General features: G+C 44.3%; 5 protein-coding genes, 2 long non-coding RNA genes and 2 pseudogenes across 18 annotated transcripts; 6 read left to right on the top strand and 3 right to left on the bottom strand.

Moving 5' to 3' along the window:
- Positions 1–64,782: 64,782 nt before the first annotated feature.
- Positions 64,783–71,707, top strand: LOC148404742 (uncharacterized). The gene is made up of 2 exons (XM_088391199.1): positions 64,783–64,968; positions 65,068–71,707. Exon 2 carries the CDS (start codon positions 67,964–67,966, stop codon positions 69,170–69,172), a length of 1,209 nt encoding a protein of 402 aa, XP_088247325.1. The 5' UTR covers positions 64,783–64,968; positions 65,068–67,963; the 3' UTR covers positions 69,173–71,707.
- Positions 71,708–111,876: 40,169 nt separating this feature from the next.
- nkx1-2b (NK1 homeobox 2b) lies at positions 111,877–159,149 on the top strand. Of its 2 annotated transcripts, XM_088392021.1 has the most exons (4): positions 111,877–112,665; positions 113,734–113,953; positions 157,907–158,264; positions 158,326–158,453. In XM_088392021.1, exons 1-4 carry the CDS (start codon positions 112,354–112,356, stop codon positions 158,435–158,437), a joined length of 1,002 nt encoding a protein of 333 aa, XP_088248147.1. In that variant the 5' UTR covers positions 111,877–112,353; the 3' UTR covers positions 158,438–158,453. The 2 variants fall into 2 exon arrangements, with proteins under 2 accessions (XP_088248147.1, XP_088248140.1); XM_088392014.1 differs by having other exon boundaries at positions 157,907–159,149.
- On the bottom strand, positions 154,027–156,458 carry LOC148404744 (uncharacterized). The gene is made up of 2 exons (XR_015859098.1): positions 155,643–156,458; positions 154,027–155,571 (listed from the first exon to the last, which is right to left on the bottom strand). It is a non-coding gene; the product is annotated as an uncharacterized LOC148404744 (long non-coding RNA).
- Positions 159,150–196,677: 37,528 nt separating the features above from the next.
- On the top strand, positions 196,678–197,644 carry LOC148404745 (uncharacterized; annotated as a pseudogene).
- Positions 197,645–212,169: 14,525 nt separating this feature from the next.
- LOC148404747 (uncharacterized) lies at positions 212,170–217,331 on the bottom strand. The gene has a single exon (XM_088391589.1). The coding sequence runs from the start codon at positions 216,154–216,156 to the stop codon at positions 215,308–215,310; it is 849 nt and encodes a 282-aa protein (XP_088247715.1). The 5' UTR covers positions 216,157–217,331; the 3' UTR covers positions 212,170–215,307.
- Positions 212,170–450,072, bottom strand: uvssa (UV-stimulated scaffold protein A). Of its 6 annotated transcripts, XM_088391482.1 has the most exons (14): positions 449,847–450,072; positions 429,079–429,203; positions 413,908–414,061; positions 401,976–402,152; positions 388,619–388,739; positions 378,756–379,238; positions 355,579–355,688; positions 324,271–324,399; positions 263,693–263,813; positions 226,891–227,065; positions 226,672–226,788; positions 217,525–226,606; positions 217,326–217,451; positions 212,170–215,292 (listed from the first exon to the last, which is right to left on the bottom strand). In XM_088391482.1, the coding sequence occupies exons 2-11, from the start codon at positions 429,186–429,188 to the stop codon at positions 226,695–226,697; spliced, it is 1,674 nt and encodes a 557-aa protein (XP_088247608.1). In that variant the 5' UTR covers positions 429,189–429,203; positions 449,847–450,072; the 3' UTR covers positions 212,170–215,292; positions 217,326–217,451; positions 217,525–226,606; positions 226,672–226,694. The 6 variants fall into 6 exon arrangements, with proteins under 6 accessions (XP_088247608.1, XP_088247615.1, XP_088247599.1 ...); XM_088391489.1 differs by having other exon boundaries at positions 212,170–212,625; positions 217,525–226,788; XM_088391473.1 differs by having other exon boundaries at positions 217,525–226,788.
- Positions 347,854–385,416, top strand: LOC148404748 (uncharacterized). Of its 3 annotated transcripts, XR_015861620.1 has the most exons (5): positions 347,861–347,916; positions 351,448–351,505; positions 351,608–351,828; positions 359,549–360,059; positions 383,893–385,416. It is a non-coding gene; the product is annotated as an uncharacterized LOC148404748 (long non-coding RNA). The 3 variants fall into 3 exon arrangements; XR_015861619.1 differs by lacking the exons at positions 359,549–360,059; positions 383,893–385,416 and adding an exon at positions 351,905–352,832 and having other exon boundaries at positions 347,854–347,916; positions 351,693–351,828; XR_015861618.1 differs by lacking the exons at positions 359,549–360,059; positions 383,893–385,416 and adding an exon at positions 351,905–352,832.
- Positions 438,606–443,530, top strand: LOC148404749 (general transcription factor II-I repeat domain-containing protein 2-like; annotated as a pseudogene). The gene is made up of 2 exons (XR_015861594.1): positions 438,606–438,719; positions 439,049–443,530. The product of XR_015861594.1 is annotated as a general transcription factor II-I repeat domain-containing protein 2-like (transcript).
- On the top strand, positions 443,580–487,257 carry LOC148404750 (uncharacterized). Of its 3 annotated transcripts, none has more exons than XR_015861607.1 (5): positions 443,580–447,897; positions 463,524–463,578; positions 463,669–463,847; positions 482,715–483,721; positions 483,821–487,257. XR_015861607.1 is itself a non-coding variant. In XM_088391532.1 (5 exons), the coding sequence occupies exons 4-5, from the start codon at positions 483,007–483,009 to the stop codon at positions 484,032–484,034; spliced, it is 909 nt and encodes a 302-aa protein (XP_088247658.1). In that variant the 5' UTR covers positions 443,595–447,897; positions 463,524–463,578; positions 463,669–463,847; positions 482,715–483,006; the 3' UTR covers positions 484,035–487,257. The 3 variants fall into 3 exon arrangements, 2 of the variants coding, with proteins under 2 accessions (XP_088247658.1, XP_088247666.1); XM_088391532.1 differs by having other exon boundaries at positions 443,595–447,897; positions 483,841–487,257; XM_088391540.1 differs by lacking the exons at positions 443,580–447,897; positions 463,524–463,578; positions 463,669–463,847 and having other exon boundaries at positions 471,613–483,721; positions 483,841–487,257.
- The last annotated feature ends 330 nt before the right edge of the window (positions 487,258–487,587 follow it).

Below are 487,587 nucleotides of genomic sequence, written 5' to 3' on the forward strand. Positions count from 1 at the left end.
CCTGCTCAATTCTACCAACACAACACACCAATCCATTGTCGAAGCAGGGCTTAGAGACTCTGAGGTGGACTCTCCAATCTCTGGGGTCAAAGTCACTGAGGTAGTTAAAAAAAAACTCCTCGGGGGCAAGGCCCCAGGGGTGGATGGGATCAGCCTGGAATTTTTAAATGCTCTGGATGTTGTGGGGCTGTCATGGCTGACACGCCTCTACAGCATTGCGCGGACATCAGGGACGGTGCCTCTGGATTGGCAGACTGGGGTGGTGGTTCCCCTCTTTAAGAAGGGGGACCGGAGGATGTGTTCCACCTACAGAGGAATCATACTCCTCAGCCTCCCTGGTAAGGTCTATTCAGGAGTGCTGGAGAGGAGGGTCCGTTGGGAGGTTGAATCACGGATTCAGGAGGAGCAGTGAGGTTTTCGTCCTGGCCGTGGAACAGTGAACCAGCTCTGTACCCTCGGCAGGATCCTTGAGGGTGCATGGGAGTTCGCTTAACCAGTCCACATGTGTTTTGTGTCCCTCGGGAAGTTCTGTGGAGGATGCTTCGGGAGTACGGGGTGCCGAGCCAACTGACAAGGGCGGTTCAGTCCCTGTATCATCGATGCCAGAGTTTTGCCCGCACTTCCGGCAGTATGTTGGATTCGTTCCCAGTGAGGGTTGGACTCTGCCTAGGCTTCCCTTTGTCACCGATTTTGTTCATAACTTTTATGGACATAATTTCTAGGCGCAGCCAAGGGCTTGAGGGTGTCCGGTTTGGGGATCAGCATTACATCTTGATGATCAAAAACGTCCAAAAGAGAGGGGACCCCTTTAAGGTTCTTAACCCCTAACCCTAACCCAGCATCTCTGCTTTCTGCAGACGACATGGTGCTGTTGGTTTCTTCAAGGCTTGATCTCCAGCTCTCACTGGAGTGGTTCGGTCGGGATGAGGATCAGCATCTCCAAATCTGAATCCATGGTCCTCAATCGGAAAAGGGTGGAACCCTCTCCGGATAGGGGATTAGATCCTGCCCCAAGTGGAGGAGTTCAAGTATCTTGGGGTCTTGTTCATGAGCGAGGGCAGGATAAGCCGTGACATCGACAGGCGAATCCGTGCAGCGTTGGCTGTAATGCGGACTCTGTACCGGTCCGTTGTGGTGAAGAGAGAGGTGCGCCAAAAGGCAAAGCCCTCAATTTACCGGTCGATCTACGCTCCTACCCTAACCTATGGTCATGAGCTATGGGTTGTGACCAAAAGAACAAAATCCTGGATACAAGCGGCCGAAATGAGTTTCCTCCGCAGGGTGTCTGGGCTCTCCTTTAGAGATAGGGTGAGAAGCTCGGTCATCCGGGAGAGACTCGGAGTAGAGTCGCTACTCCTCCACGTTGAGAGGAGCCAGATGAGGTGGCTCGGGCATCTTATCAGGATGCCTCCTGGACGCCTCCCTGGGGAGGTGTTCCGGGCATGTCCCACCGGTAGGAGACCCCGGGGACGACCCAGGACGCGCTGGAGAGACTATGTCTCTCAGCTGGCCTGGGAACGCCTTGGGATCCCCCGGGATGAGCTGGACGAAGTGGCTGGGGAGAGGGAAGTCTGGGAGTCCCTCCTAAAGCTGCTGCCCCCGCGACCCGACCCCGGAAAAGCGGAAGAAGATGGATGGATGGATGCAGCCGGAAGTCATTCTCCATGGCCTCGCCAAACTCCTCCCATGCCTGGGGTTTTACCTCATCAACCACCGAGGCTGTGTTCCGCTTGGCCATCGGGTACCTGTTGGCTGCCTCTGGAGTCCCACAGGCCCAATAGGACTCCTTCTTCAGCTTGACGGCATCCCTTACCACCATCCCTTACCACCAGCGGGTTCGGGAGTCGCCGCCATGACAGGCACCAATCACAGCTCTGGTCGGCTGCCTCAACAATGGAGGTACGGAACATGGTCCACTCGGACTTGGACTCAATAACCCACACCTCCTCCGGGACGTCGGAAAAGCTCTGCCGGAGGTGGGAGTTGAAGCTCTTTCTGACAGGGGAACTTAAAACAATTTTCAAAATGTTTTAACTTCAAACTGCTTCCAATGAGTCAACCTTGAGGTCACCTATTGCCCTCATTTCACCCAGTCAACCTTAGATTCTCACTGTAGGCCTCCCCAGTTGGGCGACCATCTTGGTTAGGACATGACCCTAGGCGCTCTTAGTGAGGTGGCCATCTTGGCCAGAGTATCAGGTACACCCTGCATTCTTGCACGTGGGCCTCACCAGTGGTGTGGCTATGTTGGACAGAATAATATGTAAACCCCACATTCTCGTCACGGTGTGTCTTCCGTGTCATCGGAGGACACGGCATCCCGCTGTGGGTATTGTGGCATCGAGAAGCCAGAGCACCTCCATGGTTCACCAAATGAAGATAAGCAGATGTAGCACTTCCTCATCCCCTTGCATTTGTTCAATATATTAATGATGTCATCCTCCAGCTGCTGTCTGAATGTCCATCTGTCTTTGCCGCAGTTGTCTGTGTTGAAACGTGCAACTCCAAACTACAGCAGTTGGAGAAACATAAAAGGGCCCCCTCTCTTTTTGGACGTTTTTGATCGTCAAGATGCATCCACCAGCCTAAGTCCCAAAAGTTGTGAGAAGAATAAACCATGTTTCCCTTGCCTATATCATGTTCTTTGTTTGTTTGGTTGTGATTTGGATTTTGGATTGTTTTTCTTGGCCTTTCTGTCAGTGATATGCTTCCCTGGTGTTCTATGGGTGAAATATGGGTCCTATGGATCCCCCCCTACATAGACAAACAGTGATGGGGTGTTTGTTAAGTATATTTTTTTACCCCCCCCCCCCCACACACATAGTGTATAGCTTTTAAAATATATGTTTTAAATGATGATGATTACATCCATTACATCATGATTCAGAGGGATTTGCCTACGCTAGTGTCACCCAGGGAGTGTCGATTTTGTTGGTATGTGCCTTAATACAATACACCTAAATTGTGCCTGCATTTGGAATTAGAATTTTTATCCAGTCTAAAATGGAGTCTACATTTACCAAATTTGCAGATGCGAGGCAGAAGTGCTGGTGAGGCGTATCGCAACGCATCTACCAAATTCACACGTCGAACTAAACTATTGCTACTGCATGAAAATGGTAATGCAGCCACTTTTTTGCCAAGCACAAATTACTTCAATAAAATTTTCAGGTACGTCAGGGGCGTCATGCCCAGTTGAGCGCAATACAGCCCCACTCACGCTAATCTAGACTTGTGCTGATACAAAAATGACGTTGCGCCTATTTTTACACCAAGTGCACAGGTGCTAGTCTACCAGAATAGGGCCCTTAATGTGTGAACATGCGCAATAGAAATTGTGATTTTTTTTTTTTTAAGGTTTTGACTGTGTATCAGAAAGCTGAGTGGGAATCTGAGTTGTAGCTGCCTAATGATGTCTGCTGTGTATTGCTTCTTAGCCTACTGCTCTCTACATTTGTCATAATCACCGGCGGTTTTCTCATTAGTGGAGCCCATTAGCCATTAAAGCTCTATCTGCCTCTTATCAGGCCACCACCACTGCATTACCAGGCTCAGTGTACGCACGCAAGCAGGCACGTACATACATGCAGGCATGCGTGCACGAATGAGAGCGCACACACGCACATAATCACATACACATACACGTACACATTTGCCGACACACACAATCCACATGTACAATGATTTACAAACAATCAAAATATGCAGCACAAGAGAATAACACTGCGAATGTCATGATGTTGTTAGTCTTTTGCACCATGTAGCTCAAGAATCTCAAATCTTCTTTAACCTCACACATCTAACTGAATGAATCTAGTAGTGCAGGCATCAGTTACAAAGCGCACCCATCCTAATCTGGGTCCATTAGCAATATCAGTCCCTTTCCAGTTGCTGAGCTTTGTTCAGCTGTCAGGATGACCAATGATGTCACATCTCTGCCTGATTCATGATGACGACCCTGAGATCACGTGTGATGGAAGCATCAGGCCAAATGAGCAAATGCGCCCCACCAACCTATTATATTCAATTTATCTAACTGAACATCTAATGGGAGCACTTCTTTCCGACATTGTGATGCTATCACAGATGGTTTGGAGGCTTTGACTCCATGACTGAGGCTATCTGTGACAACTTCGAAACTGGACCTGATGTTAACACGTCACACAGATAGGAAATATACAATACAATATAAATGGAGCCCTTTAAAAGCACATGGATTCACTTATGATTTGTCTGTGATGATTAAAACATTGTTCAAAATCTATATATGGAGGGAGTTGTTCTAAACTGCGGATAAGAGAGGGAAACTTAATCAATTCCATGATTAAAAAACAAAGTCACACCCCACTCATTTATCCCAGGTTAGGTCCTTCATTGGCTGGATTTTGGGCATTTGGCAGGAAACAAACCTACTCATCTGCGTAAACGATAGATGCATGCACCAATCCACTACCAGTGTAAAACTCAAGAACAAGGCAACATTTAATAACGGGCCTCTTGGGAAAGTCAAATCTGATTTTAGGACTTTCCTTAACCTTTGTAATTCGGTAAAGGATTACATATAAAATTGCTTCTCTTCGAACATGGAAAAGGAATGCACTGTTTAAAATTAGTTAAAATCCACTTTTCCAATCCAAGGTCATCCCTCGAAAGTGAGTATTATTGATATTACTAGAGAACCTAACCTATAAAATATTTGCTGGATAATATGGAAAAAAATACATTTTAGAATATTTAATAGATTATACACATCAAGTGTTTCCACGGCAATTCAGGAAAAGATAGAACCGTATTTACTGCACCCTAAGGCGTAATTAAAAGCGTTTCATTCTCTAAAAATTGATCGGGCACCTTTAATTAAGGTGCACCGTTCGTGAGGACTTAGTTCCAAAATCTGTATGTTGTTGTGCAGCTGCCGAAACAGGGACATAATACACAAGTTGACAGCGATCAGAGAATGCTACATAGTACGCAAAATACATGAGATGACAGCAATGAACCAATACAAACCAAGTACGTACGGTGGAGTTGTAAACCAGTCATCAGAACATTATGTTATACGTAGAGTACGTACTTACCTCTGTGACTAGTACCGTATTTTCCGGATGATAAGTCTCTGTAGTACAAGTCGCACCAGCCATAAAATGCATAATAAAGAAAAAACAAGTCACATTTTTAGGGGGACTTTATTTGACAAATTCCAACACCAAGAACAGACATGAATAGGCAACAACAGGCCAAAGGATACAGTATGCTAACGTTACATAAACAAACAAGGAACTGAGAGCATGCCTAACAAAACATATTACGGTATTTTCACGACCATAAGGCACACAAAAAAGCCTTTAATTTTCTCAAAAAATGAAGGTGCGCCTTTCAATAAGATGCGCCTTTTGTGTGGACCAAATTCAAAAATCTGTAAAGTTGCTTTGTGTGGCTTCCGTAACATACAGGTGTAATATGAAGACCCGATGAACCAATCAGAGGATATATGTTTTACGTACGTAAATGGGACAAAAATGACAATCAGAGGACTAGACGTTACACGTGGAGGAGTACGTACCTTCGCCGCCGTTTTACGTTGATCGGGGCGGTAAACCAATCAGACAACTGGACGTGACATGTAGAGGAGTACTTACCTCCGCCGTCATTGGTAAATAAATACTATCGTTTGAGCAAAGTACGTAACTGCCACCATTGCTAAATAAATACTACTGTTTGTGCAAATCTGTAAAGTTGTTTTGCGTGGCTTCTGCTACACAGAGACGTAATAAACAGGCACCCAATGAACCAATCAGAGGACACTTTGTTTTACGTAGTTCAGGGCGGTAGACCAATCAGAGGACTGGATGTGACACGTAGAGGAATATGTACCTCCGCCACCATTGGTAAATAATACTATCGTCCGTGCAAAGTACGTACTTCCATCGCCATTGATGAATACCATATTGGCCCGAATATAAGATGATCCTGATTATAAGACGACCCCCTCTTTTTCAAGACTCAAGTTTGAAAAAATACTTTTTGAACACCAAATTACATTTTTATACAGAAAATAATTACAGTACATCTGAAACGAATGATTATAACAATATATTAGAAGGAAAAAGCTTATTATTTTGCCTCATCCAAATCATGCAATAACTGTCTATCACATTTTAATATCTGAACATTTAAATATGTAAACTAAAGTGCAATCACATTTGTAAATGAATGGCTTCTGTTTTTTCCATTTCCTGTTATCTCTTCTCTTATTTTCTTCTGTTTTCTTTCTTACCGCTATTTTTAATTTTTCTTCTTCGTGCTACCGCTATTTTTATTTTTATTCTTCGAGACAGGGGTTCACTTTGGCCCGGGGAGTTAAGATCAGCAATTGCTTTAAAGATATCTGGCGCCATCTAGCGTTGTGAATGGGTATAATGTCTAGACCCCGAATGTAAGACGACCACCACTTTTTCTTATTTTCTTATTTCAATGAAAAAAACACCGTCTTATATTCAGGCTAATACGGTACTACCGTTTGTGCAAGTCTGTAAAGTTGTTTTGTGTGGCTTCCACCACACAGAGATATAATAAACAGGCGTAATATGTAGACCCGATGAACCAATCAGGGGACCTTACGTTTTACGTAGATCGGGGCGGTAAACCAACCAGAGGACTTCATGAAAGACGTTGAGTATGTACCTCCACCACCACTGATAATTAAATAAAATTGTTTGTGCAAAGAAAACAGCATTAGGACCCTCTAAAATAGCATAACTATATATAAACTATATATCAAATAGCCATAACATAAATAACAATTTTACCATCCGTGTCCCTTCAAATCATTGAATCCATCAAAATCTTCGTCCTCTGTGTCACTTAAAAAAAAAAAAAGCCACTGCTGACATGCGGTGTTGACGTCTGACTCATCGTCAGTTGCGGTTCCAATAATTCCACAGACCTAAACTATGTCAAGTCAAGTTTATTTATATAGCCCAGATCAAATGTTCTCGTCCATGTGAGCAGTCTTGCCGCAGCATTTTTAATTAACTGTAGACTTTTAATACAGGACTTAGGAAGACCAGAGAATAATGAGTTACAGTAGTCAAGGTGTGACATAATAAACGCATGTATAATAGTTTCCGCATCATGAGTCGAAAGAATCGAACGGATCTTAGCAATATTACGGAGGTGAAAGAATGCAGTTCCAGTTATGTTCTTAATGTGTTTTTGATAGGAGAGCGTTTTGTCAAATATAACCCTGAGATTAGTTACAGCGCAGGTGTCAAACTCAAGGCCCAGCGGCCAGATACGACCCGCCACATCATTTTCTGTCCGCGAAGTCAAATTGTGCATCTTAACTTGTGTTTCATTACAAATATTGCAAACTGTTTTCACTTTAAAAAAAAAAAATCTTTTTAAACAATTAAGTTTCCACTAGTCTAATTTGAAAACGAATAATTTCTCAGTTTGTTTTGTAGCTTATACTATATATAATATGAGGCGTTCATACCTTTATTTGGCAGTCATATAGGCCCTCCGAAGGAAACTGTGACTACGATGCGGCCCGCAACAAAAATGAGCTCTACACACCTGAGTTACAGTATCACTTTGAGTGATAGTACATTTATCCATGTTTACAGTGGTTTCCTTAAATAAGTGATGATAACGAGCGGGACAATTATCAACAGCTCAGTTTTATCTGGGTTAAGACGTAGGAAATTGAGAGACATTCATTGTTTAATCTCTGCAAGGCATGCCTCAAGATTACAACAGTCCCGCGGATTTGTCATCGATAACGGCATATGTAATTGGGTGTCATCCGCATAACATTGAAAACTAATGATGTATTTACGTATTATGTCCCTGAGCGAAATCATATAAATATTAAATAGTATTGGTCCGAGTACTGATCCCTGTGGGACACCACGTGTAAGAGCTCAGAGGTCGCGTTACCGTGGACCATGTGGTGGGTCCTTCAGATAGACAGGAATTAAACCAGCGAAGTTATGACCCTATATATTAAATGACTATAACATCCATCCATCCATTTTCTGTACCGCTTTATCCCCACGGGAGTTGCGGGCGTGCTGGAGCCTATCCCAGCCGTCATCGGGCAGTAGGCGGGGTACACCCTGAACTAGTTGCCAGCCAATCGCAGGGCACACAGAGACGAACAACCATCCACACTCGCACTCACACCTAGGGGTAATTTGTAGTGCTCAATCGGCTTACCAAGCATGTTTTTGGGATGTGGGAGTAAACCGGAGTGCCCGGAGAAAATCTACGTGGACACGGGCAAAACATGCAAACTCCACACAGGGAGGGCCGGAGGTGGAATCGAACCCGCACCCTCCTAACTGTGAGGCAGACGTGCTAACCAGTGCGCCACCGAGCCTATGACTATAACATAAATAACAATTTTATCGAACTATCCGCGTCACTCCAAATCATTAAATCTATCGAAATCTTCGTCCTCCATGTCACTTATAAACAACGCCGCTGCTGACTACCGAAGTACATGCGGCGCTGAGGTCAGACTCATTGTCAGTGGCGGCTCCAATCATGCCGTTTAAAGTGAAAATAACGTGAAGTGATCAACTATACTATAGTAAGTTAATGATCAAGTAATACTGTGTTAATAATTTCACATATGAATCGCTCCTGATCATAAGTCGCACCCCCGGCCCAACTATGAAAAAAAATGCGACTTATAGTCAGGAAAATACGGTAAATACCGGTTTGTGTGAAACCAGTGCTTCTCAATAATTTTCTGTGATGCCCCCCCTAGGGAGAAGAAAACATTTCACCCCCCATGTTATTATCATTAAAGAAACCAAAATATAAATAAAAAAGAAAGATCAACTTACAATAAAGAATAACTATTAATAACATCATTTTTTAGTCTGTAACAGAACAGATTTAATGTGCATCACTTTGCCTGAAATTAAAAATAAATTATAATTATTTAATCTATAAACATTCTTGACCAACTGCCATTTTATGCTGGAAAAAATACAATAAAATAATGATAAACATACATAATATTAAATTAAATAACAGCAATAAATAATATTCAAGTATAAGTAATCAGCAACATTAACTCAGGAGGAGAATATATAAAACATTTCAACCTACAAAACAAAAATGAATAAAACAATTTGTGCTCAAAATGGCGGAGACCATATCCACGGCTGCAGGTACTGTCAGCTCTTCTGCAATGGTGTGTTTTTTTTCTTGTACTAAGCAATTTGATACGCTGCTTTATATGATGCTTACAGTGCTTGCTGATTGATTGAAGTAGCATTCACAAAGTGGGATGATTGTTGGCAATATTATGCCCATTTTTGTTGAAAAACCTCAAGCATCTTATCAGCGTGATTGGGGTGCAATGACTTCATAAGTGACGCTTTAATTTATTTGGCTTCATACTGTCCGCTGCCAACATTGTAAGGCACAGTAAACACACCGGTCTGTCCTCGTCTCCCATTGTAGTCGCACTGAAGCCGAGCGCTACGTATGCTTCGTCATATTTCCTTGTCTTAGCTTTCGTGTGACTCTTAATTCTCTTATCTCCGTCTCTCTCCGTCGTTCTTTTCAACCCTGTTCAACCCTGTGATTTACCGAAGTCAAATTCCTTGTTTGGCACGCTCAAACATGGCAAATAAAAACTCTTGAATCTTGAAGAGAGGGAGGGAAGAAAGTATTGGGAGAGACAGTAGAATTTGCAATATGGTGTCATCTTTGGTAGTGATAACAACATAACAATAGAAATAAGAATATAATGTATAATATGTACTTGTTATAATAATAGTAATAATTTTGAATGATATTAGTAAAAATAGTAAATTCCAAAAATAGTCATATTAATAAAAGTCATTGAGGCCAGTGACCACAACCCTACCTTGCTTAGATTTTTATTTCCAATCTCTCTCTCTCTCCCTCTCCCTCTCCCTCTCCCTCTCTCTCTCTCTCTCTCTCTCTCTCTCTCTCTCTCTCTCTCTCTCTCTCTCTCTCTCTCTCTCTCTCTCTCTCTCTCTCTCTCTCTCTCTCTCTCTCTCTCTCTCTCTCTCTCTCTCTCTCTCTCTCTCTCTTCACTCTCTCGCTCCTCTCTCTCTCTCTCTCTCTCTCTCTCTCTCTCCTCTCTCTCTCCTCTCTCTCTCTCTCTCTCTCTCTCTCTCTCTCTGTCTCTCTATCGTCTCTCTCTCGCGTCTCCTCTGGCTCGCATCTCAAACTCAGCTCTCCCGGCTCTCTGTTCTTCGCTATGGTATATATAGAGATGGAGCGGGCTGGTCCTCCTGTATTTGCTAATTTTTGTTTAATGTATCTGTTTCCTTTTTCTATTATATAGCATCGTATGATTGTTGTTTTTACTACTAGATTATGGTGTAAGGAGTACTTAAAACATAAAAAGAAATATGACATACAGATAATCCTTCTCCTTGTGCTGGTACCTTGGCGTTGGTGGAGAGGCTTGCGTGTCTCAGTGACCCCTGAAAGCTATACCGGCGGGGGATCACACCTGTTAGAGATTTGCTCACTCCAACTTATTTTGCAAGAACCACACGGGAGACAAGTAAGTCCTTTTTGACACCTGCAGGTGGAGAGTCCATTCGTCGCTGTGCGTGCAGCGATGTTCGAATGGAGGTCTGAAATCTCCTTCCTGCAAGAGGATATTTATTAAGAGAAACAGAGTGGGGGTATGAGTGGGCTGAATAGAAAGTCCTTGTCCTCTAGTCTAAACATCTCAGGGGATGTTTTACGATCTTGTGATAAGGAGGACAAGGTAAGGTATTTATTACCTGTTGCATTCCAACATAATCCTATGATAACGATAACCTGGAAAACCCTAACAACACCCCTGGCAGCAGTCAGCACCCGGTCCTCCAGGTTGGGGGTTGGGCGTGAGGTTAACAAACCCACCCCGTAAAAAAACAGCACGTTACAGAAACGATGAGAAGGAGCCATTCCGGTATACTGCAGCGGAGAAAAGAGGGCGCATCCTTGGATGTCTCACTGACAAGGCCGGGTGAAATCCGGCAGGAAGCCCGACCCCTGATGACCCCGATCTTCAACACCAAGACCAACACGAGAGTAGGCACCTGGAACATACGTATGCACAACGCTCCCATGTGGTTGCATGGACCAGGTGCTGAAGATTATGAAGGACTACCACCTGGACATCTTAGGCGTTAGTGAAATGAGGTGAACTGGACAGGGGCGCCTCATGATTGATGGAGCAATCGTTTTCTACTCCAGAAAACAAGACCACCATACTGATGGAGTCAGAATCTTCCTTTCCAGCTGTGCAGTGCAAGCACTAGTTGGATGGAAACCGGTGAATACCCTTCATCACAGCGAGGTTCTATACTAGACATGCCAAAGTCACTACCGTGCAAGTCTATGTCAGGCAGGGAACAAGGCGGAGGACTCGGATGCAGAGTCTTTCTTTGCACTGATTTATTCCAACAAAAGATGACCAAAAAGACAACTCAAAGCGCCTCTTGCGAGGGAAACACTCGGCAAAAAGTCCAAACAAAAGGCGTCGCACTCGGGCGAGACAAAAAGGGCTATGGGTAACAAGGCACTAACAAAAGGCGGCGCTCTGTGGCGAGACAGAAAGGAGGATTCTTACTAGGACTTCGGACGGCAAGGAATCGCTGGTGGTCGGGACGAGGCAAGACACACTGGCACAAGACAAGGGGAAGACACGGACTAAATACGCACAAAAGGGCTGGGACACAGGTGCTGACAATTAGTGTCAATCACACAGGTGCACACAATCGGGATCAGGGAATACAAGACAACAGAAACAGAGGAAGGAACCACGAACTGAAACGGAAGGGATGACAAAATAAAACAGGAAGTGAAGTTACGACACAGACAAGACAGAAATCCGGAAAATAAACGTGACCGCATGACATAACCCCCCCCCCCCCTAGGGCCGGATCCCAGACGGCCCAGGAGCCTCAGGGTGAGCCGCATAAAAGTCCTCAAAAAGCCCTGGATCCAAAATAAAACTAGGCGGCACCCATTGCCGCGCCTCAGGCCCATAACCCTCCCAGTCCACCAGGTACTGCCAGCCCCAGCCCCTTCTGCGCATGTCCAACAGTTCCTTCACCGTGTAGGCAGTCCCACCTCCTACCGTTCGCGGGGGCGGCGCAGGATCTGGCACCAACGGACTGTCCACAACCGGCTTGCCCTTCCCGACGTGAAAGGTGGGGTGGACTGCAAGGGACCTGGGCAAGCGGAGACGCACCGCGGCCGGGTTCACGACCTTGGCGATGGGGAATGGACCCACAAAGCGAGGTGCCAGCTTCCTGGAGTCCCCCCGGTTGGGAAGATCCTTGGCGGACAGCCAAACACGTTGACCCCGCCGGTACACGGGCGCCGGACGTCTCCTTCGGTCAGCCATCCGCTTGACACGGTCCCCCTGGCGGATCAGCGTGGCCCGCGCCGCCGACCAGACACGATGACATCGGCGCACCAAGGCGTGGGCCGAGGTCACCGTCACCTCCGGCTCTTTGTCAGGGAAGATTGGGGGCTGGTAACCATACACGCACTTGAACGGCGACATACCTGTAGCCGTGGTGGGCAGGGAGTTGTGGGCATACTCCACCCAGGTGAGGTTCTTGCTCCACGAGGAGGGGTTTTGGGAGACAAGGCAGCGAAGACCCGTCTCCAACTGTTGGTTGATGCGTTCCGTTTGCCCGTTCGCCTCTGGATGATAGCCCGATGTGAGACTCACGGTTGCCCCTATGAGCCTGCAAAATTCTTTCCAAAACCTGGATATGAATTGGGGACCCCTATCTGAAACAATGTCCTTTGGGAAACCATGAATCTTGAATATGTGGTCCATTATTACTGTTGCCGTTCGTTTAGCGGACGGCAACTTGGGCAGAGCGATAAAGTGAGCCATCTTCGAGAATCTGTCTACAACAGTGAGTACGGTTGTTCGCCCATTTGAGGCTGGAAGCCCTGTGACGAAGTCCATGGAGATCTCGGCCCACGGACGCGATGGAATGGGGAGGGGATGCAGCAAACCCATACGGGCGCCATGGGAGTTCTTATTCCGGGCGCAGACGGGACAGGCTGAGACGTATTCTCTGACGTCTGCCCCCATGGAGGGCCACCAGAATCGCTGCTGGACGACAAACAGGGTTCTGCGCATGCCCGGATGACAGGAGAGTCTGGAGGTGTGAGCCCAATGGACAACTTGGGACCGTAATTGATCGGGAACGAACAGTCAGGGCATCCACTAGGGGGTGGTTCGTTGCCATTGGCCTGCTGCACCAGGTCTTCGATAGGCCAGGTCACTGCTCTTACCATGCAACGAGGAGGCAGAATGGGTTCGGGCTTCTTGACTTCCGGACCTGGGCTGTAGACACGGGAGAGCGCGTCAGGCTTGGTGTTTTTGTAAAGTTAAATCGGTTGAAAAAGAGCGACCAGCGGGCTTGGCGAGAATTCAATCTCTTGGCCGTCTTAATGTATTCTAAGTTTTTATGGTCTGTCCAGACCAGAAAAGGCTGCTGTGCTCCCTCCGACCAATGTCTCCATTCCTCTAAAGCCAGTTTTACCGCCAACAGTTCGCGATCTCCCACGTCGTAGTTCTGTTCGGCTGGCGTCAGCCGTCTCGACAGGAATGCGCACGGATGGAGCTTGTTGTCACTCTTGGCTCTCTGGGATAGAATGGCCCCTACCCCTTGATTGGAGGCGTCAACCTCCACCACAAATTGTCGTGACGGGTCGGGAAGCGTGAGGATAGGAGCGGAGCTGAAGCGGTTCTTCAGCTCCTGGAAGGCCGCCTCCGCTTCCGCCGACCAGCAGAATGGAACCTTAGGGGACGTTAGAGCATGCAAGGGAGCCGCTGTAGCACTGAAGCCTCTGATGAACCTATAAAAATTGGCAAAGCCCAGGAATTGCTGCACCTTTTTGCAGGAGTCAGGGGTCGGCCATTCAGTTACCGCGCTCACTTTTGCCGGGTCCATCTTTACTTTGCCTGGGGCTATGATGAAACCGAGAAAAGATACGGTGTTTGTGTGGAATTCGCTTTTCTCGGCCTTAACGTACAGTTGGTGGTCAAGGAGGCGTCGCAGAACAGTCTCGACGTGAGACCTATGGGTCTCCAAATCCGGGGAATAAATCAGAATATCATCTAAATATACGTACACAAATCGATCCAAACAGTCCCTCAGAACATAATTTATCATGGCCTGAAACACCGCCGGGGCATTGGTGAGGCCAAATGGCATTACTAAGTATTCAAAGTGTCCTCGATGTGTGTTAAAACCCGTCTTCCATTCGTCCCCCTCACGGATGCGCACTAGGTGGTGTTGGAAATGATATACTTTTTATCATTGGATTCTATGTAACTACTTTTGTGTGCAAGATTCTCCGCAGTATGTGACCATCTGGCCTCGTGAAAATGACTTGGGGGCATATGGCAGTCATTAGCCGCGCTATACAATAAGCCCCACAGATGTGCAGATCATGTGATTGTCATGGGACGGCTGAAGCAGACAAAGGTCTTATTTAAGTTGAAGTCATGAGTACGGCACAGCAATGTATTCCCAGAGGCACTAAAGACTACGTTTTTGTTGAACTAATGGTCATGAGACGTCCATACTGCCCCGTCCATAAGAGTACCCCCTGTGTTCTGTGGTAATGGGATATAGCTATGGAATGTTCTTCCTGTCTGGAAACCTATTCGACCATGTACACTTGCCCCTTTGTTTCTCTCTCAATAAAGGCACGGCTAAACTCAGAGCAGAGTGCGAATCTCAGCCACACTTGCTGCGTGTGTCTGGGGTGCGCCCTTCTGCGCAGGAGAAAATGCTAAGCCAAGAAAGACCTACCGTCTCCGAGATTGATTTCAGATAAATGTTGTCAACCCAACAGGTGGTACGCGTTGCGCAGGTCTAACTTCGTGAACACCCGGGCTTGCTGTAATTGGTCGAACACGGTCGACATCAGGGGAAGAGGATACCGTTTTTTTTATTGTGATCTGATTGAGGGGGCTGTAGTCAATACAGGGACGTAGGGTGCCGTCTTTTTTGCCCACAAAAAAGAACCCCCCACCCGCAGGCGACGATGACGGTCGAATCAACCCTGCTTGAAGAGAGGCGTCTATATAATCGTTCAGGGCCTGCTTTTCGGGGCCCGAAAGGGAATAAAGCCTCCCCTTGGGTATGGTTGAGCCTGGCAGGAGTTCAATGGCGTAATCATACGGACGGTGGGGGGGTAGGGAGGGAGCCTTGGCCTTGCTGAATACCTCGACCCATTGGTGGTAACACGCGGGAACCCCGGTCAAGTCTGGAGTTTCCGAGTCTGGAGCAGAAAGCACAGAGCGCGGGTTAGATTTGATACATGATTCTTGACAGCAGGGCCCCCATCCCGTTATTTTCCCTGATCCCCAGTCTATAGCAGGGTTGTGGCGTTGAAGCCATGGATACCCGAGAATGAGGGGGTTCATTGGGGAGGTCACGACATGTAGTCGTATTTTCTCATGGTGGGACCGAAAAGACAGCAAGACAGGTTCTGTTATGTGTGTAATCTCAAAAAGTGCCTGTCCATTGAGTGCCTTGGCGTTCACGGGAGTGTTCAGCAGTTCCGTTTTTATTCCCCATCGTCGAGCAAATGCCCAGTCTATCAAACTTTCATCAGCTCCTGAGTCTATTAGCACGTCAAGTTCTATATTTTTTCCCAGCTGTGTAACCATGCCCTTGGGGAGAACTCGCCCCGGGGACAGAGCAGCAGAGAAGGCGCTTACCTTCAGGGTCCTCCTCACCGGGCAGGAGAGGAGGAGGTGTCCGTGCTCCCCGCAGTAGTAGCATCTACCTTCCCTGCGTCGTCGTATCTTCTCCTCCTCTGTCAGCTTTGCTCTGCCCAACTGCATCGGTTCCGACTCCTGGTGCTGCCGATCCCCGTCCGGCCTGGGCCGGGTCGCCTCTAGGGCGGAAGGAACGGCTACTGGCACAAAGGCGGGGGCGTTCCTGCTTCCACGGTGCTTCCTCCACTCTTGCAGCCGGTTGTCGGTGCGGATAGCCAGCGCGATGAGGGCGTCGAGATCGGTGGGAAGATCCAGGGGAATTAGCTGATCCTGTATGGATCCAGAAAGGCCTCGGAGGAAGATGTCATACAGCGCCGTCGCATTCCAACCGCATTCCGCGGCCAGCGTGCGGAAACGGATGGCGTAATCTCCGACGGTCTCTTGTCCCTGGGATATCTAACAGAGTTGCCGAGCCTTCTCTCGGTCCGCGGAGATTGGGTCGAACCCCGACAAAAGCGGGGGAGAGCGACAGGAGATGGAATCCCTGGCCCATTCTGCTGTGGCCCACGTGCGGGCCCTTCCCGTCAGGTACGATACCATATAGGCCACCTTGGAGCGTTCGGTGGGGAAATCCACCGGGGACCTCTCAAAATGCATCTCGCACTCAGTAATAAACGCCCGGCTAAGACCGGGTTCGCCGGAGTAGCGTTCTGGAGGAGCCAGTCTGGCACCGCCGGTCATGGGAGCTACAGCAAGGGGAGTCACGGGAGAAGCAGCGGATGTGCTGGAGGTCGCTGCTGGTCCCGCGTTTAAAAGCGAGAGCACGTCATGCATTTGTTGACCCAGCTTTCCTACCTGGGCGGCGACCGCCCCTCTGAAATCTTCTTTGCTCTTTGCGAGCCCTCGGATCTCCTCGCCCAAATTGCCCACTTCCCTCTGGTGCTGGGCGAGCTGTGAGGCGTGGGAGCGCACTGCGGAGCATAGGTGCTCCGACTCTGCCAAGTCCATGTCTGGCCAGTGTGTACTGTCAGGCAGGGAACAAGGCGGAGGACTCGGATGCAGAGTCTTTCTTTGCACTGATTTATTCCAACAAAAGATGACCAAAAAGACAACTCAAAGCGCCTCTTGCGAGGGAAACACTCGGCAAAAAGTCCAAACAAAAGGTGTCGCACTCGGGCGAGACAAAAAGGGCTATGGGTAACAAGGCACTAACAAAAGGCGTCGCTCTGTGGCGAGACAGAAAGGAGGAATCTTACTAGGACTTCGGACTGCAAGGAATCGCTGGTGGTCGGGACGAGGCAAGACACAATGGCACAAGACAAGGGGAAGACACGGACTAAATACACACAAAAGGGCTGGGACACAGGTGCTGACAATTAGCGTCAATCACACAGGTGCACACAATCGGGATCAGGGAATACAAGACAACAGAAACAGAGGAAGGAACCACGAACTGAAACGGAAGGGATGACAAAATAAAACAGGAAGTGAAGTTACGACACAGACAAGACAGAAATCCGGAAAATAAACGTGACCGCATGACAGTCTATGCCCCAACCAAGGTGGCAAAGATAAAAAGAGAACAGAAAAGGAGGCTCTGATGCTGGAGGATAGAAGATGAGGAGTACAGGTGCTGTTAGGGTTGATAGATTAGTTTCAACCTATAATTATGCTGGAATGTAACCTGTAATAATTAACTAAACGTGTCCTGTTTAACAAAGTAGTTAGAAATCCTATTGATGTGGGACTTTGTCTTTAGACATGGCCTGCTGTAAGTTCTTCAGCGAGTTTACGGCGTCGTTGATGTGAGTGTCATTAACTCCTGGAATGTATGTGCAACAGGAATTCCCAATGATGTGGCACACGCCACCTTGCTCTGCAGTCATCAAGTCTAGAATCTACCTGTTTTGCAAGACCATCACTCTAATAGCCTGAATCTCTCTGTTTTGTTCATCATTGACTTGCAGCAAGAGATTCACAAAGGATTGAAAACGATAGTTCAGTGTCTTGATGAAGAATGATTGTTTCCCAACTCCGATCCAAGGAAAACGCGCATGAACGACTTTGTCTCCGACGGACCACACTTTATGGCTGTCAGGGACATTCGCACCCCAGACGGGGTAATGTGGTTCAAAGGCTGCAACAGCCCTGCGTCGACGTCCAGAAGACACAGGCCCTGCACACACTCGTGTCCAGTTGGCGGGCAGCATCGGACAACTCTTGTGACCACAAAGCCACGAGCCATTCTGAATGAAGTAGGTCCCGTCCGATGGTGCAGCCATGTTGGTAGGAGAACCCTGACGCCTTGAAATGGCTCTTCTATCCTAACACTCAGCGGTGATGTCCAAAGCTCCCATCCAGTTTCCTCCTGGAGAGCAGTCGGTAATGCATTCGTGGGTTTCATTTTCTTGGATGAAAGACATGTAGTCCATTCCAGGTAGCCTTTTTGTTTAGGCCACTTGTGGCATCTGTCGTCCTTCAACAGTCACATTGAGGTTAATCCCAAAGAGTTTGGTCACAGGTTCTTTTCTGTGAATCCAGGACGGTAGAGGTAGCATCACTAACTGTGACAGCACGGTGTTGAAATCCAACCCCTCTCACAGAGGCCATGCATTTCGCTTCAGTGACAGTCATTGTTCTGGCCTCCAGGTGAACTTGCGTGGAAGAAGTGGGGATATCCTCCGGGGCCTGAAGGCAACTGCTGTTGAAACTTGTGTCTCCTGTGATTGTTGTTGTGCTCATTTACGACCTGTGTTATCTCATGTTTGAAGTCAGCTGTTTCAAGATCTGTGTCTTCTACTGTAGCTGAAGTACGAATACAACATCTCGGGCATGTTGAAAGTGATGATTTTAATGCGCTGCGGACAGAAGATTGCGGTAATGCTGATTAGCTGAACGTTTTTCACAGAAACTTGATGATTTGACCGTCGACAATCTCTCGCAAGTGATGAATACAATGATGTTTCTGTGTTTTTATTTTTATTCTTCTATCTTCATTATATTTTCTTGCTTATGTTTGTTAATCGGGGTGACATAATCATATGATAAACAGGAGGGATATGTTAGGGTTGATAGATTAGTTTCATCCTATGCTTATGTTGGAATGTAACCTGTAATAATTAACTAAACGTTTCCTGTTTAACAAAGTAGTAGAACAAAGTGCTAAGATCCTTTGAACTGATTGACCAGCTGCAGAGGAACCAATCTAAGTTCTGTTTCCCCCAAGGTGGCAAAGATAAAAAGAGAACAGAAAAGGAGGCTCTGATGCTGGAGGATTGAAGACGAGGAGTACAGGCGCTGTTAGGGTTGATAGATTAGTTTCAACCTATGCTGGAATGTAACCTGTAATAATTAACTAAACGTGTTCTGTTTAACAAAGTAGTAGAACAAAGTGCTAAGATCCTTTGAACTGATTGACCAGCTGCAGAGGAAGCAATCTAAGTTGTTCTGATTCCCCCAACGTCGTAAAAGACCCCCTGCTATGCTTTGACCAGCGGCCAGGGGTTCACCCCCATCCTGACCACTCTCACCCCCACCCTGCTTCTCTCAATAAATATGCTCTTGCAAGAATCCAAAGTCCGACTTTGTTCGATCATCGTTGTATGCACAGCAACGGACGAGCCCTCCACTTGCAAGTGTTCAAAAGGCATACTGCCTCTCGTGTGGTTATTGCAAAATAAGTTAGTGAGCACCACGCTAACAGGTGCCTATACAGAGAAGTAAAGAAAAGCTGCAGGAATAACAAACAGAGGTGGCCGGAGGAGAAACCAAGGGAGGCACAAGAGGCGGCAGAGAAAAATAACACTAAAACACTCTACATGATTGTGCGGGAGCTAACCAGCTCCAGAAGCAGCTCTGGTGTGTCAATCAAGTGTGTCTGGAAGAAGGCCCAGCAGAGGCTGTACTTCCTGAGACAGCTCAAGAAGTCCAACCCGGGAGCTGCTGAAGACCTTCTACACTGCCGTCATCCAGTCTGTTCTCTGCACCTCCATCAATGTCTGGTTTGGATAGGCCTCCAAACAAGACAAGCACAGACTGCAACGGACAATCAGGACTGCAGAAAACATAATTAGAATTAACCTCCCATCTATCCAAGACTTGTACCTGTCCAGGACCAGGAAACGTGCAAGTAACATCTCTACAGACCCTTCTCACCCAGGTTGCAGTCTGTTCAAACTACTACCCTCAGGACAGAGTTATAGAGCTCTGGACGCCAAAAACAGCAGACACAGAGACAGCTTCTCCCCCCAGGCTGTTGCTCTGATGAACTCACACCACTCTTAGAGTCTCAGAGTCATTGCTGTGCAATAACATCCTGCTCTCCACACCATTTTTGAATTGTCTACACTGTTTGTACTATGTGTCCTCTCCGCATTCATTGCAGCCTGGTCATCCTGAAAGAGGGACCCTCCCATCTGTGGTCCCTTATCAAGGTTTCTCATTTCCCCCAGTTGGAGTTTTGAGTTTTTCCTTGCCCTCCTGGGAGTTTAAGATCAGGGGATGTTTGAGAATATTTGTCATTTTTCACATGTCCTGAGTGTTGTTAGTCACCTAAATGTTGAACAGAGGCTGTGATATACCGAAGTCAAATTCCTTGTTTGGCACGGTCAAACATGGCAAATAAAAACTCTTGAATCTTGAATCTTGAAAGAGCAGGGACAGCAGGACACGCCTAAGCGATGAGGTATAGGAGGAAAGGTGGGTGGAACACTTCAAGAAGGTTCACCTCCCAGTCTTTTTAATTTTGGCCGGGAAACACCAGCCCCAACTCTGGCAGTTACCTCAGAAGAAATAACCAGGACCGAGGTTCACAAAGCAATCAAGAGCCTCAAGAACAACAAGGCACCTGGACTCGATGAGATAGCTGCTGAGTTGTTAAAGCACGGCCAGGAAGTTGCTGTGGAGAGCCTCATGCACCTGTTCAATCTAATTTGGCATTTTGAAGAGGTTCCCGCTGACTGGGGACGTGGGGTTATAGCAGTCCTTCTCAAATAGTGGGGTGCGCCCCCCTAGGGAAGCATGCTATATTACTAAGGGGGGCGCGTGTGACACCAGGGAACATGCTTTTCTTTTGGCTGTACTAGATTAAAGGGTAATTAGACAAGCATTGCAGTAGGTGGGAGTGGCGGTATCACTGTAAGAGTGTGCGCAAGGAGTATTCACTCTACAGTGTAGCGCACACGGAACATACGCACACACAGCACAGCGCAGGCGATAAAAAGTGCAGTGGGACACCATGGAAAAATATTTAACAGGGTTGAAAAAACGGCGGAGAGAGTTGGAGATAAGAGAATTGAGAGTCACATGAAAGCTAAGACGAGGAAATATGACAAAGCGTACTTAGCGCTCGGCTTCAGTGCGACTACGATGGGAGACGAGGAAAGACCGGTGTATTTACTGTGCCTTACAATGTTGGCAGCGGACAGTATGAAGCCAAATAAATTAAGACAGCACTTAAAGTCATTGCACCCCAATCACACTGATAAGATGCTTGACGTTTTTCAGTGAAAACGGGCTGAATATTGCCAACAATCATCCCACTTTGTGAATGCTACTTCAGTCAATCAGAAAGCACTGGTAGCATCATATACATAAAGCAGCGCACGAAATTGCTCAGTGCAAAAATAACCCCATACCATTGCAGAAGACCTGATACGACCTGCAGCCGTGGCTATGGTCATGCTGCCTCATTTTGATTAAAAAAACAGCACAAATTAATTTATTCATTTTTGTTTTGTAGGATAAAATGTTTTATATATAGTGCTCCTGAGTTAATGTTGCTGATTACTTTGAATTGAATGCTATTTAATTTAATATTATGTATGTTTATTATTATTTTATTGTATTTTTTTCAGCATAAAATGGCAGTTGGTCAAGAATGTTTATAGTTTAAATAATTATAATTTATTTTTTGATTTCAGGTAAAGTGATGCACATTGAATCTGTTCTGGTACAGACTAAAACACAGTGTTATTAATAAAGGTATTCTTTATTGTAAGTTGAGCTTTCTTTTTTATTTATTTTTTGTTTCCTTTAATGTTAATAAGGGCACAAGCATGGGGGGTGGTGCGAAATGTTTTCTTCTCCGTATGGGGGTTATCATAGAAAATAATTGAGAAGTACTGATCTAGATGGAAAACATCAGAACTGTCGCCTTTTTTAATCACTTTTTCAGCGTGTCTGGCCCACTGCATGGTTGTTGCAACACTAGCAGTGTCCACCTCCACCAAGTGTTTCCTTACCCAGTTGCCTATTTCAGGGCGGAACCCAATGAAGAGCGCATTTAGAAACTGTTGCTAAGCACTGTCAGCCGCATCATTGAATGAGATGCCACTATGCACTCTGAATTAGTTTTCAAATCTCAAGCAAAAATCATCAGTATCTTCCCCAGGTTTCTGTTTTATTCCTGCTAAATTACCATAATTTGCTCGTCTATGAAATACAGTTCTCACTCTTTGCACAAGATCATTCCATTGTGCTGCATACTCCCCTCTCAATTGATTTCCCTTGACGGGACAGGGGGAAGGCCCTTGATTATTTCTTTCTATTTCTATTAGAGATGCACCGATCCGATATCTGGATCGGATATCAGCCCCGATATAAACAAAATAGATGGATCGGTATCGGAAAATGCAGCCGATCTGTGAGCCATTCCTTTCCTTAATCCTTTCCTATTGGGACGCGGGCTACGTTATAGGTCAGCAGCACGTGTGCCGCATGCCACGAGAGTTTTCTAAACAAACGCAAACATGGAGCGAGCGAAAGAGTCAGCTGTGTGGAGGTACTTTAAACTGAACACGCCAACTAGCTCGACGGCAGTTGTAATCTCTGCAAAGCTAACGTTGCCAGGGGTGGTGGTAGTACTGCCAGTTATAGTACTACCAATTTAATTAAGCATCTCCAGAAACACCACACAACGGAGCACCGGGAGTTCCAGCAGTTGAGCAGATCAAAGGGAGCGGGAGGTGGACCTACACAGCAGTTAATGTTAGCAGATGCACTGAGAAACTCCCAGGCAATAGCTCAAAAGCTATGAGAATTACTGAGAAAGTGCTGGAATTCATGGTTTTGGATGGACAACCGATGAGTGTTGTTGAAAACGAGGGCTTCCGACGTTTACTTGAGCACCTGGAGCCACGGTACAATTTGCCATCGCGCAAGTATTTTTCTGAGACCGCACTGTCAGAAATGTATGAGAAAGTGTGCGAACGCTTGTCACAAGAATTAAGAGATGTAGATGCCATGAGCTTCACAGCTGATATCTGGAGCTCGGAGGTGTGCCCCATGTCTATGTTGAGTTTAACTGTGCACTGGTTAGACAGGAATCACACCCCTGGCAGTGCCGTGCTGCAAGCTAAAAACTTCCCCGGAGGACACAACGGTGACACAATTTCGACTGCTATTAAGGCAATGCTTGATAAGTGGAATATTCTGCTCAACAAAGTGCATGTCATTCACGCAAAGCCACGGCATCGGTATCGGTATCGAAACTGAAAAAGTTGGATGGGTGCATCTCTAATTTCTATTTTCCTCTAACATTGGTCTAGTCTTTTACCAAAGAAGACTCATGCCCATTTAGTCTGTAGGAATGTGTTTTTCTAGCCATGATTTCTGGCCATTTATCTGGGTCTTCTGCAAGAGGAGTAACCCCTTCCACTGCTTTTCTTGCCTCTTCTAAAGTCCATGGTCGAAAAATATATGTGCGTGGAGGGTGGCCTGATCCTCCAATAGGGTTTGGCACCTGTATCATTGGGTATACATCAGCATTGTCTATATTTTGGGGCGATTTAGCACCATTAGCATTATATGGGGGAGGATTAAATTCAGGGATGAGAATCGCAAATGTGAAAAAACACTGAAAAGTAGCCGGGGGTCTGTGGGGCCGATGATATAGTATGTATATCTATCTATCTATCTATCTATCTATCTATCTATCTATCTATCTATCTATCTATCTATCTATCTATCTATCTATCTATCTATCTATCTATCTATCTATCTATCTATCTATCTATCTATCTATCTATCTATCTATCTATCTATCTATCTTGAAGGAATAGGGTAAAAAAAACTAAAAAATCCTGCCTAGCTACAATAACAGATAAGCTCACACCTCATTGGATAAAGTACATAAGCAGACTAGTATTACGTATCACATATTAAATCAATAAAGAAGACATAACTAGACATTTTTTATATAAGGTAATAACACAGGTTGTTACAACTTCATGATCTGGTATTTCTGTGCACTGCAAAATTACAAATGTCTTTTGATATATTGCCTAACTTAATGACCCTTAAGGAACTGTGTAATGCATGCCTGATGTTTTTCTAAATCATGGACACTGCCAAAGTCGTCTAAAATGTTCAGTACTTGATTATATTTTATGTTTAGATTAAACGTCATATGTTCCCTTATGCTAGATGCCGGTTTTTGATTACGACTGAATGTTCTGGACAGAGGGAAATAATTTGCCTAACAAAGAAAAGATACGGTTGGAAGCATGATTAAACAAAGAATATGACGACGTAAGCGAGTACATGGAGTATCAAAAGAACAAACAAACAAATACATGGTAAGTGGTGAGTAAAAACTTTGCATAGTCAGGGAACATTAATAAATTGATAATGTCATACCCAAAAGTTCACATAGTTCCTTACTAATTGACAAAATTGAAAGGATGGAGTGTGTGCAACAGTAGGAGAAGTGGATGTATGTGCAAGAATGGTTTACAGGAAGTACACCTGGAGATAAAACCGGTACAGGTGCCAGAGGAAGAGCAACAGGAGGAAAACAATCAAGAACCCGGCCAAAGGTGACTGCCAAGGCCGAAAGACAGGATGGAAAACAACAGCCCTTTTTTGTTTTTTTTCTGAATAGAGACTTACTGCTCTTGAGCATTGTCACCTAAAAAGGCCCAGTGCTGTATTGTACTTTCCTGAAAACAGAGCTTTCTTAACAAGAATGGCGATTGAACTCAACCAACCTGTGTAAGTCTAATTTCTGCTTCGGTGTCTTAGCCTTTTCCTAAAACTAAAGAAATAAAACGAGCACGCAGTGAGTCAATTGGATAACAGGTGATTGGCTATGGCTTTTGCTGTGAGGTGCGGATAGTGCGCTTCCCAAATTGTAGACCAAATCCAACAAATGGTGACCATCTGACGTGATTTCTTCAGAAGGAAAAGTGCATGCTCCAGGAAGGAATCTTCCTTCTCCGCTCTTGCTCAACAATATTGCAGTCCGATCGGCACAAAAGGTAAGGGGGAACCTTTTTTTTAAAATCTCCCAATTCAGCAATATTGTGGAGTGAAAGCGGAATAAAGTAATAATTAAGAATTTCACATCTGTGTTCATGAATGGAGGTTGTATAGATTTATGCGTGTGTGGAACTTGGTAAAAAAGTCATTTGTGGAAAAGAGAAAGAGAGAGGTGGTAAGGACTTCATCTGATCAACGAAGGCCGCTCACACCGTAGAAAACTTGTGGGGTGCCAGTGACTAGCATATGGGCACCAAGTGTGGCCTCAATAGGAGATGCCTGGGGACTTGGACTGTTGCCTGAGGTCAAGGTTGATTGATTCGGCCAGGCCACCATACGGGTCAGGGAAAAGAAAAAAAAAAAGGTGAAGGCGTTGCTGATATAGCAGGACTGATGCCTATCAACTTCAATAGTGTGACCTTAGAATATTATAGGGCTGTCTAAGTCGAGGGACATCTGGGATGTCCGAGTCGCGGTAAAATATAGTGTTTGTGTAAGAATTGTGGTTTATAATAGGTTTTATGTTTATATTTTATTCTTGTTTCCTCCTGTCCTTTTACTTTCGCTACCTGTGTTTATCTGTTATTGCTGTGGTTTGTCAAGAAAACAGGGTGATAAGAGTTAAATGGACAAAAAAGCTGGGTGGAAAACATTGTGTGGCGTATGTAACTGGCAGTGTGAGGTTTTGCTGAAACAACGGGGACGAGAAAGACTGAGACCGACATATAGTAACACAGACTATTCCGATAGAAGATGAGCCCAATCGGGACAATTAAACAGACGTTTAGTGGAGTCAGACAAGACAACTTATATAAGAATCAGCATGGAAGAACGAAACTCTAAAAGTGGAGGTGGAAAAATTTGGAAAAGCTAATATCACCGTACGACAACAATTGGATCTTGTATGGTCATGTTTGGGAGAATTGGCTGGAAGTAAGGCTAGAGAAAAGACAAAATTAATAAGAAAAACTCGTGAGCAAATAGACCAAGCACAAAAATGTGTTTTTTCCCCGCAAGATTTGGAGCATGTTGACGTACTCAAGGCAGTTGCAATAATTATGGCTGGATTTGACGAATTGGCACACGAATTGGAGAAACAGCAAAATGCGAATAGAACCGCATAGTGAAGTTTGCTGACGACACGACTCCGGTGGGTCTCATCACCAAGGGCGACGAGACAGGTTGGAGGTTGACCTTCTGACTGCGTGGTGCAGGGACAACAACCTCCTGCTGAACGTCAACAAGACCAAGGAACTTGTTGTTGACTTCTGGAAGGGTCACACCCAACACCTGCCGCTGACCATTGATGGTGCTGTGGTGGAGAGAGTGAGCAGCACCAGATTCCCGGGGGTGCACATCGGTGAGGACCTCTCCTGGTCCGCCAACGCCACATCACTGGCAAAGAAAGCTAATCGCCGCCTGTACTTCCTGTGGAAACTCAGGCGAGCGAGTGCTCCTCCGGCCGTCATGACTACATTCTACCGTGGCACCATTGAGAGCGTCCTCTTCAGTTGTATCGCTGTCTGGGGTGGTAACTGCTCTGGATACAACATGAAGGCCCTGCAGCGCATAGTGTACATGGCTGGTAAGATTATTGGTGCTTCACTCCCCTCCCTGAAGGACATTTACACCTCCCATCTCACCTGCAAGGCAACCACGATTGTGAGTGATGTGAGTCACCCCGCTTACTCTTTGTTTGATCTTCTGCCCTCTGGGAAGAGGTACGGGAGCCTGTGCTCCCACACCTCCAGAGTCACCAACAGCTTCATTCTCCAGGAACTCTCTTCCCCCTTCTGTGTAGTGTCCTGTACTTTTGCGCTATATTCTGACTGTCTGCTGTATGCACACTTGCTCCATTTTTGCTCCTCTTATTTATTGTGTTATTTGTTTATTTATTATTTATTCATCACTCTTATTTATTCATTGTGCCTTCTTGTTTTTATATATTTTTTTGTGTTGTTTACTTGTATGTATATTGTGTACTATGTCTTGTCGCCATGGGATAGTGGGAACGTAATTTTTATTTCTTTGTGTGTCTTGGCATGTGAAGAAATTGAGAATAAAGCAGACTTTGACTTTGAAATGTGTTCAAAAGACATATTTGTAAGGCACGTCGCCGTAACGTGGCAATAATGATGGCTGTCTTACTTCAGTTGGCGGCTACATTAAAATTAGTATGGGGTGCTAATGTAGCTGTAGTGACAGAATCAGGACAGGGGCAAGACATTGGGGAAACAGCGCGGGCTGCCAAGTCATCAGCTATGGGGGAAGAGAGAGCGGGGACCCAGGCCCCAATTGCTGAAATTGTTCTGGGAACAGTACAATATGAGGTAACTTATCACCCGCCCAGGGGTAAATGGAGGGGGGGGGGGGTCTCTTCAGCTAATTTTGTGCCGAGTTCATCTCCTTCTACAGGCGTGGAGCCCGACGAGTGAGGGAATTTGGACCCGGAAGCAGAATTAGTGAATTGTTGGAATACTAGGGAAGACCGCGGCAAGCCGCGAGCATATGTTGCTAAAATTAACCAAGGACAAGGTTGTATGGGATACTCAAGAAAATAATTTTATGACACAGTAGTTCAAGAGATAAAACAAACGGTACAAGATGCATGTTAGAGTTTCGCTCATTCCAACTTATTTTGCAGGAACCACACGGGAGACAAGTAAGTCCTTTTAGACACCTGCAGGTGGAGAGTCAATTCGTCGCTGTGCGTACAGCGATGATCGAATGGAGGTCTGACTCTCGGCTCTTACAAGAGCATTTTTATTAAGGGAAACAGGGTGGGGGTAAGAGTGGACTGAATAGAGAAAGCCCTTGACCTCTAGTCAAAACATAGCAAGGGGTGTTTTACGGCTTTGTGTAGGATGGGACAAGCTAGGTTATTTATCACAGGTTGCATTCCAACATAAGCATAAAACTAATCTAGCTAGGTTATTTATTACAGGACGCATTCCATCATAATCATACGATAAAGATAACCTGGAAAACCCTGACATCTCCCTCCTGTTTTATCATATGATTATGCCACCCCAAACAACAAAGGCAAGCAAGAAAATATAACGAAGAAAGAAGAATAGTAAAAATAAAAAACAACAAACAATGATGCAACAATTTCCAGTGAAGATGAGGTTTTCCCTCAATACCCCAGATCAAACTTATTGTGTAAGCGAAAAACCTGCTGGCCAGATGTTATTAGCAGGAAAAGTCTCACACGGTCCCTCTGCCTTAGGCGACCAAAATGCTATCAATAAAAAAAGAAAAAGAAAAACACAGAAACAGTACATCATTGTATCCATTACTTGCGAAGCATTTTTGATGGTCAAATCAACAAGTTTCTGTAAAACGTGCTCAGCAGAACAGCATCTACGCAATCCACGTTTCATTATCATTATCACATCTGTCCCGTCTAAGAAGTTGCATATGTGCTCGTGTTTTCATCAGCTGATGATGTTCTAGTCTGTAGGTGTGGTCTGTCACTCACACTGGTGCACACACTTGTGTCCAGTTGGCAGGCAGCATCGGACAACTCTTGTGACCACAAAACCACAATCCATTCTGAACAGGCACGTGCACTCATAGGATGCAGGTGAGGCAGTGCTTCTGAACTTCTGGATGAAGTAGGTCCCGTCCGATGGTGCAGCCATGTTGGTAGTAGAGCCCTTACACCTTAAAAACGGCTCTCTCATCCTGGCACACAGCGGTGATGTCCAAAGCTCCCATCCAGTTTCCTCCTGGAGAGCAGTCGTCGTTAATGCATTTGTGGGTCCCGTTACCTTGGATGTAACATGTGTAATTAACTCCAGCTGGTCTCTCTGTGTAGGCCACTTGTGGTATTGTTCATCCTCTAACAGTCACATTGGGATTTGCCCAGAAGAGTTCATCATAGGCACCGTCTGCAAGTCCAGGGCGGGATGGGTCGGCATCACTGATTGTGACAGCTCGGTGTTGATATCCAACTCCTCCCATGGATGCCATACATTACGCTTTAGTGACATTCATTGCTCTGGCCTCAAAGTGAACTTGTGTGGAGGAAGAGGGGAGTTTCGAACACACATAATGTCCCTCCTGTGTGTGAGCTCTCACAGTGACCTTCACATACCGGTACCAAGTGTTGGTTTCGAATGGGTGTCTGGGGTCCCATGACCAGTCCTATAAGTTCTCATCATGTGACCATCATTTTCCACGGTCAACATTGTCATTTGGTCTGTTCAGATGAGTCCATAGACCATAGCACGCTCCAACCACAACGCAGCAGAGGATCCATCTGGCATATAGATCCCCATTGCTACAAGGATAGCAGAGACACCGGGACATGCCCTCGCCTAGCGGAGTGGGGATCGTTGTTCGCTTCACCATCATTGAGACGCCCCACCACTCCGAGTTAGGGGTCCAGCACCCTCTGCAACTTGCAGTGGCTGAGGTGAATCCAACTGGGCCGTACGGCGATCTTCACTGCGGTAGTCAGCAAGACTTGGAAGGGTCCCTCCCGTCGTGGCTGGCCCAGTTCTTTCTTTTGATGACCTTGATGTAGACCCAGTCTCCTGGATTGATGGGGTTGTCGACCTGTGAGGAGGAAAGATCAGGTGGCAGTAAATTTGTCTTTGACACAGTTTGAGCGTCCTGATCATATAGTCTGCCAAGGACTGCTCTTCATCTGTTGTTTGCAACTCTCGTAGTGAATTGTAGTGCCCATTTAACTGGCAAATAGGAGTGTTTGCGGGAAGAGTTTGAACACTTCCTAATTATTCCCTCTAACCAAAGACTACTTATGACAGGGGCTTTCCAATTTATTGCCTCCTGTTTTAAAAAAGATTGTCTTATCCATGCCTTCTTTCTCCTCACACGCCCGCACCCACACAGGGTGTGGACACACACACACACACACACACACATCTGCACGCACACATACACAAAAGGGCATACAAAGTTCAGACGAACGACAACAGACTGTCACAACTTTATTGGTAACTGTATAGCAGACGTTTTAGACTCTGCTCTCTCGCTTCTACTTTTTCATGTCGGTGCAGTCGTAGGTGGCCCCTATTGCAGTCATTGTCTTGTTAACTGTCGCCTTGTGCGACTCCTATGCATGATTTTGTGAAAGTCAAAAATTGAACGCACCTAGTAACTTTCTGACCATCCAACCTCCACTGTGGTACAAAAAACCTTACTATTTTATTGAGTAGGTACATTGAGCAGCCTGGCTTCCTCCTGACTGAATTCACTTTAGTCCAAATGTCCTCTTCCAAAATTTATATAACTCGACCTCTACTTCTTAAGGTTGACGAGCCAAAATCTCACATCTTGCTCTTGTTTCCTACCATTTTAGCCTATTTGTTTTATCCAAATCCTTTCAATCTGATTATAATGCTTTTATCTGTAGCTCTACGTATTATTCAATTTTTTTTTTTTTTTTTTTTATCAAATCTCCTCAGTTCTGTCAAACTCAGTGCACAATGAACCTCCCTTCCACTTTGAACCAAGCTCCACCAAGTTTGGTAACGCCGTAGCAAGGAGTGCGATTTGGTCGTCGGACACTCCAAGTCCATATCTTTTTGCCGCACTTCACCCTCTCCAGTTGGTGTTCTTTTGTTGTTGCTTCAGAGCGACCCCATCCATCACTCTTGAATGAGTCCATTGTTCAAATGAGTCCATTTTCATCATTGTGAGTTCCTCCGCTTTTCACTGTCTTTTCCGTCCCCGAGGATATTGTATTTCCTCCGGAGTGTACTTGTCCCCCTCCAAGCACAACAGCAGTCTTTTCTTGTCCTTCGCCAAAGGTCAAAGGTGCTTCAGAGCCAGGCACCGTTTTGTAGTTGTTCACAGCTGCAGGCGAAGTCTCGGATTGGGTTTCAGGGACCCTGACACTGAGAATGACAGGCTGGGACATCAAACTTGTAAGCCTATCTCCAAATGTAGCTGCTTCCATCAATTTGCTGGTAACGTTTGTTTACCAAACTTCAAATTCTCCTAATAACAGAGGTCTCGTTTTATCCTGCAACTCATCCTATATTTTGAGCTACATTTTATCTATAGTTCCAATATAATGGGAAAGTATGTTGTCTTCAGTATCAAAATTAACTCATCAACACATCTAGCCCTGATATATGTCTTGACTTCTTAAATGTTATTAAGAGCTTGCTCAAAAATGTGACTTAGAATATGGTGCTGTGAATTCTCAGTCCCTCCAATCAAATTGGATCCTATTTCTTAGTTCTTATCTTTCTCATGTTCCTGTTAGTCTGCAATTGTCCAAATCAAAAACGTTTTCTTTTAACTGTCTTTCTTTCGAACCTCTAAATCTTTCGTGTTGCTAACCTATCTACACCAGAAAACCATTTAAAGGGTCTTAAAGAAAGGACCAACAGATTACTCCCAATACGTATCTCCTCATTATTTACGAGAAAGCACTCCTTTTCTCACTTGGGTGGGCGCACACGGGGCTGCTGGACGATCTATGACCCCACAGTCAGCCTTTTCAACTCAACACGGTGCATCTCTTGTCAGTTGTTAAACGAATGCAGACGTGTCTCGTGCAAATTAGTCTACGTTCATAGACCAAGGCCCAAACAATTCCTCACGAACCTGACCCAAAACATGACCCGGTCAGACTTACGCTTACTAGTGAGATATACATTGCATGATACCAGAACTGTGGGGCTGTCATGGCTGACACGCCTCTACAACGTTGCGTGGACATCAGGGACAGTGCCTCTGGATTGGCAGACTGGGGTGGTGGTTCCCCTCTTTAAGAAGGGGGACCGGAGGGTGTGTTCCAATTACAGGGGAATCACACTCCTCAGTCTCCCTGGTAAGGTCTATTCAGGGGTGCTGGAGAGGAGGGTCCGTCAGGAGGTCGAACCTCGGATTCAGGAGGAGCAGTGTGGCTCTACACCCTCGGCAGGATCCTCGAGGGTGCATGGGAGTTCGCCCAACCAGTCCACATGTGTTTTGTGGACTTGGAGAAGGCGTTCGACCGTGTCCCTCGGGAGGTTCTGTGGAGGGTGCTTCGGGAGTACGGGGTGCCGAGCCAACTGATAAGGGCGGTTCGGTCCCCGTATCACCGATGCCAGAGTCTGGTCCGCATTTCCGGCAGTAAGTCGGATTCGTTCCCAGTGAGGGTTGGACTCCGCCAAGGCTGCCCTTTGTCACCAATTCTGTTCATAATTTTTATGGACAGAATTTCTAGGCGCAGCCGAGGCGTTGAGGGGGTCCGGTTTGGGGACCTCAGCATCGCGTCTCTGCTTTTTGCAGATGACGTGGTGCTGTTGGCTTCTTCAGGCCGTGATCTCCAGCTCTCGCTGGAACGGTATGCAGCCGAGTGTGAAGCGGTCGGGATGAGGGTCAGCACCTCCAAATCCGAGTCCATGGTCCTCGATCGGAAAAGGGTGGAATGCCCTCTCCGGATCGGGGATGAGATCCTGCCCCAAGTGGAGGAGTTCAAGTATTGTTAGGGTTTTCCAGGTTATCTTTATCATAGGATTATGTTGGAATGCAACAGGTAATAAATACCTTACCTTGTCCTCCTTATCACAAGGTCGTAAAACATCCCCTGACATGTTTAGACTAGAGGACAAGGGCTTTAGCCAGTTTACCCAAACCCCCACTCTGTTTCTCTTAATAAATATCCCCTCGCAGGAACGAGGGTTCAGACTTCACTCCTTCAACGTGTGAACTCTCCACCTGCAGGTGTCTAAAAGAACACCTTTTGGTGGTTCTTGCAAAATAAGTTGGAGTGAGCAAATCTCTAACAAGTATCTTGGAGTCTTGTTCACGAGTAAGGGGAGGATGGAGCGCGAGATCAACAGGCGGATCGGTGCAGCGTCGGCAGTAATGCAGACTCTGTACCGGTCCGTTGTGGTTAAAAGAGAGCTGAGCCAAAAGGCAAAGCTCTCAATTTACCGGTCAATTTACGCTCCTACCCTCACCTATGGTCACGAGCTATGGGTCGTGACCGAAGGAACGAGATCCCGGATACAAGCGGCCGAAATGAGTTTTCTCCGCAGGATGTCCGGGCTCTCCCTTAGAGATAGGGTGAGAAGCTCGGTCATCCGGGAGAGACTCGGAGTAGAGTCGCTACTCCTCCACGTTGAGAGGAGCCAGATGAGGTGGCTCGGGCATCTTATCAGGATGCCTCCTGGACGACTCCCTGGGGAGGTGTTCCGGGCATGTCTCACCGGTAGGAGACCCCGGGGATGACCCAGGATGCGCTGGAGAGACTATGTCTCTCAGCTGGCCTGGGAACGCCTTGGGATCCCCCGGGATGAGCTGGATGAAGTGGCTGGGGAGAGGGAAGTCTGGGAGTCCCTCCTAAAGCTGCTGCCCCCGCGACCCGACCCCGGATAAGCGGAAGAAGATGGATGGATGGATGGATGGATGATACCAGAACAAAAAAATTACCACAGTATAACACCAAATGAATTCGAAAATTCATTGTCATAAAGTGTTGTATTATTACTATCTTCCACTATCTGTCCTACTCACTCCCTCCTTCTGAGGCTTGGCAACGCCCATGCCTCACACCTTGACAAACTTTCTGGGAGAATGTGTTCTTTACTACGTACGATTCTATCATCATTTAATTTGACTTTCTTTCCAAAACGCTTCTCAATTTCTCAGTTCACACATCTTCTACATGTGTTACTGGTTCTCCAGTTATTTCTCTAGTTAATTATCAATCCAAAAGCTACGTGTTTCTTTTTAGCATTCAGCCTGCTCAAAATCACTCTTTCATCAAAGTCGCTCTACTAATTTTCCATAGTAGTCGCCAACGACTTCAACCATTCAACCTTTCATTCAGGCAATCATTCATCAATGCTCATCATATGCATTTCACAGAGTCTCGAAAAAGGAGTCTTCCTATCACATTGGTCCCAATTCATCCAAGCTCACCACACAATATTCATATATCATTTTCAACTCAAGGTTCCTGCTAGAACAATCCACCAATTAAAAAAACAAAACATAACTAAAAAAAACTACTGGCAAATTAATCTGAATTTTTACTTTGTTTTTAAATTTGTAGAACTCAATCCCTCATATGTAGCTTACATTTAGAATTTTGTGTCATCGTATAACACAACCAATCAATTATTCCCATTAAATGTAGCGTTGCAAAATATTAAATTCACAATTTAGCGTCTTCCAATTCCTGAAAGCATGTTCTGTTGTTTTGTTTACTTCAGATTTCTCATGAGGGCTCAACACTAATATGCACTAGTGTGGAATAGTTTCTGCTCGCAAACAGATTTCTCTCTTTTCCTCTCATTTTTATCTGTCCAAATTGTTTCTGTTCTGCGGTGTAAATTGAATAGACAACAGTCGAGCAAATTTCTTTATACTAAAAGTTTAGCCAATCTTCATCATTTTAACACATACGCACACACATGCACAGCTCTTACGTGCGAAAGGTAGGTCCCAGCACTAATGATTCGACACAGGTTGGCCATTTCCTGCGGTCGATCATGAGCTGGTCCCTCCCACGCACACGAGGACAGCACATTCTATTTTTTTTTTTTTTTATTTATCTTATAGAAGCAAGTTGTATTTCTTTACCACATGATTTGCATATTTTAACTTTAGTGTACACACACAATTTGATCTCTGGTGATTTGTAATTGGGCATACAAACAGCATTGTCATACTTCTTGTATGGACAGGAGCTCTAATAATCTAAAAAGATTTTTGATAAACTGACAATGACATGTTTTGCTGTCACTTTTCATAAACTGACGGCCGTTCTATTCACCACGGGAGTTCTCATCATCATGGCGGCTGTTTACATTCCACCACACGCACGTGCGAGTGAAGCCACGCAGATGCTGGCTGACCAGGTGACAGACATGGAGAAACTTCTACCAAATTCACTAATCATTGTTCTGGGTGATCTTAACAGGGCAAACCTCGCACACGAACTCCCCAGATACAGACAGCACATAACGTGTCCCACCAGAGGGGCACAGATACTGGACCACTGCTATTAATTAAGGATGCATACCACTCTGTGGCTCTTGCAGCTTTAGGACTCTCGGACCACTGTCTAGTTCAAGATTCAAGATTCAAGATTCAAGAGTTTTTTATTCGCCATGTTTGAGCGTGCCAAACAAGGAATTTGACTTCGGTAAATCACAGCCTCTGTTCAACATTTAGGTGACTAACAACAACACTCAGGACATGTGAAGAACGAAGGATATTCTCAAACACCCCCTGATCTTAAACTGATCTTAAACTCCCAAGAGGGCAAGGAAAAACTCAAAACTCCAGCTAGGGGAAATGAGAAACCTTGAGAAGAGACCACAGATGGGAGGGTCCCTCTTCTAGGATGACCAGGCTGCAATGGATGCAGAGAGGACACATAGTACAGACAGTGTAGACTAAAAAGTGTGGAAAGGCGGGATGTTATTGCACAGTAATGACTCTGAGACTCTAAGAGTGGTGTGAGTTCATCAGAGCGACAGCCTGGGGGAAGAAGCTGTCTCTGTGTCTGCTGGTTTTAGTGTACGGAGCTCTATAACGGCGTCCGGAGGGGAGTAGTTCAAACAGGCTGCAACCTGGGTGCGAAGGGTCTGTTGAGATGTTACTTGCACGTTTCCTGGTCCTGGACAGGTACAAGTCTTGGATAGATGGGAGGTTGATTCCAATTATCTTTTCTGCAGTCCTTATTGTCCGTTGCAGTCTGTGCTTGTCTTGTTTGGAGGCCGATCCAAACCAGACAGTGATGGAGGTGCAGAGGACAGACTGGATGATGGCAGTGTAGAAGGTCTTCAGCAGCTCCCGCGGCAGGTTGAACTTCTTGAGCTGTCTCAAGAAGTACAGCCTCTGCTGGGCCTTCTTCCGGACAGAGTCTATGTGGCCGGTCCATTTCAGGTCCCGAGAGATTGTGGTTCCCAGGAACTTGAAGGTGTCTGATGAGAGAATAGTATTACTGCGGACAGTGAGGGGTGAAAGTGGTGAAGGGCCTCGCCTGAAGTCCACTGTCATCTCCACGGTCTTGAGCGGGTTCAGGTCCAGGTGGTTTTGGCTGCACCAGTGGACCAGCCGCTCCACCTCCTGTCTGTACGCAGTCTCATCACCGTTCTGGATCAGTCCGATGAGAGTGGTGTCATCTGCATACTTCAGGAGCTTCACGGAAGAGTCACTTGCGGAGAAATCGTTGGTGTAGAGGGAGAATAGCAGTGGGGAGAGGACGCACCCCTGAGGGGCTCCAGTGTTGGTGGTCAGGGTGTCGGATGTGATGCCAGATGTGATGCTCCCCAGCTTCACACGCTGTCTCCTGTTGGTCAGGAAGCTGGTGATCCACTGACAGGTGGAGGCAGGCACCGCGAGCTGGATGAGCTTCTGTTGGAGGATGTCAGGAGCGATGGTGTTGAACGCCGAGCTGAAGTCCACAAACAGGATCCTGGCGTACTTTCCTGGGGTGTCCAGGTGTTGCAGGATGTAGTGCAGTCCCATGTTGACCGCATCATCCACCGACCTGTTTGCCCGGTAGGCAAACTGGAGGGGGTCCAGCAGGGGGCCCGTGACATCCTTCAGGTGGTTCAGCACTAACCTCTCGAAAGATTTCATGACCACAGATGTCAGTGCAACAGGTCTATAGTCATTCAGACCTGTGATGGCGGGCTTCTTGGCCACTGGAACGATGGTGGAGCTCTTGAAGCACGAGGGTACCTCACACAGCTCCAGGGAACGGTTGAAGATCTGTGCAAAAGTGGGCGCCAGCTGCTCAGCGCAGACTTTCAAGCAGGAAGGTGACACGCCGTCTGGGCCCGGTGCCTTCCTGATCTTTTGTCTCCGATCTTTTGTAGTTCATCTGATCCCGGCCTACAGACAGAAACTAAAAACTTCTAAGCCTGTGGTGAGGACTGTAAGGAAGTGGACAGTGGAGTCAAGGCAGGACCTCCAAGCCTGCTTTGACTGCACCGATTGGAGAGTTTTTGAAGCTGCAACTTCAGACCTGCATGAACTCACTGACACTGTTTCATCATACATCAGTTTTTGTGAGGATCTGTGTGTGCAGACTAAGACCATCTGCACGTACAACAACGACAAACCTTGGTTTACACCGAACCTTAGGAGGCTGCGCAAAGTCAAGGAGGAGGCCTACAGGAGCGGTGACCGGGTCCTGTTCAAGCAGACCAGAAACACACTGAACCGAGAGGTCAGGAAAGCCAGGAGGTGTTACGGGGAGAGCCTGGAGAGACACCTCTCTGCCAATCCTGATCCCTCAACAGTGTGGAAAGGTCTGCAGAGCATCACGGGTGTTAGAGATTTGCTCACTCTAACTTATTTTGCAAGAACCACACGGGAGACAAGCAAGTCCTTTTAGACACCTGCAGGTGGAGAGTTCACTCGTTCAAGGAATGAAGTCTGAAGCCTCCTTCCTGCAAGTGGATATTTATTAAGAGAAACAGAGTGGGGGTATGGGTAGGCTGGCTAGAAAGCCCATGTCCTCTAGTCTAAACATGTCAGGGGATGTTTTACGATAAGGAGGACAAGGTAAGGTATTTATTACCTGTTGTATTCCAACATAATCCTACGATAAAGATAAGTCAAAGTCAAAGTCAAAGTCAAAGTCAGCTTTATTGTCAATTTCTCCACATGCCAAAGACACACAAAGAAACCGAAATTTCGTTCCCCCCATCCCACGGTGACAAGACATGGCTCACAACAGACAAACAAGTAAACAAGTATAACAAAAGCGTGCTGAATAAATAATAACTAAATAACACAACAAATGAATAAATAAATAAGAGGAGCAAAAAAAAAGGAGCTAGTGCGCGTACAGCAGACATTCCCGAAAATAGCGCAACAGTGCCGCACGCTACGCAGAAGGGGGTAGCGAGTTCAGGGCCCTAACAGCCTGGAGAAAGAAGCCGTTAGCGAGTCTGGTGGTGCGGGAGCGCAGGCTCCTGTACCTCTTCCCAGAGGGCAGAAGGTCAAACAAAGAGTGAGCCGGGTGACTCACATCTCTGGCAATCGAGGTTGCCTTGCGGGCGAGATGGAAGGTGTAAATGTCCTTCAGGGAGGGGAGCGAAGCACCAATAATCTTACCAGCCATATTCACTATGCGCTGCAGGGCCTTCAAGTTCTGTTCAGTGCAGTTACCACCCCAGACAGCGATGCAACTAGTGAGGACGCTCTCAATGGTGCCACGGTAGAATGTAGACAGGACTACCTGAGGAGCACATGCACGCCTGAGCTTCGGCAGGAAGTACAGGCGGCGCTGAGCTTTCTTTGCCAGTGACGAGGTGTTTGCCGACCAGGAGAGGTCCTCACTGATGTGCACCCCCAGGAACTTGGTGCAGCTCACCCTCTCCACCACAGCACCGTCGATGATCAGCGGCAGGTGTGTTGTGTGACCCTTCCGGAAGTCAACAACGATTTCCTTGGTCTTATTGACGTTCAGCAGGAGGTTGTTGTCCCTGGAAAACTGAAGAACTTACAGCAGGCCATGTCTAAAAACAAGGTCTTTAACCTTAACCTAGAAAACCCTAACATCTCCCTCCTGATTTATCATATGATTATGCCACCCCAAACAACAAAGACAAGTAAGAAAAAAAGACATATACATACGTATAAAAATAAAAAACAATAAACAATGATAGCAACACTTCCCAGTGAAGATGAGGCATTACCTCAATACCCCAGATCAAACTTATTGTGTAAGCGAAAAACCTGCTGGCCAGATGTTATTAGCAGGAAAATTCTTACACGGCCCCTTTGCCTTAGGCGACCAGAATGCTATCAATAAAAAAATAAAAAGAAAAAAACAGAAACAGTACATCATTGTATCCATCACTTGCGAAGCATTTTCGATGGTCAAATCATCAAGTTTCTGTAAAACATGCTCAACAGAACAGCATCTACGCAATCCACGTTTCATTATCGTCATCACATCCGTCATCGCTAAGAAGTTGTATATGAACCTGGGCTACAGTAGAGGACACAAACTTCGACACAGCAGACTTCAAACATGGGATAACGCAGGTCGTAAACAAGCACAACACCACCAGCACAACAAGCACAGGAGACAGCAATTTCAACAGCAGTTGCCACCAGTTGCCAGAGAATAGCCATGAAAAGAAATCAAACTGATGTGGGACCTTGTCTTTAGACATGGCCTGCTGTAAGTTCTTCAGTGAATTCATGGCGTCGTTGATGTGGGTGTCATTTTCTCCTGGTATGTATGTGCAACAGGAAGTCCCAATGATGTGGCACACACCACCTTGTGCTGCCGTCAACAAGTCCAGAACCATCCTGTTTTGCAAGACCATCAGTCTAATAGCCTGAATCTCTCTATTTTGTCCATCGTTGACTTGCAGTGAGAGATTCACAAAGGATTGAAAACGATAGTTCAGTGTCTCGATGAAGAGCGATAGTTTCCCAACCCCAATCTGAGGAAAGAGCGCAAGGACAACTTTGTCTCCGACGGACCATACTTTATGGTCATCTGGAACATTCGCACCCCAGACAGGGTCATGAGGGTCAAAGGTTGCAACTGCCCTGCGTCGACGTCCAGAAGAGTTATGTGCTCCTGTCAGCTGATGATGTCGTATGCTGTAGGTGTGGTCTGTCACCCACACTGGTGCACACACTCCTGTCCAGTTGGCGGGCAGCATCGGATAAACCTTGTGACCACAAAGCCACCAGCCATTCTGTATGAAGTATGTTCCATTCGATGGTGTAGCCATGTTGGTTGGAGAGCCCTCACCACCTGAAATGGCTCTCTTATCTTGACACTCATCGGTGATGTCCAGAGCTCCCATCCAGTTTCCTCCTGGAGAGCAGTCGTCGTTAATGCAGACGTGGGTCTTGTTACCTTGGATGTAACATGTGTAGTTCACTCCGGCTGGTCTCTCTGTGTAGGCCACTTGTGGTATTGTTCGTCCTTTAACAGTCACATTGAGATCTGTCCAGAATAGCTGATCACAGGCACCGTCAGCAAGTCCAGGGCGGTAAGGGTCGGCATCCTTGACTGCGACGGCACGGTGCTGATATCCAACTCCTCCCATGGATGCCATACATTTTGCCTCAGCGACATTCATTGCTCTGGCCTCCAAGCGAACTTGCGTGGAGGAAGGGGGGAGTTTCGAACACACATAGCATCCCTCCTGTGTGTGAGCTCTCACAGTGAACCTGACATACCGGTACCAAGTGTTGGTTTCGTATGGGTTTCTGGGGTCCCATGACCAGTCCTCAAAGTTCTCATCATGTGACCATCGTTTACCACAGGGAACATTGTCATTTGGTCTGTTCAGATGAGTCCATAGACCATAGCACGCTCCAACCACAACGCAGCAGAGGATCCATCTGGCATATGGAGCTCCGTTGCTACTAGGATGGCAGAGACACCGGGACATCCCTACCACTCCGAATTAGGGGTCCAGCACTCTCTGCAACTTGCAGTGGCTGAGGTGAATCCAACTGGGCCGTTGAGAAATTTTAACCGCCGTGGGAGTAGCTCGCAAAACTTGAAACGGTCCCTCCCACCGTGGGCTGGCCCAGTTCTTTCTTTTGATGACCTTGATGTAGACCCAGTCTCCTGGATTGATGGGGTTGTCGACCTGTGAGGAGGAAAGATCAGGCGGCAGTAAATTTGCATTGGACACATCTTTCAGTTTGAGCGTCCTGATTAGATAATCTGCCAAGGTCTGTTCTTCATCTGCTTTTTGCAAATCTGCAGGGAACACTGGTAGTCTATATGGTCTCCCATGTATGATTTCAAAAGGTGTTAGTCCTTCTGAAGTGGGAGTAATTCTCATATAGAGCTTCACTAAGTCGAGGCACCCTGGCCAAGGTCCGCCTGTTGTTTCCATGCATTTTTTCAACCTGCTTTTGATGGTAAAGTTTGCCCGTTCAACCAGGCCTGCGCTCGAAGGATGCCAAGCACAGTGGTTTTTTAACGTTATTCCAAGGTGTACAGCCATGTTCTGCACAACTTGGTTCACAAAGTGTCGACCATTGTCACTGTAAATGGTTTTGGGGATGCCATGAGTTGGTATGATGGTTTTGCAGATGGCTTTTGCCACTGTTAAGGCATCTGCGCGTTTAGATGGAACTATTTCAACCCATTTGGAAAATGCATCAATCATCACTAGGCAGTATTTGTGAGGTCCACTTTGTGTGAGTTCAATAAAATCCATATGCATGATTTGAAATGGATAAGAGGGTTTTGGAAATGAGCCTCTCTTAGGTCTCATGTTTCCTTGTGGATTATGTTTCACACAAACAGGACATGCTTTGCAATTTTTTTTTAAGTAAGCATCTAAACCAAAGGTAGTGAATTGTTGATCTATGATGGTCTTCATCCCTCCTGTCGACACATGGCAAGGCCCATGTGTCGCAAGCGCTGCTGCCTTAAAAAGTGATTTTGGTAAAACAGGTTTGTCATTGATGCGGTGGATATTATCTGTATCCACTATTGCACCTTTTGTCGTCCACATTCATTTCTCCACCATTGGAGCATTGCCCTGCATATCTGTCAGTACAGTCTTACCTATGAGTTGTGTGTCCTCTGAACCCAGTAAAAAAAATCCATGGCCATGTCTCCCTGCAGCTGCTTCTTTTGCAATTTTGTCTGCTAATCTGTTTCCATTTGAGACTTCATCTCTGCCTGTGGTGTGAGCAGCACATTTACACACAGCTAGTTTAGCAGGTAAAAGAATGGCCTGCAACAAGTCTTTTAACAAGGAGGCATGGGTTACCGGTTGATGTTGTCATCCCTCTGCGCTCCCATTGTTTCGCAAAATAGAACAGAGTAGAAAATGCATACTGACTGTCTGTGTATACAGTGACTTCCTTATCGTCCGCTAATTGACAAGCTCTTGTTAGTGCAATTAGCTCAGCAGCCTGTGCTGACCTGTTGTATGGAAGCTTCTCTGCTTCAACAATCTGGTTTGGCAATTTCACAATTGCATAACCACTTTGATTGTTTCCTTTAGGATCCTTTGAACATGATCCATCCACAAACCACTTTTCCCCTTTGTCAAGCGGCGTGTCACTTAAATCTTCTCTGGGCAGCTGTAGATGTTCTGTAGCATCCAAACAGTTATGTGGTGTTCCATCCCCTGGCAACGGGATCAACGTTGCTGGGTTAAGGACTGTGCACCTCTTTATCACGATGTGTGGTTCTGACAGAAGTATAGCAGTGTAGGACAGATGTCTGGCTGGTGACAAAAAGTTCTTTTTGCTTTGCAGCAGCAACACATCTACAGCATGTGGAACTAGCAGCTCCATTTTGTGAAAGAGCACCACATCTGCAGATTGTCTCACTGCAAGCGCCGCCGCGCATACTGCTTGGACACAGTCTGGCAAAGACAGAGCTACTGGATCCAGTTTTTTTGAATAAAATGCAATTGGTCTTAGTTTGCTGCCATGACTCTGCAGCAACACTGAGGTCATAAAACCATTCCTGCAGTCTGCTGTTTGCACAAAGGTTTTATTGTAGTCTGGCAAGAAAAGAGTTGTGGTTTCTACCAGAGCCTGTTTCAGCACTACAAAAGCATCATCCGCTACTGGTGTCCACATGATTTTTTCTGTCATTGTCATGGGAACTCCATGCACAATATCCAGCAGCGGTTGTGTTTTTTCCACATAATGTGGGATCCATGCTCTGCAGTAATTGCAGAGCCCCAAAAATGACATCATTTGTTTTTTTGTTTCAGGTTTCGGTGCATCTGAAATAATCTGCTTTCTGGTTCTTTGTATCTGTCTTCCAGAAGCCGACAAAGTGTGACCTAAATAGTTCACTTCCTGTCTGACCCATTGTAACTTATTTTTGCTCACTTTATTCCCTGTTTTGCAGAGATAGTGTAACAATGCTAAGGAGTCTGCTTTGCAAGCAGCTTCAGTTTCAGAGGCTACCAGGAGATCATCTACATAAACTAGAAGTTGGCTTTTGTTTGACATCTGAAAATCAGCCAAACAAGCCATAATAGCTTGAATGAAAATAGTTGGACTATCAGCAAATCCTTGTGGCAATCTGGTGTATGTATAGCTTTGTCCTTTAAAGCTAAAAGCGAACCAAAACTGTGAGTCTGGGTGAATAGGCACTGAGAAAACTGCATTGCTAAGATCAATTACTGTGAAAAACTTCTGATTAGGTTTCAAAGTGTTCAGAAGTGTGTGTGGGTCAGGCACATTGGGTGCTCTTGTTTGCACTGCATCATTCACTGCTCGTAAATCTTGTATCATTCGCCAATTAATTTTGTCGGCCTTTTGGACTGGAAAAATGGGAGTGTTGCGGGGAGAATCCGAGCACTCCCTAATGATTCCTCCTGTCAAAAGATCATGTATAACAGGGGCAATCCCATTTATTGCCTCCTGTTTTAAAGGATATTGCTTAACTCTCGGACGCCACTCTGATCTTGGTTTGATCTGTACTGGGGAAATGGATCGTAAAAGTCCTACATCAGATGGGCCCTTGGTCCACAGTTTTTCAGGAAGCCCAGCCAATTCCCCCTCCTCCTTGTCATTCAAACAAATGTCAACTAGTCAGGGAAGCGCACAAGCGCCTGCTCTGCCTACAGCTACTTCACACACTGTTTGCTTCCACACGTCACAACTGGTACTGTAGCTCCACCCATCACCTTTGTCCTCATAATCAGTCACAGATCCAGCAAGTTTAATTCGGGAACCCACATCTGCCCACGTTATACTGTGAGGTTTAAACAATGAGATGTACCGACAATTTGTATCTGTCTTTCTGAGGAGCGGGCAAGAGCACAGCAGCAGCCGCAAATGACCTGCGATCAGTGTACAGAGCAGTGATTGTTAAAGTTACTTCTGTGTCGCTGAGAAAACTTCCAGTATAGTCATCTTGTGGATCAGTGAGAATATTCATGGTGACATGTAATTCAGTACAAGTCATTTCTGATTCAGGTTGGGACAATTGTTTTGCTTCACTCAGCAATCTGCTTGGGAGTTTAGGATTTCGTTCAGGAGGGATGGCATAGAAGCAGCAAATCTGTTCACCTGCTTGTGCAGCATATGAGTCCACATCTCTCACTCTACATGCTCGCATGCCATCCTTTACTGGAATTATTGCAATTCCCAACCGAGTCATCAGATCTCGTCCCAGCAGGTTTATGGGACATTTTGGAGATAGGACAATCGAAACTGAAGCCATGCTTCCAGTTACCTTATCTCTCACTTCAACTGGATTTGAAATACTCTCCTTGTGTACCTGCCCATCAGCAGATTTCACCCAAATAGTATTTTGGGAGGCCTTTAGATTTGGGACTTTAGTTTTTATTACGGTTTTACAAGCCCCGGTATCACACAAAAACTCGACATCACTGCCTCCAATGTTTAGAGTAACATATGGTTTTTCTTTTAATGCACTCAGAATGTCCCATGCTGTATGGACATCTACTATTTCTTCCTCTATAGGAGCACCAGAGGTCAAAGGGGGGGAATCTAGTCATGCTGAGAATTTGGCCTTTCCTCTGCCCCTTCCTGCACCCTTTGATTGATATTGTTTTGCCCGATGACACTCCCTTGCAAGGTGTCCTCATTTCCCACAGTTCCAACAGTTGTCAGAATCTCGTGGGGGTTTTGAATTATATGGCGGCCTGCGACCTTGTTGGCCTCTACCTCTTCCTCTGCCTTGCTGGGACCCTTGGAAGAAGACTGTTGTATCTTCATCTAGTTCATCATCATCATTATCTAGATGAAATACATCAGAACTTTTGCCTTTTTTGATCACTTTTTCAGCGTGTCTGGCCCATTGCATAGTTGTTGTCACACTTGCAACATCCACTTCCACCAAATGTTTCCTCACCCAGTTGCCTATTTCAGGGCGGAAATTAGTGAGGAGCGCATTTTTAAGTTGCTGTTGATAAGCACTCTGAGCTGTATCATTGAATGGGATGCCACTATGCACCCTGAATTCTTTTTCAAATCTCAAACGAAAATCATCAGTATCTTCGCCAGGCTTCTGTTTTATTCCTGCCAAATGACCATAATTCGCTCGTCTTTGAAATATAGTTCGCACTCTTTGCACAAGACCATTCCATTGTGCTGCATACACCCCTCCCAATTGATTTCCCTCAACGGGATAGGGAAAAGGCCCTTGATTTCTACCTGTATAATTTCCTCTAACCTTTGCCCAGTCTTTTCCCAAGGAGGACATTGCAGCTTCTCCTGCCTCATGTCCATTCAGTCTATAGGAATGTATAATTCCAGCCATGTCCTCTGCCCATATAGCTGGGTCTTCAGCAACAGGGGTAACCCCTTCAACTGCTTTTCTTGCCTCTTCCAAAGTCCATGGCCGGAAAACATATGTATGTGGGAGTTGGCCTTCCCCTACATTAGGATTTGGCACCTGCACCATTGGGCACACATCAACCTTGTCTAAATTTTGAGAAAATCTAGCAGCAGTGGTCAAACTTCTTGTTTGTACAGGACTCCTACTAATGTGACCCTGACTTCTTTTGCTGTTATATGGGGGGGGGGCTGCAGGTTTGTTAAGCTTGGATACAAGTTTTGTGTACGAGCGGAAGGCCCCTCTTGCTCCTCTGCTTGAGCTTCGGCTGGAGCCGTGGTCGCGGCAGAGCGCCTGCGCACTGTGTCCTCAGTGTCTTCCGGCCTGACAAACATAGTCTCAGCCTCATCACCTTTCATCTTTCTATCTTTTGTCTTTTGGATTTGTTCTCTTCTCTCTTGTGAAGCTTTTAACCACATTTTAGCACAATCCAATTCTCTCTCTTTTCTTTTCTTTTTCAGTCCATTTTTCTTTTTATCCACACTCTTCTAAAACATCAACTACTATCTTCCACACTTCAACTCTCAACTTCCCTTCTACGCCATACTTTTTCTTCCACTTCGGCATATATTGCATACAATTAAGAAATCTACTCACCATGTATTTCTCATCTCCGTCAAGAGGTAGAGATTTACCGTTTTTATTTCCCATATTAATTCTAGTAGTTTTAGGTTATACAATTTCTTTTTCTCAAAAATATTATTATTATTATCATTACTTATTTATTACTTATTTATTTAATTATGTCTATGAGGATCCTCAATGCAGGTTTAAATTGACCTTTCAACAAATTACTAGCCTGTATTATTGCCGTGGATCAATGATAGAACTGCTATTTAGTCAATTTATCCTACCAGTCACACTCTCAATCACACAAACTCCAGCGCTTTTTTTTTTTTTTCAGGCCTATCCAGGGATGGGTGTAAAACCCTCCCAAACAGCTTGGAAAAACGGACAAAAGAAAGAATCTGCGCCCTTCTTCAATTAAGAAAAAGAAGCTCCCTTTTTTCTTGGCCCGTTCCTTCCACTGGGGCTTGAACCCAAGCTGTTCTTTGGCCGGAAAAACATACAAAGAAAAATCTACGCCCTTCTTTGATTAACAAAAAAGAAGCTCTGTGTTTCTTAGCACGTTTCTTCCACTGGGACTCTAACCCAAGCCAGATCCCTCAGCTCGGAAAAACAGACAAAGAAGAGTCTACGCACTTCTTCGATGAACGAAAAAGAAGCTCTGCTTTTCTTAGCCTGTTTCTTCCACTGGGACTTAAACCCAAGCTGTTTCATGGCTTGGAAAAACCAAAGCCGTATCTCATAGCTCGGACAAACCAAAGCCGTATCTCTCGTGCACCTTTAACTTTTTACGCGTTTAACAACAACACAACTTTAGGGCTTTAACTTACTTGTCCCCTGGTTCGTTGCACTGCCGGATCCCGTCAATCCACCTCTGTCAGACGAAGGCCGACCTAAGATGCTGGCCCAGCGAAGAATTCTCTTCCCAGGAACTTATTTTCCAGGTCCTCCTAATGGACACTGGCTTGTCGACAGCACGTCCTTCTTCGTCAGCCAGATAGCGGGTATGAGGGATCCCGGGTTTCGGCACCAAAATGTGAGAGTGAAGGTCTTCACCTTCACACTAATAATAAAGGACAGCAATAACAATAGTCTTCACCTTCACACTAACTAGAATTTGCAATTCCTGAAGAAATTGCGTGTGAAGGTGAAGAGGTTGAATAAATACTTGGGGAATGCTGCAGAATGATGTTGAAAAGAGTTAAATCGGTTGAAAAATGTAGAAAATACAAGGGAAAAGGGAAATTTTGGAGAATTGGGTGTGAATTTCAAATTGAAAATTTGGAATTTTGGGTAAGTGGGAAGTTGTGGAATAGGTAGGAAAATGATGAACAGTCATGGGTTGAATAAGTTGAAAAATGTAGAAATTAGAGTGGAAAAACGAATATTTGGAGAATTTGGTTGAATTTCAAATTCAGGAGGTTCACTTTTGGGGTTAAAATGTTGAAACGGGTTTAATCGGGCAACAATTGCAAAAGTTAGCGTAAATGTAGGTATTTAGTGCACTTCCAGTTCATTTGAGGTCACTTCCGGTTTGATTTGGGTCACTTCTGGTCAATTTGGGTCACTTCCGGTTTGATTAGAGGCACTTCCGGTCTAGCTGAGGTCACTTCTGGTTTATTTGGGGTCACTTCCGGTTTGAAAAGGTCACTTCCGGTTTAAAAAGGTCACTTCCGTTTTGATTTGGGTCACTTCCGGTATGATTCGGGGTCACTTCCGGTTTACCTGAGGTCACATACGGTTTGATTTGGGTCACTTCCAGTTCATTCTGGGTTCATTGGGGCACTTCAGGGTCAATCCAAGATGGCCGCCACACTGGAAGTGGGGGTCAAGGGTTGAATTGTGAAAGCATAGTGGAAGTGGGGGTGAAGGGGGTGAATATGGTACGCATAAGGTGAACAAAGTGAATAAAGTTGGAATGGGTTGAACGGGTTGAAAAATGTAGAAATTAGAAGGGAAAAAATAAATTTTTGGAAAATTTGGTGAATTTTAAAATTGAAAATTTGGAAATTTTGGTAAGTGGGAAGGTGTGGAATAGGTAGGGAAAAGATGCACAGTTGAAACTTGGAACGGGTTGAATCGGTGGAAAAATGTAGAAATTAGAAGTGAAAAACTGAATTTAGTAAAATTTTGCAAAATTTTGTGCACATTTTAAAAGTGAAAACGTGAAATTTTTGAATTTGGCAAGTTCGGGAATGTCCCCAATGTGATTTGAATGTGTTGAATTAAGTGCAATAACAATAGTGTGAAGGTCTTCACCTTCACACTAATAAAGGACAGCAATAAAAATAGTGTGAAGGTCTTCACCTTCACAATAATAATAATAAAGGACAGGAATAACAATAGTGTGAAGGTCTTCACCTTCACACTAATAATAATGATAATAATAATAATAATAATAAAAATAATAATAATAATAATAATAATAATAAAGGACAGGAATAACAATAGTGTGAAGGTCTTCACCTTCACACTAATAATAATAATAATAAAGTGAATGGTGTAGAATAACATATGTGTGAAGGCCATCGCCTTCACACAATAATAGAGAATGGTGTAAAATAACATCGCCTTCACACAATAATAATAATAGAGAATGGAATAGAATAGCATATGTGTGAAGGCCATCGCCTTCACACAATAATAGAGAATGGAGTAGAATAACATATCTGTGAAGGCCATCGCCTTCACACAAATAATAATAATAGAGAATGGAGTAGAATAACATATGTGTGAAGGCCAACGCCTTCACACAATGAACAAAGAACAAACAACAATAATTCCACTCATCAATCTCATAACCAAAGAGGAGACAAAAGGTCTAAAATGCTATTTAGTTGAACAAGTCGAGTGATCAATTCTCCTTTGTTCCAAAATCCGAATTCTGTTTAAAAAGAGCAAAGGTCTGCCGATGAGGAGATTAGCCAACACCCTTACATTGGCGTCTTCCCCTTGCTCCCAGAAGTGGCTGCCTTCCTCGAAGCTTAAAATTTGACAAAGTCTAATTCGAAGCTTAAAATTTTACAAAGTCCAATTCAAAGACTCTGGAAATTCATGTGAGTAGATTTTGGTCCAATCTCAAAAAGAATGAAAAATCCATCTTCGTCCAAACGGCATTCTTTACTCCGGGCAGCGTCAGGGCCATCGCCCTGATCAGGAAGAGCCCTTTTCTCATCCGAAGCCAAGCTTTTATAGGCTCGTCAGCTCCTCTGGCATTACCTCGTCGGAATGTGTGGAATGTCTGGAATGGCTGGTATGCTAGGAATGCATGACCTCATCTGATTTTCCAGCTGATATTTTAATGCTGTCTCAGCGGATTTCTCAGCTGATATTTTAATGCTGTCTCAGCGAATTTCTCAGCTGATATGTGAGAGTTGCGCAATCTTTACCTGACTTTCAGCTGGGAACCACTGGTTGCCTTGGCAACCGTGCTCAAAACAGCAACCATTGTTCATGACTGCTCTCTGCTGCTGTTTCCTATTTTGCTCGTTCTTTCACTATTAACCCTTGATGTCTCCTCTCAACTTAATACATTCATGTATAGATAGAACACTAATGTTAAATACAGGTTGGATAAAACATTGCAACATTAATAACATATATCTTGACTAGTAAGGATCAACTTAACTTAACGTAATCATACTTAGCTGGGTTCTTCTAACTTAAACATATATATTGATATTGCTCAAGCTGCTACAGATTAAAATTATGGCATAGCAAAATCATACTCCAAAATTGTGTGTTGCTACGTGTTGCTAGCAATTTAATTTATTAGATTTGTTAGTTTCCATCAGGTCACCCCTATGTCAAGCTTTAACATCATTTCCTGGTGAAATGTTGGATCTACTCCATGTTTTAGGCTAGCCAATGTGCCTGGCCTAATTCTAATTCTTAAATTGCCCAATTATACATCATCTTGTACCACCATGCCACTTGACACTGTGAACAATTGGCAACATTACTGATTTAGACAGGAGACTCCCGATTTTCAACCCTGTCTCCCGCCTGCCACCTGATCCGTCATTTCACCCGCTAATCTCCCAATTTTAGAGCAAAATAAACAGTTTCCATTGTGGGCAATTTGACACAACATGGCTCCTCCTCGCTGTGCAGCCACCTCAAGTGTTTCCATCCGTGCGGCCTACCTGCCACGAAGGCTCTCTACTATGTTGCCACCGTCTGTCCCGTAAAAAAAGGACACTGAGTTGTCCCGGTTTTTTGAACATGTTGTGCAAAATGTGTTTCAATTTAATTGTAGCTTGCCTACGTCCATAAACTTGTGCACAGCCTTATAGGCTCTAGAAAAATGATATAGCATACTCATTTGTGGTGGTGGAGAGGCAGGCAGTGGCGGCTCATTCAGAAAGGTGAAGTGGAAACAGTATGTAGGGAAGAGAGAAAGAAAAGGATCCAGTGACTAAAAAGAGTGTTTTATCGTGAAAATGGGTGAAGAGACGGATGATAAGAGTGCTACAGGAGGTGATGACAGGCCAGCAAAGAAAAAATATAACGCTCAACATGTTTTAACAATGACTGGTAAAAACAGGAGAAGTACACTATGTGGCTAAGACTATGGGACAATCTGTCAGGGTCCGGGAGGTTTTTTCTCTTTTCAACAGGGAGCAGCCGTGAGCAGAGTGATGGAGGACCCACAGGTGTCGCTGATCCCCACAAGCTTGGCTGATCAGGCTCGTTAGGGTAAGACTTTTAAGGAGCATGCTGCCAGCGACTCATCGCCTGAGTGTCTACCTATGTGATCTCCTCTATGGTTGTGCCTCTAGCAATTATCCAAGTCAACCCTACTCGTCTACGCTGCGTCTCCTGACTCTCCGGTTTGCCTGTTCGATCTTCGCCTTGTTTTCCACAAACTCTGACTCTTTGTTGTTCCCTTCCAGCTCTTGGGTCACCCTCCACGGACCTCCGACCGGCTCCACTCTGCTCAGACCGAACCGCTCACGCTCCACCATCACAGCTCCAATTCCGTACCCCTGGCTCGGACCCCAAGCGCTCTTGCTTCCTCACTCCCTTCAATAAAAACTCCACATGCATTTGGGACTCCTGATTGGTTTCTGCATGTGGGTCAAACAAATTGCTAAAACCATGACACTATCAATTTTATGCTCATTTTATGCAAAATATGAAGGTAAAACCGCATTTGATGATCACGCCAAAACTAAAAAAATTCAAAATTTATCCCAGCCAGGAGCAGCAGAGGCACCGGCAATAAAAGCAAACAAAATGAATATTTTATTCGATGGTCGAAATTCACAGGATTTTAGTTAGACACAGGTGGCAACCCTACTCCCCTCCCTTGCTCGTGTGTCCAGCGTCGCAAGCAGGTGGGCTCCACCCGAAACGGCTGATATTGGTCTACATCAACGACAGTACTCGGGTGTCAGAAAGTACGCAAATTGAAACAAGACTGTATTGAAGCTTACTTAGCGATCCAGGCGCGCAAACAGAACATTTAGGAACAAACAAGAGGATGAAAAAAAGAACCTGGAGATGGCTGTGAGGGTTTAATGTTACATAAAATTTCTGCTGTCCCATGTTTTCTGCACATTATTAGCTAAAATTAAACAGCACATCAGCAGAGTTATTTTGTCTCATCTGTTTTTTTACACAGACAGATGTTATGTTCCATTATGCTGCAAGATAGCACTTTCTCCCGCAGCAGAATAATGAATTTGCTGTCAAATGCTACAATCATTTTTATATCAGCTTGGTGTGTCCAAACTGTGTGTGTGTGTGTGTGTGTGTGTGTGTGTGTGTGTGTGTGTGTGTGTGTGTGTGTGTGTGTGTGTGTGTGCGCGCGCATGTGTGCGCCTGTGTGCACGTGTGTGCACGTGTGTGTGCTTGTGTGTGCGTGTCTGTGTGTGTGTGTGAGTCTGTGTGCACGCGTGTCTGTGTGTTTTTTAAAGGAAATTCTCTACAGCCTGTTACTGAATGGTCCACAGACTGATACCAGGCCTCGGACTGGTGGATACAGACTGCTCTAGGCCAAAACCCTGATGAAAACATACCCAATTTTCACAACCCAAAGTTGGCAAGTATTTATCATATAAAGCAAGAAACCTGCAAGAAAAACTGTTCAAATATTTTAAAAAGATGAATGGTAATACAATAGCAATATCTCTACTTTTTTAAAAGTGAAGACGATTTGTAATTTTAGTATTGACACATTGTGGGCCATGGAAAACGCATTCATTAATAAGGATTTCATCACAAAACTTTGCATTTGTAACGAATGCAAAACTGTTTGACTTTTTAATGAACACTTTTTACGTTGCCTTAATTTCTGTTACCTTAATTTAATTATAATGCATTGTCTGTTTTATGCCTCCACGTACTCTCTGCAATGTGCCCAAATACTCGTCATTGCTTTTTGGTGCAATTAGTGAGTTTTCCGACTGTGTGAGTGGTCTTTGAACGCATCCCGGGTCTACTGCAGAACGCCAGTGAGAAGAAAAGACACCTAGTTACTAGAAATTGAAATTTACAATCCCAAAGGTGTCAGGCGGCTCGTGGATCATCCAGGAGGCTCGACCCGGACACAACACCCAGAGGTCGGCTTGTTGGAAAGTTTGACAGCACCGTACTTTAGCAAGGAGGACCATCCTTCAGCTGACAGTGGGCATTTAAAGCACCTCCTTTTCAGATAAACAGCAGTGGTACCCCATACGTGGACTTCAGGGGACATACGTATAAGTTGAATGAACCCTTACCAATTTCAATTGACTATATAACGACATATGAACAATTCAGCTCACATAAAGCCTCTCAGTATGCGTCGTGTTTGCGTATGTTGGTGAGTGGTGAAAGGAAATAGGCAGATGTGACAGAGAACTTCAGCTGCAGGGAAGCTGCTCATTTCTTGCTCTTGAATCAGGATAACCTTTGTGATATGTTGAAGTAGTCAAAAGTAAAGATGTTAATGTAAATTTTGGTACCAATTGGTGCCAATAGCTGTTTTTGTACATTTAAACAATAGTCTTTACAATGATTTATAATAGGGACATTTTGATCTCTTCCTTCCGTGACGTAGTCAGACTGATGTGTCAAATGACGCAGACTCGGCCCAAAAAGTGGGCGCCAGTTAGTGTACCGCTTTTCTGTTCCAAAATACCGTTAAATCTCTTCAGTTTTTTGTTTTTAGGGGGAATTGTAGCACTGACATAAGTGCCTATGTTGGGTTGCTTTACCATCCCATTAAGTTGATTTTCCATATTGTGTTCCATGAAGTTCCATTGGCTTAAATAATTATCACTAAAGAACATTACTAACCCCATAAGCAGTCAATGAGCCTTGACTGAGTCAGAGTGACATCATTCTGCAGATCCTTTGCAAGACTTATATATGATCTGTTAATGACTTTTTAATGACATTAACACTGGCCACTTATATACTTATCTCCTGATAAGACCTGTTAAATTTTAATATTCATTCATCCTATAAACACATACATCTATCCAGGGGACATGTATCTAACATCAACTATTTAAAATACTACAAGTATTTTGGCATGTCTATTTTTCTCTCTTTCTCTCACATACTTGTTTTGTTCATTGGTCACTGACATATGACATGATACATGATAGAGTTTTCCCCACTCTACCTTTTATGCAAGAACCACACGTGAGACAGTTTAGAGACATCTCAAACATCTCAACAGCCCTTCCCTTCTATAAAAATGAACAAAATTAATGAAAATGTGTTTTGATGGCAAAAACATTCGTTGACATATTTGATAACGTGCGCAAACAGCAACATTTTCACATTTGACAACCTATTCACAAATGTTTTTTTTTGCAGAGATGTTTGCGTGTGTGCTCACAATGTGTGTGCGTGGTTTGCTATTTACAAGGGATGTATTTGTGCGTCACTGTATCCGACGTCAGAATACTCATCAGATGATGGCAATTCATCCGAACTGTGGCACAAAATACACACTACGTGTACACTCGAGTGGCTTGTGATGTGGGCTTCTGTTTCTGTCGCTTACTCACAGCCACCTCCTCTAAATTACCGTATTTTCCACACCATAAGGTGCTTCGGGTTAAAATGCGCTGACTCAATTGCGGGATCTATTTTATATTTAATCCACACAGAGGGCACACCGCATTATAGGGCACATGCATGCCATGACTTACGGTAAACAAACAAACAAAAACATCACGGGAGCAAGACAGTGAGTTCGGTTGTACTTTATTCTACTGTTTAACCATGTACTCTACTGTACTCACATTATTGTTAATTGATATTTAAATACAAATCCGTCCAAGTCCTCATCTTCTGTATCCAAATTAAACTGTTGGGCAAGTTTTCCATTAAACATGCCAAGTTCCCTCTCAGAATTGTCTTGCCGTTGTCAAGTTGCTGTTCTGCAATGATCCTGGCTTTCCGGAAAGCTCTAATTGTGCCTTGTAACATGTCTCTTTGTCTATGCCATTTTAGAGGGTCCTAATGCTGTTTTCCTTGCACGAACGATAGTATTTATTTATCAATGGCGTAACTCTACGTGTTACGTGAAGTCCTCTGATTGGTTTATCGCCCCAATATACGTAAAACGTAATGTCCTCTGATTTGTTCATCGGGTCTACATATTACGCCTGTTTATTACGTCTCTGTGTGGCGGAAATCACATAAAACAACTTTACAGATTTGCACAAACGGTAGTATTTATTTAGTAATGGCGGCGGAGATACATACTTTGCTGAAACGATAGTACTCATTTACCAATGGCGGCGGAGGTACGTACTCCTTCCTCTATGTGTTTCGTCCAGTCCGCTGATTGGTTTACCGCCCCGATCTACGTAAAACGTACTGTCCCCTGATCGGTTCATCGGGTGCCTGTATATTACGTATCTGTGTGGCGCAAGCCACACATAACAACTTTATAGAGTTCCATAAATACGATAGTATTTATTTACCAATGGCGGTGGAGGTACGTACTCCTCTACGTGTTGCATCTAGTCCTCTGATTGTTTTTTTGCCCTGAAACACAAAAGGTGCACCTTATTAAAAGGCGGACCTTCGAGAAAATCAAAAGCTTTTAAGCGCACCTTATGGTGCACAAAATATGATAACTCCATCGTTTTGCTGTACCGCACTCACAACAAGCAATAGCTTGCCCGATTGTAAGCTGCTTGAAAGCCAATCGCTTCCGTTTTGCCGTTTTCTCTCACTCTCAGATTTCTTCCTCCATAACTCTACAACTACTTTCTCCATTGTTCTCCCATGTGGGCAGGGCTTACATTTATGTCACCTCTTTATGAGCCACCAAGAGCAACTCTGCCATCAAGTGGTCCGAGTTAACCACTACAATGCACTATAGACGAGATTAAGTGCAGAGGTGGCCGGTAGTCTTTTCTACCCATTAATAAAGTAAAACTAAGATGACGAGAGTATCCATCGACAGGATCCTGCGTCATTTGTGTCAATGATGAGTATTCTCGTCGCTGGTATACAAAGAGTTAAGAAAGCGTACATTGTATCAGTCTGGGTCCCCAGTTTGTGTCCTGCTTCTTGGCGGGGTTTTGCCGCCTGATCGGCAAAGTCATCTTGACCTCGAGTTACCACTGAGGCTAACGGCCAGACCAAATGCCTAAATCAGCAGCTAGAGACTGACCTCCGATGCATAATCTCTCAAAGCCCCTCAATGTGTTGCAAACAACTCATCTGTGTGGAGATCGACCATAATTTGCTACCCACCTCTGTTACAGGACTCAGCCTATTTAATTGTGTCTGCATATGATTCCTCCCTCTTCACTAATCTGGAGTCAGAAGCCTCCATTTTGCTGGTATCACATCTGGGCCGCCGCCCGGCAGATACTGGAATACTAGCGTAACAGGATGAAGAGTGCAGTGAATCGGTGAAGGAGACCTGCTCTGCCATACTAGCTCTCCTCCAAGAACCTAAACCTGAAAGTTCTAAGCCAAACGTTGGCCCCACGATTTGTGGGCCCGTATCCAATTATATCAGTTCTGCGGTGGTTCACCTTCACCTGCCTCAGTCCCTTCACGTGCATCCTACAGTCCACGTCAGCCAAGTCAAGATCAAGGTTCCAGGATCCCGTGCCCCACCCCCTGCTGTGGTTGTGGACAGGGATTTCATATACAAGGTGAGGCGTCTGCTGGCCATCCGTAATCTGAGCTGGGGCTGGCAATTCCAGGTGGACTTGGAGAAGTACGGCCCTCAGAAAAGGCAGTGGGTCCCTTCCCGCTTCATTGTGGATGATATGATCATTTCTGACTTTTAAAGGGATCATCTTGATCCTTGTGGCCTTATGGCAACAAGGCAAGGATTTGAGGAATGTGGATGCTTCGTGTCATGCATCCGCATCACCAGTGCCTGGGCAGCGAAGCTCTCCTACCCTTCCCGTCCTGTCAGGCAACATTAACAATGATTGCCCACACCTGCAGCCATCTCTACACCTGCTCCCAGCTCGTTAGCTGGTCTATATAAACCCTGCACACCCAGCCCTCTCTGTCGATTCGTCCCACATTGCTCTCCCATCCTGTCTGTTGCTCGCCTTCCCAAAACTGACTCACGTTGCCGACCAAGCTCGTTTACCTGTTGCTCGACCCCTGTATGAAATCTGCCTGGCCTGATCCTTTCCCTGTTATTCGACCACGTGTTTTGCCTACGGCTTACCTGCTTTGTGTTTGCTTCGTTCTCTCCCATGGTACGACCTGCTGCCTGTCACTGACCACAAGCCTGCTTCGCCCTTGCCAACTTCACTGACCCAGCCGCTCTGCTTCGCTCCAGCGCCAGTGATCCGCTTCCCCTTTCCCTCCAATACAATAAACAAGAGGACTGTGACGTATATGGTTGTATTGTCTGTCCCGTGACAGCTTCAGTGATCACGGTAAAGACGAGATGCAGACTATTTAACACATGAGGATAATTGGGAACAGGTGGACACAATTAGGGATCAGGACTGATGACAGACCAATGACAAATGGAATGAGGAGTCAGGATTTTGAAATAAAACAGGAAATGACGGGACAAAACAAAACCTCAGACGAGACAACCTCACTGTGGTGTGACAGTCACGAATAATGACATTAAATCAGCGCATGCTTTCATTCAAATGATGGTTAGGGTTAGCTCATTTCCGCCTCAGACAAATTCTCCAATCATTATGCAGATGCCATGCATCCAGGCCAGCCTACTACCCATAGACCCTGAGAGATGCTGAGCATCCAAAGCGCAGCATTTATCCACTGACCATCCAGTTTCTCAGAGTAAAACAAGCCACTCTGCGAAAGAGGAGACACTCTTTGTCCGACTGTATAAAAGTGCCATGGTGCCCGCGGGCATGGTACTGCGGGCATGAATGAGAAGAAAGCCATGTCAATTACTTGTCATAAGTATCCGATTCTGAATAAAAGAGGTACCTATTTAGTGAAAGGTATATATTTAGTCAAAGAAATATACACAGCAAGGGAATATCATTTTTTTTCGTTCAGGGGGCGGGTGTTTAAAGGGAACTTGAGCTTCCCTTTCAGTCTTAGAGCAATCACCTCTGATTCACATCTTTTAAAGAATTGGCATTGCAGACACAGGGGATTGTATGGATCAATTAAATGTTTCCTTCCATTTGCTAGTTCACTGTCTTATGAGGACACCACCGTTTTTCTTTTACCTGCCAAGCAACTTAAAGCTTGCTGCACAGCAATTGGCTACAGCATGCAACAGCTCCCATTCAAATGCAAATATATGCTAATTAATTTTATGTTTAACTGAATCAGGCATTATCTGTGATGCATGGACTCTACTGATCAGAAAGGTTTAGTATAGATCATAGACAAAAGAAACATTGCCTGTGACAGACATGCTTTAATCACTTAGAATATAATTTCTACAGTGAAAGTCTGAAGCAGGATCACCCAATGTAGGTTTAAGAGAGTTGGTTAATTCCAGCAAAATAATTGGCACTTCATATTGAGATTTTACTATGCTGTGCTTGCTCTCTCCAGCCACACAGGAACAAAAAGAACAAGTGCAGCAGGGCCAAGTACCTATTCTAAAACCCCACTTTAGTTTATCACCAAGATATACACACGCGCGCAAAGCTCTGAGGCAGACAACAGTGATATCAAGTGGTAATATATTGAGGTTGCGTTGAGGTTGTAATGGTGTTATTAAAGAAACAAGCTGAGGCTGAATAGAAAGAAAATTCTATTAAAATAATTATAGAGGCCCAGATAACTGCCAGGGATTGTTTGTGCATGTGTGTGTGTATGTGCGTGTGTGTGTGTGTGAGTGTGTGTGTGTGTGTGTATGCGCGTGTGTGTGTTTATGCGTGTATGTGAGTGCGTGTGCGTTTGTGCGTGCGTGTGTGTGTATGTGTGCGTGTGCAGGTGCAGGTGCGTGGACATGTGCTCATGCTCATGCATTTTCTGTCTGTGTTTCAACCCAAATATATGAGGGGTCATTAGGGACATAATTCAAAATTACCATTCACACACACACACATATAAAGCAAAACACATTCACACACCATAGTTAAAACCTCACATACTTAACAGTGAAATGTTTTTATTTATGTTTTATACAATTAAATGCAATTAAAATGCTTTGTTCTCATGCACACACAACTGAAGTGCTTCTACACTAGTGAAATCCTCAACATCCAACTGAAATCCTCTCACTCACTCAAATGATTTCACACACACACACACACACACACACACACGCACACACGTGAAATGTTCTGTAGGCAATGAATGTTGTGTACTCACAACTAAATTGCTTTACACTAGTGAAATTTTGTGTACTCACACACACAACTGAAAAGCTCACACACAACTGAAATGCTCTCATACACAAGTAATATGCTTTCACACACAAACAATTGAAACCCTCACACACACTCAACTGAAATGCTCTTGCACACACACCTGAAATGCTCTCACACACAACTGAAATGCTGTCATGCACACAAGTAAAATGCTTTCACACATACTATTGAACCCCTCTCATAAATACTACAGAGATTTCAGTTGAACGGGAAGGTTATTCAGTACAACTAGAAGGTGTTTCAGTTGAACAGGAAGTTAGCTGGAACAAGCACATTGGCGTACACATTTCGACATGTCCCAAGAGCACAGCGATCCACAAAGAGAAGCTGCTGCTATAATAAATAGCATTTTGGCATCGGCAGACACACTAACAGCATTGTCTAATGCAGGGGTCTCCAAACTTTTTGCAATGGGGGCCATATTTGGTTAGATGAAAATGCAAAGGAGCCGACCTTTCGGACTGACATTCCTCAAACCATGACCATTGTAAAATAACTTGTAAATGTGTAACCATATCCTGTGCTGTCTGCAAATGGGTTGATATTGTAATTGAGAATATATTGTCAATTGCATTGCCAGGATAGATAGAAAGATTAAAATAATAATAAATTAAAGATAGGTTGATACTGCAAATGAGAATCTATTGTCAATTGCATTACCGGGATAGTTGAAGATCAAAATAATAATAAATGAAATACAGTTTTTTTCGAACTATAAGTCGCGGTTTTTTTTCATAATTTGGGGGGACTTGTACTGAGGAGCGACTTATATGTGAATTTTTTCACAAATTCTCAAAATTACAAAAAATTAAGTGAAACCGCGATAAACGAACCGCGATGTAGCAAGAGATTACTGTAATTTGAACTTCAAGTGGCGGTGCGGTACGTCGGTTGTTTACATAAAGGATAAAGATTCGAGTACGGGATGACGAAGATGACAAAAGGCCCCACGTACTACGGACATCATTAGCGGCTTTGTAAGTGATACGGAGGACGAAGAGTTTGAAGGATTTAATGATTTGCAGTGACACAGAAGGTTTGAAAAACTATTATGGCTTTTACGCATGCCCGGTCCTACTCTACGGAACACTCTTTCACCTCTGTGGATGGAAGTCGGGGGCCGGCGCTCGGCCGGGTGGCTGTCCGGGGACGGTGGGTGGGGCTCGGACACTGCTCCTATGCACGCCCGGTCCTACTCTACGTAGGTTACAGCCACCTCCATGGCTGGAAATGCCACCTCCGGGGATGGAAGTCCACGCCGCCACACGCCTGGAAGTCCTTGCTTGGGGCCATGTGGCGGTGAACAATTTATGTTATAGTTATTTGATATATTTTATTTCGTGTAGCAACTTGTATATGTTTTTATCGTTACAGTTCAGTAGTTGTTGGCTCGTTGAACTCTTGCTTTGTTAAATAAAGAGCCGTTTACCAAACCCACGTCTTTCCTGGTACTTAGTTAACGCTACAATATAGTTATATACTAGATCTGTTGAATAACGACGAGGCTGACGTCAGCGGCGCACGCGCGGCGTTGTTGAAGAAGGCCCAGCAGAGGCTGTACTTCCTGAGACAGCTCAAGAAGTTCAACCTGCCACGGGAGCTGCTGAAGACCTTCTACACTGCCATCATCCAGTCTGTCCTCTGCACCTCCATCACTGTCTGGTTTGGATCGGCCTCCAAACAAGACAAGCACAGACTGCAACGGACAATAAGGACTGCAGAAAAGATAATGGGAATCAACCTCCCATCTATCCAAGACTTGTACCTGTCCAGGACCAGGAAACGTGCAAGTAACATCTCAACAGACCCTTCGCACCCAGGTTGCAGCCTGTTTGAACTACTCCCCTCCGGACGCCGTTATAGAGCTCTGTACACCAGAACCAGCAGACACAGAGACAGCTTCTTCCCCCAGGCTGTCGCTCTGATGAACTCACACCACTCTTAGAGTCTCAGAGTCATTACTGTGCAATAACATCCTGCTTTCCACACCTTTTTTGTCTACACTGTTTGTACTATGTGTCCTCTCTGCATCCATTGCAGCCTGGTCATCCTAGAAGAGGGACCCTCCCATCTTTGGTCTTTTCTCAAGGTTTCTCATTTCCCCTAGCTGGAGTTTTGAGTTTTTCCTTGCCCTCTTGGGAGTTTAAGATCAGGGGATGTTTGAGAATATCTTTCGTTCTTCACATGTCCTGAGTGTTGTTGTTAGTCACCTAAATGTTGAACAGAGGCTGTGATTTACCGAAGTCAAATTCCTTGTTTGGCACGCTCAAACATGGCGAATAAAAAACTCTTGAATCTTGAATCTTGATAAAGGACGAGGAATTTGATCGATGGATTTAATGATTTGGAGTGACACAGATGGTTTGATAATATTATTGCTTATATAATAGTTATTTGATATATAATTTATATATCGTTATATGGGCCTGTGGAATATTTTGAAGTGCAAGCGCTGTCAGCAGCGTGCACCCGGCCGGCATTGTTGACATAAAGGACGATCGAAGGATTTAATGATTTGGAGTGACACAGATGGTTTAATAATATTGCTTATATAATAGTTATTTGCGATAAAATTTATATATTGTTGTACGGGCCTGAGGAATATTTTGAACTGCCAGCGCCGTCAGTAGCGCGCACCCGGCCGGCATTTTTGACATAAAGGACGATCGATGGATTTAATGATTTGGAGTGACATAAATGGTTTGATAATATTATTGCTTATATAATAGTTATTTGAGATATAATTTATATATCGGTATATGGGCCTGTGGAATATTTTGAAGCGCAACCGCCGTCAGCGGCGCGCACCCGGCCGGCATTGTTGACATAAAGGATGATCGATGGATTTAATGAATTGGAGTGACACAGATGGTTTTATAAAGGTGTTATTTATGTAATAGTTATTTGAATAACTCTGAATGTTACGTCAGGCCCGTTCTCAGCTCTTCGTTTGTGTTTATGTTACGTTAGCATACCTATCGTTTAGCCTGTTGTTGCTCGTTCATGTCTGTTCTTGGTGTTAGATTTTGTCAAATAAATTTCCCCCAAAATACAACTTATATTCTGGAGCGACTTAGTATATATGGTTTTTTTTTCATGTTATTGTGCATTTTATGGCTAATGCGACATATATTCCAGAGTGACTTTTAGTCTGAAAAATACGCTACAAAAAAACAATTTTATGAAAGTTGAATGACTTTTTTATTACATGTATTAAGTTTGTTTTATTATTGTATTATAAGAAAGTTGATATTGGTGTTTCGACAGCAGTAAGCAGGCTAGATTGTATCATGCCAAATGAAATCATTCTCCATTTATATTTTTTAATTTAACTTCATATACAACAAAATACTTTATAATCACAAAATAATAATCCATAGTCTTTTTAATTGTACTAAGTTCATCTTGTTTTTCCTTTTTTAATCACTTCACTGGTTTCTTTTATATCAAACAAATTGTTTTAGGTTCATTACCTGACATGTTTCGGCGGTTTCTTCCGCCTTCATCAGAGTGTCACAGATGTGATAGTGACGCGTCTTTATCAGCTGATGGCTGATGCTTCGAGCCGGTCTAAATTAAGACACGGGCCGGATTTGGCCGAAGGGCCGGACTTTGGGCATGTCTGGTCTAATGCAACAACAACAGGTTAAGGTTCAGACAGTTAAGAGGTGACTGATGTCGGTCTTTCCAACTCGCGGCCGCAGCAGCCACAATGGCCAGCCACACGCAGCTGCTGGTCCAGACTATACCTCCGTGCCGCGATGCCAAGCGCAGCAGAGATTCAGCTCGTGGGCATCGGGCACAAGAAGAAGGTGAGATAGATATTTAACCTATGTATTAATTAATGTTTTAAATCTTACATATTACATTTATAAATTCTTCCGTTTTACGTTTTACTCATTTAGTTATGGTCTATATAAATTGGAACAGCGATGGTTTTGTCTGAATTCCTCATTTTGATATCATCACAGGTCCCTCTTTTATACTTGTTCTGAGGTGCGGCTCAAAGCAAGCCGTTTTGGTGCGGTCTCCTTAAATGCAAATAAGATACTTCACACCCCACTCCCTTCAGGCCGCAAGATGTGCGCCTCCCTTTCCGGAAGACATATTTGTAGTTTTGTAGCCGAGGTAGGGTTTACTTGCGCGTGTCAACGGCAGAAAACTGCTCCATACATACTACATAACACGTAACAAAATAAATCCCCTCACATATTTATGAACACATCTTGTAAACTATCAACCACTGCAATCAAGTTAACCAGTAAATGAATGCTAGCGTTAGCAAGAAGCTACTTGCTAACGTCATTCCCCCCCCCCCCCCCGGTAAAATTTGTCCGGTACCGAACCATGTCACAAAAAAGGTTGAGGAACGCTGCTCTAGTGTGGCTTATTCATTATTTAATTTGAACTATTTTAATTGAAATCCCATATCATCAGTCTTCACATAAAAACACTCAATAAAGCACATGGAATCAAAAACTTGTTTTCGATCGTGCGTACCACTCCGTTCTGAAGTCCCGTTGTCCGAATCAAACCTTTTAACTCCAGAGTTGCTCTTCCTTGACTGATGACCTCCTGCTTCGACCGAAAATCCATAGTTGAAAATTGTTTGGATATGTACTCCTCCATTGTAAGACGAAATGTAAAAACGGAAAAGAAAAAAAAAAGAAACGTAAAACGAAAAAAATGGACGACTGCTCCTCAGTTGTTCACTGTAAGTTTGAACTGGAGATCCCTTATTCTACAGGTAGGCGCATGAACCATCCCGGGATCACTAGCACCCCCAGCCATAAGGCTGGAGAACCTTTTTTCGTAAGATCTCTTTTCAAAGCCATTTTGTTCATTTAAATAAACACGACGTTACAGCTAGATGACAAAAATCACAAGATATTATATACACCAGCTTAACTACGGAAATTAATTAATATAGCCACTGCGTTTGAACACACAGTGACATAAAGACAGAGAGCAGTTAGTCTAACTCAGGGGTGGGCAAGCTTTTTGACTTGCGGGCCGAATTGGGTTCTAAATTTTGACCGGGGGGCCAAACCAGGAGCAGATGGATGTAGTATTTGTGTGAAGTAATAGAAATGACATGTAAAGGTCATTGCATAAAAGGTTGTTACTTTTAATAGGTAGTAAAGCATGGATATTCAAAAAAAGCGTTTTGAAAACAAATGCATTTATTAACAGCATTAAAAAAAGATTTCACCAAAAAACTACTATCAGTGATTCTCATTAAATATGACACTGTTATTATGAATAATAGTTTCCATCACTTCAGCACCTGCAGGTCAGATTTATGAAATATGTTTATCTAATGAGGCGAAATCACATCAAACGGCAAACATTCTGACAGAATACATCATCTTGAAGAATCAGTGAAAGAATACATCTAAATAAAGTATTAAAGAAATAAATAGTATTGTTGGTTTCCCTTTTTTGCTCAGGCATCATGGTCTGGAGTAAAATTTGTTGTGGTAATTCTTAGGATAGAGCCGAGGTGTCCGTCCATTAACCTAGATATGTGACGGGCTTTGTTGACGTTCATGTGGCTGAGCGTCTGCTCACACACGTAGGTCGAGCCAAATGGTCCACTCTTTTTTTAAACACTCGGCACTCAGTGTCCACCTTTCTTTTCCTCGGGCCACTCATTTTAATGGAAGGATTCCAGGGGAAGGTTTGTGGGTGGCGTTAGCGTAAAACCTTATCTGAAAGCTCGGTGCGCGAATTACGAGAATGCTGACGTCACTGCCCACACTCGAAATTTGGCACCGATGGAAATAGAGCGCGGAGTGCGCCGGGTCCGTACTACTTAGTACGTACACGTACTTGTGAGTGCGCACCGAGCTTTCTGATACGGCTTCCGGGAGTAAATGCGCGAGCGGACGGTTCCCCATCTATTGGGGAAACAGTAATTGCAAGAAAAATGACCCAAACAATTTTTAATAATACAATTTATTCAGGTTTGGCGGGCCGGATTAAACGACCCCGTGGGCCAGATGTGGCCCGCGGGCCGTAGTTTGCCCATGTAGAATAACGTATGTGAGAAGGCCATTGCCTTCACACAATAAAGGACAGGAATTGTTCTGCCCTCAGAATTGTTTTCATGATGTAAGAAATGTTTTCTATGTAAAGAAGCATACACAATGGTTATTTGTCGTTCGGAAGCAAACCGGACATGTATTTTGAAATGCACCGGAAGCTGCGCATGTTTTTGTTGAAGCGACTTGACATCTAATGAGTGGAGAGACGTTGGCGTTACTCGCGTCATCTAAGCGAAACTTTCTCCTCTCCTTATGCTCACGGAATCAACGGCTGTAAGTTATCATTGTTTTATTGGATAACTTTATTATAGTTTATAAGATAAGAAGAAAACTTATAGAAGAAACTAAGTGTGTTTGTTGTTTCACTTGCAGTTTCACTCGTTGTGTTTAACACTGAATCGAAATAAAGGGAGCAAGACGCTCTGAATCCTGGCTCAAGTGTTCTATACATGAGTTTGGCTGGCTGATGAACTGTGACAACGTACATGAAGTACATAACGCACAGGGAGATCAGTACAGTGAAAAGCCGCACCACAGTGAGTTAAGGAAACACCGAAAGATTCAAACATGACCGCCGAAGATGTATCCAGTGTTATCGACATGGAGACGGTGGACTTTGAAAGGAATTCACGTCGACCTTCATCTTCCAAGTCATCAGTCCACAGTCGATCGAGAGCTAGTGCTAACTCCAAGCACTCGTCATCCTACAATTCCGTTCTGGAGGCAGCTGCCAGAGCCAGAGCTTCGGCTGAAGCAGCGGCAACCAAGGTAGCCTATTCAAGGAAGCAGTTGGAAATTAAAAGGCAACGAGCTAGGCTAGACATAGATTTAGAAGAATTGGAAATTGAAAAGGAAGCAGAAGTGGCACGGGTGAGAGCAGAAGTATTGGAAGCAGCTGCAGCTATAGAAAATGAAGATGTGCTGAGCATAAAAAGTCATTTGCCAGCACATGTGGCTCAAAAACGCACTGAAGATTATGTGCAAAGCCAAACACAGCTCAACCCACAGTCCCTTGTAGCCTACAGTGGAGTCTGGCGCCGCGAACCCACGCATAGTCTACCACCTGCAGCAGCTGAGGAGAGGTCCTCACACAACGTCTGCAGACCAACAGTGGATGAGGAACGTGAGGTAAAGAGCAGTTCCAAGAGGCAATCAACACTCCGTATTATGGCCCCCCATTTCATGGTCCAGTCAGACCTTGTGAGTACAGCCTCCTACGACAGTCATCACCCACACCTACGACACCACCACGCATGGATGACTCCAGGCCTTTGCGTGATAACCTCAGGCCTCTTCAGAGTGACATCGGAACCCCGACTCAGTCTTTACATGCAGCAAGGCACACATCTGCCCCAAAGCCACCTGACAGTCCACATATGCAACAAGGTCGGTATTCTCCTCCTCATGCTAGCCCTCCACAAATGATAGACTTTGCCAAGTTTCTTGCTCGCAGAGAATTAGTGACTACTGGCCTCACAAAATTTGATGATATGCCAGAGAATTTTAGGGCATGGCAGTCCTCATTCCTAAATGCAACACAAGGCTTAGGTTTATCATATAGTGAGGAGCTAGACCTCTTGGTGAAGTGGCTCGGTAAAGACTCGTCTGAACATGTAAAGAGGATCCGTGCTGTTTATGTCACCAAGCCCAAAGCTGCTCTACAACTGTCCTGGGATAGACTGCATGAATGCTATGGCGCACCAGAAATAATTGAAAATGCCCTGTTCAAAAGAGTGGACGATTTTCCCCGTCTGTCTGCTAGAGACAACACGAAGCTAAGATTGCTCAGTGATCTCCTCATGGAGCTATTATGTAGCAGCCAAAAACGATGGATATCTTCCTGGCCTTGCATACCTCGACACGCCTCGTGGGATAAAGCCTATCGTGGAGAAGTTACCTTCAGGCCTGCAGGAGAAATGGCTCGGTGTAGGCTCAAAGTACAAGGAGCGCTACAGGACATCTTTCCCTCCCTTTTCTTTTTTTGTGGACTTTGTGTATGGCCAAGCCAAGGCTCGAAACGACCCAAACTTCAGCCTGTCCATCAGTAGCCAGCCGTATGGCAAAGGTGAGAAAGCTCCATTCAAGCCAAGTGAATTTAAGACTGCTGTATCTGTGCGCAAAACAGACGTGTCTGGTACCACTGATGCAAACACCTTAAACTCTACGGAAGATGGAAAGGAAAACAATGATCCGGCTCGTTATTGCCCTGTGCACAAGAAAACACACCCATTGGAAAAATGCAGATCATTTAGAGCGAAAACATTACAGGAAAGAAAAGACATTCTTAAAGAACATAAACGCTGTTTTAAATGCTGCGCCCCAAACCACCTTGCCAAGGATTGTCAGGCATCATTGAAATGTGGTGAGTGTGACAGCCAAAGACACAGCTCTGCGATGCACCCAGACACCTCTCTGCCTCCCGATCAATCGGCCCTTCCACAAATAGACACAGTGGCACAAGGCAATTCCCCACTCGAAGTGACGTCACGATGCACTAAAGTTTGTGGCAAGGGCAACCTCCCATGTTCATGCTCAAAGGTGTGCCTGGTGCGCGTCTTCCCTCGGGGACAGCCGGATCGCTCTGTCAAGATGTATGTCATACTTGACGATCAGAGCAACCGCTCACTGGCCCGCTCTGAATTTTTCCACCTTTTCAAAGTCAAGAGCAGCCTCTCCCCTTACCTGATGAAGACCTGCGCCGGCACCACAGAGATGATCGGCAGGAAGGCGGCGGGCTTTCAGGTCGAAGCAGTGAACGGAGGTGTGCGCCTAGACCTTCCACTTCTCATTGAGTGCAATGAAATAATGAATAACAAATCTGAGATTCCAACTCCAGAGGTAACCCTCACACATGCGCACCTGAAGCATCTCGCTCCTCTCATTCCCAACCTGGATCCTGATGCAGAGATGATGATCCTGTTGGGGAGAGATATGATACGTGCACACAAAGTGAGAGATCAAGTCTAACCCTAACCCTCATAACGCACCTTTTGCCCAGCGCCTGGACTTAGGCTGGGTCATTATAGGCGAAGTCTGCCTGGACAACGCCCACAAGCCAACCCTGAGCGTCTTCAAAACTCATGTGCTTCAAAATGGACGTCCGTCACTTCTCATTCCTTGCCAAAACAGCATCAGTGTGAAAGAGAAACCATGCTACGGCAGGGAGGACAAGCATAGCCACACTACACATACGTTGAAAGCATTGCCAGTCAAGGATCAGCTCGGGCAGACTGTTTTCCAACGAACAGACAGTGACAACAAGTGTGCCATGTCCTTTGAGGACGAATTCTTCTTGGAAATTATGGAAAAAGAAGTCGCCCAGGATGAAAGGAATAACTGGGTAGCTCCCCTACCATTTAAGTCACCTCGACCTCGACTCCCAAATAACAGAGCGCAAGCCCTGTCTCGTCTCAGCTCTCTATGGCGCACTTTGAGAAAAAACGCTGAGATGAAAGAGGAGTTTTCCTCCTTCATAGAAAAGCTTTTTGAAAACAACCATGCAGAGATTGCCTCACCCATTGACGACACAAAAGAATGCTGGTACCTGTCCTTTTTTGGTGTGTACCACCCCCAGAAGCCTGGGCAAATACGGGTCGTGTTTGACTCAAGCGCCCAACTGAACGGCCTCTCCCTCAACTCAGTGCTTCTCACAGGGCCCGACCTGAATAACACTCTGCTTGGCGTGCTGCTGCGTTTCAGGAAAGATCTCATTGCTGTCACTGCGGACATCCAGCAGATGTTTTATGGATTCCTGGTGAGGCATGAGCACAGAGATTACCTCAGATTTCTGTGGCACAAAGACAATGACCTGTCTAAAGAGGTTCAAGAGTACCGCATGCGAGTACACGTCTTCGGCAACAGCCCATCGCCTGCAGTAGCCATCTATGGACTACGGCGTGCTGCCAAGAAAGGTGAAGCAAGGTATGGCACTGACACAACACAGTTTGTTCATAGACATTTCTACGTTGATGATGGACTCGTGTCACTGCCCACCGAGTCTGCTGCCATAGACCTGCTGAAACGTACCTGTGCCTCACTCACTGAGTCTAATTTGAAGCTGCACAAAATTGCATCAAACAGTGTCACTGTGATGAAAGCTTTCGAACCTGAAAAACTGGCTTCTGGCATTAGAGAGCTGGGGCATAATGATGATTCTCTCCCTGCGCAGAGGAGCCTAGGCTTATGCTGGGACATTAACACAGACATGCTCACCTTTAACGTGGCCATTGCTGATAAGCCTTACACTCGCCGTGGGGTGCTGTCAGTTGTCAACAGCGTCTTCGACCCGCTGGGTCTGGCCGCCCCAGTGACCATCAAAGGCAGGCTGCTGCTGCGAGAGCTGTCCAGTGGTGTCCAGGATTGGGACACTCCACTCCCTGACGAAAAGGCGAGCATGTGGAAAACTCCATGTGCCCCGCTGCTATGTTTCAATGTCACTCTCGGAGCCAAGGTACACAGAACTGTGTGGTTTTTGTGATGCATCTAACTGGGCTATAGGGGCGGTTGCATACTTAAGAGCAGTCAGTAAGGAGGGTCATTGCAAAGTGGGATTTGTGATGGGAAAGGCTAGACTGTCACCGCAGCCGGAGGCTACGATCCCACAACTTGAGCTCTGTGGTGCCGTCCTGGCTGTTGAGCTGGCAGAGTTGGTCTTGAGTGAACTGGACCACAAACCAGACGCTGTGAAATTCTACTCCGACAGCAAGGTGGTCCTGGGATACATCTATAACGACTCAAGGCGCTTCTTTGTGTACGTGCACAATCGTGTGCATCGTATTCGCCAAACAACCTCTCCTGAGCAGTGGCATTATGTGCCATCGGAACATAACCCTGCTGATTTAGCCACCAGGTCAGTACCTGCATCACAGCTGATGGACACAATGTGGTTCGTAGGACCCGACTTTCTTCACAAGACTCCTAAGCTGGACACGCACATTCAGTTCGATCTGATAGAGCCTGGAAAAGATGTGGAGGTCAGACCGCAAGTGACAGCTTTACTTACGCACATCGAAACCAAGCCACTTACCTCTTCAAGATTCCAGCGTTTTTCAAAATGGAGCTCCTTGCTGAGAGCCGTTTCCTTTCTGATACATCAGATGCGTTCTCACAAGTCAATCTCCACCTCAGACTCAACAGACACACCACAGCATGCATGCAAAGGCTGGCATCAGTGCAGCGGACCTCGCACTCCTGAGGAGCTTGCAGCAGCCAAGAGACTCATACTAGAGACTGTCCAAAGAGATGTATATCCAGATGAATACGCTGCTCTTAAAGCACACAAAGAAGTCTCTAACTCAAGTCAGATCTTGACCCTGGACCCCTACATGTGTGAGGGCCTGCTGCGGGTCGGAGGGCGCCTCAGGCATGCTTCTCTCGACTCAGAGAGAAAACACCCAATCATCCTCCCGAAGCAAAACCAGGTCACCAGGCTGCTTGTGGAACACCATCATGCAGAGGTAAAGCACCAGGGGCGACAATTCACAGAGGGAGCCATCAGGGCAGCTGGACTATGGATTGTCGCTGGCAAAGGGCTGGTGAGCTCTATCCTCTATCACTGTGTGACATGCCGTAAGCTGAGAGGGAAGGTGGAAGTGCAAAAAATGGCTGACCTCCCTCCGGAGCGACTCGACACCTCTCCACCCTTCAGCTATGTGGGGCTGGATGTCTTTGGACCGTGGACGGTGGTGACACGACGCACTCGTGGAGGTGCGGCAGAAAGCAAAAGATGGGCCATTCTGTTCACATGCATGTGCACCAGAGGAGTACACATTGAAATTATTGAATCGATGGATACTGCCAGTTGCATAAATGCGCTACGGAGATTCTTTGCCGTCAGGGGCCCAGCAAAGCAGCTCAGGTCAGACAGAGGGACAAATTTCGTGGCTGCTAGTGCAGAACATGAAAAGCAGAACAAGATCTTGAATTATCTCCACAGCAAAGACTGCACGTGGGAGTTCAACCCACCACACGCTTCCCACATGGGAGGTGTGTGGGAACGCATGATTGGGGTGGCACGAAGAATATTAGATTCCATGCTTCTTCAAAACAAACATACTCGCCTGACACATGAGGTCCTGTGCACGTTGATGGCGGAGGTGTCGGCAATAATCAACGCCAGGCCGTTGGTCCCTATTTCATCAGACCCCTCTGCTTCAGTCTTGCTGTCTCCTTCCATGCTACTGACACAGAAGCCAGGCCTGCTTGCTCCTCCGGGCGAGTTTGCGGGGAAAGACCTTCTGAGAGGCCAGTGGAGGCAAGTGCAGGCGCTGGCGAACGAATTCTGGAACCGTTGGAGAAATGAGTACCTGAGCACTCTTCATCCGAGACGTAAGTGGCACAGGACACAACGCAACCTTCAACCAGGGGACATTGTGCTGCTAAAGCAAACTCAATCGCCAAGGAATGAGTGGCCGATGGCTATGGTCATATCCACCCCCAAGAGCAGTGATGGGAAGGTCCAGAAGGTTGAGGTGAGGACATCATCCCAAGGCATCTCGAAAATTTACCTGCGGCCCATTTCTGAAGTGGTCCTTCTCATGGAAAAGGCGGATTAAAAGTGGACTGAGAAAAAAGGAAAGTAGTTTCAAAGGTTAGTGGCATTAAATGCCAGACGGGGAGTGTTCTGCCCTCAGAATTGTTTTCATGATGTAAGAAATGTTTTCTATGTAAAGAAGCATACACAATGGTTATTTGTCGTTCGGAAGCAAACCGGAAATGTATTTTGAAATGCACCGGAAGCTGCGCATGTTTTTGTTGAAGCGACTTGACATCTGATGAGTGGAGAGACGTTGGCGTTACTCGCGTCATCTAAGCGAAACTTTCTCCTCTCCTTATGCTCACGGAATCAACGGCTGTAAGTTATCATTGTTTTATTGGATAACTTTATTATTGTTTATAAGATAAGAAGAAAACTTATAGAAGAAACTAAGTGTGTTTGTTGTTTCACTTGCAGTTTCACTCGTTGTGTTTAACACTGAATCGAAATAAAGGGAGCAAGACGCTCTGAATCCTGGCTCAAGTGTTCTATACATGAGTTTGGCTGGCTGATGAACTGTGACAACGTACATGAAGTACATAACGCACAGGGAGATCAGTACAGGAATAATAATAGTGTGAAGGTCTTCACCTTCACACTAATAATAATAGTGAATGGTATTATTGGTATTATTATTATTATAAAGTAACAACCTTTATTGGTATTATTATTGGTATTGGTATTATTGGCACGTAGCCTTTGGCAGGGCGTTCAGACCATCACGGACTACAAGCCCGCGCTGAGGAGCTGTGAGGGCGACGTCCGTCTGCTGAACGATCTTAACTGCTTCTTTGCTCGCTTCGACGCCCAGAACAGCACTTGCCGCTGAAGACCACTCCCCCCCCACACGAGCACCCCCTGCGCCTCTCTGCCGACGGAGTGAGGAGGGTGCTTGCCGCTATTGACACCCGTAAGGCGGCGGGCCCTGACAACATCCCGGGTCGAGCGCTGAAGGACTGCGCTGGGGAGCTGTCGGGTGTCTTCACGGACATCTTTAACGATTCCCTGCAGCAGGCCATCGTCCCCTCGTGTTTCAAGGCTGCCACCATCGTTCCTGTGCCGAAGAAACCTGCACCGTCCTGCTTCAATGACTACTGCCCCGTGGCACTGACGCCCATCATCATGAAGTGCTTTGAGCGGCTTGTCATGGAGCACATCAAATCCATTCTCCCCCCCACCATTGACACTTTCCAGTTTGCGTACCGTGCCAGATGGTCCTCTGAGGATGCCATCTGCTCTGCCCTCCACTCGGCCCTCACCCACCTGGAGAGAAAGGACTCATATGTGAGGTTGCTGTTTGTGGACTTCAGCTCTGCCTTCAACACCATTGTGTCGCAGCGACTCATCTGCAAACTCGACGAGCTGGGCCTCAGTACCTCCCTCTGCAACTGGCTACTGGACTTCCTCTGTCAGAGGCCTCAGGTGGTGCGTGTTGGCGACAAAATCTCCGCCAGCATCACGCTGAGCACGGGGGCCCTCCAGGGCTGCATGCTCAGTCCATTGCTCTTCACCCTGCTGACGCATGACTGCACTGCGACCAACAGCGACAACCGCATAGTGAAGTTTGCTGACGACACGACTCTGGTGGGTCTCATCACGAAGGGCGACGAGACTCGGTACAGGTCGGAAGTTGACCACGTGGTGCAGGGACAACAACCTCCTGCTGAATGTAAACAAGACCAAGGAAATCGTTGTTGACTTCCGGAAGGGTCACACAAAACATCTGCCGCTGATCATCGACGGTGCTGTGGTGGAGAGGGTGAGCTGCACCAAGTTCCTGGGGGTGATGTGCACCTCTCCTGGTCCGCAAACACTGCGTCACTGGCAAAGAAAGCTCAGCGCCGCCTGTACTTCCTGCGGAAGCTCAGGCGTGCATGTGCTCCTCAGGCAGTCCTGTCTCCTTTCTACCGTGGCACCATTGAGAGCGTCCTCACCAGTTGCATCGGTGTCTGGGGTGGTAACTGCACTGAACAGAACTTGAAGTTCCTGCAGCGCATAGTGAATACGGCTGGTAAGATTATTGGTGCTTCGCTCCCCTCCCTGAAGGACATTTACACCTTCCATCTCGCCCGCAAGGCAACCTCGATTGCGAGTGATGAGTCACCCGGCTCACTCTTTGTTTGACCTTCTGCCCTCTGGGAAGCCTGCGCTCCCGCACCACCAGACTCGCCAACAGCTTCTTTCTCCAGGCTGTTAGGACCCTGAACTCGCTACCCCCTTCTGCGTAGCGTGCGGCACTGTTGCGCTATTTTCTGGAATGTCTGCTGTACACTCACTTGCTCCATTTTGCTCCTCTTATTTATTTATTCGTTGTGTTATTTATTCATTATTTATTCAGCACGCTGTTGTTTACTTGTTTATTTGATTGTCTATTGTGGGCCATGTCTTGTCACTGTGGGATAGGGGGGAACGACATTTCGGTTTCTTTGTGTGTCTTTGGCATGTGGCGAAATTGACAATAAAGCTGACTTTGACTTTGGTGTAGAATAACATATGTGAAGGCCATCGCCTTCACACAATAATAATAAAGTGAATGGTTTAGAACAGGGGTGGGCAAACTTTTTGACTTGCGGGCCGAATTGGGTTCTAAATTTTGACCGGTGGGCCGAACCAGGAGCAGATGGATGTAGTGTTTGTGTGAAGTAATATAAATGACATGTAAAGATCATAGCATAAAAGGTTTTTACTTTTAGTAAATACTTAAGCATGGATATTAAAAAGAACTTTTTGAAAACAAATGCATTTATTAACAGCATTAAAAAAATATTTCACCAAAAAACTACTATCAGTGATTCTTATTAAATACGACACTGTTATGATGAATAACATTTTCCATCACTTCAGCGCCTGCAGGTCAGATTTATGAAATATGTTTATCTAATGAGGCGAAATCACATCCAACGGCAAACATTCTGACCAAATACATCATTTTGAAGAATCAGTGAAAGAATACATCTAAATAAAGTAATAAAGAAATCAATAGTATTGTTGGTTTCGCTTTTTTGCTAGTGCATCATAGTCTGGAGTAAAATTTGTTGTAGTAATTCTTAGGATAGAGCCAAGGTGTCGGTCAGTTAACCTAGATCTGTGACGGGCTTTGTTGACGTTCATGTGGCTGAACGTCTTCTCACACACGTAGGTCGAGCCAAATTGTCCACTCTTTTTTAACATTCGGCACTCAGTGTCCACCTTTCTTTTCTTCGGGCCACTCATTTTAATGGAAGGATTCCAGGGGAAAGTTTGTGGGTGGCATTATCTGAAAGCTTAGCGCGCGAATTACGAGAATACTGACGTCACAGCCTACGCTCAAAATTCGGCACTCATAGATGAAATAGAGCGCGGAGTGCGCCGCGTCCGTACTCCTGAGTACGCGCACACACTTGTGAGTGTACACCGTGCTTTCCGACACGGCTCCCGGGAGTAAATGCGCGGGCGGGCGCTTCCCCATCTACTGGGGAAACATATTAATTGCAGGGAAAATGACCCCCCCCCCCCCAAAAAAAAATTAATAATACAATTTATTCAGGTTTGGCGGGCCGTATTAAAGGGCCCCATGGGCCGGATGTGGCCCGCGGGCCGTAGTTTGCCCGTGTCTGGTCTAACTGCATAGCTTGTCAACATAGGCAGCTGTGTGATTACGCAATCCTGAGAGGAGGTGAGACAGGACGTTGGCTCCTCCGAGCGAATCGTCTTCGGTTTTAAAATAACTTTAAAAATTCAGTGATTTTGGTTCAAAATGCTACAAAATTATTCAAATTAAAAGGAAAATGACTAATAAAACCATGAATTTCTTTTTCCCCTTTTCATGGCGGCAGGGGAGGCGTTGCCTCCTCTGACCGCATGTCCCTGTTGGTAACACGCGAGGTAAACCACAAATGAGACCCAGAACTTTAGTTGAATTATATTTAATTGTCCTCATAACATGCGGTGAAAACTGTAATGATTAAAAAACCAAAACAATCTCAACACACAGAGTCATTACATACAAAAATAGAGTGCTCATTTTAGAAAAATAAACCCTATCTAAAGGCATCAGTGTAAACCACTACATTATGACACTTACGGCACTGCTGCCTGATAATTCAGCATGGATCGCATCAGACTACAGTTTCGAGTTGCTTCTTGCACACAGAACTTTTATTTACTCGCAAAAGTGGAAGTACGTTATCAGAAACCGAAAATAGATTTGATCAATCATAATTTTTAACCAAAACATGAACAAATCATTAAATAATACTTTAAACAGCATGCAATCACTTTTACCAACATAGAAAACATTTGTCATATTATTTATCTTAACACATGAACTTATTTATTTATTCATTTATTTATTTCGGAAAAACTGCCTTATGCGCAACACAATATTTTATTTATTTATGTACCGTATTTGCCGGTGTATTGGTCGACCTTTTTCGATCCAAAATCGACCGAAAAAAATCGACCTCGACTTATACACCGAGTCATAAAATTTAACTTCGTATTCATCGCTTCAAATGTGATGGTAACCAAGGCCGTTTCTCATGCATCTCATTGTGCGTTGCACTTAGAAAATTTGAACCGGGCGGCGTGCGCGAGTGCGCGGCCCGCTGGAAGTCGAATGAGGCGCCGCCACCACCTCCGCGGTGCTTATAAACAGCCGATCCGCTCGGCGGGGGCTATTTTCGGCCACTTGGCTCGTGCGCACGGCCTCCCGGATGTGCCGGGCGGCGTGCGCGAGCTCGCCGGCCGCTGGAAGTCGAATGAGACGCCGCGACCACCTCCGCGGTGCTTATAAACAGCCGATCCGCTCGGCGGGGGCTATTTTCGGCCACTTGGCTCGTGCGCACGGCCTCCCGGATGTGCCGGGCGGGTGCGCGAGCTCGCCGGCCGCTGGAAGTCCAATGAGGCGCTGCGATCTCCTCCGCGGTGCTTATAAAGTGCCGATCCGCTCGGCTTGGAGCTATTTCCGGCCTCCCGTTGGTGCCGGGCGGCGTGCGCGAGCTCGCCGGCCGCGATCTCCTCCGCGGTGCTTATAAACAGCCGCATGCGCACGGCCTCCCGGAATTTGAACACATTTCGTCAATAAATTTCGCATATTGAATTTTGAAGTTTAATATAATGCAACAATTGAGCTCGACTTATACAAAGGATATATCATAAAATCGTAAATTTCCGTCGAATTTTAGGGGGTCGACTTATACACCGAGTCGACCTGTACACCGGCAAATACGGTATTTATTTATTTATTTGTTTGTTTATTTTGGTGCGAGTACAAATCATTACTGTAGTGTGTATCTTCAATGATGAGAACGGTTTTCCACAGAGATTAATATTTAATAACCGGCTGTTGTCAGCCACAGCCATGGCACAGAACTTTCCGCGGTACACGCAACCTGCTCTCCTGTTCCTGGGAAAAATCTAATTGTAGGACATTTCCCTCCCCGAGACGCCAGAAAGAATAACAATATAACACTGCCACAATAGAAAAACCGACAGCATGCATGTAAACGACACACTCTTAACTCTGCACACTAAAATAAATAACCAAACACATTAGACTTTCATGTGAGCCTCAGAGCTGCAGCAGCGAGCAACCTGTTGGCATGCAGGAGAACTCGAATTAATATTCAACAACCCTTGGAAAACAGGACGGCCCGTGTTTCAGATGGCTTTCAGCCTACAGCTGGTCTCTATCGTTGACAACAATTACAGTATCATGTTTTGTTGATGTTTTTAAAACAATGCTCAAGCATCACATGAATGCTATGTCTGGTTTGATTTAGCATCAATTTTGGAAATTCAAAAATCATATCAATGGTCTGCTCTTGTTTAGAAGGTGAAAGCAACATTCTAATAAAAGCCATTTTTCTCTGAGTTTTGGGGTCATAATACCATGAAATGTTCATACCTTTTGATGCAAAAGGGCTATCTCAGCTATTCAAATAGTTATCAACAGCGGAGAACTAGTTTACAGAAATAACAAAGGATCCCACCATGTGGAGGGTTTTGATGATATGTTGTCATGGTCTGATTTTTATTTATGCTGTGGCAGCTTGACTTGCACTGTCTTATTATTTCAGCGCACAGCAGCAAGACCATTTCAACAGACATGATACTTCTTCCCAGTACATCATGGGGAATTTTCCCTCCCTCTCTCTCTCTCTGTCTGTCTGTCTGTCTGTCTCTCTCTCTCTCCCTGTCCGTCTCTCTCTTTCTATCTCTCTTTCCCTCTCTCTCTCTGGATTGGAGTTTGAGAGCCCTGATCTAGATGATTGTAAAACGTTATTTGGCATGTTCCCCGTGTTGTTGTAGCCTCCAGTTGCGAATGGCTTGTGGCAATAGACTGGTGTGCCTTAAGCGCCAGAAGGATCAGGAGCCAAACAAAATTCTTATTCATAAGCTCGATAAAACTAAAACTTTTTGTTTTTGGTAAGTGTACCTTTTTTATTTTTTATTACCATTTGCTCTCTCTTTCTTGCTTTCTCTCTTGCTGATTCTTGCTGTCTTTCTCTTACTCTCTCTATCTCTTACTCCTCCCCCTCTCACTCTCTTTCTACTAGACTCAAACTCATTTCTATCGTATTTCACGACAGTCAAGACAATAACCAACAAGATGACAGTCAAAACAATAATCAACCTTCATCTAATACCACCTGTGAGGTTCAGGGGTGGAGCATGGTGCAGGACGACCAAGTGCAGCTTGGACCAGGGTTTATTTGTGAACTCAAAAAGGCAAATTGACACGACGTAACCACAATAACCTGAATGACTGACCGGGACGTGAAACCAGACGACATCAGGACATGACGACAGCAAGACCGGACGACAACAGGAACCAAAAAAGACCTCATGACAGGAACACACAACGTGATCCCAACACCGAACAACCACAACCAATGATCCGACAGGGAGTGAGGGGCAGACAAGACTTATATACACGACAGGTAACGAGAGGCAGGTGGGAATAATCACACTGATCCTGGGCACACAGGAGGGGAGGGGCGAGCACACAGACAGAAACCAAGACAACAGACACATAGTGTAGCAGTTGGGGACGATACGTGACAGAACCCCCCCCACAAAGGACGGCTCCCGACGTCCCCCCAAAAAAACCAAACAACTTGGGGAACCGAACCGCGCTCGGGCGGCGACTTGGGGAACCGAACCGCGCTCGGGCGGCGACCTGGGGAACCAAACCTCGCTCGGGCGGTGACCTGGGGGAACCGAACTGCGCTCGGGCGGCGACTTGGGGAACCGAACCGCGCTCGGGCGGCGACTTGGGGAACATGAACCGGACTCGGGCGGCAACCCTAACCTGAACTGCACTCGGGCGGCAACTTGGGGAACCGAACCGCGCTCGGGCGGCGACTTGGGGAACCGAACCGCGCTCGGGCGGCGACTTGGGGAACCGAACCGCGCTCGGGCGGCGACTTGGGGGACAGAACCGCGCTCGGGCGGCGACTTGGGGGACAAAACCGCGCTCGGGCGGCGACTTGGGGGACAAAACCGCGCTCGGGCGCCGACTTGGGGGACAGAACCGCGCTCGAGCGGCGACTTGGGGGACAGAACCGCACTCGGGCGGTGACTTGGGGGAGCGAACCGCACACGGGCGGCGACTTGGGGAACCGAACCGCACTCGGACAAACGGAGAGTCACAACCGCATGCAGCGGCAAGAGTCACACGCGCCGCAGCAGTGGGAGTGGAGCCAGGGACGATCGCTGGTTTGGCGCAGCTGGCTCAAAGTCCGGCGTTGCTGGCAAGAAGTCCGACGATGGCCGTGGGTCGACGCTGGGGTGAGGCCCGATGGTGGCCGCGAGTCTAATGGCGGCCGCGGGTCTGGCGTCGCCGGAGCGAAGTCTGATGGCGGCCACGGAGCCGATGGCGCCGGGAGGAACTCCAATGGCGGCCGCGGGTCCGGTGTCGCGGGAGCGAGTTCGACGGCGGCTGTGGAGCCCATGGCGCTGAAACCTGCTCGGATGTGGATCGGGCATCGCAGCGGGAGCTGGTGGTGAAGGGGGATCCATGCGCTGGTCGCTGTGATGGTCGGATCATTCTGTCATGGTCGGGTGGAGCATGGAGCAGGACGACCAAGTGCAGCTTGGACCAGGATTTATTGGTGAACTCAAAAAAGGCAAACTGACACGACGTAACCACAATAACCTGAATGACTGACCGGGATGTGAAACCAGACGACATCAGGACATGACGACAGCAAGACCGGACGACAACAGGAACCAAAAAAGACCTCATGACAGGAACACACAACGTAATCCCAACACCGAACAACCACAACCAATGATCCGACAGGGAGTGAGGGGCAGACAGGACTTATATACACGACAGGTAACGAGAGGCAGGTGGGAATAATCACACTGATCATGGGCACACAGGAGGGGAGGGGCGAGCACACAGACAGAAACCAAGACAACAGACACATCGTGGAGCAGTTGGGGACGATACGTGACAAATACAAGGACTAGTGTTTGCATTAGCAGTGATGATGAACTTTGCCCTGGCGCCAGCCCCAGTGGATAAAGATGTAACTGGACACGTGGTGCAGGTGGTCCTAATGGAGGCGGCCCTGCAGGAAGTGATGGTACTCCTGAAACTGGTGCTCCTGTTGGAGGGTGTCCTGCAGGGAGTGTGTGTGGCAGCCTGCAGGAAGTGATGATACTCCTGAAACCAGTGGTCCTGATGGAGGGTGTCCTGCAGGAAGTGTGTGTGGCAGCCTTCCAGCAGTTCTCTCTCTTCTTTTTAGATACGTACTTTCTCATTTTGGTGTTATGGTGACTACTGCCTACTCGAGGGATTTTCTCTTTGACCTGAGAGCCCAGTCCTAGGTGGGTGTGGTTCCACACTTACCTGTAGAGGTGAGGAAGCCCTATCGGGGCTGCAGTGCCGGGGCTAAGCTAAAGGCTAAGCTAACGGCTAGGCTGCTCGCTGAGAAGTAGCGTTTTAAGCCTCCTGTACACCCTGTGATCCTGGCGAACATCAACTCGCTGCAAAATACGTCTGATGAGCTGGTGATGACTGTGAAGTCCTTCAGAGAGTGCAATTTGCTGTGCTTCCGTGAGACGTGGCTGACGGCGAGCATACCGGATGCTTGCGTTCAGGTACTGGGCTTCAGCATGGTCAGACCCGACAGAGATTTCAAAGCCTGTGGTAAGAGTAAAGGTTGTGGTCGTCCTGTATGTGAATGTAAAGTGCTGCCACCCTGGACGCGTGTACATCAAGACTTCAGCAGATGGGCTGCAGTGACATTGAACCCTTGACGGTGAGCCTGCGTCTTTACTATCTGCCCAGGAAGTTTGGACAAGCCATTGCTGTTCTTGTTTACGTTCCTGCGCGTGCCGACACCGGAGTAGTGTGTGACGTCATCCACTCTGCATTTGCTGACTTGCAGACGAAACACGCTGAGGCACTGCCTCTGATCTCTGGGGCGTTAATCATGTGACTTTGAACAAGACTCTACCTGCCTTCACCCAGTATGTGGATTGTTACACCAGGGGAAATAAGACAATTGACTTGCTGTATGCAAACGTTGAGGATGCATACAGTGCCACCCCTCTGCCTGCACTTGGGAGGGAAGATAACAACTTGGTCCTGCTTCGGCCGAGTTACAATACTAAACTCAGGAGACTTCCGAAAACCACTTGCCTGTACAGGAAGTGGTCTCCTGAGGCTGAGCGGTCACTGAGGGACCGCTTTGGGACTACCGACTGGGATGTGTTGCTGGGGCCACGCATTGAGGACCTTGAGGAGACTGTTGACCGTACCACTGATTACATCAACTTCTGCATGGATGTTGTGGTTCTCGTACGGACAGTGCACTGTTGTGCCAACAACAAGCCGTGTATTACAAGTGTGATCAAGGGCCTCCTGAATCGAAAGAAACGGGCCTTCAAGCACGGCGATAGGCAGCAGTTCGAGTGCAGAAGGAGCTTAGGGCCCAGCTCAAAGAGGCAAGCAGCAGGGGTCCGCAAACTTTTTCCTGTGAGGGCCACATAACTTTACCCTTCTCTGATGGAGGGCCGGGGTCAGTTTGTAACAGAGAAAGTGTGACGATTGCAGGAGTGCCTAAACGTAAAAATGTATTGGATTTCTGGATTCTTCACAGAACAAAAGTCAGGAAATAAATAATAACACTATTAATGAAATAAATGATAACCAAATAACCTTTTCTGGATTATTCACAGAAAAAATCCAGGAAACAAACAACACTATTTGTGAAATAAATAATAACCAAATAATTCTCTCTAGGTTCTTCACGGAAAAAAAGTCCATGAAACATAACCTTTCTTAACAGGTCCACGTTCAGCTTAGTTGTCAGAGCAGAATATCTCTCTTAAATAGCTCATATGAGCAGGCTCTCAAAGTTCCTGTGTTCCTTCCTTATAATAATCCTTTTGTAGGTTCCAGTAGGCTGGTAGACATGGCTGTTTGCAGCTCGCTCTCTCATCAACTTCCCTGTGAAAACCACAAAGCAAACAGGCTGAGAAACTAAACTAAGTGATACAGCACCTACACAGCACAACCAGTACCACTACCAGTATGGTTGTGGAGATGGATTTTACCCCAGTAGATTTTATTATGATTATTTTTGTTATACTCAAAAGGACTCATTCACGTCAGAAAAGTGAGCTTACCTTTGAACGTTCATCAGTGCGGGCCTGCATCTGGCTGGTGAGAAGTTGAATGTCAGGTTCCATTTTCATCACTGTCAGTCCCAAACACTGATGCTTGATCTCATTAGAGTTTTCAGCAGTTTAATGCGTAAAAAGGTTTGCTCGCAAATCTACGTACTGCCAAAAAGTGTGGACATCTTGTTTTCTGATGTTGGGGTACGCGTCGCTTGGGAGGGCGACATAGAAGTCAATGAGACTGTTGGGCTTGAACGCGTCTTTCAGAACATCACAGTTCTGTAACTCGGCCAACTCAAACTGATAAGGCTTGGCTTCACATAAACATGCAGTCCACGGAATCGCACACCGAACTCCGCCTTCAGCATTGCCAGTGCTCCCACACACTTTTCAACTCGAAACGGGACTACTGGGTTCTCTGCAGAGAGATGGCTAAAACTGTCCACTTGTCCCAAAAGCAGCTCAAATTTCACCTCAAACGCTTTGATGTAGGAATACATTTCACAAATGAGTTCCCCTGGCCTTGTAGCTGCAAGTTAAAGCTGTTCAGCATTTCTGTCATGTCTGTTAATAATGCGAGGTGCCATTTCCATTCTGGGTCGATCAGCTCTGGCACCGTTTTGATTTGTGAATGAAGAAATGCGTTTATTTCAGGTAGCAGCTTGTAAAAACGCCTCAAAACTCTGCCCCAGCTCAACCATCGGACCTCTGTGTAGTACAGCACATCTTCGTGCGCAGATTCCAGTTCAGACAGGAATTCTTGGAACTGCCTGTGTTTAAGTCCCTTTGCTCTGATGACGTTTATGCATGGCACCACAACCTTCATGACAGAATTCCACATCTACACTTTGCAGCAGAACACTTGCTGGTGAATTAGGCATTGGACTTGTAGCGGGGCGGTGAGACCTCGTTCTTCCATCTCCCGGTTCATGCGTCCTATCAGACCCCGGGCTATGCCCACCATACTAGGAGCCCCGTCTATTGTGATGCTGGCCAGCTTTGACCAGTCCAGGTCCAACTCTTCCATGGTTTGGTACACTTTGCCAAAAATATCCTCCCCCTTCGTAGCCCCTTTGAGACTTTGGAGGGCTGCCAACTCCCCGCACATCTCAAAGTTTGCACTAACTCCACGAATAAAAATGTCCTGCACGTCCGTGCTCTCATCCACTACTAATGAAAAAAATTCAAATTTTTTCATCTGCTGCTGCAGCTGAGCCTCTACATTACCTCCAATTTCTTCAATGCGTCTGGTGATTGCACTCGCTGATAGACTTATGTAAGTATGATGTCACAGTGTTGATGAGAGAGAGAGAGAGCGAGAGAGAGAGAGAGAGAGTGAGAGAGAGAGAAAGAGAGAGATGCACACTATAGCTAAAATCTGCAGACGTCCTCTTTTTCCCAGACATATCCTACTTTTGACTCCAAAAAAATGTCCGAGGGGAATTTCAAAATTGTCCGGGATTTTGTTTGACTCCATCATCATGTGCAGTACTTTGTCAATACAATTGCCACTCCGTTCCATTTGACTCAATTCGAGGTTTCTCTGTATTGTTCGCAAATAAGTCACACCCTTCTCCTCAAATTTTGTCACTTTGCAAGCAATGCCGAAACAAAAATGCACATTCATGGAGGAGTTGAATAAAACATTTCCATGCTTTTGCTAGGATTGTGATCCTTATGAAGCTGAGACATCTTGACATGTAAGGCAGGCACTTACAGAAATCTAATCTGTATTGAATTTCAAACACCCTCCATGTATGATTTGAGATCTGTCTTTCTGAAATCCGACTTCATGTGATTTTTGCAGTTTAGACTTGATAAAAAAAAGGAGGATGCAGCCTAGGTATGACGAAAATCCGATTTTAGGAAGGTAAAAATGATTCAGCCAGTGTACGTGTCTGTGGCAAATAAAGGTGCCAACGCACCCCGCAAGAGGACTGAAGAGGAGAGCCCTTTTTTTCTCCCAATGCTGCACCGATGGTGTCAGGCTGGGAACAAGGCGGAGGACTCGGATGCAGAGTCGTTTCTTTCTCTGATTTATTCCAGCACACACACTGATTAAAAGTACAACTCAAAACGCCTCTTGCGAGGGAAAACACGTGGCAAAAGTTCAAACAATAGCGTCGCACTGGGGCGAGACAAAAAGGCTATGGGGATCAAGGTACTAACAAAAAGCGTCGCTCGGTGGCGAGACAAAAAGGCTATGGGGATCAAGGCACTAACAAAAAGCGTCGCTCTGTGGCGAGACAAAAAGGAGGAATCTTACTGAGAGCTCGGACGTCAAAGAATCGCTGGTGGTCGGGACGAGGCAAGACACACTGGCACAAGACAAGGGGAAGACACGGACTAAATACACACAAAAGGGCGGGGACACAGGTGCTGACAATTAGTGTCAACTACACAGGTGCACACAATCGGGATCAGGGAAGACAAGACAACCAAACACCGAGGAAGGAAACACGAACTGAAACGGAAGAGATGACAAAATAAAACAGGAAGTAAAGTTAAATGTTATGTTATGTAAATGTTGTTAAATGCCATCGACTCTGTTGCGCCGCTACGTCTGAAAACTCGCCGTAGATTTCCTACTCCGTGGTTCACAGATGAAACACGTACGCTTAAGCAAGTGGTTCTCAAATGGGGGTACGTGGAGGTACTCCAGGGGCTACGTGAGATTTTACAAAAATATATACCGGTATTTAAAAACAAAACAAAACAGTAAGCCTGATTGTCTTGAGAATTAGTTGTAAAAAGTTTGATGAAATACAAATGTATGTTTTATATTCAGTATTCAATTTTAATCCTTAATAAACGGACTCTCCACAAACCAATAGCAGTCACCTGCGGTTGCCTTGATGACGCACTGTAAAGCGTAGCAGCGATGCAGCTTCTGAAAACACGGAGAAACAAGTAAAAATGAAGGCAAAACCAGGGGTACCGACGAACTACCGACAGTACATGGAAGACTATTGTTTGATGGGATTTACGTCCACAAATTGTAATCCACCCAATGCGCTGTGCTTTTTTTTTTTTTTTTTTTTTGCGGAGAGAAATTAGCCAACGCTAGCATGAAGCCGGCTCATCTCCAGCGACATCTCACCACAAAACACGGATGCCATGTTGGTAAGCCGCCGGAGTTCTTCAGGAGGAAACTTTCTGACTTCAAGTCATCCCAAGACACAATGCGAAAAGCCTCCACTACATCAGCCAAAGCCCTGAAGGCTTCTTATGTGGTTTCTTTGCCCGTAGCTAAAGCCAAAACAAACAAACAAACAAACAAAAAAAAACGTTCACCATAGCTGAAGAGCTGCTGCTCCCCGCCGCTGTTGTATTGGCCGAAACTGTGCTAGACAAAAAATCTGCGGATACATTAAAAACCGTGCCTTTGTCTAATGACACCTTTTGCCGCAGAATAGACAGAATGGGTGCAGACATTGTCGAGCAAGTTGTGGGAAAACTTGGCGACTCTTTTTCACTCCAGCTGGATGAATGTCAGTGGAAATGCACAACTGCATACAGAAGTGCGTTGGCTCTCTTGAGGGAAGATACTCAACAGGCTGTTGGAGTTACAAGCTGAAGTGCACACATTTCTGACAGAGCACGGATCTCCCCATGCCACCTTGTTCGAGAACACGGACTGGCTTGCAAAGCTTTGCTATCTGGCAGACATATTCAGCAAACAGAACGAACTGAATGTGTCTCTGCAGGGCAAGGACATCAGCATCCTAAACCTGTATGACCAGGTGGGTGGTTTCCTGAAGAAAACAGAGCTGTGGAAAAGGGCATGTGGTCATCTGCTTTCCTCAGATGGATGATTTTCTCTCCAATGAAGATGTGGAGACAGCTCCAGTGAAGTTAGTCATAGTGGGACGTTTGGCTAACTTAATAAAGGGCTTTCATTGCTACTTTGCTGACATGGAGGAGAAATCTGCACAGCTGGTTTGGGTGAGAAACCCATTTCTTTTGTCTGAAGCAAAGAGAAGCAAGCTTCCTGTCACTCACCAGGAAAAACTGATGGAAGTGGCATCTGACCATGGACGTGTGCAGATGAAGTTTGGCGCATCCATTCTCACACAGTTTCGGGTGTGTGTGAGGCAGACGCACCCTGAGCTGGGACAGAAAGCTTCGGAGCAGCTGCTGCCCTTTGCCTCCACATATTTATGTGAGACCTCCTTCTCTGCAATGACTGTGATCAAAACAAAGCAAAGAAACAGACCTGGAGAAGAACTTGATCACAGCAGTTGCCTCCCTGCCACCAAGGATGACAAAAAGAGGTACAAGCCCAAGTTGCTCACTAAAATGTAGTATGAGTGCAAAAGACTCATTCAAGCTTCAAGACTGTTCAATGCTTGTTCAGTGCTTGTCAAATCAAAATCAAATGCTCAATGCAACAATTCAATTTTAAGAGAAAAAAAAGTTTCTTTTTTTATCCCAAAAGAGGTAAAGTTGATTATTTTTTATGAGCAAATCTTTATTTATTATTAAGTTATCAATTTATTTTGCAAACAACATATTATTTACCGTATTTGCCGGTGTATTGGTCGACCTTTTTCGATCCAAAATCGACCGAAAAAAATCGACCTCGACTTATACACCGAGTCATAAAATTTAACTTCGTATTCATCGCTTCAAATGTGATGGTAACCAAGGCCGTTTCTCATGCATCTCATTGTGCGTTGCACTTAGAAAATTTGAACCGGGCGGCGTGCGCGAGTGCGCGGCCCGCTGGAAGTCGAATGAGGCGCCGCGACCACCTCCGCGGTGCTTATAAACAGCCGATCCGCTCGGCGGGGGCTATTTTCGGCCACTTGGCTCGTGCGCACGGCCTCCCGGATGTGCCGGGCGGGTGCGCGAGCTCGCCGGCCGCTGGAAGTCGAATGAGGCGCCGCGACCACCTCCGCGGTGCTTATAAACAGCCGATCCGCTCGGCGGGGGCTATTTTCGGCCACTTGGCTCGTGCGCACGGCCTCCCGGATGTGCCGGGCGGGTGCGCGAGCTCGCCGGCCGCTGGAAGTCGAATGAGACGCCGCGACCACCTCCGCGGTGCTTATAAACAGCCGATCCGCTCGGCGGGGGCTATTTTCGGCCACTTGGCTCGTGCGCACGGCCTCCCGGATGTGCCGGGCGGGTGCGCGAGCTCGCCGGCCGCTGGAAGTCCAATGAGGCGCCGCGATCTCCTCCGCGGTGCTTATAAAGTGCCGATCCGCTCGGCTTGGAGCTATTTCCGGCCTCCCGTTGGTGCCGGGCGGCGTGCGCGAGCTCGCCGGCCGCGATCTCCTCCGCGGTGCTTATAAACAGCCGCATGCGCACGGCCTCCCGGAATTTGAACACATTTCGTCAATAAATTTCGCATATTGAATTTTGAAGTTTAATATAATGCAACAATTGAGCTCGACTTATACAAAGGATATATCATAAAATCGTAAATTTCCGTCGAATTTTAGGGGGTCGACTTATACACCGAGTCGACCTGTACACCGGCAAATACGGTATTTATAATTAAGTTAATTTATTTTTGTGAACACATTTCTTATGTATATTTTTATTTCCTTGCAAGAGATTATTACAAGAAAGATTAATATAAAATAGTAGTGTTCTGCATACAGTATTCGAGTTTAGAAAGGGTTTATGCCTTCGTTGTGGTCACTGTTTACCGTTTTTGTTTCTATATGCAATGTTTGAAACATAAATGTGTCTGTCAGGTACATTGCTAAAAGTTGTTTAACTTTAATATTTTTTGTTTGTTTGTTTATTTCGAACAGTAAAAGAAATACAAGGAAAAAAAAGTAAAAAATACAGAAAATTATAACTCCATAGTACAATAGAACGAAAAAAATGATATTGCATTATAATTTTCCCTTTATAGTAAATTCATATTTGTTCAAAAGGGAGTAGAAGGAAGCCTAAGCTTATATGATTCTACCCCTTGTAACTACATATGTTTCCCGTTGATTCTGTCAAGATTTGACCATAGTCAAATATATTAAAAAAAATACAAAAGCAACTTAAACAACTTCACAGCATATTACGGTATCCCGTCAATATTTTGTCCTTATACATTTTTTTTAAACTTAGGTAAGGTACTATAATTCTTTAGTTCTTCACTGCTGGTGTTCCTTAATTCCACACCTTTAATTGTTATACAATGTAACTTTAAGTTTGTTCTCACCAAATCTCTTTTAAACATAAGTGTTCCTCTTAAACAATAGGTACTTTCCCTCCACTCAAACAACCTCTGGATACTGTTTGGCAATTGATTATTTTTTATTTTGTACATGAGTTGGATGGTTTTAAAGCCGACTAGGTCATTGTATTTCAGTGAGTTCAGTTTAATAAAGAGAGGGTTAGATGGTTCTCTATCATCAGCATTATTTACAAGTCGTATTGCTTTTTTTTGAAGAATAAAGATTGGATCTGTTTGTTTTGTATGTATTGCCCCATACCTCCACACAGTAAATAATGTATGGGAGTATGAAGGAGCAGTACAAGGAATATAATGATGACTGATTTATAAGGTATTTTACTTTATATAATACTGCTAATGATTTTGAAATTTTTGATTTGATATACATTATATGTGGTTTCCAACTTAATTCATTATCTAAAAGCACTCCAAGAAATGTTATTTCATTTCCATCCGTCCATTTTCTGAACCGCTTAGTCCCCACGGGGGTCGCGGGCGTGCTGGAGCCTATCCCAGCCATCAACGGGCAGTAGGCGGGGGACACCCTGAACCGGTTGCCAGCCAATCGCACACAGAGACAAACAACCATCCGCACTCGCACTCACACCTAGGGACAATTTGGAGTGCTCAATCGGCCTACCAAGCATGTTTTTGGGATGTGGGAGGAAACCGGAGTGCCCGGAGAAAACCCACGCGGGCCCGGGGAGAACATGCAAACTCCACACAGGGAGGGCCGTAGGTGGAATCGAACCCGCACCCTCCTAACTGTGAGACGGACGTGCTACCCAGTGCACCACCGAGCCGCCATTTACTCTCTCTATTTCTATATTATTTATTGTAAGAATTTTGTCTGTTAGTTGGATGGTTTCCAAATATAATATACTTTGTTTTACTTAAATTTAGTGTAAGCTTACGTATTTGTGTCAAACCAACTTTGTAATTTTTTCATTTCAATACTCACAGTATCCAGTAGTTGATCCAGGTCATCCCAACTGCAAAGCAGGTTTGTGTCATCTGCAAAAACTACGGCCTTGAGTAACCTGGAGACCTTGCACATACTATCATTGACATACAAAATAAATAACAAGGGGCCTAATATTAAGCCGTGAGGAACCCCACACTTTACCTGCTTTAGTTTTGATTTACAGTCCATAAGTTGCACATATTGGTTCCTGTTTGATAAATAACTGTTTAACCAAGTGAGTAACATACCTTGTATCCCATGTCTTTCAAGTTTTGCTAACAATATTTCATAATTTACAGTATCAAAAGCTTTCTTAAGATCTAAGAAAACACCTACAACATATTGTTTATTTTCAATAGCTGTTATTTCAGCTACGAAATCTAACAAAGCTAGTGTCGTGGTCCTATTTTTTTCGAAATCCATACTGTTGGTCACACAGAATGTTTTGTTTTGTAATAAAATCATCAAGCCTTTTATGAAATATTTTCTCTAAAATTTTGGAGAATTGTGGGAGTAGAGATATTGGCCTGTAATTTGAGAATGTGTTTGTCCCCAGCTTTATATACCGGAATAATTTTTGCAGTTTTCATTTCACTCGGAAAAGCACCAGTTGTCAAAGATTGGTTGCAGATATGTGTAAGGGGTTTCACCACACATTCAATAATATTTTTAACAAGTGACATATCTAACCCGTTACAGTCAGTTGACTTTTTACCTTTAAATTCTCTATCAATTTCTATTATTTCTTTCTCATTCGTTCCCCTTAGAACCATGCTTTTGGCTATGGGTACATCCTTAATTAGACTTTAATTAGGTCACTTGTACTAACTTTTTTTGCTACTTCCTCTGCCAAAGTAGGCCCAATACCAACATAGTAATCACTAAACTCCTCTGCAATCATAGTAAGATCATTTATAGTTATGTTATTACTGTTTAGAAAGTAAGAAGGATATCCTGGCTTTCCAGTTCTGTTTTTAATAATCTCATTTAACACTTTCCATGTAATTATTATGTTATTGTTTTCCTCCAGTATTTTGCTATAGTAGTTCCTTTTACTGTTTCTCATTATTTTTAATCAATTTAAAATAATAAAAATAAATCAAACACTGATGGGACAATCCTGTACCTCTTTCTTTTCGACCAGAAATGTGTTGCGCTAGTCAGGGGGTACTTGGCTGAAAAAATATTTCAAAGGGAGTACATCACTGAAAAGTTTGAGAACCACTGGCGTAAGCAATTATGGAGAAAGCATGAGCGCAGATGGCGTTTAACCAAACTTACGGTTTTCCATCAGGCATGGCGTGACCGCCTCCTGAAATATAAACATGCGCTTATCTTAGCAAAAACCCGTTATTTTTCGCAAGTCATTAATCTATAGTTATAGTGGTTTCCTTAAATAAGGGTTGATAACGAGTTGGACCAATTATCAACATCTCAATTTTATCTTGGTTAAGACGAAGGAAGTTGAAAGACATCCATTGCTTGCTCTCTGCAAGGCACGCCTCAAGATTACAACGGTCCCGCGGATCTGTCATCGATAACGGCATATATAATCGGGTGTCATCCGCGTAACATTGAAAATTAATATTATATTTACGTATTATGTCCCCAAGCTGAATCTTATAAATATTAAATAGAATTGGTCCGAGTACCGATCCCTGTGGGACACTAAACGTAACATTATAGAGCTCAGAGGACGTATTGCCATGGACCACTCGGTGCGTCCTGTCTGATAGATAGGAATAGAACCAGCCTAATGCTGACCCTGAAATACCAACAACTTTTAAAGGCCCAGAGACACCGGTATATGTATAAATCGGTTTTAGTTATCTTATGGGCTTATAAATATAAATTGACGATCGAAACAACGAAAAGGAAGCTGTTGCTCTGAAAAATATAATTTAAATTTGCCGCGCAGACGAGTTTGACTGCACCGAGCCGCCTCCTTCTAGACTGGGGAAGAAGCCGGAAGTGACGTTTCAAGTTGTTAACGTTGAGCTTCAGTGAATGTAAACAAAAAGAGAAGAGGGGCCAGCACGGAGACGTCGGGCCAGGCTTGCAGCCAACCCAGCTCGCCCAGCCGTGCCTTCCATTCTCCTGGCGTACGTTCGTTCGCGGGACGACAAGATGGGTTGCGTTCGCCTGATAGGATCCACGAACCGGACAGTGCGTGCCTGCTGTGTGCTTGTGTTCATAGTGGCCTGGTTGACTGTCATCTTTCCGGACTCTGCTGTGCATCGGGACCGGCTAGCGTGCTATCACTCTTATTGTTCATTGATGTTGACTTATTGTTTTATTTTTCCTGTGTTGTTTACTTGTGTGTGCGTTGTGAACTCTGTCTTGTCACCCTGGGATAGTGAGAAACGTAATTTCGATCTCTTTGTGTGTCTTGACATGCGGAGGAATTGACAATAAAGGAGACTTTGACTTTCAGACTTTGACTTTGAAAAGTATGTCGAAGCGTGATGGTAGGGGCACAATTCAGAAAACGTGCTCAGCTCGTCGAAAAAATGCGATTTAAGCAATAAAATTAAAAATGCGCCTAAAAACCTAAACCAAACGCTGCAGATGTTCATTTCTTCATGCGCAGTGGTCAACTCGGCACTCTAAAGCCCCCTGAGAACTTTTTACCATGCCAACCTACCCACAGTGACGGGAGAGGCACAATTCAGAAAACGTGCTCAGCTCGTCGAGAAAATGCAATTTAAGCAATAAAATTAAAAAGCGCAAAAAACCTAAACCAAACGTTGCGGGTGGTAATTTCTTCATGTGTCGTTGTCAACTCGGCACTCTAAAGCTCCCAAGAGCACTTTTTTCTATGCCAACCTAACCAGAGTGACAGGAGGGGCACAAATCAGAAAACGTGCTCAGCTCGTAGAGAAAATGTGATTTAAGCAATAAAGTTAATAATGCGATTTAAACCTAAACCAAACGCTGCAGATGGTCATTTCTTCATGCGCCGTGGTCAACTCGGCACTCTAAAGCCCCCTAGAGAACCTTTTACTATGCCAACCTAACCAGAGTGACGGGAGAGGTACATCTCAGAAAACGTGCTCAGCTCGTCGAGAAAATGCGATTTAAGCAATAAAATTAAAAATGCTTATAAAACCTAAACCAAACGTTGCAGGTGGTCATTTCTTCATGTGCCGAGATCAACTCGGCACTCTAAAGCCCCCAAGAGCACTTTTTACTATGCCAACCTAACCAGAGTGACGGGAGGGGCACAATTCAGAAAACGTGCTCAGCTCAGCCCAAGTGAACTGCTTAGATTCATCATATTCTGCGGTTTAAGAGGTTTCTGAATCGGATAAAATTATGCTAATATTGCCGCTAGAAACGGAGCTGTCGCTATCATCTGCCATGTTGTTTGGGTTTGTTGAGATCCGGATGCACAACTTGTTACGTCACAGTAATGGCGCCACCAGTGTGGCTGCGTGCGGAACCCGATCAATAAACTGGCATTTAATTTTAGCTTTATTCTTAGTAATCGGTGTCCATTTTTAATTTCCAATGCGGCAAATGTGTTCTCTTTATACATTCTATCAAATTCCGTTCTAATTGAAAAAAAAAAAGGGACGTCTCCGGGCCTTTAAGACGCTCGAATAAAATATCGAAGTCTACAGTGTCGAAGGCAGCACTAAGATTGAGTAGTAACAATACCGATGAAGTGTTTGAATCCATAGCTATGAGGAGATCATTAGTCACTTTAACAAGTGCTGTCTCAGTGGAATGATTAGCTCTAAAACCAGACTGAAAAGATTCATATCGATCATTGGCGACCATGTAATCAATAAGCTGCTGCGCGACTACTTTTTCAAGAAGTTTTGCTATGAATGGGAGGTTTGAAACCGGCCTATAATTACTGAGACAGTCCGGGTCAAGATTTGGTTGGTTAAGTAACGGGTTAATGAACTCGTCAGCTGAGTGGAAGGAGGTATCGGGGGTCGGCTGGCGGAGTGTTAGCTTTGCCACTGTATCAAATAGGTATTTAGGATTGTTTTTATTGAGATTAATGACTTGTGAAAACTAACAAGTTTTTGCTAAGATAAGCGCATCTTTATATTTCAGGAGGCTGTCATGCCATGCCTGATAGAAAACCTCAAGTTTGGTTAAACGCCATCTGCGCTCATGCTTTCTACATAATTGCTTAAGCGTACGTGTTTCATCTGCAAACCACTGAAATCTACGGCAAGTTTTCAGACGTAGTGGCGCCACAGAGTCGATGGCATTTAACGTCGCATTGAATTCATTTGTAAGATTATCAATAGAGCCGATATATGCGAGAAATATGGCAGTTGACGGCGACAGTAACTCAGATAACGCAGTTGCAGTCATGGAGTTAATATTACGGCTGCTATAATTTTGATTGCTCTCTTGTCTTTGACAAAGAACTAAAATTTCAAATTTTATTAAGTAATGATCAGACAAAACAGTAGTTTATGGCAGTACTGTTATATCTGAGGTTACAAGTCCTTGGGATAATACCAGATCTAAAGTATTTCCATTCTTATGCGTTGCTGCCTGTACGGCTTGCGTAAAACCAAACGTTAATCAGTTAGGGTTAATCAGTTAGTCTGAAACGCCGAAGTATGTGGCTCTGACGGTAAATTCATGTGGATATTGAAATCGCCCATGATTGTTATATTATCCGCATTTGTCACTAGATCAGCCACAAATTCTGAAAATTTATCCAGAAAGCCAGAGTAAGCCCCGAGTGGACGGGAAATAACAGCAAGATAAAATGACGGCAAAGTGGTGGATCGGACAGTGAGAACTTCAAATGTTTTAAATACGTTAATCGAACGAGGCCTAAATCTAAAATCGGATTTTGAGATGAGGGCGACACCCCCACCCTTTTTTCGAGGACGCGCCACATGCAAGCTCACAAAATTTGGAGGCGAGGCCTCATTAAGCGACAACAGTTCATTAGGTTTTAACCAGGTCTCGCAAAGACCAAAAACGTTTAGATTATGTTCTGTGATGAGGTCATTAACGAGAACTGCTTTCGTATGAAGCGATCTAATATTCATAAAACCGAGTTTAAGTGTAATCGGTCGGTCAGGGTTCGTATCTATCGAAGGATTTTTAAACAAAATGCGAGTAAGATTGTGTTCTCTAGGCCTGACATCACCTCTCAAATGTGTATTAGCGCGGTGGGCCGATACGACTGTGGGAATTTGATAGTAAATATTTGTTACACATGTAAAATTATCTATAACAGGCACCGTTTCATCAGCGATACCGGTCGGGGTGGAGTGATTGGATTTGTCTACTACCCCAGTAGAAAGTGTGTACACGTGTACTGTAGCACTATTCAAACTGTGACGCTCTAGTCTACACAAGGAGCTATATGCATGCTGGAAGTCTAGCCTAACACTAGTTAACTTTAACTAAACAGACTCCAAACCCATCCTAACAGGTGACCTAATCACTTGTGCCCCGGCCTGCTCTAAAGTGACCTGTCATGAGTGGCTAAAACAGTAATCTATATTCCTAGAAAGAGTGAAGGCACCTTCACGGTTATGATGAAGGCCGTCCCTCCTCAGCAGGTCGGGGCGGCCCCAGAAGGAGGACCAGTTATCTATAAAATACAGTCCCTGCTTTTTACAGAACCCAGCCATCCATCGATTAAGGGAGACTAATCTACTAACCTCTCATCAGTGCCTCTCCCAGGCAGGGGGCCAGAGACAAATACTCGATGCCGACTCATCTTTCTGGCGAGATCACAAGTCCTCGCTATGTTTTTCTTTGTGATCTCTGATTGTCTCATCCTAACATCATTGGCGCCGATGTGTTTCACTATGTCCGAGTAGCTAGTGTTGTTGGAACTACGCTGTTGACTAGGCCTATTGCGAGTCAGCTCCCTAAGATTAGCTTCTACGTCGGGTGCTCTGCCCCCAGGAATACACATTACCGTGGCTGGATTTTTAAGCGAAATATTTCGGATAATGGAGTCACCTATGGCCAAAGTGCGAGAGCCACTAGACCGAGATGACTTTGGACGGCCAAGCGCCTTACCTGGCTCATTGTGATTAGCAAGCCGCTTGGGGCTAATGCTAACTGGGCTAGCGGGCTGACTACAGTCCGTGTCTGTGTCCGCCACATCTACTGTTATTACACTATTCTGCTCTAGCTGGCGGACACGTCCCTCTAGCAGGGACAACCTCTCTAAGAGAAGGGGGCAGTTGGTGCACGAAGCCGTGCAAACCTCTTGATCCGCAGCCATACTTTATGTATCCGATTTTTGACGGTAGACATACGGCCACGAAGCCTCCGCTGAGAGCCGAATAGTGACGTGGTCGAAATGACAAGGATTGACGGTCCGCGACTTTCAACAAAAGTAAACTCCCAAAAGTGGAGTAAAAAATGTTAAAAGCAAGGAAAAACTCAAACCCTGTCACCAGATTAGACCACGGATAGGTAATGGGAAATGTGACTGCATCTCAACCAAAACCCCGAGTTTTCTGACCCACACGTGGTTTCATGAGGCGACGAGCTCTCCTTTCAAAAGCACATTAAGAATATAAACAGAATTGCGTTTTTTAACCTTCGTAATATTGCTAAGATTCGTCCGATCCTCTCGACCGGTGATGCGGAAACTATTATACAGGCGGTCATCACGCCGCGCCTGGACTACTGTATTGCATTATTCTCTGGTCTTCCTAAGTCCAGCATCAAAAGTCTACGGTTAGTACAAAATGCTGCTGCAAGGCTGCTCTCACGGACAAGAAAATTTGATCACATCACCCCAATATTAGCCAACTTACATTGGCTCCCGGTCCATTTAAGTTGTGACTTCAAAGTTCTTCTATTAACCTATAAATCATTGCATGGCATAGCGCCGTCATATCTCGTCGACCTAGTTGTTCCTTATGTTCCGTCTCGTAACCTTCGTTCACAAAATGCTAGTATTTTAGTGACACCAAGGGCCAGGAAAATGTCTGCAGGGTCTAGAGCATTTTCTATTCGGGCTCCAGAGCTTTGGAATGCCCTACCAATGGATATTAGAACTGCTACCTCAGTAGAAACATTTAAGATACATTTGAAGACACATTTCTATGATATGGCCTTTAATTAACCTCAAGGGGCCGATTCGGCTGGAGTTTGTTTTTGCTCCCTCTACCATCCCCCCTCCCTGGTTAGGTGATACCCAAGCTGACAGCGGCTATCTGGATTCTCGTGGACCAATTCAGGATGAGGGAACTGCAGCTTACCCTCCTCGAAGACACTGCCAGGACAATCGAGGGCACCTCTGGCAGCTCTTCACTTTGACTTGGACATCCACTTTTTCATTGATTTTCATATTACATATTTTATGTGCCCTCTCTGCATCCATTGCAGCCTGGTGATCCTGAAAGGGGGATCCTTCCATCTGTGGTCCCTTCTCAAGGTTTCTCATTTTTCCCCTGGTAGTTTTTTTTTTAGTTTTTCCTTGCCCTTTTGGGAGCTTAAGATCAGGGGGTGCTTTGAGAATAATTGTTAATTGTTTGTCTATGTGAAGCCCTTTGAGACTGCTTGTGATCTAGGGCTATACAAATAAACTTGACTTGGCTTGACTTGACTTGAAAACCTAACCCCCCCTTCCCCCCCAAAAAAGGTGTTCTCTTTTTCAGAAAAGCAAATCTGGTCACCCTAGTAATGATAAAATAATAAAGCACTTTTGATAATGGGAAAGATATGGCTAATAATGTGATAATATTCATAGGAAGATAGTAGTGATGATAACTGATAGTTAAAGTACCGTATTTTTCGCACCATAAGGCGCACTGGATTATAAGGTGCACCCTCATTGAATTTCTTATTTTAGAAATGATTTCATATATATATTGCGCACCGGATTAAAAGGTGCATAAAATAGAAGGTATTCTGCAACAAACTGAGGTTGACTAGGGTTGCGGTATGCATCCGCGAGCCAATAACCAATGAGCCCTCTGTAAACAATCGTGTTCCTCAAACTATCTCCTATAAAATGATCGTAACTAACTAAAGTTCGATCTAGCACATTGGTACTGCTTACTTATGTTTCCCTTCCGTATCGATCCGTAAATTTACTCGAAATATTAATGGAGCAGCCTATTTTGAAATGAAATAGCCTCGTACGTATAGCAGCTATCATTATAGCATTACGCACCCGCAAACTCCCATGAGCCTCAGCTTGCAGACTCCCATGAGCCTCAGCAAAGTGTCGTGGCAGCCCCCTGTAAACAATCACGTTTCTCAAACTATCTCCTATAAAATGATCGTAACTGACTGAAGTTCGATCTAACACATTGGTACTGCTTACTTATGTTTCCCTTCCATGCCGATCCGTAAATTTACTCGAAAACATTAACGGAGCAGCCTATTTTGAAATGATATAGCCTCGTGCGTATAGCAACTATCATTATAGCATTAGCCACCTGCAAATTCCCATGAGCCTCAGCTCGCAGACTCCCATGAGCCTCAGCAAAGTGTCGTGGCAGCCCCCTGTAAACAATTACGTTTCTCTCCCATAAAAGTGATCGGAACCGACTAAAGACTGATTTAACACATTGGTGCTATTTATTTATGATTCCGTTAGATATTGATTCGTAAACGTACTCGAAAACATTAACGGAACAGCCTATTTTGAAATAAAATAGCCTCGTGGGTACAATAGCTATTCAGTGACGCCCCCTGACCACGGTTGCCGTAATGCTGGGAAGCGCTGTGTACAACCAGTACGGATTAACAAATTCATCAATTGATCCATATATAAGTTGCTCTGCATTATAAGGTGCACTGTGGTTTTTGAGTAAATTTTATGTTTTTAAGTGCGCCTAATAGTGTGGAACATACGGTATACAAAAAAGTGTTTTTTGTGCTCTTCGAAATCTTGGCCATAGGCCACGTCTACACGCAAATTGAAGAGATACATTCACTAATGCAGTGAAATAGTATCGACAGAATATTAAAATAGATGGTTATAGTATTGTGTTTTCGCACTGTTTGTGAGTTGTGTTTATTTGTGGGCCGTGTGCTGTCTGTCTTTGCATGTAAAATTGTTAGACTGGGATGAAATTGGCTAAAATGGTGTTCAAAGGAGTTTTTAAGGCTCAGTTATGCACCATGGGATTGGATAAAGCTAAATTGTGAATTAGGAGATTGCAAATGCTAAATTTAGGAGGTCAACTACCACTGGAGTGAGCGCAACACCAACATGGTGGCCAAGAAGGATGACTAGGCGGGTCTGATGTGAGAGCTGGTGCTGCGGGAGAAAAAAATGGACAACGTGCAGGTGAGGAGAGACAAGCTTTTGAGAGACAGACACCCTGGTAGGAAGACCATTAAGGCCTTCACCGCCGCTCTGCAGACTCAATGGAGCTGAATTCTCCAGCTGTGCTGCTGCATCAAAAGCCACCTGAAGGAGAACACCGAAGATGCCATATAATGTGAAGAGGAAGTACACGTGCGACGAGGATTGAGGAGTAGATACGCATCATTTGACTCCAGCTGGAGACCCCATCAACCAGAAGAGAACGACCAATGTGGAGCTTCAGCAGCTTCGCAACCGAGCTGCCGATGCCGAGAAACTGCATAAAGCTGCTCAGGAGAAGGCCGAGCAGATGTGCAAAGCCGAGGCGGAGAAGGATGCCTCCAAGCAGAAGGCCCTGGATGACCTGCGCAAGTTCAAGATGCAAGCGGAGGAGGGAGAGCAGCGCATGAAACAGGCAGTGGACGAGAAGCTCCAGCAGGTCAAGGTAGAGGAGGAGGTGCAAGCGGAGGAGGTGCAAGCGAAGGAGGCCGAGCGACGTATGAACCAGGCAGAGGACGAGAAGGTCTGGCAGGTCAAGGCTGTGGAGGAGGTGGCACAGAAGAGCGCCACTGCCCAGTTGCAAAGCACTTCCAAAACCTTCAATGAGAGAGCCTGCAAATTTGAGGAGTCACTCAAGAAAGAGCAGGGCACCTTGCTCCAGTTGCAAAAGGAAGCCGTGAAACTCCGCCAACAGCAAGAGGAGGCCAACAAAGCTCGGGAAGAGGCGGAAAAGGAGCTGGAGACGTGGAGGCAAAAGGCCAACGAGGCTCTACTCTTGAGGTTACAAGCTAAGGAGGAGGCCCAGAGGAAGAACCAGGCGCAGGAGGAAACAGATGGGCAGAAAGTGGAGGCCGAGCGCAAAAAAAGTCAAGGCCGAAGAGACCTCTCTTTTCCACAGGGGGCTGCCGTGAGCAGAGTGGCGGGGGACCCACAGGTGTGGCTGATCCCCACAAGAGTGGCTGATCAGGCTCGTTAGGGGAAGGCTTTTAAGGAGCATGCTGCCAGCGACTCGTCGCCTGAGTGTCTGCCTGTGTGATCTCCTCTACGGCTGTGCCTCTAGCGATTATCCAAGTCAACCCTACTCGTCTAAGCTGCGTCTCATGAGTCTCCGGTCTGCCTGTTCGAGCTTTACCTTGTTTTCCATGAACTCTGACTCTTTGTTGTTCTCTTCCAGGTCTTGGATCCCCCTCCACGGACCTCCAACCAGCTCCACTCTGCTCAGACCAAACCACTCACGCTCCACCATCAGAGCTCCAATTCCATACCCCTGGCTCGGACCCCGAGTGCTATTGCTTCCTCACTCCCTTCAATAAAAACTCGACATCCATCTGGGACTCCTGATTGGTTTCTGCATGTGGGTCAAACAAATCGCTAAAACTATGGCAGAAAAGTTCGCCCGGAAATGAAGAAAGCGGCATTGAAGTTGTTAGGAGACCACAATTTGTGCCGAAAGAATATTATGATAAGATACATGACAAATGGTAAAAAGTGGTTAGAGTGGAATGTGAACTAGAATGATAATCTTGCCATCATAAACTTGATACATTTTTGATGAAAAAACCATACAGACAAGAGTTCAAAGAAATCAATATGAAATACATGTATGTCATGAACATTTTTATGAAATATCACAAGTAGTGTATTTTTATATGATAAAGAGAGGGGAAATGTTAGTGTTATTGGACACATATAAAAACACATGTTTGTTGTAACTTCTCAAAGCAAGACAGCATTCTTCCCACATGCACACACACACGCCCCCCCACACACTCACGGTCAAGACACGCGTACACATTTCCATATGGTAGTATACTGTGAGACTTGGAGATCTCCTACCACGTCGAATGCAATAAAAGGCAGCAATAAATAAATAAAAGTAAGTGGAGCTTTGAAAGATCTTGGAGCACTGAGAGCTCCACTTTCTATCACGTCTCGGCTCCTCAGTGGCGCCAATCACCATGCAGAGTGGAGCTTATCCACACCTTCTCCTTTCTAGCCTTGTGTGTCACTTTGTGTGTTTTGTTGTCATGGTGTCCGTTTGCGTCTCTGTCCTGCGTCTGCGCTCTCGCCCCTCCCCGCCTGTGTTTTACCCGTAAGCATTGTAATCGCTGTCACCTGCCCTTCATTACCTGTTGGGTATTTAAGTCCTGTCTGTGTGTCACTCCCCTGTCAGATTGTTCTGTTAGTTTGGTGGTTGCTCCTGTTACTCTGCCTCTGTCAGTTCTTTTTCTGTTAGCCAGCACTGTCTGTCAGTTCACTCCCGTATGCCACCCATTTGCTCCTTGTGCTTCGTGCCTATCAGCCTGTGCTTTTCCCCTTTTTCCGACTGCTTCCGTCAAACTGACCAACCACGCCCGAACACCGCCTGCCCTGACCGATTGCCCGCCCTTGACCACTCTCTGATCACCGCCTGCCTTGACTACCTGCTTGCCCCCGACCACGACTACGTGCTGCGCTCTTCTGCTCAGCCACACCAGCCCAATGTGTACAGTCCAGCTTTCCACTTCCCCTTTTCAATAAAGATTCGTGCTGCATTTGGTCGCCCAGTCCATCTCTGTTCCTGACATTTCCGATGGGGAAATTGTGATCGCTTCCTTCTGTGACATCAACCAAGGCATGGATAGGATGGGGTTTGTGCCCATATTCCTCATTAAAAGTGGGCATTTCTAAAGACATTAGTTGTTTCATTATTTCTCCTAAACCTATTGATGAAATAGAACATGCTAAAGTCTTTCATTTTCCTGGTCAGAAAATACATCAGTTAAAGAAAAATGGACCACCATTGCTTTTGTGTCTTTTTGTGTTCTTTCTATGCAGTTGCCATGTAGATGACATAAGCTAACTATAGTGCTGTATGCGATAATCACTTCATTTTGATTTAATGCTAAGAGTGACTGGGATTGTGAGAATGTCTGAAAAAAACAGTGACTTGCTTGCCAGATTCCCTTGTCATATCGTCACTGTGAGTTACCCATCCATTGCTGTGCCTTGTGCTCTCTGTTCCCGTCTGATTTCGCCGACCTGTTCCGTGCTCTGACCGACCAAGCCTGATTGCTGCACGTCTCTCGACCAAGCCCGATTGCCGCCAGCCCCGATCAAGCCCGAACGCTGCCTGCCTCGATCTACGCCCGCGTCCCGACAACGACTCGATTCCCCTCAATCCAATAACAAAGTGTCACATTTGGTCATCCTGCTTGTCTGTCAACCTTGATAGAACGATCTGACCACTTCACGACCAGCGCGCACTGTTTTTTATCTCCCTCTCTCCTCCGCTGTGCCCCTCCATAGACTACCGCGGTCTAAATGACACTACCGTTACAAACCGCTATCTGTCCTTGGAGGTCCTCGAAGGCGCCACATCCTTCACAAAGCTGGATCTGAGGTCCGCATCCTGGAGAGAGATGAGTGGAACACTCCCAGCGGCCCCTATGAGTACTTGGGTGTACCTTTTGTCCTCAGCAACTGTCTTCCAGACACTCATCAACAACGTACTCCGAGACATGCTCCACCGCTTCGTATTCGTCTACCTCGACAACATACTCATCTTTTCCCGCACCATGTCCGAACACATCACTCATGTCAAGTCTGTTCTCCACCACCTCCTCGAGTATTCCCTATTCGTCAAAGCAGAGAAATGTCTGTGTCCCTGCTGGGCTACATCATGGCCATGGACACCTCCAGATGGACCCAGTAAAGGTGGAAGCGGTCACCTCCTGGCTGGTTCCTACCACCGGCAAAGAGCTACAACAGCCAACTTTTATAGCAGATCCATAAGGAACTACAGTTCAGTCACCTCACCGCCCTCACTTGCACCTCCGTCCGTTACCGGTGGACTCAGGCCGCCAACGGCGCATTCTCCGAACTCAAGACACGCTTCACCTCCACGCCCATTTTCCGGATGCCCGATACAGGGCGACAGTTCGTGGTCGAGGTCGATGTGTCAGACGTGGGGATCGCATCATCCCTGTGCATTCTTTTCATGCCGACTGTCTACATCGGAAAGGTACGACATTGGTAATTGTTTGATTCTTGCAGTAAAGTTAGCCCTGGAGGAATGGAGGCACTGGCTGGAGGGAACCACTACTACATTCATCGTGTGGACCGACCACCGCAACTTGGAATACTTACGATCTGTCAAGAGGCTGAACTCTCGCCAGGCGAGGTGGGCTTTGTTCTTTGGACGCTTTAGCTTCACTTTGTTTCAAAGACTGGGAACCTGTAATGCCAAGGGGAACGCCCTATCTAGAGGTGCACAGGGAGAGGAGCACCCTCGGGAGGGGCCGGCAATGATCCTTCCAGAGTCCGTGGTGATCGCGGCCATCTCTTGGGACATCGAGGAACAGGTCAGGTCAGCCACCCAAGATCAGCCCAGCCCAAGCGCTTGCCCGGAGGATCGCCTCTTTGTCCCCAATAACCTGCACGCGCCAGTCCTGCAATGGGCACATGAATCTCGACTCTCCTGCCACCCTGGGGCTACACGCATGAAATTCGTGGTGCCCCAACGCTTCTGGTAGCCAACCCTGAGAAAAGTCATCCAATACTACGTCAAGGCGTACATCATCTGCAACTGGTGCGAGACGTCCAACCTCTCCATCGACCTCGTCACCGGTCTACCGACCTTCGAGGGGAACACAGTCATTCTCACGGTCGTGGACCACTTCAGTAAGATGGCATGTTTTGTCCCGCTGGCCAAGCTGCCCACGGCCAAGCTGACAGCCCGGCTCATGCTCCAGGAAGTAATGTGGTAGTACGGGCTGCCGAAAGACATCGTCTCTGACCGAGGTCCCCAGTTCGCGTCGTCGTTTTGGGCAGAGTTCTGTGGCCTCCTGGGGGCTACAGCCAGCCTCACGTCTGGCTTCCACCCTAAATGGTCAAGCAGAGCGGCTCAACCAGGAGCTGGGTAAGTCCCTCTGCTGCATGTCTGCTAACAATCAGCGCGGTTGAGCCCAGCATCTACCCACGGTGGAATATGCCCACAACTCTCTTCTCAGCTTGGCCACGGGCATGTCTCCGATCCGATGTGTGTCTGGCTACCACCCGCCTCTTTTCGAACACCAGGAGTGTGAAGCCACCTCCTCCTTGGCGCCGGTAAGCTTCAGTCGGAGGGCCGGTGCTCCCGCACACCGTTGTCGGCTATGCCCGCCAGTCCAACAATCACTGGACACCAGCGCAAACCTACCGAGTAGGCCACCAAGTGTTGCAGTCACCGTGGGACCTTCCACTTCGGGTGGAGTCGTGCAAGGTGGTGCCACGCATTGTGGAACCACTCCCCATCCGCAAGGTGTTCAACCCATCTGCCGTCTGGCTCAGTCCCAAGGTCCATGAGCGTCCATCTGACGTTTCACGTTTCCCGGGTGAAGCCGGTCCATGAAGCGTGCTGACTCCCGCGCCTCCACCTCCCCGGCTTGTCGACGGGGAAAGCGTGTACACTGTGCGGTCTTTACTCCAGTCCCGTCTGCGCGGAAGAGGACTCCAATACCTGGTCGACTGGGAGGGGTATGACTTCCACGGTTCGTAGGTGCCAGCCCGATAGATCCTTGAACCTTCCCTCGTTGAGGAATTCCACCAGCAGCAGCCGTTTATAGGTCTTCATGATGTGGGATGTTAGTGTCAAGGGTCTGAAGTCACACAGATCCCTGGGGTGTTTTGTTTTGGGACTTGGGATGAGACATGATGCCTTCCAGAGCAGGATGACCCTTCCCAGTTACAGGTTCTGGTTGGACATTCATTGAAGTGGCTCCCCCAGTTCAGCCGAGAAGGCCTTGAGCATTCTTGGACACACCTTGTCCTGACACACTGCTTTCCTTGGGTGCAGCCTCTTCAGCTCACTGCTCCCTTGAGTGAGTTGGGGGTCGGGGGTTGAAGTGTCCATGGTGATGATTGAAAGGGAGGTTGGGATGTCCACTCTGGCAGGTATGGTGTTTAAACTGTCCATGGGTGTGGCGGGTCTGGGGGCTCTGCAGTCAAAGGTGATGGAGGTGTAAAGGGTGTGAAGTCGGTTGTGTGTTGGAGTATTAAACCTATTAAAAAGCAGATTTAGCTTGTTGGTTCTCTCAGCATCAGCATCCCCCACTTCTGTCTCCCTGCAGCGGATCAATACTCTGTTATGTCTATCTCTTGTCTCCACGGTGGGATAGTAGGAAACGCAATTTTGATCTCTTTGTATGTCTTGACATGTGAAGCAATTGACAATAAAGCAGACTTTGACTTTGACTTTCTTCCTGTAACCTGTGATGTTTTGCACGCTATCCCAGACCTCCCTAATGTTGGTCCCCTGCAGCTTTTCTTCCACTTTTCTTCTGTACTCTTCCTTTCTTTCTCTCAGCTGGACCTTGAGTCACCCCTGTACATACTTCAGTTTGTCTCTGTCTCCATTTTTAAATGTCCTCTTCTTCCTGTTAAGGAAGTCCTTGACATCACTGGTGACCCAGAGCTTTTTGTTAGAGAAGTAGTATACATTAGTATACAGTATTAATGGGGATCACAATATCTCTTCAGAGGTTTAGATAGTCAGTAGTGCCCTGTATGACACCCTCAAAGTCTTCACCATGTGGTTCCTGTAGGACGTCCCTTTCAGTGGATTCAAAGCAGTCCCTCAGAGCCTCGACTGCCTTAGGAGACCATTCACTGAAGTATGGTTGTGAACTGTCTCTCGATCTTTGGCTTGTAATGAGGTGTTAGCAGAACCAGGTTATTGTCAGACTTTTCCAGTGGGAGCAGATGAGTGGCAGTGTAGGTGTACAGTAGGTCTAAAGTTCTTTTCTTCCTGGTGGGGCATTTTCCAAACTGGTTAAAGTTTGGTAATGTTGAGTCAACATTGACATGGTTAAAGTCCCCAGAGATGGCGATGAAGGTGACCGGGTGTTGTGTTAGCAGCTTCATTATGGTGGAGTGGATAATGTCACATGTGGTTTCAGCATATGCATGCGGAGGGATGTAAACACAAACAGAAATGGCGTGGGAAAACTCTCTGGTCATGTAGTACGGTCAGAGTCTTACCGTCACCAACTCGATGTTTCTGTTGCGCACAATCTCCTTCACAGTAGCATGGTCCGGGTTGCACCATCTTGTGTTGATAAACAGTGGACGTCTCTTCAGCATAGCTTCGACTTTAAAAGCTGTTGTAACACTACCCACACGTTCCTATCTTAAAAGTCGGCACATTTGATGACAGTGTAGGCCTGAATACATCTCCAAACTTATTTTTCATCGTAGTGGCAGTGCCATCTCCTGACTACAGGAACTAAATGTATTATTCTTTGATGTTTTTCTCCTAGTGGGTCAACCAGATCTACTTAATATTTGCTAGAAAGAGATTTTAGGCCTTCATGTTGCTAAAACACAGAGTTCTGGAGTTTTTTTCAAAAAGCTGTTGCTGTGACAATGCAGAGTTTCCAGAGAAAATAACCGCTATGTTGAGGGTCTAAAAATGCACAAAAACGTTCCACACCCATCAAGGCTGACAAAAATATTACAATTATTTATTAATTCAGTTCAGTAGCCCCTTCTACAAAATTTTAACAAAGCAGCCCTGGTTGAATGTTCCATCGAGAGATATGAAATTTTGGTGGTATGGTGTAGCAGCCCTACAAACAGACCTATTGGCTTAACCTAACAGAAAGTCCAACATTATTATTGTTTTCTCAAATTGGCTCCATTTTCTGCCTTTATAGAGGTCATATATATGAAAGAAGTCCCCATAGAGGTTTTATCACTTCGTCTTGAAACTCATTCTTTGATGTTTTTCTTCAAGCGGGTTTACCAGATCTACTTATATTTGCTTGGAAGATAGTTTAGGCCTTCATGATAATAAAACACAAAGTTGGTGAGTTTTTGCAAAACACTGTTGCCATGACAACACACACTTTGCCATGAAAACAATGGTAACTTTGAAGGTCTAAACAGCCTGGCAAAATCAACAATATTTTATTCGTTTATTTTGTGGTTGTGACAAGAGTTATTTTGTGGCTCAGCAACATCCCCCCAAAAATCACAGAAAAAGCCCTGGTTGTACATTTCGCCAAAATCTATGAAAAAAAAATTGAGGCATACAACAGCCACAGACAGACCTGCAAAAAAGTCTCTCAAAGCCCCATGCCAAACCAAAGAGGAGGTCAGCCATTTTGAATTTTCTTTTGTTGCTTTTTTGGCCTTTTTTCAGGGGTTCCAGTTTAAATATCTCTTCCGAGAGGTTTTATTCTGATTGTTGGTGTTTTATTTCAAAATGTTTTAAGATGCTTGTTGAGACACTAGTTTTGTAAACTCATTTTAACCCTTTTGAAAATTTCATTAATCAGTGTATAAACCCTACATCTACCTATCAAATGATTTGTTCACTCAATTCAACCACATTCCATCATGGCCTGTGTTACTTTCCTCCTCCCGAGCTAAGCCGGTTGTAACATTGAGCAAGACTTACTTGAATTTAAAAGAGAACTCCGATATTTTTCAAATTTGGTGAAAGGTTTCCTTATTTGTGTGACATGTTTTACAAAAATAGCGAATTATTACAAAAAAATGTGCTTTAAGTTACTACAAAAAAAACTGCTGTCTTTATAAGACTATATTGTTTTAACCATTTGTATTTACAGCAAGATGAACATGCACTGTGCATGTGTATTGCCTTCATTATCCCGAAAGAGAATTATGAAGGGATGAAAAACACAGAGTGGAGACAACAATGATGCCAGTAGAGTCTCTGCCTCACAAAAGAATGAACAAGAATCAATAGTGAGACCGTCTGTCTGAAGCAGATAAGCCAGATAAGGCAACAGACAAATGGTGACGAGGAAAGACAACAATTTGAGATCTCATTCTAATAGTTAAGCTATTATTTGAGATGCCATTGAATTGTTTTAATCGTAAAAGTTAATATCATCTGATGATCATGATTTCAGCGTCAATGTATTGGTTGAGGGTGTGTGTGTGTGTGTGTGTGTGTGTGTGTGTGTGTGTGTGTGTGTGTGTGTGTGTGTGTGTGCGTGTGTGTGCCTGTGCGTGCACGTGCGTGCACGTGCGTGTGTGTATGCCACATGCAAAATATGGAACGAAGTCTGAAAAAAAGATATTTATTATCTCATCTGAATGAGAACCTTACGGAAGAGGATTAGGGCCTGTGAAGAAAAAAAAACGAGGGGTGACAGGATTCTGACTTTTTTTCTCAGAATCCTGTCACCCCTCGTTTTTTTTCTTCACTGGCCCTAATCCTCTTCCGTAGAACCTTGACTAGCCACAAAGAAGGGGAATAAAAAAAAAGTTACAGTAGCACTGGATTAATGAAAATAGTTTAAGTGGAAACCGGCAGCCAGAGATACAATTATTTTGGGTGATAATAAAACAAACAGTATTTTAAAGGTAATTGACGTCAATCTTTTGGAAGCTATTTAATTGACAAATATATCAAGTTCTTAATACATAAAAAAATCATATCGTCAGTGTCTGTGTGCTTGCCCCTCCCTTCCTATGTCTACTCTCAATCTATCTACTAATCACAGTCACCTGCCTCTCGTTACCTGTCGCGTATATAAATCGTGTCTGCATGTCACACCCCTGTCGGATTGTTCTCGTCTCGTCTGTTGTCGTCGTCGTCGTCGTCGTCGTCGTCGTCGTCGTCGTCGTCGTCCCTGTCTTTATCTTGTCTTGATTTTGTCTTTTTGTTCAGTTAGTCTTGTCCCTAGTCGAGCTTCTAATAGTCTGTCTTTGAGTTCTCCAATAAACACTGGTCCAAGCTGCATTTGGTCGCCCTGCTCCATTACTTCCATGACACATATCTTAACAGAACTCACTGAACTACTATTTTGAGTGAGTGTGCATGCATGTGTATGTTGTTCTTATATCGTATATAACATAATTATAGTTATAATTGGGTTTCTACATGGACAGCTATATTTGCTATGATATTCATATACAGTCAAACCTCGATTTTCGACCACAACCCGTTCCAGAAGGCGGTTCGAGAAGCGAATCGTTCGAATTACGAATCTAGTTTTCCCATTACAAATAATGGGAAAAAAAAAATCTGTTCCAAGACACAAAAAACCCCACCTTTTTTAAGCATTTTTTCATTTGCGCATTTTTGTCCGATCGCGCAAATGCAGCATACCGCCGAACGCGCAACCGTAGCGCGCCGCCGACCCCGCAACTGCACAGCGCTGGTTGCATTATGGTGACAGAGCCGTCGCTGAAATTTAGAAAATATTTTTTAAGTCCTGATGTCCTTTCCCAAATTTAAGTGGACCTCAGTGCGCAGGGAGCTTAATTTTTGTCCGATCGCGCAACTGCAGCGCACCACTGAACGCGCAACCGTAGCACGCCGCCGACCGCGCAACTGCATAGCGCTGATCGCATTATTGAGATAGAGCCGTCGCTAAAATTTAGAAAACATTTTTAAAGTCCTGATGTACTTTCCAAAATTTAAGTGGACCTCAGTGCGCAGGGAGCTTTATTTAGTACGATCGCGCAACCACAGCGCGCCGGGCGCTCACTGTCGCATTGCTTTAAGAGCGTCTTTGTGTTTTAGGATGACTTTATTGCTCCCACTTGCTTTCTTTGGAGACATGATAATGGGTTAATACAATCCTCAAAGTAACGAAAATACAACAACAACGGAGTCAATCGGCCTCCGGGCCGCGCGGTTGGGTTTTCTCGGGTTCTCTCGGCTCATTTCGCGAGGTTCGACCTGCGAAATTTGTTCGACAATCGAAGCAAAAAAATCTCGAATTTGTCGTTCGAATTCCGATTTGTTCGAGAACCGGGACGTTTGTAAACCGAGGTTTGGCTGTATATCATAAAAGGGAGGTTGTCCTAACAGAAGGCCTTAATTAAGACACTGTATGCAAGTACAGTAATTATTTTTTCACATTTGAAAACAGCTAGTGAATTTTTATGACTGTGACAAGGTCAAGAACAGATTCCCAAAGCCTACCTGCCTGCAGTTTTTTAGAAGCAAATTGTTTTGCAAAACTTGCACCAGAGTTGAAATTCGTGCGTTGATTGATGACTTGTTGGCTCATGTCAGCTTCAAACTGTCATCAGGTGACTGATGCCTTCTTCCTACGATCATGATGCAAAACATAATGTTTAATTATGATTATGCACGTATTTCTGTCCACACATTACAACTATGAGCTGACAGGCAGAGAGTGCACACTTGCGGTAAGTAGTACAAATCTAAACGTGAGCGACTCGATGAGGAGTTGAGCAATGCAGCACATCTATGTCTGTCCTGCGTAGGCTGGATATAAGTGCAGGGTATTCCCCAAAGACTGCTCGGATAAGCTCCAGCACACCCGCGACCCTTGGGGGGGAAAGCGGTTCAGAAAAATAAATAAATAAATACCAGTAGCTATTGTTTAAAATGTGTTACAAGAATGAGGTTACCTTGTTGCTGATATTCTTTAAGTTTGACTCTTGAATTAAAATTGTAGAATAAGGTTTGCAGAAGGGAGCATTTAAAATCGGTATTTTTGAATGGGTCCGGGCAGTAAATTATGGGAAAAATATATTCTTCCCTAGTTTGTCTCAGTAAAGGATTGTTACATTTGAAGGGAGGTGTAATAAAAGGCTCTTCATCTCACTGCAGTCACCAGTATTCGATTAGGCGGCTCAACCTGCAACTGTGATTGTAGTAATTAAGATTCTTTACAGTCTGCAATTAATTTAATAAAGAGGGTGCTACACTGAGCTCATTAACCTTAATGAGAATTATTACTAGCTATAGAGACATTGGCTCTCGATCGCTCTCTTGCTTGTGCATGTTCATTTTTGTCTTGGGTGGTAAAGGGAGGACAATTACTTGTAATTATGATTTACTTGCAACCGCCACATACAAGTAGATATACACACAAACATTTAAAAGGCTGGAGGTTGCAACAATTAGTTTACTTAGCTTGTGTAACAAGTCTTTGGTTAATGGTTGGAAATTATACAAACCAACCACTATTAATTTTCCCCCAAAGTTCTCTCAAAAGCAATTTGAAAAATCTATTGCACATAGTAACTTATTGCATATTTGTGGTCATGTGTAACTTGGGAAAGTTGAGCGCCGTGTGTGGGGTCTGTATGCATGTGAGGCCCCTGGTGTGACGCACTTCAAAACGATATGGCAAGTCCTCCCTCAACACTGCAACAGCTCTGTGGATATATAAACAGATTGAGATACACGTTGTGTATACACTTGTATGTACTATATGTTTTTACATGGTTATCGCCTATATTGTGTCGTAATAATAAAAGCGGTGCGGACTACATTGTTTTCATATGGACAATGTACAAAAAGTGTGTTTTACACTTTTCCAATGCATTCATTTTGCAGGATAGCATACTCTAGTGATTGTAGCCAAAAGATAAATTTGCAAATAATTTATAGTTAACGTGACAGTGTGCAGGTGGGTGTGGCTGTTGTTTCTCTCTACTTGTGCAACTGGCAGCTCTGATAGGCTCCAGCATCCGCTCAAACCCTGAACGGATGAGCAGAACTAAGCAGGATAAGCAGCATCTCTCTCTCTCTCTCTCTCTCTCTCTCTCTCTCTCTCTCTCTCTCTCTCTCTCTCTCTGTATATGCCTGTAAAAAGTCAAAAAACACCCACATCAAAGAAGCAGAATATATAGTCAAAAAGCCCTCTGTGGTAGCCACAGCTATCGAACTGGCTAATCACATCTCAGTGATCCATTCAATTATTTTGCCCAACTTTTAATTTCTCCCTCTTAAGGTTCATTGGGCAAGTCAATTACATAGTGACGGTGACATGTATGAGAGAAGCAGTGTAAGAGGAAAGATGTTGCATCTTTTTTTCTTGTGCAACAGTACTGTATACAGTAAATGTGTGGTCATGTCCCATGTCCCCTCTGTTCTGTGGTTAAAAGTCACTGGAATGTTAAGATCCCAGCATTAGAATAAACACGTCATGTGTTAAATCAAAATCCAATTCTGTGGTCTATTACTTTCAGGCATAATAATGACTGCCAAGGATTAGGAATCAATATTTCACTGCAGCAGGGACATTACCAGCTTTATTCGTCCGTAATTGAGTTTCAGGACGAGGCCTTGCTCTGGAATCAGCATTAAAGATAAGGGCTCTTCTCATGGGGATGCACAAATAAAACCTCAAGAGGCAACACATCAGCTGCACATCATTTTAAATTGCTCATCAATAAACATTGCTTAGCACTTGATAATTTCACTAGGCAACAACTAAAACAAATTCTAGCTGAGTGTGACCCTTGGAGCTGATCGCGATTTACAACCGCTGGCTTTTCCATTTCTCCTCATTTTCTGACATTGTCCTTGTAGTATATGAACTTTGTATATGAAGTCTCGATTCTAGTTTAACTCCCTCATAACCTGAACCCTAAAAAAAAATAATATTTCTCCATTCAGCTCACACATGAAGAAATATAATACATTTTTTAGGAATCTAATCGGAATTAATCCTTATATTGCAAAATGTGTTGTTGGTTCTAACTTAATAGCGTGTTAGTTTCTCAAGCATATGTCGTGCCTAAATTGACAGCAAAAGTGTATTGCATAGAGTACCTAAATAGGCTTAAGTGGCCATTTGCGCTGAGCATATAGCTGGGGGCACGAAAGCCCGATTTCACTTAAACAGGAAGGTAGTGTCGGGGTTACGGGGGGCGGGGCCCCCTCCCTCGAATGTTGTCAGGCTCCTTGGGAAAGCGGCAGACAGCAACGGACCCATAGCACAGAGCTTAGCTCTAAATCGAGATACATAGCGCTGTGGACAAATCTGAGTGCGATGTTTCGTTGTAAAATATCATAAGTAAAGACGCGGTGCTTCTGACCAACGCAGCGCGGGAGACAAGGAGGCAAAACGCTGACGGAACGTAGCGTGCGAACCGAGTATTTAAAGCCACTCACATAAGCATATGGAAAACTTGAACAGTCCGAAAACTCTGGATATCGACTGGACTCACCAACAACATTTGGTGGAAGAGTAGTTGATTGGATACTTCGAAGTGAATAATCTTACATTTATTTCGTCCTGTTTGGTGTGAGCGCCACTATTTTTCAACGCTTTTTTAAAATCTGGATTTTAATTACATGGCACGGAAATTCTAAAGTCATGGACCGGGGCATAGCGGTGCAGAGAACTGATGGAGGCGATGGTGTTCAGACGCTGATGAGTCGAGAGGGAGCCGCTGCATGTCCCGCTGCGGGATTCCAGGCTGCAATGACAAGCGAAGAACCAGTACCGAGCTTTAACGAGGAAGGAGTCCGACCTAGGCCCAGCCCGGATAATTTGGACACATCGAATGGAGCAGCTGTGGGTGAAAAACGGATGTTCTCCAGCTTATTCTTCGGGATCAGAGACAGTCATGCACAAAACAACTCAGAATCTCCATCGACGAACCCGGTGTTGGCTCCACCACAACAGGTAGATACAGAGGAGCGCTTCATTTCTAAAAATATCTTGATGCATTTGCCACAGCATGGTGGAATGAATAACATCTAAACTAAACTAAACTAAACTAAACTAAACTAAACTAAACTAAACTAAACTAAACTAAACTAAACTAAACTAAACTAAACAACAATTATAAAAACCCATTCGACTTTATCTAGGCCTACTAATTGTGGAAACAAGTAAGCCAAGGCTGTATTTGCCAGACTTAACAAAATCAAGAATAGGAATAAGGATTTGCATCATTACATTTTTTAATTATTTAGATTTGGCAGGACAGTTGTTAACTTTCTTACAGAAATGATAGTGAACCGCACTGGCTGTTTGCGTCGGTAACACGAAGGACTATAATTTATCCGTGGAGTCTGGTGATACAGACCACGAGTGATTTATTGTTCATATTTGATGTAGTTAAGTCATTCATTCATGAACGGCCAAAATGCGAATCGTCCATTATTTTATATATCTTAATTAAAATCATTCCTTGATGCGTTGACATATAGCGTTAGTGAATGTGTATTTTGGCAAAAATCTGAACATTTTTTAAAAAGCGGTGACGATATTCGTCATAATTTGTCATTATTTCAATTACTCATTCACATATTGTCCTTAATTATATGTTACGGTGGAAAACCTCGAAAGCTAATTCCAGTTGTACCACTTTATTGACGGCGCGTGTGTGATTAATGATTTTTATTTCTTTAGTCACACATACAAATGATCAGTTTAATTAAATATTTCTAATTACAAACGCAAATTTTAATGCGCAAAGTTGTTTTGGAGATTTAATGTAAATGCCGTAAGGACTCGGAACACATGCACATAAATCAATTGTACAGCCTGACGAGAGAATTCTTGCCAAATACTTTATTTCTGTGATGTTCACGATCCATAGTCAATTTAGGGCTCCTGATGATTTGTGCATTAATTTAGTTATTTATTTAAAATTCAGTGTTGAAAAGCGTAAATGAGTTGTCATTCAAGTCTTGTTTCTCAATCAACTCGGCGCAAAGTTAGTTCACTTATTTTGTGCTTTTGCAGGGTCTCACCGGTCATCGGACTACCTCATTCTCCGTCTTGGACATTTTGGACCCCAACAAATTCACCAGCAGTCGGAGACTGCAGGTACAGCAGAGCAGCCACGCGGATGACCACAACGTCGTTGCACAAGGTGGAGACATCAGAAGTGGGGCCGCTGGTGAATGCGAAGCGGGCCTGGAACCCAATAATGGCAGTTATGGCGGACAGGAATACTCAAGCAGTAAGACAAGTTTATAATTGTCATCTTTATTATTCTATTATTTTACAAAGTTTAAATTTTATTTGCTCATTTCATTTTGCAAACATTACTTCAGATATTTAAATATTGAGTAGTTTAAAATGGCAATCAATCCTTATCTATGTGTAATATTTAAAAAAATGATCAAACTTGCGTTTGTAGTTTTTACCATCTTAATCTTCCTATTAATTTATTTGATCAACATATGCGAATTACTTTAGAAAAAAAACACGTTTATGGATTTCTAGGAAAATATTATATACTGACAGAAACAATCCTTTGGATTAATTTATTTGCACATGATCAAAATGTGTTAAACAATGTGATTTAATTCTTTTTTCCTCAAAATATAAACGAATATGTTAATTAAACACATTTTAATCATGTGGAACTGAAAATTGAGTCTACTTTTTTTCACTGTGTAATTGCTGATGTCGTTTGAAATATTGTATGATATTTCCAACTTTGTCATCGTCTTAATTATAGTGTTGACCCATTGTCTTAAATAGAAAATAGAATAAGTGGAATGACTACCACTATTTCTGTATTTTTATTATTTCCACTAATCCGCTAGTCATGGAGGCTTTAATTTTTATTTAATGTTATTCATTTTTATGTATCAAAAAGTAAAAATACCTACACATAGGCCTATAGTTCTCATTCTGAAAAGAATTTCCACGATTCTTTACTTTTATATCATATTTAAACATCACAAATTACTTCTTTTAAAAATAATCAGTCAATGCAATTATTAGGCCAATTTAATGAAGGTTGTGTCAGCATTTACTCTTTCATTTATTTGCAGAAAGATGAACAAAGATGGACAATTGCAACGTACAATCGTACAACAGTTTTGTGTTGCCGGATGTTTTATTCAATTTTCAATAGGCCTGCAACGGACGGAAAATACTATGATGAGGAATTGACATGTTGACATACGTATTATTTCATTTATAACGAAAAAAAAAATTAGAGCTTAATTTTAGGCCGTCGTTTGCGCCGCTGCTTTACAACAAGGTTTTGGCATAATACGTATGTGTGTCATTATGTGACTCTGTCAAGACAGGCCACATGTGGCCTTAAAGATAGATTTTATAACAGGTGTCGGGGTGGTTGCAATTAAATGGTGAAATATCAAGGCCTCTTGTTCTGAAGTTGTCACCCAGTAAATAAACCTACTTGAGAAAAACGTCAGGTGAAATTATAAATATTAAATACAAAATAACACCAACTGGATACACTGCATACATTATAAATGTAAATTTAATTAAATAAAGCAAAATACAAATATTTAGCCTGACATTTTTTTTATTTCTGAGTAAGCAGTAAATGTACCCAAGTTAGAATGAAGGCAATATAACAGATACCTACAGTATAGTGTTGCATGGGATAAAGGTACCAGTCCGGCACCTTGATATTTCAACATCAAAAACTGCTCAATACCATTTATTTTTTGCACCCGTATTTAAAAACAAAAGAAAGAAAATAAAGACATGCATACGCGCAAATATATGCGTGAGCATTTTGCAGACTGGCATCCAGTTTAAAGAGATTAAAACGTCCTGTGTTCATCGACTGGTTGTGATTTATAACATTTGTTTTTTGCATTTGTAACAGTACACTCCCCTCAAAAATAAGTAGAATATAAACGTATTTTGTTCCCAATTCATAGATTTTGACAAGGCTTTCGTTAACGCTCAAATTCTGAGACACACGCCCACTCTCAGACAGACACTGAACAACGTTATATTGGGTCATTCACAATTAAATGAACATATTTGTTTGCCAGTACTGGTACAAATGTATTGTCACTATCAACAATGGATGGCATCAAATGCAATAAAATAGGTTAATGGGACATGCAATGTGAAAGCTTGTGGCTAGGAAAATTTGGTCGGCTGTTCAATGTTTAATATTTGTCATTACCATCTGTTTTTGGAGCCATCCACCAATTGCATGCCCTTAGACCACAGGTGTCAAACTCAAGGCCAGATACGGCCCACTACATCATTTTATGTGGCCCGCGAAGACAAATTGTGCATCAAATTCATGTCATTACGAAAATTGCAAATTGTCTTCACTTTTAATACCTTTTTTTTTTAAATATTTGACCAGTTTTTACTCGTCTGATTTGAAAACGAGTTATTTGTCAGTTTGTTTTGTAGCTTTCACTGTATATAATGAGGTGCTCATACATTTATTTGGGTTGACAGTCATAATGGCCCTCCGAAAGAAGCTATGACTACAATGTGGCCCGCGAAAAAATTGAGTTTGACACCCTTGCCTTGGACAGTATTTACTAACCTTTTTTTTGTATCCATTTTCCACGCCTTTTCATTGGAAAAAATCTCAAGGCTACCACTAAAAATCTGTTAAGTGTTACACCAGATTCTATTTTAAAAGAAATTATGTTACAATAAAAGATGTTGTGAAAGTGCTATTTTCTCTCTCTCTCTCTCTCTCTCTCTCTCTCTCTCTCTCTCTCTCTCTCCTGAATAATTGAATAAAAAAAAAATATATTTTTTTACTGTATTTCTTTTTATAATGAAAGTGACAGTTTTAGACAGTGTAAGGAATACTAAACTATTGAAAGTGATTGTGATTAAAATCCAAGACTAGCTCTATAATTATTGCGACAATAAGAACAAAGCCACGTTTAAACACGCCCTGCTGTTCTGGCAGAACCTGAGTGGTTATCACTGTGAAGATGACTTGACTGTGTTGTGTTGGTGAAAAATGCACAATCCAGGTTCTCCGGTCAAACTACATGCTGGGATTTCCGCAAAAAAAAAAAAAAAATGCACCACGGCCGTCAGAGCTCCACTGTTATTAAAAGCACACAGCAGCACACATAAATTGAATATGTGCCAACGCAGCACAATCAAACCGATAAAACAATAAATCTCAAGATTCTCCGATTAACCACACAAGTGTGATTAACAAGTGGCTGACCAGGCCTTGCGCGAACTGACCAGTGGTTTGGCGATCCTGTTTAAAAAGGCCTTCCGTAATTAATATTGGACAATTGGATGGGAAACACTGTCTAAGGGTTACATATGTAAGATTAGTCACCCTCTATCAAATACGATTCAGAGTTTAAGATTGTTTTAATCATCCTAGTAGCTGGACCTGGTAGACTACTACTATAATTTCGGGAATATAAACCGCACCCGAATATAAGCCACACCAGCTAAAAGTAGGGGAAAATACTGTTTTGTTCTTATATAAGCCGCACTGGACTATGAGCCGAAAAGGCACAAATAATACAGTATGATAAAAATCATGACAAATCCATATATAAGACGCACTGGCCAGAAAATGCAGGGTTTTTAGCTTGTGCAAAAGGTAGTGGCTTATAGTCCAGAAAATACGGTACTTACTACAGCTGAAAATTTGATGACATGACTCATTATGGAAAAATAAGGGGCATTTAATTCACAATTGCAGACATAAATTGACCAAAAAAGTTTCACATTCATATACAGTAAATGCATAAGAAAATAAAAACAATAAAAAAATACTGTATGTACATAATCACGCACGCGCGCACTTACACACACGCACGCACGCACACGCACACACACACACACACACACACACACACACACACACACACACACACACACACGCACACACACACATCAGAATAGGCCAATTCTGTGTCCGATTTGTAAAGAGATTATACAGCTGCATCTGGGTTAGGGTTAGGGTCATCTGGTCATGAAAATAATCATCACCTCCTGGCTTAATACTGCATTGCACTAGTTGTTACACTAATAAGTCAGGCATTATTATTGTCTTCAATGGTGTATTACAATGTTTGTGTGCTAATGTTAACAAGTGATTATGTTTAAAATGCTTTGTTCTTATGAAACATATAGAAAATGGATGGATGGATGGGTGGATGGTTGGTTGGATGGATGGATGGATGGATGGATGGATGGATGGATGATGGATGGATGGATGGATGGATGGATAATAATAATGAAGTGTTTTTGTCAGTGTTATTCTTCCAACTTTGATTTTTAGATTTTTCTCAAGGTACTGCAGGCATAATATTGAAGTCCAAATTTCGGGATAGATCATCATCATAGCTTGTCATGCCAAACAGCCAACCATTCTAGAGTGTTCTGATTCACATTCAGCAAATCAGCGTTCAGGCTGCATGATAAGGGGCACGCTCGGAGGATATGCTCGATGGTCTGGGCGCCCTCTCCACACTCACACTACTGATCTGTCCCCAGGCCCCATCTGACCATATTATCACCTGTCCTACATACTCCTGATCTTGCCCTATTAAGTGCACACCAGCTGCATCTAGGGAGGTGTGCCCCATCAGCAATTTCTTCGCCGGGGTCTTGAACAGCACTGTTGGGGGTATTCCTTCGTTCAGATTCCTTCCATTGGTCCATTCTATACTTTTATCCTGATATATGGGGTGGAGGTTCCTCCTCGCTAACAAAATTCTTTCTAGATTTCGATCTCCTCGGAACAAGCTCATGGGGATGCAATGGGTGTCTTGGGTCCGAGGTTTGCTTGTGCTTTTTTATTTTAGCTGTTGTCTGCCGCCTGATGTTTGGAGGGGCAATACCAGCAAGCTTTTATAGGGTATTGATTGGAGTGGGCCGTATGTTCCTGTAATTACTCTACAAGCTTTGTTAAGTAATGGGTCTATTTTCTTTGCGCGTGGTGCTCTACTCCACACAGATGCCCAGTACTCTGTTGGTGCATAGCACAAGGCTAGGGCAGATGTTCTAAGCATTTGGGTATTGGCTCCCCACTTGGTCCCTGCTAGTTTTTTGAGTAAGGAGTTGCGGGAGCCAACCTTTCCCCTCAGTTTTTGTATGTGGGTAGCAAATGATAATGTTCTGTCCAGTGTGACCCACAGATAGACCGGGAACTGATGATGTTCTAGTTCCTTGCCACACCAAAGGATCTTGTAACTGGCATCTCTATTCCTCAGATGAAAGGCATATACTTGAGTTTTAAGTGGATTTGGATTTAGAGACACCTCCGTGAGTCGTCACCTTATCGTGGTGGAGGGGTTTGTGTGCCCCTATGATCCTAGGAGCCATGTTGTCTGGGGCTTAATGCCCATGGTAGGGTCACCCATGGCAAAAGGGTCCTAGGTGAGGGGCCAGACAAAGCACGGCTCACCCAAGCCCCTTATGACGAAAAACACAAATGGACTTCATTTTTCCTCGCCCGGATGCGGGTCACCGGGGCCTCCCTGGAGCCAGGCTTGAAGGTGGGGATCGAAGGCGAGCGCCTGGTCGCCGGGCCTGTGCCCATGGCATAGCCCGAAAAGAAAACGTGGGTCCCCCTTCCCATGGGCTCACCACCTGTAGGAGGGGCCAAAGGGGTCGGGTGCAAAGTGAGCTGGGCGGCGGCCAAAGGCGGGGACCTTGGCGGTCCGATCCCCGGCTGCAGAGGCTGGCTCTTGGGACATGGAATGTCACCTCTCTGGCTGGAAAGGAGCCCGAGCTGGTGTGTGAGGCAGAAAAGTTCTGACTAGACATAGTCGGACTTGCCTCTACACATAGTTTGGGCTCTGGTACAAACCTTCTCGAGAGGGGCTGGACTCTCTTCCACTCTGGAGTTGCCCACGGTGAGAGGCGTCGAGCAGGTGTGGGCATACTTATTGCCCCCCGGCTGGGCACCTGCACATTGGGGTTCACCCCGGTGAACGAGAGGGTAGCCTCGCTCCGCCTTCGGGTCCTTACTGTTGTTTGAGTCTATGCACCAAACAGCAGCTCAGCGTACCCACCCTTCTTGGAGTCCCTGGAGGAAGTGCTGGAGAGCGCTCCTTCTGGGGACTCCATCGTTCTACGGGGTGACTTCAATGCTCACGTGGACAATGACAGTGAGACCTGGAAGGGTGTGATTGGGAGGAATAGCCCCCACGATCTGAACCCGAGCGGTGTTCTATTATTGGACTCTGTGCTCGACGCAAATTTTCTATTATGAACACCATGTTCAAACATAAGGGTGTCTATGTGTGTACTTGGCACCAGTACAGCCTAGGCCGCAGTTCGATGATAGACTATGTAGTCATGTCATCGGATTTGCGGCTGCATGTTTTGGACACTCAGGTGAAGAGAGGGGCGGAGCTGTCAACTGATCACCACCTGGTGGTGGGTTGGCTCTGATGGTGTGGGAAGATGCCGGTCCGACCTGGAAGACCCAAATGCTCTGTGAGGGTTTGCTGGGAACGTCTGGCAGAATCCCCTGTCAGGAAGAGCTTCAACTCCCACCTCCGGCAGAGCTTTTCCTACATCCCCGGGGAGGCAAGGGACATTGAGTCCGAGTGGACCATGTTCTGCGCCTCCATTGTTGAGGTAGCTGACCGGAGCTGTGGCCGTAAGGTCGTTGGTGCCTGTCGTGATGGCAATCCCCAAACCCGCTGATGGACACCGGCGGTAAGGGATGCCGTCAAGCTGAAGAAGGAGTCCTATCGGGCCGTTTTAGCCTGCGGGACTCCGGAGGCACCTGACAGGTACCGGATGGCTAAGCGGAACGCGGTTTCAGCAGTTGCTGAGGCAAAAACCCGGGCGTGGGAGGAGTTTGGTGAGGCCATGGAGAATGACTTCCGGACGGCTTCAAGGAAATTCTGGTCCACCATCCGGCGTCTCAGGAGGGGTAAGCAGTGCACCGTCAACACTGTTTACAGTGGAGATGGCGTGCTGCTGACCTCGACTCGGGAGTCGGTGGGGAGAAAACTTCGAAGACCTCCTCAATTCCACCGACACGTCTTCCATTGTGGAAGCAGGGCCTGGAGACTCTGAGGCGGACTCTCCAATCTCTGGGGTCGAAGTCACTGAGGTAGTTAAAAAACTCCTCGGTGGCAAGGCCCCGGGGGTGTATAAGATCTGCCCGGAGTTCGTAAAGGCTCTGGATGTTGTGGGGCTGTCATGGCTGACACACCTCTACAACATTGCGTGGACATCGGGGACGTTGCCTCTAGATTGGCAGACTGGGGTGGTGGTTCCCCTCTTTAAGAAGGGGGACCGGAGGGTGTGTTCCAATTATAGGGGAATCACACTCCTCAGCCTCCCTGGTAAGGTCTATTCAGGGCTGCCGGAGAGGAGGGTCCGTCGGGGGGGTCGAATCTCGGATTTACGAGGAGCAGTGTGGCTTTTGTCCTGGCCGTGGAACAGTGGACTAGCTCTACACCCTCGATAGGATCCTTGAGGGGGCATGGGAGTTTTCCCGACCAGTCCACATGTGTTTTGTGGACTTGGGGAAGGCCTTCAACCGTGTCCCTTGGGAGGTTCTGTGGAGGGTGCTTCGGAGTACAGGGTGCCGAGCCAACTGATAACGGCGGTTCGGTTCCTGTATCACCGATGCCAGAGTTTGGTCTGCATTTCCGGCAGTAAGTCGGATTCGTTCCCAGTGAGGGTTGGACTCCGCCAAGGCTGCCTTTTGTCACCGATTCTGTTCATAATTTTTATGGACAGAATTTCTAGGCACAGCCGAGGCATTGAGGGTGTCCGGTTTGGGGACCTCAGCATCGCGTCTCTGCTTTTTGCAGATGACGTGGTGCTGTTGGCTTCTTCAAGCCGTGATCTCCAGCTCTCACTGGAGCGGTTCGCAGCCAAGTGTGAAGCGGCCGGGATGAGGGTCAGCACTTCCAAATCCCAGTCCATGGTCCTCGGTCGGAAAAGGGTGGAATGCCCTCCCCGGATCAGGGATGAGATCCTGCCCCAAGTGGAGGAGTTCAAGTATCTTGGGGTCTTGTTCACGAGTGAGGGCAGGATGGAGCACGAGATTGGGAGGCGGATCGGTGCAGCGTCGGCAGTAATGTGGACCAAAAGGCAAAGCTCTCAATTTACTGGTCGATCTATGCTCCTACCCTCACCTATGGTCAGGAGCTATGGGTCGAGCTATACAAGCGGCCGAAATGAGTTTCCTCCGCAGGGTGTCCGGGCTCTCCCTTAGAGATAAGGTGAAAAGCTCGGTCATCCGGGAGAGACTCGGAGTAGAGTTGCTGCTCCTCCACGTTGAGAGGAGCCAGATGAGGTGGCTCGGGTATCTCATCAGGATGCCTCCTGGACGCCTCCCTGGGGAGGTGTTCCGGGCATGTCCCACCGGTAGGAGACCCCGGGGATGACCCATTACGCGCTGGAGAGACTATGTCTCTCGGCTGGCCTAGGAACGCCTTGGGATCCCCTGGGATAAGATGGATGAAGTGGTTGGGTAGAGGGAAGTCTGGGAGTCCCTCCTAAAGCTGCTGCCCCGCGACCCGACCCCGGATAAGCGGAAGAAGATGGATGGATGGATGGCTGGATGGATGCATTTTGAGACCATTTGTCATAATAATTTGGAATCTCCTCAAGGGCTGCTGTTACGTAATTGTGTCTCAACCTCTTGGAAGGTACGAGATTGTGTAGCCAGACATAGGTCATCCGCATAGATGAATCTGTGCTCATTTGTTGGCGAAGGTTGGTCATTGGTATATAGCGAGGATGCCAGGATGAACCCTGTGGTAGGCCATTTTTCTGCATCCGCCATTTTGCTTTTAACCGCAAATTGTATGTAGAGATAAATGTCTACATACAATTTGCGGTTTTCTATGAGACTTCTAATTACTTCTACTATAGTTCTATTTTTCAGTATTTTGCACACTTTCAGAAGTAGACCTCTGTGATTGACTGTATCATATGCTGCTGTTAGGTCTACAAACCCTGCTCTAGTGACTTGTTGTTAATCAAACCCATACTCTATGTACTGGGTTAAGTTAAGGACTTGACCGCAGCAAGATCGTCCTGGCCTGAACCCAGCTTGGTCTGGTGTGAGTAAGTTGTCAACTGTGTCAGATATTCTATTTCGTATATGTCTCTCATAGAGTTTGTACAAGGTACATAGTAGTGATATTGTAGTGATATCTTTGGGTTGTTTGGGTCTTTATTAGGCTTTAGAAGAGCGGCTTCCTTGGCTTTTCTCCACTTCTTTGGGATCTTCTTTGTTCTTAGACATGAGTTAAAGAGGGACAGTAGCCATTGTCTTGCCTTGGGTCCCAGGTGTTTGAGGAACTCATTTAGGATCCCGTCTATTCCTGCAGCCTTGTTTGGTTTTAACTCGTTGATTTCTTTGTCTGTCCAGTTCTTCTAGAGAGAAAAGTGGGAGATAATCATTACCGTCTAAGAGGGCTACTTTCATCTCCTCCTGTTGCCTTTTCCTTTGATGGTATTCTTTATTATTTGGACGACCATTTACATTTAATTGGTGAGCAATTTGGTTTGGATTTACTGCTGCTATTCTTTGAGGAGGTTTATTCTCATAGTTTAGTCTACGAATGGTTGACCATGCCCTTTTGCTGTTGTGAGTCATGTCTAGATTTTCTACGAGGTCAAGCCATTGTTGTTGACTCTCCTGGCTCAGTTGAGATAGAACTGTCTCTCCCATTTCAGTGGTGTCTTTGCTAAATGGGTCTTCATTGTACAGGGAGTTATAATTTTCGTAGTGTTTTTTTAATTCGGTCAGTCATTCCCGGAATGTACTCCTTTCTGCAGCCTCGAGGCATGTTTTGTTGAGCTGACCTCTATAGTAGTTGAACAAATTTATCGTAATGATCATGCTCAGGTGGTATGGCATCAATACGCTGTTCAATAAATTCCATATAACCTGTCCATTTTACTTTTTTTTAAATTGAACCTTGGGAGATATTTTGATTGTGTAGGTCTTACAACTGGATGGAATGTGATTTGTACAGGTCGGTGTTAGGACCTTGGTATAGGTTGTAAGACTGTTCTTATAAGGATATTGGCATTTTTTGAGGTAACAAAAGCTAAGGTTGCGTTGTACCCCTTTCTCCATCTTGCATTGTAGAAGGTGGGAGGGTCTTTTGGGTCATATAATAGCTCAAGATTATTGTTAAGAGCCTATGAAGTTACCTTTTCCGCATTTGCATCTTCATCTTCATAGCCCCAGTTTGGGCTGTGGCTGTTAAAGTCTCCAATGATAAGATGCATTTTTCCTTTGAGGTCTAAAGTGAAAGGCCACTCAAATGGTTCATTTGGGGGTTTATAAACAGAGATGATGGTCAGGTGTTTTGTCTCTAATTTGATTATTTCAATGGGGCCAGCTTCAATTCTTGCTGTGCTCAAAACTGATTTGGCAACAAATATGGCACTTCCATATGTTTGGTTAGGGATGTCAATAGCCAAGTGCTGCTGTGGCTCAGGCAGTAGTGCAGGTCGGTTAGTAACCTGGAGGGTTGGCGGTTCGATCCCACCTCTGTCACAGTCACATGTCTTTGTGTCCTTAGGCAAGACACACCTTGCCTCCAGGTCCCCATTGTAAATGAGAAAGTGTTCTCAATTGGCTTGCCTGGTAAAACAATTAAAAATAAAAATTCCTGGTACAGAGGGCTGGTTGTTCCCCCTATGTATTTCTTGCAGACACAAGACATCTGGCTGGAGATCTGAAAGGATCTTTGCTTTATTATTGCTAAAGCCTTCAATATTTAAACTAATTATGTTCATGTTATCAGTGGGCCAAGGGTTTATCCTTTTACCACCCACAAGATCGCAATCGGTTGGACTGTTTTGGCGTGTAATGTTAGGATAGGTCTCCTTACGATTAACAGGGTCACGATGAGAACATTCCTAACTTGACCCATTGGTATAGAGAAAACACTAATACAGTTTTTACCTGACGCCTCGCTCACACCAGGTGCGCAATGGCTGCGGCGCTGTATTGCGCAAGGAGGAGAAAGCATTGGAGTTGACGAGTCAACTCACACTGGCTGCAGTGCGCCTGCGAAATGTCGCCGCAGTCCGCAAGCCTTCTATTTTTTCTGGATGCCGCAAGCGTATTTTCATGAAGCTGAAGAAATTACACGGCTCAGACAAGAAAGTGGGCGTCGGCCTACGAGGTGGCTCCGGTGTATTTCAAAATAAAACCGTTTAAGAGAGGTGATATCCATTTACCAAATGTATAATGTAAAACAATTACAATAAAATATTTACAAGAATTATGCAACGAGTGCTTAAGAAAAAATTCTATTATGCCACATGGCAGCCCCACTGTGGTTGATCAAAACAAAACACGTAGCCTGCCCTTCCCCATTCTATGAGGGACTGTTATGCATTTATAGTGTCAAAGGATGATAGGGCCCGATGTGTTAAAATAGATTAGGTGCAACAAACAGAAGTTACATCTTATATAATCCAAGTTAATGATTAATCAGAGGATAAATCTTAAAATTTCCAAAGCCTAAAGTGCTACCAGTAGATATGATGGAGGTACGGGGCTGCCACTCAGAGCTCCGTGCAGCTCACGTACGAGGTGATTCTCTGAGGCGGTTAACCAAAGATAATCACAGTGAGCAGCGACCTGGGTCGAGAAACAAGTTTCACACCGTGTGACTGTGTCATTTGGCCACGCAAACCATCGGGACAAATCCCTGAGTTGAGTGACCAAAGAATGAGCAAAGCAAGTGGCTTCCTCCTCCCACTATCGGCTCACTCCCCCCCTACACCCACGCATGCCAAAGTGGCCCTTGTCTTTGATTTTTCTCTGTGCACCACAGGAAAATGTTTGGACATCCCTGTTTTAATCTGTCTTGAACATCATATTTTCTCAGGTGATATATGCTCCATTTAACCAGTGATTGATGGTGATAGCGAGAGATTTTTGTCAGCATTACTTACACAAAAATATACTGCGATTTACACTTGTTTTTCAGATTGATAAATATATTTGTGATTTCACATGTTTTATAGATCTACAAATATATGTACAATTTTCATGTTTTTTATTGTGTGTGCATTAATAATGACTTATGTCTAAAATTTCAATTATGTGTGTGACTTGACGAATGCGCGTTTTTGGATCAGGGGACATGCACTTTCATTTTTGACACAAACATCATGCTGTTCCAAAATACCCACATACACAAGACTTAAATATTCACATGTTGAAAGGCCGTTCCACTGTCTGCAAGGAGGCAGTGTTGCTGTCCCCACTGTGTCCTGTTTCTTGTTCAAAATTTCCAAACTGAAAAACGGACATTGAGCCTTTTCTCAATTGTGTTTCTGTCAAACACAAGTTAGGAAACAAAATACGGCCGTTTTTTGCTTTTGTTTTGTTTCCCTCAAGCTTGGTTTACCATGATGCAGAAGATGCTCTTCATTTGTTACAAACTCTTTGCTATGCTCATTGCACGGGTGTTTTTTATGACTTGTGAAAACCAGCTTCAAAATGTATGGCATCTCTACTCCGGCCTACTTCAATGTCTGAAAACCTCTTAAATCAATCCACCTTTCCATGGTTGACTTAAAAGAGCAAGAAATGAGCCCTTCAGCTAAAGCACTCTTGCCACGTCTGTTTTCTTTCATGAGTCACCAAGTTACTAAAAAACAATATGTTACGACTAAGACTATTGCTTAAAATTTACAAAAACAGCTATCAATTGGCGCCAAAATTTACGTGGACATCTCTACGTATGACAACTTCAACATATTCAAAGGATTAGCCTTTCCGTGGGTGATTTTAGCAAATCGAGCAGCCTCAATGCAGCTGAAGTGTCCTTTCACATCTGTCTATTTCCTTTCACCTGTCACCAAAAGCTGCTGTATAATAAACTCCTATTTAAATGAATTGAAGGGTGTATTCAGACCTGATTGTTTGGTCCACTTTAAAAGGACCAGGGTTCGATTCTAACACTGGTCTGGACCTTATATGCAGGTGTGAATACACGCAAACGAATCCTGGCCAGACCACAAGTGGGTCTTGGTTTGCTTCCAACCGAACTCTGGTGCGGTTCATTTCAGGTGTGAACACAAACAGCGTAGATCCAAACCAACAGCACAAATATGCAGAGCAGAAATGCAGCACGTAGGACTCACATCTTTTCCTCCATTTCCGGGTCTGTGCTCTGTGTGCCGCCCTGGTCATTGCTGTCCAATGATAACAAAAATCGTCACAAGCATGGATGTGTTTACAAAATATACTTCACTTGAATAGGAACCGCACCAAATCAAAAAAAATAAGCCCAATTATGCACCGGACCAAACAAGCGGACTAAACTACTTTTCTGGTCTGAATACACCCTAAGTGTTGGGTTTTTATGGAGGTAGATTGGGGTCAAAAGTTTTGTATTTGAAAAATCAAAACTCGTACTTGAAAAAAGAAACTTGAATCTGAAAATAAACGTGCTGAGCTTAAAACTTGAAAAATAAAACAATGCATTCAAAATAAAAAGTTTTTTTGAGCTGAAAATAGATTTGCTTTGCCTTGGCAATTTTTTGGAACTATTTATTTTCAGGTTTCACCTCAAATAATTTTTCACGATTTTAGTTTTTTTCAGTTTATAGTTTATATTTTCAGATTCCCTTATTTTTTTCAGGTTCAACATGTGTTTTTTCAGTCGCACCTTTTTTTTTCCAGGTACAAATCTTTTTGAGTTGCACACTTTCGACCCAAATCTGGCATGGGGGCGTGGTACTAGCTGAGCGGGGCGTGGAATCATGAGTGACAGTTGAACTGGAAGGCTTGGAACCACACCCCAGAGAAAGCGCTTTCAGGGAACGTAGGAACTAAAACAAATGGAACTTGACACCTATTACGGCATAGTCATGACATTGGCAGTTTTAGAATTGATGCCCGTGACAAATCTTTATTTGAATATCCATTTTGACAGTATGAGCACCAAAAGACATTTAAGGGCGATTGATTTAGCCACATTTTGCAGTTAAGCAGGCACAGTTCAAGTACTGTTATGCTCGATTTTGACACAGCTCTTTGAAAGCAGTGCGGTGTCCCGTTCTCCTGTGGGTGTTTTTGGCATCCCACGCAGCCCAGACAGCACTCGCCTTATTCAAGCGACTAGGTTTGCCTGTGTTAGCAAAATTGCTAGGAAAAATGTGTATGTTGTGACAAAAACGACCCCTTACTTTTTGTCATAATTTTCCAAAAACTTGGGAGGCATGTACGAGGCATCACCTGTGTGTTGGATGAATGCCCTCCAGTAGGTTGCCCTGATTAGCCGGACGCCATTTGTTATAAGACAAGCCAATTGTATCTGCAGTGAGTATGGCTTGTAACTCTTGACCCCATAGGAGAGCGGGACACTGCGCTGCTTTCAAAGAGCCGTGTCAAAATCGGGCATAATAGTACTTGAAATGTGTCTGCTGAGCTGCAAAATGTGGCTAAATCGATGTTTTCTTCATTAACATGGGGGCAATTTTGTCCACGTGTCCAGGTTTTTTTTACCTCAATCAGCTTCAAATGATCAAAACCTTTTCTTACTCAGCAACACTTTCAAACAGTAATCCAAGCCTTTATAACAGCTCAAATTGATTACTATAATGCATTTTACTCGAAGTCAGCCAGTCCTCCCTCAAACATGTTCAGTTTCTGCTACTTACATCTTAACTGGCCTCCCTTCAGTGACTGACTATGCACGTTAGAGTCCATTTTACGATTTTGCTATTTGTCTTCAAATCCATTCTTGCCTCACCTTCTTACCAAGGTGCTTGATCCTCATGCCACTTCCTGGCACATTAGGTGTACTAAAACAAAGAGCTATGCCCTTAGGTACCAAATTCCGAGCTTAGAGGGATTAGAGCAGGGGTGGGCAAACTTTTTGACTTTTTTGGCCGAAATGGCTTCTAAATTTTGATCGGGGGGCCGAACCAGGAGCAGATGGATGTAGTGTTTGTGGGAAGTAATATAAACAACATGTAAAGGTCATTGCATAAATGGTTTTGGCCTTTAGTAGGGAAGTAAAGCATGGATATTCAAAAAACATTTTTGGGAAACAAATGCATTGATTAACAGCATTAAAAAATATTTCACAGAAAAACTACTATCAGTGATTCTCATTAAATAAGACACTGTTAGTATGAAAAACAGTTTCCATCACTTCAGCGCCTGCAGGTCAGACTTATGAAAGATGTTTATCTAATGAGGTGAAATCACATCAAACGGCAAACATTCTGACCATATACATCTTGAAGAAGCAGTGAAAGAATACATCTAAATAAAGTACTAATATAGAAATTACTAATAAAGAAATCAAAAAGGCAACACGGTGACAGATTTGCTGAAAATCAGAGCAGAGGTTTAACTCACAAACACCTGGTGACAGAGGTGAGGAAACGGGAAACACTTCCTTAAAGCCGGCCTTAAAAACTTTAAAAGTTAAGATTAGTCGAAAATAGATGGTGCATCATAAACTTGCCCCTGTACTTGACTTTTGATCCGCAGTTTGTCGGCGAGAAAAGTTTTCTTCAAATTATCTGTCAACCTCTCCACTGTAGTCGCTTGTTCATGTGTTGACTCTAACCGTAGTTAGCATGCTTCGTAGCGAACTGACGGCTAATATTGTACTCCTTGCAACCGTTTCTTGGCATATCAGACATAACGGCATTGATCGGACTTCAGCGAAAAAATATTTTGTTGTCAACTCTTTTTTAAACACTTGGCACTCAGTGTCCACCTTTCTTTTCCCTGGGCCACTCATTTTGATGGAGGGATTCCAGGGGAAGGTTTGTGGGTGGCTTTGGCGTAAAACTGTATCTGAAAGCTCAGTGCGCGAATTACGAGAATGCCGACGTCACAGCCCACACTCGAAATTCGGCACTGATAGAAATAGAGCCCAGTGTGCGCCGGGTACGTACTACTGAGTACGTACAAACACTTGTGAGTGTGCACCGCGCTTTCTGACGCAGCTGTCGGGAGTAAGTGCGCGGGCGGGCGTTTCTCTATCTACTGGGGAAATGCAGTCATTGAAGGGAAAATAACCCAAAACAATGTATAATAATGCAATCTATTCAGGTTTAGCAGGCCGGATCAAAAGGCCCCGCGGGCCGCATCCGGCCTGCTAAACCCGGTTTTCGACCACAATCCGTTCCAGAAGGCGGTTCGAGAAGTGAATCGTTTGAATTCCGAATCTATTTTTCCCATTACAAATAATGGAAAAAAAATTAATCCGTTCCAAGACTAAAAAAAAAAAAAAAAAAGCCATTTTTAAGCATTTTTTTTATTTTCGCGTTTTTGTCCAATCGCGCAACCGCAGCGCACCGCCGAACGCGCAACCGTAGCGCATCGCCAACTGCACCGTGCTGGTCGCATTATTGTGACAGAGCCATCGCTGAAATTTAGAAAATATTTTTAAAGTCCTGATGTACTTTCCAAAATTTAAGTGGACCTCAGTGCGCAGGGAGCTTAATTTGGTCCGATCGCGCAACCGCAGCGTGCCGGGCGCTCACTGTCGCATTGTTTTAAGAGCGTCTTTGTGTATTAGGATGCTTTACTGCTCCCACTTGCTTTCTTTGGAGGCATGATTAGGGGTTAATACAATCCTCACAGTAACAAAAATACAATAACGAACGGAGTCAGTTGGCATCTGGGCCACGCGGTCGGGTTTTCTCGGGTCCTTTCGGCTCATCTCGTGAGGTTCGACCTCTGAATTTTGTTTGACAACCGAAGCAAAAAAATCTCACAATTTTTTTCAAATTCCGATTTGTTTGAGACGTTCAAAAACCGAGGTTTGACTGTACGTACTTTTGAAAAATCTTTCATTTTTCTGACAAGCAAACTGGGCCATTGTCAGTTATCAGTATCTCTGGCATCTGGTGACGTGGAAACATTGGTTTAAAAATTTACAATAATATTTGCTGAACAAATTGGACTGAGCTGAGCAAAATCTATATACCTAGAGAAGTCGACCACTTTCAAAGTGAACAAGTAAGCACCTAACTTCTGCCATGGCCTTTCTGGTAGCTCTCTAGGCATTAATGGCTCTCTGACATTTGCTCTTTCCTGTATGCACTGTCTGCATCTGAGGACAAGTTCACTAATCTGGTTGCTTAAACCTTGCCCACTGCCTGACGGCCGCGCTCACTGCATTTATCCACACCCTGGTGACCCTTGTGTATTTCCCCCATAATGGCAATTCTCATGTTAGCAGGAATAACCAACCTTGTACCTTTCCGTAAAAGTCCATTATGTACACTTTGGGGTGCCCTCTCTGGCCAGTAATGCTTTTCTGCTTCTTCTAACTGGTTATGATCAGGCCAGACTTCCAGGCAGTACTTCATGATTTGATAGCAGATGCTGTTGGACTTTAGCTGATTTTTAAGGTCTGTCAGTTATTTATTATTTGCAGAGAAACTTTCCAACATAAATATGAGTGTATTCCACCTGTGTCACTGCCAGTAACACTGTGAGTGGTAAGTGTGAAAGTGTATCAGCAGTAGTGAGGCTTTTGCCAGGGATGTGCTTTATAGTGTACAAGTACCTCATCAGGTGCATACAAAATGTCAGTATTTGTGGCGGAAGCGCATCTAAAGCTTGTCCTTCCAGAAGACTAACCAGCGGTTTGTGGTCTGTCTCAAGTTCAAAATGCAGTCAGAGGATAAAGTCAGAGAACATCTCGCATTTCTCTCACTTTCTGTAGCATGACTGCCCCCAGCCTGTATGATGAAGCGTCTGGAGATATTATTTGTGGCTTGTTTGGGTCATAGAGCACAGTACAGAGTACAGGAGCAGAGGATAGTTTTTGTTTAAGATTGCAAAAAGCCTTTAGCTGTTCGTGCCCCCCAGTACCAAATGTTTTTAGTCAAAAGCAAGACTCAATGGTTTGTCCTTTTCTGAGAGATTTGGAATAAACTTCCCGATTTGGTTCACGATTCTGGAAAAAGCTCCTGAGCTCACTCCCGTTGCTTGGCACTTTTATGCCTTGAACAACTTTGGTTTTGTCTGGCTCATGGCTAATCCCTTCTGCTGAGACAATGTACCTGAGTAATTTGACATGTTTTTTGCCAAACTCACATTTCGGCATATTCGTTGTAACACCTGCTTTCTCCATAACAGCATTTAACCTTTTGTCATGCTGCTCGACGGTGGATTCCCAAACAAGAATATCGTCCATGTGGCAGATGACACCTCCAAGGCCAGCTGTAACCTCCGTCACTATCATGTTTAGGAAATACTCAGATGCACTGGAAATACCAACTGGCAATCGGTTGAATTGATATCTGCCAAATGGTGTAATGAATGTGGTGTGGAGGGCTGACTCTTTGGAAAGTGGTATTTGCCAAAAGCCCATATTTGCAATGAGCTTTGAAAAATACTGGGCCCCTGTGAGCATACCTAGTGTTTGGTCCACAGAAGGAAGAATGTATCTTTCACGACACACTGACTCTTTTAGGTGTCATGTCCACACAGATACATACCTTGTCATTGTCCTTTTTGGAAGCTACAACTATTCCACAGCTTCAATCCATCGGCTCTTCCATACAACTAATGGCTCCCGACTTTTCCATCCTCTGCAGCTCCTCTTTCACTTTGCCAAAAAGAGCAGAAGGGGCACAAACCGTGGTACCTTCAGTGAAAAAAGGTTTTGCGTCGAGCTTTAGTTAAATCATGTATGGTTTCTGAACAACTCCAAGTCCATCACACAACTTGGGATACACTTTTCTTACAGTGTCTTGGTTTACAGTGTCAACTTGTGAGATAAGTTTCAGTCTGACAGAAGGTGTTCTCAGCAATGCCACGCGCAGGTTTCTGACTACATAAATCTTCCCAGTTGTGCCCATCACCATACGTGTAAGTCTCGCTGGTAGATTCCAACACCTGACAAGTTTTTGTGCTTTCTCCAGCAGCTCGTGTTTTGGTTAGATTTTTTCAAATGTCTTTTATGACAACATCTGCACTGGAGTCTAAATTGAAAGTCACTTTATTTCCTCTCATGTTTATGTCCGCCTGCCATGGCTCTTCTCCAGAATCCACTTTTCTGAGAAACAGTCCATCAGCACTGTTAAGGACCTCACTCACTGTTGGGTTAGACCTACAAACCCTAACGTAATGTCCATTCTGCATTTTTAGCTGTGCTCCATGTACCGGGGCTTTGGTACACTTGGGACAGTCTTAGTATTTTGTTTTGTATGCCGATATTTTGGGCACTTAAACAGTTTTTGTTCTCTGTTTTTTAACTTGGTCTTAGCTTTTCTGATATGCACTCTATCCACAACGGGTTTACTTGTGCTAACTTCACTTTTGAGGTCAATCTGCTGTCTTTTTATTTCTTCAGACTGCCTTGCCATTGTGATAGCTTTAAGATCTTTGTCAATCTGCATTTGTTCTGACAGCGAAGAATCTTTAAGACCCACTACAAGCCTATCTCTTAGAAGGTCATCATGAAGCGTACCGTACTCACAATTTCCTGCCAGTGCATAAGATGCTGTTATGAGGTTCTGAAGTCTATTGCACTCTTCGTTGAATTTTGCTCGTTCATAAATCCCATTCTTTCTTGGGACAAAAGAAAGTGTCTGTCAAACACTGTATTGCTGGCGCTGCACATCTGTTAGTGTTAGCCCTCTTAGCTCGTTGTCAGCATCATCTCCCATCTCTCACAAGTGTGTTAACTTGATTTTGTTTGAGGAATTGTTCAGGTTATTTACCAATCTAAAACGCTCAAAAACATCTGATCCACTTTTCCCCACGCTCTGGGTTTTGAGAATTCAAAAGGCTCCGGCGGTTTGAAGGTAGTTGCTCGGGAAGCCCCCGCCATAACAGCTCCCTGGGCTCATGTTGGGGCTGTCCCCACTGCTGGAGCTGCCTCTGCCTGTGCTTGCCCCTCCATAGTCACTAGCTACGTAGTTGCAAAGCTGATCCATCCATCCAGACAAACCTTTGGAATTTTTTGAATGAAAAAAACGTGAACAAGAAGGAGATTGTCTCCGATTACGCCTAGATGGGACCGGCTCGTTTCTGAGAAACTAGCTGAGTGCTCCCACCAATTCAACGTAATGGTGAGTTTTATTTTTATGTGGTCTATTTGTCGTATCATTTTATTTCATCGTATTTATATATTTATTATAAATATATTATATATTTTCATACACACACACATATATATATATATATATATAAAAAACTTTTTCCTCACCCCCCGTGGGTGGTTTCTTTTTCCCTTCAAGCTCGCGTCCTCTACCAGAGGCCTGGGAGCTTGAGGGTTCTACGCAGTATCTTTGCTGTTCCTAGTACTGCACTTTTCTGGACTGAGATGTCAGATGTTTTTCCTGGGATCTGTTTCAGCCACTCCTCCAGTTTGGGGGTTACTGCCCCTAGTGCATCTTGCTTTTTCATTGCACCTTTCTGGGCCTCTGTCATTTGGCTCACTTCTCTCCGTGCTATCTTGATTTTGGCCTCCAGCCTTCTCTTCCATGGTGGGCACTGTTGTGGTCGCATATGGTCATTCTTCTTTGTAGCCAAGCATTTCTAGGATCACTGCTGCTGAGGTGTATATCAGCTCATTGGTTTCAGTGATGGTAGCCGTAGGAATTGTTGTCAATGCTGCATTCACATCTTCTAGGAGACTTTCTGAGGGTACTTCACTTAGCCTCTGCAGTGTGTATCTAGGTTCCCGAGCATTCATTCTCACCGTGATCTTGTTCTTCAGGTCAGTTGCTGCCTCGTTCAGCTTGATTATGCTTATTGGGGTTTCGTACCCAACCTCTGGACTTTTACATGGATTTAACTCGTCTCTGACCTGGTGCTCTGGTTGGCCTTCGTTATGGCATTTGTGTTGTATCTCATCAATCTCGAGGTGTGATAGCAGGTGCCGTTTATGGATATTGGAACACTGAGCTACTAGTTGCTTGGCCGATAGTGTTGACTGTGGGTATTGAAGTTGCCATTGTTCCCGCATTCTCCGCATGTAACCCCTCTCGCTCGGGTTGCTAGAGTAGTAGCATTCCAACAGATCCTTATTCTCGCATCTCGCCCATTTGTGTCTTGTTCCAGTAGCCCATTTTTCATATATATATATATATATATATATATATATATATACATCCATTTTCTGTACCACTTTATCCCCACGGGGGTCGCGTGCGTGCTGGAGCCTATCCCAGCCGTCATCTGGCAGTAGGCGGGGGACACCCTGAACTGATTGCCAGCCAATCACAGGGCACACAGAGACGAACAACCACCCGCACTCGCACCCACACCAAGGGGCACTTTGGAGTGCTCAATCAGGCCTACCAAGCATGTTTTTGGGAATGTGGGAGGGAACCGGAGTGCCCCAAGAAAACTCACGCGGACACGGGGAGAACATGGAAACTCCACAGAGGGAAGGCCGGAGGTGGAATCGAATCCGCACCCTCCTAACTGTGAGGCGGACGTGCTAGCCAGTGCACCACCGAGCCGCTTATATATACGTATATACCATCCATCCATCCATCCATCCATCCATCCATCCATCCATCCATCCATCCATCCATCCATCCATCCATCCATCCATCTTCTTCCGCTTGTCCGGGGTCGGGTCGCGGGGGCAGCAGCTTTAGGAGGGACTCCCAGACTTCCCTCTCCCCAGCCACTTCATCCAGCTCATCCCGGGGGATCCCAAGGCGTTCCCAGGCCAGCTGAGAGACATAGTCTCTCCAGCGCGTCCTGGGTCATCCCCGGGGTCTCCTACCGGTGGGACATGCCCGGAACACCTCCCCAGGGAGGCGTCCAGGAGGCATCCTGATAAGATGCCCGAGCCACCTCCTCTGGCTCCTCTCAACGTGGAGGAGTAGCGACTCTACTCCGAGTCTCTCCCGGATGACCGAGCTTCTCACCCTATCTCTAAGGGAGAGCCCGGACATCCTGCGGAGAAAACTCATTTCGGCCGCTTGTATCCGGGATCTCGTTCTTTCGGTCACGACCCATAGCTCGTGACCATAGGTGAGGGTAGGAGCGTAAATCGACCGGTAAATTGAGAGCTTTGCCTTTTGGCTCAGCTCTCTCTTCACCACAACGGACCGGTACAGGGTCCGCATTACTGCCGACACTGCACCGATCCGCCTTTCGATCTCGCGCTCCATCCTCCCCTCACTCGTGAACAAGACTCCAAGATACTTGAACTCCTCCACTTGGGGCAGGATCTCATCCCCGATCCGGAGAGGGCATTCCACCCTTTTCCGATCAAGGACCATGGACTCGGATTTGGAGGTGCTGACCCTCATCCCGACCGCTTCACACTCGGCTGCGAACCGTTCCAGCGAGAGCTGGAGATCACGGCCTGAAGAAGCCAACAGCACCACGTCATCTGCAAAAAGCAGAGACGCGATGCTGAGGTCCCCAAACCGGACACCCTCAATGCCTCGGCTGTGCCTAGAAATTCTGTCCATAAAAATTATGAACAGAATCGGTGACAAAGGGCAGCCTTGGCGGAGTCCAACCCTCACTGGGAACAAATCCGACTTACTGCCGGAAATGCAGACCAAACTCTGGCATCGGTCATACAGGAACCGAACCGCCGTTATCAGTTGGCTCGGCACCCTGTACTCCGAAGCACCCTCCACAGAACCTCCCGAGGGACACGGTCGAACGACTTCTCCAAGTTCACAAAACACATGTGGACTGGTTGGGTGAACTCCCATGCACCCTCGAGGATCCTGCCGAGGGTGTAGAGCTGGTCCCCTGTTCCACGGCCAGGACGAAAGCCACACTGCTCCTCCTGAATCCGAGGTTCGACCTCCCGACGGACCCTCCTCTCCAGCACCCCTGAATAGACCTTACCAGGGAGGCTGAGGAGTGTGATTCCCCTGTAATTGGAACACACCCTCCGGTCCCCCTTCTTAAAGAGGGGAACCACCACCCCAGTCTGCCAATCCAGAGGCACTGTCCCCGATGTCCACGCAACGTTATAGAGGCGTGTCAGCCATGACAGCCCCAGAACATCCAGAGCCTTTAAGAACCCCGGGTGGATCTCATCCACCCCCGGGGCCTTGCCACCGAGGAGTTTTTTAACTACCTCAGTGACTTCGACCCCAGAGATTGGAGAATCCGCCTCAGAGTCTCCAGGCCCTGCTTCCTCAATGGAAGGCGTGTATTTTCGAAGTATTCTCCCCACCGACTCACGACGTCCCGATTCGAGGTCAGCAGCACGCCATCCCCACTGTAAACAGTGTTGACGTTGCACTGCTCCCCCCTCCTGAGACGCCGGATGGTGGACCAGAATTTCCTCGAAGCCGTCCAAAAGTCATTTTCCATGGCCTCACCAAACTCCTCCCACGCCCGGGTTTTTGCCTCAGCAACCGCCGAAGCCACGTTCCGCTTGACTACCTGTCAGCTGCCTCCGGAGTCCCGCAGGCCAAAACGGCCCGATAGGACTCCTTCTTCAGCTTGACGGCATCCCTTACCGCCGGTGTGCACCAGCGGGTTCGGGGATTGCCGCCACGACAGGCACCAACGACCTTACGGCCACAGCTCCGGTCGGCCGCCTCAACAATGGAGGCGTGGAACATGGTCCACTCAGACTCAATGTCCCCCGCCTCCCCCGGGACGTGGGAAAAGCTCTGCCGGAGGTGGAAGTTGAAGCTCTTCCTGACAGGAGATTCTGCCAGACGTTCCCAGCAGACCCTCACAGAGCGTTTGGGTCTGCCAGGTCGGACCGGCATCTTCCCCCACCATCGGAGCAAACCCACCACTAGGTGGTGATTGTTCGAGGTTCGCTCACTCCAACTTATTTTGCAAGAACCACACGGGAGACAAGCAAGTCCTTTTAGACACCTGCAGGTGGAGAGCTCACACGTTGAAGGAGTGAAGTCTAAAACGCTCCCTCCTGCAAGGGCATATTTATTAAGAGAAACAGAGTGGGGGTAAGAGTAGGCTGAGTAGGAAGCCCTTGTGCTCTAGTCAAAACATATCAGGGGATGTTTTACGACCTTGTGTAGGATGGGACAAGTTATCTTATTCATTATCGGTTGCATTCCAACATAATCATACGATAAGGATAATCTGAAAAACCCTAACAATGATCAGTTGACAGCTCCGCCCCTCTCTTCACCCGAGTGTCCAAAACATGCGGCCGCAAATCTGATGACATGACTACAAAGTCGATCATCGAACTGCGGCCTAGGGTGTCCTGGTGCCAAGTGCACACATGGACACTCTTATGCTTGAACATGGTGTTCATTATTGAAAATCCGTGTCGAGCACAGAGGTCCAACAATAGAATACCGCTCGGGTTCAGATCGCGGGGGCCGTTCCTCCCAATCACGCCCTTCCAGGTCTCACAGTCATTGCCCTCGTGAGCATTGAAGTCACCCAGTAGAACGATGGAGTCCCCAGAAGGAGCGCTCTCCAGCAGTTCCTCCAGGGACCCCAAGAAGGGTGGGTACTCTGAGCTGTCGTTTGGTGCATAGACACAAACAACACTCAGGACCCGTCCCCCCACCCGAAGGCGGAGGGAGGCTACCCTCTCGTTCACCGGGGTGAACCCCAATGTGCAGGCGCCCAGCCGGGTGGCAATAACTATACCCACACCTGCTCGACGCCTCTCACCGTGGGCAACTCCAGAGTGGAAGAGAGTCCAGCCCCTCTCGAGAGGGCTTGTACCGGAACCCAAACTGTGCGTGGAGGCTAGTCCGACTATATCTAGTCGGAATTTTTCTGCCTCGCACACCAGCTCGGGCTCCTTTCCAGCCAGAGAGGTGACATTCCATGTCCCAAGAGCCAGCTTCTGCAGCCAGGGATCAGACCGCCAAGGTCCCTGCCTTTGGCTGCCGCCCAGCTCACATTGCACCTGACCCCTTCGGCCCCTCCCACAGGTGGTGAGCCCATGGGAAGGGGGACCCACGTTTCCATTTCGGGCTATGCCCGGCCGGGCCCCATGGGCGAAGGCCCGGCCACCAGACGCTCGCCTTCGAGCCCCGCCTCCAGGCCTGGCTCCAGAGGGAGGCCCCGGTGAACCGCGTCCGGGCGAGGGAAAACAAAGTCCATTTATATCAATCATCATAAGGGTTTCTGTGAGCCGTGCTTTGTCTGGCCCCTCACCTATGACCCGTTTGCCATGGGTGACCCTACCAGGGGCATGAAGCCCCCGACAACATGGCTCCTAGGATCATAGGGGCACGCAAACCCCTCCACCACGATAAGGTGACGACTCACGGAGGGGATACGTATATACACTGCTCAAAAAAATTAAAGGAACAGTTTTTTATCAGAGTATGGCATGAATTCAATTACACTTTTCTGATAAGGTTTTGGTCAGGTACATGGCAGAGGGGGTTGTTAATCAGTTTCAGCCGCATTGGTGTTGATGGAATTAACAACAGGTGCACTAGAGGGGCAACAATGAGATGGTCCCCAAAACAGGACTGATTTTGCAGGTGGAGGCCATTTCAAGTTCCTCCCTCTTGATCTTTTTTAACTGTTTTTCCACAAGTGTTGGCTTTAGCTAGATTCATTATCATGACTGGGAGCATGAGGCAATTTCTTAACCCTCCTGAAGTTGTGCAGATTGTCCAACTCCTCCAGGATGGCACATCCATGCATGCTGTTGCAAGAATATTTGATATGTCTCCCAGTACAATCTCCAGAGCATGGAGGAGATTCCAGGAGACAGACAGTTACTCTAGGAGAGCTGCACAGGGCCGTAGACGGTCCTCATTCCATCAGCAGGACCGATATCTGCTGCTTTGTGCAAGGAGGAACAAGTTGAGCACTGCCCGAGCCCTACAGAATGACCTCCAGCAGGCTACTGGTGTGAATGTCTCTGCCCAAACAGTCAGAAACAGACTTCACGAGGGTGGCCTCAGGGCACGACGTCCTGTAGTGTTTCCTGTGCTCATTGCTCAGCACCGTGGAGCTCGATTGGCATTTTCCATAGAACACCAGAATTGGGAAGTTTGCCACTGGCGCCCTGTGCTTTTCACAGATGAGAGCAGGTTTACCCTGTGCACCTGTGATGGACGTGAAAGGGTCTGGAGAAAACAAGGAGAGCGCTATGCTGCCTGCAACATCATTCAGCATGACCGGTTTGGTGGTGGGTCAGTGATGGTCTGGGGAGGCATTTCCATGGAGGGAATAACAGACCTCTACAGGCTAGAGAATGGCAGTCTGACTGCCATTAGGCATCGAGATGAAATCCTTGCACCCATGGTCAGACCCTACGCTGGTGCAGTAGGTCCTGGGTTTCTCCTGATCCACAACAATGCCTGGCCTGTTGTGGCAAGAGTATGCAGACAGTATCTGGAGGATGAAGGAATTGACACAATTGAATGGCCCTCATGATCACCTGATCTAAACCCGACAGAACACCTCAGGGACATAATGTTTCGGTCCATCATACGCCGCCAGGTTGCTCCTCAGACTTTACAGGAGCTCACTGATGCCCTTAGACAGATCTGGGAGGACATCCCACAAGACACCATCCGTCATCTCATTAGGAGCATGCCACGACGTTGTCAAGCATGCATACAAGCTCGTGGGGGCCACACGATATTGAAAAGAATTTTGAGTTGCAGAAATTGAATTTAGGCAAAAAGCCTGCCATATCATTTTTTCACTTTGATTTTTGGGGTGTCGTATACTGAGCCCTCTGTAGGCTGAAAACGTTTATTTCCATTAAAAGATGTGGCATCCTTTTTTTCCTGAGACATTAAACTGTCCATAATAGTATAGATAAACCCCCCAAAAAATGTCACCATTGAAATCTGGTGTTTTCAGTGTTCCTTAATTTTTTTGGAGCAGTGTATATATATATATTTATATATATATATATATATATATAAATGTATTATTTAGTTATATAAAGGCCGGTCCGCGAAAATATTTCTGACACGTAACCGGTCCGTGGCGCCAAAAAGGTTGGGGAACACTGGATTAGACCACAGATGCCATTGTTAAACTGTTCTTCCAAGTAATATCCACATCATTCCATTACGATAGTCCTTTTTTTTTCCGCACTATTAGGCGCACTTAAAAACTTAAAATTTACTCAATAAACCACAGTGCGCCTTGTGATGCAGAGCGCCTTGTAGATGGATCAATTGATGAATTTGTTGATCCATACTGGTTGTACACAGCGCTCTGCCAAAATGTTTCAGTACGACTAGTAAATTACAAGGTCGCATCGCTTCCCAGCATTACGGCAACCATGGTCAGGGGGCGTCACTGAATTGCTGTTGTACCCGCGAGGCTATTTCATTTCAAAATAGGCTGTTCCGTTAATGTTTTCGAGTACGTTTATGAATCAATATCCAACGGAATCACAAATAAGTAGCACCAATGTGTTAAATCAGTCTTTAGTTGGTTCCGATCACTTTTATGGGAGAGATTTTGAGAAACGTGATTGTATACAGGGGGCTGCCACGACTCTTTGCCGAGGCTCATGGGAGTCTGCAAGCTGAGGCTTATAGGAGTTTGCGGGTGCCTAATGCTATAATGATAGCTGGTATACGCGCGAGGCTATTTCATTTCAAAATAGGCTGCTCCGTTAATATTTCGAGTAAATTTACGAATCGATATGGAAAGGAAACATAAGTGAGCAGTACTAATTTGTTAGATCGAACTTTAGTCAGTTCCGATCATTTTATAGGAGATAGTTCGAGAAACGCGATTGTTTACAGGGGGCTGCCACGACACTTTGCTGAGGCTCATGGGAGTCTGCGAGCTGAGGCTCATGGGAGTTTGCGGGTGGCTAATGCTATAATGATAGCTGCTATACGCACGAGGCTATTTCATTTCAAAATAGGCTGCTCTGTTAATGTTTCGAGTAAATTTACGGATAGATATGGAAGGGAAACATAAGTAAGCAGTACCAATGTGGTAGATCGAATTTAAGTTAGTTCCGATCATTATATAGGAGATAGTTTGAGAATCGCGATTGTTTACAGAGGGCTCATTGGTTATTGGCTAGTGGATGCATGCCGCAACCCTAGTCAACCTCAGTTTGTTGTTTGCAGTATAGCTTCTATTGTATGCGCATTTTAATCCGGTGCGCCCTGTATATGACATAATTTCTAAAATAAAAAATTCAATGAGGGTGCGCCCTATAATCTAGTGCGCCTTATGGTGCGAAAAATACGGTAATGAATGTCTGGATCAATAGCTTCATTTGCGTCATCTGATAATTTATTCCCAGGTTGATGTCAATTTGATCATAGCCATTGTATTCCTTTATTTAGACAAATTGAGCAGGTCTTACCTTAAAAAAAGTTTTCTGACAGTTTCGGCAGCAACTTCCGCCTTCTTCAGAGAGTGTCACACGATGGTGTGTGTGACACATATTTTTCAGCTGTTGTTACTACGAGGGCGTGACCCTCCTGTCAGATTTGACAGGTGGGTCACACCCCCTGCTGTCCTCTCGCCGCTCCAAAACACTGGTCCAGGTGTGTGAGAACCTCATCTCAGTTCATGGTGTGTTGTCCTTTTTGTCTGATTTCTATTGCCTCCATAATCCAGCGGTGGTGTCGGTTTTCTTCGGTGCGGATGACTTTGCGGATGGCTTTGTTCCAATTCATGATATGGTTCTCCCTTTTGCAGTGATCTGTTATGGCTGATTTGTAGGTCTCTTGCAGTTCATTTTCCTTTGTCGCTCTTGTGTGTATCTTGTCCGTCTCCTTCTCGCGTTACTTTTAGTGTTCTTTCTTCCTTGTGCTGAAGCTCCTTCCCGTTTCACCGATGTATATTTTATTGCATATTTGACACGGTATTTCATATATTGCGTTGCACTTGTTGTCTTGTTTCAGTTTGTCCTTGGGGTGTACTAACAACTGTCTCAGTTTTCTGTGTGGTTTGACCGGTTTGCTGATGTGATATTTTCGCATTGCTCTCTGTATTTTTTCTGTGATTCCTCTGATGTACGGTAGTGTTACCATTCCTCTGTTTTCTGTCTTATTGGTGGTTTTCTTTTTTTTGTTTGGTTCCGTTTTTGGTTTTTCTTTACTTGTGCTGCTCTTTTGTTTATTGCCCATTGTGGATATTGACATGTTTTTAGTGCTTGTTGAATGTGCTTCTCTTCTGTTGTTCTGTTTTCTGGGTCCGTGATTATTGTTGCGCATTCGTAGTACTAATACCGTATTTTCCGGACTATAAGTCGCTCCGGAGTATAAGTCGCACCAGTCATAAAATGCCCCAAAAAGTGAAAAAAAACATATATAAGTCGCTCCGGAGTATAAGTCGCATTTTGGGGGCAATTTATTCAACAAAATCCCACACCAAAAACAGTCATGAACGAGCAACAACAGGCTAAACGATAGCAACAACAGCCTAAACGATGGGTATGCTAACGTGACAAACACAAACAAAGAGCTGAGAACGGGCCTGACGTAACATATAGAGTCATTAAGGACAACTATTACATGAATAACATGTTTATAAAACCATCGGTGTCACTCCAATTCATTAAATCCATCGATCGTTCTTTGTCAACAATGAGTGCGCACGGCTGAGGGCGCTTGCACTTCAAAATATTCCACAGGCTCATATAACGATAGATAAACTATATTTCAAATAACTATAATACAAGCCAATAATATTATCAAACCATCCGTGCACTTTAAATCCATTAAATCCATCGATCAAATTCCTCGTCTTTTGTCAACATCGTCAGCCTCGTCTTTATTCCACAGATCTACTATATAACTATATTGTAGCGTTAACAAAGTACAAGGATAGACATGGGTTTGGTAAACGGCTCTTTATTAAACAAAACAAACTTCCAAGCGTGTGGCGGCGTGGACTTCCAGACACGAGAGCTCCATGGCATAGGACCGGGCATGCGTAATGGCCATGTCCGAGCCCCACACACCGTTCGCGGACAGCCACTCGGCCGAGCGCCGGCCCCCGACTCAGTAGAGTAGGACCGGGTGTGCGTAAAAGCCATAATAGTTTTTCAAACCTTCTATGTCACTCCAAATCCTTAATTCCTTTAAACTTTTTGTCCTCCGTGTCACTTAGAAATGATCACCGCTGATGATGCTGGTAGTCCTTACGTGGGTCGCGCCGCGCGGTGCCACTGACGTCACTTGAAATAGTAATCCATTGGTACATCACGGTTCTCCAAACTTTCTTTCTGCTGCTCGATTACTGTTTTCAGCTGCATATTTTACAACTTGAAGTTTGTAACCTGCAAAATGTGAGTTTCTTTTTGGTGCCATTTTTCTTAAGCCCACCCAATTGATGAGTCACGGCCAACTGTGAAATTTAGAGCGCCCTCATCCAGTTTCGTCTTAAAATATAATTTTTTTTGGTTGTTTTATCAAAGTCAAAGTCTGCTTTATCGTCAATTTTTTTTTAACATACTAAGACACACAAAGAGATTGAAATTACGTTCCCACTATCCCTCGGTGAGATAGTACACATATGCATACAAGCAACACAAAAAAAAAACCAAGAAGGCACAAACAATGAATAAATAAGAGTGTTGAATACCGTATTTGCCGGTGTACAGGTCGACTCGGTGTATAAGTCGACCCCCTAAAATTCGACGGAAATTTACGATTTTATGATATATCCTTTGTATAAGTCGAGCTCAATTGTTGCATTATATTAAACTTCAAAATTCAATATGCGAAATTTATTGACGAAATGTGTTCAAATTCCGGGAGGCCGTGCGCATGCGGCTGTTTATAAGCACCGCGGAGGAGATCGCGGCCGGCGAGCTCGCGCACGCCACCCGGCACCAACGGGAGGCCGGAAATAGCTCCAAGCTGAGCGGATCGGCACTTTATAAGCACCGCGGAGGAGATCGCGGCGCCTCATTGGACTTCCAGCGGCCGGCGAGCTCGCGCACCCGCCCGGCACATCCGGGAGGCCGTGCGCACGAGCCAAGTGGCCGAAAATAGCCCCCGCCGAGCAGATCGGCTGTTTATAAGCACCGCGGAGGTGGTCGCGGCGTCTCATTCGACTTCCAGCGGCCGGCGAGCTCGCGCACCCGCCCGGCACATCCGGGAGGCCGTGCGCACGAGCCAAGTGGCCGAAAATAGCCCCCGCCGAGCGGATCGGCTGTTTATAAGCACCGCGGAGGTGGTGGCGGCGCCTCATTCGACTTCCAGCGGCCGGCGAGCTCGCGCACCCGCCCGGCACATCCGGGAGGCCGTGCGCACGAGCCAAGTGGCCGAAAATAGCCCCCGCCGAGCGGATCGGCTGTTTATAAGCACCGCGGAGGTGGTGGCGGCGCCTCATTCGACTTCCAGCGGCCGGCGAGCTCGTGCACCCGCCCGGCACATCCGGGAGGCCGTGCGCACGAGCCAAGTGGCCGAAAATAGCCCCCGCCGAGCGGATCGGCTGTTTATAAGCACCGCGGAGGTGGTCGCGGCGTCTCATTCGACTTTCAGCGGCCGGCGAGCTCGCGCACCCGCCCGGCACATCCGGGAGGCCGTGCGCACGAGCCAAGTGGCCGAAAATAGCCCCCGCCGAGCGGATCGGCTGTTTATAAGCACCGTGGAGGTGGTGGCGGCGCCTCATTCGACTTCCAGCGGGCCGCGCACTCGCGCACGCCGCCCGGTTCAAATTTTCTAAGTGCAACGCACAATGAGATGCATGAGAAACGGCCTTGGTTACCATCACATTTGAAGCGATGAATACGAAGTTAAATTTTATGACTCGGTGTATAAGTCGAGGTCGATTTTTTTCGGTCGATTTTGGATCGAAAAAGGTCGACCAATACACCGGCAAATACGGTAAATGATAAACAAATAATAATAATAAATAATAATAAATATAAGAGGAGCAAAAATGGAGCAAGTGTACATACAGCAGACAGTGGAATTGGATATGGTGCTTTAAAGTGTTAATTGCTTTATTTGATGTTTTCTCTATTTTTATGTTTTGAATATGTTCAAGATAAAGATATAAAAGCATGTGAAGTGATCAACTATACTAAACATAACATGGGAAGTGGTCAACTATACTTGTAAGTAAGTGATGTCTTAATGATCAAGTAAAAATTTGTGAAAAAAAACATATAAGTCGCTCCTGAGTATAAGTCGCCCCCCCACCCAAACTATGAAAAAAAAAACGCGACTTATAGTCCGGAAATTACGGTAGTGTTCTGATGACTGACATTTTGTGTGCTGTGGGGTGTTCTGATGTCCATAATAAATATTGATCGGTGTGGGTGGGTTTTCTGTGAATTTTTATTTTTAATGTCTCCGCTGTCTGTGTGCTGTATTTTGATATCTAAAAATGCAATGGTATGATCTACTATTTCTTCTTCGTGGGTGAATTGTATACTTCCAGTGGTGTCTTTTGTGTTAAGGTGATCTGTGAGCTGCTGCATATGGCCAGTTTTTATTTTTTCTATGATGCAGTTACAAGTTGAATTTGTAAAATTGGTCGCTGAAGATTGAAGTGCACTTTCCAGATTGTCAATATCCAATGCACACACCTCCTACATCTGCATAGCTGCAGATTACATATTTAGTGTAGCTTTTTCTTTCATAAAATGTCTTCAGCTCCTCCAACACTTTGATCTGTATACGTAGGTCTGATAGTCATGGGTGGGGCACTGGTTATAGTCGCCTCACGGAGGGTGTGGATTCGATTCCACCTCCGGCCCTCCCTGTGTGGAGTTTGCATGTTTCCCCGTGGCCGGGTGGGTTTTCTCCAGGCACTCCGGTTTCCTCCCACATCCCCAAAACATGCATGGTAGGCTGATTGAGCACCAAATTGACCCTAGGTGTGAATGCGAGTGCGAATAGTTGTTTCTGTGTGCCCTGCGATTGGCTGATGTACCCCGCCTACTGCACAATGACTGCCTGTGACCCCCGTGGGGACATGCGGTATAGAAAGTGGCTGGCTGGCTGGCTGGCTGGCTGGCTGGCTGGCTGGCTGGCTGGCTGGCTGGCTGGCTGGCTGGCTGGCTGGCGTTCTCCAGCGATGACCCATTCGGTGTCATGTCGATTCTGGAGTTTGGATCTTTCCCTCCTTCTGCAGCTGCCGGGCTTTCCATGCTATGGTTGTGTTTTGCCTGCTGAGATGCTCATTGATGAAGACTTTTGACTCCTTCAGGTTTTTGCCCTGTTTCAAGAGAGAAATCTTAGATCTCATGCTTGTAAATTTCAGCAGCCCAGTACTCGTTTCATTGCTTCACCCATGGTAACAGCAGATGGCATGAGTCCACATTTCCAATGTTATATATGTTGCTATTCATTATAGTCTTTTTTTTAGGTTAAATTATGTAGCATGACTCGCAAAAATAGGGGCAAATAGAAAGCCTATTGGTTTGTGGTGCAACTGCTAGGTGTTTGTATGTGCTTGGTACGTCATAACAAAATACAGTATGGCAGTAATGTCAAGAAGGTGTTAACGCACCACCAGGCAGAGACATAAAGCTGCCATACAATCACTTCAGTACACGTCCTTGCTGCCTGGTAAACCCTCAACAACCACGAGGTATGCACATGGCTGACTATGGCTGACTGCGTGTGCAACCTGAAAGTGCGCACGTGTGCTTTTATAGCGGAGAATAACTTGCCATTGACCATGCAGCAGATACTAGTTGAGTTTGTACAGTTGGTCGGTGAAGATTGAAGCGCACTTTCCAGATTGTCAATATCCAATGCACACACCTCCTACATCTGCACACATGGCATAGCTAGCCAGCTCAAACCAGAATTGTCAGCCAGACTGCAAGCAAAGATTTTCTCTTTAAATGTTGATGAGTGAACAAATGTGAACATGGACAGGATCCTCAGTGTTCTGGTTAGATAGTTTGATGAGGATATGAGTAAATGATATGTTAAAAGTTAAAGTCCCAATGATTGTCACACACACAACTGGGTGCGGTGAAATTTGTCTCTGCATTTAACCCATACCTGAAAGGAGCAGTGGGCAGCAGCGGTGCCGCGCCCGGGAATCATTTGGTGATCTAACCCCCCCAATTCCAACCCTTAATGCTGAGTGCCAAGCAGGGAGGCAATGGGTCCCATTTTTATAGTCTTTGGTATGACCCGGCCAGGGTTTGAACCCACAACCTTCCAGTCTCAGGGTGGACACTCTACTACTAGGCCACTGAGCTGGCCTCAAGAAAAGTCAATATTGGACATGTCACGACACTCACGCATACTTGGACCGATATGCTCAATTTAAACAGACTAAACTGGAATCAGGTTGTTTTGTTCTGTTGGTTAACTATAATGTCATTAGAGGAAAAAGGTCTGGTGTGGGGACACAGATAAGAAAAGAAAATCCATTTATTCTGCCTCCACTAGTGTTTATGAACTTGCTTTACAGATAGCTAACAGTTTCCTCCAATTCAGACCAGGAAGCCTCTTCCTGTTTTGGTACTTTACTAGATGTGACTGTAAAACCGTAACTGTAAGAAAGCATAATGATTCATTACAATCAGACAATTACAATATGAACTAGACCCACCCACCGACAGTATCTTAGTTAGTTAGTTAGTTAGTTAGTTAGTTAGTTAGTTAGTTAGTTAGTTAGTTAGTTAGTTAGTTAGTTAGTTAGTTAGTTAGTTAGTTACCATAATTTCTGGACTATAAGCCGCACCTGATTATAAGCCTCACCAGCAAAATTTAGGAGAAAATCTTTTTTTTTAATACGGCACCATAGCCACATGTACCCACGAGTTATTTACAAAGAAAGACGGTACACAGGAAGAGTTAATAACATACCTTAACTTTTCTGCCAAACAATGCCTGTGATACGGCAGCAACACGGAAGTAAAACAGCACTAATAGGGCTGGATAATAGGGCTCTAATTTTTCAAGTGTCTGTGTAAACACACAAGCTCCCTGTACACACTGTGGACCACTGTGTGCAACACTTGATGAAATAAACAATTAAATAAATAAATAAATAAATAAATAAATAAATAAATAAATAAATAAATAAATAAATAAACACACGCACGCATACACACACACACACACACACACATAAATAAACTATTGTTAATGAGAACAATATTGCTCGGGGTCGGATTTTGTTTTGTGTGACAGCTCATTCCTTTTCTGTCGGTCTTTTGCGCTCTTCCACAATAGTGTACCAATCCCCTGTCCCATCTTGAGTCTTTGTACAATTCCAACAGCTTTCAAATGACATTTCTGCTGAATGTGACGCTTGAGGTAGCCGCACCTCCATTCAGTCCATATTTTTTCCTCCGTAAACACTTTGGCTTCACTGCATGTTTTGCATAGTAGACCATTCTCATTCGAAAAAGAGAAAATCACACCCAATTTCACCGTTTGCTCTTTTATTTGGACAAAGTCCGACAACCATACCATCTTAAAAGGACCGCCGCATCTCTTATTTACTTTGGCTTGGTGAGTGGATGTGTCGCTGCTCGTTCGTTTCACCATGATAAGGGGTTAGCTAACTTAGCATTTGCATCTCTTGACTCCGCCACACTGTTGTTAGCTAGCTAACCTGCACGGCATGTATAGGCAGGACACATTTTCAGGCTCTGTCAATGCTATGCTTGGCTATGTAGCGTAAGTGAACCATATCATATCATTGGCTGGACACCTGTCAATCACTGATTTACACTACAAAAAAAAATGAAAGAAAATCATTCGTCCGCTTGATTAGATTAGATTACGTCTAACATTAGATGTTTATCAATCAGTTTATACTCAATTCTATTTTGTGTGCAGCATGGAGTTTCTTGTGCGCAGAGACTGCGCGAGCAGCTGCAAAGCTTAGAGGGAACACTGCATACCGCAGCAGTAACACAGCAGCAACACGGTAGCACAGCACTAACAGGGCTGGTTAAAAAAAATACCAGTGAAAGTCACTGAGAGCCGTCTTCATCTTCCTCCTGTGCACTGAAACAATCGAAGTCTTCCTCCTCAGTGTCGGATTGGAATAGCGTCAGATATACTTTGCCACACACTTTCTTAGTCTCTCTTTTGTTGTAGCATTTATGCATTTCTTCTAGCATTTCCATGATGAGGGTCTATGCTAATTTTATTCATTTACAAAGCACTAAGTTACATTAAACTGGCGAGCTACACGTATAGCTCCAGAGTAGACGTGACCGAGAATTAAAGAAACAAATGGGTGATGCAACAAGATGTCATCAACAATAGCCCAGTGCCCCCTCGTGACTGGAAGAAACCTCTAAATCAGTGGTTCTTAACCTTGTTGGAGGTACCGAACCCCACCAGTTTCATATGTTCATTCACCGAACCCCTCTTTAGTGAAAATTAAAATTATTTTTGGGAAATTCAAGACATCGATGTTTTTTAATAAGCCGTGCATGAACAGCCCCTTGTTCAAATAACAAAATCAACACAATGCATGTACTCACAACAAATTACATACTGGCAAATCAGAATTTACACAATAATTCAGGTTTGTTCGGACCTCCTCAGTGGAGGCTCTGCCGAACCCCTGAGACTGACTCACCGTACCCCTAGGGTTCGATCGAACCCAGGTTAAGAACCACTGCTCTAAATGCATGCATGAGCAGCTGTAGTTCCTACGTTAAGAGCCAAATCGACTGCCTTTAACTTAAGTTAAACTTTGTCCCCCATAATGAGGGTTTGTGTATGAAAGTTTCCTTTCTTCATTAATGTCCGTCTTGATCTTGTTCTCTCTTCTTTGTGTCAATTATATGTCACTATTTGCCTGGCGGATGGACACGCGATCAACACTCCCCAGTGACCATGTCACATATCCCTCCACCCAGCAAAGCGGTGCCGCACAACAGCGGTCCACAGCCTTTTTACGAGTGTATAAGTGTATTAGTCATCACAAAAATCAAGAAATATTCATAAATATGCCGCAATGGACGACAAGCCGCAGGGTTCAAAACTTGAGCAAAAAGTAAGTATAATCCAGAAATAACATTTAGTTAGTTAGTTAGTTAGTTAGTTAGTTAGTTAGTTAGTTAGTTAGTTAGTTAGTTAGTTAGTTAGTTAGTTCTTCCCGTTCCTATTGGAACATTGGGCGACGAGTTCTCTCCATTTGCTTCGGTCACTGACGATCCTTCTTGATCCATGCCAGCTGACTCCCATCTCTCTCAAGTCTTCCTTGGCTGTTTGTCTCCACATCTTCTCTCTTCCTGTTTACCGCTTCTGTCCATTGCCATACTCGCTGGTCTCTCTCGGCAGTTGGACTACGTGCCCAGCCATTCTACTTCTCCTGTTCAAGACTGTCGGACAGTATCGCTACCCCTGCTCTTCACATCACCTCTTCGTTGGTGATGTGGTCTCTCCATGAGATCCTCAAGATGTATCTGGAGCACCGTCGGTGGAAGACATCCAGCTTGTTGGTGATGCTTGATGTCTTCATCCACGTCTCGCAGGCGTAGGTGAATGTAGGGATGACCCCTGACATGTAGAGGGATAGGTTTGTGAACGTACTGATGGATTTTGACGTCCAGATATTCCGAAGGTATTGGAACACTGCTGCGGCTTTGCCGATTCTGGTCTGCTCCTCCTTCTCGACATCTCCGATGTTTGAGATGTTGCTCCCAAAATATGTGAAGTTCTCAACGTAATCTATGCCCTGTTCGCCTACAATGAGTGGTGGAAGATTTTGGTCTTGTACGACGGTCATGGCCTTGGGTCTTCTCTTGGTTAATACGTAGGCCGACCTTTTCCCCCCTGCTCATGCAGATTGTTGGTTAGTTCTTGGAGTGCAAGGTGGGTATGGCTAAGTAAAGCCAAGTTGTCTGCAAAGTCCAGATCTGCAAACCCTAAAAATAAAAGGAAAGTTTGTTACGTTTGCATTATGCTAATTTACATAGGCGTTGTCATACGGAGGCTAGCTAGCACTTAGAATTTTATACCAATTCAAAACTTAATCACGATTAAAGGAACAATTCGGTAACCTGGTGCAAGCAAATGTTTTGCACAGTAGAGTACTTACAGATATCTGTGGAACCAAATTACAATCTACAGGCTTCAAATGCAGGATTGGCTGTGTAGAAAGAAGCATTACCTGAACTACAATGCGCTATGGCAGAGCGAGGGCCAAAACATACAGAACTGAAAAACACAACTTTCTCCACAAGAGGGCAGTACAAACCCACAAGAAGACAGTACACCGTCACTCTCGGAAATCAGTGGGGACACATGGTCTTAAATGCAGCAAAGGCCCTTTTGATTTCATTCTCGGGATACGTAGAGGAATTTTGTGCTGATGTCTACTATGACAGAAAAATCCTCGAAACAGTGACATTTTTGGAGAGTTTCAGTCCTTGTTTCAGTACCCCCCCCCCCCCCCCCCCGTTACATAAACCTTCTCCAATTATCACCCTGGGCGATAATTACAATAAATATGGTAGCTATTCCTCAATGTGAATGGTTTTCTCAGATTACCACATATTTTCTCTGCATTAAACTCACTTTCTAAAATCTAAAATCTCGAGTAGGCCAGAAAATATATAGCAATGTCTGTTGTCCCTCTCAAATCTTGTGTATATGCCTGAATGATTGTGTTACAGAGAACTCCTGAATCAAATGAAAATATGAATGCAGTTACATCTGATGAGAAGGCCAGAATCAGTGTTTTGCAACAGGAAATGGCTAAATCTGCAGAGATCGTAACTGATGTCATCAAAAACTGAAAGGCACGCATCTGCATGCTTTTCTCAAACTGAGACAAGCTCAAAGCCTTGATTGATTTATACAAAGGTATGCTCACTTTAACTGAAAAAAAAGGTACTCACACTATTTTTTCCCTTTTAATATTTTGATGTACATTTTTTCTCTACAATCTGAGTAAAAAAAAGAGCAGCAAAAATAATCATCTTTTGGTTAACTGAATTGATAAGGATTTCAGTATACCTTCAAGAGTGTTACATTACTATGTGATCAGGAAGTGATGGTTCAAAATAATCATCTACTTTTAAATTAATTTTGTGTTATTTCCAGTTTATTTTCAGGTGTTCCTGAAGAAGTTGCAGCATGATCAACTCATGGTCTATGAGTTGCATGCTGAGGTAGTGCTACTGTTCAGGGAACTTCCCTCCGAGTTTCAAAGTCAAAGTCTGCTTTATTGTCAATTTCTTCACATGCCAAGACACACAAAGAGACTGAAATTACGTTCCCACTATCCCACGGTGACAATACATAGTACACAATATACAAACAAGGAAACAACACAAAAAAAATAAAAACAAGAAGGCACAAACAATGAGTAAATAGGAGTGATGAATAAATAATAAATAAACAAATAACAATAAATAAGAGGAGGAAAAATGGAGCAAGTGTGCATACAGCAGACAGTCAAAATATAGCGCAAAAGTACAGGATGCTACGCAGAAGGGGGGAGAGAATTCAGGAAGCCTGCTCGCAATCCCTTGAGTGTGAATGACTTGTTGAAGATTGATATTCAGAACAGAGATATGCCGTAACCTGACAAGAAGTTGTCCGTGGGAAGATTCAGCTAATGTGCCTTGACCAAAGCAAAAGTGGCGAAGAAGCCCTGGGTGTAGAATATGTATAGCTTGCTCAGAGAGGGCGACATCAAGGCAGCAACGTTTCTTAGGAAAAACCTTCCATTCAAAAATAAGATCATCACCTCTTTGTCTGTTAGCACCATCACCGATTCTTCATAAAACAGTCCAGGAGGCATATATCACCTTGCCAAATGTAGTGAAGTCAGAAGAGCTGGGTCACTCCACTGCTGGAGTCAAGTCAAGTTTATTTGTATAGCCCTAAATCACAAACAGTCTCAAAGGGCTTCACATAGCCAAAATTGACAATTATTCTCAAAGCATCCCCTGATCTTAAGCTCCCAAAAGGGCAAGGAAAAACTCAAAAAAACCCTGCCAGGGGAAAATGAGAAACCTTGAGAAGGGACCACAGATGGAAGGATCCCCCTTTCAGGATCACCAGGTTCAGAGTCAGTGCTGTTGTACCTGCAGCTCCATTTTCAGGAAACTCTGAAATGGGTGTAAAGTACTGCCATGCTCAAGGTATTTGGGTTTACTGCCAAAAAGCAGAAAAAGTGAAAGACAGTAGGCACATTTAAAACTTATTTCAGTACACTTTTGTGGTTTTAAAAGTTAACAAAGTTTTACTTTTATGTTCTTCAGTGCTTGCAGAGCTTCAGTTAGTATTTGTTCCTTAATGCTGATGCTGTTTCTCTGTTATAACAGGCTCATGTAATGTCTGAAAAATAAAAACATTGAATAGAACGTTATGTGGATGATTGATTATTTGTATTACCACAATACAGTAAAGGCTTGCCAAGAAATTGTTTATTGACTCGAGTGAAAACACTGAAATTACCGTAATTTCCGGACTATAAACGCACCTGAAAATAAGACGCACCTAAAAATAAGCTGCACCAGCTAAAATTAGGGGGAAATCCTGTTTTATCCATATATAAACCACACAGGACTAACCCCAGGAGTTTTATTGTTTAATTTCCATATGTAAGATTATGCACAAATCCATACAATACAATAAAAATGCATAGATAAACTGCACCGGTCTAAAAGCTGCAGGCAAAAAGTAGTGGTTTATAGTCTGTAAAATACGGTACATAAGAGCAAACTGCAATAGAGATCTGTTCAACATTGCCCTCTTCTTTTAATAATGGTCTGGGATGCTATTATTGGTTAGATTTAAACTTTAGTATTTGAATGCTATATTAAAAAAGTAGGTCTATTTGGCTAATGGCATGTACACACTATACTCCTTTTTACATTAAAACTTTCAAGAAGCAAAACAAGAAAAATAAGAACTGCTGTCAATGTGTTTGATTGCACTTACATGAGCTGGGGAATATGATTTGGCCTGAAAAAACTTTCAGACATTTTTTTTTTTTTTTTTGCTTTAATGGTCATTTATCTTTCCCATTTCCCTCTTACTATTTATTGCTTTCATTTGTGTGCAATAAACCTCATTAAACAGCCAGACGTGGTCGAATACACTTTTGACAGACCATTGTAAAAAAAAAAAATAGAAAATGGCTTAAGTATCTTTTCTCAGGTAATTTGATCTCAGCCGCACGTGTCGGGATCAGAAACGGAATTTCAAAGTCTGTCACTCACTCGTGAATCTTCGCAAACGACCAATCTACAGCCAGCATCAGATGGCGGAGGGACACTGAACATACTGCCACATTATTTGCGTTCACAAGGAGTCAGTAAACTTCCTGTTCGCAAACGATTCAGTGAGTGAAAGGACTGTGCTGCCTCTCTTGTTCATAACATGAGAGCTGCAATGTTTTTGATGGGAATATTAAATACACATCCGCTATTTACATTAACGGCAATATCAAACAGAGCGCAATGTTTTTTTTAAGCTCATTTTAAGCTCATTGTCTGAGGGGGTCGGAGGGGACGATTCACTGAACAAATTTTTTGAATAATAATTGTTTTTAATGAACTAATTCTGATTCAGTTCACTCAAAGGAACAAAAGAACTGTGATGCCAATCACTACGGACGTCAAATACAATAAGATCTTGAATTTAAATTATTACAAGACATATGACATTTGCCCAAAAAATTAGTTATCAGATGATGATGATGTGGCAGTAGTAAGTTAAGTTGTTCTGTGACTGACTGCTAACAAGGCAGACAAGACCTGTGATCAAAGCAACAAAGACAATATGATCCAACAAAGAACATACATATGACCTCGACCCTAACTACTGGGTGAGAGGTCACAGCCATTACCTCCCCACACACACCCCTTGAACACCTGGAAGGAGACACAAGACAAAACAAAATGGTTGCGAGAGGTGCTTGCAATGGTCCTGGCCGATAGACTGTGGGTTTCAATCATCACAAAAAACAGCATATGTGTTCACAGTGTCCTGGGCAATCAGGCAGGGTGGATGCTGGCTGGTGGTGTGCGTTCTGCACCACTAATTTGGTACGGCGGAAGGCAGCCACATTTGGGGTTTGACAAAGACGAGGGTGTTGATCTCTCACAGAGGTTGCCGCTGCAAGGATAAGGGCACAGCTCACTCTCTCTGAGGGCGCAGCTGCGAAGATGAGGGTGCGGATTGCTTACAGGGGGAGCCCTTGCGAGGGTGAGAGGTGGGGTACGCCAGTGGTCGGCCAGGTGGGTAGCTGCGTCCAACACAGGCTGGTGAGAAGGCCTGGTGAGGTACAACAGATCTGACTGTGGTGTGCGGCTGTCCTTACGGCTTGGACCTGACTCAGCAAGCACACGTTGAGGCGCGGGCTAGGTTTCGGAGGGTGCTGGCTGGGTGAGCAGGACGAACGACTAAGTTGGGCCAGTCCTGACTGTGGCATGCAGCTGTCCTGATGGCTTGTGCCTTCGCAGATGAAGGACATGCACGTCTTTACCTAGAATCTTTCTTTCCAAAGTCCATTCCTACAGCAACAAGATGGATGACCTGGTGCTGTTGATGAGAAGAAATACTTTTCCTCCTCTGGAACTCTGCTTGAGGGAGAGGTGGCTCTGCGGACAGATCCCGGACAGCGCGCTACACATGGTGGGATTCCAGCTGCTCCAAGCAGACCGTGACGCAGAGCTCTCGGGCATAACCAATGGCGGTGGAGTCTGTTACTACATCAACAGCTGTTGCACCGATGTAACTGTGATCTCTCAACACTGCTTTTCTGCTCTTCATAAACTGTAAGCCATTTTACTTCCTGAGTGAGTTGGCTTCTTTTATCCTGGCGGCTTTATAGTATATCCTGCCCGCCGAGGACACACATGAGGCTCAGCGCGTGCTTGCAGAGCACATTTTACATTTGGAGCGGACTTTTCCTGAACATTTTGTTGTCGTGCTTGGTGACTTTAACTAGATAAATCTGAGCCAGAAACTACCCAAATACAGACAGTTTATTAAATGCCCTACCTGAGAGGAGAACACTTGGGATCACTGTAGCTGTTACACAACAATAAAAAGCACCTACCGCGCTGTGCCCCAAGATTGAAGCTGATGGTATTTCCCCTTCCACCGTGAAACACTGTGCCCCAAACTGTCTCCTGTTTTCACTGATATTTTGAACACCTCCCTGGAGTCATTTTTGTAATCATTTCGTTGTATGCTTATAGTGTTTTAGATATTCCTATAATTTATCCTTATTTTATTATTCATGTTGCACAGTTGTACCACAAAGAATCCCTGGTTTTTGAACTACTTGACTGACAATGGTAATAAAGTGAATTCTAATTCTGATTTGTCTGAAGATGACAAATAAGAAAACGAAGAAAAAAAAAGAAGGCGAAAAAGAAGATGACCATAGACCTAATGTTTGTGTTTTACTTTGTTCACTAAAACTCATTGAATTATTAAGCAATCTTGATGTGGATTGGTTTATTACAAACATTAGATATCCAACAAGCCGCATGCCATTTTATAATCTGGGTTTTAACAAAGAAACCATCGCAGTAAAATCGCTATGCATTAATGCCCATGCCGGCAGCCGCCTGACTGGATTGTTAGTGAGTTTTAAGGTAAAAATAGGTTGGTTCGTAAGTAGATGCAAAAAAAAAAAAAATCGCGAGGCTCTGGTCCGTATCAATAGACGTCCGTAAGTAGAGGTACCATTGTCAAAGCAGAAGTGATCAAGGCATTGCAAATCGCCTGAGCTCCCCTTGCGCCGGTTCGTGGACTCCTTGCAGGCTTTTTTGTGTGTTTTAGAGTGTTCTTTTGGTTTTTTTTTTTTTGGGGGGTGGGGGCTGTGTGACGGACCTCTGAGACTTTGCATCTATGTCAATATTATGTGGGCTTCTCACCAGCAGGCCTACAGTTAGTTGTTTTTTTTTCCCTTTGTTACAGCGTGGGGTGTTTGTGTACATACTGACATAATTTTTTAATAGTCATACCACATAAATGCCAATGTTGGTCTCGCTTTACTTAAGACTAATAAAGGCATTTCAGTCACAGCATTTTTGTTAGAAATATGAATAATTTGAACTGCTCATGTGATAATTTTTTTTTTTGTTTTTGTCCTTTTTGTCTTTAAAAGCATGCGCCTCAACACAGCCATAAATTATGTCAAGATTGATTAAGCATGGATACGTACTAAACTCAAGGAAAACTACTTATTTTCAAGCAATAAATAGCTTGTCACTCTGCAACACTATTAAAAAATGGTTAAATTAAAAATCTACTAAAAATAAAATATGTGAAAAATATACATTAAATATGTGAATAAACCTAAGCGCCCTTTGACCCTTTAAACTATTCTGTATATACGTAACATCCAATATATATAACTATTATTACTATATACTACATTTTTGTGAAGAAGAGGTCTCATAATGTAAAATATGTAATTTTCATTGTCATGTTTCAGAAAACTTTGGGTATAGAAGTCCAGATGAGGATGACCGCAACAGAAATTGTACTCCAGATTCAGAGGCACCAGATGGTTCCTATGGCAGTGAGGAGAGCAGTTCGACGCTGCACTTTAGTGGGGACAGAGATGTCAACCAGCAAAGCCTCCAGGACCCGACCAAACAGGCAAAGAGTCCCAGAAGGGGGCCCACAGGTCAGATCACCAATGTGCAGCCCAATGGGGGACAAGGCCCACAAGGAAAGCCTAAGAGAAAACGTACAGGCTCAGACTCAAAGTCAGGGAAACCCCGCAGAGCTCGTACTGCGTTCACCTATGAGCAGTTGGTTGCACTGGAGAACAAGTTCAAGTCGACAAGGTACCTATCTGTGTGTGAGCGGCTCAACCTTGCACTGTCACTCTCCCTTACTGAGACACAGGTCAAGATCTGGTTCCAGAACCGCCGGACCAAGTGGAAGAAACAGAACCCTGGTGCAGACACTTCTGCTCCCTCTGGTGCAGGAGGTACATCTGGTACTGCGGGAGGAATAGGAGGAATAGGAGGCGCTCTTGGGAACCTCAGTCCACTCAGCCCATCACCTCCAATCAGTGGACATCTAGCCATGCACACAGGCTATGCATCAAGTCACCATCACCCTTCGGCAGGCAGCCTGGTCCAGCTGCCTTTTCTCACTACAAGCCATGTTCTATCTCCATTCATGTTGGGGACACAGAGCTACGCTGCACCTACCTTTTACAGCTCCCACCTGTAAACAGATACAGAATACACATGTACACACTGAGCCAAGAGATTGACATATTTCAACATCCTGAATGATTATATACGTATATCATTAATTCAACTAAGCTTGGGTGTTCAATTGCTGTAATGTCAAAGTTTGATTTTGATAGATAATTTTGACTGACAATGTCAATCTCTATGTAAAAGTGTACATAATTTTATGATCTAACTTTATATTCTGAATGCTAAGGTAAACAAATAGCTGATTCATCCATAAAACTTTTTGGAACCTGGATGTTAGAAATCACTCAATGAAAAGCCCGATCTACTAGTACTGTGAAGATTCAGCAGTGAGTGTTTGTGTTTGGCCATGAAGCCACAGACGAACTAATACACGACTCATATGGTTGTTTTTGATAATAAACAGTGACTAATAAAATAATATAGTCAGTGTATAAACTGTATATACATTTTTAATTTTCAGAACATTCTGAATTAAGTGCATATTTTCAATAAAATGATTTTGATGACTGAACTACTTGTGTACAAATAGTTGGATCACAGGGAACTTTCTCACCCACCATGTGTAAAAGTAATTTTTTTGTCATTTGCCTATTTCTGAAAATGTTCTAAATTGTAGTCCCACTGTTACATCAATTATAATAATGATAATGTGTCTGCTGCATGTGCCACAAACATGGATATGCACACAAATTTCCACCTACAGTGAATTAGTTCAGTGCCCTTGTGATGAGGTCCCACCACCATGATTGAAACTATCCATGGTGATTTGGGATCTGCAGTTGTATGCCTCTCTAACACTATAGTGGGAAAGAGGACAGTAGAAAGTGCATGTGTGTATGAGATATCCATCCATCCATTATTTGAAACGCTTATTCTCACGAGGGTCGTCTGGAGTCCATCCCAGGTGACTTTAAGCAGTAGGGCGGGATACACCCTGAACTGGTTACCAGCTAATTGCAAGGCACATATACAAACAATCATTCACACTCACACCTAAAGACAATTTTGAGTGTTTAATTAATCAACCAAATAATTTTACCCCACAAAATTCTACATACAAATCACAATTTGGAGGAAGTTTTTTTTTTGCAAGTTTATAAAAATAAAAACCAAGTAATTACCAAAGATAAGCACTTTATCCTATTGTGCTGGTCCGTTCTATCACCTTACAAGCCTAAATACAGCCAAACCTCGGTTTTCGACCACAATCCGTTCCAGAAGGCGGTTCGAGAAGCGAATTGTTCGAATTCCAAATCTATTTTCCCCATTACAAATAATGGAAAAAATAATAATCCGTTCCAAAACAAAAAAAACAAAAGCGCCTTTTAAAAAATATATATTATTTGCGCAATTTTGTCCGATCGCGTAACTGCAGTGCACTGTTGAAGGCGCAACCGTAGCGCGTTGCCGACCCCGCAACTGCACCAAGCTGGTCGCACTATTGTGAAATTTAGAAAATATTTTTAAAGTCCTGATGTACTTTCCAAACTTTGAGTGGACCTCAGTTCGCAGGGAGCTTGATTTGGTCTGATCGCGCAGCGCGCCGGGCACTCACTGTCGCATTGCTTTAAGACCGTCTTTGTGTTTTAGGATGGCTTTACTGCTCCCACTTGCTTTCTTTAGAGGCATTATTAGGGGGTAATACAATAATCAAAGTAACGAAAATACAATAAAAACGAACGGAGTCAGTCGGCATCCGGGCCGCGTGGTCGGGTTTTCTCGGGTCCTCTCGGCACATCTCGCGAGGTTCGACCTTCGAAATTTGTTCAATAACCGAAGAAAAAAAATCTTGAATTGTTTGTTCGAATTCCGATTTATTCGAGAAACGGGACGTTTGAAAACCAAGGTTTGACTGTATATTTATTTGCCAAAACTTGAATGAATAGTATTTATTTATTTACTTACTTACACAGACTTTTAGTATATAGATTAAATACGTTTATTATTGTCATGATGTTTGCTAGTTCCGCTGAGATTAGATAAAAAAAATTTGGTAGTGAAATAGTAAAATCCATCACACACATGTCCGATCGCGCAAATGCAACGTACCGCCAAAAGCACAACCGTAGCGCGCCGCCGACCGCGCAACTGCACCGCGCTGGTCGCATTATGGTGACAGAGCCGTCGCTGAAATTTAGAAAATATTTTTAAAGTCCTGATGTACTTTCCAAAATTTAATTGGACCTCAATGCGGAGGCAGCTTAATTTTGTTCCAATCGCGCAACTGCAGCGCACCGCCGAAAGCGCAACTGTAGCGCGCCGCCGACCGCGCAACTGCACCGCGTTGGTCGCTTTATTGTGATAAAGCCGTCGCTGAAATTTAGAAAATATTTTAAAGTCCTGATGTACTTTCCAAAATTTAAGTTGACCTCAGTGCAGGGAGCTTAATTTGGTCCGATCGCGCAACCGCAGCGCGCCGTGCGCTCACTGTCGCATTGCTTTAAGAGCGTCTTTTTGTTTTAGGATGGCTTTACTGCTCCCACTTGCTTTCTTAATCTTGCTTTCTTAATCATGCCTCCGATTAGGGGTTAATGCAATCGTTGTCATGCTGGAAGACCCAGCCGCGACCCACCTTTAAAGCTTTTACTGAGGGAAGGAGATTGTTGGCCAAGATCTCTCGTTACATGGCCCCATCCATCCGTCCCTGAATACGGTGCAGTCGTCCTGTTTCCTTTGCAGAAAAGCATCCCCAAAGAATGATGTTTCCACCTCCATGCTTCACAGTTGGGATGGTGTTCTTGGGGTTGTACTCATCATTCTTCTTCCTCCAAACACGACGAGTGGAGTTTAAACCAAAAAGTTCTATTTTTGTCTCATCATACCACATGACCTTCCTCTGGATCATCCAGATGGTCATTTGCAAACTTCAGATGGACGTTGACATGCGTTGGCTTGAGCAAGGGCACCTTGCGTGTATTGCAGGATTTATACGTCCACCCTATAGTTGTGAAATTACGGTATATACTCTACAGCAGGGGTGCTCAAACTTTTTCAGCTTACAAGCTACTTTTTAAAATGACCAAGTCACAAAGATCTACCCACTACAATAAATAAAATAAATAAATAAATAAATAGATAAATAAATAATATAGTGCGTGTATTTTTGTAACGCACTTAGAAAATGACATTGTGAGAAAACAGTCCAACTCTCATTCCGTATAAAAGTGATACGTTTTTGGCTTCTTACTTGGTCCAGCAACCCCACTCATTTTTGATGGTAATAAACTTTCTTTTGTTTAAAAGTGCGTTGATAAGCTTATAAACGTTGGCGGTTTATGTGTGCGCGGCTCTTAAACTTGCTGTGGTGAGGGGTTGTAGTCACTGTCTATTGCGCATGTGCGGTTCACTGTGATTGCCTCCCGACAGGCCTACCTGTATGTCAATCAAGCGATGGGCTGTATTCCAGCAGACAGCATTTTTTTTTTTTTAAACGTCATGCGATTGACCAGTAGTACCTTGGCGATCATTAAGGCTGTACTAACTGATTCAAGTAGCGATAGAATCGATACTAATGTGAGTAGCGGTATCACATCAATACCACGTTTTACGTTAATAGTCAGGTTTTGTTTTATTTTTTCTGTCGACCAGCTAACCGTTTATTAGCCTCTGGAAGTAAAATAGGTCCATAAGAAGCTGTGTTGTCAGTGAGGTGGTCCTGTATGCCAATAGTGCACGGCATGGATCACTTGGCTTCTTGAGGAGGTTTTTGACTGTACAGACAGCCCTCTCCGCCTCACTTGCTTGGACTACTGGTCATGACAGTATACAGTCAAACCTCGGTTTTCGACCACAATCCGTTCCAGAAGGCGGTTCGAGGAGTGAATCGTTTGAATTCCGAATTCTATTTTTCCCATTACAAATCATGGGAAAAAATTAATCCGTTCCAAGACAAAAAAAAGAAGCCTTTTTTAAGCATTTTTTAAATTTGCGCATTTTTGTCCGAGCACGCAACTGCAGCGCAACTGCAGCGCACCGCCGAACGCGCAACCATAGCGCGTCGCCGACCGCGCAACTGCACTGCGCTGGTCGCATTATTGTGACAGAGCCATCGCTGAAATCTAAAAAATATTTTTAAAATCCTGATGTACTTTCCAAAATTTAAGCGGACCTCAGTGCGCAGGGAGCTTAATTTGGTCCGATTGCGCAACCGCAGCGCGCCGGGCGCTCACTGTCACATTGCTTTAAGAGCGTCTTTGTGTGTTAGGATGGCTTTACTGCTCCCACTTGTTTTCTTTGGAGGCATGATTAATACAATCCTCAAAGTAACAAAAATACAATAACAACGGAGTCAGTCGGCATCCGGGCCGCGCGGTCTGGTTTTCTCGGGTCCTCCTGGCTCATCTGTTCGACCTCCGAATTTTGTTCGACAACCGAAGCAAAAAAAATAATCTTGAATTTTTTTCTTCGAATTCCGATTTGTTTGAGAACCGGGACGTTCAAAAACCGAGGTTTGACTGTACAAGAGAAAATTGCTTGAATTGTCTTTTTCTTTAATAAAGTGAAACAAAAACATGATGATGGTCCAGAATGTGCAAACCCAAACAATCTGTTGTAAGTTCCAGACTGGGGGTAGGAAAGAAAGGATGTACAAAACATCTTGACATTTGAAGTGACATTCTATTTGTTTTAATTAACTTTTAATTTTTAGTGAATGTATTATTTCTTAACTTGTTTGCTCAAAGAGCTAGAAAACAGTTATAATTTGGGACATAAAAGTGCAAAGGGTGCAAAGCCCAAATAAATGAATAAAACAACAAAAAACAGTAGTGACGAAACACAGCAGGATCTCACATTGGTTTTGTTTCATATTGGCTCAGTCACAAAAGCTGACAACTACGGCAAAAAACAAAGCCCTCCCATCAATTGTGGTGACACGTGTCCTTCCCACATGGACATCAACAGAAAAAAAGGCAATTATATTGCACTCACTAACACAACATACCTGACGATGACAGCAAAAAACAAAGTCCTCCCGTCAATTGCGGCGATACAATGTGTCCCCATACGGATTAAATGACACATCAATGCATTAAAGTAACAAACAACAGAAGTTGGGCAGTCTCATTAATTAATGAATTGATTATTATTATTATACAGCTTTCGTGCCACCCTTTGATATTGGGGGAGACAGTTAATGAACATGTTAGGTATTCATCATGCTACAGATTTTGTGTAATTATACATAATACAGCTCACCAAGTATTTTAAAGTTTTTCGCCTTCTCTCATAGAATGATTTCCAGTTTGCCACGTAGAGTGCATCACAGCGATGCCGGAGACGACCGACAATTTTTTTTCTAGTTCCCCTCACCCCCTTCTTTTCTTTTTACTTGACTTTTTAGAGATTACTATTTCTGGTTTTGTAAGCAGCGAACCGTCAATCCTTGCCAGTTTCGGTCACATTACTGCTCAGAATCCAGCGGGGCTCCGTGGTTGCTTGTCTCCCGTCGTTCACCGAGCAACAAGTATAGCTTCGGAAACACGTTTGTATGACTCAGAGCACCACTTGCACCCTTCTTCTGCAGAGGAGGTCCCTACTTGACGGACGTGTCTACCAGTTAGAGCAGAATAACGTGATAACTGTAGATGTGGCTGACAAAAATGTGGGCTGTCGCCAGCCCGCTAGCCCAGTTAGCATTAGCCCTAAGCAGTTTGCTAACAGTAATGGGACTGTTAAAGACCATTTCAATCCACCTTGGTCTACTGGTTCTCGCGCTCTACTCATAGGTGACTCCATAACACACTTAAAACCTAAAATTACACTAAAAATCCAGCCACAGTAATGTTATTTCTGGAGCCAGAGCACCAAACATTGAAGCTAACCTTAGGGAGATGACTCGCTAAAGGTCTAGCTGCGCTACCAACAACACTCGCTACTCAAATATAGTGATACACGTTGGCTCCAATGATATGAGGATGAGGCAATCAGAGATCACAAAGAAAAACAGCAAAAATCTCACCAGAAAGATGAGTCGGCATCGAGTAATTGTCTCTGGCCCCTTGCCTGTGAGAGACAATGATGAGTGAGTTAACAGATTATTTTCGCTTAACTGATGGCTGGTGACTCACAGGTAGGAGGGTGCGGGTTCAATTCCCTGTGTGGAATTTACATGTTCTCCCCGTGCCCGCATGGGTTTTCTCCGGGCACTCCAGTTTCCACCCACATCCCAAAAACATGCTTGGTAGTCCGATTGAGCACTCTAAATTGCCCCTAGGAGTGCAGATGGTTGTTCGTGTCTGTGTGCCCTGCGATTGGCTGGTAACCGGTTCAGGGTGTCCCGCTTACTGCCTGATGACCGACGGGATAGGCTCCAGCACACTCGTGACCCTCGTGGGGACAAAGCGGTACAGAAAATGGATGGATGGACGGTGGCTTACCGTGTTTTCTGGACTATAAGTCGCTCCGGAGTATAAGTCGCACCAGCCATAAAATGCCCCAAAAAGTGAAAAAAAACATATATAAGTCGGTCCGGAGTATAAGTCGCATTTGGGGGGGCAATTTATTCAACAAAATCCCACACCAAAAACAGTCATGAATGAGCAACAACAGGCTAAACGATAGCAACAACAGGCTAAACGATAGGTATGCTAACGTGACAAACACAAACAAAGAGCTGAGAACGGGCCTGATGTAACATATAGAGTGATTAAGGACAACTATTACATGAATAACATGTTTATAAAACCATTGGTGTCACTCCAATTCATTAAATCCATCGATCATTCGATACGATAGCAACAGGCTAAACGATAGGTATGCTAACGTGACAAACACAAATGAGGAGCTGAGAACGGGCCTGACGTAACATATAGAGTGATTTAGGACAACCATTACATAAATAACATGTTTATAAAACCATCGGTGTCACCCCAATTCATTAAATCCATCGATCGTTCTTTGTCAACAATGGCTGCGCGTGGCTGAGGGCGCTTGCACTTCAAAATATTCCACAGGCTCATATAACGATAGATAAACTATATTTCAAATAACTATAATATAAGCAATAATATTATCAAACCATCCGTGCACTTTAAATCCATTAAATCCATCGATCAAATTCCTCGTCCTTTGTCAACATCGCCGCGCGTGCGCCCTGACGTCAGCCTCGTCTTTATTCCACCGATCTAGTATATAACTGTATTGTAGCATTAACAAAGTACAAGGATAGATGTAGGTTTGGTAAACGGCTCTTTATTCCACAAAACAAAACAGAGTGTTGAATAAATGATAAATAAACAAATAATAATAAATAATAATAATAAATATAAGAGGAGCAAACAGACAGTGGACTTGGATATGGTGCTTTAAAGTGTTAATTGCTTTATTTGATGTTTTCTCTATTTTTTATGTTTTGAATATGTTCAAGATAAAGACATAAAAGCATGTTAAGTGATCAACTATACTAAAAATAACATGGGAAGTGGTCAACTATACTTTTAAGTGATGTCTTAATGATCAAGTAAAAATTTGTGAAAAAAAAACATATATAAGTCGCTCCTGAGTATAATTCGCCCCCCCCACCCAAACTATGAAAAAAAACGCGATTTATAGTCCGGAAATTACGGTATCTGTAAAGTGCAGTTTTTCTTCCGAGAGGGATAACCGTTGTGATATGCACGGCTGTGTATATCCCACCCGATGCCTGTGTAAACACAGCACTCTCTCTCCTGCTGAACATTGTAAACGAACAGCAGCGGGCTCACATCATTGCATGGGACTTTAACAAGGCCAACCTAAATACTGTACTGCCGAGCTGCCATCAGCATATAAAATGTGCCACAAGGGGAGAGAACACTCTGGATCATGTCTACACCAACATCAAGAACGCTTACAGAGCCATACCTCTCCCCCACCTCGGACTGTCAGACCATCTTAACCTCCTGCTCTTCCCAGCCCACACCCCCTCAGACACAGGGCTAGGCCCATCATAAAGACTATTACGACCTGGCCTGACGATGCACTCACCAAACTCCAAGACTGTTTCCTACAGACAGATTGGGATTTATTTGGACACCAGAAGCTGGATATACACACAGAAACGTTCTGAACTATATTCAGTTCTGCATTGGGAATATGACTGTGGAAGAAAAACATCCGGGTTTTTCCAAATCAGAAACCCTGGATGACCAGTCCACACACTCCTCAGGGTCCGCGCCGCCGCCTTCATGTCAGGATGCAGAGCTTGGTACAGTGCAGCCAGAGCTGACCTGAGAAGAGGAGTGAAAAGAGCGAAAGCAGACCACAGAATGCAGATAGAGTCCCATCTGTCCAGCAACAATGCACGGAAGGAGTGGCAGGGGATTTATGACATCGCCAACTACAGAGGTTGTGATATGTCAACAGCAGATCTGAGTGCACCACTGGCAGAGGAGCTAAACTGCTTCTTTGCTCGGTTTGATTAATCCCAGCAGCACTCATCTGTCCTTGCCCTGCCCCGACCCCGTCCCGGTTCCTGCACCACTCCACTCACTGTCCAGGTGCACAACGTCGAAAAAGTGCTCCTTGCTTTGAACCCCAGGAAATACCCCGGCCCAGACGGAGTGCCTGGTAAAGTGCTCAAAGTGTGTGCCAACCAACTAAAACCTCCGCAATAATCCCAGTGCCAAAGACGTCTCCCATCACCAGCCTGAACAACTACCGTCCGGTGGCTCTCACTCCGGTAATCATGAAGTGCTTTGAGAGATTGGTTCTTCAGCACATCAAACCTCATCAATATCTCCCCCCCAGACCTCGACCCCCACCAGTTCACGTACCGGGCGAACAGATCCACAGACACCATCGCCATAGCTCTCCACTCTGCACTGAACCACCTGGAGCAGCAGAGGAGCTACGTCCGGATGCTCGTTGTAGATTACAGTTCCGCATTTAACACAATAATTCTGGACAGACCCACCACAAAACTGGTCACTCATGGCCTCCCCCCTCTCACATGTGCCTAGATTAAGGACTTTCTTTCTAACCGACCTTAGACTGTGGGTTTTGGCCCCTACTTCTCCTTCACTCACACGCTGAGCATCGGCTCCCCTCAGGGCTGTGTGCTGTGCCCCCTCCTCTACACCCACGACTGCAGACCGGCTCACAAGGACAACCTTATTGTTAAGTTCGCTGACCATACCACAGTGGTCGGTCTCATCTCCAAGGATGAGGAGGGTGCCTACAGAAAGGCGGTCCTGAGGTTGGCAGCCTGGTGCTCAGAGAACAAACTTGCCCTGAACACCAAAAAAACTAGAGAAATGATCATCAACTTCAGGAGGCACAACATTGACATAGCCCCCCTACACGTCAACGGGTAGCGCGTTGAAAGGGTCCAGTATCTCGGTGTCATCTCAGACAACACCTCCTGGACAGAGAACATCACCTCCATCACCAAGAAGGCTCAGCAGCGGCTACACTTCCTGAGAGTTCTCAGGAAGCACAACCTAAACTCCAACCTACTGCTGACCTTCTACCGCTCATCCATCGAGAGCTTGCTGACATACTGCATCACAGTATGGTTCTCCAGCTCCATTACTGCTGACAGGAAGAGACTGCAGAGAGTTGACAAGGCAGCACAGAAGATCATTGGCTGCCCTCTCCTCATCTCTGATGGACATTTACACCTCCCGCTGCCTCAACAAAGCCAAGGCAATCTCAGGAGACAGCTCCCACCCTGACTCTGTCCTGTTTGACCTGTTGCCCTTTGTGAGGCGCTTCAGGGACATCAGGACAAGGACAAACAGATAGAAAAACAGCTTTTTTCCAAGAGCCATAAATATTCTCAACTCAAACATGCAATAAGCCTGATCACTTTGGACAACATATTCTTCTACGTGCTATGTATTTATACTTCAACCACCACAACTGTGCAGTTGTCACTTTTGCAAACTTGGTTTACATTGTATATATATAGTTTTACGTCTATAATATTTTTTTATACTTTATAGTTTTATTTTGCGCTGTTGGCCAGCCCTAATCCCATTATACGATGTATAATGGCAATAAAAGGCATTCTGATTCTGAGGAGGGACGCCGAAACTTCCCTCTCCCAGCCACTTCGTCCAGCTCATTTCGGGGGATCCCAAGGCAATTTCCAGGCCAGACTAGAGACATAGTCTCTCCAGGACGTCGTGGGTCGTCCCGGGGTCTCCTGCCGGTGGGACATGCCTGGAACACCTCCCCGAGGAGAAGTCCAGGAGGCATCCTGAGGAGATACCCGAGCCACTTCATCTGGCTCCTCTCAACGTGGTGGAGCAGCGGCTCGACTCCGGGTCCCTTACGATGACATAGCTTCTCACCCCATCTCTTAGGGAGAACCAGGACACCCTGTGGAGGAAACTCATTTCGGCTGTTTGTATCCGGGATCTTGTTCTTTCGATCGACCCATAGTTCACGACCATAAGTGAGGGTATGAGCGTAGATCGACTGGTAAATCAAGAGCTTCGCCTTACGGCTCAGCTCTCTGTTCACCACGACGGACCATTACAGAGTCCGCATCACAGCAGATGCTGCACTGATCTGCCTGTCGATCTCACACTCCATCCTGCTCTTGCTTGTGAACAAGACCCCAAGATACTTAAACTCCTCCACTTGGGGCAGGATCTCATCCCCGACCCGGAGAGGGCATTCCACCCTTTTCCAACTGAGGACCATGGTCTCAGATTTGGAGGCGCTGACTTTCATCCCCACCGCTTCACACTCGGCTGCGAACTGCTCCAGTGAGATATGGAGATCACGGCTCGAAGAAGTCAACAGCACCACATCGTCTGCAAAAAGTAGAGATGCAATGCTGAGGTCACCAAACCGGCCACCTTCAATGCCTCGGTCGGGCCTATAATTTTGTCCATAAAAGTTATGAACAGAATCAATGACAAAGGGCAGCCTTGACGGAGTCCAACCCTCACCGGAAACAAATCTGACTTACTGCTGGAAATGCAGACCAAACTTTGACATAGGTGATACAGGGACAGAACAGCCCTTATCAGTGGGGATGGCACCCCGTACCCCCGAAGCACTAACTACCGTAGTCCCTGAGGAACACGGTCAAACGCCTTCTCCAGGTCCACAAAACACATGTGAACTGGTTGAGCGAACTACCATGCACACTCGAGGATCCTGACGAGTTCTACAGTTCCACGGCCAGGATGAAAACCACATGGCTCCTCTTGAATCAGAGGCCGTTCTCTCCAGCACCCCTGAAGAGACCTTACCAGGGAGGCTGAGGAGTGTTATTCCTCTGTGATTGGAACACACCCTCCGGTCCCCCTTCATAAAAAGAGGTGGACCACCACTCCAGTCTGCCAATCTGGAGGCACGATATCCATGCGATGTTTTAGAGGCTTGTCATTCAGAACTGCCCCACATCATCTAGAGCCTTTAAGAACTCCGGACGGATCTCACCCACCCCAGGGGCCTTGCCATCAAGGAGCTTTTTAACTACGTCGGTGACTTCCACCCTAGAAATGGGAGAGTCCACCTTAGAGTCCCCAAGCCCTGCTTTCACAATGGAAGGTGTGTCGGTAGAATTGAGGAGGTCTTCGAAGTATTCTCCGCACCGACTCACAACGTATTGAGTCGAGGTCAGCAGCACCGTCTCCACTGTACAGTGTTAACGGTGCACTACATCCCCTTTCCGAGACGTTGGGTGGTGGACCAGAATTTCCTCGAAGCCGTCTGGAAGTCATTATTCGTGGCCTCGCCGAACTCCTCCCACGTCCGGGTTTTTGCCTCCATCTCCACCTGTCGGCTGCCTCTGGAGTCCCCGATAGGACTCCTTCAGCTTTACGGCATCCCTTCCCACCAGTGGGTTCAGGGTTGCCGCCACGACAGGCACGGACCACCTCACGGCCACAGCTTTGGTTGGCAGCCTCAACAATGGAGGCACGGAACACAGTCCACGCAAAGTCAATGTCCCCACACCTCTCACGGAATGTGGGGAAAGCTCTGTCGGAGATGGGAGTTGAAGCTCTTTCTGACAGGGAATTCTGCCAGACGTTCCCAGCAAACCCTCACAGTACGTTTGAGTCTGCCAGGTCAGACCGGCATCTTCTCCCACCATCAGAGCCAACCCACCACCAGGTGGTGATCAGCTCCGCTCCTCTCTTCACCCGAGTGTCCAAAACTGCAGCCTAGGGTGTTCAGCTGCCAAGTGCACATGTGGGCACCCTTATGTTTATGTTATGTTCATTATGGACAATCTAGCGAGCACAGAAGTCCAGGAATAGAACACCACTCGGGTTCTGATCGGAGGGAGATGGGGGCGTTCCTCCCAATCATAACCTTCCAGGTCTCACTGTCATTGCCCACGTACATCACCCAGTACACTGATGGAGTTCCCAGAAGGAGCACTCTCCAGCACTTCTACTTCCGACTCCAAAAATGGTGGGTAGTCTGAATTGCTGTTTGGTGCATAGACACAAACAACAAGGACGTGAAAGTTTGATCATATTACCGTTACTAGCCAACTTGAATTGGTCAGTCCACTTAAGATTTAACTTTGACTTTGAGATTCTTTTACTAACCTATAAAATATTGAATGGGTTAGCGCCTCCTTATCTCGTCGAACCACTTGTACCATACGTTCTGTCCCAAAACCTTTCTGTACAAAATGCTGGTCTTTTAGCGCCCCCAAAAAAGGCCGCAGGGTCAAGAGCATTCTCTATTCAGGCTCCAGAGCTTTGGAACGCCCTACCCACAGATTCAAGAAATTTATTAACCATGTTTGAGCATGCCAAACAAGGAATTTGACTTTGCTACTGAAGGAATGGGGTCGAAATACAAAAAGTCCTGCCTAGCTACAAAAACAGATATGCTCAAATCTCACTGAATAAAGTACATAAGCAGACAAGTATATTCACATATTAAATAAATAAAAGAAACATTTTAAGCATATAATTATACCTACACACCAAATCAATAAAGAAGACATAACTAGACATTTTTGATAAGTGGTAATGAGAAAGGTTTTTATAACTTTATGATCTGATATATATTTCTGAGCACTTTGAAATAACAAATGTTTTTTGATATATTGCCTGAATAGCTTGATGACCCCTAAGGAACTGTTTAATGCATGCCTGATGATTTTCTAAATCACGGACACTGCCAAAGTCGTCTAAAAATGTTCAGTACTTTTGTATCTTATGTGTTGACTAATGCTAGACGCCAGTTTTCGATTACTACTGAAGGTTTTGAACAGAGGGAAATATTTTGCCTAACAAAGAAAAGATATGGTTGAAAGCATGATTAAACTAAGAATATGATGACGTAAGCAAGTACATGGAGATCAAAAGAACAAACAAACAAAAACATGGTAAGTGGTGAGTACAAACTTTGCATAGATAGTCAGGGAACATTAATAAATTGATGATGTCACAGCCAAAAGCTCACATAATTCCGTACAAAATTGAAAGAATGATGAATGGATGAGGTGTGACAGTATATGTGCAAGAATGGAGGAGAATATTTACAGGAACGTCACTTGGAGATAAAACCAGCAGGTGCCAGAGGGAGACAGCCAAGCCAAAGATGATCGTCAAGGCTGAAAGACGGAAAACAACAGCCCCCACACATTGAATCGCCCATAATCAGCACCCAACCCCACGGAACCAGCTCTCACCGAACCAGCACCCACTCCCATGGAATAAGACTCTCCTGCAAACTTGCCCCGCCCCAAAGACGCATCACCCATCAAACTTGGCCCACACTGGCATGTGCAACTGAATATAAGCTGACCAAAGAACCTTGAACGTTGCCTTTTCTGAATGGAGACTTTCCGCTCTTGAAAGGCCCAGCGCTGTATTGTACTTTCCTGAAAACAGAGCTTTCTTGACAAGAATTGTGATTGAACTCAACCAACCTGTGTAAGTCTAATTTCTGCTTCAGTGTCTTAGCATTTTCCTAAATCTGAAGAAATCAAACGAGCATGCAGTGAGTAAATTGGATAACAGGTGATAGCGCGCTCCCTAAATTGTGGACAAAATCCAACAAATGGTGACCAGCCGACGTGATTTCTTCAGAAGGGAAAGTGCATGCTCAAGGAAGGATTCTTCCTTCTCCGCTCTTGCTCAACAATATTGCAGTCCAATCGGCACAAAAGGTAAGGGGGAACTTTTTTTTTCAATAAAATCTCCCAGTTCAGCAATATTGTGGAGTGAAAGCAAAGTAAAATTAAAAATTAATACTTTTAGCTCTGTGTTCAGGAATGGTGGTTGTATATACATTTATGATTGTATGGATGATTTCTTTTTGAAAAGAGAAAGGTGGTGAGGACTTTGTCTGATTAGCAAAGGGCGCTCACACCGCTGGAACCTGTGGGGTGCCAGTGACTAGCATATGGGCATCAGAGTGGCCTCAATGGTGGACGCTTAGGGACTTATACTGTTGCCTAAGGTCAGGGTCGATTGGATCGGCCAGGCCACCAATACGAGTCGGGGGCTCGTGAAAAAGAAAAAAGAAGAAAAAAACAGGTGAAGGCGTCGCTGATATAGCAGGACGGATGCCGGAGTGGCCTCAGTAGTAGACGCTTAGGGACTTTGTACTGTTGCCTAAGGTCAGGGTCGATTGGATCGGCCAGGCCACCAATACGAGTCGGGGACTGGTGAAAAAGAAAAAAGAAAAAAAAACAGCTGAAGGTGTCGCTGATATAGCAGGACGGATGCCGGAGTGGCCTCAGTAGTAGACTCTTAGGGACTTTGTACCGTTGCCTAAGGTTAGGGTCGATTGGATCGGCCAGGCCACCAATACGAGTCGGGGACTCGTGAAAAAAAAAAAAAAAAAAAAAAAAAAAAAAGTGAAGGCATCGCTGATATAGCAGGACGAATGCCTGGCGACCTCAATAGTGCAACCTTAGAGACTTAGAAGCGAAGGGTAACTGGGTTAACCAGGTCGCTACATAATTGTTGAAGTGTGTCTATGTTGATATTGTGTGGAAAGCAGGCTTGGCTGTCAGATGGGACAGCGACGCAGCTGGGGAAGTGAGTGATTAGTTGTGGTGCTGCTGTTCATGGGGTGGAAGTGATGATTTGTGGTTCATGAAGAACAATAAGTTGATTTGTATAAAATTGTTGATTTTTATTTGGCATGTGAGTTGGAGTCAGAAAAATGGCTTAACAAGAATTTGATCAAGAATGTATATATATAATTAGCATGAAGGTTGTATCCCATTGTGCAGTGGGGTTAAACTGTAACTACCGTAATTTCCGGTGTATAAGCCGCGACTTTTTTTCCAAAATTTTGAACCCTGCGGCTTATAGTCAGGTGCAGCTTATATAATATTTTTTCCGTGATTTTTGTGATGACTTGATCATTTTTACTCTTAACACTATTATGCAGTAAAAGCTACAAAACAAACTGACAAATAACTCGTTTTCAAATCATACGAGTAAAAACTGGTCAAATATTTTTAAAAAAAGATATTATTAAAAGTGAAGACAATTTGCAATTCTAGTAATGACACGAATTTGATGCACAATTTGTCTTCGCGGGCCACATAGAATGATGTGGCGGGCCGTATCTGGACCCCAGGCCTTGAGTTTGACACCTGTGTTCTAAACCCTTTCTCTTACTCTGCCATGTGACTCAGAGATTACACAAAGCAGTGGCGCTGTTTGGACCATCTGCATTGTATTAAAACCCAATCAATCAGCATTTAAATTCAATTCTTCTGACATTTCGCTCACCAAAATAATTTGTAATGAATGTGAACTTTTAATACATTTTATTCAGAAGGTTACTTTGAACCCTGAAGCTTAAATGGCGGCGCGGCGTACTTATGGATTTTTACGGCCTCCGACCTCCAGGTGGCGCTCTAGCAGGAAGCAAGAGCGAGACAGGCAAAGAAGAGATAATGCGCCGAAGAAGACGTGCTAGTTTGTGTTTACAACATTTCGCGCATCACGCAGAACGCGATCAAGACGGACATTACTGAAAGGAAGCTTTTATACACAAACCGTCATTATGGGAGACAAAAGAAATGCATATGATGCCGCTTTTAAGCTAAAGGCAGTCGATGTTGATGACATAGTGTTGCGGCACCCTTTTCTTTATTTCGTGGTCCCGTCTACTCTGGAGCTATAAGTGTCGCTCGCTAGTTTAATGTAATTTAGCGCTTCGTGCATGAATAAGATTAGCATGAATAGACCCTCATCATGGAAAATGCTTGAAGAAATGGATAAAAACGACGACGAAAGAGATACTGAGAAAGTGTATGGCGAAGGATATCTAACGCTATTCCAATCGGAAATTGAGGAGGAAGACTTCGATGGTTTCAGTGCACAGGAGGAAGATGAAGACGATGAAGCTCTTTTTTTACTTTTACTTTAACCAGCCCTGTTAGTGCTGTGCTACCGTGTTGCTGCTGTGTTACCGCCGCATCTCAGTGACTTTTACCGGTATGTTTTATTTAATCAAAACCTATTAGTGCTGTGTTACTTCAGTGTTGCTGCGGTATTACTGCCGCGTCACAGGCAGTGTTTGGAAAGAAACGTTAAGGTATGTTATTAAAACTTTAAAAAAGCTTTCTGTGTCCAGTATTTCTTTGTTAATAACTCGCGTGCACACTTCTGCGGTACTACTGCTGCGTCACAGGCAATGTTTAGAAAGACATGTTAAAGCACGTTATTCAAACTTCAAAAAGGCTTTCTGTGCACTGTCTTTCTTTGTAAAAAACTCGTGTGCATGTGCGGCTTATAGTCCGGTGCGGCTTATGTAAAAAAAATAAAAAACTGTCAGGTTCAAAGTACTAACTGAATATCTGAATAAAAGAAAAGGATCAGCAGACAAAAACAAGTGAGGCAGAATATTGATTCTTTCTCGCGAGGAGTGCGATACAGATTGCTTTCTACAATATGACTACACTAAATATCAGTTTACACTCTCGCTCTTTTTATTTGGAACGCCCTACCCACAGTGTGAGACGATTAGCCCCTAAGGGTGGGGGGAAGAAGCACTTGGGTTTCGTCTCGTAAGAAAAGAAACAAAAGTAATGCACAAAGTGTTGCGTGCAGATATGGCTATATCAGCAAAACAGTTAAAGCAATCAATAACTTTCTTGGATTCCGAGAGATAAAAAGAGAAAGTGACGTTCTTTAAGGAAGATCAGAAGGTTCATGACGCATCGTTTGCCGTGTTGTTTTCATGATCTGTTCCGGTGGACGTGTTTGACACAACTGTCATCTCGCCCCTGACCTAGCCGTAATCCTTCTGTTCTGTTGCACAAGATAAGAATCAGCAAGGCAAAGCAGCAAGCATGCTGAACAGTAACATTATGAATAAGTACTCATTAGAGAACGCATGATAACATATATATACAATTTTTCTAACAATTCCCCCCTGTTTATCATAAATTCTCGGGGACTAACTTATCACCCATATGGCCACTTCAAAAGATTTTCAGCCAAGGGATCACGTTTCGCAAGAACTAACTTACAGTTGGGAGCCAATTGAGTCTTAATCGTCAAAGCCAGAGTCAGGAAACAAATCGGACAGGTTTACCACAATAGATTCGCTGACAGAGTCGTCAATAGAAAAATAACTCCCGTCGATCGAAAGGTCATCCCTTTGGAGCAACGGAAAAGTCTCAGCTGGTGGAGAGATAGCAGTTGTAATTAGCCTGTTAATTAAGGATCGGAGACAAGGAATGCAACAACATCCACACAGGGTCAAAATGGCAGAGAAAACGGCAATGGAGACCAGGACCGAGGAAACCAGGGTGCGGTGCTTTTCGAACACGTTCAACCAGTCGGTCCAAACCTCTGTGTTCACCCCACTGTGTTCCTTCATCCTCCCATTCAAGGTCCGCAGACCCTCAAGGGCCCGCGACAGGCTTCCGTCGGCTGCAGTATTATTTGGAATAAATGTGCAACATTGCTCACCAAACATGGCGCAGACACCGCCCTCTTTTGAGAGTAGCATGTCAAGGGCCATTCGATTCTGGAAAGCCATGAGGGAAGTAGCGGCCAGTTGGGAGTGGACCGCCTTGAAACCCGCCTCGGTACAGTTTCCAAGCCTCTGCACGTTGTAATGGATGTAGTTAATCCTGTCAGCATTTTTGTTAAGAGTACACCAATAACACAGGGCTGATTCAAAACCAGCTGCTGTCTGATTCACCAGCTTATACTCATCCGGTACTCCTCTAGGAACACCAATGGCGTCTATGTAAATTGGATTAGCTGCGCCCTGCCATTCGGCGTTTCGCTTCGTTCTCGGCCAGAATTCGCGCACTACGGACTTAGCAAAAGATGTTAGATCATAAGAGGACATTGGTATCAAATGAACAGGAAACAATAGGGTTACCAAAGCGCAAATTCCAGAGCTATTTAAAGGCAACCTATCATAAAGTTTGTTACTATTACACAAAAACCAAATATCACTACGAGCAATGGGCAAAAAAGGGGGAGTGACATTGGTCATGGACCCACACCATGGAGTAGGTAGGGCGCCGAGCTTCTCACCGGTGTTTAACATTAAAACAACATCACACTTAGGAACTATATTTGAAGGTATGATTTTCAAAAGAGGTCTTGCAATGCAACTAGTGTTAGCCATCTTTGCGGCTTGCTCAGCCATAAGAAGCCAGTTGTTGGTTTGACCGCTTTTTCCCGTGGAGGCTATAAAATAGCTGTCTACATCAGTGAGGAGCATACTTGTGATTTTTGCTCCTGCTGACAGGGTGTAATTATTTATAACGGGACGGTCTGCGATCGACATTGTTTTGTTAATGCAAATAGCAATAGGAAAGTGAGGATCAATTCCAGAGGACCAAGCCCACAGTTAAAACCCCCAACAGGAAGTGTTCAACAAGGTGGCATTTGGAGGACGAATTTGACCATCAGGGAGTGTAAGAGTCAAAAAGAAGGCTTGTGCCCTGATTCTTCAAAGTTACTCGTTTAGCAAAGAACACAGCCTCTTCACTGGAACCAGAGGGCCAAAAATCTTGCGTTTGTGTGGTGACAAGGGTGCCCCAGTCGGTGCTAACCGGGTGACCAGTTAAATACCACCAATATCCGAGCCATTTATCCCCAGTAGTGGGGTGACCACTTCGAAAACCTTTCAAACTTTTCAGAGGTAAAATAATAGAAGAAGATGTATTAGGAGCCACAGTAAACATTAATGAGTTATTGTAAGTCAAAGACAAAAGCCATGGCACGCAAGTTGGAACGCGGACGGTTTCTGGTGTACAAACAACATGATAAAAAGGGGATTTTGTGTTGCGCTTATGTCTAGCAATTTTTCCCCATGAGCCATATTGATTAGAATCAGCGTTGGTAGTTGCCTGAGAGAAGAATGTTCGAGGCTCGTGGCACTCTATCTATACAAATAAAATAACCCCTGAAAAAATATAACAATAACACAAACCAGCAAAAGCAACCAAAAGCACATGGTAGACTTTGCGCAGGCTACAGCCCGATTAAAGCACTCACCAAATGACTCTCTAATGCTCATGTTTTTGGATCTCCTCAGAGTCAACACCCTGAGCTTCGGGTTGGTGTCTTGGAATAGGCTTCTGCTAGCTTTCGTGTCAACCCTGGATCTTGGCACCAGGATCAGGCACTATTAGCAGACTTTGCTCACCTTCCTTACTTAGGTTGGGTCTGCGGAGATCACCTTTTTACGATGAGATAAGTGAATCCACGTGTTGCGTTCGCCTATTTTCAAAGCATTAGGTATCGTGAGTAGTACCAAAAAGGGACCTTCCCACTTGGGTGAATGCCAGGCCGAGCCTTTGCAATCTGTTGAGCAGCATCGACACAATCATGGAATTCGCCGTCGTCAGGAAGGGGAATGAGAGTGGCAGGATTGAGTGTCGTGCATCTTTCAACGGTCAGGTGCGGCTGAGACAGCAACGTAGCCATGCAAGAAAGATGACGTGCAGGCGACAGAAAGGTCATATTAGTCTGTAGCAGAAGAGCCGAGACAGCATGAGGAACTTTCTGTGTCAAAGGATGAAACAACACAACACCAGCACTGCTCTCCACAGCCATGGAGGCCGCCACCACGGCCCTCACGCATGGTGGGAGAGCACATGCAACACTGTCCAGTTTAGAGGAATAAAAAGCAATAGGTCGCAACTTTGAGCCATGTGATTGGAGCAAAACAAGGGTCATGTAATGACCTTTGCAGTCAACAGTTTGGACAAATGCCTTATCATAGTTGGGTAAGGCCAGAGTGGAGCTGGAGACCAAAGTCTGTTTGATCAAAACAAAAGCATCCTCAGCTTCAGGAGTCCATTTTAAGTGAGTGGACATTGAGATGTTTTCCACATACATCTATTTGGACAGAGGAGCAACAATTTGGGCATAATGAAGTATCCAGCTTCTACAATAACCTGTGAAACCCAAAAAAGACATCATTTGTTTCTTTGTGAGTGGCTTAGGAGCTCGCAAAATAGAGGCTTTTATGCTCTCAACTATAGATCGACCTTGGGAACTTAGATTGTGGCCTAAATATTTAATTTCAATGGACCACAGTTGAAGCTTGTTCTTGCTGACCTTGTGGCCTCCACTTGCCAAGTGATGCAACACTGCAAGCGTGTCTTTCTGGCAAGAGGCAAAATCAGGAGATGCTATTAAAATGTCATCAACATTGACTTCCCATTGGTGGGACAAATTTAGCCATGCTGGCTGCCATCACCTGCGAGTAAATTGTCGGGCTTTCACAGTACCCTTGTGGTAACCTTGTAAAGGTGTACCTTGAGCCAGCATATGTAAATGCAAACGAAAACTGACTCTCTTCTGCAATAGGGACAGAGAAAAAAGCATTGCTAATGTCAATCACTGTAAAGATTTTCGCATCAGGTGTCAATGAATTCAACAAGGTATGAGGGTCAGGGACACAAGGTGCTCTCTGAATAACAGCATTGTTTACAGCTTGCAAGTCTTGCACCATTCTCCACCCCACAGAAGGGGGCGCCTTCTTTACAGGGAAAATTGGAGTATTGCAAGGAGAATCAGGGCAAGGAACAATGACACCTGCTTTTAACAAATCAGAAATAACAGGTGCGATACCCTGTAAGGCATCAGGTTTTAAAGGATACTGCCTCACACAAGGGCGGTATTCAGTTCGAGGTCTTATGACAACAGGAAGCGCACCTTTCACTAAATCAACGTCAGAAGGACCCGCAGACCAAAGATGACTTGGGACCTCAGCGAGGATGTGCTCGTCATTGGACATCAACACAAAATCTCAAAATGAGGGTGTTTGTTCAACACAAGAATCAGCGTGAATTCCACTACTAAATGACAAGTCTTGAGTCATATTTTGTTTAAAGAGCTTGGTGGAAGGACTATAAAAGGAGTCAGGATTAACCTGAGTCCAGTCAGAACCTGCCAAGGCATCACCAGCCATAAATCTCAAACTTTGCCACGTTGCAGTGTGAGGCCTGTAGAGAGAGATGTGGAGCGGAGTGGGAGACACGTGCAGCTTCTGAACAGCAGGGGGAGCCGTTTGTATGACTACACAAGCACGGCTTTCACCATCATGCAGAAGGAAAGATGTCGTCAAAGAGGCAGGTGTAGCAGCCTCAAGCATGTTCTCGTAGTTGTGATCAGGACCAGGTGTGTCTTTATGCCACATAGTTAGGTGTTGTTTATTGGCTTCCATTGCCTGTTCAGGGCAGTGCAAAAGAGTGGCCACACGGGCCAAAAAAGGGGAACCAAATTCCACCACTTCTGCATCAGGCAAATCCAATGAATAAAAATAGTAGCAGTGAAATTGACCAAAAATCTGTAACTGGTGTCGCCTTTTGACAACAATTTGATCGTTAAGAGACACAAGGGAAAGCCCAAGGGCAGTGAGAGCATCTCTACTGCTGGATTCTGTCCACAATTTAGGGAGCGCGTTATCTGCGCCTCACGGCAAAAGCCTTTGCCAATCACCTGTTATCCAATTTACTCACTGCGTGCTCGTTTGATTTCTTCAGATTTAGGAAAATGCAAAGACACTGAAGCAGAAATTAGACTTACACAGATTGGTTGAGTTCAATCACAATTCTTGTTCAAAATAGCTCTGTTTTCAGGAAAGTACAATACAGCGCTGGGCCCTTCAAGAGCGGAAAGTCTCCAGAAAAGGCAAAGTCCAAGGTTGTTAGATCAGTTTTATATTCAGTAGCACATTGCGGGCCGAGATTGATGGGTGATGAGTCTTCGGGGTGGGGCAAGTTCAAAGGAGAGTCTGCTTCCATGGGAGTGGTGCTGGTTATGGGCGATTCGGTGTGTAGGTGGGGGGCTGTTGGTGTGTGTGTGTGGAGGGGGGCTGTTGTCTTCCATCCCATTTTTCGGCCTTGGCGATCATCTTTGGCCGAGTCTTTGGGTGGCTCCTTCTGGCACCTGCTGGTTTTATCTCCACGCGACCTTCCTGTGAACATTCTTCTCCTATCTTGGACATACACTGTCGTACCTCATTCTTTTAATTTTGTCATTTTGTACGAAATTATGTTAGATTTTGGCTGTGACATCATTAATCTATTGCTGTTCTTTTGATACATCATGTCTTTGCTTATTCTTAGTTTAATCATGCTTCCAACCGTATCTTTTCTTTGTTAGGCAAACTATTTCCCTCTGTGCAGAGCGTTCCGTAGTAATCAAAAACTGGCGTCTAGCATTAGTCAACATAAGATACAATCAAGTACTGAACGGTCAAGACGACTCTGGCCGTGTCCATGATTCAGAGAAAAAACAGGCATGCATTACACAGTTCCTTAAGGGTCATTAAGCTATTTAGGCAATATATCAAAAGTCATTTGTTATTTCAAAGTGCTCAGAAATATATATCAGATCATAAAGTTATAAAAACCTTTCTCATCACCACTCATCAAAAATGTCTAGTTATGTCTTCTTTATTGATTTGGTGTGTAGGTATAATTATATGCTTAAAATGTTTCTTTTATTTATTTAAAATGTGATTATACTTGGCTGCTTATGTACTTTATTCAATGAGGTTTGAGCATATCTGTTTTTGTAGCTAGGCAGGACTTTTTGTATTTTGACCCCATTTCCTGCACTACCTAGCAAATTAATAGGGCAACGGCATCAGCAAAACGGGAATGCAACAACTTCCCCCTTCTGGGTCCCGTATCCAACCAGGAACCAGGGTTGCCAGCCCATTTGGTGCTCTCACCCAAAAAGTTTTACCATTTTTTCGCACATCTGCAGGTATGTCACGACATGTGGTCACACATGCCCCTGAGTCACACCAAAAAGTTATTGGAGTCCCGTTTACCATTAGAGTTATCACGGGCTTCTCAATATTGTTCATCAACAAATCTTGAATGTTCAAATCTACATCAACAGGGGGAGCTGTTGGCAAGGCAGTTGTTTCAACTGTATTTTGACCGTCGGCTAGTCATAAGGGAGGTTTACTCTCGCCCTTATGATTACCTGGGCAGATTCTTGCTATATGGCCTTTTTTCCCACATGACCAGCAAATAGGAGGTTCAGCATTGTACCGTTTTGACTGACCTGAGGCGGGCTGGTCATTTGTTCCATAATTGGGAGGATCACGACTGTACCCCCCTCTACCCTTGCCACGGAATTTGTTATGACCACGCCCCTCTAGGCGTGGTTCGTAGGCCTTATTTTGATAAAACACCTCAGACTGCTCTCCTTTAACAAAAAACACAGTGCCTGTTTTCCCCTTCTCTTTTGCTCTTTTTGCATTGACAACTTTTTCGGCGTGTATAGCATGATCAATGAATTGTGGCAAGGTAGATGTCGGGAAAGTGATCATATGTTTAGTGATCCAGTTTTGGATTGCTGGTTGCGAATTTGCATGTAGAGCATTTTTGAGTTGTTGATCATAAACATCAGTTCCATGCTCCAAGCCACTATTGGCTTTGAACACTCTTTCTTGTCTGTGTCTAAAGTCTTCAAACAACTCATCTTTTAGTTTGGTTCGGCCAATGTCTGTGTAATTTGCTCTACGTTCGAATTTTATTTTTATCCTGCCCAATAGTTGGTCAATTTCTGTTTGTAATGGCACCCCGTTACATTCCAATGGACGGCCCTGGGAATCAAAAGGATTCCAGGTGCCTTTAACGCTTGCCCAATGTTTGGTTAAGGATGCCATGAAAACCTGTTGTACTTCATCGCCTCTCAAATTATAGGAAGCAATGAGTTGTCTAATGTCGATACAGTATTGATCAACATCTTCAGTGGGCAACGCTATACCCTCAATTGCTGATTTTATATCAGCTTGGGTCCATGTTCTGTATACTAAAATTGTGGGTCCATCATCATGAGGATTGGCCACTTGAATCATCGGGTATGCGTCCGTTTTGGCACGGCTCCGCGTCAACATACCACGAGCAGAATCACTATATTCAGGAGGATGATCTGTGCTTGGTAATTTGGGGTACAGAGACGGAAAAAATGGTTCACTTTGGCGTGCTGCAATCTCCGTCTTTATAATTTGATCATTTTTCTCATCATCATTCATCACATTGTCAGCTTCGGTTCTCAAGCGAGCCCGCGCTGACACTGTCTCATCTTCCTGTCTGTGCAACAGCAAGTTGTTTTTGATCTTTTCTTCATCTTCCTTATCTTTCAATTTTCCTCTCATCTGCCCACATTTTCTCTTCTCAGCTTCCAATTCCCATTGTACTATTAGATGATATCCGTCTTTATTCTTCTTTACGTTCACATTTAGCATCAATTGATTGCTTTAGGTTATTCAACGAATTTGATTTCAGCTGACCATCAAATTTGTAATCGGTTTTCCATTTATCAAGATATTTTATATTTTCGGGGTCGATCCCTTCCATTAATTTCCAATCTTTGCATTTTAATTCATGTCGGGGTGGCGGCTTTTGTTTGCTATTTGATTTTCCCATGGTTTATTTTTCTAAATTTCGGAGTTGGCAATTCGAATGGCACCTACAGTGTCCTAAAGCCAACTTAATTCACAGGACCGTGGTAAAATATTCAATGTGTGTTAAATCTTCTTACTTCTCCCCCCATCTCAGTGACTTTTACCGGTATGTTTTATTTAATCAAACCCTATTAGTGCTGTGTTACTTCCGTGTTGCTGCGGTATTACTGCCGCGTCACAGGCAGTGTTTGGAAATAAATGTTAAGGTATGTTATTAAAACTTTAAAAAAGCTTTCTGTGTCCAGTATTTCTTTGTTAATAACTCACGTGCACACTTCTGTGTTGCTGCGGTACTACTGCTGCGTCACAGGCAATGTTCAGAAAGACATGTTAAAGCATGTTATTCAAACTTCAAAAAGGCTTTATGTGTACTGTCTTTCTTTGTAAAAAACTCGTGTGCATGTGCGCCTTATAGTCCGGTGCGGCTTATGTATTGAAAAAAAAAAAAAAAAAAAAAAAAAAAAAACTAAAATATCCCAAAATTTTAGCTGGTGCAGTTTATACACCGGTGCGGCTTATACCGTAATTTCCGGACTATAAATTGCGTTTTTTTTCATAGTTTGGGTGGGGGGGCGTCTTATACTCAGGAGCGACTTATATATGTTTTTTTTTTCACAAATTTTTACTTGATCATTAAGACATCACTTAAAAGTATAGTTGACCACTTCCCATGTTATTTTTTGTATAGTTGATCACTTAACATGCTTTTATATCTTTATCTTGAACATATTAAAAACATAAAAAATAGAGAAAACATCAAATAAAGCAATTAACACTTTAAAGCACCATATCCAAATCCACTGTCTGTTTGCTCCTCTTATATTTATTATTATTATTTATTATTATTTGTTTATTTATCATTTATTCAACACTCTTATTTATTCATTGTTTATGCCTTCTTGGGTTTTTTTGTGTTGCTTGTATGCATATGTGTGCTATCTCACCGAGGGATAGTGGGAACGTAATTTCAATCTCTTTGTGTGTCTTGGTATATGAAAAAAAAATTGACAATAAAGCAGACTTTGTCTTTGATAAAACAACCAAATAAACAAAACAAAAAACTACATCTGAAAAAATATATATTTTCAGACGAAACTGGATGAGGGCGCTTTAAATTTCACCGTTGGCCGTGACTCATCAACTGGGTGGGCTTAAGAGAAATGGCACCAAAAAGAAAGTCATATTTTGCAAGTTACAAACTTCAAGTTGTAAAATATGCAGCTGAAAACAGTAATGGAGCAGCAGAAAGAAAGTTTGGAGAACCGTGATGTACCAATGGATTACTATTTCAAGTGACGTCAGTGGCGCGACCCACGTAATGACTACCGGCATCATCAGTGGTGATCATGTCTAAGTGACACGGAGGACAAAAAGTTTAAAGGAATTAAGGATTTGGAGTGACATAGAAGGTTTGAAAAACTATTATGGCTTTTACGCACGCCCGGTCCTACTCTACTGAGTCGGGGGCCGGCGCTCGGCCGAGTGGCTGTCCGCGAACGGTGCATGGGGCTCGGACATGGCCATTACGCTCGCCCGGTCCTCTGCCATGGAGCTCTCGTGTCTGGAAGTCCACGCCGCCACACGCTTGGAAGTTTGTTTTGTGGAATAAAGGGCCGTTTACCAAACCCACGTCTATCCTTGTACTTCGTTAACGCTACAATATAGTTATATACTAGATCTGTGGAATAAAGACGAGGCTGACGTCAGGGCGCACGCGCGGCGATGTTGACAAAGGACGAGGAATTCGATCGATGGATTTAATGGATTTAAAGTGCACGGATGGTTTGATAATATTACTGCTTATATTATAGTTATTTGAAATATAGTTTATCATTATATGAGCCTGTGGAATATTTTGAAGTGCAAGCGCCCTCAGCCGCGCGCACCTATTGTTGACAAAGAACGATCGATGGATTTAATGAATTGGAGTGACACCGATGGTTTTATAAACATGTTATTTATGTAATGGTTGTCCTAAATCACTCTATATGTTACGTCAGGCCCGTTCTCAGCTCCTCATTTGTGTTTGTCACGTTAGCATACCTATCGTTTAGCCTGTTGCTATCGTATCAAATGATCGATGGATTTAATGAATTGGAGTGACACCACTGGTTTTATAAACATGTTATTCATGTAATAGTTGTCCTTAATCACTCTATATGTTACATCAGGCCCGTTCTCAGCTCTTTGTTTGTGTTTGTCACGTTAGCATACCTATCGTTTAGCCTGTTGTTGCTATCGTTTAGTCTGTTGTTGCTCGTTCATGACTGTTTTTGGTGTGGGATTTTGTCGAATAAATTGCCCCCCAAAATGCGACTTATACTCCGGAGCGACTTATATATGTTTTTTTTCACTTTTTGGGGCATTTTATTGCTGGTGCGACTTATACTCCGGAGCGACTTATACTCCGGAAAATACGGTACACCAAAAATTACGGTATTTTTGTTTTAAAAAGGGTGCGTCTCTAAAGTTTGGGCCAAATGGTCAGGTGGGCGCAAATGTATATTTAGGACAGAGGTGGGGGGGTCGCATTGTGTGACGTGGTGGTGGCGAGGCTCTCCGCACTTCAGATGCTGCCCCTCTTGTCATCGGCTGGGAAGATTGCCATGTTGTGAGTCGTGTTGTGGGCCCGTGTGTGTGTTATCTATGTTTGTCTTAGTGTATCAGTTCGTTATAAATGATGGAATTGGGGTAAAATGGTGCATGAAAACAGTGTGCTAGACAATGGTTTATCAGATTTCCATTGTTAAATGTAAAAATTAGAAATTATAGAATAATCTGAGGGTTGTGGGCAGAAATTGGTCAAACGGGGAAAGTGCCCAGCCCTCATAAAAAATGTGAGTAAGAGAGAACATACATTGTAGAATTGGATACAATTAAATTGTGATTGCAGATGTTAAATTTAGGAGGAATTATTGATCGATTAGGACATTAGACTATACAAGGTGGTTACATGTAAGTCAAAAGAAAAGTCAAAGATTTGAATCACTTAGAGTTAAAAACAACAAATAAAGACTACATTGCAAGGGGGCACTTTTTATTAAAAGAACACCAAGTAAAGTATTAAGTAGGGGGCATTCATGATTGGGATTAAATTCAGGATAAAATTCGGTCAATAATTAGAAATCAATGGTGCTCTACACATAAAGGCTATAATTTTAATGAGGAAATATTTGGAGTACTGTGTGGGTCCACATACATATGTCAGGGTCCCAGTTTGTTTGGTTTTGATTGTGGGTTGGGTTTATTTTGATTATTGTTAAGGTTTTCCTTATGTTCTTGGGTTAGGGTTCAGGTGTTCCTTGTTATTCTCTTATCCCCTGCATTGTAAATATCTTCTTTATGCAGATAGGTTAACAGGCTAGGAATTTAGTGAGGAGATAATTGATCAATTGATGAGGGTTAATAATTGTCCAAATTCTAGTCACATGTTTTGAGGGAACACAGCAACAACATTATGTTTAGTTTGCAGGCCATTATTTAGCATGTGATGACAGTGTCTAGATAAGTAGACTGTTTTATCAAGAATTGTGAGAGTGAAGGAGGAGGTTTGTGTCAAGGATTGAGTAGAGCGGGGCGACCAAATGCATCGTGGACCAGGGTTTATTGAAGGGAAGGGAGAAGCGGAACGAAGGCACAGGCGGAAAGAAACTCACAGACAGTGAGTGGGAAACGGAACTCCCCTTGAACCAAGTACAGGGAGAGGTTCTGACCATGAGCCTCCACACAACACCCGGGGAAAGTAGACTAAGGCACAACAGGCGCGGACACAAACGGGGATAAACAGTAGACACTTACAGGGAGAAACACACGGGCAGGGTTTAAATACTACAAGGGATAACAAGAGGTTACGGTAATGAAGGGGTGCGGCTGAGGGCAGTTGCCAGCTGAGCATCCTCAGACACGACACGTTTGATTTGTAATCTGGCATTTGTTTGTTTTTAAAGATATATTTAACAGTTTATCTCGGTGCAGTAAGGATACAGCAATTTTGAAAGATTTAAAATTAAAAGCAAAATTACATTTTAATTCTGACATATGGCAGCTAACATGAGGATGGAAAATAAATAAATAAATAAATTAATAAATAAATACTAGCTCAAATGTGGCATGTGGTGCAAATTGGGCAATGAGACATTCACTTTCAAGCACTATCCTTTTGCGCTGCTGACAACAGTAACTTATGAGATGGTAAATCAAGGAGAAGTGTCATATTTGGAACACAGGTGCTGTATGACCTATAGATTGAACAGTAACACTTGCCGCATATACAACCATGTTGGTAGAATGTTGAATTACATTACAGTTTATTACAAAGGATTTTGGAACTTAATTTGATGATAAACACTGGAAGTAAAAAAAACAAAAAAAACAAAAACGAGCAATGTAGAAGGGGGTGTGAGTGACGTGTGAAGGGATAGATGGGAAGAGGAAACGCAATTATTTACGTGAGACCAGTTTATGATCGAAGGAAAAAAGAATCAAAGATTAAAATCAGGATGAAGGAAATATGTGGGTTGAATATTTGAATTTGCATGTTCGAAACTATTATTGAAAGGTTGTGTAACAACTGTGAAGAAAGACGATTTTAGCCATGTTAATGGGTAGGGTGGATGGATTACTCAAAAAAAAAAGCATTTGATAAGGGCGGCTTGATAGTAAGATTATGAGTGTGCATAACTGATAGGATACAAAATGTTAATAGGAGGATTTGGGGGTAATAAACAAATGCTACACAGGAAGACTGATAACACGAAGATACGTAGTTCTGTAAAATTTGTGTCCCAGTGTGTTCTGCCCTAGCGCGTGGCACGATTCCTGAACTGAGTCTTCTTACTCCACTGGCTGTCTCAAAATCAACAGAGAACTGTCCCTGGTCATGAGGCACCTTTGACTTTTGGGAGAACAACAGGAACTATTATCATGCTTGAAGGGGGCAAGCACAGCTCTTCACAGGACAAGAACCATACAGTTGGTGGAATACACACAGTTGCAGATCAAAAAGAAAATAGACTGAAAGAACAAAGACAAGATGGATGCATTTGAGAGTTGCGGACGGTCCAGCCCTAAATCATTATCATGAGAATCTAAGAGGAGAGGCTGCTAAAGACTTGCACGAGTCACGTGAAGTCAAACTGGACACATTTCTAAAGACTGCTGAAGCATTACAAAGTTGGTGGAGTATGGGACAAAAGGGATGGAAGCGTGTTTGGGTGCTGGGGCGGACATAACTGAGGAGTTTTGATAAAAGAGGGAATAATAAGGCTGCTTATTGAGACTAAAACGGGGATAGAAAACAAAATACATAAATATGGACAGTGAAGATACACTAATAATAACAAATCATGACAGCGTGATCAGAAACTTTGCAAAGTGGACATTGATCGATAGAAATTAAATTATTTGAATCATGAAATTTTTATATGTAACAGCATTTCGAAGACATGATGAATCTAATTGAAATAATGACATTTTATAATTGGACCAGTGAACATTTGGATTCGGGCAACAGGAGGCTGAATTGCTAAACTTAATTGACCTTTATCAAAACGACAGAATTTAATTACACATCAGTTGCGACTGATTTATAGGATGCATATTTGAGCTTGAAGGGGTGAGGGGCCATAAGAAATTTGAAATTCTGGATAGTCAGCAAAATAGTAATACAGGGCGCTACTTAATTCAAAAAGAATATAGTAGGGCTTTAAATAAATACATTGATATATATATATATATATATAAACCGGAGATCCGGAGTTTCATCTCAAAGAGGACATTAAATCAATGTAAATCAAGGACTGTCAATTATCATATATATATATATATATATATATATATATATATATATATATATATATATATATATATATATATATATATATACACATATATATATATATATATATATATATATATATATACATATATATATATATATATATGCATAAACCGGAGATCCGGAGTTTCATCTCAAAGAGGACATTAAATCAATGTAAATCAAGGACTGTCAATTATCCATTATAATAGCAGAAGCCTTTACGCCAATTTTCAACATATTAAGGAGTACTTATACAATTTTAAGAAGCAATTCAATATTGTAGCTATTTCTGAGACTTGGATTAACTCTGAGAAGGGTGCAGATTTTGAGTTAAAAGATCATGAACTCAAGTACACGAGTAGGATGTATGAAAAGGAAGGTGGAGTGGCCTTGTTTGTAGACCAGAATCTCAACTTGAAGGTGATCGAAAATATGACTGTAACTATTGCTGCTGTAATGGAATGTATTACCATAGAAATTGACATGGGAAAAAAAAAGAAATGTAATTGTTAGTTGTGTTTATTGAGCTCCTGGCTCCAGTATTGGCATTTTTAAGGACATTATGAAGGGATTATTTGCCAATACAAATCAGAAACTGAACTTCATCTGTGGTGATCTCAATATAGATCTTCTGAATCCCATCCATCCATCCATCCATCCATCTTCTTCCGCTTATCCGGGGTCGGGTCGCGGGGGCAGCAGCTTTAGGAGGGACTCCCAGACTTCCCTCTCCCCAGCCACTTCGTCCAGCTCATCCCGGGGGATCCCAAGGCATTCCCAGGCCAGCTGAGAGACATAGTCTCTCCAGCGCGTCCTGGTTCGTCCCCGGGGTCTCCTACCCGTGGGACATGCCCGGAACACCTCCCCAGGGAGGCGTCCAGGAGGCATCCTGATAAGATGCCCGAGCCACCTCATCTGGCTCCTCTCAACGTGGAGGAGTCCGGAGTAGAGTTACTCCGAGTCTTTCCCGGATGACCGAGCTTCTCACCCTATCTCTAAGGGAGAGCCCGGACATCCTGCGGAGAAAACTCATTTCGGCCGCTTGTATCCGAGATCTCGTTCTTTCGGTCACGACCCATAGCTCGTGACCATAGGTGAGGGTAGGAGCGTATATCGACCGGTAAATTGAGAGCTTTGCCTTTTGGCTCAGCTCTCTCTTCACCACAACGGACCGGTACAGGGTCCGCATTACTGCCGACGCTGCACCGATCCGCCGGTCGATCTCACGCTCCATCCTCCCCTCACTCGTGAACAAGACTCCAAGATACTTGAACTCCTCCACTTGGGGCAGGATCTCATCCCCGATCCGGAGAGGGCATTCCACCCTTTTCCGATCAAGGACCATGGACTCGGATTTGGAGGTGCTGACCCTCATCCCGACCGCTTCACACTCGGCTGCGAACCGTTCCAGCGAGAGCTGGAGATCACGGCCTGAAGAAGCCAACAGCACCACGTCATCTGCAAAAAGCAGAGACGCGATGCTGAGGTCCCCAAACCGGACCCCCTCAACGCCTCGGCTGCGCCTAGAAATTCTGTCCATAAAAATTATGAACAGAATCGGTGACAAAGGGCAGCCTTGGCGGAGTCCAACCCTCACTGGGAACGAATCCGACTTACTGCCGGAAATGTGGACCAGACTCTGGCATCGGTGATACAGGGACCCAACCGCCCTTATCAGTTGGCTCGGCACCCCGTACTCCCGAAGCACCCTCCACAGAACCTCCCGAGGGACACGGTCGAACGCCTTCTCCAAGTCCACAAAACACATGTGGACTGGTTGGGCGAACTCCCATGCACCCTCGAGGATCCTGCCGAGGGTGTAGAGCTGGTCCACTGTTCCACGGCCAGAACGAAAGCCACACTGCTCCTCCTGAATCCGAGGTTCGGCCTCCCGACGAACCCTCCTCTCCAGCACCCCTGAATAGACCTTACCAGGGAGGCTGAGGAGTGTGATTCCCCTGTAATTGGAACACACGCTCCGGTCCCCCTTCTTAAAGAGGGGAACCACCACCCAGTCTGCCAATCCAGAGGCACTGTCCCCGATGTCCACGCAACGTTGTAGAGGCGTGTCAGCCATGACAGCCCCACAACATCCAGAGCCTTTAAGAACTCCGGGCGGATCTCATCCACCCCCGGGGCCTTGCCACCGAGGAGTTTTTTAACTACCTCAGTGACTTCGACCCCAGAGATTGGAGAATCCGCCTCAGAGTCTCCAGGCCCTGCTTCCTCAATGGAAGGCGTGTAGGTGGAATTGAGGAGGTCTTCGAAGTATTCTCCCCACCGACTCACGACGTCCCGAGTCGAGGTCAGCAGCACGCCATCCCCACTGTAAACAGTGTTGACGTTGCACTGCTTCCCCCTCCTGAGACGCCGGATGGTGGACCAGAATTTCCTCGAAGCCGTCCGAAAGTCATTTTCCATGGCCTCACCAAACTCCTCCCACGCCCGCTTTTTGCCTCAGCAACCGCCGAAGCCGCGTTCCGCTTGACTACCTGTCAGCTGCCTCCGGAGTCCCGCAGGCCAAAACGGCCCAATAGGACTCCTTCTTCAGCTTGACGGCATCCCTTACCGCCGGTGTCCACCATCGGGTTCGGGGATTGCCGCCACGACAGGCACCAACGACCTTACGGCCACAGCTCCGGTCGGCCGCCTCAACAATGGAGGCGCGGAACATGGTCCACTCAGACTCAATGTCCCCCGCCTCCCCCGGGACGTGGGAAAAGCTCTGCCAGAGGTGGGAGTTGAAGCTCTTCCTGACAGGAGATTCTGCCAGACGTTCCCAGCAGACCCTCACAGAGCGTTAGGGTCTGCCAGGTCGGACCGGCATCTTCCCCCACCATCGGAGCCAACCCACCACCAGGTGGTGATCAGTTGACAGCTCCGCCCCTCTCTTCACCCGAGTGTCCAAAACATGCGGCCGCAAATCCGACGACACGACTACAAAGTCGATCATCGAACTGCGGCCTAGGGTGTCCTGGTGCCAAGTGCACACATGGACACCCTTATGCTTGAACATGGTGTTCATTATTGAAAATCCGTGTCGAGCACAGAAGTCCAACAATAGAACACCGCTCGGGTTCAGATCAGGGGGGCCGTTCCTCCCAATCACGCCCTTCCAGGTCTCACTGTCATTGCCCACGTGAGCATTGAAGTCACCCAATAGAACGATGGAGTCCCCAGAAGGAGCGCTCTCCAGCAGTTCCTCCAGGGACCCCAAGAAGGGTGGGTACTCTGAGCTGCCGTTTGGTGCATAGACACAAACAACAGTCAGGACCCGTCCCCCTACCCGAAGGCGGAGGGAGGCTACCCTCTCGTTCACCGGGGTGAACCCCAATGTGCAGGCGCCCAGCCGGGGGGCAATAAGTATACCCACACCTGCTCGACGCCTCTCACCGTGGGCAACTCCAGAGTGGAAGAGAGTCCAGCCCCTCTCAAGAGGGCTTGTACCGGAACCCGACTATATCTAGTCGGAATTTTTCTGCCTCGCACACCAGCTCGGGCTCCTTTCCAGCCAGAGAGGTGACATTCCATGTCCCAAGAGCCAGCTTCTGCAGCCGGGGATCAGACCGCCAAGGTCCCTGCCTTTGGCTGCCGCCCAGCTCACATTGCACCCGACCCCTTCGGCCGCTCCCACAGGTGGTGAGCCCATGGGAAGGGGGACCCACGTTTCCATTTCGGGCTATGCCCGGCCGGACCCCATGGGCGAAGGCCCGGCCACCAGACGCTCGCCTTCGAGCCCCGCCTCCAGGCCTGGCTCCAGAGGGAGGCCCCGGTGACCCGCGTCCGGGCGAGGGAAAACAAAGTCCATTTGTGTTTTTCGTCATAAGGGGCTTGGGTGAGCCGTGCTTTGTCTGACCCCTCACCTAGGACCCGTTTGCCATGGGTGACCCTACCAGGGGCATGAAGCCCCCGACAACATGGCTCCTAGATCATAGGGGCACGCAAACCCCTCCACCACGATAAGGTGACGACTCACGGAGGGGTATAGCAATTTTGCAAGACTTAAAATTGAAAATTAAAAAGCAAAATTACATTCTCATTTTCCAGATGAGAGGAAACTTGAAAGATAAGGAAGACGAAGAAAAGATAAAAAAGAACTTGCTGTTGCACAGACAGGAAGATCATAATACAGTGTCAACGCGAGCTCGCTTAAGAACCGCAGCTGAGAATGTGATGAATGAAGATGAGAAAAATGATCAAATTACAAAGACAAATGTTGCGGCACGGCAAAGCGAACCATCCTTTCCGTCTTTGTACCCCAAATTAAACAACTCATTGCTTCCTATAATTTGAGAGGTGATGAAGTACAACAGGTTTTCATGGCATCCTTAACCAAACATTGGGCAAGCGTTAAAGGCACCTGGAGTCCTTTTAATCTCCAGGGCCGTCCATTGGAATATAACGGGGTGCCATTACAAATACAAATTGACCAACGATTGGGCAGGATAAAAATAAAATTCAGACGTAGAGCAAATTACACAGACATTGGCCGAACTAAACAAAAAGAAGATGAGTTGTTTGAAGACTTTAGACACAGACCTGAAAGAGTGTTCAACTGATGTCTATGATCAACAACTCAAAAATGCTCTACATGCAAATTTGCGACCAGTATTATGTCGAAAATGAATAAATTCAACAAATTTTTTCCTTATAAAATGGTGCCGTTTGGGTTTGAAGTACATAGTCGCTTCAAAGGAGGAAAAGCATGATTTAAGATACGCGATTGGTCAATGAGAAGGCTATCCCTTGTGCCAGGGGTGTCAAACTCATTTGTTCACGGGCCGCAGTGTAGTCATGGCTTCTTTTGGAGGGCCGGTATGACTGTCATACCCGAGTAGATGTGTGAGCACCTCATATTGTGGGAGCTGCAAAACAAGCTGACGAGTAACTCGCTTTCAAATCAGACAAATAAAAACTGGTCTAATATTTAAAATTATAATATTACTAAAAGTGAAGATAATTTGCAATTCGAGTAATGACATGAATATGAAGCACAATTTGACACCTGTGCCTTATACAAAGGTAAAGTAGGATTAGAAATTGCTTGCATTATAATTACAAATTAGTTAACACCTGTGTGATTGATTGATTGATTGATTAATTGATTGATTGATTGATTGATTGATTGATTGATTGAGCCCCCAAAGTGGTACCGGGAGATTGGGTTTTGATCAAGAGTATCAAGAGGAAGAATTGGCATTCACCCAAGTGGGAAGGTCCCTTCTTGGTACTACTCACGACACCTAATGCTTTGAAAATTGCCGAACGCAACACGTGGATTCATTTATCTCATTGCAAAAAGGTGATCTCCACAGACCCAACCTAAGTAAGGAAGGTGAGCAAAGTCTGGTAATAGTGCCTGATCCTGGTGCCAAGATCCAGGGTTGACACAAAAGCTAGCAGAAGCCTATTCCAAGACACCAACCCGAAGCTCAGGGTGTTGACTCTGAGGAGATCTAAAACGTGAGTATTAGAGAGTCATTCGTAAAGCGCTTTAATCGGGCCGTAGCCTGCGCAAAGTCTACCATGTGCTTTTGGTTGTTTTTGCTGGTTTGTGTTATTGTTATATTTTTTGGGGGGGTTATTTTATTGGTAGAGTACCATGAGCCTCGAACATTCTTCTCTCAGGCAACTACCAACACTGATTCTAATCAATATGGCTCATGGGGAAGAATTGCTAGACATAAGCGCAACACTAAATCCCCTTTTGATCATGTTGTTTGTACTTCAGAAACCGTCCGCATTCCAACTTGCGTGCCATGGCTTTTGTCCTGGAGTTACAATAATTCATTAATGTTTACTGTGGCTCCTAATACATCTTCTATTATTTTACCTTTGAAAAGTTTGAAAGGTTTCCAAAATGGTCACCCCACTACTGGGGGTGAATGGCTCGGATATTGGTGGTATTTAACTGTCCACCCGGTTAGTACCGACTGGGGCACCCTTGTCACCACACAAACGCGAGATTATTGACCCTCTGGTTCCAGTAAAGAGGCTGTGTTCTTCGCTAGACGAGTAACTTTAAAGAATCAGGGCACAAGCCTCCTTTTGACTCTTACACTCCCTGATGGTCAAATTCGTCCTCCAAATGCCACCTTGTTTAACACGTCCTGTTGGGGTTTTCAACTGTGGGCTTGGTCCTCTGGAATTGATCCTCACTTTCCTATTGCTATTTGCATTAACAAAACAATGTCGATCGCAGACCGTCCCATTATAAATAATTACACGCTGTAAGCAGGAGCAAACATCACAAGTGTGCTCCTCACTGATGTAGACAGCTATTTTATAGCCTCCACGGGAATAAGCGGTCAAACCAACAACTGGCTTCTTATGGTTGAGCAAGCCGCAAAGATGGCTAACACCAGTTGCATTGCATGTATGGGTCCAAGACCTCTTTTGAAAATCATACCTGCAAATATAGTTCCTAGGTGTGCTGTTGTTTTAATGTTAAACTCATCCGTTTCACCCACTCAAGATTGTTTTAAATGGGATAAGGTTTACCCTGTTGCCTCTATGACAAAACGTAAACCCCTTTTTTCTTCCGATGTAGCTAAGGTGATTTCACATGCATTAGACTACCTGGTACCGGTGAGAAGCTCGGCGCCCTAGCTACTCCATGGTGTGGGTCCATGATTAATGTCACTGCCCCTTTTTTGCCTATTGCTCGTAGTGATATTTGGTTTTGGTGTAATAGTAACAAACTTTATGATAGGTTGCCTTTAAACAGCTTTGGAATTTGCGCTTAGGTAACCCTATTGCTTCCTGTTCATTTGATACCAATGTCTTCTTATGATCTAACATCTTTTGCTAACTCCGTAGTGCCCGAGTCCTGGCCGAGACCGAAGCGAAGCGCCGAATGGCAGGGCGCGGCTAATCAAACTTACATAGATGCCATTGGTGTTCCTAGACGAGTACCGGATGAGTATAAGCTGGTGAATCAGATAGCAGCTGGTTTTGAATCCGCCCTGTGTTGGTGGTGTACTCTTAAGAAAAACGTTGATAGGATTAACTACATCCATTACAACGTGCAGAGGCTTGGAAACTAGACCGAGGCGAGTTTCAAGGCGGTCCACTCCCAACTGGCCGCTACTGCCCTCATGGCTTTCCAGAATCGAATGGCCCTTGACATGCTACTCTCAAAAGAGGGCTTCTCAGTCTGGTTGTTTTCATTTTTTATTACCGATGTGTGTGTGTGTGTGTTTGTGTGTGTGTGTTTGTGTGTGCGTGTGTGTGTGTGCGCGTGCGTGTGTGTGTGTGTGTGTGTGTGTGTGTGTGTGTGTAGAAGTGGAGCTGTGGGTGTGTATGTGCTCAAATTTGGATGTGTGTGGATGGGAAGACGACTGTTTGCATTAACCTTAAACAATTACCATGCAGGAACAGGATATAGATATAGACCCGGAAAGCAATTTCTTTGACGATGTAACTAGCAACTGTTGTTATTACACTGACAATCAATTCAAGGAGAAATTCAACTTAGAGCAAGATATATCAATAATACACTTCAACAGTAGGAGTTTATATGCAAACTTTGATAAGATTCAAAACTATTTACAGAATTACACCATGCAATTCAATATAATTGTCATTTCTTAGAGTTGGCTTAGCCATGAGAAAGGGACTGATTTTGAATTAGAAGGATATAATTTCAACTTTGAATAGGGCAAATAAAAAGGGTGGAGGAGTTGCACTGTATATAGACAGTAGGTTAAAGTATAGGATTGTAGAAAGTATGACAACTGTTATTGATGACTTATGTGAATGTATTACTGCTGAAATTGATATGGGTAAAATGAAGAATGTCATTGTTAGCTGTGTTTATAGAGCCCCCAACTCTAGTATTGAAAATTTCAAAGAAGTATTCGAGGCCATGGTTTCAAACACCGAGCAGAAGGTAGCCTTTTTATGTGAGGACTATAATATAGACTTCTTGAATCCAAATAAAACACCTGCGATAGAAGATTTTATAGATGCAATGTACAGTAAAGGTTTATATCCTACCATAACCAAACCAAGCAGAATTACCACCAACTTGGCATCAGTAATAGACACTATTCTTACTAATAATATGACCAGTAATTCAGAAAGTGGATTAATAATAAACGAGATCACTGACCATCTGCCGGTGTTTATTATCCATGAATGTAAACATAAGAACAATAGCGAAGTAAACATACAAAGGAGATTAAGAACAAATGGCACTCTGAATGCATTTAGAAATATTCTGATAGCTCAAGACTGGAGGAATGTTTATGAAAAAGAGGATGTTGATTCAGCCTACAATTTATTCCTAAATACTTTTTTGACTTTACATCATATAAACTGTCCAACTCAGTGACCAAAGAAAACTTCAAAACGACCAGATAAACCGTGGTTCACTGGGAGTCTGTTGAATGCCTGCAAAAAAAGAATAAATTATATAAAGACTTTATTAAACACAGAACTGAGGAGAAAGAAATTAAATATAAAGGATATAAAAATAAACTAACAAAAATTCTTAGAAAATGTAAGAAAGATTATTAGAGTAAATTGTTGGAAACAAATATGTTAGGGTTTTCCAGGTTATCTTTATCATAGGATTATGTTGGAATGCAACAGGTAATAAATACCTTACCTTGTCCTCCTTATCACAAGGTCGTCAAAACATCCCCTGAGATGTTTAGACTAGAGGACAAGGGCTTCCTATTCAGTCTACTCTTGCCCCCACTCTTTCTCTTAATAAATATGTCCTTGCAGTTGGGAGAGTTTCAGACTTCATTCCTGGAGCGAGTGAACTCTCCACCTGCAGGTGTCTAAAAGAACTTGCTTGTCTCCCGTGTGGTTCTTGCAAAATAAGTTGGAGTGAGCAAATCTGTAACATTTTGGTGCCGTGACCCGGATCCCTCATACCCGCTATCTGGCTGATGAAGGAGGACGTGCTGCATTGTCGACAAGCCAGCGTCCATTTGGAGGACCTGGAAAAGAAAGTCCTGGGAAGAGAATTCTTCGCTGGGCCAGCATCTTAGGTCTGACTTCGTCTGACAGAGGTGGATTGACGGGACCCGGCAGTGCAACGAACCAGGGGACAAGTAAGTTAAAGGCCTGAAGTTGTGTGATTGTGTTGTTGTTTGTGAAACGCGTAAAAAACCACAGGTGCACGAGAGATACGGCTTTGGTTTGTCCGAGCTATGAGATACGGCTTTGGTTTGTCCGAGCTATGAGATACGGCTTTGGTTTGTCCGAGCTATGAGATACGGCTTTGGTTTGTCCGAGCCATGAAGCCTAAAAAAAAAAAGCGCTGGAGTTTGTGTGATTGAGTGTGTGACTGGTAGGATAAATTGACTAAAAAGCAGTTCTAGCGTTGATCCACGGCAATAAAACAGGCTCGTAATCTGTTGAAAGGTCAATTTAAACCTGCATTGAGGATCCTCAAAGAAAAACAATTGAAAAAAAAATTGTAAAACCTTAAACTACTAAAATTAAGATGGGAAATAAGAACGGTAAATCTCTTGCGCTGCTCTTCTTTGAGATGAGAAGTTCATGGCGAGTAGATTTCTTAATTGTATGCAATACATGCTGAAGTGAAAGAATATGTATGGAATACAAGGAAATTTGAGATGTGGAAGAAGTGGTAGAAGTGCTAGTGTGTGGTTGAAATCTTCACAAAGAGATGAGAACGAATTCAAGAGACAAAAGCTAGAAGGATGAAAACTGATGAGGTCACAAGTGTTTGTCAGACCAGGAGACAATAAGGCCCCTGTGAGCAGGTGCAAGGCCGCAGCTCAAGCCGCGGCTCAAACAAGGGGCAAGAGGAGTTTCCGGTCCTATGCAAATCATCTATCGAAATTTAAAAGATCTGAAACCTCTCCCATATGTCATCAAAACGTGTCATTGTCAGGTTATCAAAAATCTTTTTAGATTGTTAGAGCTACTGTCCATACAAGAAGTATGACAATGCTGTTTGTATGCCCAATTACAAATGACTAGAGATCAAATTGTGTTACACTAAAGTTAAAATATGCAAATCAAGTGGTAAAGAAAAGCAACTTGCTTCTAGAAGATAGATAAATAAAATTAGAATGTGCTGTCCTCGTGTGCATGGGAGGGACCAGCTCATGATCGACCACAGGAAATGGCCAGCCTGTGACGAATCATTGGTGCGGGGACCTACCTTCCGCACGCGAGAGCTGTGCATGTGTGTGCGTATGTGTTAAATTGATGAAGATTGGCTAAACTTTTAGTATAAAGAAATTTGTCTATTCAATTTACACCGCAGAACAGAAGCAATTTTGACAGATAAAAATGAGAGGATAAGAGAGAAGTCTGTTTGCGAGCAGAAACTAATCCACACTAGTGCATGTTAAGTGTCGAGCCTACATGAGACATTCGAAGAAGAACAAAATATATATATATCGACAGAACGTGCTTTCGGGAATTGGAAGACGCTAAATTGTGAATTTAATATTTTGCAATGCTACATTTAATAGGAATAATTGATTGGTTGTGTGCGGCTCGGTGGTGCACTGGGTAGCACGTCCGCCTCACAGTTACGAGGGTGCGGGTTCGATTCCACCTCCGGCCCTCCCTGTGTGGAGTTTGCATGTTCTCCCCGGACCCGCGTGGGTTTTCTCCGGGCACTCCGGTTGCCTCCCACATTCCAAAAACATGCTTGGTAGGCCGATTGAAGACTCCAAATTGTCCCTAGGTGTGAGTGTGGGTGCGAATGGTTGTCTGTCTCTGTGTGCCCTGCGATTGGCTGGCAACCGTTTCAGGGTGTCCCCCGCCTACTGCCCGATGACGGCTGGGATAGGCTCCAGCACGCCCGCGACCCCCGTGGGAACTAAGCGGTTCAGAAAATGGATGGATGGATTGGTTGTGTTATAAGATTATACAAAATTATAAATGCAAGCTAAATCTGAGAGATTGAGTTCTTCAAATTTAAAAACAAAGAAAAAAATTCAGATTAATTTGCCAGTTGTTTGTTTTAGTTATGTTTTTTTTGAATTGGTGGATTGTTCTACCAGGAAACATGAGTTGAAAATGATATATGAATGTTGTGTGGTGAGCTTGGATGAATTGGGACCAATGTGATAGGAAGACTCCTTTTTGGAGACTGTGTGAGATGCATATGATGAGCATTGATGAATGATTGCCTGAATGAAAGGTTGAATGGTTGAAGTCGTTGGTGACTACTATAGAAAATTAGTAGAGCGACTTTGATGAAAGAGTGATTTTGAGCAAGTTGAATGCTAAAAAGAAAACACGTAGCTTTTGGATTGATAATTACCGTATTTTCCGGTCTATAAGTCGCTCCGGAGTATAAGTCGCACCAGCCATAAAATGCCCCAAAAAGTGAAAAAAAAACATATATAAGTCGCTCAGGAGTATAAGTCGCATTTTGGGGGCAATTTATTCGACAAAATCCCACACCAAAAACAGTCATGAACGAGCAACAACAGGCTAAACGATAGCAACAACAGGCTAAACGATAGGTATGCTAACGTGACAAACACAAACAAAGAGCTGAGAACGGGCCTGACGTAACATATAGAGTGATTAAGGACAACTATTACATGAATAACATGTTTATAAAACCATCAGTGTCACTCCAATTCATTAAATAGCAACAACAGGCTAAACGATAGGTATGCTAACGTGACAAACTCAAACAAAGAGCTGAGAACGGGCCTGACGTAACATATAGAGTGATTAAGGACAACTATTACATGAATAACATGTTTATAAAACCATCGGTGTCACTCCAATTCATTAAATAGCAACAACAGGCTAAACGATAGGTATGCTAACGTGACAAACACAAACAAAGAGCTGAAAACGGGCCTGACGTAACATATAGAGTGATTAAGGACAACTATTACATGAATAACATGTTTATAAAACCATCGGTGTCACTTCAATTCATTAAATCCATCGATCGTTCTTTGTCAACAATGGGTGCGCACGGCTGAGGGCGCTTGCACTTCAAAATATTCCACAGGCTCATATAACGATAGATAAACTATATTTCAAATAACTATAATACAAGCCAATAATAGTATTAAACCATCCGTGCACTTTAATTCCATTAAATCCATCGATCAAATTCCTCGTCCTTTGTCAACATCGCCGCGCGTGCGCCCTGACGTCAGCCTCGTCTTTATTCCACAAATCTACTCTATAACTATATTGTAGCGTTAACAAAGTACAAGGATAGACGTGGGTTTGGTAAACGGCTCTTTATTAAACAAAACAAACTTCCAAGCGTGTGGCGGCGTGGACTTGCAGACAGACCGGGCGTGCGTAATGGCCATGTCCGAGCCCCGCGCACCGTTTGCGGACAACCACTCGGCCGAGCGCCGGCCCCCGACTCAGTAGAGTAGGACCGGGCGTGCGTAAAAGCCATAATAGTTTTTCAAACCTTCTATGTCACTCCAAATCCTTAATTCCTTCAAACTCTTTGTCCTCCATGTCACTTAGAAATGATCACCGCTAATGATGCCGGTCGTCCTTGTGTGGGCACGTTTGTATGTAAACAACCGCCGCGCCGCGCTACTGACGTCACTTGAAATAGTAATCCATTGGTACATCACGGTTCTCCAAACTTTCTTTCTGCTGCTCGATTACTGTTTTCAGCTGCATATTTTACAACTTGAAGTTTGTAACCTGCAAAATATGAGTTTCTTTTTGGTGCCATTTTTCTTAAGCCCACCCAGTTGATGAGTCACGGCCAACGGTGAAATTTAGAGCGCCCTCATCCAGTTTCGTCTGAAAATATAATTTTTTTTGGTTGTTTTATCAAAGTCAAAGTCTGGTTTATCGTTGATTTTTTTTTTTATATACTAAGACACGCAAAGAGATTGAAATTACGTTTCCACTATCCCTTGGTGAGATAGTACACATATGCATACAAGCAACACAAAAAAAACCCCAAGAAGGCACAAACAATGAATAAATAAGAGTGTTGAATAAATGATAAATAAACAAATAATAATAAATAATAATAATAAATATAATAGGAGCAAAACTGGAGCAAGTGTACATACAGCAGACAGTGGACTTGGATATGGTGCTTTAAAGTGTTAATTGCTTTATTTGATGTTTTCTCTATTTTTTATGTTTTGAATATGTTCAAGATAAAGATATAAAAGCATGTGAAGTGATCAACTATACTAAAAATAACATGGGAAGTGGTCAACTATACTTGTAAGTGATGTCTTAATGATAAAGTAAAAATTTGTGAGAAAAAAAAACATATATAAGTCGCTCCTGAGTATAAGTCGCCCCCCCACCCAAACTATGAAAAAACCGCGACTTATAGTCCGGAAATTACGGTAACTAGAGAAAAAACTGGAGAACCAGTAACACATGTAGAAGATGTGTGAACTGGGAAATTGAGAAGCGTTTTGGAAAGAAAGTCAAATTAAATGATGATGGAATCGTATGTAGTAAAGAACGCATTCTCCTAAAAAGTTTGTCAAGGTGTGAGGCATGGGCGTTGCCAAGCCTCAAAAGGAGGGAGTGAGTAGGACAGATAGTGGAAGATAGTAATAATACAACACTTTATGACAATGAATTTTCGAATACATTTGGTGTTATACTGTGGTAAATTTTTTGTTCTGGTATAGATAGGTTAGCAACACGAGAGATTTAGAGGTTCAAAAGAAAGACAGTTAAAAGAAAACATTTTTGATTTGGACAATTGCAGGCTAACAGGAACATGAGAACGATAAGAACTACGAGGTGGGATCCAATTTCATTGGGGAGATTGAGAATTCACAGCACCATACTCTAAGTCACATTTTGGAGCAAGCATGACAATAACATGTGAGAGGTCAAGACATACAGATCAGGGCTTGATGTGGAACGCAGACCTCGATGACTTGATTTTCAATAATGATACTGAAGACAACATACTGTCTGATTAAATTGGAACTATAGATAAAATGTAGCTCAAAAATAGGATGAGTTGCAGGATTTACGATATAAAAACGTGACCGCTGTTATTAGAAGAATTTGAAGTTTGGTAAACAAACGTTACCAGCAAATTGATGGAAGCAGCTACATTTGGAGATAGTCTTACAAGTTTGATGTCCCAGCCTGTCATTCTCAGTGTCAGGGTCCCTGAAACCCAATCCGAGACTTCGCCTACAGCCGTGAACAACTACAAAATGGTGCCTGGCTCTGAAGCACCTTTGACCTTTGGCGAAGGACAAGAAAAGACTGCTGTTGTGCTTGGAGGGGGACAAGTACACTCCGGAGGACAGACAACATCCTCGGGGACGAGAAAAGACAGTGAAAAGCGGAGGAACTCAAAATGATTAAAAGTGACTCATTTGAACAATGGACTCATTCAAGAGTGATGGATGGGGTCGCTCTGAAGCAACAACAAAAGAACACCAACTTGAGAGGGTGAAGTGCGGCAAAAAGATATGGACTTGGAGTGTCCGACAACCAAATCGCACTCCTTGCTACGGCGTTACCAAATTTGTTGAAGCTTGCTTCAAAGTGGAAGGGAGGTTCATTGTGCACTGAGTTTGACAGAACTGAGGAGATTTGATAAATAAATAAAAATTTGAAAGATACGTAGGGCTACAGAGAAAAGCATTATAATCAGAGATTGAACGGATTTGGATAAAACAAATAGGGTAAAACGGTAGGAAACAAGAGCAAGATCTGATATTTTGGCTCATCAAGCTTAAGACGTAGAGGTCGAGTTATATAAATTTTAGAACAGGACATTTGGCAATCAGGAGGGAGCTAGGTTGCTCAATGTGCCTACTCAATACAATAGTAAGGATTTTTGTACCACAGTGGAGGTTGGATGGTCAGAAAGATAGGTACGTTCAATTTTTGACATTCACACAATCATGCATAGGAGTCACACGGCGACAGTTAACAAGACAATGACTGCAATAGGGGCCACCTATGACTGCACCGACATGAAAAAGAAGAAGCGAGAGAGCAGAGTATGGGATTATATGCTAAAACGTCTGCTTTCTCCAGGCTGTTAGGGCCCTGAACTCGCTACCCCCTTCTGCGTAGCGTGCGGCACTGTTGAGCTATTTTCGAGAATGTCTGCTGTACGCGCACTTGGTCCTTTTTTTTTTTTGCTCCTATTATTTATTTATTTATTTGTTGTGTTATTTATTCATTATTTATTCAGCACGCTTTTGTTATACTTGTTTACTTGTTTGTCTGTTGTGAGCCATGTCTTGTCACCGTGGGATAGGGGGGAACGAAATTTCGGTTTCTTTGTGTGTCTTTGGCATGTGGAGAAATTGACAATAAAGCTGACTTTGACTTTGATACAGTTACCGATAGGAGATTCTATCAAAAGAAGCTACATGAGAGATGGATTAGAATCCCTTTGTTTGTGTGTTCTGTGGACAAAGTCCAATTCGAAGATTCCAGAAATTCCAATCTCAAAAAGGATGAAAAGGCGTTCTTGGCTCCGGTCACGCAGTGCCAGCATACTGGCGAGAGAGAGATGTTTCCTGTCCAGAACCAAGCTTTCATAGGCTCGTCAGCTCCTCCTGGCATTACCTCATAGGAATATGTAGGTGAAACGTCAGAATCCCTGCACCAGGTCATAGGAATATCTAGGTGAAAGGTCAGAATCCCTGCACCAGGTCATATGCTCCACTGGCATTACCTCATTGGAGAGGAATGCATGACCTCATTGGTATGAAATGCCTGGTATGTGTGGCATCCTTGGCACGTGTAGAATGGATGACATCCTTGGTATGTGTATTCCACACATATGTCTGCTGGGAACCAACCTTGGTAACCTTGCTTAAAGTAGTAGCCATTGCTACTACAGAACATGACTGTACCAGCTCAGTGGCCGAGTAGTAGAGTGTCCGCCCTGAGACTGGAAGGTTGTGGGTTCAAACCCCGGCTGGGTCATACCAAAGACTATAAAAATGGGACCCATTGCCTCCCTGCTTGGCACTCAGCATTAAGGGTTGGAATTGGGGGGTTGGATCACCAAATGATTCCCGGGCGCGGCACCGCTGCTGCCCACTGCTCCCTTCGGGGATGGGTTAAATGCAGAGACAAATTTCACCGCACCCAGTTGTGTGTGTGACAATCATTGGGACTTTAACTTTAACTTTACTCTGCTACCGGATGCAGCCGTTTCCTGTTTTGCTCGTTCTTTCAGCCGACTCCACCAATATAGCAAATAACCCCTTTTGTCTCCCCACAACTTAATACATTCATGTATCGATGGAACAACAACGTTAAATACGTGTTGAATATCGATTTAAACATTGCAACATCAAAAAAGCATGTTTTCACAACAGTCAATTTAACAGATAATCCTCAAGCTGCTGAGGGCCAGGGACAAAGCCTTCAGAGCGGGGGATGAGGCTGGCTTGAGGGCAACGAGGGCCGACCTGTCCCGGGGCATCAAGGAAGCGAAAAGGGCGTTCTTTTGCAAGATTACCGCCCACTTCAAGGACAGCAGGGAGCCTTTGGCAGGGCAATCAGACAATCACGGACTACAAGCCCGCGCCGCAGAGCTGTGAGGGCGACGTCCGTCTGTTCAACGATCTTAACCGCTTCTTTGCTCGCTTCGATGCTCAGAACAGTACTTGCCCGCTGAAGACCACTCCCCTTCCACACGAGCAGCCCTTGTGCCTCACTGCCGACAGCGTGAGGAGGGCGCTTGCCGCTATCAACACTCGTAAGGCGGCGGGGCCTGACAACATTCCTGGTCGAACGCTGAAGGTCTGCGCTGGGGAGCTGACGGATGTCTTCACGGACATCTTTAACATTTCCCTGCAGCAGGCCATCGTCTCTTCGTGTTTCAAGGCTGCCACCATCGTACCTGTGCCGAAGAAGCCTGCTCCGTCCTGCTTCAATGACTACCGTCCCGTGGCACTGACGCCCATCATCATGAAGTGCTTTGAGCGGCTTGTCATGGAGGACATCAGATCCATTCTCCCCCCCACCATAGACCCCTTCCAGTTTGCGTACCGAGCCAAACGGTCCTCTGAGGATGCCATCTGCTCAGCCCTCCACTCGGCCCTCTCCCATCTGGAGAGTAGAGACTCGTATGTGAGGTTGCTGTTTGTAGACTTCAGTTCTGCCTTCAACACCATTATGCCACAAAGACTCATCTGCTTTGGCACCATCTCCTGGTCATATCTTTGAATTACAATAGAGGTTGGCTAGATCAATCAGTCACCTCCTTTATCAGTTTGTCAAAAGTTAATTTTAAAGAACTAACTTCTAAGTAACTTTTACTAGGCCCTCAACAGGTCACCTCTATGTCAAGCTTTAGCACCATCTCCTGGTGAAATTTGGAGCTACTACATGTTTTAGGATAGCCAATGTGCCTGGGCTAAATCAGCAGCCAGAGGTGCCAAATCTTTAAGGACATTGAGCCATCTGAGCCAACCCACCACCAGGTGTTGATCAGCCATCGGAGCCAACCCACCACCAGGTAGTGATCAGTTGACAGCTCCGCCCCTCTCTTCACCCGAGTGTCCAAAACATGCGGCCGCAAATCCGATGACATGACTACAAAGTCGATCATAATAATAATAATTATAATAATAATAATAACAATAATAATAATAGTAATAGTAATAATAATAATAATAATAATAATAAATTATATTTGTAACGCACTTTACATTCGGAGGAATCTCAAAGTGCTACATGTCAAGTAAAAACAACAAAAGACAAGTATAAAACAACTGGACGAGTAAAGAGGTGAGTTTTAAGTCCGGTTTTGAAAGATTCAGTGGATTGGGATGCTCTTAGGTGGTCGGGGAGGGAGTTCCACAGTGTGGGGGCTGCATGGCAGAAGGCCTGGTCGCCCATGGTGCGCAACTTGGTTTTCAGGACGTGGAGAAGGTGTGAGTTGGATGAGCGGAGGCTTCGGGTGGCAGGTTTTGGGGCAAGGAGTTCTTTGAGGTATGGGGGAGCATGTCACCAGGATACACTGGTGAGTGAGGAGGGCAATCTTATAATCAGTTCGGAATTTGATGGGGAGCCAGTGCAGAGAATGGGGGATGGGTGTGATGTGGTCTCTTTTCCGCACCCTCAACAGGATCCTAGCAGCACTGTTTTGGATATACTGTAGCCTCTGGAGGCTCTTGCTAGGGATCCCGATGAGGAGTGTGTTGCCATAGTCTAGCCTGCAGAAGACAAAGGCGTGGACAAGTTTCTCAGCATCCGTCAGGGTAAGTGTGGGGCAGAGTTTATAAATATTCCTGAGGTGGAAGAAGGAGGTTGTTAGATAAATTGTATATATATGTTATCATGCGCTCCCTAATGAGTACTTATTAATAAGATTATTGCACAGAATGCTTGCTGTTTCGCCTTGCAGATGTCCACCAGTCAACAACAAGTCAAACGATGCTGTCTGGAGCTTCCTGACCTTCTACACCTCTGGGAATCCAAGAAAGTTGTTGATAGCTCAATCCATTTTGTTGATGTCTGCACATGGCATTCTGTCCTTGCATTCTTTTCTCATGGCGTCTTGTCTGTGACTTCTTGTTTCACATAGCATTTTGTCCTTGCATTACTTTCATTTCTCATGACATCTTGTCTGTGACTTCTTGTTTCACATAGAATCTCGTTTCTTCTCTAATGAGACAAAGCCCACGCCTTCTCCCCACCTCCTTAGGGGCTAGTCTCACATTGTGGGTAGGGCATTCCAAATAAAAAGAGCGAAGAGTGCAAACAGATTTTTAGTGTAGTCAGATTGCTGTAAATCTGGATGCACTCATCGCGAGAAAAAACTCAATATTCTGCCTCATTTGTTTTGTTTGCTGATCCTTTTCTTTTATACAGATATTCAGTCAGAGAAAATACCTGACAGAGGTTTTGCAGATGTGTTTTATGTGTGACTCTAGGTTGAGTTGAGGGTCCAATTTCACACCCAGGTTGGTGACAGTAGCTGAGAGGGGGATAGTGTGACCGGCGAATGAAATGCTTGTTATTGGGCAGGAATGGATCGGATGGGGAGTGCCAATTGACATGGCTTGGGTTTTGTCACTGTTGACTTGCAGGAAGCTGAGATTCATCCACGCCTTTATCTCTTCTAGACACAGGATGGATGAGGGAGATGGAGGAGCCTGGGTTGTGGAGGGCGGGAGGTCGAGTTTGACGCATAGCTGGATGTCGTCCGCATAACAAATGATATGAGATGCCGAACTTCCTGATTATATTGCAGAGGAGTCGGATGTAGAGAGTGAAGAGGGTAGGACCAAGTACAGACCCCTGGTGGACACCGGAGGTGACAGTGTGTGTGTCGGATTTTTTACCTCCCAGGGAAAAGTACTCGGTTCGGTTCGAGAGGTAGGACTGAAGCCAGGTTAGAGTAGTGCCAGAGAATCCAGTGGAGTGAAGTTGGGTTAGGGTTAGGGTGGATAGGATATTAATATAATATCAAGGAGGATATTGTGGTGGACAGTGTCAAATGCAGCGGACAGATCCAACAGACTGAGGAGTGACGGGGAGCCTGCATCGGCAGCCATGAGAAGGTCGTTGGTGACCCTAACAAGGGTTGTTACAGTGCTGTGGCCAGAGGAAAAACCGGATTGAAATTTCTCAGCGATGTTATTGTGGGTGAGATGAGTGTGAAGTTGGGCAGCTACCACTTTTTCCAGAACCTTGGAGAGAAGCGGGAGGTTTGATATTGGTCTGTAGTTGGCAAGGTTGTCTGGGTCAAGTGAGGGTTTTTTGAGCGGGGGGGTAATGATGGCTGTCTTCCATGCAGAGGGTACAGAGCCAGACTGGAGTGAGAGGGTGATGACATTGGTTATTAGGGGACTAATGGCTGAGGTTTGTTGTTTAATGAGGGCTGTGGGTAAGGGTCCAGGGCACATGTGGAGGGTTTCATCTTTTTGATGATGTCCTCTACCTCCGACTGCAAGATGGGGGAGAAGCAGCGGAGAGGCTGGACTGTCCTGGGTGGAAGGAAGGGGGGTGGAGGTGAAGTGGAGGGGCCAGAAGAGGAGAGGAGCTGGGAGCGGATGTTGTCAACCTTAGCGGTGAAGAAGGTCATAAAGTTATTGCACACTACCTCTGAGGATTCTGTTGGAGTGGTGGGTTGGGGTTTGAGAAAGTGGTTGATGGTTGAAAAGAGCTGTTTTGAATTTCCAGGGGTATTGTTTATGATATTGGAGTAGAACTGGGCACGTGCAGTCCCAAGGGCTTCTGAGTAGGCCTTCTGATGTTCTTTGTAGGCCCGTTTGTCAGTCCTGAGGCTTTCAGATGATGCTCCAGGATGCGTCCAGTTGACTTCATCAGACGCAGCTCACTGGTGTACCAGGGGGATGAGCGTAAAAAAGTGACTGTTTTGTTTTTTATGGGGGCGTGGATACCTAGAATTTTGGCCAAAGAGTTATTGTAATGGTCCACTACCTTGCTGACTGATGGAAAGGTTGCAAAGGAGGAGGAGAGAAGCTGGAGGTCCTGTGCTATAATGTCTTGGTTGATGTTTTTGAAATTTCTTAATGAGATTTGCCGCTTGGGTTTGGAGTGGGGCGTGGGAAAGGCAGTTCCATTTGAATAAGTTTGCGGTCAGACACACCGACCTCTTGAACTTGTAGGTTGCTTATGACCGATGAGGAGATGACAAGGTCAAGTGCATGCCCTTTGTCATGAGTGGGGACATTTACATGTTGAGTGAGGTGTAAGCAGTCCAATAGTTGCAACAGGTCAGAGGCAGGGGGGGGGGGGGGGGCGGGAGGGGGTGTCGACATGGATGTTAACATCACCTAGTATGGTTAGATTAGAGGAAGTGGAGGTACAGAGGGTAGTGAGTAGATCATGTAGTTCTGGAATGAAAGCGGAGTTTGGTTTAGGAGGGCGGTAAATGAGTAAAACTGTCATAGGATATGGAGGTTTACATTTGAATGCAAGGGATTCGAATGAGAAGTAGTCAGGTAGAGGGAGGGGGGGACAGCTCTAGATCAAGACGGTGGAGTACAGCCAGGCCACCGCCACGGCCAGAGCTGCGAGGTTTAGTTATGTATTTATAACCAGAGGGACAGGCTTCAATGAGGGATTGATAGACATCCGGTGGTTGCCAGGTCTCAGTCAGGCACATTATGTCTAAGCCTTTGTCCAGAATGAGGTTGTGAATAAATGATGATTTACGGGCGAGTGCTTGGATGTTGAGGAGATCCATTTTGATTGTGGCTGTGGGGCTGTGTTTAGGTAGGGGGCGAAGTAGAGAGAAATCCACTCCACGTTTTCTGTGCCACATAAAGTGCAGTCCACTCTGTGTTGGAGTGAAATCCAATTCATGTTGTCCTGGCCACCCGGGGTCCGCTCCGTGTTGGAGTCCGTTCCGTGTTGGAGAAATATTGACACACAGCAAGCGTGGCTGAGATTCGCGCCCTTCCTCCAGTTTGGTCGTGCCTTTTATTGAGTAACAACAATGGGGGGAGTTTACATAAATGCATAGTCTCTCAAACAGCAAGGACATCTCATGATTACATCTCATGACTTCAGAACAATAGGGATGCTATTATAAAAAGAGCAGTATGGTTGTTTCATGACTTTAGCTTAACAAATACGTAGTCTTAGTGCCCCTGGGATGCATACGTCTCGTGGCGTACTCATGACTTTAGCTTAAATAAGACGTTTGTCTGCTTCAGCCATCTCATAATAAACTCATGATCCGGTCATGACTAGCTAACTAAGGAGTTTATTGTATAGCGCGACTCATGACTCCAGTTATGTGCTCCTTAGCCAGCCACAGGCTCCCAAGTCATGATCACGACGTCAAACTGTCACATACTGTGGAAGATCTTGCACACATACGTAGATACATAGAATCCAATGATAATATAAAAGTATATTCAGTTGATCAAAATCAGTAAAAATCAAATAAAACAGGAACGAAGTTACAGTGCAGTAAGTTAAGGTCAGCAATAGGCCGCAGCAAACAAAGAAGTCTTTAGCTCTGTCTTAAATACATTGAAAGTTACAGCAGACCTGCATGTCTCTGGGAGTTTGATCCAAATATTTGGAGCATAGAAGCTGAACGCTGCTTCTCCCTGTTTGATTCTGACTCTGGGAACAGAAAGCAGACCTGTGCCAGACGATCTGAGAGGTCTGGATGGTTCGTAAGGGATCAGCAGGTCAGAAATATACTTGGATCCTTGACCATTCAGAGCCTTATAAACCAATAAAAGTATTTTAAAATTAATTCTTTGGCAGACAGGAAGCCAGTGTAAGGACCTCAGAACTGGAGTGATATGATCTCATTTTTGTTTTAGTGAGAACTCGAGCTGCACCATTCTAAATCAGCTGCAGTTGTCTGACTGATTTTTTAGAAAGGCCTGTAAAAACCCTGTTACAATAGTCAAGTTTACTAAAAACAAAAGCATGGACAAGCTTTTCCAAGTCTTGCTGAGACATAAGGCCTTTAATCCTTGATATGGTATTCAGGTGGTAGTAGGCTGACTTTGTAATAGTTTTAATGTGACTGTTAAAATTAAATTCTGAGCCCATAACTACACCAAGATTTCTAGCTTGGTTTGTGGGCTTTAACATCACTGAGTGAAGCTGAGTGATGACTTTTAATCGTTCATATTTGGCTCCAAAAACAATTACTTCAGTTTTCTCTGTTTAATAGGAGAAAGTTCTGGCACATCCAGTCATTGATTTGTTCACTGCATTTAATCAATGTCCGTATGGGATTAAACTCTCCTGGTGATATAAATTTGTGTGTCATCCGGGAGTATGTAAATATTAAATAGTAGAGGCCCCAGGATTGAACCTTGGGGACCCCACAGGTTATGTTTGTATGTTCAGATGTGTAGTTACCTATAGACACAAAGTAGTCTCTGTCCTTTAAGTAAGATTCAAACCACTTACCGTATTTATTCTAATAATCGCCCACATCAAGTCAAGTCAAGTCAAGTTAAGTTTATTTGTATAGCCCTAAATCACAAACAGTCTCAAAGGGCTTCACATAGCCAAAATTGATAATTATTCTCAAAGCATCCCCTGATCTTAAGCTCCCAAAAGGGCAAGGAAAAACTCAAAAAAACCCTGCCAGGGGAAAATGAGAAACCTTGAGAAGGGACCACAGATGGAAGGATCCCCCTTTCAGGATCACCAGGTTGTAATGGATGCAGAGAGGGCACAAGTAATACCTAATATGAAAATCAATGCAAAAATGGATGTCGGAGGTGCCCTCGATTGTCCTGGTAGTGTCTTCAAGGAGGTTGAGCTGCAGTTTCTTCATCTTGAATTGGTCCCCGAGAATCCAGCTAGCCGCTATCAGCTTTTGCACCACCTAACCCCCTCCCCAGCCAGGGAGGGGGTGGGCAGAGAGAACAAAACAAACTCCGGCCAAATCGGCCACTACAAGTTAGTTAAAGGCCATCTCACAGAAATGTGTCTTTAAACGTGTCTTAAATGTTTCTACTGAGGTAGTAGTTCTAATATCCATTGGTAGGGCATTCCAAAGCTCTGGAGCCCGAATAGAGAATGCTCTAGAACCTGCAGACATTTTCTTGGCCCTCGGTGTAACTAAAAGACTAGCGTTTTGCGAACGAAGGTTACGAGACGGAACATAAGGAACGACTAGGTCGACAAGATATGAAGGCGCTAAGCCATGCAGTGATTTATAGGTTAGTAGAAGAACCTTGAAGTCGCATCTTAAATGGACCGGGAGCCAATGTAATTTGGCTAATATTGGGGTAATGTGATCAAATTTTCTTGACCGTGAGAGCAGCCTCGCAGCGGCATTTTGCACTAACTGTAGACTTTTGATACTGACTTAGGAAGACCAGAGAATAATACATTACAGTAGTCCAGGCGTGACGTGACGAACGCATGTATAATAGTTTCCGCATCCTCGGTCGAGAGGATCGGACGAATCTTAGCAATATTACGAAGGTGAAAAAACGCAATCCTGGTTATATTCTTAATGTGTTTTTGAAAGGAGAGCGTTTGGTCAAATATTACCCCGAGATTAGTTACCCTATCACTCTGAGTGATAGCACGGTTATCTATAGTTATAGTGGTTTCCTTAAATAAGTGTTGATAACGAGTAGGACCAATTATCAACATCTCAGTTTTATCTGGGTTAAGACGAAGTTAGTTGAGAGACATCCATTGCTTGATGTTCGCAAGGCACGCCTCGAGATTACAACAGTCCCGCGGATCTGTCATCGATAACGGCATATATAATTGGGTGTCATCCGCGTAGCATTGAAAACTAATATTATATTTACGTATTATGTCCCCAAGCGGAATCATATAAATATTAAATAAAATCGGTCCGAGTACCGATCCCTGTGGGACACCACACGTAACATTATAGAGCTCAGAGGACGTATTGCCATGGACCACTCGGTGCGTCCTGTCTGATAGATAGGAATTGAACCAGCTGAGTGCTGACCCTGAGATACCAACACAATTTTTAAGACGCCCTAATAAAATATCGAAGTCTACAGTGTCAAAGGCAGCACTAAGATCGAGTAGTAACAATACAGACGACGTATTTGAATCCATAGCTATGAGGAGATCATTAGTCACTTTAGCAAGTGCTGTCTCTGTGGAATGATTAGGTCTAAAGCCAGACTGAAAAGAGTCATATCGATTATTAGCGACCATGTCATCAATAAGCTGCTGCGCTACACCTTTTTCAAGAAGTTTTGCTATGAATGGGAGGTTTGAAACTGGCCTATAATTACTGAGACAGTCCGGGTCAAGATTTGCTCGCTTAAGTAGCGGTTTAATAATAGCGGTTTTAAAGGCTGTTGGCACTATCCCAGAGGAAACAGACAGATTGATTATATTTAAGACGGACGGTCCTAAAATTGGAAATAATTCTTTAAGTAGTTTGGCTGGAAGCGGGTCGAGTAAACATGTTGTTTGTTTAGCCGCACTAACCAATTTTGTAAGCATTTCAAGGGACACGCTTTTAAAATTTGAGAGGGTTATTGCATGATCCCCAGCGCTAGTAACCGGCTGAGCGGTTGGAATGGTATTCTTGATCTCATCCCTAATGGACTCAATCTTTTGAGCAAAAAATTTCATAAACTCGTCAGCTGAGTGGAAGGAGCTATCGGGGGTCGGCTGGCGCAGAGTTAGCTTTGCCACTGTATCAAATAGGTATTTAGGATTGTTTTTATTGAGATTAATGACTTGCGAAAAATAACGAGTTTTTGCTAAGATAAGCGCATATTTCAGGAGGCTGTCCTTCCATGCCTGATGGAAAACCTCAAGTTTGGTTAAACGCCATCTGCGCTCATGCTTTCTACATAATTGTTTAAGCGTACGTGTTTTATCTGTGAACCACGGAGTTGGCCATCTACGGCGAGTTTTCAGATGTAGCGGTGCCACAGAGTCGATGGCTTTTAATAATGTCGCATTGAATTCAAAGTCAAAGTCAAAGTCTCCTTTATTGTCAATTCCTCCGCATGTCAAGACACACAAAGAGATCGAAATTACGTTTCTCACTATCCCAGGGTGACAAGACAGAGTTCACAACGCACATACAAGTAAACAACACAGGAAAAATAAAACAAGAAGATGAACATATAAGAGTGATAGCCGCTCCCGATGCACAGCAGAGTCCGGAAAGATGACAGTCAACCAGGCCACTGCGAACACGAGCACACAGCAGGCACGCACTGTCAGGTTCGTGGATCCTATCAGGCGAACGCAACCCATCTTGTCGTCCCGCGAACGAACGTACGCCAGGAGAATGGAAGGCACGGCTGGGCGAGCTGGGTTGACCGCAAGCCTGGCCCGACGTCTTCGCGCTGGCCCCTCTTCCGCTGCCTCGCAGACCCGCTGCCGACGCATCCCAACAATGCTCCAGGACGGAGCAGTCCGAGCTCACGACGCAGTCCAACCGGGGGAGGAAGAGCAGGCCAGTCCGGCGTCGCTCCATGACGAAGCAGTCCGAGCGCCCTTAATCTCTCCGCACCAAAGTCCAGAACGCCATAAAACCCACTTCCGCCGATGTTGAGCAGAACATGCCCGCCGCACTAGTAGCACGACGTATCACACACAAAACTGCCGGACAAACACTCAGTAAACACTCACAAAACACCGAACGGGACAGAGAGTGGCCGCTGCGTGTGCACGCGCCGCCATCAGGTCCAAATGACCTGATTCATTTGTAAGATTATCAATAGAGCCGCTGTATGCGGGAAACATGGCGGTTGCCGGCGACAGTAACTCAGATAGCGCAGTTGCAGTCATGGAGTTAAAATTACGGCTGCTATAATTCTGATTGCTCTCTTGTCTTTGACAAGGAACTAAAATTTCAAATTTTATTAAGAAATGATCAGACAGAACAGTAGCGTATGGCAGTACTGCTATATTTGAGTTTGCTAGTCCCCGGGATAATACCAGATCTAAGGTATTTCCATTCTTATGCGTTGCTGCCTGTACGGCTTGCGTAAAACCAAACGTATCGATTAAAGTCTGAAATGCCGAAGTCAGTGGTTCTGACGGTGAATTCATGTGGATGTTGACATCACCCATGATAACTATATTATCTGCATTTGTCACTAGATCAGCCACAAATTCTGAAAATTCATCCAGGAAGCCAGAGTAAGCCCCGGGTGGACGGTAAATAACAGCAAGATAGAATGACGCAGTGGATCGCACAATGAGAACTTCAAATGTTTTAAATACGTGAATTGAGCGAGGCGTAAATCTAAGCTCAGAATTTGAGATGAGGGCGACACCCCCACCCTTTTTTCGAGGACGTGCCACATGCGAGCTCACAAAATTTGGAGGCGAGGCCTCGTTAAGTGGCAGCAGTTCATTAGGTTTTAACCAGGTCTCGCAAAGACCAAAAACGTTTAGATTACGTTCCGTCATAAGGTCATTAACGAGAACTGCTTTCGTATGAAGCGATCTAATATTCATAAAACCGAGTTTAAGTGTAATCGGTCGATCAGGGTGCGTATCTGTCGAAGGATTTTTAAACGGGATGCGAGTAAAATTGTGTTCTCTAGGCCTAACATCACCTCTCAAAAGTTTATTAGCGCGGTGAGATGAAACGACCGTGGGGATTTGATGATGAATATGTGAAGTTATCTAAAACAGGCACCGTTTCATTAGCAAGACCGGTCGGGACGGAGTGATTGTATTTGTCTACTACCCCAGTAGAAAGTGTTTTAATGTGTACTGCAGCACTATTTAAACTGTCGCGCTCTAGTCTACACGAGGAGCTATGTGTATGCTGAAAGTCTAGCCTAGCGCTAGTTAACTTTAACTTAACAGACTTCAAACCCATCCTCACAGGTGGTCTAATCACCTGTGCCCTGGCCTGCTCTAAAGTGACCTGTTATGAGTGACCTCAAACAGTAATCTATATTCCTAGAAAGAGTGAAGGCGCCTTCACGGTTAGGGTGAAGGCCGTCCTTCCTCAGCAGGTCGGGGCGGCCCCAGAAGGAGGACCAGTTATCTATAAAATACAGTCCCTGCTTTTTACAGAACCCAGCCATCCATCGATTAAGGGAGAATAATCTACTAAACCTCTCATCAGTGCCTCTCCCAGGCAGGGGGCCAGAGACAAATACTCGATGCCGACTCATCTTTCTGGCAAGATCACAAGTCCTCGCTATGTTTTTCTTTGTGATCTCTGATTGTCTCATCCTAACATCATTGGAGCCGACGTGTATCACTATGTCCGAGTAGCTAGTGTTGGTGGAACAACGCTGTTGACTAGGCCTATTGCGAGTCAGCTCCCTAAGATTAGCTTCTATGTCGGGTGCTCTGCCCCCAGGAATACACATTACCGTGGCTGGATTTTTAAGCGTAATGTTTCGGGTAATGGAGTCGCCTATGACCAGAGTGCGAGGGCCAGTAGACCGAGATGACTTTGGACGGCTATGCGTCTTACCTGGCTCATCGCGATTAGCAAGCCGCTTGGGGCTAATGCTAACCGGGCTAGCGGGCAGACGACAGCCCGCGTCTGTGTCCGCCGCAACTACTGTTATCGCACTATTCTGCTCTAACTGGCGGACACGTCCCTCTAGCAGAGACAACCTCTCTAAGAGAAGGGTGCAGTTGGTGCACGAAGCCGTACAAACCTCTTGGTCCGCTGCCATACTTTGTGTCCGAAGAGCGACGATCGAGCTAGTCCCGGGCGGCGTGCGTGAGTGCGCGTTCACCAGACTGTCTGGGCCATATTCTAATAATCGCCTAGTGTGTGTTAGCTATGACATAAATAAAAAACATTGATACCTCTAATTATTGCCCATGCTGCTAAAAATTCCCCCCAAAACTTACGTTTTCCTTCGCGATCTCATGCCGACGTCATTGCGCAAGTTTAAATATGACTGATTTGACAGCACGTCGAATGTCCCTTTTAAATTGTTTTTCTCCATAAACTATGATACAATTACACTCGTCATTACGTTATCAGAGTGTGCGCTCGAACAAAACGATCGCGATAACGTGACGTGCGCAACATGTGGCCGTTCTATTCACCACGGGAGTTCTCCTCGATCGTCATGGCTGCTGTTTACATCCCACCACACGCACGTGCGAGTGAAGCCACGCAGATGCTGGCTGACCAGGTGACAGACATGGAGAAACTTCTACAAAATTCACTAATCATTGTTCTGGGTGATCTTAACAGGGCGAACCTCGCACACGAACTCCCCAGATACAGACAGCACATAACGTGTCCCACCAGAGGGGCACAGACACTGGACCACTGCTACACCGTAATTAAGGATGCATACCACTCTGTGGCTCGTGCAGCTTTAGGACTCTCGGACCACTGTCTAGTTCATCTGATCCCTGCCTACAGACAGAAACTAAAAACTTCTAAGCCTGTGGTAAGGACTGTCAGGAAGTGGACAGTGGAGTCAAGGCAGAACCTCCAAGCCTGCTTTGACTGCACCGATTGGAGAGTTTTCGAAGCTGCAGATTCAGACTTGCATGAACTCACTGACACTGTCACATCATACATCAGTTTTTGTGAGGATCTGTGTGTGCAGACTAAGACCTTCTGCACGTACAACAACGACAAACCTTGGTTTACACCGAACCTTAGGAGGCTGCGCAAAGTCAAGGAGGAGGCCTACAGGAGCGGCGACCGGGACCTGTTCAAGCAGACCAGAAACACACTGAACCGAGAGGTCAGGAAAGCCAGGAGGTGTTACGGGGAGAGCCTGGAGAGACACCTCTCTGCCAATCCTGATCCCTCAACAGTGTGGAAAGGCCTGCAGAGCATCACGGGCTTCAAGAAACGAACCCCCCGTCCTGTGGAGAGCCCAAGGCTCGCTAACCAGCTAAACAGGTTCTACTGCAGGTTTGATCGGTCTTCCCACACAACGGGACTTCCTGCAGCACAATCCACATACTCACCTCCCCCCACAACTGCTCTGTCCACACCTCCATCACCGTGGTCACCGACTCTCTCTCTTGCAGAGGCCGCGCCCGCACTCCAGATTCGCGAGGAGGAAGTGCGCCAGATGTTCCGAAGACAAAAGATCAGGAAGGCACCGGGCCCAGACGGCGTGTCACCTTCCTGCTTGAAAGTTTGCGCTGAGCAGCTGGCGCCCACCTTTGCACGGATCTTCAATCGTTCCCTGGAGCTGTGTGAGGTGCCCGCGTGCTTCAAGAGCTCCACCATCGTTCCAGTGGCCAAGAAGCCCGCCATCACAGGTCTGAATGACTATAGACCTGTTGCACTGACATCTGTGGTCATGAAATCTTTCGAGAGGTTAGTGCTGAACCACCTGAAGGATGTCACGGGCCCCCTGCTGGACCCCCTCCAGTTTGCCTACCGGGCAAACAGGTCGGTGGATGATGCGGTCAACATGGGTCTGCACTACATCCTGCAACACCTGGACACCCCAGGAAAGTACGCCAGGATCCTGTTTGTGGACTTCAGCTCGGCGTTCAACACCATCGCTCCTGACATCCTCCAACAGAAGCTCATCCAGCTCGCGGTGCCTGCCTCCACCTGTCAGTGGATCACCAGCTTCCTGACCAACAGGAGACAGCGTGTGAGGCTGGGGAGCATCACATCTGACACTCTGACTACCAACACTGGAGCCCCTCAGGGGTGCGTCCTCTCCCCACTGCTCTTCTCCCTCTACACCAACGATTTCTCCGCAAGTGACTCTTCTGTGAAGCTCCTGAAGTATGCAGACGACACCACTCTCATCGGACTGATCCAGAACGGTGATGAGACTGCATACAGACAGGAGGTGGAGCGGCTGGTCCACTGGTGCAGCCAAAACCACCTGGACCTGAACCCGCTCAAGACCGTGGAGATGACAGTGGACTTCAGGCGAGGCCCTTCACCACTTTCACCCCTCACTATCCGCAGTAATACTATTCTCTCATCAGACACCTTCAAGTTCCTGGGAACCACAATCTCTCGGGACCTGAAATGGACCGGCCACATAGACTCTGTCCGGAAGAAGGCCCAGCAGAGGCTGTACTTCCTGAGACAGCTCAAGAAGTTCAACCTGCCGCGGGAGCTGCTGAAGACCTTCTACACTGCCATCATCCAGTCTGTCCTCTGCACCTCCATCACTGTCTGGTTTGGATCGGCCTCCAAACAAGACAAGCACAGACTGCAACGGACAATAAGGACTGCAGAAAAGATAATTGGAATCAACCTCCCATCTATTCAAGACTTGTACCTGACCAGGACCAGGAAACGTGCAAGTAACATCTCAACAGACCCTTCGCACCCAGGTTGCAGCCTGTTTGAACTACTCCCCTCCGGACGCCGTTATAGAGCTCTGTACACTAAAACCAGCAGACACAGAGACAGCTTCTTCCCCCAGGCTGTCGCTCTGATGAACTCACACCACTCTTAGAGTCTCAGAGTCATTACTGTGCAATAACATCCTGCTTTCCACACCTTTTTGTTTACACTGTTTGTACTATGTGTCCTCTCTGCATCCATTGCAGCCTGGTCATCCTAGAAGAGGGACCCTCCCATCTGTGGACTTTTCTCAAGGTTTCTCATTTCCCATAGCTGGAGTTTTGAGTTTTCCCTTGCCCTCTTGGGAGTTTAAGATCTGGGGATGCTTGAGAATATCTTTCGTTCTTCACATGTGCTGAGTGTTGTTGTTAGTCACCTAAATGTTGAACAGAGGCTGTGATTTACCGAAGTCAAATTCCTTGTTTGGCACGCTCAAACATGGCGAATAAAAAACTCTTGAATCTTGAATCTTGAATGTGATGTGCGACGGTAACGTGTCGCATCGATGGAGCGTCAATTGACGCACCCCGCTGTAAGAGGTAGATCAGAACAGCCGCTGTTCTAGTGTAAAGAACACCAGTGATATGCAGGTATTACATACTACATAAGGAAAATATACATATTATCGCCCATTTCAGTGCCCCTTGGCGATCGGACAAAAAGTGTTCTCTATTAATCGCCCACCCCCCCTGTTGGACATAAACCTTCTCTAATTATCACCCTGGGCAATAATTAGAATAAATACGGTAAGTGCTATGCCAGAAAGTCCCACCCAGTTCTCCCGACGCTCTAGTAATATCTTATGGTCAACTGTGTCAAATGCAGCATTGAGATCCAGTAATACAAAGACTGAGATTTTGCTACTGTATGTGTTTAAATGAATATCGTTGAAGACCTTAACGAGAGCCGTCTCAGTGCTGTGGTGCGGTCGGAAACCAAACTGAAAGACATCAAAACAGTTGTTTAGTGCCATATAATTAGTCAGCTGCTTAAAAACAGTTTTTTCAAGGGTTCTACTTAAGACTGGTAGGTTTGATATGGGCCTGCAGTTATTCATCACTGAATTGTCTAAATTATTCTTTTTTTAGGAGTGGCTTGATGACTGCAGTTTTCAGGGCCTGTGGGAACACACCTGAGACAAGTGATGTGTTTACAATGTGCAGGAGATCTGAGGCCATGCCGTTAGAAACTGTTTTCAAAAAGCTTGTTGGCAGAATATCCGAACAGTAGGAGGAGGATTTCAGATGTTGTATTATGTCCTCCAGGTTTTTATGGTTGATTGGATCAAATTGTGTCATGCCATCACAAGTGATTTTGGGTTCACACTGGGCCGACACATATCCTGTACCTGCAATGGAAGTAGTGACCGTTTGTCTAATTTTCTGAATTTTGTCAGTGAAGGAGGCAAATTCATAACAGGCCCTGGTGGATAGAAGTTCAGGGGCTACTGACACAGGAGGGTTTGACACACCTGAGACAAGTGATGTGTTTACAATGTGCAGGAGATCTGAGGCCATGCAGTTAGAAACTGTTTTCAAAAAGCTTGTTGGCAGAATATCCAAACAGTAGTAGGAGGATTTCAGATGTTGTATCATGTCCTCCAGGTTTTCATGGTTGATTGGATCAAATTGTGTCATGCCATCACAAGTGATTTCGGGTTCACACTGGGCCGACACATATCCTGTACCTGCAATGGAAGTAGTGACCGTTTGTCTAATTTTCTGAATTTTGTCAGTGAAGGAGGCAAATTCATTGCAGGCCCTGGCGGATAGAAGTTCAGGGGCTAATGACACAGGAGGGTTTGTTAGCCTGTCGACAGTAGCAAACAGGGCACGAGAATTATTATTGTTTTTGGAGATGATGTCAGAGAAAAATGACTGCCTTTTATTTCTCAATTCCAGATTATAAATATGAAGTTTCTCTTTATAGATGTCATAATGAACATGGAGTTTTGTTTTCCACCACTTGCGTTCAGCTTTTCGGCATTCTCTTTTACCGATTCTAACCAGGGTGTCATTTCTCCATGGAGATTTCTTCTTGCCAGAGATCACCTTCACCAGTGCAATGGCATAAATAAAATTAGTAATTTTAGTGTTAAAATTGTTTACAAGTTCATTAGTGTAATGTAGGAGAGGGCAGGTGTCGGAGAGAAATTCTGGATAAACATTTCTCTAGTGTTATCAGTGATGTATCGTTTGGAGATTACCTCCGTTTGAGCACTTCTATGTACAGAGAAAGTGCTTTTAAAGAACACGCAGGAATGGTCAGACACACCAATGTCAGTCACCTCAACCTTAGAAATGTTTAAACCTTTAGAGATAATTAAATCCAAAGTGTGACCTTTGATATGTGTTGGTTCTGTCACATGATGAATTAATCAATGCTTTTCAAGGACACAACACAGTTCTCTAGCGCTTCTGTCCTGAGCATTGTTTACATGAATATTAAAATCACCAACAATAATAACACAGTCAATTCAATGGAAATTATAGACAGTAGTTCAGAAAAGTCATCAAAAAAGTTTGCACAGAATATAGGTGGCCTGTAGATATTTAGGAAAACTGGCCGGGAAGAGGAATTTAATTGAAGAGCAACATATTCAAATGAATTAAAATGTTCATGTATCATCTTTTTGCATTTGAGAGAGACATTAAACAGTATGGCAACTCCACCCCCTTTCTTTCCCACTCGAGTTTCACTCATAAAACTGAAGTTTGGAGGGGTAGACTTGATGAGGATGGGTGCATTGTTAACTTGGTCTAACCATGTTTCAGTTAAAAACATTAAATCAAGGTTGTGTTGAATGATAAAATCATTCATTTAAAAACATTTCCCTGCTAAGGACCTAACATTTAGTAAGGCCAAGTTCAGTGTGTTACAATTTTCCTCAGCTGGCTGAGGGAAATGAGGAGAAACTGGTATGTTTCGAGCCTGACATGCTGTTCTTAATAAATTGCCAGATTTAATTGGACCCTTTTCATTTCTCACCAGATTAACCAATCTTCTGTTACCTGTCATCACAGGGATTGAGAGAGCTACCTGAACTCCATAGGGCTCTGACTTTTTCTGGAGAACATAATTGATATTATTATTACAGCCTGGACCTGGCACATATCAATCAGACTCATAGCTGACATGTTTCAGAGGAGGTGGGGGGGCTCTGTGACATTTTGTTGACGGCTCTTTACAGTGCAGTGGAGTTGGAGGGGCTGTACTATGAAGGGGGTTAAAGGGGGAAATATGGGTTTTTGGAGTGGTGTGTATTGGGTTCCAATAGAGACAAGGTCGTTCATCCCGTCCGTGAATTTCAGAATTGGAGAATCCATAGAGATTGAGGGACTGGGTGGGGTCCGGTTGTGGGGTTATAGGAGTTAGGGGAGACTCCTCATGTTGGGGTGAGGATGATAATGTTGCCTATTTCTGGGTCTGCTGTCTTTCAGGGTTGGTCCTTATCTCAGGCGCTAGCAGGATTTACACGTCTGCTGGTGCGTGATGCACAAAATAAAAAATGTTGAAGCTTAACAGCTGTACTCCTGACTTGTTAAGGCATAATCCATTTGCCTAATAACGGTGTCTGCGTTCCCAAAAAATGTTAGAATTGTCAATAAAATTCACAGATTGAGCAGCACATGCAATATACCAATAACTATACTCACACCTGCCCGACGCCTCTCACCGTGGGCAACTCCAGAGTGGAAGAGAGTCCAGCCCCTCTCGAGCGGGCTTGTATCAGAACCCAAACTGTGTGTAGAGGCAAGTCGGACTATGTCTAGTCGGAACTTTTCTGCCTTGCACACCAGCTCGGGCTCCTTTCCAGCCAGAGAGGTGACATTCCATGTCCCTAGAGCCAGCTTCTGCAGCCGGGGATCGGACTGCCAAGGTCCCCGCCCTTAGCCGCCGCCCAGCTCATGATGCACCCGACCCCTTTGGCCCCTCCCACAGGGGGTGAGCCCATGGGAAGGAGTACCCACGTTCCCTTTTTGGGCTGGTGTTGGCCCATGGGTGAAGGCCCGGGCACCAGACGCTTGCTTTCGAGCCCCCGCTCCAGGGCTGGCTCCAGAGGGGGGCCCTGGTGACCCGCGTCCGGGCAAGGGAAAACCAAATCCAATTTTGTTTCTCGTCATAAGGGGTTTTTGTGAGCCCTTATGAAATAAACTCTTTCTAAAAATTAAAATTGACTGACGCAAACGTGTGTTCTTCGTGTTTTTATTGAAAACAACCTAGTGCTGTCGCGGTACGGCATTGGTTTTTTGCTTTCCACTTCTTTCCAAACAAGGCGTGCGCGCTCCCACGGCAGGGGAGACAAATCTTCACGGGGAACCTAGTACTTTAGCACAATACCTGCAATGAGCACTAATAGCACAGGGCATGCTTGTGAGCAATGTACGGATGCCCTCACGCTGACGGCAAGAGCAGAGTGGAGCCATGACACGTTTACAGTTTAAAATGTTTAAATGTTTAAAAATACAATAAAGTGTTTAGAAATAAAATTATAAATGTCTTGTGCGGATGCCCTCACGCTGGGCTGCAGGGATGCGTCAGCCAGTCAGCACGGCAAGAGCAGAGCATAGCCGTGACACCTTTACGCTTTAAAATGTTTAAAGAAGTATTTAAAATACAATAATGTATTTTAAAATACAATAGAGTGTATTAAATTAAAATTATAAACGTCTTGTGCGGATGCAGAGAGTAGCATTTCATTGTATAACTAGAAAATGCAATTTATGGAGAAATTATGTTTGAAGGCTAAGAGGTTGAATAAATATTTGGGGATAGCTATGTTTAAAGTTGGAACGAAAATGAAATTTCTGGAGAAATTGCTTGTGAAGGTGAAGAAGCTGAAAAAATCTCAGGGAATGATTTTTGCATTAAGCACGGAAAACGAAAAACACGAAAAATGGTAAGCGCGGAAATGATAAGCGCGAAAAACGGTAAGTGAGAAAATGATAAGCGGGAAAAACAGTATGCGGGAAAAGCAGTAAGTGGGAAAAACGGTAGGCAGGAAAATATTAAGCGCGAAAAACGATAAGCACAAAAAAAAGTACGCGAAAAAACGATAGGCGTGAAAAACGGTAAGCGGGAAAGCAATAAGAGCGAAAAAGGATAAGCGCGAAAAACGGTACGCGAGAAAAAGATGAGCACGGAAAAGGATGAGCGCGAAAAACAGTAAGTGGGAAAACAATAAGTGCGCAACAGTAAGCGCAAAAAACGGTAAGCAGGAAAACAAGTGCGAAAAAGCATAAGCTTGTAAAATGGTACGCGAGAAAATGATAAGCGCGAAGAACGGTAAGCGTGAAAAATGGTAAGCGCGAAAACGGTAAACGTGAAACAGTAAGCGTGAAAAACGGTAAGCGCGAAAAACGGTAAGCGAGAAAAAGATAAGCGCGAAAAACGGTAAGCGCAAAAAACGTAAGCGTGAATAACGGTAAGCGAGAAAACGATAAGCGAGAAAACAAAAAAACGCAAAAAACGGTAAATGTTGAATGTGCCATTAAGAATGAATGGGGGAATTTTTGCTGCAAATTTACGAATTTTGCTAAAACGGTAAATTTTTTGAATCAAAAAAATGGCTTATATTTGGTTATTTGAAAAATAGACAATTGTGACAAATTAGTTTTATAACTGTGTATTTGCATAAAATTTTTCTAGTTAAAAAATTTCCGAAAAAAATATTGGCCCCCCGGCCCCTTCACTTTATCAAATCTGGCCCTCCTTGCAAAAAGGTTTGGACACCCCTGGTGTAGAATAACATAAGTGTGAAGGCCTTCGCCTTCACATTAATAATTTTAAAAAGGTTACTACTTTACGGATTTCGCCTATCACAGATTATTTTTGGAACCTAACCCCCAGGAAAAACGAGGGTTTACTGTATACATTTTAAATACTGCATATGTAATGAGTGGCCTTTAGCACATTAAGTGTACCAGGTTTAGTAAAGTGCAGCAAGGATGGTAACAGAAGTGCATCACCAGTGGTTATTTTTGGTTTATTTGTTTTTTGCTGTTGTTCAGCGCACTTATAGCTATGGGGAAGAAGCTGTTATCGAGTCTGTTTGTGCGGGTTTTGTGAATTTTATAATTTTGGAACCTAACCCCCAGGAAAAACGAGGGTTTACTGTATACATTTTAAATACTGCATATGTAATGAGTGGCCTTTAGCACATTAAGTGTACCAGGTTTAGTAAAGTGCAGCAAGGATGGTAACAGAAGTGCATCACCAGTGGTTATTTTTGGTTTATTTGTTTTTTGCTGTTGTTCAGCGCACTTATAGCTATGGGGAAGAAGCTGTTATCGAGTCTGTTTGTGCGGGTTTTGTGAATTTTATAATGTCGTCCTGAGGGCAATAGTTTGAAGATATGATGTTCGGGGTATGTTGGGTCCGCAGCAATGTTCGTCTCTCTGCTGAGGTTGCTGGTGTTGGCGCTACCTTCCAGGGAGGGGAAAGGGCAGCCCGTGATATTCTGAGCGGTGTTAATCACTCTCTGCATCGCTCTCCTGTTCGCGACGGTGCTCTCAGCATATCACACCGTCATGCAGTACACTAGGATGCTCTCAATGGTTGTTCGGTAGAAGGTCACCAGCAGCTGCTTCTCAAGATGGATTTTCCCGCGTACTCTTGGAAAGTGGAGTTGCTTTTGAACTAAAATTTTTTGTAAAATTAGTAGATAACCAAAATTATGTAGTACAGTTATTGATAATACATACATTTAATGAAAAACAAATGAAAGTCAATTGAGCGCATAGTTGAACTGGTTGGAAAACTTTTCATGTTTTTTGCTGTCAACTTTGGTCATCATCTGAGCAACTCTGCGCACAGCACTCCTACAGGGAAAAAGTAGAGGTTGAGAAAATAAGTCAAAACAACAAGAAAAACAAGCTGTGCTATAGAAACTATGTTAAACTTATGAGAAAAAAACAGGATACTTGTTGAATATTCGCCTCTCAAGCCGAGCTCGTGATGTGTTGTCGCGGTCCTTGAGATTGCTGAGGTTGGGGTATTTATTCTTCTTTCTTTTACCCCATTTATCCATTCCATCAGATCCTAGGTTTTGCCCTGTTTCAACTTCAATGTCTCGAACTAGACCTGCATCATGCCAGTCTACAATGTACAACACAGATAAGGCAGACAAAATAAAAATTCTATGTAAGTACATAACACTTTCAAGAATAATCTCAGTCGTATCTATTTTGACTTCCTATCATTACAATGCTTTCTGGGTGTGACAAATATGTTGGTAAATTTGTACCCAACTTGTTGTCATCATATACTCAGATGAGAAGCTTTTTATGCAAAACCACTGAATGGTGCTGGAAAAGTCATTATTAAAAGGAGTTTGGGGGACTTCCGGGTTGACAGATGGAGAAATGGTAGTCATGGAGAACATGCTTCCGACCATAAGGTTTGAATCTGCTCATAACAACTCAAATAAGTGGTAAATGGAAATAAAAGACGCAGCAGGGGTGTTGGGCAACAATAATTCCTAAAGCAAAGTATATGTAAAAACACACGCTTGTTGTAACTTCTCAAAGCAAGACAGCATTCTTGCCACAGGCACGTGCACCCCCAAACACACACACATAAACATTTCCATATGATAGGGTATTGTGAGACTCCTACCAGGTCGACTGCAATAAAAGGCAGTACAGGGGAAGTGGAACTTCGAAAGATCTTGGGGCGCTGAAAGCTCTATTTTTCCTTGTGGCGCAACAAGTATTGCTGGCTAAGGTTGTGTTCTTGGTCTCCTCTCTCTTATTGTTACTTAATAGAATAACTCTATCACGAAGAATACGAAAAATCATCACAGATTAAGTTTTTAGAGTAGGATGCAGTTAGACCCAGCTCCTCTATTAGCAACATGGTGGAGAGTGACGATGTGGGTGTGCAAGAATTGAGGAAGCGTAAAAAAATGGGTGGCTGCCAAGACTCACTTTCGTCTCAGGGGGAGATGGGTCCGACTACAGAGATGAGGTCAACAGATTGACTGTGTAGTGTTCAGTTAACAACCTTCAACTGAACACCACATAAAACAAAATAAATCATCATAGACTTGAGAAAGGGCAAAGCCTAACCGGCCCCACTTCACATCCACAGGGACTGTGCAGAAAGGGTCCATACCATAAGATTCCTGGACCTGCGTGAACTTGCCCCCCCCCCAACCTCGCAAAATTTAAGGAAAATAGTCTGATTCGTTTGTGCTTCGTTTGTGCCGGTTTGTGCAGCAAAAATCATCGTTTGTGCTGCTATGGTTTTTTAGTTATGAACGATTATTTTATAGGTCATCCAGAGTTCACCCAGCCCCCCCTTTCCCTCCAAAGGACCCAAAATGGTACCGTTCGTTTGTGCAGCAAACATTTTCGTTTGTGCTGCTTTCGTTTCGGAGATATTACACATTTATTTTTTTGCGATGACGTCATCCACCCCCCCCCCCCCCCCCTTTTCCTCCAAATGGACCCAATTTGGAACAGTTGTTGTGCTCGATTTGGTTCCCCCGTGAGATTTTGTTTCCCCTGCCGCGGGAGCGCGCACAGCTTGTTTGGAAAGCGAAAAACCGATGCCGTACGGCGTCGTACGGCGTCAGCACTATGTTGTTTTCAATAAAAACATGAAGAATTCACGTTTGCGTCAGTCAATTTTAATTTTTATAAAGGATTATTCTCATTTGATGTCTTTAAATTCATCCGCGTTCTGCCATTGAAGCGGGGTGCATTCAAAGACCAGTCGTAAAGACGGAACACTCACTCACTTCACCAAAAAGCAACGATATAATTACGTGAGCTCTTTGCATAAACCTCGATGCAAAGAAACTCCTCCTTTTGGGTACCGTTACATGCTACAAGGAGTATATATTACAAAGGAGACTTTATTCTTAATTGTAATCATCATTCATCCATCCATTTTATTACTCAGGTATTTTCAAAGCGAATTAATATTGTTGCATTTATTAATTTGCTTTAAAATGACAGCGCAATATAATTAAAAGCTGACACTCTAGCAATGTCAAACGTGTTCATTTAAGAAAAAGCCACACACGTTTTGTGATCAAATCTTTCATAACAACAATGATTTGAGTGAATTGATTTGAATGAATAATTGAGAAGAAATTTGAGTTCTGAAGGCTCCTTTTGTCCCAAGCATGGATGTTCACCAGGCCGTCAGTGAACAGCAAACGGCGCACCCTGACGGTTTCACCATCTTCGCTGGAGACTTCAATCATGCCAACCTGAAGTCTGTTTTCCCGCGGCTTCACCAGCATGTTCCTTTTCCGACACGTGGAGACAGCTTCCTGGACCTGGTCTACTCGGCGCAAAAGGGAGCCTTCAAAGCCACCCCCCTCCCCCATCTGGGGCTTTCTGACCATCTCACCGTTTTGCTTTTGCCCGCATACAGACAATTGGTAAAGGCATCCAGGCCGGTTCGGAGGCAGGTTCGAGTGTGGCCTGAGGGTGCCTCCGATGCACTTCGTGACTGCTTCGACACCACTGACTGGGACTTGTTTAAGCAGGCAGCCACCTACAACGATTGGACGGACATAGAGGAATATACTGACTCTGTTACCTCTTACATCACGAAGTGCATCGATGATGTGACTTGCTCGAAATCCGTCGTCACTCGCGCGAACTGGAAGCCGTGGCTGACGGGGGCTGTCCTCAGACTGTTGAGGGCCAGGGACAAGGCTTTCAGAGCAGGGGATGAGGCTGGCTTGAGGACAGCGAGGGCCGACCTGTCCCGAGGCATCAAAGAAGCGAAGAAGGCGTTCTCGTGCAAGGTCTCCACCCATTTCAAGGACAGCAAGGACGCACGTAGCCTTTGGCGGGGCATTCAGACCATCACAGACTACAAGCCCGCGCCGAGGAGCTGTGAGGGCGACGTCCGCCTGCTGAACGATCTGAACCGCTTCTTTGCTCGCTTCGACGCCCAGAACAGCACTTGCCCGCTGAAGACCACTCCCCCCCCGCACGAGCAGCCCCTGCGCCTCTCTGCCGACGGTGTGAGGAGGGCGCTTGCCGCTATTGACACCCGTAAGGCGGCGGGCCCTGACAACATCCCGGGTCGAGCGCTGAAGGACTGCGCTGGGGAGCTGTCGGGTGTCTTCACAGACATCTTTAACGTTTCCCTGCAGCAGGCCATCGTCCCCTCGTGTTTCAAGGCTGCCACCATCGTTCCTGTGCCGAAGAAACCTGCACCGTCCTGCTTCAATGACTACCGCCCTGTGGCACTGACGCCCATCATCATGAAGTGCTTTGAGCGGCTGGTCTTGGAGCACATCAAGTCCGTTCTCCCCCCCACCATTGACCCTTTCCAGTTTGCGTACCGTGCCAAGCGGTCCTCTGAGGATGCCATCTGCTCTGCCCTCCACTCGGCCCTCACCCACCTGGAGAGAAAGGACTCATATGTGAGGTTGCTGTTTGTGGACTTCAGCTCTGCCTTCAACACCATTGTGCCGCAGCGACTCATCTCCAAACTCGACGAGCTGGGCCTCAGTACCTCCCTCTGCAACTGGATACTGGACTTCCTCTGTCAGAGGCCTCAGGTGGTGCGTGTTGGCGACAAAATCACGCTGAGCACGGGGGCCCCCCAGGGCTGCGTGCTCAGTCCATTGCTCTTCACCCTGCTGACGCATGACTGCACTGCGACCTACAGCGACAACCGCATAGTGAAGTTTGCTGACGACACGACTCTGGTGGGTCTCATCACGAAGGGCGACGAGACTCGGTACAGGTCGGAAGTTGACCTTCTGACCACGCGGTGCAGGGACAACAACCTCCTGCTGAACGTCAGTAAGACCAAGGAAATCATTGTGGACTTCCGGAAGGGTCACACAACACACCTGCCGCTGATCATCGACGGTGCTGTGGTGGAGAGGGTGAGCTGCACCAAGTTCCTGGGGGTGCACATCAGTGAGGACCTCTCCTGGTCCGCGAACACCTCGTCACTGGCAAAGAAAGCTCAGCGCCGCCTGTATTTCCTGCGGAAGCTCAGGCGTGCATGTGCTCCTCAGGCAGTCCTGTCTACATTATACCGTGGCACCATTGAGAGCGTCCTCACCAGTTGCATCGCTGCCTGGGGTGGTAACTGCACTGAACAGAACTTGAAGGCCCTGCAGCGCATAGTGAATACGGCTGGTAAGATTATTGGTGCTTCGCTTCCCTCCCTGAAGGACATTTACACCTCCCATCTCGCCCGCAAGGCAACCTCGATTGCCAGAGATGTGAGTCACCCGGCTCACTCCTTGTTTGACCTTCTGCCCTCTGGGAAGAGGTACAGGAGCCTGCGCTCCCGCACCACCAGACTCGCCAACAGCTTCTTTCTCCAGGCTGTTAGGGCCCTGAACTCGCTACCCCCTTCTGCGTAGCGTGCGGCACTGTTGCGCTATTTTCGGGAATGTCTGCTGTACGCGTTTTTACGCTCCTCTTAATTAATTATTTATTTATTTATTGTTGTGTTATTTATTCATTATTTATTCAGCACGCTTTTGTTATACTTGTTTACTGTTTGTCTGTTGTGAGCCATGTCTTGTCACCGTGGGATAGGGGGGTACGAAATTTCGGTTTCTTTGTGTGTCTTTGGCATGTGGAGAAATTGACAATAAAGCTGACTTTGACTTTTTTGACTTTGACTTTGACTAAATAAATAAATAAACAAATAGATAATAATGTTTTTTAATAAAGTTTAAAGTCATTATTTTTTATGTATGTTATATGATAACGAAACATAGTTGTTTGACCAAAATAAGGCCAAAGACATTGATAAAGTGCATTAATAACAGTATCACTGCACAAATCATCAGAAAAAAACAGTTGGAGTCTCGGACTCACCGTTCTCAAAATGAGGGGGGGCGGGGACATATCCTCACCGGGCACCCGTGAGGATATGTTCCCCCCCTGTAACTTGGGCTAGGAATGAGGGAACCTGTTCAAATTTGCCAAACTACCTGAGCAGACCCCCAGGAAGACAGAAAAAAAACAGTTGGAGTCTAGGACTCACCGTTCTCAAAATAAGGGGGGGGGAACATATCCTCACGGGCCACCCGTGAGGATATGTTCCCCCCCTGTAATTTGGCCTAGGAATGAGGGAACCTGTTCAAATTTGCCAAACTACCTGAGCAGACCCCCAGGAAGACAGAAAAAAAACAGCTAAGCCATGCCACAGGTCTGCAGGACAGCAATGTTTACACAAACAAATGAAACTTGACTTGTTACTTGTTGGCTTAAACTGCAGTACTGTGAGGAGCATTGTTTTATCAAATGAACACTTTGGATATTCCTCATTGCGCTCTCAATTACAGTGGAGATGTGGCATTGTGCATCAATTTGGAGAGCACCAGAGGTCAGGAGGACAGGTTTGAATATTTGCCCCAGCAGTTCTGCCCTCTGTGAGTATACCTGTTGGTTCACACCCTGTGTTGTGATGGTTTTCACCAGGTGGAGGAATCGGTTCCCATGTTCATAGTTCAGAACAGTCTTTTCAAATGAAAAACTTTCACAGAAAGAACAGCATAAGCATTGCAAGACAGAATCAAATGCACAGGTATTGAGCACAAACACTATTGATGTGCGAAGTTTAACAGGCTGTTGATGGTTCCCGTTTTTCAACAATGGTATCTTGACTTTTTTCCAGCCCACTCGTGTATCAACATGCAGCCATTCAGGACAAGGAGAAAGATATGAAGTGATCTTTCTTTTTTTCGGTGGGACCGCTAAACCTCTCCAGTTTTCAACTGCACTGTCAGTAGATGCATCTGGCTCCGCTTCAGGATGAGATTTTTTTTCCCTTTTGTTTACTACTTCAGTTTGAGAAATACTGCAGACGTTGTCAGGCTCTTTGACAGTTGTGGCATCACACTTATCCTTTTCACTTTTTTGTTTTGCAAAGCAAATTCGCATGTTTCCTTCAATGAAGGAAAGATGACGAGCAACAAACCGGTCCACACGAATGGGTAGGCTTTCATGCTTGAAAAGGCCTTTTTTTATGTTTTTGAACTCTGCTTCAACAGCTGCAGAACTTGCAGTGGTGCTGGTGCTTTTGAAGAGAGGGACCATTATTGCTGTCCAGAGTGGCAAATAACTTCCAAGTCTTGTTATTTGGGGAATAATCTCAGGGAGGAAGTGGATGTTGTCTCTATCCCCATCAGCCATGGCAAGTGACCTGCTCTCCTCACATATTTCTGTCACCCACTGTCGGACATTAGTCTGGATGTGTTGGTTTAATGCATCACCTGGTTCTTGTCCCTCATCTTCCTCATCTGAAATGGGGACAAATTCCTCCGCGATTTGCGCTCTCAAGTATTTCTTGCACTTTTCTGATGGGATAGGGGCTCCAGAACTGTCATTACCCTCTGTCTCACTCAGTGCCACAATAGTGAGAGCACGGAGAAGTTCTTTTGCATGTTGCAAACATTGTGACTTAAGAAGCTGTGCTATTGACCTGACAAAGAAATCCTTAACACGAGGTCTTTTGTTTTTCAGGCAGTCCCATCGGCAGATCATCTTAATACAGTGTGCTACATCTACCCTGACAAAACATGGGGGTAGATGTCCAGGCTGATTCCCATGTGAAATGTTAAAGCACTTGTTGATGTAGCTCTTCAAATCAGGATAAGGGGTAAAAGCTTTGACTAGAGCTCCAAGAATCATCAGAGAAAAGTCACTTACTGCTTCTTTAGGAACAGATGCACCTGCATGGATCCATTCCTTCAGCCACTGTGTGATAGCATTAACATCATGCTTCTCTGACAACATCTGCACGACTGGGACACTGGAGCTGGTATGCCCTGTCATAACACCCTGGTACAGGAAGATATGGCCAGACATGCCATTCGGCCTCATCAGTTTTTCAACTATTGAGCCCGTTGCATCAACACATAATATTGGGTGAGATTTCTTTAAGCTCTTGTACATATGCATTTGTGTTTGACTCCAATAGTGACAGAAAAACTTGTCAAGTCCACTGTCTTTGATGCTGTCACTGTGAGGTGCACTGTATTTCAACATCTGCAATGATAAAATTGGATTTTTGTCACCTAATGGCAAATCATTTTTCTCTTGCTTTGCCTTGCGCAGGGTGGCCAAATTTGGCAGGTGGCTTGGCTCAGGGTCTCCGAAGGTCATCAGTTTATTTGCCTGTGATGCTCGCCATACATGTGGTTCCATCCTGCCCTCACAAAGTTCCTTGGCTACCTGGACACGCAACTGTCCAGATAGAAACCGCTTTGAGCTACCAGTATGTAGAGAGTCATCACTGTTCTTAACGAAACAGTTCAATATTATTGGACTGTTCATTTCTGGCTCTTCGCCACAGTTAATGTTGAGAAGGCCATGACACTCCTTGCAGTATCCTCTGATTTGGATATAATTATTTGAGACCAATGGATAGACCTTGGCTCTTTTAAAAACAAATGTGCAAGGAATTTGGACTGTTTTCCAGATTTGTTCATTTATGATGTGGGTCCAGGTGCCAGGCTTCAAAATTCTATATTCTCTTTTTTGGGTTCGACGGTTCTTATCTTTGTATTCAGCCTTTTCCGGAATGAATTCCATCCACTTGTCAAAAGGAATATGAAGCTGAAATGACCGTTCAGGGGCTGATTCCGAGCTTGTTTCACTGCTAGTTTCAGGATCAGTTTCATCATGACTGAATCCCAGAGCTGACCAGATATTGTGTCTGTTTCTTTTAACAAAGGTGTACAGAGCCTTTGCAGACATCTTCCTTTCCAACTGGTCACTCAGATCTCTCCACACAGTAGCACTTGGAGTGGCTATGTTACCATTTTCAAGTATGGCCTCTTTTGATGAGCAGAGAACTGCAACAATTAAATCATTGTCTACTGATGGTTGTTTGGGCATCTAGTTGAAGGACAAACAAATATAATCAGGATTCATTGCTTGAATTATGAAAAGTACACGTGTGTTCATTATAATTGCTATGCATGAACGGAAAAATGATGCAAAGGGAAAACTATTTTGACAGCAGAATGTATCAAGCATGCTTTCTTTAGAAATTTAGTTTTCTTGGTCTGTGCAAATTACATATGTATAATAAGACAATGTTAGCGAACTAGCTATTCAGACTACCTGAGGTGTTTTTAATTTTATATTGTATGAGCTCTTTTTCGAACTTTTTTTTAACACATTTTACTTACATTGGTCGATGGTTGGTCACTTCCCAGAAAAAGTCCCTTTCTGTCACTCACTGTTATTAAATCTTCGGAGATAGTTGTGTATTTGTCGCTCGAAAAAGTTGCACGTCTTTGTTTTTCGCCACCCTGTTGCGATATGTCTTACCGGCCTGCAGAGGTCACTTTGCATGGTAATTAGTTGGATAATACATGTGTAAGAATTGAAGAGTTATGATGTCAAGTGAAAATTTGTTATAATAAAATACATGACACGGGGTTAATGAAGATGTATGATTATAATCATGCAAACAAATTTGTTTTGCGGCACAATCAATTGGTACCATTTTGGGTTCATTTGGAGGTTACGTCATCGCTAGAAATTAAATGCCTAATGTCTCCGAAACGGAAGAAGCACAAACTAAACTTTTTGCTGCACAAACCAGCACAAACGAAGCACAAACGAACGGTACCAATTTGGGTCCATTTGGAGGAAAAGGGGTGCTGGATGACGTCATCGCTAAAAAATAAATGTGTAATATCTCTGAAACGAAAGCAGCACAAACGGAAATTTTTGCTGCACAAACCAGCACAAACGAAGCACAAACGAACGGTACCATTTTGGATCCATTTGGGGGGAAAGGAGGGGCTGGGTGAACTCTGGATGACCTATAAAATAATCGTTCATAACTAAAAAACCATAGCAGCACAAACGATGATTTTTGCTGCACAAACCGGCACAAACGAATCAGACTATTTTCCTTAAATTGTGCGAGGTTGGGGGGGCCAAGTTCACGCAGGTGCCTCACCGGGAGTATAGATATTCAAGAACCTCTCCTGGACCGTGAACACCTTGGTGGTGGTGAGGAAAGGCCAGCAGTGTCTCTACTTCCTGAGTGCTCAGGAGGAACAACCTGGAGGAGAGGCTGCTGGTGACCTTCTACAGAGCCATCATAGAGAGCATCCTGGCGTAATACTTCACAGCATCGTACGCGGGGTGTTCTACAGCTGACAGGAGAGTGCGAGAGGGTCATCTGCACAGCCTAAAAGATCAAAGGCTGCCCTCTGCCCAGTCTTTTTTCAAAGTCAAAGTCAGCTTTGGAGGACATTGCCAACTCTCGCTACCTGACCAGAGCTGGTAACAGCACCAAGGACACTTACCACCTCAGTAATCACCTGCTTGACCTGTTACCATCAGGCCGAAGGTACAGCTTACACAAAACAAGTACAAGCAGACTCAGGGATAGCTTCTTCCCGAGAGCTATCACTATAGTCAACAAAAACAGATGAACTCGTCCCCTTAACCCATAAATATACATACACACACACGCGCACGCACGCACACACACGCGCACACACACACGTATAAGATACAAATACGTAACAGAAAATGGAGAAAATAATGGAGTAAAAAATAGCCCCCAAACAGATCACAAACGTATCTTTGCAACACCTGGAGGGATAGATTGCTGGATTATTCATAGCGCATGTGTGAATAGTGCACAGTAGTTTCTGGCTCCATTTTATAATACACCAAAGCATTACAACTAAAAATGCTGTCTCGCCTTCAATTTACATTGCACTTTAATTTATAAACATGTTAGGAATGCTGGTACAAGTTGTTAAGGTTAATAAACATTGAACATTGTCATCTTTGTCATTATTTTTATTTGCACATACCTCAAATAATTCAGACTGTAATATACTGATGCTTATAAAAGAAGAGCTGCTTGCTGTTGCGACACATTTTAATATGATCGGATTTGTTGACTAATAGCAACTGCTATTGATGACATGTTGACTAGCAAAATAAGGTGAGAGTTTTTGCACAGCCCACCACACTGTGTTAGTGCGCAACATTAAGTTACTTTAGTCACATGACATGCATTAAATTAATAAAAAAATGTCTAGCAGATGTTGAATAAAAATGCAATCAGTCAACACTGCTAAAGCGCGTGATTGCTTGTTGCTATCTGTTGCAATCCTGTACTCTAATCATCATCATCACACTTTAAACCTAAATGCATCGTTTATATCATTCGCAATCAGTCTTGATAGGGAAAAAAAGCTCAATTTACTGTTAAGAGATTTTTTTCTGATGTTGTCAAGGTATATAAATGGTATGAAACGTGTGTGAATGTGTACACATAGTCACAGAACTGGAAAGCGATGAAACAAAAAGCAGGAAATAACAGAAAAACATTGAAAGATGTATTGATTTTTCAGGGTTAAGCATGCCCTGTAATTAAGATGTTAATTTGAGAAGTAATGTGTCCTGGCCGTGCAGGGATAAAAGGACTGATAATCAATCCAACAGAATCGGACATAGGAAAGAGTGAGGATGACATATACGGAGTATACAAGTTTCCACATAATATATATGTCTTACTATATATTCTTAATTGGTAAAGGGTGAGAATGCATCACTTACCAAACACTGAATAGTACGCGAACAAAGAAGTCAGGAATTGCTTTGATATGTAGCGTATGCAGCGTTGATAAGTGAGGCCACTGGGGTTTTTTCACATTTGCCATATTAAAGAAGAACAAACGTCACACAAGTGAAGTAAATAGCTTCAATGAAGATTCTTCATGCTTTCCTCTAAAAGTCAGAGCGCAAAGTTCTTGTTTTCATTGAACAATACATTGCTCAACAGAGGCCTCTCTGCAAAGCAACAATGCCACATCGTGTGATGTTAAAACCATCATGAGCAAGTTGATGTTTATTTTTTAACAAAATAATGGCTAAGCAATTAATGTATGGACGGACAGCGAGATGGCAAGCGGGCGGTCGAACGAACGGACGGATGGACAGACAGGCAGGTAGACAGAAAGATGACATGTACCCTGCATCAGCATTATATAAATAAATTTAAAAAAATAGGCCTCGTTCATCTATTTTTTGCACTGTCTATTCTGCAAATTAGGCGAAAAAGTGTTCAGGCTGAATAGAAAATAGGTTGAATAGAAAATGGGGACAGTGGATACCCACACAATTTTGTAGTACAACAGACTGCATATTGTCATAGACTGAAGGGCAATTTTAAATATGTAACTGTGATAACAAATTCTACTTTTTCTGCATTCCATATTCAAGGGGTCTTGTACCAAACATTCTCAAGAGGCTCAATGATTTTGCCTAATGAAACAACAAAAACAGCCACTGTTAGTGAGTTTTGAATTATAGTTTTTTACTTTTCAATGTGGTTTAATCTTATTTAATTTAAAGTATTTCATTGATAGGTACCGGATGGCCAAGCTGAACGCGGCTTCGGCGGTTGCTGAGGCAAAAACCTGGGCGTGGGAGGAGTTTGACGAGGCCATGGAGAATAACTTTTAGTCGGCTTCGAGGAAATTCCGATCTACCATCCGGCATCTCAGGAGGGGGAATCAGTGCACCGTCAACACTGTTTACAGTGGAGATGGCGTACTGCTGACCTCGACTCGGGACGTCGTGAGTCGGATGGGGAGAATACTTCGAAGACTTCCTCAATTCTACCGACATGCCTTCCATTGTGGAAGCAGGGTCTGGAGACTCTGAGGTGGACTCTCCAATCTCTGGGGTCGAAGTCACTGAGGCAGTTAAAAAACTCCTCGGGGGCAAGACCCCAGAGGTGGATGAGATCCACCCGGAGTTCTTAAAGGCTCTGGATGTTGTGGGGCTGTCCTGGCTGACACACCTCTGCAACATTGCGTGGACATCGGGGGCGGTGCCTCCGGATTGGCAGACTGGGGTGGTGGTTCCCCTCTTTAAGAAGGGGGACCGGAGGTTGTGTCCCTGGTAAGGTCTATTCAGGGGTGCTGGAGAGGAGGGTCCGTCGGGAAGTCGAACCTCGGATTCAGGAGGAACAGTGTGGCTTTTGTCCTGGCCGTGGAACAGTGGATCAGCTATACACAGGATCCTCGAGGGGGCATGGGGCTTCGTTCAACCAGTCCACATGTGTGTGTGTTTTCCATCAGCACACATCAGCACGCCATGATGCATCAGTGCAGTAGTGTTGGAGTAGTAGTGCCTGTAGTTTGTGAATGCTGCATGCTCCCTCTGCTTGCCACGTTTCTGCTTTCAGCTACCGCCACGTGCTAGCCCTCTGTTTCCGGGGTGAAAAGAGGAGCCGAGTGCATAAGCCTTCTCAGCCGGAACACAGCCTCTCCATTGCCAAGACTTGCGCACGCCTCCCCGTGACCACACACGGCAACTGGCACCCTGCGGTCCCAGGCTAAGTTGTGCAGGATCTCGGAGCAGCAGTGGGCCCCAGAGATGCGGTGTGTAGGCCCACGGCATGTGTGTGGACACGCCCTACTGCCCATCAACCACTGTCCCGGCTGTGGGTAAACAGCTCCAGCTATGGGTAAATAGTGAAGACCTCAACGGTGGACCAGGCGGAGGATGATGGCTGACCTAAGGGGAGGCGTCACAATGGCTGGGAAGGCGGATGAAGGTTGCAAAAGAAAACGGTCACCAGTCGTCTTGGTCTCCATGCCACTGGAATCTGACCCCGATCTGTCAAGAACAGTGTGGTCTGTGGTGTGTCTGTGCACAAGTCTCCCCACTTTAAACAAAGTCACACACAGGCTCTTTTTCCGGGAATCCACTTTACATCCCGGATTAAAGTCCTGTGGCGACCAGTAAGTGGCGACGGGGTCAGGATTGTGAAGTCTGGAAGCCCCTAGTCACAAGCTGGGACATCAGGCGGTGGATGTTAAATGATCGTTGGGCTCTTGGACCGAGGCAGAAAGAGCTCTTTGGTAGCTGCATCCATGACTGAGCAGCCCTTTTTAGGATCCACTCTGCTCACCCCTGATGGGGAAGGGGCTTGAAAAGGTGCCCAAAACATAGCCTGCCTCAAACCTCCCAACTAGATTACCGCGTTCAGAGGGATCACCAATATGCGGTCAAAAAACACAGAAACATGAATTTTGAAGCCTGGAATGTGCGCACACTAATAGACAGTGCAACCAGTGATAGACTGGAGAGGAGAACCGCCATCATTGCCAGGGAACTGAGAAGATGCCGGATTGACATAGCTGCTGTTTCAGAAACCCGACGAGCAGAGGAAGGTTGTCTCAAGGAGGAAAAGGGTGGATACACTTTTGGAAAGGAAAGGCCACAGATGAGCCTAGGATCCATGGGGTTGGTTTTGCCATCAACAACCAACTGATCAGTCAGCTCTCTGAACTCCCTGTGGGAATCAGTGAGCGCCTGATGACCCTCCGTCTGGTGCTGGCCAACAACCAGACGGCAACAGTTCTTAGTGGTTATGCACCTACCCTCGTTTCCGATGAGGAAGAAAAAGATACCTTCTATGCCTGTCTGGATGAGGTATTGTCAAAAATCCCCAAGGAAGACCATTATGTTGGGAGATTTCAATGTCAGAGTGGGCCGAGACCATCACCTCTGGAAGGGCACCATTGGGAAGGAAGGCATTGGAAACATCAACTCCAACGGGGTTTTGCTTCTTAGCAAATGTGCTCAATACGACCTTACCATCACCAATACCTTCTTTCGCCAGAAGAACAAATTCAAGGGTTCATGGAGACACCCTCGCTCTAAACAATGGTATCTTATTGACTATGTCATTGTCAGAGCCAGGGATCAGCAACGTGAGCATCACAAAAGCCATGATGGATTCAGAGGCCTGCTGGACAGATCACCGCCTGATACGATCCACAATGTCCATCAGACTCAAGAGGAATAGGAGACTGCAAAAGAAGCAGAGCTGGAAGAGACTAAACCTTGAGAGCCTGAACGAAACTGCCACCCTGCAGCTGCTTCAGGCCTCTCTTGGACAAAGCCTCAATCAGGAATAACCTGAGGACATTGAAGAACACTAGAGCCTGCTCAAGTCTTCCATCCTTGATACCTGCAGTGCCACTCTCGTGTTCAAGTCCAGAAAGCATCAGGACTGGTTTGATGAGAACGACACAGAGATAGAACAGCTCATCTCCAAGAAAAGGAAAACCTTTCGTGTCTGGCAAAATGACATCACCTGCAAAGCAAAGAGACAGGCTCACTCTAGAGCCAAGGCTGACGTCCAGAGCCGGGTGAGGCAGATTAAAAACTCCTGGTGGACAGAAAGGGCACTGGAAATGCAGAGTTTGGCAGACTCTGGTGACACCAGAGGCTTTTTCAGCGCCATTAAGGCTGTCTACGGCCCAAGCCATCACGGCCAAAACCCCCTACGCTCTAAGGATGGGCAGGAGCTGTTGAAGGACAACGAGTCCATAAACAACCGATGGAGAGAGCACTTTCAGGAACTCCTCAACCGTGACAGCTCAACTCAGTCAGATTTCCTCAGTCACATCCCTCAGAGTCCCATAAGGGAAGACATGGGTGAACCTCCCACTTTAGCAGCGGTCCAAAATGCCATCAGGAGCCTGAAGAACAACAAGGCCTCTGGGCCAGATGGGATCCCAGCTGAGGTCCTAAAGGAAGGTGGACGAGAGCTCCAGCACCGCCTCCATGCCCTCCTTCTGAAGGTCTGGGAAAAAGAAGAACTCCCCTCGGAGCACAGGGACGCTCTGATAGTGACCATTTTCAAGAAAGGGGACAAAGCTGATTGCAGAAAGTATAGGGGCAACTCACTCCTTTCAACAGTTGGCAAAGTACTCGCTCATGTTCTTGCCAATCACCTACTGCCACTGTCTGAGGAAGTTCTCCCAGAATCGCAGTGCGGTTTTCGTCCATCTAGAACAGGGGTGGGCAATTAATTTTTACAAGGGGCCACATGAAAAACCTCAGTTGTGTCAGAGGGCCACACCTACGATAACTTAAACCTGCTCAATTTTCTTCCATTGTAAAATGCACTAAATCATTTATCTTAAATAGCTGGTACTGGTAATTAGAAGAATACAATTATTCTGTTTATATTTATATTAAGCTGTGTGAAATTGTGGTGTATAGGTCAAATAAAAACACAATCATTAATCAGTACAATTTATTCTTAACTTCTTTAACTTTTCCTCAAATGACAAAGCCGCTGCATCTCTGGGTGTGAAGTTTGATAAAAAGTCCTTGTTGGGCTTGCAGTTTTGCTAGCAATACATCAGCCTCTGATGCGCCCTGTTTATCAGACAGATGTATTTTTTCTCATGATTGGTCGTGTAGTGGCGACTCAAATTATATTCTTTAAACACAGCGACCTGTGTACCACAAATCAGGCACAAGGCTTTACCTTTCATTTCTGTAAAGAAATACTTGGCAGTCCATGTCTTGTTGAAAACACGGTGCTCCTTGTCAACTTTTCTTTTCTGAGGGTCAGCACACATTTATTTCTCGGGCAGCATTACTTCGCATTGTTCACTTTCACGCACAGCTCACATACACGTACGCTACAGGGAAGTGCGACGCCTTTCAAAATAAAAGCAAAACAGTTGTATTGCACGCACGACACAGATTTTTTTTTTTTTTTTAATTAAGTGGTAATCAAATATAATTTACGATTGGCCTCATGCGGGCCGGACAGGGAAGCACAAAGGGCCGGATGTGGCCCGCAGGCCGTATTTTGCCCAGGTCTGATCTAGAAGCACTGCAGACATGATTTTTACAGCACGCCAACTCCAGGAGAAATGCCATGAGCATAAACAGCCTTTGTTCATGGCTTTTATAGACCTGACAAAGGCCTTTGACATGGTGGATCGCCAGGCCCTATGGAGCATCCTTCTGAGGTATGGTTGCCCGGATAAATACGTGAGAATACTGCGATTATTACATGACGGAATGACAGCCACAGTGCTCAACAACAGCTCCTTGACATAGCCTTTCACTGTAGAGACAGGGGTCAAACAGGGATGCATCATTGCACCCACCCTGTTCTCTGTCTTCATTGCCGCCATACTCCACCTCATTGGCAAAGAACTACCACAGGGAATCCCAATTTGGTACAGAACTGATGGCAGGCTCTTCAAATTTAACAGGTTCAAAGCCAAAACCAAGACCAGAACCACCACGATCATGGACCTCCAGTATGCGGACGATAATGTCATTGCAGCACACTCTGCAGAAGACCTTCAGGGCATCCTGAACGCCTTTGCTAAGGCATACAGAGCCCTGGGTCTGACCGTGAACATCAAGAAGACCCAGGTGCTACATCAACCCCCTCCCAACCAGCCATCTACTCTGCCCATCATAAATGTGGACAACACTGCACTTGAAAATGTTGACCACTTCCCCTACCTCAGCAGCCTTCTCTCCTCCAAAGCGGACATTGACTCTGAGGTCAACCATCGCCTGAGCTGTGCCAGTGGAGCATACGCCAGACTCCGGAAAAGAGTCTTTGAAGACAGAGACCTCCAGGTTGACGCCAAGCTCCTGGTTTACAAAGCTGTGGTTCTCCCCACCTTACTTTATGGGGCAGAATCATGGACAACCTACAGCAGGCACCTAAGATCTCTTGAACAAACCACCAGAGAACCTTGGGAAAATACTCAGGATCAAATGGGAGGAAACATTTGAAACACCAGCGTTCTGGAGGAAGCCAGGATACCGAGCATCACCACCTCAATAATGCAGCACAAACTCCGATGGACAGGACATCTCATCCGCATGGCTGACACATGCCTCCCCAAACAGATGTTATACTCCCAGCTGGAGAGAGGTTCGCGAGCCCCAGGTGGGCAAAAGAAACGTTTCAAGGACAACCTCTAGGTCAATCTCAAGAAATTCCAAATAACATCTCAAGACAGGGAGCGCATCGCCTTGAACAGGAACAGCTGGAGGGCAGCGGTGCAAGAAGGTGCAGCAGATCACGAAAAGGAACTCCGCCGTGTCGCAGAAACCAAACGACACCTCCGTAAGGGAAGACAAAAACAGGCTCCAGCACGACCACAACCCGCCACCACTTTCCCCTGCCCACACTGCACTGGATCGGCCTCTACACCCACCTGCTGACCCACAAGTAGACGACCCCGAGAAGAAGACAGTCATACTCATCCCGAGTGACCGCCGATGATGAGTCCACGTGTTTTGTGGACTTGGAGAAGGCTTTTGACCGTGTCCCTCGGGAAGTTCTGTGGAGGGTGCTTCGGGAGTACTGGGTGCTGAGCCAACTGATAAAGGCGGTTCGGTCCCTGTATCGCCGATGCCAGAGTTTGGTCCGCATTTCCGGCAGTAAGTCAGATTCGTTCCCAGTGAGGGTTGGACTCCGCCAAGGCTGCCCTTTGTCACCGATTCTGTTCATAACTTTTATGGCCGGAATTTCTAGCAGCAGCCGAGAAGTTGAGGGTGTCCGGTTTTGGGACCTCAGAATTGCGTCTCTGCTTTTTGCAGACGACGTGGTGCTGTTGGCTTCTTCAAGCCGTGATCTCCAGCTCTCACTGGAGCGGTTTGCAGCCGAGTGTGAAGTGGTCGGGATGAGGGTCAGCACCTCAAAATCCCAATCCATGGTCCCCGGTCGGAAAAGGGTGGAATGCCCTCTCCGGATCGGGATAAGATCCTGCCCCAAGTAGAGGAGTTCAAGTATCTTGGGGTCTTGTTCACAAGTGAGGGCAGGATGGAGCGCGGGATCGACAGGCGGATCGGTGCAGCGTCGGCAGTAAGTATTTCAGAAGTACGATTCAAGGATTTATCTGCATCAAGTCAGAACCATTAACAATGAAATGAAAGCAAAGCAAAGCAAATGTAAATCTTACCTCCGCAGGTTACAATTCACAATGTTGTGATAACATAAAATTTAAACCTATATTGTGTCAATCCCAATTCATGATGCTGAGACAATATACTGTAAATAGTTGATGCAAACAGTGGCGTTCATTCTTTTGAGAGGCTCTCATGACTAGGGATGGGAATTGATAAGATTTTTACGATTCCAAAAGCATTGTGGATGCCGTTTAACGATTCAATTCTTCATCAATTCTCATTTGGGAAAAAGAAGCACACAGAATTATGATCATTTTGTTTTATATATTGCAACTTTGTGTAAATATGACATTACAAACCTAATAGTGAAGAATGCAAACATTCTCCTACAATAGAACGTTACAATCACCTACCAAAAAATCAGTGGCAAATGGGTGCAAGGCTTTAACTACAAACTTTGTCACTTTGTTCGCAAAATAGCAAACGATTCCAAGGAATTGGTAACTCAATTCCCATTCCTACTCGACTCCATACACAGATCCTATCTTAAAATGCACATAACAGTTTCAGTGAAAAAATAATTGAAGTTGGCAGTAACAGTGGCAACATAAGACGGCTGAGAGGGGCCTACTGATAGGGGAGAGTGGGGTAAGTAGTGGCAATTTTTACTTGAAGTGCCCTTAAAGCAAGGGGATAACAGTAATGCCTCCAACTAAGATATCTACATATAGTTTAGGATGTTGTGCATCCCTGGGGATAAATACTTTGGATCTTAAACTGTTTGAGAAATACAGCTTTAGAAAAAAAGTGGTTTTGTGGCATAACTTGGCCCAGGAAGGGGTAAGTTCTGCCATTAGAGAAAATACACTGGGGTAAATTGTGCCATTGATAATTGAAGTAAAACAGATCATTTTAATCTCACAAATGATAATGCTATATAAAAGAAAGACAAATTCAATACAAATGACATCTTTAACTTCTATTTAAAGTTTTAGCAACACCAAAGGCCACTTTTCTATAACAAGGCCTATACAGTCACATGAACACGTAATTGAGTCTTGGAAATATGAACTTCAGCTCCTTTCTGGCTGTACCACCAAGTTTTGTGGTGTGGTGTGAACATGTAGGCTACTCAGAACAAAATCAAAATTCCAAAAAGAGCACCTAATCATCTGCAGCTGAATCTCTTCCCAGATTCGGCCTACTACTGAAAATCCCACGTGTCAATGCTGCAGGGGAATGTAAATTTATGCTCCCTTCTGGCTGTGCCACCAAGTTTTTGTGGTGTGGGTAATTTCTTGAGCACATCACCTCTAGGGATGACTCCATCATTCTTTCTAAATGTGAAAATGGGCTTAACATCAAGAGACCTCTTAGAACTTTGCTTCAGAAACTTTGCACTAATCCCGTCACCTTCAACATTCTCCACCAATCCAACATAGTTATAGGATTTTGATTTTTTACCCACAAACCTCACAATGACAAAGTCACCAGCAGACAGATTCTTGTCACCATCATCATCATCTCTCTGGACACCTGAACTGCCATATTCAGTGACATCACTAAGTGGAAGCGGTACTCTCTTCTGACCTACTGGGGAGCACTTTCTTTTTGGATTTGTTTTGCTTTGACCCTTTCAGGCTCCCCTTCTTATTCCCACTCCTTTTCTTCTTTTCAGCCTGTTTCTTTTCTCTGCTGCGCATCTTCTCCAAGCCATCTTCTGCCTCGTCATTGGTGGTGGAATTTTCTTCTGAGCTACTGCACACGGTCATTTTCTTCTTCTTTTTGTTTTGATTTGCAGCTTTCATAGCCCTTTTCTTCTCTCTTTCATTCTTTTTATTTTCCTGTTCAGCCTTTTTATCTTCTGCCAGTGGCACACTTTACCCCAGGCCCTTTGGCACAAATTACCCCAGACCCACCATTTTGAAAAAAATGCATCCCCCTGCTGTTTTGAGCAAGCATCATGCGAAATGTATGGACTTACTGTATGGCTTACTAAAGCACTAAAACATGTGTGAACTGTTTTCAAAGTTGTTTATAATTGTTCAAACACAGCAATTAAAAAAAACCTTAATCATAGAAATTTTATTTTCGAGGGCAAAAACATTTTTTTAACTTAAATGTGCTTACCTCTCAAGCCACGCATCTCCCTTCTCTGCAGGATGAGTGAAATGGATGCCCCTTCAAAAATAGGTGGTCACGTGACCAACTTCTTCTATGGTTTTCTGGAAAACAGGGGTGGAACTACTTGCCCCTTGGCACAAATTACCCCACTCTACCCTACTCAATTTACTGTATATACATATAAGAAGGCAAATAAGGTTCCTTTGCCAGCCTCCCACACCTGGCAAAGGGAAAGGACAATTCACTAGGTAACTATGAGTACAGGAACAATTAAACCACTATGTGCTGTGTTTCTTACTATAAAGTACACATGTGGCAAATGCAGAAAGGTGATGGTGTGGTCATGCCTATTACATTCAAATAAAGATGATTTTTGCTGAAATCTGGACAAAGATTTCAAATAGTGCTAATAAAAAAAAGAAAAAGCAGTGAAAAAGCTAGATGTCAACCGAGGCAGCACGGCGGGCCGGCCCCAGGCAGGATTGCTCCGCCCACAAAAGGTGATTGCTGCCATCTCCCACCGCATTTTAATCATCCCAAAAGTCAGGACACACACTCATGGCGAGGCATTGTTTTAGTTTTACTAGCCTGCCGTTTGTGGACTAGCATGCCGGAGAACCTCAGGGCTGCAGAAAATGTTCATGTTTTTAAGAACCCGCTCAAGACATAGCTTTTCAATTTAGCTTTTAATTGAAATGTATTTACTGTACATTCACTTTGCCGGTGTTTTAGTCGACATTTTTCGATCCAAAATCGACCGAAAAAAATCGACCTCGACTTATACACCGAGTCATAAAATTTAACTTCGTATTCATCGCTTCAAATGTGATGGTAACCAAGGCCGTTTCTCATGCATCTCATTGTGCGTGGGTGTGCGTCCGTCAGGCTCATCAAACAGCGAGAAACTGAATCATTATAAAACGTTCGTTGCAACAATTTCAAATATTCTCACCTCAATAACGGACATCGAAAGCCAGGCAGCAACGATGACTGCTAGGGGGAAGTACTGGGTATTGAGCGAATGTGCGAGTCATCGCGCGTCAAGCAACAACAATAACTACCGGTACGTAAACATTCAATCGCCATGTCTAAATGAATGTCGTTGGCACTTAGAAAATATTCGCCAAACTTGACCAGACTTCCAGGGGAAGAGGCCGAATTTTCACTTGTTCTGGCCGACCGGAGGAACCAGCCGAGGCGGACACTTTACGGCGGTTGAGTCGTTGGCACTTAGAAAATATTCGCCAAACTTGGCCGGATTTCCAGGGGAAGAGGCCGAATTTTCACTTGTGGTGGCCGACACGGGGAACCAGCCGAGGCGGACACATTACGGCGGTAGAGTCGTTCGTACTTTGAAAATATTTGCCAAACTTGGCCAGACTTACAGGGGAAGAGGCCGAATTTTCACTTGTGGTGGCCGACATGGGGAACCAGCCGAGGCGGACACTTTACGGCGGTTGAGTCGTTCGCACTTTGAAAATATTTGCCAAACTTGTCCAGACTTCCAGGGGGAGAGGCCGAATTTTCACTTGTGGTGGCCGACATGGAGAACCAGCCGAGGCAGACACTTTACGGCGGTTGAGTCGTTGGCACATAGAAAATATTCGCCAAACTTGGCCAGACTTCCAGGGGAAAAGGCCGAATTTTTACTTGTTCTGGCCGACATGGGGAACCAGCCGAGGCGGACTCTTTATGGCGCAAGACCCGTTGGCACTTAGAAAATATTCGCCAAACGCTCTCGATGGGACAGAAGACGACCTTATCTGGGAAGAGGAGGAGGAAAATGAGGATAGAGAAGACCAAGAAGATGCCCTTTATGACGACAAACTAAACGAAAACGAATGGAACGAGCTTTTCGGAAATAGCGAAATTTTGAACTCTATGTACCGGCAATCACTTTATAATAATAATTTGTTGTTTCTTAACTAAAAATAAACCAGTTTCTAAGAGTGTTCATTGTTGTTAGTCTCTCTCGCCGCGTAATATCACAGGGTCATGAAGTAAATAATATTTAAAATGGCGTATAGATCGCTTGCTACAAACTCGCGAATTTGAACACATTTCATCAATAAATTTCGCATATTTCTGATTGAATTTTGAAGTTTAATATAATGCAACAATTGAGCTCGACTTATACAAAGGATATATCATAAAATCGTAAATTTCCGTCGAATTTTAGGGGGTCGACTTATACACAGAGTCGACTTATACACCGGCAAATACGGTAATACATTTATGTTGTCATCAACCTTTGTTATGTGTTATTTTAAATGTCTTTCAATTTAACTCATTCTGCTTTATTTATAGTCCCCCTTCTGTATCTATTATGTTAGTTTTACTCATAGGTCGGCAACCCATGGCTGCGGAGCCACATGTGGCTCTTTCATCCTTCTGTTGTGGCTCCCTGTGACTTTGGAAAATAATGAGTATTTTATTAAAAAATTAATTTTATTTTAGTTTGTTCATTTTAAAATATAATTCTGAATTTGAAGATTATGGTAAACTTGTAACATTAAAATTAAACGTTTTTAATATTTTTACCGCCCAAAATATGCGTCACATCCGCCAATGTGCGACATTCGAATTCCTGGCGTCCCTCACGTGTGTGTGCGTGCATACGTGCGTGCATGTGTGTATGTGAAATATAAAATAGACATTAATACATAACTACTACCGTATTTTCCGGACTATAAGTCGCTCCGGAGTATAAGTCGCACCAGCCATAAAATGCCCCAAAAAGCGAAAAAAAAAACATACATAAGTCGCTCCGGAGTATAAGTCGCATTTTGGGGGGCGATTTACTCGACAAAACCCCACAGGCTACACAATAGCAACAACAGGCTAAACGATAGGTATACTAACGTGACAAACACAAACAAAGAGCTGAGAACGGGCCTGACGTAACATATCAAGTGATTAAGGACAACTATTACATGAATAACGTGTTTATAAAACCATCGGTGTCACTCCAATTCATTAAATCCATTGATCGATCGATGCGATAGCAACAGGCTAAATGATAGGTATGCTAACGTGACAAACACAAACGAGGAGCTGAGATAGGGCCTGACGTAACATATAGAGTGATTTAGGACAACTATTACATAAATAACATGTTTATAAAACCATCGGTGTCACTCCAATTCATTAAATCCATCGATCGTTCAATACAATAGCAACAGGCTAAACGATAGGTATGCTAACGTGACAAACACAAACGGAGAGCTGAGAATGGGCCTGACGTAGCATATAGAGTTGTTAAAGAAAATGATTACATGAATAACACGTTTATAAAATCATCGGTGTCACTCCAATTCATTAAATTCATCTATCGTTCTTTGTCAACAATGGGTGCGCGCGGCTGAGGGCGCTTGCACTTCAAAATATTCCACAGGCTCATATAACGATAGATAAACTATATTTCAAATAACTATAATATAAGCAATAATATTATATAACCATCTGTGCACTTTAAATCCATTAAATCCATCGATCAAATTCCTCGTCCTTTGTCAACATCGCCGCGCGTGCGCCCTGACGTCAGCCTCGTCTTTATTCCACAGATCTAGTATATAACTATATTGTAGCGTTAACAAAGTACAAGGATAGACGTGGGTTTGGTAAACGGCTCTTTATTAAACAAAACAAACTTCCAAGCGCGTGGCGGCGTGGACTTCCAGACACGAGAACTCCATGGCATAGAACCGGGCGTGCGTAATGGCCATGTCCGAGCCCCATGCGCCGTTCGCAGACAGCCACTCGGCCGAGCGCCGGCCCCCGACTCAGTAGAGTAGGACCGGGCGTGCGTAAAAGCCATAATAGTTTTTCAAACCTTCTATGTCACTCCAAATCCTTTTTTCCTTCAAACTGTTCTCCGTGTCACTTAGAAATGATCATCGCTAATTATGCCGGTAGTCAGTTTCGTGTGTACGTTTGTCCTTTATGCAAACAACCGCCGCGCCGTGCCACTGACGTCACTTGAAATAGTAATCCCTTTGGACATCACGGTTCTGCTGCTCGATTACTGTTTTCAGCTGCATATTTTACCACTTGAAGTTTTCAACCTGCAAAATATGAGTTTCTTTTTGGTGCCATTTTTCTTAAGCCCACCCAGTTGATGAGTCACGGCCAACGGTGAAATTTAGAGCGCCCTCATCCAGTTTCGTCTGAAAATATAATTTTTTTCAGATGTAGTTTTTTGTTTTGTTTATTTGGTTGCTGTTAGGGTTTTACAGAGTAACCTTATCGTATGATTATGTTGGAATGCAACCGGTAATGAATCCCATTCTATACAAGGTCGTAAAACACCCCCTGATATGTTTTGACTAGAGCACAAGGGCTTCCTATTTAGTCTACTCTTGCCCCCACTCTTTCTCTTAATAAATATGTCCTTGCAGTTGGGAGAGCTTCAGAGTTCACTCCGTCAACGTGTGAGCTCTCCACCTGCAGGTGTCTAAAAGAACTTGCTTGTCTCTCGTGTGGTTCTTGCGAAATAAGTTGGAGTGAGCAAATCTCTAACATTTTGGTGCCGAAACCCGGGACCTCTCATACCCATCATCTGGCTGACGGAGGACGACACGCTGTACACCGTCGACGGGCCAGCGTCCACTAGCCGGACCTGGTAAAGAAAGACCTGGGAAGGAAATTCTTCGCTGGGCCAGCTAATTGCACTAACAAGAGATTGTCAATTAGCGGAAGATAAGGAAGTCACTGTATACACAGACAGTCAGTATGCATTTTCTACTCTGTTCTATTTTGCGAAACAATGGGAGCGCAGAGGGATGACAACATCAACCGGTAAGCCGGTTACCCATGCCTCCTTGTTAAAAGACTTGTTGCAGGCCATTCTTTTACCTGCTAAACTAGCTGTGTGTAAATGTGCTGCTCACACCACAGGCAGAGATGAAGTCTCAAATGGAAACAGATTAGCAGACAAAATTGCAAAAGAAGCAGCTGCAGGGAGACATGGCCATGAATTTTTTTTAATGAGTTCAGAGGACACACAACTCATAGATAAGACTGTGCTGACAGATATGCAGGGCAATGCTCCAATGGTGGAGAAACGGATGTGGACGAAAAAAGGTGCAATAGTGGATACAGATAATATCCACCGCATCAATGACAAACCTGTTTTACCAAAATCACTTTTTAAGGCAGCAGCGCTTGCGACACATGGGCCTTGCCATGTGTCGACAGGAGGGATGAAGACCATCATAGATCAACAATTCACTACCTTTGGTTTAGATGCTTACTTAAAGTTGTAAAGCATGTCCTGTTTGTGTGAAACATAATCCACAAGGAAACATGAGACCCAAGAGAGGCTCATTTCCAAAACCCTCTTATCCATTTCAAATCATGCATATGGATTTTATTGAACTCACACAAAGTGGACCTCACAAATACTGCCTAGTGATGATTGATGCATTTTCCAAATGGGTGGAAATAGTTCCATCTAAACGCGCAGATGCCTTAACAGTGGCAAAAGCCATCTGCAAAACCATCATACCAACTCATGGCATCCCCCAAACCATTTACAGTGACAATGGTCCACACTTTGTGAACCAAGTTGTGCAGAACATGGCTGTACACCTTGGAATAACGTTAAAAAACCACTGTGCTTGGCATCCTTCGAGCGCAGGCCTGGTTGAACGGGCAAACTTTAGCATCAAAAGCAGGTTGAAAAAATGCATGGAAACAACGGGCAGACCTTGGCCAGAGTGCCTCGACTTAGTGAAGCTCTATATGAGAATTACTCCCACTTCAGAAGGACTAACACCTTTTGAAATCATACATGGGAGACCATACAGACTACCAGTGTTCCCTGCAGATTTGCAAAAAGCAGACGAAGAACAGACCTTGGCAGATTATCTAATCAGGACGCTCAAACTGAAAGATGTGTCAAATGCAAATTTACTGCCGCCTGGTCTCTCCCCCTCACAGGTGGACAACCCCATCAATCCAGGAGACTGGGTCTACATCAAGGTCATCAAAAGAAAGAACTGGGCCAGCCCACGGTGGGAGGGACCGTTTCAAGTTTTGCTTGCTACTCCCACGGCGGTTAAAATTTCTCAACGGCCCAGTTGGATTCACCTCAGCCACTGCAAGTTGCAGAGAGTGCTGGACCCCTAATTCGGAGTGGTGGGGAAGGCTAACTACAAAGGGGCCCCATCGTTTGGGGTGAGGCGTCTCAATGTTGGTGAAGAATCCATCGATCCCCACTCCGCTAGGCGAGGGGATGTCCCGGTGTCTCTGCCATCCTAGTAGCAACGGGGCTCCATATGCCAGATGGATCCTCTGCTGCGTTGTGGTTGGAGCGTGCTATGGTCTATTGACTCATCTGAACAGACCAAATGACAATGTTGCCCGTGGTAAACGATGGTCACATGATGAGAACTTTGAGGACTGGTCATGGGACCCCAGAAACCCATAGGAAACCAACACTTGGTACCGGTATGTCAAGTTCACTGTGAGAGCTCACACACAGGAGGGGTGCTATGTGTGTTCGAAACTCCCCCCTTCCTCCACGCAAGTTCGCTTGGAGGCCAGAGCAATGAATGTCACTGAAGCAAAATGTATGGCATCCATGGGAGGAGTTGGATATCAGCACCGTGCTGTCACAGTCAAGGACGCCGACCCTTACCGCCCTGGACTTACTGACGGTGCCTGTGATCAGCTATTCTGGACAAATCTCAATGTGACTGTTAAAGGACGAACAATACCACAAGTGGCCTACACAGAGAGACCAGCTGGAGTGAATTACACATGTTACATCCAAGGTAACAAGACCCACGTCTGCATTAACGACGACTGCTCTCCAGGAGGAAACTGGATGGGAGCTCTGGACATCACCGATGAGTGTCAAGATAAGAGAGCCATTTCAGGTGGTGAGGGCTCTCCAACCAACATGGCTACACCATCGAATGGAACATACTTCATACAGAATGGCTGGTGGCTTTGTGGTCACAAGGTTTATCCGATGCTGCCCGCCAACTGGACAGGAGTGTGTGCACCAGTGTGGGTGACGGACCACACCTACAGGATACGACATCACCAGCTGACAGAAGCACATAACTCTTCTGGACGTCGACGCAGGGCAGTTGCAACCTTTGACCCTCATGACCCTGTCTGGGGTGCAAACGTTCCAGACGACCATAAAATATGGTCCGTCGGTGACAAAGTTGTCCTCGCGCTCTTTCCTCAGATTGGGGTTGGGAAACTGTCGCTCTTCATCGAGACACTGAACTATCGTTTTCAATCCTTTGTGAATCTCTCACTGCAAATCAACGATGGACAAAATAGAGAGATTCAGGCTATTAGACTGATGGTCTTGCAAAACAGGATGGTTCTGGACTTGTTGACGGCAGCACAAGGTGGTGTGTGCCACATCATTGGGACTTCCTGTTGCACATACATACCAGGAGAAAATGACACCCACATCAACGACGCCATGAATTCACTGAAGAACTTACAGCAGGCCATGTCTAATGACAAGGTCCCACATCAGTTTGATTTCTTTTCATGGCTGTTCTCTGGCAGCTGGTGGCAACTGCTTTTGAAATTGCTGTCTCCTGTGCTTGTTGTGCTGGTGGTGTTGTGCTTGTTTACAACCTGCGTTATCCCATGTTTGAAGTCTGCTGTGACGAGGTTTGTGTCTTCTACTGTAGCCCAGGTCCATATACAACTTCTTAGAGATGACGGATGTGATGATGATAATGAAACACGGATTGCGTAGATGCTGTTCTGTTGAGCATGTTTCACAGAAACTTGATGATTTGACCATCGAAAATGCTTCGCAAGTGATGGATACAATGATGTACTGTTTCTGTGTTTCTTTTTATTTTATTTTTTTTGTTGTTGTTAACATTCTGGTCGCCTGTGGCAATGGGGCCGTGTAAGAATTTTCCTGCTAATAACATCTGGCCGGCAGGTTTTTCGCTTACACAATAAGTTTGATCTGGGGTATTAAGGTAATGCCTCATCTTCACTGGAAAGTGTTGCTATCATTGTTTGGTGTTTTATATATATTTTTTACTATTCTTCTTTCTTTATTATATACATATATATATGTTTTTTTTTTTTTACTTGTCTTCGTTGTTTGGGGTGGCATAATCATATGATAAAACAGGAGGGAAATGTTAGGGTTTTACAGAGTATCCTTATCGTATGATTATGTTGGAATGCAACCGGTAATGAATCCCATTCTATACAAGGTCGTAAAACACCCCCTGATATGTTTAGACTAGAGCACAAGGGCTTCCTATTCAGTCTACTCTTGCCCCCACTCTTTCTCTTAATAAATATGTCCTTGCAGTTGGGAGAGCTTCAGAGTTCACTCCGTCAACGTGTGAGCTCTCCACCTGCAGGTGTCTAAAAGAACTTGCTTGTCTCTCGTGTGGTTCTTGCGAAATAAGTTGGAGTGAGCAAATCTCTAACAGTTGTTTTATCAAAGTCAAAGTCTGCTTTATTGTCGATTTTTTTTCATATACCAAGACACACAAAGAGATTGAAATTACGTTCTCACTATCCCTCTGTGACATAGTACACATATGCATACAAGCAACACAAAAAAAAAACAAGAAGGCACAAACAATGAATAAATAAGAGTGTTGAATAAATGATAAATAAACAAATAATAATAAATAATAATAATAAATATAAGAGGAGCAAAAATGGAGCAAGTGTACATACAGCAGACAGTGGACTTGGATATGGCGCTTTAAAGTGTTAATTGCTTTATTTGATGTTTTCTCTATTTTTTATGTTTTGAATATGTTCAAGATAAAGATATGGAGCAAGTGTACATACAGCAGACAGTGGACTTGGATATGGTGCTTTAAAGTGTTAATTGCTTTATTTGATGTTTTCTCTATTTTTTATGTTTTGAATATGTTCAAGATAAAGATATAAAAGCATGTGATCAACTATACTAAAAATAACATGGGAAGTGGTCAACTATACTTTTAAGTGATGTCTTAATGATCAAGTAAAAATTTTTGAAAAAAAAACATATATGTCGCTCCTGAGTATAAATCGCCCCCCCCACCCAAACTATGAAAAAAAAAATGCGACTTATAGTCCGGAAATTACGGTATATATTAAGTGAAGTAGTCCTTTTTTTTTTAATTCAGGAGGACAACTGGCTGCACACTCCAGTACACGCGATGGGACAGAAGCAGACTGCGCATTTTTTTGGTTTGCATTGTTCGTTCAGTGCTGGTGGATAATATTTGGATAATTTTGGATTTTTATCTCATAAATAAGAGGACAGGTGACTGCAGGCTGTTTGCATTTTTTGTTCAGTGGGTTGGATAAGTTTGGATTTTTATTTCTTAAATACGAGGACTCAAATAGACACCGGGTATTTTATTTGAAATTAAGCATCAACCAAGTGTAAAACACTTTTTGTTACATGCAGAAATAAAATTCAGTGTTCTCTGCAGCAGTTTGTTGATTTCATTTTCATAAATGCGATAGTTTTTTGTACATAGCATAATATATACATGCATAATATATATAATGATGTCAAAATGGGTTGTGGCTCCGGGTGCTTTCTTTTCATTGGGGGGGCGGTCCCAAATGGCTCTTTGAGTAGAAAGGGTTGCCGACCCCTGGTTTTACTTAAGCATTCATGGTTTAGGATGTTTATTTTACTTTCTAGTATTTCTACTGACAAATAATTTTGGGCTTTTGAAATATTGTTCACTTTCACTTCATTCACTTTCCTCAGTGTTTCCTCAAAGGAAGCCTTCTGGGGCGGGTGCTGCTCTGAGACGTGGTTGTGGCTTTAACACACAGGGTCCTCAACTGCAATTGATGCAAGTACTTGTAATGCTGCTGGATTGGGGACTCCGTGGTGATGGCCTCCGGCAGCGGCTGATGGTACAGTCCTGCTGTAAATGGCTCCTTAAGGTGGTGCATTCGTCCCCTGGATGCCCTGTGTAGAGCTTCAGGTCTCTTTAGGCTTCTCAGTCTGGTTGTTTTCATTTTTGATTACTGATGTGTGTGTGTGTGTGTGTGTGTGTGTGTGTGTGTGTGTGTGTGTGTGTGTGTGTGTGTGTGTGTGTGTGTGTGTGTGTGCGTGTGCGCGCGTGCGTGCGTGCGTGCGTGTGTGTTTCAGCGTATTTCCCGGTCTTGTTTTTTGTGGGACAGCTGGCGATGGGGTGGGTGCGCTGGAGGTTTGTTTTTAACTAATGTAAATCAGACCTGGAACCTTTTATGTGTGTGAACTCGGGAAGAACACACATTCCTTTCACCCCTCCAGAATGCTGCTCCAGGTGGTAGAGACAGCAGAGGGTGTGATTATTTTTCATGAACATGCTTGTCCCAGAGTTCCCACACGTGAAATTTCAAAATTCAATACTTTTTACATTTTATATTGATATTAATGCTAATTTCCAGACTTCTTCACCTAATCAGATGCTTATATATCAGAGTTATAGCTCGACCAGGTGTACTGTAGATGTGAGTTCAAAAAAGTCAGATTAGCTAGAAAACAATAAATGCATATGGTCGTATGCACTAATTAGTTTAACTCCCAAGTATTCAGATTTATATACATGAATATGTGTTCTGAATAATCTTTAAACACTAGTGAAACACAGTGTTCAATGGCTTGCAATAGAGATTCTTAAACATTGTTGCACAACGACAATCTGAAGTAGGGGGTAATGTTTCATACAAAAAAATGGGCAGCAAGGAAAAGTAGCTCCGATTATGTTGAGATAGAACAAAACTACAAGGCATCAATATTGAGTTCATAATCAGTAGGGGAGAACGCATGAACCATTTTGGGACTAACAAATAAGGTTATTGTAATCAATGTTGAAAGAGGCTGTTCGAATGATGTTTGCAGGAGTTAACGCTATCCAAGAGACAGGCAGAATGATCATAGCGCAAAGTTTACGAAAAAGGACAAGAAGACCAATAGCTCCCACCTTCTTAGAATTGTACTAAAAGTAGGCATAGTTATATATTGTAAGGACCGCCTGAATTAGCATCCACTTTTCTGATCTCTGCCTGAGTGGTGGTGGAAATGATGCGAGATTGAAAGGCAGCGCTGATTGTAACTCTTTTCTGAACACAAATTGGATCTGATAAAATTCAACTCTTTTTGTGTAAGCTTGATTTTTGTGTCAGTGTGCACCTTCCTTAATAGAACAAAAATGACAATGCATTAAGTACATTGGTGGTGTGACATGGAGGGTGAATGGCGTTCTCCTGCTCATACTAAATTTTCCAACAGTACAATTATCATTGGTTAACAAAAGACGTGTAGGTTTGAACCGATATGGAGGGGAAGACGATTGGTGACGCAAAGTCCATTAATACAGATAACTGTAGACTTCAAAGTGCACTAACTGCCTATATTAATGTCACTTGGAAAAATAAAATATGAATGGAACAAAACAAAGGAATGTTTTTGAGTAAACACAAGCTGAGTCATAACTGTAAGGATTATGTCTGACAACGACTGTGGACCACGGAGTTTTTACTCCCTGATTGCCTTTTAAACCTGACTGCAACAACGTGGAAGACCCTTACCTCAGACAAAAACTCTTATTCAGTGCTCTCCTGCTTTCTTTGCAAAACTGAATGCTTTTTATGGCAGGTTTGCTAAGCCCCAATCCAAAAACACCTGGACTCCCAACACCAACAGCTGTCCATCAGTCAAAGTTGACAAGCAGAGGGTATTATCCATATTAGGCCGCATAGATAGATCTAAATCCTGTGGTCCAGATGGCTGTGGGGGGGGGGGGGGGGGGGGGGGGGGGGGGGGCAAGGTGCTGAAGGAATGCGCAGCTCATCTGGGAGATGGGATTACTCGCCTCAAATCCTTCCAGCTCCTTCCATCAGGACATCGAGACAGGGTCCCTTGTGCCAGGAAAAATGTCTACAAAATGTATTTGTTCCTTCTGATGTAACTGTTTTAAACAAACTGCATTTTTAGCTACACTTACTATTTATTGAGATCTTTATATGTTTGTTATGTATGTGCTTTTTTATTATGTGTGCGATTGTGACTTGTGGAGCATACCAAAATATAAATTCTGTTTCTTTTCAGACAATAAAGCTTTTTGAATTCCAATTCACAATTTCCTACATTTTGGAGTCAAACTATTTCTTTCCTGTGGCAACCTCTCAGGGCGGGACGTTGAAGGGTAAATCCAATTCCATAAGTTTCAAAGAGAATCTACATTCTATTCAGTACTACAGCAAAAACATTTTTCTAGTTTCATATTCTTCAAGAAAATTCCCAGTTATTGCATTAAATTTGTTTTGGTAATAGAGCAGCAGATGTAAGCCATTAGGCTGGCAACACTGTACTTGCTGTCAAATCTTCAATAACTGTGGATTGTGACAAAACAATTGTGACAGGGTATCAAGATGGTTGCTGTTTTTTCCTAAATAAAAGTAAAAAAATTGTTTCAGTTACACTTGTCAGCACTCAAAAAAATGATGTTTAGTAAGTACAATTTAAAAAAATGGTCATTATCAGTCTTTGGCCATAAATACATCCCCATAATATTTGGAATTATATTTGTACTACTATTCCTTTATTATGCTAATGTTTTTTTTATTTCTATATTATTATTCCTATTGTTACCGGGTGACATTTGATTTACCGTAATTGCCGGACTATAAGCCGCACCGGACTATAAACCGCACCAGCTAAAATTCGGGGATATTTTAGTTTTTTTCTTACAGAAGTCACACCGGACTGTAAGCTGCACGTGCACACGAGTTTTTTACAAAGAAAGACAGTACACAGAAAGCCTTTTTAAAGTTTTAATAACATACTTTAACATGTCTTTCTAAACATTGCCTGTGACGCAGCAGTAGTACCGCAGCAACACGGAAGTGTGCACTGCTTTGTGTAATCTCTGAATCACATGGCAGAGTAAGAGAAAGGGTTTAGAGCCCATTGACGCAGGTCACCTAGCGTGCATTCCTACTAAAGCTCATAATAGTCACAAGCAACACAGCCAGAATACGCAGCAGCCATAGTAGTGTTTCAAAATAGTATTTTAGTTGTTGTTTTTTTCTTCAAGATAACAGTGGTCCACAGCCTTTTTACGAGTGTATAAAAGTGATCAAGTCATCACGAAAATCACGAAAAACATCTTATATAAGCCGCACCTGACTATAAGCCGCAGGGTTCAAAATTTTGGAAAAAAGTCGCGGTTTATAGTCTGGAAATTACGGTAGTTTGTCTGAACACATCTGTTACTCCCACATCATTCCGTTATGCATTTGCCACATGTGAACTTGTTACAATAAACACAAAATGTTATTGTCGTATTGCTTTGTCATATGCACAGTGCAGTAGTGCGTGACATTGCTTACAGATTGTCTGAACACATATGGCACTCCCAAAAAATCTCCTTTTTGTAATTTCAACAAATAAACTTGTTCTGCCCGCATACAGACAATTGGTAAAGGCATCCAGGCCGGTTCGGAGGCAGGTTCGTGTGTGGCCTGAGGGTGCCTCCGATGCACTTCGTGACTGCTTCGACTCCACTGACTGGGACTTGTTTAAGCAGGCAGCCACCTACAACGATTGGACGGACATAGAGGAGTATACTGACACTGTTACCTCTTACATCACGAAGTGCATCGATGATGTGACTTGCTCGAAATCCGTCGTCACTCGCGCGAGCTGGAAGCCGTGGCTGACGGGGGCTGTCCTCGGACTGTTGAGGGCCAGGGACAAGGCTTTCAGAGCGGGGGATGAGGCTGGCTTGAGGACAGCGAGGGCCGACCTGTCCCGAGGCATCAAGGAAGCGAAGAAGGCGTTCTCGTGCAAGGTCTCCACCCACTTCAAGGACAGCAAGGACGCACGTAGCCTTTGGCGGGGCATTCAGACCATCACGGACTACAAGCCCGCGCCGAGGAGCTGTGAGGGCGACGTCCGGCTGCTGAACGATCTGAACCGCTTCTTTGCTCGCTTCGACGCCCAGAACAGCACTTGCCCGCTGAAGACCGCTCCCCCCCCACACGAGCAGCCCCTGCGCCTCTCTGCCGACGGTGTGAGGAGGGCGCTTGCCGCTATTGACACCCGTAAGGCGGCGGGCCCTGACAACATCCCGGGTCGAGCGCTGAAGGACTGCGCTGGGGAGCTGTCGGGTGTCTTCACGGACATCTTTAACGTTTCCCTGCAGCAGGCCATCGTCCCCTCGTGTTTCAAGGCTGCCACCATCGTACCTGTGCCGAAGAAACCTGCACCGTCCTGCTTCAATGACTACCGCCCTGTGACACTGACGCCCATCATCATGAAGTGCTTTGAGCGGCTGGTCATGGAGCACATCAAGTCCGTTCTCCCCCCCACCATTGACCCTTTCCAGTTTGCGTACCGTGCCAAGCGGTCCTCTGAGGATGCCATCTGCTCTGCCCTCCCCTCGGCCCTCACCCACCTGGAGAGAAAGGACTCATATGTGAGGTTGCTGTTTGTGGACTTCAGCTCTGCCTTCAACACCATTGTGCCGCAGCGTCTCATCTGCAAACTCGACGAGCTGGGCCTCAGTACCTCCCTCTGCAACTGGGTACTGGACTTCCTCTGTCAGAGGCCTCAGGTGGTACGTGTTGGCGACAAAATCTCCGCCAGCATCACGCTGAGCACGGGGGCCCCCCAGGGCTGCGTGCTCAGTCCATTGCTCTTCACCCTGCTGACGCATGACTGCATTGCGACCTACAGCGACAACCGCATAGTGAAGTTTGCTGACGACACGACTCTGGTGGGTCTCATCACGAAGGGCGACGAGACTCGGTACAGGTCGGAAGTTGACCTTCTGACCACGTGGTGCAGGGACAACAACCTCCTGCTGAACGTCAATAAGACCAAGGAAATCATTGTTGAGTTCCGGAAGGGTCACACAACACACCTGCCGCTGATCATCGACGGTGCTGTGGTGGAGAGGGTGAGCTGCACCAAGTTCCTGGGGGTGCACATCAGTGAGGACCTCTCCTGGTCCGCTAACACCTCGTCACTGGCAAAGAAAGCTCAGCGCCGCCTGTACTTCCTGCGGAAGCTCAGGCGTGCATGTGCTCATCAGGCAGTCCTGTCTACATTCTACCGTGGCACCATTGAGAGCGTCCTCATCAGTTGCATCGCTGTCTGGGGTGGTAACTGCACTGAACAGAACTTGAAGGCCCTGCAGCGCATAGTGAATACGGCTGGTAAGATTATTGGTGCTTCGCTCCCCTCCCTGAAGGACATTTACACCTCCCATCTCGCCCGCAAGGCAACCTCGATTGCCAGAGATGTGAGTCACCCGGCTCACTCTTTGTTTGACCTTCTGCCCTCTGGGAAGAGGTACAGGAGCCTGCGCTCCCGCACCACCAGACTCGCCAACAGCTTTTTTCTCCAGGCTGTTAGGGCCCTGAACTCGCTACCCCCTTCTGCGTAGCGTGCGGCACTGTTGCGCTATTTTCGGGAATGTCTGCTGTACGCGCACTTGCTCCTTTTTTTTTCCTGCTCCTCTTATTTATTTATTTATTTATTTATTTATTTATTTATTGTTGTGTTATTTATTCATTATTTATTCAGCACGCTTTTGTTATACTTGTTTACTTGTTTGTCTGTTGTGAGCCATGTCTTGTCACCGTGGGATAGGGGGGAACGAAATTTCGGTTTCTTTGTGTGTCTTTGGCATGTGGAGAAATTGACAATAAAGCTGACTTTGACTTTGACTTTGTTGTAATAAACACAATGCTTAGTGGCATGGTTATCCTTGCAGCAACACTTAACCTGGCACAATGCCCTTTAACCTGTGTCAGGTGCAGGTTGTTGCTGCTGAAAGTTTTCCTTATACACCTCCTTGGCTGTCATCAAGTCTCCTCATCTACAAGGTGACCCTATGTTTGCGATTTGATTTGTGACATGTCGAAATAATGTGCAATTGACAAAGATACTATTCGAATTATATATGAAAATAGGAAATTCAGTAAATTTTACCAGAATCAGAACTCCGCACAAGAGTTATTTCTACTCCATCGGAAACACACATCCTGTCCAAAGCTTGCTGTGTGCTGTAAACCTTTGGCATCTTTGCTTTAACCCCCCACGCCCATCCTTATTTACCGCATGTAATGTACACATGTACATAAGGAAAGGAGGCCTAATGATATGTAAAGTACCCCACCACGCTGCCATTTTGCCACGCTTGGTAGAAAAAGGAGCAGTGTGAAACTGCTGGTCGTCCTAGTGTTAAAAACAACCATGTGAAGGACTTGGTATGTATTTGTCAGTTTTTTGTCATGAAGTTACTTTTTAATTGTCCATTTTGTTATTTGAATTATCAGTTGATGTAATATTACTGATGTAATTATATGAGCCAAGCAGAATCCAATATTCACCAAGACCGTATCATGATACTGTGTCACACAAACATTGTGCAGTAGTTGAAGTGGCTTGAAAAAGCATGGAGAAATCAATATATTTCTTTAAAGCTTCATATGTTTTTGTTTTGGAAAATAGAGCTGTTGTAAAGAGTCTTGAAAACATGAATATTTATATTTTTTTTAATAGTTCAATTTCCATACTTTTTCAGACATGGAAATGTATGAATCCAAATTTGATACTTTTCCAAACTAGTCTAGGAAGCCTGAGGTCCACAGGCTGCAGATCTGGAACTCTTTATTCACATGCTTAGCACTGTTGCTGAAGATTTTATCTTGTGTGACATTATGCATTGTAGCAGTTCAATTTCAATTTTTTATTTTTTGGGGAGAGATTAAAGGTAAAAATTTTTTTAGATAAATGTGGTCAGCTTCTTAAATGTACAATCTGTGGTGCATTTGACGGCTCTACTATAACTATAGACCTTAAAAGTGATGGTGCAGCCAGAGATTTGAAAGCATCAGGACATGCAAACTTGATAGAATAATTATGTGTGTTTAACGTGTGTGTTCAACTAACCATTTTCCATTTGTAGATTATTTTGATGTGACTTGCATCCTTTTTCTGGTACCACAATAAAATCACTGCAATCATCATCATCATCATCATCATCATCATCCTCCTCTTCAACTGATGAGGCCTTAATGACAGAAGGAAATGTGTTTTTAGTGCAAATAATAAATAGAAAACAACATACATTCCTAAGTTGTAGCCCTTTTCAAACTCATTCAGTGTGAAAAAGTCAGCAACTCAAATTTACCGTTTGTCAGTGTGCACATATTGGCTTCTGACGTAGCAATCAGCAGTAAAAACAGAGATTTTGACACGGGTTAAACTGCACCTCGGCAACATGTATCTCATGGTTGCAAAACAAAGACCCTACTTGACTCGTTTTAAGATGGTGAAGGAACAGAGAAACAGAGAAAAACTAATGGCTCGGCAGAAAATGGGATAATTTAATTATGCTGTGAATTGTAATTGGAAGTGCTTGTCTGACATCACGCTGCTGCTGCTCTAGAATAGAGCACTTTCAAATTTGAGGCGCCTTGCTGTTACGGCATTACAAGTTGCTGGACCGCTCTGTCACCCAACAAGCCTTAATTCAGTTGCCGCCACCCCTCACCAAATACACAAACAGAAAATATTTCGGGGTAATTATAACTGTATGTTTTTACAATTTACAGATTGTGCATAGAGCACGAAGGTCTTTCCCACCCACATTGGCAGAACAGAGATAGTTGTTAAAAAATATAGTATAGTCTCCGCTTCACACTGCAGCAAACAAACAAAAAATTGTTTATGGGAATTGTTTGCAGAATTTGACTCTGACCGTCCTATTGACGTCTGGGAGCTGTTTCTCAGATGAAAGAATTAAGTCTACTGCTACTAACCTAGTTTGGATAGGTTGTCAACCCCTGAAAAAGCAATTGTCTCTGGTTATCACTACAAGGTTATTTCTATTTAACATTCGATCACCGGTTAACAAATCATGGATGATGAATGAAATTCATATGACATATGATCGAGACTTCTCCTCAGTGAAACATGGGTGACAGAGGCAGCACCAACTACGTAAGTGGAACTTCATGAACACATTTCACGTTGAGAAAAAAGGCGGGGTAATTTGATGTCATTTTTGAATGATTAATCTATCCATCCATTTATTTTCTGAACTGCTTATCCGCACGAGGGTGGAGTCTATCCAAGCTTACTTTGGGCAGTCGGCGGGGGACACCCTGAACTAGTTTCCAGCCAATTGCAGGGAACACATAGACCAGGGGTGCCCAATACGTCGATCGCAATCGACCGGTCGATCGCCTAGCCACTACTGGTCCCTGTTTTTTCTCTTAAACTTAAGAAAGGGTATAAAAAGGGCAGCTGGACGTAGTAAAAAGATTTTAAAAAAACGTATCACTTTCATAGGGAATGGGAGGACTTTTTTTCACGTTGACATACGTGTATATATATATATATATATATATATATATATATATATATATATATATATATATATATATATATAATAGTTAACTCCTCACCCCCCGTGGGTGGTCTCTTTTTCCCTTCAAGCTCGGGTCCTCTACCAGAGGCCTGGGAGGTTGAGGGTTCTACGCAGTATCTTTGCTGTTCCTAGTACTGCAGTTTTCTGGACTGAGATGTCAGATGTTTTTCCTGGGATCTGTTTCAGCCACTCCTCCAGTTTGGGGGTTACTGCCCCTAGTGCTCCAATGACCACAGGTACCACTGAAGTCTTCACTCTCCAGGCCTTCTCCAGCTCTTCTCTGAGCCCTTGATATTTCTCAAGTTTCTCATGTTCCTTTTTCCTAATGTTACCATCATTTGGGATGGCTATGTCAACCACAACGGCTTTCCTCTGCTCTTTGTCCACCACCACAATGTCCGGTTGGTTCGCCATTACCATTCTGTCTGTCTGGATCTGGAAGTCCCAGAGGATCTTGGCTTGGTCATTCTCTACCACCTTTGAAGGTGTTTCCCACTTGGATCTTGGGACTTCCAGTCCATACTCTGCACAGATGTTCCTGTACACTATTCCAGCTACTTGGTTATGGCGCTCCATGTATGCTTTACCTGCCAGCATCTTACACCCTGCAGTTATGTGCTGGATTGTCTCAGGACCTTCTTTGCACAATCTGCACCTGGGGTCTTGTCTGGTGTGGTAGATTTGGGCCTCTATTGCTCTGGTGCTCAAGGCCTGTTCTTGTGCAGCCAGGATCAGTGCCTCTGTGCTCTTTCTAGCCATTGGTAGGATTTCTGGATATCAGCCACTTCAGCTATGTTTCGGTGGTACATCCCATGTAGGGGCTTGTCCTCCCATGATGGTCTCTCCAGCACCTCATCTTCCTTTGATGCCCATTGTCTGAGACATTCACTGAGAACGTGATCCGTTGGGGCATTATCCCTGATGTACTTGTGGATCTTGGATGTTTCATCTTGGATAGTGGCTCTCACGCTCGCTAGTCCTCGGCCTCCTTCTTTACGGCTAGTGTACAGTCTCAGGGTGCTGGACTTGGGATGGAACCCTCCATGCATGGTTAGGAGCTTGCGTGTCTTGATATCTGTGGTCTGTATATCCTCCTTTGGCCACCGTATGATTCCTGCAGGGTATCTGATTACTGGTAGGGCGTAGCTGTTAATGGCTAGGGACTTGTTCTTGCCGTTGAGCTGACTTCTTAGGACTTGCCTTACTCGATGGAGGTATTTGGCTGTGGCTGCTTTCCTTGTTTCCTCGTCAAGGTTGCCATTTGCCTGTGGAATTCCAAGGTATTTGTAGCTGTCCTCAATGTCTGCTATTGTTCCTTCTGGGAGTGAGATCCCCTCTGTGTGGATTACCTTTCCTCTTTTAGTCACCATGCGGCCACATTTCTCAAGTCCGAATGACATTCCGATGTCAGAGCTGTAGATCCTGGTAGTGTTGATCAGGGAGTCAATGTCCCGCTCGTTCTTAGCGTACAGCTTTATGTCATCCATGTAGAGGAGGTGGCTGATGGTGGCCCCATTCCTGAGTTGGTATCCATAGCCCGTCTTGTTGATTACCGTAATTTCCGGACTATAAGCCGCGTCTTTTTTCCAAAATTTTGAACCCTGCGGCTTATAGTCAGGTGCGGCTTATATAAAATTGTTTTCGTGATTTTTGTGATGACTTGATCACTTTTATACACTCGTAAAAAGGCTGTGGACCACTGTTGTGCGGTATCTTGAAAAAAACAACAACAACAAAAATACTATTTTGAAACACTACTATGGCTCCTGCTTATTCTGGCTGTGTTGCTTGTGACTATTATGAGCTTTAGTAGGAATGCACACTAGGTGACCTGCGTCAAAGGGCTCTAAACCCTTTCTCTTACTCTGCCATGTGACTCAGCGATTACACAAAGCAGTGGCGCTGTTTGGACCATCTGCATTGTATTAAAACCCAATCAATCAGCATTTAAATTCAATTCTTCTGACATTTTGCTCACCAAAAACAAGTTGTAATGAATGTGAACTTTTAATGCATTTTATTCAGAAGGTTACTTTGAAGCCTGAGGCTTAAATGGCGGTGCGGCGTATTTATGGATTTTTACGGCTTTCTGTGTACTGTCTTTCTTTGTAAAAAACTCATGTGCACGTGCGGCTTATAGTCCGGTGCGGCTTATGTAAGAAAAAAACTAAAATATCCCTGAATTTTAGCTGGTGCGGCTTATAGTCCGGTGCGGCTTATAGTCCGGAAATTACGGTATTTGGCTGAGGGGGTTCAGTCCTATACAGAACAGCATTGGGGTCAGAGCGTCTCCTTGGTATATACCACATTTGATGGTCACGTGTGCAAGTGGCTTGCCATTGGCTTCAAGTGTGGTTTTCCACTGTTTCATCGAGTTGGCGATGAAGGTTCTCAGAGCATTCAGTGATCCAAGTATGTGGCATTGAGTCATATGCTTTCTTGTAATCAATCCAGGTTGGTACGTTTGGTACGTCTGGTTCTGCAGTCTTGGGTGACTTTTCTATCCACCAGGAGTTGATGTTTTGCTCCTCTGGTATTTTTACCAATCCCTTTCTGAGCAGTGCTCATGTATTGATCCATGTTCCCGCTGATCTTATCTGATATTATGCCCGACATCAGCTTCCATGTTGTGGTAGTTGGATGGGACTGTACCCTTTGAAGGATCCTTCTGGATCAGGATCGTACGTCCTTGGGTTAGCCATTCAGGGTGAGTCCCATCCCTTAGCAGCTGGTTCATTTGTGCTGCCAGGCGCTCATGGAGAGTTGTAAGTTTCTTGAGCCAGTAGCTGTGGATCATATCAGGGCCTGGTGCTGTGCTTGCTGTGGTCCTTTCTCAGAGCCACCAGCTCCTTCTTATGTGATGCCTCCCGCTCCCATATATCCTTCCAGTACTGTTCAGTTTCCAGCCTTGGTGGGTCTGCTCTGCTATTATTCCCCTGCCACTGAGCGTACACTTTCGCTGGTTGTGTTGTGAACAACCTGTTTATTCGTCTGGCTTCCTTCTCTCTTGTGTACCTCTTTAGGCGGCTGGCCAAGGCTTGGAGTCTTTGTTTGGCAGTTTCGAGTGCTTGGGCATCTGGCTGTATTTCTTGGGAACTTGCTTTTTCATTGCACCTTTCTGGGCCTCTGTCATTTGGCTCACTTCTCTCCGTGCTATCTTGATTTTGGCCTCCAGCCTTCTCTTCCATGGTGGGTTGTGGTCGCATATGGTCATTCTTCTTGTAGCCAAGCATTTCTAGGATCACTGCTGCTGAGGTGTATATCAGTTCATTGGTTTCAGTGATGGTAGCCGTAGGAATTGTTGTCAGTGCTGCATTCACATCTTCTAGGAGACTTTCTGAGGGTAATTCACTTAGCCTCTGCAGTGTATATCTAGGTTCCCGAGCATTCATTCTCGCCATGATCTTGTTCTTCAGGTCAGTTGCTGCCTCGTTCAGCTTGATTGTGCTTATTGGGGTTTCGTACCCAACCTCTGGACTTGTACATGGATTTAACTCGTCTCTGACCTGGTGCTCTGGTTGACCTTCGCTATGGCATTTGTGTTGTATCTCATCAATCTCGAGCTGTGATAGCAGGTGCCATTTATGGATATTGGAACATTGAGCTACTAGTTGCTTGGCCGCTAGTGTTGACTGTGGGTATCGAAGTTGCCATTGTTCCCGCATTCTCCGCATGTAACCCCTCTCGCTCGGGTTGGTGGAGTAGTAGCATTCCAACAGATCCTTATTCTCACATCTCGCCCATTTGTGTCTTGTTCCAGTAGCCCATTTTTCATCTGCTCTGGTTCCCCAACACCTGATGCATCCTTGTTTGTCCGGGCGACGTCTGAGCCGGCATGTCTTTCGTTTCTTGTACTCTCATTATCTCTGAGGTAGGCGGTATCGTTAAGGGTCTTGCCTAAGGACCCACACTGACTGTTGGTCATTGATCATATTGTGCCCCTGCCGGGAATCGAACCTGAGTCTCCCGTTTGTAAGTCATGTGACTTACTGATTGAGCTAGTCAGCCGTATATATATTTCCATGTGTGATCATTTGCACTTCTGATTACGTAGATCTTTGTGACTTGGTCATTTCAAAAGTAGCTCGCGAGCTGAAAATGTTTGGGCACCCCTGACATAGACAACCATTAGCACTCGCACTAACACTTCACGGGCAATTTGGAGTGTTTTTTTTTTTTTTTTTAAATAAAAGAGGCTCCCACGATTATCATTGTAATCATTTACAAACCTCTAAGCCTTAGAGAAGGCATGTCTAAAGTCCAACCCGTGGGCCAAATACGGCCCAGATGTAATTATTATTAATACTAATGTATTATTTATGGCCCGCCTGCATTGTCAAACTGAATAAAAAAAATCATGAAACTTGAAACTGTAATTCCTCCTATTACCAAAAGGTGACAGCACCACCCCGCCCCAGCTCATTTCTGCCATGGTGACTGCAAAGACAACAAGTTTTAATAATAACAGACAACTTTGCAATACTTATAACTTCTGTTTAAAATGTTTATGAAGCAAAAATAATTTTAAACTCATGTAAATATAATGTATTTCATACAGTTTGTTCATTGTTATCAGACTCTTCAGATATAAATGAAAGGACGAATTTGTGATTTTAGAGTTGTTCACATCTGCCTGAGTGGCTTATATTGTGACAATGAAATTTGTTTTATAACAAACAGTGTGGATTTGCATGAAATTTTTGTAGTTAAAAATGTCAGAAAAAACTATTGGCCCCCGGGCCTCTTCATGTTATCAAATCTGTCTTAGTCTAAGAAAAAATGGGAACATTTATGGAGGAGTTAGAATAAATCCTGTCAGTAAACTGTACCAACAATGGCCATTAAAAGTTACTTTAATATGTTAATGACAGTTTGGGGAAAAGATATATGTACCGTATTTTTCGGAATAAAAATCGCTCTGGGGTACAAGTCGCATCAGCCATAAAATGCACAATAAAGAGGAAAAAAACATATATAAGTCGCACCGGAGTTTAAGTCGCATTTTGGGGGAAATTTATTTGACAAAATCCAACACCAAGATCAGACATGAACCAGCAACAACAGGCTAAATGATACGGTATGCTAACGTGACATAAACACAAACGAGGAGCTGAGAACAGGCGTGACGTAACATTAACAGTTATTCAAATAACTATAACATAACACGTTTATCAAACTATCTCTGTCACTCCAAATCATTAAATCCATCGATCAAATTCGTCATCCTTTCTGTAAACGTCGCGTGTGCGGCGCGCCGCTGACGTCGGACTCGTCGACAGTTGCAGTTCAAATTATTTCACAGGCCCATATAACAATGTATAAACTATAAATCAAATAATAATATAAACAAAAAAATTATCGAACCATCCGTGTCACTCCAAATCATTAAATCCATCGGAATCTCCGTCTTGTGTCACTTTAAAAGAAAATAAACAACAACACAGCAGTTGACTCCGGAACGAGGTGTGCCGCTGACATTAGACTAAATATATATAATATAATGTAATATAAACAATTTTATCGAACCATCCGTGTCACTCCAAATCATTAAATCCATCAGAATCTTCGTCTCGAGTCACTTAAAAAAAAAATCCACACAGCTGTTGACGCCGGACCTATGTGCGCCACTGACGTCAAGTCAAGTCAAGTTTATTTATATAGCCCTAAATCACAAGCAGTCTCAAAGGGCTTCACATAGACAAAATAAATTGACAATTATTCTCAAAACATCACCTGATCATAAGATCCCAAGAGGGCAAGGAAAAATAAAAAGTAAAAACCCTACTAGGGGAAAAATGAGAAACCTTGAGAACGGACCACAGATGGGAGGATCCCCGTTTCAGGATCACCAGGCTGCAATGGATGCAGAGAGGGCACATAAAATACATACTATAAAAAAAACTCAAAGAAAAAGTGTCCAAGTTAAAGCGAAGAGCTGCCAGAGGTGCCCTCGATTGTCCTGTCAGTGTCTTCGAGGAGGGTAATCCGCTACAGTTCCCTCATCTTGATTGGTCCACGAGAATCCAGACAGCCGCTGTCAGCTTGGGTGTCACCTAACCACCTCCCCAGCCGGGGAGGGGTGGGAGGGGATAGGGGGAGGGAGCGAACACACAAACTCCAGCCGAATCGGCCACTACAGGTTAATTAAAGGCCAGTGGCCTAGTAGTAGAGTGTCCGCCCTGAGACTGGAAGGTTGTGGGTTCAAACCCCGGCCGGGTCATACCAAAGACTATAAAAATGGGACCCATTGCCTCCTTGCTTGGCACTCAGCATTAAGGGTTGGAATTGGGGGGTTAGATCATCAAATGATTCCCGAGCGTGGTACCGCTGCTGCTCACTGCTCCCCTCTCCCCCAGTGGATGGATCAAAATCACATGGGGATGGGTTAAATGCAGAGGACAAATTTCACCACACCCAGATGTGTGTGTGACGATGATCATTAGGACTTTAACTTTATATCATAGAAATGTATCTTTAAATGTGTCTTAAATGTTTCTCCTGAGGTAGCAGTTTTAATATCCATTGGTAGGGCATTCACAAGCTCTGGAGCCTGAATAGAAATGCTCTAGACCCTGCAGACATTTTTTTGTCCCTCGGGGTCACTAAGAGACTTGCGTTTTGCAAGTGGAGGTTACGAGATGGAAGTGAGGAACAACTAGGTCGACGAGATATGAAGGCGCTAAGCCATGCAATTATTTATAGAGAACCTTCAAGAACCTTAAATGGACCGGGAGCCAATGTAAGTTGGCTAATATTGGGGTAATGTGATCAAATTTTCTTGTCCGTGAGAGTAGCCTTACATCAGCATTTTATCCTAACTGTAGACTTTTGATACTGGACTTAGGAAGACCAGAGAATAAAGCATTACAGTAGTCCAGGCGCAACGTAATAAACGCATGTATATTAGTTTCCGCATCACCGGTCGAAAGGATTGGACGAATCTTAGCAATACTACGAAGATGAAAAAAAAAAACGCAATTCTAGTTATGTTCTTAATGTACTTTTGAAAGGAGAGCGTTTGGTCAAATATTACCCCGAGATTAGTTAAAGTATCGCTCTGAGTGATAGTACGGTTATCAGTAGTTATAGTGGTTTCCTTAAATAAGTGGTGATAACATGCTGGACAAATTATCAACATCTCAGTTTTATCTGGGTTAAGACGAAGGGAATTTAGACATCTATTGCTTGATCTCCACAAGGCTCGCCTCAAGATTACAACAGTCCCGCGATAACGGCATATATAATTGAGTGTCATCCGCGTAACATTGAAAACTAATATTATATTTACGTATTACAGTCAAACCTCGGTTTTCGAGTGTCCCGGTTCTCGAAAAAAACGGAATTCGAACGAAAAATTCAAGATTTCTTTGCTTCAGTTGTCGAACAAATTTCAGAGGTCGAACCTCGCAAGATGAGCCGAGAGGACCCAAGAAAACCCGATGTCAACTGACTCCGTTGTTATTGTATTTTTGTTACTTTGAGGATTGTATTAACCCCTAATCATGCCTCCAAAGAAAGCAAGTTGGAGCAGTAAAGCCATCCTAAAACACAAAAACGTTCCTAAAGCAATGTGACAGTGAGCGCCCGGTGAGCTGTGGTTGCGCTATCGGACCAAATTAGCCCCCCTGCGCACTGAGGTCCACTTAATTTTTGGAAAGTACATCAGGACTTTAAAAATATTTTCTAAATTTCAGCGACGGCTCTGTCACCATAATGCGACCAGCGTGGTGCAGTTGCGCGGTCGGCAGCGCGTTCAGCGGTGCACTGCAGTTGCGCGATCGGACAAAAATATGCAAATGAAAAAATGCTTAAAATTGGCGTTTATTTTTTTAGTCTTGGAACGGATTATCTGGAGGCGGGGCTCGAAGGCGAGCGTCTGGTGGCCGGGCCTTCGCCCATGGGGCCCGGCCGGGCATAGCCCGAAATGGAAACGTGGGTCCCCCTTCCCATGGGCTCACCACCTGTGGGAGGGGCCGAAGGGGTCGGGTGCAATGTGAGCTGGGCGGCAGCCAAAGGCAGGGACCTTGGCGGTCTGATCCCCGGCTGCAGAAGCTGGCTCTTGGGACATGGAATGTCACCTCTCTGGCTGGAAAGGAGCCCGAGCTGGTGTGCGAGGCAGAAAGATTCCGACTAGATATAGTCGGACTAGCCTCCACACACAGTTTGGGTTCCGGTACAAGCCCTCTCGAGAGGGGCTGGACTCTCTTCCACTCTGGAGTTGCCCACGGTGAGAGGCGTCGAGCAGGTGTGGGTATACTTATTGCCCCCCGGCTGGGCGCCTGCACATTGGGGTTCACCCCGGTGAACGAGAGGGTAGCCTCCCTCTGCCTTTGGGTGGGGGGACGGGTCCTGACTGTTGTTTGTGTCTATGCACCAAACAGCAGCTCAGAGTACCCACCCTTCTTGGGGTCCCTGGAGGAAGTGCTGGAGAGCGCTCCTTCTGGGGACTCTATCGTTCTACTAGGTGACTTCAATGCTCACGTGGGCAATGACAGTGAGACCTGGAAGGGCGTGATTGGGAGGAACGGCCCCCCTGATCTGAACCCGAGCGGTGTTCTATTGTTGGACTTCTGTGCTCGACACGGATTTTCAATAATGAACACCATGTTCAAACATAAGGGTGTCCATGTGTGCACTTGGCACCAGGACACCCTAGGCCGCAGTTCGATGATCGACTTTGTAGTCGTGTCATCGGATTTGCGGCCGCATGTTTTGGACACTCGGGTGAAGAGAGGGGCGGAGCTGTCAACTGATCACCACCTGCTGGTGGGTTGGCTCCGATGGTGGGGGAAGATGCCGGTCCGACCTGGCAGACCCAAACGCTCTGTGAGGGTCTGCTGGGAACGTCTGGCAGAATCTCCTGTCAGGAAGAGCTTCAACTCCCACCTCCGGCAGAGCTTTTCCCACGTCCCGGGGGAGGCGGGGGACATTGAGTCTGAGTGGACCATGTTCCGCGCCTCCATTGTTGAGGCGGCTGACCGGAGCTGTGGCCGTAAGGTCGTTGTTGCCTGTCGTGGCGGCAATCCCCGAACCCGCTGGTGGACACCGGCGGTAAGGGATGCCGTCAAGCTGAAGAAGGAGTCCTATCGGGCCGTTTTGGCCTGCGGGACTCCGGAGGCAGCTGACAGGTACCGGATGGCCAAGCGGAACGCGGCTTCGGCGGTTGCTGAGGCAAAAACCCGGGCGTGGGAGGAGTTCGGTGAGGCCATGGAGAATGACTTTCGGACGGCTTCGAGGAAATTCTGGTCCACCATCCGGCGTCTCAGGAGGGGGAAGCAGTGCAACGTCAACACTGTTTACAGTGGGGATGGCGTGCTGCTGACCTCGACTCGGGACGTCGTGAGTCGGTGGGGAGAATACTTCGAAGACCTCCTCAATTCCACCTACACGCCTTCCATTGAGGAAGCAGGGCCTGGAGACTCTGAGGCGGATTCTCCAATCTCTGGGGTCGAAGTCACTGAGGTAGTCAAAAAACTCCTCGGTGGCAAGGCCCCGGGGGTGGATGAGATCCGCCCGGAGTTCTTAAAGGCTCTGGATGTTGTGGGGCTGTCATGGCTGACACGCCTCTACAACGTTGCGTGGACATCGGGGACAGTGCCTCTGGATTGGCAGACTGGGGTGGTGGTTCCCCTCTTTAAGAAGGGGGACCGGAGGGTGTGTTCCAATTACAGGGGAATCACACTCCTCCCTGGTAAGGTCTATTCAGGGGTGCTGGAGAGGAGGGTCCGTCGGGAGGTCGAACCTCGGATTCAGGAGGAGCAGTGTGGCTTTCGTCCTGGCCGTGGAACAGTGGACCAGCTCTACACCATGGGAGTTCGCCCAACCAGTCCACATGTGTTTTGTGGACTTGGAGAAGGCGTTCGACCGTGTCCCTCGGGAGGTTCTGTGGAGGGTGCTTCGGGAGTACGGGGTGCCGAGCCAACTGATAAGGGCGGTTCGGTCCCTGTATCACCGATGCCGGAGTCTGGTCCGCATTTCCGGCAGTAAGACGGATTCGTTCCCAGTGAGGGTTGGACTCCGCCAAGGCTGCCCTTTGTCACCGATTCTGTTCATAATTTTTATGGACAGAATTTCTAGGCGCAGCCGAGGCGTTGAGGGGGTCCGGTTTGGGGACCTCAGCATCGCGTCTCTGCTTTTTGCAGATGACGTGGTGCTGTTGGCTTCTTCAGGCCGTGATCTCCAGCTCTCGCTGGAACGATTCGCAGCCGAGTGTGAAGCGGTCGGGATGAGGGTCAGCACCTCCAAATCCGAGTCCATGGTCCTCGATCGGAAATGGGTGGAATGCCCTCTCCGGATCGGGGATGAGATCCTGCCCCAAGTGGAGGAGTTCAAGTATCTTGGAGTCTTGTTCACGAGTGAGGGGAGGATGGAGCGTGAGATCGACAGGCGGATCGGTGCAGCGTCGGCAGTAATGCGGACCCTGTACCGGTCCGTTGTGGTGAAGAGAGAGCTGAGCCAAAAGGCAAAGCTCTCAATTTACCGGTCGATTTACGCTCCTACCCTAACCTATGGTCACGAGCTATGGGTCGTGACCGAAAGAACGAAATCTCGGATACAAGCGGCCGAAATGAGTTTTCTCCGCAGGATGTCCGGGCTCTCCCTTAGAGATAGGGTGAGAAGCTCGGTCATCCGGGAGAGACTCGGAGTAGAGTCGCTACTCCTCCACGTTGAGAGGAGCCAGATGAGGTGGCTCGGGCATCTTATCAGGATGCCTCCTGGACGCCTCCCTGGGGAGGTGTTCCGGGCATGTCCCACCGGTAGGAGACCCCGGGGACGACCCAGGACGCGCTGGAGAGACTATGTCTCTCAGCTGGCCTGGGAACGCCTTGGGATCCCCCGGGATGAGCTGGATGAAGTGGCTGGGGAGAGGGAAGTCTGGGAGTCCCTCCTAAAGCTGCTGCCCCCGCGACCCGACCCCGGATAAGCGGAAGAAGATGGATGGATGGATGGATGGAACGGAATATATTTTTTTCCATTGTTTGTAATGGGAAAAATAGATACGGAATTCAAACGATTCATTTCTCGAACTGCCTTCTGGAACGGATTGTGGTCGAAAACCGAGGTTTGACTGTATGTCCCCATGCGGAATCATATAAATATTAAATAGAATTGGTCCGAGTACCGATCCCTGTGGTAAACCACACGTAACATTATAGAGCTCAGAGGTCGCATTGCCATGGACCACTTGGTGCGTCCTGTCTGATAGATAGGAATAGAATCAGCCTAGTGCTGACCCTGACATACCAACACAGCTTTTACGATGCTCTAATAAAATATTGAAGTCTACAGTGTCGAAGGCAGCACTAAGATCGCGTAATAACAATACCGATGAAGTGTTTGAATCCATAGCTATGAGGAGATCATTAGTCACTTTAGCAAGTGCTTTCTCCGTGGAATGATTAGCTCTAAAACCAGACTGGAAAGATTCATATCGATTATTGGCGATCATGTAATCAATAAGCTGCTGCGCTACTACTTTTTCAAGAAGTTTTGCTATGAATGGGAGATTTGAAACTGGCCTATAATTACTGAGACAGTCCGGGTCGAGATTTGGTCACTTAAGTAGAGGTTTAATGATAGCGGTTTTAGGCGGCTCGGTGGCGCACTGGGTAGCACGTCCGCCTCACAGTTAGGAGGGTGCGTGTTCGATTCCACCTCCGGCCCTCCCTGTGTGGAGTTTGCATTTTCTCCCCATGTCCGCGAGGGTTTTCTCCAGGCACTCCGGTTTCCTCCCACATCCCCAAAACATGCTTGGTAGGCCGATTGAGCACTCCAGATTGTCCCTAGGTGTGACTGCGAGTGTGAATGATTGTCCGTCTCCGTGTGCCCTGTGATTGGCTGGCAACCGGTTCAGGGTGTCCCCCGCCTACTGCCCGATGATGGCTGGGATAGGCTCCAGCACGCCCGCGACCCCCGTGGGGACTAAGCGGTTCAGAAAATGGATGGATGGATGGATGGATGGGTTTTAAAGGCTGTTGGCACTATCCCAGAGGAGACAGACAGATTAATTATATTTAAGACGGACGGTCCTAAAATTTGAAATAATTCTTTAAATAGTTTGGCTGGAAGCGGGTAGAGTAAACATGTTTTTTGTTCAGTTGGTGCATGAAGCCGTTAAAACCCCTTGATCCGCCGCCATACTTACGTGTCCAATGATTGACGGTAGACAGTAAACAAATAGCCACAAAGCCTCCATCGATAGCCGAATAGGGACGTGGTCGAAATGGCAGGGATTGACGAGCCGCGACTTTCAACAAAAGTAAACTCCCAAAAGTGGAGTAAAAAAGTACAAAGCAAGGAAAAACTCAAACCCCGTCACCAGATTAGACCACGGATAGGTAATGGGAAATGTGACTGCATCTCAAACAAAACCCAACGTGGTTTCATGAGGCGACGAGTGAGTGAATCCGAGTGGAGTAAAAAACGTAAAGAGCTAGGAAAAACTAGAGAAGAATATACAAATGTAGGAATGTAGATCGTCTGTTAGGGTTTTCCAGGTTATCTTTATCGTAGGATTATGTTGGAATGTAGACTATAATGATTAAATCAATCTTGTCTTGCCCTCACAATGTAATGATTAAATCAAACTTGTCTTGCCCTCACAATGCAGAGTAAGATGAAGTGGTTGCTTCCTCTGCTTGATTGACCAGCTGCAGGGGAAGCAATCAAAGTTGTTCTGTTTCCCACAACAGTGTAAAACACCCTCTGCTCTGATCTTATCAGAGGCCGGGGGTTCACCAAACCTGTCCACTCCCACCCCCACTCTGTTCCTCCTAATAAATATGCCCTTGCAGGGAGGAGACTTTTAGATTTCATTCCTGTAGCGAGTGATCTCTCCACCTGCAGGTGTCCAAAAGAACTTGCCTTGTCTCCGTGTGGTTCTTGCAAAATAAGTTGGAGTGAGCAAATCTCTAACATCGTCTATCTAGTGACACCGCGGCGCTCTACGTGACGCTCTTCGTGACGCTCTTCGTGACGCTCTTCGTGGCAAACCGAAAGTGAGCAAAAGTCAGCCTCGTCGTCAGTCGCGGCTCCAATTATTACACAGATCTACGTATATAACTATATTGGAGCGTTACCAAAGTACCAGGCTAGACGTGGGTTTGGTAACCGGCTCTTTATTTCACAAAACAAGAGCTCAACATATGTGTGTGTGCTCCAAGCAAGCGCCCTGGATCGTTCTTCCCGTTCCCCCCCCACCTGCTGCCTTCACGGCCTTGCTACACAATCGGAAACTACTGAAGTCTAACAACATACACGTTGCTACTCTAAATAAACTATGTGTCAAATAACTATAACATAAATAACAAGTTTATGGAACCATCTGTGTCACTCCAAATCATTAAATCTCCTGACTCCGGAAGTCAGTGAATGGAATTCATTGTCAGAGAGGCTCCAATTATTCTACAGCCATAGTGCACCCTCATGCGGTTTAAAGTGAAAATAACATGTCAAGTGATCAACTATACTAGTAAGTAAGTAATGTGTTAATGATCAAGTAAAAATTTGTGAATAATTTCACATATAAGTCACTCCTGAGTATAAGTCGCCCCCCCCAAACTATGTAAAAAACGCGATTTATAGTCCGACAAATACGGTATTTTGATATGTACCTGAGGTAAGTGCTCAGTTTTTATTGATGCCAAAGGCATCAATAACGTTTTACACGTTACAAAACGTCTGACACTAAAATCACATTCTTGACCTGAACATCTCGAAAGTCCATATTCCACAGAAAGGCAAACAATTGTGACTGTTGTCGAAGATAGCAACATGAGCGTTCACGTCGTTGTTCATCAGGTTCTCAGATCTTTTGTGTGTTCTATTTCCAAAATTCCAAAAGTTCTAACAACTACAGTGGAATAAAATATATAAATATATAAAAATATATATGAGAACGCATAAAATACTTCATGGCTGTGTCACAAACTGTGAATGAAACTATTGATGAAATTCAGAATAAGCTCACCTGGAAAATCTCCAATGTGCAGCATTCTACTGTTTCTATTAAAACATTTTCATGCTGACCTAAAACACTTTTGAAATGACGAGCATAATGACTTTCAAATCAGAGCATGAAAGTGATGCGTATGTGGATAAGGACTAAACTCCAAATTAATTTTGACCTGTAAAGTCAGAAGAACTGAACCCCAAGTCCGTTTTGACCTGTACAGATAATGTTATAATTTTAACAGAGTATTGGTCTTCTTAGACTACACGACATTGTTGTTACTTACAATCAGGGGTCACCAACCTTTCTGAAACCGAGAGTTACTTCCTGGGTACTGATTAAGCCAAAGGGCTACCAGTTTGACACACACTTCTGAAATAGCCAATTTGCTCAATTTGGCTTTCACTATGTGTTATTATTGTCATTTCCAGTTCACATGTAAGTGTGATTTTAACAAGAATAGCAAAAATACAGTCAAACCTTGTTTTTTGACCACAATCCGTTCCAGAAGGCGGTTCGAGAAGCAATTCGGTCGAATTCCGAATCTATTTTTCCCATTACAAATAATGAAAAAAAATTAATCCGTTTCAAGACAAAAAAGCCACGCCTTTTTAAAACATTTTTTCATTTGCGCATATTTGTCCGATCGCACAACTGCAGCGCACCGCCGAAAGCACAACCGTAGCGCGTCGCCCACCGCGCAACTGCACCGCGCTGGTCGCATTATTGTGACAGAGCCGTCGCTAAAATTTAGAAAATATTTTTAAATATTTTCCTGGTGTACTTTCCAAAATTTAAGTGGACCTCAGTGCGCAGGGAGCTTAATTTGGTCCGATCGCGTAACCGCAGCGCGCCGGGCGCTCACTGTCGCATTGATTTAAGAGCGTCTTTGTGTTTTAGGATGGCTTTACTGCTCCCACTTGCTTTCTTTGGAGGCATGATTAGGGGTTATATAATCCTCAAAGTAACGAAAATACCATAACAACGGAGTCAGTCGGCATCCGGGCCGCGCGGTCGGGTTTTCTCGGGTCCTCCCGGCTCATCTCGCAAGGTTCGACCTCCGAATTTTGTTCAACAACCGAAGCAAAAAGATCTCGACTTTTTTGTTCGAATTCCGATTTGTTCGAGAACCGGGACGTTCGAAAACCGAGGTTTGACTGTAAAATAAAAAGATGCAGCTCACTGACAAGTGCCGCTATTTGAGCTAATTTTAGAACAGTCCTGCGGGCGACTCATGCGGTCCTCACGGGCGACCTGGTGCCCGCGGGCACTGTGTTGGTGACCCCTGCTTACAATGGTCGCGCTGTCAGACTACAAGATAAATATTCTTCTGTGTCTTGGAGGGTCGTCATGTCGAGGGGGGGAAAGAGAGAGAGAGAGAGACCTCTACAAATCTTTCCTCCATATTGTGGCCCAGTGGAGAGCAGCTGAGGTACTTTCCGTTCCTTTCTATTCCATTTTGTTTGTTTGTTTGTGCCATGTCCAATCTCTCATCCTGAGTAGGAGGGCACTCTTTTCCGATGTTTTCTATGCCCAAGAACCAGTTGAAGGACGACGTAGGTTATGTCACACTATGTAGCATGACGAACAAAAATTCTGACATGCCAGACTTTCGTTGTTAGGGTTGACAAATTATCTTGATTGTATGATTATATTGGAATGTAGACTAGATTTATTAACTTTGTTAAAACCTTTCACCTTGCCTTGACTCTGGAAAGTTTCCACATTCAGTTGTTGAAACTTTCCAAATGGTGTGGAAACATTCTTGCTTAGTTATCTAAAACGCTCTTCTAGTTTCTGTTTCTACAACCTTGTATACCAAAGAGCTAAGATCCTCTGCACTGATTAACCAGTTGCTGAGGTGACCACCTGTTAGGGTTTTCCAGGTTATCTTTATCATAGGATTATGTTGGAATGTAGACTATAATAATTAACCAATCTTGTCTTGCTCTCACAACGCAGTAAAATAATGTGGATGCATTCTTTGCTTGATTGACCAGCTGCAGAGGAAGCAATCAAAGTTGTTCTGTTTCCCACAACATCGTAAAACACCCCCTGCTCTGATCTTACCAGAGGCCGGGGGTTCACCAAACCTGTCAACTCTCAACCCCCACTCTGTTTCTCTTAATAAATATCCGCTTGCAGGAAGGAGAGTCCAGAGATCTATTCGAACATCGCTGCATGCACAGCGACGAATGGACTCTCCACCTGTAGGTGTCAAAAAGGACTTACTTGTCTCCCGTGTGGTTCTTGCAAAATATTGTTTGAGTGAGCAAATCTCTAACATTTTGGTGCCGAAACCCGGGATCCCTCATACCCGCTATCTGGCTGACGAAGGAGGACGTGCTGCATTGTCGACAAGCCAGCGTCCGTTAGGAGGACCTGGAGAAGAAAGTCCTGGGAAGAGAATTCTTCGCTGGGCCAGCATCTTAGGTCTGCCTTCGTCTGACAGAGGTGGATTGACGGGACCCGGCAGTGCAACGAACCAAGGGGACAAGTAAGTTAAAGGCCTGAAGTTGTGTGCACGAGAGATACGGCTTTGGTTTGTCCGAGCTATGAGATACGGCTTTGGTTTGTCCGAGCTATGAGATACGGCTTTGGTTTGTCCGAGCTATGAGATACGGCTTTGGTTTGTCCGAGCTATGAGATACGGCTTTGGTTTGTCCGAGCTATGAGATACGGCTTTGGTTTATCCGAGCTATGAGATACGGCTTTGGTTTATCCGAGCTATGAGATACGGCTTTGGTTTATCCGAGCTATGAGATACGGCTTTGGTTTGTCCGAGCCATGAGGCCTAAAAAAAGCGCTGGAATTAGTGTGATTGAGTGTGTGACTGGTAGGATAAATTGACTAAAAAGCAGTTCTAGCGTTGATCCATGGCAATAAAACAGGCTAGTAATCTGTTGAAAGGTCAATTTAAACCTGCATTGAGGATCCTCAAAGAAAAAAACATTGAAAAAAAAAAATATTGTAAAACCTTAAACTACTAAAATTAAGATGGGAAATAAGAACAGTAAATCTCTTGCTCTGCTCTTCTTTGAGATGAGACGTTCATGGCAAGTAGATTTCTTAATTGTATGCAATACATGCTGAAGTGGAAGAAAATGTATGGAGTACAAGAAAATTTGAAATGTGGAAGAAGTAGTAGAAGTGCTAGAGTGTGGTTGAAATCTTCACAAAGAGATGAGAACAAATTCAAGAGACAAAAGCTAGAAAGATGAAAACTGATGAGGTCATAAGTGTTCGTCAGACCAGGACACAATAAGGCCCCTGTGAGCGGGTGCAAGGCCGCAGCTCAAACCGCGGCTCAAGCGAGGGGCAAGAGGAGTTTAATAATAATAACAATAACAATAAGGTGGCAAATTACAAATGACTAGAGATCAATTTGTGTTACACTAAAGTTAAAATATGCAAATCAAGTGGTAAAGAAATGCAACTTGCTTCTAGAAGATAAATAAATAAAATTAGAATGTGCTGTCCTCGTGTGCATGGGAGGGACCAGCTCATGATCGACCACAGGAAATGGCCAGCCTGTGACGAATCATTGTTGCTGAGACCTACCTTCCGCACGCGAGAGCTGTGCATGTGTGTGCTTATGTGGTAAAGTTAAAGTCCCAAATTGATGAAGATTGGCTAAACTTTTAGTATAAAGAAATTTGCTAGACTGTTGTCTATTCAATTTACACCGCAGAACAGAAACAATTTTGACAGATAAAAATGAGAGGAAAAGAGAGAAATCTGTTTGCGAGCAGAAACTAATCCACACTAGTGCATGTTAAGTGTCAAGCCCACATGAGAAATTCGAAGAAAAAAGAACGACAGAACATGCTTTCAGGAATTGGAAGGAGCTAAATTGTGAATTTAAGATTTTGCAATGCTACATTTAATAGGAATAATTGATTGGTTGTGTTATAAGATTAAACAAACTTCTAAATGCAAGCTAAATCTGAGAGATTAAGTTCTTCAAATTTAAAAAAAAAGAAAAAATTCAGATTAATTTGCCAGTTGTTTGTTTTAGTTAAGTTTTTTTTGGACTGGTGGATTGTTCTACCAGGAAACCTGAGTTGAAAATGATATATGAATGTTGTGTGGTGAGCTTGGATGAATTGGGACCAATGTGATAGTATGACTCCTTTTTGGAGACTGTGTGAGATGCATATGATGAGCATTGATGAATGATTGCCTGAATGAAAGGTTGAATGGTTGAAGTCGTTGGCGACTACTATGGAAAATTAGTAGAACAACTTTGATGAAAGAGTGATTTTGAGCAGGTTGAATGTTAGAAAGAAACACGTAGCTTTTGGATTGATAATTAACTAGAAAGAAAAACTGGAGAACCAGTAACACATGTGGAAGATGTGTGAACTGAGAAATTGAGAAGCGATTTGGAAAGAAAGTCAAATTAAATGATGATGGAATCGTATGTCGTAAAGAACGCATTCTCCCAAAACGTTTGTCAAGGTGTGAGGCATGGGCGTTGCCAAGCCTCAAAAGGAGGGAGTGAGTAGGACAGATAGTGGAAGATAGTAATAATACAACACTTTATGACAATGAATTTTCAAATACATTTGGTGTTATACTGTGGTAAATTTTTTGTTCTGGTGTAGATAGGTTAGCAACAAGAGAGATTTAGAGGTTCAAAAGAAAGACAGTTAAAAGAAAACATTTTTGATTTGGACAATTGCAGGCTAACAGGAACATGAGAACGATAAGAACTACGAGGTGGGATCCAATTTCATTGGGGAGATTGAGAATTCACAGCACCATACTCTAAGTCACATTTTTGAGCAAGCATGACAATAACATGTGAGAGGTCAAGACATACAGATCAGGGCTTGATGTGGAAAGCAGACCTCAATGAGTTGATTTTCAATAATGATACTGAAGACAACATACTGTCCGATTAAATTGGAACTATAGATATTTTATCTATTGCTCAAGAAAATAGGATGAGTTGCAGGATTTACGATATAAAAACGAGACCGCTGTTATTAGAAGAATTTGAAGTTTGGTAAACAAACGTTACCAGCAAATTGATGGAAGCAGCTACATTTGGAGATAGTCTTACACATTTGATGTCCCAGCCTGTCATTCTCAGTGTCAGGGTCCCTGAAACCCAATCCGAGTCTTCGCCTGCAGCCGTGAACAACTACAAAATGGTGCCTGGCTCTGAAGCACCTTTGACCTTTGGCAAAGGACAAGAAAAGACTCCTGTGCTTGGAGGGGGACAAGTACACTCCGGAGGACAGACAACATCCTCGGGGACGAGAAAAGACAGTGAAAAGCGGAGGAACTCACAATGATGAAAATTGACTCATTTGAACAATGGACTCATTCAAGAGTGATGGATGGGGTCGCTCTGAAGCAACAACAAAAGAACACCAACTTGAGAGGGTGACGTGCGGCAAAAAGATATGGACTTGGAGTGTCCGACAACCAAATCACACTCCTTGGTACGGCGTTACCAAATTTGGTGAAGCTTGGTTCAAAGTGGAAGGGAGGTTCATTTTGCACTGAGTTTGACAGAACTGAGGAGATTTGATAAACAAATAAATAAAAATTTGAAAAATACGTAGGGCTCCAGAGAAAAGCATTATAATCAGAGATTGAACGGATTTGGATAAAACAAATAGGCTAAAACGGTAGGAAACAAGAGCAAGATCTGATATTTTGGCTCATCAAGCTTAAAACGTAGAGGTCGAGTTATATAAATTTTAGAACAGGACATTTGGCAGTCAGGAGGAAGCTAGGTTGCTCAATGTACCTATTCAATACAATAGTAAGGTTTTTTGTACCACAGTGGAGGTTGGATGGTCAGAAAGTTAGGTACGTTCAATTTTTGACATTCACACAATCATGCATAGGAGTCACACGGCGACAGTTAACAAGACAATGACTGCAATAGGGGCCACCTACGACTGCACCGACAGGAAAACGTAGAAGCGAGAGAGCAGAGTATGGGATTATATGCTAAAACGTCTGCTATACAGTTACCAATAGGAGATTCTATCAAAAGAAGCTACATGAGAGATGGATTAGAATCCATTTGTCTGTGTGTTCTGTGTGTGTTCTGTGTGTGTGTGTGTTCACACCCTATGAGGGTGTGAGTTTGTGAGGAGAAAGAAGGCATGGGTAAGACAATCTCTTTCAAACCAGGAGGCAATAAATGCGAACGCCCCTGTAATAAATAGTTTTTGGTTAAAGGGAATCATTAGGAAGTGTTCAAACTCTTCCCGCAAACATTCCTATTTGCCAGTTAAATGGGCACTACAATTGACGACGAGAGTTGCAAACAACAGATAAAGAACAGTCCTTGGCAGATTATAACTGTGTCAAAGACAAATTTACTGCTGCCTGATCTTTCCTCCTCACAGGTCGACAACCCCATCAATCCAGGAGACTGGGTCTACATCGAGGTCATCAAAAGAAGGAACTGGGCCAGCCACGACGGGAGGGACCATTCCAAGTCTTGCTGACTACACATCCAAGGTTGCAGGACCCACAAATGCATTAACGACGACTGCTCTCCAGGAGGAAACTGGATGGGAGCTTTGGACATCACCGCTGTGTGCCAGGATGAGAGAGCCGTTTTCAAGGTGTAAGGGCTCTACACCAACATGGCTGCACCATCGGACGGGACCTACTTCATCCAGAAGTTCAGAGGCACTGCCTCACCTGCATCCTATGAGTGCACGTGCCTGTTCAGTACGGATCATGGTTTTGTGGTCACGAGAGTTGTCCGATGCTGCCTGCCAACTGGACACGAGTGTGTGCGCCAGTGTGTGTGTGACAGACCTCACCTACAGACTAGAACATCATCAGCTGACGAAAACGCGAGCACATGTACAACTTCTTAGACGTGACAGATGTGATGATGATAATGAGACGTGGATTGCGTAGATGCTGTTCTGTTGAGTATGTATTACGGAAACTTGTTGATTTGGCCATCGAAAATGCTTCACAAGTGATGGATACAATGATATATTGTTTCTGTATTTTTCTTTTTCTTTTTTATTGATAGCATTCTGGTCGCCTAGGCAAAGGGACCGTGTAAGAATTTTCCTGCTAATAACATCTGGCCAGCAGGTTTTTCGCTTACACAATAAGTTTGATCTGGGGTATTAAGGTAATGCCTCATCTTCACTGGAAAGTGTTGCTATCATTGTTTGTTGTTTTTTATTTTTCCTATTGTTCTTTCTTCATTATACATAAATATGTGTTTTTTTTTCTTACTTGTCTTTGTTGTTTGGGGTAGCATAATCATATGATAAAACAGGAGGGAGATGTTAGGGTTTTCCAGGTTATCTTTATCATAGGATTATGTTGGAATGTAGACTATAATAATTAACCAATCTTGTCTTGCTCTCACAACGCAGTAAAATAATGTGGTTGCATTCTTTGCTTGATTGACCAGCTGCAGAGGAAGCAATCAAAGTTGTTCTGTTTCCCACAACATCGTAAAACACCCCCTGCTCTGATCTTACCAGAGGCCGGGGGTTCACCAAACCTGTCAACTCTCAACCCCCACTCTGTTTCTCTTAATAAATATCCGCTTGCAGGAAGGAGAGTCCAGAGATCTATTCGAACATCGCTGCACGCACAGCGACGAATGGACTCTCTACCTGCAGGTGTCAAAAAGGACTTACTTGTCTCCCGTGTGGTTCTTGCAAAATATTGTTTGAGTGAGCAAATCTCTAACACCACCAAACATGTCCACCCCCACCCTGTTTTCTCAATAAATATGCTCTAGCAAGGGGCCTAAATCAGATTACTTTTCGATCACCTTGTATGCTACAAGGTGACAAAGGTTTTCTCCACTTGCGAGTGCTAAAAGGGCATAGTGTCTCCCCTGTGGTTCTTGCAAATAAGTTAGAGTGAGCACCACTCTAACATTCGTCATAGTGGTTGAGAACTGTCCCAGACAACAGACGTCAAATCGTTGAGAATGTCACACTTCACGGGCTACGACACGTCAAGATAACTCAAAACACAAATTTCTCTCAGCTCTTTCTTTTGTTACTTGGTGTAATCTGACATCGGCATTAGTAAAAGCTAAACAACACTTCTGAAATCATTAGTAACAATTTCAACAATCCACTCTCATTGTAGACAAACTCACAAATCCCCCAATAGGGGCTGGGCAATATTTGATGATCCATATCGTAAGAGACAAGTGATCAATATCAACATAAAATGCAAATTTAAACATTGAAATGTATCCTTGTAATATATGACTGCTTGGCAACTTTGCACAAATACGTTTTAATGGGTCATGGCTCAAGTAGCTGTACACCACTGTGTCTTCATGTGTGCTTAAACATCAGACATGTTATATGTTGACTTTCGGAAGTGTCACACCCAACACCTGCCACTGACCATCGACGGTGCTGTGGTGGAGAGAGTGAGCAGCACCAGATTCCTGGCGGTGCACATCAGTGAGGACCTCTCCTGGTCCACTAACACCGCATCACTGGCGAAGAAAGCACAGCGCCGCCTGTACCTCCTGCGGAAACTCAGGCGTGCAAGTGCTCCTCCGGCGGTCATGACTACATTCTACCGTGGCACCATTGAGACCGTCCTCTCCAGTTGGATCGTTGTTTGGGGTGGTAGCTGCACTGAATACAACATGAAGCCCCTGCGACGCATAGTGAACACCGCTGGTAAGATTATTGGTGCTTCCTGAAGGACATTTACACCTCCCATCTCACCCGCAAGGCGACCACGATTGTGAGTTATGTGAGTCACCCCGCTCACTCTTTGTTTGATCTTCTGCCCTCTGGGAAGAGGTACAGGAGTCTGCGCTCCCGCACCACCAGACTCACCAACAGCTTCATACTCCAGGCTGTTAGGATCCTGAACTCTCTCCTCCCTTCTGCGTAGCATCCTGTACTTTTGCGCTATATTCTGACTGTCTGCTGTTTGCACACTTGCTCCATTTTTGCTCCTCTTATTTATTGTTATTTGTTTATTTTATTTATTTATTCATTGTTTGTGCCTTCTTGTTTTTATTTTTTGTGTTGTTTACTTGTAGTATGTATATTGTGTACTATTTCTTGTCACCGTGGGATAGTGGGAACATAATTTCGATCTCTTTGTGTGTCTTGGCATGTGAAGAAATTGACAATAAAGCAAACTTTGACTTTGATGTCCTGTGAAACCTCATTGAAAGCTAGCGAGGCAGCATTTTGCTTGCTCTGAACCCCTCGGCACCCTACCCCTCTGTCTCCATTCTCCTTTTTGCAGTAATATTTTTCTCTCTGCTGCCACTTCTCACTAATGACCTATCAGATCACTAGCTATGCAAAAACGTTTTATCAAATCGTGGTAAAATTACAAACACAATTAGGGGTCATTCACAATTTATCAACATTTTCAAAACTGTACAAAGTGAACTTTTTCGAGGCATTTCGCCTGGTATATTATCCTCTACGTATATCTTACAGTGAATAAACCATCCATCCATCCATCCATCCATCCATCCATCCATCCATCCATTCATCCATCCATCCATCCATCCATCCATCCATCCATCCATCCGATACCAATTGTCCCCACTGGGGTCACGGGCGTGCTGGAGCCTATCCCAGCAGTCATCGACCAGTAGGCACGGGACACCCTGAACTAGTTGCCAGCCAATCGCAGGGCAGTGAGTAGACTACATAAAGAAAATGTTTTTACTTTCTTGTCAAAACATTGTGTATTGTTTTACTCAATAAACATGTAGATATTAAAGTACAATATTTTCTTATTTTCTTTAGCGCCTGTAAGCAGCAGGAGCCACCTTGAAATCTTTCCAAATCAATTGAATGTTTAGTATGTATCCATCATACCCTCAACACCAAGAATAAGATCTAATCACAATGGAACAAAACACCCAACAGAGGTGATAGCTCACAGATATCCAAGAACTGTTCGGATGAACGAACGCCATGTTTCCTGCCAATCGTAAATAAACCTTGTGTACCATATTTTCGCTGTGTGTGGACCAAATTCTGTAAAGTTGTTTAGTGTGGCTTCTATAATATACAGGTGTATGAATAAATAATAAATAATAAACAAGATGGCGGCGCAGTGGTTGCACAGCGAAGCCAGAGGTCCGATCAGATTTCACAAATACGTAGTTATTTACCTTACAGTTGTAAGTCTACTTATCCAAAATAGTCGTGCGTTGTTATCCTACACTCGACAACATCCCCTGTACATAGGACACTTCCTACCATCGAGTCGATTTACCAAAAACGGTGCCTGAAGAAGGCATGCAGCATCATCAAAGGCTCCAACCACAGACTGTTTACTTTTCTTCCTTCTAGGAAGCGATACCGGACTCTTCGGGTCAAGACGAGTAGACTGAGGAAAAGCTTTTTCCCCTCTGCCGTCATCGCCCTGATCTCCGCAGCACAATACCCTGTCATCCCCCTGAACTCCTATCATTCTGAACCCTGAAGCACAATAACCCCACCACAACAACACCTGTATTACCTGCATATACTGTCCATATCTGCATATAATTCTATATAATCTATATATTTATTCATCACTCTTACTCCGCTTGCACATATCTGTTCATATCTGGTTGTACTGACACTATACACTACCGTTCAAAAGTTTGGGGTCACCCAAACAATTTTGTATTTTCCATGAAAAGTCACACTTATTCACCAAACACACCTCCAAATTGTGCGAGAACTATTTAGAGTAGAATCAGGCAGCTGGTATTCTATCGGTAATGGAGTGGCCAGCGCAGTCACCAGATCTGAACCCCATTGAGCTGTTGTGGGAGCAGCTTGACCGTATGGTACGCAAGAAGTGCCCATCCAACCAATCCAACTTGTGGGAGCTGCTTCTGGAAGCGTGGGGTGCAATTTCTCCAGATTACCTCAACAAATTAACAGCTAGAATGCCATAGGTCTGCAATGCCATAATTGCTGCAAATGGAGGATTCTTTGACGAAAGCAAAGTTTGATGTAAAAAAAATCTTATTTCAAATACAAATGTCAATGTCTTGACTCTATTTTCTATTCATTTCACAACGTTTGGTGGTGAATACCGTAATTTCCGGACTATAAGTCGCGTTTTTTTTTCATAGTTTGGGTGGGGGGGCGACTTATACTCAGGAGCGACTTATATATGTTTTTTTTTTCACAAATTTTTACTTGATCATTAAGACATCACTTAAAAGTATAGTTGACCACTTCCCATGTTATATCACTTAACATGCTTTTATATCTTTATCTTGAACATATTCAAAACATAAAAAATAGAGAAAACATCAAATGAAGCAATTAACACTTTAAAGCACCATATCCAAGTCCACTGTCTGTTTGCTCCTCTTATATTTATTATTATTATTTATTATTATTTGTTTATTTATCATTTATTCAACACTCTTATTTATTCATTGTTTATGCCTTCTTGGGTTTTTTTGTGTTGCTTGTATGGATATGTGTACTATCTCACCGAGGGATAGTGGGAACGTAATTTCAATCTCTTTGTGTGTCTTGGTATATGAAAAACAATCGACAATAAAGCAGACTTTGTCTTTGATAAAACAACCAAATAAACAAAACAAAAAACTACATCTGAAAAAATATATATTTTCAGACGAAACTGGATGAGGGCGCTTTAAATTTCACCGTTGGCCGTGACTCATCAACTGGGTGGGCTTAAGAAAAATGGCACCAAAAAGAAAGTCATATTTTGCAAGTTACAAACTTCAAATATAAACTATAAACTAAAATATGCAGCTGAAAACATTAATCGAGCAGCAGAAAAAAAGTTTGGAGAACCGTGATGTACCAATGGATTACTATTTCAAGTGACGTCAGTGGCACCGCGCGGCGCGACCCACGTAAGGACGACCGGCATCATTAGCGGTGATCATTTCTAAGTGACACGGAGGACAAAGAGTTTAAAGGAATTAAGGATTTGGAGTGACATAGAAAATTTGAAAAACTATTATAGCTTTTATGCACGCCTGGTCCTACTCTACTGAGTCGGGGGCCGGCGCTCGGTCGAGTGGCTGTCCGCGAACGGTGCATGGGGCGCGGACATGGCCATTACGCACGCCCGGTCCTCTGCCATGGAGCTATCGTCTCTGGAAGTCCACGCCGCCACACGCTTGGAAGTTTGTTTTGTGGAATAAAGAGCCGTTTACCAAACCCACGTCTATCCTTGTACTTTGTTAACGCTACAATATAGTTATATACTAGATATGTGGAATAAAGACGAGGCTGACGTCAGGGCGCACGCGCGGCGATGTTGACAAAGGACGAGGAATTTGATCGATGGATTTAATGGATTTAAAGTGCACGGATGGTCGGATAATAGTATTGCTTATATTATAGTTATTTGAAATATAGTTTATCTATCCTTATATGAGCCTGTGCAATATTTTGAAGTGCAAGCGCCCTCAGCCGCGCGCAGCCATTGTTGACAAAGAACGATCGATGGATTTAATGAATTGGAGCGACACCGATGGTTTTATAAACATGTTATTTATGTAATGGTTGTCCTAAATCACTCTATATGTTACGTCAGGCCCGTTCTCAGCTCCTCATTTGTGTTTGTCACGTTAGCATACCTATCGTTTAGCCTGTTGCTATCGTATCGAATGATCGATGGATTTAATGAATTGGAGTGACACCAATGGTTTTATAAACATGTTATTCATGTAATAGTTGTCCTTAATCACTCTATGTGTTACATCAGGCCCGTTCTCAGCTCTTTGTTTGTGTTTGTCACGTTAACATACCTATCGTTTAGCCTGTTGTTGCTATCGTTCAGCCTGTTGTTGCTCGTTCATGACTGTTTTTAGTGTGGGATTTTGTCGAATAAATTGCCTCCCAAAATGCTACTTATACTCCGGAGCGACTTATATATGTTTTTTTTCACTTTTTGGGGCATCTTATGGCTGGTGCGACTTATACTCCGGAGCGACTTATAGTCCGGAAAATACGGTAAGTGTGACTTTTCATGGAAAACACAAAATTGTTTGGGTGACCCCAAACTTTTGAACGGTAGTGTATATATTTATAACCCTATATTTACAATTAACATACTAGTACTGCCTGCAAATACCGTATTTGCCGGTGTATAAGTCGACTCGGTGTATAAGTCGACCCCCTAAAATTCGACGGAAATTTACGATTTTATGATATATCCTTTGTATAAGTCGAGCTCAATTGTTGCATTATATTAAACTTCAAAATTCAATCAGAAATATGCGAAATTTATTGACGAAATGTGTTCAAATTCCGGGAGGCCGTGCGCATGCGCAGTGGCCGGAAATAGCTCCAGCCGAGCGGATCGGCTGTTTATAAGCACCGCAGAGGAGATCGCGGAGCCTCATTCGACTTCCAGCGGCCGGCGAGCTCGCGCACGCCGCCCGGCACCACCGAGAGGCCGGAAATAGCTCCAAGCCGAGCGGATCGGCACTTTATAAGCACCGCGGAGGAGACCGCGGAGCCTCATTCGACTTCCAGCGGCCAGCGCACTCGCGCACGCCGCCTGGCACCACCGGGAGGCCGTGCGCACGCGCCAAGTGGCCGGAAATAGCTCCCGCCGAGCGGATCGGCTCTTTATAAGCACCGGGAGGAGATCGCGGAGCCTCATTCGACTTCCAACGTCCGGCGAGCTCGCGCACGCCGCCCGGCACATCCGGGAGGCCGTGCGCACGCGCCAAGTGGCCGAAAATAGCTCCCGCCGCGCGGATCGGCTGTTTATAAGCACTGCGGAGGAGATCGCGGAGCCTCATTCGACTTCCAGCGGCCGGCGAGCTCGCGCACGCCGCCCGGCACATCCGGGAGGCCGTGCGCACGCGCCAAGTGGCCGAAAATAGCTCCCGCCGCGCGGATCGGCTGTTTATAAGCACCGCGGAGGAGATCGCGGAGCCTAGTTCGACTTCCAGCGGCCGGTGAGCTCGCGCACGCCGCCCGGCACATCCGGGAGGCCGGTCGCACACGCCAAGTGGCCGAAAATAGCTCCCGCCGCGTGGATCGGCTGTTTATAAGCACCGCAGAGGATATCGCGGAGCCTCATTCAACTTCCAGCGGCCGGCGAGCTCGCGCACGCTGCCCGGCACATCCGGGAGGCCGTGCGCACGCGCCAAGTGGCCGAAAATAGCTCCCGCCGCGCGGATTGGCTGTTTATAAGCACCGCGGAGAAGATCGCGGAGCATCATTCGACTTCCAGCGGCCGGCGAGCTCGCGCACGCCGCCCGGCACATCCGGGAGGCCGTGCGCACGCGCCAAGTGGCCGAAAATAGCTCCCGCCGAGCGGATCGGCACTTTATAAGCACCGCGGATGAAATCGCGGAGCCTCATTCGACTTCCAGCGGGCCGCGCACTCGCGCACGCTGCCCGGTTCAAATTTTCTAAGTGCCAACGCACAATGAGATGCATGAGAAACAGCCTTGTGTACCATCACATTTGAAGCGATGAATACGAAGTTAAATTTTATGACTCGGTGTATAGGTCGAGGTCGATTTTTTTCGGTCGATTTTGGATCGAAAAAGGTCGACCAATACACCGGCAAATACGGTATTTGTTCTACTGCACCTTATTGTAAATACTTAGCCAGTCATATACACACTCGTCCCTCTTGTATATTATCCCGCATAGTATAACTCACCTCATATTTACCTGATTGCACTGTACCTACTTCTCAGTATTCTTTTTACTCTGCACTTTATTACTTTTTGCACTTCTGGTTAGATGTCAAAGTTCTTTTTGCTGTACTATACTTGTGCTGTACATTGACAATAAATTGGAATCTAATCTACCGTAATTTCCGGACTATAAATCGCGTTTTTTTTCATAGTTTGGGTGGGGGGGCGACTAATACTCAGGAGCGACTTATATATGTTTTTTTTTCACAAATTTTTACTTGATCATTAAGACATCACTTAAAAGTATAGTTGACCACTTCCCATGTTATTTTTAGTATAGTTTATCACTTCACATGCTTTTATATCTTTATCTTGAACATATTCAAAACATAAAAAATAGAGAAAACATCAAATAAAGCAATTAACACTTTAAAGCTCCATATCCAAGTTCACTGTCTGCTGTATGTACACTTGCTCCATTTTTGCTCCTCTTATATTTATTATTAATATTTATTATTATTTGTTTATTTATCATTTATTCAACACTCTTATTTATTCATTGTTTGTGCCTTCTTGGGTTTTTTGTGTTGCTTGTATGTATATTTGTACTATCTCAACGAGGGATAGTGGGAACGTAATTTCAATCTCTTTGTGTGTCTTGGTATATGAAAAAAAATCGACAATAAAGCAGACTTTGACTTTGACAAAACAACCAAATAAACAAAACACAAAACTACATCCGAAAAAAATTGTATTTTCAGACGAAACTGGATGAGGGCGCTCTAAATTTCACCGTTGGCCGTGACTCATCAACTGGGTGGGCTTAAGAAAAATGGCACCAAAAAGAAACTCATATTTTGCAGGTTACAAACTTCAAGTTGTAAAATATGCAGCTGAAAACAGTAATCGAGCAGCAGAAAGAAAGTTTGGAGAACCGTGATGTACCAATGGATTACTATTTCAAGTCACGTCAGTGGCACGGCGCGGCGGTTGTCTACATAAAGGACAAACGTACCCACAAAAGGACTACGGGCATCATTAGCGGTGTTCATTTCTAAGTGACACGGAGGACAAAGAGTTTGAAGGAATTAATATATATATATTATATACTAGATCTGTGGAATAAAGACGAGGCTGACGTCAGGGCGCACGCGTGCCGATGTCGACAAAGGACGAGGAATTTGATCGATGGATTTAATGGATTTAAAGTGCACGGATGGTTTGATAATATTATTGCTTATATTATAGTTATTTGAAATATAGTTTATCTATCGTTATATGAGCCTAAGGAATATTTTGAAGCGCAAGCGCCCTCAGTCGCGCGCACCCATTGTTGACAAAGAACGATCGATGGATTTAATGAATTGGAGTGACACCGATGGTTTTATATACATGTTATTCATGTAATAGTTGTCCTTAATCACTCTATATGTTACGTCAGGCCCGTTCTCAGCTCTTTGTTTGTGTTTGTCACGTTAGCATACCTATCGTTTAGCCTGTTGTTGCTATCGTTTAGCCTGTTGTTGCTCGGTCATGACTGTTTTTGGTGTGGGATTTTGTCGAATAAATTGCCCCCCAAATCGCGATTTATACTCCGGAGCGACATATATGTTTTCTTCACTTTTGGGGGCATTTTATGGCTGGTGCGATTTGTACTCCGGAGCGATTTATAGTCCGGAAAATACGGTAATCTAATCTAATCTGTAGACCAGATGAACCAATCAAAGGACATTAGGTTTTACTTAGATCGGGGCAAAAAAAAACTATCAGAGGACTATACATAACATGTAGAGTATGTACCTCCACCGTCATTGATAAATAAATACTCTCGTTTGTGCAAATCTGTAAAGTTGTTTTGTGTGGCTGCCACCACGCAGAGATGTAATATACAGACGTAAAATGTAGACCCAATGAACCGAGAGGACGTTTTACGTAGATCGGGACGATAAACAAATCAGAGGACTTGACGTAACACGTAGAGTACGTACCTCTGCCGACATTGATAAATACGTAAATATCGTTTGTGCAAAGCATTAGGACCCTCTAAAATGGCATACACAAAGTGGCATGCTTACGAGGCACAATTAGAGCTTTCTGAAAAGCCAGGATCATTGCAGAAGAGCAACGTGACAACGACGAGACAATGGCGCGAGGGAACTTGGCATGTTTAATGGCAAATTTGCCCAACTGTTTAATTTGGATACAGAAGATGAGGATTTCGATGATTATATACTATAATGCGGTGCGTTTTATGTGTGGATTAAGTACAGAAAAGCCCCCGGAATTGAATCTGAGCCTTTTAACCCAAAGTGCCTTGTGATGCGGAAAATACGGTACATGCAAACGATGATCGCTACGCACACAATGGATAGCACATAATAGCATGATGGAATACAAAGGAGCAAGGACACTACGCAGGCGACGGTGAACAATGGAGGCTTTGGGTGATTGCGTGCACAGGCCAGGCGGCGCTCCAAATGGCTTAATAGGGTCGACAATTTCTGACTTTTGAAAAGTGTACATTTGGTTTCAACCCCCTCACCCCTGGCGTACAGTTTGTACACTTTGGAAAATGTTGATAATTGTGAATGACCCCTTAAATGTTCAGCCCTAGCACAGACAAACACGCACGCACATGCAAACGTGTACACACATGGACGCATGCACACAGTCACACAGACACACACATTCACACACAGGCGCACACAAACACTCACGCACACACACACACACGCACGCACACACAAACACACACACACACACACACATATGTGAAGATATTTAAAAGTTTGTCCAATTTTAAACAAATTAGAAAATTGTCAATAATTTTACTCGCAAATAAAATACTTCAAAGTCAACATCTCTTTCTCATTGCTGGTTAAGTTGTAAGGAAGGAAAGCCCTATTTAGATATTTGAAAAAAAATAAACAAAACCAAAATACATTTGTCGATAATGGTATATAAGTCAAAGTTCTGCTTGAAAGAAATCTTTCTACAAAAAGTTAATTTTCACAGTTTTCTGGAAACAGAAACAATGGTGAAACATATCTAGTACGGTTGATTTCTAAAGATTGGAGAAAGGTAGAAAACAATTTTCTGATAAAAGAAGAGCGTAATCTTTTTTCGGTACATTCCATGTTTACACAGCTGTGGAACACAATACTTTGTGGGCCTTGAAAGATCAGTCAAACTACTCTAAAACACCTGGCATTATTGAGTTGGCTGCTTAGAAAAAGGCTGGCAGTGAATATCGTAATTGTTTGGAAAGGTTTTAACCCTTCTGAACCTGCTGCATTTATCTGGGCATGGGACCATCATATAGTTTCAATTGCCTTGTGCCCCTGGCCCCTACAAGTGCAAACATTTGCCAATTAATCAACAAGGAATTCATTGTCTAAATAATTGATCATTTTGTTATCAGAGTAATTGTTTAGAGCCTTGTTCAATTTAAAATTGCATTTCATCCTCTCAACAGTAAACATTCTCAGACTTCTGTCGTCCTCTATGAATGCAGACTACTTTGGATAACAATGTTTTCCTATTTTTGCTGCATACCAAACCAGTCACTGAATCAACATTAATGTGTGTGTGGATTTTATGCACTGTAAATTTGAAGCATCATTCTGTTTTCGTGGAAAGGAATGCAAATTATAAAAATAATCATGAGTTGCTGCCCTAATTTTTCTTACATATTTGTTTAATAAAAACTGAATTGAATTAATGATATACTCCTACATATTTAACAATTAGATGTACAGAAGGACCTACCCATTGACCTAAATAGCACTTTAAAACAAGACTGATGTTGGGCTGTCTTTAAAACCAGGAAACAATTTAGTGTTGCACTGGACAAATGCTACCCTGACTTGAATTGTCTGTTGACAAGTTAGATGGGACCACATTTAAAAATCGATTCAATCTTATGAACTGAAATTTAAATGGACTACATTGTGATGGGTATTCAGTGCAGTAGCTATTTATATGGTAATGTAGCTTAGCCTGCCAAGTTCCGGCAAATGATTACCACATTGAATGCGTGAGAGACTATGTGTGTGTGTGTGTGTGTGTGTGTGTGTGTGTGTGTGCGCACGTGTGTGTGTGTGTGTGTGTGTGCGTGCGCGCGTGCGTGCACATGTGTGTGTGTGTGTGCGTGTGTGTGGTACGTTTACATACAGTCAATATTCGGATTAAGGTCGGAATTCGGGTTTCTGAAACAGTCGTAATAATCCATAAACGTTTAGATGTCTCAACAGGCAGAGATACTCGCACATTTACTGTATTGTCCCGAATATAAGACGACCCTGATTATAAGACGACCCCCTCTTTTTCAAGACTCAAGTTTGAAAAAAGACTTTTAGTACATCAAATTCAATTTTTATACAGAAAATGATTACATCTGAAACAAAATGATTATAACAATATATTCGAGAGAAAAAGCATGTTATTTTGCCTCGTTCAAATCATGCAAAATCTGTCTATCACATCTTAATATCTGAACATTTAAATATGTGCAATCACATTTGTAAATGAATGGCTTCTGGTTTTTGAAATGTAAATAAACCAATCTACTGTGATAAACAAAATTGCAATAACTTCATTAACCATCAAAGTGAAGTCTAACTGTAACTGTAGTCTTGAAACAAATCTGAATAAGGAAAAACATTGCAATAAAATAATGCAAACTGCTACCGCTCTTTCAGCTCTGCCTTCAACACCATTGTGCCGCAGCGACTCATCTGCAAACTCGACGAGCTGGGCCTCAGTACCTCCCTCTGCAACTGGCTACTGGACTTCCTCTGTCAGAGGCCTCAGGTGGTGCGTGTTGGCGACAAAATCTCCGCCAGCATCACGCTGAGCACGGGGGCCCCCCAGGGCTGCGTGCTCAGTCCATTGCTCTTCACCCTGCTGACGCATGACTGCACTGCGACCTACAGCGACAACCGCATAGTGAAGTTTGCTGACGACACGACTCTGGTGGGTCTCATCACGAAGGGCGACGAGACTCGGTACAGGTCGGAAGTTGACCTTCTGACCACGTGGTGCAGGGACAACAACCTCCTGCTGAACGTCAATAAGACCAAGGAAATCATTGTTGACTTCCGGAAGGGTCACACAACACACCTGCCGCTGATCATCGACGGTGCTGTGGTGGAGAGGGTGAGCTGCACCAAGTTCCTGGGGGTGCACATCAGTGAGGACCTCTCCTGGTCCGCAAACACCGCGTCACTGGCAAAGAAAGCTCAGCGCCGCCTGTACTTCCTGCGGAAGCTCAGGCGTGCATGTGCTCCTCAGGCAGTCCTGTCTACATTCTATCGTGGCACCATTGAGAGCGTCCTCACCAGTTGCATCGCTGTCTGGGGTGGTAACTGCACTGAACAGAACTTGAAGGCCCTGCAGCGCATAGTGAATACGGCTGGTAAGATTATTGGTGCTTCGCTCCCCTCCCTGAAGGACATTTACACCTCCCATCTCGCCCGCAAGGCAACCTCGATTGCCACAGATGTGAGTCACCCGGCTCACTCTTTGTTTGACCTTCTGCCCTCTGGGAAGAGGTACAGGAGCCTGCGCTCCCGCACCACCAGACTCGCCAACAGCTTCTTTCTCCAGGCTGTTAGGGCCCTGAACTCGCTACCCCCTTCTGCGTAGCGTGCGGCACTGTTGCGCTATTTTCGGGAATGTCTGCTGTACGCGCACTTGCTCCTTTTTTTCTGCTCCTCTTATTTATTTATTTATTGTTGTGTTATTTATTCATTATTTATTCAGCACGCTTTTGTTATACTTTTTTACTTGTTTGTCTGTTGTGAGCCATGTCTTGTCACCGTGGGATAGGGGGGAACAAAATTTCGGTTTCTTTGTGTGTCTTTGGCATGTGGAGAAATTGACAATAAAGCTGACTTTGACTTTGACTATTGTTGGGGAGCCTGAGGACTGTATAGGGTAGTCATGTCCAAAGTCCGGCCGCGGGCCAAATCCGGCCCTCGGTCAGATTTCATACTGCCTGCAGGTTTGGTCTTATAATGTATTACCGTATTTGCCGGTGTACAGGTCGACTCGGTGTATAAGTCGACCCCCTAAAATTCGACGGAAATTTACGATTTTATGATATATCCTTTGTATAAGTCGAGCTCAATTGTTGCATTATATTAAACTTCAAAATTCAATATGCGAAATTTATTGACGAAATGTGTTCAAATTCCGGGAGGCCGTGCGCATGCGGCTGTTTATAAGCACCGCGGAGGAGATCGCGGCCGGCGAGCTCGCGCACGCCACCCGGCACCAACGGGAGGCCGGAAATAGCTCCAAGCCGAGCGGATTGGCACTTTATAAGCACCGCGGAGGTGGTGGCGGCGCCTCATTCGACTTCCAGCGGCCGGCGAGCTCGCGCGCCCGCCCGGCACATCCGGGAGGCCGTGCGCACGAGCCAAGTGGCCGAAAATAGCCCCCGCCGAGCGGATCGGCTGTTTATAAGCACCGCGGAGGTGGTCGCGGCGTCTCATTCGACTTCCAGCGGCCGGCGAGCTCGCGCACCCGCCCGGCACATCCGGGAGGCCGTGCGCACGAGCCAAGTGGCCGAAAATAGCCCCCGCCGAGCGGATCGGCTGTTTATAAGCACCGTGGAGGTGGTGGCGGCGCCTCATTCGAATTCCAGCGGCCGGCGAGCTCGCGCACCCGCCCGGCACATCCGGGAGGCCGTGCGCACGAGCCAAGTGGCCGAAAATAGCCCCCGCCGAGCGGATCGGCTGTTTATAAGCACCGCGGAGGTGGTGGCGGCGCCTCATTCGACTTCCAGTGGCCGGCGAGCTCGCGCGCCCGCCCGGCACATCCGGGAGGCCGTGCGCACGAGCCAAGTGGCCGAAAATAGCCCCCGCCGAGCGGATCGGCTGTTTATAAGCACCGCGGAGGTGGTCGCGGCGTCTCATTCGACTTCCAGCAGCCGGCGAGCTCGCGCACCCGCCCGGCACATCCGGGAGGCCGTGCGCACGAGCCAAGTGGCCGAAAATAGCCCCCGCCGAGCGGATCGGCTGTTTATAAGCACCGCGGAGGTGGTGGCGGCGCCTCATTCGACTTCCAGCGGGCCGCGCACTCGCGCACGCCGCCCGGTTCAAATTTTCTAAGTGCAACGCACAATGAGATGCATGAGAAACGGCCTTGGTTACCATCACATTTGAAGCGATGAATACGAAGTTAAATTTTATGACTCGGTGTATAAGTCGAGGTCGATTTTTTTCGGTCGATTTTGGATCGAAAAAGGTCGACCAATACACCGGCAAATACGGTATTTATTATAAGTGTCAAACGTAATAAAAAAAAAAAATAATGAAACTTGAAACTGTAATTCCTCCTATTACCAAAGGGTGGCAGCACCACCCCTCTCCGCTCATTTCTGCCATGGCGACTGCAAAGAAAACGTGGAAAGTTGACATTGAGGGCCGTCGCTTTCAAGAGAAATGGGAATTACGATACTTCTTCACTGAAAATCAAGGCAATTGTGTAAATTTGGAAAGAGGCGGTTGTTTTGTTTAAGGATTTCAACCTAAAGAGACACTATCAGACTAAACATTCTAACACCAGGGATGAGCATGGCAAATGAAAAAAAAAAACACTGAAAAGTAGCCAGGGTCTGGGGGCCGCATCCCCCACTGGGGCATTCTTTGGGTGTGTGAATGTGATTCTTGTGTGTGTGATTATTATATGAAGCGTGTGAAGGGTGTGTGGTGTGTGGTGTGCGTGCGTGCGTGCGTGTGTGTGTGTGATATATGCACATAAGTCAATGCTCAACGTCTGACGTCACACAACACTAGTAGTCGGCACACATTACATAACAAACTGCGCGTAACGGTTCTGCTGTACTAAATAACCATAAATGAAATACTCTCAGCAACACACCAAACATTAGTCATCGAGACAACAAAATACATTTGCTGGCGACCGTTAGTCGCCATGCCGCTGCGTAACGGCGACTCGTACGATGCAAGGCAAACTTAAAGGACCGCGCTGGAGCTGTCAATCAAACGGTTCGCACACGAAGCAAACCGTGATCGGACAAACGGCACAACAGTGGACAGCAGTAACAATGAAATGTGTGTGTGTGTGTGTGTGTGTGTGTGTGTGTGTGTGTGTGTGTGTGTGTGTGTGTGTGTGTGTGTGTGTGTGTGTGTGTGTGTGTGTGTGTGTGTGTGTGTGTGTGTGTGTGTATTTGGCTCCTACACATTTATAAAAGAAAATAATCCAAAGTATTGCTTGTGTTTGACTTTACTGAAATAGGACTTCATTCTTCATCTTTATGGCAGCCGTGAGGACTATTTGTCTCTCATTTGCAACAGCAAGGTGTGTAATACCGTATTGGCCTGAATGTAAGACGGTGTTTTTTGCATTGAAATAAGACTGAAAATGTGGGTGTCGTCTTACTTTCAGGGTCTAGGCATTATATCCATTCACAATGCTAGATGGTGCCAGATATCCTTAAAGTGAATGCTGAACTTAACTGCCAAGGCCAAAGCGAACCCCTGTCACGAAGAACAAAAATAGCGGTAGCACGAAGAAGAAAAATAAAAAATAGCTGTAAGAAAGAAAAGAGAAGAAAATAAGAGAAGAGATAACATAAAATGGAGAAACGTAGTAAAATTCTGGAGAAAAGTTGGTCGAAGATTGGCCAGGTTAACGGGCAGCTGAGGCGAAGTTATGATGCAAACTTCAAGATGATGGTGATACATGAGACAGAGTCTTCAAACAATTGCACAGCGGCTGTGAAATATGGTGTCACAGAGTGTAATGTACAGAGATGGAGAGCTCAAGATCGCCTAAAAAATGCTCCCAATCAGAGAAAAGCTTTCCTTGGTCCTCAGCGCTGCCGCTTTCAAGAGCTCGACAGGAGGGTGTGTGCGTACGTGGACAGTGACACTGAGCAGAGCGAGGCAGAGGATGTTTGTGAGGCGTAATGTTCTGACATGACAGATCTCAGCTACTCTCAAGTTTAAACCAGTTTGCGTTATTTTATTGCCATGTTTTTCCTTATTCAGATTTGTTCCAAGACTACACTTAGTTAGACTTCACTTTGATGGTTTATACAGTTATTGTTATTTTGTTGTTTTATCACAGTAGATTGGTTTATTTACATTTCAAAAACCAGAAGTCATTCGTTTACAAATGTGATTGCACTTTTGTTTACATATTAAATGTTCAGATATTAAGATGTGATTTTTTGCATGATTTGAATGAGGCAAAATAACTTGTTTTTTCTCTCGAATATATTATTATAATTGTTTATTTCAGATGTACTGTAATTATTTTCTGTATAAAAAATACTGTATAAAATTAATTTCCGTTTCGTTTTCGAATAATGTTATTTTGTTTCGTTCCAGTTGCTAACATGAATTGTACCGGTGAGCATCGCGCTTTCATTGTGGAGACGTTTATCAAGAACGAATCTGTAACTGCAACACAACGAGCATTCCGTTTGCATTTCATACTTGGTAGACATGAACCCGTAGCTGCTCGAAACGCGATCTTGTTATAGGGTTACTAATTTCAGATCCAGTGGATCAGCATTGAAACAAAAATCAACCGGCCGACCTCGCACCGCCAGAACTCCAGAAAATGTGGCAGTGTTAAGACCGAAATAACATTATTCGAAAACAAAAATTAAACGAAACAAAATGGTATTATATGTACTTTTCAGGAAAAAAAAATTGTTTCGTGAATTTATTTGCATTTTATTAAACCTACAAATGTGTCAATGCAAACTTTTTCCAAGAGGGCTAGATTTGATGAAGTGAAGGGGCCCAGGTAGCTAATAGTTTTTTCAGAAGTTTTTTTAACTACCGTATTTTCTGGACTATAAGTCGCTTCGAAAAAAAATTAACTGCCGTATTTTCCGGACTATAAGTCGCTCCGGAGTATAAGTCGCACCAGCGATAAAATGCCCCAAAAAGTGAAAAAAAAACATATATAAGTCGCTCCGGAGTATAAGTCGCATTTTGGGGGGCAATTTATTCGACAAAATCCCACACCAAAAACAGTCATGAACGAGCAACAACAGGCTAAACAATAGCAACAACAGGCTAAACGATAGGTATGCTAACGTGACAAACACAAACAAATAACTGAGAACGGGCCTGACGTAACATATAGAGTGATTAAGGACAACTATTACATGAATAACATGTTTATAAAACCACCGTGGTCACTCCAATTCATTAAATCCATCGATCATTCGATACGATACCAACAGGCTAAACGATAGGTATGCTAACGTGACAAACACAACTGAGGAGCTGAGAACGGCCCTGACGTAACATATAGAGTGCTTTAGGACAACCATTACATAAATAACATGTTTATAAAACCATCGGTGTCACTCCACTTCATTAAATCCATCGATCGTTCGATACAATAGCAACAGGCTAAACGATAGGTATGCTAACGTGACAAACACAAACAAAGAGCTGAGAATGGGCCTGACGTAACATATAGAGTTATTAAAGAAAATGATTACATGAATAACACGTTTATAAAATCATTGGTGTCATTCCAATTCATTAAATCCATCGATCATTCTTTGTCAACAATGGGTGCGCGCGGCTGAAGGCGCTTGCACTTCAAAATATTCCACAGGCTCATGTAACGATATATAAACTATATTTCAAATAACTATAATATAAGCAATAATATTATATAACCATCCGTGCACTTTAAATCCATTAAATCCATCGATCAAATTCCTCGTCCTTTGTCAACATTGCCGCGCGTGCGCCCTGACGTCAGCCTCGTCTTTATTCCACAGATCTAGTGTATAACTATATTGTAGCGATAACAAAGTACAAGGATAGACGTGGGTTTGGTAAACGGCTCTTTATTAAACAAAACAAACTTCCAAGCGCGTGGCGGCGTGGACTTCCAGACACGAGAACTCCATGGCATAGGACCGGGCGTGCGTAATGGCCATGTCCGAGCCCCATGCACCGTTCGCGGACAGCCACTCGGCCGAGCGCCGGCCCCCGACTCAGTAGAGTAGGACCGGGCGTGCGTTAAAGCCATAATAGTTTTTCAAACCTTCTATGTCACTCCAAATCCTTAATTCCTTCAAACTCTTTGTTCTCCGTGTCACTTAGAAATGATCATCGCTAATGATGCCGGTAGTCCTTTCGTGGGTACGTTTGTCCTTTATGTAAACAACCGCCGCGCCGTGCCACTGACGTGACTTCAAAAAAAAGTAAGAGCTAGCAGGCAAGCTACAACTTAAGTGCAAGCTTGAAATCGATTGATAATGAAATGGACAAACTTTGCAGGACAAAACAACAACTCTTACTGAAAAACCTTGAAGACTCACCTCACAGCAGCCTTCCTTGGTGCCTTTTTTGATTTTGTCTTTTAGGAACAACAGTTGTCAACTCGTCTCGAACTTCAAAGACAACTTTACTTGCTCAGCACACTTCTTCTTTTTGTTTTTTGACAGTGGCGCACGTTGCTGCCTCCTAGCGGGAATTGTCGAGCGAAGCAATACAAGATTTCTACATTGTTCATACAAATTACAAATTAGGGTTCAATATTTCATATTTGATGGATTTAATTTTGGCATTTGTATAAGGCAGGCTATTTAAATCAGTGCCGACTTTCGAGTGTGTGCTGTGACGTTAGTGTTGGAAATGATATACTTTTTATCATTGGATTCTATGTAACTACTTGTGTGTGCAAGATTCTCCGCAGTATGTGACCATCTGGCCTCGTGAAAATGACTTGGGGGCATATGGCCGGCTAATGACTGGAGTCATTAGCCGCGCTATACAATAAGCCCCACAGTTAGCTAGACATGTACAGATCATGAGATTGTCATGGGATGGCTGAAGCAGACAAAGATCTTATTTAAGATGAAGTCATGAGTACGGCACAGCGATGTATTCCCTAGCGATGTATTCCCTACGTCTTTGTTAAGCTAATGGTCATGAGACGTCCATACTGCCCCGTCCATAAGAGTATCCCCTTTGTTCTGTGGGAATGGGATATGACTATGGAATGTCCTTCCTGTTTGGAAACCTATTCGATCATGTACACTTGCCCCTTTGTTTCTCTCTCAATAAATGGCACGGCTAAACTCAGAGCAGACTACGGGTCTCAGCCACACTTGCTGTGTGTCTGGGATGTGTCCTTCTGCGCAGAAGAAAACGCCAAGCCAAAAAGACCTACCGCCTCTGAGATTGATTTCTGATAAATGTTGTAAACCCAACAGTTAGCATTCTTGTAATTCGCGCGCTGAGCTTTAAAAAAGTTTTACACTAAAGCCACCCACAAACCTCCTGGAATCCTTTCATTAAAATGAGTGGCCCATGCAAAAGAAAGGTGGACACAGAGCCGAGTGTTTAAAAAAGGGTGGACAACAAATTATTTTTTCGCTTAAGTCCGATCAATGCTGGTTAGTCTGATATGCAAAGAAACGGTTGCATCATTCGAGGAGTACAATATTAGCCATCCCTTTGCTACGAAGCATGTTAACTACGCTAGCAGTCAACGCATAAACGGGTGGCTACATCGGTGTTGGAATAATTTTAAGTGAAGCTTTGGCCTGCCAGACCTGGAGGCCTCGACTTTACGAGTTTATCTTTCCTTTTATCTAGGTTCTTCCTTTTTAGTGATAGGGATGTCTTTTGATCCCTGTCAGCCATTTGTATCCTTCCTGTCCTTATGTTGTCTGTGTGTTTTCGTTCCCGTAAGAGGCCTTCACTAACAATGAGCAGGGCTTATTTGCATAGGTGACATGTTCTTTGTTTGATTCACAGGAACTTCATTCCTTTTCATTTAGATGTAGGTTTGGTTCATAGATTGTAGTTTATCAGACCTGTTTTTCTTTGTTAAGGGTTACATACAGTTAGAAGTAGTTGCATAAAAGTTATCCCATATTTACTCAATGTTTGTTTAAGGAACTGCATACCGGTTACCTCACGTTTGCTTAATGTGTGTTGAAGTGTTTAGGACAAGTTACTTATTATTATTATGTGTTAATTTACCAAGTAGATAAAGTTAGCAAAGGTCTAGTTGCATTTGTTCCACAGCAAAGCGGCAATCAACGTGCTTCAAGGTATTTGACCACAGTCGAGGACGAGTCAGCCAACTGTGAGGGAAGACGGCTGGGGATGGCCTCTGCGGGGGGTCACGAGCCAACAGCGAAGTGCTAATTCACACCACACTACATTCTTTTGCTAATCAGCGTTGCTACAGACACAATTCCCCCTCCCTTGAGTGTAGCAACGCCTCTGTAACCAGGGCAACCATAACATTAAAAAGAGGGGCACGTGGAGTAACGACTCAGAACTGATGGAGGTTGTAACTGAGATTGCTTTCTCTATCGTTCTCCTCGCGAGTAAACCTGTTCTGGTTGTCTTCTCCTCTTCATTCCAGCGAGTGATTTAATGTCTAATCGTATTTAGACCCAACATTTAATTGGTCCTTCGAGCCGGATGCCAACACACCTGAGGATTCCAGCGGACGGCAGCAGAGATCCAGAAAGACCGCGCGCGGCAGGACCTCCCTAGGTGGGGTCCTACATCCTTTTCAAGGGCTGGCTGTCTGCTCGTCAGCTGGGATCTAAGGGTTGAAGGCAGTCCGAGGTGCAGAGGTGAAGAGAACCAGAGGGTGAGTTTGTTTTGTTTAAAAGTGTGGTGCGGCCGAGGGCTCGTCATGCCCTGTAAAACCCTAGGTGTGTAAGTAGGACAACGGAAGTCCACAGACCCTGCATAACTGAAATTTCGTCTAGGACAGTGGATGTCCAAGTAGTAGGTTGCGGAGCCGCAGAAAAGCTGAAAATGAAATTTCCGTCTATAATATCCGTAATACTGAGTGATTGAGAGTGTGAATGGGAATACGTATCACTAGATACAGTATTCCATATTAAAGCAGTGGGGAACACATAACGTGGTTCTGTGGACGCAATAGGCAAGGATTCTCCACCAGAACGCTGGTAGAAGTGAGAATCACCACAGAATCTTTTCGTTATCCCACTGGAAACACCCGGCTTTAGAAACCCCTATGGTTTTACAGTTGGGACCAAATTGATTAAAATGGGGAACGGGAAGAGTAAAAATAATATCCGAGATAATCTTAAATGTAAAGATTGGAAAATAATTGAAAGGCAGGATCCCGACCGACTTAAAAACCTCGATAAATGGGTTAAGAAATATAAATTTGAGGGACAACTAAAAACAACCAAATTGATAGAACTTAGAGGCGCCATAAAAGAGAAAACAAAGAGAGACCCTAGAAAAATGAAAAAAGAAGGAGATGAGGATGTGGTGTTTTGGCTCAAAGTAGCAGGAGAGAGAGAGAGGGGAGAAAAGGAGAAAGTGGAAAAGGCACTGTATTGTAGGAAGGAAGATGATGAGACTGGGCCTAATAGTAGGCAGGCAAGAGATAATCAATAATAATCAAAGATTACAGAGAGCTAGAGAAGAAGGGGGAGGTGTAGAGGAAGTAGAGAAGCGCGTAGGGAAAGCACATGCTACAACTTCAAAACATAAGGTCATAGAGAAGTTGTATCCACAAATACCCGACACTGGTGCACAAGAGGGGTCACCCCCCCCCCCCCTTATGGGTTAACAGACAGAGCCACCAGACAGAAAAACCCAATAGAAATGGATTGGTCAAAGGAAATGGGAGCAAACTATCCATTGATCCCTAGAACCAAACCTGGGTCTTCAGCCCCAGTTGCTGAAGAGGCAACTGTTGAAAATTCCGAATTAACTCCAGATATGCCACTGTATCCAATGATACAAGTGGCCAACCCAAATTATGACCCAAGAAATGAACAAGTACACCCCAGGGTGGTAATGGTTTACAGAACATGGACAATGGATGATGTAAGGAAAGCATTAGAAGGGGTAGTTTCTTATAGGGAGGATGTGGAACAGTTCTGTACAGGAATGGAAGACTTGAGGAGATCTTATAGTTTGAATGGGACTGAAGTCCAACAAGTCTGGATGACTGCTTTGGGCCCAGAGTGGCATTTGGTCAGAGGAGAGTGGGCACCCATAAATGCTCGGGGTCAACCCTTACCCTATAATAGCCCAGAATGAATTAATCAAATGGAAGGGCTGATTAACCGGGTACGCAACAGATATAGAATGAGAGCAAATTATACAGAGATAGGGAGAACAAAACAAAATGATAATGAAGCCTTTGACGAGTATCGAGTGCGCATGACAAAAGTGTTTAAAACACACAGTGGGCTGGTGGAAGATATTGCGCCTCAAGGTGCTTATCAACAGCAATTAAAAAATGCCATCCACGCAGGGTCCAGGCCAGCAATACAAGGCTGGGTGATCAAACATTATATAGGCATGAACACCGGAACTTTAGAGGAATACATAAATCATGCCCTCCATGCAGAAAAAGTAGTCAAAGAAAAACAGAAACAAGTGAAAGCGACAAAGACATTTTTTTTGGTAGATGAGGACAGTGACACTTTCTACCAAGATATAGACAGAGGGTGGAAAGGTCAGAGGGGGCGAGGAGCCACTAATAGAGGAGGCTCCAAGGGCCACGGGAGAGGATTTGTACCTTATGGTGAACGTGAATGTTGGAATTGTGGAGAAAAGGGCCACATGGCACACAATTGTCCATATAAACAAAACAATAATGACTAGTACAAGATCAAAATAAATCAGATTCTCATGTAATAAAGTGGGGACCTGGCAGCCTAAATTAAAGAGAAATTAGCTTAAATATACAGGAGATATTTGTGTTAAAAGGATAAAGTAAGATAAAGAAACACTGAAGTTAAAATTTGCAAAATAAATGGAACAGAATTACAAATAGCTCCTGAAACTAAAATAGAGAATAAATCTGACAAATAAGATGAGCAAAAAGGTGTTCTTAGTACGCTCTATGTGGTTTTATATGTTGTGCATCATCCTCTTGTGCTGATGTGTGTGTGTGCGCGTGTGCGCAGAGGATCCTCATGAATGTTGTGTATATGTGTGTGAGTGTGAGTGACATGTGTGTCTTATAGAAGAAATCAGTAATGGAGAATGTTCAGGAGGCTGTTGAGCAATAATAAGGTAATTGAGAAGTGGATGATGGTGTGCTTAAGTTGCTTGGAGAACCTAAGATGAGCAGTGTGTGGCAGTAGAGAAAATAAGACGTGTGTGGCAGAAAGTGACTAGAACGGTGGCTTGATAGGATGAAAATAAGAGACAGCAAATGTTGTGTAGAAGACAGTGAAAGATGTTGTATGTGAACATGATGAAAGGGGGCAACAGCAAAGTTGGCCTGCCCTTTGAGAGGGTGAGACTGACAAGCGTGCCTGCGCTCGCGCGTAGTCGCGGGTCGGGGCTGTGCGCGTACGCCTGTGCTATGCTCGTGTGGGCGGTGGGCCGGCATCATGATTGTTGCAGGAAATGGCCAGCCTGTGACCAATCAACATTGATGCCGCGTCCCCCCCTCACACGGGGGGTGCTATGGCTGTGGGCGAGGCAGGGAAAGTGTGAGTTTCTCAGAGAATGTTTGAAGCAGGGTGATGCTTAAGGAAGATGTGACAACATTAGCATGAAGGATAAAAGGCACTGATGAAAAAAAAAAAAAAAAAAAAAAAAAAAAAAAAGGTATAACCAAAACGTCAAAATAGAGGATGACGTTTGCGCAGCGTTGTTTGTTGGTATTGTTTATGATCTGTGTCTCTGCTGTTTTTGTGTTGTCTGTGTGCTGTCAGTGTTATGTGTTGAAAGAATGAAATTGGCTAATATACGTAGGTGCACAAAATAATTTTATCTGATTTGCACCGCAAAACAAAATCAATTTTGAAAAAATAGGAAGTAAAGAAAAGCAAGCAATTTGTTTATGGGCAGAAACTGGTCCACACTGCATTAATGCCTAGCCTTGATGAAACAAAATTTGAGAGATGGAAAGAACTTGCTTTCTGGAATTGGATGAAGAAAAATTATGTAATAACGACATTTCAAAGCTAAATTTAAAATCTGAGAATAAGAGAGCGATTGAGCTAGTTAAAGTTAAGAAACAACAACAATTAACTATTATATTAATTCACTGGCAGTTATTTTGTTGATTTTTTTTTCCGATTGGTGGATTGGTTTGTCACTTTGAGAAAGAAAAACTTCCGATGCAAATGGGCAGCAATATTATCTGCCCATGCAAATGAACCGATACATATGGGCAGCAATATTGAGCCATGAAGTTGTCACGTGATGTTGACACATGGCTCAACAGGGGGGATGAAAGGGCAGTTCAGTCGGCTTTATACAACATATGGATTTGATTCATATTCAAAACATTTATAAAAAAAATAAATAAAAAAATTGTAGAGCTTGTTTACCATGTGCTAAACTCAATCCACAGGGTTATAATGCCTGGTCATAATAGATGCATTCTCAAAATGGATTGAATTGGCTTCAAAATAAATACTGAATGCCTTAACAGTGGCAAAAATGTTATGTAACGAAATAATACTTTGGCAACAACAGCTGTAGAAGTTAAAGAATGAAATTAATATCTCTAAAATGAATGTTTATAATTGGTTTCAGGTAACTGCCTATAAGAGTAACTGGTAAAAGAAACGATTGATTGCTAATGGCAAAACAAGCTGCAAACCAGAGAGAAAAAGAAAAAAAAAAGAAAAGAAAAAATTGAATATGTCATGTGTATGGGTTTGCGACCGATTCTTTATGTTGTACCATTACCATTGACCAAAGATTGTGTGAAATCTGTCACGTCTACTGATTGTGAAATGTGCAACAGAGCGTTCTATATAATATCCGTTGAGGAAAAGAAAAGAAACCATTGCTTCTAGAGAATGTAGTCAAGCAAAATTGTATATGTATCGACACGCCAAGATCTGGGGAAAAGCTGGTAAAAATCAAAATGTCTTTAAATTTGAGAGGCGACGATGATCTGACTTTAATTGATGCAATTAGAGTCCCCAGAGGAGTTCCTGATTAATAAGAATTAATTGACCAAATTGCAGCAAGATGGGAGTCTTCCATTTGTTGGTGGTGTACGATAAACAAAAACGTAGACAGGATAAATTACATCCATTACAACGTGCAAAAATTGGGCAAATGGACACAAGCGGCGCTTGAGGCAGTGCATGAACAGCTAGCCACGACTTCCCTAATGGCCTTCCAGAATCGCATTGCTCTTGATATGTTGTTGTCTGAGAAAGGAGGGGTCTGTGCAATGTTCGGAGAACAGTGCTGTACCTTTATCCCCAACAACACCGCCCCTGATGGGAGCCTGACAAAGGCCATTGCAGGCCTGCGATCCCTCAACACGAGGATGAAAGAGCACTCTGGTGTGGACACATCAATGTGGGACAACTGGATGCATGCCTTTGGGAAGTATAAAGCACTTGTGTCCTCAATTATAATATCAGTTGCAGTATTTACTGCTATACTCACCTTGTGTGGATGTTGTTGTATTCCATGTCTGCGTGCTCTGTTTAATCGTCTCATCACTACAGCAATATCGCCCATGGAAGACAAGATGGCCCGGGTATGCCTAATGTCTGAACGCCAACATGTTGATGATAACGATGAAGATGAAATTTTTGCACTTGAGTTTACAGACTTTTTCCCAGATCTGTGTGTTTCCGAATGATGATGATGCAACATTTATCCTTTTTAGTGTAAACATATTTGTGCTCATACCTGTGATCCGACAACTGAAAATCGAGTGAAGTGGGTGTTTTTGGTGATGTAAAAATTGAGCAAATATGTGATAAACAGGGGGAAATGTTGGAATAATTTTAAGTGAAGCTTTGGCCTGCCAGACCTGGAGGCCTCGACTTTACGAGTTTATCTTTCCTTTTATCTAGGTTCTTCCTTTTTAGTGATAGGGATGTCTTTTGATCCCTGTCAGCCATTTGTATCCTTCCTGTCCTTATGTTGTCTGTGTGTTTTCGTTCCCGTAAGAGGCCTTCACTAACAATGAGCAGGGCTTATTTGCATAGGTGACATGTTCTTTGTTTGATTCACAGGAACTTCATTCCTTTTCATTTAGATGTAGGTTTGGTTCATAGATTGTAGTTTATCAGACCTGTTTTTCTTTGTTAAGGGTTACATACAGTTAGAAGTAGTTGCATAAAAGTTATCCCATATTTACTCAATGTTTGTTTAAGGAACTGCATACCGGTTACCTCACGTTTGCTTAATGTGTGTTGAAGTGTTTAGGACAAGTTACTTATTATTATTATGTGTTAATTTACCAAGTAGATAAAGGTAGCAAAGGTCTAGTTGCATTTGTTCCACAGCAAAGCGGCAATCAACGTGCTTCAAGGTATTTGACCACAGTCGAGGACGAGTCAGCCAACTGTGAGGGAAGACGGCTGGGGATGGCCTCTGCGGGGGGTCACGAGCCAACAGCGAAGTGCTAATTCACACCACACTACATTCTTTTGCTAATCAGCGTTGCTACAGACACAATTCCCCCTCCCTTGAGTGTAGCAACGCCTCTGTAACCAGGGCAACCATAACATTAAAAAGAGGGGCACGTGGAGTAACGACTCAGAACTGATGGAGGTTGTAACTGAGATTGCTTTCTCTATCGTTCTCCTCGCGAGTAAACCTGTTCTGGTTGTCTTCTCCTCTTCATTCCAGCGAGTGATTTAATGTCTAATCGTATTTAGACCCAACAATCGGAGAGGTTGACAGCTAATTTGAAGACTCAGGAAAACCTTACTCAACGACAAACTGCGGATCAAAAGTCAAGTACAGAGGCAAGTTTTTGATGCACCACCTGTTTTCGACTAATCTTAACTTTTAAAGTTTTAAAGGCCGACTTTAAGGAAGTGTTTCCTGTTTCCTCACCTCTGTCACCAGGTGTTTGTGAGTTAAAGCTCCCGCACCACCAGACTCGCCAACAGCTTCTTTCTCCAGGCTGTTTGGACCCTGAACTTGCTACCCCCTTCTGCGTAGCGTGTGGCACTGTTGCGCTATTTTCTGGAATGTCTGCTGTATGCGCACTTGCTCCTTTTTTTGCTCCTCTTATTTATTTATTTGTTGTGTTATTTATTCATTATTTATTCAGCACGCTGTTGTTATACTTGTTTATTTCTTTGTCTGTTGTGGGCCATGTCTTGTCACCGTGGGATAGGGGGGAACGAAATTTCGGTTTCTTTGTGTGTCTTTGGCATGTGGAGAAATTGACAATAAAGCTGACTTTGACTTTGACTTTCAGATATCCATTACCGTGTTGCTGTTTTGATTTCTTTATTAGTTTATTTAGATGTATTCTTTCACTGATTATTCAAGATGATGTATTTGGTCAGAATGTTTGCAGTTTGATGTGATTTCGCCTCATAAGATAAATATCTTTAATAAATCTGACTTGCAGGCGCGGAAGTGATGGAAACTGTTATTCATAATAACAGTCTCATATTTAATGAGAATCAATGATAGTAGTTTTTGGTGAAATATTGATTTTAATGCTGTTAACAAATGCTTTTGTTTTCAAAAAGCTTTTTTTGAATATCCATGCTTTAAAAAGCCAAAACATTTTATGCAATGACCTTTACATGTCGTTTATATTACTTCACACAAACACTACATCCATCTGCTCCTGGTTCGGCCCTCAGGTCAAAATTTGGAACCCAATTCGGCCCAACAAATCAAAAGGTTTGCCCACCCCTGGTATAAGGTCTATGGAATAATCTAATATAGACTTCCATATCAGGTTACAGAAATAACCACACTTCACACAGATCAATAGTTGTTTAAAACAAAGCAATACAACTTCTGTACATTATTTATACAACTTATAGATGGTTTAGGGTTTAATATTTCATATTTGATGGTGGGGACAAGCGGTATAGAAAATGGATGGATGGATGGATGGATGGATGGATGGATGGATGGATGGATGGATGGATGGATGGATGGATGGATGGATTTAATTTTAGTCACAGGTTACAGAAAGAACCACACTTCACATGGATCAATTGTTGTTTAAAACAAAACAACACAACTTCTGTACATTATTTATACAACTTGCAGCTGGTTTAGCGTTTGATATTTCATATTTGATGAATTTAATTTTGTCATCTATTTTACGTTATTCCATAGCCCTAATATCATGTTATATAAATAACCACACTTCCCACAGATCAATGGTTGTTTAAAACAAAGCATCACAACTTATGTACTTTATTTATACAACTAACAGAACGGTTTTGGCTTTAATATTTCATATTTGAAGGATTTAATTTTGTCATCTATTTTAAGGCTACTCCATAGGCCTAATATCAGGTTACCAAAACAACCACACTTGCACGCGGATCAATGGTAGTTTAAAACAGAGCATCACAACTTCTGTACATTATTTATACAACTTTCAGAATGGTTTTGGGTTTAATATTTCATATTTGATGGATTTAATTTTGTTGTCTACATTGTCTATGTGTAGACCTAAAATAAACGTCTATATTAGACGTTCTCAATAGTCACTATACACCCCTTCCTCTTTTTAGTTTTAAGTAATATATAATATTACGTAATATAATTACTTAATTACGGTATATATATATATATATATATTCGTTTTTGAACGTCAAGGTTCTCGAACAAATTGGAATTCTAACAAAAAATTTGAGATTTTTTGCTTCAGTTGTCAAACAAATTTCGGAGGTCAAACCTCGCGAGATGAGCCGAGAGGACCCGAGAAAACCCGACCGTGCGGCCCGGATGCCGACTGACTCCGTCATTATTGAATTTTCGTTACTTTGTTAGATGTATTGTGTATATATGTTATCATGCGTTCCCTAATGAGCACTTATTAATAAAATTATTGCACAGAATGCTTGCTGTTTCGCCTTGCAGACGTCCACCAGTCCACAACAAGTCATACGATGCTGTCTGGAGCTTCCTGACCTTCTACATCTCTGGGAATCCGAGAAAGCTGTTGATAGCTCAAACTATTTTGTTGATGTCTGTGACTTCCTATTTCACTTAGCATTTTGTCTTTGCACTCTTTTCTCATGGTGTCTTGTCTGTGACTTTTTATTTCACATAGCATTTTGTCCTTGCATTCTTTTTGTTTCTCATGGCATCCTGTCTGCAACTTCTTTTTTCACATAGAATCTCGTTTCTTCTCTCATGAGACAAAGCCCACGCTTCCCCCACCTGAGGGGCTAGTCTCACATTGTGGGTAGGGCATTCCTAAATAAAAAGAGTGAGGAGTGTATACAGACCTTTAGTGTATTCGGATTGCTGTAAGTCTGGATGCACTCCTCGCGAGAAAAGACTCAATATTCTGCCTCACTGGTTTTGTCTGCTGATCCTTTTGCTGATCTTGAACCTGACAGTCAAGGTTCTCGAACAAATTGGAATTCTAACAAAAAATTTGAGATTTTTTGCTTCAGTTGTCAAACAAATTTCGGAGGTCAAACCTTGCGAGATGAGCCGAGAGGACCCGAGAAAACCCGACCATGCGGCCCGGATGCCGACTGACTCCGTCGTTATTGAATTTTTGTTACTTTGAGGATTGTATTAACCCCTCATCATGCCTCCAAAGAAAGCAAGTGGGAGCAGTAAAGCCATCCTAAAACACAAAGATGCTCTTAAAGCAATGCGACAGTGAGCGCCCGGCGTGCTGCGGTTGCGCGATCGGACCAAATTAAGCTCCCTGCACACTGAGGTCCACTTACATTTTGGAAAGTACATCAGGACTTTAAAAATATTTTCTAAATTTCAGCGACGGCTCTGTCACCATAATGCGACCAGCATGGTGCAGTTGCGCGGTACGGTTGCGCGTTCGGCGGTGCGCTGCAGTTGCGCGATTGGACAAAAATCCACAAATGAAAAAATGCTCAAAAAATGTGCTTTTTATAGGTCTTGGAACGGATTAAATCTTTTTCTATTATCTGTAATGGGAAAAATAGATTTCGAAATTCGAACGATTCACTTCTCGAACCGCCTTCTGGAACGGATTGTGGTCGAAAACCGAGGTTTGACTACACACACACACACACACACACACACACACACACACACACACACACACACACACACACACACACACACACACACACACAGGGTCCGGCAAAACGATCTGACACATTTGTATGTTTATCCATCCATCCATCCATCTATTTTCTGTACCGCTTTGTCCCCACGGGAGTTGCGGGCGTGCTGGAGCCTATCCCAGCCGTCATCGGGCAGTAGGCGGGGGACACCCTGAACCGGTTGCCAGCCAATCACAGGGCACACGGAGACGGACAATCATTCACACTCGCAGTCACACCTAGGGACAATCTGGAGTGCTCAATCGGCCTACCAAGCATGTTTTTGGGATGTGGGAGGAAACCGGAGTGCCTGGAGAAAACCCTCGCGGACATGGGGAGAAAATGCAAACTCCACACAGGGAGGGCCGGAGGTGGAATCGAACACGCACCCTCCTAACTGTGAGGCGGACGTGCTACCCCAGAGCCGCCTCAGTTGTAGGTTTAAAAAAATGCAAATAAATTAAAGATTTCTTTTCGTTATTATTTTCAAAAAGTACATATACCGTATTGGCTCGAATATAAGACGACCCCGATTATAAGACGACCCCCTCTTTTTCAAGACTCAAGTTTGAAAAAATACTTTTTGAACACCAAATTTAATTTTTATACAGAAAATAATTACATCTGAAACAAATGATTAAAACAATATTTTCGAGAGAAAAAGCATGTTATTTTGCCTCATTCAAATCATGTAAAAACTGTCTATCACATCTTAATACCTGAACATTTAAATATGTAAACTAAAGTGCAATCACATTTCTAAATGAATGGCTTCTGGTTTTTGAAAGTTTTTGTTTTTTGTCACCATGTTTTTCCTCTTTTGAGGCGCTTTTGGTTTTTTGCTGACTCCAACCTGTCAGAATAAATTCCCTTTTTGTTGGCACTCTGCATCCGAGTCCTCTTCTTGATCCAAGTCTGACACTAAGTGCAATCACATTTGTAAATGAATGGCTTCTGGTTTTTGAAATGTAAATAAACAAATCTACTGTGATTAAACAACAACATTGCAATAACTGCATTAACCATCAAAGTGAAGTCTAACTGTAGTCTTGAAACAAATCTGAATTAGGAAAAACATTGCTATAAAATAATGCAAACTGCTGCGGCTATTGTTGGGGAGCCTGAGGACTGTATAGGGGGTTGGCTCGGATGGTTATGCTCTTTTCACTCCCGGGTGTCGGTCAGAACACAGGCGGGAAGAAAATGGTTCAGGTTTGATTGCTTTACTTAATTATTGGCAAAAAAAAATAAAAATAAAGAATCATAAATGAAATACTCTCGGCAACACACCAAACATAAGCCATCGATCGAGACAACAAAAGTACATTTGCTGGCGACCGTTAGTCGCCATGCCGCTGCGTAACGGCTACTCGTACGATGTGAGGCAAATTTAAAGGAGCGCGCTGAAGCTGTCAATCAAACGGCGCGCACACGAAGCAAACCGCGATCGGACAAACGGCACAACAGTGGACAGTCGTAACAATGAAATGTATATACTCACTTTGTGTCAAAGACGCACACGATAACAGCAACATACTCAGTCAATACAAGCAACCTTTAATTTACCGCTGCGCACAAGTGAAAATCGGTATAATGTCTAGACCCCGAATATAAGACAACCCCCACTTTTTCAGTCTTATTTCAATGCAAAAAACATCGTCTTGTATTCGGGCCAAAACGGTAATGCCGTTTTGTTTTGTTTTGTTTTGTTTTGTTTTGTTTTGTTTATGCCAGACCCTGTAAATGATCTGACACATTTGTAGCTTTAATAAAATGCAAATAAAATAAAGTTTTTCTTTATTTTCGAAAAGTACATATACAGTAACCCCTTGCTACATCGCGGTTCGTTTATCGCGGTTTCACTCCATCGCGGATTTTTTTTCAAAATTATTTTTTTTTAAAGTAATAAGAGTTCTAAAAACATATTTAGTGTTGTACTTTGTTATAGAAAATTTGTTATAATAATAAAAGAGTTCTAAAAACATATTTACAATATGTACACCTATACCTTGTTATAAAAAAATTATAATAATAAAAGTTTTTCTAAAACGTATGTGTTAAGAATTCTCCATGTATTTTATGTTATTTAGCCGTGCTTTGATTTGAGGTAGGGTGATTTACAGTGGAGCCTTAGTTTTCAACCACAATCCGTTCCAGAAGGCTGTTCAAGAAGTGAATTGTTTGAATTACAAATCATGTTTTCCCATTACAAATAATGGAAAAAATATAATCCGTTCCAAGCAAAAAAAAAAATGCTTTTTTTAAAGCATTGTTTCATTATTTTACACCATAAACTGCATGAATAAGTGAGTAGGTAATGTATAAATAAATAATGTAAATAAACTAAATTAATAGAGTAGGCAAGGCTGGGGAATGTATTGCCATTTCTGTAGCAACTTGCTTGTGTGTTTCATTCTAATAGTGAAAGATATATTTTTAAATTGTGAGGGGGAAAAAAAGCACATCAAAACATTTGTTTTAATTTTACCGATGAAAGACAACATTTCAAAGATCATGTGAAAGAAAACAGCAAAGACCTTTTCTTAATTTCAAAAAGGTAAGCACAGTTGCCCCTCTCGCAACATCACTTCCTTTAAGAGCGTTTTTTATTTTTCAAGATCGAACTTATTGTCAATTTTTCCATGCAAAACTCACGCGCCAACTCTGACACGCACACCGGACTCATATTTTGCGATTAATTTTCTTTTTAAATTTGACCGTTTTGCACACTACTTTCCTCTTTTCGCCATGATCAGCTTTACTGCTCCCACTTGCTTCCTTTGGAGGCATGATTAGAGTTGATGCAATCCTCAGAGCAGTGTTTCCCAACCGCTGTGCCGCGGCACACAAGTGTGCCGTGACGAATCATCAGGTGTGCCGCCCAGTTTCGTCTAATTGACTCAAAGTGAGAAGCATGTAGTGATAGACAGGGCAATTAAATGCTCTTCCAATAGAGGGCAGTGTATCAGAGCGAGATATGTCTACTCTAGCAGTAGGAAGTTCATAGTTATCCTCGAGTGAGACAGTGCAGGTAATAGCAATGGATAAATATTTGAAAAGAAAAGGTACTCAATCTGACCTGGGTCCTGTAGAAAATTCTGACCCAGATGAAGGCCCTAGCATGAGCACTGGTCAAAAGAAAGCAAAAAAGGTGAGCTCAAGACAATATAATGAAGGCTATCTTGCCTTTGGATTTACTTTTACCGGAGAAAAAAGTGCGGCAACTCCGCTATGCCTGGTGTGCGGGGAAAAGTTGTCCAACAGTGCCATGGTTCCCAGTAAACTCAAACGCCATTTAGATACAAAACACCCGTCACTACAAAACAAGAGTATGGACTATTTTGTTCAACTGCGTGAACGAACTGGGAAACAGGCAGAGCTACTGAGGAAAACCACCAAGACGGGTGAGAAAGCTCTTAGAGCTAGTTACCAAGTTGCTGAACTCATCGCCAAATCAAAACAGGCACACACCGTAGGAGAGACGTTAATAATGCCCGCCTGCAAAATTATCTTGAAAGAGATGCTCGGCCCTGGCGCTGTTAAAGAAATAGCCCAAGTCCCTCTATCAAATAATACAATTTCCAGATGTATTCAAGACATGTCTGCAGACATTGAGAAGACAGTTTTGGAAAAGTTGCACATTAGTGGGAAATTCGCTTTGCAAATTGATGAATCTACGGATATCAGTGGACACGCGCAGCTTCTGGCAAATGTGCGCTTTGTAGACGGAGACACCATCAGTGAAAACTTTCTGTTTTGCAAGGAATTGCCAGAAAGAATAACAGGAGAAGAAATTTTTCGAGTTGTTTTAGAGTACATTGAACAAGGAGGACTAAAGTGGCAAGACTGCGTAAGTGTTTGCACCGATGGAGCAGCTGCCATGCTCGGGCGCACCAAAGGATTTGTAAACAGAGTGAAAGAGCAAAATCCAAAAGTCATCGCGACGCATTGTTTTCTGCACTGGGAAGCACTTGTTGCCAAAACATTACCAGCAAACCTAGCTCCTGTAATGGAAGATGTTGTGCACATGATAAACTTTGTGAAGACGAGACCAGTAAAAAGCCACATGTTTACATCATTGTGTGAGGAAATGGGGCAGGAGCATAAAGTGTTATTGCTCCACACGGAGGTCCGGTGGCTTTCCCGTGGCAACGTTTTAAGTCGTGTTTATGAGCTAAGGGGGGAACTCAAAGTGTTTTTGACAAATGAGAAGCATGATGACGCTAACTTGCTCTCAAATGATGAGTGGTGTGCAAGACTGGCATATCTGGCAGATATATTTAAACATCTGAATGACTTGAACACGCGAATGCAAGGTCGAAACGAAAACCTGTTCACAAGTACAGATAAAATACAGGGGTTTCGTTCAAAGGTGCTGCTCTGGGAACAACACGTGGAAAGTGCCAACCTAGAAATGTTCCCAAACACCCAGAAATGGCAGAGTGTCAACAGAGCTGCACTGTGTGAGACAATAGGTAAACATCTGCAAAGTTTGCAGCAGAAGTTGTCATGTTATTTCCCTTCACTTTCCACTGATTGCCTTGACTGGGTGAGGAACCCATATAGCTCAACTGCAGTTGGAAGGGACATGACTTTGCAGGAGCAGGAAGAAATAACTGAACTGAGACAAGATCGTGGTCTTAAGCTGCGCTTTTCGGATGTACCTTTGGACAGTTTTTGGCTGACTGCTGCCAAGGAGTTCCCTATTCTGGGAAACAAAGCAATTTCAGCTCTTCTCCCTTTCTCCACAACCTATCTATGTGAGCTGGGCTTTTCAAGCATGACTACTTTAAAGACTAAGAAAAGAGAGAGACTCAGAGCTGTTGAGGAAGATCTTCGTGTTTGTCTTTCTTCAATTCCTGCAAGAATATCAGCGTTGTGTTCAACCAAACAGGGCCAAATTTCACACTGAGTAAGTGAATTGACAATAAATGTTCATTATATTTCATTATATATACGTTTTGTGACATTTTTGTTTGGTGGTGTGCCGTGTGATTTTTGTAACATGAAATATGTGCCATGGCTCAAAAAAGGTTGAGAAACACTGCCTCAGAGTAACGAGAATGTAATAACGAACGGAGTCAGTTGGCATAAGGGTGCTCTCGGCTCATCTCGCGAGGTTCGACAACCAAAACTTCGTCCGACATCCGAAGCAAAAAAATCTCGAATTTTTTGTTCGAATACCGGTTTGTTCAAGAACTGGGGCGTTCGAAAACCGAGGCTCCACTGTATTTTGAAGGCCGTTTTCAGGCGAATCCACTTCCTGTTTTACATTCGTGTACATATTTCGGTTACAGTGGTACAGGAGTCATTGACGATGTAAGTGGGTCTCCTAACAAGAGAAATGAACGATCACATGTGTATAACCTTTAGGACAATCTTATATTGCTCCAACTGTTCGTTTAAATTCCTTTAGAGGTCCGTTTTCGCGTGTTAGCACGATCGCGAATTAGCATCTTTCCACTAACTCGTTAGCCTGCCCAGTACTTCTTGTTAACATGTTACACGCACACATGTATAATAGTCATACTTTCAATATTTATACAAAATGTTCTGTATGTTATTTGTACTATTAATGTATTATGTACATGTTTGAAACAATTATTTAATGTTCTAATAATAAAATATGCACTTAAATGGTTTCATATACATTTATTGACACACAAAAAATTTAGATTAAAAAAAAAAGTACAGATGAGAGGGTGACCGTACTTTTCGTATTTCACTTATCGCGGGTGTTTTTTGTAACTAATTATCGGCGATAAATGAGGGATTACTGTAATGCCGTTTTTTTTTGTTTTGTTTCATTTTCGTTTAGTTTTCGAATAATGTTATTTTGTTCGATTGTGGAAATGTTTTTCAAGAATGAATCTGTAACTGCAACACAATGAGCATTTCGTTTGCGCTTCAGACTTGGTAGACATGATCCGTACCTGCTCGAAACACAATCTTGTTATGGGTTACTAGCCAGTGGATCAGCAATGACACGAAAATCAATCCATTAGATACAAATAAATAAATATATATGTATATAACATGTTTTTTAAATTGTATTTTTTATTTTTAATCCAAGGTTTTACACAGTATAAGGAATAACTATTGAAAGTTATTGGGATTAAAATCCAAAAGAATCAATATGACTTTGTTTACTGTTTTAGACTAGCTCTATAAATATTACAATAAGAACAAAGTCTCGTTTAAAGACGTTGAGTGGTTATCACATTCAAGGTGTCACGACTTGACTGTGTATTTTATGTTGGTGAAAATGAACAATTCAGGTTCTACGGTTGAACTACATGCTGGGATTTCCGCAAATGCACCACAGCCGTCAGAGCGTCAGTTATCAAAAGCACACAGCAGCAACCTGAATATGGGCCAATGCAGCACAATCAGACTGACAACATGAAAATCAAGATTCTCTGATTAACCAAGCATGCACCATTAGCACATGGCTGACCAGGCCTTGCGCTAACTGACCATTGTTTTGGCGATCCTATTTACAATGCGCTCCGTAATTAATAATGGGCAATTTCCTACGGCACAGCTGAATATGTTTCACCGTGGCGCAGTGGTTGGGAAACACTGCTCTAGGCTATTTGTATCCGGACAAAAACCACACAGGCACCAGGAGAAAATGCAAATGCTGCACAGGCTTGGAATGACCAAGAGCTCTTTTCTTGCTTAAATTTGTAGCACGGTATCAATTTATCACCAATCCAGTGTGATTTTGCAGATCTCGGATCTATTTCCATTTGCTTTCCCAATTGTCACTATTTTCCGAGAAATTTATCATTCAGTGAGAAAAAAGCTTTCCCTCCTTGTCTCTCTTAAGTACACCGTCTTTAACTGTTCCATTGTAGCCTACTCTTCTGGCCAAAACACACATGCTTCTTTGTCTCAAGGGAGTCGTCAGCTCATATGATCAGTAAAGTGACAGCTTTATATCACTAATCTTTCTTGACAGGTCTATTAGCCACCCCAGAGCTTCTCAAATCATTTTCTGCCAAAGAGCGTTTTCTCAGATGTCTCGTTAACTCGGGTGGTGTGCAAAATGAACACAGCCTAAGTGCCGTTCAGTTGCATTTACTAACTTTGACGTTTATTACAGTTGCATTTCATTTTTGACAAATGTTTGGTTCAAAATATTTACTTAGGGACACTTTTTAATTTATCTAATGTGCATTATAATTTAATTGCATTATTATTTAAATACAGTTCTTTTTATATCTAAGGCAGCGTTAATGTTCAATATGAAAAATGCTACAGTGGCTTAAAACAACATTAGATGTCCCTTATACAAATAAAGTCTGCGCTACTCAATTAGTCACAATGGCAGCGCTGAGAGATTTATATTCAAATGTATTTTTTATTTTTTTATTTTACAAAAGTATTTTTTACGTGGTACTTTGTGTAAAAAATTTGAAAACCACTAAAACTATCAAAAACTAACCAATTGTTGAGACAAAATAAAATCATGATCTCAATCAAAGTCATATTTAAAATCAACTTACCAAAATGTAGTACATACATAACAATAACTCACCATTTTGTTTACTCCACTCTTAGAGTCAATGTTCAACTCGCTCAGTTTCAGCAGAGAACATTCCAGGGAAATTTTAAGATCCAGTGCTCTTCTCAAGAGGTGCTGATTAGCACCAGACTTGGTGAAGACCTATAAACATACAAACATATGTGCTTTATTTTTCAAGATACCATTTTCCCTTTCAACATACAATTGTAGTCATTAGATTGCAGAGGATGAAAATCACACTGATGCCCTCAATATAAAAAAGATGCGAAAGACAAATCATATATGGCTGGATGTCCCTGTATCACAATAAGTTGGATCAAGTACCAAATACTGTAGTTTTCTACCACCAAGCACAATTTTCATAGGGAAAGTTTCGCTTTGTTTTTTTAAGAATAGAATAGAATAGAATAGAATAGAATAGAATAGAATAGAATAGAATAGAATAGAATAGAATAGAATAGAATAGAATAGAATAGAATAGAATGCCTTTCGAATCTGCTCTGTTGGTGGGTCGGGCGATAGGTATGTAGATAGATACTACTTTATTGATCCCCGGGGGGGAATTTCAGTTGCCAGCAGCATCCACATCCAGGAGTCAAAGTCAAAGTCAAAGTCTCCTTTATTGTCAATTCCTCCGCATGTCAAGACACACAAAGAGATCGAAATTACGTTTCTCACTATCCCAGGGTGACAAGACAGAGTTCACAACGCACATACAAGTGAACAACACAGGAAAAATAAAACAAGAAGATGAACATATAAGAGTGATAGCACGCTAGCCGCTCCCGATGCACAGCAGAGTCTGGAAAGATGACAGTCAACCAGGCCACTGCGAACACGAGCACACAGCAGGCACGCACTGTCCGGTTCGTGGATCCTATCAGGCGAACGCAACCCATCTTGTCGTCCCGCGAACGAACGTAGGCCAGGAGAATGGAAGGCACGGCTGGGCTAGCTGGGTTGGCCGCAAGCCTGGCCCGACGTCTTCGCGCTGGCCCCTCTTCCGCTGCCTCGCAGACCCGCTGCCGACGCATCCCAACAATGCTCCAGGACGGAGCAGTCCGAGCTCACGACGCAGTCCAACCGGGGGAGGAAGAGCAGGCCAGTCCGGCGTCGCTCCATGACGAAGCAGTCCGAGCGCCCTTAATCTCTCCGCACCAAAGTCCAGAACGCCATAAAACCCACTTCCGCCGATGTTGAGCAGAACATGCCCGCCGCACTAGTAGCACGACTTATCACACGAAATGAACACACACAAAACTGCCGGACAAACACTCAGTAAACACTCACAAAACACCGAACGGGACAGAGAGTGGCCGCTGCGTGTGCACGCGCCGCCATCAGGTCCAAATGAGTGGATATAGACTCTAAACATAAAGTGAGAGGGACATAAATAAATTGGCATGGATAAAAAAGACAGTATGAAATGTAAAACTTAGTCCACTGGTGCAGGATTGAAATTATCGGACAGATGAGTTGCTTTGAAACTAGAATTGCACAAGGTTATAGTAGTAGCAGTAGCAGACCAGTGAGTGGCTTTTTCATCTAGAATTGCACATGATTTCATAAATCTGAGTGTATAGCATATTAAATATTATATTGTACATGTTATTAAACTTCCATGGCATCTTTCAGATGCACCTATTTCATCAATATATCGGTGTGTCTGCCCCGCAATCCAGCGATATCAACGAGTGAGTCATGGTGTTGGCTCCTGAGTGAACGATTCGTTCAAAAGTACGAATCTTTTCAGTGAACGACAGTGAACGAATCGCTTCCTAAAGTGATTTGTTCTTTTTTCAGTTCATATGGCTTCAACCAGTAGGTGTCAGTAATGCGCATTGAAGCTTGTGCCACCTCGCCGTAAAACAAAACGAAAAAGAAAATGATGTACGTTCTCGTTCACGAACGAGTCGTGAATCGCGTTTCCCGTTCACCAACGAACGGATCTGTCAGTGAACGAATCAGTGAGTGATTTGCATTACCGGTTCATCGCGAGAATGGATCAGTGAGGGAACGAATCCTGACTTCCCCGACTTCCCGTTCGCGAACGAGTCAATGGGTGAACTGCCTTCCCGTGCATCAATGGATTAGTCAGTGAACGTGTTGCGTCTCCTGCCGTGAACTATGTAAGCCAGAATGTAGATTTATGATTTGCCAAGGAAAGAACAAACCACTCACTGTAACACCACTTCTTTTATGCTCGTTTTCTCCAAGCGAATGGCTAACTTTATTGCAGGAAGGGATTCGCCGTTATGCAACAACGGGGAGATTATGCTTCTCTTTGGGTAATCTTTATTTTATAACACTTATAGTAGTTTTTACAAAACGTGTATACATATATATGCCTCTTCTCCTGGACTGCATACCTTGTCGTGGTGGAGAGGCTTGATACTCCGATGACCCTGAGAGCTATGCCGGAGGAGGTTTATACCCCTGGCAGGTTCAACCAAACCGGACAGGTCAAATGGTAGGAGGCAGACGAAGCGCAGTCCCTGGCCCTCCAGGTTAGGTGTTGGGCATAGGGCTAACATCCCCATCCGGTAAAAAAAAAGGTTTGTTAAAGAAACACAGACGACAAAAACTCGAGAACGACACTGCCTGGGAGACGAAGGGCCGCCACATGGGAGCCAAATGACACGTGGCAGTGAAAGCCGTAAGGAAGCTGCCAGGCCGACTCCCCTTCTAACCCCCAGGTTAACCATCAAAATCGCCACCTGGAACATCAGGACAATGTTCGTACTGGGGAAGACAGTCCAGGTAGCACAAGAGATGAGAAACTACAACATCTCTCTCTGGGGCTGTGTGAGACGAGGTGGCTAATGACAGGGCAGCTGAGGCTAACATCTGGAGAGAGAGTGCTGTACTCTGGTCACACAGAAGTGGGCGCCCCACACACAGAAGGTGTGGCTCTGATGCTGGCCCCGACAGCACAACGCGCTCTCATTGGCTGGGAACCGGTCAACTCACGGATCGTCACTGCCAAGTTTGCCACAAAGATGGAAAACATCAAATTGAACATCATCCAATGTTACGCTCCAACAAATGATGCAGAAGAGGACAAGAAGGACGATTTCTAACACCAACTACAGGCTGTACTAGACAGACAGAAAAAGAAACACATCACCATTCTCTTGGGTGATTTTAATGCCAAGATTGGAGCCGACAACATGGGATACGAAGAGATCATGGGTGCCCATGGGCTGGGGCAATTGAATGAAAATGTATTTTTTGCTTAGCTGAACAATATTCAACATTATCTTTTGTGGAAGAAAAATAATAGAACCATTATTTCTGGACTATAAGCCACACCTGATTATAAACCGCACCTGCTAAAATTAGGGGGAAATCTTGTTTTGTTCATATATAAACCGCACCGGACTATAATCATGTTTTGTTCCTATATAAGGCACACCGGACTATAAACCACAGGTGTTTTATTGTTTAATTACCATTTGTAAGAGAATGTCCACAAAGAGGATTGTCAGGAAAGAGATAGTTCTTTGGGGACGCATACTGTTAGAGTGGTGCTCACTCTAAATGATTTTTGGAAGAACCACACGAAGACAGTATGCCCTTTTTAAGCACTTGCAAATGGAGAGTCATTCGTCACTGTGCGTACAGCGATGATCGAATGAGGTCTGACTCAGGCCTCTTGCAAGAGCATTTTTATTGAGAGAAACAGGGTGGGGGTGAGAGTGGACAGGATGGGGTTGAAGCCCCTGACCTCTGGTCAAAGCATAGAAGGGGGTGTTTTACGACGTTGTGTAAACAGAACAACTTTGATTGCTTCCTCTGCATCTGGTCAATCAGCTGAAAATATCTTAGCACTTTATTCTACTACTTTTGTTAAGACAGGACAAGCTAGGTTAATTATTACAGGTTACATTCCAACATAAGCATAGGATCAAACTAATCTATCAACCCTAACACATACCTTTTATTAACATATGTTTATTGACAGAGATGGCCGAGTTCTGCAAACATACAAACATGCTTAAATCTCAGCGACAACCATAATAAACTTAATGTGCAGGGAATACTAGCAACACACAAGTAACAATAAGTAAAATGGGACCACTTACAGGGGTAAAGTTGGCAATGCGATACGAGCTACACGTAAATCTCCATAGACATGAACCCGGAAAAATAAATACTGAAAAGGATGACGCAACAAGATGTCATCAACAATAGCCCACTGCCCTCTAGTGGCCGGAGGAAGCCTCTACAGTAGATGCAATGGCTCTGTTCCTTCGTTAAGAGTCAAATCGACTGCCTTAACTTAAAAGCGGCATAATATGCAATTCTTTTCTCCCCAATAATGAGGGTTTGTGTATAAAAGCTACCTTTCTCCAGTAATGTGAGAAATTGATTTCGTTCTGTCGCTTGTTCGTGTCAACTATTTGCCTGGCGGACGGACATGCAATCAACACACCACTCTTCTCCCCAGTGACCGACTTTTTTACTAACGAGTGTATAAGTGTATTAGACAGCACAAAAATCACAAGAAATCCATAGATACGCCGCACCAGACTACAAGCCGCTGGATTCAAAGCTTGTAAAAAATGTATTGGGTCATAGTCTGGAAAATACGTTCAATTATATTTTTACACTCAATTCACCCGCTGCTGTGATTGTTTTGTATAAACAATTACCGTAATTTCCGGACTATAAGCCGCAATTTTTTCCCAAAATTTTTAACCCTGCGGCATAAAGTCAGGTGCGGCTTATATACAATTTTTTTCGTGATTTTTGTGATGACTTGATCACTTTTATACACTTGTAAAAAGAAACAACAAGAATACTATTTTGAAACACTACTATGGCTGCTGCTTATTCTGGCTGTGTTGTTTGTGACTATTATGAGCTTTAGTAGGAATGCACGCTAGGTGACCTGCGTCAAAGGGCTCTAAACCCTTTCTCTTACTCTGCCATGTGACTCAGAGATTACACAAAGCAGTGGCGCTGTTTGGACCATCTGCATTGTATTAAACCCCAATCAATCAGCATTTAAAGTCAATTCTTCTGACATTTTGCTCACCAAAAACAAGTTGTAATGAATGTGGCGCGGCGTATTTATGGATTTTTACTGCTTTCTCTGTACTGTCTTTCTTTGTAAAAAACTCATGTGCACGTGCGGCTTACAGTCCGGTGTGGCTTATGTAAGAAAAAAACTAAAATGTCCCTGAATTTTAGCTGGTGCGGCTTATAGTCCGGTGCGGTTTATAGTCCGGAAATTACGGTAACTGTATTCAACAGTAAAGCATGTTGCCAACGGCTTAGATATTCTGTTTAAAAACATATGGTCGCATGTCTGGCAGTAAAAACTGTTGACCAAATGCATTTATCCCCCACCCCACCCAAATTGAATTTCTTATCTCTTCTGATATTGGCAGGTCAAATAAATTATATAATCCACCTACCCCCTGCAATGTGCTCACATACTAGTCATTGATGTTTAGTGCATTTAGTATTTCGGTGGATGTTTGTGATGTCCTACTGTGTGAGTGGTGAGTGCACCTGGAGTAAACTGCAGAATGATGTTCTTTTGCTTCTACACACAGCTATTGAGCGTTGAATGCGTCAATGTGTGGCCAGCATCGGTGTAATCAAGTCCAGCTCTCTGTCTCGTGTCCACTCCTCTAGCACCCTGGTCAGCACCTGTCTCCTACGCACATTTGATTGTAGCAATCAAGCTCATCACCGACACCTGCTTATGTAGATGGCCACAGCTTTGTCAATACACCTGTGATGCTACCAGTGATGCTGGCCATACTCCGACTGACTCCTGTTGCCAACCTTGCTTGCTTCTTTGCCCGATCAGCCCTGAACGCTGCCTGACCTACTGCCTGTTCCTGACCACTCTGTCTTTCGTTTTGTCTGCCTGTCTGCCCGATCTGCTCTGAACTCTGTCTGGCCCGACCTGCTGCCTGCCCCTACCACGAATTCGCTTTCCCCCTGTCTGCCTCGACGACGCATGCTACTACGACTCCTGAACACCTGCCCGTCGGTCTACCAGCCTGCTTGTTCCCATCCCACAAGCAACCAGCCGTGTTCCGACACCTGCTGTCAGCCCTAAGCATAATCTCCCCGTTGTTGCATAACGGCGAATCCCTTCCTGCAATAAAGTTAGCCATTCGCTTGGAGAAAACGAGCATAAAAGAAGTGGTGTTACAGTGAGTGGTTCGTTCTTTCCTTGGCAAATCATAAATCTACATTCTGGCTTACATAGTTCACGGCAGGAGACGCAACACGTTCACTGACTAATCCATTGATGCACGGGAAGGCAGTTCACCCATTGACTCGTTCGCGAACGGGAAGTCGGGGAAGTCAGGATTCGTTCCCTCACTGATCCATTCTCGCGATGAACCGGAAATGCAAATCACTCACTGATTCGTTCACTGACAGATCCGTTCGTTGGTGAACGGGAAACGCGATTCACGACTCGTTCGTGAACGAGAACGTACATCATTTTCTTTTTCGTTTTGTTTTATGGCGAGGTGGCACCAGCTTCAATGCGCATTACTGACACCTACTGGTTGAAGCCATATGAACTGAAAAAAGAACAAATCACTTTAGGAAGCGATTCGTTCACTGTCGTTCACTGAAAAGATTCGTACTTTTGAACGAATCGTTCACTCAGGAGCCAACACTATGACTCACTCGTTGATATCGCTGGATTGCGGGGCAGACACACCGATATATTGATGAAATAGGTGCATCTGAAAGATGCCATGGAAGTTTAATAACATGTACAATATAATATTTAATATGCTATACACTCAGATTTATAAAGTCATGTGCAATTCTAGATGAAAAAGCCACTCACCGGTCTGCTACTGCTACTACTATAACCTTGTGCAATTCTAGTTTCAAAGCAACTCATCTGTCCGATAATTTCAATCCTGCACCAGTGGACTATGTTTTACATTTCATACTGTCTTTTTTATCCATGCCAATTTATTTATGTCCCTCTCACTTTATGTTTAGAGCCTATATCCACTCCTGGATGTGGATGCTGCTGGCAACTGAAATTCCCCCCCGGGGATCAATAAAGTAGTATCTATCTACATACCTATCGCCCGACCCACCAACAGAGCAGATTCGAAAGGCATTCTATTCTATTCTATTCTATTCTATTCTATTCTATTCTATTCTATTCTATTCTATTCTATTCTATTCTATTCTATTCTATTCTTAAAAAAACAAAACGAAACTTCCTCTATGAAAATTGTGCTTGGTGGTAGAAAACTACAGTATTTGGTACTTGATCCAACTTATTGTGATACAGGGACATCCAGCCATATATGATTTGTCTTTCGCATCTTTTTTATATTGAGGGCATCAGTGTGATTTTCATCCTCTGCAATCTCAGCTTCTCCGCTGCACCTGCACTGCCAATGCTCCAGTCTCTCACTTTCCTTTTCCCCATTTTCAATGAATCTGTTCACGTCGCATTTGATCATCTGTCCTGTTACTGACACACTAGTGATGTGCATTCCAGTTCTTTTAAGTGAACCAAATCTTTAGAATCAGTTCACTCTAAAGATTTGTTCAAACAAATCGTTCAACAATTCCCCCCCACACACACAGATTTATATATTTCTTTGGGACCTCTCGTGGAAACAACCCATACACATCAAACAATACAACTACACCCCCCCACACACATTTTTTTAAAATTATATATTATAATAATAATTGGCTTTCTTTCTATAATACAACACCTACACACTGATCCGTGGGCAACAGTCTCTCACCCGGTCGTGAACGGGAAGTTGCGTCACTGACTCGTTCGTGAACGGGAAATTACGTCACTGACTCGTAAAGTCCCACCTCCATCTATCGCTCGCTGCTGATTGGTCGTTCGCGCAGATTCACGAATAAGTGACAGACAGCATTGCTACTATGCCAGCCGACACATGTTATGCCGACATTGATGTTTTAATTTTGTATTTGTTGGCTTGTAGTGATGGTGTTATGGCGTATATGTTATGGATGGTGTATACCGAATGTGTTTGTGTTTGAATAAAAGGTTGGAAAAAAACATTATGCCGACATTTGTTTTTTAAGGGGACACCAACTCATATAACAACGTAAAACACATATACAAATTGTCATATAAAGCAGTAAACCAAATGTCTGATTTTTATGTTTTGATTGGCGAATATAAAAACAAGGAATAAAACACTAGACAAGTTTTAACATAAATGTTTATTAAAATAATAATAATAAATTCACGACTCGTTCGTGAACGGGAAGTTACGTCACTGACTCGTAAAGTCCCTCCTCCATCTAACGCTGGCTGACGCTGCTGAAAGGTCGATCACGAAGATTCACGAGTGAGTGACAGACAGCATAGCCAACACACATTATGCCGACATTGATGTTTTAATTTTGTATTTGTTGGCTTGTAGTTGATGGTGTTATTATACCGAATGTGTTTGTGTTTGAATCCGTGGTGAATTCTCTTCGATGTTCTGCTGGTCTCCAAGATCAAACGGTGGATAGGTGGCTGGCTCAGGGAAGGAAAACTTCAGTGACACACGGCTGATCGGGGAAAGATTTTATTCAACCGATGTCAGAATTGAAGTGTCTCTCTCTAGCCAAAAAAAGAAGTCCCCCTGTGTTCTCCCGCCTTGGGTCTTATACCCCGTGACCCCCCCCCCCCCCTTTACTTGGGCGCACGCACACGAGGGCTGCTGGATGTCCTCTGACCCCCCAGCCTGCCTTGTTGATTCTAACCAAATGGCCGATTCCTGTATCCTGGTGCCAGGAAGTCTGCCTTCCTGGCCCAGGGCCCATTAAATTCCATGCGTGCGTGACCTAGTCACCTCTAAGCTGAGAAATGAAATATACATACATTGCATGAGACCTAAATAAAAATACACTACAAATCAAAGGTTGAAAAAAAAACGTTATGCCGACATTTGTTATTTAAGGGAACACCAATTCAACAACGTAAAACATATAAAGCAGTTAACCAAATGTCTGATTTTAATTGGTGAATATAAAAACAAGGAATAAAACACCACACAAGTTTTCACATAGTAAATGTTTATTAAATAATAATATTAAAAGCAAATTTCAAACAAGCAATCTAATATGAAATTGCAGTAGATATATTGGATAACAATATTTAGGCGTATATATTACTTACTTGCTTAGACCCATCACTCCCCGTGGAGCATAGGCCACCGACGACTCTTCTCCATTTAACACGGTTTTGGGCAGTCCTTTCTGCCTCCTCCCAGCTGATTCCAAGGCTCTTGAGTTCTGCCTCAGTGTCCTGTCTCCAGCTGTTTTTGGGCCGTCCTCTCTTTCTCTTCCCCTGGGGGTTTCAAGTCAGAGCCTGGCGTGTGGTAGTAGCTGCTGGTTTTCTCGGTGTGTCCGATCCATCCCCACTTTCGCCTCAGGATTTGTTTCTCTACTGGCTCCTGTGTTCTTCTCTGCCACAGTTCTTCATTTCTGATTTTGTCTGGCCATCTGATTCTGAAGATGCTCCTCAGACAGCAGTTGATGAAGGTTTGTATCTTCTGCCACGTCCTTTTCATCCTTCTCCACGTCTCTGAACCGTAGAGAAGGATGCTTTTCACGTTGGAGTTGAAGATACGCACTTTAGTTGTTGTGGCTATTTCTTTGAAGGACTAGATGTTTTTTAGCATAATGAACGCTGCTTTGGCTTTGCCTATTCTCGCAGTGACGTCACTGTCTGTGCCCCCCTGACCATCTATAATGCTGCCGAAGTAGGTGAAGGAGTCAACCTCCTGTATGGGATTGCCCTCTACTGTGACTGGGTTATTGGTTGAGGTGTTTATCCTCATCAGGTTGGTCTTCTTACGGTTTATCCTTAACCCCGCTCCAAGGGATGTGGTTGCTAGTTTGGTAGTCTTGTCCTGCATCTGATTGTGGTTGTGTGACAGGAGAGCCAGGTCCTCCGCAAAGTCAAGGTCGTCAAGTTGTGTCCAGAGTTTTTCCTGCCCGTAGTAGTGGTCTTCATGATCCAGTCTATGACTAGGAGGAACATGAAGGGTGATAGGAGGCATCCCTGTATAACACCGGTCTTGACCTCAAAGCTCTCCGACAATTGGCCTGTATGTAGAACCTTTGGATCAGAGTGATGATCTTCTGTGGGATCCCTAATGTCTCAGCGGTTTCCACAGTGTTTCTCTGTCTACACTGTCAAATGCTTTTTCATAATCTATGAAGTTTAAATATAAGGGGGGGGTTCCATTCTATTGACTGTTCTACAATTATGCGCAGGGTGGTAATCTGGTCCGTGCATGATCTGTTACTCCGGAAACCTGCCTGCTGGTCTCTGAGCTGGGGGTCAACTGATGTTTTCAATCTCTCCAGTAAGATTCTGTTGAGCACTTTGCCAGGTACCGAGAGATGCATTATTCCTTTATAGTTGTCACAGTTGGTGAGGTCTCCCTTCTTTGATATCTTGATCATGACTCCCTCTCTCCATTCTTCTGGAATTTTTCTTTCTCCCAGACTTTAGTATAGAGGCTGTGGAGCATGTTGGTGGCTGTCTTCAGGTCGGCCTTGATTGCCTCTGCTGGTATTCCATCCGGTCCTGCCGCTTTGCCGTTCTTCAGTGTCTTGATGGCTTTCCTAATCTCTGCTCTACTGGGTTTATCACAGCTCATAGATAGTACTGCCTCTGCTGGTTGAATGTCCGGTAGTTCGTCTGGAGCAGGTTGGTGGTCCTCGGTTGTGGTGTGTTTCCCTGTTTATCTTTTACTGGGTTGTCTGACTGCTGGAACTTGCCTGCTAGCTTCTTGGTTATCATGTAGAGGTCTTTCAAGTTGCCGTGCCCCATTGCTGTTTCTGCTTGTTAGGCCAGGTTGTCTATGTAAACCCTTTTATATTTCTTTATGCTCTTCTTCACCTCTTTATTGGCATGTGTGTACTCTTCCTGTGCCTTTCCTTTTGCTGTTCTTGTTCTGCTTGTGTTCAGCTTCTCTTTCTTGTCCTTTCTTTCTTTTAGTATCTGGAGTGTTTCCACAGTGACTGTCTTGTTGTCTTCCTCCCCAGTATTTCTTCACAGGTGTCCTGCCATGCCTTCTTAGAGTGTCGCCATCTAGCCTCCACGTCCGCATCCACTTCTTCATACTGCTCCTGCAATAGTTGGTACCTGTTGGTAAGGCTGATCTGGAATCCGCTTTCTACTTCTTCATTCCTGAGAAGTCCCATCTTGTATTTTGTTGTTGTGCTGGTGGTTGTGGAGTGCTTCTTCAGAAGCAGTTTTATAGTCATCAGCAAGAGGTGGTGGTCTTATGCTGCGTCTGACCCTCTCATTACTCGAACATCTTGCATTGACCTCCTGAACTTTTGGCTGATGCATATGTGGTCTATTTGGTTCTCCGTGATGTGGTCTGGGGATCTCCAAGTGGCCTTGTGGATACGTTTGTGGGGAAAGATGCTGCCTCCCATGACCAGCTGGTTGAAGGAGCCGAGAAGCAAGTTCGGGAATAAAAGGAGAACTAAGTATTTTTTATTGCACTTTGTTTATTCTAGAACAATGGTTCTTAACCTTGTTGGAGGTACCGAACCCCACCAGTTTCCTATTCACGTTCACCAAACCCCTCTTTAGTGATTTTTTTTTTAATTCAAGACATAGATGTTTTTTATTGGTGCACAAAATAAGCCATGCATGAACATCACCTTGTTCAAAGAACAAAACCAACACAAAGCATGAACTCACAACAAATTACATACTGGCAAATCAGAATGTACACAATAAATCAGGTTTTTTCGGACCTCAGTAGAGGCTCTGTCGAACCGATGAGATCAACTCTGAAACACTAGGGTTCGATCGAACCAAGGTTAAGAACCTTAAGTTGAGTTGATTTCCGCCCACGTCGCCATTAGGCTCTCGATCGTAGATCTTCGGACACAAAGTATGGCAGCGGACCAAGAGGTTTGTACGGCTTCGTGCGCCAACTGCACCCTTCTCTTAGAAAAGTTGTCCCTGCTAGAGGGACGTGTCCGCCAGTTAGAGCAGAATAGTGCGATAACAGTAGATGTGGCGGACACAGACGTGGGCTGTAGTCAGCCCGCTAGCCCGGTTAGCATTAGCCCCAAGCGGCTTGCTAATCGCGATGAGCCAGGTAAGACGCATAGCCGTCCAAAGTCATCTCGGTCTACTGGCCCTCGCACTTTGGTCATAGGTGACTCCATTACCCGAAATATTATCCTTAAAAATCCAGCCACGGTAATGTGTATTCCTGGGGAAAGAGCACCCGACATAGAAGCTAATCATAGGGAGCTGACTCGCAATAGGCCTAGTCAACAGCGTAGTTCCACCAACACTAGCTACTCGGACATAGTGATACACGTCGGCTCCAATGATGTTAGGATGAGACAATCAGAGATCACAAAGAAAAACATAACGAGGACTTGTGATCTCGCCAGAAAGATGAGTCGGCATCGAGTATTTCTCTCTGGCCCCCTGCCTGGGAGAGGCACTGATGAGAGGTTTAGTAGATTAGTCTCCCTTAATCGATGGATGGCTGGGTTCTGTAAAAAGCAGGGACTGTATTTTATAGATAACTGGTCCTCCTTCTGCGGCCGCCCCGACCGGCTGAGGAAGGACGGCCTTCACCCTAACCGTGAAGGCGCCTTCACTCTTTCTAGGAATATAGATTACTGTTTGAGCCACTCATGACAGGTCACTTTAGAGCAGGCCAGGGCACAGGTGATTAGACCACCTGTGAGGATGGGTTTGGAGTCTGTTAAGTTAAAGTTAACTAGCGCTAGGCTAGACTTTCAGCATGCACATAGCTCCTCGTGTAGACTAGAGTGCGACAGTTTGAATAGTGCTACAGTACACATAAACACACTTTCTACTGGGGTAGTAGACAAATCCAATCACTCCACCCCGACCGGTCCTGCTGATGAAACGGTGCCTGTTTTAGATAACTTCACATGTGTAACAAATATTCACCATCAAATTCCCACGGTCGTTTCATCCCATCGCGCTAATAAACTTTTGAGAGGTCATGTCAGGCCTAGAGAACACAATCTTACTCGCATCCCGTTCAAAAATCCTTCGATAGTTACGCATCCTGATCGACCGATTACACTTAAACTCAGTTTTATGAATATTAGATCGCTTCATACGAAAGCAGTTCTCGTTAATGACCTTATCACGGAACATAATCTAAACGTTTTTGGTCTTTGCGAGACCTGGTTGAAACCTAATGAACTGCTGCCACTTAACGAGGCCTCGCCTCCAAATTTTGTGAGCTCGCATGTGGCGTGACCTCGAAAAAAGGGTGGGGGGTGTCACCCTCATCTCAAATTCTGAGCTTAGATTTAGGCCTCGTTCAATTAACGTATTTAAAACATTTGAAGTTCTCATTGTGCGATCGACCGCTTTACCGTCATTTGATCTTGCTGTTATTTACCGTCCACCTGGGGCTTACTCTGGCTTACTGGATGAATTTTCAGAATTTGTGGCTGATCTAGTGACAAATGCAGATAATATAGTTATCATGGGTGATTTCAACATCCACATGAATTCACCGTCAGAACCACTGACTTCGGCATTTCAGACTTTAATCGATACGCTGCTGATAAAGATGCGTCACTATCACATCTGTGACACTCTGATGAAGGCGGAAGAAACCGCCGAAACATGTCAGGTGAATAACCTAAAAACAATTTGTTTGATATAAAAGAAACCAGTGAAGTGATTAAATAAGGAAAAACAAAATGAACTTAGTACAAGTAAAGTTTAATCGATACGTTTGGTTTTACGCAAGCAGTAAAGGCAGCAACGCATAAGAATGGAAATACCTTAGATCTGGTATTATCCCGGGGACTAGCAACCTCAAATATAGCAGTACTGCCATACACTACTGTTTTGTCTGATGATTTCTTAATAAAATTTGAAATTTTAGTTCCTTGTCAAAGACAAGAGAGCAATCAGAATTAGAGCAGCCGTAATTTTAACTCCATGACTGCAACTGCGCTATCTGAGTTACTGTCGCCGGCAACCGCCATATTTCCCGCATACATCGGCTCTATTGATAATCTTACAAATGAATTCAATGCGACATTATTAAAAGCCATCGACTCTGTGGCGCCGCTACGTCTGAAAACTCGCCGTAGATGGCCAACTCCGTGGTTCACAGATGAAACACGTACGCTTAAGCAATTATGTAGAAAGTATGAGCACAGATGGCGTTTAACCAAACTTGAGGTTTTCCATCAGGCATGGAAGGACAGCCTCCTGAAATATAAAGATGCGCTTATCTTGGCAAAAACTCGTTATTTTTCGCAAGTCATTAATCTCAATAAAAACAATCCTAAATACCTATTTGATACAGTGGCAAAGCTAACTCTACGCCAGCCGATCCCCAATAGCTCCTTCCACTCAGCTGACGAGTTTTAAATTTTTTTGCTCAAAAGATTGAGTCCATTGGGGACAAGATCAAGAATACCATTCCAATCGCTCATACCGCTCGATACCGCCGGTTACTAGCGCTGGTGATCATGCAATAACCCTCTCAAATTTTAAAAGCGTGTCCCTTGAAAGGCTTACACAATTGGTTAGTGCGGCGAAACAAACATGTTTACTCGACCTGCTTCCAGCCAAACTACTTAAAGAATTATTTCCAATTTTAGGACCGTCCGTCTTAAATATAATCAATCTGTCTGTCTCCTCTGGGATAGTGCCGACAGCTTTTAAAACCGCTATTATTAAACCGTTACTTAAGCGAGCAAATCTTGACCCGGACTGTCTCAGAAATTATAGGCCAGTTTCAAACCTCCCATTCATAGCAAAACTTCTTGAAAAAGTAGTAGCGCAGCAGCTTATTGATTACATGGTCGCTAACAATCGATATGACTCTTTTCAGTCTGGTTTTAGAGCTAATCATTCCACAGAGACAGCACTTGCTAAAGTGACGAATGATCTCCTCATAGCTATGGATTCAAATACCGTAATTGCCGGACTATAAACCGCACCGGATTATAAACTGCACCAGCTAATATTCATGGATATTTCAGTTTTTTTCTTACATAAGCCGCACCGGTCTATAAGCCGCACGTGCACACGAGTTTTTTACAAAGAAAGACAGTACATGGAAAGCCTTTTTAACGTTTTAATAACGTACTTGAACATGTCTTTCTAAACATTGCCTGTGACGCAGCAGTAGTACCGCAGCAACGCAGAAGTGTGCACGCGAGTTATTAGCAAAGAAAGACTGGACACAGAAAGTTTTTTTAAAGCTTTAATAACATACCTTAACATTTCTTTCCAAACACTGCCTGTGACGCGGCAGTAATACCGCAGCAACACGGACGTAACACAGCAAAGTCAGAGACGCGGCGGTAACGCAGCAGCAAAACGGTAGCACAGCACTAACAGGGCTGGTTAAAAAAAAACGTACCAGTAAAAGTAAAAAAGAGCCGTCTTCATCTTCCTCCTGTGCACTGAAACCATCAAAATCTTCCTTGTTAGTGTCTGATTGGAATAGCGTTTGATATCCTTCGCCTCACTTTCTCAGTCTCTCTTTCGTCGTCGCTTTTATGCATTTCTTCGAGTTCTTCATGCTTATCTTATTCATGCACAAAGCGCTAAATTACATTAAACTAGCGATATAACGTATAACTTAAAAGCGGCATCATGCATTTCTTTTGTCCCCCATAATGACGGTTTGTGTATAAAAGCTTCCTTTCAGTAATGTCCGTGTTCATCTCATTATGTATCTTCTTTGTGAGTGTGTGCGTGATGCGCGAGACGATCAAAACACAAGCGAGCACGTCTTCTTCGGCGCATTATCCCTTCTTCGTCTGTCTCGCTCTTGCTTCCTGCTCGAGCGCTCCTTGGAGGCCGTAAAAATCCATAAATACGCTCCAGAGTAGACACAACACAATGACATCAACAACGATCGACTGCCTTTGGCTTAAAAGCGGCATCATATGCATTTCTTTTGTCCCCCATAATGACGGTTTGTGTATAAAGGCTTCTTTTCAGTAATGTTCGTCTTGATCTCGTTCTGTCTCTTATTTGAGTGAATTATACTGCACTATTCGCCTGGCGGATGGACATGCGATCAACACACCACTTTTCTCCCCAGTGACGTGTATAAAAGCAGGTGTCCACGTTGTAACATGAGATATTTACACAATTACTGTAATTATATGCATTTTTTCCAAAAAGTGCACGGCAGTAACAGCAGCAACAAGGCAGTACAACGACAGTAAAACTGCAGTAACACATCTGGTTAAAAAAATAACCAGCCTACCAGAAAAGTAATCGATCGCTTACTGTAAATAAATGTCTTTTTCCAAAAAGTGCCTGTAACACGGCAACAACACGGCAATAACACAGCAGTATAACGGCAGTAACACCGCTGGTTAAAAAAAAAAACCAGCCTACCAGAAAAGTCATTGATCGCTATCTTCATCTTCCTCCTGTGCACTAAAACCACTGAAGTTGTCTTCTTCAGTGTCAGACTTGAACAGACTCAGGATGACTTCGTCAGACACTTTTACACTGTCTCTCTCTTTTTCGTTGTCGCTGTCACTGTCACTTTCGTCTCGAGGCGAAGATGTGCTCGCACCGTTCTCTTCCTCACGCAGCAGTCCAGCCTTTCGAAAGCCGTTGGTGATCGTGGATTTTTTCACACTGCCCCACGCAGTCAGGATCCACTGGCAGACTTGAGCAAAAGTTGCTCTTCGCATGCGGCCAGTTTTGGTGATGGATTTCTCGCCGCTGGTCATCCACGCCTCCCACTCAACTCGGAGTGCCACTTTAAATGCACGATTCACACTGATATCGAGTGGCTGCAAATACTTTGTTGTTCCCCCAGGAATCACAGCTGGAATTGAGTTTGTCCTCTTGATGGCAGCTTTCACAGAATCTGTGATATGGGCCCTCATGCTGTCCAAAACGAGCAGTGTTTTTTTTCTGTGAAAAAATCCTCCTGGTCGCTTGACGTAGCACTCCGCCAGCCATTCCTTCATTAGGCTTTCCATCATCCACCCTTTCGTGTTTACTTTCACGACGATGCCTTTCGGGAGGTTTTCTTTTGGCATAGTCATTCGCTTAAAAATCACCATTGGTGGAAGCTTTTGTCCGGATGCTGTGCAGCTCAGAACACAAGTGAAATGCGTTCTCTCATGGCCAGTTGTTTTCAGCGTGACGGAGGATTCACCTTTCCTGTTTACAGTCCTAGTGAGAGGTAAGTCAAACGTCAAAGGCACTTCATCCATATTTATGATCTCGTGTGGTCCGATGGAATTCTCAGCTATCTTTGTTTGTGTGAATTTGTGGAAGTTTGTAACTTTTTCCTCGTAGTCGGGAGGGAGTTGCTGACACACAGTCGTGCGTGCCCTGATTGACAGGCCCTTTCGTCTCATAAATCTGAGACACCACGATGGTCCACCTTTAAAATCTTCAATCTTCTTTTCGGTGGCGATTGTTTTGGCTTTCAGTCGGATCTGCACGGTGGAAACACCTCGGCCGTCTCCTCTCTGTGTGTTCACCCAGTCTTCAAGAATGTTTTCAACTTCGGGCCATCTGCCTTTGTTGCCTCTGAAAGCTTTTGTCGTCTTTTTGCATTGTGTCAGTTCTTCACTCTGCCGTCTCCAACGTCTCACCATCGATTCATTGATGCCAAGCTTACGTGCCGCCGCTCTATTTCCGTCTTTGACAGCCAAATTGATTGCTTTTAATTTAAAAGCTGCATCAAATGAATTTCTTCGCATGCTTTCCATGGTGAGGGTGTGTGCGTGATGCGCAAACTGGCACGTTTTCTTTGTCTGTCTCGCTCTTGCTTCCTGCTAGAGTGCCCCCTGGAGGCCGTAAAATCCATAAATACGCCGCGCCGCCATTTAAACCTCAGGGTTCAAAGTAACTTTGTGAATAAAATGCATTAAAAGTTCACATTCATTACTTGTTTTTGGTGAGCAAAATGTCAGAAGAATTGAATTCAAATGCTGATTGATTGGGTTTTAATACAATGCAGATGGTCCAAACAGCGCCACTGCTTTGTGTAATCTCTGAGTCACATGGCAGTGTAAGAGAAAGGGTTTAGAGCACAGGTGTCGAACTCAAGGCCCCACATCATTGTATGTGGCCCGCGAAGACAAATTGTGCATCAAATTCGTGTGTCATTACTAGAACTGCAAATTGTCTTCACTTTTAATAATAGCTTTTTTTTTAAATATTTGACCAGTTTTTACTCGTCTGATTTGAAAACGAGTTATTTGTCAGTTTGTTTTGTAGCTTTTACTGTATATAATAGTGTTAAGAGTAAAACTGATCAAGTCATCACAAAAATCACGAAAAAAATCTTATATAAGCCGCACCTGACTATAAGCCGCAAGGTCCAAAATTTTGGAAAAAAGTCGCGGCTTATAGTCCGGAAATTACGGTACGTCCTCTGTATTGTTACTACTCGATCTTAGTGCTGCCTTTGACACTGTAGACTTCGATATTTTATTAGGGCGTCTTAAAAGTTGTGTTGGTATTTCAGGGTCAGCACTAGGCTGGTTCTATTCCTATCTATCAGACAGGACGCACGAAGTGGTCCATGGCAATACGTCCTCTGAGCTCTATAATGTTACGTGTGGTGTCCCACAGGGATCGGTACTCGAACCGATTCTATTTAATATGTATATGATTCTGCTTGGGGACATAATACGTAAATATAATATTAGTTTTCAATGCTACGCCGATGACACCCAATGATATATGCCGTTATCGATGACAGATCCGCGGGACTGTTGTAATCTTGAGGCGTGCCTTGCGGAGATCAAGCAATGGATGTCTCTCAACTTCCTTCGTCTTAACCCAGATAAAACTGAGATGTTGATAATTGGTCCTACTCGTTATCAACACTTATTTAAGGAAACCACTATAACTATAGATAACCGTATTATCACTCAGAGTGATAATGTAACTAATCTTGGGGCAATATTTGACTAAACGCTCTCCTTTCAAAAACACATTAAGAATATAACCAGAATTGCGTTTTTTCACCTTCGTAATATTGCTAAGATTCGTCCGATCCTCTCGACCGGGGATGCGGAAACTATTATACATACGTTCGTCACGTCGTGCCTGGACTACTGTAATGTATTATTCTCTGGTCTTCCTAAGTCCCACATCAAAAGTCTACAGTTAGTACAAAATGCTGCTGCGAGGCTGCTCTCACGGACAAGAAAATTTGATCACATTACTCCAATATTAGCCAACTTACATTGGCTCCCGGTCCATTTAAGATGTGACTTCAAGGTTCTTCTACTAACCTATAAATCACTGCATGGCTTAGCGCCTTTCAAGATGGCGGCGCGTGCACACGCAGCGGCCACTCTCTGTCCCGTCAGTACGGTGATTTTTTCGTTTAATGAGTGTTTGTCCGACAGTCTTATTTGTTCGTCTCGTCGTGCTATATCGTGCTACAAGTACAGCAGGCAGGTTCTGCTCGACATCGGCAGAAATGCGTTTTGTGGCGTTCTGGACTTTGAAGCGGCGACATTAAAGGCGCTTGGACTGCTACGTCCTGAAACGTCGCCCCTGCGTGTCTCTGCCGACGGAGTGAGGACGGCGCTTGCCGCTATTGACACCCGTAAGGCGGCGGGCCCTGACAACATCCCGGGTCGAGCGCTGAAGGACTGCGCTGGGGAGCTGTCGGGTGTCTTCACGGACATCTTTAAAGTTTCCCTGCAGCAGGCCATCGTCCCCTCGTGTTTCAAGGCTGCCACCATCGTTCCTGTGCCAGAGAAACCTGCACCGTCCTGCTTCAATGACTACCGCCCCGTGGCACTGACGCCCATCATCATGAAGTGCTTTGAGCGGCTTGTCATGGAGCACATCAAATCCATTCTCCCCCCACCATTGACCCTTTCCAGTTTGCGTACCGTGCAAAACGGTCCTCTGAAGATGCCATCTGCTCTGCCCTCCATTCGGCCCTCACCCACCTGGAGAGAAAGGACTCATATGTGAGATTGCTGTTTGTGGACTTCAGCTCTGCCTTCAACACCAATGTGCCGCAGCGACTCATCTGCAAACTCGACGAGCTGGGCCTCAGTACCTCCCTCTGCAACTGGCTACTGAACTTCCTCTGTCAGAGGCCTCAGGTGGTGCGTGTTGGCGACAAAATCTCCGCCAGCATCACGCTGAGCACGGGGGCCCCCCCAGGGCTGCGTGCTCAGTCCATTGCTCTTCACCCTGCTGACGCATGACTGCATTGCGACCTACAGCGACAACCGCATAGTGAAGTTTGCTGACGACACAACTCTGGTGGGTCTCATCATGAAGGGTGACGAGACTCGGTACAGGTCGGAAGTTGACCTTCTGACCATGTGGTGCAGGGACAACAACCTCCGGCTGAACGTGAACAAGACCAAGGAAATCGTTGTTGACTTTCGGAAGGGTCACACAAAACACCTACCGCTGATGATCGACGGTGCTGTGGTGGAGAGGGTGAGCTGCACCAAGTTCCTGGGGGTGCACATCAGTGAGGACCTCTCCTGGTCCGCAAACACCGCGTCACTGGCAAAGAAAGCTCAGCGCCGCCTGTACTTCCTGCGGAAGCTCAGGCGTGCATGTGCTCCTCAGGCAGTCCTGTCTACATTCTACCGTGGCACCACTGAGAGCGTCCTCACCAGTTGCATCGCTGTCTGGGGTGGTAGCTGCACTGAACAGAACTTGAAGGCCCTGCAGCGCATAGTGAATACGGCTGGTAAGATTATTGGTGCTTCGCTCCCCTCCCTGAAGGACATTTACACCTCCCATCTCGCCCGCAAGGCAACCACGATTGCGAGTGATGTGAGTCACCCAACTCACTCTTTGTTTGACCTTCTGCCCTCTGGGAAGAGGTACAGGAGCCTGCGCTCCCGCACCACCAGACTCGCCAACAGCTTCTTTCTCCAGGCTGTTAGGACCCTGAACTCGCTACCCCTTTCTGCGTAGCGCGCGGCACTGTTGCGCTATTTTCTGGAATGTCTGCTGTACGCTCACTTGCTCCTTTTTGCTCCTCTTATTTATTTATTTGTTGTGTTATTTATTCAGCACGCTGTTGTTTACTTGTTTACTTGATTGTCTATTGTGGGCCATGTCTTGTCACCGTGGGAGAGCGGGGAACGAAATTTTGGTTTCTTTGTGTGTCTTTGGCATGTGGAGAAATTGACAATAAAGCTGACTTTGACTTTGGCCTTCATATCTCGTCAACCTAGTCATTCCTTATGTTCCGTCTTGTAACCTTCGTTCGCAAAACGCTAGTCTTTTAGTTACACCGAGGGCCAACAAAATGTCTGCAGGTTCTAGAGCATTCTCTATTCGGGCTCCAGAGCTTTGGAATGCCCTACCAATGGATATTAGAACTGCTACCTCAGTAGAAACATTTAAGACACGTTTAAAGACACATTTCTATTAGATGGCCTTTAACTAACTTGTAGTGGCCGATTTTCCCGGAGTTTGTGTTGTTCTCTCTGCCCAACCCCTCCCTGGCTGGGGAGGGGGTTAGGTGGCGCAAAAGCTGATAGCGGCTAGCTGGATTCTCGGGGACCAATTCAAGATGAGGAAACTGCAGCTCAACCTCCTTGAAGACACTCCCAGGACAATCGAGGCCACCTCCGACATCCATTTTTTTCACTGATTTTCATGTTATGTATTACTTGTGCCCTCTCTGCATCCATTACAACCTGGTGATCCTGAAAGGGGGATCCTTCCATCTGTGGTCCCTTCTCAAGGTTTCTCATTTTCCCCTGGTCGGGATTTCTTGAGTTTTTCCTTGCCCTTTTGGGAGCTTAGGATCAGGGGACGCTTTGAGAATAATTGTCAATTTTTGTCTATGTGAAGCCCTTTGAGACTGTTTGTGATTTAGGGCTATACAAATAAACTTGACTTGACTTGACTAACCACTGTTCTAGAATATTACGAGAACTAGCTTGGTGTTTGACAGTTTGGAATCAGTAAAGATGAATTGTTTCAAAATAAAATCCAATGAAAAAAATACATTGTTGATTTGGACTTGCTTTTAATTAGCATAAATTGATGTACAGATAAGTCACACTGTACATCAAGTTATCATATCAAAATTGCCTTTATCACATCGAAAAAAGCGATATGTTGCTTTGTGTCAAATCATTGGCTTTATATCGAAACGTATTGTATCGGTCATAAAACATATTGTTACACCCGTAATATATAGAAGCAATGCACATGTATTTATGTGTTGTAGCTTATTGCACATTTGGGTAGGGTACAAGGTTGGAAAGAGTGAAGAATATGACCGTGTAAGAAGTGCGTTAGCGGTGGTTATTTTCGGTTTATGGCTCAGGGAAGCTGTCCTTGAATCTGTTTGAGTATGTCTTGTGAGCTCTGTAGCACCAACCTCAGGGCAATGAACAAGTCCTTGTGCCGCTCCCAACATTTCTCTTGGAGCCGACGTGCCACAAAGATCATGTCAACTGTCCCCGTCTTTCCGAAAACCACATTGCAACTCTGGGTTGACCCGTTCTGATATTGCTGAGATGAGTCTGCCGAGATGAGTCTGCGGAGCATGACCTTGACAAGGACCTTTCAAGCAGTGTCCAAAAGAGAGATACCCCTACTATTGGAGCAAATGGATGTATCTCCTTTGATCTTATAGACGGTAACAGTGTTGGCATCTTTCCACTATTCTGGACACATTCTCATCTCTACACCTCTATGTAGAGATGCAATGTCTGTATACAGAGTTTATATTCATCACTCTTATTTATTCATTGATTGTGCCTTCTTTTTTTTTTATTATTCTTGTGTTGTTTACTTGTATGTACATTGTGAACTATGTCTTGTCACCGTGGGATAGTGGGAACGTAATTTCGATCTATTTGTGTGTCTTGGCATGTGAAGAAATTGACAATAAAGCAGACGTTAACTTTGACTTTTGAGAGGTAGCCTCCTTCCTTGAGGAGATCAGCCGGGATGCTGTCAGGTCCAGGGGGTTTATGTTTTTTTCAGGGTTTTGACTGCGTGCAAGATTTTCTTGAAGGTTGGGGGAGGTGGCGATCTGTCAAGCTATGATGTTCAGAGAGCTCTGGAAGGACAGTTGGGTCCACTGGGGTGGGCTGGTTCAGCACGGTGTTAAATACATATACGTATATACACAATAAATATACACAGTAAATATAAACAGTAATCACTCGCTACATCGCGGTTCGTTTATCGCGGTTTCACTACATCGCAGATTCCAAATTAAAAAGAAATTCAAATTAAAAATAAAACTTCAAAATTGAGGAATTATGGCACGAAAGTTGCCCTCACGCCAGCAGAAGGCAGGGAGTGCCCACACAATTGCAGTGCGTACATTTGTACCTTTTTATAAAAAAGTTATAATAAGAGTTCTAAAAACACATTTACAGTGTTGTACCTTGTTATAAATTTTTTTATAAAAATAAAAGTGTTCTAAAAACATATTTACAGTATATTCACTTGTACCTTGTTATAAAAATAATTATAATAATAAAAGCTGTTCTAAAAACATATTTACAGTATGTGTTAAGAATTCTCCATGTTATTCATGTTATTCAGCCGTGCTTTTTTTGAGGTAGGATACTTTATTCTGAAGGCCGTTTTCAGGCTATACCACTTCCTGTTTCACGTTCGTGTACATATGTCGGTACAGTGGTACAGCAGTCAATGACGATGTAAGTGGGTCTCCTAACAAGAGAAATGAACGATCACATGTGTCTAACCTTTAGGACAATATAGTATTGCTCCAAATGTTTGTTTACATTCCTTTAGAGGTCCGTTTTTGCGTATTAGCAAAATCGCGAATTAGCATCTTTCCGCTAACACGTTAGCCTGCCCAGTGCTTCTTGTTAGCATGTTACACGCACACACGTACTATATTTATATTTTCAATAATTATACAAACTTTTCTGTATGTTATTTATACTATTTATGTATTATTTACATGTTTGAAACAATTATTTAATGTTCTAATCATAAAATATGCACTTAAATGATTTCATATACATTTATTGACACAAAAAATGTACAGATGAGAGGGTGACTCTGCGGATTTCACTTATCGCGGGTGGTTTTTTGAACCAATTATCCGCAATAAACGAGCGATTACTGTATATATACATACATACACATGCACACACGCGCACGCGCACACACACAGTCGTATGCAAAAGTTTGGGCACCCCAAATCATTTTCAAGATTTTCCTAAATCATTGGTTGTTCGGATCGGCAATTTCAGTTAAATATATCATATAGCAGGCAAACACAATGATAAATGAGAAGTGGAATGAAGTTTATAGGATTTGCAGAATGTGTGCAATCATTACTTAAACAAAAGTAGGCAGGTGCATAAATTTGGGCACCCCAATAGAAAAATGACATCAATATTTACTAGATCCTCCTTTTGCAGAAATAACAGCCTCTAAACGGTTCTATATATAATAACTATTATATAAGCAATATTTTTATTAAACCATCTATGTCACTCCAATTCATTAAATCCATCGATCGTCTTTTATGTCAACAATGCCGGCCAGGTGCGCGCAAGCTGACGGCGCTTGCACTTCAAAATATTCCACAGGCCCATATAACGATATATAAATTATATATCAAATAACTATTATATAAGCAATAATATTCTCAAACCATCTGTGTCACTCCAAATCATTAAATCCATCGATCAAATTCCTCATCCTTTGTCAAGGCCGCGTGTGCGCCATAACGTCAGCCTCGTTATTCCCAAGATCTAGTATTTAACTATATTGTAGCGTTAACAAAGTACAAGGAAAGACGTGGATTTGGTAAACGACTCTTTATTTAACAAAACACGAGTTCAACAAGCCAACAACTACTGAACTGTAACGATAAAAACATATACAAGTTGCTACACGAAATAAAATATATAAAATAACTATAACATAAATAGTTCACCGCCACACAGCCCCAAGCACCGGCGTGGACTTCCAGGCGTGTGGCGGCGTGGACTTCCATCCCCGGAGGTGGCACTTCCAGCCACGAAGGTGGAAGAGAGCTCCATAGAATAGGACTGGGCGTGCGTAAAAGCCATGTCCGAGCCCCATCCACCGTCCCCGGACAGCCACCCGGCTGAGCGCCGGCCCCCGACTTCCATCCATGGAGGTGAAAGAGAGCTCCGTAGAGTAGGACCAGGCATGCGTAAAAGCCATGTCCGAGCCCCATCCACCGTCCCTGGACAGCCACCCGGCCGAGCGCCGGCCCCCGACTTCCATCCACGGAGGTGAAAGAGAGCTCCGTAGAGTAGGACCGGGCGTGCGTAAAAGCCATAATAGTTCTTCAAACCTTCTGTGTCACTCCAAATCATTAAATCCTTTAAACTCTTCGTCCTCCGTGTCACTTACAAACAAAGCCGCTAATGATGCCGGGAGTACGTGGGGCGCTTCGTCAACTTTGTCATCCAGTGATCGAATCTTTCTCCTTTATGTAAACAACCGCCGCGCTGCTGACGTCACTTGAAATTTAAATTACAGTAATCTCTTGCTACATCGCGGTTCGTTTATCGCGGTTTCACTTTTTTGGGGGGGAATTTTGAAAATTTGTGAAAAAAATTCACATATAAGTTGCTCCTCACTATAAGTCCCACCCTCACCCAAATTATGAAATAAAACGTGACTTATAGTCCAACAATAAAGAGCGGTTACCAAACCCACGTCTTACCTTTTGTTTTTTTTAAGTGACACAGCGGCGCATCGCACACGCTTCCGGGGTTAGAAGCGCCGGTGTTTACACAAAGGACGAAGATTCCAATTGATTTAATGATTTGGAGTGACACGGATGGTTTGATAAAATTGTTGTTTATATTCTTATTATTTGATATATAGTTTATATCTAGTTACCGTATCGGCCCGAATATAAGACGATGTTTTTTTCATTGAAATAAGACTGAAAAAGTGGGGGTCGTCTTGTATTCGGGCTCTAGACATTATACCCATTTTCACTTGTGCACAGCGGTAAGTTAAAGGTTGCTGGTATCGACTGAGTATGTTGCTGTGATCGCGTGCGTCTTTGACACAAAGTGAGTATATACATTTCATTGTTACTGCTGTCCACTGTTGTGCCGTTTGTCCAATCGCAGTTTGCTTCGTGTGCGTGCCGTTTGATTGACAACTCCAGCGCGCTCCTTTAAATTTGCCTCGCATTGTACGAGTAGCCGTTACGCAGCGGCACGGCGACTAACGGTCGCCAGCAAATGTATTTTGTTGTCTCAATCGATGACTTATATTTGGTGTGTTGCCGAGAGTATTTCATTTATGGTTATTTATTATTATTATTTGCCAATAATTCAGGAAAGCAATCATAACTGAACCACATCCTTCATGTGTTCTGACCGACACCCGGGGGTGAAATGAGCATAACCATCCGAGCCAACCCCCTATACAGTCCTCAGGCTCCCCAACAATAGCGGTAGCAATTTGCATTATTTTATTGCAATGCTTTTTCTTATTCAGATTTGTTTAAGTTAGACTTCACTTTGATGGTTAATGCAGTTATTGCAATTTTGTTGTTTTATCACAGTAGATTGGTTTATTTATACATTTCAAAAACCAGAAGCCATTCATTTACAAATGTGATTGCACTTTAGTTTACATATTTAAATGTTCAGATATTAAGATGTGATAGACAGTTTCTGCATGATTTTAATAACGCAAAATAACATGCTTTTTCTCTCGAATATATTGTTATAATCATTTGTTTCAGCTGTAATTATTTTCTGTGTAAAATATTATTTTTGTGTTCAAAAAGTCTTTTTTCAAACTTGAGTCTTGAAAAAGAGGGGGTCGTCTTATAATCGGGGTCGTCTTATATTCAGGCGAATACGGTATATGGGCCTTTGGAATAATTTGAACTGCAACTGATGACAAGTCCGACGTCAGCGGCGCGCCGCACACGCGGCGTTGTTTACACAAAGGACAAAGAACTCGCTGGATTTAATGATTTGGAGTGACAGATGGTTTGATGAATGTGTTCTTCCTGTTATAGTTATTTAGATCACTGTTAAGGCCCGTTCTCAGCTCCTTGTTTGTGTTTATGTCACGTTAGCATACCGTATTGTTTAGCCTGTTGTTGCTGGTTCATGTCTGTTCTTGGTGTTGGATTTTGTCAAATAAATTTCCCCCAAAATGTGACTTAAACTCCGGTGCGACTTATATATGTTTTTTTCCCCTTTAAGGTGCATTTTATGGCTGATGCAACTTGTACTCCGGAGCGACTTTAGTCCGAAAAATACGGTGGGTTGTCAAATGTTGCTGTTTGCGCATGTTATCAAATATGTAAATAAATGTTTTTGCCGTCAAAAACACATTTTCATTATTTTTGTTCATGTTTTTTAGAAGGTGTTGCGTTTTCTTCAAGATGTCCGTCATGAAGCAAGGAAAACAAAGATGTGGAGTAACAGTTGGTTCTTTATTTTGCAAGATCTTGGGTTGTTTAATGGCGGTCAGTACACGAGGCACTGCAGCAGACGAAAAAACAACCCCTACTCTCCAGGTCAGAAGGTTTTATACTGTTCGGGAAAGGAAAAGGCGGGAAAGCAAAAGGATGTCCTTATAAGGTAAACCTCTGCTCTGCTGTCACCTGACCATTTGGTATCATCACCTGACCATTTGGTATCTATTTGTATTGGACAGTCACTGTCCTGTGTGTGTGTCCTGTGTCAGCGGTCTGTGCCTATGTGTATTGGAAGGTGACAAACCTATGTGTGCTGTATCCGCGTTCTGATTGAGCAGTTATGTTTATATAAAATAATAAAAGGATTTGCACATATATGCCCATGAAAAAGTATATGAGTTTGTCTAACCTTATAAAATATGTACACTTTGCTGTTTCTCCCACTTCAAAGGGACGGGCTGTTGAGAAGTTTGAGATGTAACTGTTGTTGGAATAATTGTTTTTGCAGAAGTGCTGGTCGGCCTGAACCGGAGGCCTCATATGTTTGCTTAAACAAAGATATCTGTCTGGCTCCGGGGAGTTCTTAGACTCCCTTCCTTTCTTACCTGTGAGAGGCCCTCTCTCGTTATGAACACAACACCTTTGTTCTTTGTTTAGTTTGAGAGAAGTTCTTTCTCTTTTAAACCTTGTAGTTTCTATTCATAAATTGTTGTTGACCTGGACAATTTTTCTTTGATATAAAGTGTTATAGAAAAGACATACATGTTGAAGTAGTTGCACATAAGTTATCCCATATTTACTCAAGGTTTAAGTAGACTTCATGCAAGTTATCTCACATCTACTTAACGTTTGTTGAAGTGTATGCAAGAGAGGTATCTGATTATTTACTCATTATTATTGTGTGATACTTAGCAAGAAAGTCTAGAGCATTGTTTTACAGGGACACGGCACCCAGCACGTTTGGAGATCGCAGCCTAGGACGAGGCTGCCAACCAATTTAGGACAGACTCTGCATTGCTGGGGTCACGAATCGGCCAAGGCCTCGCACCACACAACATCCTTTTGTTAGTTAATCAGCGTTGCTACAGCCACAATCTCTCCTTCCTTTAGTGTAGCAACGCCTTTTGTAACCAGGGCAACCCAAAATAAAGAGAAGAAATAGCGGAAGAGGAGCTCAGAATTGGTGGAGGACTGTAACGGGGCTTTCTACGTAATTCACCTTGCGAGCAAAAGAAATACTGGTTGTCTTCTCCTTTTATTTCAGTGTGTAAAATAATGTCTGATGGTACTTAGACCTGACAACTGTTGTTTGTTATACTGACACTTTTATTTGTTGTTTATTGTTTATTTAATCACGGGTATCTACTGCATCTACTGCAGATCTATTCTCTTACTTTGTCGTTTATGTCGTGTCTGATGTTTATATTGTCTAACTGTTTACATATTTAATTATTAATTCTCCCCCCGGTCCTTCCTCGCCCCATCCTTTTTCCATTATTTTGCTCATCTGATTTCAGTCTTCTACATTACAAAAAAAGCTCGATAGTTGAAACCTGAGAAGAGTGAATTATGTTTAGCATTTATGTTTTACCGTATAAATAATTTGATTTTATTCATAGTGCAAGTGTGCATAAAGTGCACAGTAGTTTTCGGCTCCATTTTAAAATGCTCCAAACCTTTACAGCTAAAAATGTTAAGGCCACAGTATATTCAATTTAAGTTGTGCTATTGAACAAAAGAATCTGCAGTATATAATTACGAAGACATGATAAATCTCATCGAAATAATTTGAGGATGTTACAAGCTGCAAAGTTTAATCAAAGTTTAACATGCTGTGATAATTCATAATGTAATGTCATTACCGTGTTTTTCGGACTATAAATCGCGATTTTTTTCATAGTTTAAGTGGGGGGGCGACTTATACTGAGGAGCGACTTATATGATTTTTTCACAAATTTTCAAAATTAAAAAAGAAAAAAAAAGTGAAACCGCGATAAACAAATCGCGATGTAGCAAGGGATTACTGTAGTTTGAACTGCAAGCGACGTCAGTGGCGCGTTGGTTGTTTACATAAAGGACAAAGGATTCGATCACGGGATGACGAAGGTCCCCACGTACTACCGGCATCATTAGCGGCTTTGTTTGTAAGTGACACGGAGGACGAAGAGTTTAAAGGTTTTAATGATTTGGAGTGACACAGAAGGTTTGAAAAACTATTATGGCTTTTACACACGTCCGGTCCTACTCTACGGAGCTCTCTTTCACCTCCGTGGATGGAAGTCGGGGGCCGGCGCTCAGCTGAGTGGCTGTCCGGGGACGGTGGATGGGGCTCGGACATGGCTTTTACGCACGCCCGGTTCTATTCTATGGAGCTCTCTTCTACCTCCGTGGCTGGAAGTGCCACCACCGGGGATAGAAGTCCACACATAAATAGTTCACCGCCACACGGCCCCAAGTACCGGCGTCGACTTCCAGGCGTGTGGCGGTGAACTATTTATGTGATAGTTATTTGATATATTTTATTTCGTGTAGCAACTTGTATATGTTTTTATCATTACAGTTCAGTAGTTGTTGGCTCGTTGAACTTTTGGTTTGTTAATTAAAGAGCCATTTACCGAACCCACGTCGTTCCTGGTACTTTGTTAATGCTACAATATTGTTATATACTAGATCTGTGGAATAACGACGAGGCTGACGTCAGCGGCGCACGCGCGGCGTTGTTGACAAAGGACGAGGAATTTGATCGATGGATTTAATGATTTGGAATGACACAGATTGTTGTTTATATGATAGTTATTTGATATATACTTTATATATCATTATGTGGGTCTGTGGAATATTTAGAATATTTAGACGTCAGCGGCGCGGCGCATACGCGGCATCGTTTCCATAAGAGACGATCGATGGATTTAATGAGTTGGAGTGACACAGATAGTTTGATAAACGTGTTATTTATGTAATAGTTATTTGAATAACTCTGAATGTTACGTCAGGGCCGTTCTCAGTCCTTTGTTTGTGTTTATGTCACGTTAGCATACCTATCGTTTAGCCTGTTGTTGGTCGTTCATGTCTGTTCTTGGTGTTGGATTTTGTCGAATAAATTTCCCCCAAAATACAACTTATTCTCCGGAGCGACTTATGTTTTTTTTCACTTTATTGTGCATTTTATGGCTAATGCGACGTATATTCTGGAGCGACTTTTAGTCCGAAAAATACAGTATTTTTATTTGTACATTGCTCAAATAAAAGAGGCTGTAATGATGGTTGTAAAAGAGCAGTTGCTTGCAGTTGCAATATGCTGCATTTAATCTATGATCCGATTAGTCGACTAATAGCAACTACTATCGGTGACATGTCAACTAGCAAAATAATCGTTTGTGGCAGCCCAAGGTGATAGTTATTGGATAGCCGACACACACTCCATTAGTACTCCACATTAAGCTATTTTATTCATGTGACATTCATTAAATGTGCCAGGGATTGCAGAAAATGAAACCTGAATTAGAAATGTCTGTGCGTTCATGCGTATTAGTGTGCGTATGTGTGTGCATGTGCATTGGTGGCCGCGTGTGTGTGGGGGGGCTGGGTTTTATAAGCTCTGACACCCCCAACTACGTCCTTGCCACCCTAGATAAACTGTCTAGGACCGCCACATTACTTGAGCCATTCAGTACACCTAATGTATTGCCTGGTGCAATACATTAAAAATGTGTAGCAATAGAAGGACGTTACTTCTTGTTTTATATGTGTGTTCGTGTTCTCAGTTGTTGAATTTGTGTCATATTTAAAGGTAAACCATCAGCGACTGGAAGTTATTGTATCGGTGAAAAACAACAGTTACTGGACATCCCTAAAACGAATGTAAACAAATGAGAAATCTTTTTTTTTTAGTGTTGCTTCTGCATGTACAAACCTGAACCCAATGCCGTACAGCAGGTAGGTGCTTGGTAATTAGTAGTCTTCGTAGATCGAACAACGTAGAAACTACAGCTTCATTGTCCTCCGTCTCCTCTACATGAAAACCTGTGTCAAATTAAATAAATAGGATGTAACTATATGAGTAGCTGCTGTTCGTCATTTAAATAAGGAGAAGCTCAGCTCCACACAGGGACAGAGCATTCAATCATCATGCAGAAACCAAGTATCTGGGTCATCCCATTGTCCCATACATTCCTGAGCATTCAATATGGAAAAAAGCACAGAATTTATCCAATGACAATCCGGTTTTATGCAGTACCAGTAGAAGTAAGAAAGAAGCTGTAGATGTCAGTGTCCAGCAGTGTCAAAGCACTATGAAGTTACAGATAAGGAAGTCCTGTCATAACTAGCAAGCTGGCAGCGGACAAGCTAAACCTGAACAAAATATGAGGATATTCTAGCGCATACTTTCTCAATAAAAAGTACAGACAGCATGGTACATGTTCACCGCTTTTGTTTTTTTTTTCCATTTGGGAGGAGGCTATTTTAGAGGATGCTGAACTTCACTTGCAGTCACTGAGCTATTGCATCTGAACTATACGTATATCTATAAATCATACCATAACAACAAACACGAATGAGAAAAATAATACAATTACAAGTTAATCATTATTTCAAAACATTTCATACTGGAAACATTAAAAGGTGAATAATACAGTAAAAACCAGGAACAACTTAAATAATTATTGAGATGAATATGACAAATGCAAGCTTAAATAAAAAAAGCATAAATCCTTTGGACAATTCAGACATTATTATTCCAGGTCAAACTGAAAGATATGAAGGACGAAGAGTGCCACATTTTAATTTATAATGAAATAAATGCTTAAAATGCATGATGAAATTAAATCACCATCATCATCATAATCCTCTAATGCTGTGCTTCTCACCCTGGGTTCCCTCAGGGTTTGGTGAGTTGGTCTCAGGGGTTCGGCAGAGTCTCCACTGCGGAGGTCCGAACACACCTGATTTATTGTCACACTGATTTGCAGGTTATGTAATTTGTTTTGAGCTCATGCCTTGTTTTGGTTATGTTCTTTGAACAAGGTGACGTTCATGCATGGCTCATTTTGTGCACCAGTAATTAACATTGTTGTCTTGAATTTGAAAAAATAATTTTCTTCACGAAAGAGGGGTTCGGTGAATGCGCATATGAAACTGGTGGGGTCCAGTCCTTCCAATAAGGTCAAGAACTACTGCTCTAATGCTTTTCCGAGGTTGGGTCACGGCAGCAGCAGTTTAAGCAGGAAAGCCTCGACTTCCTTCTCCCTAACCACTTTGTCCAGCTCCTCCGAGATGTTCCCAATGCAGCCAGGAAGACAGTATCTCCAGCATGTTTCAGGTTGGCCTTGGGGCCGCTTCCCAGTGGGACATGGTCAAAGCACCTCATCAGAAGGGCGTCCAATGATCAACTGCCTAAGCTACCTCTTCTGGCTCTTCTCAATGCAGAGGAGAAATGGCTTGACTCTCCTGGATGACTGATATTTTCCCATTAGCTCTATGTAGAAAACTCATTTCAGCCGCTTGTATACTGGAGCTTATTATTTCGGTCACGAGTTGAGGGTAGGAACATTGATCAACCAGTAGATTAACATTCGAGCTCCGCTCTCTCTGCACTGTGATGGACTGGTAAGAGTCTTCATCACAGAAGACGCTGCACCAATCCACCTGTCAATTTCCCACTCCATCCATCCATCCATCCATCCATCCATCCATCCATCCATCCATCCATCCATCCATCCATCCATCCATCTTCTTCCGCTTATCCGGGGTCGGGTCGCGGGGGCAGCAGCTTTAGAAGGGACTCCCAGACTTCCCTCTCCCCAGCCACTTCATCCAGCTCATCCCCTGGGATCCCAAGACGTTCCCAGGGCAGCTGAGAGACATGGTCTCTCCAGCGCGTCCTGGGTCGTCCCCAGGGTCTCCTACTGGTGGGACATGCCTGGACACCTTCCCAGGGAGGCGCCCAGGAGGCATCCTGATGAGATGCCCAAGCCACCTCATCTGGCTCCTCTCAACGTGGAGGAGCAGCGACTCTACTCCGAGTGTCTCCCAGATGACCGAGCTTCTCACCCTATCTCTAAAGGAGAGACCGGACATTCTGCGGAGGAAACTCATTTCGACCGCTTGTATCCGGGATCTCGTTCTTTCTTTCGGTCACGACCCATAGCTCGTGACAATAGGTGAGGGTAGGAGCGTAAATTGACTGGTAAATTGAGAGCTTTGTCTTTTGCCTAAGCTCTCTCTTTACCACGACGGACCGGTAATGAGTCCGCATTACTGCCGACGCTGCACTGATCCGCCTGTCGATCTTGCGCTCCATCCTCCCCTCACTCGTGAACAAGACCCCAAGATACTTGAACTCCTCTACTTTGGGCAGGAGCTCATCCCCAAGCCGAAAAGGGCATTCCACCATTTTCCGACCGAGGACCATGGACTCGGATTTGGAGGTGCTGACCCTCATCCCGACCGCTTCATACTCGGCTGCGAACCGCTCCAGTGAGCGCTGAAGTTCACGGCTTGAAGAAGTCAACAGCACCACGTCATCTACAAAAAGCAGAAACGCGGTGCTGAGGTCCCCAAACCAGACACCCTCAACGCCTCGGCTGCACCTAGAAATTCTGTCCGTAAAAATTATGAACAGAATCGGTGACAAAGGGAAGCCTTGGCGGAGTCCAACTCTCACTGGGAACAAATCCGACTTACTGCCGGATATGCGGACCAAACTCTGGCATCGGTGATACAGGGACCGAACCGCCCTTATCAGTTGGCTCGGCACCCCGTACTCCCGAAGCAGCCTCCACAGAACCTCCCGAGGGACACGGTCGAACGCCTTCTCCAAGTCCACAAAACACATGCGGACTGGTTGGGCAAACTCCCATGTTCCCTTGAGGATCCTGCCAAGGGTGTAGAGCTGGTCCATGGCCAGGACAAAAGCCACACTGCTCCTCCTGAATCCGAGATTCGACCTCCCGACAGACCCTCCTCTCCAGGACCCCTGAATAGACCTTACCAGGGAGGCTGAGGAGTGTGATTCCCCTGTAATTGGAACACACCCTCCGGTCCCCCTTCTTAAAGAGGGGAACCACCACCCCAGTTTGCCAATCCACAGGCACCGTCCTCAATGTCCACGCAATGTTGTAGAGGCGTGTCAGCCATGACAGCCCACCAACATCCAGAGCCTTTAAGAATTCCGGGTGGATCTCATCCACCCCCGGGGCCTTGGTAACGAGGAGTTTTTTAACTACCTCAGTGGCTTCGACCCCAGAGATTGGAGAGTCCACCTCAGAGTCTCCGGGCCCTGCTTCTACAATGGAAGGCGTGTCTGTGGAATTGAGGAGGTCTTCGAAGTATTCTCCCCACCGACTCACGACGTCCCGAGTCGAGGCCAGCAGCACGCCATTTTCACTGTAAACAGTGTTGTTGGTGCACTGCTTCCCCTTCCTGAGACGCCGGATGGTGGACCACAAGTCATTCTCCATGGCCTTGCCAAACTCCTCCCATGCCCGGGTTTTTGCCTCAGCAACTGCCGAAGCCGCGTTCCGCTTGGCCATCCGGTACCTGTCAGCTGCCTCCGGAGTCTTGCAGGCCAAACGGCCCAATAGGACTCTTTCTTCAGCTTGACGGCATCCCTTACCGCCGGTGTCCACCAGCAGGTTCGGGGATTGCCGCCACGACAGGTACCAACGACCTTACGGCCACAGCTCTGGTCGGCTGCCTCAACATTGAAGGCGCGGAACATGAACCACTCTGTCATGTAACATGGGGGAGGGGGAGAAGAGATGGTGCAAATGGTGAATATGGATTGCTGTTGGATAAATTGTATATATATGTTATCATGCGTTCCCTAATGAGTATTTAGTAATAAAATTATTGTACAGAATGCTTGCTGTTTCGCCTTGCAGACGTCCACCAGTCCACAACAAGTCATACGATGCTGTCTGGAGCTTCCTGACCTTCTACATCTCTGGGAATCCAAGAAAGCTGTTGATAGCTCAAACTATTTTGTTGATGTCTGTGACTTCTTATTTCACATAGCATTTTGTCTTTGCACTCTTTTCTCATGGTGTCTTGTCTGCAACTTCTTTTTTCACATAGAATCTTGTTTCTTCTCTCATGAGACAAAGCCCGCGCTTTCCCCCACCCCAGGGGCTAGTCTCACATTGTGGGTAGGGCATTTCCTAAATAAAAAGAGTGGGGGGTGTAACAGACCTTTAGTGTATTTGGATTGCTGTAAGTCTGGATGCACTCCTCGCGAGAAAAGACTCAATATTCTGCCTCACTGCTTTTTCGACGCAGGATAAGTCCTTGGCCAAGGCATATAGATAGAGAAACCCTTTTCACGGGGCTGACTCGATCAGTCGGTTGGACGCCGGAGTGGTTGACGAGAACATCCGGGGAAAGGCCCAGCAGACTGTGAGTATGAATATTGATTCTGTTAAAAGGAATGAAAGTGCAGTGGCAAGAGGTCACTTAAAACCTTGACAATTCTAGACTCTATCAAGTGAAATTAGAAACAGTTAAATTCTGCATGGGGTGGTGGGGTCCCCTGACGTAAACGTCAGTTAAATTCCACGGGAGGGCGGACTCCTCTGTTTTCTAAAGAAGTACAGGTATTTTGGAGCAGTTAAATCCCGCCGAGGTGTCGTGGGGCCTCCTACTTAACCTTCCTAATGTGTTAGCTTTCTGCTGCCATCTGTGGTGTTTTTTCTTAACTCTTGTTTAGCTGGTTTGGTATCTTTATCCGTGAAAAGATAAGTTTTATACCTACTTTAAGAAAAAGGCAAAAATAAGTTTTTCTTACACAATAGAAAGGTTAAGGAGTTTGTTAAAATCCACAGGAGGGCGGGCTCCCCTGCTTGCCTGTGAGACGATAAAAGTGCGCATTGTGTGTGTGTGTGTGTGTGTGTGTGTGTGTATGGTTTGACTGAGAGTGACCTCATTTGAGCTCAACAGTAAACAGTGGCTTTGTGTGGACGAAAGCACAGATTCTCCGTTTCCTCCGGAGACTCACCACACATCGAACATTTAACCACTGTCCTGTGAATAAAGTTGGCTTTAGGACACTGTAGGTGCCATTCGAATTGCCAACTCAGACATTTGGAAAATACACCATGGGGACAGCAAATAGCAAACAAAAGCCGCTGCCCCGACATGAATTAAAATGCAAAGATTGGAAATTGATGGAAGAAGTTGGCCCCGAAAATGTAAAATATCTTGACAAATGGATAACCGATTACAAATTTGATGGTCAGCTGAAAACAAATTCGTTGAATAACCTAAAGCAATCAATTGATGTGGTGTAAAGAGAAATAAAGACGGGTATTATCTAATAGTGCAATGGGAATTGGAAGCTAAAAAGAGAAAATGTGGGCAGATAAGAGAAAAATTGAGAGATAGGGAAGACGAAGAAAAGATAAAAAAAGAACTTGTTGCACAGGCAGGAGGATGAGGAGATGTCAGCGCGGGCTCGCTTGAAGGCCGAAGCTGACAATGCGATGAATGAGGATGAAAAAATTGATCAAACTATAAAGACGGAGATTGCAGCACGCCAAAGCGAACCAATTTTCCCATCTCTGTACCCCAAATTACCAAGCACAAATCATCCTCCTGAGTATGGTGCTTCTGCTCGTGGTATGTTGACGCGGAGCCGTGCTCGTGGTATGTTGACGCGGGGCCGTGCTAAGTTGGTTCCTTCGGCTGACGCAGACGCATACCCGATGATTGAAATGGCAAATCCTCATGATGAAGGAGGACCCACAATTTTAGTATACAGAACATGGACCCACGCTGATATAAAATCAGCAATTCAGGGTATAGCGTTGCCCACTGAAGATGTTGATCAATACTGCACCGACATGAGACAACTCATTGCTTCGTATAACTTGAGAGGCGATGAAGTACAACAGGTTTTCATGGCATCCTTAACCAAACATTGGGCAAGCGTTAAAGGCACCTGGGATCCTTTTGATTCCCGGGGCCGTCCATTAGAATGTAACGGGGTGCCATTACAAACAGAAATTGACCAACTATTGGGCAGGATAAAAATAAAATTCGAACATAGAGCAAATTACACTGACATTGGCCAGACCAAACAAAAGGAGGATGAGTTGTTTGAAGACTTTAGACACAGACTCGAAAGAGTGTTCAAAGCCAATAGTGGCTTGGAGGATGGAACTGACGTTTATGACCAACAACTCAAAAATGCTCTACATGCAAATTTGCGACCAGAAATCCAAAGCTGGATCACTAAACATATGATCACTTTCCCGACATCTACCTTGCCACAGTTCATTGATCATGCTATACACGCCGAAAAAGTTGTCAATGCAAAAAGAGCAAAAGAGAAGGGGAAAACAGGCACTGTGTTTTTTGTTAAAGGAGAGCAGTCTGAGGTGTTTTATCAAAATAAGGCCTACGAACCACGCCTAGAGGGGCGTGGTCGTCACAAATTCCGTGGCAAGGGTAGAGGGGGGTACAGTCGTGATCCTCCCAATTATGGAACAAATGACCAGCCCGCCTCAGGTCAGTCAAAACGGTACAATGCTGGACCTCCTATTTGCTGGTCATGTGGGAAAACAGGCCATATAGCAAGAAACTGCCCAGATAATCACAAGGGTGGGAGTAGACCTCCCTTATGACTAGCCGACGGTCAAAATACAGTTGAAACAACTGTCTTGCCAACGGCTCCCCCTGTTGATGTAGATTTGAACATTCAAGATTTGTTGATGAACAATATTGAGAAGCCAGTGATAACTCTATTTGTAAACGGGACTCCAATAACCTTTTTGTGTGACTCAGGGGCATGTGTGACCACATGTCGTGACATACCTGCAGATGTGCAAAGTAACTGTAAATCCTTTTGGGTGAGAGCAGCGAATGGGCTGGCAACCCCAGTTCCCCAGTCTCGACCAGTTTGGATACGGGACCCAGAAGGGGGAAGTTGTTGCATTCCCATTTTGCTGATGCCCAGTTGCCCTATTAATTTGCTAGGTAGAGATGCTCTCACTGCCCTTGGGCTTTCCCTTGTGTCTCTTAACGGTCAAATTGTTGTCAAAAGGCGACACCAGTTACAGATTTTTGGTCAATTTCACTGCTACTATTTTTATTCATTGGATTTGGCTGATGCCGAAGTGATGGAATTTGGTTCCCCTCTTTTGGCCCGTGTGGCCACTCTTTTGTGCTGCCCTGAACAGGCAATGAAAGCCAATAAACTACACATAACTATGTGGCATAAAGACACACCTGGTCCTGATCACAACTACGAGAACATGCTTGAGGCTGCTACACCTGCCACTTTGATGACATCTTTCCTTCTGCATGATGGTGAGAGCCGTGCTTGTGTAGTCATACAAACGGCTCCCCCTGCTGTGCAGAAGTTACACGTGTCTCCCACTCCGCTCCACATCTCTCTCTACAGGCCCCACACCGCAACGTGGCAAAGTTTAGGATTTATGGTTGGTGATGCCTTGGCAGCTTCTGACTGGACTCAGGTTAATCCTGACTCCTTTTATAGTCCTTCCACCAAGCTCTTCAAACAAAATATGACTCAAGACTTGTCATTCATTAGTGGAATCCACGCTGATCCTGGTGTTGAGCAGACACCCTCATTTTGAGATTATGTGTTGATGTCCGATGACGAGCACATCCTCGCTGAGGTCCCAAGTCATCTTTGGTCTGCGGGTCCTTCTGATGTTGGTTTAGTGAAAGGTGCGCTTCCTGTTGTCATAAGACCTAAAACTGAATACCGCCCTTGTGTGAGGCAGTATCCTTTAAAACCTGATGCCTTACAGGGTTATCGCACCTGTTATTTCTGATTTATCAAAAGCAGGTGTCATTGTTCCTTGCCCGGATTCTCCTTGCAATATTCCAATTTTCCCTGTAAAGAAGGCACCCCCTTCTGTGGGGTGGAGAATGGTGCAAGACTTGCAAGCTGTAAACAATGCTGTTATTCAGAGAGCACCTTGTGTCCCTGACCCGCATACCTTGTTGAATTCATTGACACCTGATGCGAAAATCTTCACAGTGATTGACATTAGCAATGCTTTTTTCTCTGTCCCTATTGCAAAAGAGAGTTAGTTTTGGTTTACGTTTACATATGCTGGCTCAAGGTACACCTTTACAAGGTTACCACAAGGGTACTGTGAAAGCCCGACAATTTACTCACAGGTGATGGCAGCCAGCATGGCTAAATTTGTCCCGCCAATGGGAAGTCAAATCTTGCTTTATGTTGATGACATTTTGATAGCATCTCCTGATTTTGCCTCTTGCCAAAAAGACACGCTTGCAGTGTTGCATCACTTGGCAAGTGAAGGCCACAAGGTCAGCAAGAACAAGCTTCAACTGTGGTCCACTGAAATTAAGTATCTAGGCCACAATCTAAGTTCCCAAGGTCGATCCATAATTGAAAGCAGAAAAGCCTCTATTTTACAAGCTCCTAAGCCACTAACAAAGAAGCAGATGATGTCTTTTTTGGGTCTCACAGGTTATTGTAGAAGCTGGATACTTGATTATGCCCAAATTGTTACTCCTCTGTCCAGATTGATGTATGTGGAAGACATCTCAATGTCCACTCACTTAAAATGGACTCCTGAACCTGAGGATGCTTTTGTTTTGATCAAACAGACTTTGGTCTCCAGCTCCACTCTAGCCTTGCCCAACTATGATAAGGTATTTGTCCAAACTGTTGACTGCAAAGGTCATTACATGACCTCTGTTTTGCTCCAATCACATGGCTCAAAGTTGCGTCCTATTGCTTTTTATTCCTCTAAACTGGACAGTGTTGCATGTGCTCTCCCACCATGCGTGAGGGCCGTGGTGGAGAGCAGTGCTGGTGTTGTGTTGTTTCATCCTTTAACACTGAAAGTTCCTCATGCTGTCTCGGCTCTTCTGCTACAGACAGCATCGTATGACTTGTTGTGGACTGGTGGACGTCTGCAAGGCGAAACAGCAAGCATTCTGTGCAATAATTTTATTAATAAATACTCATTAGGGAACGCATGATAACATATATATACAATTTATCCAACAATTGCTCACAGGAATAAATTAGCAGAGCTGAAATTCCAAATTTTAGTAGCAGATGGTACAAAATTTGAATTAAGGATTACAGAATAAATTGGCAGAGCTGAAGTTCCAAATTTGTCAAAGAGATGGCGCCAAACCGTTACATGAGACCAAAAAGGGCCAAAATAAGCTGAACTAGTAGAAATAAGGATAAACAGGAACACGGGGTCGGATTGTGGGTCACGCATGGAAGCACAAATGTGATTTTTATTTTGATTTCTTTGCTTGGCTAAAATGTATTCTGTAACAGCTTAAGCAATATTATCAGTCAATTTGATCAAGGTGCCCGCCACTGTGAGAATAGTGGCGTGTTATAACTTGTTTGAAGAAGCACAAATGTGATTTTTATTTAGATTTTTTTGCTTGGCTAAAATGTATTCTGTAACAGTTTAAGGAATATTATCAGTCAATTCGATCAAGGTGCCCGCCACTGTGAGAATAGTAGTGTGTTATAAATTGTTTGGAGAAGGTACAAACGTTATTTTTACTTTTAACTTTAATTCCTTTGCTTGGGTAAAATGTACCGTATTTTCCGGACGATAAGTCGCTCCGGAGTATAAGTCGCACCAGCCATAAAATGCCCCAAAAAGTGAAAAAAAAACATATATAAGTCGCTCCGGAGTATAAGTCGCATTTTGGGGGGCAATTTATTCGACAAAATCCCACACCAAAAACAGTCATGAACGAGCAACAACAGGCTAAACGATAGCAACAACAGGCTAAACGATAGGTATGCTAACGTGACAAACACAAACAAAGAGCTGAGAACGGGCCTGACGTAACATATAGAGTGATTAAGGACAACTATTACATGAATAACATGTTTATAAAACCATCGGTGTCACTCCAATTAATTAAATCCATCGATCATTCGATACGATAGCCACAGGCTAAACAATAGGTATGCTAACGTGACAAACACAAATGAGGAGCTGAGAACGGGCCTGACGTAACATATAGAGTGATTTAGGACAACCATTACATAAATAACATGTTTATAAAACCATCGGTGTCACTCCAATTCATTAAATCCATCGATCGTTCTTGTCAACAATGGCTGCGCGCGGCTAAGGGCGCTTGCACTTCAAAATATTCCACAGGCTCATATAACGATAGATAAACTATATTTCAAATACCGTATTTGCCGGTGTATTGGTCGACCTTTTTCGATCCAAAATCGACCGAAAAAAATCGACCTCGACTTATACACCGAGTCATAAAATTTAACTTCGTATTCATCGCTTCAAATGTGATGGTAACCAAGGCCGTTTCTCATGCATCTCATTGTGCGTTGCACTTAGAAAATTTGAACCGGGCGGCGTGCGCGAGTGCGCGGCCCGCTGGAAGTCGAATGAGGCGCCGCCACCACCTCCGCGGTGCTTATAAACAGCCGATCCGCTCGGCGGGGGCTATTTTCGGCCACTTGGCTCGTGCGCACGGCCTCCCGGATGTGCCGGGCGGGCGCGCGAGCTCGCCGGCCACTGGAAGTCGAATGAGGCGCCGCCACCACCTCCGCGGTGCTTATAAACAGCCGATCCGCTCGGCGGGGGCTATTTTCGGCCACTTGGCTCGTGCGCACGGCCTCCCGGATGTGCCGGGCGGGTGCGCGAGCTCGCCGGCCGCTGGAAGTCGAATGAGGCGCCGCCACCACCTCCGCGGTGCTTATAAACAGCCGATCCGCTCGGCGGGGGCTATTTTCGGCCACTTGGCTCGTGCGCACGGCCTCCCGGATGTGCCGGGCGGGTGCGCGAGCTCGCCGGCCGCTGGAAGTCGAATGAGACGCCGCGACCACCTCCGCGGTGCTTATAAACAGCCGATCCGCTCGGCGGGGGCTATTTTCGGCCACTTGGCTCGTGCGCACGGCCTCCCGGATGTGCCGGGCGGGTGCGCGAGCTCGCCGGCCGCTGGAAGTCCAATGAGGCGCCGCGATCTCCTCCGCGGTGCTTATAAAGTGCCGATCCGCTCGGCTTGGAGCTATTTCCGGCCTCCCGTTGGTGCCGGGTGGCGTGCGCGAGCTCGCCGGCCGCGATCTCCTCCGCGGTGCTTATAAACAGCCGCATGCGCACGGCCTCCCGGAATTTGAACACATTTCGTCAATAAATTTCGCATATTGAATTTTGAAGTTTAATATAATGCAACAATTGAGCTCGACTTATACAAAGGATATATCATAAAATCGTAAATTTCCGTCGAATTTTAGGGGGTCGACTTATACACCGAGTCGACCTGTACACCGGCAAATACGGTAACTATAATATAAGCAATAATATTATCAAACCATCCGTGCACTTTAAATCCATTAAATCCATCGATCAAATTCCTCGTCCTTTGTCAACATCGCCGCGCGTGCGCCCTGACGTCAGCCTCATCTTTATTCCACAGATCTAGTATATCTGATGGCGGCGCGTGCATACGCAGCGGCCACTCTCTGTCCCGTCAGTACGGTGATTTGTTCGTCTAATGAGTGTTCGTCCGACAGTCTTGTGTGTTCGTCTCGTCCGTGCTACAAGTACAGCAGGCAGGTTCTGCTTGACATCGGCAGAAGTGGGTTTTGCGGCGTTCGGGACTTTGAAGCGTCGACATTAAAGGCGCTCGGACTGCTACGTCCTGATCCGTCGCCGACCTCACCCGCTATTCCTCCCCCGGTTGGGAGTCGTCGGAAACGGTGTGCGAGGAAGCAGAAGAGGGGCAAGCGCGGAGGCGTCCGGGCCAGGCTGGCGGCCAACCCAGCGCGACCGGCGGTGCCCTCCATTCTTCTGGCGAATGTTCGATCGCTGGACAACAAAATGGATTACGTTCGCCTGCTGAGGTCTACGAACCGGACGGTGCGGAACTGCTGTGTGCTCGTGTTCACCGAGACCTGGTTGAGTGACAACATTCCGGACTCTGCGGTGCATCTGGAGCGGCTAGCGTGCTATCGGGCGGACCGTGCCATTGTACGAGGGGGAAAGTCGCGAGGAGGTGGAATATGCGTCTACATCCGAGAAGAATGGTGCCGGGACTCTGTGATGGTATGTAAGCACTGCTCGCCGCTTGTGGAGTTTGTGATCATTAAGTGCCGTCCTTTTTATCTGCCGAGGGAATTTACCGCGATTCTGCTAGTCGCGGTATACATCCCGCCTTCCAACATCGAAGGAGACAGGACCGCGGCGCTTGGCGAACTGTACCAGGCCGTCAGTGAACAGCAAACGGCGCACCCTGACGGTTTCACCATCTTCGCTGGAGACTTCAATCATGCCAACCTGAAGTCTGTTTTCCCGAGGCTTCACCAGCATGTTCCTTTTCTGACACGTGGAGACAGCTTCCTGGACCTGGTCTACTCGGCGCAAAAGGGAGCCTTCAAAGCCACCCCCCTCCCCCATCTGGGGCTTTCTGACCATCTCACCGTTTTGCTTTTGCCCGCATACAGACAATTGGTGAAGGCATCCAGGCCGGTTCGGAGGCAGGTTCGAGTGTGGCCTGAGGGTGCCTCCGATGCACTTCGTGACTGCTTCGACACCACTGACTGGGACTTGTTTAAGCAGGCAGCCACCTACAACGATTGGACGGACATAGAGGAATATACTGACTCTGTTACCTCTTACATCACGAAGTGCATCGATGACGTGACTTGCCCGAAATCCGTCGTCACTCGCGCGAACTGGAAGCCGTGGCTGACGGGGGCTGTCCTCAGACTGTTGAGGGCCAGGGACAAGGCTTTCAGAGCAGGGGATGAGGCTGGCTTGAGGACAGCGAGGGCCGACCTGTCCCGAGGCATCAAAGAAGCGAAGAAGGCGTTCTCGTGCAAGGTCTCCACCCATTTCAAGGACAGCAAGGACGCACGTAGCCTTTGGCGGGGCATTCAGACCATCACAGACTACAAGCCCGCGCCGAGGAGCTGTGAGGGCGACGTCCGCCTGCTGAACGATCTGAACCGCTTCTTTGCTCGCTTCGACGCCCAGAACAGCACTTGCCCGCTGAAGACCACTCCCCCCCCACACGAGCAGCCCCTGCGCCTCTCTGCCGACGGTGTGAGGAGGGCGCTTGCCGCTATTGACACCCGTAAGGCGGCGGGCCCTGACAACATCCCGGGTCGAGCGCTGAAGGACTGCGCTGGGGAGCTGTCGGGTGTCTTCACAGACATCTTTAACGTTTCCCTGCAGCAGGCCATCGTCCCCTCGTGTTTCAAGGCTGCCACCATCGTTCCTGTGCCGAAGAAACCTGCACCGTCCTGCTTCAATGACTACCGCCCTGTGGCACTGACGCCCATCATCATGAAGTGCTTTGAGCGGCTGGTCTTGGAGCACATCAAGTCCGTTCTCCCCCCCACCATTGACCCTTTCCAGTTTGCGTACCGTGCCAAGCGGTCCTCTGAGGATGCCATCTGCTCTGCCCTCCACTCGGCCCTCACCCACCTGGAGAGAAAGGACTCATATGTGAGGTTGCTGTTTGTGGACTTCAGCTCTGCCTTCAACACCATTGTGCCGCAGCGACTCATCTCCAAACTCGACGAGCTGGGCCTCAGTACCACCCTCTGCAACTGGATACTGGACTTCCTCTGTCAGAGGCCTCAGGTGGTGCGTGTTGGCGACAAAATCTCCGCCAGCATCACGCTGAGCACGGGGGCCCCCCAGGGCTGCGTGCTCAGTCCATTGCTCTTCACCCTGCTGACGCATGACTGCACTGCGACCTACAGCGACAACCGCATAGTGAAGTTTGCTGACGACACGACTCTGGTGGGTCTCATCACGAAGGGCGACGAGACTCGGTACAGGTCGGAAGTTGACCTTCTGACCACGTGGTGCAGGGACAACAACCTCCTGCTGAACGTCAGTAAGACCAAGGAAATCATTGTGGACTTCCGGAAGGGTCACACGACACACCTGCCGCTGATCATCGACGGTGCTGTGGTGGAGAGGGTGAGCTGCACCAAGTTCCTGGGGGTGCACATCAGTGAGGACCTCTCCTGGTCCGCGAACACCTCGTCACTGGCAAAGAAAGCTCAGCGCCGCCTGTATTTCCTGCGGAAGCTCAGGCGTGCATGTGCTCCTCAGGCAGTCCTGTCTACATTCTACCGTGGCACCATTGAGAGCGTCCTCACCAGTTGCATCGCTGTCTGGGGTGGTAACTGCACTGAACAGAACTTGAAGGCCCTGCAGCGCATAGTGAATACGGCTGGTAAGATTATTGGTGCTTCGCTTCCCTCCCTGAAGGACATTTACACCTCCCACCTCGCCCGCAAGGCAACCTCGATTGCCAGAGATGTGAGTCACCCGGCTCACTCCTTGTTTGACCTTCTGCCCTCTGGGAAGAGGTACAGGAGCCTGCGCTCCCGCACCACCAGACTCGCCAACAGCTTCTTTCTCCAGGCTGTTAGGGCCCTGAACTCGCTACCCCCTTCTGCGTAGCGTGCGGCACTGTTGCGCTAATTTCGGGAATGTCTGCTGTACGCGTTTTTACGCTCCTCTTAATTAATTATTTATTTATTTATTGTTGTGTTATTTATTCATTATTTATTCAGCACGCTTTTGTTATACTTGTTTACTGTTTGTCTGTTGTGAGCCATGTCTTGTCACCGTGGGATAGGGGGGAACGAAATTTCGGTTTCTTTGTGTGTCTTTGGCATGTGGAGAAATTGACAATAAAGCTGACTTTGACTTTGACTTTGAACTATATTGTAGCATTAACAAAGTACAAGGATAGACGTGGGTTTGGTAAACGGCTCTTTATTCCACAAAACAAACTTCCAAGCGTGTGGTGGCGTGGACTTCCAGACACAAGAGCTCCATGGCATAGGACCGGGCGTGCGTAATGGCCATGTCCGAGCCCCATGCACCGTTCGCGGACAGCCACTCGGCCGAGCGCCGGCCCCCGACTCAGTAGAGTAGGACCGGGCGTGCGTAAAAGCCATAATAGTTTTTCAAACCTTCTTTGTCACTCCAAATCCTTAATTCCTTCAAACTCTTTGTCCTCCGTGTCACTTAGAAATGATCACGGCTAATGATGCCGGTTTTCCTTACGTGGGTACGTTTGTCCTTTATGTAAACAACCGCCGCGCCGTGCCACTGACGTCACTTGAAATAGTAATCCCTTGGTACATCACGGTTCTCCAAACTTTCTTTCTGCTGCTCGATTATTGTTTTCAGCTGCACATTTTACAACTTGAAGTTTGTAACCTGCAAAATATGAGTTTCTTTTTGGTGCCATTTTTCTTAAGCCCACCCAGTTGATGAGTCACGGCCAACGGTGAAATTTAGAGCGCCCTCACCCAGTTTCGTCTGAAAATATAATTTTTTTCAGATGTAGTTTTTTGTTTTGTTTATTTGGTTGTTTTATCAAAGTCAAAGTCTGCTTTATTGTCGATTTTTTTTCATATACCAAGACACACAAAGAGATTGAAATTACGTTCCCACTATCGCTCGGTGAGATAGTACACATATGCATACAAGCAACACAAAAAAACCCAAGAAGGCACAAACAATGAATAAATAAGTGTTGAATAAATGATAAATAAACAAATAATAATAATAAATATAAGAGGAGCAAAAATGGAGCAAGTGTACATACAGCAGACAGTGGACTTGGATATGGTGCTTTAAAGTGTTAATTGCTTTATTTGATGTTTTCTCTATTTTTTATGTTTTGAATATGTTCAAGATAAAGATATAAAAGCATGTGAAGTGATCAACTATACTAAAAATAACATGGGAAGTGGTCAACTATACTTGTAAGTGATGTCTTAATGATCAAGTAAAAATTTGTGGAAAAAAACATATATAAGTCGCTCCTGAGTATAAGTCGCCCCCCCACCCAAACTATGAAAAAAACACGATTTATAGTCTGGAAATTACGGTATTTGAATAACTCTGAATGTTGCGTCAGGCCCGTTCTCAGCTCTTTGTTTGTGTTAATGTCACGTTAGCATACGTATCGTTTAGTCTGTTGCTGCTCGTTCATGTCTGTTATCGGTGTTGGATTTTGTCGAATAAATTTCCCCCAAAATGCGACTTTTACTCCGGAGCGACTTATATATGTTTTTTTTCACGTTATTGTGCATTTTATGGCTAATGCGACCTATATTCCGGAGCGACTTTTAGTCCGAAAAATACGGTATTTGATATGCTCAATTTCTTCAAAAAGGAAACAGAAAAGGGTTTCATTTCATTGTAGTAGCAGTGGCTTCCATGGGTAAACATGCGTTATGGTTAGCAATACCATGCTTTGTACTGAGAAAGCAAACGATAAACGTACCTCCACAGACGTTGCAGTCGCTGGTCTTGGATCGGGATTTTCAGATGTTGGCCCATTTCCACCGACAAAATGCAGAAGCATATATATGTGTCTTTGGTGACATTATGTACTGTAAATCACTGCCGTTTACCAGCTTCTACCCAGCAAAAGCATTTCTCTCGGTTCTTCCGCGGCTTTGGGAAAGATATGAAGAAAACTCCCCTCATATGATCCCGGTCAGCATATCGCAAGTCGCTCCAGCAGACACCAAAGCAGTGTTATGTTCCAACCATGATAGGTCCGTTAATGATATTTCTGATTTAAAAAAAACTGCAAATTGGTCCTTTGCACTCCAGCTGTTCACTACCTGTGCGGCTCTTGTGTTTGTCCGAAAATGCTGCGCCACGGCGTATGCACAGTTCGCTGTTCTAAAAATAGTAACTTTGGGGTAATTGTGACAAGCCCTATGGCATAACTGCTGCTGAAGGTTGTTTTTCCAAAATCAAGTGTTATTTGAAACCCAACACATTCATTGGTTGAGAGAGCAACCTGTATGGAGTCACTTTCAGTCTTTATCTGCATTTGTGCATTCGTGTTCACGTGTTCAAAATCAAGTATTATTTGAAACTCAACACTTTCATTGGTTGAGAGAGCAGCCTGTATGTGGGGTCACTTTCAGTCTTTATCTGCATTTGTGCACGAGTGTTCACGTACCTCAAAACTTCAAAGAGCTCTGTGGAGGGAGGGCTGAGAATTCAAAAGAGGCCGTATCGCTTGTCTCCATGGGGGTCGGGTGTGTGCTGGAGCCTATCCCAGCAGTCACTGGGCAGTAGGCAGGGTACACCCTGAGCTGGTTGCCAGTCAATCACAGTGCACACAGAGACAACCCATTCACATTCATACTCACAGCTACTATGGGCAATTTGGAGTGCTCCAGAGAAAACCACGTACGCAACACAAACTACACACAGCGAGGTCCGGAGGTGGAATTACACGCACAACCTCTGAACTGTGAGGCAGACATGCTACTCACTGCGCCACCTTTCTCTAATCATCTGGATGACGTCATCTGATGGCGCCGCGGATGGCTGCCACGGTGAGTCGCTCTCTGTTCGAACACGGACTTCAGCAGATCCGCCGCGCTGTGTTTTGTTGAAACGTGGCTTAGCGAACGAACCCCCCACCACGCCATGGAGTTAGCTGGGTTTCGGCTAACGCGTGCAGATCGCAGCGCGGAGCTCTCCGGAAAATCAAAGGGAGGTGGTCTCTGTTTCTACATTCATGAACGTTGGTGTACTGATGTCATGGTGTTGAAAGAGTTTTGCAGCCCTCTCCTAGAAACACTTTTCATAAACTGCCGGCCGTTCTATTCACCACGGGAGTTCTCCTCGATCGTCATGGCGGCTGTTTACATCCCACCACACGCACGTGCGAGTGAAGCCACGCAGATGCTGGCTGACCAGGTGACAGACATGGAGAAACTTCTACCAAATTCACTAATCATTGTTCTGGGTGATCTTAACAGGGCGAACCTCGCACACGAACTCCCCAGATACAGACAGCACATAACGTGTCCCACCAGAGGTGCACAGACACTTGACCACTGCTACACCGTAATTAAGGATGCATACCACTCTGTGGCTCGTGCAGCTTTAGGACTCTCGGACCACTGTCTAGTTCATCTGATCCCTGCCTACAGACAGAAACTAAAAACTTCTAAGCCTGTGGTGAGGACTGTCAGGAAGTGGACAGTGGAGTCAAGGCAGAACCTCCAAGCCTGCTTTGACTGCACCGATTGGAGAGTTTTCGAAGCTGCAGATTCAGACTTGCATGAACTCACTGACACTGTCACGTCATACATCAGTTTTTGTGAGGATCTGTGTGTGCAGACTAAGACCTTCTGCACGTATAACAACGACAAACCTTGGTTTACACCGAACCTTAGGAGGCTGCGCAAAGTCAAGGAGGAGGCCTACAGGAGCGGCGACCGGGACCTGTTCAAGCAGACCAGAAACACACTGAACCGAGAGGTCAGGAAAGCCAGGAAGTGTTACGGGGAGAGCCTGGAGAGACACCTCTCTGCCAATCCTGATCCCTCAACAGTGTGGAAAGGCCTGCAGAGCATCACGGGCTTCAAGAAACGAACCCCCCGTCCTGTGGAGAGCCCAAGGCTCGCTAACCAGCTAAACAGGTTCTACTGCAGGTTTGATCGGTCCTCCCACACAACGGGACTTCCTGCAGCACAATCCACATACTCACCTCCCCCCACAACTGCTCTGTCCACACCTCCATCACCGTGGTCACCGACTCTCTCTCTTGCAGAGGCCGCGCCCGCACTCCAGATTCGCGAGGAGGAAGTGCGCCAGATGTTCCGAAGACAAAAGATCAGGAAGGCACCGGGCCCAGACGGCGTGTCACCTTCCTGCTTGAAAGTTTGCGCTGAGCAGCTGGCGCCCACCTTTGCACGGATCTTCAATCGTTCCCTGGAGCTGTGTGAGGTGCCCGCGTGCTTCAAGAGCTCCACCATCGTTCCAGTGGCCAAGAAGCCCGCCATCACAGGTCTGAATGACTATAGACCTGTTGCACTGACATCTGTGGTCATGAAATCTTTCGAGAGGTTAGTGCTGAACCACCTGAAGGATGTCACGGGCCCCCTGCTGGACCCCCTCCAGTTTGCCTACCGGGCAAACAGGTCGGTGGATGATGCGGTCAACATGGGTCTGCACTACATCCTGCAACACCTGGACACCCCAGGAAAGTACGCCAGGATCCTGTTTGTGGACTTCAGCTCGGCGTTCAACACCATCGCTCCTGACATCCTCCAACAGAAGCTCATCCAGCTCGCGGTGCCTGCCTCCACCTGTCAGTGGATCACCAGCTTCCTGACCAACAGGAGACAGCGTGTGAGGCTGGGGAGCATCACATCTGACACTCTGACTACCAACACTGGAGCCCCTCAGGGGTGCGTCCTCTCCCCACTGCTCTTCTCCCTCTACACCAACGATTTCTCCGCAAGTGACTCTTCTGTGAAGCTCCTGAAGTATGCAGACGACACCACTCTCATCGGACTGATCCAGAACGGTGATGAGACTGCATACAGACAGGACGTGGAGCGGCTGGTCCACTGGTGCAGCCAAAACCACCTGGACCTGAACCCGCTCAAGACCGTGGAGATGACAGTGGACTTCAGGCGAGGCCCTTCACCACTTTCACCCCTCACTATCCGCAGTAATACTATTCTCTCATCAGACACCTTCAAGTTCCTGGGAACCACAATCTCTCGGGACCTGAAATGGACCGGCCACATAGACTCTGTCCGGAAGAAGGCCCAGCAGAGGCTGTACTTCCTGAGACAGCTCAAGAAGTTCAACCTGCCGCGGGAGCTGCTGAAGACCTTCTACACTGCCATCATCCAGTCTGTCCTCTGCACCTCCATCACTGTCTGGTTTGGATCGGCCTCCAAACAAGACAAGCACAGACTGCAACGGACAATAAGGACTGCAGAAAAGATAATTGGAATCAACCTCCCATCTATTCAAGACTTGTACCTGACCAGGACCAGGGAACGTGCAAGTAACATCTCAACAGACCCTTCGCACCCAGGTTGCAGCCTGTTTGAACTACTCCCCTCCGGACGCCGTTATAGAGCTCTGTACACTAAAACCAGCAGACACAGAGACAGCTTCTTCCCCCAGGCTGTCGCTCTGATGAACTCACACCACTCTTAGAGTCTCAGAGTCATTACTGTGCAATAACATCCTGCTTTCCACACCTTTTTTGTTTACACTGTTTGTACTATGTGTCCTCTCTGCATCCATTGCAGCCTGGTCATCCTAGAAGAGGGACCCTCCCATCTGTGGACTTTTCTCAAGGTTTCTCATTTCCCATAGCTGGAGTTTTGAGGGTTTCCTTGCCCTCTTGGGAGTTTAAGATCTGGGGATGTTTGAGAATATCTTTCGTTCTTCACATGTGCTGAGTGTTGTTGTTAGTCACCTAAATGTTGAACAGAGGCTGTGATTTACCAAAGTCAAATTCCTTGTTTGGCACGCTCAAACATGGCGAATAAAAAACTCTTGAATCTTGAATCTTGAAAAAAAATGAGCAGAAAACTCTCTTCAAGAGACGAGAGGGGAGATTAGCGACATTAAGAAGAGTATTATGAAAATGGAGACTCGATTGATTGGATTATAACCACGATGGAAGAAATTGCATTTCTCAAAGATGAGAATGCCAGGAAAGACCAGCTGATGAAAATTCTCACAGAGTAGAACATATCGACCAGCAATATAAAATAAATTATGCGGTCATATCTGGGCTCGAGATCTCACCTAGAAATGATGCAGCATCGCTGCATAGCTTTTGTCTTAATTAACATAAAATAAAGTAAATATACAGTGGTTCCTTGCGCTTCACCTATTGTGGCCATGGTGCATCGCGGGTTTTTATGAAAACAGATATTGCGGATATACGTGGTGCATCACAGCTATTTGCAACATCACGCGGGGTTTTGTCTTCCCATATGACTTTACAGCACACTATTGGTCGGTAGAAGAGACGAGACATATGGGAACATGTTGATCTCTATCTTGCCGTTGATTGGCTTAGAGTTGTAAGAGCAGTTCTAACCACGCTTTATCTCAGGTTCCCGCTACGTATCCACTCTTCCACTTAATTTGCGTCAGCAGAGTCAGCAGCATCTTTGATTTGCACTTCGTTTTGTTACGAATGAGGCAGTACAACCAAATGCAACACGGGCTCACACAAAGTTTAACAGAGACAACGAGGGCTGGAATGCCGGCAGAGCAGGACAACGAGGCAAGCTGACTAGCCGGCCAGTGAACGTGCGTCATGCATCATCAAAGCAGACTGTCATAACAAGCTCATGGTCGGTCAGGGACAGTCAGAAGGTCGAGCCAAACAGAGTCCAGAGCAGATCATAAAACCAAGCTTTCGCAAAACAGCGAATCACAAACAGGCATGGCGCTACACAGCGGATCGGGCAAATGGGAATCAAGTGGCATTGTAGCACCAGGTGGCAGGCATACATGTATCAAGGCAGACAAACAGCCCCAGACTGACGGGCCTGCGGGGTTTAAATACACGCCCCAATGAGCCAGTAACAAGGGCACAGGTTGCGGAGATGTGCAGCTCCGCATTGGAGCTGGTCTGCGGGGGCGCGTCAGCCGGCCACCATGGCAAGACCAGAGCGGAGCCGTGACACAGTTACAATTTGTTGAATGTTTCTAAGACCGGCCACCACAGCGAGAGCAGAGCGGAGCTGTGCCACAATTACAACTTGTTGAATGTTTCTAAGAGTCAGTTTAACTTTAAAATGTTTAAAAATACAATAAAGTGTTAAAAAATGAAATAAAGTGTCTAAAAATTAAATGATAAAAGTCTCTTGGATATTGTAAAATTATTTATTCATTGCAGATTTTCACCTATCGCAGGCGGTCTTTGAATCAATTATCAGCAATAAACGAAGGATCACTGTACTACCCACATACCGTATTGGCCTGAATATAAAACGACCCTGATTATAAGACGACCTCCTCTTTTTCAAGACAAGTCTGAAAAAAGACTTTTTGAACAACAAATTTTATTTTTATACGGAAAATAATTACAGTACATCTGAGACAAATGATTATAACAATATATTCGAGAGAAAAAGCATGTTATTTTGCCTCATTCAAATCATGCAAAAACTTTTAAATATGTAATATTTAAATATGTAAACTAAAGTGCAATCACATTTGTAAATGAATGGCTTCTGGTTTTTCCATTTTCTGTTGTCTCTTCTCTTACTTTCTTTTCTTTCTTACTGATATTTTTTACTTTTCTTCTTCGTGCTACTGCAATTTTTATTTTTCTTCTTCGTGACAGGGGTTCGCTTTGGCCTGGGTAGTTAAATTCAGCATTCACTTTAAAGATATCTGGCGTCAGCTAGCGTTGTGAATGGGTATAATGTCTAGACCCCGAATGTAAGACGACCCCCACTTTTTCAGTCTTATTTCAATGCAAAAAATACTGTCTTATATTCGGGCCAATATGGTAATACATAAACGAGAGGTAGTTGCAGTCTTGAGGGCGCACCGGGAGCAGATCTCCTAGCGGCATGAACAGGCACTTCCCCCAACTGTATCATAAGCTACGGATTTCCTAAACTGGGTTTTCAGTGCAATCTACCAGACTATCTCAACTCAACGTTGACCCTCATGGGGTTGCTCCTGTAAAATAAACTAAAAGAAATTAAGTCTGGCGCCCTTGGAAACGAGGGACTTCAAGCCTTGGAAAGCAACCTGAGGGCTGAGAGCAGAGGCCAGAGATTTTGGCATTCCTCTATCTTGAGATGTATGAACTTCATAAGAAAATGGTAAAGCTACAGGAGGCCAGCGTGGCAGACAAAATTGATTGATCGGTGCAAGTGCCGCCTTTTCATGGGGACAGTGCCCGGAGTGCCTGCAAGATTGTGATTCGAACTCCAAATCCTTGGTTAAAGTCGAGACGGGACTAGATAAGCAGAACTGCTTCAACCCGCTTCCCTTTCCGACAAGTTGTGGAACAAAATGTAAAATGAAGTTGTAATAAGAGTGTTGAGCTTGCCGAAATAAACAAATCAATCAAATTAAGTGGACCAATAGTGCAGTTCTGAATGCGCAATACATGAACCACATAACCAGATCTTCAAATCAGATAATATCTGACAGATAAAAAAAAAAAATTCTGTGAATTATAAACATGCGGGTAGTGTAGTGCTATATGGCAGTATCTTTCACGCAAACAAAATACAAGTCACATTTCTTTTTAAATTTTGTGAAATTTAAAAATTTTACTCACCTGGACTAAGGTTCAAGTCCAGACGATACGAGCGGGACAAAAGGCCAGAGTTTTGAATAAAACAGTCTACATGAAGAAGGTCATGCTCTTCTTCACATCTGCCCTTGGCCTCATGTTTCATTGTATGCCTTTGTTCTACTTCAATCTCTCCTTTTTTCTGTTTGTTTCTCTTCTTCAGTTCTTCACTTTCCCACCTTTTCTGCTTCTTTTTCTTTATTTCTTTCTCCTCACGGTCGTCTTTATTGTCTCTGTCATTTTCTTCTTTTGTCACCCTCTCTTTGCTCTCTTGTATCTTCTCTGTTTTGTCATTTATCAAGTTTTTGCTACAGCAGGGACTTTCATCATCTGACAAACATCCAGTGTTTGTTTGTGTGAGGTGGCAGCTGTTAGTTGTGAGGCTGTCTTGAAGTGTGAACTGAGGAAAAAGCAGCTTCAAACAGGAGTCTAATTCTCTCAGTGCCATCTCAATATCCGGGGAACAGTCTGTAAAAGAAATAATTTTTCGTTAAAAATCACTACTTTTGATGGGAGCGGGGCAGGGTGGGTGGATGGATGGATGGATGGATGGATGGATGGATGGATGGATGGATGGATGGATGGATGGATGGATGGATGGATGGATGGATGGATGGATGGATGGATGGATGGATGGATGGATGGACGGACAGACAAATTGATGGATGGACGGATGGATTGATGGATGGACGGACGGATTGATGGACGGACGGACGGATCATTCACATTTTTCTTTGACACAAAAACAGCACTTTTTCACCCTTGTAAATCCACGTGGCTTGGCTTCATTCATATATTTTTTACTATCATATTTTCCGCAACATAAGGTGCACCTAAAAGCCTTTAATTTTGTGCCTTTTGTGTCAACCGAATTCCAAAATCTGTAAAATTGTTTAATGTGGCTTCCGTAAAATACAGGCATAATATGTAGACCCGATGAAGCAATCTGAGGACATTACGTTTTACGTAGATCGGGGCAAAAAAAACAATCAGAAGACTGTACGTAACATGAAGAGTACGTACCTCTGCCGCCATTGATAAATAAATACTATCGTTTGTGCAAATCTTTAAAGTTCTTTTGTGTGGCTTCTGACACACAGAGACGTAATATACAGGCGTAATATGTAGAATGAACCAATCAGAGGACATTATGTTTTACGTAGATCAGGGCAAAAAACTAATCAGAGGACTGTACGTAACTCGTAGAGTACGTACCTCCGCCGCCATTGATAAACAGTATAGTTTGTGCAAATCTGTAAAATTGATTTGTGTGACTTCCGCCACACAGAGACGTAATATACAGGCATAATCGGTAATTACGTTTTACATAGGTCGGGGCAGTAAACAAATCAGAGGACGGGACGTAACACGTAAAGTACGTACCTCCACCGCCATTGATAAATAAATATTATCGTTTGTGCAAAGAAAACAAGATTAGGATCCTCTAAAATGGCATAGACAAAGAGACATGCTTATGAGGCACAAATTAGAGCTTTCTTTAAAGCCAGGATCATTGCAGAAAGGCAACGTGAAGGAACTTGGCATGTTATGGTGCGGAAAATACAGTTTTCAATTTAAACAATGTTTTAAAAGAAATAATAGACCTACATATTTTCAAGTCATTTTCATAACTGTTGCACAAATTTATATCTTTAACAGAAACCCATCTTTGCTTTATCTAATGGCCTTCTCAGGCTAAACGGCATTTTTGTCGTTCACGATGGTCGTGCTATCAGACGACCGGATAATAGGGATGTAACGGTTCACTATACATACAGTTCAGTTCAAATGTCGGTTCTTAAGTGACGATTCGGTTCAAACGTCAGTTTGGTTTAAACATTAAAAACATAAAAAACAGATTTTTCATTGTTGAAAACCTCCAGACAAAATGTCTTGATTTTATTGCAATATTAAGAACGTTTCCCCAATAATAAGATACTTCTAATTAACCTCAATTAACCAAGGACACTAAAATAAATATTGTTGGATTTGTTTTTGCGTGTAGAGAGCTTGGGTTTTCCGCCTTGCATCAACCATTACTAATTACCTTTGTCCAACTTCTTTAACGCGTGTTTCGTTTTTCAACAGGCTGAACGGTACGGTATGCTAACGTTACATAGACACAAACAAGGTACTGAGAACGTGTCTGAAGCAACATATTAAGAGTTACTCAAATAACTATAACATGCTAACAAGTTTATCAAATCATCCATGTCAATCCAAATCATTAAATCCATCAAAATCTTCATCCTTTGTGTCACTTATAAACAACTCTGCTGACTCTGAAAGTAGATGCGGTGCTTCCTCTGCTACGTCGCTGATGTCAGACTCGTCGTCAGTTGCAGTTCCAATTATTCCACAGGCCTAGAGCGCCCTCATGCGGTTTAGTGTGAAAATATTACAAGTGATATACTAGTAAGTAATGTGTTAATGATCAAGTAATAATGTGTTAAAAGTATAACGTAACTCGCTCCTGAGTATAAGTCGCAGCCCCGGCCAAACTATGGAAAAAGCTGTGACTTATTGTCCAGAAAAGACGGTAATTTTCTGTGTCTTGCAGCAGAGTTATGTCACACTACAAGTCAGTCACCAACCGGACCCCATCCAATTATTGCATGCTTCCGACAACATTCAGTCCATCGGCGCAGGCCTGTCAAGGAGGCGAGACAAGTAGCTAACAGTCATGTCAACTGAGACATTACTTGTATGTGCGTTTTTCTTCACTCAAAAGGCAGAGAGACATAACATAGGAAGAGTATTTGTGTTATATGTATTTCCCCAAAATTCAATACCCAATGTCATTAGTGGAAATGAGAGCAAGTTATAAATAATATACGATTTATTGTTGAGGATATCCTTAGTTTCACAAAGAATAGCTGGGAGTTTAAACATGTTTGTCCAGACATTTTCTACATGTATTCCAACAGAGTTTGGGGTCAATGATCATACCAAGAAATTTGGAATTAAATACTACACTGTGTGCTGAACTTTTTGGCAAACTGTATTTTTAAAGATTAATTTTGTTTTTGAACAGTGCTCTCGGTCAATCAAAATGTAAATGGTAATAATCCCCAAATTTAAATATTTAAGAGTAAAGTGGCATTCTGTTTTTCTTGGGAAAATTTCTGTGTGCACAATTATTAGGTAACTATTACTTTGCAAAATGATTATGCAATTAAAGTAAAAATGAAAATCTTCCCATCTTGCTTTCATTTTTTACTGTGAGAGTAATAAACAAACAACTCAAAATTTACAATTTAACATTTAAAAAAAATCTGTGACCAATATAGCCACGCTTCTTTTTAATAACAGCTGTACGAGTTCAATCTATGGGGTCTGTCAGCGGTTGATTAACTTTTTGTGCAGCAACAACCACAGCCTCCCAGACATTGTTCACAGAGGTGTACTGTTTTCCTTCAGCGCAAAATCTCCCATTCAGGAGGGGGCTACAAGTTCTCAATAGAGTTTAGTTTCTATCATCTTAAAGGCCTTTACCGGCAAACCACACAGCAAACGGCAAACTTTGATGTATGCAATGGAGTATTGTCCTGCATAATATTCATGGTCTTGAAAGATGCACTTTTACCTGTACCACTTCTTAAAGAAAAGTGTCTTCTAAAAACTGTCAGTAGGCTAATTGTATCCTTTCATACATCCATTCATTATCTGTATCGCTTGTCCCCGGGGCAGCCTGCCTATCCCAGCAGTCATCAGGCAGTAGGCGGGAGGGACACCCTGAATTGGTTGCCAGCCAATCGCATAGCCCACAGAGACGAACAACCACATGCTTGGTAGGCCGATTGAGCACTCCAAATTGTCCCTAGGCATGAACGCGAGTGCGAATGGTTGTTCTTCTCTGTGTGCCCTGCGATTGGCTGGTAACCAGTTCAGGGTATCCCCTGCCTACTGCCCGATGACGGCTGGGATCGGCTCCAGCACGCCCACAACCCCCGTGGGGACTAAGCAGTACAGAAAATGGATGGATGGAAATAAATAAGCAATAAACAGTTATAATAAATAAATAAAAAACAGTGTCACGACCGTTAGCATGCTCCCAACCCCTACGACGAGTTAAAAAGTCTCACGGCATAGGGAAGGAATGAACCCTTCAGCCTCTCCGAGGAGCAAGACGGTGTCAGCAGCCTGTCACTGAATCTGCTCATTCGCCCAGCAACGGTACTGTACAGTGGGTGTTCGGGGTTGTATTTGATGGCCTGCAGCCTAGCCAAGAACCGCTGATCTGCCACAGATGCCAGATCAGATAGCTCCGTGCCCACAACAGAAGCCGCCCTCCTCACTAGTTCTAATCACTAGTCTAGGTAGGAGATGTTGGGTTCATCAACATTTTACACAAAGAATTTCGTCAGACAGAGAGTTGTCTTCATCAGGCCAACGACTCCTGCAGGAGGGCGCCCGAGACACACACACACAGGATATGTGGCCCGAACCGCGCCCTAGCCACAGGCTGGCCCCTTTTTATTGAATAACTGCAATGGGTGGAGTTTAGACATGTAGAGCTTCTCTTGTTCACAGCAGTACGTTCATCTCATGATTTCAGAAAAACAAGGATGTTATTGTTTAAGGCAGGCAGTATTGACCTCTCAACGATGTCAGTGTTCAAACCAGGATGTTATTGCTTAAAGTGACTCACGGCGCCAGCCATATGCATCCTGAACCATGAATAACACCATTGTTCTCTTAACATTCTATATCGGTTGGAAATTCCTGGGTCAAACTGCCACATGCAGCAAAGATCTTTCATTAGAAGCATAGAAACTAATGATAATATATCAGCTCAGCGGCTTAGTGGTAGAGTGTCCACCCTGAGACTGGAAGGTTGTGGGTTCAAACCCCGGCTGGGTCATACCAAAGACTATAAAAATGGGACCCATTTCCTCCCTGCTTGGAACTCAGCATAAGGGTTGGAATTGGGGGGTTAGATCACTAAATGATTCCCAAGCGCGGCACCGCTGCTGCTCACTGCTCCCTTCTCCCCCAGGGGATGGATCAAAATCACACGGAGATGGGTTAAATGCAGAGGACAAATTTCACCACACGCAGATGTGTGTGTGACGATCATTGGGACTTTAGCTTTAACTTTATATAACATATTTCCCAACAGGAGGCATCCCTCTTCTTGACGCCACCCCTCTCCCCAGCACGCCACCGCATAGAAGAGGGTGCTCGCCACAACGGAACGATAAAACACCCGCAGCATCACCTTGCAGACATTGAAGGATGCCAACCGCCTTGGGAAGTATAGCCAGGATTGTCCTTTTTTGCATGTATATCGATGCATAAAAATCGAGTCTGTCATCCAACAACACTCCAAGATATTTACAGGTCTACACTATCTCCACACAGTCTCCATTGATTGTCACAGGTTCAGGACAAGGCCTGGGCCTCCTGAAGTCCACCACCAATTCTTTGGACTTGGCGTGTTTAGGTGCAGGTGGTTGGAGACCCACCAATCAGCAAAGCACCAGCCCCTGTACACCTCCTCCTGTCCATCTCTGATACAGGCAACAATAGCAGTATCGTCCGCAAACTTCTGCACCTGGCAGAACTCAGAGCTGTGCTGGAAGTCAGAGGTGTACAGGGTGAACAATTTAATTTTAAGTCCACCTTGAAATCGAAAATGTCCAAGCAACTCATCTTAAATAATACCAGCCCATACTCATACCCAGACGCTTCCTTGCTGCCGTCTGATTTGAAGTGAATCTCTGTGGCCATCACTGAGCCGGTGAGTTCAGCTGGTCTGTCAAGAATAACTTTCATCTCATCAGTTCTTTAAAAAAAATCTGTATTATGATATTTCTTGACCCAGTCTTGACGTTTCAACATGTAGGTTGAACAAGACATTCAGTCGTGATCGGATGTTGGCTATCCTGCCTTGGCCATGTCTCTGAGCACTAAACACCTGGTACTTCGGGGCACTCCAGGTAGATTGAAATTCTGGAATATGCTCGCACTGGAAGATAATGGGTTTGAGTCTTTTCAAATCTTTGGCAGTTAACACATTTCTTGCGAAATTGTTGACTCCTTCCAATGAAATATTTGATGGTTCTGTGGTCACTATTCCAATATCATAGCAATTTTGCGAGTCCTGCATTCTTCTGAAAGACTTTTTAACTTTTCAGAGTCACTTAAATCTATTTTTGCCATATTTTGCCTGAGGAAAACAAGCAACCTAATAATTATGCATACAATAGGGTGTTGTTGATCTGCTGAGGCCCGATCGTCCTTCATACCACAAATACACATGACTTGATATGCTTGTATTGAGTAAGCATTCAAGCTTAGACAGCATGGAGTTAGAAAATATGCATAAAATGATCATACGGTCAAAATACACACTTGCCTAATAATTCTGCACACAGTGTAAATTTTAATTGAATGTGATTTTAATGATTTTTTTTAAATACATACATACATATATACATACATACGTACATACATATATATATATATATGTATGTATGTATGTATGTATGTATGTATTTTTATGGGTTAAGGGGACAGGTTAATCTGTTTTTGTTGAGTACAGTGATAGCTCTCGGGAAGAAGCTGTGTATGTATGTTTCTGTATATATATATATATATATATATATATATATATATATATATATATATATATATATATATATATATATATATATATACACACACATATATTGTGTGTATATATATATATATATACACACACACATATACACACACACATATATATATATATATATATATATATATATATATATATATATATATATATATATATATATATATATATTGTCATGTAACATGGGGGTAGAGATGGTGCAAATGGTAGAATATGGATTGTTCACAGGAATAAATTGGCAGAGCTGAAATTCCAAATTTGTCCAAAAGATGGCGCCAGACCAAAACGTGAGACCAAAAGAAGAGCCAATAAGCTAAACATGGGAAAATAGAAATAAAAGAGTAGCACGGTGTCAGAGTGTGAGTCTCGCATAGAAGCACAAATGTGATTTTTATTTTTGATTCTTTTGCTTGGCTAAAAATGTATTCTGTAACCGCTTTAAGCAATATTATTTGTCAATTCGATCAAGAGACCCGTCACTATGAGAATAGTGGCGTGACATAAATTGTTTGGAGAAGCACAAATGTGATTTTTATTTTTGATTTCTTTGCTTGGCTAAAAATATATTCTGTAACCGCTTTAAGCAATATTATTTGTCAATTCGATCAAGAGACCCGTCACTATGAGAATAGTGGCGTGACATAAATTGTTTGGAGAAGAACAAATGTGATTTTTATTTTTGATTTCTTTGCTTGGCTAAAAATGTATACTGTAACCGCTTTAAGCAATATTATTTGTCAATTCGATCAAGAGACCCGTCACTATGAGAATAGTGGCGTGACATAAATTGTTTAGAAAAGTAGGTCAAGGGTTTGGATTTTTATTTCAGAGTGAATTGAAGCGTAACTTTAAAAAGTTATTTTCATGTAGGAGAAAGAGAAGAAAAGGGGAAGTGAAAGGTTTTGCCACTAGCTGTGCATTTGGTGGAAAGTACTGCGTGGTCAGGGCGGAAACAGCTGCTGAAGGCCACAGATAACCAAGCGTGGGGAAACTGGCCAGTTCCCTCTATAGGCGTGAGAAAGCTGGCCAGTCCCTCTATAGGCGTGAGAAAGCTGGCCAGTCCCTTCTATAGGCGTGGGAAAACTGGGCAGTCTTACCCTATAGGGAAAGTACAGGAGAAAAGAAAGGGGAGGGGGGGGGACCGAGAGGTCTATAAAAGGTCCTGCAGAAGCAGCTTCAGGGCTTTTTTCCCCCAAAAGAGCGATCATACGTAAAGCGGCCCGGAGGAGTTTCAAGATTTTTTCCAAAGTCCCGAAGATCTTTGTGTGAGTCGCAGGATCGCTGGACTGAAATTAACTTGGATTTACTCCCAAAAATTGGACTGGACAACTTTATAGGAGGAATAGGTGAGAGGGATTTTTATTTTATGTATTTTAGCGAGAGGGGGAATAGTCATCGGGCCGCCGGTTCCCTCGTGGCCAGCCTGTTCCTTTAATTTGGATTTTAGAAGCAAGATCGAACTGATCACTCGGCATTGCTTCCACCAAAAATAGCACGCAGCTGGTATTTACCTCTTCCCTTTTTTATGAACTGTGTTTTGCAATCGAATTGTTCTGGGATTGAATGATTTTATTAACACGGGTATCAGGGAGTGAAATTGTTCAGTTTCTGGAGTAATTGAGATTTGTAATTCTATTCCATGTTTTTTCAATAAATGTGTTTTGTATATTACTTACTTCGTTGTGCGCGGATTTGTACTGAATATGCAACCGAAGGCTCAGGCCCGCTTCCCCTTTTTGACGGGCCGCGTAAAAAGGAACTTTGAACAAGTTAGAGACTTAAATAACTTCCGTAGTTATTTGAGCCACGAGTGAATTTCGATCCGTTCGAAAGTTATTTCGTCTGAATAAATTAAAGGAAGTGTTTAAATCAGATTATTGGGTTGTGTAGAACGGAAAGTTATTTAACTATTTGAAAGGCTCAGGCCCGCTTCCCCTTTTTGACGGGCCGCGTAAAAAGTAACTCTGAGCAAGTTAGAGAATTAAAAAAACTTTTGTAAATATTTAACGGAAGACTTGATTTCGTTAAAAGTGAATTCGGTTGAGAAATTACTTCCTCTAAATAACATAACGACGACGATTGAAATAAATCAGGGAAGTTGGTGGAGGATAAAAGTGTTTCGATTGTCCATCGGGCGCGGCCCAGTTCCTAAATTTGTCGGGCCGCGTCAAAAGTTAAATGGGACACGATCAAAAAATAGACTTGCCTTCCAAATTAATTATTGGGCAAATCTAAATAGAGCACGACATTTTTATTCGGTTTAAGAAAGTCGCTATTCTTTTTAAAGCAATTAAGTGGGGTGAAGAACTCCGATGGGGAAGTGCTAGATCTACGTATGAGAAGTTGGAATTAATCATATAAAGTGCATTAATTTTCTTCTTAAATGCTATTATTGTCACACTTTTATTAATTCGATTCTCTTTCGAATGAAAAAGTTGGTCGGCTCGCTGCATGAGCGACCAAGTGGAACGGACCCATATCAACATTTACTTCGGCAAAACTAGTGCTTGGGTGCGCTATACAAACGAATCCCTGAGGTCTTAACAAAGACATCTAAAAAATATCCGTAACAAAATAAGAACTTCAAACACTAGCGGGGAGCCATCAATACGATGCGGTCACTTCGAAGTCTTGCCTCGAATTGAGTTACTCGGCTCGAGCTTCGGGTGACTTGAGAGGGATTGGCGTCGTACAGAAATTAGATTGATTCCGGTGGAGTTAATTTAACTCGGGTGGTTAGATTATGGACGAATCTCCGAACCCGGCTAAAACAAACCCGTTACCGGGAAGCCGGGGGTACCTTAATGCAAGAGGTGCGTTTGACAATATATATATATATATATATATATATATATATATATATATATATAGTACATACATACATACTATATACACGCTGTTTAACTTGTGAGTGATGTGTGGATGAGGTGCTTCCACGAACTTTCCGAATCAAAAACAATCCTAGCTATCCGCTATCCGTAAAGCAGATAAAGATCAAACAGCCCGACTTCTTGTTATCAAACGTGTTTAAATTGGTCACGGAAATTTATCAAATCACTATGTGCTTGTCATTTAGCTTCGTCCTTATATCATCAATATAAAATACTACTTAAAAATGTATTTAGGACGAAAAAAATTGAGGTCCTTGACCAAACCGCGTTAGACAGCGAGTCGTATGGAATCGATGTGTGTAAAGTCAAGCTTCAGGTGTAGTGCACTTTGCATTTACCCTCCAAGTCTCTAATGGCTGCGTTCAGTTTCTCATCGTATATCCTCTTCTGTTTCCTTTGTCTTTCAGTCTGTCTTTCCCGCTCAGGCACTGTCCTGGCCTCAGCTTCCTGAAAGTCTACCTACAAAAAATAAATTGTGTATTATGAGGTACAAATAGCTATTATCTATTTGCAAATGTTTCAGAATACATTTAAGAGCAGTGGGCCCCACTCCTTTTCCGCCATGGACAGGTTCATATATCTACATGTTTTCAACAAACTGGCAATCATTGGGTGGGGGACTGGGAGAGCAAATGTGACGTATCCCTTATCAGCATACATTTGACATGTGACATTTGAGGGACAACAACTTGGTAGGTTGTTTATAAATAAACTGAAAAGCAATAGACCTAGTACTGACCCCTGTGGTACCCCGTAATTTTTATTACGTGGTGTTGACGTTGTGCTTTGAACACAGTGTGATATTGCAGATATGTACGATTTAATCCAACTCAAGGTACTGGGGGGAGACGTTTAAGCAGTTTGGTTCATATAATCTGATGATTAATGAAGACGGCACCAATAACACCGCATGCGTCCAGCTTTGATTGAATGTTTTCCAGAAAGAAGCAGACCACAACCTCCGTTGAATGAATTTTTTAAAGCCAAATTGCATCCTGTTCAGTGTGTATGGACTGTAGAAAGGTGATCAACAATTTTCTCTGCTACTATATTTTACATGACATTGGAAACTGTTGGAAGAATGCTTATCGGTCTGTAATTGTTGGCTATTGTAGGATTACCTTATTTAAAGACTGGTGTAATAACTGAGGACTTCCAAGGTTTAGGGAAACAACTTTCATTTATAGATTGGCTTGTAATATGAGTTAAATTTGCAATGAAACATTATTTGTGGTATTTTAGAAATGTTACATCCATGCAAAATGCATCTTTGGCTTTAGAACCTTTGAGACCACACAGAGGTCTATTAACTTAAGATTGTGATGCTGCACACTGTTTTGTATTTTGGGCTAACTCATGTTCCATAGTAGGAAAACTCCGGAAGTGGGAGGGGGAGCTTTGGGGGCGTTCAGTGTTGTGATGTACGCCCTGTGAACTGACTGTGTTGAAGGAATAAAGCAGTAATCCATCACGTCGTTGTCCGAACAATTCTTGCTACATAAGAACCTGGAAAATAGTAAGGATATAACAAAACTGGCGACGAGGACGTCTGGACTGACGCGTGTTGTCCGGCTTCAACTCGAGGGGTGGAGTGGATTGGTGGACTATTGGCAACGTCGTGAGTAGTGTGGTGAAGTGTAAAAAAGAGTGGCCTGCTGAGGGGAGACGTCTGTGAAGGGAAAGCAGTGCCATACAAACAGGAACTTGTAATGGCGGGAATAATTGCCTCAATTGGTCCCTTTGACGAAAGTATTGAACAATGGAGCTCATATACTGAGCGTTTTGATTACTTCGCCATGGCTAATAATATAGAGGAGGAGAAGCTAGTACCCACGTTTTTGAGTGTAATGGGGCCGAAAGCGTTTAACTTGCTACCTGACCTACTTCAACCAGAAAAGCCGGGCAGTAAACATACCAAGAAATAGTGGATGTACTGGCGAACCATCTTTCACCGAAACCCCTGGTAATCGCAGAAAGATTCCGATTTCACAGACGTAGCCAAGAGGAGGGCGAGACGGTCACCCAGTTTGTAGCAGCCCTACGCAAGCTGGCTGAACACTGTGAGTTCCAGGATGTGTTGAATGACACTTTGAGAGACAGGCTGGTATGTGGACTTAGAAACGAAGCAGCACAGAAGAGATTACTCACAGAAAGCAACTCGACTTTGGAAAAGGCCATTAACATCAGTGTAACAATGGAAATGGCAAAACGGGAGGCCCAGTAACTAAGTGCTACAGAAACAGTGCACCAACTCAACAATGATAAACCAAACGCGCAAGGGCCATGTTTTCGCTGTGGCAAATCTGGTCATCTTGCATCGACGTGCTGGTGCAAAGAGATGGACTGTCGTAACTGTGGAAAAAAAGGGCACATAGAGCAGGCGTGCCGAAGTAAACAGGGCATGGACAGCTCAAGATGCTGGGAACAAAAGTGACAATGTGTAATATAAACAAAAAAGGCATGTTCGCACCATTTGCCATGATAATGAAAGAAATAGTGATTCTTCGGAGGAAGAAGTGCCTGTAAATACGATACGAGTGATGAATGTAGGTGAGAACTCAGATGGCTACTGGGCTGAACCCAAGTTGGAGGGACATGTGGTGAAAATGCAGATAGACACAGGGTCAAAGGTGTTAGGGTTTTCCAGGTTATCTTTATCATAGGATTATGTTGAAATGTAGACTATAATGATTAACCAATCTTGTCTTGCTCTCACAACGCAGTAAAATAATGTGGTTGCATTCTCTGCTTGATTGACCAGCTGCAGAGGAAGCAATCAAAGTTGTTCTGTTTCCCACAACATCGTAAAACACCCCCTGCTCTGATCTTACCAGAGGCCGGGGGTTCACCAAACCTGTCAACTCTCAACCCCCACTCTGTTTGTCTTAATAAATATCCGCTTGCAGGAAGGAGAGTCCAGAGATCTATTCGAACATCGCTGCACGCACAGCGACGAATGGACTCTCCACCTGCAGGTGTCAAAAAGGACTTACTTGTCTCCCGTGTGGTTCTTGCAAAGTATTGTTTGAGTGAGCAAATCTCTAACAAAAGGCATCACTAGTGTCACACACGATCTATAGGAAACATATGAGGCACCTCCCACTACGTCCATCAGACACAGTGTTTAAGGCATATACGGGACATCGAGTACACATGGAAGGGATGACAGATGTGACCATGGGCAAACCAAAAAGCTTCCCCTTTATGTGACCAAGGGGAATCATCCTGCTATAATGGGGCGTACATGGCTACAGGGAATCCGGCTGGACTGGCAAGCGATAAGGAAGCTGTCACACAGTTCCACTCCGCTACAAGAAATACTCGAGAAACACAAAGAGGTTTTCTGTAATGAATTAGGCAGCATGAAAGATATAACCATTAAGTTACATGTCAAACCTGATAGCAAGCCTGTGTTTATGAAAGCTAGACCAGTACCATACGCCATCCGATCCAAGGTGGAAGCAGACTTGGACGCCCTGGTCAAGAATGGGGTTTTGGAGCCAGTGACCATCAGTGAGTGGGCCAGATACCGTATTTTTCGGACTAAAAGTCGCTCTGGAATATACGGCGCATTAGCCATAAAATGCACAAAGTGAAAAAAAACATATAAGTCGCTCCGGAGTATAAGTCGCATTTTGGGGGAAATTTATTCGACAAAATCCAACAACACCAAGAACAGACATGAACGAGCAACAACAGGCTAAACGATACGGTATGCTAGCGTGACATAAACACAAACGAAGAGCTGAGAACGGGCCTGACTTAAGAGTGACAGTTATCCAAATAACTAACATAAATAACACCTTTGTCAAACCATCTGTGTCACTCCAAATCATTAAATCCATCGATCGTCCCTTATGTCAACAATGCCGGGTGCGCACCGCTGACGGCGGTTGCACTTCAAATTATTCCACAGGCCCATATGACAATATATAAATTATATATCAAATAACTATTATATAAGCAATTATATTATCAAACCATCTGTGTCACTCCAAATCATTAAATCCATCGATCGTCCTTTATGTCAACAATGCCGGGTGTGCGCCGCTGACGATGGTTGCACTTCAAATTATTCCACAGGCCCATATAATTATAAACAACAATTTTATGAAACAATCTGTCACTCCAAGTCATTAAATCCCGTGATCGAAAAACACCGCCGCGTGTGCGCCACGCCGCAGTTGCAGTTAGATAACAGGAATCCCTTGCTATATCGCGGTTCGTTTGTTGCGGTTTCACTACGTCGCGGATTTGTGAATTTTGAAAATTTGTGAAAAAAAATTCACATAGTAAGTCACTCCTGAGTATAAGTCTACGTCCCACCCAAACTATGAAAAAAACCGCGACTTATAGTCCGAAAAATACAGTAGGTGTTGTTTGAGTTTAATGGAAATGGTGGGTGGTGTAGTATCTGAGAGCAGTTATCTCTTCTACTGAGTCTATAAAGTAATCGTTCAAAGTTGGTGCAATGTTCTTTGGATCCTGAATGACCTTCTCCTCTCGTTGTAGCTCCCTAATTTTTTTGTGCACTTTAGTCTTTCCCCATCAGTTTTTTTTTATATTCGTCCAAATTTCTTTAGAATTCACTCTTACGGTGCTAATTATACTGACAGAAAAAAATATTTTGCTAATCTAATTTTTTACCCCTCCGTGAGTCGTCACCTTATCGTGGTGGAGGGGTTTGCGTGCCCCTATGATCCTAGGAACCATGTTGTCGGGGGCTTCATGCCCCTGGTAGGGTCACCCATGGCAAATGGGTCCTAGGTGAGGGGCCAGACAAAGCACGGCTCACAGAAGCCCCCTTATGATGAGAAAAATAAATGGACTTCGTTTTCCCTCACCCGGACGCGGGTCACCGGTGCCCCCCTCTGGAGCCAGGCCCAGAGGCGGGGCTCGAAGTCGAGCGTCTGGTGGCCGGGCCTTCGCCCATGGGGCCCGGCCGGGCACAGCCCGAAAAGGAAAGGTGGGTCCCCCTTCCCGACCCCTTTCGCCCCTCCCACAGGTGGGAGGGGCCAAAGGGGTCGGGTGCAGTGTGAGGTGGGCGGCGGCCAAAGGCAGGGACCCTGGCGGTCTGATCCCCGGCTGCAGAAGCTGGCTCTTGGGACATGGAATGTCACCTGTCTGGCTGGAAAGGAGCCCGAGCTGGTGTGTTAGGCAGAAAAATTCCGACTAGATATAGTCGGACTAGCCTCCACGCACAGTTTGGGTTCCGGTACAAGCCCTCTCGAGAGGGGCTGGTCTCTATTCAACTCTGGAGTTGCCCACGGTGAGAGGCGTTGAGCAGGTGTGGGTATACTTATTCCCCCCCGGCTGGGCGCCTGCACATTGTGGTTCACCCGGGTGAACGAGAGTGTAGCCTCCCTCCGCCTTCGGGTGGGGGGACGGGTCCTGACTGTTGTTTGTGTCTATGCACCAAACGGCAGCTCAAAGTACCCACCCTTCTTGGGGTCCTTGGAGGAAGTGCTGGAGAGCGCTCCTTCTGGGGACTCCATCGTTCTACTGGGTGACTTCAATGCTCACGTGGGCAATGACAGTGAGACCTGGAAGGGCGTGATTGGGAGGAACGGCCCCCCTGATCTGAACCAGAGCGGTGTTCTATTGTTGGACTTCTGTGCTCGAAACGGTTTTTCAATAATGAACACCATGTTCAAACATAAGGGTGTCCATGTGTGCACTTGGCACCAGGACACCCTAGGCCGCAGTTCGATGATCGACTTTGTAGTCGTGTCATTGGATTTGCGGCCGCATGTTTCGGACACCCGGGTGAAGAGAGGGGCGGAGCTGTCAACTGATCACCACCTGGTGGTGGGTTGGCTCCGATGGTGGGGGAAGATGCCGGTCCGACCTGGCAGACCCAAACACTCTGTGAGGGTCTGCTGGGAACGTCTGGCAGAATCTCCTGTCAGGAAGAGCTTCAACTCCCACCTCCGGCAGAGCTTTTCCCACGTCCCGGGGGAGGCGGGGGACATTGAGTCTGAGTGGACCATGTTCCGCGGCCGACCGGAGCTGTGGCCGTAAGGTCGTTGGTGCCTGTCGTGGCGGCAATTCCCCGAACCCGCTGGTGGACACCGGCGGTAAGGGATGCCGTCAAGCTGAAAAAGGAGCCCTATCGGGCTGTTTTGGCCTGCGGGACTCCGGAGGCAGCTGACAGGTACCGGATGGCCAAGCGGAACGCGGCTTCGGCGGTTGTTGAGGCAAAAACCCGGGCGTGGGAGGAGTTTGGTGAGGCCATGGAGAATGACTTTCGGACAGCTTCGAGGAAATTCTGGTCCACCATCCGGCGTCTCAGGAGGGGGAAGCAGTGCAACGTCAACACTGTTTACAGTGGGGATAGCGTGCTGCTGACCTCGACTCGGGACGTCGTGAGTCGGTGGGGAGAATACTTCGAAGACCTCCTCAATTCCACCTACACGCCTTCCATTGAGGAAGCAGGGCCTGGAGACTCTGAGGAGGATTCTCCAATCTCTGGGGTCGAAGTCACTGAGGTAGTTAAAAAACTCCTCGGTGACAAGGCCCCGGGGGTGGATGAGATCCGCCCGGAGTTCTTAAAGGCTCTGGATGTTGTGGGGCTGTCATGGCTGACACGCCTCTACAACGTTGCGTGGACATCGGGGACAGTGCCTCTGGATTGGCAGACTGGGGTGGTGGTTCCCCTCTTTAAGAAGGGGGACCGGAGGGTGTGTTCCAATTACAGGGGAATCACACTCCTCAGCCTCCCTGGTAAGGTCTATTCAGGGGTGCTGGAGAGGAGGGTCCGTCGGGAGGTCGAACCTCGGATTCAGGAGGAGCAGTGTGGCTTTCGTCCTGGCCGTGGAACAGTGGACCAGCTCTACACCCTCGGCAGGATCCTTGAGGGTGCATGGGAGTTCGCCCAACCAGTCCACATGTGTTTTGTGGACTTGGAGAAGGCGTTCGACCGTGTCCCTCGGGAGGTTCTGTGGAGGGTGCTTCGGGAGTACGGGGTGCTGAGCCAACTGATAAGGGCGGTTCGGTCCCTGTATCACCGATGCCGGAGTCTGGTCCGCATTTCCGGCAGTAAGTCGGATTCGTTCCCAGTGAGGGTTGGACTCCGCCAAGGCTGCCCTTTGTCACCGATTCTGTTCATAATTTTTATGGACAGAATTTCTAGGCGCAGCCGAGGCGTTGAGGGGGTCCGGTTTGGGGACCTCAGCATCGCGTCTCTGCTTTTTGCAGATGACGTGGTGCTGTTGGCTTCTTCAGGTCGTGATCTCCAGCTCTCGCTGGAACGGTTCGCAGCCGAGTGTGAAGCGGTCGGGATGAGGGTCAGCACCTCCAAATCCGAGTCCATGGTCCTCGATCGGAAAAGGGTGGAATGCCCTCTCCGGATCGGGGATGAGATCCTGCCCCAAGTGGAGGAGTTCAAGTATCTTGGAGTCTTGTTCACGAGTGAGGGGAGGATGGAGCGTGAGCTCGACAGGCGGATCGGTGCAGCGTCGGCAGTAATGCGGACCCTGTACCGGTCCGTTGTGGTGAAGAGAGAACTGAGCCAAAAGGCAAAGCTCTCAATTTACCGGTCGATTTACGCTCCTACCCTCACCTATGGACACGAGCTATGGGTCGTGACCGAAAGAACGAGATCTCGGATACAAGCGGCCGAAATGAGTTTTCTCCGCAGGATGTCTGGGCTCTCCCTTAGAGATAGGGTGAGAAGCGCGGTCATCCGGGAGAGACTCGGAGTAGAGTCGCTACTCCTCCACGTTGAGAGGAGCCAGATGAGGTGGCTCGGGCATCTTATCAGGATGCCTCCTGGACGCCTCCCTGGGGAGGTGTTCCGGGCATGTCCGACCGGTAGGAGACCCCGGGGACGACCCAGGACGCGCTGGAAAGACTATGTCTCTCAGCTGGCCTGGGAACGCCTTGGGATCCCCCGGGATGAGCTGGAGTAAGTGGCTGGGGAGAGGGAAGTCTGGGAGTCCCTCCTAAAGCTGCTGCCCCCGCGACCCGACCCCGGATAAGCGGAAGAAGATGGCTAGATGGATGGATAATTTCTTTTATCACTTTATTTCAGAGAGCGGTGGATTCAAACACTTCATCGGTATTGTTATTACTCAATCTTAGTGCTGCCTTCGACACTGTAGACTTCTATATTTTTTTTAGTGTCTTAAAAGTTGTGTTGGTATTTCAGAGTCAGCACTAGGCTGGTTCTATTCCTATCTATCAGACAGGACGCGGATGGCAGATGCCATGGCGTAGTGACTACGCCATGGCATCTGCCATCCGTAACATGGCATTATAGACTACGGCGTAGTCCATGGCAATACGACCTCTGAGCTCTATAATGTTACGTGTGGTATCCCACAGGGATCGGTATTCGGACCAAATCTATTTAATATGTATGTGTATGATTACGCTTGGGGACATAATACGTAAATACAATATTAGTTTTCAATGTTACGTGGATGACACTCAATTATATATGCCGTTATCGATGACAGATCCACGGGACTGTTGTAATCTTGTGGCGTGCCTTGCGGGGATCACGCAATGGATGTCTCTCAATTTCCTTTGTTTTAACCCAGATAAAACTGAGATGTTGATCATTGGTCCAGCACGTTATCACCACTTATTTAAGGAAACCACTATAACTATTGATAACCGTACTATCCCTCAGAGCGATACTGTAACTAATCTCGGGGTAATATTTGACCAAACGCTCTCCTTTAAAAAGCACATTAAGAACATAACTAGAATTGCGTTTTTTCATCTTCGTAATATTGCTAAGATTCGTCTGATCCTCTCGATCGGTGATGCGGAAACTATTATACATGCGTTTATTACATTGCGCCTGGACTACTGTAACGCATTCTTCTCTGGTCTTCCTAAGTCTTGTATCAAAAGTCTATAGTTTGTACAAAATGCTGCTGCAAGGGTTCTCTCACGGGCAAGAAAGTTTGATCAAATTACCCCAATATTAGCCAACTTACATTGGCTCCCGGTCCATTTAAGATGTGACTTCAAGGTTCTTCTATTAACCTATAAATCATTGCATGGCTTAGCGCTTTCATATCTCGTCTCTTAGTGACCCCGATGGCCAAAAAAATGTCTGCAGGGTCTAGAGAAGATATAGGCAAACTACGGCCCGCGGGCCACATCCGGCCCAAGGGGCCGTTTATTCCGGAATGCAAAATCTGAATTTTTTTTATTATTAAACATTTTTTGGGTAATTTTCTCTGCAATTTCGATGTTTCACCAGTAGATGGGAAAGCGCCCGCCCGCGCATTTACTCCCGGAAGCCGTGTCAGAAAGCTCGGTGCACACTCACAATTGCTTGTACATACTAAGTAGTAGGGACCTCGCGCACTCCGCGCTCTATTTCTATCAGTGCCGAATTTCCAGTGTGGGCTGTAACGTCAGCATTCTTGTTATTCGCGCGCTGAACTTTCAGATACAGTTTTACACTAATGCCACCCACAAACCTTTCCCTGGAATCCTTCCATTAAAATGAGTGTCCCGAGGAAAAGAAAGATAGACAGAGTGCTGAATGTTAAAAAAGACTGGACAATTTGGCTCAAACTATGTGTGTTCAGCCACATGAACGTCAATAAAGCGCATCACAGATCTAGGTTAATGGACCAACACCTCGGCTCTATCCTAAGAATTACCACAACAAAGTTTACTCCAGACCATTATGCACTAGCAAAAAAGGGAGACCAGCAATACTGTTAATTTCTTTATTACTTTATTTAGATGTACGTACGTATTCTTTCACTGATTCTTCAAGATGATGTATTTGGTCAGAATGTTTGCTGTTTGATGTGATTTCGCCTCATTAGATAAACATCTTTCATAAATATGACCTGCAGGCGCTGAAATGATGAAAATATTATTCATAATAACAGTGTCGTATTTAATGAGAATCACCTTATAGTAGTTTTTGTGTAAAATATTTTTTGAATGCTGTTAATAAATGCATTTGTTTTGAAAAACCTTTTTTTGATTATCCATGCTTTACTACCTACTAAAAGTAAAAACCTTTTATGCAATGACCTTTACATGTCATTCCTATTCACACAAACTCTACATCCATCTGCTCCTGGTTCGGTCCCCCGGTCAAAATATAGCACCCAATTCAGCCCACAAGTCAAAAAGTTTGCCCACCCCTGGTCTAGAGCATTTTCTATTCGGGCTGCAGAGCTTTGGAATGCCCTACCAATGGATATTAGAACTGCTACCTCAGTAGAAACATTTAAGACACATTTAAAGACACATTTCTATGATATCGCCTTTAATTAACCTGTGGTGGCCAATTCGGCTGGAGTTTGTGTTTTCGCTCCCTCCCCCCATCCCCTCCCAACCCTTCCCAGCTGGGGAGGTGGTTAGGTGACACCCAAGCTGACAGCGGATGTCTGGATTCTCGTGGACCAATCAAGATGAGGGAACTGCAGCGGATTACCCTCCTCGACGACACTACCAGGACAATCGAGGGCACTTCCTGCAGCTCTTCACTTTGACTTTAACATCCCCTTTTTCTTTGATTTGTTTTATAGTATGTATTTTATGTGCCCTCTCTGCATCCATTGCAGCCTGGTGATCCTGAAAGGGGGGTCCTCCCATCTGTGGTCCCTTCTCAAGGTTTCTGATTTTTCCCCTAGTAGGGCTTTTTTGAGTGTTTCCTTACCCTCTGGGGAGCTTAAGATCAGGGATGCTTTGAGAATAATTGTCAATTTGTTTTGTCTATGTGAAGCCCTTTGAGACTGCTTGTGATTTAGGGCTATATAAATAAACTTCACTTGGATGTTAGCCTATGATTTACTTTTTTGTTTTACTTTTTTGGTTTTAAATGATGCTTTAAGTAAGAGCAAGATCTCTCTTTTTTTTAAATAATGTCCAAATAGTTTCATTTATCCATGTGAGGTGATTTTTTTTGTTGGTTTTGGTTTGATTTTTCTAGTAAATGCAGATAATTCGTCTTGAATAACAGTCATGAAGACACGATGGTTTTTATCCTCATGGTTATGGACGAGATCATTTTCCCAATTTATATTCATAAGCACCTGTGTCAAATTTGAAACCCCCCACCTCGGTACTCTCATCTGCTCTGATCATGATTTTGAAGTGTAAGAAAATCCATTCGATTGCACATATTGGAAAATAAAAAGATCTACCGTATTTTCCGGACTATAAGTCGCTCCGGAGTGTAACTCGCACCAGCCATAAAATGCCCCAAAAAGTGAAAAAAAACATATATAAGTCGCTCCGGAGTATAAGTCGCATTTTGGGGGCAATTTATTCGACAAAATCCCACACCAAAAACAGTCATGAACGAGCAACAACAGGCTAAACAATAGCAACAACAGGCTAAACGATAGGTATGCTAACGTGACACGAACAAACAAAGAGCTGAGAACGGGCCTGACGTAACATATAGAGTGATTAAGGACAACTATTACATGAATAACATGTTTATAAAACCATCGGTGTCACTCCAATTCATTAAATAGCAAAAACAAGCTAAACGATAGGTATGCTAACGTGACAAACTCAAACAAAGAGCTGAGAACGGGCCTGACGTAACATATAGAGTGATTAAGGACAACTATTACATGAATAACATGTTTATAAAACCATCGGTGTCACTCCAATTCATTAAATAGCAACAACAGGCTAAACGATAGGTATGCTAACGTGACAAACACAAACAAAGAGCTGAGAACGGACCTGACGTAACATATAGAGTGATTAAGGACAACTATTACATGAATAACATGTTCATAAAACCATCGGTGTCACTCCAATTCATTAAATCCATCGATCGTTCTTTGTCAACAATGGGTGCGCGCGGCTGAGGGCACTTGCACTTCAAAATATTCCACAGGCTCATATAACAATAGATAAACTATATTTCAAATAACTATAATACAAGCTAATAATATTATCAAACCACCCGTGCACTTTAAATCCATTAAATCCATCGATCAAATTCCTCGTCCTTTGTCAACATCGCCGCGCGTGCGCCCTGACGTCAGCCTCGTCTTTATTCCACAGAGCTACGATATAACTATATTGTAGCGTTAACAAAGTACAAGGATAGACGTGGGTTTGGTAAACGGCTCTTTATTAAACAAAACAAACTTCCAAGCATGTGGCGGCGTGGACTTCCAGACAGACCGGGCATGCGTAATGGCCATGTCCGAGCCCCGCGCACCGTTCGCGGACAGCCACTCGGCCGAGCGCCGGCCCCCGACTCAGTAGAGTAGGACCGGGCGTGCGTAAAAGCCATAATAGTTTTTCACACCTTCTATATCACTCCAAATCCTTAATTCCTTCAAACTCTTTGTCCTCCGTGTCACTTAGAGATGATCACCGCTAATGATGCCGGTAGTCCTTATGTGGGCACGTTTGTATGTAAACAACCGCCGCGCTACTGACGTCACTTGAAATAGTAATCCATTGGTACATCACGGTTCTCCAAACTTTCTTTCTGCTGTTCGATTACTGTTTTCAGCTGCATATTTTACAACTTGAAGTTTGTAACCTGCAAAATATGAGTTTCTTTTTGGTGCCATTTTTCTTAAGCCCACCCAGTTGATGAGTCACGGCCAATGGTGAAATTTAGAGCCCCCTCATCCAGTTTCGTCTGAAAATATAATTTTTTTTGGTTGTTTTATCAAAGTCAAAGTCTGCTTTATTGTCGATTTTTTTTTTATATACTAAGACACACAAAGAGATTGAAATTACGTTTCCACTATCCCTTGGTGAGATATTACACATATGCATACAAGCAACACAAAAAAAACCCAAGAAGGCACAAACAATGAATAAATAAGAGTGTTGAATAAATGATAAATAAACAAATAAATAAATAATAATAATAAATATAAGAGGAGCAAAAATGGAGCAAGTGTACATACAGCAGACAGTGGACTTGGATATGGTGCTTTAAAGTGTTAATTGCTTTATTTGATGTTTTCTCTATTTTTTATGTTTTGAATATGTTCAAGATAAAGATATAAAAGCATGTGAAGTGATCAACTATACTAAAAATAACATAGGAAGTGGTCAACTATACTTGTAAGTAAGTGATGTCTTAATGATCAAGTAAAAATTTGTGAAAAAAAACATATATAAGTCGCTCCTGAGTATAAGTCGCCCCCCCCACCCAAACTATGAAAAAAACCACGACTTATAGTCCGGAAATTACGGTATACATGTTTCTGAGGAAGCAGTTAGTCTAGTTGCCTTTTTGATTAATTAAGTAAAGTAAAATTTGGCAAGTAGTGATTTTAACTTTCTCTGATTTAATTTTTCAAATTGGATATGTGTCATATTAGATTTTTTTTTTATTATCATGTGAAGCACTGTGTGACCTTGGTCAATGAAAGATAGATACCGTAAATACTTAACATCAAAAATTAAATAGAGGCTCACTGCTTTTGGTTATTTATATCTGACTCCTGAGAAGTCAGTACCTCACCAGTCATGGACGTCACTGACAAAAGGAGAGAGGAGGAGGTGAAAGGGGTCAGTTGATGGACTGACAAACAAAGGACATTGTTCAATTTGAGTAAACCACAGAGTGAATCTCAACACCAAATTGTTAGCCTTTTATGGGTTATTAGCAGATGGCATAAAGTGGACATTAGTGTGTCTGTTAGCAATACTCAACATGTATCCACATAAATTCTCATGTTAATATAAATGTTCAATGAGAAGAAACATCACATTGCTCACCTTTTTAAACTGTTTGAGAAAATGATAGCCTAGTTCCAACTTTTTATATGCTGACCCATAAGAGGATTGCCAGGACTGGACAGTCTGGACAGCAAGTGACCGCAGTTTCCTGGCTACAAGTTGAGGAGGGGGCAGGGGCCGCTCAAAGTTAGTCTCTACTGTCAACTCCAAGAACTCCTGCAAAAGAGAGAAAGACTGATTCATTAATAAATGACAAATAATGTCTACATGACACATGTGATAGATCTGGACTACTGGCTAAGTCAATTTTATTGTCATTTTCAGTGAAAGGTAAATACACAATTATATTTTTAAATTATTTGAACCATCTATTTTTCTGGGTTTATTTTATGCTGAATGTAATTTCAAGACAGGTACATGTATTTATGTTAAAAAAAAACTGTGATAATTATTAGATTTTATTTTATAGAGATAAAAACAGAGATGTTGATAATTGGTCCTGCTTGTTATCAGCGCCTATTTAAAGGAACCACTGTAAATCTAGATAAATGTACTATTCCCAAAAGTGATACTGGAACCAATCTCTTATATTCGACCAAATACTCTCCTTTCAAAAACACATTAAGAACATAACTAGAACTGCATTTTGTCATGTCTGTAATACTGCTACGACTTGTCCGATTCTATTCTATGTTGGATCTAAGGTGCACTAGATTATAAGGCGCACCTTCATTGAATGTTTTATTTTAGAAATATTTTCATATATAGGTTGCACCAGATTAAAAGTCACATAGACTAGAAGCTACTGCATCAAACTGGGGTTGACTGGGGTTGCGTTATGCAGCCACCAGATCAGGGGTGTCAAACTCATTTTTTTCATGGGCCGCATTGTAGTCATAGTTTCTTTCGGAGGGCCATTATGACTGTCAACCCAAATCAATGTATGAGCAACTCATATTATAAGTAAAAGCAACAAAATAAACTGACAAATAACTCGTTTTCAAATCAGACGAGTAAAAACTGGTCAAATTAAAAAAAAAAAAGATATTAACAAAAGTGAAGACAATTTGCAATTTTAGTAATGACACATGAATTTGATGCACAATTTGTCTTCAGGGCCCACACAAAATGAATTGGTAGGCCGTATCTGGCCCTTGGGCCTTGAGTTTGACACCTGTGATTTAAACCCTAGTTTGAAACCCTAACTGTAGTATGAACCCTAGTTTAAAATCCTAGCCAGAGCTTTAAACCCTACTTTGAAACTCTAACTCTCGCTTTAAACCCTACTTTGAATCCGTAACTCTAGCTTAAAACCCTATTTTGAAATCCTAACCATAGCTTTAAACCCATGTTTGAAACCCTAACCCTAGCTTTGAACCCTACTTTGAAACCCTAACTGTAGTATGAAACCCTACTTTGAAACCCTAACCCTAGATTTAAACCAGTGGTGTCAAACTCTTTTTTTTCGCAGGCCGCATTGTAGTCATAGCTTCTTTCGGAGGGTTGTTATGACCCCAAATAAATGTATGAGCACCTCAAATTATGTACAGTAAAAGCTTCAAAACAAATTGACAAATAACTCGTTTTCAAATCAGACGAGTAGAAACTGGTCAAATATTTGAAAATAAAGATATTAAAAGTGAAGACAATTTGCAATTCTAGTAATGACATCAATTTGATGCACAATTTGTCTTTGTGGGCCACATAAAATAATGTGGCGGGCCAAATCTGGCCCCCGGGCCTTGAGTTTGACACTTGTACACTAGATGGTGCTGTGCAAAAGGGAATGTCAAACTAGTCAACAAGCTATTCAGTCAAACTTTATATACGGCAAACTTTATATACAATACGACATACAATACAAAAATTGCACAATTAAGCAACGTTGTTCAAACAATAATGTGCATATTTACATATCCCCATCTAAAAATCCCTCAAACTTTATATACGGCAAACTTTATATACAATATGATATACAATACAAACATTGCACAATAACACGACATCGTTCAAACATTATTGTGCATATTTACATATCCCCGTCCACGAATCCATCAAATTCTTCTTCTTCCGTGTCTGAATTGAAGAGTTTTTTTGAGCAGTTGAACGACATACGTTGCACAATAATACAACGTTGTATAAATGTTAATGTACATATTTACATATCCCCGTCCACGAATCCGCCAAATTCTTCCTCTTCCGTGTCTGAATTCAACAGTTGGGCGAGTGCAGCATTCATTATGTCCGGCTCCCTCTAGTCATTATCCGTGTCAATGTCACTGCTATTCCCTGGCAGTTCAGTTATTATTTCTGCCTTTGCGAAAACTCGGACCACAGTTGAGGCTGATGTATCAGCCCAGGCCTCCACAATCCATTGGCAGATAGTGGCATGTGTGCCGTTTTGGCATCTTTATGTGGTGTTGGACTAGGTGTAAGCACAGTATGAGTGTTTACCGCTATTACTTCGGTGACACCCCTGACCACGGTTGCCGTAATGCTGAAAGCGATGCGACCTTGTAATTTACTACTCACACTGGTACAGCGCTGTGTACAACCATGGATCAACAAATTCACCAATTGATCCATATGTAAGGCGCCCCTGATTATATGGCGCACTGTGGTTTTTTGAGTAAATTAAAAGCTTTTAAGTGCACCTCATAGCGCAGAAAATACGGTAATTTGAGTTGGCTGATTCGGTTGCAGTTTGCAGGGGGGATGGGGTTAGGTGACACCCAAACTGAAAATCGGCTGCCTGGATTCTATGTCAACCAATCAGGATGAGGGATCTGAGGCAGATTACCCCCACTTGCAGACACTGCCATGACAAGTGAGGGGCACCTTCCTGCAGGTCCTCATTTTGAATATGGACATCAACTTTTTCGTTTTATATTATGTGTTCAATGTTGCCCACTCTGCATCCATTGCAGCCTGGTCAACCTGGAAGGGGGATCCTCCCATCTGTGGTTCCTTCTCAAGGTTTCTCAATTCTCACCAGTTGGGGTTTTGTGAGTTTTTCCCTTGCCCTCCTAGGAGTTGAGATCAGGGGCTGTTGAGAATAATTTTCATCTTTGCCCATGTGAATCTCTTTGAGACTTGTCTGCGATTAAGGGCTATATAAATAAACTTGATGTGACTTTGACGAAAAAAAGTACCAACAACACTTTATATACCACATCAATTAGCAGTAGCATTAACGGTAGTAGCATCATTAAAATCCAAATAATGCCCGTCACTCGTGACAAGTTCATTCATGCAGTATATATTGTCAAGTTACATGATGGTTAGGATGGTACAAGATGGTGCGTGAATGTGTATTGGATTTGGCCCAGTCGAATTGGCTCAGATGCAGTTTGAAATTTCACCAGAAGATGGTGACAAAGCTTGACAGGGGAGACCTGAAGGAGGGGTCCTGAGTAAGGGTTACTTAAAAGTTAGTTCTTCAAAATTAACTATTGTTAAACTGGTAAAGGGGGGGTTGTTGGTTGAACCAGTCAACCTCCATTGCCGTTCCAAATTTCACCAGAAGATGGTGCCAAAGTTAGATTGACTTGACATAGGATGGAAATTAAATTGTTATTGACTAGAGAAACAAGACCTGTCTGAATTACACATATCGTCACACAATTTGGGATTATTTTACATTATTTTGTTTTACTAAAATATACTTTGAAACAGCTTGAGTATTTTAATCTGCTAACTAGGAGAACCCATGAGCATAGTTACGATGATGTGTTAAAGTGACTACAGTGAAAACATAATTTATTGTTGCAATTTTTAATCGATATCAAACATGTATTTAACACTGATGTTCCATTTACACATGAATGTACACTGCTCAATAAAATTAAAGGAACACTTTGAAAACACATCAGAATTCAACGGTGAAAATTTTTTGGGGGGATATCTATACTGATATGGACAGTTTAATGTCTCAGGAACAAAAGGATGCCACATCTTTTGATGGAAATAAAAGTTTTCAGCCTACAGAGGGCTCAGTATACAGACACCCCAAAAATCAAAGTGAAAAAATTATATGGCAGACTCGTCCTTTTTGCCTAAATTCAATTTCTGCAACTCAAAATTCTTTTCAATATCTTGTGTGGCCCCCACGAGCTTGTATGCATGCTTTGACAACATCGCGGCATGCTCCTAATAAGACGACGGATGGTGTCTTGTGAGATGTCCAAGGGCATCAGTGAGCTCCTGTAAAGTCTGAGGAGCAACCTGGCGGCGTCTGATGGACCGAAACATTATGTCCCAGAGGTGTTCTATCGGGTTTAGTTCAGATGATCGTGAGGGCCATTCAATTGTGTCAATTCCTTCATCCTCCAGATACTGTCTGCATACTCTTGCCACAATAGGCCGGGCATTGTTGTGGATCAGAAGGAACCCAGGACCTACTCCACCAGCATAGGGTCTGACCATGGGTGCAAGGATTTCATCCCGATACCTAATGGCAGTCAGACTGCCGTTCTCTAGCCTGTAGAGGTCTGTTCGTCCCTCCATGGAAATGCCTCCCCAGACCATCACTGACCCACCACCAAACCGGTCATGCTGAATGATGTTGCAGGCAGCATAGCGTTCTCCTTGGCTTCTCCAGACCCTTTCACGTCTATTACAGGTGCTCAGGGTAAACCTGCTCTCATCTGTGAAAAGCACAGGGCGCCAGTGGCGGACTTGCCAATTCTGGTGTTCTATGGCAAATCCCAATCAAGCTCCATGGTGCTGAGCAATGAGCACAGGAAACACTACAGGACGTCGTGCCCTGAGGCCACCCTTGGTAAGTCTGTTTCCGACAGTTTGGGCAGAGACATTCACACCAGTAGCCTGCTGGAGGTCATTCTGTAGGGCTCGGGCAGTGCTCAACCTGTTCCTTCTTGCACAAAGCAGCAGATATCGGTCCTGCTGATGGAATGAGAACCGTCTACGGCCCTGTCCAGCTCTCCTAGCGTAACTGCCTGTCTCCTGGAATCTCCTCCATGCTCTGGAGATTGTACTGGGAGACACATCAAATCTTCTTGCAACAGCACGCATGGATGTGCCATCCTGGAGGAGTTGGAGAATCTGCGCGACTTCAGGAGGGTTAAGAAATCGCCTCATGCTCCCAGTCGTGATAATGACTCTAGCTAAAGCCAACAATTGTGGAAAAACAGTTAAAAAAGATCAAGAGGGAGGAACTTGAAATGGCCTCCACCTGCAAAATCAGCGCTGTTTTGGGGACCATCTCGTTGTTGCCCCTCTAGTGCACTTGTTGTTAATTCCATCAACACCAATGCAGCTGAAACGGATTAACAACCCCCTCTGCTACGTACCTGACCAAAACCTTATCAGAAAAGTCTAATTAAATTCATGCCATACCCTGATAAAAAACTGTTCCTTTAATTTTTTTGAGCAGTGTATAAATGTGAACAAAGACAGAAAGGAAGCAGGGGTTAATAGTGATACTGTGTGGTGGAAGACTGTGATCCCACGCATGAGCGTGACCAGAGGTCACATTCATCCGGTTGAGGCCCGGGCAGGTTGTAACGTTAACGGTGATACTACTTGGTGGAGGACCGCGGATGACTCATGAGCCTTAACCAGAGGTCATCCCATCCGGTTGAGGTTGGAGATGCAGTTGCAGTCTATTTTAGAATCAGTCCTGGGAAACACAGGTATATGACGTACTGGAAAAACTGGTACGTGACCAAGTTGGCGTAGGACCTACGTACGGAGGCCTATAAAGAGGTCGTCCTGACAAAGAACAGGGCGCGCTCGCTCGCACGCTATCCCCGTCAGGACTTTGCCCCTGCGGGCTGCCCGTGGGTCAAGAACGTCATTTATACAAAGATAGATTTTTCATTCTTTTTGAGATAATAATAATAATTCATTAAATTTGTATAGCGCTTTTCAAAAACCCAAAGACGCTTACAGGGAACAAGGCAAAGACATACAGGGGAGGAGGGGGACGGGGAAGAGACAATGGGATAAAGTTAAGAAGAGGACACCAGTTATGGGTAGGGGATGTCATGGGCTTGAGAAAAGAGGTACGTTTTTAGACGGGACTTAAATATAGGGAGTGTGGGTGAGTCACAGACAGACTGAGGGAGAGAGTTCCAGAGTCGGGGTGCTGTGCAAGAGAAGGCTCTGTCACCGAAGGATTTGAGTTTAGATTTTGGGACTGTCAGACGTGAAGTATTGGAGGATTGGAGGGGACGGTTGGGGCGGTAGGGGGATAAGGAGGTCGGATAGGTAAGTGGGAGCCAGGTGGTGAAGGGCTTTGAAGGTGAGGAGGAGTATCTTGAAGATGATACTCTCCTTGATGGGGAGCCAGTGAAGAGAGTGGAGAACAGGGGTGATATGTTCGCAGGACCGGGTATGGGTAAGGAGGCGAGCAGCAGAATTTTGGACTAGTTGAAGTCTATGGAGTGAGTGAGCAGTGATTCCAGTGAGAAGGGAGTTGCAGTCGTCAAGCCGGGATGAGATGAGCGCGTGGATGAGGGATTTAGCGGCAAGGAGAGAGAGGCAGTGTCGGATTTTGGCGATGCGTCGGAGGTGGAAGTAGGAGGTCTTCACAACTGAGCTAACATGAGGGTGGAAGGACAGTATAGGGTCGAAAATAACGCCAATGTTGCGTGCCAGAGGGGAGGGAGTGATGGTTGAGGAGTAAATGTTGAGTGTGATGTATCCAGTTTTATTGAGGGGGGATTTAGTGCCTATGAGGAGGAGCTCTATTTTGTCACTGTTGAGTTTGAGAAAGTTGTGGGTCAGCCATGTTTTTATTGTAGAGATGCAGGTTTCAAGGTGGTTGAGGGGAGGGTTTTGGGTTGGTGTGGTGCGTATATAGATCTGGGTGTCATCAGCATAGCAGTGGAAGTCCAGATTAAGTTTGTGAATGACATTACCAAGGGTAAAGAGGTAACAGATGAATGGGAGGGGGCCAAGAACAAGAGGATAAGAGCTGGCAAAGCGTGATTGGGTTTACAGTCTTAATGTTGCGGTAGGAGATGGTGCGTTTTGTAGAATTATGAGGCGAGGATAGAGGGGCGGAGAAGAGGATGCAGAGATGATCTGACAGTGGGAAGGCGAGAGGATGGGGGTTGCATGTGAGTGGAAAGGAGGAGCAAACTATATCCAGGGTGTGGCCTTTGGTGTGGGTGGGGAAGTTGATGTGCTTGGTGAGATGGAAGCAGTCCAGAAGAGAGATGAAGTCGGACGTCAGTGGGGCAGTTGGCTGGTCGATGTGGATGTTGAAGTCACCGATGAGTAGGAGGCGATAGGAGATTGAGGATACGATGGTGAGGAGTTCAGAGAGTTCAGATAGAAAAAGACGGATGTGACTTTGGGGGTGGCGGTAGATGAGAACAGCAGTAGTAGAGTTAAGGAGGGAAAAAGCGAGATATTCAAAGGTTGAAATAGATGGGAGGTTGAATTCAGTGATGGGTAGGGACTGCTTATGGAGGACAGCAATGCCACCCCGTTGCCCAGAGAGGCAGGGTTTGGCGATGTAGCTGTAGTTGGACGGGGTGGCTTGGTTGAGAGCAAAGAAATCCAGGGCCTGTTGTCATGTTTCACAGAGAAGGAGCAGATCCAAGTTATTGTCCAGTAGTAGTTCAAAAATAACTGGTGATTTGTTGCGGAAGCAACAGTTCAGCAGTGCAAAGGAGATGGATGGAGGAGCGGGAGGGGGGGGCGGAGGTTGTTGAGGTTGGCAGTATGGGAGGTGGGGGTGACGGGGCAGCAGCAGCACGGAGACGTTGATTATAGTTGAGGCGATGAAGACCAGCAGCAGCGTAGACAAATGGGCGAGAAGTTGATGGAATAGGAGCCCGGAGTAGCAGAAGTGATAGTTCATGGAAGAGATGAGACGTGACAGCAGCTGGGAATAATCCAGATAAAATGCAAGAAGTGGCTAGTAACTGGTTAGCTAGAAGTTGGTAGGCAGGGAAATGCATGGATGCAGCAGTGGACCGAGTAGTGATGTTGGTGCAGTGGGTGGTGGTGTTGGTCGATCGCGACTGTACCCGCACAAACAGCAAGCCCCAGTGTGTCATGGCGGCACACAGCCAAGCCACGACCGGCGAGCTCACAGCGAGCGGGTGCTCTCCCCAAGGACGCCGGCCGAGTGGCCAGAGAGTTGGGTCAAAGTTGTTTGCCGAGCCAAGAGCGAGCAGCCACAGGCTCAGAGCTGGGAGGCAGGAGGGTCCGGTAGTGGTTTGGCTAGCTGGCTAACATAGCTCGGAGTCCGAGGGAGCGGGAACAGAGAGGTGAAGTGAAGACAATTTGCAATTTTAGTATTGACACATGAAGTCAATGCACAATTTGTCTTCGCGTGCCAGATAAAATGATGTGGCGGGCCGTATCTGGCCCCCGGGCCTTGAGTTTGACACCTGTGCTCTAACCCGAAAGACAAGCGTAGTGATCATGAGATGAGATGAGACCAAAATCTACTAAGATGAAGTTCTAGAGTCTTAGAATTGGACTTTGTCAAGTTTTAAGCTTAAAGACTAGGAGATGGGGAACTCGGTGCAGCAGGTAGAAGCCATTTTAAGGCGTCCTCCTCTCATTCCTTTAAGCCAGCCTGTCTTCTCAAACTGAATTCAGATTTTTGGAACAAGGAGAACTGATCCCTCGACTTTTCCACCAAATAGCATTTTATACCTTTTGTCTCTTACCCTTTTTACTATTTGAGAGTTTTGCAATCGAGAGAACTTCGAGATTGAATAATTTTTGCACTATTGAGATTGGTGAGTGGAATTATCGTTGTTTGTTCGAATGACCGAGACTTGTAATTCTTTTTCTTGCTTATTCGATACATTTCCTCTAAATCCTTAATTCGGTTATCGTTTGTTTCATATTAACTATCTGGAGCATGGTTTTATATGCAGTAATTAGAACTTTAAATCTCTTGTTTCTCTACCATAGTCATACTGTAAACCGTTCAGTTCTTTTTGAAGTGAAGACAGCTTTTATCCTTGACATCAGGAAGTGTCATATCTGGTTCAAAATAGTTAACTTAAGACTCAGCAAGTGAGGGAGCGCGCTTGTGTAAACGAATCCCCGCGATCTTAACAACGACAGCTTAAAATATCCGAGACTTTACAAGTGCAACATATCAAAGGAAGATAGCCGCCAGAAGAAAAACGGCGTGGTCATTCTGACGCCGTGTTTCAACAGATTACCGTATTTTTCGGACTATCAATTGCATTTTTTTCATAGTTTGGGTGGGGGGGCTACTTATACTGAGCAGCGATTTATATGGGAAGTTTTTCACAAGTTTTCAAAATTCGAAAAATAAAAACTGAAAAGTGAAACCGCGATAAACGAACCGCGATGTAGCATGGGATTACTGTAATTTGAATTTCAAGTGACGTCAGCGGCACGGGGGTTATTTTACATAAAAGACAAAGATTCGATCACGGGATTACGGAGTTGACGAAGGTCCCCAAGTACTACCGGCATCATTAGCGGCTTTGTTTGTAAGTGACATGGAGGACGAAGAGTTGAAGGATTTAATGATTTGGAGTGACACAGAAGGTTTGAAAAACTATTATGGCTTTTACGCACGCCCGGTCCTACTCTATGGAGCTCTCTTTCACCTCCGTGGATGGAAGTCGGGGGCCAGCGCTCGGCCGTGTGGCTGTCCCGGTACGGTGGATGGGGCTCGGACATGGCTTTTACGCAAGCCCGGTCCTATTCTACGGAGCTCTCTTTCACCTCCGTGGCTGGAAGTCAGGGGCCGGCGCTCGGCAGCTGGCTGTTCGGGGATGGTGGATGAGGGTCGGACACTGCTCCTACGCACGCCCAGTCCTACTCTATGGAGGTCCCAGCCACCTCCGTGGCTGGAAGTGCCACCTCCAGGGATGGAAGTCCACGCCCCCACACGCCTGGAAGTCGACGCCGGTACTAGGGGCCGTGTGGCGGTGAACTATTTATGTTATAGTTATTTGATATATTTTATCTCGTGTAGCAACTTGTATATGTTTTTATCGTTATAGTTCAGTAGTTGTTGGCTCGTTGAACTCTTGTTTTGTTAAATAAAGAGCCGTTTACCAAATCCATGTCTTTCCTTGTACTTTGTTCACACTACAATATAGTTATATACTAGATCTGTGGAATAACAACGAGGCTGACGTCAGGGCGCACGCGCGGCGTTGTTGACAAAGGACGAGGAATTTGATCGATGGATTTAATGATTTGGAGTTACACAGATAGTTTGATAATATTGTTGCTTATATAATATATGTATATGTATATATGTTATTTGATATATAATTTATATATCGTTATATGGGCCTGTGGAATATTTTGTAGTGCAACCGCCGTCAGCGGCGCGCACCCGGCCGACATTGTTGACATAAAGGACGATTGATGAATTTAATGAATTGGAGTGACACAGATGGTTTTATAAACGTGTTATTTATGTAATAGTTATTTTAATAACTCTGAATGTTACGTCAGGCCCGTTCTCAGCTCTTCGTTTGTGTTTATGTCACGTTACCATGCTTTCTTGGGGCCGTGTGGCGGTGAACTATTTATGTTATAGTTATTTGATATATTTTATTTCGTGTAGCAACTTGTATATGTTTTTATCGTTACAGTTCAGTAGTTGTTGGCTCGTTGAACTCTTGTTTGTTAAATAAAGAGCTGTTTACCAAACCCAAGTTTTTCCTTGTAATTTCTTTATGCTACAATATAGTTATATACTAGATCTGCGGAATAACGACGAGGCTGACGTCAGGGCGCACGCATGGCGTTGTTGACAAAGGATGAGGAATTTGATCAATGGATTTAATGATTTGGAGTGACACAGATGGTTTGATAATATTATTGCTTAATTAAGAGTTATTATATATATAACTTATACATCGTTATATGGGCCTGTGGAATATTTTGAAGTGCAACCGCCGTCAGCGGCGCGCACCCGGCATTGTTGACATAAAGGATGATCGATGGATTTAATGAATTGGAGTGACACAGATGGTTTTATAAACATGTTATTTATGTAATAGTTATTTGAATAACCCGTTCTCAGCTCTTCGTTTGTGTTTATGTCACGTTAGCATACCTATCGTTTAGCCTGTTGTTGCTAGTTCATGTCTGTTCTTGGTGTTGGATTTTGTCAAATAAATTTCCTCCAAAATGCGACTTATATATGTTTTTTTTTCACGTTATTGTGCATTTTATGGCTAATGCAACCTATATTCCGGAGCGACGTTTAGTCCGAAACAAACGGTACTCTACACGAGCTTCAAATGACTTTAGAGGGATTGGCATCCTGAAAAGATTAAATTGATTCCTTCAGAATTAATTTCTTAGAGGCGGTCAGAACTCAGAGGGATATTTTCCGAACTTAGCTTATTTACGTAACTCTCATCTCCCCATGAGAGCTGCGCTAGAGCAGTGGGCCCAAAGGAGTTTTAACCCTTTAAACGGAGAGCCGGTCGCTTACATTTGATAAGTGCAGGATTTGACAATATTTAAAAGGGCAAGAAATTAATTGAATCATACCCTCTCGAACTGAGTCGTACCAGACTTAATCAAAACAAATCATTCCACTTTAAAATCAATCCAACCTTGAATTGTAACTCCGCCCGACCCTGTAATTAATAGTAAAATTCACTAGCAGCCCCATGATAATCTCCCAAAAATGTCCGCCTCTAGCTGTCCCCTTTAGAATTAATACTGTTTCTTCTGTCAGCAAACACACTCCCAAACAAGTCAACCTTTTTCATTCGCAGTTATGATTTTCACCCAGAACATACAAAGTACTTTTACAATGAATATTAATTTAAAGCCTGTTTCACAATGTTTAAAAATCATTTAAACTGTTGATAAACATTCAGTGAACGCTTGGCAAACATCAAACGTTAGCAACCTTGGGCGAACACTGAGGAACCATGATGTGAATGTGCATTCATTGCCTTTGCCAACACTCTCAAACATTCGGCCCTCATTTGATATAGGCTAAAATGTTTACTTTCCCCAGTACCTGGAAGTTCTCCACCAGGAGTGTTCGGAAGTGATGTGATTTGGGGAAAAGCTCGCTGGCTATCTTAAGGGCTGCAAGACGGATGTCGGCATGGTTTTGGGTGAGCTGGGACATTAGTGAGCGGTAGACATGATTGATGCAGTCGTTTGATTCCCTACAAGGAATAACACCAGAAATTATTAATTAGAGTGTGAAAACAGTTCAGAGATGCTTTATAAGAAGGCCAACCAACCTACTATGTATATAATTCCAACATAAATCAGGCACATAGCACATAAAGCACACACATGCACATAGAGCACACACACACACACACAAAAAGTTCAAATGACCCAAAAGAAGATATTGATCAATGACAGTCTTTACTATTGTAATGGAAAGAAAAAAATGTGGATATTACTCTAAGAAGCAGTTTAAAAGTCGCATCGGCATGGATAGAAAGCTGTCAATAATTCACTTCAATGCCAGTATATCTGCCAACTTTGGAAAACAAAATTCAGGATTATCCATTGACTTTGGCCAAACCTTTTAACATCATTGCAATATCTGAAACTTGGATTAATGAAGAAAAGTACAAGGGATATAAATTTGTGCACAAGAGTAGGAATAATGAACTGAAATAATGAAATAATGGAGGAGTGGCACTTTTTATTGAAGACAGCATTGTTTGTGAGACACTGGAGAGCATGTCACTTGTGGTTGAAAATGTATTAGAATGTGTATCAAATAAATAATACGTTGGGGAAAGGCAAAAAAAAAAAACTCGTGTTGTGTATGCAGATCTCTTCAAGGTATTAGAGAGGATCTTATTTAGAATTTATTTTGTAATATTTCTCAAATTTCTCCCCACATACTACTGATGGACTGTTAAATAGGTCGTCTTAAATATATATATTAATTTATAGTATAAACCGCGCGCTCTGTGAGACCAGAAAAACCTCAACTAATCATTGTCGGCATGAATAATGGCAACATTGGTCAGTTAACTTGTCAATGTTTTCCGTCTTTTATTTCCTTGTTGCTCACTCACGTCACTACACCAAGTACTGCGCAAGTGCATAACGTGATTAAAACTCTGCAAATTTTGGAGAGTTTGGCTTCGATGTAGTGTTCCCTGCTTGACTTCTGAGTGAAAATTGCTGATGACCGTCATAATGATGAAGGTCTTCGCAAAAGAGAGCCTGTTTTTGAAGTCTTTGAGAAGATGAATTGAATTTTGAACTTTATGCGTATCTGTATGTTGCACTAGATGATCCACTAGTAGTAGTAAGACTATCAAACTATATTTGCTGTACAGAGAAGCTTTGGTTTCAGTAATGTATAAGTACTTAGTAGAAGATAGAAGGGCCGTTGTCCGTGACCAGGGAGAATTCAGTTTCAGCAATGTGTGCAATCCTATAATAAGGTAAAGTGGCTGTTGTCGTCCATCACCAACAGCGCTGGTCAAGATCTCCTTTTTAGGACTGAAGTAAACTAGTAGATTGAAAACTACAGCTGTTACCCAAAGCCGTGACATCAGCTTCTTGTCAGGTATAAAAGCTACGGGCCTGACAAGAGGGGGGGTCGCTCTAGCGGGTGCCAGGGGTCTCTCATTCCAGCGGGGGCTCGCTCTAGCGCGGGCTCGCTCGCTCCCTCCCTCTTGTGGGGGGAGGGCTTTTTTACATCCATGCCTTGGGCCACTCAACTTTTTGGAAAGACTTCACTCTGACATCGGTTGAATAAAATCTTTTCCCAATCAGCCGTGGTCCCTGAATTGCTTATTTTTCTGAAAACAGCCACCGACCACCGAGTGTTTTTTGGAGACCAGCGAAGCAGCAAAAACCATATACCACATTTTTGGCGTCACGAACAGGATTCGTGTTCTCCAGGGGACCTTCCCGTCCGCTCTCTCCGCGAGCATCCAGCGGCCAGCCGACGACCTGTTTTGAGGTGAGTTGCTTGCACTCAAAGTCGCCGCAGCATGCTCGCTCTTGGAAAGGGGGGGAGGGAGCGTTGTCCCCCGCACGGAGGGCAGTTAAACGGATCTGATGGGGCCACGGCGGGCTCCAGGGAAAATTGTCTCTCCTAGTCAAAAGCCGTCATAATGCGACTTTTGAAGGGGGAGTGGCCCCAAATAGAGACAGCGAAAGAAAAGTAAAATAAAAACAGAAAAAAAAAATAAATAAATAAAAAACAATAAATAAAAAGGGAACAGTAACAAAACGTTTTGGGAATTGTATGAATGACATGTCTGGTGAGAATGATAAACGAGAAGAAATAAACGCTCCAGGGAGGGCGAATGTGAAACAGGACAGGTTGTCGAGAACAACGCTGGTCGGCTGTCACGAGAAGAAAATAGTAGGAAGTCCCATAAAACGTGGACGTGGAAATTAGTCGTTTCAGTGGTCCCGCGGAGGATCGAAATTTTAGCTGTGTGATTGTGGCGGAAACACGGGTACGATTGAACTATGCTGCGACAAGATACGGGTGAATCCACACGGGCCAGGGGCTATAGCCGAGATGTCCGGTGGGAGCCTAGTCTCTGCCAAAGTCAGGCGCAAAAGGGAGGTTGCGTCGACCGCGTTTGGCCAATAGGATCGAGCGCAACCTTGGCATCCGTACCGTGAGAGTGAGTGGATGGAGGAATATCCGGCCAGGTTAGCGACCTGTGGGCCGAAGAGAATGATGCGCGCGAAGCCACGTCGTTTGGGCACTGATCGAATTAGAGGTGTATGTGAGTTATAAGGCTTGTCAATTTAAATGCTGGTGTAAGAGGCCCCCAGGTAAAACGAAGGACTGGCGGTTTTTGAATATTGATTAAGCTGATACGATCTGCTTGCGGTTCGATTCCTCTATGGGGACGTGTCATAATAGCATGCACATCTGTCAAAGTTTGATAAACTTGAGCCTGTACAGACCGCGTTTGGGAAATAGGTGCTGGACGGCATTGTGTGTGTAGAGAAAATCCCTCTGTGTGAAAAAGGGAAAACGTGGCAATGAGGCCTCAGAGTGCAAGGATTGGTATACCATGATGGAAAAGTAATTTGTGTGCACACTTAAGTTAAATTCAGCAGAAAATAAAGGGGAAAATATAAAGCGCTATTAGAAACGAAACGAAACGAAAGTTAAGTAAGACGTGCATATTTGTCAGTGCATATCTGCACTGTTAAACACCAAACTGCATAGCAGCAGTTGGCAAGCAGCAAAATGTGGAATGGATTCGAATCCTGCTCTGTCTTCTATGTTTGTGCGTGAGCGTTTATCGCTCAATGGCGTCTGTTTGTGATTGTCTGCGCGTGCAGAGACGTGTGGGATCCCTGTGTGTGTGTGTGTGTGTGTGTGTGTGTGTGTGTGTGTGTGTGTGTGTGTGTGTGTGTGTGTGTGTGTGTGTGTGTGTGTGTGTGAGTGTATCCATGGGTGTGTGTATGTGAGAGTGTGTGTGTGCGCGTGTGCGCGATCGTGAGTAAGTGTGTGTGCTCTTGAGTGCGTGTGAGTGCTTGTAGAAGAAACAAATGGAATGGATAGGATAGTGTGCTTCTCGGTGCTCTGAGGCGCGTGCCCGCCTGCGGCGCCCGCTCGGGGAGGGGAATCTGGCTTCGGGGGCGGGACAGGGAGTGGCCAACCTGTACCTGCCCACCGTGTTTTAAGGCTAGGCACTCCCCGTGTGGGTGACATGGGGGCGGGGCGCGGGGCCGGAGTAATGCCCATTTTGGGGCCTACCTTTCTGGTAGCGAGAGGGGCAAAAGAATGCATGACCAACAGTGGAGGTCCTGAGGTAACTGCAACCCATGAAAATTAATGTCCCATAGCTGTCTAACAAGAGAAACAAGAAGCATGCGTATGTTAATCAATACGACACCAATATAGATGAGTATGTAGGTATGTCGAGAGGCGTGTGGTCCGCTCGTAAATAACTAGAGCCAGCTCGTTTTAGCATTCTGAGGGAAATGGGAAATTGTTTAAAGACAACCACAACTTGTTAATTTAAATTGTTGAAAGGATGAGAAAACCGAAAACAAATTATTGCTACGGCTCAGTTTCTTTGGGACTCTCCTTAACATTTCAGATTTTCTGTTTGCATAAAAAACCCGACAGCGGAGACATCCGTTGTCTCCAGGAGAAAGAGACACAGACTGAACTTAGAATGAATGGTTAACAGCCGTCTAACAGGTGAAGACTAATTTATGAGCCAAGAGAGGTATCAAGTGAGGGCCACAGTGCCAGCTAGAATTAAAGGAATTCTCTGGATTTAGACATAGGACTGAATTGTATTCACGGAGAGCCTGCTCATAAATTTTGGCTCGACAAGGGCGACCAGCGCCTATGTAACAAGACTCACAGGTCAAAAGCAGCAAGTCCAAAATAGAGGAGGAGATGCCAACGAGGAGATATTGGATTTGGAAGTAATCTGTTGGTTCTCTTAATACCCTTGTAAAAGTCTACTCGGTACAAATAAATTAGCGATAGGAGCGATTTAGAAGTCCAAAAGTAAGAAATTTAGATGAAAATCACATCCTAGGTTTGAATAGTGGAGCCTAACAGGAGCATGGGGAAAGTGAACAGCTGAGAAATGGCTTTCAATGTAGTGGCAGTGAATTTAAAGATTCAAGATAGTTCAGTAATATCTGTAAAGTGAGCATAACACCATTAATACTTAGGTCAAAATGGAGATGATGCTATGCACAATTTGGAAACTTTATCAGAAGTTGAAGGCTCAAATCAGGAAAGGTAATAAAGAGGATGGCATAAAATCAAAGTTAGGAAAAACAAACGATAGAATGTAGCCTGAAAATAGAATGAGCTTTTGGAAATTGCAGTATAATTGAGAGAAATCACAGTTAAGACTGGCAATTTAAGTTTGGGGTAATCTGCCAATTTAAAATGGCTCAAATGAGGTCCATCACAATACATCCGAGAGCTCATGAAGGAAAGGCGCCGTCTTTCTCAAGTGTATTACATTGTCAAGAATAGTAGAATTTGAAGTTTGATTAACAAAAGGCACTATGAAATTAATGGCATATTGGGAGACGATATTTAAGTTTGGTATCCCAGTCTGTCTCTTTCAGTGGTCATCAGTTACTCTGAAACTCGATCCCGAGACTCCACCGACAGCGGAGAACAACAAGAAAACGGTGCATGGCTCTGAGGCACCTTTGACCTTCGCAAGACCAAAGAAGGACTATATTTGTGCTGGGGGGAGCACAACGGGGGAGCACAACGCTCGGATGCAAAACTACAAAGAGTGAAGGAACTTACAAGATGAGAATGGACTCAGTTGAAAATGGACTCATCCAAGAGTGAGAGATGAGTTGACTCTGAGACTACAACCAAAGACAACAACTTGACAATGAGGTCCGGCGAAAGACACATGAGACCTGAAAGATGCATCAAGCTGCTGGGACGTTATCAAAACTGGTGGAGCTTGGGTCAGAGTGGAGGGAAGCTTGCTTGGGCACTGAGTTTGACACCACTGAGGAGTCTTGATAAATAAAGACGTATAAAGAAATAAGGAGCAAAATGTGTAGTGTTACAGAAAAAGGAAAAGCATCATACTCGGAGATTAAATTTGGATAAAACAGATCGGCTAAAACTGTAAGAAATAAGAGTAGAATCACATTTAGCCCATCCAGCTTAACGATTAGACATTTAGTCATTGACACTTTGGAGAAGGGAAAATAGGGCATTAGGACCCACTAGGATGCAGTCAAGAGGTGATTAGATTGTTCAATGGAGCTAATTAATAAATTAGAAGTTAATCACACCTCACGGGGAAATTCTGGTGTCAAACAAGTTCGATAAAATCAAGGAATAACACCCATGAAACCTGTTGACAGTTAAGAATAATACTGCTACTACTAATACTGCTAAGAGTCACACCAAGTGATAGTGAACGCGATGACAAATGTGATAGGCCTCGAATAACAAAGGCCTTAATATGGCAAAGTGAAAATAACGTGGTGGAGTAGACTGTAGGAGTCTCTTTACCCGGCTGCTCGATCAGAACGATGGATTAAGACAAAAATTATTTAGGAACCATCTGAGGCTGCTTCTTCCCCCATGCTCACCTATGAACATGCTCAACAGTGGAAATGACTGAATTTTTTAGGCATTTATTTGGCAATTTTACGGTAAAGGTGAGGTATGAATGTAGGAAATATTTAATTGGGGAGAACATCCGGAAATGAAGGGTTACTGTTAGTATTCACTGATTGCCTGCTCACTTACACATACTAAATTTGTTTGTTGTGGTTTGAGTGATAGAAACAAATGGAGTGGCATTTGTGTGGTTAGGAATGAGTGTATGTGTTGGGAGCAGTGTGAAAGGCCAAAGTATTTTGGAGTTGGTATGAAAGGGTCACAGTTGAGGGTAAGATTCCTCTCACCTGAGATGGGAACACCCAAGAGTGATGACTAACAGCTGATGGTTAATCAGAGGCACCATGAACAGCAAAATAGTTCATGGAGAAGGCCGAATTCAGCAACATGGATGGACAAGACAGGACTAATATCAAACATTGGACGATGGACGATATGACATGACAAACCTGGACTCACCCGACAGGGTGACAGACTATGTAAATGACAAGCATACAATTGAAATTTAAGCTTGCTTGTGGCAAGTGCGAGCTTGGCTTTGTTTCTGAGTGTCACTTGACTTATTGCAGCATCAACCGCCAGCGGAGGAGCAGATTGCTGGTTGTTTTATAACTTGTATTACTTTTGCAGGCTGTCGATTGCAGTCTCGGAAAGTTTAGGTTGAATTCCCGTGAAAATGTTAACCCTAACCCTTTTGATTTTTATGATAATTGATGATTTTCAGGACGGAATCCCCGTGCGCCATGATTCATTGTGTGTCTATTTTCATTTAGTAGATACTCGATGCCTGTGTAGTTTTGTGAGTACAAGTGTCCGTTGTTGGTATTGCCGAGTGTGAGGTGCACAGTCAATTTTCAGGAACTTGGGGATGACGGTCCTGGATGAGTGCAAGGTTCGACAGGACTGGCTGCAAGACATATGATGATGTGGTAGGACATTTGCCGGTTCCTTTTTGGATGCCTAATGACACATTGGGTGAATGTGTCAAAGGGGGGTGGGGTTACGTTTGAATGAGTAAGTAGATATAAAATTTAATTGTGACATTCAGTGTTTTTTCGGATTCACTTGTTTTTGAGGCTTTAACAGGACGTGCCAGAATTCAACAGGCAGTGATGGAAGGAGCAGAAGAAGCATCTCGAAAGCAAAGTTAATGGGAGATAACAATCTGGAATGGAAGCAAAGCGTGGTAACAATCTAGCGACAGTAAGGGTTAAGGTCTATCAACGGAAAAGCATGAATGATGACATATCATAAAGCTAATAGGGATTAGACTGCAGCACAATAGGCAACAAATGTTTGGAAGGTAATTAAATAAAATAGGAAATTGGATCAGAAACAAGGAATAGGGAAAATTTCTTAACACATGAATGCATTAAAGCTGCTATTAAAGGGAAAGTATTTAAGAACACATTTCGACGAAGATAAGGTACATACACAAATTGGTTGGACAAAACTGACGGGACTGGTACCAATTTGACGATATTGAAAAAAATCTAAATCAAAGAGGAAATTTGCAGAGAAAATTAGTATTTGGACTGGGAAAGAGTGATTGCTGAGACGTGATTGACAGGACTTCAGACAGTGACAGCTGCAGCAGGAAAGGCTAACTTGAATGGCTAGCAGTTACTCTGCTACAAGAGAAATCTTGCGAGACTGACAGCAAGACGAGACACTCCCCCCAGGAGGAGTGTTTGTTTGTTTGTTTGTTTGTTTGTTTGTTTGTTTGTTTGTTTGTTTGTTTGTTTGTTTGTTTGTTTGTTTGTTTTAAGGATCACGTGGGCCTCTGGATCATAGGAGTAGATGCCGGGAACGCTCGGAGGTTCTATTGAGTACTTCGATGAGACGATGACCACCAATCGTCCCCGTGCCCCAAACAACCCCAGAGGAGAAGAATTTGTTTGCTGACGACTGCTTATGGAAATGTCGTTTACTAGGGGTGACCAAAGGGGGGCAGGAGGACTTCCGGCCTACGCTGGGCATTGCTACTTTTTTCATTGCAACTCAAGGTTTTGTGCTGTTGCCATTGTTCAATACTGGCAGTAGCTACCAATTATCGCAGAACTCCTGGACGCTGACCGGGGCCTGGGAAGTGACTCTGAGGACGGTGAAGTGGACATAAAGATCTTGGATGGACAGCAGGCCCTGGGCAGTGATCCCAGCGCGGTTCACTACTGAGCATTCAGTGGACTGGATTTGCATCAACAGAAACATACATATGCAAGGGAGCAAAACTAAGAGCGTTTCAACTTTGCAGTATGCTGTGATATTGCGTCAATATTATGTCCTTCATTACTTTATCAAATGGCCACATGTTGCATTACTTTAATTCATCACATATTAACATCATGTTAATGCAGTTTGACTGTTTAGCGGTCGGTGGATAGGTCATTTTATTTCCATACTGTTTTGTGAGCTCATACTGTTTTGTGGATTGTAATGTGCCAGGGCTCCTTACACCTGGTTGACACCAGGTGAAGGGAACCACTGGGGATGGTAGAAAGGGCCTTCCTCTTTTTCCTTGCCATTAGACTGGCGAGGTTTTTTCTTGAGGAAGGGCCGGCAGCTTTTTGGGGCTTCTAACGGGCCACACCAAATTTATTACTTCGCAATTTGTCACCGTTGTAAGGGTATTACCTAAGGGGGGTGGTACCGTCGTCTGTATAATGTGGACTTCAATTTTCTTTACTTGTGGTTCCTGAGAGGCCTCAGATTGTTGTCAGGGAGAAATTGGCTAAATAAATAGTTTGAGTTTTCCTAGTTAAAATAACCTGCCTCGAGCATAATTTAGGCTGTGCAGGTATAGGCCAAATTGTAAACGTGACCATAGAAAATTTGGTTGGGAGAAGATTTTTTGGTTGTTTACTGATGTCATCTTTTGTTAAACTGTTTTCGGGACATTTGTAACGTCCCGAAGGGGGGAATGAAGTGAATTTTGAACTTTATGCGTATCTGTATGTTGCACTAGATGATCCACTAGTAGTAGTAAGACTATCAAACTATATTTGCTGTACAGAGAAGCTTTGGTTTCAGTAATGTATAAGTACTTAGTAGAAGATAGAAGGGCCGTTGTCCGTGACCAGGGAGAATTCAGTTTCAGCAATGTGTGCAATCCTATATATAATAAGGTAAAGTGGCTGTTGCCGTCCATCACCAACAGCGCTGGTCAAGATCTCCTTTTTAGGACTGAAGTAAACTAGTAGATTGAAAACTACAGCTGTTACCCAAAGTCGTGACATCAGCTTCTTGTCAGGTATAAAAGCTACGGGCCTGACAAGAGGGGGGGTCGCTCTAGCGGGTGGCAGGGGTCTCTCATTCCAGCGGGGGCTCGCTCTAGCGCGGGCTCGCTCGCTCCCTCCCTCTTGTGGGGGGAGGGCTTTTTTACATCCATGCCTTGGGCCACTCAACTTTTTGGAAAGACTTCACTCTGACATCGGTTGAATAAAATCTTTTCCCAATCAGCCGTGGTCCCTGAATTGCTTATTTTTCTGAAAACAGCCACCGACCACCGAGTGTTTTTTGGAGACCAGCGAAGCAGCAAAAACCATATACCACAAAGACAACTTCAAATATGGCGCTCTTGCATGCGAGTGTGGAGGCGTTTCCTATAAACAACAGTGAAAGGTGGGGAGGAAGGACCTGCACATGTGCAGTATTCAAAAACGGAAAAATGGGCTCTGGTTTCTGAGCTGTCGGATCTTCTGTAACTTGGGTTAATTGATCGCTACCAGCTCAGTGCCCTAGTGGTAGAGTGTCCGCCCTGAGACTGGAAGGTTGTGGGTTCAAACCCCGGCCGGGTCATACCAAAGACTATAAAAATGGGACACATTGCCTCCCTCCTTGGCACTCAGCATCATGGGTTGGAATTGGGGGGTTAGATCACCAAATGATTCCCGAGCGCGGCACCGCTGCTGCTCACTGCTCCCCTCTCCCCCAGGTGATGGATCAAAATCACACGGGGTTGGGTTATGTAAATGCAGAGGACAGATTTCACCACACCCAGATGTGTGTGTGACGATCATTGGGACTTAAACTTTAACCTGAATCACAAGGAGATTTTTAAGCGTGGATATTTCACTTGAATGGTAAACTTCAAAGTCTACGTGAATCTGAATCTGATCATCTCCACAGAGTACCAGACCGGTGCAGATTAGAGTATTGGAGGAGCTGGAGAAATTTGCTAAATCAAGTATGACAAGTCCTGAGGAAAAAAAAAAAAAAAAAGCTCTGCTCAATCAAAAAAAGAAGCTTCATTTCAATCTTCAAAAACTGATTAAATTAGCTAAGATTCATGACAACGTGAACCTGGCAATAAATCAGCATCAAAGATCAAACAACCCAAATGAAGATATTGATATGGAGAGTCATCACAATTGTAATGCAATGGACGAATGCGGCTATTACTCAAAGTAGCAACTTCAACTGATGAATTTGTCAAGATAATGCATGCATTTAGGGTTTGTCCAATAATCACTGGGCCAAGCAGAATCACTGCACATAGTGCAACTGTAAGACGTAGATAATATCTTTACAAATACAACTGACACGAGAATAATTAGTGGAATTTTAATAGGAGACACATCTCGGACATCTGTCACTCTTCTCCATTTGCGATCTAAAAAGTTTTGTGCCAAAAACCAACGGAAGAAGAATTATAACTGAAAATTGGCAAAGATGTTTAGTGCATAAAATATTGAACAACAATCGGATTGTGTTTTTGAGGAACCCTTTCTAAAAACATTGCAAACAGTTTATGATAAGCACTGGTCACTAGACAAAGCTTTAGGCAAAGAGGAAAATATGTTTCAGCGGGACGATAGTGAATGCATGCGAAAAATACATATATAAACACTTTTTAGAGGACAGGACTGTAAATTCCCTAGCAAAAAAATGTTGTAGTACAAATTATAGAAACAATCTTCTGAGAAGGCAGAAGGAATATTGTGAAAAGCTCCTACCAAAAACAAGAGTGTATACCAAAACTCTTTAGACTATCATAGACTATTACAGGAGGTAAAAAAAGCAGTAGCTCCCTAATTCAGTGGTTCTTAACATTATTGGCGGTACCAAACCCCACCAGTTTCATATGCGCATTCACCGTACCCCTCTTTAGGGAAAAGAATATTTTTTTTCAAATTCAAAACAATGTTTATTACTGGTGCACAAAATGAGCCGTGCAAGAACATCACCTTGTTCAAAGAACATAACCAAGACAATACATGAACTCAAAAGAAATAAGATACCTGCAAATCAGTGTGACTTCTGGTGTTGCCTTTGCGAGACCATTTCAGATATGCGTCGTCACGAATTTACACGATAAATCAGGTGTGTTCGGACCTCCGCAGTGGAGGCTCTGCTGAACCCGAGACCAACTCACCGAACCCCGAGGGTTCGATCGAACCCAGGTTAAGAACCACTGCCCTGATTACTATACTATACACAACGGTAGAATAGAAAACAGGAAGATGATTGTGCCCCTTTGTGAGCCGTCACCTTATTGTGGTGGAGGGTTTTTTTTGTGTCCTAATGATCCAAGGAGCCAATGATCTGGGGCGTTATGCCCCTGGAAGGGTCACCCATGGCAAAAGATTCCTGGGTGGGGGGTCACCCCCTCTGGAGCAAGGCCTGGAGGTGGGGCTTGAAGGTGATAATCTGGTGGCTGGGCCTTCACCCATGGGGCCTGGCCAAGAGATGCATGAAAAGGCAACGTGGGTCCCCCTTTGCATGGGCTCACAACATGTGGGAGGGACCAAAGCAGTCGAGTGCAGAGTAAGATGGGCGGTAGCCAAAGGCAGGGAACCGTGGCGGTCCGATCAACAGCTACACAAGCTGGTTCTAGGGAAGGGGAATGTCACCTCTCTGGCAGCAAAAGAGCCCGAGCCGGTGTGAGAGGCCGAAAACTTCCGACTAGACATAGTTGGACTTGCCTCCACTCACAGCTTGGGTTCTGGTGCCAGTCCTCTTGACAGGGGTTGGACTCTCTTCCACTCTGGAGTTGCCCATGGTGAGAGGCGGTGACCAGGTGTTGGCACCTGTATATTGGTATTCATCCTGGTGAACAAGAGGGTAGCCTCCCTCTGCCTCCGGGTGGGGGGGATGGGAACTAACTGTTATTGTCTGTGAACTAAACAGCAGTTCAGAGTACCCACCCTCATTGGAGTCCTTGGAAGAAGTGTTGGAGAGTGCTTCTAGGGATTCCATCGTTCTGCTGGGTGTCTTCAATGCTCACATGGGCAATAACAGTGAGACCTAAAAGGGCATGTTTGGGAGGAAGCACCCCCCCGCCCCCTCCCCAATCAGAACCCGAATGGTATTCTACTATTGGACTTTTGTGCTCGAGATCGATGATCCATAATGAAAATCGTGTTCAAACATAAGGGTGTCTGCACTTGGCACCAGGGCACCTTAGGCCGCAGTTCTATGATCGACTTTATAGCCGTGTCATCGGATTTGCAGCCGCATGATTTGGACAGTAGGGTGAAGAGAGGGGCAGAGCTGCCACCTGGTGGTGGGTTGGCTTCGATGGTGGGGACCTGGCAGACCAAAACGTACTGTAAGGGTTTGCTGGGAACATTTGGCAGAATCTCCTGTCAGAAAGAGCTTCAACTTTCACCTCCGGCAGAGCTTTTCCCACCTCCCTGTGGAAGTGGGGGACATTGCGTCCGAGCGGACCATGTTCCATGCCTCCATTGTTGAGGCAGCCGACCAGAGCTGTGGCCATAAGGTGGTCGTGCCTCTCATGGGCTCAACCCCTGAACCCACTGGTGGATACCGGTGGTAAGGAATGCCGTCAAGCTGAAGAAGGAGCCCTATCATGCTTTTTGGGCCTGTGGGACTCCGGAGGCAGCCGACAAGTACCGGATGGCCAAGCGGAATGCGGCTGCAGCGGTCGCTGAGGCAAAAACCCGGGCATGGGAGGAGTTCGGCCAGGCCATGGAGAATAACTTCTGAACGGGTTTGAGGAAATTCTGGTCCACCAAACAACATCTCAGGAGGGGGAAGTTGTGCACCGTTACCACCGTTTACCGTGCATGCGGGGAGCTGGGTTTTTTTTGTTTGTTTGTTTTTCTTTTTATTTACCCAGGCAAACAATTAAGAACAAGTTCTTATTTACAACTGCGGCCTAACCCAAAGAACAATGGCTCTTTGCGGGGGTGGGGGATGGAGTGCTAAAAAAATAAATAAATACATAAAACAAGGTTATATAAATACACAATCAAAAATAAAGAACAGCAACCAAGAACAATAAAACTATACAATATAACAACATATTTAAGCTGCTGGAGTCGGTTAAAATTTGTTGCAATCTTTGTTTGAAAACTGTAAATGATGTGATGACAGTGAATTTAAGGGTATTTTGCAAAGTATTCCAATCATAAGCTGCAGAGAAATGGAAGGGGTTTTGACCAAAAACTTTGGGTATGGTGAATTTAATAAGATTACTGGACCTTAGATTGAGGGAACAATTATGACGGTGCAGGATGGAGGAGAGATAGGGAGGTGACATCCCGAGTATGGATTTGTAAATGAAGTGAAACCAATGGTGAAGTCGTCGGGTGTGGAGTGATGTCCAATCAATTAATTTATACAAATCACAGTGGTGAGTGGAGAAGTGCGCACCTGTGGTGAAGCGGATAGCGGAGTGGTGAAGAGGGTCCAGCTTATTGAGAGTGGAGTGGGATGCCATCCTATAGATGGTGTCGCCATAATCAAAAATGGGCAGGATGGTCATTTTGACAAGAGAGTGTCTAGCTGCACGGGTGAAGGAGGCCTTATTGCGATAGAGGAAGCTAAGACGAGATTTGACTTTTGACTGTAGGTGTTTTATGTAGGTAGTGAAGGAGAGGGACGAGTCCAAACATAAACCAAGATATTTGTAACAATTTACAAACTCGAGTTCAGTGCCATTTGCACAAAATATTTTAGGGGTATCGTTGGGAGCACGAGACCGGTTAAAAATTATGCATTTGGTTTTCTTAGTGTTAAGAAGGAGATGGAGATTATGGAAATATTGTTCAACGGCGGTTAAGCTAAATTGTAATGAGGATGCTGCAGAATGGAGAGAAGGACCTTTAGAGTATAGGATAGTATCATCAGCATAAAGGTGGATCTTTGAACTGCCGACATACTTGTTACATGAATGTAAATGGAGAACAGCAATGGGTTTAGGCTCGAGCCTTGAGGAACCCGTTTGGAGATTGTGAGAGGGTCAGAAAGAATATTTTCCAATTTAATCTGCTGGAGTCGATTATTTAGGTAGCTGTTAATCTCGACTCGGGACGTTGTGAGTCAATGGGGTGAATACTGACGGACAGGTGCCCAGGCTGCCAACATTTTTTTTTTTTTTTAACGTTTATTTACCCAGGCAAACAATTAAGAACAAGTTCTTATTTACAACTGCTGCCTGACCCAAAGAACAATGGCACTTTGATGGGGGTGGGGGATGGAGTGCTAACAAATGTAAATAACGGACAGGCCATCTTTAGTCAAGTCAGCCAAAAATATTCACATCACAGTCACTCTTCTGCTCAACAGAAAACTTGTTCACTCATCATTATTCAAATAGCTCTTTCACAACATCTGCAGAAATACAGGGACCTTTATTTCTGGCGAAATAAGAGAATTTATTCTCTCATTTGATAAAATTTATGTATCATTCACTTAACATAAAAAAAATTCTGACAAAATACTGTAAAATGTCTGATACTCCAGGACATGGGTGTCGAACCCATTTTTTTCCGCGGGCCGCATTGTAGTCATAGCTTCTTTCGGAAGGCCATTGTGACTGTCAACCCAAATTAATGTATGAGCACCTCATATAATCTACAGTAAAAGCTACAAAACAAACTGACAAATAACTCATTTTCAAATCAGATGAGTAAAAACTAGTCAAATATTAAAAAAAAGATATTAAAAGTAAAGACAATTTGCAATTCGAGTAATGACACACGAATTTGATGCACAATTTGTCTTCGCGGGCAACATAAAATGATGTGCCGGGCCGTATCTGGCCCCCGGGCCTTGAGTTTGACACCTGTGCTCCAGGAGTTATCTTCTCAGAGTGGCTAGAACTGAATGACAAAAAAGGGTTTGACATACTTGCATATATTCTTGAGTTTCTTCATTTGTTCCTTGTTTAGCTGCAGCTGTCCAGAAGTTGTAAGCTCTTCCACAAGCTCAGAGACTCTGTCCCTCTGAGACAACTCCATTCCTCAAAGTAACTCCTGTGTGAAGTAACATGTCCTCCATATTACATGTTAAAGACAAACTATACGTTTCAACACGATCGATAAAAACATCGATGACAAACGATTGATTAACAGCCACAATCAACACGGTGGACTGCAATAACCTGAGGCATGTTTTGGGAGAAAAATATTGCCTTGATGTTGTTAGTGCTGCCGCACTGGCCAAATTGAGTAATAACAATACATTAAGACTTTGAGATATGGACAACAAGTGTCTTTGTTTTTAAATTATCATGTGATGATTTTGGCGCATTCTTTCAATGACATTGCATACAAGCTGCTTTAGCCACAGCTGCTAGACGCGTAGAAGTAGCAGCAGAAGAGCCTCTCCTGGTTTCCAGACAAAGCAAGCTTGAGTTCTATCAAATAAAAATAGAATATCAGATAAATGTTTATCATTTTTCTAAAAGCGAAACGAGAGATGTTTCCTTTATTTACAATGGAGAGAGCAACTTGAGGTGGGTTTCCATCCACTATTTTTAAATGAGTTTTCAAGGAGTGTGCACATAAACGTGAATTAAAATTCTATAAATTAGAAATTGGGCAGAAAAATCACCCCCAAAAAATTCCGCTCAGCCAGGTGGATTGAAAAAAAAAGAACGTTTTGGATTTTGGCTATGTAGAATAGAATAGAATAGAATAGAATAGAAATGAATAGAATAGAATAGAATAGAATAGAATAGAATAGAATAGAATAGAATAGAATAGAATAGAATGACCTTTATCGTCATTTTACAAATTAGTTGTACAACGAAATTCAGATAGCTGCTAAAACAGATTTTGTAATTAAATAAGACAAAACTGGATACCACTTTGCATGTTTAGACCAGATGGTATGCCACATGGTATGTAGTCTGAAAATGGTGGTAGATGGTAAAAGTTGAATCTATAGCTCACTGACCAACAAAGGTGAGTGATGTTTTGTGCATGTTAATATTTGATGTTAATAGTTTTGTCATGGTTTGTTCATGGACAATTTTTTTCAATTTCTCTGTGGAAAAAAAACCCTGACTGCAAAATTGGCCAGTGCTTGTGAGGTGTGATAATTTTATCATTTCTGGATTTTTTATATATATACACACATATGTATATATACCGTAATTTCCGGACTATAAACCGCAACTTTTTTCCAAAATGTTGGACCCTGCGGCTTATATAAGATTTTTTCCGTGATTTTTGTGATGACTTGATCACTTTTACTCTTAACACTATTATATACAGTAAAAGCTACAAAACAAACTGACAAAACTGGTCAAATATATATAAAAAAAAAAAAAAGATATTAAAAGTGAAGACAATTTGCAATTCTAGTAATGACACACGAATTTGATGCACAATGTGTCTTCGCGGGCCACATAGAATGATGTGGCGGGCCGTATCTGGCCCCCGGGCCTTGAGTTTGACACCTGTGCTCTAAACCCTTTCTCTTGCTCTGCCATGTCACTCGGAGATTACACAAAGCAGTAGCGCTGTTTAGACCGTCTGGATTGTATTAAAACCCAATCAATCAGCATTTAAATTCAATTCTTCTGACATTTTGCTCACCAAAAACAAGTTGTAATGAATGTGAACTTTTAATGCATTTTATTCAGAAGGTTACTTTGAACCTTAAACGGCGGCGCAGCGTACTTATGGATTTTTACGGCCTCCGGCCTCCAGGTGGGGCTCTAGCAGGAAGCAAGAGCGAGACAGGCAAAGAAGAGATAATGCGCCGAAGAAGACGCGCTAGTTTGTGTTTACATTTCGCGCATCACACAGAACGCGATCAAGACGGACATTACTGAAACGAAGCCTTTATACACAAACCGTCATCATGGGGGACAAAAGAAATGCATATGATGCCGCTTTTAAGCCAAAGGCAGTCGATGTTGATGACATTATCTTGTGTCTACTCTGGAGCGTGCTTATGGATTTTTACGGCCTCCGGTCTCCAGGGGGCGCTCTAGCAGGAAGCAAGAGCGAGACAGACGAAGAAGAGATAATGCGCCGAAGAAGACGTGCTAGTTTGTGTTTTGATCGTCTTGCGCATCACGCACACACCCGCGCTCACACAAAGACAGGAAGCTTTTGTACACAAACCGTCATTATGGGGGACAAAAGAAATGCATATAATGCTGCTTTTAAGCTATACGTGTCGCTCGCTAGTTTAATGTAATTTAGCGCTTCGTGCATGAATAAGATTAGCATGAACAGACCCTCTTCACACTCGAAGAAATGCATAAAAGCGACGACGAAAGAGAGACTGAGAAAGTGTGAGGCGAAGGATATCTAACGCTATTCCAATCGGACACTAAAGAGGAAGACTTCGATGGTTTCAGTGCACAGGAGGAAGATGAAGACGGCTCTTTTTTTACTTTGACTGGTATGTTTTTTTTAACCAGCCCTGCTAGTGCTGTGCTACCGTGTTGCTGCTGTGTTGCTGCTGTGCTACCGCCGCGTCTCAGTGACTTTGATGTGTTACTTCAGTGTTGCTGCGGTATTACTGCCGCGTCACAGGCAGTGTTTGGAAAGAAATGTTAAGGTATGTTATTAAAGCTTTAAAAAAACTTTTTGTGTCCAGTCTTTCTTTGCTAATAACTCACGTGCACACTTCCGCGTTGCTGCGGTACTACTGCTGCGTCACAGGCAATGTTTAGAAAGACATGTTCAAGTATGTTATTAAAACGTTAAAAAGGCTTTCTGTGTACTGTCTTTCTTTGTAAAAAACTTGTGTGCACGTGCGGCTTATAGTCCGGTGCGGCTTATGTAAGAAAAAAACTGAAATGTCCCTGAATTTTAGCTGGTGCGGCTTATAATCCGGTGCGGTTTATTGTCCGCCAATTACGGTATACGTATATATATATCGATATATATATATCGATATATATATCGATATATATATCGATATATATCTATCTATATAGATATATATATATATACACACACTGCTCAAAAAATTAAAGGAACACTTTGAAAACACATCAGATTTCAATGGTGAAATTGTTTGGGGGATATCTATACTGATATGGACAACTGACAACTGTCCATATCAGTATAGATAATGTCTCGGGAACAAAAGGATGCAACATCTTTTGATGGAAATAAAAGTTTTCAGCCTACAGAGGGGTCAGTATACAGACACCCCAAAAATCAAAGTGAAAAAATGATGGGGCAGGCTCGTCCATTTTGCCTAAATTCTATTTCTGCAACTCAAAATTCTTTTCAATATCTTGTGTGGCCCACACGTGCTTGTATGCGTGCTTGACAATGTCGCGGCATGCTCCTAATGAGACGATGGAAGGTGTCTTGTGGGATGTACTTCCAGATCTGTCTAAGAGCATCAGTTAGCTCCTGTAAAGTCTGAGGAGCAACCTTGCGGCGTCTGATGGACCGAAACATTATGTCCCAGAGGTGTTCTATCGGGTTTAGATCACGTGATCGTGAGGGCCATTCAATTGTGTCAATTCCTTCATCCTCCAGATACAGTCTGCATACTCTTGCCACAATAGGCCGGGCATTGTTGTGGATCAGAAGGAACCCAGGACCTACTCCACCAGCGTAGGGTCTGATGTGGGTGCAAGGATTTCATCCCGATACCTAATGGCAGTCAGACTGCCGTTCTCTAGCCTGTAGAGGTTTGTTCGTCCCTCCATGGAAATGCCTCCCCTGACCATCACTGACCCACCACCAAACTGGTCATGCTGAATGATGTTGCAGGCAGCATAGCGCTCTCCTTGGCTTCTCCAGACCCTTTCACGCCTATCACAGATGCTCAAGGTAAACCTGCTCTCATCTGTGAAAAGCACAGGGCGCCAGTGGCGGACTTGCCAATTCTGGTGTTCTATGGCAAATGCCAATCGAGCTCCACGGTGCTGAGCAGTGAGCACAGGGCACACGACAGGACGTCGTGCCCTGAGGCCACCCTCGTGAAGTCTGTTTCTGACTGTTTGGGCAGAGACATTCACGCCAGTAGCCTGCTGGAGGTCATTCTGTAGGGCTCGGGCAGTGCTCAACCTGTTCCTCCTTGCACAAAGCAGCAGATATCGGTCCTGCTGACGGGATGAGGACCGTCTACGGCCCTGTCCAGCTCTCCTAGAGTAACTGCCTGTCCTGGAATCTCCTCCATGCTCTGGAGATTGTACTGGGAGACACATCAAACCTTCTTGCAACAGCACGCATGGATGTGACATCCTGGAGGAGTTGGACAATCTGCGCAACTTCAGGACGGTTAAGAAATCACCTCATGCTCCCAGTCGTGATAATGACTCTTGCTCAAGCCAACACTTGTGGAAAAACAGTTAAAAAAGATAAAGAGGGAGGAACTTGAAATGGCCTCCACCTGCAAAACCAGTCCTGTTTTGGGGACCATCTCATTGTTGCCCCTCGAGAGCACCTGTTGTCAATTCCATCAACACCAAGGCAGCTGAAATTGATTAACAACCCCCTCTACCACGTACCTGACCAAAACCTTATCAGAAAAGTGTAATTGAATTCATGCCATTCCCTGATAAAAAACTGTTCCTTTAATTTTTTTGAGCAGTTTATATATATATATATATATATATACACATATATATACCGTATTTGCCGGTGTATAAGTCGACTCGGTGTATAAGTCAACCCCCTAAAATTCGACGGAAATTTACGATTTTACGATATATCCTTTGTATAAGTTGAGCTCAATTGTTGCATGGTATTAAACTTCAAAATTCTATCAGAAATATGCGAAATTTATTGACGAAATGTGTTCAAATTCGCGAGGTTGTAGCGAGCGATCTATACGCCATTTTAAATATTAATTACTTCATGACCCTGTGATATTACGCGCCGAGAGAGACTAACAACAATGAACACTCTTAGAAACTGGTTTATTTTTAGTTAAGAAACAACAAATTATAATTATAAAGTGATTGCCGGTACATAGAGTTCAAAATTCGTCTTCATCGTTGCTATTTCCGAAAAGCGTTTGGCGAATATTCGGCTCTTGCGCCATAAAGAGTCCGCCTCGGCTGGTTCTCCATGTCGGCCAGAACAAGTGAAAATTCGGCCTCTTCGCCTGGAAGTCTGGCCAAGTTTGGCGAATATTTTCTAAGTGCCAACGACCCAACCGCCGTAAAGTGTCCGCCTTGGCTGGTTCCCCATGTCGGCCACCACAAGTGAAAATTCGGCCTCTTCCCCTGGAAGTCTGGCCAAGTTTGGCAAATATTTTCAAAGTGCGAACGACTCAACCGCCGTAAAGTGTCCGCCTCGGCTGGTTCCCCGTGTCGGCCATCACAAGTGAAAATTCGGCCTCTTCCCCTGGAAGTCCGGACAAGTTTGGCGAATATTTTCTAAGTGCCAACGACTCAACCGTCGTAAAGTGTCCGCCTCGGCTGGTTCCCCATGTCGGCCACCACAAGTGAAAATTCGGCCTCTTCCCCTGGAAGTCTGGCCAAGTTTGGCAAATATTTTCAAAGTGCGAACGACTCAACCGCCGTAAAGTGTCCGCCTCGGCTGGTTCCCCGTGTCGGCCATCACAAGTGAAAATTCGGCCTCTTCCCCTGGAAGTCCGGACAAGTTTGGCGAATATTTTCTAAGTGCCAACGACTCAACCGTCGTAAAGTGTCCGCCTCGGCTGGTTCCCCATGTCGGCCACCACAAGTGAAAATTCGGCCTCTTCCCCTGGAAGTCTGGCCAAGTTTGGCAAATATTTTCAAAGTGCGAACGACTCAACCGCCGTAAAGTGTCCGCCTCGGCTGGTTCCCCGTGTCGGCCACCACAAGTGAAAATTCGGCCTGTTCCCCTGGAAGTCCGGCCAAGTTTGGCGAATATTTTCTAAGTGCCAACGACTCAACCGTCGTAAAGTGTCCGCCTCGGCTGGTTCCTCCGGTCGGCCAGAACAAGTGAAAATTCGGCCTCTTCCCCTGGAAGTCCGGCCAAGTTTGGCGAATATTTTCTAAGTGCCAACGACTCAACCGCCGTAAAGTGTCCGCCTCGGCTGGTTCCCCGTGTCGGCCACCACAAGTGAAAATTCGGCCTCTTCCCCTGGAAGTCCGGCCAAGTTTGGTGAATATTTTCTAAGTGCCAACGACATTCATTTAGACATGGCGATTGAATGTTTACGTACCGGTAGTTATTGTCGTTGCTTGACGCGCGATGACTCGCACATTCGCTCAATACCCAGTACTTCCCCCTAGCAGTCATCGTCGCTGCCTGGCTTTCGATGTCCGTTATTGAGGTGACAATATTTGAAATTGTTGCTGAGGATGCGTGTTAATGCGACAAACGCTCTATAATGATTCAGTTTCTCGCTGTTTGATGAGCCTGACGGACGCACACCCACGCACAATGAGATGCATGAGAAACGGCCTTGGTTACCATCACATTTGAAGCGATGAATACGAACTTAAATTTTATGACTCGGTGTATAAGTCGAGGTCGATTTTTTTTGGTCGATTTTGGATCGAAAAAGGTCGACTAATACACCAGCAAATACGGTATATATATATATATCAAGGTCCAGTAAAATGATCTGACACATTTGTAAGTGTAATATAATTCAAATAAACTCAATGAACAAAAAAAAAATATTTTCGAAAAGTACATAACGCAATTTTATTTTGTTTTGTTTAATTAAATTTTTGTTTCGTTTTCGAATAATGTTATTTTGTTTCGTTTCAGTTGCTAACATTAATTGGACCGGTGAGCATCACGCTTTCATTGTGGAAACGTTTATCAAGAAGGAATCTGTAACTGCAACACAATGAGCGTTCTATTCGCGCTTCAGACTTGGTAGACATGATCCCGTACCTGCTCGAAACACGATCTTGTTATGGGTTACTAACTTCAGAGCCAGTGGATCAGCACTGAAACGAGAAAGAAAGAAATTGCTGCCATTTCCCATGAAATGATCCGCCGAGTTATGGACAACTTTCATGAATGACATCGACAGTGTGTGGACAATAACGGCTCCCATTTGACTGATTTAATTTTTAGAATCAAATGAAACAAAATGGCAATTACACTTTTCAAATAAATAAATATATATATACACCGTATTTTCCAGACTATAAGTCGCTCCGGAGTATAAGTCGCACCAGCCATAAAATGCCCCAAAAAGTGAAAAAAAACATATATAAGTCGCTCCGGAGTATAAGTCGCATTTTGGGGGGCAATTTATTCGACAAAATCCCACACCAAAAACAGTCATGAATGAGCAACAACAGGCTAAACGACAGCAACAACAGGATAAACGATAGGTATGCTAACGTGACAAACTCAAACAAAGAGCTGAGAACGGGCCTGACGTAACATATAGAGTGATTAAGGACAACTATTACATGAATAACATGTTTATAAAACCATCGGTGTCACTCCAATTCATTAAATAGCAACAACAGGCTAAACGATAGGTATGCTAACGTGACAAACTCAAACAAAGAGCTTAGAACGGGCCTGACGTAACATATAGAGTGATTAAGGACAGCTATTACATCAATAACATGTTTATAAAACCATCGGTGTCACTCCAATTCATTAAATCCATCAATCGTTCGATACGATAGCAACGGGCTAGCAACATATGGCGTGATTAAGGACAACTATTACATGAATAACATGTTTATAAAACCATCGGTGTCACTCCAATTCATTAAATCCATCAATCGTTCGATACGATAGCAACAGGCTAAACAATAGGTATGCTAACATGACAAACACAAATGAGGAGCTGAGAACGGGCCTGACGTAACATATAGAGTGATTTAGGACAACTATTACATAAATAACATGTTTATAAAACCATCGGTGTCACTCCAATTCATTAAATCCATCGATCGTTCTTTGTCAACAATGGGTGCGCGCGGCTGAGGGTGCTTGCACTTCACAATATTCCACAGGCTCATATAACGATAGATAAACTATATTTCAAATAACTATAATACAAGCCAATAATATTATCAAACCATCCGTGCACTTTAATTCCATTAAATCCATCGATCAAATTCCTCGCCCTTTGTCAACATCGCCGCGCGTGCGCCCTGACGTCAGCCTCGTCTTTATTCCACAGATCTACTATATAACTATATTGTAGCGTTAACAAAGTACAAGGATAGACGTGGGTTTGGTAAACGGCTCTTTATTTAACAAAACAACAGTTCAACGAGCCAACAACTACTGAACTATACTGTAGCGTTAACAAAGTACAAGGAAAGACGTGGGTTTGGTAAACGGCTCTTTATTAAACAAAAACTTCCAAGCGTGTGGCGGCGTGGACTTCCAGACAAGAGAGCTCCATGGCATAGGACCGGGCGTGCTTAACGGCCATGTCCGAGCCCCATGCACCGTTCGCGGACAGCCACTTGGCCGAGCGCCGGACCCCGACTCAGTAGAGTAGGACCGGGCGTGCGTAAAAGCCATAATAGTTTTTCAAACCTTCTATGTCACTCCAAATCCTTAATTCCTTCAAACTCGTTGTCCTCCGTGTAACATAGAAATGATCACCGCTAATGATGCCGGTAGTCCTTACGTGGGTACGTTTGTCCTTTATGTAAACAACCGCCGCGCCGTGCCACTGACGTCACTTGAAATAGTAATCCATTGGTACATCACGGTTCTCCAAACTTTCTTTCTGCTGCATATTTTACAACTTGAAGTTTGTAACTTGCAAAATATGAGTTTCTTTTTGGTGCCATTTTTCTTAAGCCCACCCAGTTGATGAGGTGAAATTTAGAGCGCCCTCATCCAGTTTCGTCTGAAAATATAATTTTTTTCAGATGTAGTTTTTTGTTTTGTTTATTTGGTTGTTTTATCAAAGTCTGCTTTATTGTCGATTTTTTTTCATATACCAGATTAGATTGAAATTACGTTCCCACTATCCCTCGGTGAGATAGTACACATGCATACAAGCAACACAAAAACACCCAAGAAGGCACAAACAATGGATAAATAAGAGTGTTGAATAAATGATAAATAAAAAAATAATAATAAATAATAATAATAAATATAAGAGGAGCAAAAATGGAGCAGGTGTACATACAGCAGACAGTGGACTTTGATATGGTGCTTTAAAGTGTTAATTGCTTTATTTGATGTTTTCTCAATTTTTTTATATTTTGATTATGTTCAAGATAGAGATATAAAAGCATGTGAAGTGATCAACTATACTAAAAATAACATTGGAAGTGGTCAACTATACTTGTAAGTGATGTCTTAATGATCAAGTAAAAATCTGTGGAAAAAAAAGTCGCTCCTGAGTATAAGTCACCCCCCCACCCAAACTATGAAAAAAAAACACGACTTATAGTCCGGAAATTCCGGTACATTGCTTAGAAATTTAAACACCACTGTCATGTCTTTGTTTTGTAGTCTGTGATCATCGTTACTCAGGGTAGGTCACGTGACTAGAATCAGGAAGTAAGCGGGGCAGTAAGCACATGTTCAGCACGGTGTTGAAAGCGAACGCTGCTTGTTCTATTCTCTCCTGCAGTTCAGCAAAACTACTGCCTACATTTTGTGTTATACAAGGCATCGTTGGTATGTACCTTTGTTTTAAATTATTATGTATCGAAATACATCCTTTGACTTCTGAAATGATAGTTTCCTGTCATGTTAGACGATCTGTTGGGAAAGCTAACGTCATGTTGGTTAGCCAGTCTGCTGTCGCCCTATTGTGGCCGTAGTCAATGTGTTCATGTGTAATAAATATATAAATAATGATTCACTGATCCATAAGATAACGTTTGTTACAGTGACATGATACATATTTCATATGGTGAATGCTAAAGGCATGATTGAGATTTCATATTGATTTAATTAATTTAGTTTATATGACTGATTATACAATGCGGTTTGTATTCTCCCAGTTTCACCCTTTCCCGTGTTATTAAACTTGGAGTCAACCTTCAACCTGGGCTTCAGAGTCTTGATGAGTAAAAGTGGTTGAGCTTACTGTCTTCGGATATTCAACATATTTGGAGGGCAGGATAGTGAAACAACGTCATCATCGCAGAAGGTAACAAAGTTAAACGCCAAACTCAGACTATGGATGGACAAAAAGAACAGTCACTGAAGTCTAAATCTTACAAATCATGTTCTACACAAACATCCTCTGGCAATGCTGCTGCCATGGCCCGCGCCGAAGCCGAGGCAGCGAAAGTACTCCTTTCCTTCACAGATAAAGAAATTATTCTGAAAATGGAAAAGGCACAATTAGAGGCACGCATGATGAAGCTATCACTTGAGAAAAACGTGTCTGAGGCTGAGGCCAAAGCAGAGGCTCTAGAAGCAGCGGCTAGCATCAACGGTAGTGAGCGAGGTAGCAGGAAGATTCAACTCGATGAGAATCCCTTTAACCCACTGGAACGGACCAGAGAATATGTCGCTCAGCAGTCCAAGGAGCATTCAACCGCCACGCTGGAAGAATACGGTCTTACTGAAACTGACCCGCTAAACGTATTATCCAACCCGCCTCCGCACCTTCTCACTCAGGATGACACTAACCAGCTATACACAGAGGCCCCAACGCCCCCACATGTACTCTCCCAGGATGAGCCTGTTCAGCTACGTACTCGGCTAACCTTGGCATCACAACCATTTTCTCAAGATGAGCCTGGACAGCGATTCACAGAGCCAACAATGGCACCACATCTACACTCTCACAACGAGACAAGATGGCTACACGTAGAGTCTGCATCAGCACCTTATGTTCCCCCGCAAGGTGACGATTCATATCTACGTGCAAATACCGTGCCAGGTAACTCTATTACAGCTCCACAGCCCATATCAGAGAATGGTTCGGCTGATGCCAACCTCACCTATACACCAGCGAACAGACTACCAGCTCATTGGCCACAACAACATGCCCCTATCACATCTCTTATTCCAAGAGATACACAGGGCCATCAGGGCACATGTACAGCTACACCCAGATACCGGGGTCCATCACGTCGTACTGTGCCCAACTACACACCCCAAAGCAACCAGCACGACCAATCAGGTATCAACGACATCAGATATTTCGCCCGTCGCGAGCTGATCACTACAGCTATGACTCAATTCAACGACAAGCCTGCAAGCTACAGAGCTTGGCAATTGTCCTTCCAAAACGCTGTGAGAGGACTCAGTCTCACTCCCAGCGAGGATATGGATCTACTGGTCAAGTGGCTCGGGAAAGAATCGGGAGAGCATGCAAAGCGTATCCAGGGATGTCAATGCTAATCACCACCAACGAGGACTCCAGATGACATGGAACAGACTGGACGCATGCTACAGAGCCCCTGAAGTAGTCGAAGAGGCTCTCTTCCAACACATCAACAATTTCCCAAAAATCACCAACAAAGACTGTGCAAAGCTCCATGAGCTCAGTGACCTCTTGATGGAATTAAGAGCAGCCAAGGCAGACGGAACCCTTCCAGGCCTTCAATACCTAGACCAGATATGGGCAAACTACGGCCCGCGGGCCACATACTAAGCTGTTAGGCTTTTTAATCCGGCCCGCCGAACTTGTCGAAATTATAGTAAAAACCTACTTTTTTCCCCCTTTCCCTGCAATGCCCAAGTTTCCCCAATAGATGGCGCACTCAAAACACATTGACCGTTGTTGGAGTGGCGCGTATTTCTCATTATTTCACTCTAATTTTCACTTCGTTTCACGTCACCCTTAAGCCCTTCTGTAAAAATGAGCGGACCAAAGAGAAGGAAAGTGGACAGCGAATGCCGAGTGCTTAATAAGGAGTGGACAACAAAATACTTCTTCACTGAAGTCCGATCAACAGCTGTATGTCTGATATGCCAAGAAGCTGTTGCGGTTTTCAAAGAGTACAATATCAGCCGTCACTTTGCCACGAAGCATGCAAACTATGCTAGCAAGCAGTCAACACAAGAACGGGCGGCTACTGCTCAGAGGTTGGCAGCTAATTTACAGAGTCAACAGAACTTTTTTCACCGACAAACTGCAATTCAAGAGTCAAGTACCAAGGCAAGTTATTTGCTGGCATTCAAATTAGCAAAGGCTGGCAAGCCTTTCTCCGAAGACGAGTTTTTGAAAGAGTGCATGGTAGAGACAGCAGGTCTCTTGTGTCCGGAGAGCAAAGCCAAGTTTGAAAAAATCAGTTTAGCACGCAGGACAGTGACTCGTCGCGTGGAACTGATTGACGAAGATATAGTCAGCGAGTTAAACAAAAAGGCGGAGTCCTTTAAGTTATATTCACTAGCACTGGATGAAAGTAACGACATAAAAGACACTGCTCAGCTCCTAATTTTTATCCGAGGGATTAACGACAGTTTTGAGATAACGGAGGAACTTTTGAGCATGGAATCACTGAAAGGGAAAACGCGAGGAGAGGACTTATATGAACAGGTGTCTGCTGTCATCGAGAGAATGAAGCTACCTTGGAGTAAACTTGCCAATGTCACCACGGATGGATCGCCAAATTTAACTGGAAAAAACATCGGGCTGCTGAAAAGAATCCAGGATAAAGTGAAAGAAGAAAACCCTTGACCAGGATGTTATTTTACTTCACTGCATCATTCATCAGGAGTCTCTGTGTAAGTCTGTATTGCAGCTTAATCACGTCGTGGATCCAGTTGTAAAACTTGTTAACTTCATACGAGCAAGGGGACTTAATCATCGTCAGTTCATTACGTTCCTGGAAGAAACTAATGCGGATCAGCAGGACCTACTTTACCACTCTCACGTCCGCTGGTTAAGTTTGGGGCAAGTGTTTCAACGAGTCTGGGAGCTCAAAGACGAGATTCGCTCATTTTTTAATTTAATAGGGAAATCCGAAGAATTCCCCGAGCTGAGCGACACAAACTGGCTTTGTGACTTTGCGTTTGCTGTGGACATATTTTCACACGTGAATGAGCTGAACTTGAAGCTACAGGGGAAAGATCAGTTTGCGCATGACATGTACACAAATGTGAGAGCCTTCAAATCCAAGCTGGTTTTATTCTCCAGGCAAATGTCAAACAAATCTTTCGCACATTTCCCCACACTAGCCGTGCAGAAAGAGGCCGCCCTGAATGCAAAGAAATACTGCAAATCACTGGACGATCTGCACAGAGAATTTTGCCGTCGGTTCTGTGATTTTGAAAAAATTGACAAGTCACTTCAACTGGTGTCCTGTCCCCTGTCACAAGACCCCGAATCAGCACCGCAGGAGCTGCAAATGGAACTGATCGATCTTCAGTCTGACTCCGTCTCAAAGGAGAAGTTCAAGTCTCTTAAACTGAATGACTTTTACGCTTCACTTAACGAGACCGGGTTTCCAAACCTCCGGAGGACGGCGCAGAAGATGCTGGTGTTGTTTGGCTCGACCTACGTGTTTGAGCAGACGTTTAGCGTCATGAAAATCAACAAAGCCCATCACAGATCCAAGTTAACTGACCAACACCTCAGATCTGTCCTGAGAATTGCCACAACAAAACTAACTCCAGACTTTGATGCACTAGCAAAAAAGGGAGACCAACCTGACCTGTTCCCACTGAAATGGTGAGTTTTTCTGCTGTGTTATGAAAAAATGCATATGGAAAGTTTGGAAGTGCGTCTTTTAATTAAGAGCAATGCGCATTTACGCACAGCAGCGGTACAGTAGCTTAATTAACTTAGAGACTTAGACTTAGACTTAGACTCAACTTTATTAATCCCTTGGGATAACTCCTTCAGGGAAATTCAGGCCCCAGCAGTATCCACACCACAGAGCGGGTATACAAAAGACACACAGATGGCATGAGTGCAACTCAATAGGCCCTCATAAGGCTGCCATACAACGGCGCCACAAAGAAAGCCAGAAAGTGCGAAAGATAAAAGCCATCAAAGCAAAGCAAAGCAAAGCAAAAAGACAAAAGAAAAAAAAATAACAGTGCCCAACCAGCACCCCTCAATATCAGAAAACACCCCAAAACACACAAAATAGCCTCCACGGGGTCCATAGACAGGTGTAAGGGTAGTCCAGTTCAACGGCACCCAATGGACCGTGGTCATGAATCGGTGAAAACATCACAAAGCAGGCAAACGTGTGAGCAGCGTCCTGGGCACCCAGTCGGGGCACGTGCAGATGGTCACCACGGGGCTAGCACGGCGAAGGTCGCTGGTTCTGACGAGCACGAGGGAGCGGACTCCCCACAGGGGTCGCGGCTGCAAGGCAAGGGACCCGGTCAGCATCGGCCGGATAAGCAGGAAGCCGTCGTAGAGTTACGCCAGTCTCGACCGATGTGCGCAGCCATCCCGGTCCCAGGGAGAAAAAAAAAATCACATCCAAAGCGATACCGAGGTGCGGTAGAAGGCACCAGCATCGCCAAATGGACAAAAAGACAGAAAGAAAAAGGAGAAAAGAAGGAAATAAAGAGAAAAAGAGAGAACACTGCTGGGAGGCTGCCACTCACGTCGGCGCCATACCAAAGAAAAAAAAAAAACACGCCGCACATCGCTCTTAATTTAAATTTTCAGCTGCAGGTAGGATATTTAATACAGCCTATGCATGTGTGCTTGGCAATGATACACGTGTACTGTTTGCGCGTGAAGGCGAGGGCGTCCGTGGCGAGTTTGTAGAGCGCGCGGTCAGGACAATTCATCCATGATTTTGCGGAGTTTAACACAAGTAGATATTATTGAGCTTGAGTATTTCGTTGTGTAATATGTTTTGAATGTTGAAAGAGATTCCATTTTTCAATAAATGTTGATTTCTTTAACTTTGCACCTTCGATTGAACTTATTAAAAACAGACGCAATCTTGATAAATCACAGTGCGTATGTTATTTTAATCTATTTACATTTCCTCCTCACAGTATCTGCGAAATAGTATGTAAATGCCATATGTTGCATATTCCTTGAGACAAATTTATTAACTGATATTAACTATTTTTCACATTTGAAAGACAGTTAATAAATTGGGTTGTAGTGTTCTTACTGTGCTATGAGTCAAAAAGTTTGCCCACCCCTGACCCAGACACAGCCAGGGGAATAAGTTCCCTGGTTCAAAGGCTGCCCTTTAGCCTGCGAGAGAAGTGGCGGACTGTCGGATTCAGCTATAAAAGACGTTATGGAGTTTCATTCCCCTCCTTCGAAATTTTTGTGGACTTCATCTTCCATCAGGCTAAAATCATGAACGACCCGAGCTTCAAGGCCATTAGCCAAACGAACATTCCTGAACCAAGCAAGAACACGAAAATGCACAGACAAAGGGAGATCTCAGTCCACAAGACAGACGTCAGTGCTACGGAACGCAGTGTTGGAGCCGAGAACCCCGATCGCCAGTGACCTATTCACAAAAAGCCCCACCTGTTAAGGAAATGTCGAGCTTTCCGGGAGAAACCCATAGAGGAGAGGAGAGCGTTCTTGAAAGAGCACAGAATATGCTTTAAATATTGCACGTCTATTAAGCAAATGGCCCAGGACTGCAAGTATACAGCCACATGTATTGAATGCGAGAGTGAGAAACATGACTCTGCACTTCACCCTGGACCAGTATCGCAGACCAAGGAGCTCCCCCCACTACAGAGCATGGCGGGGAGCCAGCCCCTATAGCTCCTTCGGTGGTCACAAGCAATTGCACCGATGTCTGCGGTGGCGATCAGAGCAACAGATCATGCTCTAAAATCTGCCTTGTCAACCATCGTGAGAAAGCGACAAAGGTCTGCGCAAACATCGATGAACACAGCAACAGATCCTTGGCTCGTTCCGAGTTCTTCGACACCTTCAATGTCCAAGGACCCCTTTCTCCATACTCTCTCCGCACATGCTCTGGAGTGACAGAAACCATGGGGAGAAGCGCTTCGGGCTACCAAATCGAATCCATGGACGGCAAAGTTAGGCTTCCCCTACCAAGTCTTGTAGAATGCAACAAAATCCCAAACAGAACTTCGAATGCTGCATCCAACCACCCTCACCTGAAATAAATCGCTCATCTCATCCCAGAACTTGATCAGAGCGCCCCTATAATGCTTCTCCTTGGGCGAGACATCATCACGGCCCATAAAGTCCCCAAGCAGGTGAACGGTCCAAGAGATGCTCCATTCGCCCAGAAACTCGACCTTGGATGGGTGATCGTCGGAAATGTGTGTTTGGGAGGGATTCACAAGCCTGACACCATAAACACCCTGTATACCTGGACTACAGAGCAGAAACGCCCCTCCATCTTCGAACCCTGCCCGAACGTTCTTCAGGTGAAAGAGAGGTACAGTCAATTCTAAGGCACCGATCATCCTAAACTACAGTTGACAGAAACTTACCTGCAACGGAGAAACCGACCAGCTGGGTTCTACAGTGTTTCAACAAACAAAGGATGATAATAAGGTGGCTCCCTCCATTGACGACCTCTCGTTCCTGAACATCATGGAAAGGAAGCCAGCGATGAAACAGCATTTCCTCACCTTCATGGGGAAGGTCTCTCGGAACAAACACGCAGAAGTGGCCCCTCCTCTGAAGGAGGGCGAAGAGCAGTGGCAGCACGTGTCTACAGAACTGAATCCTGCAGATATCGTCATGAGGTCCGTTAGTGCTGTACGTCTCTGAGACTCCAGCTGGCTGTTTGGACCTGCGTTCCTGAAGCAGCCTCTTAAGGTCAAGCCTGAAGAAAACTCCTTCGAGCTGGTGAAGCCTTCATCAGATCCAGACATCCGTCCCCTAGTGTCGACTATGAGCACAACCATGTCAAGCAAACAACTCGGGTCTCAGCGCTTCTCCAAGTTTTCAAGTTGGACATCGTTGACCCACGCCATAGCTCGCCTAACCCATGTAGCTCGTGGTTTCCAGAAGAATTCTACAACCGAAGTCAGTGGCGGCAAAGGTTGGCATCACTGCCACGCAACAATCTCAATCGATGGACTCTCTCAGTCTAAAAGAACCATCATGCGGGCAGTTCAAGAGGAGATCTACCCTCACGAGTACGCCTGTCTGCGAAAGAAGGAGAAACTTTCTAAAGATAGCCCTCTCAAAACCTTAGATTCCTTCATCGACGCTGATGGTCTGCTGAGGGTCGGAGGTCGTGTCAGAGAAGCGCAGCTCCAGCAAGAAGAGAAAACCCCTCTCATCATACCTGGCAAACATCACATAGCAACGCTCTTGGTTCGACACCATCATGAGAAGACAAAACATCAGGGACGACTGTTCACTGAGGGCGCTGTGCAGGCCGGTCATTTCTGGATAATTGGCAGCAAAAAGCGTGTGAGCAGCGTGATCCACGGGTGTGTCACACGTAGCAAACTGCGTGGCACCCCCCAAACACAGAAGATGGCCGACCTTCCGTCAGACCACCTCTCTACCGAACCTCCATTCACAAACATGGGCATCGATGTGTTCGGACCATGGACCGTATCTTCACGCCGTACGAGAGGTGGCCTCGCTCACAGTAAGCGGTGGGCAGTGTTATTTATGTGCATGAGTGTACGAGCCGTCCACATCGAAGTCATTGAATCCTTAGACACCTCAAGCTTCATCAACGCCCTCCGGCGTTTCCTTGCCGTCAAGGGCCCTGTGAAGCTCATCCGTTGCGATCAAGGAACCAACTTTGTCAGCGCTTGTAAAGTGCTGAAGATCCCCTCAAACGTTGACAACGCTTCGGTCGAGAAGTTCCTCCTGGACCAAGGGTGTGTATGGAAGTTCAACGTTCCACACGCCTCTCACATGGGCGGTTCATGGGAGAGGATGATTGGAGTAGCACGAAAGATCCTGGACTCAATGTTCCTCCAGGTTGGAACTTCGAGACTCAGCCACGAAGCACTCTCCACACTGATGGCAGAGGTCGCTGCGATCATGAACGCCAGACCCCTGATCCCAGTGTCTACTAGCCCGGACGATCCTTTCATTCTTACTCCAGCAACCCTTCTCACCCAGAAGGTGAGTGTACCTTCAGCCCCAGTCGGTGACTGGATCAAAGACCTCCACAAGTCCCAGTGGCGCCAAGTCCAACATCTGGCCCAAACGTTTTGGGATAGATGGAAGAAGCAATACCTCGCATCAATTCAGCCGCGACAGAAGTGGCAGGCTCCCACCCCAGACATTCAGACAATCAGCTCGTGAGAAACGAGTGGCCTCTGGGACTGATTACTCAGGTCTTCCCTAGCAACGATGGCATGGTATGTAAAATCGAGGTCAAGGTATCCAAGACAGACGGGACAAAACTGTACCAGCATCCCATCTCCGAGACGGTCCTCCTTCTTGCCCCCAATAAGAAACAGTAAGTTAAAGTCCCAATGATCATCACACACATATCTGGGTGTGGTGAAATTTGTCCTCTGCATTTAACCCATCCCCGTGTGATTTTGATCCATCCCCTGGGGGAGAAGGGAGCAGTGAGCAGCAGCGGTGCCGCGCCCGGGAATCATTTGGTGATCAACCCCCCTAATTCCAACCTTTGATGCTGAGTGCCAAGCAGGGAGGAAATGGGTCCCATTTTTATAGTCTTTGGTATGACCCGGCCAGGCTTTGAACCCACAACCTTCCAGTCTCAGGGCGGACACTCTACCACTAGGCCATTGAGCTGGTCAAAGAACTGTAGAATTGACCTTTAAGGTTGTGGCAAAATGCCAGACGAGGAGTGTCATGTCTTTGTTTTGTAGTCTGTGATAATTGTTACTAAGGGGAGGTCAGGAAGTAAGTGGGGCAGTAAGCACATATTCGGCACGGTGTTGAAAGCAAATGCTGCTTGTTCTATTCTCTCCTGCAGTTCAGCAAAACTACTGCCTACATTTTGTGTTATACAAGGCATCGTTGGTATGTACCTTTGTTTTAAATTATTATGTATGAAATTATAGTTTCCTGTGATGTTAGACGATCTGTTGGGAAAGCTAACGTCATGTTGGTTAAGCAGTCTCCTGTCGCCATATTGTGGCCGTAGTCAATGTGTTCATGTGTAATAAATATATAAATAATGATTCACTGATCCATAAGCTAACAGTGCATTTGTTACAGTGACATGATACATATTTCATATGGTGAATGCTAAAGGCATGATTGAGATTTCATACTGATTTAATTAATTAATTTAATTAATTTAGTTTATATGACTGATTATACAATGTGGTTTGTATTCTCCCAGTTTCACCCTTTCCCGTGTTATTAAACCTGGAGTCAACCTTCAACCTGGGCTTCAGAGTCTTGATGAGTAAAAGTAAAAAGTAAAAGTTGAGCTTACTGTCTTCGGATATTCAACAAATTTGGAGGGCAGGATAACCACTGTGTTGACATTTCTAACACGTAGTGTTCCTTGTTGGTCACTAGCGGGCATGGGTGCATTGTACATTAATTAGAAATATGGTTTATCTTACAAAGCAATGCAATGTGTCCACCTTCAGAATTATCACACAATAACCTATCATGCATAGCGAAACCAAAGTGAGTCACTGATGCGCATGAATCTCCTATTGCATTGTGGTCCAGTTCGCACGCACACGCGCACGCACGCACACACACACACACACACACACACACACACACACACACACACACACACACACACACACACACACACACACACACACACACACACACACACACACACACACACACACACACACACACACACACACACACACACACACACACGCGCACACACACACACACACACACACACACACACACACACACACACACACACGTTACCCTGATTGGCCAAGAAAGGTACCCATGCAGTGCGGACAGCTCAACGCTCACGGGAACCTCAATGAGGAAGCTCATGCGGAGGCTGTCAAAAGCGCCTGCAAAAGCTATCCTTTTATTTTCCGCATATGGAGTCAGTGCCGGTAAGTTACATTATCATGCAAGTGCCAAGGTAGATATAAATTATCAGCAAATACTAACTTTTCATGCTAACACATGAATTAAAGTAATTTTGAGTCATAAATATGGCATAAATAAGTGTTGAGTTCCATTTCTTTTTGTTCTTGCGCTCCCTGAAGGCGCTGTCTCTGGAGGTAGTTCCAAGCATTGTTGTTCAGTTGTAACTCGTGAGTCCGCGCCCCGCTCATGCCGCCCCACGCCAGATTCGGGTCAAAAGTGTGAAACTCAAAAAAAATATTTGAACCTGAAATAAAAAAGATCTGAATCTGAAAAAACAACCGTTGAACCTCAAAAAAAGGGATGTGAATCTGAAAATATCAAACATGCAATTAGAAAAAATACTCCAAAACTTGAAAAATAAATGGTTTATTCAATAAATTGACCAAAGTGAAGCAAAACTATTTTCAACTGAAAAGTTTTCATACCAGTATTTTTATCTTATTTTTCAAGTTTCAAGTTCAACACGTTTATTTTTAGTTTCAAATTTTACTTTTTCAAATACGAGTTTGGTTTTTCAAGTACAAAGCTTTTGACCCAATCTACCATCATAGAATCAGCCATTTTTGTTGTTTATATTCGACTGGTTTGCATGAGGTCGGAAACGTGAAAATCCGAGTGGGATCTAGCCAATTTCCGACCTTCCATGAATGTAACATCAACACGTACAAACGTGGCGTCATTGCAGAAGGGTCTATCACAATTCCCGATCTGGAGGACCGGTGTCCTACATGTTTTCTGTCTCTCCCTGTTGCAACACACCTGATTCAATTGGTCTGATGATATGCAAAGTCTACAGAAGCTGGATCATTTGAATTGCCCCCCCTGGTCTATCAGTTAAGTCAATGTACCCGGGAGTATAACGCGAATACAAAGACTTCACTTACCCGGTGACAGTTTGTGAGGATCGAATCTCGTAATCTCTTTCGATATGAATATTTAGTTGTTATTACTGATGTGTCAGACCGACGTTTCTCCGACGTTTTTCTGTTGTTTAATGTTCTTGTTCTTTTTTAGACCTCCTCGGATCTTTATGCCTTTCCTTAGTTTGTCCGCGCCGAGCGAGAAGATCGGATGTAGGTACTACATCTACTGCGTGTTCCGATCGGCTGAGGGTCCTAGCACTTTTGATGACGTCACGATTTTTGGCGAAGAAAACTTCAAAAAACAATTCCCAAAAGAATTTATTCATAGTATATAGTCTGGGATTGTTTATTTATTGAACTAAATTGGTTTATTATTTATGTTTGAAAAACATACATTGTTATCGTGACATTTATAATCAGGCAATCTCCTGCTACCTACTCAAAACTCAAAACTAACATACAACCCACGCGGGAGTCGCTGATGTTGTAAGGCAGTTGTTCGTAACCTTGTTGGAGGTACCGAACCCCACCAGTTTCAAATGCGCATTCACCGAACCCCTCTTTAGGTTTGATTCCCACATACGTGTGCGCGTGTGTGTGTGTGTGTGTGTGTGTGTGTGTGTGTGTGTGTGTGTGTGTGTGTGTGTGTGTGTGTGTGTGTGTGTGTGTGTGTGTGTGTGTGTGTGTGTGTGTGTGTGTGTGTGAGTGTTTGTGTGTGTGTGTGTGTGTGTGTGTGTGTGTGTGTGTGTGTGTGTGTGTGTGTGTGTGTGTGTGTGTGTGTGTGTGTGTGTGTGTGCGCGCGCGTGCGCGCGCATGCAATGTACACTACCCTGCGAGCCATAGACTGGTCTATGTATAGACCTAATTTAGACATTTAAAATTGGTCTATGTATAGACCTAAAACAGACGTTGGATATGGTCCACAATTGGGGAAGCGCGCTATCCGCGCCTCACGGCGAAATCCATAGCCAATCACCTGTTATCCAATTTATTCACTGCATGCTTGTTTTATTTCTTCAGTTTTAGGAAAAGGCTAAGACACCGAAACAAAATTTAGACTTACACAAGTTAGTTGAGTTCAATCACAATTCTTAAGAAAGCTCTGTTTTCAGGAAAGTGCAACACAGCGCTGGGCCTTTCGTGCGACCATGCTCAAGGGCAGAAAGTCTCCATTAAGAAAAGGCAACATTCAAGGTTCTTTGGTCAGCTTATATTCAGTTGCACATGCCAGTGTGGGCCCAGTTTGATGGGTGATGAGTCAGGCAGTGTGGCAAGTTCGCAGGAGAGTTTAATTCCATGGGAGTGGGTGCTGGTTCGGTGAGAGCTGGTTCCGTGGAGGTGGGTGGTGATTATGGGCGATTCGGTGTGCGGGGGGGCTGTTGTTTTCCATCACCTTTGGCCGGGTTCTTGGTTGTTTTCCTCCTGCCGCTCTTCCTCTGGCGCCTCTACCAGTTTTATCTCCAAGTGTCCTTACTGTAAACCAGGGGTCGGGAACCTTTTTGGCAGACAGAGCCATAAATGCCCATTTTTTAAAGATAACTTCCCGTTAGATCCATACCATTAAAAAAAAAAAAAAAAATCGATAGGTTAAATACAATTACTGTAATTTCCGGACTATAAGCCGCGACTTTTTTCCAAAATTTTGGACCCTGCAGCTTATAGTCAGGTGCGGCTTATATAAGATTTTTTTCGAGATTTTTGTGATGACTTGATCACTTTTACTCTTAACACTGTTATATACAGTAAAAGCTACAAAACAAAGTGACAAATAACTCGTTTTCAAATCAGACGAGTAAAAACTGGTCAAATATTTAAAAAAAAAGCTATTATTAAAAGTGAAGACAATTTGCAATTCTAGTAATGACACACGAATTTGATGCACAATTTGTCTTCGCGGGCCACATAGAATGATGTGACGGGCCGTATCTGGCCCCCAGGCCTTGAGTTTGACACCTGTGCTCTAAACCCTTTCTCTTACTCTGCCATATCACTCAGAGATTACACAAAGCAGTGGCGCTGTTTGGACAATCTGCATTGTAATTGTACTAAGTTCATCTTGTTTTTCCTTTTTTTAATCATTTCACTGGTTTCTTTTAAATCAAACAAGTATAAATATAAAAGAAACCAGTGAAGTAATCTGCATTGTATTAAAACCCAATCAATCAGCATTTAAATTCAATTCTTCTGACATTTTGCTCACCAAAAACAAGTTGTAATGAATGTGAACTTTTAATGCATTTTATTCAGAAGGTTACTTTGAACCTTAAACGGCGGCGTGGCGTACTTGGATTTTTACGGCCTCCGGCCTCCAGGGGGCGCTCTAGCAGGAAGCAAGAGCGAGACAGGCGAAGAAGAGATAATGCGCCGAAGAAGACGTTGTAGTTTGTGTTTACATTTCGCGCACCATGCAGAACGCGATCAAGACGGGCATTACTGAAAGGAAGCCTTTATACACAAACCGTCATCATGGGGGACAAAAGAAATGCATATGATGCCGCTTTTAAGCCAAAGGCAGTCGATGTTGATGACATTATCTTGTGTCTACTCTGGAGCGTACTTATGGATTTTTACGGCCTCCGGTCTCCAGGGGGCGCTCTAGCAGGAAGTAAGAACGAGACAGACGAAGAAGAAATAATGTGCCGAAGAAGACGTGATCGTCTCGCGCGTCACGCACACACCCGCATTCACACAAAGACAGGAAGCACAAACCGTCATTATGGGGGATAAAAGAAATGCATATGATGCCGCTTTTAAGCAATACGTGTCGCTCACTAGTTTAATATAATTTAGCGCTTCGTGCATGAATAAGATTAGCATGAACAGAACCTCTTCACACTCGAAGAAATGCATAAAACCGACGACGAAAGAGAGACTGAGAAAGTGTGAGGCGAAGGATATCTAACGCTATTCCAATCGGACACTAAGGAGGAAGACTTTGATAGTTTCAGTGCACAGGAGGAAGATGAAGACGGCTCTTTTTTTACTTTTACTGGTATGTTTTTTTTTTTAACCAGCCCTGTTCGTGCTGTGCTACCGTGTTGCTGCTGTGTTACCGCCGAGTCACAGGCAGTGTTTGGAAAGAAATGTTAAGGTATGTTATTAAAGCTTTAAAAAAACTTTCTGCGTCCAGTCTTTCTTCGCTAATGTACACTTCCGCGTTGCTGCGGTACTACTGCTGCGTCACAGGCAATGTTTAGAAAGACATGTTCAAGTATGTTATTAAAATATTAAAAAGGCTTTCCATGTACTGTCTTTCTTTGTAAAAAAAACTCGTGTGCACGTGCGGCTTATAGTCCGGTGCGGCTTATGTAAGAAAAAAAAAAGAAATATCCCTAAATTTTAGCTGGTGCAGTTTATAATCCGGTGCGGCTTATAGTCCGGCAATTACGGTAAATGCATGTATTTTAATTAAAACCAACGATTTTTTGAGTGTACTAATGTATTCTTTTTAATAACGTTTTTACCGTCGCCAAAAGAGCCATATTGGCTCACGAGCCATAGGTTGCCGACTCCTGCTGTAAACCATTCTTGCACATGCATCCACTTCACCCACTGTCGCACACCGTCCTTTCATCATCCTTTCAATCTTGTCATTTTGTACGGAATTATGTGAACTTTTGGGTGTGATATCATCAATTTGTTAATGTTCCCTGACTATGCAAAGTTCTTACTCACCACTTACCATGCATTTGTTTGTTTGTTCTTTTGACACTATCTTTTGATTGTTAGGCAAAACATTTCCCTCTGTCCAGAACGTTCAGTAGTAATCCAAAACTAGCGTCTAGCATTAGGCAACATATGACATCACATCTAGCATTAATCAAAACATAAGATAAAATCAATTAAGGAACATTTTTCATATGACTTTGCCAATGTCCGTGCTTTAGAAAAACATCAGACATGCCTTAAACCAGGGGTCTCAAACTCCAGTCCCCGAGGGCTGCATTCCTATATGTTTTCCAAGTTTCCCTCATTAAACACACCTGATTCAATTATCAGGCTCCTGCAGAACGTGAGGATGAACTGATCATTTGAATCAGGTGTGTTTAACGAAGGAAACTTGCAAAACATGTAGGAATGCGGCCACCGAGGACTGGAGTTTGAGACCCCTGCCTTAAACAGTTCCTTAAGGGTCATTAAGCTATTTCGGCAATATATCAAAAAATATTTGTTATTTAAAAGTGCACAGAAATACATATCAGATCATAAAGTTATAAAAACCTTTCTCATTACCACCTCTCAAAAATGTCTAGTTATGTCTCCTTTATTGATTTGGTGTGTAGGTATAATTATATGCTTAAAATGTTTTCTTTATTGATTTAATATGTGAATATACGTGTCTGCTTATGTACTTTATTCAATGAGGTTTGAGCATATCTGTTTTTGTAGCTAGGCAGGACTTTTTGTATTTCGACCCCTTTTCTTCACTCCCTCTGTTGACCTCAGTTAAACTGAGGTCATCAAAACCGTTGATACTACCAGGGTCCCTCTGTTGGCACACCACGTCCCTCTGTGGAGCCGCTTCAAGTCCCTCTGTGGGGCTGCCAATGAGTGAGAAAAATAAATGTAGATAAAATTCATACCCAGACATTTGTAAAAGATGGAGAGTGGAAAGGCAATTAGCCTAGATGACATTCCAGTGGCAGCATGGAACTATCAAGGAGAGATGGCAGGAGAGATTCCCTAAAAAGCGAGAAGATGCCTGAGGAAAGGTGCTGGTTCCTATTTTTTATTTCAGACGACGGCGATGCGCAGAACTGCAGTAGATACAGAGGTGTTATGTTGATCAAGCAAAGCATGAAGTTATGGGAAAGAACGTTAGAAGCGAGGCTTGGAATTTTTGGGGTTTTTTTCCCCTCCCCCTTTTGACACATTCTAAAAAATGTGTCACTATGGATAAAAAGTAAAAATAACAATGTCCAAAGTAATACACCCATCGCCAGTTGGACTTTGGGGTACCTCCAGATGCCATCCTGGCCTGGAATCACCAATTCTCAGTTCCTGAAACTCAACTGGCAGCATCTCACATGGCTGTATGAACAAAAGCCATCACCCTCATGTAGCTGCGCATGCAGCTCTCCTCACAATAAACATCCATCCATTCCATCCATTTTCCGTACCGCTTAGTCCCCACGGGGGTCGCGGGCGTGCTGGAGCCTATCCCAGCCGTCATCAGGCAGTAGGCGGGGGACACCCTGAACCGGTTGCCAGCCAATCGCAGGGCACACAGAGACAAACAACCATTCGCACTCGCACTCACACCTAGGGAGAATTTGGAGTGATCAATCGGCCTACCAAGCATGTTTTGGGGATGTGGGAGGAAACTGGAGTGCCCGGAGAAAACCCACGTGGGCCCAGGGAGAACATGCAAACTCCACACAGGGAGGGCCGGAGGTGGAATCGAACCCGCACCCTCCTAACTGTGAGGCGGACGTGCTACCCAGTGCACCACCGAGCCGCCCACAATAAACATCCATAATACCAAAAAGTAAAATTCATAATGATACACAAAAGATAATCCACACACGGACGCATGTCAAACGTATCAAATTGAAAACTGGAGCCTGCCGACCCTGTCCTGAAAACGATCACAGTTACAATCTCATTATGAAAAGTAAGGGATTAGTGTTGATGCATTTTCACAGACATGACACAAACTTCTCCAAGACTGCAGTTGACAACCTGCAAAGTAAATACGAGTTCCACAAATAAAGCACAATCTGCTCCCTGGGTTGCGGTTAGAGCAGCATGAGCAAACTACGGCCCGCGGGCCACATCTGGCCCGCCAAATCGGAATAAATTGTATTAATAAACATTTTTTTTGTCATTTTCCCTGCAATGACTGCGCATTTACTCCCGGAAGCAGTGTCAGAAAGCTGGATGCACACTCGTAAGTGCGTGTACGTACTCAGTAGTATTGACCCGGCGCACTCCGCGCTCTATTTCTATCAGTGCCGAATTTCGAGTGTGGGCTGTGATGTCAGCATTCTCGTAATTCGCGTGCTGAGCTTTCAGATACAGTTTTACGCTAAAGCCACCCACAAACCTTCCCCTGGAATCCTTCCATTAAAACGAGTGGCCCAAGGAAAAGCAAGGCGGACACTGAGTGCCGAGTGTTTAAAAAGGAGTGGACAATTTGGCTCGACCGACGTGTATCAACAAAGCCCCGTCAAGACCTAGGTTAACGGACACCTCGGCTCTATCCTAAAAATTGCTACAACAAATTTTACTCCAGACTATGATGCACTAGCAAAAAAAGGGAGACCAACAACACTGTTACCACTGAAAGTGAAGGGGAGTTTGTTGTAAAAAAAAAAAAAAAATCCATTTTGAAAATAATTTGTACAAACAGTAAGGATTGAAACTAGCAACCATTCTCATTTTCAAAAAATGCAGGATGCTCAAGCCACCTGTTTGCGACGAATGTTAACTTTTAAAGGTTTTAAGGCCAACTTTAAGGAAGTGTTTCCCGTTTCCTCACCTCTGTCACCAGGTGTTTGTGAGTTAAAGCTCTGCTCTGATTTTCAGATATCCGTCACAGTTTTGGCGTTTTGATTTCTTTATTATTTTATTTACCGTATTTTCCGGACTATAAGTCGCTCCGGAGTATAAGTCGCACCAGCCATAAAATGCCCAAAAAGTGAAAAAAAACATATATAAGTCGCTCCGGAGTATAAGTCGCATTTTGGGGGCAATTTATTCGACAAAATCCCACACCAAAAACAGTCATGAACGAGCAACAACAGGCTAAACGATAGCACCAACAGGCTAAACGATAGGTATGCTAACGTGACAAACACAAACAAAGAGCTGAGAACGGGCCTGACGTAACATATAGAGTGATTAAGGACAACTATTACATGAATAACATGTTTATAAAACCATCAGTGTCACTCCAATTCATTAAATAGCAACAACAGGCTAAACGATAGGTATGCTAACGTGACAAACTCAAACAAAGAGCTGAGAACGGGCCTGACGTAACGTATAGAGTGATTAAGGACAACTATTACATGAATAACATGTTATAAAACCATCGGTGTCACTCCAATTCATTAAATAGCAACAACAGGCTAAACGATAGGTATGCTAACGTGACAAACACAAACAAAGAGCTGAGAACGGGCCTGACGTAACATATAGAGTGATTAAGGACAACTGTTACATGAATAACATGTTTATAAAACCATCGGTGTCACTCCAATTCATTAAATCCATCGATCGTTCTTTGTCAACGGCTGAGGGCGCTTGCACTTCAAAATATTCCACAGGCTCATATAACGATAGATAAACTATATTTCAAATAACTATAATACAAGCCATCCGTGCACTTTAATTCCATTAAATCCATCGATCAAATTGCTCGCCCTTTGTCAACATCGCCGCGCGTGCGCCCTGACGTCAGCCTCGTCTTTATTCCACAGATCTACTATATAACTATATTGTAGCGTTAACAAAGTACAAGGATAGACGTGGGTTTGGTAAACGGCTCTTTATTAAACAAAACAAACTTCCAAGCGTGTGGCGGCGTGGACTTCCAGACAGACCGGGCGTGCGTAATGGCCATGTCCGAGTCCCGCGCACCGTTCGCGGACAGCCACTCGGCCGAGCGCCGGCCCCCGACTCAGTAGAGTAGGACTGGGCGTGCGTAAAAGCCATAATACTTAATTCCTTCAAACTCTTTGTCCTCCGTGTCACTTAGAAATGATCACCGCTAATGATGCCGGTAGTCCTTATGTGGGCACGTTTGTATGTAAACAACTGTCGCGCCGCGCTACTGACGTCACTTGAAATAGTAATCCATTGGTACATCACGGTTCTCCAAACTTTCTTTCTGCTGCTCGATTACTGTTTTCAGCTGCATATTTTACAACTTGAAGTTTGTAACCTGCAAAATATGAGTTTCTTTTTGGTGCCATATTTCTTAAGCCCACCCAGTTGATGAGTCACGGCCAACGGTGAAATTTAGAGCGCCCTCATCCAGTTTCGTCTGAAAATATAATTTTTTTATGTTGTTTTATCAAAGTCAAAGTCTGCTTTATCGTCGATTTTTTTTTTTTATATACTAAGACACACAAAGAGATTGAAATTACGTTTCCACTATCCCTCGGTGAGATAGTACACATATACATACAAGCAACACAAAAAAACCCAAGAAGGCACAAACAATGAATAAATAAGAGTGTTGAATAAATGATAAATAAACAAATAATAATAAATAATAATAATAAATATAAGAGGAGCAAAAATGGAGCAAGTGTACATACACCAGACAGTGTACTTGGATATGGTGCTTTAAAGTGTTAATTGCTTTATTTGATGTTTTCTCTATTTTTTATGTTTTGAAAATGTTCAAGATAAAGATATAAAAGCATGTGAAGTGATCAACTATACTAAAAATAACATGGGAAGTGGTCAACTATACTTGTAAGTGATGTCTTAATGATCAAGTAAAAATTTGTGAAAAAAACATATAAGTCGCTCCTGAGTATAAGTCGCCCCCCCACCCAAACTATGAAAAAAACGCGACTTATAGTCCGGAAATTACGGTCGATGTATTCTTTCACTCATTCTTCAAGATGATGTATTTAGTCAGAATGTTTGCCGTTGTATAATTATTTATAATAATTATTAACATCTTTCATAAATCTGACCTGCAGCCGCTGAAGTGATGGAAATTGCTATTCATAATAACAGTGTCATATTTAATGAGAACCACTGATAATAGTTTTTTGGTGAAATATATTTTTTAATGCTGTTAATAAATGTTTTCAAAAAGCTTTTTTTTTTTTCAAATATCCATGCTGTACTACCTACTAAAGGCTATTAATCACAGGGTCGGGCGGAGTTATAATTCAAGGTTGGATTGATTTAAAGTGGAATGATTTGTTTTGATTAAGTCTGGTACGACTCAGTTCGAGAGGGTATGATTCAATTAATTTCTTGCCCTTTTAAATATTGTCAAATCCTGCACTTATCAAATGTAAGCAACCGGCTCTCCGTTTAAAGGGTTAGAACTCTCCTTTGGGCCCACTGTTCTAACGCAGCTCTCATGGGGAGACGAGAGTTACGTAAATAAGCTAAGTTCGGAAAATATCCCTCTGAGTTCTGACCGCCTCTAAGAAATTAATTCTGAAGAAATCAATTTCATGTTTTCAGGATGCCAATCCCTCTAAAGTCATTTGAAGCTCGTGTAGAGTACCGTATTTTTTGGACTAAACGTCACTCCGGAATATAGGTCGCATTAGCCATAAAATGCACAATAACGTGAAAAAAAAAACATATAGTATAAGTTGCTCCGTAGTAAAAGTTGCATTTTGGGGGAAATTTATTTGACAAAATCCAACACCAAGAACAGACATGAACGAGCAACAACAGGCTAAAAGATAGGTATGCTAACGTGACATAAACACAAACGAAGAGCTGAGAACGTGCCTGACGTAACATTCAGAGTTATTCAAATAACTATTACATAAATAACACGTTTATAAAACCATCTAAGTCACTCCAATTCATTAAATCCATCGATCATCCTTTATGTCAACAATGCCGGGTGCATGCCGCTGACGGCGGTTGCACTTCAAAATATTCCACAGGCCCATATAACGATCTATAAATTATATATCAAATAACTATTATATAAGCAATAATATTATCAAACCATCTGTCACTCCAAATCATTAAATCCATCGATCAAATTCCTCATCCTTTGTTAACAACGCCGTGCGTGCGCCCTGACGTCAGCCTCATCGTTATTCCGCAGATCTAGTATATAACTATATTGTAGCGTTAAGAAAGTACAAGGAAAGACGTGGGTTTGGTAAACGGCTCTTTATTTAACAAACAAGAATTCAACGAGCCAACAACTACTGAACTATAACGATAAAAACATATACAAGTTGCTACACGAAATAAAATATATCAAATAACTATAACAAATAGTTCACCGCCACACGGCCCCAAGCACCGGCGTCGACTTCCAGGCATGTGGCAGCGTGGACTTCCATCCCCGGAGGTGGCACTTCCAGCCACGGAGATGGAAGAGAGCTCCATAGAATAGGACCAGGCATGCGTAAAAGCCATGTCCGAGCCCCATCCACCGTCCCCGGACAGCCACCTGGCCGAGGGCCGGCCCCCGACTTCCATCCACAGAGGTGAAAGAGAGCTCCGTAGAGTAGGACCAGGCGTGCGTAAAAGCCATGTCCAAGCCCCATCCACCGTACCCGGACAGCCACCCGGCCGAGCGCCGGCCCCTGACTTTTATTTTTTGCTTCATATATCATGACTTTACCTAAACTGATGGGAACAACTGATCTACCATAATTTTTTTATGATGATATTTCTTCAATGTACTGAACACATTGCATACAGTGGTCGTCCTCTGGGGTCAATTTGACCCCAAGCTGTTTTAGCTCTTAAAACTTCTCTTTCAGTGTGTGACCTAACATTCTTACAGCTGCAGGTGCAGAGTTGATACATTTGAGTTGATACATTTTATTTATTGTATTACCGTATTGGACCAAATATAAGACGACCCTGATTATAAGACGACCCCCTCTTTTTGAAGACTCAAGTTTGAAAAAATAATTTTTGAACACCAAATTTCATTTTCATACTGAAAATAATTACAGTACATCTGAAACAAATGATTATCACAATATTTTCGAGAGAAAAAGCATGTTATTTTGCCTCATTAAAATCATGCGAAAACTGTGTATCACAGTGGTCCCCAACATTTTTTGCGCCACGGACCGGTTACGTGTCAGAAATATTTTCGCGGACCGGCCTATATATAAATAAATAGTACAATTATATTAAGAAATAATACATTCATAATAAATATATATTTATATTAACGACATAAAAATAAAACTCACCATTACGTTGCATTAGTGGGAGCACTGAGCTTATTATTTATTAAATTCTATTAATAAAACTCACCATTACATTGACTTAGTGGGAGCACTGAGTTTGTTTCTCAGAAACGAGCCGGTCCCATCTAGGCGTAATCGGACACCCGAAGTTGTTAAGGTTTGTCTTTTAATAGGTCTCCATGTGCCGAAGCAGTTTTGAAGGCTTCATTGCCTCGTTAGCTAGCCTGTCGCCACATATTATGCAGAGTGGGTTCGGCGTGTCAGAGTCACCTGTGGCGATAAATCCATATTTTAAGTAGGACTCCAGAAATTTCCTTTTTAATGCAGCTTTCCTTTTCTTAGAAGTCGTAGCCTCTTCTTCTTCCGTCTCTTCATTGGGCTTTTTTCCCTTTCCGAAGAAGCTTTCCAAACATCTGTTTATTTCTCATATTTGCTTGCTTCGCGGGCTCGACTGAGGTGAGATGTCACGTGACCAAGACGAGCGTCTTGACCTGAACCGACGGATGTAATTGGGAGAGAATCGCCAATTTTTTTATATTTTTCAAAATAAATTCTTACTTATTTTTGCTAGCTTTGCAGGCTCGACTGGGGAAACATGTCACGTGACCGGGACGAGCGTCTTTACCTGAATTAATTGATCGTTGATAAGAAAAAAAATATATATTTTTTTTCTGTGCGGCGTGGCGGCCCGGTACCAAGTGACCCACTGACCGGTATCGGTCGCGGACCGCGGGTTGGGGACCCCTGGTCTATCACATCTTAATATCTGAACATTTAAATATGTAAACTAAAGTGCAATCACATTTGTAAATGAATGGCTTGTGGTTTTTGAAATGTAAATAAACCAATTTACTGTGATAAAACAACAAAATTGCAATAACTGTATTGACCATCTGTTGGGCTCATCAACATTTTCCACAAAGAATTTCGTCAGACCGAGAGTTGTCTTCATCAGGCCAACGACTCCTGCAGGAGGGCGCCCGAGACACACACACAGGATGTGTGGCCCCAGCTACAGGCTGGCCCCTTTTTATTGAATAAATGCAATGGGTGGAGTTTAGACAAATGTAAAGCTTCTCTTGTTCACAGCAGTATGTTCATCTCATGATGTCAGACAAACAAGGATGTTATTGCTTAAGGCGAGCAGTATGGACCTCTCAACAATTTCATTGTTCAAACCAGGATGTCATTTTCTAAAGCTCCAGCCATATGCATCCTGAACCATCAAAAACACCATTATTCTCTTAACATTCCATATCGGTTGGAAATTCCGAAAGTCAAACTGCCACCTGCAGCAAAGATCTTCCATTAGAAACATAGAATCTAACGATAATATATCACATATTTCCCAACATTCCCCCGTTTAACATTAGATTCCATAGGAGAACAAAACATCAGCTATTACTTAGATATATACATGAGCATATGCATACACAACATAGTATATCAATATCACAAAGTATGAAAGTTTACATAGAGTTTATCAGAACTATAGCTCTCCGTCCGGCTTTGGCCATGTTCAACATCAAAACAGGGTCGGCATCAAATTATCCAAGTTGGTCACAGTCATCTTAGTCACGCCGGACTAACATGATATTCTGGACAGCAAATGCTGATGTCAACATTTTAGTCACCATGTGACAAATAGAAAGTATGATGCATGATGTAAAACTACAGAGAAATAGTCGCATGGCAATTAATAGAACTGTAACTTTCAAGAGAAGCTGCTTGCAATTGCCGTCAAACAGCCACCAAAAGGGATGGACATCTTTGTCCGGAGTTCCATCCTGGAACATAGCTGTACGGAGGCTGAGCTTGTAGAACATACTCGATGTGGGTGTCATCTTCTCCCAAGGGAAAAGACTGAGTGCCACCTTTTGTCCTGTGTTCCACTGCTTGCATTCATCTGGTACGTCTGAGCCCCAGACACTGTCGCGGGGACTGAAGGTGGGAGCAACAGCTGCACGTGTCATTCGCTGATGATGTTCCTGAAAATGTGTCAGACTGAGGAACACAGTGTGATCTGACATATAAACGGAGGCACATGTGCCATCCCATTGTCCTGGAAGGACTCCGTAGCCTCGGCGTCCACAGAGCCACCATCCTCCTTCGTTGAGTGGGGATTTTCGCTTCCCACTAGGATATGTTTGAGGGCTACTGTGGCATTCCACGAGGTCTTGTCGAATGGTTGTAGACTTACGGTGGTGATGCAGTGTCTTGTATTTTCCATCTTTATTTGATTAACCAGATTTTGTTGGAAACACTGGGGATGTGATGGCTTTACTCTCTTCTAGAACCATCCTATTCTGCAAGACCATTAGTCCAATAGCCTGGATCTCTCTGTTTTGTCCATCAGTGAGAGATTCACACAAAATAGAAAATACTTCAGTGTCTCTATGAAGAGTGATTATTTTCCAACTCCGATCCAAGGAAATAGTGCATGAACGATTGAGTCTCTGACAGACCATACTTTATAGCTGCTTGGGGCATTCATACCCTAGGCGGGATCATGATGATGATGATGATAGAACTTTATTTATCCCACAGCAGGTAAATTTACTTGTCACAGCAGCGTACAAGAGTGCAAGAATACAAGAGTGTAGTTTATTTCTGGTAGCCTTTTTGTTTAGGCCACTTGTGGCATCTTTCGTCTTTCACAGTCACATTGAGATTAATCCAAAAGAGTTCGATCACAGGTTTCTTTCTGTGAGTCCAGGGCGGTAGGGGTAGCATCACTGACTGTGACAGCACGGTGTTGGCATCCAACTCCTCCCATGGAGGCCAAACATTTCGCTTCACTAATGTCCATCACTTTGGCCTCCAGGTGAACTTGCGTGGAGGAAGGGGCGAGTCTGGAACACACACAGCACGCTTCCTGTGTAGGATTATTTATTTATTTATTTATTTATTTATTTATTTATTTATTTATTTATTTATTTATCTATCTATCTATCCATTTTTACTTTTAGCACTTGTCTCCAAAAGAGTTCGATCACAGGTTTCTTTCTGTGAGTCCAGGGCGGTAGGGGTAGCATCACTGACTGTGACAGCATGGTGTTGGCATCCAACTCCTCCCATAGAGGCCATACATTTCGCTTCACTAATGTCCATCACTTTGGCCTCCAGGTGAACTTGCGTGGAGGAAGGGGTGAGTCTGGAACACACACAGCACGCCTCCTGTGTAGGATTATTTATTTATATATTCTAATTTTTGTATTGCATTTTATCTGTATTTTATACTGTTATATGTATGTGCATGATCTGCCATGTGGAGCTGCCAAACTAATTTTCACAGTTAACACTGCGTTAACGTGACAATAAAGGAAATTTTAAATTTTTGATTAGGAAAATTAATTAGGATTGAGTTTTTTAGGAGCCATCTGATGTTGCGGATGCTACCCCATAACGCAGTCCCCGTATTTAGCCTCTCAGGTAGACATATACTACGATTTTGCAAAGAATTTAATTGACGATTTGTACGGGAAAAACTTTAATTGACGATGTTGCAAAATATTTAATTGATGAGAATGTCCAAACGGGAAGGGGTATTTGTAGGATTCAATGTGTGCCTGCTCACTTACATACTAAAGTTGCTTGTTGTAGGACGAGAGCTGAGCGATAATGGCAAATGAGTTAGTGCCTGTGTGTCTGTGAGTGTGTAGGTGTGTGCGTCCGCGTGTGATCGTCTATGACTGTGTGTGCGCAATATGAATGGCCAAAGTACTTTGGAGTTGGGGTGATGTGATCACAATTGAGGATAAAATCCCTCTCACCTGAAAGTATAGTACAGATTGGTATAACTAGGACTGATAAGTGATGGGTTCTAACCGTAACCATGGTTCGATGATTAACCAGAGGCACCATCGAAGGCGAAATGATTCGATGGAGAAGGCCCGTTTCAGTGACACGGGCGGACAAGACAGGACGAGCATCAAACATCAAGACGAAGGACAATATGACGTGAGACGACTCTGGACTCACCCGACAGTGTGATAGTCTATGTGGACAGCGACCAAATGTTTGACACTTGTGCTTGCTCGCAACAAAAGCACGCTTTGCTTTGTTTTTTGCTTTGTTCAGCCGCCAGCCAAGGGGCGGATCGCAGGTTGTTTGTTTAACTTGTATTCATTTTTGCAGGTTGTTGATGGCAATCATGGAGAATTTTGTGTTGACTTCATGAGAATATGTTAACCCTTGCCCTTTTGGTTTTTATGATGAATTTGTTGATGACATGGTTTTCAGGACAGAAGCCACAGGCGCCAGGTTTCATTTTGTGTCTGTTGTTATTTTGATACTCGATGACTGTGTAGTTTTTGTGAGTACGAGTGTCCACTGTCGGCAGGGCTGTAGGCCCAGCGACAGGAGTGCGGTGATTTTTGTTTGTGTGTTGTGTTTAAGACACGTTTAAAGACATATTTCTATGAGATGGCCTTTAACTAACTTGTAGTGGCCGATTCGGCCGGAGTTTGTTTTTGTTCTCTCTCCCCACCCACCTTAGGGGGTTAGGTGGCGCAAAAGCTGATAGCGGCTAGCTGGATTCTCCGGGACCAATTCAAGATGAGGAAACTGCAGCTCAGCCTCCTTGAAGACACTGCCAGGGCAATCGAGGGCACCTCCTACATCCATTTTTTCAATTGGTTAACAGGGTTTGGGGATTCAATCTTGGTTAAGTGTGGATCCTGAGAGGCCTCAGAGTGCTGCCAGGGAGTAATTTGGTATTAAATTAGGTTGAGCTTTCCTAGTTAATGTAACCTTAAGTAGCATGCCTTGAGCATGATTTAGGATGAGACAAATAGGTCCAAATTGTAGAAGAAAACCATAAAATGGTTGGGGGAAGATTTTTGAATGTCGTGTGTCTGACTTCATAAGACCAAGTCGGGTTGTTGTGATGCGTCTAGTGTGTTGGTGGAGTGCCCAGTGTATGTCACTTCTCACTGTCAACCCTCACCGCTGGCTAGCAGTATGCGAACGGGAGAGCCGAGTGCGTAAGTCTCTCCCTGCCAGTACATAGCCTCTCTAACAGCAAGCCCTATGTAGTGCCTCCACGCGGCGACACATGGTAACTGGGTACAACACGGACCCAGGCAAAACTACAAGGGACTCGGAGGAGGTCTGGCCCCTAGACGTGCGGCACGCAGGCCCACCGGTGTGTGGACACGCCCTGGTGCCCACGAACCAGCCCCCAACTATGGGTTAAATAGTACCACTGCCCAGTGGGCTCCTCGGGAGAGGAATGGGCTAAGGGAGTCAACCCCTACAGAAAATCAATTTCCCCTTGGGTTGGTGTCAGGAAGGGCATCCGACTGTAAAAACTTTTTGCTCCAAAAATATTCTCAGTATGGCTAGACAAACACAGAAGAGGCGGGGTACAGCCTTAAGTACCCCGTGGGCATTTTCATCAGCCTACGACAAAAAGAATGATGGAAAAGGAGGCCAAACCGCAGGTGGATATGACGGCTCTCAGCCCGATGGACTGCGGGGAGGCCTGAACCGGAATAGAGAGGGGCAGGAGGCACGTGTTAGGGTGGCTACATGGAACATCGGCAGCACGTCGCACCGATCCGGGGAGGTGGTTGAGGCTCTACACAGGAGAAGGGTGGATGTCTGCTGTGTCCAGGAGTCGAGATGGAAGGGTGGAAGTGCAAGGATGCTGGGTGCATTCGGCAGAAGGTACAAGTTCTTCTGGCAAGGCTGCAATGAAGGGACTGGTGGTGTTGGAGTACTTATCGCTGAAAAGTGGATAGATCAAGTGCTCAGCATTAGCAGGGTAAATGAGCGGATCATCTTTGTGAAGTTGATCGTTGGGAAGCGCCTGACAAACGTAATTTCAATCTATGCCCCTCAAGTTGGCAGAAGTCAGGACGAGAAGGATGCGTTCTGGGACAAGGCCATCATGGTGCTGTCAGGGATCCCCCAGAATGAGGTCATAATTCTGGGAGGTGATCTGAATGGACACGTGGGGAGGGAGTCAGATGGCTTTGAGGGGGTACATGGGGGACAGGGGTACGGCATGCGGAACGCAGAAGGAGAGAGGATCCTAGAGTTCGGCGACGCACTGGAGCTGGTGCTGTGCAACACTCTTTTCAAGAAGGACGAAGCCAAATTAGTAACATACAGTTCGGGTGGCTACAAGAGCACAATAGATTACATCATGGTCAGAAAGGAGGACCCCAACCTGGTCAGGGATGCCAAGGCAATCCCCGGAGAAGAGTGTGTGTCCCAGCATCGCCTAGTCATCGGAGACTTAACTCTGCGAATCAAGAAGGTGGGGGCTAAGAAGCATCCTCCCAAGTTGAAGGCGTGGAAGTTACATAGCGCAGGGAGTAAAAATGAGTTTAGGGAGAAGATTGAGCATATAGCAGAAGAAGTGGAGGAGATGATGAAGTCGGGTGGTGTGGATGGCAAGTGGCAGGCAATGAAGAAGGCTCTGCTTGAAGCTACAGAGGAGGTGTGCGGATGGTCAAAGGGTAAAGCAAGACAAAGAGAGACATGGTGGTGGAATGACAGCGTCGAAAGAGCGGTGAATGAGAAGAGGAGGTGCCATAAAGCATGGAAGAAATCTAAAAGGGAGGCAGACCAAGCACGGTATGTAGAAGCAAGGAGGGCGTCACGGACAGCAGTGTGGGAGGCCCAAGAGACCAAGAGGAAAGAATTTGCAAGTGAACTGGAGAGTGAGAGAGGACGGAAGAGCTTCTTCAAGATAGCAAAGCAAATGGTTAAGGAGAGGCGTGATGTGACCGGTGCAAACTGTGTAAAGGATGAGGATGGCAACATCGTGACAGACAACAGAGGAGTGAAGGAAGTATGGCGAAGGTACATGGAGAAGCTGCTGAATGTGGAGAATGACTGGGATGGAGAGGTGGGATGCGACGAAGTGGAGGGTGAATGTGGCTAGATCACGCGAACGGAAGTGGCGAAAGCCATGAAAGCCATGAAGGATGGAAAGGCAGCTGGACCATCTGGAGTGGTGGCAGAGATGCTAAAGGCAGCGGGAGACGTCGGTGTGCAGTGGATGACTGACCTGTGTAATAGTGTCATCACTGAGGGGCACATTCCGGAGGACTGGACAAGAAACATCCTGGTGCCGCTATTCAAAGGGAAGGGGGACCCACTTGCATGCGGGTCATACAGGGCCATAAAGCTGCTGGAGCATGGAATGAAGTTGTTAGAGAGGGTGTTGGAAAGGAGGGTGAGGTCACAGGTAGAGGTGGACAAGATGCAGTATGGCTTCATGCCTGGTAAAGGTACAACAGACGCCATTTTTGTCATCCGACAGATGCAGGAGAAACACCAGGAGAAGAGGAAGAGGTTGTACTTCGCTTTTGTTGACCTGGAAAAGGCATTCGACAGGGTGCCAAGGGAGGTGGTGAGATGGGCCCTAAGGAAGTCGGGCGTGGAAGAGGGACTGGTTAAGGCTGTGATGACTCTCTACTGCAGAGCATGCACAGCTGTTAGAACAGGAGTTGGCGACAGTAATGGGTTTGAAGTAAGGGTAGGGGTGCACCAGGGATCGGTGCTCAGCCCATTATTGTTTGCTATCGTGATGGATGTGGTATCGAGGGAAGTGAGGGGTGGACTACCATGGGAGCTGCTCTACGCGGATGACCTGGTATTGATGGCTCACAGTCGAGAAGACCTAGCTAGGAAGCTAGCAGCATGGAAGACCTGCCTGGAAGTGAAAGGAATGAAGGTGAATGCGGCAAAATCAAAGGTTATGGTCGGTGGTGCTGGCTTGGGAGTGGTACCACAGTCAGGAGCATGGCCATGTGGAGTTTGCGGGAAGGGGGTGCAAGCTAACTCTATCCGGTGCAAGGGTTGTCAGAGATGGGTACACCGGAGATGCAGCGGAGTAAAAGGCAGCCTACTAGCTGCAAGTGAGACCTTCAAATGCAAGCGGTGCAGGGGAGAAGTCGCCCAAGCAGACCCAGCTGAGCAAGAGGGGCTCATAGTAGATGGGGAGATGTACGAGGTGGTGGACAGCTTCTGCTACCTTGGAGACATGCTTAACGCTGATGGTGGGGTGGACCTAGCAGTGACTACAAGGGTAAGAAGCGGGTGGAAGAAATTCAGGGAACTCATGCCCTTCTTAACATCTAAGGCCCCATCGCTGAAGATGAGAGGCCAAGTGTACTCCGCCTGCGTCAGAAGTAGTATGACGTACGGAAGTGAGGCATGGGCCCTGAAAACAGAACACGAAGAAAAACTAAACAGAGCAGAAATGAGGATGATCAGATGGATGTGTGGTGTGTCAATGAGGGAATAAAAACCCAGTGCAGAGCTGAGAAAGAAGATGGGAGTGGAGGCCATAGTGGATGTGGTGAGGAGAGGCAGACTGCGATGGTACGGACATGTAGTGAGGAAGGACGAGAACGACTGGGTGAAGAAAGTTATGTCGTATAACGTAGAGGGAACAAGACCCAGTGGCCGACCTAAAAAGACCTGGCAGACGACCGTGTCAGCCGACATGAAGGCACTCGGCATCAACCACGAGATGGCCATGGACCGTTCCCGGTGGAAGAAAGCCATATCAAGAACCCAGTCCAACCCAGCGGCGCCTGGAAAACGGACTTTAAACCGATGATGATGATGATGATTACCGATGTCATTTCTTGTCGGACCGTTGTCGGGACACTTAGAGCAGGGGTCACCAACACGGTGCCCGCGGGCACCTGGTCGCCCATGAGGACCGCATGAGTCGCCCGCAGGACTCTTCTAAAATTAGCTCAAATAGTGGCACTTGTCAGTGAGCTGCATCTATTGATTTTACAGTCAAACCTCGGTTTTCGAACGTTCCAGTTCTCGAGCAAATCGGAATTCGAACAAAAAATTCGGGATTTTTTGCTTCGGTTGTCGAACAAAATTCGGAGGTCGAACCTCGCGAGATGAGCCGGGAGGACCCGCGAAAACCCGACCGCGCAGCCCGGATACCGACTGACCCCGTTGTTATTGTATTTGAGGATTATATAACTCCTAATCATGCCTCCAAAGAAAGCAAGTGGGAGCAGTAAAGCCATCCCAAAACACAAAGACGCTCTTAAAGCAATGCGACAGTGAGCGCCCGGCGTGCTGCGGTTGCGGGATCGGACCAAATTAAGCTCCCTGCGCACTGAGGTCCACTTAAATTTTGGAAAGTACATCAAGACTTGAAAAATATTTTCTAAATTTTAGCGACGGCTCTGTCACAATAATGCGACCACCGCGGTGTAACCGACGCGCTACGGTTGCGCGTTCGGCAGTGCGCTGCCGTTGCGCGATCGGACAAATATGCGCAAATGAAAAAATGCTTAAAAAAGGCGGTGTTTTTTTTATCTTGAAACGGATTAATTTTTTTTCCATTATTTGTAATGGCAAAAATAGATTCGGAATTCAACCGATTCGCTTCTCGAACCACCTTCTGGAACGGTTTGTGGTCAAAAACCAAGGTTTGACTGTATTTTTGCTATTCTTGTTAAAATCACACTTACATGTAAACTGGAAATGACAACAATAACACATAGTGAAAGCTAAATTGAGCAAACTGGCTATTTCAGAAGTGTGTGTCAAACTGGTAGCCCTTTGCCTTAATCAGTACCCAGGAAGTAGCTCTCAGTTTAAGAAAGGTTGGTGACCCCTGACTTAGAGTGTCTCGAAGGGGGGAATATGTAGTATAGTGTTTATTCTGATATCACGCAATGTATATTTCACTTCTAAGCCCAAGTGTGACCAGGTCACGCTCATGTGGGATTTTATGGGGCCTGGTCCAGGAAGGCAGACTTCCTAGCACCAGGATGTATGATACAGCGGTTGGCCATCTGTGTAGAATCAGCAAGGCAAGCTGGCGGGTCAGAGGTCATCCAGCAGCCCTCGTGTGCGTGCACTCGAGTGAGGCGGGGGCGTGGGGTATAAGATTCGAGGGCGGGAAGACTTGGGGGGTGTCAGGTTCAGAATCAGCAAAAGGATCAGCAGACAAAACCAGTGAGGCAGAATGTTGAGTCTTTTCTCGCGGGGAGTGCAATCAGACTTACAGCAGTCCCGAAATACACTAAAAATCTGTTTTACACTCCTCGCTCTTTTTATTTGGAAATGCCCTACCCACAGTGTGAGACGATTAGCCCTTAAGGGGGGGGGGGGGGGAAGAGATTGTGGCTTCGTCTCGTAAGAAAAGAAACAAAAAGTAACGCACAAAGTGTTGCGTGCAGATATGGCTATATCAGCAAAACAGTTTAAGCGGTATTCCGAGAGATAAAAAGAGAAAGTGACGTTCTTTAAGGAAGATCAGAAGGTTCATGACGCATCGTTTGACGTGTTGTTTTCACGATCTGTTCTGGTGGACGCTGAGCTGTCAGCAGCATCTTGTTTGACACAACCGTCATCTCGCCCCTGACCCAGCCGTAATCCTTCTGTTCTGTTGTACAAGATAAGAATAAGCAAGGCAAAGCAGCAAGTATACTGAACAGTAACATTGTGAATAAGTACTCATTAGAGAACGCATGATAACATATATATACAATTTTTCTAACAGGGGGACTTGACACTTTTGGCTAGAGAGAGACTTTGAAATTCTGACATCAGTTGAATAAAATCTTTCCCCAATCAGCCGTGTGTCACTGAAGTTTTCCTTCCCCGAGCCAGCCACTTTTCCGCCGCTTGCTTTTGAAGAGCAGCTGACCACTGAAGAGAGTTCACCACAATGCTCACTTTGTGTCAAAAACGCACACGATCACAGCAACATACTCAGTTGATACCAGCTACCTTTAACTTACCGCTGCGCACAATTCAATGGGTATACAGGACCGTCTCAGAAAATTAGAATATTGTGCAAAAGTTCTTTATTTTCTGTAATGCAAGTAAAAAAACAAAAACGTCATACATTCTGGATTCATTACAAATCAACTGAAATATTGCAAGCCTTTTATTATTTTAATATAGCTGATTATGGCATATAGCTTAAGAAAACTCAAATATCCTATCTCAAAATATTAGAATATCAATAAAAAGTATACTAGTAGTTGTTAGAGATTTGTTCACTCAAACAATATCTTGCAAGAACCACACGGGAGACAAGTAAGTCCTTTTTGACACCTGCAGGTGGAGAGTTCACTCACTCCAGAATGAAGTCTGAACCCTTGTTCCTGCGAGGGGATATTTATTAAGAGAAACAGAGTGGGGGTTGAGAGTGGGCAAATGGCCGAAGCCCCTGGCTGATCAAAGCACAGAGTGGGGGACAGAGTAGACAAATGGTCGAAGCCCCTGACTGATCAAAGCACAGCAGGGGGTCCTTCACGATGTTGTGTGAACAAAACACTTTGGTTGCTTCCTCTGCAGCTAGTCAATCAGTTCAAAAGATCTTAGCACTTTGTTCTACTACTTTTGTTAAGACAGGACAAGCGAGTTTAATTATTACAGGTTACATTCCAACATAATCATAGGATCAAACTAACCAGAAAACCCTAACATCTCCCTCCTGATTTATCATATGATTATGTCACCCCAAACAACAAAGACAAGCAAGAAAACATATATACGTATAATGAAGAAGGCAGAATGGTAAAAATAAAAACAAGAAACAATGATAGCAACACCTTCCAGTGAAGATGAGGCATTACCTCAATACCCCAAATCAAACTTAATGTGTAAGCGAAAAACCTGCTGGCCAGATGTTATTAGCAGGAAAATTCTTACACGGTCCCTTTGGCCTAGGCGACCAGAATGCTATCAATAATAAAAAAAATAAAAAGAAAAACACAGAAACAGTACATCATTGTATCCATCACTTGCGAAGCATTTTCGATGGTCAAATCATCAAGTTTCTGTAAAACATGCTCAACAGAACAGCATCTACGCAATCCATGTTTCATTATCGTCATCACATCCGTCATCTCTAAGAAGTTGTATATGAACCTGGGCTACAGTAGAGGACACAAACTTCGACACAGCAGACTTCAAACATGGGATAACGCAGGTCGTAAACAAGCACAACACCACCAGCACAACAAGCACAGGAGACAGCAATTTCAACAGCAGTTGCCACCAGTTGCCAGAGAATAGCCATGAAAAGAAATCAAACTGATGTGGGACCTTGTCTTTAGACATGGCCTGCTGTAAGTTCTTCAGCGAATTCATGGCGTCGTTGATGTGGGTGTCATTTTCTCCTGGTATGTATGTGCAACAGGAAGTCCCAATGATGTGGCACACACCACCTTGTGCTGCCGTCAACAAGTCCAGAACCATCCTGTTTTGCAAGACCATCAGTCTAATAGCCTGAATCTCTCTGTTTTGTCCATCGTTGACTTGCAGTGAGAGATTCACAAAGGATTGAAAACGATAGTTCAGTGTCTCGATGAAGAGCGATAGTTTCCCAACCCCAATCTGAGGAAAGAGCGCAAGGACAACTTTGTCTCCGCCGGACCATACTTTATGGTCATCCGGAACGTTCGCACCCCAGACAGGGTCATGAGGGTCAAAGGTTGCAACTGCCCTGCGTCGACGTCCAGTAGAGTTATGTGCTCCTGTCAACAAATGGTGTCGTATCCTGTAGGTGTGGTCTGTCACCCACACTGGTGCACACACTCCTGTCCAGTTGGCGGGCAGCATCGGATAAACCTTGTGACCACAAAGCCACCAGCCATTCTGAATGAAGTATGTTCCGTTCGATGGTGTAGCCATGTTGGTGGGAGAGCCCTCACCACCTGAAATGGCTCTCTTATCTTGACACTCATCGGTGATGTCCAGAGCTCCCATCCAGTTTCCTCCTGGAGAGCAGTCGTCGTTAATGCAGACGTGGGTCTTGTTACCTTGGATGTAACATGTGTAGTTCACTCCGGCTGGTCTCTCCGTGTAGGCCACTTGTGGTATTGTCCGTCCTTTAACAGTCACATTGAGATTTGTCCAGAATAGCTGATCACAGGCACCGTCAGCAAGCCCAGGGCGGTAAGGGTCGGCATCCTTGACTGCGACGGCACGGTGCTGATATCCAACTCCTCCCATGGATGCCATACATTTCGCTTCAGTGACATTCATTGCTCTGGCCTCCAAGCGAACTTGCGTGGAGGAAGGGGGGAGTTTCGAACACACATAGCATCCCTCCTGTGTGTGAGCTCTCACAGTGAACCTGACATACCGGTACCAAGTGTTGGTTTCGTATGGGTTTCTGGGGTCCCATGACCAGTCCTCAAAGTTCTCATCATGTGACCATCGTTTACCACGGGCAACATTGTCATTTGGTCTGTTCAGATGAGTCAATAGACCATAGCACGCTCCAACCACAACGCAGCAGAGGATCCATCTGGCATATGGAGCCCCGTTGCTACTAGGATGGCAGAGACACCGGGACATCCCCACCGCTCCGAATTAGGGGTCCAGCACTCTCTGCAACTTGCAGTGGCTGAGGTGAATCCAACTGGGCCGTTGAGAAATTTTAATCGCCGTGGGAGTAGCAAGCAAGACTTGAAACGGTCCCTCCCACCGTGGGCTGGTCCAGTTCTTTCTTTTGATGACCTTGATGTAGACCCAGTCTCCTGGATTGATGGGGTTGTCCACCTGTGAAGGAGAGAGATCAGGCGGCAGTAAATTTGCATTTGACACATCTTTCAGTTTGAGCGTCCTGATTAGATAATCTGCCAAGGTCTGTTCTTCATCTGCTTTTTGCAAATCTGCAGGGAACACTGGTAGTCTATATGGTCTCCCATGTATGATTTCAAAAGGTGTTAGTCCTTCTGAAGTGGGAGTAATTCTCATATAGAGCTTCACTAAGTCAAGGCACTCTGGCCAAGGTCTGCCTGTTGTTTCCATGCATTTTTTCAACCTGCTTTTGATGGTAAAATTTGCCCGTTCAACCAGGCCTGCGCTCGAAGGATGCCAAGCACAGTGGTTTTTTAACGTTATTCCAAGGTGTACAGCCATGTTCTGCACAACTTGGTTCACAAAGTGTGGACCATTGTCACTGTAAATGGTTTGGGGGATGCCATGATTTGGTATGATGGTTTTGCAGATGGCTTTTGCCACTGTTAAGGCATCTGCGCGTTTGGATGGAACTATTTCCACCCATTTGGAAAATGCATCAATCATCACTAGGCAGTATTTGTGAGGTCCACTTTGTGTGAGTTCAATAAAATCCATATGCATGATTTGAAATGGATAAGAGGGTTTTGGAAATGAGCCTCTCTTAGGTCTCATGTTTCCTTGTGGATTATGTTTCACACAAACAGGACATGCTTTACAAAATTTTTTTAAGTAAGCATCTAAACCAAAGGTAGTGAATTGTTGATCTATGATGGTCTTCATCCCTCCTGTCGACACATGGCAAAGCCCATGTGTCGCAAGCGCTGCTGCCTTAAAAAGTGATTTTGGTAAAACAGGTTTGTCATTGATGCGGTGGATATTATCTGTATCCACTATTGCACCTTTTGTCGTCCACATTCGTTTCTCCACCATTGGAGCATTGCCCTGCATATCTGCCAGTATAGTCTTATCTATGAGTTGTGTGTCCTCTGAACCCATTAAAAAAAATTCATGGCCATGTCTCCCTGCAGCTGCTTCTTTTGCAATTTTGTCTGCTAATCTGTTTCCATTTGAGACTTCATCCCTGCCTGTGGTGTGAGCAGCACATTTACACACAGCGAGTTTAGCAGGTAAAAGAATGGCCTGCAACAAGTCTTTTAACAAGGCGGCATGGGTAATTGGCTTACCGGTTGATGTTGTCATCCCTCTGCGCTCCCATTGTTTTGCAAAATAGAACAGAGTAGAAAACGCATACTGACTGTCTGTGTATACAGTGACTTCCTTATCTCCCGCTAATTGACAAGCTCTTGTTAGAGCAATCAGCTCAGCAGCCTGTGCTGACCTGGTGTATGGAAGCTTCTCTGCTTCAACAATCTGGTTTGGCAATTTCACAATTGCATAACCACTTTGATTGTTTCCTTGAGGATCCTTTGAACATGATCCATCCACAAACCACTTTTCCCCTTTATCAAGCGGTGTGTCACTTAAATCTTCTCTGGGCAGCTGTAGATGTTCTGTAGCATCCAAACAGTTATGTGGTGTTCCATCCCCTGGCAACGGAATCAACGTTGCTGGGTTAAGGACTGTGCACCTCTTTATCACAATGTGTGGTTGTGACAGAAGTATAGCAGTGTAGGACAGATGTCTGGCTGGTGACAAAAAGTTCATTTTGCTTTGCAGCAGCAACACATCTACAGCATGTGGAACTAGCAGCTCCATTTTGTGAAATAGCACCACATCTGCAGATTGTCTCACTGCAAGCGCCGCCGCGCATACTGCTTGAACACAGTCTGGCAATGACAGAGCCACTGGATCCAGTTTTTTTGAATAGAATGCAATTGGTCTTAGTTTGTTGCCATGACCCTGCAGCAACACTGAGGTCATAAAACCATTCCTGCAGTCTGCTGTTTGCACAAAGGTTTTATTGTAGTCTGGCAAGATAAGAGTTGTGGTTTCTACCAGAGCCTGTTTCAGCACTACAAAAGCATCATCCGCTGCTGGTGTCCGCGTGATTTTTTCTGTCATTGTCATGGGAACTCCATGCGCAATATCCAGCAGCGGTTGTGTTTTCTCCGCATAATGTGGGATCCATGGTCTGCAGTAATTGCAGAGCCCCAAAAATGACATCATTTGTTTTTTAGTTTCAGGTTTCGGTGCATCTGAAATAATCTGCTTTCTGGCTCTTTGTATCTGTCTTCCAGAAGCCGACAAAGTGTGACCTAAATAGTTCACTTCCTGTCGGACCCATTGTAACTTATTTTTGTTCACTTTATTCCCTGTTTTGCAGAGATAGTGTAACAATGCTAAGGAGTCTGCCTTGCAAGCAGCTTCAGTTTCAGAGGCTACCAGGAGATCATCTACATAAACTAGAAGTTGGCTTTTGTTTGACATCTGAAAATCAGCCAAACAGGCCATGATAGCTTGAGTGAAAATAGTTGGACTATCAGCAAATCCTTGTGGCAATCTGGTGTATGTATAGCTTTGTCCTTTAAAGGTAAAAGCGAACCAAAACTGTGAGTCTGGGTGAATTGGCACTGAGAAAAATGCATTGCTGAGATCAATTACTGTGAAAAACTTCCGATTAGGTTTCAAAGTGTTCAGAAGTGTGTGTGGGTCAGGCACATTGGGTGCTCTTGTTTGCACTGCATCATTCACTGCTCGTAAATCTTGTATCATTCGCCAATTAATTTTGTTGGCCTTTTGGACTGGAAAAATGGGAGTGTTGCAAGGAGAATCCGAGCATTCCCTAATGATTCCTCCTGCCAAAAGATCATTTATAACAGGGGCAATCCCATTTATTGCCTCCTGTTTTAAAGGATATTGCTTAACTCTCGGACGCCACTCTGATCTTGGTTTGATCTGTACTGGGGAAATGGATCGTAAAAGACCTACATCAGATGGGCCCTTGGTCCACAGTTTTTCAGGAAGCCCAGCCAATTCCCCCTCCTCCTTTTCATTCAAACAAATGTCAACTAGTCAGGGAAGCGCACAAGCTCCTGCTCTGCCTACAGCCACTTCACACACCGTTTGCTTCCACACGTCACAACTGGTACTGTAGCTCCACCCATCACCTTTGTCCTCATAATCAGTCACAGATCCAGCAAGTGTAATTCGGGAACCCACATCTTCCCACGTTATACTGTGAGGTTTAAACAATGAGATGTGGGGTACAGCCAACAATTTGTATCTGTCTTTCTGAGGAGCGGGCAAGAGTACAGCAGCAGCCGCAAATGACCTGCGATCAGTGTACAGAGCAGTGATTTTTAAAGGTACTTCTGTGTCGCTGAGAAAACTTCCAATATAGTCATCTTGTGGATCAGTGAGAATATTCATGGTGACATGTAATTCAGTACAAGTCATTTCTGATTCAGGTTGGGACAATTGTTTTCGAGCTTCACTCAGCAATCTGCTTGGGAGTTTAGGATTTCGTTCAGGAGGGATGGCATAGGAGCAGCAGATCTGTTCACCTGCTTGTGCAGCATATGAGTCCACATCTCCCACTCTACATGCTCGCATGCCATCCTTTACTGGAATTATTGCAATTCCCAACCGAGTCATCAGATCTCGTCCCAGCAGGTTTATGGGACATTTTGGAGATAGGACAATCGAAACTGAAACCATGCTTCCAGTTTCCTTATCCCTCACTTCAACTGGATTAGAGATACTCTCCTTGTGTACCTGCCCATCAGCAGATTTCACCCAAATAGTATTTTGGGAGGCTTTTAGATTTGGGACTTTAGTTTTTACCACGGTTTTACAAGCCCCGGTATCACACAAAAACTCGACATCACTTCCTCCAATGTTTAGAGTAACATATGGTTTTTCTTTTAATGCACTCAGAATGTCCCATGCTGTATGGACATCTACTATTTCTTCCTCTATAGGAGCACCAGAAGTCAAAGGGGGGGGATCTAGTCATGCAGAGAATTTGGCCTTTCCTCTGCCCCTTCCTGCACCCTTTGAGTGATATTGTTTTTTTCTAAAACATTCCTTTGACCAGTGGCCACGTTTCCCACAGTTCCAACAGTTGTCAGAATCTCGTGGGGGTTTTGAATTATATGGCGGCCTGCGACCTTGTTGGCCTCTACCTCTTTCTCTGCCTTGCTGGGACCCTTGGAAGAAGACTGTTGTATCTTCATCTAGTTCATCATCATCATCATCTAGATGAAATACATCAGAACTTTTGCCTTTTTTGATCACTTTTTCAGCATGTCTGGCCCATTGCATAGTTGTTGTCACACTTGCAACATCCACTTCCACCAAATGTTTCCTCACCCAGTTGCCTATTTCAGGGCGGAAATTAGTGAGGAGCGCATTTTTAAGCTGTTGTTGATAAGCACTCTCAGCTGTATCATTGAATGGGATGCCACTATGCACCCTGAATTCTTTTTCAAATCTCAAACGAAAATCATCAGTATCTTCGCCAGGCTTCTGTTTTATTCCTGCCAAATGACCATAATTCGCTCGTCTTTGAAATATAGTTCGCACTCTTTGCACAAGACCATTCCATTGTGCTGCATACTCCCCTCCCAATTGATTTTCCTCAATGGGATAGGGAAAAGGCCCTTGATTATTTCTACCTGTATAATTTCCTCTAACCTTCGCCCAGTCTTTTCCCAAGGAGGACATTGCAGCTTCTCCTGCCTCATGTCCATTCAGTCTATAGGAATGTATAATTCCAGCCATGTCCTCTGCCCATTTATCTGGGTCTTCAGCAACAGGGATAACCCCTTCAACTGCTTTTCTTGCCTCTTCCAAAGTCCATGGCCGGAAAACATATGTATGTGGGAGTTGGCCTTCCCCTACATTAGGGTTTGGCACCTGTATCATTGGGCATACATCAACCTTGTCTAAATTTTGAGAAAATCTAGCAGCAGTGGTCAAACTCCTTGTTTGTACAGGACTTCTACGAACGTGACCCTGACTTCCTTTGCTGTTATATGGGGGGGGATGCAGGTTTGTTAAGCTTGGATACAAGTTTTGCGTACGAGCGGAAGGCCCCTCTTGCTCCTCTGCTCGAGCTGCCCCTTCAGCGTCGGCTGGAGCCGCGGCCGCAGCAGTGCGCCTGCGCACTGTGGCCTCATTGTCTTCCGGCCTGACAAACATAGTCTCAGCCTCATCACCTTTCATCTTTCTATCTTTTGTCTTTTGGATTTGTTCCCTTCTCTCTCGTGAAGCTTTTAACCAGATTTTAGCACAATCCAATTCTCTCTCTTTTCTCTTCTTTTTCAGCCCATTTTTCTTTTTATCCACACTCTCTTCCAAAACATCAACTACTATCTTCCACACTTCAACTCTCAACTTCCCTTCAACTCCATACTTTTTCTTCCACTTTGGCATATATTGCATACAATTAAGAAATCTACTCGCCATGTACTTCTCATCTCCATCAAGAGGTAGAGATTTACCGTTTTTATTTCCCATATTAATTCTAGTAGGTTTAGGTTATACAATTACTTCTTCTCAAAAATATTATTATTATTATTATTACTTATTTATTTATTTGAGGATCCTCAATGCAGGTTTAAATTGACCTTTCAACAAATTACTAGCTTGTATTATTGCCGTGGATCAATGCTAGAACTGCTATTTAGTCAATTTATCCTATCAGTCACACACTCAATCACACAAGTTATCCCTGCCTACGCGAAGTCCTCCCTTTCTGCATAAAAAAAAGGGAGCTGCTTCATCCAGTGAGGGGACTCTACAACACCCCCCACCTTCCCTGGAAACTAAAGACAAAAGTCCTTGTCCCCAGCCCTGCCAACGCGAGGTTGTACTCTTTAGAATAGTGGTCGTCAAATAATGAACCACGGAGGTACTGAGATTTTATAACAGTTTGAGAACCACTGCTCCAAAAGAGACACCTCATCCAGAGGGGGACTCTACAACACCCCCTCCTTCCACAAAATTTACTTTTTCCTGTGCACTTCTACCTTTTTACGCGTTTCACAAACAACAACACAATCACACAGCTTCAGGCCTTTAACTTACTTGTCACCTGGTTCGTTGCACTGCCGGGTCCCGTCAATCCACCTCTGTCAGACGAAGGCAGACCTAAGATGCTGGCCCAGCGAAGAATTTCCTTCCCAGGTCTTTCTTTACCAGGTCCGGCTAATGGACGCTGGCCCGTCGACGGTGTGCAGCGCGTCGTCCTCCGTCAGCCAGATGATGGGTATGAGGGTCCCGGGTTTCGGCACCAAAATGTTAGAGATTTGTTCACTCAAACAATATCTTGCAAGAACCACACGGGAGACAAGTAAGTCCTTTTTGACACCTGCAGGTGGAGAGTTCACTCACTCCAGAATGAAGTCTGAACCCTTGTTCCTGCGAGGGGATATTTATTAAGAGAAACAGAGTGGGGGTTGAGAGTGGGCAAATGGCCGAAGCCCCTGGCTGATCAAAGCACAGAGTGGGGGACAGAGTAGACAAATGGTCGAAGCCCCTGACTGATCAAAGCACAGCAGGGGGTCCTTCACGATGTTGTGTGAACAAAACACTTTGGTTGCTTCCTCTGCAGCTAGTCAATCAGTTCAAAAGATCTTAGCACTTTGTTCTACTACTTTTGTTAAGACAGGACAAGCGAGTTTAATTATTACAGGTTACATTCCAACATAATCATAGGATCAAACTAACCAGAAAACCCTAACAGTAGTATATTCAACTAATCACTTGAATCGTCTAATTACCTTGAAACACCTGCAAGGGTTTCCTGAGCCTTGAAAAACACTCAGCTTGGTTCAGTAAACTAAATCACAATTATGGGGAAGACTGATGATCTGACTGCTGTCCAGAGGACAATCATTGACACCCTCCATCAGGAGGGTAAGACACAAAAATAAATTTCTCAAAGAGCAAATTGTTCACAGAGTGCAGTTTCAAAGCACATCCACAAAAAGTCTGTTGGAAGGGGGAAATGTGGCAGGAAACGCTGCACAACCAAGAGAAATGAGCATTGTGAAGAAGACTCGCTTCCAGAATTTGGGGGAGCTTCAAAAACAGTGGACTGAAGCTGGAGTCCAGGTATCAAAAGCCACTGTTCACAGACGTGTCCGGGAAATGGGCTACAATAGCCGTACTCCCATGGTCAAGCCACTTCTGAACTCAAGACAACGAAAGAAGCGTCTGACTTGGGCTATGGAAAAGAAGCACTGGACAGTTGGACAGTGGTCCAAAGTCCTCTTTTTAGACGAAAGCAAGTTTTGTATTTCATTTCGAAGTCAAGGCACCAGAATCTGGAGAAAGGCTGGAGAGGAGCAAAATCCAAGTTGCTTGAAATCCAGTGTGAAGTTCCCACAGTCAGCGATGGTTTGGGGAGCAATGTCAGCTGCTGGTGTTGGTCCACCGTGTTTCCAGTCCAGATTAAATGCACCTGTGTACCAAGAGATTTTAGAGCACTACATGCTTCCATCTGGTGAAAAGCTCTATGGAGATGATGATTTCATTTTCCAGCATGATCTGGCACCTGCCTACAGTGCCAAAACCACCAGCAAATGGTAGACTGACCGTGGCATTGCTGTCCTCGATTGGCCTGCCAATTCCCCTGACCTGAATCCCATTAGAGAATTTGTGGGGTATTGCGAAGAAGAAGCTGAAAGACACCAAACCCAACAATGCAAATGAGCTAAAGGCCGGTATTGAAGCATCCTGGGCATCCACAACACCTCAGCAATGCTACAGGCTGACTGCCTCCATGTCACGCCGCATTGGTTGCAGTAATCCATGAAAAAGGATTCCCAACCAAGTACTGAGTGCATTAATGGATATTTTCAAATGTTTGATTTTTTTTTTTGCTGATTTAAATATTTATTTTTACTTGGTCTGAGGAAATATTCTAATATTTTGAGATGGAATATTTGAGTTTTCTTAAGCTGTATGCCATAATCAGCAATATTAAAATAATAAAAGGCTTGCAATATTTCAGTTGATTTGTAATGAATCCAAAATGTATGACATTTTTGGTTTTTTAATTGCATTACAGAAAATAAAGAACTTTATCACAATATTCTAATTTTCTGAGACAGTCCTGTAATGTCTAGACCCCGAATGTAAGACAACCCCCACTTTTTCAGTCTTATTTCAATGCAAAAAAAATCTTATTTTCGGACCAATACAGTATACATAATATACAGAAGTTGTGTTGCTTTGTTTTAAACAACCACTGATCTATGTGAAGTGTGGTTATCTCTGTGACCTGATTTTAGGTCAATGGAATAAAATAGACGATGTGATGTTTTGCTGACATCAAACAAATAAATCTGTTGGTTCCCAAGAACACGGTTTTAATATATCCAACACGCAACTTCACATACACCGACGGCCATTAACTGTCACCCTTCTCATCGTCCAAACACGCCTTAACATTCCTTATACTCACAAGAGTTAACTGTGTGTGTACTTCAGGTACCATAGAAATTTCCATACATAACATCTCCCCCTTTTAAAATCATATACTGCAGATGCTGGCTGACCAGGTGATAGACATGGAGAAATTTCTACCAAATTCACTAATCATTGTTCTGGGTGATTTTAACAGGGTGAACCTCGCACATGAACTCCCCAAATACAGACAGCACTTAACGTGTCCCACCAGAGGGGCACAGACACTGGGCCACTGCTACACCATAATAAAGCATGCATACCAGTCTGTGGCTCATGCTGCTTTAGGACTCTTGGACCACTGTCTAATTCATCCAGGCAGAAATTAAAAACCTCTCAGCCTGTGGTGAGGACTGTGAAGAAGTGGACAGTGGAGTCAAGACAGGACCTCCAAGCCTGCTTTGACTGCACCGTTTGGGGAGTTTTTGAAGCTGCAACTTCAGACCTGCATGAACTCACTGACACTGTCACATCATACATCAGTTTTTGTGAGGATCTGTGTGCAGACTAAGACCTTCTGCGACAAACCTTGGTTTACACCGAACCTCAGGAGGCTGCGCAAAGTCAAGGAGGAGGCCTACAGGAGCGGCGAGCGGGACCTGTTCGAGCAGACCAGAAACACACTGAACCGAGAGGCCAGGAAAGCCAGGAGGTGTTACGGGGACAACCTGGAGAGACACCTCTCAGCCAATCCTGATCCCTCAACAGTGTGGAAAGGTTTGCAGAGCGTCACGGGCTTCAAGAAACGAACCTACCGTCCTGTGAAGACCCCAAGGCTTGCTAACCAGCTAAACAGGTTCTACTGCAGGTTTGATCGGTCCTCCTACACAACAGGACCTCCTGCAGCACAATCAACAAACTCACCTCCCCCCACAACCGCTCTGTCCACACCTCCATCACCGTTGTCACCTACTCTCTCTCTTGCAGAGGCCGCGCCCACACTCCAGATCCGCGAGGAGGAAGTGTGCCAGATGTTCCGGAGACAAAAGATCAGGAAGGCACCAAGCCCAGACGGCGTGTCACCTTCCTGCTTGAAAGTCTGTGCTGAACAGCTGGCACCCACCTTTGCACGGATCTTCAACCGTTCCCTGGAGCTGTGTGAGGTGCCCTCGTGCTTCAAGAGCTCCACCATCGTACCGGTGGCCAAGAAGCCTGCCATCACAGGTTTGAATGACTATAGACCTGTCGCCCTGATATCTGTGGTCATGAAATCTTTCGAGAGGTTAGTGTTGAACCACGGGCCCCCTGCTTGACCCCCTCCAGTTTGCCTACCGGGCAAACAGGTCGGTGGACGATGCGGTCAACATGGGACTGCACTACATCCTGCACCACCTGGACACCCCAGGAATGTACGCCACGATCCTGTTTGTGGACTTCAGCTCGGCGTTCAACACCATCGCTCCTGACATCCTCCAACAGAAGCTCATCCAGCTCACGGTGCCTGCCTCCACCTGTCAGTGGATCACCAGCTTCCTGACCAACAGGAGACAGCGTGTGAGGCTGGGGACCATCACATCTGACACCCGTACCACCAATACTGGCGCCCCTCAGGGGCGCGTCCCCTCCCCACTGCTCTTCTCTCTCTACACCAATGATTTCACATCAGGTGACTCTCCTGTGAAGCTCCTGAAGTGGTCTCTTCTCAAGGTTTCTCATTTCCTGTAGTTGGAGTTTTGAGTTTTTCCTTGCCCTCCTGGGAGTTTAAAATCAGGGGATGTTTGAGAATATTTGTCATTTTTCACACGTCCTGAGTGTTGTTAGTCACCTAAATGTTGAACAGAGGCTGTGATGTACTGAAGTCAAATTCCTTGTTTGGCACATGGCGATTAAAAATTCTTGAATCTTGAATAACAAAAATCCCTCAACTTAATCCCATGCATCAAAATCAATCCTATTCCTTATGTTGAGTTTACATCCAGAGCAGATAAATGTAACCATTTTCTTTTCATATTCTGGAAAAATGTTTTAAAATATATTTTCAATCACTCATCGTACAACCAGTTCTGAATTTTTCCCCCATTTTCTTTTTTTTTTCCCCACATCAACAATGTTCTCATAAATCCAGTCTGTTGGCTGATTTACTCACTCTTCCTGAACGAGTGATGGTGACTCTCTCCCGAGTAGGTGAAACAGATGATCCAGTGGCAGGTGTCTCTATCTGGCTGGGATTCATACTTACATTTATCCCAAAGTAACCAGTCCTTTCAGCTGAATTGTTGTGGAAGACTGTCATTACCCGAAGATAATGTAGGTGCTTTCTGTAGATGACGTCTGTTCCGTCTATACTGTCCTCTATCAGTAGACTCCACCAAGTAGGACCTTGGAGTAGAACTGGCTTGTACCACTGTACCTGGGGTTGTCCATTGTCTCTCATCGTCCAGTTTCATGAGAACCATGTCCCCTGGACTCAGCTGCGGAAGATTCCTCACTCCATTCCTGCGATTGTAGTAATAAGCTTGCATTTGGTTAGCAGCTGCATCCCTTCGTCGCACTTTGTCTTTGTGCGGCCATCCTGGATCTAGATTCTTGGACAAGGTTGGGAGAGTTGTTCTGATCTTTCGACCCATCAACAGCTTGGCAGGACTCACTCCCGTGGATGATGATGGTGTAGCTCTGTATGTCATCAAGGCCAGGAGAGGATCTTACTGTTTAAAAAAAGCTTTTGCTACCTGCATAGCCCTCTCTGCCTGTCCATTACTTTGAGCATAATGTGGACTAGATGTCAAATAGATAAAGTCATATTCTTTACTGAACTGCCTGAACTCCTCTGACACTAATTGACATCCATTATCGCTGACTAACATTTCTGGAATACCATAATGTGCAAATATGGCTTTCAGCTTACCAATGACTTGCTTGCTTGTGATCAACGGCACATGTAAAATCTCAATGTACCTTGAATAGTAGTCAGTCACTACCAAAGATGACTGCTTCCTATGCTCACACAGATCTATGCCTACCTTTTGCCATGGCCTGGATGGTAACTCACTTGGCATTAAAGGCTCTTTTCTCTGTGTGACTCTGTTTTCTCTGCAAAAGTTGAGTTACTATTGTCTTGATGTCCTGTGAGATTCTCGGCCACCATACTGACCGATTAGCTCTTTCTCTACATTTTACCAACCCTTGTTGCCCATCGTGAATCTTGTCTATGATCTCATTCCTCATTGATTTGGGAATAACAATATCATTTCCTCTGGTGATCAGTCCTACCAGTGACAGTTCCCCTCTCACTTGGTAAAATTCTTAAGTGACTCAGGTACCTGCTTCTCATACTCAGGCCACCCCCTTTTAATAATCTCTCTCACCAGCTGTAGGTGGGAGTCCTCAGCAGTGTGTTCCTTTAGCTCTTCCATTCTTTGTGGGGTAGCTGGGAGATGCGTGAAGATGGACTCGATGTATGCAGCAACATCATCATTGTACGTATCGTCACTCTCACCTTGAATAGGGCCTCTGGAAAGAGCATCTGCCACAGCTAGTGTTTTTCCCAGAGCATATACAGCTTCTGCATTAAATCGCATCAATCTCATGAGAAGCCTCTGACATCTTATGGGAACGTTATCCAAGTCTTTGCTGTTCATGAGTGGTACTAAGGGCTTGTGATCCGTGATAAGCTTGAAATGGTCCAATCCAAACTAGTATTTATCAAAATGTCCGCATGCCCACACACTGGCAAGGCATTCTTTTTCTATTTGTGTGTATCGCGTTTCAGCATATCTGAGTGTCTTGGAACAATATGCAACAGGTTTCCAATCCTCACCTTGTTGTTGATGCAAAACTGCATCCAGCCCATAACTGCTGGCATCGGCTGACACCACTGTCGGTCTGGTTGCATCATACAAGGTGAGTACAGGCGCTGACGTTAAAGCTATCTTCAAATTTTAGAAGGCTGACTGTTGCGCGGGCCCCCACTGCCATTCAACTGTCCCTTTGAGCCGCCCATACAGTGGTTGACCTCTGGTGGATAAGTCTGGGATGAACTTGGCCACGTAGTTCACTATTCCCAAGAACCTCTTGAGCTCTGACACATTTTGAGGCTGTGGAAAGTCATTAATGCCAGCTATCCTTTTCCTATTAGGTCTGACACCATTCTCGTCAAAAACATGTCCCAGAAAATAAATCTGCCGCTGTTTAAACTTGCACTTGGCTCTGTTTAATTTAAGACCTGATTCCTCAATCCTCTTCAGCACCTGCTCCAGGCGTTTGTAATGGACCTCCTCGGTTTCACCATGAACGAGGATGTCATCCATGTAGACTTCAGTTCCATCCAACCCCTGCAGGGTCTCTGCCATTTTTCGTTGGAAAATTTCAGGAGCACTTGTTATTCCAAATGGGAGTCTTCGAAAGGCGTACCTCCCAAATAGCGTAATGAAGGTGAGAGAATAATATAATGCGGCAGGCTTTGATGTCTATTCATATGCAAATGAGTTAGAGGGTCATAAAATTTTATGATCTATTGATGTTAAGATTTATGACGTATTTTATTGGGGGTCATAAATTCTTTAGCGGGTTGGGGGCATCAAGATGGCGCCAGTCGTGACGGCGCCATCTTTGACTGTCGCCATTTTGGTTGGCTGGCGCCATTTTTAAGATGTGGATATGTATGGGTATGTATTTTTATGACTCAAGACAGGTGCAGCACCTGAGCTAGCTTTGCTAACAGCCCTCTGAGTTACCTTTGCATCCGGCCTGTACGTGTGAGATTGGAGGGGAGCCTTTTTCTTGAGAAGCTGAAGGGGAGGGGGTGTTTGTGATTGGGTGGGGGGTTTGTGACAGGGGGCAGCATTATAGGTGTCAAAGTTGGTTGGAAGAGAGTCGCATATAATTTGAGAAACAATAGCTCAGCCAAAGTTATCTGAAAGCGAGAGACGCATGTAATTTGGTAAACATTGCTTTAGAGGATCAAGGGGCTTTTGTTGAGAAAATCACACTGTTAAAAGTCACAAGTTATCTCTAATGTAATTTGACAAACAATAGTGGAGTCGGCATTACTGGGGCCAAGGATATGCGGTATAGACGTCTTTGATGCGTCA

This window comes from Syngnathus floridae, chromosome 1 (genome assembly GCF_059516105.1).
Source record: "Syngnathus floridae isolate MCC-2025c chromosome 1, RoL_Sflo_1.0, whole genome shotgun sequence".
Taxonomy (NCBI): domain Eukaryota; kingdom Metazoa; phylum Chordata; class Actinopteri; order Syngnathiformes; family Syngnathidae; genus Syngnathus; species Syngnathus floridae.

Coding starts and splice junctions, on each gene's coding strand:
- uvssa (XM_088391482.1), bottom strand. CDS start 429,188: ATGGAGTTGTCTCAGAGGGACAGAGTCTCTGAGCTTGTGGAAGAGCTT. Junction 414,062..429,078: donor AAACTCAAGAATATATGCAA/GTATGTCAAACC, acceptor TATTCCTTGTAG/GGAATCAAACGACTGCATCA. Junction 402,153..413,907: donor TCCTGGTGGAGAACTTCCAG/GTACTGGGGAAA, acceptor TCTCTTTTGCAG/GAGTTCTTGGAGTTGACAGT.
- LOC148404750 (XM_088391532.1), top strand. CDS start 483,007: ATGAACTCACTGACACTGTCACATCATACATCAGTTTTTGTGAGGATC. Junction 483,722..483,840: donor CAAGAAGCCTGCCATCACAG/GTTTGAATGACT, acceptor CCGGGCAAACAG/GTCGGTGGACGATGCGGTCA.
- LOC148404747 (XM_088391589.1), bottom strand. CDS start 216,156: ATGAATATTAGATCGCTTCATACGAAAGCAGTTCTCGTTAATGACCTT.
- LOC148404742 (XM_088391199.1), top strand. CDS start 67,964: ATGTCCTTTGAGGACGAATTCTTCTTGGAAATTATGGAAAAAGAAGTC.
- nkx1-2b (XM_088392014.1), top strand. CDS start 112,354: ATGGACCGGGGCATAGCGGTGCAGAGAACTGATGGAGGCGATGGTGTT. Junction 112,666..113,733: donor TGTTGGCTCCACCACAACAG/GTAGATACAGAG, acceptor GTGCTTTTGCAG/GGTCTCACCGGTCATCGGAC. Junction 113,954..157,906: donor CGGACAGGAATACTCAAGCA/GTAAGACAAGTT, acceptor GTCATGTTTCAG/AAAACTTTGGGTATAGAAGT.